This window comes from Schistocerca nitens, chromosome 3 (genome assembly GCF_023898315.1).
Source record: "Schistocerca nitens isolate TAMUIC-IGC-003100 chromosome 3, iqSchNite1.1, whole genome shotgun sequence".
NCBI lineage: Eukaryota > Metazoa > Arthropoda > Insecta > Orthoptera > Acrididae > Schistocerca > Schistocerca nitens.
Genome location: NC_064616.1, coordinates 476,652,350 through 477,229,065, shown reverse-complemented (window position 1 = coordinate 477,229,065; position 576,716 = coordinate 476,652,350). Strand labels below are relative to the sequence as shown.

Below are 576,716 nucleotides of genomic sequence, written 5' to 3'. Positions count from 1 at the left end.
TCCCAAAGTGCTCAGAGCCATTTGAACCATTTTATAAAATCTCCTCGGAGCAAAGATAGCAAGTCCCTCTGTACCAACAAAAGCTGATACTAAGCGACCATCAAACACAGGCACTCAAAACGGAAGACTACTTTCTCTCCACCGCTGGCTTCGCAGCAAAGCTCGGCTCTCCTGCCCCAGAACTTCAGAAAGCGAATGATATTCTCGAAATCACGGAATATTCTCCCCGTCTACAGATTCTTCCAAACGCCGACCAACCATATTTTAGTCTTTTGTCGTCCAGCGCGGAAAGTTTGCGAGGAAATATCTATCCTCGTTAATTAGGAATACATACAATGGTACGCTTCTCAGAGTAAAATATCCTCAGAAATAACCCAGCCTGCGTGATTTCCGAGGTTACGCTTCCTCGTTCCTCTCTGCTGCGTCCAAGGTTTTCAGAGTTTCCTAAGTATTATCCGGTTATCCTTCCGGCCCCGCTACAACAGCCGGCCGCAGCTGTATTGTGCTTCAGCACTCAGGTGCCCCGACCGTCCGTCTTGGCTACTTCCTGTGTCAAGCAGGACCAACACACCTGTGCGGGCTTTTCCACCCAGGGCTTGAGTTACGCCTGCCATTTCATTTCCACTGGCGTTCCTACCTCTACTAGTACAGGCAATCATTCATTACGCCGTTTTGATAATAAAGACACTCCGTCACCTTTCAGGCAATAAGCGTTAACAACTATTTACAAGGTGTACGTGACAATGTGAGTCTTCTTTAAATATTCATATGTATGACGTACAATCTATCAAATGATACCTAATTCCAGTTGTAAATCACGGTAACGTGTGTAGATGAGTGCTTGTAAGGTGTGAAATTATAACCACCTTGCATATGTAATGCTGAATGTGTCTTATTTCGTGATGTAATCTCCTTTTTAATGTTTCAATTGTAAATGCAGAACAATAAATAGATAAATAAAGAGCGTTCCTTCCGTTTAGCAACGGTGCTAACGCAAGTTTTTACGAGCGCTTCTGGAGCTGCGAGCAGGAAACGAGTGCCACATTCATTTGACAGATACCGTGCTGGCCAGCAGATGCCAAGTTACAAACTACTGCGCTCCGGTCAGGTATTTCAGATACTATCTAAGGAGATGAAGACAAACGGAGGCGGCTCTTATTTAACGAGAAAAAGCAACTCTGATTTCCCATTGTAACTCACGAGAGACATAGAGAATCATATTCTCTGAAAATGTTTTTGAGTTTCCAATGAGAAAAATCTCCTTTTTAGTTACTCCAAAACGAAGATCAGTTGAACAGCAGTCGTTTTAAAAAGCGGAGGTCCGGAGATTAGTTTTCTTATGAGTGGAAATGATATTTATTTAGAAACTGATTCGATTTCAATGACAGCAATATTATTTATATACCTCGTGTCTGTTCTATCGGACGAGTCTGAAAGAACAAACGCTAAATATAATTAAGGCGAGATGGCCAATGATCTCTTCAGCGCAGAGGCACACCAGTCTCGAACTCTTACGGGAATCCGCGAAATACCGCGATTAACGAAGGTAATGGGTAAGGGGCACTACATTAGTAGTGTGTGGATAAGTTGAGAATTCGGGTCCGACGGGAGGCGTTCTAGGGTAGCCCGTGCAAGTAAAGTGACCACTGCATCCAGATGGCTTGGTGGTCACAGCATCTGCCTAGTAAGGCCCGGGCAGAATCCCTGGTTGGCACAAACTTTCAGTTTTCCCCATTGACTTCAATCAACGCCCACTCACAGCCAATTTCTGTAATTCCTTTGTGTCTTCAGTAATATTATCGTTCAGAGCCAATTACTATTTTGTATTTTTATGGACAAATTATCTATTTCGTTGTTCTAAATTTATTGACTTTAGAACCTCTCAGTGGAGAATTTTTTCCCTGCCCTCCACACCAAAAATACCGTGTTACATTCTATTAGACAACGATATCCTATGTTCTACCAAATACAAAGACAGTTTTATATACAATTTACTGTTGCGAATCTGGACGTTCAGTTCAAAAAGTAGCTGTAGATTGTAGACACTTCTCTTGCGCTCTACGTTTCTAGTCCTTTTGAACCACACTAAATCACGAAAATTCCTGAAGATTGACAAACGTATGAGTAACTTCTGATGGAAGAGGGAGGCAGGTAGCTCGACCCACCTATTTGAACTGGCCACACTTGTGCTGCTCACCCACAGGAAATCGTAGACTGCGCCTAGAATGAAGTCAAAACGGTGCTTCCAGAAACCCATTCCATGACCATAATTACAGAATATCCAAAACAGAGATAAGGACTAATGATCAGAAATAAATATTTCGTTTCTAAATTATACATACAGCCCACACATTATAACAACAATTTAAGCTCTGAGCAACTGCCAAAGTGACGACTAACAGTTTAAATGCATGCGTTACAATGGAGTATTAAATTTTCTTGCACTCTCCCAAATTTCCCTGCTGCGAATTCATACACCGACGGCTTCATACAACGCCACTGGAAAAAAAGACCATGGGAGTGAGATGCGGAAAACATGTTACTCTTGGGAAAGTATCTTCCACTCAAATGCAGCTATGTGGTGGTAGTTTTTGTTCATGTGCTCGTGGACATTACTACTGTAGCGTCATGTTGAAGCCGTACCCTCTAACAGACAACAAAACACACATTTTACGACAACTGTAGGAAAACATCTTCAATTAACTCCAAATAAGGTTGTAACGATAATTGTCTGCAGTGCAGTTATTGTGATAAATAAAAGAACCTAGGGGCTTGTATTCTCTGATTCGGATTTTTCTGTGCGCTGGCCAGGAGGGGAACCGCGAGAAGGCTGTACGCTTACAGGCTAAATCCCGCGGCGTATTCTCGGAAGTCGCCCCACTAGGCGAAAAAAATGGCACCGATGGAGCAACAACAAATCAAAAAACAATGATAAGTTGTCATACACTAACAATGGCAATTGCAGTTTATAAGGAAGAAACCGATGCTTAAGTTCGTGACAAGGCTAAGCGGCAAAAGAAAATATTAATATAACAAGAAGCTGAAAAGTTATTCCAAAAATAGACACTTTGGAGAGATGGTCATTCCTGCAATTGGATAGCACTTCCCAAGATGTGCTTACCTAGCAGAATGTGCTGTCTGCCTACTATTCGACGTCACTTTCACTAGAGATGCGGTAAAACTCATTTCTCATGTAGGCTTGGGAGAGTTCACATTTATTGGAGACTTAGAGGGTGTAATGAAACTGGATAATGCATTATCCTCATTTCTTCGGTTATCAACATAGTACACTTATATTCTTCATACAATTTATCGGGTGTTTTGTTATTTATTTATACGGATAGCTCTTTTGGAGTTTACGATAAATCAACTGTGATTTGTATTCAGTTTTCGTTGCTTCCAGATATCCTTCATCCTTTGAGAGTGTCGTTACTTTTCTTCTTGGGTCCACTTTCTTCCTTGTGCAGACCTCTTTCTTTCATGAAATCCTGCCTTTTGTATTGCTTGTCTAAAAGGTATTCTGCTATCTATTATGTCCATTCTAGTTCCTGTGTTTTTCGTATCTTTGTCAATTTCGGTGAACCATGTGGGTCTGCATTTGTAGCTGTTTAGTAAATTTAAGTCTGTTACTATTCATTCGGTATATGTGGCCATAAAACACTAGTCTTCTTTTCCTCGTCACATCAGTTAGCTTTTCTATTTCAAATAGAGCTCTCTATTTGATCTTCATTTGCATTCAACATTCCCATTACTTCTAGGTCCCAGTATTTTCCATAGAATTTTTCTTCCAACTTTTTCCAGATTTTCAAGATCCTAAAATTTTGATAATTTAAGTGCTTCTACTGAATACAGTAATTCAGGCATTACCACTGTTTGATAGTGTCTTACTTTTCTGTTCCAGGACAAAGTTTTTTTTTTTTGTTATATATGTTCTTTTATCATTTGGAATGCCCTTACCATTTTGTGTTCTCAATTGTCTATGGCTGTCTTTTCTTTTGAGTTGCTTGTTATCCATTCTCCTAGGTATTTAAAACAGTTTGCGTTGGATATTGCGTTTTTATGAATTTTAAGATCTGGAGGGACATCTCTGATATTTGTCGTGAAATTTGTTTTCTCAAACGATATTTTTAGTCCTATTTTGTCTGCATGTTTCTGTAGTTCTGTGATCTGTCTTTGGTACTATCCAGTGAGTCAGTAATGAATGCTATATCACTCGCAAAAGCTAGACAATCTATGGTGATTTTATTTGGGTTTCTTCCTAGCTGAACATCCTTAGTATTGATGGATTTTCTCCATTCTCTCACTACCTTCTCTAAGCCGCAGCTAAAAAGGAGGGATGATAAACCAACTCCCTGTCTTACTCCTGATTTTATTTCAAAAGGTTTGGACAGCTCCCCCATAAATTTTACTTTTGATGTTGTGTTTGTTAAAGTCCATTTAATTATTTCTTTGGTTTTATTGTCAAGTCCAAATTTCTTAAAATGTTGATCAGTGCATTTCTATCAATTGAGTCACATGCTTTTTTTAAAATCTACAGAAGTTATAAGGGATTTCAGAGTTCTGATTTCCCTCATTTCTGTTACGTTCTATAGATTTAGTATTTGCTCTGCACAAGACTTTCCTTTCCCAAATCATGCTTGATAATTTCTTACTTGTAGGTCAAGAATACCTTCACCTCTCTTCAAAAGCGCAGTGGACAAGATCTTATAGTCACTATGTAGTCACTATTTAACGTTACGCTTATGTAGGAGAGCTAGTCGGCTGCTTAGAATTGGTACAAGGTAAGGTGAATCTGTTTGCGAAGTTGAGCCGCCCCAGGGCCGATAGCACGCCGTTGCTGAACAGTTTAGTATAACTTACTTAAATTTTGATCGCAAGTTCTATTATTAAAAGACTGTGCTAAATTAAAACTGGTCAATCGCATGTGTTAGCGGACATCACAACTGAAAAGAGAACCAAAAGATACTTCTGTTAAGAAGGCATAAAAAATTGTTTAAATAATATTTAGGGATAATCTGTAGTCATTTAACATGAGCGCACTTGCACAAGAATTTTTGCAGTTTTGTTTATGGACAAACCTTTATATGTAATTATTGTAAATTATCTGATTTTTACAGATAGTAACATATTAGGTTAGTCCTGGAAGTAAATCAGATCATGTCTGTAGAGCTTGAGAACGATGTATTTTTGGTGGGGATGACCTTCAGCCAATGAGAGATGGACAGTCGTTGAACACTGCTGGAGTCAACAAGGGAGCGATTCTAGAGACTTGATATCGAGTTACAGAAGAAGGTAGACCTGCCTGCGGTAATGTGCGTGTGCGATCGTCGAGGTGTTTGATTCTGGGCGGTGAACGGCCGTTATCATACTTCTGAATGGAATTTATAATATGAGAGGTCGGCCGGCCGCGGTGGTCTCGCGGTTCTAGGCGCGCAGTCCGGAACCGTGCGACTGCTACGGTCGCAGGTTCGAATCCTGCCTCGGGCATGGCTGTGTGTGATGTCCTTAGGTTAGTTAGGTTTAAGTAGTTCTAAGTTCTAGGGGACTGATGACCACAGCAGTTGAGTCCCATAGTGCTCAGAGCCATTTGAACCATTTTTATGAGAGGTCTGAATGTGTTCCAAAGTAGGACTCTAATGTTTGCTGATTGATTTACTGAACTGAGAATAGGCAGAGTATGAGATACTATTCTTCGTATCGTATATGTTAATTTGTGAATCATCATGTTGAGCTCTGAGCTGTTTTGAGCTGGTGAATGGCTCTGAGCACTATGGGACTTAATTTCTGAGGTCATCAGTCCCCTAGAACTTAGAACTACTTAAACCTAACTAACCTAAGGACATCACACACATCCATGCCCGAGGCAGGCTTCGAACCTGCGACCGTAGCGGTCGCGCGGTTCCAGACTGTAGCGCCTAGAACCGCTCGACCACTCCGGCCGGCTGAGCTGGTGAATCTTTCGCGTATTGTGATCACGAAATGGAGTTTGTTTTCGCGAGGCTGTGATGACTATTTAGTTTGGAGAGCCTGATAAAATTCTCGTAACTCTTTCGATATAAACTTCCAGTTTATTGGAGATATCCTTTCTTGAATAAGAGTCTCCGTCCAGCACACAGTTTTAATCTGCCAGGAAGTTTCATATCAACGCACACTCCGCTGCAGAGTGAAAATCTCATTCTGGAAACATCACTGAGGCTGTGGCTAAGCCATGTCTCCGCAATATCCTTTCTTTCAGGAGTGCTGGTTCTGCAAGGTTCGCGAGGAGAGCTTCTGTAGAGCTTGGAAGGTAGGAGGCGAGGTACTGGCAGAAGTAAAGATGTGAGGACGGGGCGTGAGTCGTGCTTGGGTAGCTCAGTCGGTAGAGCACTTGCCCGCGAAAGGCAAAGGTCCCGAATTCGAGTCTCGGTCCGGCACACAGTTTTAATCTGCCAGGAAATTTCATTATCCAACGTAATTCTCTGTCGTCTTCATCAATTACTGACGCTAGAATAGAACCATTTTTATTAAACTATTCGTTTTTCTCTATTTTATATTTCTGCGTATTTTAATAACTTGCAATTCTAGCCATTGCATAGACTATTTGACTGCACGATCACAGCTACTCTTTGTATCTGCAGCGAATTAGCTGCAGGGCATGAAAGCAGACGTGCGCAGCTCGGGCCTGTGAGTACATCGAGCTGTTCTTTTTAAACAGAGCACAGCCTCAGTACCTAAAGTACGAGTAACTGCATGTAAAGACGCAACTGGTTTGCTCGTATGGACTCATGTTTGGAAGAGCAGCTACACAAGCAGTAACCGTTAGGTACCGTCGCAACTGGTAAAAGGGAGATCCATCTATAATTGTTACGATCAGTTTTCTTCCCTTTATTTTGGAATAGATGTATTAACGCCGATGTCCATTCTGATGGTAAGCTCTTTTTTTGTCCAAATTTCATTAACGATTTCTGTTAGACATACAACAATGTTGTCACTAGAGTGTTTCCACAATTCAGCAACATAATGTCTTCTCCTAATGGTTTGTTATTTTTAGGTTGTTTTATGATTTCTTTGATTTCCTTTATGCTTGTGGGTTTGAGTGTGGTTGTATTTGGATTACATTATGAAAATGAAATTCTTCTGTTGGTGGATCAGATCTGTGTAATTCTTTGAAGTAGTCCGCAAGAAATCTGCAGATCTCTGTATTATTATATGCAGTCTTTTTTGTTTTTGGATCTATAAACTGTATAATTGGTGGTGTATACATCTTTAAACTATTTTTGAATGTTTTATAAAAGTTCCTTGTGGTGTTCTGCATAAAGTGCTTTTTTATATGTTATACACCGACCTTTTTCAAACCTTTTGCTGCATGTTTCCTTCCATCTATAAAATTTTTCCTATTATTATCATTCTTATTTGCGGTCCAGATATTCCAAGCTCGTTGTCTCTTTGTAATTAACTCCTCACAACCATCATTCGACCAATCATGTTCCTGTTTCTCTTTAAGATGGATCATTTCCTCTGCAGTCTCAATAATGCCTTTTTGAAGTTGTTCACAACATTTAGGTATTCTTTATACCAACTACATTTTTTTCTCTAGATAACATCTCCATGTCAAACTTTTTTGGTTGGTATTGGTTCTTTTTTTCTAAATATTGGTCTAACCTTGGATATAATGATAGATGGGTAGTGGTCTGAAACTAAACCGGCGCTGTTGGTAACTTTTATATTGAATGCCTTGTAGGGTGTCTACTTATGGCAACGTGATCGTGCTGTTTTTCGCCAAAAATCGGATTTGGTAATACACATGCAGTTTGTTTTCTGGGAAGTTTTTTGAAGAACGTAGATTTTAGTACCTTATTACGCTGCCTGAATAGGCTTAAGAGCCTTTCTCCGTTTGCGTTGGTTCTTTTATATGCAGGAAATTTTCCTACTATTGATCTATGCTGATGCTGACGTTGTTTGCCAATTTGTACATTAAAGTCTCCAAATAGTAATACTGATTTTCGATGGAATATGATCTGGAGTGTTTGACACAGTTTGCCAAAAAATTTCTGTTTGATCTATCTCTGTCCCGTTTTTTCTCATTCATTGGAGCATGTGTATCTAAAATAGTGTAAACTTTGTTTGTTGATTAAAATGTTAGTGTGGAAAGTCTTTCATTAATTGATTTCGATTCCGTTATTAAGTTTAATATGTTTTCGTTTACAATTAAGCACGCTCCAGAGAGATACGTTTTTCATAACCCTTTACCCTGTTTTTTTCTTAAATATATTAAACGCTTTTGGGAATTGTTCCTCTATTTAAATGGTGTCTAATCCAGAAAATATTTTATACTTTTTCATTTATTTATATATTCCATTTTTTGGATATGTTCTTTATTATAATACACTTGTAACTAATATTGTTGTTGTTGTTGTGGTCTTCAGTCCAGAAACTGGTTTGATGCAGCACTCCATGCTACTCTATCCTGTGCAAGCGTCTTCGTCTCCCAGTACCTACTGCAACCTACATCCTTCTGAATGTGCTTAGTGTATTCACCTCTTGGTCTACCTCTACGATTTTTACCTTCCACGCCGCCCTCCAATACTAAATTGGTGATCCCTTGATGCCTCAGAACATGTCCTAACAACCGATCCCTTCTTATAATCAAGTTGTGCCACAAACTCCTCTTCTCCCCAATTCTATTTAGTACCCCTTCATTAGTTGCATGATCTACCCATCTAATCTTCAGCATTCTTCGGTAGCACCACATTTCGAAAACTTCTGTTCTCTTCTTGTCCAAACTATTTATCGTCTATGTTTCTCTTCCATACATGGCTACACTCCATACAAATACTTTCAGAAACGACTTCCTGACACTTAAATCTATACTCGATGTTAACAAATTTCTCTTCTTCAGAAACGCTATCCTTGCCATTGCCAGTCTACATTTTATATCCTCTCTACTTCGACCATCATCAGTTATTTTGTTCCCCAAATTGCGAAACTCCTTTACTACTTTACGTGTCTCATTTCCTAATCTAATTCCCCTGGCATCACCAGAAGTAATTCGACAGCATTCCATTATCCTCATTTTTCTTTTGTTGATGTTCATCTTATATCCTCCTTTCAAGACACTGTCCATTCCGTTCAGCTGCTCTTCCAAGTCCTTTGCTGTCTCTGACAGAATTGCAATGTCATCGACGAATCTCAGAGCTTTTATTTCTTCTCTATTGATTTTTATTCCTGCTCCAAATTTTTCTTTTGTTTGCTTTACTGCTTGCTCAGTATATAGATTGAACAACATCGGGGAGAGGTTACAACCCTGTCTCACTCCCTTCCCAACCACTGCTTCCCTTTCATGCCCCTCGTCTCTTATAACTGCCATCTGGTTTCTGTACAAATTGTAAATAGACTTTGGCTCCCTGTATTTTATTGCTGCCACCTTCAGAATTTGAAATAGACTATTCCAGTCAACATGGTTAAAAGCTTTCTGTAAGTCTACAAATGCTAGAAACGTAGGTTTACCTTTCCCTAATCTATCTTCTAAGATACGTCGTAGGGTCAGTATTGCCTACGTGTTCCAACATTTCTACGGAATCCAAACTGATCTTCCCCGACGTCGGCTTCTACCAGTTTTTTTCCATTCGTCTGTAAAGAATTCGTGTTAGTATTTTGCAGCCGTGACTTATTAAACTGATAGTTCGGTAATTTTCAGATCTGTCAACACCTGCTTTCTTTGGGATTATTATATCCTTCTTGGGATTATTGTATTCTTCTTGAAGTCTGAGGGTATTTCACCTGTCTCATACATGTTGCTCACCAGATGGGAGATCTTTGTCAGGGCTGTAAGTAGTTCTAATGGAATGTTGTCAACTCCCTGTGGCTTGTTTCGACTTAGTCTTCCAGTGCTCTGTCAAACTCTTCACACAGTATCGTATTTCCCATTTCATCTTCATGTACATCCACTTCCATTTCCGTATTATTGTCCTCAAGTAAGTACATAGCCCTTGTATAGACCCTCTATATACTTCTTCCACCTTTCTGCTTTCCCTTCTTTGCTTAGAACTGGGTTCCCATCTGAGCTCTTGATATTCATACAAGATTTTGTCCAAAGATCTATCTTACCCCTAGTGAGATATGCCGCTACATCCTTACATTTGTCCTCTAGCCATCCCTGCTTAGCCATTTTGCACTTCCTGTCGATCTCATTTTTGAGACGTTTGTATTCCTTTTTGCCTGCTTCATTTACTGCATTTTTACATTTTCTCCTTTCATCAATTAAATTCAATATATCTTCTGTTACCCAAGGATTTCTACTAACCCTCGTCTTTTTACCTACTTGATCCTCTGCTGCCTTCACTATTTCATCCCTCAAAGCTACCCATTCTTCTTCTACTGTATTTCTTTCCCCCATTCCTGTCAATCGTTCCCTAATGCTCTCCCTGAAACTCTCTACAACCTCTGGTTCTGTCAGTTTATCCGGATCCTATCTCCTGAAATTCCAACATTTTTGCAGTTTCTTCAGATTTAATCTTCAGTTCATAACCAATAGATTGTGGTCAGAGTCCACATCTGCCCCTGAAAATGTCTTACAATTTAAAACCTGGTTCCTAAATCTCTGTCTTATCATTATATAATCTTCCTGAAACCTTCCAGTATCTCCAGGCCTCTTCCATGTATACAACCTTCTTTCATGATTATTGAGCCAAGTGTTAGCTATGATTAAGTTATGCTCTGTACAAAATTCCACCAGGTAGATTCCTCTTTCCTTTCTTACCCCCATTCCACATTTACCTACTACGTTTCCTTCTCTTCCTTTTCCTACTATCGAATTACAGTCGCCCTAGGCTACTAATTTTTCGTCTCCCTTCACTATCTGAATAATTACTTTTATCTGATCCTACATTTCATCAATCTCTTCGTCATCTGCGGAGCTAGTTGGCATATAAACTTGTACTGCTGTGTTAGGCGTGGGCTTCGTGTCTATCTTGGCCACAATAATGCGTTCACTATGCTGTTTGTATTAGCTTAACCGCACTCCTATTTTTTATTCACGATTAAACCTACTCCTGCATTACCCCTACTTGATTTTGTATTTATAATCCTGTTTTCACCTGACCAGAAGTCTTGTTCCTCCTGCCACCGAACTTCACTAAATCCCACTGTATTTAACTTTAACCCATCTATTTCCCTTTTTAAATTTTCTAACCTACCTGCCCGATTAAGGGATCTGAGATTCCACGCTCCCATCCGTAGAACGCCAGTTTTCTTTCTCCTGATAACGACGTCCTCCGGAATAATCTCCGCGCGGAGATCCGAATGGGGGACTGTTTTACCTCCGTAATATTTTACCCAAGAGCACGTCATCATCATCTAACCATACAGTAAAGCTGCATCCCCTCGGGAAAAATTACGGCTGTAGTTTCCCCTTGCTTTCAGCCGTCCGCAGTACCAGCACAGCACGGCCGTTTTGGTTAATGTTACAAGGCCAGATCAGTCGATCATCCAGACTGTTGCCCCTGCAACTACTGAAAAGACTGCTGCCTCTCTTCAGGAATCACACGTTTGTCTGGCCTCTCAACAGATATCCCTCCATTGTAGTTGCACCTACGGTACAGCTGTCTGTATCGCTGAGGCACGCAAACCTCCCCACCAACGGCAAGGTCCATGGTTCGTGGGGAACTAATATTATTGATTACTAAATTATGTGTAAACGATAAATCAAAAATACAGGGTGTCCATAATTAAAATTCCAGTTTAAACACGCTGTAGAGATAATGCAGTGCTGTAGAGAGAAACAATGCTGCTTGGAATCCGGCTCTGTCTCTCATCAAAAAACAGAGGGACAAAATTAGTGCTACCTGACCTATTGATTAATAGTCACTATCGATATTTCTGATGTTGGTTATCTTTGGTTGTGTGTTGACTCTGCGGTTACTTGTTCTGTGTTTGGTATCTTCCTTGTTTCTCCTCGATGAACCGAGGTATTAAATTCCCTTGCACATTGCTCCCTCCTTGCAGTTGTGCCTTGAGAATGGTAGGGTGTCCTCCTGTCGAAATATCGGCGGTGGTCGACGACGGTACCCGGCAGCAAACCCGTAAGTTATTTGAAAATTCACGTCTTGTTTTTTTACGTTTCCCCTCATATTGTCACATACTGGAGATCGCACTGTAATTCAATTACGGAACATAAGAACGTTTTCACGTTATGGACTTTTTTCTTTTCATAACATGAAAATGTGTTTATGTTTCGTAAGTGAAGTTACAGTGCGACACCTAGCGTGTGACCAGATGAGAGGAAAAGTAGATAACAATCAAAAAAGCGAATAACTGTGGGTAATCACTTATTTATGTAAAAAAAAACAAATCGTGAACTGTTTCATAATCTACAAATGTCGTGTATTAAAACAAAACTTTATCATTCTAGATTACACTGGAGATGCCTTAAAGTAAAGGCGAAACGCCTATGGAAGAAATAAAATATATTACAGCAAGTAAAAGCCGGATTTTACTTACAAAACGAATAAGTTATGTAAGTGATTTTATCTTTACTTAATTTTTGTCCATTGCTATTCTAAGGACAGCTGCTATTTCCCTAGTAACTTTGTTTTTTCCTAAATAAAAATTGAACTTCGCCAAGAAGAGATTCCGTAACTAACCAGTATAAAGCATGCCAACACTTCAAATGCATGTGAGACAAGGTTCGACCATCTGTGCTGTTCTGTTGGCTCATGGTTTACTAGGTGTTGGTATCAACACACATTTCTCGCTGTCTGAGGGAATATCACCAGTTTCATAAATCTTATTGGTAGTTGGCACATTATAGAATGTATTTCCTCTCCAGTCATCTATATTTATTGGTATATCATTTATACCAGGTGCTTTAATGTTCGCAAGTTTTGAGTTTATTTAGAGGTCCAATACCTTAAGAAGACTGTGCAACAATTTTCGGACTCCACGGTATATCTTGCTTAGGAAGCCTGAAAATGAAGTGAAACTAGAACACTTATCGAGGCACACAGACAGTAATTTATGAATGCAATGTTTCGCAGCAATACAGTGATTAAAACCTTTTCACGCTTCCAGTCGCGTCAAATGGTACGAACTGCTGTGTGAGGAAAATTTTTTATTTTTTGTTCTTGCAGTTTTTATTCTCTACCCCTGAATGTAGAGCAGGCGCTTCGAGTTCTGACCCACAGCAGAGTCATGCCATTTTCAATTGACCTAGAAGTGGATAGTGGATATTCTGAGAAAGTATTTTCTGTACCAGCATTTTCCTTGCAGTCTATGCTAACCTGCCAATATCTTTGGTCAGAACTGGAGGATGGTAACTATTTTCAGCTTAATTCTATGTCATATGTCCCAGTGAAAAACATGTGAAAATCTAGTCCACATGTATCTATCTACATGTTCAACTATTACCCACAGCTTTGGCCACATATGCGTATGACACATATTGCACACACTCCTCCTCGCTCCCCTTTCTGTCCATCTCCTCTTTCTCCCCATCTTCTCCATCCCATCTCTCTGTCCATCTCCTGCCCTGTCTCTTTGTCTATCCCCTCCCTCTCTGATAACCTCCTCCTCCTTCACTCAGTACATCTTCTCCCCTCCTCTTTCTGTCCATCCCCTCCTCTTCCCCTCTCTCTGTCCATCTCCTCCTTCCTCTCCATCTCCCCTCTCACTGACCATCTCCTGCTATCCTTCTTTGACCATCCCCCCTTCCCCTCTCCCATCACTCTTTCTGTCCATCTCCTCCTTCTTGTGACCACCTCATTGCCCCCTCTCACTATCCATTTCCTCCTCCCTCCTCTCTCTGTCCTCAGCCACGTCCATCCGAAAGTGCAGCCTCAGCAAAGCAATCCAATACTAACCACACAAACGCCCATCATGCAGGGCAGTCTATATGTCAGGAGTTGAAGAACCCTTTTCAGTCTTACATTCATTCTTACATTCGCTCCTATGGGAGCTAGAAAGTTCCAGTCCCCACAGTGCTGATTCTCAGACAGAAAGTAGCAGTAGCAGTTCCGTTGAAATCTGTCCAGTGATTTAGGAGGAGATGCTTTGAGAGGCACCCACATGCCTTGCTCATACTGTGGCATCAAGCAGTCAGGCCTGCAAGATGAGTGGTCTGCCAAGGGAGTGGATTCTTTCTTATTTGACGAGTAACATAGTGAATCTCTATATTATGGTCTCGTAATTTAACGCTACAGTGCACTTTCTGGATAGGGTGATGGATCTTTCATTATACCTCACACTTCGACTCTCACAATCATCATCACGAAACTTTCCTCCAGATCGAGCGACACAGAAGGAACAAGCATAACCCACTAATCTTTTGAAACTACCTTGCTACTCTCCCATGCAAACCACACATACCCAAAATTACATGACATACATCACACTGCAACATGAAATACAACACTAAATAGTCACAACACTATCACTTTCAGCTTTCCCACTTCAATTAATATTTATCCCAGTTTCACACGACACTGCCCCACTTTGTAATTCTACTTTCCTACTATGAACTCTGGAGATATATGCACGTCTTCCTGTGCAATGCAAGCCAAGTGGCGTTGCTGGATAGACAGCCGACTCACCTTGATTCTCTCTCAGAGTTTAAATCTAGCGTCACACGGAATAACATTAAGAACATATTCATCACACACGCGAGTCCTCAACTGATACCATGGACGAGTACTTCTCTTTATCCTTTGTCTCATACACAGATTGAGACTCACACAGTACTCACCACGTGGAAGTACTCGTCTCTAATTTCAAGTCCTGCACACGCCATTTCTTAAATATTTCAGCTTATGGTACACACGCTATTTCTTAAATATTTCAACTTATTGTACACACGCTAGTAATTCAGCTTAACTTAAGCACACGGAAGTATTTCAACTTATTTCTACACGTGGTTTCATTGTGACCGTTGGTCACTTCCGAAGATTACTACAATCCCATTAATGTTACCTGCCTGACATTTAATTCTCCCCACAAAAGTTCCTGAGATAGAGAAATTATTAGTTCAAACTACTCTTAAATATTCCACATGCATACCATGTCTCCACTCTTTCGTCATTACGGAGCACAACTAAAACAGGTCTTAACAGCACAAGATCCAGCGGCAGAGTGCTGAAACATGGCCGTATTCCGGTTCTCTCGCACCTCTGTCGAAGTGGGAGAAGCACCTTGCTACCTTATTGGTCAGCCACATTTCAGGCCCTCAAAGCTCTGGTAAAATTTCATCTCTTTGGTCTCACCAAAGGTGGCCAAAGGATCGACTCAAAAATGATCATATATTCACATTCACTATCTGCGGTTAGCAGACGACCATACATTCATTCATTTCACAGATCTCACCAAACTGGATGTAGGGATTTACTTTGTGGGAGTGCACATGCGATCAATTAAATAAATAAATTGTCATTCTTTCCCACACTGGTATCCGGCTTCGCTGCATTAATTGAAATTGAGTTATTTTTACACAAAAAATGTGTTGTTCTGACAAGAATAATGAAGTATTTTGTACCTATTTTCAATGTTGGGCGGTACTGTACCCCTTCAGCTTGACATATACATACACATACTTTCATCCATTGGTAAATTCGACAGCATGCACAAGATGTACAGTGTATCTTTGCTAATGATAAGTGCATGCATTATGATCAATGTTCATGTGACACTGTGTGTTTCTTTTACTTTATCATTTCATCCCCCCCCCCCTCCTCCGCCCCCACATTGGGTGGCAGGTTGGCTGTAGCCATATAACTGCTCTGCAGCCAAATGATGTTCAAATTTATGCATATATTTTCTTTACAGTTACAAAGGTCGAGTTATCTCGAACAGAATACCCCCTCCATGATATCCAGCATGAATTCCTAAAAGATCGATCATGTGAAATATAACTTTTCTCATATGATACCCAGAGAGTCAATTGAATTAATCTATACTGAAGTAGCGAAAGGTGCCTGTTAGTCGGCTCTTTCATTTTCTCACAGAATATTTTACCTTTTTTGTGAACTGAGACACTTCTTTCACTATTCTTTGACATTTTGCACTACCCAGTTTCGATATATATCAGCACAAGCTTTTTTGCAAACTCTTTGCTATTTGCAAGTATTGAGTCTTTGGTGAGTCAGTTCACTCTTAGCCAAAACCATTCATTGGCGGGTTTCAAGCCACGTGGCTCCCTTGGTCGAAGGGAGTTGGCCATTACATTCCACATCTGGTTTAGTTCTGGTGGAAAGTTGGAGAGCTACTTCCGAGGTCGCATGCTGTTCTGAAGAAGTAATCTTTGTTTGATGGAGAGCCATGATGTTGAACAGTTATTAAAATATGCAAGAGGTCTCATATCAATCCAGTATAAACAGATGGGAAAAAATCACAACATCAAACAATAATAAATATAGGGGAAATTTCGAGAATACATTTGTCTAGGTAACATATTTAAGTGATTAAGATTACAGGTTAATGTAAGGGCGAGTTAAGCCATTGCAAATGCGAAATGCTGGTACATTAATAACAGGTGTAACCGCCAGAATATTGAATTCAAGCATACAAACGTGCAATCATTGTGCTGTACAGATGCCGGATGTCAGTTTGTGGGATGGAGTTCTATGCCTGTTGCTCCTGGTCGGTCAATACAGGGACAGTTGATACTGTTCGAAGATGACGTTAGAGTTGTCGTCCGATGGCATCCCAGATGTGTTCGATTGCAGACAGATCTCGTGACCGAGCAGGGTAACAACAGCGGTAAGTGGGCGGGCGTTATCCAGTTGGAAAACACCCCCTGGGATGCTGTTCATGAATGGCAGTAAAACTGGTCGAATCACCATCTGACGTACAAATTGTCATTCAGGGTGCGCGGGATAACCACGAGAGTGTTCCTGCTGTCATACGAAATCGCACCCCAGATCATAAGTCCTAGTGTGGGTCCCGAGTGTCTGACACGCATACAGTTTTGTTGCAAGCCCTCAATCTCCTTTTAATCAACACACGGCCATCATTGGCACCGAGGTAGAAACAGGTTTCATCGTAAAACACAACAGATCTCCAACCTGCCCTCCCATGAGCTCTCGCTTGACACCAGTGAAGTCGTAAACAGCGATGGTTTGGTGTCAGTGGAAATGTGCCCCACTAGTCAGCCATCATCTTGTCATGCCACTGAAAGTCTAGCATCCTATTCTTAGTCGCATTAATACAGGCTGTGAAGATTATAAGTGCAGATATTTCTATTGCCGACGGAAGACGGTGTACTGAAAAACATTACATCTGTATTTACGTCATTTTCAGACTAATAATTAGTCATTACAAGTCGTATGTTTTTAGGTTGGTTAACCTCTCCAAGTACATGTGGCAAGAGCCAGCCATTAATACTTATTTTCCCCTGGGGAGCAGGTTAGGTGATGAAGTGTGGACACTTGGACGCAAAACGGTTAGTCTATACTGACAGGCATAGTTCAATGGCAGTGCAGTATGACCATGCAGGAAACGTCAAGTCGTAAAAGTTGTGACGAGTATGTGGGAAGACTATTCAGCCCAGAGAAAAAAAACCAACACACTTATGTGTGTATATATTAAGGCACTATATTTAAAAATATCTGCAGCCCCCCCCCCCCCCCGTTACACCTTGTATATCACTACTCAGCTGCTGAGTAGGCGGGGAAAGTTTATAAATAGATTAATAATAGGCAGAATTTCTAAGCAAGTTATTTAGCGTTCAGGAACTGAGTAAGGTAAGGTTACATATGATGTACTGCTGGGTGCTGATATGAGACTTGTGGTTGCACTGTTTCATTGACGTTCTATGATAACATGCCCGATAGGAAGTTAATCACTTATTAAATCCTCTTTCAGCTAGCAAACTGCGCTTACATTCTCACTTTATACTTTCACAAACGGGGAAACAGCCTCATAGCACAGCTGGACACTATAAGGGGACGTCTACCACGTATTCAAAGCACTCTGCCGATTTCATGAACTTATTTATCCCCGTAACACGTGCGATATTTCGATATGCAGGCTCTTTATTTCTGTTTGCACTGAATTTATGTACATGTGTTGCATGTGATTAGCATCCATTTACATTTGAGGCAGATCGCGTTACGCATTTTGTTCTCTCGGGCATTACGAATTTCTATTACTGCATATAATTAAAGTATCATTCATTGCTTTTATCAATATCGATGATAGAAGACCGTATTTGATTACATCTCCTAGAAATTACAGTACTGAATGAAGAAAACTGCAAAGAGACTTAATCACGCCTTGATAAGATTTCAAAGTGGTACAAAGATTGGAAACTTGGTTTAAATGCACAGAAATGCATAATTATGGACTTCACAAAGAGAAAAAACGTAGCGTTCTATGACTACAGCATCAGTAATTGGAATTAGTCAATTTATACAAATACCTGGTTGTAAACGTTTGTAGAGATATGAAAAAAAATTATCACACAGGCTCTGTCGTATGTAAGCCAGGAGACTTACTGGTTCATTGGCAGAATACTGGGAAGATGCAGTCAGTCTGTTAACCCTCTGAGTGCTAGTGGTTTCTGTCTGACTCAACAGGTCATTGGAAGACCCCTGCAGAAATACTGAGCCATGCTGCCTCTATAGCCGTACATTGGGAAATTGTTGTCAGTGCAGGATTTTGTGCATGAACTGATATCTCGACAATGTGCCATAAATGTTTGATGGGATTCACGTCGGGTGATATGGGTGGCAAAATGATTTGCTCGAACTGTCCTCAATGTTCTTCAAACCAAATACGAACAGTTGAGGCCCGGTAACATGGCGCACTGTCATCCATAAAAATTGCATTGTTCTTTGCTGTAAATGGTCTCCAAGTAGCCGAAGATAACAATTTCAAGTCTATGATCAGTTCAGTTGGACCAACGAACCAGTCCATTCCATGTAAACAGAGCCCACATCATTATGGAGCCACCACCAGCTTTCACAATGCCTTGTTGACAACTTGTGTCCATGGTTTCGTGGGTTCTGCGCCACTCCCCAACCCTACCATCATTTGTTACCAATTTAAATCGGGACTCATCTGGCCAAGCCACGATTTTCCACTCGTCAAGGGTCCAACCGATATGGTCCCGAGCCCAGCAGAGGCGCTACAGGCGATGTCGTGCTGTTAGAGGCACTCGCGTCGGTCGTATGATGCCATAGCCCATTAGCAGCACTGTTCTAACGGATACGTTCGTCGTACGTCCCACATTGATTTCTGCGCTTTTTTCACACAGTGTTGGTTGTCTGTTAGCACTGACAATTTTACGCTAACTTTGCTGCTTTCGGTCGTTAAGTGAAGGCCGTCGGTCGCTGCGTTGGCCATCGTGAGAGGTAATGCCTGAAATTTGGTATTTTTGGCACACTCTTGACTCTCGATGCCTTAACACTGAATTCTCTAACGATTTCCAAAATGGAATGTCCCATACGTCTAGCCCTAGCTACCATTCCGCATTCAAAGTCTTAATTTCTGTCGTGTGGCCTAATCACGTCGGAAACATTTGACATGAATCACCTCAGTACAAAGGATAGCTCCGCCAATGCAATGCCCATTTATACTTTGTGTACACGATACTACCGCTATTTGTATATGTGCATATCCCTACCTCATGACTTTTGTCATCTCGGTGTATACCTAATGAAATGATGGATAGTTGAAAACTATATGTATCAACGATTCCAAAATGAAACCACAACTTTAAAAGAATTGATTTTTTACTTTTTGCCAATTTCTTCTTGTATTCACTGCTTCCTGTAATAATAAGTCAACTTTGCGAAAATTTTTAAATTAATTTTTTTTTATATTGTTGGGGCTCAGAATGCTGAGTCTCATGTGTTTTTGGGACACATACCAGATGAGACTAACGGGCGCACTGGACATAATCAAAGTGTGGAGGTGTGAATGGTTACATGTTTGGTTGACTCATAGTAGAGTTTCGCAGAAATTTAGAAATACCTGAACTGGTACAATCTTGAAAATCGACGCAAATTATCACGTGAATTCTTACTTACAAAATTTCAGAAACTGCGAGGGCATGCTGAAAAGTAATGCCCCGACCATTTCTAAGGCTATTAAAATAAAACAAACGTTATTAACATCCTACATTTTTATTCGTCGTGTCTACATATTTGCAGCTCTCTGCCGTTAGAGAGTTCTGGACTCTAGCGTGCAACATGGCAGTGTGTAACGTAACTATCGATGTGTGAGAAACAGTGGGCTGAAATCGAGTTTCTAATTCGAAGAGTTCGTCCACGCATGGAGCACCCTCTCCTTTAGCATGACAATGGGAGACCACATACCAGCGTTGCGACTTGTGCAACAGTCCGACGCCTAGGGTTCACTGTCATCGATAATCCTCCATACAGTCCAGACTTTGCCTAATCCGATTTTCATCTGTTTCCAAAACTTAAAGGACATCTTCGAGAACTTCACTTTGATAGTGATAAAACGGAGCAAGCAGAACTATGGCTGCTGATCTTTCAACAGGGTCAATCATTCTACAGTGATGGTAACTCCAAACTGGGCTCTCGTTGGGAGAAATGTGTTCGTCGCCAGGATGACTATGTTGAGAAATAAATATGTAGACGTGATGAATAAAGATGCAGAATGGTAATAACTTTTGTTTTATTTAAAAAATTTTAAGAGTTTTCACGTAAAAAATTCGGAGCCATTACTTTTCAGCACGCCCTCGTAGTACTAAGTGAAGAACACTAATCACAACATGCAGAGTTGTTTACACACTCATTCTTCCCTTCTCATGGTCAGATCCTGCATCTCTTCTGTCTCTATGCTGTTCATTTTTGGAACACAACCTACACCCAGCTTAGAGACAGATGACACTTTCTGTAGGACCTGGATATCATTTTGTAGGACAATGATCAAGCACGTACAGTGCAAGCTGTTACTGATTTGTTTGACTGGTGGGACTGCTAAGTGCTATACCACCTACTGCACTCCCCTGACTTAATCCCTCGTGAGTTCAGCTCGATTTCTAAACTGAAGGAAACACTTCACGGCATTCGCTTCAGAACTGCTACAAATTCGTACTGTCAACACAACTGACGCCGCTAAGAATATCCTACGACTTACACATCGCTGTCAACGGGTTATACACAATGCTGGTGACTACTTTGAAGGCCAGTAAAACTTTGAAACACGTATCTATTTCGTACGAGCTGCAAATAAGTTCCAATCCTCGTATATTAAAAATGATTTCTTTATTTGGTGTAGTCGAGGTCATCTCCCATTAAATGCAGTATAGGTAGGAAGTCTGGAGTAATATGAGGCTGTAGACCAATAAAGCTAGTTAGACCATTACATCTGGAAAGGGGGGGATAATGTTGGGTGGGGAAGCAGGATGTGAAAGAGGAGACCAAATCGGAAAGGCTTGAGGAGTGCCAGGAAGATGGAGGGGTATTGGAACCTCGGTGCAAGTAAAGCTTATGGGGACTAGGTCTGTATCCAGCAGGGTGGGAAAATGTAAGAACAGATTTACGGGCGTGGAAGAGTTGCATATGCCTTAAGATACGGTAGGGAGGGTGTGGTGGCATGAGGGGTATGTTGGTTTAGTTGTGGCATCAACCCAGGCTTAGAGAGGGCTGGGGAGACAAACTGGGTTTTGATCTTCAGATTTCCAGTATGCATAGGATGTCTGAGGAATTTGAGGAGAGGGGGAATTTTATCTACTGGTGGGTGATACGTATAAGAGAGGGAAGACAGATACGGAAAGTCTAACGACACGGAATATTTGAGACACTGACACACAATTTATTTTTCTTTCTTTCCTCTCAGTTTATTGTCTAATAACTTTGAAACATATCAGTACACACAGTTCATCCAAAAAGTTCAGAGACTGGTTTTATTCCTGGTGTATAAGCAACGTCACCGCAGTAACTACAGTGGCAGCTAGAAATGACAGCTGTGAACTCTAGATGAGTATTCGATCAGACAAATGTGAGCAGTCAGTGTTTCGTAGTGGACGTGCAGCCGTAGTGTGTCAACGTTGTTTTGTCACAAATCGCAATGGAGCAACATCTCTAAATCAAGTGTTCAAGACATTCTACAGTATGGTTATCACTGTTAGCATTCAACCGCGATTCTTATACATATATTTTAGCAACGCGTTTCAAGAGACAATGCTCTCATCATCAGGTTGTAAAGTCTATGTCATGAAATTAAACGAACTAAAAAGACAAAATACCATCACAAATATTTGGGAAGTCCATAGAGTAAAACAGAATTAAAAGTATATTGGACTGTGGGTCCTCGTCTTACATTGAAGTTGCTGACACAAGTCGATGGCCGTCCCATAGCTACCAAGTATGCTGTCGCACTGTGCCGGCTCGGGAGCTGTTGTGGACTGACGTGCCTAGGTGTTGTGGCGTGGTTACAGCCGTGTGCTTGACGGTAACGCTATGCTATTGGGCGCCTTATCTCCTTATTGTATTGGTCTGCCATCGTTAGCCTCTCGCAGTTCCGTCAGTGACATGCTGCAAGTTTAAAGTCGCATACCTACCCTAAAATAATTCTAAAAACCCGCTAAAAAATCTCATTTCTTTAAAATTATCTTGTGCATTTAGAATATTGCTTTGTTTCATTTCATGGATAGCTATCTCGAATTTCTCTAGTAAATCAATTTTCCTCCCTTTCTTTTCTACATGCAATATTTCTACGTTATCTTCTATGCTACTAAGGGGATGGCCTGTTTCATATATATGGTTCGCAACAGCTGATTTGTCATAATTTCCTAACCTGAACGCATCTTTATGTTCTTTATACCGGATCGCGAATGATCTTCCTGTCTGCCCTATATATTTTGTATCACAAGTTCTGCACTGAATCTTATAAACTTCCGATCTTTCAAACTTATGTCGCTTCTCGCCAATATCGTGCTTAAGGCTGTACCTCACTAGGTTATTGGTCTGAAAAGCTATTTTAACATCGTATGGCTTAAAAATATTTGCTCTCTTTTGTGAGACTGTTCCGTAGTATGGCGTCGTGATAATTTTCACTTTCTTTCCATCAGGTTTTTTCTTTTTGCGCTTATTACTTTTCCGTAACAGTTTTTTAACCATATCTATTCTGTAACCGTTATTCATCGCTATTCTCTTAACGGTATTAATTTCAGTCTCCCTATCTTTTTCGCTCATAGGTATATTGACTGCCCTATGCACGAGACTACGGAAAGCACCTTCTTTATAAGCCTGCGGATGGCATGAATCATTCGGGATCACGGCATCAGTCGTAGTTTGTTTTCTATAAACGGAGAACGCATGTTTGTTGCCCTGCTTTTTTATATTCAGGTCCAGGAACCGTAAACAATTGTCAGTTTCATACTCCACGGTAAATTCTATTTTATTATGTGCGTCGTTGAGCTTTTTTACTATTTCCTCAATGTCATCACGGGAACCATCGACAAGTAACAGAGTGTCGTCAACATAACGTTTGTAATAAACAATTTTATCCATAATGTTATCGTCAGAATTTACAACTTTATCTTCAAGATCGTTGATAAAAATGTCCACCATAGTTCCTGAAATACTGGACCCCATGGCTAACCCATCGTCCTGAATATAAAATTTGTTATTAAACGTAAAATAATTAAAACTTGTAATGAGCTGTAGGAGTTCAATAAATTCAATTGTCTCTTACGTTGAAATTTTACCGTATTTAAGGAAATTTCTCTTAATGATTTCTATAGTTTCGTTAACCGGAACAATGGAGTATAAGTTCTTAACATCCAACGAAACCAAACGGGAAGTGTCAGTGACTGGCGTATCTTTAATTTCACCTATCATGGTCATACTACCACGCACCGAATAGTTATTTTTATACACGTAAGTCTTTTTCAGAATTTGGTTCAACAATTTCGTTATTTTATATGCTGGACTATTTCGACCGTTAACAATCGGACGAACCGGATGCAGATCTTTATGTATCTTCACCTGTGATCTTAATTTGGAGGCCGTTGGATTCATGATAACACATCTTCTTTTTTCGGCTTCTGTCAGCAGGAAGTGTGTGCGTTTAAGAACATTTTTTTAGTTTAATTTGGAAATTGGCTGTTATGTCTTTCGGAATTTCCGTAATGCTATTTTCGACAAAAAACGCTAAGGTCTTCGAAATGTACTCCTCCTCTTTTAATATTACGACCGTATTCCCCTTATCCGCTTTCGTGGCAAGCCGTCAAGCACACGGCTGTAACCACGCCACAACACCTAGGCACGTCAGTCCACAACAGCTCCCGAGCCGGCACAGTGCGACAGCATACTTGGTAGCTATGGGACGGCCATCGACTTGTGTCAGCAACTTCAATGTAAGACGAGGACCCACAGTCCAATATACTTTTAATTCTGTTTTACTCTATGGACTTCCCAAATATTTGTGATGGTATTTTGTCTTTTTAGTTCGTTTAATTTCATGACATAGACTTTACAACCTGATAATGAGAGCATTGTCTCTTGAAACGCGTTGCTAAAATATATGTATAAGAATCGCGGTTGAATGCTAACAGTGATAACCAGTATAACGACAACTGCTACCTCGACTCCATAATGGATTATATTAAATTCTACAGTATATTTTTGAGAAGAGAAAAATGTGTGCGAAGTATGTTCCGCACACCTCTACTCCCGACGAAAATGAATAACACATGGACGCCTGCGGCGACTTGATTTAAATGCAAAGTGCAGACGATTCTTTTCTGGAAAAAAATCATCACTGGTAATGAGAAATGGAGTCAGTACGAACCTGATTTGAACAACATCCCAAAGATGGAATTTTATGACAGATCCACATAGTTGTATGAACGTTCTGTGCGATGTACATAAGTCGTGGGGGCGGGAGAGACTGTAATGAACGCCTGAAGAATTAAAACCACTATCTTAACATGTTTTATATTTTTTATTAATCCACTCTCAGCCGGCCGGAGTGGCCGTGCGGTTCTAGGCGCTACAGTCTGGAACCGAGCGCCCGCTACGTTCGCAGGTTCGAATCCTGCCTCGGGCATGGATGTGTGTGATGTCCTTAGGTTAGTTAGGTTTAATTAGTTCTATGTTCTAGGCGACTGATGACCTTAGAAGTTAAGTCGCATAGTGCTCAGAGCCATTTGAACCAATCCACTCTCGGAACGTTTCGGACTGACAGAGTATGCGCCAGTGTGCTATAAACGTAACAACCGGTACCACCTCGTAGTGGCGTGTGGATATATTTCAGTTTTCGGAAACTGTTACGGGTGATAATAGAATACTTCAGAGTTTTAATGACTTTTTCTCCCGCCCTGATGAAATTAGGTCTCTTGTAAAATATAAGATCTCTGGTAAAATATAAGAACTGTGACTGAAAACATAACTGTAGTGTTGAAACTAAATGATAATACTGACTAGCGCCATTTAAGTTGATTAATGCTATCTGGCATAAAATTCATTTTTGAGAGAGCTTGTTTTCGCTTCATGAAATAGTTCTCATAGCATTTGGCATTTAAAATTAACTGCAGTCGATTTATTCCATATAACGTGGATAAATGTAGGTTTAACTACAGTCGTTTCACAGTATCGTACTAGCTGTGCAATATTTTCGGTGTTACGTTGGTTTCAAAATTTGCAATGTTACTTTTTTGACCATGCCAAGTTATGTGTTACGTAAATACAGTTCCGACAGGTTTTGTTATAGATCAATGACCACAACTCTGTCAACCTTGCTCATATCATATGATTTTATTTGACTTGTTTCATTTCAAAGACGCACACGTGAAAGTACAGCATTCGTCGTACGCTTCCTTGAAATTTTGTGTTTGTCACATGACGATGGGTGTCTGATTCCCCTTAGTAAAACCAGACGGCCGAGCTACAAAGACATTCTAGGAATTGTAACGAATGATATTTTTTTGGGAGCAGAGATCCAGGCTACATTGGCAAAGGTAAAGATGGATCAAATAAGGCTTTTGTAAATGTAGCGGGTGGTAGAAGGATGCAATCCTCAGGTACGACCTGTTAGTAGTTGGGGTAATTTTACTTTGTTTTTCGTTGGATGGCTAGTAGCAACGGTAGTTTGCGGTCGACAGGTCGCAAACTAGACTAATAAGATGGATGGGAAGGTTACTTGTAACGTCGTCACAATCAGGCCGATGAAAGTAACGAGATGTATGTCTTATGATCATTGCCTGGACTTTGACAGAACTGATTTTAAGATACGAGAGATAACACCAGAAGGTGAAGTTATTGATTTAACCAGTTCACAGGCTTGAATGGTTCATGTCGTCGGCATACTGAAGCAGTTGGATGGGGCCATAATAGCAGTGTAGAGAAGGTGGCGGAAGAGGGTAGGACTGATACTAGAAGTAGTCTTGCAAACGGATGGAAAATACGGATTTATGGCAACAAGTGGGGTGGTTTGCCAGAAAAGAAGCAAGAAGGTCAGTATAGCGCATATATAGTGCAAATGTTAGTAGTTTGAGACTGAGGCGGGAGTGCCGGAGTGCCACACTCGGTCAGTGTTTTCTTTTTTAACGGTCGAGGGAGAGCCTTTGTTCACTCCTAGGGACAAGAGATAGAGGCAACTGAGGAGTTGATCGTCTGTGGAAAAATTCGTATGGAAGCTACACTGGGTGTTATGAAGGAGGTAATATAATGGCGACAAAAAAAAAAATCGCAGCACCAAGAAGGAGTTGTGCGACACAACGAAAGTCGGTATGGGTTTTTATACATCCGAAAGTTTATATCTATTCTCATTCGCGGTAGTAGCGCCACTATGAGGATGCAGATCATGTATGCTATAAGTACACGCTGTAACGGTCGTGAGCGTTAGTTATCTCTGAGACTGGACGTGGTGACTTGATATTAGTCTCAAGAAGGCCTTTAAGGCAACAAAGACGCCATTATCCAAATATCACAGAGTTTGAAAGAGACTGTGGAACAAAACTAAGAGAAGCTGAATGTTCCTTCTGCAATACTGCAATTAAGACGGCAGGAATATAGCCACTGTTCATGAGTTTTGGCAGGAGCCGACACAAGATTGTACGGTCGCAAGAAAACGGGGCACTGGACGAACAAGTGGCACTATCAAGAGGGAAAACCATCGTATTCGGCGTATGGTTCTGCCGCATGGTACTGCATCTGCAACAGAAATCTGAGCAGTAGTTGACGCCATAAGTAGTAGGACACAGCCGGTTGCATCCCAGTTTTGATATGACTGATATCAAATTAATTAATTGATCAATTAATTACCCCCACACTCACCCTTGATGACAGCATCGGGTCCCTCCCCTCCTCTCCCAGTCCCCATTTCCCACCTGAGAATTTCGAAATTTAGTGGGAATTTGGAATTTCGGCAGGAAATGCAAAAAATGCTGAGGATTTCAAAAATAGTGGATAATTCTTAGATCCAATGCTTTGCTAACGTCCCATCACACACCACCTCCAGCCCACCCAGCGGAGATTGGTGGGAGAAGCAAAATGGCGAGTGCCCTGCCTGGGACTCGAATGCCGCTTCTTCTGAGTGGAAACCCCAAGTGCACCCTTCTACAAATGGAAACTGTGCAGCTGCAGGAGATGTATGTTAGGTTAGTGTACTTTATTTATTTTCGGAAAGAAACTGAAGTAAGGATCGGTCCTAATTACATAATTAATCATTAAGATTGGGCCCAATTACACATCTATATGCATAGCGCTACACAAGGAGCACCTAAAATCGCAATACAGCTCAAAAATTGACGATGTCATATAACTGGTGTTGTCCCTGGGGAAAAGATTCACAGTACCACGCGAAACTAGCAGCAGACGTACTCAAACTCTACATAATGACTCCTTCAGCTACAAGCTGGGAGCAAAAAGGCTGAAGTGGAAGGTACTATTTTTATTTAGGGCGGGAAACGTTTTCAACTGACTAGACGTTGGTGTAGGGCAGAGAGGAGTTTAATAAGTGTATTACCTGTAAGTCCACAGCTGAAGACAATGTCTGTTGCTGATTTGAAGTCGGAGTTCGTTACAGACGCCTCCCGCTGCACTGCTCGACAAACACCCTGTAGTCATGGTGCTCTAAATTCAAATAAACGGCGCTCTATTTACTTCTCGATAATTTCTCCCTATTTCATACCCCTGAGAGGTCACTTTTGGTTCAAATGACTCTGAGCACTATAGGACTTAACATGAGGTCATCAGTCCCCTAGAACTTAGAACTACTTAAACCTAACTAACCTAAGGACATCATACACATCCATGCCCGAGGCAGGATTCGAACCTGCGACCGTTGCGGTCGCGCGGTTCCAGACTGTAGCGCGTAGAACCGCTCGGCCACCCCGGCCGGCAGGTCACTTTTGTATAGCTTCTGAGTAACTTGTATATAGTAAGAAGAGATAGGGTGGCGAACCATCACTGAAGCGTAGGAAGGCTGATACACGCTACTGCAGCTGTTGGAAAATGCTTCACTGTTCTAATTACTCATCGAAATTGTCATGAAAGAACCAGCACTTGTAAACAACAGGTCATAATGCAATACATGTTCCGAGAATTGAGAAAAATCATTGTAAAAACACAACTACTGCAAAAAACCGACCCCAAGGTATCGCGCCAGGAAAGAGGGGCGGCAGCTGCATGTGTGGTCACATCACTGTGCGGTCACAGATTATTCAATTTAGGACCAGTCTTACCTCCCCTTCTACCACCCCTCATCCCTCCCTCTTCTCACCATTAGTAGGGATTCAGGGCTTTTCTATCCTGTCACAGATGACCCACAAAGAGATCCATTTGGTAGCAGTGATGCACTGTCTCCAGTCTCTGGAAATCAGTCACAGTTGGACAGAAGACTCGAGAACAGGAGGCTTCCTGCAAACTGTTCAGCGTATTTCACAGGAAGGTTGGACCCCGTGAAACAATAATAAAATTCTGGAGAACCCTCTAGAACACTTTTCTAACGTCCACTGCTGCCCGCCACAGCCATCAATCACCCATCATCAACTGCTGTAGCTGAGAGTGCAGTCTTCGACCTGCCACCACCCAACCCACCCCAGCAAGCAGAGCCTTTGATCAGGTACTGTTGGAGCCTCCCCAGCAGAGTACAAAGTGGTCCGCCTGATCACCGGTCACACAACAATGCGATATAAATGACGGATATACTGACCGCATGTTGTTTGTCTAAAAGTGAAGCTGCACTGCACTCCCCCTGCTGCGATCGACTGCGTCTGCTGGCTTTCACCAGTCTACAAGGGAAGACATTTCAGTGTAACTATTGTATGTAACGTCAATGCACCTCTTTTAAACGAGCGTCTATTAGAAAACACAATCGCGACAACAATAACAGTCTTATTTCCACGAAAATAGGCACAGTCCATTTTCTTTCAGTTTTATGAGCAAAATCAGTATAGTCTGAGAGAATTACCAGTGCTCAAATTATAAATTATTGTGCGCAAGGGCATTCTTTTCAGACGATTCAATTATCAATACAGATAGCATCTACACTGTATAGTCATTCTTTTATGTTTGACTGCAGGATACAATTCATATCATATATGTCTCTGTCGCAGAGACATCGTAAGTTCACTATAATGCTCCTCAATCTTCTGCAGCGTGGTTCTGGAGACACGGACAATTATACTGCTGCAAGACTTCGCCATTGGGGAAGACATCGAGCATGAAGGGATGTAGGTGGTTCGCAGCTGTGGGCGTGTCTTCTATGGTACCACAGGCCATATTCAAGTGCTGGAGAATGTCTCCCATACTCCTCCCACCAGCCTGCTTCCGTGGGGCGCTGCACGTTTCGAGCCGCCGTTCACCTCGATCACTGCGTTTGTGGAGACGACCAGCGACCTAGTGTAGCAAAAATATGAAGAGCCGACACGCTTCCATTGATCGACGGTCTAGTCCCGATGGTCCAGTGCCCATTGCAGTCGTAACTGAGGATGTCGTTGGGTCTACATGGGTGGTCTACTGCGGAGCTCCACGTTTAACAACGTACGATGAACGGTGTGCTCCGAAACACTTGTGCGAGCAGCAGCAGTGTGCTCATTCGACAGAGAGGCCACAGATCACCATCTGTCGTACTTTACAGAGCAGACAAGTCTCCTAACCGAACGTTCTGTGAAGAGTCGTGGACTTCCAACCATTTAGCGCCTAGTGATATTTTCACTGTCCTACCTCTTTCCGTAGATACTCACGACAATATCAAGTGAACATTCGACCAGCTTCGCCGTTTTCGAGATACTCGTTCAGTCTCTACGTAATAATAATCTGGCCTTCGTCAAAGTCGCTTATCTCAATTGATTTCCTCATTTGCAGACCAAATCTTCGCTAGGATGTTCCCCCGTCTGTATATGCTCTGCTTACATACTTCGGTTACGGCATCATTTGCCCACAGCGCCACCAGGCGACATCCAACGTCGCGATGGGCAGTGATCATAATGTTTTGGCTGATAAGTGTAATTTCTTTCTGAAATAAGACAAAAGAACACCTTACATTCAGAGTATCTCACATTTGTCTCTTGTAGTGTCTACATCAAGGCGTCCACATAAAATCTCGCATATGAAAGCTGTACAATTTATGGTACCTGTCAACAAGAATTGGATTTTCTTTTTTATTTATGCCCCCAACATTTCAGCTTTACAGCTTAACTCCCGTCGCTCCGCCATTTTTGTTTCCCTCGACCTCCAAAATGCCTATGACCGTGTATGGAATCCCGGTCTCCCATTTAAACTCCAAACCTATGCCCTGCCTATCAGTTTCGTCCGTATGGTCGCTTCCTTCCTCTCGCACCGTCCTTCCTATGTCACCCTCCACAACACCAACTCCCGTATCTTTTATTCCTGCTGGCGTCCCCCAGGGCTCTGTCCTCTCCCCTCTCCTTTGTCTCTTGTATGCGGCTGATATGCCCAAGCCACCCCCACCTGTTCACCTCCAGTATGCTGATGACACCGCTTTCCTGGCTCTCTGTCCTACCCTTCAATGATCCCAACGCACCCTCCAAACCCAGCCTGACCAGTTCACCACTTGTTGTAACCAGTGGCTCCTCTGTCTCAACCCCTTCAAAACCCAGACAATCATCATAGGCCGCATCACCCACTCCTTCCGTCTCCACGATTTCTACCTCACCCTTTATGGTCATACCATCCAGCTCACCCCCACCCTGAGATACCGTGGCCTCACCCTCGACCATCACCTCACCTGGACCCCTCACCTCCTGACCATCTAGCAGAAAGCCCATTCCCGCCTCCACCTCCTGAAACTCCTGTCTGGCCGAACATGGGGATTGCATCCTTCCACCATCCTCCACACCTACAAATCCCTCATCCGTCCTATCCTCTGTTACGCCAGCATTGCCTGGATCCCCACACCCACCCGCATGTACAAGGCCCTCCAAATCCTTGAATGCCATGCACTCCACGTTGACTTCTGTATCTGCCTTCTTTCTCCCACATGGCTCCCGTGTGAACTCATCCCCTTCCCCCACCTCCTCCTTTTCCTCCAACATCTCTGCATCCTTTACACTGTCCGCTGGCTTGATCTCCTCCACCCCCTGGTTTCCTCCTTCCTCTCGACCCCCGCCCGTTGCCGTGCCTCTATTGCTGTATCCCTCCCTCTCTCCACCTCCACACCCTCCATCTCCTTCATTAGGGCAATTTCCAGCGCCTCCCCCTCCCAGATGATGAACTTCGCCATGACATATACACTTCCTTCCAACTATAACCTGGCCTTGTTCCACCGTCTCCCCAGGGCCCTCTTTTTCCTCTCCCCTCCTTCCCCCAGAGCGGATTTTCCTCCTTCCCCCACTGAGACCCTACACCCCATCCTCGCCTCTCTCACTCCCACGTCCCTCCCTCCCTGGCCCTCTTCGGCGCGCCCCCACCCATCTCCCCCCTTCTCTTCCCCTCCCTCCCATCTTCCTTTCTCCCTCATCTCCTTGTGCTTGGCAGATCCTCCATTTTGATCATCAGTGTGCTACGTCAGTGTTGTGTTTGGTGCTGTTCTCCTGTGTGTCGAGAGGTGTGATTTTAATTGTGTGCTGGCCTTGTACTTAGTATTACTGTCAGTGATTGTTATGTGCTACGCCACCCGTCGATACTTTTATGCTCCGGTCATACTGCGCCTTGTGTTCTTTTAACTGTCCCAGTGTGTGGTTTTTTTGTGTACAATACTTTTTCGTGGTTTTTATCTCCGTTTTACAGTCGCCTCTTTTTGTCTATTGTCTTCCATAATGTTGCCCCCTTTTTTATATCTGTGTACACTATGTTTTCTCCTTTGTTATTTTTAAATGTCTTCTATTGTATGTTCTATGTCTTTCGGCTGAAGAGCAGCGCCCACCCCGATGGGGAACTGAAATACAATAAAGAAAAAATAATCAGCTTTACAGAAGGTATTACACACGTCCATTACGTTATTAAAGTAAATATATACATTATAAGTGCAGTGGAATATTCTTGAAACTGCAAATGAGCAGAGTGAAATGGAATCGGCTGACAATTGCTCAAAGATATATGGAAAACTGTAGTCGCAGTAACCCAATGTGTGATATATCGTATATACGAAAACACGATTTTGAGGACATAAAGTCAACTTTTACTCGATTTTCTCTGGTAGATGTGGAATGAGAGACTATTAATGGTATTTTTACCTCGCTCTCGAAAGGAATTACTCCTAAACCAGCATTACTGAACTTTCCGTCATGAAACTATGCCCCTCTGTTTAGAGACCAAATGTTACCACTTTTTTCTGATACTGCAGATCCTAGTAGTTATTCTGAGATGGCAAATAGTTGACGTTGTCAACAGGGTGGATGGAATAAAATACATTCGACTTCCACTTGAAATGAATGAATGGTTGAACCTAATTTGGAGTGGACGGAGATCCAGAGTTGCTTCTTTGTTTATTGAGTCTATAAGTCACGTTCCCTGTTTAATTTTAAAACATTACAATGAACAGAATTGATTTATTTCCCTTTCGGTTCTCGCGCAGGTATTTCGATATGAACTCATATTGAAGGTGGTTAATGTGTAAGACTAAGTCGATAAACATTTTCTATACACTGTTGCAGTGACCTCTATACCACCTGGTTGCAGACCTCTTGTGTCTGACCATACAATTGCAGCGTGCCTATACATTCCTATTGTCTGCATCGTCCACCACACTTTCAATTAGGCTAAAAATTTTGATGTGTTATTAAAATTTCAGTACTTATTTGTGGTTATGAACCTTATGTCACTGACTGTAACACTACCCAAAGTAGGGAACTATCAGATCAGTATGAGGCACAATATTTCATTAGACAACGCCAAAATAAGCAGTATAATTCCTCCTGGCATATAAGATAAGAAGAATTTTACAATCTCTTTTGTGGTTTTATTCTTGCAAATGAAAACAGAAAATGCGATGTCCTAGAATATCTTGTTCTTTGCATTTTTACTGTGTACTTCCAGCAGTAAAACAGTACGATATGTAACGCTCTTCAATAAATCCATTGCCTTTCGCCTAGTTCTCTCTTGCCAAAACAGATCATGTGTAGTACCCATAAGTGCAGATAACCCTCCCCAATACTTGGTACTGAATAAAGTAATTTTGAGAGAAATGCGTTGATTTGCTGTATGTCTCTCCATGACGTTGTCTGATTTGCAGTAATTGTCTCCATGGCATATAACTGCTGGTAGTCACTGAACTAGTTCAGATATAAAGTAGATAAAAATGAAATTCTGTTTAGATTTAGAAGTTGTTGCCCTTGCATATGTTAATATCAGTTTATACTTCATAAGTATTTATTTAGGTCATCCGTAATTATCTTTAGCAGTAACATATCTCATCAAACTATGTTCACGAGGCGCTTACAAATTACCCGTACTAAAAGATCTGAGTAATGTAGTTTCTAATCTATCGATTTCTGTTGCACCTCGTCTAGTTCCTATTCCTGACGAAGGAATATTCGAGAAGAGAGTAAGTGAAATGAATCAGAATCAATTTTTAATCAGCCTGCCAGTGTCCATATCACACCAGAGTTTTGAAACGCTGCAATAGGACTATCACGGTCTTTCTGATCACATGTTCGTGCGGAGTGAAACAAGACTCCCTAGAAATTACAGTACGGATTTTTATCAGAATTTTTGTAGCTCAACTAAAAGTCGGAAGTGAACAAATGGTGTATCAAACTGACCAACGCGGGTACTAGCTATGAAAAAAAGTTTAACTGCTTGCAAATAAAGTAGTTACTAAAATCTTTGCCCACGTTTTCATCGCCAAAGAAAGAGTGGGAAGTAGACAAATGCGATTTCAGGTAGACCAGAGTGAGATTTAGTTTTGCAAAAAAAAGTTAATCGCTTGGGAGTAATCAGGGTAATTAAGAAAAACTTAGTGATTTGAGAGAAAATTGAAATATTTCATGAACAGCAGTAAGTCACTCTCTTGAAGGCCTAGCTATTTTACATAGAAAAGATTAAATTGGTGTAGAAACTGTGCAATCCTTTCTTTGATGTTGAGAAAATGAAATACAGATCAAATTACAACATAAACTGAAACTTCTCTGCTTTTTCTTGATCACTACATTCTTAATAATAATAGAATACCGTTCGATGCTTCAGTAAATTATATTTCAAGCTTTCTGAACAAAACTTGAAAAAATTTTGAAGATAAAAAGGTCAAACGTTTGTCTCAATTTAAGAAATAAAATAGACTAGGGAAACATTTGATGAGAATCATTTACTGCACGTGTTTTCGAACATCAGTCAAAGGTACTTCAAATGTTTCTCTGATCTCTTTGCTTCTTACACAAATCATTTGAGTAGGTTAGAAGCATAACTCACATGCTCCAAAAGCATAAATTTTCGCAAATGACTGAAAACGTGTTTTACATGCGTCGTGCGCATGTCTCATATATTGACATCAGTATGTGCAAGAACAATGGCTATAAATCATTATGTGTATTTCAGATTATGTTTGCTTATTGAGAAATTACAATTATTTAATGTTATATTATGGATCATGTGAGTTTTGTTAATGAGCTATGTAAGTTTTGACAATCTCCATTTTGGATCGTGTGAGTTTTGGTACTGAGCTGTTTGGACGATGTTGGTTTCACGGGAACTATCGTGTTGTAACTCGATATGCAACACTTTTTGGTTCCAATTGCAAGCCACTTTCTCTTCTACAGTGTATATTTAATATTACATTCCGATGTTAATCGTGATAAATAACAATAAATACCGATACCAATAAATACCAATAAATATCATCTTTTATGGACTTTGCTTGTGTTAGTTTACAAAAGATATTCTTTAGTTTGGAATACCGTTTGCAATTTCATAAAAGAAATGTCTACCATGCACATTTCTTCAGTTTAATGATCAAAGAAATTTACAAATTTTCCATTCATGAGAACTAATTATTGATCACAAAGAAAAGTAGAATATTATAATCAGTAAAATAATTCAGACTTGTTTAGCATTCTTTGAGAAGAAAGAAACTATCAAATACCAATAAAAAATAAGCTACTAAAATAAAACTGAAGATCTGAAGGAGATTCACTTCTAAAACTGAAAATAATTTTACTCTTCTATGTCTATATCACAACATTAAGTTCCTCTTGAATCATGTCACACATACACTCATGATCAGTTTGACCCGATGTATTCTCATCAATGACATGTTTATAGAACTTGAGCTCCTCAATTTCTCTCCAGTTTTCCCCATAATGGGCAGTCAGAAGTTTCTCAACATCCCTCCTTTTCTCTAAAGAGATTGAATTCTTTCGTTGGATGAGTTCGGGATGTGTAAGTGCATTTACTCCAGATTTAAACACAGATCTAAACACTCCAAGGTCATTTCTGTACGTTTGTTCACCACGCACAAGAATTTTATTTCCCACTCCGCTCTTTATGTAAATGCGCTTACATTTTAAAATTGAAAAATGGCATGATCCTGAATTTCGTAATGCAATTTTCACACAATTCTTGAAGTCGGCAACACTGGAGTCTCTTCCTACCAATTTCAATGTTGACTAACTCCAAATTATCTCATACACTTGTTCAGGCTGTACTATTACTTCCATTGTTTTCATTTTCCTTTTTATATTTCCAAACACACGGTCTGGAGGTATTTAACTATGACCGGTGACTGGAAAAATCATTTCAATTCCATCGATATGTGGGGGAGACTTTACGGAAAGCCAAAACATACACATCGCAACCAAAGTAGAATTCTTATTTTGTGCAGCACACCCATCACATACCAATCGAATTTGTTTGTAATGGGACATGTCTAGGGAGTTTAAAGTATCAAACACACATGGGGCTATAGTGTTTGAATCTCGACTGAATTCATTTTCTGTCCAACAATAAGAAGTGACAGTGGAACGGTTTAACTCAGATTTACTGTGACCTTTAACATTGGTAAAATTCTGGACATAAATTTGTTTGCTATAATAGCATGACTGATCTGGAACTTTGGGCAGTGGGATATTCTTCTCACAATCAAATGAAAGAATTAACGTTTCAACATCTTTGTCCTTCAGGTGTTTCTTTAACTTGTGAACCCTTTTTTCAGAAATTGAGTTTTCTTGTTAGGGTCTCTCTCATGTTTTAACTTTTCAGCTAGGCTTAAGCATGAAGAACACACATCAGTCTCGGTGTATCAAAGCCTACGTTGTATTTTGTGTTAAAGATGTACCTGAGGTAAGATAGCTTCAAAGGGATGTTTTCGGGCTTGGATGAATAAATTTTCCATAACATTTTACAGTTCATATTCGCAGGCAGATACCGTCTTTCTGTTCGTCCTCTACAGTAATGTGTCTCTACACACTTTAGACTATTGATAAACTTCATGACACACTCTCTCTTGGGTTCATATTCTGCCGCCCTCCTGAAGCCGCCTCTCCGGTCTTGTACACAACCTTGCTGATGAAACTGTTCAGTGGTATTATTTATTCTGAATCGTGACACATTACATATACATTTATAAACATTTATACATATACATTTATAAAGGTTGACATGCAAACTGGAACTTTATTTTTCTGTGTCGTCGTTCTAAGCAGCTGCGACTTTTGGTTTTGACTTGATTTGTCTTTTCTAGGTCGACGTCTGATGACGTTGCGAATTTCCACATACTTCAATATGAACTGATTCTGATAATCTCTTTCTGGTGTTTTATAAAACAAATCATGAAAGTTTTTATATCGTTCATAGAAAGTGAACAGCAATTAAATGCTCCTCCATGGTGTTGACATGTCGGATACTGGGTCAGCACTGAAGGTTTGTACCTATAATGATAGAACAAACTACACTGTGAGGTTCTGTTTATTTTTCAAAAATGAACTTAAAATATTGAATTTGCGATTCCTCACTGTTAAGTTCCAAAGAAAGAGTCCTATACATTCTTACGTGGAGGAACAAATCAAGCCAATAACAAGAATCAGTTTGATTTGAAAACAATGAAGCAAACAGGATATTCTAACCTCATTCGTTGGGCTTCCTGACTTTTCCACATTTCTGGATGCTGTGAACGTTTCCTTGGCCTTCCTCTTTCTCCAACGGGTGAAACGTGTTCTTCCATGACTTGTCTCAAATCAGTTTTATTCCAACCACTATATTGAATTATATTCCCCAAAATAACTGGACAGAACAGAAAACATCAATATTTACTACTACACAAGAAATGGGCCCCGAGTGAGCTAATCATTGATTGGTCAAGATGAGGTACGGGACAAAACTCACAAGATCCCGCGGATTTTGAGACTTTTGAAACTAACCATGAAGTTTAACACCAGTTTTCTCAAGGATCTTGTGCCAAATATGAATAACTGTTTCGTGAATTATGTTCCATGTATAAAGCTATATGAGAATATGTCGGCATCTCAATTTTCATTATTTTGGAGCATGTGAGTTATGAATCTAACCTACACATTTATCAAAAAATTCACTTTTTCAACTTTTTTCACTAGTTCTGGAACAATTCATTTAGTATTCAAGAAATCTAGAACATCCGATATTACAGACTCATGTGTTAGCATAATCGGAAAATATTGTCTTTCGCACTCTAGTTACGCTTTTTGGCCGCTGTGTTGTTGTTGTTTTTGTTGTTGTTGGCAAGAGACTATGTACAAGATCTTCAGATGGCACGATCACACAGCTGTAGTCAGACTTCCAGATCGTATATGGATCACTGAACAATTCATGCAGTCCACTGTGACTTTGCAGACAGTGTGTAGCGTTTGTATCTACCGGGAGTGTCGCGTCTGTCTATGGTGGTTCACGTAGCAAAACCCTCGCGAGCTGGAACCCTGCTGGCCATGCTTGGTGGGAGGGGGAAGTAGGCCACATAATACCTTGACCATAAACTGCTGCGTACAGCTGACTTCTCATTAGCCTTTCCATTTGCCCTTTTGTATTCCTTTTTGTGCTGACGTGCTTTGTGCAGGGCCGCACTGCACATCGCGTAATTAAAAGAACCGTTACATACAGCCCCAGCGCTGACCGAAAGATAACACACCTCTTGCGCAGAGTATCGCCGATCGGTTGCATTCTCCACGTACTTGTTTTTGATGTTGGCACACATTCAGAACTAATCCTAGCGTTGCGGACTTCCAATATGTCCCCGACCTCTCCCTTTTTGTAGATTAACCTAAGGAATCAATCAAGAATTAGGCAAAGACGTTTTTTAAATTATAAATCTCGCCTAATTCCATTACAGTCTGGTTTCACAGTTAAATTGATTTAAAAAATGTCTGTTAAAATCCTTCGTCCTGTTTTGTCTTGTCAGTAATTCCCTGTACCGGTTTACTCTCCTCTGGCATTCACTGCAGATAGTGACAAGTCTTTGTGCGTTTTGTTTCCCTTTTCTTTGTGCCACGCTCTTTCTAGTTCTATCTCTAAGGATAATCATTACTGACACGGAACTATATTTTTGACTGTGAGCTGTATGTGATAGCCCAGCTTACCGCCATAGGACATTGCTCATCATAAAAAATGTGTTTTCAGGCCACTGTTTGATATTTGTACCAGCCAAGTTCTTTAGTGTGATGGATGATCTTAGTTTATTTAATTTAGTTTTAGCATGGGATTCTCTTTATTTCGCATCATTCGCTACAGCAAGGTGTGAAACATGTGGACTGGAGTTGGAACCTACTCCCATACAGTCGAAGAAATTGTTTGCATTTTGTGTGGCATCATTTGTTGGAAGCGTCTAGTTGTATCGCTAGCGGGCGGTCGACAACGACACTAAAAACTTATAAAAACAGTAGTAGAGAGCCATTGCTAACACCATGAAGTCATAGGACGGCTGTCTTGAATTAAAAATTCTCATATAGCAACTTTCTTCAAGGTTGAGATATGTTAATGGAGATTATATTTATTATTATTACTACTATTATTGTTATTATTATTACTTGGCTTTTAACCACATGAATATTGAGCCCATTAAATTATTACACTGTGTAGTGCACCAATTATAAAAAAACGCCAGACAAAAATTATTATTTACAAACCAAATTTAAAACATTACCTTTAGTAACTGTCAAATCAGGATCGTAAGTGACAAAAAGCCATCTTGTACATACATAAAACTCGAAAATGTGTAAACAAATATTCCATGTTAAATGGCACAACAAGTAATCGAATAAACTAGTTTGGCTGTCTGAATTGGTTTTGGGTCTTCTGGTTATTTAGCCCATCTCCAAAATGTACAACTCCCGATTAGAAGAAGGTGTTTAAGATCACTTTAGCATTAACAGTAAAAGACTAATGTTCATGTTAATAAAATTCGTTTTACGGTTTCATAAAAACATTTAATTAATTAAATGGAGCAAATACTGATCATTTATGAGGTATGTGTGTTACTTTCAGATATTAGTAGCAGACACATCGTGAATTATACTCTAAGTTTTGGTATTACTAAATAACTTTCTCATATGGTTAAAGCAGCCATCAGCTGTAGAAGATGCACAGAAAGCTACTCATTGTGATAACACATGTATGGTGCGTCTGACTTGAATGTTGTTTGCTATTTGATACGGTTTGCCGACATGAGATTTTGTGCAATCATGTCAGCACCAAAGTCGTTCTTCAGCATTAAACATGCAGACATCGAAACCGTCTACAAACCGACTGGACATCAATATTTTGTACCTGTTTATCACATTTTACACTTTGAGATATAAGTAAGACAAATAAAGTAGTTTTCAATGACAAATATTGTCGCTTTACAAAATATGGTCCTCCCAGCCAGTCAGTTATGACAGGACTTACCATGTAACTGTCATCTCGTGCTCTGCCTGAATGTCTGTGCTCACTTTCTTAATTTTATTATCTGTTAAATTCTTTCCATCATTCAGCAAGTAGTCAAAGATTTTTTGATACCTGTATATCTCACACCTTTCTGTGCCACACTAAGGCTGCGTGATGGATGCTGCAAATCATTTCTCCTTCTAATGTTACACAAGGTGATTCTAAAGTGACAGACCTGGTTTTGGTGTCATTTTTAGAAAATTACATTACGTTCTTTTGCGTTATCAATAAACAGGTTGAAAGCGACTTTCAGTCGTATTGTGGCCCGCAAAATGGTTTGTTGACTTCTTGCCAAACTTGCTGCTGCTTGTCTGGTGTAGCTTGTTCAATTTCAGAGTACATTCTTGCCCTTAGCTCTGTTAGATAAGCAGGTAATGTTTCAAAGAAAATGTTAAGGATAGTACAAATACCTTCCCCCATGAACCATGGATCTTGCCTTTGGTAGGGAGGCTTGCGTGCCTCAGAGATACAGACAGCCGTACCGTAGGTGCAACCACAATGGAGGGGTATCTGCTGAGAGGGCCATGGCCAGGACCAAGGACCAGAATCTGTGGCTAGGCGACACTATCACCAGCGACCATTCCCGCGACCACCTGCGGGACGAGGTAGCAAATAAACGGCGTTCCACCAGGCATCGCATCGCCGATGCCATCTCAGCTGCCACACAGGAATCCACAGACCGGGCGCAATCGCGCCTCTTGCCACAAGTCACCAGCTATCAGTTATTACAGTCCGCAGCGACACCTACGCACCTGAACACCACTAAACATGGCGACTGTGGGAACGATCAGCCGACTTCTCCTCATCATCTGATGTGTCGTCCAACTATTCGGGGGCCGACAACTGGCACATCGACTCTCAAGCCATGACTGCTCAATAAACTGTCGTCGACAATTACCTGCCAGGCGCACCAACGTGAATAACGGTACAAAGCTGGCGTCCCCCCACTCTGCTCTGTTGCCAAATTTATTCCAGATGGCGGATCGAAGATGGTGGCCTTAGATGTGGAACATCACACTACCACCACTGTGGAAAGTTCAGATTTTGCCAGGAAAATAAGTCAGTTGGGCTACCTCCACTAACCTAACTCTACAACCCCTCCTTCCCCCCTAACCTCCCCAACGACCATTTCACGAGTACCATGAATATCAGTAATACGCTAAAGCATCAAATCTCCGACATCGCCGCGGCCGGAAAAAGATCCTGTAAGAACGGGACCAACGATGACTGAAGGGAATCGTTTAGTGTGACAGAAGTGCAACGCTTCCGCAAATTCCTGCAGATTTCAATGAGGGCCATCAAGTGTCAGCGTGCGAACCATTCAATGAAACCTCATCGACATGGGCTTTCAGAACCGAAAACCGAAGGCCCACTCGTGTACCCTTGATGACTGCAGGACACAAAGCTGTATGCCTCGCCTAGGCCCTTCAACAGCGACATTGGACTGTTGATGACCGGGAATATGTTACCTGGTCGAACGACTCTCGTTTCAAATTCTATCGAGCGGATGGACGTGTATGGGTATGGAGACAACCTCATGAATACATGGGCCCTGCATGTCAGCAGGGAACTGTTCAAGCTGGTGGAGGCTCTGTAATGGTGTGGGACGTGTGCAGTTGGAAGTGATATGGGACCCCTGATACGTCTAGATACGACTCTGACAAGTGACACATACGTAAGCATCCTGTCTGATCACCTAAATCCATTCATGTCCATTGTGCATTCCGACGGACTTGGGCAATTCCAGCAGGATAATGCGACAGCCCATCCTTCCAGAATTGCTACGGAGTGGCTCCAGGAACACTCCTGTGTTTAATCACTTCCGCTGCCCACCAAACACCCCAGACATGAACATTATTGAGCATATCTGGGATCAGCAACGTGCTGTTCAGAAGAGATCTCCACCCCCTCGTACTCTTACGGATTTATAGACAGCCCTACAGGATTCATGGTGTCAGTTCCCTTCAGCACCACTTCAGACAGTAATCGAGTCCATGCCATGCCATGTCATGTCGTGGCACTGCCGCTTGTCCGAGGGGCCCTAAGGAGAAGAAAAATAGAGTACTTCCTTCCGATAATATACGAGAAATTATTGTAGGTCCATCCAATAGTAGCAAGACTAGTGTCCTGATAACGCTGCTACACACGTACATGGAATCCCATTTGCACATGTTTGTGTATTTTCAAAACACTGTTCTAGTCCAAGTATCAGCTATTACAGAAGATATACACTCCTGGAAATGGAAAAAAGAACACATTGACACCGGTGTGTCAGACCCACCATACTTGCTCCGGACACTGCGAGAGGGCTGTACAAGCAATGATCACACGCACGGCACAGCGGACACACCAGGAACCGCGGTGTTGGCCGTCGAATGGCGCTAGCTGCGCAGCATTTGTGCACCGCCGCCGTCAGTGTCAGCCAGTTTGCCGTCGCATACGGAGCTCCATCGCAGTCTTTAACACTGGTAGCATGCCGCGACAGCGTGGACGTGAACCGTATGTGCAGTTGACGGACTTTGAGCGAGGGCGTATAGTGGGCATGCGGGAGGCCGGGTGGACGTACCGCCGAATTGCTCAACACGTGGGGCGTGAGGTCTCCACAGTACATCGATGTTGTCGCCAGTGGTCGGCGGAAGGTGCACGTGCCCGTCGACCTGGGACCGGACCGCAGCGACGCACGGATGCACGCCAAGAGCGTAGGATCCTACGCAGTGCCGTAGGGGACCGCACCGCCACTTCCCAGCAAATTAGGGACACTGTTGCTCCTGGGGTATCGGCGAGGACCATTCGCAACCGTCTCCATGAAGCTGGGCTACGGTCCCGCACACCGTTAGGCCGTCTTCCGCTCACGCCCCAACATCGTGCAGCCCGCCTCCAGTGGTGTCGCGACAGGCGTGAATGGAGGGACGAATGGAGACGTGTCGTCTTCAGCGATGAGAGTCGCTTCTGCCTTGGTGCCAATGATGGTCGTATGCGTGTTTGGCGCCGTGCAGGTGAGCGCCACAATCAGGACTGCATACGACCGAGGCACACAGGGCCAACACCCGGCATCATGGTGTGGGGAGCGATCTCCTACACTGGCCGTACACCACTGGTGATCGTCGAGGGGACACTGAATAGTGCACGGTACATCCAAACCGTCATCGAACCCATCGTTCTACCATTCCTAGACCGGCAAGGGAACTTGCTGTTCCAACAGGACAATGCACGTCCGCATGTATCCCGTGCCACCCAACGTGCTCTAGAAGGTGTAAGTCAACTACCCTGGCCAGCAAGATCTCCGGATCTGTCCCCCATTGAGCATGTTTGGGACTGGATGAAGCGTCGTCTCACGCGGTCTGCACGTCCAGCACGAACGCTGGTCCAACTGAGGCGCCAGGTGGAAATGGCATGGCAAGCCGTTCCACAGGACTACATCCAGCATCTCTAAGATTGTCTCCATGGGAGAATAGCAGCCTGCATTGCTGCGAAAGGTGGATATACACTGTACTAGTGCCGACATTGTGCATGCTCTGTTGCCTGTGTCTATGTGCCTGTGGTTCTGTCAGTGTGATCATGTGATGTATCTGACCCCAGGAATGTGTCAATAAAGTTTCCCCTTCCTGGGACAATGAATTCACGGTGTTCTTATTTCAATTTCCAGGAGTATATATATATATATATATATATATATATATATATATATATATATATATATATATATATATATATATATATTTTTTTGAGTGCTTTATCTAAAAATTACCTTGAGCAGTTAAACAGAGAACCGACTCGTGGCGGTAACATATTAGACCTTCTGGTGATAAAAAGACCCGAACTATTTGAAACAGTTAACGCAGAACAGGGAATCAGCGATCATAAAGCGGTTACTGCATCGATGATTTCAGCCGTAAATAGAAATATTAAAAAAGGTAGGAAGATTTTTCTGTTTAGCAAAAGTGACAAAAAGCAAATTACATAATACCTGACGGCTCAACGCAGAAGTTTTGTCTCAAGTACAGATAGTGTTGAGGATCAGTGGACAAAGTTCAAAACCATCGTACAATATGTGTTAGATGAGCATGTGCCAAGCAAGATCGTAAGAGATGGAAAAGAGTCACCGTGGTACAACAACCGAGTTAGAAAACTGCTGCGGAAGCAAAGGGAACTTCACAGCAGACATAAACATAGCAAAAGCCTTGCAGACAAACAAAAATTACGCGAAGCGAAATGTAGTGTGAGGAGGGCTATGCGAGAGGCGTTCAATGAATTCGAAAGTGAAGTTCTATGTCCTGACTTGTCAGAAAATCCTAAGAAATTTTGGTCTTATGTCAAAGCGATAGGTGGATCTAAACAAAATGTCCAGACACTCTGTGACCAAAATGGTACTGAAACAGAGGATGACAGACTAAAGGCCGAAATACTAAATGTCTTTTTCCAAAGCTGTTTCACAGAGGAAGACTGCACTGTAGTTCCTTCTCTAGATTGTCGTACGGTTGACAAAATGGTAGATATCGAAATAGACGACAGAGGGATAGAGAAACAATTAAAATTGCTTAAAAGAGGAAAGGACGCTGGACCTGATGGGATACCAGTTCGATTTTACACAGAGTACGCGAAGGAACTTGCCCCCCTTCTTGCAGCGGTGTACCGTAGGTCTCTACAAGAGCGTAGCGTTCCAAAGGATTGGAAAAGGGCACAGGTCATCCCAGTTTTCAAGAGGGGACGTCGAACAGATGTGCAGAACTATAGACCTATATCTCTAATGTCGATCAGTTGTAGAATTTTGGAACACGTATTATGTTCGAGTATAATGACTTTTCTGGAGTCTAGAAATCTACTCTGTAGGAATCAGCATGGGTTTCGAAAAAGACGGTCGTGTGAAACCCAGCTCGCGCTATTCGTCCACGAGACTCAGAGGGCCATAGACACGGGTTCACAGGTAGATGCCGTGTTTCTTGACTTCCGCAAGGCGTTCGATACAGTTCCCCACAGTCGTTTAATGAACAAAGTAAGGGCATATGGACTATCAGACCAATTATGTGATTGGATTGAAGAGTTCCTAGATAACAGAACGCAGCATGTCATTCTCAATGGAGAGAAGTCTTCCGAAGTAAGAGTGGTATCAGGTGTGCCGCAGGGGGGTGTCGTATACATAAATGACCTTGTGGATGACATCGGAAGTTCACTGAGGCTTTTTGCGGATGATGCTGTGGTATGTCGAGAGGTTGTAACATTGGAAAATTGTACTGAAATGCAGGTGGATCTGCGGCGAATTGACGCATGGTGCAGGGAATGGCAATTGAATCTCAATGTAGACAAGTGTAATGTGCTGCGAATACATAGAAAGAAAGATCCCTTATCATTTAGCTACAGTATAGCAGGTCAGCAACTGGAAGCAGTTAATTCCATAAATTATCTGGGAGTACGCATTAGGAGTGATTTAAAATGGAATGATCATATAAAGTTGATCGTTGGTAAAGCAGATGCCAGACTGAGATTCATTGGAAGAATCCTAAGGAAATGCAATCCGAAAACAAAGGAAGTAGGCTACAGTACGCTTGTTCGCCCACTGCTTGAATACTGCTCAGCAGCGTGGGATCCGTACCAGATAGGGTTGATAGAAGAGATAGAGAAGATCCAACGGAGAGCAGCGCGCTTCGTTACAGGGTTATTTGGTAATCGCGAAAGCGTTACGGAGATGATAGATAAACTCCAGTGGAAGACTCTGCAGGAGAGACGCTCAGTAGCTCGGTACGGACTTTTGTTGAAGTTTCGAAAACATACCTTCACCGAAGAGTCGATGAGTATATTGCTCCCTCCTACGTATATCTCGCGAGGAGACCGTGAGGATAAAATCAGTGAGATTAGAGCCCACACAGAAGCATACCGACAATCCTTCTTTCCACGAACAATACGGGACTGGAATAGAGGGGAGAACCGATAGAGGTACTCAAGGTACCCTCCGCCACACACCGTCAGGTGGCTTGCGGAGTATGGATGTAGATGTAGATACTGTACGACGTAAAAGGCGTTATTTACATGACATGCAGTGAAAGCGCTGATACCTTCCCATCTGAAAAAATAAAGCCAAACACTGTGTTCATATCTGTTTCTGTGGAAAACTAAGACCAAATTCAAAAATAGCTCTGTTTCGGTCGTTATATGGGTGCTGATGTATTTTATCTAAGCCAAATATATTCCAGAATCCCGATACAGTTGGTTAGGGACAATGCTAACCTCATTATAGCCTTCATACAAGACAATCTGAATTTAAAACATTTACCAAGCACATGTAGGAACTTAAATGTCATTCAACGATTTTGTAAAGATATGTACCGATTGCTGGAATCATTCACAGTATGGGTTTCCCGTTATTCATAAAACAAGAAAACTGAACGGTGGTAGGTACAGGCGAAACCTCCAAGAGTTTCTGTATGTATAGCCTGGTAAGAGAGATGAGTACATCAGTATACGTTGCACATGGACAAATTCGCGCCCATATCTGATTCTCTAGCCTAGAGAGTAGGTGTACATAGACAAAACATTCGCTTGTACGTGGATGCGAAAATTCAGGATGTCGTCCATAATGTTGGAGGTATGCGCAGTGAACTAGAGATGTATTACCAGACTCTTCTGAGAATGATCAACGCATTAAATGAGTTAGTAAAATGAGTTAGTAAATGAAATCGATAAGAAAGTAACACTTAACTGGAGAGGTTGAGGCTATTGCGGGGAAAATAGATGTAGAGGCCCTTGTTATTGAGAATGGGGAGTAGGCACATAAGAGGCAGAAGAGCGGATATATAAAGCCTCACGCTGCATGAGACGTCTGGTTAGTATACACCGAGATGTCAATGAAACGCAAAGTCATTCAGGTGTGGAAAGCCGTTCGAGATAAATTATAGTTGCTAAGGTTAGGGCATATGGATCGACAGCAAACACTAAGAGAGGCAAATAAACAATTTTTTTCAGCCTTCAGTTGCAAGGTAATTTTACTCGTTTACCTAGGTTTCGATTCCAGTAATGGAATCTTCTTCAGAACCTATAAATTAAACCACATACGGACATATATTACTCACTAAAATGCATTATCTGTCTAATGATTGAATATTAAAGAAATTGTGATACTTACAAAAAATTAAATTATTTTGTGAGCCAAACACTGGCCATGTCACAGATTAAAAATTAAAACAATAAAGATGCATAATCATAAGATTATGTCAGTCAAAATTAAAACCATTAAGGCGAACGTAGACGGAGCTACGCCGGCCAGAAATTAGGACCACACGAAAGCGGCTCGAAAACTAGGCGTTGTGAGCAGTTACGCGGCGAGGCTCGGCCGCGGCCAAGCGCATGCGCGAGCGCAAGCGCAGGGGCGAGAGACAAACTGTCTCAAAATTACTTAGAGCAAATATACATATCAACAAAATGTGACAAAGCCGTCCTACAATTGGACAAACCTATCTATTGGTATGGCAACATTAAATAATTTACCTGAGAAACTACAAAGCCAAGGTTTTTTTTAAATATTATAGTAAGATGGCGTAGCCCCGCTACAGTAACTAAAAATTAGTGTCAAAACCATGCGTGCTAAGCATAAAATGTCTTTAACATAAAAACGCCTTAGCAACTATGTGTCATTACCAAGCATAAAACGAAAAGCAAAGACACACATGTGCAATCGCATTATAATAAGGGACAAAGCAGATAGGGAAACAGCATCGGCCATTCGAGGCGGACTGTTGGTCAACTCCACTGGAGTAAAGGTTGAAATCCTTCGAAATAACTTCTATTTTTTAATTGCAGCTGATCATTAAGTAAGTTGTCTCTATCAATACTAAGATGTTTAAAAATTTGCAATTCTTCGAGGGTGTCTAGCCTACATCCCTTTACTTCATTATGCAAAAGCTCTGCGTCTTTTAAAGGCTTGGGAGCATGCGCCTTTTGGACCAGATGTTCAGCAAATGTAGATCCTCGAGTTCCATCACCGCTTTTTGTCGGCAGATGCTCTTTAAACCTAACAGACAGGGCCCTTCCTGTCTGGCCAATGTAATAAGAAGGACATAAAATCACGTGTGCTGAATGTCCTGGCCAGGAAGGGCCCTGTCTGTTAGGTTTAAAGAGCATCTGCCGACAAAAAGCGGTGATGGAACTCGAGGATCTACATTTGCTGAACATCTGGTCCAAAAGGCGCATGCTCCCAAGCCTTTAAAAGACGCAGAGCTTTTGCATAATGAAGTAAAGGGATGTAGGCTAGACACCCTCGAAGAATTGCAAATTTTTAAACATCTTAGTATTGATAGAGACAACTTACTTAATGATCAGCTGCAATTAAAAAATAGAAGTTATTTCGAAGGATTTCAACCTTTACTCCAGTGGAGTTGACCAACAGTCCGCCTCGAATGGCCGATGCTGTTTCCCTATCTGCTTTGTCCCTTATTATAATGCGATTGCACATGTGTGTCTTTGCTTTTCGTTTTATGCTTGGTAATGACACATAGTTGCTAAGGCGTTTTTATGTTAAAGACATTTTATGCTTAGCACGCATGGTTTTGACACTAATTTTTAGTTACTGTAGCGGGGCTACGCCATCTTACTATAATATTTAAAAAAAACCTTGGCTTTGTAGTTTCTCAGGTAAATTATTTAATGTTGCCATACCAATAGATAGGTTTGTCCAATTGTAGGACGGCTTTGTCACATTTTGTTGATATGTATATTTGCTCTAAGTAATTTTGAGACAGCTTGGCCGCGGCCGAGCCTCGCCGCGTAACTGCTCACAACGCCTAGTTTTCGAGCCGCTTTCGTGTGGTCCTAATTTCTGGCCGGCGTAGCTCCGTCTACGTTCGCCTTAATGGTTTTAATTTTGACTGACATAATCTTATGATTATGCATCTTTATTGTTTTAATTTTTAATCTGTGACATGGCCAGTGTTTGGCTCACAAAATAATTTAATTTTTTGTAAGTATCACAATTTCTTTAATATTCAATCATTAGACAGATAATGCATTTTAGTGAGTAATATATGTCCGTATGTGGTTTAATTTATAGGTTCTGAAGAAGATTCCATTACTGGAATCGAAACCTAGGTAAACGAGTAAAATTACCTTGCAACTGAAGGCTGAAAAAAATTGTTTATTTGCTGTACATTTCACAGTTGCTGACACGCTGCAATATGTTAAAGATTTGTAAACTAAGAGAGGCCTATAAGCCCGTTAGTGAATCTCTCAGGCAGCTCTCAGCAAAAACTAAACCTCACGATAACGATTGTTTTTGCCATTGACGAATGCATTATCCGTCACGACCCTGACCCGATAGATACAACATTCGGTGTCAGCAGGGGAAGACCATATATGCTGGACACGTAGCCTGTAAACGTAACTGGAAGCGCGATACAGATTGGTGATAGGCAGTTTGAGAGAACAATTGGCTAAATCTTAGTTTCCTAATACCCACGAAAAAAAACATAAATTATTCACTTAATGATACAGTGATACAGTGAAATACAGTACTGCATTTGACTGCTTTACGTAAGATCCAAAAGGCCAGAGCAACAAGAAATACAAAACCATTGTACATCCAATACTTAGTAGTGAAAACAACAGCAGCAGTCATGGTACTGACATTGAGAATAAAGTAGGCTGTCCATTCGTCCCGTTTTTCCCAGGACAGTCCCGTTTTTTACCAAAATGTTCCGCTGTCCCGAAATTTTTTTTGGGGACGCTCAAATGTCCCGTTTTTTTATGATTCTGCTTGGCTAGAGTATTTTACGCTACTGCTTGTTTGACTTGCTATTAACTGCGCAATTATCGTCGCTAGGAAGCGTGTGATGACTTTCAGCATACCCCAAACATGTACCGAACTGTCAAAAATCGCAAGTAATTTTAAACGCACTATAGGTTACGAATAACAACGGAGATTCTTCTCTTCTAAATCGATCCACTGAATCCGTCCTTTCGGTCCAGATATACTCTACACTACTGATACTTGCTCTCTGGCTTTCGTCACCACACTGTTAATGTTTTTCACTGTGCAATCACTGTTTCATTACGCCAAAACGAAAGTGCAATTTTAACAGCAATATAAAAAGCGAGTTTCCTTTTATGACTGGTAGTGGAGAAACTGTAGAATGTACGTTGTGCTGATCAAAATTTGCTATTGGTCACGGTGGAAGGTCTGACATTGTGAATCACATTAAGACGAAGAAACATCGCATGAGTGATCAAACGAAAAGAGCAAATAAATGCGTGAGTGACTACTATGTAAACTTAAAATCAGTAACAGAAATGGATAGGCAGTTGGCAGCACAAGAAGCTACGTTTGCATACCACAGTGCAATGCATAACCATAGCTTTAAGTCAATCAACTGTACTACAGCAGTGGTTAAACAACTTTTCAATCCTAAATTCACATATGAACACACAAAATGTAATGCAATCGTTTCAAATGTTATTGCACCGTATGCAGCTCAGCAGGTTTTAAATGAACTGAAAAGTGCTCGATTCATTTCAGTAATGATTGATACATCGATTCATCTGGATTTAAAGCTGGTTCCTCTCCTTATCAGGTATTTTCACCCTGAAAATGGTATCACGGGGAAAGTGCTCTAATTGGTTAATTTAGCTGGAGAAACTTCAGATTTACTTCAGAATTATGTGCTGGAGGTTTTAAAGGAATATGATCTTGAGGGAAAGGTGATTGCAGTTTCTGTAGACAACACTAACACCAATCTTGGTGGTAAGCAGAGGAAAGGAAAAAACTATTTGTTCTATGAACTGCAACAGAACACAGTGAATAATGTAGTAGGTGTTGGCTGTCCAGCACATGTGGTGCGCAATTCCTTACAAACTGGCTGTAAAATATTTGCTTATTTCAAAAGTAAAATCATTAACATGAAAAACATGATTATTTGTTGGAGTTTTGTCTGGAAACTCCTGGGTCAAATGCTGCTGTGGAACGTGTGTTTCGTTAGTGAACTCTTTGCGGTCAGATGAAAAAAAAAAAAACAGAATGTAAGTTGAAACAGTGAAGACCTTACTCATTGTCAAAACACACTTTAATAGTGAATCGTGTACTGACTTTTATGATACAATTTCAAACGAAAATGCACTTCTTGATAAAGCACATAAAAGTGAAAAGTACGGTGATAGTGTGGCAGAATAATTGTAAAAAGTGATTTGGGATCATCTGAGTCCACGTTCTAAAGGTAAACTTGGATGTGTATTAAATTTAGTCAATATAATATTTATGTCCCGTTTTTTTCTTCATTGTCCCAAGTTTTTCTCTAATTTATTTTAAATGTCCCCTTTTTCAATGAAAATGAAATGGACACCCTAGAATAAAGCAGTGAACAATCGAATCCCGCAGTATATATATTATGACGATCCCAACAGGCTAATAAATCCACCACGTCTGCTCACGGCATCAGCTGCTGCAGGTAATACAGCTCATTCTAATGAGGTTGTTTCAGTAACCTCTGAGCTTAGAGACAGATGTGTCACCGAATAAGTAAGGAGACAGTAGTTCGAGAACTGCACAAACCAGTGCGCAAAACATACACTTATAGGCATGTTACGATTAAAGGTCTGGATGACTTACGACAGGCTGACCTTGTAAATATGAGGGAATATTCACTCGAGAATAATGGATTCAAATGTATTTTAAAGGTTATTGTTAAAACCAAAATTGGGAGAAATGTTGTAGATGTGTTTGAGCGTTTGCTGCAGACAGGGATGAATTGATGCCCGGAAAACCTCCAAACCGATCACGTTGGAGAGCTTTACAATAGTTATTTCAAGACTGCGATACAGTGGTATCGAATATATCAAGACTAAACATTCACCCGCCTGTAGGCGAGTGTCGTGGAACGACTGAGCAGAACAATAAAAGGTCAACTGTGGATGTGTTTTAATCTTTGCAACTCACAGAAATGGACAGATATTCGCCCAGAAATAATTGCTCACTGCAATCGAACCAAATATAGCACAATAAAAACAGACCAATTGATGATCGTGATAATGGACTCATGGATATGGTGTACTATTGCATTAAAATGATGGATCCACGCAAACAGAAATTTTATGTAGATGATTTGGTACGCATCTTAAAAGACAAGGCAGCATTTGAGAAATCATACCTATCAAACCGGTCAACAGAGATATTTACAGTTTCAAAGGTTCAGAGAACAAATCCTAGAACTTATATCTTGAAGGATAATAAAGGTGAAGATATTGCAGGTTGCTTTACACGGAGGAGCGGCAAAAAAGTTCAGAACCGGATGTGTTTCTCGTGGAGAGAGTCATAAGACGTCGGGGGAGTAGCGCTAATCAAATGGCTTGGTTGCCTGCGGCACAAAACAGTTGGATTGATGCTAACAATCTGCTATATAATGGGATGCGCAATCCACAACCACAGCAGTAGCATAACACGCATGCTAGGAGACGCATTTGAGGAGGTGGTGGTATTCTAGGCAAACTGCCAGTGCAAGCACACATTCCGGGATATAAATGCTGTAGATCTGGAACAAAGGTTCAAAAACGCTTGGCAGCAGGTGATAAGGGGATTAATCTGCTCAGCGACGCGTGTATGGAACACGACAATGCATACGCTGCAAATAAAGATCTCCCAAGCCGTAACATTGCAGACAGGATTTTATCTGATAAGGCTAAGGCGATATGCAGAAAAAAGGATATTGGTATGGCCGGTATTACACTATCAAATTTCTTTGTCAAAGATTTGATCAAAGATGTGATCCAATATTCCGTCCAATATATTTGACAAAGATCTTTGACGTAGCGCTAGACGGGGTATTAAACTGTCTTCAAAGTTTTCGTCAAAGTTCAAGATGGCTGACAAAAACAAATTGTTATTAACCGCAGCAGCTGCTGCTTGTGCCACAATTGCTGTGTGTGCACATGCGATACAGAAGCGGGGGAAAAAAAGGAAACGTACCTAGGTGAAGCCGTGGGTTTCACGACGAGACGAAAAAAGCATTCAACAAAACTTGTTACGTGAGCTAATAGTGGGAGACGTCAAGTCATACATCAATTTCTTGCGAATGGATGAGCATACTTTTCAGTATGTTCTCAGTGAAGTGATTCCTCATATCTCAAAACCCAATACTCACCTAAGAACTGCTATATCTGCAGAAGACAGGCTCACTGTAACACTACGATTCCTTGCTACAGGAGAAAGTTACTCTAGCTTACAGTACAGCACTCGAATTCCACAATGCACATTAAGTAAAATAATACCTGAAACGTGTGAAGCAATTTATAAAGCACTAAAGGACCATTGTCTGAAGGTAAATAAATGTTCGATACACTTTATGTTCATGAAGATAAATTGTTATTATTTTATTTATTTAATTTTATTTACATGGCAAATTTCAATTGATGTGTGATACCACAAAATTAATAGAGATGTATGAAGCGGATGAGACACTTTACAATGTGAGGCATCCTGATTATAAAAATGGATTAAGAAGATTGGAGAGATACAAAAATTATACACACATATATATTTATAGAATGGAATCCTCATCGTCTATTCCAGCCTGCTGCAAGGCAGCCTGGATATATCCAGAGGTGGACGGTTGTGCACGGGCTGTCGCATGCAGCAAATCCCACCTGTCCATTAATGTCCGCTCCAGACTGTGCATAGTGGCAGTGGTGTATTCCCTGCCGCCCACCTTTTCCATTTCACGCAGTTCTGCTGCGATGTGGGCGCCAAGGGTACTGTAGCGGTCTTCATGGACAGGCATGGTTCTGGCAGCATCAGCCATAGCCTGAAGTGTCCTGCTGGCCTCCACCATGACGTTTGTTGCCACGTCTGGCGTGACTTTCCTCATTTTAGTGGGAGGCCGCTCTTGACGCAGGGGCTGTGGCTGTGCCTCGCTACATGCGACAGGCTCTTGCATCTCATGCTATAAAATAAAAGATAAAAGCCATTAGTTAAGTAACCGAGCGAGGTGGCGCAGTGGTTAAACACTGGACTCGCATTCGGGAGGACGACGGTTCAATCCCGCGTCCGGCCATCCTGATTTAGGTTTTCCGTGATTTCCCTAAATCGCTCCAGGCAAATGCCGGGATGGTTCCTTTCAAAGGGCACGGCCGACTTCCTTCCCCGTCCTTCCCTAATCCGATGAGACCGATGACCTCGCTGTCTGGTCTCCTTCCCGAAACCAACCAACCAACCATTAGTTACGTACTTCCTTGCACATACATAAATCTTATTTATTTACAGGTACCCACAAGCAGAGGAGAGTGGGAGCAAATTGCAGAGGATTTCGAGAAGAAGTGGAACTGTTATAACACTATAGGAGCAATGGACGGAAAGCACATTCGTATTAAATGTCCACAAGCTAGTTGATCTCACTTTTTCAATTATAAATCCTTCAACAGTATCATTTTATTTGCCATGGTAGATGCTTCCTACAAATTTTTGTATGTAGATGTAGGAACTAATGGGCGTGTTGATGATGCTGGAGTGTTTTCAAAAAACAAACTACGTGAGTGTCTCATTGATCGATCTATGCTCAACATTCCTGAAGGCAGGAAGCTTGGGAACACAAACATTACAACTCCAATGGTAGTACTGGCAGATGACGCTTTTCCTCTGAGATATAACATTATGAAGCCATACCCCTTAAAAGGAATCACAAAAGAAGAAAAGGTTTTCAATTACCGACTGTCACGAGGGAGAAGATAAGTGGAGAGCAGCTTTGGCATTCTTGCAAGTCGTTTCAGGATTTTTCTTACCACAATTAATCTGCCTCCTGAAAAAGTTACCACAATAACACTGGCTGCCTGCACATTGCACAACTTGTTAACTGAGATAAGAAAACACTTGTACACTCGTCAGGAAACAGTGTCTGCCGTAGTAGGAAACTGCACTTATCTTGAGACACAAAGCACTGAGGGCCTACAGCAAATGGAACCAATAGCTTGCCAAGCTGCTTCTGGACGTACAGTACACGGGAGAGCAGTTAGGGAATACTTTAAGACATTTTACAATGGCGCTGGGAAAGTGCCCTGGCAAGATAATCACATTTAGTAACGTAAAATGTAAACAAATGTACATACCTTAAACATTTCCTCAAACGTCGGTGTGGCACGTTCACTTCCAGTTTCACTTTCCGTGCTCTCCATATTGCACACACTCTCGTCGGCCTCTGTTGACTGGTCGAGAAATTTGAGCATTTGGAACCAGAACACTTGTGGTGTATACGCCGCCTGCGCACTGGCTCCACTTTTGCTTTTATGCATCTGCAATATTAGTAATGAAAATAATTTAAACTACTTGTGGGTTACGTAAACATTATTGTATGCTTCATGTCGCTGCAGTGAACAAATTAATGCTAATCATTTGTATGACATGTAAACTTTACTTGCATAAATAAATATAAATGAATATGTCAATACGTACTTTTGCTTTCTCGTACGAGTAGCTAGTGCGGAGGCCATTTATCTTCCTCTTGATATCCTCGGCCGTACATCCAGGCCGTATGTCACGGCTAATAATCTCTGCTATATTTTTATAACTCTCCAATCTTCTTAATCTATTTTTATAATCAGGGTGCCTCACATTGTAAAGCGCCTCATCTGCTTCATACATTTCAATTAATTTTGTGGTAGACGCCACACACCAATTGTATTTAGCAGCCATGTTTACAAACACAAAAAATGACAGAACGCTCCAGCGATGCTGGCGCTCCGCGTGGTAACATATCGCATTGCAGTGAACAGAAGTCAAGCGATTTCTTTGATCAAATACACGGCCTCGGCCTAGATTTGATCAAATATGGGACGACATTTGTCAAAGATCCCTATTACACTATCAAATATCTTTGACAAAGATATTGGACAAAGAAATTTGATAGTGTAATACCGGCCTATAGGTCAACGCATTGCGGCAATTTCATCTGATAACACCATGCGTGGAAAAATTAAGTTGGGTTTCGGAGTGATGAATTTCAAGTGAGTTATGAATGCTGCACGTTGCGAACTAAACAAGAAGGGTGGGAAGCGGAGGTGTTTGAAGAACACTATCCTGACAGCAGTGTATGCAGCTAAAAATGCACTGAAGCACAAGGATGAGGAAGAAGAGGATAAGATAAAGCACCTCGAATTCTACGAATACCCAAGACGTCTGGTGGTGTTCTCCCACTCTTTATCCCAGCGCTGTCTGTTCTCTCCGTGGTAGGGTCCCTCGCTGGTGGTGCTGCAACTATTGCACGAACAGCGAAGAACGCGCAGAATTGCCAAGCGCAGTTAGAAGAAGCACGATGGAAGCTGCAGCCATCGGGAAAGGACTATATTTGAAACTGTATAGGAAAGAGCTTGGTCTAATCATAAATTTTTAAAAAAAGCCGATTAGCAGTCCTACCAGATCGGCCTCTCACAAATACTGATCTTAAGTTTGTTAGGAGTAAATCCAACATTCCACGATTCCGTGGTATGTTTATGCGGGATACATTACGGAAGACTATGTGGAAAATTGGTGAATGTGGTATTGTGAATTCAGATGTTGCTTGAGATCCTGGCACCCATTGGTGGCATATATTGTGAAAAATACAAATACCGTCCACTATTTTGACTCATTTGGTGACCTGCAACCCCCAGAAGAATTACGATACTTCTTCACTCGCAGAAGACCTGTGTTTTACAATATCGGCGCTATCAGGATTTAAATACACACCTCTGTGGACATCTATGCATTATGATGCTCTTCACGTTTACAAAGAAGAAGAAGAAGGAGATTAATATATAAGGAACAGCTTTAAACATTCCTTCATGACTTGATGTTCAGACGTAATGTCATACCCTTTGACTTTAAAAGAGTGATCATCTGCATTACGTGCAAATTACTTCCCGCCAATTGGTTTGAGCATTGGTGAATGGGGTACTGCATTGACTGGACTGGAGACGTACAACAGCATCCCAAATATCACCGAGGCTAACAACAAGCTGAAAAAGACCTTGTGAGAATAGAACCTGGTGCATACGATATCGACGATGTAAACGACGTCTTAAAACAGTCTGGAAAGGTATTGAGCGACGTGCAGACATCAATAGTCTTAAATCTGAAATAAGGACTGTGAATGTAACGACTGACGTTAACAAGAAAGGTACAGAAGGGTGCCTACTGGGTTTCAGAAAAGGACAGGTTTTGAAGAAGGATCCTAGTAAATTTTGCAAGTCAGATTAGACTGTGGACATACTGCCTGCCAGCACAATCGGAGGCAGGTGTAACATTGCAACGAAGTTTTATCTCAACGACAGTCTGATTCATACTCTTTAAGGATGCTTCCCCTCAGTTGCAACAGGTTATATGAGTGCTGAGGCTCCCACCAGTGCAGTATACCTCCCAGTGACAGTTCAGACATTGGACTATTTGGAGTTGCGTATTGTGGACCAGAATAATCAACTTGTTGACTTTCGTGGTGAGGAAATCATTGTACGATTGTATCTAAAGCAGGATGGGCATACGGTATAAAACCAGTGTACACAGTCCACAGTACGTCACTTCATTGCTGAACCTCAAAGTGATAACACGTGCGAACTATGAGTTTCTTAAATCAGTTGGCTTGAAACCTTGCAATGCCGTCCTCACCCAATATAGCCAGTCCAGTAGACTATGATGAGCGAATTATACGTCAGGAATACTTCTCGCATAGCCCTTATGCTTCAACCACATTTAAAAAGAATGATGAAATTAGGATTCTCATCCAGCACCAAGACGCGCTGACGCTTCCGTGCCAGAGTTTCATATTTGAAGGGATCGTTCAAGAAAAGCGATGGCAGAGCTACAGTGAGATCAAAGTTTACACATAATGCTTTAGCATTTCTGTTTCAACAGATACGCTATGAACTCAGTGGGTCTGAGATCGACCGTACACGCAATGTCGGCATAACATCGACCCTTAAAACATACGTCTCTGCATCAGCCACGTATTTGAATGGTTTAGAAAATGCGGGGTAGTTCATAGGCAGTCGGTGGATAGAATAGTTGCAGAGCACAAACGGTTTGCTGCACCCATACCACAAAGTATTGTGGACATGAAAAAGTTTATTGTGAATGCTAATCAGGAACTCATTCTGGTGCGGAGTGTGACGGACAATAACTCATACATTCAATGAGCTCAAGAGGAGAAATCACCATCAGCAAGATAATACAGATAATGATTCACATCAATTTATCAGATGAAGAGCATTTGGAGCTTTTAAAAGTTCTCAAATCCGGTACATATCTATCACCAACAATCCGCTCTTGGGAGGTTTTCGAGAACCCATTGCTACCGACTGCAAGCAGACAAACATGGGCTATTAAAACCTCTTCGTAGCTAGAGATGCCTAGATTTTTCATACTTGCATTTCAACTGACAGAAGATGGAACATAGCAACTGATTCCACTGTATATGACAACTGCAAGTTAACTAATGCCGGAGTCTGTCTGAATTCAGAATTCTACCAATATGACAACTTACACATGCAGTGGGATGAAAATGTCTACAGTCTAGTATGACATGTATGCAAGGTTTCGTGCTTCTTACTATGAAAGTGCTGAAGAAGAAGGGTGTGTACTCAGTTCATGGAAATTCAAGGAGCTATTACCGATTATGATAATGGACTGCTCGAAACAGAACGAGATAATTAAGTATGGACCTATAGATGTACAAATTGAATTTGAATCTTCAGCAAATTTCCCGGAACAACCTGTTGTGTATGTTCTAGTTCTACATGACGGTGTGATTAATTGCTGTTCCCACGCCGGTGTTGTGCAGCAAGCTGTGCAAATGAACAAAGCGTTCCACAATGGAATCTCAAGGTGTGAACATCATTGCAGTTGTTCAGGGTTTCTCTGATGATGAGCGTAGGCAGTTCATATTTAAAGATGTTGCAATCGTATCGTAGACAGAAGATGCCGGAATAATAGAGACGTTCTCAGAAAACATTGCATCACTGAGGACTTTCAAAGATGTGAAGTGCGCTAAAACATGGGAGAGTGCAAAGTGGTTAACACATTTCTACCGTGGAATTCACTGGGATGATCCTGGCATACCCTATAAAGATACGGTACGTCACTTCGATTATTCGCCCACACGGACACCATCATCTACGTGAAGGGGAAGGAGGAAATCGCATGGATGCGTCGAATCTCCCAGTTTGCTGCTAGTCACGACCTGGAATTCTGTGGGTGTCCTGCTATACATCGACTCAAAAAGAAGATGTGTGAAAATAGTGTTGCTGTATAGGCTTATGAAAATGTAAAATTGCTTTTTAGCTCATAATAAGTGTATGATTTCTCTTCACCCTGTTCGCGCTTTCATAGTACATAGTTTCGTCCAGATTCTATGTCTGTGGTTTCCTTCAAGCAAAGGAGATGTAATTTTAGATATGTTTGCTATATATCTTTGAAAGCAGATGCAGTAACGTGCCTCCTGCTCCTATTTAACACAGTTCGTGATGTATGATAGGCACAATTCCACGCAACCCTTCTATATATTTTGTTATTCTTTGTTTTAAACTTTACCTTCTTAATAGCACTCATCTTCAGAAAAACTAATGTCATTTGTATCCTGTACAGCCTTCGCATATACTGTACATACATAATGCAATAGGAATAGGTTTTTTGTAAATAAGAACAACAACAATGACGTACAGTAACGAATTATTTTGTTTATTGCCCGCATCTCGTGGTCGTGCGGTAGCGTTCTTGCTTCCCACGCCCGGGTTCCCGGGTTCGATTCCCGGCGGGGTCAGGGATTTTCTCTGCCTCGTGATAGCTGGGTGTTGTGTGATGTCCTTAGGTTAGTTAGGTTTAAGTAGTTCTAAGTTCTAGGGGACTGATGACCATAGCTGTTAAGTCCCATAGTGCTCAGAGCCATTTGAGCCATTTGATTTTTGTTTATTCAGTTCACACAATTACAATTCATTTCTTGAGTTTACAGTTCAGTTCTTGAGGTACAATGTAGTTCTTGAGATACAATTTGCTTATGGTATTCGAATACAAAGATACTTTGAACTTACACGCAACAACAGTAGCACTGGTTGAGAATACTCTTTCTTACAATTTTTTCCCAGTGTCACTGATTCAAATGGTTCAAATGGCTCTGAGCATTATGGGACTCAACTTCTGAAGTCATTAGTCCCCTAGAACTTAGAACTAGTTAAACCTAACTAAACTAAGGACATCACACACATCCATGCCCGAGGCAGGATTCGAACCTGCGACCGTAGCGGTCTCGCGGTTGCAGACTGCAGCGCCTAGAACCGCACGGCCACTTCGGCCGGCCCAGTGCCACTGGATGAGAATGTTTACAGTTTTTCCAAACATATAAATGTTCGCTAAAAACTAAGGCAGCGATACCTTTTTTACTACTATGACTAAATCCCACAGCCCCAGTAGCATAACTTTTACCATCATTATGGTGGACTGTGTACACTTGGAAACTATTTTCCACAGCCCCAATAGCAAAGGCTTTTACAGTAATTATGATGGACTGTGAGCTGTATAGATATATACATTTAAAAACTAATCTGACTTAGATGGCTAGCGGCAGGTGAAAACTTAAAAACTATTCAATTTCCAAGATGCACATAATGTGTACACACACACAGACACACACACACACACACACACACACACACACACACACATACACATACACACACACACACACGCACACACACACACATTACACATACATAGTGTATGAATGAATAAATAAATATACATTTTTTTGTTTATGATTTTTAACTTCTTTTACTTTTTCACAAACATAGCATGCATCCTTTTTTTCTTTTTTTATCTTTTTTCCCAAACACGGTGTGTGTGTGTGTGTGTGTGTGTGTGTGTGTGTGTGTGTTTACACATAAATAAATAAATAAATGTTTACAATACGCACACACAGAATTACTTACGCTATGATAAAAGTAGTATGACATACCACTACTCTGCACTCTCTCTCTCTCTCTCTCTCTCTCTCTCTCTCACTCATTCTCTCACTCTCACTCAATCAGTCCCTCACACCATCTCTCGCTACAAGTGAGCAGTGAGAGTACGGTAGAGTTTCAGTCCCGTCGTTAGAAATGTCCCTTTCATCGTCATGAGGTGGCAGACCGATTTTAGACTGCAGCACAGTGTACACTTCATGTCGTCTTGATCGAATACTAGTTTGCCGTACCATATGCGGCGGCTGCGGTGCAGCATCGCGAACACCGCTGTACTGGCACTGAAAATAGTCTCCGATAGAGGGGGATCCTGATGCCATACGAAGCGCACAGTAAGCTAGCCTCTGGGTGACAGCTTCCAAAGTGAGATACGCGTACGTTTTTGATCGCAGACCAACAAACTCCACAATCGGCAATCCATTTGCCTCGTCTTTCATAAGGCCCAGAACCTTCTTGTTCTGTGAAACAAGACCACAAGGATTATCGGCTGTCTATGAGGACATGTCGGATTCATTACTGCGGTACTTCATTACTCCATATGAACTGCAGTTCTTCACCCAATAGATAAAGTTATCTGTATCCATATATAGCAGTTTAGGATCTGCAAAATGAGTTTTCGCAAACTCATAATGGAACCGATACATGTGGAATTTGGATAGGTCTAGTGTGCACATCCCCACATAAATAGGTTTCGTAAAATCTACTGTAGTCTTTGCCACCTCCATAGCAACAAATTACGATGGAATATGGTGGTCTGCTTGAAGTTTGGCTTGGCGATGCATTTTTTTAAGCCATAATGCCCATCCCATTCGCTTCTAGTCAAAATTTCACGACAATCCCTCAAATTCTCCATTGTATTACCGAAAATTGAACTATTCAATAATTTATAAAAAGGTTTTTCAAAGTCACATGTCGTGGAAGCTCTCTGTCTCGTATTCAGCAAGGGGAACTGCTTGAAGGAGATAGCCAGGGTGATTCTAACCACCTCCATCCTCAAGCTGAGACACTGCTGAAGATCACGACAGCCAGCATTGTCATCAGTTTTGGGGTGGAGCCTCCTCACAGAACTAGTTGCTCCGGACGCAATGGCAAATCGGCATGCGTATCATGCAAACATATAGGCTACATGAGTTCTGCCTCCACCACATACCCTATATCATCATCTGCTATACTCTTGATTTTTCCACCTAATCCCTTGCATTCGTCTTCGGGCACCCATCGAAACTCACCAATCGCCAGTGATTGTTGTATGGAATACCTGTGTAAGTTATTTACGTCAAAATACATGATGTAATTCGAACCAAGGGATGCGTTGAACCTGTCACCCATCCGTGGGTTATTTGCCTTCACTTGGCAAAGTCCCACATGGATTCCTGGCTCAAAGAAAAGAAGCATGTCGGGATCGGTCAATAATTCGATGCTGCAGTTCGTTTTCTTGAGCATTGCATCCCAAGACAACCGAGGTGCTGTGTAATGAAAGTCATAATCCAGAGAATAGCCCTAAAGGTGCATTTACGAGTTTTTACTCTCAAGAGTGACACACACACACACACACACACTCAAGAGCAGAACTCGGCCAAGTGCGAAAGCCACTGGGACTTCTCGCTGAAAGTAGAGGGGGAACTGTCGGGGAGGTGCAGTGTTGCCTTATTCTCGCTAGTGTAAACATTTTCCCCATGCTCACGGCGAGTGCTCTCATTTCAAAAATGTTTGAATTTGCCGAGTGTTGAGTATGGCCGAGTTTAATAAAAAAATGTACACACGGGGATGTGTGCAAACTCATTGAAGCAAACGAATTGAAGCCAATCCTCTACGACATGCGGAACCCAGATCTTAAAAGGTCTAGTGATGGAGAAATAAACGACAGGCTTCAGTTGTGAGCCTTCTGAAATTAGTATGCAACTACACAATTTACGAAATCTGCTAAGTTTATTTCACAAATAATTTTGCATTGCTCATCAACAATATGACATTATCAATACATCTGCATATACGTACATTATCAACCCTTTCTAATAATCATGTACAAAAATGAAAAATAAATGGCGGAAGTGAAACGGAAGACGTCAAAAGATATCCCTATTTTTCGGCAGTAAGTTTTATTGTGCCTTCTCTACAGGCTGCTGGTATACAATCAAATCTGGTATGTTTCTCGTCAGATTTTTATCAGAAAGTATATTTAACCGTTCAATATGAACTAACTTATTATACCTTGATATGAGCGTACTGCCAGGGCAATTCCTCGTAGTCATCAAATAATTCGCAAACTCACTCCTCATTTGCTTTTGGGAGGCCTAAAAGTTGTTTCTCCGGCCACCTGCTAAAGAAAAAATGTGTTGTTTACTTCTTCATTACCTAGATATTACAGTCTGCATACATAAATCTTCTGTATCTATCATTCCATTGCCTAAATAGCCTTTCTGATTTTGATGTACTAAAATATTATGAAGCGCACATTTTGCCAGTACAGTGTTGGGGTATCGGTTTTCAAAAGTATGGGTTTCCTAAGGACTCGAAATCTATTTGCTAAGACCCCAAATGTGTTTTCAACAGTTCGACTTGTTCTCGATTGGCGGTAATCAAATATTGTATTGGGCGCCGATTGGTCACGAAATGGGTCTGGCTTCAAGATATATGAATTCATAGCAAACGCGTCATCATCAACAATGCAATAAGGAATTGGCATTTCTCTCCGTGGCTGAGGCTGCGGTAGTGGCAGAGGAACGTTTTTTTATTGTTCCGGCTGGTTATACAAATTGCATTTGCAAAATACGCTTCCATCTGAGATTCACCCATTGCAACCAACGACTATGTAGGTAAAGCTATAGTTTGCAGCTACGACTCGTAATAAAGCGATACTGTGTGCCCCTTTTTAGTTATAAAATGTACTCTCGCAGTTCTGAGGGTTGCTCTCCATCGATGGCGCCAATGCAAAGAGGGAAATTCCACCCTTTTTCAAAACCTGCTCCTATATAAAATTCTTCTTTGGTCTGAGGAAACTGAAAAGAATAAAACAAATTCATAATAAATAGTAAATATAAATAAGTAAATAAATGAAATTTGCACATAACAAACATCATTATTTTTTAAATGAACATTAATTTTGTGTATTAAATTTTCAGATGCTAACATCTTCAAATTGCGTTGATGAAGTGAACGGATTACCAGACGATAATAGAGAAGGCAAGGAAACAACTCAGATGGACGAAATAAACCAAAAGTATCTCGTATACAAAAAAGGCAACATTAGAAATACTCGCTAAAAAAACCACTCACGAACACGACAAATTTTAAAGCACGTTGCTTGTGAACTCCGGTCTCTCACATAGGAGACTGAAAACGCAAATAAGTACTGAGTTCATTTGAAAGAGATGGATATTTGATATATAGTTTATCTGCCAGCAGCTCATGTGCTCCAACCCCACCTACATTGACACATCCCACTTTGCCGGAAACTCCTAATGCCAACAGTTGTTCATTAGTCAAAGAGTTTGTCGAGTCGTATGAGTACGCTGTATTTCATGTACCATAATTTCGTATTTTTCATTTGTTTTCTGTTGTATTTACTTTGTAATATATCTACAATTATTTCTAATCTTCGTGCCACAATAAACAAATAAATAAATAATATATAGAAAATCACTACCTTCCGATACGTCTCTCTGAGAACACTGAAAATTGCAGGATCCATTTCCTTTATCACCTGGCTATTGTATATACAGGTAGGCGGAAGAGATACTGTATACTGCCATAAGAATCATCTGTAATAACACATGTTTAGCTTTTAATATAAATTAATGCATTTCAACTAATGGACGATAAAATAAATACATTGATGCATCTCAAGTATTTACTTGTTGTGAAAAAAACGTAGGATATTGCCACTAATGCTACCAGCAAACCGGATTCAACAGTTGATGATCTGCAAATACTCCTAAATTGCTGGGCATCTTCAAGCTGAAGTTCGTGTGCTAAAGGATGGTACACGCCCAAATGCATTCTCCTTTGTATCTATGACTTGAACCACTTCTTTTGTTTCGAACAGTTTCTTTTTTTTTCGATAAGCACATAACAGATAACGCTGCCGTGACTTCTCTTTTTCTTGTTGAAGACATCTTATAAACTTAAAATCACTATGATAACACACACAGTGTGTGTGTGTGTGTGTGTGTGTGTGTGTGTGTGTGCGTGTTTGTGTGTGTGTATGTGTATGTGTGTGTGCGCGCGCATAGTGTAATGTTTGTGCGCGCGCGCATAGTGTAATGTTTGTGTTGTGTGATGATGAGGGAAGGGGGAGGTGAATCATGGTGCCGCCAAATAGCCTACTCCTCGCGAATAGCATGAAGGGGACCACCTAGCTTAATGACCATCTCCCAAGATATTGCCACAAAGCCTACCCTCCATCCTCCCCCTATGGCTGAAGACATCATCCGGTTCCTGACCATCGTCTTCCAGAATATCCACCCCTTCCAATGCTCCCACACACTCCAGCAGATCTCCCTTGGCACCCACTCTGTCTTCCATTTGAATACCTACGCCAAATACCCCCACAACCTGGCCCACTTGACCTTCACCAGCCTAGACACCCTCGTTTAAGCCTCTCTCCTCTTCCCTCTGCTCCCTTCCCCCCTCCCCCCCCTGGCGCTCTAACAGTACCGTATCCTCCACCTAGACATTCACTCCCTCCCTGCCAACAAATACCTCTGTCCCAGCACCAGGTCAACTCCTTCACCCTGAACAAAACCTTCCTCCAACCTCACCATGTTGTTTGCACACATCCCTACCTTCTTCACCACACCGACAATCCCCTTCCCCATGCGTCGCTATTGGCCACCTCAAGCATACCCCTGTCTGATCACAACCCCTGCTCAATGACCTGACTGAACACCTCATCCTCAGCGTCTTTTTCCCTCCATCACTGTCACCTGTGCCACTATCTATGTCCAGCCCACAGCTCCTCTCCCCTATGACTTCATCTCTTATGTTGACCACGCCTTCTCCACCTATGTGATTGCTGCAAACCTCAGCATCCACAGCTGTGATCCTGCCATCCTTCAGCGGTGGCATCAGTTCTCGCCACCCTCCACGGTGACCTTGTTCTGCTCCCGCAGCACACCCATCCCAAAAGTAACTCCACCCCGGATGTCGTCCTAGTTTCCCCCAACCTCCGTGGTCGTATCGTCTGGATATCCTCAACCCCATTGGTAGTGACGACCTCCCAGTCCTTCTCTATCTCCTCTGCCCATCGTTCCCTCCTGCCTACCATCCTGCTGTCCCTCCAAAGTCTGTCCATGACTACCGCCGTGCCAACTGGGATACCTACCAGGAATCCATTGCCTCACAGGTCGAAAGCCACACAGTTCCCTGATGTCACCCATGCCTCATCCTTCCGCCAGAAGACCATCACTGACACTGTGGAGGCCCACGTTCCTATCAAACTTATCCACCCTCACCGCTCTACTCTTCGTCTACATGCCGTCCTTCTCCCACATGCTCTACTGCTGCTTCCTCAACACCCATGACTGGGATACACTCAGCATCCCCTAAATAAAGAAATCCTGTGCACGTTGTTCGTGACGACACAACATGACGACAACAGTAGTCTGTGGAAGCTTGTAAACATCGCCCTGCACATTATTGTATCGTAATTCAGCTCGTTCGTGAGTGGAGTTACAATGTGTTAAACGTTAATTCTTTTTGTTTACTTGGTGTACACTAGACTGGACGATTTATGTGTGTTCTGTGAAGCAGCAAGGAAGAAATGGTTATCAAGAATTCACAAGAATAACTTTACTCCTTCTGCAAGTTCAAGGATGTGTTTTATTTAAGTTTTTAAAAGAGTTTAATTCTAACGAGGAAGAGTACTGTTTATCGTGATTCATTTTCTTGAAATGATGGCCCTCCTTCTCAGCTGACGACCAGCTCCTTAACATTACCAATCTTCTTTCCCTCCAACTTAACTCCCGTCGCTCCGCTATTTTTGTTTCCCCTCCAGGACACCTATGACCACGTGTGGCACCCCGAGATCCTCTCTAAACTCCAGACCTACGCTCTCCCATCAATTTCGTCCATCTCACTGCTTCTGTCATCTCCTGTCGTCCCTCCTATGTCACTATGCATAATACCAATTCCCATACTTTCTATCTCACCGTCGGCATGCCCCAAGGCTCCATTCTTTCCCCTCTCCTCTATCTCCTGTATATTGCAGATATACCTAAACCTCCCTGGCCTGATCACCTCTTCCATGTGCTGATGACAGTGCCTTCCTGGGCGTTTATCCTACCCTTTAACGGTCTCAACGTACCCTTCAAACCCACCTCAACCATTTCACCATCTGGTGCAAACAGTGGCTCCTTCACATCAAACCTTCCAAGACCCACGCAATCATCATAGGTTGTACCACCTGCTCCTTCTTGCTCTACGATTTTTACCTCACTATTTATGGCTAAACTATCCACCTCACTCCTACCCTAAAATATCTTGTCCTCATGCTCAACCGTAACCTCACCTCAACTCCCCACCTTACGATCCAAAGCCCACAATAGACTCTGGCTGCTGAAACTCACGTCCGGCCAGACATGTGGACTGCATCATTCCACCATCCTTCATACCTGCAAATCCTTGATCTGTCCTGTCCTTCGTTATGCCACCATCGCCTGGATTTCCACCCCGCCCAAGTTCATATAGCCCTCCAATTCCTTGAATGCCATGCATTCTGCCTCACCTTCTGTATCTGTCTCCCGTCCCCCACTTGAATCCTCTACGACCTCATCCCATTCCCACATCTTCTCCTTTTCCTCTGACACATTCGCACCCTGTACATTGTCTGCATACTCAATCCCCCCACCCCCATTTGGTTTCTTCTGTTCTCTCTACCCCCAACCCATTGCCATGTCTTCACCGTGGTGACCCGCCCTCTCTCCATCTCCACACCCTCCACCTCCTTTCCCAGCTCCTACCCCTCCCAGACGACGACGACGACGACGATGATGATGATGGTGAGCTTTGCCCTGATACCTACCCCTCCTACCAACTCTAACTCTACCTTCCCTCTCTCCCAAACCAGGGCTCCCTTTGCCCTCCTCTTCCCTTCCATCCTCCACGCCCTCCCTTTCATGTGCACCCCTTCTGTGTCTCTGTGCTTCCTCCTGACTTGCCTTCCCCCTCCATCTCCCATCCCGCTCGTCTCCTACCCCCTTGTTTTTGTCCCACCCTCTCCAGTACCCCTCTCCCCCTTCCCCCTTCTATTACATCTTTTCCCTCCTCTCAGGCCTCCCCTCCCTCGGCAGGTCTCTCCCAGCAGGTTTTATTCTTTGTCGTCTGTACTCTGTCGCATCCGGTGGTTTTTAACACTCGCAATACCAAGGGGGAGGGGGGGGGGGTGCATTATGCCCACCTTTTGAAAATATTGAAATCTACTCAGGTACTTTACTTTTTAAAATTTTGTAAAAAGTATTTATTGTCTTTAATGCTTTAATGAAGTCTCCTTCCTGATTCTATGATTGTTTTACATTTTTCGTTTAAGCTTAATCGGAAAACTTAAGTTTGGGGAGGTGGTCATAAAGTCTCTCCACACCCCCCCCCCCCCCCCCATCTTGGTAGTAGATGCGAATTCTCACAGCAGTCGTCTTACTCCACAAATAATAGCATTACGTGATTACGTGACCTTAGAACACATGAACATTATATTTCTCTGGGTTGACAGCTACAATCGTCTCAACAATGATTCATTTCCCTTTGGTTCTTTATTGTTTCGTGTTCAGTGGCACTTAGTCCAGTGTTAGATTCAACTGTGATTGAAAATGTATCGACAGTCACTTACTGACAGAGAAGTATCACGTATTTGGGAAGAATCTACAGATTCTCAAACTGAATTTGATGAAACTGACGATGTAGTGAGTAAATCTGAAGAGAAATGTGTTTTGCACGAGGACGTAGACAGTGATGGAGTACCTACAGACGCTGAAGATGAACTCTGGGCACTTGAAACTGCAGCTTGTTAGGTTAGTGACAAGTATATTACAAACACTGGAAAAATTTATAGCTCCAAATCTCCTCACATTAGAGGACGAGTAGCACAAAATGTAATGACAGAAAGAGAAGGCATAACAGACGAAGGTAAAGTAGGAACAAGGTAAAGTAGGAACAATAAGAGAATCATTTGAAAAACTTTTGTCTCCAGAAACTGTCTTGAATTCATGGCATATATATATAGGTCTACTAATTATTATGAGGAAGGAAAACGACAGTAAGTCATGTGTTACAGATTTATGGTCCTACACTTCAGGAAGATTTGTTTATATCGCTACCATGAGCCGAACTAGATTCCAGCAGCTTACTCCCCCCATGAACCATGGACCTTCCCGTTGGTGGGGAGGCTTGCGTGCCTCAGCGATACAGATGGCCGTACCGTAGGTGTAACCACAACTGAGGGGTATCTGTTGAGAGCCCAGACAAACGTGTGGTTCCTGAAGTGGGGCAGCAGCCTTTTCAGTAGTTGCAGGGGCAACAGTCTGGATGATTGACTGGTCTGGCCTTGTAACACTAACCCAAACGGCCTTGCTGTGCTGGTACTGCGAACGGCTGAAAACAAGGGAAAACTACAGCCGTAATTTATCCCGATGGCATGCAGCTTTACTGTATGGACGTCCTCTTGGGTAAAATATTCCGGAGGTAAAATAGTCCCCCATTGGGATCTCCGGGCGGGGATTACTCAGGAGGACGTCGTTATCAGGAGAAAGGAAACTGGCGTTCTACGGATCGGAGCGTGGAATGTCAGATCCCTTAATCGGACAGGTAGGTTAGAAAATTTTAAAAGGGAAATGGATAGGATAAAGTTAGATATAGTGGGAAATAGTGAAGTTCGGTGGCAGGAGGAACAAGACTTTTTCTCAGGTGAATACAGGGTTATAAATACAAAATCAAATATGGGTAATGCAGGAGTAGGTTTAATAATGAATAAAAAATAGGAATGCGGGTAAGGTACTACAAACAGCATAGTGAATGCATTATTGTCGCCAAGATAGATACGAAGCCCATGCCTACCGCAGTAGTACAAGTTTATATGCCAACTAGCTCTGCAGATGAAGAAGAGACTGACAAAGTGTATGATGAGATAAAAGAAATTATTCAGATAGTGAAGGGAGATGAAAATTTAATAGTCAAGGGGGCCTAGAATTCGATAGTAAGAAAAGGAAGAGAAGGAAATGTAGTAGGTGAATATGGAATGGGGGTAAGGAATGAAAGAGGAAGCCGCCTGCTAGAATTTTGCACAGCATAGCTTGTAATATTTTAGCTTTAATTTTGGTATGCTGATCGTGCTACTAGCCAATGAAAGCGGGTTGAAGGCCGTGAGCTGTCTGGGGAAGTTAATCTTGCATTACTAAGCAACTGTTTCACGACTGGGTATCTAGTCTAGGTTTACCACATTACCAATCAGACTAACATTGATTATAATCTTTTACAGTCATACAACAACCGGTAATATATATATATATATATATATATATATATATATATATATATATATAAAAGGAGAATTTAAATAAAACGAAAGAAATCAGTTTATATTTGGAAATTTATTTTTAAAATTGATCATCGAAATTTCAGCATATTATACGTGAGTTATAACTGAGCTGGTGCCTTATTTACGATTGTGAAAATGTGAGATTGGAATCTTACGGAACACATAAAATATGGAGCCAAGATTGGGAGACTGGATACAACACTGGATTCATAAAACAACACACAAAGCACATTGAAACACATGCAAGAGAAAGTTAACCACTACAAACAGATTCAAATTTTTACCCAAAGAAATTACGTTCGAAGCACAATCCTGTCCGTCATGTAATTAGCACACACTGGTATACTAAATTCATATTAACTCTTTGTGAAATCTTTGCGAAAAGAAAAGCTGAGGGCTACTTTGATGATTACACCACATGCTTCACGTGGTCAACTTGGTTTACACAAAGCGTATAACTCCACATTAATTCTGATAATTAAAATAAATTAGATCGAAAAGCAATTTATAAAAGAAAAACCTCGAACTGGTTACTAACGTCTTACTGTTAACCTGACGGGTCAAACAGTTATATAAGCACGTGGTACTGATCTCGCAAAGTACACCCCACGTGGGTTGAACATAAAGAAAAGTTGCTATATTGCAAAGTATTGTCAAGATGAGACGTTATAATCACACAAGCATTTGCATTTAAGATTGATCTTAGTTAGAGTTACTGATCAACACGTGGTTCCACTTTACTCATAAAGTAGTGACAAAGCAACTACCGGAAAATAATATGAACTTCACACGAGAATTACACTACGCTGCAATTTAAGATAACCTTAGATATTTTAGAACTAACCCGAAAAAAAGGTGATTAAATTTTCAGTTAGGCTGAAGTTAAGAAATCCATTGTCCTATGGACTTAGCAGACACGCGCTTAGCCGGAGATCTTACCACTACAGACGCTCGCCACCGCCAGACTGCAACGGCCTACCGCCAGACTGCAACTGCCTACTACCCAGCGTGCTTCCTGAGAGTGGCTCACAAAGACAAACGGAAGGGGCCAGAGGGGCAGCTTCCTATACCAACATGACAAGGGACGGACCGGACCATACTAAGAATAGAAACCTCTTTGCTTTTAGGAACCGTAGCTACCTGTTCCGACGTTGGTCCTACTGTTCTCTAGCAGACAGCCTTGTCTGCTACCCTCAAGCATGCAACTACAAACACATTTGATCATTCATCCTCTCACACAGAAGGGAAGGGGGATGACAGTATCTTATCATATACAGTATATAACAGAAAGCGGATGTAGGTTCCGTATGAGACTGTGTGACATGAATTACATATATACTGTGTTTTAAAGTGTAGTAGTGTGACAGATCGTTCTTGTTTACGTGTAAAAGTAACACGTTCCACTACTCAGTCTCCTCCCAGATAGTCAGAAACGCCATAGTAAATTTAGAAGAGGAATTTATTCCATAAAAGACAACAAATTTGAGAAATTAAACATGAAAGGAATCCAACAGAGACCTTTCAAGCTAACAAATGGTCCAAAAATCATGAAAGAAGGTTGTATACGTGGAAGAAGCCTGGACATACTGGAAGGTTTCAGATAGATTATACAAAGGTAAGACAGATTTAGGAACCAGGTTTTAAATTGTAAGACATTTCCAGGGGCAGATGTGGACTCTGACCAAAATCTATTGGTTATGAACTGTAGATTAAAACTGAAGAAACTGCAAAAAGGTGGGAATTTAAGGAGATGGGACCTGGATAAACTGACAGAACCAGAAGTTGTAGAGAGTTTCAGGGAGAGCATTAGGGAACAATTGACAATGATGGGTGAAATAAATGCAGTAGAAGAAGAATGGGTAGCTTTGAGAGATGAAACAGTGAAGGCAACAGAGGATCAAGTAGGTAAAAAGACGAGGGCTAATAGGAATCCTTGAGTAACACAGGAGATATTGAATTTAATTGACAAAAGGAGAAAATACAGAAATGCAGTAAATGAAGCAGGCAAAAAGGAATACAAACGTCTCAAAAAACAAATCGAAAGGAAGTGCAAAATGGCTAAGTAGGAATGGCTAGAGGACAAATGTAAGGATGTAGAGGCGTATATCTCTAATGGTAAGAGAGGTACTGCCTACAGGAAAATTAAAGAGATCTTCGGGGAAAAGAGACCCACTTGCATGAATATCAAGAGCTCAGATGGGAACCCAGTTCTAAGCAAAGAAGAGAAAGCAAAAAGGTGGAAGGAGTATATAGAGGGTCTATATAAGGGCGATGTACGTGAGGACTATATTATGGAAATGGAAGAGGAGGTAGATGAAGATGAAATGGGAAATATGATACTGCGCGAAGAGTTTGACAGAGCACTGGAAGACCTAAGTAGAAACAAGACCCAGGAAGTAGACAACATTCCATTAGAGCTGCTGACAGCTTTGGGAGAGCCAGCCCTGACAAAACTCTACCATCTGGTTGGCAAGATATATGAGACAGGTGAAATACCCTCAGACTTCAAGAAGAAAATAATAATTCCAATCCCAATGAAAGCAGGTATTGACAGACGTGAAAATTACCGAACTATCAGTTTAATAAGTCACAGCTGCAAAATACTAACGCGAATTCTTTACAGACGAATGGAAAAAAATGGTAGAAGCCGACCTAGGGGAAGATCGGTTTGGATTCCGTAGAAATATTGGAAGACGTGAGGCAATACTGACCCTACGACTTATCTTAGAAGAAAGATTAAGGAAAGGCAAACTTACGTTTCTAGCATTTGTAGACTTAGAGAAAGCTTTTGACAATGTTGACTGGAATACTCTCTTTCAAATTCTGAAGGTGGCAGTGGTAAAATACATGGAGCGACAGGCTATTTACAATTTGTACAGAAACAAGATGGCAGTTATAAGAGTCGAGGTGCATGAAAGGGAAGCAGTAGTTGGGAAGGGACTGAGACAGAGTTGTAGCCTCTCCCCGATGTTATTCAGTCTGTATATTGAGCAAGCAGTAAAGAAAACAAAAGAAAAATTCGGAGCAGGTATTAAAATCTATGAAGAAGAAATAAAAACTTTGAGGTTCGCCGATGACATTGTAATTCTATCAGAGACAGCAAAGGACTTGGAAGAGCAGTTGAACAAAATTGACAGTGTCTTGAAAGGAGGATATAAGATGAACATCAACAAAAGCATAACGAGGATGTAGTCGAATTAAATCGGGTGATGCTGAGGGAATTAGATTAGGAAATGCGACACTTAAAGTAGTAAAGGAGTTTTGCTATTTGGGGAGCAAAATAACTGATGATGGTCGAAGTAGGGAGGATATAAAATGTAGACTGGCAATGGCAAGGAAAGCGTTTCTGAAGACGAGAAATTTGTTAACATCGAGTATAGATTTAAGTGTCAGGAAGTCGTTTCTGAAAGTATTTGTATGGAGTGTAGCCATGTATGGAAGTGAAACATGGACGATAAATAGTTTGAACAAGAAGAGAATAGAAGCTTTCGAAATGTGGTGCTACAGAAGAATGCTGAAGATTACATGGGTAGATCACACAACTAATGAGGAGGTATTGAATAGAATTGGGGAGAAGAGGAGTTTGTAGCACAGCTCGATAAGAAGAAGGGACCGGTTGGTAGGTCATGTTCTGAGGCATCAAGGGATCACAAATTTAGCATTGGAGTGCAGCATAGAGGGTAAAATCGTAGAGGGAGACCAAGAGATGAATACACTAAGCAAGATGTAGGTTGCAGTAAGTACTGGGAGATGAAGAAGCTTGCACGGGATAGAGTAGCATGGAGAGCTGCATCAAACCAGTCTCTGGACTGAAGACCACCACCACAACAACAACAACTAAAATAGTGGGATATGACGATAGAGAGTCGCGAAGTGATTGCAAGAAACGTGGTAAGTTTGCGGCAATGCGAGAAGTTTTTGATAAAATGAATGAATGCATTACTGCCAAAATATTATTCTGTTGGGATGCACACTGTTACAGATGAAATGTTGTCATTGTTCCGTGGCAGGTGGCCCTTCAAGGTCTTCATGAAGGAAAAACCTGGTAAATATGGTATACTTATACGCATGCTCACCGACGCTAAAACTAGATATATTATCAGCATGGAGCCTTATGCTGGGAAACGAAATCATGGTACACAACAATCAAATTCCGCTGCAGCTGTGGTCAAACGCCCAGTGGTTCCTACACATAACTCAGGGCAAAATGTCACCACAGACAGATATTACACTTCAATTGATTTGGCCGAAGATCTATGGAGGAACCACAAGCTAACTCTCGTGGGAACATTACAAGCAAATAGGAAACATGTACCTTAAGAACTGAAAGATATCTCAAGACGGAAATTATATTCTAGTAAATTTGCTTTCAGTGATACTAGTACTGGAAATATTCCAATCACAATTGTCTGTTATATCCCCCGCGAAAACCCAAAAGAAATCTGCTGTTTCTATAATCTCAACATTATGACGCTGCAGTTAGTTCACCGACTGACACTAACAAGGCGACCCTCCATACTGTAAATCACGGATTTTGATGCGCTTCAAATATGTTGTAGAGGCACTTACCCTGAGTCCCTGGCTATCCGGTTTTTTAGCGACGGGCCTTGGTTTTTGAGAAGATAGATTTTGAAGTTCATTGCCCGCTTTGTATACCCGTAACATTACATATATTCCGAGCAAGTCAGCGTAGAGTAACGGTAAATCTTCACCGCTACCGCGCTGGAAGTACCGTGTTCGAATACTGCTCCCATATTTTTTTATGTATGTAAGAACCGTCCGGAAAATTTGGTCCAAACGTTCAAAAACGAGTAGACGAATTAACTGGGAAATACAGAAATGTAGTCGTGTCCTGCGCGAAATCCGGGAAGTTCACGAAACTGCTGTACAAAGAATTTTTGCATTCTGTATTTCTTCCGTACGTGGGATAGAAAATTTTTTTGTACGTAATTGATTCGTGGGGAGTGCAAACCGATTCGTCTTTATACGATCGTCTACTCACTGATGAAAGGAAAGCGAGCACCTGCACCTTAAACGTGCTCCCACCAAAGTGCACTCCTTATTGCCAGCCCTGCGATGTTTATTTTTACCAACAGGTAAAAATCTTCACGAAAATTATTCAGAATGCTCCCGACTTGATGAAAGACAATGGAGAGATCGCTTCTAGGGAAGATTCGATAAAATTACATTCGCTAAACCTACATCAATTCAGCGCACCTAACTTTGAAAGCATGATTAGATAAGCATGGTTCGCATCGAAATTAGCGGGTGAAAGAAATTTTTATGAATGCAAAAGAATTGTGTTTCCCGGTATCACTCATGAAGAAACCGTGCGCCTGCAAGACGGTTGCTTTCATAAAATGCGCGTGGAACTGCGAAAATTTGTGCTTCGGTTGTTTCTATGATAAGTATCACCCACATTATTGTTCTGGCACATCAAGCAGTGTGGACGATAAAAAGTAAAATTTTGTAATATTGTATGACAGAAAAAATTAATAACTGAATAAATTTTTATAATTTGACACACCTTAAACTGTGTTATTGTTTGAAATAAAATTGAAAAATTCGGCCGATTTTGAAAAAGAAAAAAAAACCACGTGTAGGATTCGAACACGGTACCTCCAGCACAGCAGCGGAAAAACCTTTAGCGCTGCGCTACGCTAACACACTTGTCATTTGTCTAGTGTTATAGGTATACAAGCACGCAATAAACTTCAAAATCGATTTTCTCAAAAACCAAGGCCTGTCGCTAAAAAACCGGATAGCCAGGCAGTCAGGGTAAGTGCCTCTACAACATATTTGAAGCTCATCAAAATCCGTGTTTTACAGTATGGAGGGCCCCCTGTAAGAAGAAAACAGTTATAAATTTGTATTATAACGAGACTAAAGGTGACTTTGACACGATACATCAAATGGTAAGGAAATATTCAACTAACAAGGGAACCTCCCCATCGCATCCCCCTCAGATTTAGTTATAAGTTGGCACAGTGGATAGGCCTTGAAAAACTGAACACAGATCAATCGAGAAAACAGGAAAAAGTTGTGTGGAACTACGAAAAAATAAGCAAAATACACAAACTGAGTAGTCCATGCGCAAGATAGGGAACATCAAGGATAATGTGAGCTTAGGAGCGCCGTGGTCCCGTGGTTAGCGTGAGCAGCTGCGGACTGAGGTGTCTACCCTCGACTGAAAAGTTTACTTCCTATATTTTCACAAAGTTATCATCTGTCCGTTCGTTCATTGACGTCTCTGTTCACCGCAAATCCGTGCGATTAGTAGACGAAAGGACGTGCCTCCTTAATGGGAACCGAAAACATTTGATCGCAAGGTCATAGGTCAACCGATTCCTCCACAGGAAAACACGTCTGATATATTCTGGCGACGGCATGTGCGTCACATGACAGGAATATGTTGTCGACCAACCTAACTTGTACACTTGGCGAATGGGTAAAAAGAGTCCCCCCACACTGTAATACGCGTTACTGAAAATGGCTTGGTAGTGCGAGGGTGAAGTGTCGTCGTTCTGGTGTAGTTAACACTGTTGTCAACCTTTAAGTTGTGCGTGTGACTTGTGTTTTTTATGTGCTACGCAAATCGTCAACTGTGTTTTTAACTTTATGTGGGCTTTTTTTAACTGTCCCGCATGAACATGTATATTCCAAACCCCACTGTCTCCCCTTAATATGTTCTTATGTCCCCCTTTCTCGCCTTTTATGTGTCTCGTTTTCATTTTTTTCAATGTATCACTCCGTTGAAGAGTGGCGTATTACGCCGCTAGAAATCACAATAAAGAAAAAAGAAAAAAAACAAACACACACACACAAACTCTAGCGATCAGGAACTTTACGCCACTACCTCTCCCCCCATTGCAGGCCAAATATCCTCCCTTTGCCGGCCATATACCGGCAGTGGAAGTTTTTTCCTCTATCAGGATTCGAACCAACTTGCTCCCGGATCGAGCGCTACCGCACAGCGTGCGGTAACAGCCTCGGCCAAGTAGACTGCGTGTCTGGTTATAAAAGGTCTGGAGTGGGCTCGCGATAATTACTACGAGAATTTCTCTCGGAGAAAGAACATGGGTGAATTTGCCTCTCACGAGCAAAATGCATCGATTTCAACAACATCGCCTGCTGCAGCTATGAGTTAGCCTTGCGTGGCCAATATCAATGGGAAATAGACTTGGCCACTGTTTCTATGTTTCGATACAGTGTATCGATACGTGGAACTGTTTCAGTGTTTCGGAACGGCTGTGGTTCACTGTTTCGAAACAGTGGTGTTTCATTCCGCCCCTGTCTCGGACAACCGGACCAGATTCGATCTCGAGCCAGGCACAGAAACTGTATCATTGTTTCAAAATGAGGCTGTTTCAGTCCACCTGTGCTTGGGACGGACAAATTGTATCGAAACAGTGATGTTTCATTCCGCTCTGTGTCGGACGAGATTCGGGCTTGGCACAGGTACTGAAACACAACATACCACTTCGTGAAACACTTTCAAGAGTGTCGAAATCTTTTTGACATGCAATAGCATGAAGCTTAAGATATCCGAAAATAAAGCTTCGTTTCTATTTGACTGTCCCATTCCGAAATGGCGTAACATCTGCTTTATAAACACTAACCAAACAATAAAACAACGTATACTATTCACATTCAAAATAATAAATATGTGAAAATCATTCAGTTAAATTACACTTTTTTCATAACATACGTTTTTCTGGTCATCCACAGTAGTCATATTAAGAAACGCAAGTAAGCCTACAAAATTTTGAATAAAAAAGGGCGTAGAGTGACAGTTATTAGACATATACATAAATTTGATGTAGGTATAATTGTATGCAATCTGTTTGATATATCACTGATAGTGTAATGGTGAACGGGAAGGGCTGGGAAGCATGGTGAATTTATAGTAACGGTTCGAAACACCTTGAAAGACATTTTTTTGTTATATTTTGTTACTTATTCGAATTATTTGGCATTATTTGTGAGTCTATAGTCACTGTCTATTATCCACAATGATTCCCTTTGTGTGCATGGAAATTAGCAAGATGAGTATATTACCCATACTAACGGAATGTGGGAATCATAGTAGCATATCCGTGGTTTCTGCAGTTTGCTCCCACCTCCAGTTCCGTTCGTGGTGGTTCTTCTGTGTTCAGCTATGGCTGTCCTCAGCGAATTGAAAAGTATGAAAGTCACACGACACGAAAGCAGCGCATTTGCTGAAGGAAATACGAAACTGCCAAGACCCCTAAGTGGTAGTTTCATACTTTCTACGATATGATTAGCGCTCTCGCACCTCATTTATGTTTATGTGGACATACTTATACAGTAGACATTGAAGATGATAAAATGTGTAGATTTATTAGATTACAAAACACAAACTGTTTCACTGTTTCGAAACAGCGTATCGAAACATTACATCGTACTGTTTCATTTGTTTCGAAACAGTTACGTGTTTCAGTTTGCCCATCTCTAATGGGAAACCTACATTTGTATTAAAACAATTGGCTCGGATTATTTTCAATCTGAGCCTTCCAAAAATTGTGACTTCATAAATTATGTTATTAATGCCAGCTACGCCCATGGGCAGCTTGATATAACTAACAGCGCCAGTTGTGTAGCCGCAAGTGAATTTATTCTCGCTACACAGGACAAACGTTTACTTGCAGTTTTATAGCCAATGTTTATCAATTAGTACGCAATGGCCAATAACATAAAGAAATATATATTTTTTCATATGTTGTCCTCACTATTCTACAAATTAGTACCGTGTAAAGCATGTCGATCGTACTGCCATCAAACGGCAGCGTTATGCAAGTGACTGGATGTTATAAGCTCTCGTCGGTAGATGTCAGTAGCGGTGGTACGTGGCTACACGGCCACGTACCTACAGCGCTGCGCCTGACATCTATCGATGCAATCACACAACATCCCGTCGGCTGCGCAGCGCAGCCGTTTGCCAGGAGTACTATCAACGTGTTCTATATATAACATATTTGTGGAATGTTTAGGGCAATATATGAAACTGCTTTCATTTCTTTATATTATTTCATGTTTCGCAATAGTTGATAAAAAAAGGTGAATATAACTGCAAACAGATGTTAGTTAGCCTTAAGATGTGAAATTGAATTCAGTCGCGTTACAGTCAATCGGGGTAACTTTGTACCACTTTTTCCCATTTTTCTCAAAATACTGGACACAAAATAAGTTACACACCACGTTGTAAGATGTTATATCTGTAGTTACAGAGTTCTTAGGAAAGTCAAAATGTACACTGCACTACACTAACTATGGCCTCCTCCTTTCGTTTCACCCTACTTTGGGGTACGCAAAATCAATCAGTTTTTAATGTTCTTTCCCTTTCTATTAGCTCAGTATTGTTTAATTCTTTCTGATCTTGCTTTCCTTTCTTCCTCAGAGATTTGCATTGTTCGTTTGGTTTTCATTTTGACTTGGACCTCTCTTTAATCTATACAGGGTGAGTCACCTAACATTACCGCTGGATATATTTCGTAAACCACAACAAATACTGACGAATCGATTCCACAGACCGAACGTGAGGAGAGGGGCTAGTGTAATTGGTTAATACAAACCATAAAAAATGCACGGAAGTATGTTTTTTAACACAAACCTACGTTTTTTTTAAATGGAAACCCCGTTAGTTTTGTTAGCACATCTGAACATATAAACAAATACGTAATCAGTGCCGTTTGTTGCATTGTAAAATGTTAATTAGATCCGGAGATATTGTAACCTAAAGTTGACGCTTGAGTACCACTCCTCCACTGTTCGATCGTGTGTATCGGAGAGCACCGAATTACGTAGGGATCCAAAGGGAACGGTGATGGTCCTTAGGTACAGAAGAGACTGGAACAGCACATTACGTCCACATGCTAACACCTTTTTATTGGTATTTTTCACTGACGCACATGTACATTACCATGAGGGGTGAGGTACACGTACACACGTGGTTTCCGTTTTCAATTACGGAGTGGAATAGAGTGTGTCCCGACATGTCAGGCCAATAGATGTTCAATGTTGTGGCCATCATTTGCTGCACACAATTGCAATCTCTGGCGTAATGAATGTCGTACACGGCACAGTACATCTGGTGTAATGTCGCCGCAGGCTGCCACAATACGTTGTTTCATATCCTCTGGGGTTGTAGGCACATCACGGTACACATTCTCCTTGAACGTACCCCACAGAAAGAAGTCCAGAGGTGTAAGATCAGGAGAACGGGCTGGCCAATTTATGCGCCCTCCACGTCCTATGAAACGCCCGTCGAACATCCTGTCAAGGGTCAGCCTAGTGTTAATTGCGGAATGTGCAGGTGCACCATCATGCTGATACCACATACGTCGACGCGTTTCCAGTGGCACATTTTCGAGCAACGTTGGCAGATCATTCTGTAGAAACGCGATGTATGTTGCAGCTGTTTGGGCCCCTGCAATGAAGTGAGGACAATGTTTCAAGCGTCAACTTCAGGTTACAATATCTCCGGATGTAATTAACATTTTACAGTGCAACAAACGGCACTGATTACGTATTTGTTTATATGTTCAGATGTACTAACAAAACTAACGTGGTTCCATTTTAAAAAACGTAGGTTTGTGTTAAAATACATACTTCCGTGCATTTTTTTATGGTTTGTATTAAACAATTACACTAGCCCCTCTCCTCACGTTCGGTCTGTGGAATCGGTTCGTCAGTATTTGATGTGGTTTACGAAATATATCCAGCGGTAACGTTAGGTGACTCACCCTGTATATATGAGCATATTTTCTGTGATTTGTAGTTCTCTTAAGTCTTTCTCCGTTTCCTTAAACCAAGCCGGCCGAATTGGCCGTGCGGTTAAAGGCGCTGCAGTCTGGAACCGCAGGACCGCTACGGTCGCAGGTTCGAATCCTGCCTCGGGCATGGATGTTTGTGATGTCCTTAGGTTAGTTAGGTTTAACTAGTTCTAAGTTCTAGGGGACTAATGACCTCAGAAGTTGAGTCCCATAGTGCTCAGAGCCATTTGAACCATTTTTGAACCTTAAACCAATTTGAATTTTTGGTTGCGGAATTAGTAAACAATTTTTTGTGTTCATTCTGAAGATATGTCTATAAAAATCAATTCTTCTTTTCCTCCTTGTGTCTGAGATTTTTCGGTAGTTGGGAGGGTTTCATTTTTTATGTGAATTAGTTCGTTTTTCATAATATAACTGCCGTAACGTTATATTTGCGGCAGTTCCCAAAAGATGTTGCTTGACGATATTTAGTCTAATTTTAAATCACCAAGAACACACGCCAGTTTGCCTCCTTAAGACTTCATTGACTTCTTACTTAGCAGCTATCCCAGAATCATCACATCTTTGCTACCAAAGAATAAACAAAAAATAAATAAAATTTTAAAGATATTGTAAGTAGGCTGTTTAGGTTTTTTTTATTGGTAATGCCACCTCTGTATGAAAATCACTGGCTGTGCTGTGTGCAGTCTGTGGCTGCTTTGCATTGTTGTAATACTCGCCATTGTAGTGTTAGGCAGCTGGCTGTGAACAGCGCGTAGCGTTGCACAGTTGGAGGTGAGCCACCAGCAGTGGTGGATGTGGGGAGAGAGATGGCGGAGTTTTGAAATTTGTCATGAACTGCTATATACACTCCTGGAAATTTAAATAAGAACACCGTGAATTCATTGTCCCAGGAAGGGGAAACTTTATTGACACATTCCTGCGGTCAGATACATCACATGATCACACTGACAGAACCACAGGCACATAGACACAGGCAACAGAGCATGCACAATGTCGGCACTAGTACAGTGTATATCCACCTTTCGCAGCAATGCAGGCTGCTATTCTCCCATGGAGACGATCGTAGAGATGCTGGATGTAGTCCTGTGGAACGGCTTGCCATGCCATTTCCACCTGGCGCCTCAGTTGGACCAGCGTTCGTGCTGGACGTGCAGACCGCGTGAGACGACGCTTCATCCAGTCCCAAACATGCTCAATGGGGGACAGATCCGGAGATCTTGCTGGCCAGGGTAGTTGACTTACATCTTCTAGAGCACGTTGGGTGGCACGGGATACATGCGGACGTGCATTGTCCTGTTGGAACAGCAAGTTCCCTTGCCGGTCTAGGAATGGTAGAACGATGGGTTCAAAAAAAAAAAATGTTTCAAATGGCTCTGAGCACTATGGGACTCAACTGCTGTGGTTATCAGTCCCCTAGAACTTAGAACTACTTAAACCTAACTAACCTAAGGACATCACACACATCCATGCCCGAGGCAGGATTCGAACCTGCGACCGTAGCAGTCGCACGGTTCCGGACTGCGCGCCTAGAACCGCGAGACCACCGCGGCCGGCGAACGATGGGTTCGATGACGGTTTGGATGTACCGTGCACTATTCAGTGTCCCCTTGACGATCACCAGTGGTGTACGGCCAATGTAGGAGATCGCTCCCCACACCATGATGCCGGGTGTCGGCCCAGTGTGCCTCGGTCGTATGCAGTCCTGATTGTGGCGCTCACCTGCACGGCCCCAAACACGCATACGACCATCATTGGCACCAAAGCAGAAGCGACTCTCATCGCTGAAGACGACACGTCTCCATTCGTCCCTCCATTCACGCCTGTCGCGACACCACTGGAGGCGGGCTGCACGATGTTGGGGCGTGAGCGGAAGACGGCCTAACGGTGTGCGGGACCGTAGCCCAGCTTCATGGAGACGGTTGCGAATGGTCCTCGCCGATACCCCAGGAGCAACAGTGTCCCTAATTTGCTGGGAAGTGGCGGTGCGGTCCCCTACGGCACTGCGTAGGATCCTACGGTCTTGGCGTGCATCCGTGCGTCGCTGCGGTCCGGTCCCAGGTCGACGGGCACGTGCACCTTCCGCCGACCACTGGCGACAACATCGATGTACTGTGGAGACCTCACGCCCCACGTGTTGAGCAATTCGGCGGTACGTCCACCCGGCCTCCCGCATGCCCACTATACGCCCTCGCTCAAAGTCCGTCAACTGCACATACGGTTCACGTCCACGCTGTCGCGGCATGCTACCAGTGTTAAAGACTGCGATGGAGCTCCGTATGCCACGGCAAACTGGCTGACACTGACGGCGGCGGTGCACAAATGCTGCGCAGCTAGCGCCATTCGACGGCAAACACCGCGGTTCCTGGTGTGTCCGCTGTGCCGTGCGTGTGATCATTGCTTGTACAGCCCTCTCGCAGTGTCCGGAGCAAGTATGGTGGGTCTGACACACCGGTGTCAATGTGTTCTTTTTTCCATTTCCGGGAGTGTATATTATGACTATTGAGGTAAATACATTGTTTGTTCTCTATCAAAATCTTTCATTTGCTAACTATGCATATCAGTAGTTAGTGCCTTCAGTACTTTGAATCTTTTATTTAGCTGGCAGTAGTGGCGCTCGCTGTATTGCAGTAGCTTGAGTAGCGAAGATTTTTGTGAGGTAAGTGATTTGTGAAAGGTATAGTTTAATGTTGGTCAGGGCCATTCTTTTGTAGGGATTATTGAAAGTCAGATTGCGTTGCGCTAACAACATATTGTGTGTCAGTTTAAGCACAGTCATGTAAAATTGTTCAAAGGGGACGTTTCATATGTCGACCCTTAGGCGAGGAGAGGATACCTCACTGGAATCTTCTGAATTTTTTTTTTTTTTTGTAGTTTGTGTAATTAGTGTAGCTTTTGTTGATTGCTAGTGCGTAATTGTAGAGAGAATCTCTTTTGTAGTTGCAGTCTTTCATTGTTGTTGTGGCATGCATGTAGATTTGCACCAAGTATTCGCTGCTGCGCTTGCAATTAACTAGATATTATTTTCAGTGCTATGTTAATGTGTTCCCCTATTTTTGCTCTTCAAATTATGTTTTTCTGTCTTGTCGTGTGAAATATTGTGACAATAATGGCGTGTGAAAAACGTAATACTAGGCTTCAAAGTAAACTGAGAAATGACAGTGAAGACGAAAGCAGTGTGTTAGCGCCACCGTGTAATGAATTAACTAATGTTCAACATAGTAATTTGGTAATTGTGCATGGGGAAGTGGAGCGGGCGGCAAACAATGGCGTAGGCAGTGAAACAATTAGTGAACAAGGAAGGATTATCGATCGATCGCTCGGCAACAGCTCGCCTCAGGAATCCGAAATGACAGGACACAATTTTGCAAATACTGTAGATTCAGGTTTTGCGTCCTCACCGTTTTCTCAAATAAGTCAAGACACATTTTCTGCTTATCAAAATGTGAATGTTGCCGGTGCAAATGCACTGCCGAAAAGCGTAGAGGAACAGATTCCAGACACTAATGCATTGTTATTACAGCTAATGCAACAAATGGAACAAAATCAGAGACAAACACAGCAAAAGCTTCAAAAGTTAGACACAGTGGTTAGTTTATTTGACAGCTACACGATTATATCACATCGCTACTAATGAGTGACACAATTTATATTATTGCTTTTGCGCTGTATCTGTTTTATATCTGCACAGTTTTTCTGAATTATTCTGGAAAGTAAAACATGTTTTAGTAGTAACTTTTGTGGTATAGCTACAATGAGACAGCCTTTTCCGTAGCACAACAATACGTTACATTATAGTACTTTCTTGATCGCGGTCAGGTACGTAATAACTATGATATCTATACGCAAAGATTTTCACTTTCGTTTATGATGAGGTAAGTACATTGACTTCTGCAGAACTTAGCTTTCGGAGGACGATAACTACGACGCTTCCACAGAGATTATCTTACAACAAGACGCACAGTTTAGCGCTACAGTACACGTATTTGAGTGATTCATTTTGTACTTAAAACATTTATTTTTTCAAGATATTTGAAGTACAATGATACAAAGGTTTTCCGTGATACATTTCATTCTGTTGCTGTAATCTGTAACACCTGAGGGTATAATTACATTAATCCTCAGGGGGGTACACGCTTACTTTGTGTACCATGTGTGTGGCAAGCACAAGGAGCCCTAACTAATATGGTATTTGCTTATACAACTTTACACATCGGTACCATATTTCTCCAACACAAAATACACAGCTATCTGATCATTTAACTAAGAGAGACAAACATTTTTTTTACTGCGTCAGTGACAGATGTTTACGTAATTACACCGTTGGATAACTTCATGTTTACGCAATTTCACAGTTGGGTAACTTGACACTTATGAAAATGTATTTTGTCTGTACTTTGTGAACTGTTCATATTTTTTCGGAACAATTGTGATACTATGAGAGCTTTGAATGAGGTATTTGGTATGGGATCATGATTTTTAAAGTACGTTTGAGGTAGATGACACTATTGAAATGAGCAGAGAATTTTTTTAGGTTTTGACATTATTGCAGAAAGCTACGACGTTTTTGAGATTTGACTGAGGTGTTATGATGTTATTTTGATGACGACAATGTGTTTTATGCTGTTGAGGTATGTTTATGATCAATAAGCTGATGCTATATGAGGAATTTGATTATGTGTCGACGATATGTATATGTATAATAAGGTAAGGAATAATGAATAGTGGTTAGGGACTCTGATTTGTGAAACAGGTTGTTGGAAACCAAGAATCGTACTTTAAGAGTTATGAAATGTATGTAAATGCGTGAATGTATTACAATGCCGACGAAAATTTTTTGGACTCTGTTATATCAATAGGATTTTATTTCTACATATTTGCAACGCAAATTCTGGAGCTGTGAAATTTTTATATGAGACTGTCACTGTAGCGGAAACTGCTGTCGTAAATATTTCGGGAAGAAAGGTAGGTCTCTGTAAGCACCCAGCTGCGCGACAGACGCCTGGAAAAATAAAAGCCATTAGTGTGTGCCAGAGGCGCAGGTGGAGAAAAAAAAAGGGAGGCCATTAACCTCGCTATTGACATTCCTTTGTAGAAAGCATCACAAATACGACACGCTAATTACTTGGAAACATATGATTACTCGTATTTTGTGCTACTTACTGAACTGCTTATGAATTGATGGGAAATATTCGTACAACTGCACACCTGATTAGGACAAGTGTCTTTCTACGAGAATTGATAGAATTTCTACTAACTTATGAAATGTCACATGACTATTGAATGATGTTTTTATGGTTTGGTTTGCGTAATTGCTTATTTCATTTGATATCTGTTTTCCAGCTGTGTTGCAGCATTGGTTTTATAAAATAAACTTAAATGCATTTGCTAATGTGAAAACTTTCTGTCAACAGATCTATTAAATTATTATTTTATGATCCACATTCTTCGAAAAAAGGAGCTCTTGGAATGGAAAGAACAATAAGAAGGGACTAATAACAGTAACTGCATATATAATTTTCTTTTCAAGTACTTGGTAATTTTTGTAGAATTAGTTTTTGTGGTGCACCACTTTAATTACATAGACATTAAGATGTGATTATACATTTCCTTTATCTGCATTGTTGTCTTTAGTGTACTATTTTTTCTGCTTGAGCTTTGTCATGCTTAAGTATAAGTTATAGCATTTACTGCGGGTGCTTGCCAGGCATAGTGTTACTGAATTTGACTTTGTATTATTCTGTTAAGCCAGTTTTACTAATGATTTATTTTTATTGTTTCCTGCACATTGTCTTATATTAGTTGTAATATTGCAATTGCTTTGCTAATTTCTATAATGCTGCTTGCTTCGCAAATCTGCATTTTTTTCATTGCTGTTTGCGTTAATTGTTTTGTGCTGCTGCATTGCCTCGTTCCTTAGTTTAGCATCTGAGCTCAGTAGATTTAAGTTAGCTTACGAGGGGGTAGACTATATAAGAGAATGAGTTATGATGAATTGGAAGAAATGCATTGAGAAGTTATATGAAAAAGATTTGGGCCAAAATGAGTATTGTACACTGAGAAATAATTATTTTGAAAGAAATATGAATAGAATACAGAAAGCAGGTATAGATAGGACTTTTTGGGAATAATTACGAATGAAGGGAGATTTCCGAGAAGTAAAGAAAGTTTTGTTTGCAAAATACTGCAGTAAAAGAAACCCTGTCCTTTACTCCTGTGTTATCCCACTATGTATTTGTGTTCCCTTGTGTATTTGTGTTTTTCCTGTCTTTATGTGTTTAGCTGATGAGAGCTATGTTGTAGAATTTTCCTAATACTATGTTATTTACTTTGTAAAGATGTTGAGACTTTATTTATTCTGTTTTGTTGCTCATATGTGAAGGTGATGTTTCAAAAGTTATTCTGATCTATTATGTATTTACTTATGTCATAATTCCTGTAACACTGATGTATATGTTTATTTCTATTCTTTTGTAAAGCCCCTATTACTACAAATGTTATCTGTATTATTATGTTCTTTAATGATGTATTTTGTACCTTTGTAATTGTATTCTTATGTTATACAATTGTAATTGACACCAGTTCATCAAATTAAGTAACTTGTAAGTTCCATTTCACTGCACATGTTTCTGTTGGTCATAGTATATGGACAATATGTGAGAAGTAGGGACTGTTAGTGCTTGCATGTGTGTTAAAAATTCAGCAAGGGACTAGATAACAGCATTGCTGGTTATAAGGACAATTCCAAAAACTTTGTGAGTGCAAAAGTGGTCGTTACGGACTTGCTATATTGTCTGCAAGACTCTTCGACGGTGATTGTGCACCTGCACAGCCACAGCAGATGGCTGCTGGCCATCTCTACAAGGACTACAGTGGGTCTACATCTTTGATGATCCATCAATACCATTATTTCTACAAGGACTGCAGTGGGTCTGCACCTCTGGTGGCCCACTAATACCGTAATCTCTACCAGGACTACAGTGGGTCTGCTCTGTGATGACCTACCCACCAATACTCTTCAAAACTTCGACTGACTCCGCTGTGGGTTTGCTCTGTTGTGGCCCATGACCTGTCTGCATGTCGAGAGTCAGCACTGTCTTTCCATTGGAAGGACAACGCTACTTCTTCAAGACTGCATGGAAATCCACTACTTCCGTGTGCATTTTCTTTTACTGCTCAGACTTTGAGAAAAACACTGCTATTTTACTGTGATGAACGATTAGGACTGTCTTTATGGACTGTGAGAAAGTTTAGCTTCTGACCAACATTGTATCAATAAGTGTGTGCAATTGATATCTTTGTTATTGTAATTATAAAAAAAATTTATCAAATCATTATTGGCCACTGTCCAAAACAATTTGTAAAATTTTTTGTGGGGAGCATGGGGGCTATGTATGTAGGCTGTTTAGGTTTTTTTATTAGTAACGCCACCTCTGTATGAAAATCACTGGCTGTGCTGTGTGCAGTCTGTGGCTGCTTTGCATTGTTGTAATACTCGCCATTGTAGTGTTAGGCAGCTGGCTGTGAACAGCGCGTAGCGTTGCGCAGTTGGAGGTGAGCCGCCAGCAGTGGTGGATGTGGGGAGAGAGATGGCGGAGTTTTGAAACTTGTCATGAACTGCTATATATATTATGACTATTGACGTAAATACATTGTTTGTTCTCTATCAAAATCTTTCATTTGCTAACTATGCCTATCAGTAGTTAGTGCCTTCAGTACTTTGAATCTTTTATTTAGCTGGCAGTAGTGGCGCTCGCTGTATTGCAGTAGCTTGAGTAGCGAAGATTTTTGTGAGGTAAGTGATTTGTGAAAGGTATAGTTTAATGTTAGTCAGGGCCATTCTTTTGTAGGGATTATTGAAAGTCAGATTGCGTTGCGCTAACAAAATATTGTGTGTCAGTTTAAGCACAGTCATGTAAAATTGTTCAAAGGGGACGTTTCATATTTACATCATGTTATCAAAAAAAAAAATGGCTCTGAGCGCTATGGGACTTAACATCTGTGGTCATCAGTCCCCTGCAACTTAGAACTACTTAAAACTAACTAACCTAAGGACATCACACACACCCATGCCCTAGGCAGGATTCGAACCTGCGACCGTAGCAGTCGCGCGGCTCCGGACTGAACGCCTAGAACCGCGAGACCATCATGTTATCAGTAATGAACTATAACTATTAACGGTCTTGGCAACTTCATAAAATATAAAAATTCCATTTAGATTCATCACTGTTGCCTTTACAATATCTTCCTTTCTCTGATCCCCAGCCTTTCAACTGCGCCATGGTTGGTGCTGGACAATGTATCGGCTGCATACAGGGCGGCTTCCGCTTTTGATTAATGTATTGTAACGTCTTATTTTTTAATTCCGTGAGAGGGATTTTTTGCTGTATGTGTTTTTGGTGGACAGGAAGGCCAGTTCAACTTTACTTCTTCTACATTCCATTGCTTTTTTTTTCGAGGACATTCCAGCTGATCCATTCTCCAAGATATTGGAGTTCTTTGACAATCTATATTTTTCGTTCTTTCATTTTAGTGTGTTTTTGTAGTTTTTTATGTTTGTCAGTAGCTTGATCCTTTCAGAGGAGATTTTGAGACCCAATTTTTCTGTTCTTCGACTTCTTCCTAGGAGTCAGCTAGTAGGGCCATATCGTCTGCAGAGGCTAGAGAATTGACTTTGGTGCCTTAGTTTTTTGTTTCCAATCGGATTCCACTATGGATCTTCGTGTTCCACTCTCTGACCACTTTTTCTAGGCGGCAGTTAAATAGCTGTGAGGAGAGTTCGTCTCCTCGCCATACATCAGCTTTTATCTCAAAAGGGTCGCAGAATTCTCCCATAAAATTTATTTTGGAGTATATGAGTTTCTCTGATCAGGTTTGTGGTTTTGTCGTTTAATTTTCTTAGTATATAGATGAGGGATTCCCCGTTATTGAGTCGTATGCTTTCTGAATTTTTGATAAGGTGTGAGGATTTTAAGGTTTAGGTTTTGTTCTGGGCAGGATCTTCCTTTCCTAAAATACGCTTGGTATTCTCCAAGTTGATGGTATAATTGGGGCTCTTGCCCTGCAGGACTTCAGAGAATGGCTCAAATGGCTCTGAGCACTATGGGACTTACCAGCTGAGGTCATCAGTCCCCTAGAACTTAGAACTACTTAAACCTAACTAACCTAAGGACATCACACACATCCATGACCGAGGCAGGATTCGAACCTGCGACCGTAGCGGTCGCGCGGTTCCAGACTGAAGCGCCTAGAACTGCTCGGCCACATCGGCCGGCCAGATTCTTTCTAAGTGCAGGGTCGCAAAGGGAAGAAAGCAGTTGACCCGACGTCTGTCGAAGATGTGGCCAGAGCACGGCAGGAGGGAGCGAGCGGTGGTGTGCAGACATGCAGTGCACGGGGATTTTCCGAACGTTGGATATGCCTGCGATCACGGTGCATAAAATCCTGCGAAACATCCTACACTGCTATCAATACAAAATCACCTATGTTCAGGAGCTCCATTCTGCTGACCTGCCAGCGAAACAAACGTTCGCTCTGTTGCCCGCATGGAAGTGGACAATGAATGGCAATGGAACATTCTGTGGACAGGCGAAGCCCATTTCCATCTCCAGGCACATGTTGATACGGAGACGTGCAGAATATGGGCAACGGAAAATTCGCATGTACATCAGCTGGTACCACTTCATTGGAAAAGTGACTGTGTTGTGCGACTTGACGTCATCGCTCATCGTAGAACCGTATTTTTTCGAGATGAGTCCTGCGGGTCATGTTACCTGTATCGTCACGGGTGGACGATATGCAAGTCTTTTGCGTACCAGTGTAATTCCAACCCTTCAGCTGCGTGGATGTGTGGGTGGGATCATTTTTATGCAAGATGGGGCTCGACCGCACAAGACACAGCCAGTGAAGCGGAAATTCTAGAATTATTAGCCGTCATTTCCCTGCAGCCTGGGCGTCCACATCGCCTAATCTTAACCCGTGTGGCTTGTGGCTGTGGGGTTACCTGATCGATCTTGAGTTCAGTGCTCCAATTACGAACGTACCTGAACTGATGGCACGCATTGCGCAGCACCTTCTCAACGTAACCACCGAGACACTCAGATCTGTTGTGAAAGATGCTGCTTCTCGATTTCAACGTATGGCACAAATCGGTGGACGGCATATTGAACATGTCTTACGTCATTCTCACGACAGTTAGGAAACGATGTCATTTCGCTTTTTATGCGGGTTTTGGCCCCAGGAAAATTAAAAGCAACGACATTTTGCTTTTTATGAAGTTCTTGGCCTCATGACGATTGAAAACCGATTTTACCCATCCTATGTGATACGATCTTACCGTAATCATGATGATCGTATGGCACTTGTGGCCGTGAGTACCCACCTGGGGAAATTCGACCGCCGAGTTGCAAGTCTTTTTAGCTGACGCCAAATTGGGCAACTAGCGTCTCGATGATAATGAAATGATGACGAGGACGACACAACACCCTGTCCCCGCTCGGGGAAAGTCTCCGACACATCCGGGACTCGAAGTCGGGGCCATTGCATGTTAGTCAGACACGCTGACCCCTCAGTTAAGGAGGCGGATGATCTTTCCTTGGTGAATGGGATTACCTGACTAACAACTCCAATACTGTTGACTGCGGAAATTGTGGAGCCATGTACGTTAGACAGTAGGGATGGTGTAATGTGCGACTCAAACCATAACCGCCGTATTGCGATTCATCTGTCGTTTTCAGCCGACCCCATTTACGTTAAGACGCTTACAACGCCATCTACTGGTAAAAGTAAAGTTAAATTTTGTTTTGTTCCATGACGTTTCCCCCCTGCGCCAATAAAAAGCTGTTCAATTTTGACGCCATTCTGAGCAGTGGTTCTGTTTCTACAGCGTTTTGACTCTGAGATTTTTAATTATGGACAACCTGTATGCCGTGCTCAGAAAAATGGCGCTACCCAAAACGGGCGCCGAGGCAACTGTGATGCAGCAAGGGTCATAGACGATAGGGGTGAACAACGTCTATGGAGATCTGTAAGAACGAATAGACGTGCAGCTGTTGAGCAACTGACCACCCAGGTGAACCAAAAGCCTACCAACTGTGTGTGCTCAACGGCGCACGTTGCTGCGTATGGGCCTCTGAAGCAGGCGCCTAGTTCATGCACCCATGCTGACTGCTGTTCATCGGTTACGAAGGCTGGAATTTGCGCGTCAATATTGCAAGTGCACGTGTAATGAGCGGCGAAAGGTGGCCTTTTCAGATTACGTTTTATGCTCCATCATACAGGTGGACATAGGTGTACATTGGCGTTTACGGCGTGAAATGTCTGAAAGCAAACACCCTAAAACAATCGTTTTTGTGGAGTGGCCTGGGTGATGTCGTCATTCTGGACAGCACAATGGATCATCACAAATATGTATCTATTCTTGGGAGCCACATCCACCCCTATACGCAGTTCGTTTTTCCTCTGCAGGATGGCATCCACTAGCGGACAACGTGTCACACAGCTCGTAGTATGCGTGTGTGGTTCGAAGAAGACTAGGACGAGTTTACCGTACTCCCCTAGCCACCAGACTCCCCGCATTTAAAGCCAGTTGTGAATCTGTGGGACCATCTCGATCAGGCTGTACGCGACATGGACTCTCAACTGAGGAACATAGCACAGCTGGCCACGGCACTGGAGCTGGCACGGCTTCACATCCCTGTCGATACTTTCGAGAACCTCAGTGACTCTCTTCCTGCACATCTTACAGCGGCCCGCTTTGCGAAAGGTGGAAATCCAGGCATTTGACAGGTGGTCACATTAATAACACTGGACAGTGTAGATAAGCTTTTCTGCGGCCGGTCGGAGTGGCCGAGCGGCTCTAGGCGCTTCAGTCTGGAACCGCGCGACCGCTACGGTCGCAGGTTCGAATCCTGCCTCGGGCATGGATGTGTGTGATGCCCTTAGGTTAGGTAGGTTCAAATGGCTCTGAGCACTATGGGACTCAACTTCTGAGGTCATTAGTCCCCTAGAACTTAGAACTAGTTAAACCTAACTAACCTAAGGACATCACACACATCCATGCCCGAGGCAGGATTCGAACCTGCGACCGTAGCGGTCTCGCGGTTCCAGACTGCAGCGCCTAGAACCGCACGGCCACTTCGGCCGGCTATAATGAATGCAGTTTGCTATCGTAGGATGACGGTTAAAAACACGGAGAGCACATCTTCGTGCGCGAATTGCGTCGCGGCATGCCTCAGTCCGCCAAGGAACTGGGACACGACGTGGTAAAGAGGAAGTCCGAGGAATGGAACTTTCTGCTGCAGTAAGGATGACGTTTGTGAGATATTCCACTTGTTCATCACAACTGGGGAAATCTTGGTCTTCGAAGGTCCCCAGGGAGGAGTAAAGCTGCCAGTCAGCCTTCGTAAGCTGCCATTTGGGTGTGCACGCAGATGGGGTAGGAGTCAGCAGATGGATAGCACACAGGAAATGGTCGCTCGAGTAGATGTCAGAAAGAACGGACCACTCAAGACGATGGGCAAGATGGGAATAGGTGGGCGAGGAGTTGGAAAGGAAAGTGGGTGCCCCAGTGTTAAGACAGAATACGTTAGGTTGGTTAAGAGGGTCAGCCAAAAATGGGGGAAGTAACTGCCCAATAAGCTGACGGAAGTCTGCCCTGGTGACAGCGAATTACAGAGGAATATAAATGCTACAGGGGAAGAAAGTCAGGTGGGGAAGGAAAAGGAGAACTGCAACAGCTTGAAGATGAGTAGTCAGGGAGATGGGTTGACTATGAATGTCATCCCATTAGAGTAGCATGACGCCCACATGAGATGGAATGCCGACTTCAGGGGGAAGGTCAAAACGAACCGATAAGAAATGTGAAAGCTCAAAGCGGTCGTGAGGGCGCAATTTTGTTTCCTGAAGGCAGAGTACAAGGGTACGCTGTGATGCTAAAATAAGCTGTAAGTCCTCTTTGTGGGACCGAAGGCCGCGAACGTTCCACTGGAGAAGAGTCATCATAAGGAAGAGATGTAGTGGTGTCACCTAGGCGGCTGCCGAGTGACAGCCTGTGAAGAGTCGTTACTATATAGCACAGAAGCAGGAGGATTCTGCTTCATGGGGTCCACAGAAGCATCGGCTCTTTTGTGCGGTCGGTCTGTGGAGTCCAACGCTGAAAAAAGTTTGGTGGTGCACACCGGCGACACGGAGGCCGGCCGGGCTAAGGTATTACATGGCGACACCGTCGAAGAGGATCTTCGAGTCTGCGAATGAGAAGGTGGACTGCTTCCAGCCTTTCCTGTTAGAGGAAGACTCGGGTGTTAGTTGGCTGGAGGGATGTAGGAAGTCTTCACAGGAGTACTCCCTCTGTCCTTTCCAGCCTACCAGTTGTGTAGCTGGTGGCTTCGCCTCTTGAGGCGAGAGTTTGATGGCTTGTTGCACAACTGGACGGGGTGATGCTACCTTAACACTGGGCTATTTCAGAACCTCAGAGTCTGTGTGGCCATGTTCTTCATAGAGCGATGGGTAACAAGAACAGAACTATAGGTGCCAGACGGAAGAACGTAGGGTTTGCGACTAGCCAATAATTTGCGAGCGACTGGGTAAGGCACTTTTTCCTCTACCCGGATCTCTTGGGCAGCCCGCTCGGCAAGATACATGGGACAATCCCGAGAGGAGGCGGCATGGCCGCCATTGCAGTTGATACAGTGGGGAGAAGAAGGCGTGCGCATCCCTATCTCAGGTTGGCTGGCTGCCGACAAAACATTCTAGTGTGGTTGAAACGATAACACTGGTAGCAGCGCATCGGGTTTGGAATGTACAGTCGGACTGTGATAATTTCATAGCCTGCATTGATCTCGGATGGAAGGACCACTCTATCAAAGCTGAGAAAAAGAGTGCGGCTCGGCACTAAGGAGGAATCTACCTTTTTCATGATACGATGGACAGCAGTGACACCGTGATCAGAGAGGTAAGATTGGATTTCGGCCTTACTGAGACCGTCGAGCAGCCTAGTGTAAGTAACACCACAGGAAGAATCCAAAGTTCTACAGGCCTCGACACGAACAGAGTAGTTGTGGACAAGCGAGGCGGCAAGCTTGAGAACCAGAAGTAGTCTCCAAAAGCAAAGCGCGATTCCGTAAATGAGAGCAGGATTTCACAGGGCCGCCAATTTCAACAACACCTTTCTGAATAATAAATGGATTTACTGTGGCGAAGGACTGACCGTCTTCAGGACGTGAGACCACGAGAAACCGTCGTGCAGCGGGAAGGGTCTTTGAATCATTAGCCTCATTACTTTTATGTTTTGTAGACATTGATTGTGAAGATGAGTGACTCATTGCGAGGAAATCCCCCATGATTGCCAGCGTCTCCGATGGCGCACCCCTTCCAAGGGGGCGCACCTGGCTTAGGTGATAGTTCACACCTCCCGAACACCTGACAGAGGCACCAATCGGCAATTTGGAAAGGTTGCAGCTCAGGAAATCTCCCCTCCCTGGACCTGGCCTGTACCAGGGGCTACGTGCGAACCCTACCTGTCGACTCGGGGCTGGGAATCACGCGTTACCCAGTCAGATGCGTGGGCCGGCCTTCACGAGCGCACAGGGAGGAAGAAGAAAAAGATGAACCTCAAACGCCGAAGCGGAGGATGTTTTTTGTCGTTTTTGCACAGTTGCGACGTGTATCGTGCACCTGAATCAAATGATTTAGGTAATATACGTTATGAGACTAACAGTGCGACTGGACTAATTTATCGCACTTCGCAACACTACGTGATAGCGTCAGCACCTTAGCTGCGCTAACATCTGTGGCGTTAGGCTGCAAGGGAAAAGAAAGAGCCATCTGTCGGTACCGCTAGAACTAGCAGCCACTGGTTACGCCTCGTTGTCTCATTGAGTGCTGTTATCTCTTTGCGCAAATGTATTGCGGCTACAGATTTACACTCTGCACCAGATATCTGAAAGCACTGGTTCCGCTGAAAGCGTAGGTGACGTCACGGAGAGATCTGCCGCGGAGCTCGGCACAAGTGTACGCACGCTGAACAGAAAATATTGATTGCAAGTACTCGTCTTCAGTCACTATCAGGCTGCTCAGTTACTCCTTCCAGTTCTCGATCATCTTCTTCTTGAGAGTGAGAATCACCGTAATCACTTTCGCTAACACTATCTACGCCACCTAAACGTATTATTATTTTACCTGTCTCGTCGTCAAAAAAGATTTCTTGCTGCATATATTCTCGCTCAATTTTTTAACGTAGTTTGTACAACAGAATCTAATCTTGTTTAGTTCAAAAAAATGGTTCAAATGGCTCTAAGCACTATGGGACTTAACATCTGAGGTCATCAGTCCCCTAGACTTAGAACTACTTATACCCAACTAACCTAAGGACATCACACACATCCATGCCCGACGCAGGCTTCGAACCTGCGACCGTAGCAGGCGCGCGGTTCCGGACTGAAGCGCCTAGAACCGCTCGTCCACATCGGCCGGCTCTTCTTTAGTCTTTGAATTAAATTTCTATTCACACAAATGTTCCACAGGTGTTACGTCGCATAGAACGTTCCTAGTAGGTACCCATCTTTCACAACGGACCAAATATTAGCTAATGGATTTAATTCAGGGTAGTAAGAAGGAAGGTGTAAGGCAATGTCACCAGCAGCTTGTAGCATTTTGTTGACGGAATGCCTGACGCTCTTTGGCTCGGTTCTTCGAACAAACTCATACAGAGTAGGTTCCAGCACGTCATTCGAGAATGGGATATGTTCCTTTGGTATCCACTTTCTGATATCGTATTTAGTAGAATTAGACGTTAGAGCTAAGTTTATTTTAACGTTGTGATAAGGGGTATTGTCGAGTTCGGTTTTACTTGGGAATCACCTTTTCTGTCAATCACTTTTCATAATTTTGTTGGTTCATGAGGTTCTGGTAATCTCCCGCTGCTTTATTTGACTTCCACATGACAAGCGCACTAGGCCGGCCGTGGTGGCCGAGCGGTTCTAGGCGCTTCAGTCCGGAACCGCGCGACTGCTACGGTCGCAGGTTCGAATCCTGCCTCGGGCATGGATGTGTGTGATGTCCTTAGGTTAGTTAGGTTTAAGCAGTTCTAAGTTCTAGGGGACTGATGACCTCAGCTGGTAAGTCCCATTGTGCTCAGAGCCATTTGAACCAAGCGCAGTTTTCACCGCCTGCACGAGTTATTATTAGGTACTGTCGCTTCGATCCCGTTCTGAGGAGACTGTGAGTTGTATTATCACTCCATGATTTCACACTCACGTGTGATGATAAAATGAAAGTTTCATCAACGTAAACAATGTCCCCGTTTTATTCACTAAATTTTTTTAATTACTTCAAATATGCAGTTATTTTCTTCGCGGATGTCTCTTCTCTCTAACGATATGAGCCTGCTTGACTTTTTCTTCAGCGAAAACCTAATTTCTTTAATAACCCCCTTACACTAGTGCTGCTACCTTGAAAGTCTATGGCTCCTTTTTACTTCTGTTAAATTTCTTCTACTGTAGGCTGTAATATTTCTGGCTTTACAGTCGTCATATTCAGGTTCAAGAAGCTCTTCTTAGAGCAGCGGAGGGAAGATGACGTAATGTGGTGTGAGGTACCGATGATAGATGGTTTGCTCGATACGGGTATCGTGAGAAAGACCGCCTAAATTGTAGTTCCTCTCCGCGACTGGCTGCTGCGTTCGGAAGGTGCGCACCGAAATAATAATCTTATGTTATTAATATTAGAAAAACCAAACAACGTATTTACTTACATTTCATATTCAAGCATCTTTCAATAGCGTGCAATCATTCCATTTTTGACAAGTATTGATAAACAGCACGATAATAAACAACCGCTAAACGAAAAGGCAGACGAAGCACTTCGGAGATCTTCGGGTGGCGCCTAAATTGGACGGCGGGCGAAGTGGTTCGGCTGTAAGATCAGAGCTGGACTGGCAGTGTCTCGGAGGACAGACATGTTATTTGCCGCGGTCGACATCAGGTTAAAACTTTATTAGCAATGTATGGTTATGTGGACATATTAAATTGAGAACAATTTGATAGTAATGATGCAAATACGCAGTTCATCGTTTTGTTATTATGAAACTATGAAGGTTGAAGATTATTTATGATTCATAAAGTGGAATATGATTGTGCAATTTCTCGTATTCTGTTAATAAAAAGCGAATGGCATCACGTGTAAACAAACTAATTGGAAATTTAATTACTTATAAAATATCAGTTCCTCGCTAGGAGTTTATTACAGCCTCAAGGTAACGGATTCAAGAACTATGTGCTGTTTTCTGCGCAGGGGACAACTACAGAAGACTACAGGTTGGTGAACATTAATTAGAGCTTATGCAAATACGCAGTTCATTGTTTTGTTTTTCTGAAAGTATGAAGGTTGGAGATTATTTATGATTTATAAAGTGGAATATAATTGTGCTGTTTCTGGTATTTTGTTAATAAAAAGCAAATGGCATCACGTGTAAACAAACTAATTCGAAATTTAATTATTTACAAAATATCAGTTCCTCGCTAAGAGTTTATTACAGCCACAAGATAACGGATTCAATAACTATATGCTGTTTTCTGCGCATGGGGACAACTACAAAAGACTACAGGTTGGCGAAAATTAATTAGAGCTTATGCATTCCACTCAGGGAGGTGGAAGCAAATAGGCACCTCATGTTTACTGCAATCTTACTACAAACGAGATCAGTGACACGTCATCTGTGGTAACACAGAGGAGGTATGAAGGAGAGAAATTTTCGAGGGAAGGGGTTTATCACACGAACGTGTATATCACCTACTCTCCCGCTCTCTTTTGCAAGTTGTCGATAAGAAGCTCGTTTTTGGGTGAGATAAAAGTTGTAGTCTGCAACTGTTTTCTGTTTAGGTTTTCTTTCTGGAGTTACAAATTTCCTTCTTCCGACGGATTCTGATGGCCTGCCTTCCCTTTTAGTTTTCTAGCTAGTGCTACGCGAAACGGCTGTGGCCACTTGGTCTCTCAACTGAACTTGCTGCACCGGAACGTTCCTTCCCTCAGTGGACTTATCTTCCACAAACATTAAAATTTTATGTACAATCTCCCGAGACTGACTATTCAGTTTTCTGTCTTTAAATTTTGACGTGCTAATAGACGTCATGATTTCAACCTGAAGTCACAACGGACGCACGTGGCAAAAGGCAGCCAAATGTGTTGGCGTACGCGCAGTGGCTGCCCGGCAGTTACACTGTAACGGTCGCGAAGCTTTCAGATACTTGGAGCGGAGTGTACTGCGCCTTGTAAGGGCGCACCTGCGCTACCGGTGAGTACATATTGGGAATTTCCTGGAGGCTTTGTCCAGCGGCTGACTCACAAGAGCTGGGCGTGCCGCCGCCTTCCTATAAACTGTCAACGGTGGGTGCGATAGCTCAAATAATTCACTCTGCTCTAACTGGCAACTTCGTTACGGCTGCGGGTCAGGTTTCTCGCTCCGACATCATGGACAACAAGTTATCTTTTTCTCGTGTTGAACAATATTTATAGCGAACATTGTTACGGCGAGGATGTCTCGTCGTCGAATTATTCACCCGATTTAATTTTCGTAGTCATTTATATTTTTTCATAGTTTTTAGGTAAATTGTGAGACAGTATACCACGGATCTGTCAAAATACTGACATTATTTCTTTCCTTAACCCTCTACTGCCCACCGTGACTCTGAAGTCACGTCAAATTTTATCGTTATATTTCACATTAGAATCGTTATTTCTTTCTTGACCAGTGTGACTTGAGTGTTACAATATGACTGCTTTATACACAAACAATGTAACTGCCCACTGTGACCTCAGAGTCACAGAACTATTTTTAAAAAATAATTTTTTTCAAAAACAAAAATTCACCTGATATGTGTTAAATACATTATTCTCTAACATTCTGTGCATATAAATATTTTTTTCTACAGGAAATAATAATTTGGGCAATAGAGGGTTAACAATGGTGTATGACGATGTAATTCTTCTATCTGATTTAGGCACTTTAACATTTCGTTTTTTTTGACAATTGTAAATTTGGTTGGAATAGTGTTGAAACGAGCGAAGTGGTACAGTAAAGGCACAACATACTTGGCAAAGGTTAGGATTCAAATGCCCGTGCGCCATTGTGATTAATGGTTGGTGCAAATGGCTCTGAGCACTATGGGACTTAACATCGATGGTCATCAGTCCCCTAGAACTTAGAACTACTTAAACCTAACTAACCTAAGGACGTCACACAACACCCAGCCATCACAAGGCAGAGAAAATCTCTGACCCCGCCGGGAATCGAACCCGGGAACCCGGGCGTGGGAAGCGAGAACGCTACCGCACGACCACGAGATGCGGGCATGATTAATGGTTCAAATGGCTCTGAGCACTATGGGACTTACATCTGAGGTCATCAGTCCCCTAGAACTTAGAACTACTTAAACATAACTAACCTAAGGACATCACACACATCCATGCCCGAGGCAGGATTCGAACCTGCGATCGTAGCAGTCGCGCGGTTCCGGACTGAAGCGCCTAGAACGGCTCAGCCACCGCGGCCGGCTGTGATTAATGTTTCCGATAGTTTCTGTAAATAACTTTTGTGACGACGTTTAAGATAATTCTCCTTTGTTCCGACTTGGTTTCACACATTTTTTTCGATTACTAGTTTCGATCATTTTGTATCATCTTCAGATCTAAGTAACTGGAACCCGTCTTGTCTACTCTATTCTATCAGAATACAATAATATGATATGTTGTTCTGAGTAGACAAGACGGCTTGCTGATACAGTTAATTAGATCTGAAGATGGCCCACAGTGATCGAAACATGTAATAGGATTAGAAAAGTGTGCAACTGAGACGGAATAATAAATGAGAATTATCCTAAATATATACTCTTATACAGTTGCTGATGTCTCTTACGACGATTATGTCGACTATAGTGAACTTCTGTGATGTTTGTACTACATGGAAAATGTTTGTCCCTACTTATTCTTCTCGTCTATAGTGACCGCTCCGAGGAATGGTTGGCAGCAAGTCTCTCTTCACGTCTTTCCGACTGCTTCTTCATTTCTCCTTAGGCTGTATATCCCAAATATTTCATAATTTGGATTATGAAGCTTAGTCGCCAGTTTTCTTTAGTTATATGGGTATGGTGTCTGTTCTTTCGGACATGTCCGAAAGAACAGATACCATATCCATGTAAGTATATAGTTCTGGCAATACCGGCTATGACCTTCTTCTTCTGTGCGGATGCACACATATTACCCGAACTCTTACGGGCCTTGGTAAGAATGTCTTCCACGAGTAATGAGTGTGTTGGGTAGGGACACTACGAATGTAGTGTGTGGACATACAAGGTGAGAATGTGGGTCTCGCGGGAGGCGTGCGCCGCGACATAGTCCCTGCAGTCACACTATCCTCTGTGCCCTCGGTGGCTCAGATGGATTGCCGGCACCGTAGCTCAGCGTGTTCGGTCAGAGGGTTTAGCTATCCTCTGTAATAAAAACTGAGTGAACGGATCAACGAACAACCAGAACAAGTGTCATAGGACGTCCGCCACGAACAAAGTCAACGAACGATATAGAACACAATGAGATTAACAAAAAATAAATAAAAAATAAATGGATAGAGCGTCTTCCATGAAAGCAGGAGATCGCGGGTTCGAGTCCCGGTCGGGGCACACATTTTCACCTGTCCCCATTGATATATATCAATGCCCGTCTGCAGCTGAAGGTATTCATATATAATTCTAATTTCCTTTAGGTCTCTTTCTATCAACATATCCCTCTGTTGTTGCGTTTAGTAGTCCACCATCTCTCATTAGATGCCTAATAAGTTGCACTCTTCTTTTGGCAACTGACTTCCACACGTTTCTCTCCTCATCCACTCTTTTAAGAAGCTTTTTGTTTGTAACCGTAGCAGTCCACTTTATTTTGTGCGTGTGTCTATAACACCACATCTCGAAATAATTTAGTTTCTACTCTTCCTCACCCCTGAGTCCAGTTCTCAAGCCGGCCGGTGTGGCCGTGCGGTTAAAGGCGCTTCAGTCTGGAACCGCGTGACCGCTACGGTCGCAGGTTCGAATCCTGCCTCGGGCATGGATGTGTGTGATGTTCTTAGGTTAGTTAGGTTTAATTAGTTCTAAGTTCTAGGCGACTGATGACCTCAGAAGTTAAGTCGCATAGTGCTCAGAGCCATTTCCAGTTTTCACAGCACTAACATACCACACTCAAAACATAATCTTTGCGAAACCTTTTCCTGACTTCAAGGCTGGCGCTTTTTGAAGTTTACACCTGCTTCTTCTCCTCTCTCTTCTTGAAGGCAGTACTGGCTTGGGTAGTTCTGCTTCTGACTTCCCCATTGCTACTGCTATTCATAGTAATATTACTCCCTGAACAAGTAAATGAGTCAACTTGCTCACATAGCTTGTTGCCTACTTAAATTCGGACTTTACCTTTCTCTTCTTTATCACATGCCATCACTATTTTTTGGACTTATTTATTTTCATATTGTATTCTTCCCCTATAATACCATCCATTTTACACTGAAGTGACAGAACTCATGGAATATCTCCTAATATCGTGTCGGGCCTCCTTTTGCCCGGCGTACTGCAGCAAACCGATGTGGCACGGACTCAACAACTCGTTGAAAGTTCCCTGCAGAAATATTGAGTCTTGCTGCCTCTATAGTCGTCCATAACTGCGAAAGTGTTGCCACATAAACGTTCGGCGGGATTCATGTCATTACATCGCTGAATGGCTGCAAAGTCTCCGAGTAGCCGAACATAACCATCTCCAGCCAATGTTCGGTTCAGTTGGACCAGAGGACGCAGTCCATTCCATGTAAACACAGCACACAATTATGGAACCGCCACCAGCTTTCACAGTGCCTAGTTGACAGCTTCGGTCCATGTCTTCGTGAGGTCTGCGCCACACTCATACCCTACCATCAGCTCTTACCAACTGAAATCGGGACTCATCGGACCAGGCCGCGGTTTTTCCAGTCGTCTATACTCCAACCGACAAGGTCACGAGAGGCGCTGCAGATGATGTCGCGTTGTTAGCAAAGAGCCCATAACACCGAATTTCGCCGCACAGTTCTAACGGATACGTCTCACGTTGATTTCTGCTGTTATTTCACACATTGTTGCTTGTTTATTAGCACTGACTACTCTATGCAAACGCCGCTGCTCTTGGACGTTAAGTGAAGGCCGTCGACCACTGTGTCGTCCGTGGTGAGAGGTAATGCCTGAAATCTGGTATTCTCGGCACACCCTTCACACTGTAGATCTCGGAATACTGAATTTCCTAACGATTTCCGAAATGGAATTTTCCATGCGTCTAGCTCCAACTACGATTGTGCGTTCAGAATCTGTTAATTCCCGCCATGCGTCCATAATCACGACGGAACCCGTTTCATGTAACGTATTACCTGAGTGCAAATGACAACCTCGCCAGTGCACTGTTCAAGGCGCTTCAGTCCGGAACCGCGCGACTGCTAAGGTCGCAGGTTCGAATCCTGCCTCGGGCATGGATGTGTGTGATGTCCTTAGGTTAGTTAGGTTTAAGTAGTTCTAGGGTACTGATGACCTCAGATGTTAAGTCCCATAGTGCTCAGAGCCATTTGAACCATTTAAGAGCTAATGCACTCTCAGCTAGGACAGCTTCAATATCGACATATTTTAACATACCTATTCTGTGGTCGTCTTGTAATATACCTGTCTGCGAGTCTTCTCTGACTTTTGAAATTATTTTTTTGTATGCAGCATCTGGGGACGAAACAGCTTCTGGTGTTTATGCTGCATCCCTGCCCACGTTTATTGCATGTTGTTGCTACGTTTTAATACACAGTATACGAAAATTTTGTTACGGGAAGCTAGCAAGTAGGTAGGCCCGCAAAGCAGACTGATTGAACGACGTGCCAGATGGACACACACGTGAGAACGGCCGGGCGAGCATGAATCGTATTGTACTGGAGCAGAGACTTGCACTGAGAACTTGTTAATAATAATTTCAGTGTTACACAATTCATCAGGAAATGGTAGTTACAAATTTTAGTTACTTTGAGTGTTCATTGATGGAAAGGATGGGCCAATCACAAGTGCACCGTGAGACGGTGGGCGCCGCCAAACTGCTAAGATAGCGCACTTCCGAGGATGTAATGGATGAATCCATGTAAAGACGGGACAGTTTATTACAAAATGCCTCGTATGTCATACTTGTGCGATGTTGTATTAATACAAGGCAGTCTACGATCGGTATTCGAGGTGGTCATCGCAAACTAGACTGTGAAGTGCAACGGAAGTAATTGCTGAAGTTTGCCGCGCGGTATTAACCGAGCGGTCTGGGGGGCTGCAATCATGGACTGTGCGGCTGGTCCCGGCGGAGGTTCGAGTCCTCCCTCGGGCATGGGTGGGTGTGTTTGTAGGATAATTTATGTTAAGTAGTGTGTAAGCTTAGGGACTGATGACCTTAGCAGTTAAGTCCCATAAGCTTTCACACACATTTGAACTTTTTTTTTTGCTTAAGTTGCTTTGGAAACTATATTTGTGCGATCTCATGTTCATTCTAAGATCGTGTCAAGCATTTGGTGCTCGGGAGCTAATGACTACTGTCCCGGAATCTTGCTATGAATATTAACGATAGACTAGCTCTAAAAATCGTTTTACTAATTTTGCGACTGGTGAAATAAAAGCAAATTAGTTGGCATCTTAATATTTTACGATTCGCATTACGTTTATCATTTTAAGCTACCCACCTATCATATTATTATGCACTGATTGTGGCACACACGGGCCGGCCGCTGGTGGCCGAGCGGTTCTGGCGCTACAGTCTGGACCCGCGCGACCGCTACGGTCGCAGGTTCGAATCCTGCCTCGGGCATGGATGTGTGTGTTGTCCTTAGTTTAGTTAGGTTTAAGTAGTTCTAAGTTCTAGGGGACTTATGACCTCAGCAGTTGAGTCCCATAGTGCTCAGAGCCATTTGAACCATTTTTGTGGCACACACGTTAGAGTTGGCGACCGACGCAGAGGAAAACAATTGGGGAAAATCTACGAGACGCGAGGGAAGCAAGTTTGCTGCAATTCAGTTACGAGAAGTAGGGAGCAGACACACTAGACTTTCATCTGTAAATCACTCGTATCATCACTGTGCGTCCCCTTGTACATATTGTGGCAGACGATAATTCGAACATTCATTCCCCTTTCTGCTGTGATATTGTTACACGTGACATCCCTTGTGTGGGGAAAAATGCGTTTAACCGTTGGTTAGTTTTAATTCGAAGCACTAAACCCTCATTATAGTGGCATCCCTAACTGCAAAAACAACGCCTGTAGGTGGTGTGTAATCGATGTGATAGGAAATATTCTGGGACAGTAGGCTTGCGGATTGGAAATCACGCGTGATTAATTGAAGTGGGAGGAATTTTGAACAGTGCATATTTGAAGAGGACTGTGAATTTTTATTTTGTTATGGATTATGACATTGTGACCAGAGAATGTAAAGATTCCAGTGTTACTATTGAAAAAGTGTGATATTGTCACAAACGACGAACATTGGAGATCACTGCTTTTGAACTGTAGATGTAAAATAGATTTTATGAACTATACATGGATGGTTATTGCCACGATCTTAATCTGATGGTGGCGTGTATACTGCGAGTGGAGATGGGCAAGTGAAGGCGACGTTATCATCGCAAGGCGTGTGCGACTTCGAATGCTGCGGCAACAGAGACGTCGTATCGTCGACTGGAGGCGGAACATGGAGGATGTGGAGTGGGACACCAGATAGGTGGCGCTACATTTACACTCGTCGCCCCCGATTCTGCATGAAGTCGCCTTGCAGCTGATGTCATCAGTTGCTTCTCTTTCCTTTCCCTTTTGCCCCCTCCACCTTCAGTTTACATAATGGGCAAAACCTTGCTATTGGAAGAGCGCTGGAATGCTAAGCAAAGGGTAAGGAGCAAGCCTGCAACGAGAGGAGCCAAGAAATATATTTTTTCCTTGCAGCTGTTGCTCATAACCCACATGTTAAGTCCTGAGAAACTGCAAATGTCTCTGGAATCATGCAGAAGCGCCAGGAACACCAGGATTTTGTGTCTATATTCAAGATTTAGTTTAATTTTTGTTCCCGCGTTCTTCTGGGTTGAAGTAAATACGAGGACATGCTGGAAAGTAATGGCTCCGATTTTTTTAATGTGAAAACTCGTAAAGCTCTGTTTGCATCGTTTCATCACTACGGAAGTGAAGTCCTCGAAGGTGTTCTTTCAGGTTTGGAAACAGATGAAAATCAGAGGAGGCCAAGTCGGGACTGTATGGAGGATGATCGATGACAACGAACTCGTCGGACTGTTGAAGATGTCGCAACGCTCGTGTGTGATCTGCTAGTGTCATGCTCCAAGTTTGGGGAAGGAGAAGGTGCTCCAAGTTTTGGAAAATGTAAGTTAATGCCCGTGAGTAGGAAAAAGAAATCTGTAATGTTCGAATACAGCATGAGTAGTGTCCTACTTGACTCTACTACGTCGTTTCAATACCTGTGGTAGGGAAGGTAAATGGTCGACTTCAGTTTATTAGGAGAAATTTAGGAAAGTGTGGTTGATCTGTAAAGGAGGCCACAAATAGGACGCTGGTGTGATGTATTCTTGAGTACTGCTCGAGTGTTTGGGATTCGTACCAGGTTGGATAAAAAGAAGACATTGAAAGAATTCAGAGGTAGGCTGAGATTTGTTACCAGTAGGTTCGTACAATACGCAAGTGTTACTGAGATGTTTCGGGAACTCAAATGGGAATCCCTGGAGGGTAGGCGACGTTCTCTTCGAGGAGCACTATTAAGAAAATTTAGAGAACTAGCATTTGGAGCTGACTCCCAACGATTCTACTGCCGCCAACACAGATGGCGCGTAAGGACCACCAAGATAAAATACGAGGAATTAGGGCTCATACAGAGGCACATAAATGTTCAATTTTCCCTCCCTCTGCAAGTGATAGTGCTCCCTCCGCCACGCGCCGTACAGCGGCTTGCGAAGTATCTGTGTAGACGTAGATGTAGCAACTCTTCGAATCCGAGTCTTGATTACAGCACGCTGTTTCTCACGCACTGGCATAGTTACGTTAGGCCTTCGACCATTGTATCTATGGTCGAAGCGTTAGGCACCACCATGTTACACAGTACAATTCGGAGCCCTCTGGTGGCAGAGGGTTGCAACTTGCGTCAGCAAAGCAACACAATCGACTGAGTAATATGCATGACATGCAATATCTCAACAGATATTGAGAACAGAACAAAAAAATTGTGTATTTTACTGTATTGAATAGTGTATACTAAGTTATTCTACATTTTTTATAAAAATTAGTGTATTTGCTTTGTGTGAGATCACTTTGGATTTTAGCATTAACCAAAAGTAGCGTAGCAGAAGTGCTTAAACTGCATCCAGCCGCTATTTGTCTTTGTGTTTTATTCCTTGGGATATAGGCAAATGCTGATTAAAGATAGCTGGGTGCTGCCTTTGTTTGTGTAAGGGAGCTGGAGGAACTGGCCGCTGTACGTAAACAATTGCAGGCTGTGTTAGCCACAGTCGACAGTCTTCAGGCCATTGCCCTAGGCTCTGGTGGCGTTGGGACACTTGAGACGAATGCTTTGGCACCTCTGATCCCTGAGGCCCCTGGTGTCACAGTGCCTTCTGATTTGCCCGTGCTCGCCAGTCGACGCTTGCCTGACGCTGAATGGCGCACAGCAGTGGGACGCGGATCTATGAGTGGAAGGAGAAAGGGGCTACTGCTCGCACAACCCGTTTCCTGACGCTTCAAAAACGTGGTTAAGGTATTGTCCACTGCTGAAAGTACTCCTGAGCCAGCACGGGATGCCTGAGATGTTGAGACTTGGACCGGTCTTCCTGAAACGTCCGAACGGGTGCCAAAGGTGGGATTGCTCGTTATAGAGAGTTTCAATAGCAGGTGGGTAAGGTAGCCACTTGGGGAAATAGCGGGCAGTTCGGGAAGAAAGGCTAGTGTCGACTCCTTTCACTTAGCAGAGGTCACGTGCGAGATGTGGAGGAGGCTCCGCCAGCAGCGATTGCACGCACTTGGTGTGCTGCAAATCGTGGCTCATGTCGGCACGAATGACGCCTGCTGCACGGGATCAGACACCATCCTCGGTTCCTACAGGCGGCTGGCTGACTTGGTGAAGACAGCTAGTCTCGCTTGTGGTGTGGAAGCAGAGATATCATTTTGCAGCACCATCCACAGAAATGATCGTGGTTCTCTGATTTTGTGCCGAGTGGAAGGCTTAAACCAGAGGTTTCTGTAAAGATTAGGGAAGAATACTATCCTTATTAATTAAAGAGAGTGGAATTCGTCATGGGAGGTCGCAAAAAAATAATGTTAATATGCTATAAATTAACTGCAGGAGCAGCTATGAAAAGTTCCTATAACTAGTCTCGCTTATAACCAATAATGAGATCTACATAGAACTAGGGTCGGAAATCTGGCTGAAGCCAGAATTTTATAGCACCGAACTTCTAATTGGAATGTAAACCACAAAGGTAGGTCGAAAGCCCGTCGTTGTGGTGTGTTTACAGCTATAAATAATACTATAATATCTAGTGAGCATAGTACAGATTCTGATGCAAAATGATCTGGTTGAAGATGAGTGTTAATGGAGGATCAGACATGGTCATTGGATGCTTTTATATAGACCCCTATCTCAGGAGCAGTAGTGGCGGAACATTTGAAGGAAAATTTGTAGAAGATTTCGCTTAAATTTCCTGTCCTCAAGTGAGGTTAGGAACCTCATACTTCTGATAGGTTGAAGACAAGACACATTCAATACCTTCAATGCGCGATAACAATGGTGAAGTAACTGATGACAGTGCCACTAAAGCAGAGTTATTAAACACGGTTTTCCGAAACTCCTCCACCAAAGAAGTCGAAGTAAATATTCCTGAATTCCAATCAAGAACAACTGCCAAGATGAGAAACATAGAAGTAGATATCCTCGGTGTAACAAAGCAGCTTAAATCACTTAATAAAGGCAAGGCCTCCAGTCCAGATTGCATACCAGTCAGGTTCCCTTCAGAGTATGCTGATAATATAGCTCCATATTTAGCAATTATATACAACCACTCGCTCACAGAAAGGTACGTACCTAAAGACTGGAAAATTGCTCAAGTCACACCAATACCCAAAAAGGGAGGTAGGAGTAATCTGCTGAATTACAGGCCTATATCAAATGGTTCAAATGGCTCTGAGTACTATGGGACTCAACTGCTGTGGTCATCAGTCCCCTAGAACTTAGAACTACTTAAACCTAACTAACCTAAGGACATCACACACATCCATGCCCGAGGCAGGATTCGAACCTGCGACCATAGCAGTCGCACGGTTCCGGACTGCGCGCCTAGAACCGCGAGACCACCGTGACGGCTAGGCCTATATCACTAACGTCGATTTGCAGTAGGGTTTTAGAACATATACTGTATTCGAGTATTATGAAGTAGCTCGAAGAAAACGATTTATTGACATATAGTCAGCACGGATTCAGAAAATATCGTTCTTGTGAAACATAACTAGCTCTTTATACTCATGATGTAATAAGTGCTATCGACAGGGGATGTCAAATTGATTCCATATTTTTAGATTTCCAGAAGGCTTTCGACACCATCCCTCACAAGCGTCTTCTAATCAAACTGTGTGCCTACTATTCATCGTATGTCCGACAGTGATTTCTGCAGTTATTTCACACATAGTTGCTTGTCTGTTAGCACTGACGATTCCATCCAGACACCGCTTCTCTTGGTCTTTAAGTAAGGCCTTTGGCCACTATGTTGTCTCTGGTAAGAGACAACGCCTGAAATTTGGTATTCTCGGCACACTTTTGACCCTATGAATCTTCGAATATTCAATTCCCTAATGATTTCCGAAATGGAATGCCCCATGTGTGTTGGTGCAACTACTATTCCATATTCAAAGTTGGTTAAGTACCATCATGTGACCATAATCACATTAGAAATCTTTTCACATGAAACACATAAGTACAAATGACAGCTCTGTTAATGCACTGCCCTTTTATACCTTTTGTGTATTTCCATATTGCTATCCTCTGACTTTTGTCACCTCAGTGGAGTATGTGTATGGAGCTATTTAAAGTGAAATGACCACATAAAACTGTTTGTAGGTAAGGCAGATACAGACTGAGAGATTCATTGGTAGCATCCTGTGGAAGTGTAGTCAATGCAGGAAGGAAGTAGCTTATGAAACCGTCGTATGACCTGTACGTGAATACTGCTCTTCAGTCTATGATCTGTACCAGATAGGATTGATAGAGGAAATATAGGAGATTCAAAGAAGAGTAGTGTGTTTCATTGAAGTTCATTTAGCAAGTGCAAGAGCATCTTTAGATACTCAGCCAACGCCAGTGGCAAACACTGCAGGAGAGGTGTTCTGCATTGCAGTGTGGCTTATTGGTAAAATTGCTAGAAGAATCAACCAACAGACTGCTTCCACCTACTTTCAGGGTGAATCAGGAAGAAAGGTACATGCTTTGAGTGGTGATAGTATCATTTATTTATTTATTTATTTATTTATTTTGATCCAACATCAACTGATTACAAAAAAAAGGTTTTTTTTGTTCCAGTCTTCTGGATAAGTCAGAGCCTTACTTACTAGGGTTACATATTATTGGCTGACACTTTTATCTACACAACTTGTTCTAAATTTAGTTGAGAGAACACAGTTACATATATGGACTATACATAAACAAAATTGTTATTGCCATACTTAGATTAAGGAATCTACAGTTTGTAACACAGTATTCATATCTGACATTCAAATATTTACAGTTTGTGACACAGTCTAAGATCTGAGATTACATATACTTTTAGATAGATGGTCTTCCATCATACGAGTGTACTAAATCTAGAAACTCATCTATTGAATATACAGGATTGTTTAGGAGCCATAATTTTAATTTCATTTTTAGTTTTGTAATGGGCAATTTGGAGATATTAGGATGGAAGCAATTCAGTAGTTTTATGCCTGCATAGTGAGGGTTTTTCTCATAAAGTGTTGTTCTATGAGAGATGATATGGAGTCTCTCTCTGCCTCTAGTTTTGTGATCGTGTATTTCTTTATTAAGTGTTTTGTTACTATTTACTGCCATAATGATTATCTTCAGCACATACAGGTTATGAACAGTTAGTATTTTAAATTCTTTAAACAAATTTCTGCAGGACTCCCTGGCACATTTCTTTCCCATAATTCTAAGTGCCTTCTTTTGTAAGGTAAGTACACTTTTCATATTACCTTTACTGCTGGATCCCCAAACCTCTATCCCATAATTTAGATGGGATTCAAACAGTGCAAAATATATTTGCCTCAGAGTGGTGATGTTACAAAAAGGTGTCAGTTTTCTTAGGACATATATGGTAGTACATAGCTTTTTGCAAATATCATTCACATGATCAGACCAGTTTAACTCTGCATCTAGTGTCAGGCCAAGAAATTTGGTCGAGTATTGTTTTTTAATGTATTCATCACCCATTAAGATTTTGTTTTCATGAGTTTTTTGCCTCCCAAGATCAAATTCAATATAGACAGATTTATTTGTGTTTAATTTTAGTTTGTTTTCATTAAAATACTGCAGAATTAAGCCTGCTGCAGTATTGGATTCCACTTCAAGCTGTGAATAGCTTGGATTGCTGCATATTAACGTGGTATCATCTGCATATAAGATAGCTGTTGCATGGTTTGTTATGGACTGAATATCATTTACATAGATAATAAAAAGAAGTGGTCCTAATATTGACCCCTGTGGAATACCAAAATTTATGTCAGTGGTGTTTGATTTGCATGCTCCCTCTGTAGTGCTAATAGACACAAACTGCTTCCTATTTGTCAAGTAGGATCTCATCAGATTATGGGCTGTGCCTCGAATGCCATAGTTCCACAGTTTGTCCAGCAATATGGTCGTATCAACACAGTCAAATGCTTTTTGTAAGTCTAGAAAGATGCCACATACATGTTCTTTATTATCTATTGCTTGAGTGACACTTTCGACTAAGTTGGATGCTGCTGTAATGGTGAATAACCCCTTGACAAACCCATACTGACCCTTAGAAATCACTTTTTTGCGTACCAGGAAGTTCCAGATTCTTATGTATATAACTTTCTCAAAGATTTTGGATATTATTGGAAGAACAGAAATGGGTCGAAAGTTTTCTACTAAATTCCTGTTTCCTTTTTTAAAAATAGGCACAACTCGGGCAATTTTCAACTCATCTGGAAATAGACCATCTTCCATATGAGAATTGATAACTGTTGATAAAGGTGATGCAATTTTGTGTATACATTTCTTAAGAGTGTCCAGACTAAGACCATCATATCCTGCTGGATGGGAATTCTTTAAGCTACTCACTATTTTAATTATTTCTTCTTTACTTGTTGGCATCAAAAATATACTTCCTGACACTGGTGTTCCTCTGAATTTGTATTTATGATTTTTAAGCTGATTGTTTATGCTGGAGCCAACAGAAGCAAAGTAATTGTTAAATAGATCTGCTATCTTATTCTGATCAGTTTCTGTTGTGTCGTTTATCATCAAGTGATTTTCAGTTGTATGTTTCCCAGATTTACCAATTTCTCTATTTACTAGTGGTCATGATGTTTTGGAGATATTATTTGAGTTCTGAATGACACTTTCAAAATGTTTCTGTTTTTCTGAAATTAGGAGGTCTACATAGTATTTCTGATACTTTTTGAACTCTTCTTTTAATTGTTTATTGCTCAAGTCATTTAACATAGCATACTCATACCATCTTAGTTTTTCTCTAGCTTCAGTGACTGAACTTGATATCCAGTTTTGGGTTACAGCATGTGACTGAATTCTCTTTTTTATTAATGGACAGGCTTGATTAAGAATGTAGAATAGTTCACTTGAGAATTTGCCAATACTATGAAGTGTAGTTAGAACACTGTTCCAATCCACATTCCTTAGCATATTATTCAACTGAGTTATATTTTGGTCTGTATTCATCCTAATATATCTATAGCAACTGTGTGTAGGAACCTTTTTTATGTGCACACTTAGTTCTACTGCATGGTGGTCTGACAAAGCACTTATAATAACAGAAGATGTAAGATCGTAAAGATGAATACCTGTGATTATGTTATCTATTGCAGACTGGCATGTTTCAGTCTCCCTGGTTGCAGTGTTTATCAGGTATCTTAGATTATATTCAAGCAGAGTATTCTTGAATAGTCTAGTGTGTAACTTATCTGCTAATACATTTATGTTGAAATCTCCTATAATTACTAGCTTGTTCAAGTGTGATATAAAAACATTCTCTATCATGTCACAAAACTTCGTTAAGAAAACTTCGAAGTTTCCACCTGGCGGTTTATATAAACATATAACATAAATTTCATCATTTGGTATCTTTATACGTGCTGCACATAATTCAATTGTTCCTTCTAATGAATATTTACTTACATTTACAGAATTAAAATCAAATGTGCTCTTTACATACATTGATACACCTCCACCTCTGATAGTAGATCTGCAAAACTTTTTAGCTAGTACCATGTTTAGAGGTTTAAAAAGTTCTAATTTGGCATCAGATAGCCAGTGTTCACTAATACCAAGCACATCAGGCATAGTTTCATTTACAAACACGTCTAATTGTTCATATTTCTTGCTCAAGCCCTGTACATTCTGGTGGATTATTTTAAAGTTGTAAATACCTTGTTGTAGATTTCTCTGCTTTACCGACTTAAATAAGGTCAAATCTCTGTTTCTCTTGTGGGCTTCCTCTTCTTTCTGGTTTCCACTAAAAAATCATTTAGATGGGATGGAGGCACTGGCTTCCGTCTGCTGTCTGAAGTTTTTTTAGTTGACAGTACTGGTTCTGCTAATGTTGGAGTTGATTCTGCTGCTATTGTAAATGGTTCTGCTGTTGCTAATGGTGGTTCTGTTGCTTTTGCTGTTGATTGTGTAACCATTCTTGATACTTTTACTACTTTTGGCGGAGTTGGTCCAGCTACCATTGATTCTGTTGCTGTTGCTGGTAGCAGAGATGGCTCTGCTGTTGATGCAGCTGCTGTTGCTGCTTTTGTTGTTGTTGTTGCTGTGATTGTTTCTGATGATTTTAGCATTTTTTGTGGAAATACTTCTGCAGGTGCTTGCTTTAAAACTGTTGGAGCTAATGATAATGACATGCTGTCACTATGTTTCTTCAGTCTCTCTATCATTTCACTGACTTTTCCACACAAAAGTTTCTTGCCCTTTTTGTTCAGATGCATCCCATGTTTCGTGAAACAGTGTCTCTTAAGAAAATCTGTACAAAGAAAGTTTGTATTTGGATACATTTTGCATATTTCCTGAAATTGTGAGTTGGCTTCCCTAATTTCAACGTTTACACACGAAGTGGGGATAAGGTCATGTCTACAAGGAATGCTAGTGGCAATCACGTTCTGCTTCTTAGTACCGTCCAGAAATTTCCTTAAGTTGTGCACAGCATTCAGTAACTCATTCCTGTACACATCATTGGCACCTCCAATTAATAAAATATAACGATTTGTGCTTTTTTTGTTGTCTTTTATGGCGTCCTTTATAATTTCCCGCATTGGAGCGCCTGGTTTTACGCAACTGTAGACTTTTAAATCATGATGATTATTGAGAATTTCCGCAATGATTCTGAAGAAAAAACCTTCATATCAACACATGCCCTATTCCGAATGGTTTCCAAGATAGAACACATGTAATGTGCAGTACATAATGATGAGAATTTCAAATGGAAAAAAAAAGAATTGGAGTGTCTTAAACAGTTCAGTTCAGCCACAAATCAGAAACTTGCCATACGAGAACTTTACTTATTTTCATTTGGTACTGTCACATGGAATTGTATTCTTGGGCACTTAACTAGTGTAATGATATTAAATGACTGACAAGTATCAAAGTTAAATTTGAAAGTAAGCTGAAAACGTTCATTCTGGGCATTTATTTCAATGAACAATTTTTACTTAGAAACTTGTAATTTACTTAATGCATTAGTATTGCATACTTACTTTTTTTATTAAATTAAATATTGTTTTCTGTTACATGAACTCATCTGCAAATAGTCACCATGCAGTCACATTTAAATACCAGTTAAGTTAACATTCTTTAAACTGACATGTTCCACATCATTTTGATATATTGTGCAAAATGACACATGGAACATGTAACTAAATAAATAATAAGTTTCAATACAAAACAAAAGTAACTAAAAGGAAATCTTTTCCTGACCAGAATTTCCCAGTTATAAATGAGATACGTTAAGTGTTGGATTTCATAGAGGCCCATTCAAGTTTGAAGTTCAAGAATTGATATTGTTCCACACATTTTCAGAGCAACTAAGCAAAGTCCATTTAAAATTGCAATTTGATTTTCTTTATGGAAATGACCATAAGTACAAATACTTGGGAACACCACAGCACAGCTACATACAATATGCATCCCTTAGCTATACTGGGATGCTACTATAAGTAGTATTTTCAAAGAAGGGTAATATGGATGAAATTTGGCTTTTCCAACTCTCTTCAGTGTTTGCACTAAGAGGAATTTGCTGAACATATGTAGAAAACGTACCCAGACAGCAACATATCTGGCAAAATGGCAGCTTGAAGAGGAAACAATTTGTGTTTTGTCTGCTTTACCATGCAGTAAGGTGTTTACCAAAGAAAAAGTATTGCTCTAGTGACTAGAGTCTTCTTGGTGTAATGTATGCTGCTGGACTATTTACAATTTGCATCAGTAATGGTACTTAATAATGAGTTATTATGTCCATATCATAATGGTTGCTGAATGTCCTGTTAATGCAGCATCCTGGAAAATGGCTTTGAATCAACCACTGTATAACCATTATGCTCCCAAGCTATGAGAGGTGTTGGACATCAGTGCATGATATCAGCCAAAACATGACTGACCCACCTCTCTACCTGGACATCAGTGAAGGGAACCAGACACCATTTATCAAGGTACTGTTCCAGGCGTTCATTTCCCCATCTTTTGGTGCACTTTAATGCTGAGGGGTTTGTAGTGTTTTCCTTAATTGGGGCCTAGAGCCCAAATTTATCATAAGGAGACAATAGCCCACTGTCTGATTTGACACAGCTCTCCCAACTGCCTTCAAAAATGCAGGGTGCAATTTCTACTGCTTTCTTCAATGTTTTGTGTCTCATTATAGTGGTTGAATGTCCAAATGATGTTGCTTTGTGGTATATCAGTTTGGTGTGACATTTCCTGTGTTGACAAGCCTTCTTGCATAAAACAGCAACACATGTGGTCCAAGCTTTAAATAACCCTTCAAGGCACTTACTCAAATTAAACAGAAGTCTATAATAAAACAATGGATTACACAAGGAATGAAGATTTCCTGTAAGACAAAAAGGAAAATGTATCTGTCAACCAAGAATAGCTCCAATGCTGATGATTTAGCTAAATACAAGGAATACTGTAAAACATTAAAAAAAGTAATTCAGACGTCTAAGCAAATGCACTACGAGAAGAAGATGGCAATGTCAGGGGACAAAATAAAAACGATATGGGATATAGTGAAAGAGCAGACTGGTAGAACCAGAAAGGAACAGGAGCAAATAGCACTAAGGGTAGATGACACATTAGTAACTGATGGGCATAGTGTGGCAAATCTATTTAACAAGTACTTTATATCCATTACTGATAGAATGGGACTTTCAGGATCAGTAAATAATTCCCTTGAATATCTGAAACTAGCCTTCACAAATAGTTTCAAGCACATGAATATGGCTAAAATATGCAGATATTAAGCCTCTATTCAAGAAAGGGGATAAAGAGATACCATCAAAATACAGACCGATTTCACTTTTGCCAGCATTCTCAAAAATTTTAGAAAAAGTAATGTACAGCCAGCTGCTCAACCACCTGACCACAAATAACATATTATCAAGAACACAGTTTGGATTTCTGAAGGGTTCTGATATCGAGAAGGCTATTTACACCTACAGTGAAAATGTACTTAATTCATTAAATAACAAATTACAAGCAGCAGGTATTTTCTGTGATTTGTCAAAGGCATTTGATTGTGTGAACCACAACATCCTTTTAAGTAAATTAGAATTCTATGGTGTCATGGGCAGTGCTGCAAAATGGTTCAAGTCATACCTCACTAACAGGAAACAAAGGGTGTCAGTGCAAGGGACTAGTGAATTAAGTCATCAGTCATCATCAGAATGGGAAGAAATTACAGGTGGTGTCCCACAAGGATCCATCTTAGGGCCATTGCTTTTTCTTGTGTACATTAATAATCTCTCATCAGTTACACTACCAGAAGCAGAGTTCGTTTTGTTCGCTGATGACACAAGTATTGCAATAAATAGTATGTCAAGTGTAGTTCTAGAAAGATCTGCTAATGGTATTTTCATGGATATTAATAAATGGTTTAAAGCCAACTCACTGACATTAAACTTCGAAAAGACTCACTATATGCAATTCAGAATCTGTAAGAGGTTTCCACCCAGCATATGCATAAAATACGAAGAAGAGCAGATAGAAGAGGTTGACAGTCTTAAATTCCTGGGATTACAACTTGATAATAAACTGCAGAACTGCAGAAACTCCTTAACAAATCTGTATTTGCAATTCGAGTGTTAGCAGACATAGGCGACATAAAAATGAAAAAGCTTGCATACTTTGCCTACTTTCATTCCATAATGTCATATGGTATAATATTTTGGGGTAACTCTTCAAGTCAAACAAAAGTTTTCAGAGTCCAGTAGCGTGTAATATATATTATTTGTGGAGTAAATTCACGGACGTCCTGTAGACACCTCTTCAAAGAACTGGGTATACTAACTACTGCCTCTCAGTATATTTACTCATTAATGAAATTTGTCTTAAATAATATATCTCTTTTTCCAACAAACAGCTCAGTTCACACATACAATACCAGGAACAAAAATGATCTGCACAAGAACTTAAAAGCACTTACTTAAGTTCAAAAAGGGGTCCACTACTCAGGAACACACATCTTCAATAATTTGCCAGTAAAAATAAAAAATTTAGTTACAAATAAAGATCAGTTTAAAAGGAGCCTGAAAGACTTACTAGTGGCCAACTCCTTCTACTCCATTGATGAATATTTTAATAGAAACAAATGATGTATTGTATATATTCATACTATTAGTATTGTTATTTCAGCTTAAAAAAAAATTGACATGCTCCACATCCACGAGGATCTCCTCAGCACGGATCTATGGAATGAAAAACTAATCTAATCTAATCTAATCTAGGCACATAGACAGACTGTAATGTGTATGCAAGCTGCATTGTTGTGGTTCCAGTTTGAGACACAATCCACTCTACTGAACTACGCTGTCAATGAAATTTTACTTTTATCTTCATTACATTAGGATTTTCTTTGGTCAACAGAGTATTGATCAAGAAGTTTACGACAGAAAAAAACATGATCTACGCATGTCTTGATGTTGGTACACAAATTTTATTGAGTAGTTTATATATCAATATATCTGAGAAATACATCCACAAATCCCCTAAATGTCCTATGACGTCACATCCTGAAAAATAAAAAAAAATTAAAAAATTCGAGCTGACATTGTACATTAACACATGCAGTGGGTGGAAAAGAATATGATAGCAACAAAAACATAACACATTATCACAAAACCTGTTGGCATTCAAAACAGCTTCCAGTCATCTCACAATGGATAACTACAGGTCCTGTAAGGTTTTAAAGGGAATCTTATACCATTCTTCCTGCAAAATAACGACAAGTTCAGGTAACAATAATGGAGATCAATAACATTCACACACTCCTCTCTCCAAAGTAGACCACAAAGGTGATTGTGGAGACCAGAGGAGATGTGACAATTCATACCCATTGTTGTTGTTGTGGTCTTCAGTCCAGAGACTGGTTTGATGCAGCTCTCCATGCTACTCTATCCTCTGCAAGCTTATTCATCTCCCAGTACCTACTGCAACCTACACCCTTCTGAATCTGTTTAGTGTATTCATACCTTTGTCTCCCTCTACGATTTTTACCTTCCACGCTGCCCTCCAATATTAAATTGGTGATCCCTTGATGCCTCGGAATATGTCATACCAAGTGATCCCTTCTTCTAATCAATTTGTGCGACAAATTTCTCTTCTCCCCAATTCTATTCAATACCTCCTCATTAGTGATGTGATCTACCCATCTAATCTGTAGCATTCTTCTGTAGCACCACATTTTGACCGCTTTCCATGCCATTTCCAGTCCACATTTTATATCACCTCTACTTCCACCATCATCAGTTATTTTGCTCCACAAATAGCGAAACACATTTACTACTTTAAGCATCTCATTTCCTAATCTAATTCCCTCAGTTTCACCTGATTTAATTCAACTACATTCCATCATCCTCATTTTGCTTTTGTTGATATTAATCTTATATCCTCCTTTCAAGACACTGTCTATTCCGTTCAGCTGCTCTTCTAGGTCCTTTGCTGTCTCTGACAGAATTACAATGTCATCGGCGAACCTCAAAGTTTTTATTTGTTCTCCATGGATTTTAATTTCTACTCTGAATTTTTCTTTTGTTTCCTTTACTACTTGCTCAACATACAGATCATATAACATCAGGAATAGGCTACAACTCTGTCTCACTCCCTTCCCAACCACTGCTTCCCTTGATTCTTATAACTGCCATCTGGTTTCTGTACAAATTGTAAACAGCCCTTTGCTCCCTGTATTTTACCCCTGTCACTTTCAGAATTTGAAAGAGAGTATTCCAGTCAACATTGTCAAAAGCTTTCTCTAAGTCTACAAATGCTAGAAATGTAGGTTTGCCTTTCCTTAATCTATTTTCTAAGATAAGTCATAGGGTCACTATTGCCCCACATGTTCCAACATTTCTATAGAATCCAAATTGATCTTCCCCGAGGTCAGCTTCTACCTGTTTTTCCATTCGCCTGTAATGAATTCGTGTTATTATTTTGCAGCCATGGCTTATTAAACTGATAGTTTGGTAATTTTCACATCTGTCAAAACCTGCTTTCTTTGGGATTGGAATTATTATATTCTTCTTGAAGTCTGAGGGTATTTCACCTGTCTCATATATCTTGCCCACCAGATGGTAGAGTTTTGTCAGGGTTGGCTCTCCCAAGGCTGTCAGCAGCTCTAATGGAATGTTGTCTACTTCTTGGGTCTTGTTACAACTTAGGTCTTCCAGTGCTCTGTCAAACTCTTCACGCGGTATTGTATTTCCCATTTCATCTTCATCTACATCCTCTTCCATTTCCATAATATAGTCCTCACGTACATCACCCTTGTATAGACCCTCTATATACTCCTTCCACCTTTCTGCTTTCTCTTCTTTGCTTAGAACTGGGTTCCCATCTGAGCTCTTGATTTTCATGCAAGTGGTTCTCTTTTCCCCGAAGACCTCTTCAATTTTCCTGAAGGCAGTATCTCTCTTACCATTAGTGATATACACCGCTACATCCTTACATTTGTCCTCTAGCCATCCCTACTTAGCCATTTTGCACTTCCTTTTTGTGGTGTCACCGCCAGACACCACACTTGCTAGGTGGTAACCTTTAAATCGGCCGCGGTCCGTTAGTATACATCGAACCCGCGTGTCGCCACTGTCAGTGATTGTAGACCGAGCGCCGCCACACAGCAGGTCTAGAGAGCCTTCCTAGCACTCACCACAGTTGAACAACCGACTTTGCTAGCGATGGTTCACTGACAAATAACGCTCTCATTTGCCGAGACGATAGTTAGCATAGCCTTCAGCTACGTCATTTGCTACGACCTAGCAAGGCGCCATTATCAGTTGCTATTGATATTGTAAAGAATGTACAGACAAGAACTACGTTCAACATTAATGGATTAAAGTTAAGTACTCCAAAGCTACATCCTTTTTTTTCTAGTCTAAATTCCTTGTCATGTTCCAGACCTCACGCCAGCCTGCGTGAGCTAAACGCGTGCCTATTGGCTCCCTCTTACATTAGTGGGTTGGCCCTCTTGCCAATCCACAACACTTTTGATCTGATTTTTGAGACGTTTGTGTTCATTTTTGCCTGCTTCATTTACTGCATTTTTATATTTTCTCCTTTTGTCAATTAAATTCAATATCTCCTCTGTTACCCAAGGATTTCTATTAGCCCTCATCTTTTTACCTACTTGATCCTCTGCTGCCTTCACTATTTCATCTCTCACAGCTACCCATTCTTCTTCTACTGTATTTATTTCATCCATCATTGTCAATCGTTCCCTAATGCTCTCCCTGAAACTCTCTACAACTTCTGGTTCTGTCAGTTTATTCAGGTCCCATCTCCTTAAATTCCCACCTTTTTGCAGTTTCTTCAGTTCTAATCTACAGTTCATAACCAATAGATTTTGGTCAGAGTCCACATCTGCCCCTGGAAATGTCTTACAAATTAAAACCTGGTTCCTAAATCTCTGTCTTACCATTATATAATCGATCTGAAACCTTCCAGTGTCTCCAGGCTTCTTCTACGTATACAACCTTCTTTCATGATTTTTTAACCATGTGTTAGCTATGATTAAGTTATGTTCTGTGCAAAATTCTACCAGGCGGCTTCCTCTTTCATTCCTTACCCCCATTCCATATTCACCTACTACATTTCCTTCTCTTCCTTTTCTTACTATCGAATTCCAGTCATGCATGACTATTAAATTTTCGTCTCACTTCACTATCTGAATAATTTCTTTATCTCATCATACATTTCATCAGTCTCTTCATCATCTGCGGAGCTAGTTGGCAAATAAACTTGTACTACTGTGGTACGCATGGGCTTCGTATCTATCTTGGCCACAATAATGCGTTCACTATGCTGTTTGTAGTACCTTACCAGCATTCCTATGTTTTTATTCATTATTGAACCTACTCCTGCATTACCCCTATTTGATTTTGTATTTATAACCCTGTATTCACCTGACCAGAATTCTTGTTCCTTCTGTCACCAAACTTCACTAATTCCCACTACATCTATCTTTATCCTATCCATTTCCCTTTTTAAATTTTGTAACCTACCTGTCCGATTAAGGGATCTGAGATTCTATGCTCCGGCTCATAAAACACCAGTTTTCTTTCTCCTGATAAAACGTCCTCCTGAGTAGTCCCCGCCCGGAGATCTGAATGGGGGACTATTTTACCTCCAGAATATTTTACCCAAGAGGCCACTATCGTCGTTTAACCATACAGTAAAGCTGCATGCCCTTGGGAAAAATTACGGCTGTAGTTTCCCCTTGCTTTCAGCCATTCGCAGTACCAGCTCAGCAAGGCCGTTTTGGTTAGTGTTACAAGGCCAGATCAGTCAATCATCCGGACTGTTGCCCCTGCAACAACTGAAAAGGCTGCTGCCCCTCTTCAGGTACCACACATTTGTCTTGCCTCTCAACAGATACCCCTCCACCCCCCCCCCCCCCATTTTGGTTGCATTTTGGTATGGCTATCTGCATCTCTGAGGCACGCAAGTCTCCCCACAAACAGCAAGGTCCATGATTCATGGGGATTCATACCCATACTCACAAAATCAGTCCTAGATGATGCTAGTTGTGCATACAGGGACCCTGTCATCTTGAAGCACGGCATCACTACCAGGAAATGAACATTGCACCATGGCATGGACGTGATCAGCCAGAATGGTCACATAATCCTTGGTAGTAATGCGGTGTTACAGAGTAACCATGGGAACATTGGAATACCGTGATATGACTGACCAAATCATCACTGACCCACAAACCTGTTTAACTACACTCCTGGAAATGGAAAAAAGAACACATTGACACTGTTGTGTCAGACCCACCATACTTGCTCCGGACACTGCGAGAGGGCTGTACAAGCAATGATCACACGCACGGCACAGCGGACACACCAGGAACCGCGGTGTTGGCCGTCGAATGGCGCTAGCTGCGCAGCATTTGTGCACCGCCGCCGTCAATGTCAGCCAGTTTGCCGTGGCATACGGAGCTCCATCGCAGTCTTTAACACTGGTAGCATGCCGCGACAGCGTGGACGTGAACCGTATGTGCAGTTGACGGACTTTGAGCGAGGGCGTATAGTGGGCATGCGGGAGGCCGGGTGGACGTACCGCCGAATTGCTCAACACGTGGGGCGTGAGGTCTCCACAGTACATCGATGTTGTCGCCAGTGGTTGGCGGAAGGTGCACGTGCCCGTCGACCTGGGACCGGACCACAGCGACGCACGGATGCACGCCAAGACCGTAGGATCCTACGCAGTGCCGTAGGGGACCGCACCGCCACTTCCCAGCAAATTAGGGACACTGTTGCTCCTGGGGTATCAGCGAGGACCATTCGCAACCGTCTCCATGAAGCTGGGCTACGGTCCCGCACACCGTTAGGCCGTCTTCCGCTCACGCCCCAACATTGTGCAGCCCGCCTCCAGTGGTGTCGCGACAGGCGTGAATGGAGGGACGAATGGAGACGTGTCGTCTTCAGCGATGAGAGTCGCTTCTGCCTTGGTGCCAATGATGGTCATATGCGTGTTTGGCGCCGTGCAGGTGAGCGCCACAATCAGGACTGCATATGACCGAGGCACACAGGGCCAACACCCGGCATCATGGTGCGGGGAGCGATCTCCTACACTGGCCGTACACCACTGGTGATCGTCGAGGGGACACTGAATAGTGCACGGTACATCCAAACCGTCATTGAACCCATCGTTCTACCATTCCTAGACCGGCAAGGGAACTTGCTGTTCCAACAGGACAATGCACGTCCGCATGTATCCCGTGCCACCCAACGTGCTCTAGAAGGTGTAAGTCAACTACCCTGGCCAGCAAGATCTCCGGATCTGTCCCCCATTGAGCATGTTTGGGACTGGATGAAGCGTCGTCTCACGCGGTCTGCACGTCCAGCACGAACGCTGGTCCAACTGAGGCGCCAGGTGGAAATGGCATGGCAAGCCGTTCCACAGGACTACATCCAGCATCTCTACGATCGTGTCCATGGGAGAATAGCAGCCTGCATTGCTGCGAAAGGTGGATATACACTGTACTAGTGCCGACATTGTGCATGCTCTGTTGCCTGTGTCTATGTGCCTGTGGTTCTGTCAGTGTGATCATGTGATGTATCTGACCCCAGGAATGTGTCAATAAAGTTTCCCCTTCCTGGGACAATGAATTCACGGTGTTCTTATTTCAATTTCCAGGAGTGTATTAGGAGAAAACTCAGTCATAATTGTAAACAGCATGTAACAAGAGTAAGCCAACCAAATCACTTTCCTCCAATGCTCCAAAGTACAGGATTTATGGCTTTGGCACCACATTTTCCTGTTGCCTGCATTTGCATCACTGACGAGTGGCTTTGGAATTCCAGCCCGCCCTGCAGCTCCCCACTTATGGTGTGTCCTTCGTGTTGTTTTGGTGTTAACAATGTTTGCAATTGCAGCATTGAGTTCTGCAGTGATTCTGCAACTATTGTCTTATATTTCATCACAATCCTCCTCAGTGACCATTTGTCATAATCACGCAACATGCATTTTCCACATTATTACTTAGCAGATGATGTTTTTCTGCTGTCTCTGTGTGCGGTATAAATCTTCAATGTGGATCCTCTTGAAACACCAAACACTTTGACTACCTTGGTTACAAAAGTACCCATTATATGAACACCAACAATTTGCCCATGCTCAGATTCACTTAGCTCCAACATAATGCACTTACAGCTACACAGAACACTGTTCTGACCATGACTGACACTTGAAACATATTGGGGAAATTGCACATGTGCCATTCATCATTAAATACAACAGCACAACCTGCAGGCGTGACTACTATCTGCATTTTTGTTCAAGCACACATTTCTTGCAGTGTTTCTATATTTTTGGACTCCTGTACACGTACATATGTATCTATACTTCACAAGCCACCTTATGGTGTACGGCAGATGATGCTTCATCTAACTGATTATTTGTCACCATCTCTTTTCCATTCACAAATAGTATGCTGGAAGAATGACTGTTGACAAGCTTCTATGTGCACTCAAATATATCTGGTTTTACCACAATGGTCAATTCATAACATGCAAGTTGAATGAATAAATTTTTTGTGACATTTGCCATCATGACATAGAGCACTATTAAGTGGTCAGAATGCAGTATGAAGTACTCAGCCTCACTTGCACATTAAAAAGTAATTACAACTGGTTTAAATGGCAAGCACCCATTAGGAAGTCTCAAATAATGATAGAGTGGTAACTTTATTGCTATTTTAAACTTGATAATGGATGCTTACCATCTGAATATGGATTTTAATATGCAATTGTGAGAACTACATACAAGAATACAAGCTTCATTCTTCTTGGAATCGTATTTGAATGTATGCTTTCCTAATTGTTATGGTAAACCTCACTGTGATACGCAGTACTTCTCTTTTAGAGTCATTCGTTGGTATTCAATGAGCACATTCATCATATTATCATACTTACTATACAAACTGACAATTAAATGCTCTGCTCTCCTTCATTATTCATATGTGCCTCATGCAGCCACTAAGTACTCAAGAGTCTTATAATGCAGTTCTTTACTATTATAGTTCCTACAAAGTGGTGAGCTATACATGTGAGGTTCAGACGCAATTTTTGTGTTGAGGATTATTTTCTAAAATTACAGAGAAATGGCTGAATAGATAAAAAAATTTAATTTCACATATGCCTCTGATATAACTGTGAAGCTTCTGTTATTATGGAAATATTGAATTTTTTGTTGTTGTCCACATGCCCAAACTCACTGATATTGCCTGTAGAATCCACTCAGAAAATCTTTCATAAACATTTTAAGAATTTATGATATTGTGGAAACAGAAGAGAAGAAATTCTGAGTTTCATTTTTTACTTTTATTTCATCTTTATTATAGGTGGATAAGATGTGGAAATATCAGTGTGTTAGGTAGAACTTACTGATAAGTTAAAATTCACCAGATGTAACATTAGTCATTCCCTTTACAGAGCAGACTGGTTGTTATTGATCATGGTACATGGTGTAGAATTGGTACAAGGTCATGTGATTCTCCACCTTGCTGATGATTTGTAAATCATGACAGTGATGTGGTATATCTGTGCCTATCAGTCAGCACAGTAAGCTAGGTTATTGTGGAGACACAATGGCAGAAAGGAGCTTTTGATTTGGACATGTCCATGAGCACTCCATCAACAAAGTAGCCTGATTTGCGGGTGTACTAATGGGGACTGTCCGACACGTCTACAAGGGGTGTTGTACCATTCACAGCCATGCATCACAGCATGATAATGGTGGCTGTAAAAAGATCTTGACAGAAAGGAGAGTGTCATGATTTTTCAACAACAGTTGGTTTCAAACCCAACAGGAGTTGTTGCTCACAGTGAATGCAGGCACATATGAGCCAGTTCTCAAGCAAACATTTCAAAGGGATTTGGAGTCATGCCCCTCACAAAAGGTCATTTATCACAGAGGCATGTGAAGCTGCATGCCTTCAATGGGCCAAACAACACAGAAACTGGACAAAATGAAATGTGCATGTGGCATTATTGTCTGGGAGTCCTCCTCTGAGGAGTTCAACTATTTGGTGCAAGTTTTTTTGTGAGGTGGTGCATAAGTTCATAAAGTTTTTGTTTTTCATGTTGGTATTCTGGTTGGTATGGCTTTATTTATCAATTGTAACTTTTTATTTGTAGCTCACTATTGTTATTTGAGTTTATGTATTGTCATTTGGAGATAGTGAGTGGAGATGGAAAAGCCAGAAACTGGAGTGCCAAGTGGAGAAATTGGAACATTTCTGACATAGTGCTCTCTTTGAGTTCAGTATATGGGTGACATCTGTGGAGACAGCCAAAAACATTTGTGCCATGTATGGGAATAATGCCACTGGAAAGAGCACAGCAATAAACTTGTTTTCGCATTTTAAGGAGGATCATTTTGACATTAGTGACTCTGCACATTCAGGAAGACCTTTGAGTTTTCTAGAAGATTGTTTAAATGCATTAATCCACAATCTACCATGTCAGTGTACTCAAGAACTGGTAAATGTGATGAACTGTGATCATTCCACCACTGTGTGACATCTGCATGCAAAGGGGAAGGTTTAAAAATTGTGTGTATGGCTACCGCATGCTGTAAGCCAAAATCACAAAAATCACTGGGTCATCATATGTGCATCTTTGCTTGCTCATGAACAACACCATCCTTTCCTACCCTGTATCATTTTTGGTGACAAGAAATAGTGTCTTTATGCTAACATATGGAAAAGAAAATTATGAAGTCCAAAAAAAGCAGCAACTCCCCTTACAAAGACCTGCATATATCCACAAAAGATAATGTTACGCATCTGGTGGGACAGTGACAGTGTGGTGTACTACAAATTGCTTCACTCAAGGTGTAATCATCACTGCTGACATTTATTGTCAACAGTTCAGACATCTTCCAGACACAGTCCAAGAACAATAACCAGGAAGACTGTGTGAAGTGATGATGCTCCACAATAATGCCTATCCGCATGCTGCTAGACTGACAAAAAATACTATACAGGCACTGGGTTGGGAAGTCATTCCACACCCACCTTAGTCACCTGATCTTCTTCCTTCAGATTTTCCCCTTTTCTGCTCTCTAGCAAACACCCTTCATGGAGCTTCCTTTACGGATGAAAATATGCCCCGTGATTGAGGGTCAGCACTGATAAACTCAAGACCACAAGCTGCTGACAGAATCTGGACAGTGGTCCAGCAAGTCATGGTTTTGCATCTTTGCATTGATTCAGGGCACTCAGCAGACTGACATCCCAATTAGGTGTTTATAGAGGGTGTAGACTGTCCACCCCCTTAGCTGAGTGGTTAGCGCATCTGACTCCATACATGAGGCCCAGGTTCAATTGCCAGCCAGATTGGAGATTTGCATCTCTCAGGAACTGGGTGTTGTGTTGTCTTCATTACCATTTCATCATCATTGACATGCTTGTCACCCAATGTGGCATCAACTGGAAAGACTTGCAACTTGGCAGCCAAATTACCCCAGGTGGGGACTCCTCGCCATCACTGCCATATGAGCATCATCAGAGTGTTTAGTTCAGGCAAAAGGTGGTTGTGTGACATTTTGGGAGTGTTTTTTGTACAATAAATTCAGCCCAGTCATTCAGCTTAATGTGAACATGAACCAGAATGTTCATTTCAACATTCTTGTTGGCCAAATGTTGCCGTCTCTTCCATGTCTTTGATGAGTGTTCTTTCTGGTTTGAAAAACACTCAAACATTCTATCACACTTCTCTCTGGGACTGGCTTTAGCTGGTGTGGCATACTTGAAGAATCTTGTGGACTCTCTCCTTCTTCAGATTGAGGCCATTATCAAAACTAGTGAATCTTTTACATGAGATTGGTGTGGTTTCTCACATGGTGGCTAATTTTTTGTCCAGAGTGATTATATGACAAATTGAAAGTTATCAGTGCAGAAATGTTGCCGAGGTACATATATATGTACACAGCACTTGACAAGGCCAAGCCAAAACAAGTGTGTAGTAAATGTAAATAAATTTTTAATTTTGTCAAAACATTTACAGCTACTGTGGAATCATGGCTTTAACCTGCAAGATATCAATCAGAAATTTTCAAGAAACACACTTGTGTTGCCATCTGGAAACTTGTACAACATAACAAGAGGCCTGTTCATGTGAACAAATGCAGCTAAGCATTTCTTGTAATTTGGATTATAAATTTTAAACTATATCTCATAAAAAATCCCCAACTGTATTGTTTTATTTGTATTTTATATGATATAAGGTGTTTGAAGACACCTCCACAAGATCTGTGGTTACTTCCTTCATACAGTATGTGTACTGCTCATTTTTCCTTTATTTTAGCTGTATTGTCCCAGAACATAGTCCTGTAAGGCAATGGGGAGTCAAAGTATACAAAATAAGCCAGCACTCTAACCTTCAAGTTAACGGAATGGGGTGTATCTCTAAGTGCACTGATTTCATTTTACCTTATTATTCAATTTGATAAAAGAAACTTTACATCCTATGTTTCATTTGTTGTGTGGTTATTGATGTCTATTTCTGTAACCATTGGGTCATTTTAATTTGTTTTAAACTGCATGAAGTGAGTCTTTGTGATATCACGACTAAAACTCTTGCTGTGAACTAATTGTAGGTCACTTCAGGTAGCATCTCGACTGTGTCTTGCATGATTGTTTCACTCCTTGGTTAGTGTGCTTCTCTCAATCTTACAAGACTTCATGTGTTGTTCCCTTATTCTGCAATTAATTTTATTCCTATCGTGAATTTCCTCGGTTTCAGTCTCTGTTTCTTGGAGCCTCCAACCATCCAAGAGGGATACTGCCAAAAGAGATCAAAAACATAAAGGAAGTTTTTAAATTTAAAACTTATCATAAAGAATATTAACTAAAAATAGTTTTTACTCCATTAAAGAGTTCATGCAACATAACATTATTACAAATAAATAGTCAGGTTGACCAATTTCAACATAGACAAATTGGATGGAATATACATTGTAGTTTGTAATTTACTCCATGCAGTTCAAAACCAAAGTACATTATTGAAAAAGTCTTAAGATATCCTCTTGTTTGAAGCAGGCTTGTCCTGTCATGCAATCTTATGTATGCCTATTGTAAATGATCCGATTTTAGGTCACTTCAGCTATCATCTGGGCTGTGTCTTGCATTCAGTTTCACTCCTTCCTTAATATGCTTGTGTCATTAACTAACATTACAGTTTTTTAATAACACTTCAAAGTCATTGCAAGATCATAAAGGCCTTTATAGGTTAGGAATACTAACAGATCTAAATCTGAATCTTACAAGACTTCGTGTGTTGTTCCCTAATTCTGCAATTAATTTTATTCCTGTCGTGCATTTCCTCAGTTTCAGTCTCTGCTTCTTGGAGCCTCCAACCATCCAAGACAGATACCATTAATGCAATAAGAACTTAGTTCTCTGGTAGAATTACATGTTCCACACAATCAAACACCTCAGAAAGCTCACAGAATGTCCAAAAGGCAAGTTTGTGTTATTTACCTCTGTCAGGACGCCTTTTGTGGCAAAACATGGGTCTTTTTGATAGAGACTACTTGGAAAAAGATAAACTCAGAGGCATTTAGCAAATTATATGGTGAAAAATGAGTACTGGTATGTATTCTTGTAGGCTACTGGCTAGAATTAGTACTTATTTGACTTTGTTGTATTTTCCCACAAATACAATACAGTGCCTAGCAAGAAAATTAGGATTGTGTCAGTATATTCAAATTGTGAAGGGACAGATCAAGATAAGATGGATAGTTTTTATGACGCACTCAGTGATGTAGTTGTTAGAGTAAAGGACAAGGACAGTGTTCTGCTCATGGGTGATTTTAATGCCAGGATTGGAAGTCGAACAGAAGGGTACGAAAAGGTTATGGGTAAATTTGTAGAGGATATGGAGGCCAACAGAAATGGGAAACAACTCTTGGATTTCTGTGCCAGTATGGGCTTAGTAATCACAAACTCCTTTTTTAAACATAAGAACATTCACCGGTATACTTGGGAAGGCAGGGGAACCAGATCTGTCATTGACTATATAATAACAGATCAGGAATTCAGGAAGGCTGTGAGGGATACACATGTATTCAGGGGATTCTTTGATGACACTGATCACTATTTAATCTGCAGTGAAATTGGTATTCTGAGGCTGAAAGTGCAGGAGATCCATATGTAGGAGGATAAGAGGGGAGAAACATCAGGATAAGGAAATCAGGCACAAGTACATAACAGTGATCTCAGAAAGGTACCAGTTAGTTGAATGTAGTCAATTACAGTCATTGGAAAAGGAATGGGCAAGGTACAAGGACACAGTACTAGAAGTGGCTAAAGAATGTCTTGGAACAGTAGTGTGTAAAGGTAGGATGAAGCAAACAGCTTGGTGGAATGACACAGTCAAGGCAGCCTGTAAAAGGAAAAAGAAGGCGTATCAAAAATGGCTACATACTAGAACTTAGGTAGACAGAGAATGTTATTTTGAAGAAAGAAACAAAGCCAAACAGATAATTGCAGCATTCAAGAAGAAATCTTGGGAAGACTTTGGAAACACGTTGGAGACTTTGGGTCAAGCTGCTGGAAAACCATTCTGGAGTGTAGTTAGCAGTCTTCGAAAGGGAGGTAAGAAGGAAATGACAAGTATTTTGGACAGGTCAGGAAAACTGCTGGTGAATCCTGTTGATGCCTTGGGCAGATGGAGGGAATATTTTGAAGAGTTGCTCAATGCAGGTGAAAATACGATCAGTAATGTTTCAGATTTCGATGTACAATGGGATAGGAATGATGATGGAAATAGGATCACATCTGAGAAAGTGGAGAAAATGGTCAATAGATTGTAGTGTAATAAAGTGGCTGGGGTGGATGAAATTAAATTGGAACTCATAAAATACAGTGGAATGTCAGGTCTTAAATGGCTACACAGGATAATTGAAATGGCTTGGAAGTCGGGACAGGTTCCATCAGACTGGACGAAAGCAGTAATCACACCAATCTTTAAACACGGAAACAGAAAAGATTGTAACAACTACAGAGGTATCTCTTTAATCAGCGTTGTGGGTAAAATCTTCTCAGGTATTGTTGAAAGGAAACTGCGGGTATTAGTTGAGGACAAATTGGATGAAAATCAGTGTGGGTTTAGACCTCTTAGACATTGTCAGGACCAGATTTTTAGCTTACGGCAAATAATAGAGAAGTGTTACGAGTGGAACAGGGAATTGTATCTATGCTTTATAGATCTGGAAAAGGCATATGACCGGGTTCCTAGGAGCAAGTTATTTTCTGTTCTATGAGATTATGGAACAGGAGGCAAACTTTTTCAAGCAATGAAAGGTCTTTACATAGATAGTCAGGCAGCAGTTAGAGTTGACGGTAAATTGAGTTCATGGTTCAGAGTAGTTTCAAGGGTAAGACAAGGCTGCAACCTGTCTCCACTGTTGTTCATATTATTTATGGATCATATGTTGAAAACAAGACACTGGCTGGGTGAGATTAAGATATGTGAACACAAAATAAGCAGTCTCGCATATGCGGATGACTTAGTTGTGATGGCAGATTTGATTGAAAGTTTGCAAAGTAATATTTCAGAGCTAGATCAGAAATGTAAGGACTATGGTATGAAGATTAGCATCTCCAAAACGAAAGTAATGTCAGTGGGAAAGAGATATAAACGGATTGAGTGCCAAATAAGAGGAACAAAGTTGGAACACGTGGACGGTTTCAAGTACTTAGGATGCATATTCTCACAGGATGGCAACATAGTGAAAGAACTGGAAGCGAGGTGTAGCAAAGCTAATGCAGTGAGCGCTCAGCTATGATCTACTCTCTTCTGCAAGAAGGAAGTCAGTACCAAGACTAAGTTATCTGTGCACCGTTCAGTCTTTCGACCAACTTTGTTGTATGGGAGCGAAAGCTGGGTGGATACAGGTTACCTTATCAATAAGGTTGAGGTTACGGATATGAAAGTAGCTAGGATGGTTGCAGGTACTAGTAGATGGGAACAATGGCGGGAGGGTGTCCACAATGAGGAAATCAAAGAAAAACTGGGAATGAACTCTATAGATGTAGCAGTCAGGGCAAACAGGCTTAGATGGTGGGGTCATGTTACACACATGGGAGAAGCAAGGTTACCCAAGAGACTCATGGGTTCAGCAGTAGAGGGCAGGAGGAGTCAGGTAGACCAAGGAGAAGGTACCTGGATTCGGTTAAGAATGATTTGGAAGTAATAGGGTTAACATCAGAAGAGGCACCAATGCTAGCACTGATCATGGAGGAATTTTATAAGGAGGACTATGCTCCAGACTGAACACTGAAAGGCATAATCAGTCTTAAATGTTGATGATGATGATGATGATTATATCAAGAACAGTATTGAGTAAAAGTATACTATGTGTCTTATCAAGCTTCTCCAGAAAATTATATAAAGAACGGCATTAAGTAAAAATGTATGAAGTATGTTACCAGTCCTGCCTACGGGTCAACGCAATGCAGAGAGTTCAAAGCATGAAGCAGGCAGAACTGAAGTTTTTGGTTAGATGCCAGTACCACCTGCACTTATTATCCAGAAGATGCCTAGGAATTTTAATTCACAGAGTTTCCTTTAGAATGTGCCCATTGATTAAATTTACAATACCAGTAAGTCATTGTTATTTGTTTGGAGTTACATAATACGAGTTTCTAAGAAATTAAGTGGTAAGGTGTTCGTTGTGATCTACACTCCTGGAAATTGAAATAAGAACACCGTGAATTCATTGTCCCAGGAAGGGGAAACTTTATTGACACATTCCTGGGGTCAGATACATCACATGATCACACTGACAGAACCACAGGCACATAGACACAGGCAACAGAGCATGCACAATGTCGGCACTAGTACAGTGTACATCCGCCTTTCGCAGCAATGCAGGCTGCTATTCTCCCATGGAGACGATCGTAGAGATGCTGGATGTAGTCCTGTGGAACGGCTTCCCATGCCATTTCCACCTGGCGCCTCAGTTGGACCAGCGTTCGTGCTGGACGTGCAGACCGCGTGAGACGACGCTTCATCCAGTCCCAAACATGCTCAATAGGGGACAGATCCGGAGATCTTGCTGGCCAGGGTAGTTGACTTACACCTTCTAGAGCACGTTGGGTGGCACGGGATACATGCGGACGTGCATTGCCCTGTTGGACCAGCCAGTTCCCTTGCCGGTCTAGGAATGGTAGAACGATGGGTTCGATGACGGTTTGGATGTACCGTGCACTATTCACTGCCCCTCGACGATCACCAGTGGTGTACGGCCAGTGTAGGAGATCGCTCCCCACACCATGATGCCGGGTGTTGGCCCTGTGTGCCTCGGTCGTATGCAGTCCTGATTGTGGCGCTCACCTGCACGGCGCCAAACACGCATACGACCATCATTGGCACCAAGGCAGAAGCGACTCATCGCTGAAGACGACACGTCTCCATTCGTCCCTCCATTCACGCCTGTCGCGACACCACTGGAGGCGGGCTGCACAATGTTGGGGCGTGAGCGGAAGACGGCCTAACGGTGTGCGGGACCGTAGCCCAACTTCATGGAGACGGTTGCGAATGGTCCTCGCCGATACCCCAGGAGCAACAGTGTCCCTAATTTGCTGGGAAGTGGGGGTGCAGTCCCCTACGGCACTGCGTAGGATCCTACGGTCTTGGCGTGCATCCGTGCGTCGCTGCGGTCCGGTCCCAGGTCGACGGGCACGTGCACTTTCCGCCGACCACTGGCGACAACATCGATGTACTGTGGAGACCTCACGCCCCACGTGTTGAGCAATTCGGCGGTACGTCCACCCGGCCTCCCGCCTGCCCACTATACGCCCTCGCTCAAAGTCCGTCAACTGCACATACGGTTCACGTCCACGCTGTCGCGGCATGCTACCAGTGTTAAAGACTGCGATGCAGCTCCGTATGCCACGGCAAACTGGCTGACACTGACGGCGGCGGTGCACAAATGCTGCGCAGCTAGCGCCATTCGACGGCCAACACCGCGGTTCCTGGTGTGTCCGCTGTGCCGTGCGTGTGATCATTGCTTGTACAGCCCTTTCGCAGTGTCCGGAGCAAGTATGGTGGGTCTGACACACCGGTGTCAACGTGTTCTTTTTTCCATTTCCAGGAGTGTATTTACAAGCCTGTTCCACGATTCCCATGGCTGTATCTGGTATGGATAGGTGTGGAAACTGTATCAATAGGTCTATACTTCTATCTCACTTCTATGAGCATCACAGTTTTTTAAGAGTCCTCCAATGGCTATGGTAACTAATTAATTTATATAGGTCAATAACAGGAGTAGGCCAAGTACCGAATCTTGAATGGCTAACATTTTCCTCCCTTCAAATTTAGTTATAATCCTGTGGTATCATTTTTTATTATGACTCTCTGTTGTCTGTTGTCAAGATATATCCAATCCAAGCAAAGGTGGTGGCTTTAGTGCCATTAAGTTTTAGTTAATTATCCAAGCACAATTTTACGGAAGTTGAAAGTCTTCACAAGGTCCATAAAATTGCCAACAGGATATTTTTTTTTCTTCTTTCATTCTAACAAAATTGAGTTTATGAGATCACACATTGCTTTCTCTTAGATAATTTAAGAATAAAGGTGACCGCTCACTGAAAATCAGAAGCACCGAGTTGATGTTTGTTGCCTAGTAATGCAGGACTTAGGGGTGGTGTGCAACTGTGTATTTCATTCTTTCAGGAAACACACCTTGACTTATTGACTGATTACAAATATAACCCAGGAGGCTGCTATCAAGTCAGTAGTATCTCCTTAACATTTGAGTTGGCAAAACTGATGTCTTTTGTTGGAGTACACAATGTCCATCTAAGTTAATCAAATCGACCTGCTTTCAGTGGTCCATTTCATCAACCAACGCCCAGTCCTTGAGTGAAGAAAATTTCCAGCTAAGCCGGGAATCTAACGCAGCACCCCATGATCTAGAGGTAGTGAAGCTAACTGCTTAACCTTGAGCTGCAGACAATAGCCATAGATAAGTTTCCTAGAAACATAGAGAATGTTCAGTCTAATTTTTGTGAAAAGTGCTAGGTATCTTGGTGTTATTATTGTTTTCTACCTCTACCCCCATGAACCATGGACCTTGCCGTTGGTGGGGAGGCTTGCGTGCCTTAGCGATACAGATGGCCGTACCGTAGGTGCAACCACAACGGAGGGGTATATGTTGAGAGGCCAGACAAACATGTGGTTCCTGAAGAGGGGCAGCAGCCTTTTCAGTAGTTGCAGGGGCAACAGTCTGGATGATTGACTGATCTGGCCTTGTAACATTAACCAAAACGGCCTTGCTGTGCTGGTACTGCAAACGGCTGAAAGCAAGGGGAAACTACAGCCGTAATTTTTCCCGAGGACATGCAGCTTTACTGTATGATTAAATAATGATGGCGTCCACTTGGGTAAAATATTCTGGAGGTAAAATAGTCCCCCATTCGGATCTCCAGGAGGGGACTACTCAGGAGGACGCCATTATCAGGAGAAAGAAAACTGGCGTTCTACGGATCGGAGCGTGGAATGTCAGATCCCTTAATCGGGCAGGTAGGTTAGAAAATTTAAAAAGGGAAATGGATAGGTTAAAGTTAGATATAGTGGGAATTAGTGAAGTTCGGTGGCAGGAGGAACAAGACTTTTGGTCAGGTGATTACAGGGTTATAAATACAAAATCAAATAGAGGTAATGCAGGAGTAGGTTTAATAATGAATAAAGAAATAGGAGTGCGGGTTAGCTACTACAAACAGCATAGTGAACGCATTATTGTGGCCAAGATAGACACAAAGCCCATGCCTACTACAGTAGTACAAGTTTATATTCCAACTAGCTCTGCAGATGATGAAGAAATTGATGAAATGAATGACGAGATAAAAGAAATTATTCAGGTAGTGAAGGGAGACGAAAATTTAATAGTCATGGGTGACTGGAATTCGTCAGTAGGAAAAGGGAGAGTAGGAAACATAGTAGGTGAATATGGATTGGGGGGAAGAAATGAAAGAGGAAGCCGCCTTGTAGAATTTTGCACAGAGCATAACTTAATCATAGCTAACACTTGGTTCAAGAATCATAAAAGAAGGTTGTATACCTGGAAGAATCCTGGAGATACTAAAAGGTATCAGATAGATTATATAATTGTAAGACAGAGATTTAGGAACCAGGTTTTAAATTGTAAGACATTTCCAGGGGCAGATATGTATTCTGACCACAATCTCTTGGTTATGAACTGCAGATTGAAACTGAAGAAACTGCAAAAAGGTGGGAATTTAAGGAGATGGGACCTGGATAAACTGAAAGAACGAGAGGTTGTAGAGAGTTTCAGGGAGAGCATAAGGGAACAATTGACAGGAATGGGGGAAAGAAATACAGTACAAGAAGAATGGGTAGCTCTGAGGGATGGAGTAGTGAAAGCAGCAAACGATCAAGTAGGTAAAAAGATGAGGGCTAATAGAAATCCTTGGGTAACAGAAGAAATATTGCATTTAATTGATGAAAGGAGAAAATATAAAAATGCAGTAAATGAAGCAGGCAAAAAGGAAGTGGTTAGACACTGGACTCGCATTCGGGAGGACGACGGTTCAATCCCGCGTCCGGCCATCCTGATTTAGGTTTTCCGTGATTTCCCTAAATCGCTCCAGGCAAATGCCGGGATGGTTCCTTTCAAAGGGCACGGCCGACTTCCTTCCCCGTCCTTCCCTAATCCGATGAGACCGATGACCTCGCTGTCTGGTCTCCTTCCCCAAAAACAACCAACCAGCAAAAAGGAATACAAACGTCTCAAAAATGAGATCGACAGGAAGTGCAAAATGGCTAAGCAGGGATGGCTAGAGGACTAATGTAAGGATGTAGAGGCTTGTGTCACTAGGGGTAAGATAGATACTGCCTACAGGAAAATTAAAGAGACCTTTGGAGAGAAGAGAACCACTTGTATGAATATCAAGAGCTCAGATGGCAACCCAGTTCTAAGCAAAGAAGGGAAGGCAGAAAGGTGGAAGGAGTATATAGAGGGTTTATACAAGGGCGATGTACTTGAGGACAATATTATGGAAATCGAAGAGAATGTAGATGAAGATGAAATGGGAGATACGATACTGCGTGAAGAGTTTGACAGAGCACTGAAACACCTGAGTCGAAACAAGGCCCCGGGAGTAGACAACATTCCATTAGAACTACTGACGGCCTTGGGAGAGCCAGTCCTGACAAAACTCTACCATCTGGTGAACAAGATGTATGAGACAGGTGAAATACCCTCAGACTTCAAGAAGAATATAATAATTCCAATCCCAAAGAAAGCAGGTGTTGACAGATGTGAAAATTACCGAACTATCAGTTTAATAAGTCACAGCTGCAAAATATTAACGTGAATTCTTTACAGACGAATGGAAAAACTGGTAGAAGCGGACCTCGGGGAAGATCAGTTTGGATTCCGTAGAAATGTTGGAACACGTGAGGCAATACTAACCTTACGACTTATCTTAGAAGAAAGATTAAGAAAAGGCAAACCTACGTTTCTAGCATTTGTAGACTTAGAGAAAAATTTTGACAATGTTGACTGGAATACTCTCTTTCACATTCTAAAGGTGGCAGGGGTAAAATACAGGGAGCGAAAGGCTATTTACAATTTGTACAGAAACCAGATGGCAGTTATAAGAGTAGAGGGGCATGAAAGGGAAGCAGTGGTTGGCAAAGGAGTGAGACAGGGTTGTAGCCTCTCCCCGATGTTATTCAATCTGTATATTGAGCAAGCAGTAAAGGAAACAAATGAAAAATTCGGAGTAGGTATTAAAATCTATGCAGAAGAAATAAAAACTTTGAGGTTCGCCGATGACATTGTAATTCTGTCAGACAGCAAAGGACTTGGAAGAGCAGTTGAACGAAATGGACAGTGTCTTGAAAGGAGGATATAAGATGAACATCAACAAAAGCAAAACGAGGATAACGGAATGTAGTCAAATTATATTGGGTGATGCTGAGGGAATTAGATTAGGAAATGAGACACTTAAAGTAGTAAAGGAGTTTTGCTATTTAGGGAGCAAAATAACTGATGATGGTCGAAGTAGAGAGGATATAAAATGTAGACTGGCAATGGCAAGGAAAGCGTTTCTGAAGAAGAGAAATTTGTTAACATCGAGTATAGATTTAAGTGTCAGGAAGTCGTTTCTGAAAGTATTTGTATGGAGTGTAGCCATGTATGGAAGTGAAACATGGACGATAACTAGTATGGACAAGAAGAGAATAGAAGCTTTCGAAATGTGGTGCTACAGAAGAATGCTGAAGATAAGGTGGGTAGATCACGTAACTAATGAGGAGGTATTGAATAGGATTGGGGAGAAGAGAAGTTTGTGGCACAACTTGACTAGAAGAAGGGATCGGTTGGTAGGACATGTTTTGAGGCATCAAGGGATCACAAATTTAGCATTGGAGGGCAGCGTGGAGGGTAAAACTCGTAGAGGGAGACCAAGAGATGAATACACTAAGCAGATTCAGAAGGATGTAGGTTGCAGTAGGTACTGGGAGATGAAGAAGCTTGCACAGGATAGAGTAGCATGGAGAGCTGCATCAAACCAGTCTCAGGACGGAAGACCACAACAACAACAACAACCTCTATGTTCTTCAAAATTTGATGACATCTTTAGTTTTATAATGAACTTATTGTGACTAAAGGGAATTTTCATTATACCATGACTCTAACCCAGATTCCTGCTTTTCGTAAGCAATTTCCTTAATCATTAGGCTATCTGAACGCATTCCTAAGTGTGAATCAAATCATCACTTTTTCTCCTGATAAGTTTGTAGTTTAATTGTAACTTATGGGTTATCAAAGAAAAGTGGCACAAAATTTTAATTAGTCCCAGATGTGGTTTTTATTTATCATCTAACATTGAATGCAAAATTTCAGTTACAATATTTATTACCAGCTACAGCAGTGGTTTTTTTTTTAAGCTAGTTTGTCTGAATAAATGTGTTGGATGAAACACAATTTTTAATGCTTGATGTAACATACACTTCATAATACTGTTGGACCTAATTTAATTAATTTTTGTTCTGTGACACATAAATTGGATATGAGTAAGCTATATACAGATGAAAACAAAATTTTTTGAAGTTTCCAAATGTAGGTTATAAATGCTCAACATATCTCCCCCCCCCCCCCCCTGTCATGCTGCATGGAAAACATCATCCCACACATGAGGAATGATTGCATGTGGTACTGAGTCAACCTCACTTGTGATACCATTCCACAAAATGGCTAGAGTGTTGGTAGTAGTGGCACATAAATTGCATCTTTTAGAATACTCCATACATCTTTTTGAAAACCCGACAGTATAAAGTTAAATGGCAGGAAACATGTCTAGTTTTGCTATATTTCTCTGATGTTGTAATGTTTCATTAGGACTTTCCAGACCCAATATCTGAACATTGTGTCCCTTTACCTTTTCACAAAGATGAAACGTCACTTTATTGTTTGAATTTAAGTGCAGGAGAAATGCTTCATTCTCCATCTTTATCATGCTGCCACAAAATTCAAAACTTTTCTTCATCATTTTCCAAAAGAGACTGCATGAGCTGGAAGTGACAGGGCCTGTACAGCAAATGGTGTCTCAAAACTCACTATATAGTGGACAGAGGTATTCCCGGTTCTGTACTAGCTCTATTGGCTGAGTTGGACTAAGCACTAAACATCCTGAAATTTGTTTCACATTTTCATCCGAGACATGTGATCAGCCTGTGCGTATCCTCTGCAGAGACATTCAGTTTGTTGAAATTGCTTAAACCAATGGTTTATGCTCCTATTAGTTGCTGGTTCAATGCTGAATCAGAGATGAAATGTTCTCTGTGCTGAAATTGTCAAATCACTTCTTCTGAACTCAAGAATACAGGAAACTTTACGCTTAATGGTACCATCTTACAACTGGCGCACTGTGGCTGGTTATCTGTGCAACTGTTGGTGCTCCGGCAGTGGTAACTCAAGCTTTTGACCCTCTCCTTTCTACTGGTGTTTAGATTACTCACATTCAATTTATATTTTTTGAAATAAAAAAAAAATCATTTATTTGGGTATGTCTTTTTGAATAACCTTTTTACAAGTGTTGGACAAAAATATGCAGATACCAAAAACACAGCACATTACTATGCCTAATATGGTATAGCAAACCTATTACCATTCAGAGCAGCTTCCAGTCATACAGAATGGATAAATACAGGTCCTGGATCATTTTCACGGGAATCTGATAGCATTCTTCCTGCAAAATAGTGCCACGTTCAAGTTACAATGGTGGAGGTGGATAGTGATCACATACCCTTCTCACCTACGTAGACTACAAGGGCACAATAATATTGAGATCTGGTGACTGTAGTGGCCAGAGAAGATGCAACAATTCATCCTCATGCTCACAAAATCAGTTCTGGATGGCATGAGCTGCACAAACTGGGATCCTGTGATTTCGGAACACAACATCACCTTTACGGAACAAAGGTTGTTCTATGGGATTGACCTGATCAGCCAAAACAGACAAATATTCCTGGGCAGTAATGCGACCTTACAGAGTAACCATGGGGCTGTTGGAATATCATGATATGGCAGTCCAAATCATCACCAAATCCCTACCCTGTTTCTCTCTTATGATGTAAACTAGAGAGAAATTGGAAACAGTGCGAAACAAGACTAATCCAACCACATTATGTTTTTCAATTGCTTCATAGTCTATGTTTTATGGCTTCAGCACCACACTTTCTTGGTACAAGAGTGTCTGCAGCTCGTGATCTAGGGGCTAGCATTGCTGCCTCTTGATCACAGGGTTCTGAGTCCGATTCCCGGCCGGGTTGGGGGATTCTTCTCTGCCCGGGGACTGGGTGTTTGTATTGTCATCATTTGTGAGAGTGACTAGACTGGACTGTGAAAAGAAAATAGACTGTGTAAAAATTGAGACTTTGTATGGGCCCTGATGACTGTGCAGTTGAGTGCCCCACAAACCAATCACTGTCATCATCATCTGGATACATGAGTTTGCATCACTGATGAGTGGTTCTGGAATTCCATCTAGCCCTGCAGCCCCTCACTTATGAAGCTTTCTTTGTGTTGTTTCGGGGACAACAGGTTTCGTGAATGCAACAGTCAGTTCTGCAGTGACTTTTGCAGCTGTCATCCTCTTATTTTTTGTCACAATCCTCTTCAATGACCATCCGTCATAATCACTCGAGACACAATTTCGCCCACATTGTGATTCAGTGGATCATGTTTTTCTGCTTTGGCTATATGTGGTATAAATCTTCAACACAGTGCCTCTTGAAACACCAGTCATTTCCACAACCTTGGTTACAGAAGAACCCACCATATCAGCAGCAACAATTTGCCCGGATTTGAATTCACTTAGCTCTGACATAATGCACTCACAACTACATAGAACACTGTTCTGACTACAACTGATGCTTGCAACATACTGAAGACATTGCACAAATGCTGTTTGTGGTCAAATATAACTGCAAAAGTTGCAGGTTTGGCTAGTATGTACATTTATGTTCCAAGCATATATTTCTGACTGTGTTTCTGTATTTTTGTGCAACTCCTGTATATAGCAGTAGTTTAGTAATAATTGTCAAGCAGAATCCATTTTTTTTTAATTTCAGCATTTTGTACATTACTGCCTTGAATGAGTTAAGGATTATTCCAAGCCCAATAAAAGTAATCATATGGGCACCCGTGTTTTCAGCTACAGTTAGGAAGAATTTATTGAATTTACTGTGAGAAACTGTTTTTCTCTTCTTAGCTAAATCTCATTTATAGGATTCTCTTCATTGCTGCCTTTTGACCATCATTGTCAGACAAACCATATATTGTGACACACATTTTTTTCATGAAAAACGTTTTGATTTAGAAATAAACTACCAGTTTCTGTTCTGATATGTCCTATTCTCCTTGCTAAACTTACTGTGAGAACATACCAAAGCTGGACATCATGAACTTCAGGTCCCCTCAGTCAGTAATATCCATAATGAAAATCAATACTGGTATATCTACATACAATGATTTCCCAGTCGACTACCTGTTGGAGACAAGTATAGTGTCAGAACTGCTATTTTGTATGTTTCCAAGACTACATTAAAGCACAGAACTTAGAGAGCTGTTCAATAAAGTAGGTGCCAAAATGTAATTCCTCTAAATTTTTGTAGGTGAAATCTCTTAAAGCTTTTTAAATAAACCAAACTTTATTAATGTTCTACACCTTTAATCTTCACATCTACATATTTATTTCTCAATGAAGCCACCCTGGCAATGAACACATTTCTTCCAACCAGAGTCCAATTTGTTGATAGTGTCATTGTAGCATGTTTGACTTTGTTGATGGAGCCACAATCTCACCTCTGCTTGCACTGCTTCATCACTATCAAGGTGAAGTTCTTAAAGGTGTTCTTTAAGGTTTAGAAACAGATGAAAATCAGATAGGGCCAAGTCACAGCTCTATGCAGAATGAGCGATGACTGCGAATCCATGGCATCAGGTTGTTGTAGATGTCTCAGACCTTGTGTGTAGTCTAACATTTTCACACTGAAGGAGAGGGAGATCCACGTGTGGATGGAGTCTTCGAATTCGAAACTTGACAAAAGAATGCTGTTTCTCGCACACTGACATAGTTACGTTACACACAGCCGTAAAATTTTGAGCCTTCTAAAGGCACAAGCTTGCAAATATATAAATGTGATAAATAAAGATGTAGAATGTTAATAGCATTTGTTTTATTTATAAAGCTTTGAGTTTTCACATCAAAAAAATTGGAGATATTAGTAGTCAGCATGCCCTCATATAAATCACTTAAGGTGTTTGGGTTTAAGAAAAAGTTGTTAGTGACTGTTGTACTATGACCTTCAGCCTTTAATGGGAATTTTACAGTGAGAAATGGTCCAAAGCTGTTACTACTGGAAGTTCTTTCTTTACCCAGCATTCACCATGGCACATTGCAGCTACTTCTTTCACGTCCTCTGATAGAATTGTTTTTGGTTAAATAATATTATGTTTAGATGAAATACACAAATATTCTTACCTAATGTCAGACATTGGCATATTTATTTGACTAAATATTTTCTTTTTAGGCCAAATTCATTACTTCTGTTCCTTTATAGAGATGAAAGTCTCGAATAAGTCGAATATTTCTTTTTAATGTCATTATCTCCTCTTGTTCTCACTTCCCCTCCCCTAAAAATACAATTTGCCACTATCCCAAGATTTAACATGCCACAGATGCCTAGGATTTTAATAATAATGACGAAGTACATAACATGTTTTAATATAATAATACATTTCATCGCTCTTAAAAACTGTTTTGATAATCTCCTCAATTGCAAGAAGCCCAAAGAAAAATTACACTTTACAAAAACAGTATCTCACAGATTCAAAACTGCCTACAATAACAGAGTTAGAAGAGATTACAAAACATCTAAAAAACAACAGAGCACCAGGAGAAGACAGCATTATCTCAGAGATCGAATCATCACAAAGAAAGTCCATACAATTCTCATAGAAATATGGAATACACAGAAAATTCCACAGGAATGGAAATGTGCGTCGATTCACCTGCTCCACAAAAAGAGTGTGAAGACAGACCATAAGAACCAGAGGTATCTCCTTATTACCGGTCATCTACTCTCAACAAAGCCACTGAAAACCAAGTATGTCTTACACCAAAACACACAGGAAACAGTTACCATCAATATCAAAACTTTTCCAGTAGAATTGAGATCCAACCTATATAAAGTTTCGTAAGTTTTCTGACCTTCATTGTTACAGACTTCCAGCATATAATGCATTGCGCAAATTGCATGATGTTACCTTCTGTAAAATTCAAACCTACTGTTAATATTTTATTATAAAAGGATGGAGATTACACTTTTACTTGCCATCCACATCAAGATAATTACAGTCAGTGCTTTTTGAAAGAGCTGTACTAGCATTCACATTAAATTATTTAGGGCAACCACAGAACACATAAATCAACATGGTTGGACAGGTATTTGAAGCCAGCTCCTCCTGCATAAGAATGGTACATTAACTATAGCATCTCCTAGCTCAATAAACAAAAACTAACAATATAAATTAGGATCTATGGCTACTGAGCAGTAGACAAGCACATTTAGAAGCATACTTTTGGAAAATATCAGCTTTTGGATGAAGTTCTCCAAAAACTGACATTTTCAAACAGTCTACTTTTAAATGTGCCTGTCTGCCACTCAATGCTTCCTCTATATGATGAGCAGCTTTATATCCTAATGCGTATTATTGTCCCATTTTGAATTTTCCATTGAAGAGCAGTAACGCCTCCACTCATTCATCCATCTGTCCCCTCACCATTCATTCAGAAAAAAAGACAACTATTACATATCTTAAACAATAACGTATTTGATGTTAATGTAGACACACTGCCCTACCCCCTCCCTCTCCATTAACCGTAGATCTTGTCATGGTGGGTTGGTAAATGTGCCTCACTTACATGGAAGAGCCAAAGAAACTGGTACACACATCCCTTATATCATGTAGCGTCCCCACGAGCGTGCAGAAGTGCCACAAGACGTGGCATGGACTCAACTAATGTCTGAAGTAGTGTGGAGGGAACTGACACCATGAATCCTGCAGGGTTGTCCATAAATCCGCAAGAGTACGAGGGAATGGAGATCTCTTCTGAACAGCACATTGCAAAGCATCCCAGATATGCTCAAAAACGTTCATGTCTGGGGAGTTTGGTGGGCAGCAGAAGTGTTTAAGCTGAGAAGAGTGCTCCTGGAGCCTGTGTGTGGCAATTCTGGATGTGTGGAGTGTCACATTGTCCTGCTGGAATTGACCAAGTCTGTTGGAGTGCACAATGGACATGAATGGATGCAGGTTATCAGACAGGTTGCTTACGTGCGTGTCACCTGTCAGAGTCATATCTAGACGTATCAGGGGTCCCATATCACTCACTCCAACTGCACACACCTCACACCATTACAGAGCTTCCACCAGCTTGAACAGTCCCCTACTGACATGCAGGTTCCATGGATTCTTGAGGTTGTCTCCATACCCACACACATCCATCTGCTCGATAGAATTTGAAACGAGACTCGTACAACAAGGCAACATGTTGCAGTCATCAACAGTACAGTGACAGTGTTGACGGGCCCAGGTGAGGCATAAAGCTCTGTGTTGCGCAGTCGTCAAGGGTACACGAGTGGGCCTTCAGCTCCGAAAGCCCCTATCAATGATGTTTCATTGAATGGTTTGCATACTGACACTTGTTGATGGCCCAGCGTTGAATTCTGCAGCAATTTGTGGAAGGGTTGCACTTCTGTCACATTGAATGATTCTCTTCAGCTGTCGTTGGTCCTGTTCTTGTAGGATCTTTTTCCGGCCGCAGTGATGTCAGAGATTTAATGTTTTACCGGATTACTGATGTTCATGGTACTCCTGAAATGGCCATACAGGAAAGTCCCCACTTCATCGCTACCTCGGAGATGCTGTATCCCATCACTCATCCGCCTACTATAACACAACATTCGAACTCACTTAAATCTTGATAACTTGCCATTGTAGCAGCAGTAACTGATCTAACAATTGCACCACAAACTTGTTGTGTTATATAGGCATTGCCAACCACAGCACTGTATTCTGCCTGTTTACATATCTCTGTATTTGAATACGCATGTCTATACTAGTTTCTTTGGCACTTCAGTGTATATAGACAGCCCCACCACAGGTGGGACCAGATTGGAGGGGTATCTGTGGCCAGGCCAGAACAACATACGGTTCCTGAAGAGGGATGGCAGTGTTTTCAGTAGATTCGTTGATTGACCGATGCTGCTTTATGAAGTAAGCTAAAATAGCCCTGATGGTACTGCAAATGGATGAAAGTGAAGGAAAACTGCAGGTTTTATATTTCCCAAGGACATTCATCTGTACAGTATGGCTTAATGCTTGCCTTTTGTGTCAGATGAACTGAACTCTGGCCTTTCTTTGCACGTGTTGATGCCTTACTATTTGAAGTGTCACAGAGGCAGAGGGGTGGCGTCACAGGGTGCCACACTTAGCACCATTACACAAGAAGGTTGTATGCACCTTGGAGACAAATTTCAAACTTTTATATCCAATGAGACACAGTTATGGCATTTAAAAAAAAAGTGATTCTTAACTGCATTGCACAGTGTAGAAATGACAGCATCATGGGATGGGTGACATAGTGATTGATTCCAATTTCATACTTTCAGACAGATATTCAACAAACGGAGAGAAGCTCTACTCTATATTTACACTGCAGTGGAATAGAGGAAATGATATTAATGATTAAGTTTACAATTTTTTGTTCAGAATGCCTTCTGAAAAATGACCCACACATTTTTCATAACTTTATGTTCACAAAATATAAATTGTCAAAATTTAACTAGTTCATTTTTTGCATCACAGCATCTGTTACATAACTGTGAAGTCAATCCTTTCCCAAAGGTTTTGAAAGATGATTATCAAACTATGTCACAAAATGAGGATTAGTTCCACTCGGGCTGCCATCAAGACTACTTGTACCATCTGTCAAGCACATGTTGACATACACTGGAGGGATATTTAGTACACACAGGAAGACTACCAGTGGAGACTTTAAGCACAGAAAAAGGTTGTCAGGACTAAAGTGTAGTAAATTGCGTCTGTGCAGAAAAAGCCCAGCTCAACTGACCTTGGGTATAACATCGAAAAATGAAATTATACAATATAAACCTCCTCCCGTGCTGGACGTTTACATAGTATCAAAATATGGACCCTGAAAAGAATGTCACTGTCTGTCACTAACCATGTGTATTCAGTTGTTCATCTTCAGCACCCACAGGACACTTTTACTTTGACAAGGACACTGTACTACACTGTCACTTCCCAATTGTCATCCTAGTGAGAGTAACACTCCATGAGCCATAAAATAAAACACACAAGTTACTTCTCTGATCTGCAGTTTCACTTCTTACAAGTTTACTGAATTGTCTTTTACAGCTTCAAAGTTCATGTATTTTTCAGTTTCCTGAATTTTTATGCTTCTCTCTTCAGTATTTTATAACATGTAATTTCACTACTATTTGAATGCCTTCCATCACTGCTTGCACTTCAACAATTTCACTTTTACTGTATAACTATAAGAAACAACTGTAAATGCCTGTGTGGAAATCTATTTTGTTGTTTGGGCTGCACATGTCGATGGACTTCAAGCAGTGAACTGTGGCAAGATTTCATAACATAACTGATGTCTGAACAAAAATTTAGTTTCTGCCCCAGCCTGCACAACTGTCAAAATAAATATTGATTTTTAACCTGTTGCCTGCTAACTTACTTTGAGTTACCCTCATAACATACAACAACCACTGACTTCTTATTTTCTTTCCCATATTTACCAAATGGAACCACTATCATCATCATATGGAAGGTAGTGTATACTATGGTTTGTTCAAAATTATTGGGAAATTTAAAGAAAGATGGTTGATGTTAGGTACAGAGGAAGTGATATATTCTTATTAAATGGCATAAAGAGTTACTTCTTAATATATTTTATTAAATGAAATTAGTGAAAATTTTTTTTATAAACTATCAGTCAACAAATTATATAGACAATTTACGAATAACTTGCTATACTGGAATATGAAAATATACTATCATTGGAAATTTCTTATATGGCACATAACACTTGAAATAAAGTGCACAGAAGCATAAAAACAGTATGCAAAGGAACAAGTTATTCAAAGACTATTGAATAATACAGCTCATTTACTTTCTGGAGCACTGCTGTGTATGATTTTATAAAAATATCTATTGAAATACAAATTACAGTATATCTAATGGAAGACTGACAATCACTGCCATTAAAATGTTCCCAAATCAATGGTCCCAATTAGTAGTTGCACGGCATCGCCTTTAAACTGAGAGCAGACTGTTTCCAAATGCTACATATCATTGCACATTGAGATTTCTCATCTTCTTATCTGCAACTTTCAGATTGATGAAGTTCTGCAGCTTCTTCACTCTAAGACGTGACCACACAACATAGTCACACAAACCGTGAATCTGAGCTGCAGCCAAGGCAGCAGCTTCAGGATACACCACAGTTGTGCACCCTAAGCCTGTAAGAGATAAACAACAAACAATTGTTTACAATAGATATATCAGTATATAAAACACACACACAAAAAAATAAATCACACATGTTTTAAAAGGCTTTACAGAAAATAATGATGCATAATGTGGATTAGAAACAATTTTTTTGTGCTGTAATTTTTTAACACAATGTGTCTGAAGAATAGTATTACGATGCAGTCAACGGAAAGGGTTGTGCAAGTTTTATTGGAACATTTTGGTTCTGTTGTTGATAAGGCATAACAATATTTCTAACTGTATTAAAGAACAATTGCAAGGCATGTGTCATGATGCTCCATCAAAGTATTAAGAAATGACAACAGTCGGCACAGAAATGGGTTGCTCAGTGTATATGATTGGGCCTGTCCTGTGGATAAATTTCACATGTGAAACAGGAATAAATGAGTAACAGAATGCAAGTTTAGCACTGACCTAAGAAAGAGCCATCAAGAGGAAACTTAGTACCTGTTACTAAGCTGCTGGCTCAGAATAATGCTATTCTGTGTGTGTTACTGCTCTGTATGTGAATGATTACAGGTCATATTAGTAAAATAAATGCACAGTGAGTGTCCACAACAATAATGATCTTTACATACTACTTAAATCCAAATCAATTACAGATTTTTTATTATAATATTTCATGTTTTATGTCTTGTCAGCTTTGGACACTGTAATTATTAACTACAGTAATATAAAAAATGACATATGCATTGCCAGCTAATGAAAGTGATACCTCACCAACCAAAATTAGAACTTCCACAAAAGTTCAGTGACATATATAGCAAATCAACTACCACAGCATGACTGCCAATTTGGCTCGAAAGTATACACAGGTTAAAGTGTAATTCAAGAACCAGTGTTAGTGGGATATGTTTTTTTGTTTTCTATCCATACACATATAAAAACCAACATAATAAGTGTTAAAGACTACAGAAACTGCCAGTTAAATCATGAAGTATTATTTTATAAGAGTACAGTGCTTCAGTAAGTACAATACCTCAATAATGACATGAATATTCCAAATAACAGCAACAAGTACACATGGATGTTTCAGTCAAAGAAATAACTACCTCCAATTTTGCTATTTTTCAGTTATGTTGATGTACAGATCTATCAGGCAAAAAACAGAAAATATGCTTAAACTAGTGTTACGCCAGTATCTGTTAACAGATTTGTGTACTTCCAGGAAGTGAAATGCCTTTGTTCAGCAATACAGTGAGCCATGTCCACCAACTGTTGAATGGGGAGGATTGTGATGCAAAGTTTCAAGTTTACAACGATTCAGGGACTGATGTGGAAGTAAGCAAGCACAAGCAAGTAAGTAAAGAAACAACAGTCCACACACATTTGTGTATCTCAAGTTTTAAGTTAACATTTATATGTACTGGTATATGAGGGTTGCTTAAGCACGTAGTTTCATATTCAGATAATCCATATTTAGAATTTTGCAGGGAAAGATAGCATTGGAAATGTAAAGAATGAATCTTTTTCAGAATTCTTTCACATATTCCAACAGTTGTTGGAAACAAAACAGGAATGTAAGAACTGCCATTGCAGGATGTTATCTTGTCAGTACAGGGAACAAGAAGTTCGAGCAAGCAAGTGACGATTTTGCTGTCACTGAAAAAGCACACCACAAGCATGATAATTATGTACCTGAACACTGGATGGAATTTGTGTAAAAATGTCATTTCAGGTGATGTGAATGCAGATAAATGACAGTGTCATACACTGAATGGGTCAAAGGCTTTACTGTTTACTGAAAGTATGCTACCAATGCGCAAGAAGTAAAATGGCTGTAATTTAAGGGGCTTCATAATAATAGTTTCTCAATCATCTGTACTAGAGTTTTAGATCTTTATTTTTGCTACACACCTTTGTGCAAAAGCTCCAGAATACAAATCATAAATAACAATCTAAAAACCAGACTTTTATTCATAATATGTATGTTCCATTCCAATACTAATGAAATTCAAATACTCTGTAGGTGACACTGAAGACAGGAAAAGAGTCGCCTTCAATAGACAACTGACAACAGGGAGCATGAAGATTTCTGGGGCCAACCAAATGTGCAGCTTCACTCAATGAGAGCAGTGAGGCCTGCACAGCCACATTAGGTTATAACAATGTGCTGGCCACAGTACCCTCCTATGGCAGGGCCCCAGTACCGACCCCTGACAGGGTAAGTCTTTGCCTGCAGATCCCTTTCAGGCCATTGACATGCTACTCCACACCTTCGTGCAATGTAGGCTGAGCACAACCACTGCTAGGCAGCACCAGGAAGGAGACAGAGTGAATGTAAAACTCTTGCTAATAAATTACTTAACTGAATGGTGTCTCATTAACGCCCCAACACTCCACAGGACTCCACTATCACACTGTCCTACACTTATGTAGGAGGCTGCATCTAGAGGGCTCACACAAATTTCGCATCTGCAAGTGGTCTCCTGATTCCCTGGTGCCTACATTTCTTTCAATGAAGTTTGTTAAGTGGACATAGTTACTTTTTCGCAAAATCTCAGTTACTATAAATAAGAGTACGAAACAAGCCACTGGAATGCAAATGTATGTAACTAATTTCCCAATGTTAATTATGTATATTTTCATGTGTGCTATTTGTATTATTTGCAGTAAAGAAAGGAAAGCCTGTAAGTATGCTTTTTTCCAAAATTAGAATTTGTATATGGCACACCGAAGTGTCCATCTAAGGACTACATAAATATAAAATCTTTTTCATTAGAGATAGTCTTTTTGCATCCATCTATTTTCCACTTGAGAAAAAGAGACCTATGCCACATGTCATTCCCATTAATTAATTACTTTTTCATCCGAAGAAAGAATTTTACATAATACATCTGAACATACAAACTACTGTATCTGGAAAACAGGTTGTTAAGCATGTCTTCACACCAGCTGTTCTCTCTCTTCTCAATACTTGAACGGAATATCATGACACATGCCTTATAATTGTTCTGCAATGCTATTTGAATATTTTGGTTCCAATGGTTATGGATTCAACACTTGATACTTGTTCAGTGAGATAAAGAAATATTCAGTGTACCTATACTTCGCCACTACCCACATCACAATGAGTTTCTTACAAGAATGACACTTTAAACTGTGATGAAGATTACATTTTAGTATCAATCAATGCATAATGTTACAAAGTCTTATATGCTTATTACACAGCTCCTACTAACTAGTCTCATTCTCCCGTGGGTCTCATAGCAGTTTCCATTCTATGTATCCTTTATTACCCTTTCGTATTTATCACACACACAATCCAGGCACTTCAAATGTAAAAGCTCATCAATCTAATCAAAAAATTAACATCACAAAGTAGAAGTTCCATATGAATGACATATTACTCATATTATACAGATTGTGCAAAGCTTATTATCATAAACACAATGTGACACACCTCTAGCTAGAATCACTTATCTGAACATACGTATGTAAAGTGTCATCTTGGGGAAATATCATTCTAAGTTACTTCCACCTGTTGCAATTGGTCGAGAGATGTTGGCAAAGCAGACTGGACCTGATGCCATCACATCATTCTCTCCACCAATCCAACCCTCCAATTAACTAAAATAGCAGCAGGTGAGCTAATGACAGTATCAGAGCGCACTGTGTAACGCAAGAGATGCATGCACATGTATTGTTCTACTGGAAGAGCATTTCACCCCAAGCATTGTGGTGTTGAGTGTACCCTGCACTGTTCACTTGTCCCTTTAAAAACAGCGGAGGTGTATGACCATTGTAAGCTATAGCTCAACATAATGCGTGTGACTTCCACCAAACAGTTCCTGCTACACATGGTGATCACTCACAAAGCAACACTGACTCCTAAATTGTGCAGCAGTGTGAGTTTGAACTGGTATGCTGCCGCCATCATCATGAACCAAGATGGGCGTGTGGCTAACTGGACCACCGACAGCAGCAGTGACATACCCCAGTCAACTTATATCTCCCGCAACGGGCAATGCTTTGTGAGGAACAACTGTTATTGAATTCACAATAAGACCTTAATGAAACTCCAACTGCATGAATTCTATTCCCTGACACTATCCAGGGAGGTAGGGAATGAATACCTACAATGTTTACTAACTTACACCTTAATGCTCAAAACAAGGCCAGTTTTATAACCCTCCCATGATATTACAGCACTTTGCTTCATGTAGCAGCTATTAGAAACATGCGGTGACGTTACAGTAAACAATTACAGTCATAACTAAGGAAAACACATCACACTGTGATTGTTTAAGACAGATCAGAGATGCTATCAAGTGGTTCAGTGAGTCCTCATGAAACTTCTCAAAAACTCATGATAAGGTGACCACAGTGCCCTCACTTTCAGATCCAATAATATTGTGGTTGACTAAAATCTTGTTAGATTCAGTTTTTATGGACACAGTATATTAATGCTCCTGATATAGTTCCTGCTCAATTAACACCACAGCACAATGTTTCGCATCATTGCCTTCACTGCCCTCTTCCAGTGTCCCATGCATGTAGAGCGGCACAGAGAAAGAAAAATATTTTAGGATGATTGTAACAGACCTGGAGCAGTGGCTGAAGTGGGTAAAAGGTGTCAAACTGTATAGCAATAACAAATGTTTAGTCACTGTGGAGCAGTGCAGAGCGGGCAGTGTCTGTGCTTATAATTTATCAACAAAGTGACAATCTGGAAGCTGCGCAACAAGAATTTCAGTACCGCTATCACATCCTGCCCGGAGATGAAGAGCTTAAAGTATACTCTTATCAAATTCAATTTTATCCATACAATCTTCAGATTGTGCAAGACCTGAATCCTAATGGCTGTGTCTCGTGACTGCAAATTTGTGAACAATTGTTAGTTAAAGACTGTAATTATGTAAACTTAATTCAGAATCCTTGTATGTCTCATGGAACCAATTTTCATGTATGTGGTTACGTGAATGAGCTGATTTCGTTACTGGGCTAAAAGAAACAATGTTCAGATTAATCAGCATCAATTACACAGTACCAAAGTTACCATATTGTGTGCCGTGTTGAGGAAATGATAGGTCCCTTCTTTTCTGTCACCGACATCTGAACATTAAGAGATTTTTCTCTACAAGATTACATACATTTCCAGAGCTTGATTTTCTGCACATTGAAGTGGATGGTGTTACCTACACATTGATAGCCATCTGGCAGCAGCAAAACGTATGTTCAGGCATATCTTAATTTCAAAGAATGCTAACATTGCCTTGCCACCATAGTCTCCAAATCTTTCAGTCGGTGACTTCTTTTTACTGGGACATTCTTAAAAATATTGCATACCAGATTAAACCAAGAACTTTCTAAGCTGAGCACACTAATTGAAGAGGAAACACCAAATACACCATGTGACACATTGCACTGTGCTATGCAAAACCTATATCAATGACTTACTAGATGAATGTTGCAAAATAGATAGCATCTGCCTGTGTAATGTTTTTTTATGTACAGAAATTAATTGACAATTTTTTTTGTTTCGATACTTACCCGATGGTATATTTAATGAAGACCAAATGTCCTGTGCGACATTATCTGCTCTCACAGGTGGGCAATTGATAACTGGGAAAGATGTGTTTCCTGAAAGAACAGGTCCAAGACCATTGCTTCGCCCAGCAACAGCAATGAATACTACTTTCTGGCCACAACCTGCAGTTGTCAAGAAATACATGTACATTATATATTTGTCCACTACTACAACCTTTTTTATGAAATATTATTTCATCACAATAAAGATACCTTCATAAAATGCAGTTATTTTAAGAGCTTCATCTGTGTTCTTATGTGCAGATGTTACTCTCATTTCACATGGAATACCCATAGCTTTCAAGTTGTCTGCAATAACTGAAGAATGTTTTTCATCTGCTGGAGAGCCCATAAGTATAACGACCTGTTTTGGGAAGTAAGAAAAGACATTAGTGAATGAATGTAAGATCACAATTAAAATGCCTATATTACAATAAAATGCTGTTTATCATTAGCTTACCAAACACTTTGGAACTGGTATGATAGTTTCTAACTGCTCAGCAACCCAGATGAAATTTCTCTTAACTGTAGCAAGATCCTCATCTGTAACCTTACTCAGATTTCGATACACCTGCTTATCCTTCATCAGGCGTTTGTCTCCTGAGGGCCACAGTCTCCAAGAATCACTATCAATTACATCTGATATTAAAATCTGCCCTGCAAAACAGAACAAAAGAAAGCTGCACAAACTTCTCCTCATAATAATAATAATAATAATAATAATAATAATAATAAAACAATTACAACAATATGCAAGGTCAATTGTTATTATTTTAGTGCATGGAAATATCCAGATATCTAATTACAGGTGGATAAGATGGAAACCTAACTAATAATTGCCTCATTTTGCATTTATCATGGTCATATCACACTGTGCACCATATATTCCTGATCACATCTGCCTCTTGGTCCACATTTAAAATACTTAATTTATATCTGAAAAGTGCTAATAATATTAACTAGTTTCACAATGCAATGTTATCATTATATTCTGTAATATGTTTCTGTAACAGCATCACACAAAAATCTGCATGTATAGGGCACAGAACTTCATTTTATTTATGTAAATGAGAAATGTTTCTTACCAGAGGAATCAATTCCAAATTCTATTTTCATATCTATGAGAGCACAATCTTTTTCAGCCCATGCTTTTTCTAGAACTTCAAAGACAACAACAGTTGTTTTGCGCATTATATCAACCTCATCCTGGCCAATCACTACACCATTTAAGTTGAAGTTTGCTGATATTATCTGTTCTTCTGACCACTGTGGATCATGATTAGCATCATCCTGCAGAAAACAAAATGACAAATCACAGATCAGTAGAAAGAAGTTCTAAGTAATAATATATATTATATAAATCAACATTTACGATATACTGAACTCTAATTCGGCATTCAGCAGTCCACCGCCTTATTTATCTCACCCACATCTGGCCTCTTGTCCAACAAGCAGAAATGATGTGTACAACAATGAATCATTTAGTGCTATAATGACGTTAATTACAATGTTGAACAATGCTATACATCTGAGAAAAAGGCAAAATTGAAGAAGAAAATGTTATTAAGTGGCCAAATGGAGAAAAGTGAAGAAGAAATAATGGAAAGTGTGCAGAAAAATAATGACAAATGTGAAGAGAAAATAGAAGAGAGAACATGAAGATTTCTCACACTGCTTGTGCTGAAGCTGCAGGCACCTTCCTGGAGTATATTATGCAACAACCAGATACATGGAGTACTGATGCAATGCTTGTAAAGTGGATGCGTGCTGGCATCACCTGTCCTCATTGCAACAACTAAAAATTGGGGACACGTTTGTGGTGAGAAATCAACAGGACTCTTTATGTACACACCCAAGAACTATGTTTTCTATGAAAATTAATGTATCTTTAGATTTAATAATGTATAGTGCCTATATATTTAAATTAAATTTGACACACTCTCAGTGATCTGGCAGCCATACGTGCAAGGAATGGCCAGATTTGCAAGACTCCTGTGTACATCATTTACAAGTACTCAGTCTCATTTTCAACTGAAATTAGAACACTGTCCCAATATATCAATTTATAAGTAAGCAACAGCTAACCTTGTAAAAGGTTTCTTGCAGAGGTGGGTTAAAGCGATACCCTTCAGGAACTCCAGGATGCCTCTTCAAAAATGAACCTGTTGCTAATCTTCGCGTTACCCATTCAATTGGCACCATTTCACACTTCTTAGCAATGAATGCCTTTTCACCTGCATGCTTCACAAATGAAGTTTTTAGCCCTGTAAAAATTAAATCAAATTTTACTGACATACACTCACTATGTCTTTACACTCAAACTGCTAAATTTTGCCATTGGTGACTTCACCTTTTCTTGCAGCCTTCCTTAGTGTACTGGACCAATATTTAAACAAACATAACTGCTTAAAGGTATGGAACACAGCATATGCTAACTTTATACAACAAAACACCACAATTGGCACTTCTATGCAAAAGCTAAGTGATCATATCACCTACCAACTGAATTGAGTAGCTCAAAAACTTTGCAGTTCGTTCTGTTTGATACGGCTGCTTTACCCTCCAAGTCATGAGCTTTTACACCATCTCCTGCTGTGATTCGATCTTTACTTTCAACATAAACCAGATCAGGCAAGTCTTCTAGAGCCCACACTTTCTTAGTCTTTCCTTCAATCACAAGTTTACCCAACTTGTAGTTTCCTGGGAAAAAAGAAAGGAAAGACAAGATGAATCTTCAATAATGAACACTGCAAAATACGTACACAAGGAAGAATAAGAGTTAGTAGTGATGACTATCATGTTGAGCCTCTGAAAGCAATGAAATGTAATACGGACATTTGAGTGACTGTGTATGGATAAAATGCCATCTACTCTATAGGATTAGTTGTTGATCAGTGGTAGAAGTACAAGGAAAGAAGGGAACACAAGCTATGATTACAAATTGAGGAAGGAAATCAGCTGTGTCCTCCTCAAAGCAATCATCCCAGCATTTGCCTGGAGCAATTTAGGTAAATCATGTCAAACCTAAAGCTGGATGGCAGGACAGGGATTTGAACAGTGTCCTCCCAGATGTGAATCCAGTACACTAACCACTAATACTTCGCTAGGTTGGCAATAATTACTATGGACAACTGAATATCTTGAAAGAGTGCAGGGGCAATTCAACAAAACCTGACGTTTTAATCTCACAGAACGGGCATATGATTAGTGAAACTGAACAGTTCAAATTCCTAGGTGTTCAGATAGATAGTAAGCTGTTGTGGAAAGCCCACGTTCAGGATCTTGTTCAAAGACTTAATACTGCCATTTTCACTATTCGAACGGTATCGAAAGTGAGTGATATTTCAACACGTAAATTAGTCTACTTTGCTTATTTTCATTCACTTATGTCATATGGTGTTATGTTTTGGGGTAACTCTTCCCATTCTAGAAGGATATTTTTGGCTCAGAAACGGGGGGTTCGGGCAATAAGTGGTGTGAGTTCACGAACCTCTTGTCGACCTCTTTTCACGAGTCTGGGTATTTTGACATTGGCCTCTCAATATGTATATTCCTTATTGTCGTTTCTTGTTACCAATATTAGTTTATTTCCAACAATTAGCAGCTTTCACTCGGTTAATACTCGGCAGAAATCAAACCTCCATTTGGATCGGACTTCCTTAACTCTTGTGCAAAAAGGTGTGCAGTATACTGCTGCATCCATTTTCAATAAGCTGCCACTCGAATTAAAAAATCTTAGCAATAATCCACGCGCTTTCAAATCGAAACTGAAGAGTTTCCTCATGGGTCACTCCTTCTATTCTGTCGAGGAATGCCTTGAAAAATTAAGATGATTCTCACTGTATTGCTGATAGCGTTTGCTTAAAGTTATGGACTGATTTTCTTTCAGGTTCATGAACATTTATTTTTATCTGTTATTACTTTTTATGTTGTAAGTTCATGTACTGACACATTCCATGACCTTGGAGATTTGCTCCTCAATTTGGTCCTATGGAACTTGACATTTAAATAAATAAAAAAAAAAAAAAAAAAAATTACTGGGGAACAACGACTTACTACATTATGATAATGAAAGAAAGAAAATACACTGACACTGTATTTAAACTATCCTTTGTATCACGGCACTTGAGATTTGAGGTTTTATGTGCTGAGCATGTTATGGCTACAACCCTCTCCTCTCCCCCTGCCCCTTTAGCACACATCTTTAATGGTTACAACAAACATGAATAATGAAACTTATTGGAGTAGTCACTTATTTGTCATCAGTGTGAAGTGATCTTCCCTCATCACTGTATGGATGAAATATATAAGGGTAATAAGAAGTGGATGGAAATCCTCTGCACTGCAAAAAGATGTCTTACTTGAAGGTATATGAATGTTTACTGTTGTCAGACAGCCCAATATTCTTTGTGTATTATTTTCCATCACAATTTGCAGATTAGGATAGGTAAGACAGAAAGATGTCAAGTTCTACGAGAGGTCAGGATTGAAACAAATCTTCAGTTTAGGAAAGAAATTAAACAGCACAATTCTAGCACATTGGATCACCAATCACAGCTATCAATTATAAATTTTCACCAATCACCAGAAATTTTATTTCCACCAAGTTGTAGCTCAGTCCTAGGTAATTGCATTGATGAATTAAAGTCACCCAACCCAGTTGACATAATCTGCCTCTCTGAACACCGTGTGACCACTGGTATAGGAACTAGGCCTAAGCACAATGAGAAACTCAGACAGGAGAGTACTGCAAATGTTAGAATAAGGAAAGGTTCTCATAAAGGTATAATTAAAAATAATGTAAGTATATTTCATCAAAATATTGGGAGTTTAAAGAATAAAGTAGATGAGCTTCTGGTTTGTTTAGAAGATTTAGAAGCTGAGAATGAAATAGATATACTATGCCTGTCTGAGCATCACATTGTTACTGATATGGATAAGGTAAATGTAAGTGGATATAAGCTCTCTGCACATGTAATGAGAGAAAATATGGAGAAAGGAGGAGTTGCCATATATGTCAAAAGTTATAATTGTGCAAAAAGTATAGAAACAAAAAAGTTTTGTGTAGAGAAACATATAGAAGCATGTGCCTGTGAGCTTAAATTAAATAAAGGCACATTTATAATTGTAACTGTATATAGGTCCCCATCAGGAAATTTTCATCTATTTCTGAAAAATTTGGACTCCTTGTTGTGCTATCTGTCAGACAGGGGGAAGCAAATTATTATTTGTGGGGACTTCAATGTAGATTCTCTGAAAGAGGGTAATAGGAAAAATGACCTTGAAGTATTACTCGGTTCTTTCAATTTGACACCCGTTATTGATTTTCCTACTCGGGTGGTAAAGGATAGCAGCTCACTGATAGATAACTTCTTTATAGACCAAGATAAGTTTAACCAGATAAATGCTCAGCCTGTTGAGAATGGTCTTTCTGATCATGGTGCACAGCTAGTTACAATATATGACATAGCTCCATTCAGCAATACTAAACAGTCCTCCAAAGTGGTACGTTCAGTCAACGATTTAACAATTGCAAATTTCAGGGAAAGCCTACAGCAGTTAGACTGGGATGAGGTGTACCGTGAACCTGATGCCAATTTAAAATATAATTTATTTCATGACATTTTTGTAAATGCATTTGAAAACTGCTTCCCCAAGAAAATAGTTAAATATACTCGTAAGAAACCTTGTAAGAAACCATGGCTTACTAAGGGTATAAAAATATCTTGTAACCGCAAAAGGGAAATGTATCTGACAGCAAGAAAGAGTAGTGACCCAGAAACTATCAAAAATTATAAAAACTACTGTGTTATATTAAGAAAAGTTATTAAAAAATCCAGGAGTATGTGTATCATGTCTGAAATCAGCAACTCTGATAATAAAATTAAAACAATTTGGAATATTATTAAAAGAGAAACAGGTCAACCAAGAGCAGAGGAAGACAGTATTACCATCAAATTGAATGAAAACTTTACGAACAAAAAGTCAGAAGTTGAAAATATTTTTAATAATCATTTTCTAAATGTTGTGGATATAGTAGGATCCAGGTGTTCATTAGAAGATGCTAGGCTGTTAATGGAAGAGGCCATACCTATGCAATTTGATACAATTGAAATCTCACCCACTTCTCCCTTTGAAATTAGGAAAATAATAAACTTGCTTAAAAGCAAAAACTCACATGGAATTGATGGCATTTCCAGCAAAATACTAAAAGCTTGTTCTCAACAGATAAGTAAGATTCTCAGCCACCTGTGTAATAGCTCTCTGGAACAGGGCATTTTCCCTGATAGACTGAAATATGCTATTGTTATACCTTTGCATAAAAAGGGGGATAGATCTGATGTCAACAATTACTGTCCAATCTCCCTTCTAACAGCGTTATCCAAAATTTTTGAGAAAGTAATGTATTCAAGAGTAGCTTCACATATCTGTAAAAATGAAGTACTAACAAAATGTCAGTTTGGTTTTCAGAAAGGTTTTTCAACAGAAAATGCCATATATGCTTTCACCAGTAAAATTTTGAATGATCTGAATAACCGAACACCACCCATTGGGATTTTTTGTGATCTCTCAAAGGCTTTTGATTGTGTAAATCATGAAATTCTGCTAGACAAGCTCAAGTATTGTGGCATGAGTGGGACAGTGCACAAATGGTTTAATTCGTACCTAACTGGAAGAGTGCAGAAAGTTGAAATAAGTAGTTCTCGTAACATGCAAAGATCAGCACATTCCTCAAACTGGGGAACTATCAAGAATGGGGTTCCACAAGGGTCAGTCTTGGGTCCTTTGTTGTTCTTATTATATATTAATGACTTGCCATTCTATATTCATGAAGAGGCAAAGTTAGTTCTCTTTGCTGATGATACAAGTATAGTAATCACACCTGACAAACAAGAATTAACTGATGAAATTGTCAATACTGTCTTTCAGAAAATTACTAAGTGGTTCCTTGTAAACGGACTCTCACTGAATTTTGATAAGACACAGTACATACAGTTCCGTACAGTGAATGGTATGACGCCATTAATAAATATAGACCTTAATCAGAAGCATATAGCTAAGGTAGAATATTCCAAATTTTTAGGTGTGTCCATTGATGAGAGATTAAATTGGAAGAAACACATTGATGATCTGCTGAAACGTTTGAGTTCAGCTACTTATGCAATAAGGGTCATTGCAAATTTTGGTGATAAACATCTTAGTAAATTAGCTTACTACGCCTATTTTCACTCATTGCTTTCATATGGCATCATATTTTGGGGTAATTCATCACTGAGGAATAAAGTATTTATTGCACAAAAGCGTGTAATCAGAATAATAGCTGGAGTCCACCCAAGATCATCCTGCAGACATTTATTTAAGGATCTAGGGATATTCACAGTAGCTTCTCAGTATATATACTCTCTTATGAAATTTGTTATTAACAACCAAACCCAATTCAAAAGTAATAGCAGTGTGCATAACTACAATACTAGGAGAAAGGATGATCTTCACTATTCAAGATTAAATCTAACTTTGGCACAGAAAGGGGTGAATTATACTGGCACTAAAGTCTTTGGTCACTTACCAAATAGTATCAAAAGTCTGACAGATAACCAACAAGTATTTAAGAAGAAATTAAAAGAATTTCTGAATGACAACTCCTTCTACTCCATAGAGGAATTTTTAGATATAAATTAAGAAAAAAATATTAAAAAAATAAAAATAAAAAATAAAGAAAAACAAAAAACACAAAAAATAAAGTTGTTATATTAACTTAAGTATGTTGTTAAATTAACCTAATTATGTCATGTATTGGAAAATTCGACTCGTTCCACATCATTACGAAATATCGTATTCATGATCCATGGAACTAGTATTAATCTAATCTAATCTAATCTAATCTAATCTAGATGTGTGAGAGATATTTCATTCCACCCCGAGTTAAGTGTACTCTTGTGTATCAAACAATTAATACAGCAATATTATGACACTATTGTTTCTTAATTATATGGAAGTCTAATGACAAATCGTAAGTGAAAGATCACATACTGTAAGCGATACTGTTTCAAAGAAGCCACAAATACTCCTTGCTGCACCCCCCCCCTCCCCTTCTACGTCCAGTAACAGTCACTTAACCAGATTTCTTCTGAATTTGCTTTAGGCGTTAACTTTCGTGACCCTTACAGCTAATACGGTGTACGGTCTTCCCTCCTCCTGGGTGTGACCCCCTTTTGTTTTTCCACACAGTCACTGTATTTTTGATGGCAGTCAGAAGTATATATTGGTTTGTGTGTTTCTACTACAATCCAATATTTGCTGCATTTGTTGTGCTACCACCTCTATAACCTAGGTCAGTTAAATCACTTTCTGCAAATAAAAAAAAAGGAAAGAAAGCAAGTGCAGAACTTTTTAAATATATGTTCGATGCTTTTTGAGGTATAGATGACTTGGCCCGGCACCTAGTCAAATGATACAGAAAACTTGTTTAACATCAGACCTGATTTGTTAATGGGATGATTATTGTCTATAGATCACTACCTACAGGCAAAGTACCTGTGACAAACTATCACATTAGGTCAGGTCTAACCAATTAGCTTTCTGAACACTTGACTGATCACTAATGCGTCCAATGCTACATTAACAGCATTTTAATTTATAATTATGCTGGTCTTCAAATTTGCCATAATATTTTTTATCACACCACAGCTAAAACCAGCTAAGAACATGCACAGCCACACTATGCGCCTATCTTACTGAGGTTGGTATTTTGGAAGTAATAAGGCATGCATGCAAAAAGTTTATCTGAAAGCTGTAATCAGACAGCAACAACAAGATCTAATTATTGAAATATTGATGTTCATAGAGTGGAGTATTTGTTATTAGCTCTTCTGCTCTCCAATTTGTATAGTTTAAAAATGGTACAAAATGTTTCAAGAAACAAGTTCTTTTTGGCTGAGAACTAGAGTTGTTTACTACTACTACTACTACTACTACTACAAGAATAGTCAGTATAAAATACCCTATATTTTAGAGGGGTCACTGTCCCCGATAACAGCTTTATTTGTGGGCACATATGACGATATTACAATCTTACAGTGCTGCACTCATTAAAAACAAAATGCACATTTTAAAACATGAAAATAAAAGAAACCGAGCAGTGAATTAAAATAATTCTTACAGCTGTGTCACATGTTCTGTTTGCCTTACTCTGCGCTTTATAAGCTGCCGTTGTCGACGCACTCCCAGTCTTTCTAATTAAGACCCTACATGTAGATTCTCATAACGCACTAGTTTAAAGTACACTGTATCAATCCCCTGGTGATACGAAATTCAACCCAAGTACACGCAAGTTTCTCAGTACGATAATTAGTATAAAGGACAACAGCGATTAATAGTGCGACAAAATATGCGTCTAATTTAAAGAATAGTATTTTGAATACTTCAGTACATGTTACTCTGTTTACAAACATGTAGCTGTAATGGCGAACATGTGCTCTGTAACCTTAAGTGCGCGGAATAGTTTAGCTTTACCTTCTCCAGCCATTGCTGTAATAGTATTTCAGCCCACAGCCTCAGACACCGTCCGCACACCAAACTAACCGGGAATGGCAGCAAATCTTCAGCAGCTGCTGTACTCGTTTGGCGCTCAAAGTTTCCTCCCCCACCAGAAGCCAGTCACGTGGTACCGATACTCCAACTAATAGTAGCCGGGTCTCAGGATGCAGTGAGTTCTTTGCGACGCACGTGGTGTGTTTGTTTCGTCTCGTGAATTTCCGAGGAACCGCGCGTGTTAAAGGTAAGAAACTTTCATTTCCGAAAGTACTTCAATTTTCAAACATTGTCACCTGGTAAAGACGTCGTTAACGTTTAGAAAAACCACACAACAGCTTCACCAATCACTGAAAGTTGACGTCGGAGCTGTGTTTATAACTGTGAAGTGTGAACGCTAGCCGGCGTCAACCACCTGTTACGAGTGAAATAAAGAGCTTGTTGCTCACTGCAAATTGCAGATTTTGCTGAACTATAATCATGTAATGGAAAAAACTTGCGTAAAGGGATCCGCATGGATTCCGTTATGTTGTTATTTGCTGTTCTTACCAAAAAAAAAAAGGTTAAAGTTTTGTCTTTCAGTTTTTCCTAGGAAAAAAATAGGAACATGAGTAGTTTTGTAAACTATGCCCAGTAAATTAGAGTTGGGCGTTCGCTAAAAAAATCGTGAACAGTTTTCAAAATATTAAAACTGTGCAAAATCTCCTGGACTTCTTTCACAGTGAGTTCTCAGAAATTTTAACAGTTAGATTGAATTGTAAACCCATTTATGTTCATCGTTACGAAAATGGAGAAATTGCTACAGCAGTCACATCTTTTCTTTCTTTTTTTCCTGTGACATAATGTAAAAACATCTCGTACTTATATAATTTTGTAGCCGGCTTGAATAGCTGAGACTGATCATTTTGCAGTGGACAATGAATGGAGAAGAAAGGGACATTGACCACTGCAAAACTGTATCATTCCAATCAATACTCAGATATCAAATTTAACTTTCGCTTGGACTAAGCGTAAAGCCTAATCCGCATAGAAACTGAAGCGTCATTGGAGGGAAAAAAATACATTGCACACGGATGAAAACAGCCGTTTAAATGGGCTGAAAACTCAAAGTCCTGTTCATTTAATGGATTCATGAAGAAGTCCGTAAAAAGTATTCTTGGGAGGTATTTGCAACTTGGGACGTTGGACTCTGAAGTTAACAATGTCGTCACCCGCGCGAATGATTTTCGTTTTCTGTGTACCGCGGAATGACACTTTTCAGCGTAGCTGACATTATGATAAAACACTTGCCTTTGGTTTTGCAGAAGAAAGCACTGCTGACAGCGGCAGAGTATTCGAAATCGGCGAATATATTATTGGTCTGAACACACAAGATTTTTTTTTTTCCCAGGACGTTTGTTGTGTTTGTTGTTTCATTAATTACAGCGTTCCGGGCGTCGCGAAATCCACAAATGTTTGGTGATAACATAAGAATGATTCTTATAAAAAGAAGTTTGAGGATGTGACAAGGAAAATGATGCGAAAGACACTTTCGTTAGAGCTAGGATGCTGCTTATGTGTATGTCATGATGAACTTCATAGTGTCCCAAATGGAAACTACACGTTAGATCACAATCGATGGACTAGACTTTGTTTTTCATTTACTGCGCGACAGCCGCAATGGAAAGACGTAATTCGTTGCTTCTCGAAGTCTTGTGTGTATAATGGTTGATGTAAACTTAGTTGCATTTTTCTGATAGTAGGCCTATAATGCACATGTTTTGTAAAGGATGAAAAGACCGTATAGTGCCGCAGCGAGTCCTCAAACAATTTTCGGTACCTACTGTAATTTCACTTCAGGAAGTATTAGGGAAACTTTTGGTACTTGGCCCAGATAATTAGCAGGCTGGACGCTAATAGTATTTCCTTAATCTTATCATTATACAAAATTTAATGGACATTACAGTACCGCGATCTTTTGTCTTAAGTGCGCTTAGATTCAGCTGGCATGCTACATCGGATGCTATAAACATAATTATTTATTGCTTGTCTCCAAGCACCAGTATTAGTTCTTCATATTTCGGAGTTAATCGTTGTTCTTTGCCACAATCAATCAGTAGATAAGTAATGCTTTATAATTTCTTTAGAATAGTGGGAACGCTCTCTGAAAGCGGGCTAATTCCTGTTTTCCTTACTTTGTTTTCAGTGCCCGTCGGCTAAAGCTTGAATTGGGTGTCCTTGACGTAATGGAAGTCGCTATGCAAGTGCACTGTAAATAGGCATGCTTAAGAGAGGGAAAAGTAAACAAAAAAGGTGAACAGACTGACCAGAAAAGAAACACCGCAACATATACCGGCGATATTTATCTCAAAAATTACCGATCCGATGGGGTCAATATTATACAAAATTGTTTCTTTTATAGCGGCGTAACACCATAAATGGAATTGAATTATGGAGGAATTGTAAGCTGCCCTGCTTCGTGTGTGATTGTATCTTACGAAACATTTAGTTGATGTGAATGTTGGCAACTGGTTTGTAATGCAGAGCAGCACAGCCTATGGGCCCTCAAATAAAAATATAGAAAAATGCTTTTGTTTTAGTATTGTAGTGCAGCACCTCTCAAACCGTAGGGGACGTAGACGTAATTATTTTGTATGAGCTTATTCGGCTGAATTAAGCCAGCATTCACCTTGCAAACACCGCACTTCCCAGCCGCAAGCTCCTAGTGGCTTCCCGGCTAACGCGTGGCACTTCTGATGACAAAATCGCAAGTATTTTTAAAAGAATTGCAAACGAAAGTTTGACGGTTTGAAGTGAGTTCGATTTCTCGGAAAAGAGAGTTATTCCAAATGTCATTTCGTCGAGACCCGGACCCACGAAATTTTTACGCCCTTTCGCTCTTAATTAAAAAGTTTCTCTGTTAAGGCCAGCGCCACAGGTTCAGCGTAGGGATCTGTTTTGGTCATTAGTCTGAAGACTGGTTTGATGCAGTTCTCCGTGCTTGTCTATCTTGTGCAAGCATCCACTTATATCTGTTTACTGAATTCATCCTTCCATTACCACTGCCAAACTGACAATTCCTTGATTCCCCAGGATGTGTCCTATCAACCGTTCCTCTCTTTCAGTCAAGTTATGCCACAATTTTTTCTTCCCAGTTCTGTTCAGTACATTCTTATTAGTCACACGATCTAGCCACCGAATCTTTAGCATTCTTCTATGCACTTCAAAAGCTTCTATTCTTTGCTTGTCTTAATTGCCTCATCCACCTTTCACTTCCAGACAAACACTTTCAAAAAATTCTTCCAGGGTTGTGTACGAGGTGTCGCAGGAGGAGTAGCCAATCTTCAGAGATACAACAGTAACGATCGTTTGAAGGAAAAGGTCTAGTAAACGTGGGCTCTAAAATGCATACCGTAAGAGCTTTGAGCACTTGTTCGTCTTCGCTATTGTGAAACACATCTCTTCTACTGAATAAGTGCTCATAGCTTTTGAGGCATGCATTTAAAACCCATGTTTACTAGACTTCTTTGCCTCGAACCATCGTTCCTGCAATATTCCTGAGTATTAGTCATTCCTATTGAGACACCCTGTACATAATAAACACGGCTTCCTTAAAAAAAATCTGTAAGGCCTACATCGAGCGAGGTAGTGTATTAGCTAAGGCACTGGGAGGATAGCTCTCCAGATTTAGGTTCTCCATAGTTTTCCCTAAATCACTTACAGCGAATACTGGAATAGTACCTTTGAAAATGACATGGACAGTTTCCTTCCCCAATGAGAGCTTGTGCTCTGTCTCCTGTGCACTCATCATCGACGGGGCGTTAAACACTAATCTCTCCTCTTTTGTAAGGCTTATGTGTTTATTGAAAAGGAAAAACAAATAGTTTTCTTCCACTATAGATTTAATAAATTTTGGATTCTACCATGCCATATTTTAGAACAAAGATGCGTGGGCATACGAAATTAAACGAGCACATCAGTTCATTTGTGGGTGAAATTACACCCTTCAGTTAACAGGTAGTATAGTTTGTCTATGGCACGGGCTGGTTGTCAAAGGCTTGCGCGACCTCTGCTGGCGACTGTTTCCAAACCATACTAGATTGGACTAATAGGATGTACAGGCCAACGGCACTGCCGTGTAACAACGGTTCCTGTCAGAGCACCGAAGTTAAGAGCTATCGGGCTTGGCTAGCACTTGGTGGTGACCGTCCAGGTCTGCCCAGCGCTGTTGGCAAGCAGGGTGCACTCAGCCCTTGCGAGGCCAATACTGAGGGGCCACGTAATTCAAAGGTAGCGTCTCCAGTCACGAAAGCTGTCAACGGCCGGGAGAACGGTGTGCTTAGCACATGTCTTTCCATATCAGCATCCAGTGACGCCTATCGGCTTTGCATGACGCGGCAGTCGGTCGGCACCGTTGGGCCTTCCGAGGTCTGTTCGGACGCAGTTTAGTTTAGTAGGATGTACAGAGTCCAACTTTGTTATAGTGACAAACTGATCTGCAGCGTAGCTCAAACTCTAGGTTCGTCTTTGCCACAATTGCTGACACCTACTTTGGCTGGTTCAGCAATTTCTAATCTCGGACAGAACCCATTATGCCATTACTTGCTTCATATTTAATTCGATTTTCGTTATAAATAACTAAAATCACAAGGTAAATTCAGAAAAGTTGTATTACAAACCCTAATAAAGAAATCCGCGATAAATAATTTGCTGCAAATTACGTAAGTATGCCGTACATCACCTAAAGAAAAATACCTTTCTTTAGGGAGGGGGGAGTCGTAACGTAAGTCCGACAGTGTAAGTGACCGTAGTGTCAGAAATCTTAACTGACTAACGCTCAAAGAACCCCTGTTAGCTGGGGATGAGTGAATGAATGAAGGTAGGTAGTTAGATAAGGTGCTTTGATTTTTTTTAAAAAAAAATTCCCGTCTCAGTTGCATGAGTATATAATTTTTGCTGCGGTTATTACCGGTTTCGGGCTGACACGCCCATTCTCAAACTACAGATCCCACATACGAGCGTAAGTAACGCAAAGCGAGCAAGTAGTGACAAAGCCGCTATATACATGATAACACCATCAGCGATCAATCACTTGGATCGTACGCAACCGTCAAATATGACTCCTTTCCGCACGAAAGTGCGACTCTTGCCGAACCGTGAAATATTTTGGTTATCCTCCCAGGCACTCTACTGTAGAAATACCGAATAAGATTGTCGAGAACCCACATGTTGGTGAAAATGATTATTCTAATCCTACAGATTCGCAATTAGTACACTAAGGAAGTCGGATACAGAACTCTCGTCCGACCGATGCTGCTGGATTTTTCACAGGTATTAGGCCATTATCAAATATGATGAAAAGAAGGTCTAGAAAAGAGCTGATCGATTAGTGACAGGTTTTTTTTTCGGTTTGAGAGAAGGTCACAGAGTTCAACAAATTGTATTGAGGTACATGCAATACATTGTGCACCATAGAAACGATTCAAAGTGCTCTTAAATTTCAGAGAGCTGACGTTCCATTTAGAAAGAAAAGCCATCCGTAACCCGAAGGTTGGTTGCAACACCGCAAGTGCCTTACTAGAATAGTCCTGTCGGACGTAGTATGGCGTTGCCTTCTTTCGATCCTTGAACCGACGTACCCAACCAGTTATATGGGGACCTACCATTTAATGTGAACCCGACTCGAAGTACAACTTGGCATGTTTTCGCGTTAAAAATCATTTCCAGATATTAATGGATAGATAAATGATCCCGGGACAGAATGATAATCGGACCCTAAATCATTGGCTCTATTGCCTAGCTCTTGCCAATTATAATACTTTATATATTTCTAAAGTTTTAGCGCCTCCTTCTTTACCTTCAGCCCTGCCTTTCGATCGACATTTTTAGCGTCCTGTTCGAAATGGAATCAAATTGACTTCTCAAAAAAAAAAAAAAAAAAAAAAAAAAAAGAATTCCCTTATGAACTGAAACTGAGGTCCTCTTCTATAAAGTTCAGTTCTGAAAGGGGGTCACGGTTTGTTATTCTCTCCTCCGTCCCTCCTCACCAAAGATAATTTGTCACCCCACTCTCAACGCGCCACAGATGCCTGCGAGTTAAATAACAATAATAAAATAAACAGTGTTTAATATCATGATTAGATGTTGTTTAATAACAATAAAATGTGTTTTAATATTATAGTAATTTGTTACATTGGTGATTAACACATCGCATTAGCGTAACATCCAAGAATTGCAATTTATCCAGGAAAACGGTGTGCCTCATGGTTCTGTCCTGAGCGTCGTCCTCTTTGCTATCGCCATTAACCCTATAATGGCCTGTCTCCCGCCAGCCGTCACCGGCTCCCTTTTTGTGGACGATTTTGCCATCTGTAGCAGTTCGCCACAGACCTGTCTTATTGGGCGACGTCTTCAGCGATGTCTCTATCTACTTGACTCATGGGGCGTCTACAGTGGCTTTTGTTTTTCCACTGACAAAACAGTTTGTATGAATTTCTGGCGACGCAATTGGTTTCTCCCACCATCTTTACACCTTGGGCCTTTTGCTCTTCCGTTCGCTGAAACTACGAAATTCCTGGGGCTCATGCTCGATAGGACACTCTATTGGTCCTCCCACGTTTCTTACCTGGCAGCCCGCTGTATGCGGTCCCTCAGAGTCCTACGTGTCCTCAATGATACTTCTTGGGGTGCTGATCGAACCACCCTCCTCCGTTTGTACCGACCCCATGTCCGCTCGAAACTAGACTATGGATGTTTCGTATATACAGCTGCACTTCCATCCCTCTTACGCCGTCTCAACACTGTCCACCATCGTGGCATCCATTTGGCCACGGACGCCTTTTAAACTAGCCCAGCTGAGAGTCTGTATGCCAAAGTTGCTGAACTACCACTGTCCTACCGCCGTGACATTCTTCTCAGCAAGTATGCATGCCGTTTGTCTGCTATGCGTGGCCACCCATCCTATGCCTCCTTCGATAATTCCTTTGATCACCGGTATGGGCCCGCCTCTGTTTTCTGTTACCTCCTGGAGTCCACTTTCGGCTCTTAACCCGGCTACTTAACTTCATACTATCTGCAACTTTCCCGGTGGGTGTGAACCCTTCACCAAGTTGGCTTCGTGCGGTGGCCCGTGTTCACCCAGGCCTTCATTCGCTTCCTAAGGACACTACTCCAGCCTCGCTCTATCACCTTCAGTTTCACGTCCCTCGCATAGAACTTCGCGATAGTACACTGATGGCTCTCGGACTGACCGGGTGTGCCTTCGTCATTAGCGCTGACGTTTTCGGTATCGGCGTCCGACACTCTGCTCAGTTTTTACAGCAGAGCTCTTCGCCCTGTATCAGGCCACGGAGTACATCCGGCGTCACAGGATTTTCAATTGTGTCTTCTGCTCAGACTCTATCAGTGCCCATCAAAGTCTCTGTGCGCACTACACCGCCCATCCCTTAGTGCGACGGCCTCAGGAAAACTGTGACATGCTCACTCCACTCTTGATGAAGCCACTGTAATGTTAATGTGGTTTCCTGGTCATTTCGGTCTGCCAGGAAATGAGTCTGCTGACGTGCTGTGAAGGCTGCAGTCCTCGTACCTCAGCCCACTGGTTCCTGTATTCCCCCCCCCCCCCCCCCCCCCAATGGTCTCTGTGTTGTCGTCTGTCAGAAGGTGGCGTCACTTCGGCATCGCCATTGGTCCTCCCTTCATGAGAATAAGCTCCACATTATTAAGCCTCTCTCATCCGCTTGGACGACCTCCTCTCTGCCCTCCCTCCGGGAGGATGTCATTTTAACTACGTTGCGTATTGGGCACTGCCTTTTTAGCCATCGCCATGTGTCAAGTGGCGCTGCCCCACCACTTTGTGCACATTGCGCCCAAGTTTTAAATGTCCGCCATTCCCTGACGGAATGCCCAATTTTTTACCGTTTACGTTCCCGCTTGGGTTTGCCGCATGATGATGATGATGATGATGATGATGATGATTGGCTTATGGGGCGCTCAACTGCGCGGTTATCAGCACCCGTACAAAGTCCCAATTTTTGTACACAGTCCAATCTAACCACTGCCATGAATGATAATGATGGTGAAATGATGAGGACAACACAAACACCCAGTCCCCGGGCAGAGAAAATCCTCAAGCCGGCCGGGAATCGAACCTGGGACCCCGTGATCCAGAGGCAGCAACGCTATCCACTAGACCGAGTTAACGGCCGTTTTAGCGAACGACGCGCGGGCTGTCGAGCGCTTTTTAATTTTTATCCGTCGTAGCAATATGGCGAGGGCGATTTCATTTTTAGTTCTGGACCTCCGTTTCTCTATGGTTTATTTTATACACCTCTCTTCGCGTCCCTGTTTTTAACTGTCTTCTCTTACGTCGATTGTGATGGACGTGTAGTCGTTTATCTCCTCTGTGTCTTCCTGTTCTATAGTTCTGACTTGAACACTATGGCCCCAGTTGTTTTTGCGCCCTAAAACAAAACAAACAAACAAACAAATTGAATTGCACAGATATATATCATTTGAGAATCATACGTCCGAAAATTAGAGAAGTACATGTGCCACGCACACAAACGAGGGCATGCAGGAAAGCAGTCCCTCCGAATTTTTATGTTTAAACTCTTGATTTTGAAATAAAACAAAGTTTGTTAGCATTCTACTCTCTTACTCTTCCATACAGGATGACCATTACTGAGCTATATGAAAAAAATCTTCATAATTTCTGAACGGTTTGCGTTGGGACGTTCAAACTCCACGGTTGGCCGCGGGGCATGATGGGAATTAGTATGCGCATGCGTGGTTTGGTTTAGCGACGAAGCCCACTTTCATTTGGATGGGTTCGTCAATAAGCAAAATTGACGCATTTGGGGGGACTGAGAATCCGCATTTGGCGATGTAGAAGTCTCTTCACCCTCAACGGGTGACTGTGTGGTGTGCAATGTCCAGTCACGGAATAATCAGTGCGTTATTCCTTGATAGCACGGTGACTATCGAACGGTACGTGAAGGTTTTGGAAGATTATTTCATCCCCATTATCCAAAGCGACCCTGATTTCGACAAGATGTGGTTCATGCAAGACGGAGCTAGACCCCATCGAAGCAGGAGAGTGATGTGGAGGAGCACTTCGGGGATCGCATTCTGGCTCTGGGGTACTCAAAGGCCACTGACATGGGCCTCGATTGGCCGCCGTGTTCTCCGAATCTGAACAAATGCGACTCCTTTTATGGGGCTATATTAAAGACGAGGTGTACAGCAATAACCCACAAACCACTGCTGAGCTGAAAACAGCCATTCAGGGGGCCATTGACAGCATCGATGTTAAGACACTTCAGCGGATCACTCAGGATTTCGCTATTCGTCTGCGCCACATCAGCGCCATTGATCGCAGGCACAACGAATATGACATAATTTAAATCCGAATATCTGTAGTGACATATTGAGTAAAGTGTGTGCACGCCGTAGTTTGTAACTAATTTAAGTTTTTTTCATGTTGTTGTTGTTGTTGTTGTGGTCTTCAGTCCTGAGACTGGTTTGATGCAGCTCTCCATGCTACTCTATCCTGCGCAAGCTTCTTCATCTCCCAGTACGTACTGCAGCCTACATCCCTCTGAATCTGCTTAGTGTATTCATATCTTGGTCTCCCTCTACGAGTTTTACCCTCCACGCTGCCATCCAATACTAAATTGGTGATCCCTTGATGCCTCAGAACATGGCCTACCAACCGATCCCTTCTTCTAGTCAAGTAGTGCCACAAACTCCTCTTCTCCCCAATCCTATTCATTACCTCATCATTAGTTATGTGATCTACCCATCTAATCTTCAGCATTCTTCTGTAGCACCACATTTCGAAAGCTTCTATTCTCTTCTTGTCCAAACTAGTTGTCGTCCATGTTTCACTTCCATACATGGCTACACTCCATACATATTACTTTCAGAAACAACTTCCTGACACTTAAATCTATACTCGATGTTAACAGATTTCTCTTCTTCAGAAACGCTTTCCTTGCCATTGCCAGTCTACATTTTATATCCTCTCTACTTCGACCATCATCAGTTAATTTGCTCCCCAAGTAGCAAAACTCCTTTACTACTTTAAGTGTCTCATTTCCTAATATAATTCTATCAGCATCACCCGACTTAATTCGACAACATTCCATTATCCTCGTTTCGCTTTTGTTGATGTTCATCTTATATCCTCCTTTCAAGACACTGTCCATTCCGTTCAACTGCTCTTCCAAGCCCTTTGCTGTCTCTGACAGAATTACAATGTCATCGGCGAACCTCAACGCTTTTATTTCTTCTCCATAGATTTTAATACCTACTCCGAATTTTTCTTTTGTTTTCTATACTGCTTGCTCAATATACAGATTGAACAACATCGGGGAGAGGCTGCAACCCTGTCTCACTCCCTTCCCAACCACTGCTTCCCTTTCGTGTCCCTCGACTCTTATAACTGCCATCTGGTTTCTGTACAAATTGTAAATAGCCTTTCGCTCCCTGTATTTTACCCTTGCCACCTTCAGAATTTGAAAGATAGTATTCCAGTCAACATTGTCAAAAGCTTTCTCTAAGTCTACAAATGCTAGAAACGTAGGTTTGCCTTTTCTTAATCTAGCTTCTAAAATAAGTCGTAGGGTCAGTATTGCCTCACGTGTTCCCATAGTTCTACGGAATCCAAACTGATCTTCCCCGAGGTCGGCTTCTACCAGTTTTTCCATTCGTCTGTAAAGAATTCGCGTTAGTATTTTGCAGCCGTGACTTATTAAACTGATAGTTCGGTAATTTTCGCATCTGTCAACACCTGCTTTCTTTGGGATTGGAATTATTATATTCTTCTTGAAGTCTGAGGGTATTTCGCCTGTCTCATACATTTTGCTCACCAGATGGTAGAGTTTTGTCATGACTGGCTCTCCCGAGGCTGTCAGTAGTTCTGATGGAATGTTGTCTACTCCCGGGGCCTTGTTTCGACTTAGGTCTTTCAGTGCTCTGTTAAACTCTTCACGCAGTATTATATCTCATATTTCATATTCATGTACATATGCTCTTACATTTCTATAATATTGTCCTCAAGAACATCGCCCTTGCATTGACCCTCTATATACTCCTTCCACCTTTCTGCTTTCCCTTCTTTGATTAGAACTGGGTTCCCATCTGAGCTCTTGATATTCATACAAGTTGTTCTCTTCTCTCCAAAGGTCTCTTTAATTTTCCTGTAGGCAGTATCTATCTTACCCCTAGTGAGATAAGCCTCTACATCCTTACATTTGTCCTCTAGCCATGCCTGCTTAGCCATTTTGTACTTCCTGTCGATCTCATTTTTGAGACGTTTGTATTCCTTTTTGCCTGCTTCATTTACTGCATTTTTATATTTTCTCCTTTCGTCAATTAATTTCAATATTTCTTCTGTCACCCAAGGATTTCTACTAGCCCTCGTCTTTTTACCTACTTGATTTCCTGCTGCCTTCACTACTTCATCCCTCAAAGCTACCCATTCTTCTTCTACTGTATTTCTTTCCCCCATTCTTGTCAATTGTTCCCTTATGCTCTCCCTGAAACTCTGTAAAACCTCTGGTATAGTCAGTTTATCCAGGTCCCATTTCCTTAAATTCCTACCTTTTTGCAGTTTCTTCAGTTTTAATCTACAGTTCATAACCAATAGATTGTGGTCAGAGCCCACATCTGCCCCTGGAAATGTCTTACAATTTAAAACCTGGTTCCTAAATCTCTGTCTTACCATTATATAATCTATCTGATACCTTTTAGTATCTCCAGGGTTCTTCCATGTATACAACCTTCTTTTATGATTCTTGAACCAAGTGTTAGCTATGATTAAGCTGTGCTCTGTGCAAAATTCCACCAGGCGGCTTCCTCTTCCATTTCTTCCCCCCAATTCATATTCATCTACTACGTTTCCTTCTCTCCTTTTTCCTACTACCGAATTCCAGTCACCCATGACTATTAAATTTTCGTCTCCCTTCACTATCTGAATAATTTCTTTTATTTCATCATACATTTCTTCAACTTCTTCGTCATCTCCAGAGCTAGTTGGCATATAGACTTGTACTACTGTCGTAGGCGTGGGCTGAGTGTCTATCTTGGCCACAACAATGCGTTCGCTGTGCTGTTTGTAGTAGCTTACCCGCATTCCTATTGTTTTATTCATTATTAAACCTACTCTTGCATTACCCCTATTTGATTTTGTATTTATAACCCTGTATTCACCTGACCAAAAGTCTTGTTCCTCCTGCCACCGAACTTCACTTATTCCCACTATATCTAACTTTAAACTAGCCATTTCCCTTTTTAAATTTTCTAACCTACCTGCCCGATTAAGGGATCTGACAGTCCATGCTCCGATCCGTAGAACGCCAGTTTTCTTTCTCCTGATAACGGCGTCCTCCTGACAAGGGAACCTCCCCATCGCACCCCCCTCAGATTTAGTTATAAGTTGGCACAGTGAATACGCCTTGAAAAACTGAACACAGATCAATCGAGAAAACAGGAAGAAGTTGTGTGGAACTATAAAAAAATAAGCAAAATATACAAACTGAGTAGTCCACGCGACCATTGGCAACATCAAAGATAATCTTAAATCAGGAGCGCCGTGGTCTCGTCGTTAGCGTGAGCAGCTACGGAACGAGAGGTCCTTGGTTCAAGTATCCCCTCGAGCGAAAAATTTTTCTTTATTTTCGCAAAGTTATGATCTGTCCATTCGTTCATTGACGTCTCTGTTCACTGTAATAAGTTTAGTGTCTGTGTTTTGCGACCGCATCGCAAAACCGTGCGATTAGTAGACGAAAGGACGTGCCTCTCCAATGGGAACCGAAAACATTTGATCGCAAGGTGATAGGTCAACCGATTCCTCCACTGGAAAACACGTCTGATATATTCTATACGAGACTGGTGACGGCATGTGCGTCACATGACAGGAATATGTTGTCGACCCACCTAACTTGTACACTTGGCGAATGGGTAAAAAGAATCTTCTACCTTGCCCGATTTAGGTTTTCTTGTGGATGTGATGATCACTACCAAAAAAGTGATGAAAACATAAGAGTTTGTCACATAAACTGCAACAAATGAATCCAAAAGTCTCACAGTCGCACACTTTTCCCTGTGCTGTGTCAAAACATATGTTTTTAACGTTTTCAAATTTTTCCGTGTGTAGACCGCCAAATCCTGCATATGTCCAAGCAAATCTGAACATGTCCTGGAATTTTGGAGAGCGAAGTTGATTATGTGTGAGTGCCTGAACTTTAATAATTGTCTGAAAATAAAAAATTAAAATTTGTTCCCGAAGGAAGACTTGAACCAAGGACCTCTCGTTCCGCAGCTGCTCACGCTAACCACGGTACCACTGCGCTTATAAGGTCTGTCTATGCTTGAAACTGCTTATCTTGCGCATGGACTACTCAGTTTGTATATTTTGCTTATTTTTTCATAGTTCCACACAACTTCTCTCTGTTTTCTCGATTGATCTGTGTTCAGTTTTTCAAGGCCTATCCACCGTGGCAACTTATAACTAAATCTGAGGGGGGTGCGATGGGGAGGTTCCCTTGTGAGTAGTCCCGGCCCGGAGATCCGAATGGGGGAATATTTTACCCAAGAGGACACCATCATCATTTATCCATACAGTAAAGCTGCATGCCCTCGGGAAAAATTACGGCCGTAGTTTCCCCTTGCTTTCAGCCGTTCGCAGTATCACACAGCAAGGCCGTTTTGGTTAGTGTTACAAGGCCAGATCAGTCAATCATCCAGACTGTTGCCCCTGCAACTACTGAAAAGGCTGCTGCCCCTCTTTAGGAACCACACGTTTGTCTTGCCTCTCAACAGATACCCCTCCGTTGTGGTTGCACCTACGGTACGGCTATCTGTATCGCTGAGGCACGCAAGTCTCCCTACCAACGGCAAGGTCTATGGTTCATGGGGGAAGGTTTTTTTTCATGTAGTTCAATAATGGGCACCCTGTATTTGTAGCTATCTACCGCTAAAGAGCTCTGATCGTATCGTGTAACTACACTGAGGTGAGAAGTCATGGGATAACACATATGCACATACACAAATGGCCGTAGAATCGCGTACACAAGGTATAAAAGGACAGTGTATTGGCGGAGCTGTCATTTGTACTCAGGTGATTCATCGTGTGAAAAGATTTCCTTTGTGATTATGGCCGCACGACGGGAATTAACAGATGCATGGGACATTCCATTCCGGATATTGTTAGGAAGTTCAGTATCCTGAGATAAAGTGCCAAGAGTGTGCCGAGAATACCAATTTTCAGGTATTACCTCTCACCACGGACAACCCAGTGGTCGGCGTCAGTGGGCTATGGCAGCAGACAATCAACGTGAGCGCCTTAGCTAACAGCACGACATCGCTTGCAGCTCTTCTCCTGGGCTCGTGACCATACCCGTTGGACCCTAGACGACTGAAAATCCGTGGGGTGGTCAGACGAGGCACTTTTTCAGTTGGTAAGAGTTGATGGTAGGGTTAGAGTGTGGTGCAGACCCCACGAAGCCGAAGCCGTGGACTACAGGTGTCAACAAGGCAATATTCCAACTGGTTGTGGCACCATAATGTTGTGGACTGTGTTTATATGGAATGGACTGGGTCCTCTGGTCCAGCTTAACCGATCGTTGTGCTACCTGCCGCCGTTGGATAAGCAGCTGCCAGCAGAAAGTCGTATACTCCTAGCTCACTCATTTGTTACATAGTTTAATTCTTAATTTCTTTGCGTGTTTTTGGTACTTGCATTGTTCAAATTCATAAATTTCGGGCGTATTATAGTATGTGAGAGTTGTAGCATCGCGTTTTAGTACCTGAATAGTGTAAAATCGCGTAGTCTCCTTCCGCCACCAAGTAGTGTGTCAGCAGTGCGCAAGTAGCAGCATTACTGCATTTACTAGGCAATCTTGTATTTTAATAACCGTTTAAATTTTGTGTCGATTTGTTTGTGCTCTCTGTAGATTAGTTCAGACGTTCTTTGCACAACAGTTTTTAGCATGGATAGGGACTGCAACTGCTGTGTTCGGATGCAGGCTGAGTTGGTATCCCTTCGCTCCCAGCTTCAGGCAGTGTTGGCTTCGGTCACTCAGCTTGAGGCTGTTGCCAATGGGCATCACTGTGGGGGTCCGGATGGGGGTTTGTCGGAGACGGCCAGCTCGTCCCACGCATCCCCCGATCGGACTACGACTGTGGCTGCCCGGGATACTGCCCGCATTGAGGCTGATCCCTCGCCTGTCGTAGAGTGGGAGGTCGTCTCGAGGTGTGGCAGGGGGCGAAAGACATTCCGGAGGGCTGAACGGAAGGCCTCTCCAGTTTGTCTGACGAACCGGTTTCAGGCTCTGTCTGAGGCTGATACTGATCTTCGGCCGGACATGGCTGCTTGTCCTGTTCCAGAGGTTGCCCCTCAGTCTGCAAGATCCGGGCGGTCGCAGAGGGTGGGCTTACTGGTAGTTGGGAGCTCCAACGTCAGGCGCGTAATGGGGCCCCTTAGGGGTATGGCAGCAAGAGAGGGGAAGAAAACCAATGTGCGCTCCGTGTGCATACCGGGGGGAGTCATTCCAGATGTGGAAAGGGTCCTTCCGGATGCAATGAAGGGTACAGGGTGCACCCATCTGCAGGTGGTCGCTCATGTCGGCACCAATGATGTGTGTCGCTATGGATCGGAGGAAATCCTCTCTGGCTTCCGGCGGCTAACTGATTTGGTGAAGACTGCCAGTCTCGCTAGCGGGATGAAAGCAGAGCTCACCATCTGCAGCATCGTCGACAGGACTGACTGCGGACCTTCGGTACAGAGCCGAGTGGAGGGTCTGAATCAGAGGCTGAGACGGTTCTGCGACCGTGTGGGCTGCAGATTCTTCGACTTGCGCCATAGGGTGGTCGGGTTTCGGGTTCCGCTGGATAGGTCAGGAGTCCACTACACGCAGCAAGCGGCTACACGGGTAGCAGGGGTTGTGTGGCGTGGACTGGGCGGTTTTTTAGGTTAGATGGCCTCGGGCAAGTACAGAAAGGGCAACAGCCTGAAAAGGTGCGGGGCAAAGTCAGGACATGCGGGCACCAAGCAGCAATCGGTATTGTAATTTTAAACTGTCGAAGCTGCACTGGTAAAGTACCGGAACTTCAAGCGCTGATAGAAAGCACCGAAGCTGAAATCGTTATAGGTACAGGAAGCTGGCTGAAGCCAGAGATAAATTCAGCCGAAATTTTTACAAAGGCACAGACGGTGTTTAGAAAGGATAGATTGCATGCAACCGGTGGTGGCGTGTTTGTCGCTGTTAGTAGTAGTTTATCCTGTAGTGTAGTAGAAGTGGATAGTTCCTGTGAAATATTATGGGTGGAGGTTACACTCTACAACCGAGCTAGGTTAATAATTGGCTCCTTTTACCGACCTCCCGACTCAGCAGCATTAGTTGCAGAACAACTGAGAGAAAATTTGGAATACATTGCACATAAATTTTCTCAGCATATTATAGTCTTAGGTGGAGATTTCAATTTACCAGATATAGACTGGGACACTCAGATGTTTAGGACAGGTGGTAGGGACAGAGCATCGAGTGACATTATACTGAGTGCACTATCCGAAAATTACCTCGAGCAATTAAACAGAGAACCGACTCGTGGAGATAACATCTTGGACCTACTGATAACAAACAGACCCGAACTTTACGACTCTGTAAGCGCAGAACAGGGAATCAGTGATCATACGGCCGTTGCAGCATCCCTAAATATGGAAGTTAATAGGAATATAAAAAAAGGGAGGAAGGTTTATCTATTTAGCGAGAGTAATAGAAGGCAGATTTCAGACTACCTAACAGATCAAAACGAAAATTTCTGTTCCGACACTGGCAATGTTGAGGGTTATTGAAAAAGTTTAATGCAATTGTAAAATGCGTTTTAGACAGGTACGTGCCGAGTAAAACTGTGAGGGACGGGAAAAACCCACCGTGGTTCAACAACAAAGTTAGGAAGGTACTGCGAAAGCAAAGAGAGCTTCACTCCAAGTTTAAACGCAGCCAAAACCTCTCAGACAAACAGAAGCTAAACGATGTCAGAGTTAGCGTAAGGAGGGCTATGCGTGAAGCGTTCAGTGAATTCGAAAGTTAAATTCTATGTACCGACGTAACAGAAAATCCTAGGAAGTTCTGGTCTTCCGTTAAATCAGTAAGTGGCTCGAAACAGCATATCCAGACACTCCGGGATGATGATGGCATTGAAACAGAGGATGACACGCGTAAAGCTGAAATACTAAACACCTTTTTCCAAAGCTGTTTCACAGAGGAAGACCGCACTGCAGTTCCTTCTCTAAATCCTCGCACAAACGAAAAAATGGCTGACATAGAAATAAGTGTCCAAGGAATAGAAAAGCAACTGGAATCACTCAACAGAGGAAAGTCCACCGGACCTGACGGGATACCAATTCGTTTCTACACACAGTACGCGAAAGAACTTGCCCCCCTTCTGACAGCCGTGTACCGCAAGTCTCTAGAGGAACGGAAGGTTCCAAATGATTGGAAAAGAGCACAGGTAGTCCCAGTCTTCAAGAAGAATCGTCGAGCAGATGCGAAAACTATAAACCTATATCTCTGACGTCGATCTGTTGTAGAATTTTGGAACATGTTTTTTGCTCGAGTATCATGTCATTTCTGGAAAGCCAAAATCTACTCTGTAGGAATCAACATGGATACCGGAAACAGCGATCGTGTGAGACCCAACTCGTTTTATTTGTTCATGAGACCCAGGAAATATTAGATACAGGCTCCCAGGTAGATGCTATTTTCCTTGACTTCCGGAAGGCGTTCGATACAGTTCCGCACTGTCGCCTGATGAACAAAGTAAGAGCCTACGGAATATCAGACCAGCTGTGTGGCTGGATTGAAGAGTTTTTAGCAAACAGAACACAGCATGTTATTATCAATGGAGAGACGTCTACAGACGTTAAAGTAACCTCTGGCGTGCCACAGGGGAGTGTTATGGGACCATTGCTTTTCACAATATATATAAATGACCTAGTAGATAGTGTCGGAAGTTCCATGCGGCTTTTCGCGGATGATGCTGTAGTATACAGAGAAGTTGCAGCATTAGAAAATTGTAGCGAAATGCAGGAAGATCTGCAGCGGATAGGCACTTGGTGCAGGGAGTGGCAACTGACCCTTAACATAGACAAATGTAATGTATTGCGAATACATAGAAAGAAGGATCCTTTATTGTATGATTATATGGTATCGGAACAAGCACTGGTAGCAGTTACTTCTGTAAAATATCTGGGAGTATGCGTGCGGAACGATTTGAAGTGCAATGATCATATAAAATTAATTGTTGGTAGGGCGGGTACCAGGCTGAGATTCATTGGGAGAGTCCTTAGAAAATGTAGTCCACCAACAAAGGAGGTGGCTTACAAAACACTCGTTCGACCTATACTTGAGTATTGCTCATCAGTGTGGGATCCGTACCGGATCGGGTTGACGGAGGAGATAGAGAAGATCCAAAGAAGAGCGGCGCGTTTCGTCACAGGGTTATTTGCTAACCGTGATAGCGTTACGGAGATGTTTAGCAAACTCAAGTGGCAGACTCTGCAAGAGAGGCTCTCTGCATCGCGGTGTAGCTTGCTCGCCAGGTTTCGAGAGGGTGCGTTTCTGGATGAGGTATCGAATATATTGCTTCCCCCTACTTATACCTCCCGAGGAGATCACGAATGTAAAATTAGAGAGATTCGAGCGCGCACGGAGGCTTTCAGACAGTCGTTCTTCCCGCGAACCATACGCTACTGGAACAGAAAAGGGAGGTAATGACAGTGGCACGCAAAGTGCCCTCCGCCACACACCGTTGGGTGGCTTGCGGAGTATAAATGTAGATGTAGAAATGGTTATGTTCTACTATTTGGAGACCATTTGCAGCCATTCCTGAACTTCATGTTCCCAAACAACGGCATCACGTCACTGGTCCACAACTGTTTGCGGTTGGTTTGAAGAACATTCTGGACTATTCGAGCGAATGGTTTGGCCACCCAGATTGTCCGACATTTATGGGATATAGTTGAGAAGTCAGTTGACCCGCCAGGTTAGCCGAGAGCGCTAATGCGCTGCTTCCTGGACACGGGTTGGCGCGCCGGCCCCGGATCGAATCCGCTCGGCGGATTGACGACGACCGGTGTGCCGGCCAGCCTGAGCCTGTATGTGGTTTTTAGGCGGTTTTCCACATCCCCCTAGGTGAATACCGGGCTGGTCCCCACATCCCGCCTCAGTTACACGGTTCGCAGACATTTGAACACTTTCGCACTATTCCATGGATTACTCTAGTCGCAGACAATTGGAGTTTGGAGTACACCAATTCCATCCCGGGGGGTACGGGGTGGCGGTAGGAAGGGCATCCGGCCACCCCTTAACACTAACATTGCCAAATCCGATTAACCATGCCGACCCTGCCTAACTGCGGGAACAGGCGCAAGTGAAACAAACAAAGAAAGAACGTCGAGAAGTCAGTTCGTGCAGAAAATCCTGCACCAGGAACACTTCCGTAATTATGGACGGTTATAGAGGCAACGTTGCTCAATATTTCTGCAGTGGACTTCCAACGACTTGAGTCCATGCCACGTCGAGTTGCTGCACTACGCCGGGGAAAAGAAGGTCCGACAGGATATTGGAAGATATCTCATGACTTTCGTCACCTCGGTATATGCCGGTGCGTGAGAAACAGCGTACTGTAATCTAGTTTCAAATTCGAAGTGTGGGTCCACACATGGAATACCCCCTCCTTCACGTACGTACAGGGCGAGCTTCGTGACACGTTGCATTGTCCTGCTGGTAGATGCGATCGTGCCGAGGAAAAACAAACCGCTTGTTATGGTGGACGTGGTCCTCAAGGATAGACGGGTGCTTTTGATCCTTTGTGTCTTCAAGAATGACGAGGTCATCCAGGAAATGTCACGAAAACATTCTCCAGACCATAACTTCCCCTCCTGTGTTTGCTTCTGGACGTTTCACGACGTACACGCCAACGGCCATCTGTCCGATGGAGAATAAAACGCGATTCACTTGAAAAGGCCATCTGTCGCCGCTCAGTGGACATAGAGTTGCGGAATTGCCTTAGTCGCTGATGAACAGCAGTCAGCATGAACCAGACGCCTGCTGTGGATGCCCATACGCGGCAACACTCGTTGAACCGTGTTTGAGGAGACACTGTTGATAGCCCCTTGGTTCATCAGGGCGGTCAGTACTCAAAGCTGCTCGTGTCTTCGTCCGTACTCATCTCCGCAGCCGTCATCTGAGGACCGCAATTGCCTCGACCCCGGTTTTGGATAGCGCGATTTTGCCATGCACGGTGTATTTTCACCACGGCCGCACGCAGACAGTGTAAAGCCTAAACTGTTTCGGAAAGCTTCCACCGTTGACTCGAAAGCCAATGATCATGCCATTTTGGACATAAGATAATAGCTTTGCTTCCACCTTATGTTTTCCGCATCCACCCGACACGCTATACTCTTCGTTGCTAGTGCTGCCGCCTGAGCGTGGTTATTGCGCGTTGATGTCGAACATAGTTGGTAGTCACATTAATTTAACAGGACCATCTGTTATTGGAGAGTGTTGGGACCCACTTTACCCTGTCGTTCAGCGATGAAGATACGGGCAAAGCAAGTTAAGTTTAGGCCAGAAAGTGTAAAAGATGTGATAAATTTGATTGAAGCCAGAGAGCAGTTCTGCCTAAACAATTTAAAGCTGTGGCAGTTCTGAGTTTCGGCGAAATGAACACTGACGGACGTATTACAAATCATCTGGTGATGGTCCGCAGCTTAGACATGGAAGCAGCCTGTATATTATGAATTTGACGCCACAATGACAATAGAGCTGCTGCAGGCGATAATTAATGATATTGAAGAAGCTGGACTGCACATTGTTGCCGTTACTTGCCATATGGGAGCCACAAATTTGAGGGTATGGAAACAACCAAACATAACCATAGACAAAACATGTTTCAAATCGTGTGGATCATGACCGCAAGATACGTGTATTCTATGACATGCCTCACTTGTTGAAGCTAATCCACTGCAGATGGAACAACTATAAACAAAACATCCAGTACAGGATCTTTTGAGTCTTGACACTTGTGATCTTTCAATTGTCCATCACATATCGGAAGAGCATGTGAGTGTTGCTGGACGAATTCGCCAATATGTCAGAGTGGCTGCTCGGTTATTTGCAAGGCCTATTACACAGGCTGTAAGGTTTGCCCTCAAGAAAGATCAGGAAGCTAATTTTATAGAATTAGTAAATGATGATTTCGATATGCTAATATCGAGATTCCCTAATGATGATGAAAAGACTCTGCTGAGAAGTGATTATGGGCTCAATCTTGAAAATCAGGAAGGTACACTAAACGATTTTTTGAAATAACAATTAAATCCAGACCATTAGCTACTTACAGGCAGGGACAGTTGAAAATTTGTCCCCCGACCGGGACTCGAACCCGGGATCTCCTGCTTATGTGGCAGATGCTCTATCCGACTGAGCCATCGAGGACACGGAGGATAGTGCGACTGCAGGGACTCATCTCTGGCACGCTCCCCGCGAGACCCACATTTCCAACTTACCGTCCGCAATTTGCGACTTCAGTGGTGTGAAGCGAGAGCTCATCAGAGGGCGGGGTGGAGGTCATTAAAGCTGGTGCCAGTGATGGCCGTTTGGTGGTTAGGAGGTCACTCGAGGGCCAGCAACCAACCTGTCTGTGTGCTAGACACACTGGACCTACACCTCCGGTTATGGTCTGGGGTGCGATTTCGTATAATAGCGGGACCACTCTCGTGGTTATCCCACACACCCTGACTGCAAATGTGTACGTCAGTCTGGTAATTTGACCTGTTGCGTTGCCATTCGTGTACAGCATTCCAGTGGGTCATTTCCAATAGGATAACGCCCGCTCACATACCGCTGTTGTAACCCAACATGCTCTACAGAGTGGCAACATGTTGCCTTGGTCTGCGCGATCACCAGATCTGTCTCCTATCGAGCACATATTAGACGTCTTCGGACGACTACTCTAGCGTCATCCACAACCATCATTAACTGTCCCTGTATTGACTGACCAAGTGCAACAGGGATGGAACTCCAGTCCACAAACTGACATCTGGCGTCTGTACAACACAATGTATGCACGTTAGATGGCTTGCATTCAGCATTTTGACGGCTACACCGGTTATTAATGTACCAGAATTTCAGTTTGCAATGACTTATCTCGGTCTTCATTAACCTGTGATCGTTCATGCTAATCGCTTGAATACGTTACCTAGACAAATGAATTCCGGAAATTTCATTACTCTACATTAACGATTTTTGGGTGTTGCACTTTTTTCTGCCAGTGTAGTTCTAAGTGCAGATGGTCATCTTTGCAGGTACCGTAGGTAAGCTTTGACGAGATATTTCAGAAAGTAGCAGGTCACATTATGGTCACTGCGTAATGCTACGTTCCAAGCCATCCTAAGTTGAGAGAAAATCTGCTCCCATATTAGGTGATAGGGACTCTTTAATATTGAAGTTAATTGTTTGCAATACAGATTGCACTAAAAAAATCGAACATTAATGTTTTGTGGCTGATACCGGCACTGTAAAAGATTACTAACTTTGTCGTAGTTCTTCACTGGGCTGTCGCGTCATTGCCTAATTGTGTTCAGCAACGGACGATTAGAGTCCTTGCAGTGAGGGGCATGCAGACTACCGTTACGTAACGTCCGGGGGCGAGCCGTCAGTTAGGAACACGAGACCAAGGATCGGTATCTGCCCTGAAGCCACGGCTAAGGTTTCCGATACGAATGGAATGCTACCAAGCAAATTACTGTACCAGTCTTAGTTGGCAGGATAAAAATACCGATTCCTCCGCGGATAGAAGATCATGAATAGGCAGAAAGACACGTTAGTGTCAGATTACACGATCGCAAAACAGTGACTGGAAGCAGACACATCCATAAAATATCCGTGAGTAGACGCACGGGGCGACTTGAAGTGGAACGACCACATAAAGCTGATGCAAGGAAGGCAGATGCATAACAAATATTCGTCGGACCCTCAGGAAGTTTAGACCACACACGAAGGATATAGCTTACCAGATCCTCGTTCGACCAATACTTGAATGTTGCTCTTCGGTGAAAATTGTAGTTATCAGCAGTAGATTTTCCCGCGGACCGTTCCGCTACTTGGGCTGGAACAGGGAAGGGGGGGGGGGGGGCGGCAGTGGCACACGAAGAACCCTTCGCGACACATCTTAAGGCGGCTTGCGGAGTGTAGTGTAGATATTCGGCTTGTTTGTGTAGCGCAACAGAAACTGGTGCGTTTTTCACATTGATTATTTAACTAACTTAAGATTGAATGCAGGCTGTCAAGTTTTACTGTGAATCCATGTTAAATGTGTGACAGAGTGTAATTTTTACTCTGTACTATATAATAATTAATGTTTATTTTTTATTGCTACAATAGCACTTCCTTTCATTGCCAAACTGACAATTACTTGATGCCTCAGGATGTTTCCTATCAACCGACTTCTTCTTTTGGTCAAGTTGTGCCATAAATTTATTTGTTATCTGATCAACCGATCTAATAATCTTCCACATTCTTCTGCGGCACCGCATTTCAAAAGCTCCTATCACCATCTTGGCTGAAATGCGTATCGCCCACGTTTCCCTCCTCCACAAAAGGGTACACTGCAGACAAGAACGTTCATAAAAGACGCCCAAACACTTAAATTTATATTACGTGTTAACAGATTCATTTGTTTCTGAAGTGATTTCCTTCGTATTGCCGCCTGGCATTTTATGCCTTCCGGTATTGGCATGAATTCGATATGAATTATTATATGAAATGCCAAGTCCTTTTTATATAGCTAATGAAGATTACTGTTTCCTTATGCATACTGCATGAAGTGCGTAAATATGTTTGACAGGAATACTATATTCACTTCACGGGAATGAATATGCATTGGCGCGCTTCATAGCGAACTATTACCTGCTAATGGCTCAGCGTCCGAAATTTCATTCTTAAATAAATTTAATAACAGCTCATTTGGAATATATTGCCATTTCTGATACCTGTTGAAGTTTGGGGCTTATAAATGGGATGACGTCTCTACTACACCAAAAATTCTATTAGAGCCACATGTCGAATAGTTCAAACATTTCAGTTGTTTGAGGTGCAAAATCTCTTATCCTGACGAAAGAGACATGTAACATAACCTGGAAAAATACCTCATGAGCCGTACAGTAGAAATAACACTGCAAAAGAACGTTTAAAGAAACCACTCAAGAATTTTACAAAACAGTGATGATATCATGTTTTATGTATGGAAGTCAGACGTTGGTACTGACAATATCAGTCGCATCAGAAAGTGTGTAAATAAGTTTTCTGAAGAAATATGTCGATGAATATAGGCCTGTATAGCAAAATCAGAAAAACGATGACATAAGAAAATGTAATAAATGAAAAAAGCATCCTTCGCCGTAACTGGAAAGAAAATAAAATCAGGATGAAGAGCGGCAGATTCTTTCTTTATCCCCGCCTTTTCCCGTTATTCGGGGCCAGCTTTCCTCATAATGGCTGTCCCACTGGTACGGATCACTTCACAAAGGCTTAGCCTCTTCGTATAACTTTGGATGTTCGTTAACCTCCTGGCTTTGAGGTCTTACTTTCACTTTCATCTTTATAACCAGGGAAAGGCACCTTTTCACGACGTGGCCATCAGGTCTTCGTATTATGTGACTGTACCATCTCAGACTAGATTTTGAGAGTTGTTTATTTATGAGAGTGAGTTTAAAGCTACGTCTTCTACATTCATTGCGCGCTTTGTCTTTCGATGTTACATCTCCATATTGTGCCATGTGCATTTCTGTTACATGGAGCTTCTCTTCGAGTGTTCTTTTTGATGGCGAGACTTCAATGCCATATAACAGCACTGGTCTTGCAGCCGTTTTGTAAATGTTGTCAGACCTCGTACCTGGAGTAGCAGAGCAACTCGACGTGGCATGGACTCAACAAGTCGTTTGAAGTCCCTAAGAGATATATTGAACCATGCTGTCTCTATAGTCTACCATAACTGCGAAAGTGTTGCCAGTGTAGGATTTTGTGGGTGAACTGACCTCTTCATGTTGACCCATAAATGTTCGATGCGATTTATGTCAGGTGATCGGGGTGGTCAAATCATTCTCTCGAATTGTCCAGAATGTTATCCAAACCAATCGTGAACAATTATAGCTCGGTGACATGGCGCATTGTCATCCATAAAAATTCCATCCTTGTTTGGGAACTTAGTCCATGAATGGCTGCAAATGTTCTCCAAGTAGCCGAAAATAATCATTTGCAGTCAGTGATCGGTTCGGTTGGACCAGAGGCCCCAGTCCACGGCCGATAACATTATGGAACCACCACCAGCTTGCACAGTGCCTTGTTGAAAACTCGGGTCCATAGCTTCGTGGAGTCCGCGTCACACTCAAAACCTACCATCAACTCTTACCAACTGAAATCGAGACTCATCGGACCAGTCCGCGGTTTTCCAGTCGTCTGTGGTCCAACCGTCATGGTCACGAGCGCAGGAGAGGCGCTGCAGATGCACTGTTAGCAAAGGCACTCGCGTCTCTCGTCTACTGCCACAGCCCGTTAACACCAAATTTCGCCGCACAGTTCTAACGGATACGTTCGCCGTACGTCTCACGTTGATTTCTGCTGTTATTTCACGCATTGTTGCTTGTCTGTTAGCACTGACAACTCTACGCAAACGCCGCTGCTCTTGGTCGTTAAGCGAAGGCCGTCGGCCATTGCGTCGTCCGTGGTGAGAGGCAATGCCTGAAATCTGGTATTCTCGGCACACCCTTCACACTATGGATTTCGGAATACTGAATTTCCCAACTATTTCCGAAATGGAATTTTCCGTGCGTCTAGCCCCAACTAAGATTGTGCGTTAAAAGTCTGTTAATTCCCCCCGTGCGTCCATAATCACGACGGAACCCGTTTCACATAACGTATCACCTGAATACAAATGACAGCCCCGCCAATGAACTATATCCTTTTATATCTTTTGTACGCGATAATACTGCCATCTGTAAGTGCGCATATCATTATCCTTTGACTTTTGTCACCTCGGTATACCTGCTTCAGTTAATTCGCTCTCTGATATTACTGATCCCAGATAGCTGAAATTTGTAGTTTCGGGAAGTGTGACGTTATCAAGCTTGATAGTGTGATTAATGTGGCATGGGATGTTGAAACCGCACGTCATAACTCAATCTTTCTTCTTCCGGTATGTAAGCCATTTTTTTCTAGTGCCTTCCTCCACTCCACCAGACTGTCTTGAATTTCTCGCCAGTTATAAGATATAATGGCTACATCAACAGCACACACGAGATTCTACGCTATTGTTTTTTGAGTTTGTGCGGAATTCGTCGCAAGTTTGGACGTTGCTGTCTATGGCCGTAAGTCGTGTTTAGTACTCCGGAACATATATGCATGTAGAGCTTGCCTTGTTAATTATCTTGGTACTCGGACAAAACCTTTTTCTCGATGTATAAACACTAATCAAAGATTTTGCTTGTTTTCTCGAAATTTCCGCATTTACGATTGTAAGTAGCAAGAAAGAAGGAACTTGGAACGGACGGAATTATTTATGAAACTCTTTATTTGTAGGCGTAGCAAGTAGTAAAGCCTAATGGGTGATGGTGATCGTCGTCGTCGTGGTGCTGCTGCTTGTAGACTATTGTGAACGTAGACCGAAAAGTTGCTGTATTAACTATCGCCCGTTTAACAGGTGTGTGTTACGAGAAAGCCCAGTTGATGTTGGCAGAATACGAGTGGAACGTTGCCGTAGGATTTCGTCAGATTTTAGTCTGATGGTTCGCAGCCGATTGCCTTTGTGATACAACAGTGACCGGGAGCTTCCCGAGAGACAATTGCTGCTAGCGTTTCAATATTAAGGCTGTCTTTCTCTGACGCAATAGCGAATCATCCGACGAGGCCTTAAGACGTCAGTGGCTGTGTTGTTGACCTTATCCGCCATGTTTTTCTGCCGTTTATCGAAAGTCGTCCACAGTTGAAGGCTAAGAATTGACGATCTCGTTTGGCAACCTGATGTCTTTCGTAAACTCCTGTTATCTGCCACACAGCGCAATGCAGATTTTGCGTCACTACGTCCTGCGGTTTGTGTCAAGCGGCCCCCATACAATCAGTATTACTGGAAAGCAATACTGTGCAATATTTTTGAAGTTGTCCTTAGACTGTTCAATAAAACTGCGTTAATGTTGTCCAATATTCTGTCCGGTTCGATATGTTGGTCGGTCACGACGCGGCTCTTGTGGTAATTTGATCTACTTCGTTGCGAATGGAAGAAAGAGGCGGATGGAAAAATTGGCATAAGATGATTCAAAATTTCTTATTGAGAGGGTTGAGGTCGAACAAGATAAATGATAATCAGAGCGTCTTAAGGATTATTAGTCCACGGTTTGAAACATTACTGGAAGCTGTTGCACCTGTGTTTGTTCTTAAAGAATTAAATATTTTGAATGATATTCCCGTAGCTGTAGGGTACCGATCCTCGAATTTAATGAGCAATAACTCAAAAGAATCATCTTTAATTTTTTTTGTCTTTGTCTTCATCTGCACTAACATTCCATGATGTAGGCAATGATTTGTACATTTCTAAGCACTCTAGTGTGGATACTCTTTTTTCTTGTTCAGATAACTTAAGAGAATGCAGCCGGGTGACGTCTTCGACGATCGCTGACATTTCCACAGGTAGCACCCTGCCATTTTAAAGGCAGAACTGCACCAAATTATCGACAGGGAAATTTCTTAACATCCCAATAGCTGGAAGCGCATGCCAGAATCTCCCTGTTATATTCCACAGGATGACCGGTGCCAAGACAATAGTGTGCAACAGCCGATTTGCTCGGCTGTTGGAAACATGTACGACGCTTATGCTCAGGACACGGGCGGTCCTGATAGTCTAACCTATATATGACATGCCAAAATTGCAAGGAATACGTTAGAAACCCGCCTTAACGCAAACCTGCCCTTCTTTTAATTTTTTTCGATGTCCTCCTTCAATCCTTACCTGGTAAGGATTCCATACCGATCAGCATACTCTAGCAGAGGACGGATAAGCGTAGTGTAAGCAGTCCCTTTATTAGACATGTCGCATCATCCAAGGGTTCTGTCAATAAAATACAGTCTTTGGTTCGCCTTCACCACAAACTATCTGTGTGATCATTCATTTAAATTGTTCGTAACCGTAATCACTAGGTATTTAGTTGAAGTGACAGCCTTTAGATTTGTGTGATTTATTATGTAACCGAAATTTAACTGATTTCATTTAGTACTCCTGTGGATGACTTCATGCTTCTCGTTACTTAGTCAGTCACCGCTTTTCGCACCATATAGATATCTCGTCTAAACCATTTTGCATTTTTTTCTGGTCTTCTGATGACTTTACTAGGCGATAAATCGCAGCATCATCTGCAGGCAGAGGGCTGGTCAGATCGTCTAGTGAACCGCTTATGTAGATCAGGAACAAAAGAGGGCCTGTAGTGCGGCAGATATCACTTCCGCCGTCCGGAATGGCCGAGCGGTTCTAGGCGCCTCAGTCTGGAACCGCGCGACCGCTACGGTCTCAGGTTCGAATCCTGCCTCGGCCATGGATGTGTGTTATGTCCTTAGGTTAGTTAGGTTTAAGTAGTTCTAAGTTATAGGGGACTGATGACCTCAGCTGGTAAGTCCCATAGTGCTCAGAGCCATGTTTTGTTATCACTTCCGTTTTACTCGATAAATTTCCGTTAACTACCGTCAGCGACCGTTCTGACAGGAAACCTCGAATCCATTCGCAAAATTGAGAAGATATTACATAGGCATGCAATTTGATTAGAATACGCTTGTGGGGATCGGTATCAAAAGCCTTCTGGAGACCCCGAAATATGGAATCAATTTGGTAACCCCTGTTTAGAGCACTCACTACTTCGTGAGAATAAAGAGCTAGTTGTGTTGCACAAGAACGATATTTTCTGAATCCGTGCTGAGTACGTGTCAGTAGATTGTTTTCTTCGAGGTGATTTATGATGTTCGGGCACAGGAATCGCTTCAAAATTCTACAGCAGATCGATGTGCTATGGGTTTGTAATTAATTAGGCAACTCCTGTCTCTTGTACTGAGTATTAGTGTTGCCTGTGTAATTTCCAGTCTTTAGGTACGAGTCTTTAGTCGCGCGAGCTCTTATATATGATTGCTAAGAATGCGGTTATTGTATCTGCATACGCTGAAAGGAACCTGGTTGGTATACTATATGGACCGGAGACCTTGCAGTTTCTTGATTTAAGCTGTTTCACTACACTGACGATATCTACTTCTAAGTTACTCGTGTTGTCAGTTGTTTTTGATTCGAATTCTGTAATATTTACTACTTCTTGTTTCGTGAAAGAATTTCAGAAAATCATGTTTAGTAACTCCTCTATAGTTGCACTATCATCGGTAACATTACCATTGGTACTGCACAGTGAAGGTATTGCTTGTATCTTGCCGCCGGTGTGCTTTACGTAAGATTAGGATGTCTTTGGATTTTCCGTCAGATTTCTAGACAGGGTGTTGTTGTGGAAACTATTGAAAACATGTCGCACTGAAGTTTGCGCTATATTTAAAGCTTCTGTAAATCATCAATCTTGAGAATGTTGTTGTGTTTTGAAGTTGGTACATTTTCTTCGTTGCTTCTGCAAATGTGTTACGGCCAGTCTAGTCTCTCCTTAATTTATTTGGTGCAAATTTCTCAATTGCCGTTGGCACCAGTCTTCAAATTTAAGCGACCTCTGGCCTTCGCTATTTTAGTCAGTCTGGAAGGAGTGGAGACTGTCTCTTAGGAAAGCGTCAAGCGAACGTCTATTTACTTTCTTGTATACCTATATTTTGCGTTTATTTTTGGTGGATCTGGATGTTGAGGTATTCAATCTCTCTACAACAACCTTGTGGTCTCTGATCTTTGTATCCATCATGAAGCTCCCCATCTGCTTAGGATTATTTGTTGCTAAAAGGTCAAGAATGTTTTCGAAATCATACAAGCGTCAAATGGGCTCCTGAACTGTAATCTTCCTACCCTTTCTGTGTTTCATTTAGGCTCTGTGCTGTCATTGAATTCGTTGTCACAGAGGAAAAGGTCAGTTATTGAAATTTGTCTCTGACGTAATTGTGCATATGTAAAGGTGTGCATTGTTGGAAAATAGGCAGAACACTTAAAAAATGGGAATACACACACCCAGATGACCCTCGTAGCTGTCGTTCACGAATTGACTCCACGGTACGCAGTAAGGAAAGAGTTGTCGGTTTCTCTAGGGAAGACAGACACGAAATAAAAGCGGAAGCCAAGTTTATATTCATTGGAAGTACATTAAGAAAATGTAATTTATCCAGGAAAGACGTGCGTTACAAAACACTTGTTCGACCGATTCTGCAATACTACTCTACTCATTAGTCTGGGACCATTCCCAGGTTAGAATAATGGAGGAGATGGACGAGATCCATCGAAGAGCGGCGCGTTTCCTGACGAGATCGTTTAGTCGACGCGAGAGCGTTAAGCTGTCGTCACACGGGACGAGTTAGCTAACGCTGACGTGGACCTCTGCGACTTTTGTGACATCACTTGCTGCTATTTCACGCTGAGGAGCCATTCCGTCACGTGAAGCACAAATTTCTGCGATATTTCGGCCACGTGCCACGTATAGTAAAACCAAAAGGAAGCAAGAACGCTCCCTACGTTACAAGCAGAACGCGAGACGCCATATTGTATTTGTAGTGTTTAGTAAAAGCCCATATTCGGTAGGTTTTGTGTTGTACTTTACACTCTGTGATTATATGCTGGCCGGCCATGGTGGCCGAGCGGTTCTAGGCGCTACAGTATGGAACCGCGCGACCGCTACGGTCGCAGGTTCGAATCCTGCCTCGGGCGTGGATGTGTGTGATGTCCTTAGGTTAGTTAGGTTTAAGTAGTTTTAAGTTCTAGGAGACTGATGACCATGGAAGTTAAGTCCCATAGTGCTCAGAACCATGTGAACCATTTGATTATATGCTGTTTCTAAGTACCAGCACAGTGAATGTCTCGAGAGAGAATCGTTATTAGTACAATTTTTTGCTGTAAAGTGTCGGGAAACGTCATATTGGTGGTCAAACAATTATCGTATTTAGTTATTTTCGGGTTATAACGCGCGTGTTATGATCTGCCGTTTTAAGGCAACGTCACACTGAAGATTTATGAAAAATGTGTCGTTCTTATTAGGATATGTTACAATTAAATGGCTCTGAGCACTATGGGACTTAACATCTGAGGTCATCAGTCCCCTAGAACTTAGAACTACTTAAACCAAACTAACCTAAGAACATCACACACATGCATGCCCGAGGCAGGATGCCGAGGTCGCGCGGTTCCAGACTGAAGCGCCTAGAACCGCTCGTCCACACAGGCCGGCTGTTACAATTAAATTCAACCAATATCATTTTGGCGATTAACGCAGTTAGAAGCCCATAACATAAAATACAAGGTCGCTTAAATTGCAAACGTTCAGCATGCCGTATTTGGTAAAGGAACCACATTACGAAATTGAGACTAGATAGGTAGAGGGTTCACATCCTGTGGTATCTGTTTTTTCCACTTTCGTGTCTTCTGGAAGATTGTGGGTCTTCCTCATGAAATTACTAGAAATAATTTATGTAATATGTGATGTAGTGTAAATAAAAGTGCGCTCTCTGTCAGGAGCGAGTTCGATTTGGTGAACTTTTATAAGCCGATGTCCTTACTGACTGGAGGTGTATCTTTCCTTTTTGTCTTATTACATATTCACAGATATTAAAGTTTTTATTTGTGTATACCACAGACAGAACAACACGACTGATGTATGGACAAGGGAGGAAATTTGCAATTTAATAAAGCTAGCGTAGGAATTTTACTCGCTTCCGTTTTCGTGAACAAACTGTATGGATTGTGAGCCAAATAAAGCCGACAACTGCCGCTAGAGAGCGCTGAGAGCACAAAATCACATGAACGACCTCTGCCTGCCGACGATACTCTCTCTCATGACATAAGCATCCCGTCTGCGTGCACGTCAACGTTAGCTGCCTCGTCCTGTGTGACGACGACATTACGGACATGATTAAAAAAACTTTGTCAGACGCTACAAAAGATGCGTTGCCAGTCATGGAGAGGTTTACTATTGAAATTTCGAGAGAGTACGATCCGAGAAGAGTCTGCCAATTTATTATTTCCTCTCACATATGTCTCACGAAATGACCACGACGAGAAAATTGGAGAAATTAGAGCTCGTACGGAGGTTTATCGACAGTCATTATTCCCACGCACCACGGTCAGTGGCACCAGAAGTATCCTGGCCTTGCGAAGCATAGATGTAGATGAAGATATTTACACTGAGGTGACAAAAGTCATGGGATAGCGATATTCACAAATGCAGATGGCGGCGGTATCGCGCGCAGGAGGTATAAAAGGGCAGTGCATTTGTACTCTGGTGATTCATATGAAAAGGTTATCGACGTCCTTATGGCCGCACGACGGGAATTAACAGACTTTCAACGCGGAATTGTAGTTTGAGCTAGATACGTGGGCCATTCCATTTCGGAAATTGTTAGGGAGTTCAATATTCCGTGACCCACAGTGCCAGAGTATACCTCTCACCACGGACTATGCAGTGGCTGACGGCCTTGCCCGAGAGCAGCGGCGTTTGCGTAGCAACACTGCGTGAAATAAAAGCAGAGATCTATGTGGGACATGCGACGAACGTAGCTGTTAGGACAGTGCAGCGAAATTCGGCGTTAATGGCAGCAGGCGACCGACGCGAGTGCCTTTGTTAACAGCACGTCAGCGCCTCTCCTGGTATCGTGACCATTCGGTTGGACCCTTGACGACTGAAAAACCGTGGCCTGGTCACATGAGTCCCGATTTCAGTTTGGTAAGCGCTGATTGTAGGGTAAGAGTGTAGCGCAGTTCCCACAGATTCGGCCACTCAGATCGCCCGACATGAATCCCATCGAACATTTATGGGACGTAATCGAGAAGTTAGTTCACCCAAAAAATCATGCACCGGCAACACTTCCGCAATTTTGAACTGTTGTAGAGGCAGCAAGGCTCACTATTTCTGCAGGGGGCTCCCAACGACTTGTTGTCAATGCCACGTTCAGTTGCTGCAGTATTCCGGGCAAAAGGAGGTCCAACACGATGTTAGGAGGTATCCTACATGACCTAGTGGATAACGTGGGCGAGCCGGCTGCGGTGGTTGAGCGGTTCTAGGTGCTTCAGTCCGGAATCGCGCGACTGCTACGGGCGCAGGTTCGAATCCTGCTTCGGGCATGGATGTGTGTGATGTCCTTAGGTTAGTTAGGTTTTAGTAGTTCTAAGTTCTAGGGGACTGATGACATCAGATGTTATGTCCCATAGTGCTCAGAGCCATTTGAACCATTTTTTAACGTGGGCGACGCCACGAGGCCTTTCGTGGATGGTGGTGGAGTATCTAGAGAAGTCGCAATGGTGGAAAATTGTAGTGAAACGCAGGAAGACCTGTAGACGACCGCCATTTGGTGCATAGATTGACAGTGGGCTCTCAACATCAAAAACTGTAACGTATTGAGCTTTATTAGTCGGAATGACCAGTTACTATATGATTACACGATTGCTAAACATTTACTGGAAGGGATCAGTCCGTTACATATCTGGAAGTACGTAATGATTTGAAGTGGAACGACCTCATAAAACTAATCGTAGTAAAGGCATACGGTAGACTGTGATTAAGTGGAAGAATTCTCAGGAAGTGCAAAAACGTTCGTCCGACCGATTTCTCATTAGGCTAGGACTTCTACCAGGTGGGATTTATAAAGAAAATAGATAAGATCCAGAGAAGAAAATTTGGAAATTTGTGGTAAGCTGCTATGCGACCAAACTGCTTAATCTAATTTAAACTAACTTATGCTAGGGACACCACACACATACACGTGCCCGATGGAGGACTCGAACCTCCCACGGGAGGAGCCGCGCGAACCGTGACAAGACGCCCTAAACCGCGGGGCTATCTCGCGCGGCTCCAGAAAAGAGCGGCACGTTTTGTTACAGGGTCGTTTAGTGTGTACGAAAGCGTAACGGATATGTTCATCCAACGTTACAAGAGAGATGTTGGGAATTAATATTCAAATTACAAGAGTGCATATTTGTAGAGGCGGCAACCGATAAATTATTTCCTCCTATATACATACGAGAAAAGGTCATGAAGATATAATTAGAGAGATTCGAGCCCACAAGACGTCTTACCAATCTTCCATCCCGTGCGGCTTCCGTGAATTGAACAGGTAAGGGGATAAAATGAAAGTGGTACTAAAAGTACCCTACACCACAAGCTGTAAAGTGGTTTATGAAGTATATTATTCATGACATCTTGGGTTGTCGGGTGTTCTGCCAGATATCAGCGTCGTACTTGCACGATATTTCGGTCACGTAGCTCGTAACCTTCATCAGGTGGGACCTGAGACTGCTCCTCGAGTGGACCAGGTCCAGTATTTATGCCTATGGCCTTCCCCCCTCCACCAACGGCTGCAGGCGCTTCCTCTGTGGTCCGCGCCCATTCCCTGCGACCTGCTGGAGCGTTGCTGCTCCGTTTTTCGTCCGCTGCGGCTCTGGATGTTCCCTCTGCGGTCCGCGCCCACCAGTCCCACTTCAGAGTGTTCCATCTTCGGTCTGGTGCGCCTGGCAGTCCGATAGGGGCTCGTTTTCCATCCCCATGTCTCTGGTTCTTCTGTTTGTGTAGTGTTGCAGCTGGCCCCGTTGCTCCTTTAACAATTCCAGAGCCGGATCCCAGGCTCTGCTTAGCTGGTACCCTGTGTCACGGTTCATAAGATCGTCAGCCATTTTTATTTCTATCGATTCTCTTATAACACTGTCTCAAAATCTGGGTGTTTGTGCTAGAATCTTGGTATCCTCATACTGCATGGCATGATCTAGTTCCAGACAGTGTTCAGCTATGGCTGACTTAGTCACCTGTCTTAATCTAGTGTGCCTCTGATGTTCTTTGCACCTGATCTCCACAGTTCTTGTCGTCTGGCCAATGTATTCACCACATCCGCAACTCAGAAGATTTCCTGCAACGCCTCAAGCAACTGCACATCACAGATTCGGACATCATGGTTAGTTTTGATGTGGTATCGCTGTTCACCAGGGTCCCACTGAAGGACTCACTAGAACTGATTGCAGATAAATTTGACGGTGCTCTGTTGGACCTGTTCAGTCATACACTGACATCCACGTATTTCCTGTACAGAAACCAATATTACGAGCAAACTGAAGGTGTAGCTATGGGCAGCCCACTGTCCCCTGTGGTTGCCAACATGTTTATGGAGAGTTTTGAGGAGAGGGCATTGGAGACAGCCACATTTAAACCCACATGCTTCTTTAGGTATGTGGATGACACCTTCGTGATCTGGCCACATGGGATGGACAGGCTCAATGAGTTTCTTGAACATCTTAACTCATGCCACCCTAATATCTAGTTCACCATGGAACTGGAGAAGAATGGCCAGCTGCCATTTCTGGATGTACTAGTCCAGAGGAAAGCAGATGGATCAGTTGGCCACAGTATGTACCGAAAACCAACACACACTGATTTATATCTGCAGGCCAGCAGCTGTCACCACCCTGCACAGAAGAATGGGGTTCTGAAGACTTTGGTCCACAGAGCACGTGCCCTGTCAGACCAAGAGAATCTACCTATAGAGATAGAACGTCTCAAAACAGTTTTCTCCTAGAATGGATACACGGACAGACAAATTTAGAGGGCACTCCAACCAGCCACTATACCACAGGATCCTGAAGAAGACCAAGATGAAGCAAAGAAGGTGGCATATCTGCCCTATGCTAGCTCTATTTCTGCCAGAATCAGTAGGATCCTCTGTAAACACAATATCAAGTGTGTTTTCTGTCCATCCAACAAGATCGGGGGACTGCTGGGGAGTGTCAAAGACGACCTGGGGTTACGAAAACCAGGGATTTACAATATACCTTGTCAATGTGGCATGTCCTACATTGGCCAGACGACAAGAACTGTGGAGATCAGGTGCAAAGAACATCAGAGACACGCTAGATTAAGACAGGTGACTAAGTCAGCCATAGCTGAACACTGTCTAGAACTAGATCATGACATGAAGTATGAGGATACCAAGATTCTAGCACAAACACCCAGATTTTGGGACAGTGTTATAAGAGAATCGATAGAAATAAAAATGGCTGACGATCTTATGAACCGTGACACAGGGTACCAGCTAAGCAGAGCCTGGGATCCGGCTCTGGAATTGTTAAAGGAGCAACGGGGCCAGCTGCAACACTACACAAACAGAAGAACCAGAGACATGGAGATGGAAAACGAGCCCCTATCGGACTGCCAGGCGCACCAGACCGAAGATGGAACACCCAGAAGTGGGACTGGTGGGTGCGGACCGCAGAGGGAACATCCAGAGCCGCAGCGGACGAAAAACGGAGCGGCAACGCTCCAACAGGTCGTGGTGAGCGCGCGCGGACTGCAGGCGGAACGCTTGGTACCCCAGACCGTAGATGAAACCCCCAGGAGCGGGTTTGGTGGGCGCGAACCGCAGAGCTAACACCTAGAACCGCAGCGGACGGAAAACGGAGCAGTAACGCTCCAGCAGGTCGCAGGGAATGGGCGCGGACCACAGAGGAAGCGCCTGCAGCCGTTGGTGGAGGGGGAAGGCCATAGGCATAAATACTGGACCAGGTCCACTCGAGGAGCGGAGCACTATAGTGGAGAGTTAGCTGTTGTCGCTGCCTTCACTGTTGGAACAAAGGAAAGGTGAAAATGCCCTACACGAAAGTGTAGCGCGCACGATCTCCTACCTTTGATCACAAAAAAGCAGATAACAAATTGTCGTGTTCTTTAAACCGTTAGGCGAGATGTTTTGGAAAGCCAAAACGTAGGGCTCTGTTAGTTAGGGATTGTCGGAAGTCAGGGCCCTGTCTGCGGACAGACCATCCCGCGCTTCCAGCGCAAAGGCTAGAAAAGCAGGGGCAGATCTATACTAACACTAGGACACAAAACTCAAACACGTGACCGACATGTCGACTCACGCCAATACTTGCTACGAAACGGACTCGCACATCGTAATTACGACCGACGTAACACCGGGAACAATGACGCACATGCCCCCAGCACCAACCATGACGACGCTTCCGGCACTGTTACCTAAACCGGCCAACGAACTGATGCCTCCGCCAATGCCAGCAACAACCGACGGCAACGTCCCTGACAAAATACAAGCCGACACTACGGATGACGAAGGCAATCAGGACCGGAAACGCGACCGCACACGCAAAACAACAATCACGACCAGACCTAAAACAAAAAGGAGCGAATCAAAAACAAAAGCCCCAAAACCAACACAGACAGCAAAGGCGAAACCGTAACAAACCGAGGACACCCAAACGGAAAACACCGCACACACACAGGACGACCAGCCCACACAAACGAAAGATGTTGTCGACATAGACGACAAAAACAAAGAGGAGGAGGACAATAGCGAATGGCAGACTGTCACAAATAGAAAACAAAGACGCAGTTCAATTGCCAACACACAGGAAAACACGCAAACCACCACACAAAACGAAAAAGAACTGAACATACGGTTAGAAAACCTAAACAAGGAGGAAACTCAAAAAACTCTATACAACGAATTAAAGAAATGGTTCAAATGGCTCTGAGCACTATGGGACTCAACTGCTGTGGTCATAAGTCCCCTAGAACTTAGAACTACTTAAACCTAACTAACCTAAGGACATCACACACATCCATGCCCGAGGCAGGATTCGAACCTGCGACCGTAGCAGTCGCACGGTTCCGGACTGCGCGCCTAGAACCGCGAGACCACCGCGGCCGGCCGAATTAAAGAGACTAAACATTCTGCGATACGTAAATAACTTAGAAGTTTACCGAAACCAGACAGCCATAATTACGAGTAACCATCCAGACATCCTAACCGTAATCCAGAACACCATATGCACACACTACAGACCTGAGGCAAGGGTATCGCAATTGAACAAACCTAACAAACAATTTGCACAAAAAACAAACAACGAGCCCTCACTGAGCGTAGTTATAACAAAAGTAGGGCACGAAATAACAGAAGAGGACATTGAAACAGAACTCAATAACATGCAACTCGAATTCGCAAAGGTGAAACGAATAACATCCCGAGAATACGGGAAACCTATCCAAAAGGTCCGCGTCATATCTCGCAACAAAGACACGATTGACTACCTACTAAGCAATCATTTCAAATTGTTCTGTAAATTTCACCCAGTAGAACAGTCACATGTGCCACCACCACAGCCAGCACAATGCGCCAAATGCCATACCTTCGAACATAGCACAGAAAACTGCAAAAGCAAACCACTGTGCAACAGATGCGGAGGAACACATCTGATCGCCGCTTGCGAACAACAACCCGACAAGCCAACCTGCACAAACTGTTCCGGAGAACATCTAGCCACAGACCTGAAGTGTCCAAAAAGACCCAAAGCACCCTTATCAATCGAAGCCACTGCGAAAATCACATGCACCGATGAACCGACATGAGCAAACCTCACAGAAAAAGACAAACTACAACCGGTAGTCCGCGAAGATTTCTTGAGAGCAACAACACTAGCACTAATAAACATCTTACCAGACCGCAAAAACCTCGTCATAAGCGCAATGCGAGAGATATCCAAAAATTTCTTCAAGCGCGAGATTTGTGTGTCACAAGCATGGAATAAGATACACTTTAGTATATCACCACTAAAGAGCACAAACGGTAGAAACACCGATATAAACACACAAAATCAAAATCAAACACTTTCGCAGGTCTAAACAATATGAGAACGAAAATTGCGTTCGTTAACGCGAACGGAATTAACACAAAGAAACCACTCATAGAACGGCAGATATTGAAAGAAGGTATTCAGATTTACGGTATCTCAGAAACAAGGGCAGGGCACGCCCCCATCAACATACTGGACTACATGTGCTATCGAAAAGATGCGGTAAACGAGGCTAGAAACAGGGGATGGGCACACGGAGGAGTAGCCTTACTACACCACAGGAAACTCGCAGCAATACAAATACCACTGCCGGATGAACACGAAAACCAGGAGGCAATCATCATACAAATAGCATGCAAAAACAAGAAAAAACTGTTCTTGGCAGTGCTATACGTCCCTCCCACAGAAGAGATACCGAAAAACCTGATACAGTACATCAGCAGCCTAGGACCATGTATAATTCTAGGAGACCTAAATGCCAGATCCACAAATCTCGGCGACCATAGGACAAATAGAAACGGGACACTGCTAGAGGAACTATTAGAAGAAAACCGACAAATACTGAGACTACCTAACGAAGAACCAACCTTCATAAACCACGCCGGCTACTCCACACCAGACCATGTAATCATATCCGCCAACATATCAAAATGCATAAGTGACAGAGATAGGGGAAGGGATCGGAAGCGACCACATACCAATCCACATAAACACAACATTAATAGCACCAGAAAAGACGAAACCAGAAATAAAAACGTACAAAGACAGAAGAAATATAGACAGGAAAAAATACCTAGAACAAATCAACCAGAACCTAAACATAACTAACGAAGAGATAGACAACTACGAAAAACTAGAAAATCTAAACGCACACATAACTAAGGTGATAGAAGACGCAGTGGAGACAAGTGCACCAATAAGAAAAATAATCGAAGGAAAAGAAGCAATACCAACACACATCCTAACACTAATAAAACAAAAACGACAGGTATACGCGCAATACAGACGCACAAAAGACCCTACTATTAAAAACCAATGGAATAGGCTAAACGACCAAGTAAAACACCAACTCAAACAGTTTAGGGCAAGAAAACTGGACACAAAAATACGGAACCTAGACCCGAAAAACCCAGCCGACTTCTGGAAGAAATTCAGACGACTGACGATCCAGAAAGAGGCACACGAAGCACCACTGATAATAAACGACGAAATCACGACGTGCAAAAAGAAGAAAGCAGACGCCTTCCTAGGAGCGCTAAAAAACGTATATGCACACCCCCAAGACGACAAATTCGACAAAGATCACGAAATAAAAACGGAAATAGAAACAAAAACAGAGCTGGGACAAACAACCTATACGACCTACGACGAAGACCAGACAGCACTACTCGTAGACATAACCACACAGGAGGTAAAACAGGCCATAGCAGGTGGCAAAGTCACTGCCCCCGGCGCTGACGGCATCACCAGACAACACCTCAGAATAATACCACCGCAAACAATAATACCGCCACTACAGAAACTCTTTAATGCCATAATAAGGCTCAAAAAGACACCGCAACAGTGGAAAAAAGGGCAAATACGTATGCTACCGAAACCACAAAAACCGAAACACGGCCCAAAATCATATAGGCCGATAACATTACTGCCGGTGATCGGAAAAACATTCGAGGCAATCCTTACACAGAGAATCCAGAAATACGTGGACAAGAAAGGAATATTACCAGAAGAACAAGCAGGCTTTCGTAAAAACAAAAGTACAATTGACCCAATATTAAGATTAGTTAGTAACAGTGTCGAAGCAATGAACACGGGTATGGTCTCAACAGTACTGATGCTCGACATAGAACGGGCTTTTGATAATGTGTGGCATACAGGGCTATTAAAGAAACTATTACAACATAGCATACCGAAAGAAATAGTGCAACTAATAAACATGATTACAGAACGATAGATCGTAGTAAAAGTCGGAAACACTTACTCTGACACACTAAAACCCAAAGCAGGTGTACCACAAGGGGCTATTATCTCACCTCTACTTTACAATCTCTATACAGCCGACATTCCAAAACCGACCGGAATCAACGAACAAATAGCCCTGTATGCCAACGATACAGCGTTCTGGTGCCAAGCAGCAACCACCGAGATGATAACAATAAAAACAAACAGATATGTCCAAATACTAGAAAAATGGCTAGCAACATGGAGGATCCGCCCAAATCCTACAAAAACGCAAGTACTGGTAATAAAACACAGACACCTGACCAGACACAGGCCCCAAAACCCAGACGATGTGAAAATATCGCTATGGGGACAAACGATAAAGCCAAGTCCTACCGCCAAATACCTAGGATTGGACTTCAACAGCCTACTAAACTGGGAGAAAAATACAACCAAGAAAATAAGCATAGCCAACGCCAAAGCAAATAGAATTCAGCTACTCAAACACAGGAACGGAGGAGCAAGCACAAGAACAGTCTTGCACTTATACAAAATGTACGTAAGGCCAATAATGGAGTACGGAGCAGTAGTATGGGGCGGCACAACCACACAATGCAACAGAATAAAGGCCACAGACAGAAGAATATTAAGGAAACTAGCGCAAATACAATACGAACCAACAGCAACACTTCACAACAGACTCGAAATAGACTCGATAAAAGACAGAATCAAAAAGCAAATGGCAACATACGGAAATGACAGATTAACAACTAATCAAGACATCAAGACGCTAATCACAATACCATACCATTTAAATGCACCGGCATACAAATACCCATATCCGCCTCACATTATAGCAATAGCAACTGAACAAGAATACCCAGACAAACATGAAGACATAAAAGCAATAACAGAAAACAAAGATCTGCCTCAACATCTAACAACAGAATAAGATAAATAAATAAAAGACATAGAAGAAAACTCTAAGGACTTTCACCCGACTCCAGCTGAGGTTTTCAGGGGTTTCCCTCAGCCGTAAGGCAAATGCCGGAGTTGTGTATTCTCCCCAGAACAAACAAACAAACAAACAAATAAGATCACAAATAACCAAAGAAAAGTAAACAACAAAAGATAAATAAAAATTGTAGATTCCTTCCCCAAATTAACAAATAAATTGTGTCACCACAGAATAACGTAAGATAAACTAAGGCTCCAAACGGGCAGTAAGCCCTATATGAGCCCACCCCACCCTTCCGGTGGTGGAATGAAATACTTAAAAAAAAAAAAAAAAAGTCTCAGGTCGCACCTGATGAAGGTTACGAGCTACGTGACCGAAATATCGTGCAAGTACGACGCTGATATCCGGCAGAACACCCGGCAACCCAATATGTCATTAGATCGCCGGGAAAGCCTGAAGAGTATATTATTCATGGCTGCACTGCTTGTGCGTATACACTGTGTGTATTGTTTCGGCTGGACCGTCGTGTAGCCTTGAGCGAAATACGGAAGCACTGCGCCTGCGGTGCCAGGATGCGTCGACAAGCGAGGCCACGGCTATGAATGGGGCTTGACCAAGGTCACGTGTAGAGTCACGCTTGTGCGCCAGCCTGTGTATGTCTGGCCCCACCCTCGTGTTCCTCTCCAAGAAAACCCCACTCCTCGAAACCTCGTCTCACGTTGTACGGACGTTACGCGCTATTTATCACCACAGAAATCGATACATGTCATTCGAAACACATTTGTACGATAAGACTTCAACGTGCGCAGAACTGTTACGGGTTTCGTGGACACTTGTTGACGAATTGCCTTTTGGTTTCTGTGTCGAGTTCCTCGACCGACGGTTCTTTGGTAATTTTTCTGATGTTTTGCCAGCACAGCACGAGTAGCTGGCATTGTCAAAGCTTCAAACTCCATTCCACCACGAGCAGTGGATGGTGAAGCTTCGACTATGCCAGCCACTCGTACTGGCACAACGTCAGAAAAATTATCAAACGAACGTCAGTCGACGAACCCGAGACAGAAGCCAGCAGGCAATTTGTCACCTTCAACATGCCTTCCATGGAATGCTCGCTTGTCCTCGAGTGACTCTGTGAAAGGAGAACCTGAAAGAGAGGGAGCACGTCACTGGGAATGCACTTCGCTGCAGACAAATGTATCTGGCGTCCGTCTGTTGCAGGACTCTAGTGATTATTCTAAGCTCAACATTCCGGGAGACAATGTGCGTATGGCATACTTTGTCGGGGAGTCTACTTTCGGGAGTTCGCCAGCCTGTTGGAAGTCTTTAATATTAAATGCCACTTCGGCGACTTGCGCGTCGATGATGAGACCGCCCCCGCCCCCCCCCACACCCCCCCTCCCCCCCCCCACTCCCCCCACTGCCCCCCCCCACACACACACACAGAGAGAGAGAGAGAGAGAGAGAGAGAGAGAGAGAGAGAGAGAGAGAGAGAGAGAGTGTGTGTCTCGAGCGGAGAAAATCACCGACCTGGCCGGGATTCGAACCCACGGCCGGTGATAGGGAGTAAGCAACGCTAACCACCACGAGCTGCTGACTCAAAGGGCAAAACAAGCGTCTCTCAAATAATTATGGTGATTAAGGAAAGACAACAAGTGTTGGACACAACTTTGTGTATTTTTAAGCGTTTGTGTACGTCATCCTGCAAACACAGATTCCGTCTTCCTAGACCTTCCAAACGATGTCACTTTATCGATTGCTAACCAAGGTACGACTATACAGAGTACACTCTAAGACTAGAATAAGACACACCACGAATGAATTATCCGATTGGAGCGGAAATCGGTAGATGTGATGTACATGTTCAGAGTAACAAATTATTACATTTTTTAAAAATTGGTGATTTCATAAAGAGAAAGAGCTTCACGACCCGAGAGCGTCAATAACGCGTTGGTCCACCTATGGCTATTATGCAAGCAGTTATTCGGCATTCATTGACAGTTCTTGAACGTTCTCCTGAGAGATATCTTGCCACATTCTGTCCAACTGGCGCGTTAGATCGTCGAGATCCCGAGCTGGTTTAAGGGCCCAGCCCATAATGCACACGTTCTCAGTTGGAGGAGATCCGGCGACCTTGATGGCCAAGGTATGGTTTGGGGAGCACGAAGACAAGCAGTAGAAACTCTCGCCGTGTGTGGGCGGGCATTATCTTGCTGAAATGTAAGCCCAAGATGGCTTGCCATGAAAGGAAACGAAACTGGGCGTAGAATATCGTCGACATATCACTGTACTGTAAGGGTGCCGCAGATGACAACCGAAGGGGTCCTGGGAAGAAATGGCACCCCAGACCATCATCGTGGTAGCCAGGCTATACAGCAGGCGACAGTAGAGTTGGTATCCCGCCGCTGTCCCGGGCGTCTCCATACACGACTTTGCTGGTCTTCGGGGCGCAGTTCTAATCGGGACTCATCGCTGAAGACAATTCTACTCCATTCAATGAGATTCCAGGCCTAATGTGTCGGCCATCACTGCATACGGGCTTTTCGGTGTACGGAGGTAAATGATCACGGGCGCAAGGGGTGCCATTAGCTCAGCCTGCTTTCTGTGAGCCGCCTGTTAATCGGCCTGATAGGTGATGATGAATCCGGGGCTCTGAGTGCCTTTCTGAAGGCAGCGTGGGTTTCACGTTCTGTCGTCTCTCTAGGCTGACCGCTTCCTTCTTGACGCTTTGCTCGTCCACGGTTCACTTAGTCCTGCCAACATCGTCGAATAGTGGTACCGTTCCTGTTCAGATGTCGAGCGATTAGCCAGTAACTCCAACCTGCTACTTTGAGCCCAAAGCCGGCCGGAGTGGCCGAGCGGTTCTACGCGCTACAGTCTGGAACCGCGTGACCGCTACGGTCGCAGGTTCGAATTCTGCCTCGGGTATGGATGTGTGTGATGTCCTTAGGTTAGTTAGGTTTAAGTAGTTCTAAGTTCTAGGGGACTGATGACCTCAGAAGTTAAGTCCCATAGTGCTCAGAGCCATTTGGGCCCAACTACACGCCCCCTCTCAAATGCTGACATCTGCTTATATTGTTCACGCGCCCATCTGCGAGGCACAGTTTCTGCCCGACATAGTACACGGAATGAAACTTGCCAAGGTTTTACATCCTGGTATCGACATGTCCCCTGTTTACTGTCCTTGCCGCCTGCGCGATGAAATTGTGCTGCAACGTCACACATTCCATTCATCGGCTGCCAAAGTTTACAATTTTGCATTTTCTGTCGATACCTGTGTGAATATCAATTTGTGACGGTGCTGGAGAAGCGACGCGTCGTGCAGTGGTTTCGTGGTTTCTATGAAGCACGAGGCTCTTCTTCCGATGCCGGTTGTGTGCTGTACTGAGGTAGGGATGGCGGTTCTCTCTCAATCAAAGGGTTCTCGGTTATACATGTGGTTTTTTCAACGCCAGTTTAACAGAACTGTTAAAACCGCTCAAAGTACCGGTTTCTGAAGTAACCGTTTTTCGGTTTTTTATTCCTGTTATTTCCTGTCGTAAAGTAGAAATGACACAAACATTGAAATATTTTGACTCCATCAGCTTCAAGATACATAGACTCAAAATATTAAATTGGCAAATGAAAGAAAACTTAGTCCGTCCGCCGTTCCCTGCTTTTCCAGCAAAAGTGAAAAGTGGTTGACAACTTCAAAAAATCACCACTATTCTTCTGTTGATTCTAATTTTTTGAAACTCAAAGATCATGTTGTAATCAGGAATCGTACCATTATTTAAACATTACGAATAGTGAGTGCTAAAGGATGAAAAACTGAGGTTGAATAACTATTTTTTTGTGTTGACTTCTCCGTTTTCAAGGGCTAAAAAGCAGATATAGATATTATGTCGCAAGTTTTTTGTGTCTCCTCCCATTTCGAATCTTTTAAAGCGAATGGAGCATCATGTTTTATTGATATCGCACTTCGTAAAAAATACTTAGAGACTAGGAACGGTGCCATTCTCTAATACAGCTGATGTCCAACGACGACAGAGAAAAACTACCATATAGACTGGATGAGGCACACCGCATGTGAAAGCATACCATCTAATAGCCTACGCCAAACGGTAAAAGTCACATTATTGTCTCAGCAATCCTGTACTAATTCTTATGCCACGTGTTTCTCGCTCGCATTGCTATTAAAATAGCACTGACAGCTTTCCCCATTTTCTACACAATAATAACGCAATATTTCAGAGCAATGTTAATTTAAGGGGTAAAAATTTCTCCTCCTTTAAATAGTTTCTTTAAAAACTAAACATTTTAGCACTGCTGGTATGTCTGTTTGCTTCGTTTTTTACCTGGTTATTAGTAAAAAATAAAATCATCTGCTATAACCGAGACAAAACAAATACTGAAAAACGATTATTCAAGTAAAATACCGGTATCGCTTTTAACTGGCTGGTTTTTCCCATCCCTACACTGAGGTCACCGTCACCGTCATCTCAGCTATGCGTAGCTTAACCCTGGCGCTATTGTTTCTTCGATTGCTCCCACGCGCGACGGATTTCTATACTTTCCTTTCACCATAGCTCGGGACCTGGAAGGTGTTGAGACTATATACCGCTTTCACCAGTATTCCTGCGTATAACTCCTTTGTATAATCATCCCAAGTAATGAATTTTTTGCTTCTCCCACCTATTTTTGCATCTATAAAGTCAATCCACGGTCACAATATTGCTGTCCAGCCTTACAAGCAGGATCGATTTGACGCCCTTTGATCCTGAGCGCTTCTATTTCGTTCAACGTGAGCGATTACTCTTTCGGAGGAATCATTGAGTAAAATTAATCTGGCGACCTGGCTTCCTGTCTTGCAGTGAAGTATAATCGCAGCGGCGCAGCGGCTGAAGCTAAGTGGGCGATCGTCGGAAAAATCCCAGGGCAGCCTCTGTGCTTCTAACTTCCTTGGTACTTCAAAAATCACTCCAGGCTAGCGCCAAGCTATTTGTCTTCACGCCGCTTGAAAATGCTAACTATCCGTACGTTCTAAAAGCCTCCAGTAACACAATTATACTTCTTTCTCTTGTTACCAGCTAAAGTAGAAAACTAGTGAAATGTAAATATAGAACGTATTTGGTTGTAACTGAAATTTTTCCTGCCCGACAGCAAAACATGTACGGATCTCTCTTCGTTCTAGGTACCTATTAATTGGTAACATTAGTATGATTAGCTATTAATAAACACAGTTTTTTCGGTAGTCTTTAGTTTTATTTTTAAAGAAATAAAGTGGCCGAGCGGTTCTAGGCGCTTCAGTTTGAAACCGCGTGACCGTTACGGTCGCAGGTTCGAATCCTGCCTCGGGTATGGATGTGTGTGATGTCCTTAGGTTAGTTAGGTTTAAGTAGTTCTAAGTTCTAAGAGACTGATGACCTCAGCAGTTGAGTCCCATAGTGCTCAGAGCCATTTGAACCAAAGAAATAAAGCTTCATTTCCTTTACCCCTTGCCATTTCACAAAACCCGTTTTATCCTCCCTCACTCACCACGTCTCAGATCATAGGTAGGTGCATTCGTTCGCGGGCGCGCACGCCTGTGTGTGTGTGTGTGTGTGTGTGTGTGTGTGTGTGTGTGTGTGTGTGTGTGTGTGTGTGTTCGAAAATCTGAATAATCCAGACACTTAGAAAAAAATATGAGGTATCACTTAAATGCCATAAACATTCGTGACACATAAAAACACGAAAATAAACATTTTCACATAAATTGTGAACATATGAATTTTGTAGCTGGAAATAATTAGTGTATATTGAGGCTGAGTCATAGGTCGTTTATGGGCAGCACGATCACGCAAGCTTTCACCCACATGAGTTCGGCCGAGTTATTTCTGTCTGGTGTTAAAAAACCATTATTTTGTTCAGTTTCCTTGTTTCCTTTCTATGTGTCGCAATGTCTTAACATTGAACACCAACTTTGTCATTTAAACCATTTCCCTATTTGCACTAAACGTGAAGTGTGCGTACTCTAAGAGAGTCATTCTTTCTTTTTTGGTTTCATGGGACACTCCAAACCATCTTTTACCGTCGTTTTGAGACAAGTCTTCAATTTTATTAGGTTTTTATTCCAATCTGACACCGCTGAAGCTCCCACACCAAATTCGGCAGCAACAGTTCTGCCATAGCCTTGCTATGCAGTTCATCTAACTTCTTTTTCTCTCTTTGAAGTCATTTTACACTCGAACCATGCGGTGACAATACACCACTTTCCAACTCATCGTTAACTTTGTTAACAGACTCCATGCCAGTATGTGTGTAGGCCGGTCAACTAAGTTTATATTTAATGATTTTCGTCACTTATTTTCACCGATATTCCTTCCTTCCTTTAAAGCCAATATGTGTATCTGCCGTTTCTAAGCTCCAGCAAATTGAGGATCTCACGAAACCCCGTCGTAAATTATATGATTTATTGTAATAAAATGACTGGAAACGTCATATTGGAGGTTAAAGAATTCTTTTAACTTTCGTGTTATGGCTCAAATGGCTCTGAGCACTATGGGACTCAACTGCTGAGGTCATTAGTCCCCTAGAACTTAGAACTAGTTAAACCTAAGGACATCACAAACATCCATGCCCGAGGCAGGATTCGAACCTGCGACCGTAGCGGTCTTGCGGTTCCAGACTGCAGCGCCTTTAACCGCACGGCCACTTCGGCCGGCTTCGTGTTATGAATGCCGTTTGAGTGAAACAGCAAATTGAAGATCTACCAAAAACGCATTGGTCGCGGTACAGTTTGTTATAATTGAGTCAGTTAACACATGTAGGATAAAGCCTTCAGGAGATGTTAAGACTCAAAAGTATGGTTATAAATCACTCATGGTCGGTGTAGCGTACGAGTAGAGTCACAGAAGTGTAAGGTAACAGCTGATGTGTTGCCGGTTGGCGTCCCATTGCTTCCAAGCTATTTTTTTACTCGCCTTCGCGTTCTTTTAATAGGGTCTGACACTTTCTTATTAATATTCGATGTTATGTTAATATAAGTGCGCTCTCTCTGAGGAGTGAATTTGTTCTATTGGGTTTATCTAGACGACAGCTTGCACTGCTTGCAGTAAGATATTTTGCACTTTCTTCTTTCAAGTCTTTTATTACACATGTTGTAAAGATTCTGCTCGTAAATAGGAACAGCAGTCAAGTAAGAATTACATTAGGTTTTTACAAAGAAGTCTGGATGATGAAATAATTTTTATCTTATTTGGGGAACTGTTGTAAATTTATGTCATGCTATTTGCAAAATGTTCATGGATATTGAAGTTTTTTATATATAATACAGACAGAATAACATGACTAGCATGTTGACAAGGGAGGAAATTTGAAATTTGCGGTAAGGTTCTGTGGAACCAGACTGCTGAGGTCATCGGTTCCTAGGCTTACACACTAATTTATGTAACTTAAACTCACTCACGCTAAGGACCACACACACACACACACACACACACACACACACACACACACACACACACACACACACACACGGGAGGACTCGAATCTCTGACGGAAGGAGGGCGGGGGGGGGGGGGGCGTGAACCGCGACAATGCACCGTAGACCGCGCGGCTACAAGGGAGGAAATATTCGTTTTGATAGCGCTAACGTAGGAGTCTTACTCCCGAGGCACATCATTTCTAAACGTTCAGCGTGAATTCTGCACGCTCACCGTTGACGGTCGATAGCACGGTTGTGTGTCGACGGCTTCAGTGAGGTACAAGTGATGTCATGGGCCTTGGGTGCCTTGGAAGGTGGTGGTAATACACGATGGAGTGGACTGCCCGGTGAAGACATTATAGACGGAGCCGCCACTACAGATTAAATTAAATTCAATTCACTGTTAATAGGGGCGTCCCAATGGACTGCCTCACGCAGGCGGCCTTACGAAGCAGAGAATACAGCGGCTTTTTCTCTGGATGAAGTAAGTCAGTCCGACAACGAGGCCGAAGGTACCAACTTAGTTGGACAGGGATGCGGCCCTGACATTCTTTTTCGAACTGGTTAGGGACTCTGAGGAAAACATTGCGATCATAGTGGCGGCTGCGACGACGACGACGACGACGACGACCGACGGTCGCTACTTTCAAACCTGTGCGGTGTGAATGCAACAAGCTTTATTTAGCTTGCGTTTTTGAACCTTACTGCCAGTAGTTTGGAGCAAATAAAAGAACATCATACAGAGAAATCACAGTATGAACATATTATGTAAACGAAAGGTGGAGTAGGAGCAAGGAAATGGAAGGAATTATTGATGTCAGCAGTATAGGGACTTTATGCGAAACCAGCGGCGACGAGTGAAAGTGTGTGCCAGACGGGGATTCGAACCCGGGATCTACTGCTTACTAGGCAGTTGCATTCGAATCTAGGTCCGGCACACATTTTCACATTTTCACTTGTCGCAGCGGATTCCGCATACAGTCGCGATGCAGCTGACATCAGTAGTTCCTTCCCTTTCCTTTCTCGTCCCTCCACCTTCAATTTACGTATTTGCATAACAGATGCGGAATCCTCCTGGTGTCTTCTTTCGGACATGTCAGAAAGAACTGACACTATGTATTCATATAACAATATGAACAATTTGAACAATAACTGTGGTCAAGTTGTGCTTCACAGATGGTTAATAGAATTATCAAGAACACAGTACAGGTATTATTCTAAGTGTATTTACTAAGTCACGACCGGTCTCATTCTATACGAACGTCGTGAGATGACCTAGAGTTCAACAAGACGCAAATTAGGCCAAAAGCTACTAAAATATGGGTGTATGATATATAGCAGTTAAATCGAGTATTCACCAACAGTCTTCCTAAATAATAAAAAAATGGCAGAAATGTGCCGGCGTCGTAATGTAAAATGTCTAATTGCTCAGTAAAATGTTGAAGAGTACATGTCGCAATGGTTTGTCCACCTTTGACACGGATAACAGCGGCGAAGCGTCGTGGCATGGAAGCAACGAGGCCTTGGTAGGTTGCTGGAGGGAGTTGACACCACATCTGCACACACGAGGCACCAAATTCTCGTAAATTCTGGCAGGGGAGGGGGGGGGGGGTGATATGATGAGCTCTGACGCCATGTTCAGTCACATCCCGGATGTGCCCGATCGAGTGCAGATCTGGAGAGTTGGGGACCAGCACGTCAGTTGGAACTCGCCACTGTGTTCCTCGAACCACTCCACCACACTTCGTGTCAAGGAACATGACCTTGCTGAAAAATCCCACTGCCATCGGGAAACATGATCGTCATGAAGGGGGATGTATGTGGTCTGCAACCGATGTACGATACTCCCCTGGCCGTCATGGTGCCTTGCACGAGCTCCGCTGGACCCTTAGATGCCCACGTGAATGTCCCCCAGAGCATACTGGAGCCGCCACCAGCTTGACTCCGTCCCGCATAAGAGATGTCCAGGACCTCTTCCTCTGGAACACAACGGATTCGCGCCCTCCCATCGGCTAATGAAGGAGGTATCGGCCTTCATCAGACCATACAACGCTTTGCCAGTGTGCCATCGTCCAGTGCCGATGGCCACGTGCTCATTTCAGTCGTAGTTGCCGATATTGTGGTGTTAACAATGGCAAATGCATGGGTCGTTGGCTGCCGAGGCCCATTGGTAGGAGTGTTCGGTGCACTGTGTGTTCAGACACACTTATACTCTGCCCAGCATTAAAGTCTGATATTAGTTCCGTCTCCGCAGCCTACTACGTCCGAGATGTGTAATGAGGAGTGGCACGATATTAGGCCACGACGTCTGGATGTGGTTTCACCTTGGTTTCGCCACGCCACGTGCTGAAGACACCACAACACGACAAGTTGTGCAGTTTCCGAAATGCTCGTGCCGAGCCTCCGGGCTATCACAATCTGCCTTCGGTCAGATACAGATGGATCACGCGTCTTCCCCATTCTACACACGGACAGCACGCTCACTAATCTACATGCACCGTGCGTGTGTCTGACGAGCAGTCTTCCTCGTCAGGTGAGGCTGCTGTCGCCGGGACGGGTTTATATCAATGGTAGGTCGGTGGTTATAATGTTCTGGTTGATCAGTGTAGATTGTAAGATACCATAATCATTTCAAACAAACGTAATAACTTTACTGCGAGAGTGTAACCTAATAAATACACATACCTACAAGCTCTATTTAAAATGTAAAATTACATAATACCCTAATTACGTAATAAATGAAAAAACAATTTTTTAAGGGAATGAGTAACAAAGCAGACTGTCTAGTGTAGAAGAAACTCTACACGTATTCTAACATTTTCCAAAAACCGCTTGCGAACAAAAGTAGATCAGGACAATTATGTACAGCACAAGATAAAAAGAGAATTGTGATAATGCAACATGATTCTGGCTGATGGATGTACACAGACGGTGGTTGTTGAACTGCAGGTCTCGTGAGGATGAAACAGTTCATGCTACATAAATGCACCTAAAATAACAGCTGCGCTGGTTTTCTTTCATTCAGTTAGAACAATGATTTAAGATTATTTTACAGTATACACAGAATCTTACCATGATACCAACTGTAGACAAAACGGAATATAAAAAAGAACTCAAGATTTTGGGCAGAATACACCTGAACATTAAAATGTTTCTTGTAACCTCTGACAGTACACCAAATTTCAAGTACTCTGCTACTGTATCGTATAGTATCAGAGAGGGGTCTGTCTATTTTAGTGTCTTCATGAGACAGTAAAACAGAAGTACTTGGAAGGTTTGCAGGTAACGGTTTTGCTGTGATTCGAAAAACTGAAGGAAAACAGCAAGTGATTTGTATCACCTCTCTTCTGACATAAGCGAAAAGGCTTTTCCTCGATGTCTATTCTACACTGAAGAGCCAAAGAAACTTGTACACCTGCCTAATGACGTGTAGGGCCCCCGCGAGAACGCAGAAGTACCGAGGCAGGACGTGTCTGAAGAAGTGCTGGAGGGAATTAACACCATGAATCCTACAGGGCTGTCCATAAATCCATTAGAGTACGAGGGGTTGGAGATCTCTTCTGAAGAGCACGACAAGGAGTCCCAGATATGCTCAATAATGTTCATATCCGGCGAATTTGGTGGCCATCAGAAGTGTTTAATGTCAGAAATGTGTTCGTGGATCCGCTCTGTAGCAATTCTGGATGTCTGGAGTGTGTATTGTCCTGCTGGAATTGCCCGTCCGTCGGAATGCACAATGGACATGAATGGTTGCAGGTGATCAGATAGGATGCTTACGTACGTGTCACCTGTCAGAGTCTTACCTAAACGTATCAGGGGTCCCATATTACTTCAACTGCACACGCCCCCACACCATGACATAGCCTCCACCAGCTTGAACAGTCCCCTGCTGACATGCAGGGTCTATGGATTCATGAGGTTGTCTCCATAGCCGTACACGTCCATCCACTCGATACAATTTGAAACGAGAATCGTCCGATCAGGCAACATCTTTCCGGTTATCAACAGTCAATGTTGGTGTTGGGCTTTGTGTCGTGCAGTCACCAATGGTACGCAAGTGTGCGTTCGGCTCCGAGAGTCCATATCAATGGGGTTTCGTTGAATGGTTCACACGCTGACACTTGTTGATGGCCCAGCATTTAAATCTGCAGCAATTTGCAGAAGGGTTGCTCTTCTGTCTCGTGAACGATTTTCTTCAGATGGCGTTGGTCCTGTTCTTGCAAGCGATGTCGGAGATTTCATGTTTTACCGGACTCCTGATATTCATGGTGCACTCGTGAAATTGACGTATGGGAAAATCCCCACTTCATCGCTGTCTCGGAGATCTTCCTCTTGCGGGTCTGTGGGTTAGAATAGGCCTGAGGTACTCCTCCCTGTCGTAAGAGGCGACTAAAAGGAGTCTCACACGTTTCGGCCTTTATGTGATGGTCCCCTGTAGTGTTTGATCTCTATTTTTCTAAATTTTCCCGAAGAGCGAGTCAATTGGGGAAGGGCGCCTTACATGGTGCATTATGTCCATCATGCGCCGAGATCTATCGCATCCTTCGTCGTCTTCTGCTCATTCTCTAACTGTTGGGCAGGCTATCCCTCCTGGGTGCGTATTTTCCCATCAACTGTGCAGTATTGTATTCTACGCTGACGATGATAATGGACTTGTTTGCTTGGTTGCACCTGATATCCAGCACGGTAGCCAGTCCGTTGTGGTAGGGCCACCATGTACCCTGTTGGCTGTAGCCCCCTGACCACACAGGGATCACTCTGCTGATGCCTGAACTGTTAACTCCCCACGTATGCTGAGGAGTAGATGCCTGTCACTTTGGGGCATCGGGATTCCCAGCAACGATCATCCTGCCAGGTGGCCTTTGCTGCGGCTGAGTGGCGCCCGTGGGGAGGGCCCCTGGTAGGAGTGAGTGGCATAAGGGCGAATGACATGCAATGAAGCGTAGTACATGATCTCTCGCTGGTGGTCAAACACCAGCAGTCTCTAAGCATTCACGGGCTCAATTCAATGCACAGAAGTATGACCCCAAATCGCCCTCCTCCCTGGCCACACCATGGGAGGAATGTCAGGCTAAGAATGGAAGCAGCTCTTATTCGACTCGGTACCTTGTATGTTAGAGAGCTGACGGGGAATCTTTCATGATGATGAAGCCTCAATTTTTTGTTGAGCATTTAGAGGACAAGTTTGGGGAGGTGGAGGGCTTGTCCAAAATGAGATCTGGGTCAATCGAAACAGCATCCTCTGCCCAGTAACTGGCGTTACTAGCTTCTGACAAGCTGGGGGATGTTTCTGTAACTATCATGCCGCATAAGAGCTTAAATATGGTCCAGGGTATCATATTTCACAAGGACCTTCTTTTGCAGTCTGATGATGAGCTGCGCGCCAATTTAGAGCGGCGAAGTGTACATTTCGTCCGCCTTCCATCTGTGTCAATTGCGGAGAGCACCATTCGCCTTGCTCGCCTGACTGCAGGATTCTACAGAAAGACAGAAAAATCATGGAGTACAAGACCCTGGACCGACTGACCTACACTGAGGCTAAGAGGAAATTTGAACGCCTACATCATGTACATATGGCCCATCAGCTCCGCCAAACCCAGTCATCTCTCAGAGCCAGAAGACTACACCTGCCCCCCTTGATGTTGGGGTGCTCTTCCCTCCCTGTTGCTCCTGCACCACCTACTTTGGGGGCAACGCCCCCCCCCCCCCCCTCAACCGGAGAAGCGTGAGTCTTCTGCGGTTCATTTCACTAAGAAGGGGTCCCTTAGGTCACTCCCTTCCCAGGTTTCTGCTAGTGGGAAAGATGACACCCGTCAGTGGCTGAAGAGCCCAAAAAGCAGCTGGTCGTAGGGCTTCACGCTCATCCTCTATCCTGGAGACTTAATCAGTGAAGTCCTTCCAGCCAGGGAAACCCAAGGAGCAGCGAGAGAAATTCAGAAAGAAGATTCCCAAGGCCAAGGCCATTGCGGTGACACCCACACCACGGCTACCTACAAGCTCTGCATCTGCGTATGAGGTGGAGATTCTGGCGTCTGCTGAGGACCTGGATCTCGCTGGACCCTCAGACACAATAGATACAGACTGCTCAGGCAGGAAGTCGGTGGCAGCAAGTGACCCTGAGGCGTAAACTGCCTCATTGAATGTTCCATGTCTTCCCAGTCTCACGATGACGTCATCCTCCAGTGGAATTGCGGCGGTTTTTTCCACCGCCTGACTGGGCTACGGCAACTGTTAAGCTTTACACTTGCTTTCTGCATTGCGCTCCAGGGAACCTGGTTCCCGGCATTAGAGGAACCGTAGCCGCTATAAACGAGTGTCAGGTGGAGTTCGCGTTCATGTCCTAAACTCAGTCTGTAGTGAAACTGTACCCCTTCAAACCCCTCTTGAAGCTGTGGCTGTCAGAATAAGGACGATGCAGAAAATAACTGTCTGCGATGTATATTTTCCTCCAGATGGAGCAGTACCCCTGATTCTATTAGCTGCATTAATTAATCAACTCCTTAAACCTTTGGGAGATTTTAACGCTCATAACCCCTTGTAGGGTGGCACTATGCTTACTGGCCGAGGCAGTGACGGCGAAACTTTCCTGTCTCAGTTCGACTTCTGCCTCTTAAATACTGGGGCCACCGCACATTTCAGTGTGGCTCATGGTAGTTACTCGGCCATTGATTTATCAATCTGCAGCTCAGGACTTCTCCCATCTAGCCACTGGAGAGCACATGGCGACCCGTGTGGTAGTGACTGCTTCCCCATCTTCCTATCAGTGCCCCGGCGTCAGGCCCATGGACGCCTGCCCAGATGGGCTTTAAACAAGTCGGACTGGGAAACTTTCACCTCTGCTGTCACCGTTGAATCTCCCCCACATGGTAACATCGATGTGATGGTTGAGCAGGTGACTACAACAAAAGTCGTGTGTTATGCATGTCTGTCGGCGTCGTGCCGTTCATCCGGAACCAGAACTTTACCTTAATGACGATCCACCCACTGTAGTGGAGACATATCGATTCTTATGACTGGTTTCCGACGTCCTATTGACTTGGCTCCCTCACCTTCGTCAGCTTAAGCGGAAGTGCTGGCAGCACCTCGATGCCCTCCACTGTCTTAGCAACAGCGTCGTTCAGTGGTGTTTGTCGGGACCCCAGGTCACGTCGGAATCCCAGGCAACGAACTTGCCGACAGGCTGGCCAAACAGGCTACACGGAAACTGCTTATGGATATAGGCATTCCAATAACAGACCTGCGTTCGTTTTTACGTCGCCAGGTTCTTCGGCTTTTGGAGACAGAATGGCATAGTCTCAGTATGCACAACAAACTGCGTGCCATTAAGGAGACTACGAATGTGTGGCAGTCCTCCATGCCGGCCTCTCGCAGTGACTGTGGTTGCTGCTGGCTCCGCATTGGCCACGCTTGGGCGACCCACGGCTACCTCCTGCGCCGTGAAGACCAGCCTCAGTGTCGATGCGGCGTCCGGTTGATAGAGGCCCAAATTCTGGTCCGCTGCCCCACTTTGACTACCCTGCGACGAAATCTTTGGTTAGCGGACTCGTTGCCGCTGATTTTATCTGACCACGCCTCATCAGCTAATTGTTTTACGTTTTATTCGTGAGGGTGAGTTTTATCGTTTGATCTAAGTTTTAGCGCTGTCCTTAGTTCCTCTGTGTCTTCCACCCTAGTGCTTTTATGGTGGAGGTTTTAATGTGTTGCAGAGTGTCTGGCTTCTCCTTTTTATTCTCATGGTCAGCCAGCCATGGTAATCTGTTTTGTCGTTTTAATCTCTTCTACCTGTTTCTTGCGTTTCTGTGGTTTTCTTCTCCTATTTTTCCCATTTAAGTGACGCGCGGGGTAGCTATGCGGTCTTGAGGCACCTTGTCACGGTTCGTGAAACAACCCCCCGTCGGAGGTTCGAGTCCTCCCTCGGGCATGGGTGTGTGTGTGTGTGTGTGTGTGTGTGTGTGTGTGTGTGTGTGTGTGTGTGTGTGTGTGTGTGTTGTCCTTAGCGTAAGTTAGATTAAGTAGTGTGTAAGCTTAGGGACCGATGACCTCAGCAGTTTGGTCCCATAGTACTTCCCACAAATTTCCAAAATTTGTCCATTTAAGTGTTTGTTGCCGTTTCGCCGTTCTTGTGGTTTTTTTTTTTTTCTTTCTCTCCGTTTTGTGTTGTCAGTCTCGCTTATTTTATTTTCACCGTTGTGGTATTGTTTTATTCGGGACAAGGGACCGATGACCTAGCAGTTTGGTCCCTTCCCCCCCCCCCTTTTTTTTTTTAAACCAACAACCTACATATCTCGGAGCTGCTATGTCCCATCGCTCGTGCACCGACTATAACACCACGTTCAAACTCGCTTAGGGGGATACGGAATCGGATTTTGGGTTAAAAAATCGATTTTTTTTATTGGCGTATTATATTCTGCCATGTTTCCTCTTTAAAATGACGTATCATACATAGCTCTACTACAATTATAACTATTTTAATTTTATATATTTGTGAGATCGGGTATTGCGCTTTAGTTATACACGTCTCTCGTGGCTGACCATGAACTTTTTGGCAGTACCTTTAAAGTGACATGAATTCAAATATCCCGGTTTCCAGCGACTATTTATACACTAGTTGCCCGAAAATGTTTCTCTCTGGTTTCCTCAAGTTACTCTTTGACTTTGTGGCGGGACTGTTTTGTAAACAGTGTGATATAAGAAAGTAGTTGTTGTTGAGTTATTTCGTATTTAGTGCTTCATTTTTCGCAGTGAAAATGCCTAGAGCTAAAGCAAAAGTATTTAAAAAGCGTGTGAACTGGCAAAAGAAAAGAAATAATGATTCATTAGCAAAGCAAAGCAGTTCATCATCATCACTGTTGGAAAATGTGAATCCACTTATTACTGATTTGCCGAACGAACTTACACCAAATGAAAACAGTGCTTCTCATAAAAAACTAAGAGATTTGGAAGAGAAATATAATTTACTTGATAGAGGGAATGAAGTTTTTGAACTCATTGATACGAATATATTGTGTGAAGCTCTTGAAAACAGTTTGTGCTGCAAAAAATGTCATGGAAACGTTTCTCTGAAAGTAGAATCCCATGTTGGCCTGGCTGCCCAGTTTAATTTAATATGCAGTGTTTGTAAATACAGCTGTAAGTTTCCAAGTTCGGTTTCAGTAACTGTAAATAATGGATACAAGAAAACTGAACTTTATAGTGTAAATATTAGGTTAGTTTATGGATTGCGAGCAATTGGTAAGGGCAAAGCAGCTGGTGATATGCTATGTGGTGTTCTAAATCTTCCAAGTGCACCTTCAAAGTTTGAAGCTTACAATTATGTACTAGGATCTGCAGTTGAAGATGTAGCACAGAAGTCAATGCAGGTTGCTGTGGAAGAAGCAGTGGAAGAAAATGACGGCAGTCGTGACCTCACAGTGGCGTTTGATGGCACGTGGCAGAAAAGGGGCCACACCTCCAACAATGGTGTTGTAACAGCAACTAGTGTTGATACTGGCAAGGTTATTGATGTTGCAATAATGTCTAAATACTGTAGGTGCACAGGCAGGCTGAAAAATGAACACAGTGATGACTGTATTGCTAATTATTATGGTAGTAGTGGTGGCATGGAGGTTGCTGGGGTGAAGAAAATTTTTCATCGCTCTTCACAGTGGTATAATGTTCGCTATGTCAAATATCTGGGAGATGGTGACTCTAAAGCATTCAAAGAAGTTTTGGAAAGCAAACCATATGGGAACAGTGTAAATATAAGCAAACTTGAATGTATAGGACATGTGCAGAAGAGAATGGGTGCCAGGCTGAGAAGGTTAAAATCAGTTATGAAAGGGAAAAAACTAGATGATGGGAAAACCTTGGATGGCAGAGGAAGATTGACTGATTCCATAATAGACCACATTCAGAACTGCTATGGCCTTGCAATCAGGCAAAATACAGGCAATCTTGAAGAAATGAGGAGAGCTATATGGGCTTTATATTTCCACACCGCATCCACGGATGAGCATCCACAACATGGTTTGTGCCCCAAAGGTGAAAACAGCTGGTGTAAATACAATAGGGGACTAACAACAGGAGAGAAATACATTCACCACCACAGTCTACCATCAGCCATCATGGCAGAAATAAAGCCCATTTTCAGAGATCTGGCTGACAGAAGTCTTCTGATGAAATGTCTTCACGGAAAAACGCAGAAGCCGGCCGAAGTGGCCGTGCGGTTAAAGGCGCTGCAGTCTGGAACCGCAGGACCGCTACGGTCGCAGGTTCGAATCCTGCCTCGGGCATGGATGTTTGTGATGTCCTTAGGTTAGTTAGGTTTAACTAGTTCTAAGTTCTAGGGGACTAATGACCTCAGCAGTTGAGTCCCATAGTGCTCAGAGCCATTTGAAAAACGCAGAACCCCAACGAGTGCTTGAATAGTGTGATATGGCATCGTCTCCCAAAAACAGTGTTTGTCGGAATTAATACACTACATTTTGGTGTGTATGATGCTGTGGCAACCTTCAATCTTGGAAATATAACTAAATGCCAGGTCCTTCAAAAGTTGGGTATGTGTGTTGGTTCCCGTACGGTACGTGCTATGTTCTTTTTAGATCAGCACAGACTAAGGCATGCTGATAATATAATCAAGACATTAGTGAAAAAAGCAAGACAGGTGCAGAGGGGTGCCAAAAGAAGACTTGAAGATGATTATGAAGACTGTGAAGGGGGTATTAGCTACGGATCAGGAATGTTTTAATCTTCTTTCTCCGTTTCCCGTAAGTTTACTTTTTACTTCATCTAGGAACATTATCTCAGGTACTGGTCAACCTAGAAGTCTGAAATTTTTATGACGTAGTGACATAGGTCCCTATTACATACTGAAACAACGATGTTTTAATTACTTGATTTACAAAAGACTTAGGGGCGATAGTCTAGTAAAAAGCGATGGAAAAAATTTACTTAAAAATAAATGTACAATATCTCTGTAAGAAAATACTTTGACAATAAACTGTTGTTTCAGTATTGTTGTAAGATATGAATGCACATACAGTAAAATTTTTACCTCTCTGTCTCCAGTAGTTTGTGAGAAAATGTTCCCTATAGTAGGCATATATTAACATTGCGGGGATAGGTGATTCCGTATCCCCTTAAATCTTGATAACCTACCATTGAAGCAGCAGTAACCGATCTAATAACTGCACCAGATGCTTTTTGTCTTTCACAGGCGCTGCCGACCGCAGCACCGTATTCTGCCTGTTTACATATCTCTGTATTTGAAAACGCATCGCTATAGCAGTTTATTTGACGCTTCAGTGTATATAAGTGGGAAGGAGTAGAACTATGGTTGACACGAATTCGTACAAAGGTAGTTAAGTTTCCTGCTCGCCTGAGACTTCTGAAACAAAGGAGATTTCATAATTGCTGGATTGCGGTGTAGACGAGACTTCGGTGACCATTGGCGACATAGGGCGGTAGTCTGTGCATAATTCAGACATGTATTCCTTCCGGCGATTTCGATAACCTTTTCTGTACGGTAGCAGACGTATTGCTTAAAACGTGTTGCTGTAAAAACATTTTAGGATATAAGAGTACGCTGAAAATAATTTTGTAATTTTTTTAAACTAAATGTTTCAGTTTTCATATGAAGAGAAGAAAGTTTTACCGTCGAGACTCCGTACTGTTAGGCTTCTTATTCTAATGTAGTCATTTAGTAGTTGTTTTGAAAGCGAGATATTTCATGTTTGGTTTTTCTGAATTTTATGTGGTATTTCGCTTAAGATAGCGCTCAACGTGTGCTTATGGATATTTTAAAAAAGATACTGATTCCAGTGATTGATCACCAGTGGTTGGTGTGAGTGAGTGAGAGAGAGAGAGAGAGAGAGAGAGAGAGAGAGAGAGGGGGGGGGGGGGATTGGTTCTTTCTTTGAAGATTTTCCAGTGGACAGAGTATTCCGTGGTGACAGGAACAATTTTATGTTCCCCGTCTGTTTCAGCCAATTATGTGAATTGGTTGGCATATTTGGTGCTGTTTAAGGCATCTTTTACGATTATATTACTATATTTGAAGAGTTTTTTTTGTGACTTTGTTGCGTGGAGAAAGGAATTTTTAAGCAGTTTTCAGGATGATTCGCTGCGACAGTCAACTCAGTACGTATGTGTGCTGAATATGAGTACTGACTAAGCACCTTGCTTTTGCAGCAGTAGTCTAAACAAGAATAATTTTGTTTACCAATCAATGTAAGGCAACAATTACGCGTCTGGATAATATTCATGGTAGCTTACAAATACCGCGTCAGAAAATGAGAAGCAGGAAGTTTCTTCGTGTTAAAAAATGGTTCAAATGGCTCTGAGCACTATGGGACTCAACTGCTGAGGTCATTAGTCCCCTAGAACTTAGAACTAGTTAAACCTAACTAACCTAAGAACATCACAAACATCCATGCCCGAGGCAGGATTCGAACCTGCGACCGTAGCGGTCTTGCGGTTCCAGACTGCAGCGCCCTTAACCGCACGGCCACTTCGGCCGGCTCTTCGTGTTAAGTTATACATCTTACTAGTTTCTTTGAAACTGGTCATTCCAGTCATCTCAAAAAAAGGCTCAAAGTACTTCCGCCAAATGAGCGTGCCACGTCAGTTGCTGGAATTGCGTAAACCCGTAAGTCGTACTTCTTGCGTCGAGGCGATAAACCTGTACTGTTATATAATAAATACGCTGTGAGCTGGAGGAATTTACATAACTTTTTCTCCTCCGTAGATTCACATTTTTATTCATGTGCACATGTAGAGGGATTATTTCGTTACCTAAAAAATCAGCAGCTTTCAAATAGCGCATGCGCTGTTGATGGCCCATACTCACCGTCACCTTAAAATGACAAAAGCAGTTAACCACCGTGACTCTTTCGCGCTAACCAAATGAACCTGTAACGAAACACGCTGCCCATCTTCGTGGTGGTGGTGGTTAGTGTTTAACGTCCCGTCGACAACGAGGTCATTAGAGACGGAGCGCAAGCTCGGGTTAGGGAAGGATTGGAAAAGAAATCGGCCGTGCCCTTTCAAAGGAACCATCCCGGCATTTGCCTGAAACGATTTAGGAAAATCACGGAAAACCTAAATCAGGATGGCCGGAGACGGGATTGAACCGTCGTCCTCCCGAATGCGCCCATCTTCGTATCTTCTCTATTTCCTCCGTCAATCCTAAGTTTCAATGGTGTACAGCAGACGAGCGACTCCGAAGTATCGGTCGAACGAAGGGTTTGTGAATTACCTCCTTCGTAGCTGGACTATACTTTTTGAGCACTCGTCTAATGAATCTCAGTCTGGCATCTACCTGCCTGCCATTAGTTCTATGCGGTCATTCGACTTTAAATCGTTCCTTACGCATACTTTTAGAAGTTGTAAATGCCTCTAGTGATTTTTCTGCACTCGTACGATACGATACAATACAATACAAAACAATACAATACAATAATAGTTGTCTCTACACATTTATGCTCAATATGCTACATTTGTTTATGTTAAGGGTCAACCGTGAATCCCTGCACCAAGGGTCAATCCTCTGTAGGTCTTCCAGAATTTCGCTGCTGTTTTCCAGCCTGCTACTTACCTATGTAGTGCAGATAATTTACGACTATGAATGAAAAAATATGTACTGTGTCGAACGTATCGAAAAGAAAATTCTAGAAATCATCGGTGAAATAATACAACCTGTTGACTTTCTTTTTTTACTTTAGTGCAGATGAGGGCTATTTTATGGGCAGCGAAGTAAATATGCACAATTTCCAAATAAAGTGGAGTAGTTATGGTAAACTAAATTACGATTTTACTGTACAAGCTTATTGTCATCCTTTGCCAGTGGAGTCATTCAGAATCGACACGACGGGTTGGGTTCACCACACCGCTCTATTGGTCATTTATGGCTTCTCAGACCTTAGAGCCACTGTTGCTCATTCAAGTAGGTCATCTTTTTTATCAGAAGGAATAGTGCATCCCGTTCCAGTCTTCCATCCGTGGATAAATCCCGGGCAGTACCAAGAATTGGCGGCGGTTCCTCTGCATGACAGGTAGACACGCTGACAGCACTGCTACTGAGTCGGGCGTAATCGATTCAACGTAATCCTTTAGCTACTGAACTACCATTCCACCTTACGTTTAATGCGAATTTCGTAGATACAGCCCGGTCAACGAAGACCAGAAAAGGTCGATCAGGGGAATTTTTGTGCAGTGGTAGGAGGAAGTGCCTTGTGCCATGAACAGCATAAACAACATACTGAAAAGCCTAACCGTTGTATGTGAGCGCTGTGGTGAGAGGAGGGGGGGGGGGGGGGTCAGGGTGACTTAAACAGAATGTGTTACAGTACAAAATTAGAATACATTAAATTCCCTACAAAAAAGTTAATATATTCCTGCAAGAGTGCTTGTTCGGTTTTTAGTTTACAGATAGACTATACCTCCCCAGGATTTCCTGTCCAGTTCTCTTACATGAGCAGGCAAAATAACTTAACTGAAAAGAAAAATGGCTCTGAGCACTATGGGACTTACCAGCTGAGGTCATCAGTCCCCTAGAACTTACAACTACTTAAACCTAACTAACCTAAGGACATCACAAAAATCCATGCCCAGGGCAGGATTCGAACCTGCGACCGTAGCAGTCGCGCGCTTCCGGACTGAAGCACCTAGAACCGCTCGGCCACCGCGGCCGGCTAACTTAACTGAGTCCGTGTTTATATAATGGAGTTATTTTCATTTTAAGCGAGTACTTCCTTGCAGTTGTCAAACGCTAAACCCCTGGAGCGGTCAACTGTCTACCACACTGAAAGAGCTGTCCCAAGTGTAAAATTCTGTCAATTTGTATTCGGCGATGTCGATTTCTTTGTTTCCACTATCACTGGCTGGAATACAGTTCACAGCGTGGGTGAGGGATATCAAATGCATCATCCCAGCATCAGCTCTCTCAACATGTCTCCCTCTGCAACGGACATATTCACTCCCTTCTTGGAAGATATTCTGGAGGGGGTGGGGGTGGTAAGTGGACCCACTCGGTGCAGCCCATTCTACAAGTGGCAGCAGTTCTTGAATGGAAGAGATGTATTCAGTCTATCAGAAACCAAATTAATGATGAGAGAAGTGCAGTAACTTTCTAGTCATTTATTGACTCACCACCACATGATTGAGATACAATTACTCGGCTTTGCAGTATGCTGTCGTCGATAGACAGCAGCAAGGTACCACATTTACCAACCTAGTCCTATTCTCACAATACTACATAGGTCACTGACAACTTCACACAAATTAATCACTTCTCAGCCACGGTTCACGGGAACGCATTTTACATAAAAGCTCACTTAGCAACTGCAAATAATTCCTCATTTAATTAACTGAAAATAACTCCACTGAGCACGTGTTTATATGGTGACTTTCTAGGGAGGTCTAGTCTGCCTGTAAACTGAAAAGCGAGCAGCACTCCTGTTGGTTCAAATGGCTCTGAGCACTATGGGACTCAACATCTGTCGTCATAAGTCCCCTAGAACTTAGAACTACTTAAACCTAACTAACCTAAGGACATCACACACATCCATGCTCGACGCAGGATTCGAACCTGCGATCGTAGCAGTCGCGCGGTTCCTGACTGAGCGCCTAGAACAGCTAGACCACCGCGGCCGGCAGCACTCCTGTTGGGGAAGTTTCCTTTACCTGAAGAACGCTAAAGCCGCATTACAGGCTGAATTAGAATCAGTTCGCCTCTAACAGTGCAGGACAGTATCCAGAGGTTTACGTGCATTCTATCCATATGCATTTCTTGCATTACTTTCATTTGTAACTTATATCTGCACCTCAAATAGCGTTAATGCAATTTGCGGAAAATGACAACCCCTGGGCATTTCTTCACACTACGTCATCGATGAGTCATACGGTACACTGCGGAGGATCGTTATAACTTTGTGAAGCTCCTTGTAGTTGTTTCTTGAGACGTAGTGGGGCTTATAAAGTGGGAAATCACCTGTTCGCTCTTCAGTTTGCAGATCTGTGAAGGAGGGGAGGGCATGACCACAATCCGGCGACCTACCTTACCTTGAACTTATACCTTTCACCCCCTATCCACCCCCACCACCACCCCTACCACCACCCTGTTACACCCCCAGAAAACAATCTGTCCCTCAATAAGGCTCTACCGTACATAGACACGGGAAACGCATTTTATATTTGTTTTTAATCCACTTCATTTAATATAAAAATATTTTATACAGTTAACACACTATTTTTAATGATCTGCAATCTTTCCATCCCCTACTACGCCGAAACTATTAGTCCTAGATAAAAAATGAACAGGAACTTTTGTAGAAGATTTAATGTATTCATTTTGTACTGGGAAACATTTTCGGCAGAAGCCGCAACTTTATGATGATCCAGGAAAAACATAAAAACGTTGTAACTAACCTGTTACTACGGGTTATTACGTTATTATTGGGAATGGAAATACTTATTGCTTATGAAATTAACGCGAGAAGATTACGGTCGCCACCGACTCTAACCATACAACTAATCAAAGGTTTGGGCGAGTCGGAAAATAAATTAATTTGATCACAGACCAAAAATTCACAAGAATGCATACGTTGTGATGTCGCTCATAGGGGATACGATGTAATTAATAGTATTCCCCGTGCACTGTTCACGACAATCACATTTAAAATAAAGTAGCACATGCAAGAACACTGTGCAGAAGATCAGCTCCCAGCAACACACCTGAAAATAATACTTAATCTAAGGCATTTGTCTTAAAATAACGGGAAACTAATCACTGGACCTGTGCGTAAAGGAAACGCCTTGGATGTGCTAACAGGAAAGCTACGAGGTAAGTGGCTTAGGTGCAAAAACGTAACCTCGGAATACAAGAGGAAATTGTGGATAAAATCATTTATTTGTAAGACATGGATGTGAAGCATGTACACGATTCCTGATAACACGTGGTTTGTGGAGACACAATTTCTAGGTATAGTGCCCAAATTGCAACAATATCACATCACACAATCATGTTAACATTATCTAAAACAAACATGCGATCGGACAGTTAGTGATGCCGGTAGCCCAACAACTATAATGTTCTACCACGTGGTTGGCTCCCCACGGACGAAAGACACATAAAGCAAGGAAAATTTACGAGAAGGCAAAGCTCTAAATAATTAGAAAGGTGAAACCTTATGCAGGCACAGCTGAAGGCAAACAGACATTCATACAGAAGCGAGTGCTCACTTCTTATCGACACCTTTGTGTGGCGCTCTTCCGGCGGATCCAAGTCTGCTACAGAAATTTGCTAAAAGAAAAATCTGCCAAAGTTTTGCATTCCTTTCTGCGACAAGGCAAAGCAATCTTCCAGATTTGAAAAGCGAGACCAAAAGCTAACAGCTCTCCCCTCGCCAAGTAACAGCGCGCCACGCAGTCAGTCTAACTCACCCTTCTTCGACTGGAGCACAGTTGTGGACGCTTCCCGTACCGGCGGCAGACTGCCTCCCGCTTCTCCAGCCTCTTCCACGCTCCGCGTGGCCCGGAAAACCCAAAGATGCCATTTCCGCCACCAACCTAACGCAGGTGGATTTCTCACAAGTAGCGAAAACCTCTTTGCCGACTTGACCACTACGCGAGTTGGCTATTCTGTACAACTGCTGCTGAATCTGTACGACTATCGCAGACTTTCTGCAGCAGACTACGCCACCGTCTAGCAACGTTACACACAACCACATTCATTCAAAGAGAAAAGAGAACAAGGAAAAGAAAGAGAAATGGTAATGAAAATGGGCTACCGGCCTAATGAAAGGTGGCTACAGGACCCTTTCAACGTGACCTTCAAACGACAACCCATCTCCCCCCCCCCCCCCCCCCTCCAACGCTCACACCACACCGGACAGAGTTTTTCGTATGTTCATGGCACTCCTTCCTACAACTGTACAAGAATTTACAAGTAAACGAATTTTTTCCCCTAATTTTCCTTCGTTGACAGGACTAATTATTTCCGAAGGGACTAGGTGAATGAGTCATATCATATTCCCCGATTCCGATGACAAAATCTTGGAGAGTATACATGTGTTTAAAGTGTTTCCCAGTTACATGAAATAAGCTGTGTGCAATCCTGCAAAACACACACTTCCGGCAAACGTAACAAAACATGTCTTAAATCGCGCTCTAGGAAAATTCGTACAAGCTAATGGAATAAACGACTACACAGACTCAACTGCGTTTCATGCACCCATACGGAGATTGTTGCAAAAATAATGATTACTACTATCTCTCTACAAGATTGCCGGGAAACATAGAGCAGTCTTAATAACAACTCGTGAATCCATAGGAAACGCCAAGTATCAAGTTAACACTAACATACACAGTCGGAGCCCGGTGTTGATGCTGACAGAAAGATGACATACTCAATTCCAAATTAAAGTATTCAGTCAGGACTCCAGCCTAGAGACCATGTTATTCAGTCTGTATGTATCACAAGCAGTAAAACAGTCGAACGAGCAGTCTGGTTGAAGTTCTGTCCTAGACAATAAAGTAGTCACACGGAATGGATACGGCTTTGAAAATTGATTATAAGACAAGCCTCAAGAAAAATCAACAAAGGTAACGGCGTGTAGTCGATCAAAGTAAGGTGATTCTGAAGGGATTTAGGAATAAGTACAGGTTGGTTATAATGAAACTTCCGCTACTTGAGATTGCTCTGATGATAAACGAGTGATCGCAGCACAATGAAACTATATCGAAACATTTTTAATGACACGCAGAAGAGAAATAACGAATAAACCAGGCAAAGAAACACATTTTGATGTACACACGAGAAGCTAATATTTGTTAATTTCGTCTCAGGTTTACGTTCCAGGTTAAAAATTTTGCTCAGTATGACAACTATCTACATCCACGACAGCCTGTAACCGCACTAGAGATTGCTCTGCTGCTGCCCGAAATAACGATAGACCATGGAATGTTCAGCAGTCATCACACAGCTCGTGCACTGATTGAAGGTCACACGTTGCGTCCAGCATTCTCAGCCATGGCAGCAGTAACTTGTTGAACTGTTTGTGGCGCAGTTCGCCGTCGGCCTCTCCCAGAAGCAGTTCTCAAATTGCCACTGAATCCGAATTTCCTATTGACGTTCGTCAGCCCTGGTGCGGAAAGAAGACCCGCTCGTATTTCTGTAATGCGTTAATACTCGCTTAGAGCAGCAGTACTATTGCAGTTGTTTTTATAAAACAGCTTCACGAGTAAAGCCCCTTGCCCACACCCATGTTGACTGTATACAGCTGTAATGTACAGTGATACTTGTGTTCCAACCCTGTGTCGCCGTACCAGGACCGGCGCCCAATAACAAGTCATGACACTAACAGCGTTAACAACACAAATCTGGCAGCGCACAGTCAGAACATTATTCCTATAAAGCTGGGGACCTGTACGCTAAATAGTTTTCGTCTACATTGGCTCAAGTAACCACCTTACGTCTTAAAACAGAAGTAGAGTTTTGCGATTTAAACGGCACAATAGCTAACGACGGCAGAAGTATAGATAGGAGATGTAAAATGTAGACAGGCAAACTCAAGAAAAGCATTTCTGGAGAATAGAAATATAGTGACGGAAAGGGGAAGTGTTACGCCATGAGTATCTTGGCCAAACGATACCTAGCTGGTACTCCAGTATTGCAGTGCCAGTAGGATGTGCTAATTACACTACTGGCCATTAAAATTGCTACACCAAGAAGAAATGCAGATGATAAACGGGTATTCATTGGACAAATATATTATACTTGAACTGACATGTGATTACATTTTCACGCAATTTGGGTGCATAGATCCTGAGAAATCAGTACCCGGAACAACCAACTCTGGCCGTAATAACGGCCTTGATACGCCTGGACATTGAGTCAAACAGAGCTTGGATGGCGTGTACAGGTACAGCTGCCCATGCAGCTTCAACTCGATATGACAGTTCATCAAGAGTAGTGACTGGCGTATTGTGGCGAGCCAGTTGCTCGGCCACCATTTACCAGAGGTTTTCAATTGGTGAGAGATCTGGAGAATGTGCTGCCCAGGGCAGCAGTCGAACATTTTCTGTATCCAGAAAGGCCCGTACAGGACCTGCAACATGCGGTCGTGCATTATCCTGCTGAAATGTAGGGTTTCGCAGCGATCGAGTGAAGGGCAGAGCCACGTGTCGTAACATATCTGAAATGAAATGTAACGTCCACTGTTCAAAGTGCCATCAATGCTAACAAGAGGTAACCGAGACGTGTAACCAATGGCACCCAATACCATCACGCCGGGTGATAAGCCAGTATGGCGATGACGAATACACGCTTCCAATGTGCGTTCACCACGATGTCGCCAAAAACGGATGCGACCATCATGATGCTGTAAACAGAACCTGGATTCATCCGAAAAAATGACGTTTTGCCATTCGTGCACCCAGGTTCGTCGTTGAGTACCCCATCGCAAGCGCTCCTGTCTGTGATGAAGCGTCAAGGGTAACCGCAGCCATGGTCTCCGAGCTGACAGTCCATGATGCTGCAAACGTCGTCGAACTGTTCGTGCAGATGGATGTTGGCTTGCAAACGTCCCCATCTGTTGACTCGGGGATCGAGACGTGGCTGCACGATCCGTTACAGCCATGCGGATAAGATGCCTGTCATCTCGACTGCTAGTGATACAAGGCAGTTGGGATCCAGCACGGAGTTCCGTATTACCCTCCTGAAGCCACCGATTCCATATTCTGCTAACAGTCATTGGATCTCGACCAACGCGAGCAGCAATGTCGCGATACGATAAACGGCAATCGCGATAGGCTACAATCCGACCTTTATCAAAGTCGGAAACGTGATGGTACGCATTTCTCCTCCTTACACGAGGCATCACATCAACGTTTCACCAGGTAACGCCGGTCAACTGCTGTTTGTGTATGAGAAATCGGTTGGAAACTTTCGTCATGTTAGCACGTTGTAGGTGTCGCCATCGGCACCAACCGTGTGTGAATGCTCTGAAAAGCTAATCATTTGCACATCGCAGCATCTTCTTCCTGTCGGTTAAATTTCGCGTCTGTAGCACGTCATCTTCGTGGTGTAGCAATTTTAATGGCCAATAGTGTATCATCATTAATCGAACTTATTTTCGGTACAAAAAAAAAGCCGTTCTTAAAGATGAAGAATAGTATGAGCACATGATGGATATTGGGTGTGTCTAACGCTTCTGGACCTTTTCAGGTGGAGCTCGCAACATAGGGTGTCCAGAAGACTTGTGTGTACAGTTTATCGCAATCTTTTGAACTTTGAGAGAGCTCGAATCAGTGCATGAGGGAGATCGGAACATCAAATCGACAGATCAGACGATTCACTGTTATTCTGTAGTGCAGTGAAGGCAGCATTAGTGGCGACGAGATAGCTCGGGACAACAGTGTGGCAAGAAGAGTAGTGGCCACGGGTCCTTCGAGAAGAATTACGCACGAGAATATCGTAGGATTGTTTGCGTAGCTTTGACGAATGAACGAATGACAAGTTAACTCAGGGCAGAGGATGCAGGCAGTGTGTCATCACGACCGTCAGGAACAAATTACTGGAAGCTGGCTTCAGATCTCGAGTTGCCGTGAGTCTTTTACTGCGGACATCATACCACAGACAACAGAGATTCAAATGGTGCAAGGCCAGAGTGAACTAGGACAATAAATGGGATTGTGTGGTGTTCAGCGACGAGTCTCGTTTTTGTTATGGCAGGAAGACCGGCGCCAACGTGTCTGTAGACGACCTGGTGAAAGGTCACAGGAAGCATCGATTCACGAGGACCATACCGTCCCCAACTGCCGGAATCATTGCGTGAGGAGGTGTTGAAGGTAACAGGACTGATGTGGTAACTGATGAACAGAAGCTGAATGCTCGCGTTCCGCGTTCTAGCCCTAGACGGGCCAGTTGCGCCGACCGACCACCGTGTCACCCTCTGCCAGTGCCGTCGTTGGTTGCGGTACAGGGTAGCATGTGTTTAGCACACCGCTCTCCTGGTCGTTGTTGGGTTTCTTAACTAATTGGTCAAGTAGCTCATCAGTTGACCGCACGAGGCTGAATGCACCCCGTACCAGTCCTCCCACTGACAATAAATCCTTGGTAGTACTGGGTATCGAAGCTGGGTCCTCAATGTCGTAGTCAGCCACGCTGACCACTCAGCTACGGGGGTAGACTCATGACTACGGTACCAAATTGTATATTCCGGCAGGATAATGCAAGACCCCATACTGCAGTTTATATTACAAAAGACTTGGGGAATGTACGGTACCTTGTCTGGCCTGCCCAATCCTCTGATATGACTGGAATATGATGGGAAGACGTAGATTTTCATACTAGCTACAGGTAGAAATATTCATGAACTGACAAAGTATGCGTTTCATACGTGGCAATAAATACCTCGAGATAACTTTTGGAGCCTTTTTGCTACCTTACCACAGTGAATGCGTGTGTGTTCGTGCCTCTGGGGCTCACAACTCATACTGATATTTGATCATGGACTTCAGTTCGATCTCCACAAAGTTTGGTACTTCATAGCGACAAAATTTCAAGTTCCACCATATTATGTTATAACGTCGAACATAAATAAGCTCTCCGAACATAAGTCACCCCAGTGCGTGAGCATTACAGATGGAACAGCAGCAATAAAGTCACGTGCTCCACGGCGCACGCACTGCCACTACCTGAGCTTAAGGCACTGGTGATCAGTGAGACATTTACGTTTCAAGCTGACATTGTACGAAACTCGGGTAAATCTAAGGACGTGACAAAGTGGCAGAAAGGAGCGATCGTGTTTGACCGTGGCCATTGCCATACGATGTGTGAAGTTGCTAGATTTGTTGGTGTTACACAGTGGACCATTCAACGTGTCTACAAGCAGTCGGGCAACAGAAGTGACCACGCAACGCGACGTCAGAATTGTGGTTGGAAAAAGACCCTGAGACAGGCCGGAGATGCGTTTCGCGGCTTGGGAATCAAAATAGCTTCCAGACACCACAGTCGTTGTTGTAGGTAGTGAATGGAGGTCCATCCCAACCTGTTACAGAGGAAACATTGCGACGGAACAGTATCCAATGAACATTTGGAGTCGGTCACCACGCAAGTGGCATATAAAGACGACAAAAGCAAAGTTCATCGTGTTGGAAGAATAATGGATCTGATTTTCTGAACACTCTCCATCCCTATTTCATCTCCATTGGCTTGCAAAATCACTGACTTGAAACGCATAGAAAATTGTAGGACACGTTGGAACAGAGGGTAATACGCTCACATCAGTATCCCCACAGTCTGGTTGAATCGCGCTCAAATCCTCAGCGAGTGGCTTAACATGGATGCGATATACCTGCCTAATCTTGTGGACTCACTTTCTAATCGAATCCAGGCGTTTATCAAGTCCAAGGGCGGAATTACACGGTATTAAATGATACTTGTAATGATTTGTGTAGGGGTCACTAATTTTTGTCTGGTGGGCATATGTTAAGGAGTATTATTTTGGAGCCGGCCGGAGTGGCCGAGCGGTTCTAGGCGCTACAGTCTGGAACCGCACGACCTCTACGGTCGCAGGTTCGAATCCTGCCTCGGGCATGGATGTTTGTGATGCCCTTAGGTTAGTTAGGTTTAAGTAGTTCTAAGTTCTAGGGGACTGATGACCTCAGAAGTTAAGTCCCATAGTGCTCAGAGCCATTATTTTGGAGTGTAGCTCGAAATGGAAGTGGAAAGTGGACGACCAACAATAGAGACAAGACAAGAACAGAAATTTTTGAAATGTGGTGTTGCGGAAGAATGTTGAAGATTAGATAAATAGGTTGGGTATCAAATGAAGGTGTACTGCATCGAATTGGGGAGAAAAAGTCTCATAGAATAATTTGAATAGAAGAAGGGATAGGTTGAGAGGAAACATTGTGACGCATCAAGAATTTGTTAATTAAGTATTAGCACGGAGAGCTGCGTTAGACGAGTCTTCTGACGGAAGATGACAGCCTGTGCGAGTTAAGAAGTTTTTGTATCATTTCTAAATTTCCTATATATTTCGGCATTTAAGGGTGTTTCACTTCGTACCGAATCGCCATCCTTTATCTACCTCACTTATAAAATATTAATGCTCTTCATCAGGGAAACTGAATAATTTACTGGGAAACGAACCGGAGACCTCGAGGAATAGCCTGCATTCGCCACTACTGCATACTGATTGGCGTGTGCTCTCGAAGCATCAGTATTCCAGCCTCAGCGTCACAAGACGTGAGAAGCAATTTTCTTTCTTCCGCCCAGTCCTCTTGTGCGAGATTTTAATGGGCGCGTGAAGTGCGTGATGAATATTGAAGGTCGTCCGTAACGAGGCCACTTGGCAGGCGTGTGGGGAATAATGAACTCCACTCCCCCTGTCCGCCGCTTTAAAGCTTCAGACACCTGTTGAGCCTGCGCTCTAACGGAGCAAGGAGGGAGCTTCTACGAGCCTGCGCTTCTTTCTCGAGGGCCTCACACACACATGACGGATCGCTGCAACCCTTCGACAGGTCGCTTGATCTACATCTCCGTGACTACTATGCCAATTCACACTTAAGTCTGTACAGTTCCGCTCTCGAAGACAGGAAAGCCGGCCGTTGTGGCCGAGCGGTTCTAGGCGCTCCAGTCTGGAACCGCGTGACTGCTACGGTCGCAGGTTCGAATCCTGCCTCGGGCATGGATGTGTGTGCTGTCCTTAGGTTAGTTACATTTAAGTAGTTCTAAGTTCTAGGGGACTGATGACCTCAGATGTTAAGTCCCATAGTGCTCAGAGCCCCTTTTATCACAGGAAAGATGAACAAGTCTTTCTGTGCGAGCTCTGATTTCTCTTAAGATGGCCTTTGACATTTGGAGGAGAAAATTTGGTGAATGAAAATTCGTGGAATGATCTCTCAGCAACGAAATACGCCTTTGTTTTAATGATTGCCACCCGAACTTCCTTATCGTATCCGTATCACTCTTTCTCTTCACGATAATAAAAACTATGTGCCCTTCTTTGGACTTCGATGTATACTGTCAATCCTATCTGGCAAGTATCTAATATCGGGTTGCAGTACGTCAGAAGAGGACTGACAAGCGTAATGTATGCAATCTTTACTGTAGATTTGTCGAAGTGTTCCCTCAATAAAACGCATTCTTCCCCACCTTATTTGTCATAGTGTCAATTTGTTGTTCGTAATAGCAATCCGTAAGTATTGTCTTCAATCGACAACGTTTCAAGTTGTGTGATACGTCGTGTAATCGAAATGAAGCGTTTTTTTTTTTTCTAAAAAAGTACCCATGTGGAGGACGTCACACTTTGTATTTCTCAGGGCCAACTGCCACTTTTAAAACCATGCATATATATTGTCTAAATCATTATTTATTCGTTTTGATCTTCTTACGACTGTACTAGACGGTTAATGACATCATCTGCAGACAGTCAAAAAGGGCTGCTCGGATTGCCTCTTAAATCATTTCTACAGATTAGGAACAGTAGAGGGCTTACAACGCTTCTTTGGAAAACCCCACATATAACTTAGACTTCACTAAATGACTTCCTGTCAGATACTTAGAGCTGTGGCCATTCTGACAGGAAATAAAGTATCCAATTGCATAACTGTGATGACACTCCACAGGCTTCCAATTTGATTGGAAGGCGCTTATGAAGAGAGGCATCAAAAGGCTTCGTGAATTCTAGAAATAAGGAATCCCAATAGGGATCAACTTGAGCTCTCTTGTCGACAGAACTCATTTGTGCCAATATAAAACCAATTGTGACTCACAAGCACGAGATCTTCTCAATTCAATAGATATGTCAGTAGGTATTTCAAAATGTTGAAAAACAGTGTGTGTCCAAAAATCCTTCTACAAATAGATGTCAGTGATACGAGTCTTAAATCCAGTGGGTTACCTCTATTTCTTTTCTTCTGTTCTTAGACTGCACATGTGTGGACAGATCTCAAACTGCAGTAAACGATCGCTGATCACTCGTAATTCCCAAGCGATCCGACTGCCAAATGCCTCAAATCGACTAAATGTTTTTAGGCTTGATCTGAAATTTGGTTTGCCATCTTTCATTTTATGTTACTGGGAAATTACAAACTTTTAATGACTGCATATTGAGATTTTTTCTGAGCCACTGACTGCTTTAGTAATGAGTAATCAAGAATTTTTTTTTTCTTCAAATTCGTCTCAAATTGTGATTGATAATTTATGAGATGAAGAAGCTTGCACAGGATAGAGTAACATGAAGAACATCTGAAAGATGAGAGTAAACACCATGTATTCACTCTGCTGGCTTTTGTGCGGTCAGCACCTTCTTTTCTAAGAGATGAGCTACCCCAGAAAATTGATGCCATTATACATAAATGTGTGGAAATGTGTTAAGATATTTATTCATTATCAAAACAAGAAATTGTCCGAAGTTAGAAAGTTGCTGAACTTGATTTCTTGAGCAGCTCAGTAAAATATTTATTCCAGTTCAAGTTTCCTTCAATACGTACATCCAAAAATGTGTAACAATGATTATCCTATTTCCTGACTATTCATGTGCTGTTGGCATTCTGTTTGTTGTATATAACTGATGTGCTGAGGTCATTTTTTTTTCAAAAATAGTACATTTTCAGAAAAAACATTAACTCTTTCTTCGTTTGCCTTCTCTCTAAGAGGGCTTAATCATAATACTTGTGTCCTCTGCAAAAACTACCAACTCCGCTTGATGTATGTTAAGTTGGTCATTCCATTGTATAAGGAATATCAGTGGAAAGCTGTTAATCTTATTCTCGGAGTTGCTACGGTGCCTGCTTGTTTTTTGGAAATGTAGCGAAATGATAACTAGCTCCTTCGAGCGGCGGCAGTAATCAGTCGGTTTCCAGCACGTGCACCAAGTTTCGTCAAGAAAGATAAGGCAGGTCAGATGTCGTTCAGCAGCGTTGGTAGAGGCCACCATTCCAAAGACGCAGTGGGATTGGATTTTTATCAGTTAGGAACTACGACTATTTTTCTGAATTTGAGTAATCTGCATGACGAGACAGTTATAAACGTTCGGAAAAATGCCACAACTTCAGAAACAATGTTTGAAAAGCGTCTACCTCACAAATGTGACTATTTTCTCTTATTTGTTGCTGGAAACGTATGTTCGTAGAAAATATGAAATCTCTGCGGCAATAAACCTTGTGTATCTAGCTTCCTTCTTTCCTAAAAGACTAGATGTGATAATTTCAGTATCGATACTAATTATTACTTATAAACGAAAAGCGCGAACATGTGTAATTTGTGCAGTACTGATTTATTCAGTTAACCAGATATCGGCTAAGACAGCAATTTTGGGGCTGTAACTGACTATTGTTGTCAAAAGAGGATACAGTTGCCTGGTTGCCTGAAGTTCACATACCAGATGCTTGTTTTCCTTGTATTTAGCCTCAAGCCTCTGTTGTTCTAATGATGTTTCGAACTCGGAGTTTCGGGATCTCGGCGGGCTGTGTCGGCAAGAAATCTCATCAATCAGAGGATTAATTGACGTTAGCCGAATGTGAGCACTGAAATGAATCAATGGTAACAGGTGAAAATTTGTGCCGGACCGCTACTCGAAGCCGGACTCCCCGCTTTACGCGAGCGCCTCGGCTATCCGAGCGCACTTCCCTTCCTACCTAAATTCCCAACCTGTTACTCATTACTGAAGTAGCCTCACCTACCCGTGAAACCCTTACTCGTCGATCTCTGATCTCCGCAAGAGATCGGGCATGGTGTGCATCTGCGCTGAAAGAAAAGATCATTAATCATCCTCACGTTATTGATATAAATCAGCAGCATATCGCACCGTCTGAGGATTGCGTGGCTGTGTTTCTACCGTCACTACACTGACGAAAAATGGTTCAAATGGCTCTGAGCACTATGGGACTTAACTTCTGAGGTCATCAGTCCCCTAGAACTTAGAACTACTTAAACCTAACTAACCTAAGGACATCACACACACCCATGCCCGAGGCAGGATTCGAACCTGCGACCATTACACTGATGGGCTAAAGCATTATAACCATCTGCTAAATAACGTATTGTATGGAACTGGGGACCCAGAAACGACGGAGAGGCTTCGTCCCCGCCGTAGCCCTCAGTGGTTCACAGCCCCACAACAGGCTACACAGTACACTCACCCCACCGCCGCCCCACACCGAACCCAGGATTATTGTGCGGTAAAGCCCCCAGTGGACCCCCACCCGACCCCATCCTCCCGAGAACGTATCACATTCACACCAGACGAGTGTAACCCCAGTGTTTGCGTGGTAGAGTAATGATGGTGTACGCGTACGTGGAGAAAGTGTTTGCGCATCAATCGCCGACATAGTGTAATTGAGGTGGAATAAGAGGGACCAGCCCGCATTCGCCGAGGCAGATGGAAAACCGCCTTAAAAACCATCCACAGACTGGCCGGCACACCGGACCTCGACACTAATCCGCCGGGCGGATTCGTGCCAGGGACCGGCACGCCTTCCCGCCCGGAAAGCAGTGCGTTAGACCACACGGCTAACCGGCTGGGCAAATAGCGTGTTGGCCCGCCTTTGGAACGCAATACAGTAGGGATTCTGCATGGCATGGATTCGACAATTCCTTGGTAGGTTAACGAAGGTATGTGGCACCAGACGTCTACGCACAGCTGAAGCGGTTCGGTAAAATTACGGGTCGGTGGTTAGTGGACTCGGAGCTGTCTGCCGATAGTGTCCCATATACGTTGAGTCGGGTTATGATCAGGTAAATTTATAGGCCAACACATCGACGTGAATCACTGCCATGCCCTTCAGACTATTTTAGCGCGGCTCTGGCCTTGTGACACAGGCAGTTATCCTGCTGGAAGATGCAATCAACTTCGAGGAAAAAATCGAGCACGAAGCGATGCAGTGGTTCACAATAATATTCGTGTAGTCCACAGCTGTCGTAGCGCCTCAATTACTACTACAGGTCCTACAGAAGCCCACCTTACTGTCCCCCATCGCATAATACTACTCCCACCGGCTTGCGTCGGTGACACAGTCCATGTTTCCAGTAGCGATTCGCCTGGATCACGCCGTGTCCAGCCACTAACTACTATAGAGCTGGTGTAACAATAGACGTGGTTCATCCGACCCGGCGGCACGTTCCCTTTGATTCAGGATGCAATTCCGATGATCCCGTGCCCACTGCAATCGTTATTAACGAATCTGTTGGGTCAGCTTGGGAGCACGTAGGGATCGCCTTATTTCCGAGCCGCCGGCCGCGGTGGTCTAGCGGTTCTGGCGCTGCAGTCCGGAACCGCGGGACTGCTACGGTCGCAGGTTCGAATCCTGCCTCGGGCATGGGTGTGTGTGATGTCCTTAGGTTAGTTAGGTTTAAGTAGTTCTAAGTTACAGGGGACTGATGACCTCAGAAGTTAAGTCCCATAGTGCTCAGAGCCATTTCAACCATTGCAACCAAATAGAAATTTTGTCCAAGTCATGTTGTATCCACCTACAGTCACTCAGCTTTGACACCTTTCCGTACACCTCAGCATCATCAGCAAACAACTGCAGATTGCTGTGCACCCTGTCCGCCAACAGCGGTCCTACCACTCTTTCCTGGGACATTCCTGACAATATCCTTGTCTCTAATGAACACTCACCGTCGAGGACAACATACTGGGTTGTATTGTTTACAAAGTCGTCGAGCCACTCACATATCTGGGGTCCTATTCTATACTCTCGTACTTTCGTTAACAGCCTCCAGTGGGGCACCGTGTCAAATGCTTTCCGGAAATCTAAAAATATGGAATCTGCCTGTTACCCTTCGTCCGTAGTTCTCAAGTATATCGTGTGAGAAAAGGACAAGCTGAATTTCGCACGAGCTATGCTTTCTAAAACCATGTTGATTCGGGGACATAAGCTTCTCGGACTCGAGAAAATTTATTTTGTTCGAACTGAGAATATGTTCAAGGCTTTTGCAGGAAACCGATATTAGAAATATTGGTCTGCAATTTTGTTGGTCCGTTCTATAAGCCTTCTTGTGTACAGGAGTCACCTGCCCTTTTTTCCAGTCGCTTGGGACTTTGCGATGGAAAGAGATTCGCGATAGATGCAAGCTAGGTAAGGAGCCAGTGCCGTAGAGTGCTCTGTGTGAAACCGAATTGGGATCGCACCCGGACCTGGTGACTTATTTGTTTTCAACTCTTTCACTTGTTTCTCTACGTCAGGGATTCCTGTTACTATGTCGTCTACACGGGAGTTCGATTGTCAAACGACGGTGTGTCTTACGATCCTCCTGCGCGGAAGATTTCTTAAACGCGAAATTTAAAACTTGAGCTTTCGTTTTGCTATTTTCAGCTGCCACACCAGACTGGTCAACAAGCGACTTGACAGAAGCCTTTGACCCGCACATTGATTTTACATAGCACCAGAATTTTCTCGGGTTCTCTGCTAGTTCTTTTGCTAAGGCATGAAGATGGTAGTTCTGTGCTTCGTGCATAGAGCTTTTCACAGACGCACGAGTCTGTGTTAACCTTTACTTGTCATTTGCGCGTTCTGGTTTGAAGCGGGAGTACAAGAGCCTCTGCTTCCTCAGCATTTTCAGAATTTCGTTTTAAACCAAATACAAAGCCAACAAAGTCTCAACCGATGTACTTCCTTTCTCTTTCCCAACAGACAAGGGAAGGGCACACACGTTGAACCACTTATCTTGCTCACATTTCTCACATTTATAGTACGCACTTAGATGCGTTTTTCATGCTTTTTCGTGAAATCTAGGTTCCATGTTTTACGAACATGTTGAATGCCATAGAAGAACACCAGCCGTCGAATGACGGCGTTGGAACAGTCGGCCAAGGCGGCAGAGTTGAAGTCTGTGTTCGAGTCACGTCTTTGTTTTTCCTCATCTTATCCGAACTCTAGTCGCTACAAACAACGTTTTTTTTTTAAGGGAAGGAACAACAACAACGACTGCGATTTTGGTGCTTTCGTGGTGACGTATAGTGTATAATAAAGAATCGTCGATACACTGATACGCGAGTCGCAAATAAAGTGTCCATTATTTAAAGCAGGTATAGATCCGTGTGGCTTATCTGTGATACACACATGACTATATTGATTTTCATGGCGACTCTTTGACGATTCATGACGATCTTGACTACGTCTCGCGACGAATGTACCACAACGATTGTAATTTTTTTATCTTCGTATTGATCAGCTAGGACGACTTAACTTCAATTCCTCCTCTTTGTTGTTTTTTCAGTACTCCATCTTCTGCCCATGTGGCCCCTTATTTTCTTCTGTGCATGTTGTTACCGATTTCCTCTGCCTTGAAAGCCTTCTGAATTTAGTAACATGCTTCCAGACGTTTCTTCCTGTTATTTACGAATCTTCGATATTATTTCCTTCTAGTTCTTTCGTCATGTCTGTAATTCGTGCCATTGTCGATTTATTTTTCCTGAAATACAAGAGTAATTGTATCGTTAGCATGTCCTCATTCATTGGGTAGATGTTTCCAAAGAAGATTAGTCTACAGGTCGCCATTACTTGTGATATTTGTTCTACATTTTTGGTCTAATGTTTGAGAGGAGAGAAAACAAGACTCTCCATAAATTACACAATAGGTTTTTGTCCGAATTCTTATAGTCAAATGAAGAGTGGGATATCGAAAAATGGGTATCAAATCGATCAGAGTGACGTCTGTTTTTACAAAAAACAGTGTAATTCAGTGAAAGTTATCACGGTAATTAAGAAAAACTAGACATTTGACCGAAAATTGAAATATTTCCCGAGCAGCTTTTGCTAGCTATATAAATGAAGTGTCAAATAATTCACCTCTTCAAGGCGTAGGTATTTTGCGCATACAAACATTCTTTCGTGTGATACTTAGCTGTCAAAAACGCTACTTCCAAATAAAGTGCCAAGTTTAGGACATTTAGAGGAAAGAAGAAACTAGACGGGCAAATTAGGTGTCAAAAATGACAGATTACATGAAAAAACTTAAAAATAAAAAAATATTTGAAAAAAGACCTATCGAGTATTTTGTGAAATGAATTCTACAGACGTAAGAAATAAAATCGACAAACATTTGCCATACCTTTGAACAATGCTCGAAATCGTGTACAGCAAATCAGGTGTCGACTGAGAATCTAAATTTCAATGTTTAGCTTAGGATCTTAGGATTTTGAAGAGTACTGGAGGATATTTGTCTGATGCACTATGTAGACAGTGCCGTGCAGTCGGGTATTGTGTGGCCTTGATATATTTGGATCATTTGTGCCCGAAGGTATAAAAAAAGTTAAAACAATTTTTAAGGCTCACGAACTTTTCGATCGAGAATCCTTCAAATATCACGAAAGACAGTGCACATTTTCAGTATTATATTTTCTCTATGCTTTTGTAGATCTCCTCGTTACTTCTTATTTTCCAGCCATCTGTAGTTCGCAATGGATCCATTGTTTTCTATTAATCCGTCTCTCAAGAACCTCCCCTCTTTTCAACTTAAGTTCGTCGTAAAGAATTCACATGCATATAAGCATTTTGGTCTTACGCTGTGGTATCGTGTTTTCATTTGTTTTTCGAGGTACACATTTACTGTTGTAGATATTTTTTGTGAAATTATATCCCTTTTCCATTTTACTAACTCTTGCATATATTGCACGTTTTTCTAATCCATTCTCCTATATAATTTGTCCAAGATCTTTAAATTTGCCAGAAGTGTTTTTATTATTGTTGTCCCTTTCCGACGAAACTCAGCGATACAAGTGTTTCGTGGAAGACTAGGAAAAAAATGACGTGACTGGAACACACTAAACCTGCTGCTCGACGGCTGCTGGTCTTTTGTGGTATTCTGTAGACACTTAAACTATGAACATCGATTTCTCGCAAACATTTGAGAAGCCCATCGTACTAGAGAAGCATTTGTTACATTTAAGTATGAACTACTGTCATGCAAAAGATGAGCAAATTCGGTGACGGTTGGGCGAATGCTTTCCTTGTCAGCCTAGACGGTCTCTTGGAATGAGCTCGACGTCGACGAAATCATAAACTGTAATCTATCCTGTCTTCTGAAGGGAGCGTGGGTGCCTTCTGATCTGGGAACGAGGGTATCGCACTTGGGCGTTCCAGTAGCGAGCAGTCAGCACACAGTATCTGTGCTTAGGAAAGGTGCCGGCTTATCTTGGCGGAATGTGCATACAGAGCGGGTAGGAGCTTCTGAGACCATTTGTACACACTATCGACCCCCTGGTCTGCGCGACCTCTACTCCACGCTCTAACACATGCACTTTTAAACAGTGACAGTCGTACGTAAATGTGGGATGTCTGTAACAGAAAGAACCCCGGTTACAAGATTCGTGCTGAACTTCTCGAACCCTTCAGATTTTGTCATTAGTCTTCTGACTGGTTTGATACGGCCCGCCACGAGTTCCTCTTAATTTCAGAGTAGCACTTGTAACCACCGTCCTCAGTTATTTGTTTATTTTATTCCTGTCTGTGTCTTCCCCTTCAGTCTTGCCCTCTACAGCTCCCACAAGTACCACGGCAATCATTTCTTGATACGTTAACGCATGTCCTATCATCCCGTCCCTCCTCCCTGTCAATGCTTTCTAAATGTTCCTTTACTCACCGATCCTGCAGACAACCTCCTCGTTTCTCGACTTACCAGCCCATCTAATTTTCTACATCCTTCTTGACGCCACATCTCAAATTCATCTGGTTTTTCTTACAGTCCATGATTCACTTGCATACAATTTTGTGCTCCAAACTTATATTTTCAGAAATTTCTTCTTTAAATTAAATAATATGTTTGACGCTAATCGACTGCCTTCTTTGCCTGTGTTAAACTGGTTTTAATGTCGCTCTTGCTTTGCCGCCCTTTTTTCCCCCAAGTTAGCAGAATTCTTTTACTTCGTTTGCTTCGTTGTCCCCAATTTTGATATTAAATTATCGCTTGTCTCCTTGCTGCCGCTGCTACTCCTCCTCCTCCTATTTTGCAGCCATGTTCGCGGTCACAAGACTGTAACTCTTCCTCACTTTCACTGAGCATAACGATGTCATCAGCGACTTCGACCATTGATATCCTTCCACGATGAATTTTAATCTCATTTCTCAATCTCTCTTTTGTTGTCGCCATTGCTTCTTCGATGCAAAAATTGAGCAATAGGGGCGAAAGACTGCATCCTTGTCTTTCTTACGTGAACACTTCGGTTTTGGTCTTTCATTCTAATTTCCCCTCTTAGTCTTTGTAAATTTGTATATTACCTGCTTTTTTACTATAGCTTACACCTATTTTCATGAGAATGTCGAACAGATTGCACCATTTTATAATATCGAATGCTTTTTCTGAGTCCACAAATCCTATGAACGTCGTTGTAATATTTGCGGGGTAAGACTGGCAAGGAAACGGTCAGACTTGTTATGTCGAAACCTGTGTTCCTTTTTCACCACTGAGTTAACGTTAGAAAACGATCGTACGCAATATTTTAGCTACTGCCATGACCTAGAAGTTTGAAAAAAAACTTCATGAAGTATGACATTTGTCGCGTGGTTTCCGCGCTTGTAACTGCCTTATTTTACAGCGCTGACCTCTCTCGCTATGGTAAGCCAACACATCTAGGGACAAGGTAGCGTTAGCTACACGCCACTCTCTTGCCCCAGCAATGACATAGCTGATTCGCGCTGTGAAAGCGATTGCAAGATACTTAATCATTCGTTCACAAGTACATCTACAACATTCTTTCCAAACTGCTACGGAATACACACAAGTAAATATACAGTTTCGAACACGTCAAAAATTTTATTTTTTGTAACTACCGCAAAAATGCAAAATAATGATCCAGTGTTACAAAATACCGTTATTGTGCACCAAGAACACACAAGTAAAAACATATGAAAGCCCCACGAGTCACAGACGTCATTAGACATCCTTAGGCAAAACTGGTCCGTTCAGGGATTTTCTCTGCCTCGTGATGACTGGGTGTTGTGTGCTGTCCTTAGGTTAGTTAGGTTTAAGTAGTTCTAAGTTCTAGGGGACTGATGACCATAGATGTTAAGTCCCATAGTGCTCAGAGCCATTTGAACCATTTGAACAAAACTGGTCCGCTCTCAGAAATGAATCAGGCCTAATTTCAGTATAGTTCGAGAAGTGCTACGCGTATTTAATCAAATTTTGAAACCGTGGAGGGCAAAACTGATAATATATTGATTGGCGACTCCATAGTGTCCTGTGCATTACGACCAGATAATGGGTATACTTGAAAGGAGAGACAGCATTGGTCGTATATTTTTGTTTACTATCGCAAAATCGATTTTCGGTCACTTAGTGACCATCTTCAGTGCTGTAATATATAACTTAGATTAGTAAGCACTGGTGTCAATAAGCTTACGGCGATCACATAGACTATGTGTCTGTCTCTCCTTTCAAAACTGATAATGTACTGCTAACCGCAACTTGACAATATTGTCGCGATAGTAGACTGGAAGCTGCAGTGACTTGCACACAATAATTTTCTGTGTTAGTTTTCTGAAAAATGCCTTCCACTGACAGAAAAATTGTCTGTCTGACGGTTAACTTACGTTCGTCGTGCCGGTCGAATCTGAAGTATCACTGCTTCTTTGTCAGGGTGAGCTCGAAATACAGTTTTTAATCCATCAGACCTTTACGACCTGACTGCGAATCTAGAAGGAGAAGAGATTCGTTCCCGCAGAACGGAAGAAAAGCATGATGCATGAAACCTGTAACGTTTTCATTTCCCATTTTTTCCGGCTTCGATGCGTCTTCTACAAGATTCTTTTAGAACTTCTTTCTTTCCTCACGTAGCCCAAAAAGACCGGTTGATTCTCGAAGACATACACTACTGGCAATTAAAATTGCTACACCACGAAGATGACGTGCTACAGACGCGAAATTTAACCGACAGGAAGATGCTGTGATATGCAAATGGTTAGCTTTTCAGAGCATTCACACAAGGTTGGCGCCAGTGGCGACACCTACAACGTGCTGACATGAGGAAAGTTTCCAACTGATTTCTCATACACAAACAGCAGTTGACCGGCGTTGCCTGGTGAAACGTTGTTGTGATGCCAGATGTAAGGAGGAGAAATGCGTACCACCACGTTTCCGACTTTGCTAAAGGTCGGATTGTAGCCTATCGCGATTGCGGTTTATCGTATCGCGACATTGCTGCTCGCGTTGGTCGAGATCCAATGACTGTTAGCAGAATATGGAATCGGTGGGTTCAGGAGGGTAATACGGAACGTCGTGCTGGATCCTAACGGCCTCGTATCACTAGCAGTCGAGATGACAGGCATCTTATCCGCATGGCTGTAACGGATCGTGCAGCCATGTCTCGATCCCTGAGTCAACAGATGGGGACGTTTGCAAGACAACCATCTGCTCGAACAGTTCGACAAGGTTTGCAGCAGCATGGACTATCAGCTCGGAGACCATGGCTGCGGTTATCCTTGATGCTGCATCACAGACAGGAGTGCCTGCGATGGTGTTCTCAACGTCGAACCTGGGTGCACGAATGGCAAAACGTCATTTTTTCGGATGAATCCAGGTTCTGTTAACAGCATCATGATTGTCGCATCCGTGTTTGGCGACATCGCGGTGGAAGCACATTGGAAGCGTGTATTCGTCATCGCCATATTGGCGTATCACCCGACGTGATGATATGGGGTTACACATCTCGGTCACCTCTTGTTCGCATTGACGGCACTCTGAACAGTGGACGTTACATTTCAGATGTGTTACGACCCGTGGCTCTGCCCTTCATTCGATCCCTGCGAAACCCTACATTTCAGCAGGATAATGCACGACCGCATGTTGCAGGTCCTGTACGGGCCTTTCTGGATACAGAAAATGTTCGACTGCTGCCCTGGTCAGCACATTTTCCAGATCTCTCACCAACTGAAAACGTCTGGTCAATGGTGGCCGAGCAACTGGCTCGTCACAACACACCAGTCACTACTCTTGATGAACTGTGGTATCGTGTTGAAGCTGCATGGGCAACTGTACTTGTTCACACCATCCAAGCTCTGTTTGACTCAATGTCCAGGCGTATCAAGGCCGTTATTACGGCCCGAGTTGGTTGTTCTGGGTACTGATTTCTCAGGATCTATGCACCCAAATTGCGTGAAAATGTAATCACATGTCAGTTCTAATATGATATATTTGTCCAATGTATACCCATTTATCATCTGCATTTCTTCTTAGTGTAGCAATTTTAATGGTCAGTATTGTACATATAGTTTAGGCAGGAATGAACTATTCAGACTAATAGTGTCTAAATATGTGAGTGCAATCGTGAACTGCGCAGTCGCCTGTGTATATTTTTCTCCTTTGAACGACAGTGTTCTTTCACCTCGCATGTCTTTTTGAAAATCTGACTGATCTGTATTGTAAACGTAAGAGCAACAAAAATTAGCGTCCTTATACTTTGCATTCGTAATAAAAGCTTTCATTTCGGTTAGAACCACTTCATTTTCCGATCTGTTTCTCGATACAAATTTTGTTATTTTTCTTGGCGCAATTCTATGTGCTCTTTTGAAGCGGTTAATCCAACTTTGAGACGACGTAAATTCATTAGCGCGTATCGCGTTGGCAATAACTTGCGCCCTATGACGTACAGTTGTATCGCTGGCACTAAATGACTTTTGTCTGGCTTCGGTAAATATCTCAAAAAGTCGCTCATTTAACTCCACCGCAATTTCCAGCGATTTCCTTTTTGCGTCAGCAGAATTCATGTTCAGAACGGAGAAAGCTATATTTATTTAGAACAGCACTGATACGTAGGCGTTTCCTAGCAGTTTCGTTCAACTAATAAATCACCTCTCTTTCTTTTCTGGTGTTGCTTTCGGAGATAACCGATGCTTATACGCGGCACTATCACTCGAAGAGTCTTTATGAGTAGGCTTTCTTCAGTTTCTTCACCGTCTGTGTGCGCAATCTGCGATATCAAGTGTTTCAGTCATTTATAGCCACATGTCGGCGCATTTACATGCTCGTCTAGAAGTTTAACTACCAACTCGCACATCACAAGTCTTCACGAGTGTTTTCTGTTGATGGCTTCATTTGGCGTCTGTAGTATATCTCCATAGCAAACAGCAAACATTTACATGGTTTGCCATCATCTGTGAGGGGAGACTGAATGTTCAGCGTAAAGTGACTTGCGGATTATAGATGTACATGGCACAACTCGAATTAGCGTCAAGACGATGTGTTTCGAAATGCGTACCAGAAATTAAAATACAGTGCATCCCAAAGAAGCAAATTTTAGTTTCCCTTTTTCACCAAAACCTTGCAGCATTATTCCTCTCCAGTGAACGCTGCGGTAAGACGGTCGCATTTCCCGGTCATGCGCGCAACGCCCATCAATCCAACAGTTCGCGACTCGCCATTTCCAGTTGTGGCCAGCCTTCACTACAAGCACGAAAAACAGCCGTTTTCGTGATTTCGTTGAGACGACTTCCAGTTCATGTAAGCAGCTACAATTTTGTGTGCAGGCGTTTTTCTCAGTTAACTAACAGTAGTAAAAAATAAATACATGTTTCGGCATGACAAGTCTGACCATTGCCTTGTGAGACTTTTTGGAATGGGTCTGTGAAAATGTGGTGCATCTGCAAAAGAAATCGCACAATACGCTACTGCGACCAGTTCTAGAATACAGCTCCTGCGTTTGGCGTTCTTATCGTGTAAGCATTACAGCAGCGAATTCGGAGACGTTGTGATAGGATCGTAGGTACAGTAGGTCGGTATTGATGATACGTGTGTATGCGAGACTTAGATGGGCATGTTCAAAGAAAGGCGACGTTATTCTTTCGAAATCCTGCTGGATATAACAGACACCTCACAGTTACACTGGGTGGACCATTTTAATTCATAATGGGGTATAAATCGGGGATGAAGATGAGATACAGAAAAATGTTTCATCTAAAGTTGTAGGTTGCAAAGAGGGTCACGCACTGTTACTAAAGTCCGTGACTTTGAACGTGATTTGCAAGATGATTTGGAGGTTAAAGTGATTTTTAAAATTGGAACCCTAATATTTGATTCAAGATTTGAAAAGAGTGACGAATTTTACGTATCAAATGATACATTATTACATTATTTGAGGCCATGGCCAGCTCATTGAAGGTCAAATAAGCAAATATGTTTTTCATTTTAATAGGGATTAACTTAGAATAGAGGAGGGATGCAGCAAAATACAATGTTAGATACAAATTGGAAGGGGCATTCCGACGAATGAGAGGCGAGGGGACTGATGTAACGACTTTAAATCGATGATCTATATTTATGTGTGTTCTGTCTTGTAAATGCCATAATAACGTTTATACGCAGTCTTGTATTTGTTTTTGCCAATGAACACGTTAATTAAAACTTAAATTTCAAATCTTTGTATGTTCTTTCCAGATCCGATGTCACAAATAGGACTTTCCACGAAACAAAACTCAACCTTTGGATGACCTTCGATAATTACATGTAAAATCATGGTTATTGGTAATGATACGTGATCCTATATGTCCCTTCCAATCTGTATCTAACATTGTGTTTTGCTGTATCCCTACTCTATTCCGAGTTAATCCCTAGTAGAACTAACACACATTTGCTTACTTGACCTACTTGCCATGACCTTGAATAACACATCATTTTACACATAAAATTTGCCAGTCATTTCAAATCTTGAATCAAATATTAGGGTTCCCATTTAAAAAAATCATTTTAACCTCCAAATCATGTTCAAGGTCATGGTCATCAGTAGTAGTGCGTCACCCTCTCTGCCACCTACAACTTTTATCTAAAACATTTTGCTGTGTCTCATCTCTATCCCGATTTATTCCCTATTATGGATTAAAGTGTATCGACCTGTATTCATTTCTGAAAAAAGGAGGACGACTCCTCGTCGTATGTTTCAGTGCGAATGCAAAAATATCGTCAGAACACCTACGGGAATCAGGATTTGGGTGTAGTGAGTTGAAAGGACAATGGAAATTTGAGTCGATCAGGGAGCGTGTCCGGATGGCGGAAGCGGTGAAGGCAACCCCTCCTGAAAAGAGGTAAATAAGGTTTCGAGTCACAGTGCAGCACAAATTTTCAGGTTTCGCCACTGCATTATCACAATGCCCTACGCGGCTAGCCGTCATGATTTCCCGCCCATCCTGCCTGCTGAGTATATTTAGGAAACCAGTACTCCAGTTCTACCGATACCATCGTATGTCTCGCTTAAGCATCATAGGAATGAGGTAAGAGATTAGGGCACGTACAGAGGTACACACATAGCAATTATATCTTCGCTTAAGGACAGAAATTGTTAATATTTGTTTGAAGTACGCCACATTGCCACGCAATGTGCAATGGCCTGCGGAGTGGATTTCTAAATGTGGATCCGACTTCTAGTTGGGCTTGTAACATGGTTCTGTGTTCAGCAGTTCAGTCGTAGGAATTGAAAAATATATACGGGGTGTCCCACTCATACCTCCCTGATTTCAAATACCCAGGGAAAAAAAAACCACAGTAGATACGACAGTGAAAAATGCACCACATTGCCAAGATCTTTGTAACATTTCCTCTGTTATTGTTGCAATCGCATTAGTGATACGATGTCGTAAAGTAGGAATATCGTCCACTTTGGTCGCATACACACGGTCCTTCACGAAGCCCCACATGAAGAAATCAAGGGGCGTAATGTCGGGTGAACGTGGTGGTCAGGCAATGGGCCCTCCGAGTCCGATTTAACGATTGGGAAATTTCCTATCCAGAAACTTGCGAACAGCCGTTGACCAATGCGGCGGAACTCCATCTTGTTGAAAAATGTTGTTGGGTTGTAAGTCTTGTATCTGAGGGTACACAAAATGCTCCAACATGTCCAGATACACTGACCCATTCCCTGTTTGTTACGCAAAGAAGAACGGTCCAACAATCGTGTCGTGTATTAGCAAATGGTTCAAATGGCTCTGAGCACTATGGGACTCAACTTCTGAGGTCATTAGTCCCCTAGAACTTAGAACTAGTTAAACCTAACTAACCTAAAGGCATCACAAACATCCATGCCCGAGGCAGGATTCGAACCTGCGACCGTAGCGGTCCTGCGGTTCCAGACTGCAGCGCCTTTAACCGCACGGCCACTTCGGCCGGCGTGTATTAGCACGCACCAGACATTTAGTTTAGGGCTGTCACGAACATGTTCAATGACAACGTGCGGATTTAGCGAACCCTAAATCCGAACATTATGCCTATTAACTCTTCCTGTTAGATGAAAGGTTGCCTCATCTGAGAACAAGTATCTTTCCAGGAAGCTGGCATCCATATCAATACACGGCAGCATATCCGCAGCAAATTGTTGTCGGCGTGGTTTGTCGTTCCGCGTCAGATGTTGCAGAATTTGCACTTTGTAAGCACACGTACGAAGACGCTTGTGAACTACACGATGCAATGTTCATCGCGGTACATCAAGTTGCTAGATGCTTGACGAATTGACTGACGAAGGCTTCTGAGAAACGTTTGTCTGATGTCCTCCACTGTCTCTTCTGCAACTCCGTAACGTGCACCGCCAGAATGTTTCAGAACACTTCCTGTTGCCTGAAACTTCCTATACCATTCCTTGATTGTTTTCACATCAGATGGATCACATTCATACACAGGACCATAATTTCTCTGCACAGTAATCGGCAATTTTGTTTCTGCAAACCACACTACTGCTTGTGCGCGCTGCTGTGGAGTCGCCATTTTCACTTCATCGACCATGCTGCACTCTGGCTAGATACTTGGCACTTCTGACGCGAAAATATAAATTCTTTGAGATGCTCTACAATGTGGTGCATTTTTCACTGTCGTATCTAGTGTGGTTTTTCTCTCCTGGGTCCTTGATTCAGGGACGTTTGAGCGGGACACCCTGTATATTTGTATTATTTGACTACATGTCCTAGCGGTATCGCCCGAATGCAGTTGACCACGGAAATGGATTTTGCATCTGTAATAGTCACAGATGTTATGAAAAATACACTGTGAACAAGCATACTTACATTACAACGTGGACGGTGGGGGGAGGGGAAAATTCAAATTCAAATTGGGGAATAAAAACTAAATCCGCGGACATGCTTGTGCGAGACATTGTCTGTAACAGCGCCGACAAAGTCCCTGTTTTTCTTTAGTTTCGAAACTAAGATCGTAACGTGTTAATGAGTTGGTAGAGTTCGCAGGTTCCTCTTATATTCCTCTCTGTGTGTGTGTGTGTGTGTGTGTGTGTGTGTGTGTGTGTGTGTGTGTGTGTGTGTGTGTGTGTGTGTGCCCCCCCCCCCCCCCCCCCCAGAAGATATTTGAACTCGTTCGCGCAGATCCGGGAGTAACTTCTTCGTCTTCGGCACGTTCTGTCGGCAAATCCTAGAAGATTATTACTGAATTAAACCTGCTAATGCGACTACAAAATTAAAGAGGAAGTACAAATTCTCGTTAGCACTAATGTGCTCGGCCTTCGCACCTACTCTCGGATCTCTTCGTAGGCACTTTTAGCAATGCTGCAAGTAATTGTCCTTGCAAACTGAAGCGGAATAATGCAAATTTATGAGGCCGACGTGGGCCCGTTATGCATGGCGCAGACAAGTTGCCCACGCGAATTTGAGACGGAACGTACATCACACCAGCGTCGCATCAAAGGTAGGCTTGCCACTCCGTATGCTGGACGACCCGAATTCACGGACAGGCTAAGCAGTTCCCTACCAGTCACATTCATTAAAAATCTGGGAGTTGCGGACGGAGCGATCCGAAGTGTAACGACCAGATGAAACTAATCGCGGTAAGGCAGATGTCACGTTGGTATTTATTGGGAGAATCATCAGGAGGCGTAGTGCACCCACGAAGGAGGTAGCTTACAAAACCCTCGTTCGACCAATACAGGAATATTGCTAGTCAATCTGGGGATCTGTGCCAGTTAGCATTGATATTGGAAACAGAGATCTAAAGAAGTGCACATTTCGCTAAAGTGTCATTTAGTAAACGCGAAAGAGTCACGTAGATGGTCGTCCAACTCCAGTGATGGAGACTACTGGAGAGGCTTTCTGCACAAGGGCGCCCATACCCGGGGCAGATCTCAGGGAAAGGAAAAAGGTGTAGCGTGGCCAGGCGTTTTTCTTTCAAGAAAATGATTTAAGCCGCGCGGGATTAGCCGAGCGGTCTAAAGGCACTACAGTCCTGGACTGTGTGGCTGGTCCCGGCGGAGGTTCGAGTCCTCCCTCGGGCATGTGTGTGTGTGTGTGTGTGTGTGTGTGTGTGTGTGTGTGTGTGTGTGTGTTGGTCCTTAGGATAATTTATGTTAAGTAGTGTGTAAGCTTAGGGACTGATGACCTTAGCAGTTAAGTCCCATAAGATTTCACACACACATTTTAAATGATTTAAAAGTCGTTATTTCACAGGTTTTTAACAGGGTCGGAACTGGAACTTTTCTATGGCTACGTATAATTCACCGTTCGTCTTCCAAAACATTAAAAATATTACGAGGGTTTTCAGAAAGTAATGCACCGCGTTGTTTCTTCAACAATTGTTTATTGAGCATAATGAGAATTACACACACGTAAGAATGGTGTTTTATCTGCACACCCTATTTTTCCACGTAATCTCCATCCCATTCTATGGCCTTCCTCCAGCGCGAAACAAGACCGTGTACGCCCTGTCGCTGCCAATCCTTGTCCTGTTGGCGGAGCCAGTGCTTCACTGTGTGAGTCACCTCCCCATCGTCCTCAAAATGTCTTCCACGAATGGCATCCTTTAATGACCCAGTCAAGTGAAAGTCCGAGGGGGCTAGGTCAGGGCTGTAGGGTGGTTGGGGTAACACTGTCCAACCCTGTTTTGCGATGTGTTCAGCAGTCCTCAGACTTGTGTGGGGACGAGCGTTATCATGTTGCAGCAAAACATTTCCTGTGTTACTGTGGCACCGAAGTCGCTGGAAGCGCGTCTTGAGTTTTGTTAATGTGTTGACGTATTCTTCTGAATTAATGGTACCGCCTCTTGGCATCACATCAATGAGAATCACACCTTCACAGTCCCAGAACACGGTAATCGTGACCTTACCGGCGGGAGCAGTTGCTTTGAATTTTTTCTTATGTTGGGAGTGGGAATGGCTCCATTCCATCGACTGTTGTTTTGTTTCGGGCTCAAAATGGTGAACCCAGGTTTCATGGCCTGTCAAAATCGGGGACAAGAATGCCTCCCCACAGATTCAAAACGTTGCAACAAATCAAGACAAATGTTTTTTCAGTGCGATTTTTGGTCCACCGTTAGACACCGTGGGATCCATCTTGCACACAGTTTTGAATATCCAAGACTGGGAGTACGCATTAGGAGTGATTTAATATGGAATGATCATATAAAGTTGATCGTCGGTAAAGCAGATGCCAGACTGAGATTCATTGGAAGAATCCCAAGGAAATGCAATCCGAAAACGAAGTAGGTTACAGTACGCTTGTTCGCCCTCTGCTTGAATACTGCTCAGCAGTGTGGGATCCGTACCAGATAGGGTTGATAGAAGAGATAGAGAAGATCTAACGGAGAGCAGCGCGCTTCGTTACAGGATTATTTAGTAATCGCGAAAGCCTTACGGAGATGATAGATAAACTCCAGTGGAAGACTCTGCAGGAGAGACGCTCAGTAGCTCGGTACGGGCTTTTGTTAAAGTTTCGAGAACATACCTTCACCGAAGAGTCAAGCAGTATATTGCTCCCTCCTACGTATATCTCGCGAAGAGACCATGAGGATAAAATCAGAGAGATTAGAGCCCACACAGAAGCATTCACTTCTATGCAGTGAGAAATTCAATGACGGCACGTTGCTTGTCGCTTACATCGCCTACAGACGCCATTTTGAAACTGTCCTGCAGATACGCTATCTATCGGAAGTGGTGGAAACATGGCGCCCTCACTCAGGAGACATCAAACAATACATACGTAACGTTTCGCATTCGTAGCATTGTTTTCGGCTGAGAAAAAAAATGCGGTGCATTACTTTCTGGGCAACCCTCGTACATACCCCCGGATCTAGCACCGTCCCCATTTCAAATTATTGAATCGGCGCCCTTGGTTCTGCGTCACGGTGTGTATGCGTTCTTGGAAGAGTCCTACGTGCGAATGGATTTCGAAAAGTAAGTCACTCATTGTTATGGCAGGCCAAGTAACTTTTATTGAATGCTGCACCACCAGAGTGACACAGGTATGATCATGTTTTTCAACACAGTTAATAAATCTCTGTAAAGAACGTTCGAAACGTTCTACCAATCGTTAAATTCCTCGACGGCAGAAGTCCGCTTCTCGGTCACGGAGCCATTCGTGAACCATTGTCTGGACGCCCTCATCGCTGGAAAATCTGTTTCTGTTTCCCACCGCATGTTCTTTCGGCTTGCCAAAAAGATGCAAATCGCATGGTGCAAGATGTGCACTGTGTGGCAGATGCTTCCAAAACTCCCATCGAAAACGATGAACCAAAGATTGTGTTATGGGCTCCAGATTGAGGGTTGAATTGCGGCAGCAGAACAATGTCTTTGCGTAGTTCTCCACACCTGTTGCTCTTTATGACGCTGCGCAGCGATGACACTATTACACAGTAGGAATGGGCATTAATAGTTTTGCCCTTTGTTGTGTGTACATTACTCCTTCACAGTCAAAGGAAACGGTGTCCATGACGTTCACTGCTGATTGCACGACTTCAGATTTCTTCCGCAGAGGCGAGGAAGTGTGTCCCCATTCCATGGACGCTCTCTTTGTTGCAAGCGTCAAATGATGAACACATGTCTCGTCGTCCGCAATGACGGGGCTTGGGGAGACATTGCCTTTCGCGGAGTACCGCTCAAGGAAATCCAGAATAGCTGCGTTTGCGTCCAGGTGACAAAGATAGCGGAACCCAGCGTGAGCACATTTTCCGCTGCTTCAAACGATCTCGGACGGTAGAAATGGCACTGCCTCTTGAGATGCACATCTGACGAGCAATGTCCGCAATAGTCACTTTGCGATTGCTGCGAATCAGTTCGACTGCCTGGACATTGTCTTCTGTGCGGTCTGGGTCAAATTGTCGGTACCATTTCACTACGGTTGGACGCGACATTCCATATATCGCCTGAATTTCATGGTGAATCTGTGTGCAATTCAGACTTTTGCCCGCAAGAATCGTACTCTCCCGCGTACTTAAACTTTCGAGTCCCTTCTTATATGTGAAAACAGTCTAGAATTTGTGGTTACATGAACATAAATGTTTATGGGATTCGACTATTGTCATTTTTTCCAATTTCTGGATTTTCCATAATCTGGACTACTTCCTGTCCAACTAGTCCTAATAAATGAGTTTCCACTGTATTAGGGTTGTGATGAAGAACTTGTAAAATGCGAGATAACATAAAGGCGCTGCTAGCAGACACAACATGTCTCCTAATAAAATAAGTTAAACAAGTATCTTTTTTCAATATACGAAGCGGTGGTACATGTTTCACTAAAAACAAAACAAACATTCTGTTCTTCTTGTCTAAATGATAAACGTAATTGAAATGTCAGCTGAGGAAGAATGGCTGGAAATATTACGAGCATTATCCAGTATATCTCGAGCTATGCCAGCAAATGTCACTAGTGTTGTAAACATAATTATTTTTTTTTTTTTGCACGACGACATGAGATTGTTTTGGCAGCGAAGTAGATATATAAATTATGCGCGAACTTTGTACGTAATGGTTCCTTACAACATGAATATTCTGCACCTGTCGTTCGCTTTGGTAACTACTGTATTTTTAGTACAAGAAAACTTTTTATGTTTGTTGATGACTAGTCGCACGTGAAACCGATTATATGTTAACTGCAGTTTGATTACGTATGATAATTTCAGTTCCTTTCAGTTTCTAGAACTGCACCAAAAACTGGCATAACGTTGAACTGTAGTGAAATGTTGTTCACTCTAGGCAGAGTTAAGTTCAGTTACAACATTTATGTAATAAATTTGTAAACCCTCGATAAATCTAAAAAGAACATCCATACTTTACTTTGGGATAAACATTTTCATTTTTCATTTCAGGTGAGTTCTGAGGCAGTGCGGGGAAAACACTCTTCAAGTATGTGTAAGCCGCCCCTGATGTGGAGGAATGCTAACAACCAAACCTGAATGCATCGGTACTTACTGCAAGTAAGAGTGTGCTGAAAAAATTAGACAGTTATTAAATAGGGCAACTAGTTTTATATCAGATAGGGAAAGGAATCAAAGCTGTATATAGTAAACAAATAAAACAATTTTATTTACATTTTTTGTGAAATACAAATTAAATAAGATTTAAATAATTATCGTCCAGTGTACTTACTGACATCTTTTTCCAAAATATTCGAAAAGTAATGTACTAAAGAATATGTACACATTCGTCCAGTAACTCTGTTATTCAATGGGCCTCAGCTTCATATTTATGAATTTTCGCTTTCCTAGATCTGCACAATTGATCGTATAATGAATATGCCAATAAATGTTTCCCTGACTCACTGTGTGACATGTGAGTAGTATAGTTCATTTTTTCATACCAGTATGATGTTTCATGATCGAAACCGGTAGTAATAATAAATGAATAAGATAAAGCTGTGTGTCGTGCATTTTTCAGAAAAAACTCAAGAGTAGTCTCACATTTAAGTGGAAAAAATTTACTTAGAATATCACAGTTTGGTTTTCAGAAGAATTTCTCGACGGAGAATGTTATTTATACATTCAATCGCCAAATGTTGTAAGTTAAATAATAAAATATCGCCAGTTGCTATTTTTGTATATCTCCAAGGCGTCTGTTGTGTAGAGCATGTTGAACTCTGAGAAAAACCAAGTTTTGTTGAATGGATGCCTTTACACACAATTAGTTTGAATCGTACTTAACACACCGTGTACAAAAACTTGTGCTGAGTAATTAAAAAAAACGAAATTGGAAATATCTGCAGAAACACCAGAGAAAATGGGCTGACGACTCTTTGGAAAAACACCCTGTGTATGTGAACGACCTTCCACTTAACTTTCAACATTTAGAATTCGTACTTCTTGCGACGATACTAGTGTTATAATAAATCTCATTAGAGAGAAAGCATCATACGGGATTGTTAATGATGTTTTCCAAGAGTTATTGAGTGATTCTCAGAAAATGGACTCTCCCTAGAATTTTGGGAAAATGCACTATATTCAGTTCTGTACAACAAATAGTAATACCAACATTTGATGTAGCACATGAACAGGAGTCAATAAATAAGAGAGAATGCTCCAAAGCTTTGGGTGTACGTACTGATGGAAACTTTATCTCGAAGAAGCATATTACTGAGCTTCTCAAACAATGTTCAGCTCTTTTGCTCTTCGTGTAAGTAACTGCTAGTCTTGGAAACAAACGAATCAACCTCCTGACATATTTTGCATATTTCAACTCAATAATGTCTTGCGGAATAATTTTCTTGGGTAACTCATCACTTAGAAAGAAAGTCCTGTTTACACAAAGGCGAGCAGTACGAATAATACGTGAAGTTCCCCGGCAGTCGTAATGTAGGTATCTCTTTCAGGAATTTGGCATTTTAGCTGCACTATCACAATACATTCGCATTGGAAATTAGTCATAAATAATCCATCACAGTTTGAGAAGAATATTGATGTCCACACCTGTAACACTAGAGGAAAAAATCACCTATATTATCCAGTATGAAAGCTTTCAGTGGCTCAGAAAGATTTCAGTATGCAAGAAAAAAATGTTTGATCATTTGCCGAATAACTTAAATGTCTGACAGCTGGTCGGCAAGTTTTAAATCATAACTTAAAATCAGTTCTTCTGGGCAAATTCTTCTATTGCGAGGACGAATTTCTATTTAAAAAATGGTATCCTGTAAAAAAAATGTTTTTTGAGTGTGGTTGCATGAGTGTGAATGGGGAGTAATGTGTTTATTAATATTGGGATTGGTTATATGATCATTCTGTGTGGATTTTCACAAACCACGCATTTGTGTGCAGAAAGATGATACCTTCACGTGTAGAGATAGGGTTGCAGATGCCTCGTGCAAAGTTTGAACGCTGATTCTAAATATAACTAAATGTAACGTAATGGCCGTAAATAGGCGAAATTATCTGATATCATTTGATTACATGATCGGCGATCACTTACTGGAATGAGGCACAACTTATATAGGTTTCTTTGTCTGAAATAATTTCAGATGGGGACGACCACATAACTCCAGCCCTGGGGAAGGCAGATGAAAATTCTGATTCATTGGAAGAATCCCAAGGAAGCGAAATTAAAGCACTGGAGAAGTCGTTTACAAAAGCCTTGTTCGTCGCATTCTTGAATACTGCAACACTGACTCGTACCTTCACCAGCTTAGATTAACGAAGAAGATTGAAACTATTCAAAGAAGAGCTGGTCGATTCGTCACGGGTTTGTTTAGTCAGAGTGAGACAAATGCTCTACATCGTGCAGCCTGCAACGTTACAAGAGAGACGATGTGCACTGCGGAGAGCTTTACTCGGAAATTCCAAAAGACCACGTTACGTAATGATTCGAAACATCAGTACCTCCTTCAGTATAAATCTCATATAATAACCCCGACGCTGAAATTGAACAAACTGGGATCCATACGCAGGGCTTGTAACAATACCGGTACAATTCGATTCCTGTTTGTTGGATACCACATTAACGTTCCTGGTACCTAGCAATGTTACACGCTGCTTCTGTCGTTTCCTAATACACTGTCTGTCGAGGACACTGATTTATTTATTCTCTTATGACCGTTGTATGGGACAATAAAGCCAGCTATATTACACTAACTGACAAAAAAAGTGAAGCACACGGAAGACATGGTCGGCTGTCGATGTAACTTCGTGTACGTACACACCATTGACTGGTATTTAGATGATGACAGAGATGCAATTCTCTCTAACAGGTAGTGGACACAGTAGTGAGTTAGTGTTGTTCGTATCGTATGGTGTTTTCAAGTCAGGTAGTGTGCGTAAGGGGCCTGAACAGCTTAAGATGTTGAGAAATCACTGTCAGTGACATGGAGATGCCGTGTACTCCTGAGACACAGCATTATCAGCACCTGACAGCGTTTGAAAGTTGTCTGATTGTGGATCTCCATTTGGCCGGCTGGTAGAATTGTTGAATATAGATACACTCCTGGAAATTGAAATAAGAACACCGTGAATTCATTGTCCCAGGAAGGGGAAACTTTATTGACACATTCCTGGGGTCAGATACATCACATGATCACACTGACAGAACCACAGGCACATAGACACAGGCAACAGAGCATGCACAATGTCGGCACTAGTACAGTGTATATCCACCTTTCGCAGCAATGCAGGCTGCTATTCTCCCATGGAGACGATCGTAGAGATGCTGGATGTAGTCCTGTGGAACGGCTTGCCATGCCATTTCCACCTGGCGCCTCAGTTGGACCAACGTTCGTGCTGGACGTGCAGACCGCGTGAGACGACGCTTCATCCAGTCCCAAACATGCTCAATGGGGGACAGATCCGGAGATCTTGCTGGCCAGGGTAGTTGACTTACACCTTCTAGAGCACGTTGGGTGGCACGGGATACATGCGGACGTGCATTGTCCTGTTGGAACAGCAAGTTCCCTTGCCGGTCTAGGAATGGTAGAACGATGGGTTCGATGACGGTTTGGATGTACCGTGCACTATTCAGTGTCCCCTCGACGATCACCAGTGGTGTACGGCCAGTGTAGGAGATCGCTCCCCACACCATGATGCCGGGTGTTGGCCCTGTGTGCCTCGGTCGTATGCAGTCCTGATTGTGGCGCTCACCTGCACGGCGCCAAACACGCATACGACCATCATTGGCACCAAGGCAGAAGCGACTCTCATCGCTGAAGACGACACGTCTCCATTCGTCCCTCCATTCACGCCTGTCGCGACACCACTGGAGGCGGGCTGCACGATGTTGGGGCGTGAGCGGAAGACGGCCTAACGGTGTGCGGGACCGTAGCCCAGCTTCATGGAGACGGTTGCGAATGGTCCTCGCCGATACCCCAGGAGCGACAGTGTCCCTAATTTGCTGGGAAGTGGCGGTGCGGTCCCCTACGGCACTGCGTAGGATCCTACGGTCTTGGCGTGCATCCGTGCGTCGCTGCGGTCCGGTCCCAGGTCGACGGGCACGTGCACCTCCCGCCGACCACTGGCGACAACATCGATGTACTGTGGAGACCTCACGCCCCACGTGTTGAGCAATTCGGCGGTACGTCCACCCGGCCTCCCGCATGCCCACTATACGCCCTCGCTCAAAGTCCGTCAACTGCACATACGGTTCACGTCCACGCTGTCGCGGCATGCTACCAGTGTTAAAGACTGCGATGGAGCTCCGTATGCCACGGCAAACTGGCTGACACTGACGGCGGCGGTGCACAAATGCTGCGCAGCTAGCGCCATTCGACGGCCAACACCGCGGTTCCTGGTGTGTCCGCTGTGCCGTGCGTGTGATCATTGCTTGTACAGCCCTCTCGCAGTGTCCGGAGCAAGTATGGTGGGTCTGACACACCGGTGTCAATGTGTTCTTTTTTCCATTTCCAGGAGTGTATTTGCAGGGATTCGGATGTGACGAATTCGATTTTGGACTGCATAGGAACGTCAGGGCAGGCATGCTGCCTCTATAGACGCCCATAATTGCGAAAGTGTTGCCGGTGCTCGAACTTACCTCTTGATTGTATCCCATAAATGTTCGATGGGATTCACGTCGGGCGATCTGGGTGACCAAATCATTCGCTCCAGTTGTTCAGAATATCCTTCAAACCAATTGCGAACAAACTATGGCCCCGTGACAAAGCACATTGTCATCCATAAAAATTCCATTGTTGTTTGGGAACAAAAGCTAAACTAACCATTTCCGCTCAATGGACGAGAGAACCCAGTCTATTTCAGGTAAACACAGCCCACACCATTATGGAGCCACCACCAGCTTGCACAGCGCCTTGTTGATAACTTGGTTCCATGGCTTCGTGGGGTCTGCACCACACTCCAACCCTACCATCAGCTCTTACCAACTGAAATCGGGACTTACCTGACCGGATCACGGTCTTTCAGTTGTCTAGGGTTCAACCGACATGATCGCGAGCCTAGGAGAGGCGCTGCAGCAAAGCCAGGCGCGTCGGTCGTCTGTTGCCATAGCTTATTAACGCTGGTTTTCGCCGCACTGTTCTAACGGATACATTCGTCGTACGCCCCACATTGATTTGGGCGGTTATTTAACACAAGGTAAGGTATCCGTGGTCTAGTGGTAGCGTCTTTGATTCATAATGAAAACGTCTTCGGTCCCGGGTTCGATCCCCGCCACTGCCTAAATTTTGATAAATAATTCAGCATTGGCGGCCGAAGACTTCCGGCATAAGAAGTCAGCCTCATTCTGCCAACGGCCTTGTCAAAGAGGGCGGAGGAGCGGATAGAGGTTCAGGGCACTCTCTTGTCCTAGGGGTGGGAAATTGCCCCTAAATGCGGAAGAATCAGCAATGATCAACGACATGAGGATGCAGAAGGCAATGGAAACCACTGCATTAAAGACACGCAACGTGTATCCACAGGACATGTGGCCTGTAATTGAAGAAGTGTCATGATGATCTCTCCATTGGCAAAAGATTTCGGAATAGTCCCCCATTCGGATCTCCGGGAGGGGACTGCCAAGGGGGAGGTTACCATGAGAAAAAGATTGAGTAATCAACGAAAGGATAACGTGCTACGAGTCGGGGCGTGGAATGTCAGAAGCTTGAACGTGGTAGGGAAACTAGAAAATCTGAAAAGGGAAATGCAAAGGCTCAATCTAGATATAGTAGGGGTCAGTGAAGTGAAGTGGAAGGAAGAAAAGGATTTCTGGTCAGATGAGTATCGGGTAATATCAACAGCAGCAGAAAATGGTATAACAGGTGTAGGATTCGTTATGAATAGGAAGGTAGGGCAGAGGGTGTGTTACTGTGAACAGTTCAGTGACCGGGTTGTTCTAATCAGAATCGACAGCAGACCAACACCGATAACGATAGTTCAGGTATACATGCCGACGTCGCAAGCTGAAGATGAACAGATAGAGAAAGTGTATGAGGATACTGAAAGGGTAATGCAGTATGTAAAGGGGGACAAAAATCTAATAGTCATGGGCGACTGGAATGCAGTTGTAGGGGAAGGAGTAAAAGAAAAGGTTACAGGAGAATATGGGCTTGGGACGAGGAATGAAAGAGGAGAAAGACTAATTGAGTTCTGTAGCAAGTTTCAGCTAGTAATAGCGAATACCCTGTTCAAGAATCACAAGAGAAGGAGGTATACTTGGAAAAGGCCGGGAGATACGGGAAGATTTCAATTAGATTACATCATGGTCAGACAGAGATTCTGAAATCAGATACTGGATTGTAAGGCGTACCCAGGAGCAAATATAGACTCAGATCACAATATAGTAGTGATGAAGAGTAGGCTAAAGTTCAAGACATTAGTCAGGTAGAATCAATACGCAAAGAAGTGGGATACGGAAGTACTAAGGAATGACGAGATACGTTTGAAGTTCTCTAACGCTATAGATACAGCAATAAGGAATAGCGCAGTAGGCAGTACAGTTGAAGAGGAATGGACATCTCTAAAAAGGGCCATCACAGAAGTTGGGAAGGAAAACATAGGTACAAAGAAGGTAGCTGCGAAGAATCCATGGGTAACAGAAGAAATACTTCAGTTGATTGATGAAAGGAGGAAGTACAAACATGTTCCGGGAAAATCAGGAATGCAGAAATACAAGTCGCTGAGGAATGAAATAAATAGGAAGTGCAGGGAAGCTAAGACGAAATGGCTGCAGGAAAAATGTGAAGACATCGAAAAAGATATGATTGTCGGAAGGACAGACTCAGCATACAGGAAAGTCAAAACAACCTTTGGTGACATTAAAAGCAACGGTGGTAACATTAAGAGTGCAACGGGAATTCCACTGTTAAATGCAGAGGAGAGAGCAGATAGGTGGAAAGAATACATTGAAAGCCTCTATGAGGGTGGAGATTTGTCTGATGTGATAGAAGAAGAAACAGGAGTCCATTTAGAAGAGATAGGGGATCCAGTATTAGAATCGGAATTTAAAAGAGCTTTGGAGGACTTACGGTCAAATAAGACAGAAGGGATAGATAACATTCCATCAGAATTTCTAAAATCATTGGGGGAAGTGGCAACAAAACGACTATTCACGTTGGTGTGTAGAATATTTGAGTCTGGCGACATACCATCTGACTTTCGGAAAAGCATCATCCACACAATTCCGAAGACGGCAAGAGTTGACAAGTGCGAGAATTATCGCACAATCAGCTTAACAGCTCATGCATCGAAGCTGCTTACAAGAATAATATACAGAAGAATGGAAAAGAAAATTGAGTATGCGCTAGGTGACGATCAGTTTGGCTTTAGGAAAAGTAAAGGGACGAGAGAGGCAATTCTGACGTTACGGCTAATAATGGAAGCAAGGCTAAAGAAAAATCAAGACACTTTCATAGGATTTGTCGACCTGGAAAAAGCGTTCGACAATATAAAATGGTGCAAGCTGTTCGAGATTCTGAAAAAAGTAGGGGTAAGCTATAGGGAGAGACGGGTCATATACAATATGTACAACAACCAAGAGGGAACAACAAGAGTGGACGATCAAGAACGAAGTGCTCGTATTAAGAGGGTTGTAAGACAAGGCTGTAGCCTTTCGCCCCTACTCTTCAATCTGTACATCGAGGAAGCAATGATGGAAATGAAAGAAAGGTTCAGGAGTGGAATTAAAATACAAGGTGAAAGGATATCAATGATACGATTCGCTGATGACATTGCTATCCTGAGTGAAAGTGAAGAAGAATTAAATGATCTGCTGAACGGAATGAACAGTCTAATGAGTACACAGTATGGTTTGAGAGTAAATCAGAGAAAGACGAAGGTAATGAGAAGTAGTAGAAGTGAGAACAGTGAGAAACTTAACATCAGGATTGATGGTCACGAAGTCAATGAAGTTAAGCAATTCTGCTACCTACGCAGTAAAATAACCAATGACGGACGGAGCAAGGAGGACATCAAAAGCAGACTCGCTATGGCAAAAAAGGCATTTCTGGCCAAGAGAAGTCTACTAATATCAAATACCGGCCTTAATTTGAGGAAGAAATTTCTGAGGATGTACGTCTGGAGGACAGCATTGTATGGTAGTGAAACATAGACTGTGGGGAAAACCGGAACAGAAGAGAATCGAAGCATTTGAGATGTGGTGCTATAGACGAATGTTGAAAATTAGGTGGAGTGATAAGGTAAGGAATGAGGAAGTTCTGTGCAGAATCGGAGAGGAAAGGAATATGTGGAAAACACTGATAAGGAGAAGGGACAGGATGATAGGACATCTGCTAAGACATGAGGGAATGACTTCCATGGTACTAGAGGGAGCTGTAGAGGGCAAAAACTGTAGAGGAAGACAGAGATTGGAATACGTCAAGCAAATAATTGAGGACGTAGGTTGCAAGTGCTACTGTGAGATGAAGAGGTTAGCACAGGAAAGGAATTCGCGGCGGGCCGCATCAAACCAGTCAGTAGACTGACGACAAAAAAAAATAATTAACACAGCGTTGCATTTCTGTTAGCGCTGACAACGCTACGTAAGCCACTGCTGCTTTTGGTCGTTAAGTGAAAGCCATCGGTCACTGCGTTCGCCAAGTTAATGTCTCAAATTTGCTATCCGCAGCGTTCTCTTGACACTGTGGATCTCGAAATATTGAATTCTCTAACGATTTCCGAAGTGCATTGTCCGTGCGTCTAGCTGCAACTACCATTCCACGTTCAAAGTCTGTTAATTCCCGTCGTACCACTATAATTACGTCGAAAACCTTTACATGAATCACCTACTCTTTTATACATTGTGTACGCTATACTACGGCAATCTGTATCTAGGCATATCGCTATCCCATAACTTTTGTCATCTAAGTGTACATTCCGTGTGGACCATCTGTTACCCCCAACCATTTTTACCCATCGTTACACGATTAGCGGCAGCCCGTCCTGTGCGCGACTTCAAAATTACTCGCTTGCCACCGCTGAGGCGACAAAATTTCTCCCCGCATATCATTGGAAAATGGAAGGAAGAGGCGGGAGCTAGTGTGTGTGTGTGTGTGTGTGTGTGTGTGTGTGTGTGACGGACGGAGGGAGTGGGAAGGTCGGCGGCGAAGAAGGTACATTATGTATTCTACTATACAACACATCGGAAGGTGGCTCGTAAAGTAGAGATGAGTTATCAAACTAACTTCCTGTTCCCGTTTCCAGCGTAATCGAAGCGTCGTAAACGTCTTTCTCAGATCAAAATGTGTTAAGTTTTCATTTCGAATTTCAGTACATCGCAGATTTATATATGCTAGCGTGTGGTTTGCGGCTTTAGGCACCAGACTTCCGGAAACTGATGTGCACGATTTCGTTATACGTACCGAATGTATTCTGCCTCCACGCTTGACGTAATGCATGTGTAATTTTTGACGACGCCCTTAAAAATTATGCACCCAGTTTGACACCTTGTTTACGATCGCTCCACACCAGACAGATTTACTGCAGAGTTCGTTACGACTGGCTGTATGAGTAAATATTCATGAAAGACAGGTTCTGCGTGGTCCGGTGACCATTACGTAACAGTCACATTTTCTTGGGCGAAACGTTCTACTCACCTGTTTTCCGCAAACGATAGTATCCACCATATTTCATTAATTGTTGTTGATCGTGTACACGATTTTCACTCTGACAATGCCTTCCGAATTAGTTGTCACCTATAAAAATGGTTCAAATGGCTCTGAGCAGTATGGGACTTAACATCTGAGGTCATCAGCCCCTAGAACTTAGAACTACTTAAACCTAACTAACCTAAGGACCTCACACACATCCATGCCCGAGGCAGGATTCGAACCTGCGACCTTAGCGGTCGCGCGGTTCCAGACTGAAGCGTCTAGAACCGCTCGGCCACACCGGCCGGCTGTCACCTATACTTGGAGACATTAAGTGTTCACATTTGGTCCCGCCCGGCAAGTTATTCGTGTGTGGTTCGGTTGTTCAGCGGTAAATGTGTCACACCACGAATGTACAGGTCTCTGGTTCGATCCCTGATCAGCCCTAGGACTGACTTTCAATTGTTTCACCTTTAAAATGCTGGTTAATGTGAAAATTGCCGAGCTGCACGGTGACTCGGAGTCCACGTTGAACTGTTGTCATCGTTGCCGTCGTCGTCATCGTCGTCATCATTAACATCAGTTTCTGCTGTGTTGGCAGATCGTGTGCATTTACATTTCCTGCGATCGAGTGCTTCCTTCTTAATGCATCTGGATGTGCTGCCGTCCAGCACTTCATCCAGAATCAGAAATCTCTTCCTTCCTTACGTCCTCTAGCCGTCCACATCTCTGTTTGACAGTTTTAGTAAGTTCCTTCTTCTTTCTTAATAAATGTCCAATCCAGTTTTTTTTCCTTTTCATCATATTCAGAAATTGTCTTGCTCTCCTACTCTTCACAATACCTCATTTTTCACTTTATCCATCCAAATTATTTACATACTCCATGTCTGCATCTCAAAAGCTTCCGGTCTCACTTTGCATCTTTGCGCACCTTCCAGGAGGACACTTCATTCAAAACATTTTGTTTATCTTTTCCTCAAATATTTGTTCATATTGCCGCAGAAAACTCACCTTTTCTCATAAAATGCCTCATTCACCGTTGCTGTCCTCGTTATAATTTCTGTGCTGGTCTTCCAGTCTGTTTCTGTTCTGCTTCTGAGGTATTTAAAGCTTTGCACATGTTCTAATATTTATCCACTCAGCAATATCTTTACCCCTTGATTTTTCTCCTAATGCCATTACTTTTTTGTATTAGCTGTCATTCCATAACTCTTTCCTCTAGCTTCAGTGGTATCCACTATATCCTGTACTTCTTTTTCATCTGTTGCCCATTTCATCTCCAAACCTCAAAAACCCTGTTCTCTTCCTCCAATTTTTACACTCTTATCATCTAATGGGCAGTGAGCAGTCATTTTCTAAGTACAAATTGAAAAGAGGAGACAGCCAGCACCCTTGTCTTGCTCCTTTTGCTGGTTTTATCCAGCTGGTTCTTTCTCCTCTCACTTTACTGGCGCTTGTTGATTTAAATATAATGCTTTTATAAGTCACCTGGCTTTCCAGTCCACTCTCTTGTCCCTCATTACAGTTTCAAGATAATCCCAATCCACATTATTACATGCCTTTTCCAGGCCCATAAAACACACACATACAGGGTGGGGCCAATAAAAGTGGCCCAGAGAACAGAGTTCAGGGTACAGAGAAACACAGCCAAGGAAAGGAAATACAGAACTAACCTGACTGTAACAGGCGTTGAAAGTGACCACCATTCACCTCTTGGCACTTTTGGCCCTGATCAGCAAGTTGCTGAAGGCAGATCGAAGCTGGACTGCTGGAATTGCTGTAGTCTCGTCGGAAATGTTTTGCTGCAGCTCTTGAAGACTATGGGGGTTGTTACGATACACCTTAGACTTGAGGCTTCCCACACAAACTAATCTCACGCTGACAGATCCGGTAACCTGGGTGGCCAGCTAGGGCCGCGACCAGTCTGACCTCTGTAACAACTGTCTCATAATGTTACTTAAAATCCGTCTTGATTGCAAATTTTTTTATTATTCATATGACCGGTTTCGGTTCATTCAGAACCATCTTCAGATCTGATATTTCAGTTACAGGAGTAACCCGTCAAAATCCAGCTACATTCACATGCTACTGTCCAAAATGATGAACACCGTTCTCCGTGAATGCATTACAACATAATCCATGGGCAGAACTGGACTATGGGTTCAAAAATGACTTGGTCCCATGGCTTTCACAATTTGTTAATCGTATGGCTGTAACTTGGAGCTCCACCAGTACTCTTCACATTGTATTCTTCGAAGTGTGTTGACTGGTGGGTTATTGATGGAACTTCTCCCACACGATCCAACACTGCCATTGATGTTGACGTAGCATGTGAATGTTGCTGGATTTTGACGGGTTACTCCTGTAACTGAAATATCAGATCTGAAGATGGTTCTGAATGAACCGAAACCGGTCATATGAATAATAAAAAAATTTGCAATCAAGACGGATTTTAAGTAACATTATAAAATCACTGATTGCGGCTATCCCGTAAGACATTATGTCTGTTTTTACAACTGTCTCAGGCGTGAAGATTGTGTAAATGTGCTCCAAGCATTGGCTGGCTGTGTATGGGCAGTTGCTCCATCCTGTCGGAAGTAACTGTAGGGCTTTTCCTCTTCTATTAATGCCGCCACAAATGGCTTCAAAATGTCGGTAACTTAACGTGCAGAAGTCCAGGCCACTTTTATTTGCCCCACCCTGTATGTCTCTTCCTTTTCCAATAGACCTATTTCCCAAAATTCGCTTGAGTCCTATTGCATTTCTTGGGCCTGCATTCCTTCTAAAACCAAACTGCTCCTCAGCCAAATTCTCCTGCAGCACCAGCCTTCTTTTAATTGATGATCCTTGAACTGAAATGTAGTTCTCTCTGTAACTGGCTAAGTAAGTCAGTTCAAAGACTGATGGAAGACAACGGCATACCACCTCCAGTAGAACCATTTCTGGCAGAGCACTAGGATGCTCACACCAATCTGCGGGTCGGTAATAGCTTTATCTTATTCAGTGTGTCCTACATATTATAGTAACAATGTAAATTCAGCATAACTGTCCAAAATGATGAACACCGTTCTCCGTGAATGCATTACAACATAATCCATGGGCAGAACTGGACTATGGGTTCAAAAATGACTTGGTCCCATGGCTTTCACAATTTGTTAATCGTATGGCTGTAACTTGGTGCTCCACCAGTACTCTTCACATTGTATTCTTCGAAGTGTGTTGACTGGTGGGTTATTGATGGAACTTCTCCCACACGATCCAACACTGCCATTTCTAATTTGCAAACTGTTCTATCTAGAGATACGTGACCATCTCATTTTGGCTTGAACTAGCCTGTTTCTCGTGCGTTTCATCCAAGGAAATATATAGCGTGGTCCTTAGATGTGGAACGACCCTTCTGAAGTAAAAAAAAAGTGAACAAACAGAAATTTAAAGTCAAGAGTGCGAGATGGGTGAGGAGGGAAAACCACTGAGGCTATGTTGGCTATGTTACCAACATGGCGGCCATATTGGGGGCCACGATCTTCGAAACAGCTAGTGATTTCTTCCAAATTGAAAGCTTGTCATGTGACGTATCAGACTGACAGAGAATTACGAGAAACAACAAGGGCGCCCTTAATCTCTGCATAGCTTTATTCACTCTCCAGTAATGTCACATTTCGTACTGAACAAGGCAAATGCTGGTGATTTCACAAAAGTCTACTTGATGTAACAGACATGTTGTCCGGTACATTCTAAAGTGGCTGTTATCAGTTTCATCCATTCCTCATGGACTTTACACATGTACTGGAATAAGAACACAACTATGAACAGCCCGTTTCCTGAATCGTGGAAGGTTGCTGTTCTTCACCGCATGCCCAACTGCCTTCACATGTCCCCACACACAGATAATCTACCTGACCTACATCTGGGGAATATGGCTGCCTTTCCACCATACATACACGACGTATCCATCTCCGGGGAAGCTGGATGTCTATGTATACCCGGACAAGGAGCTCATGAAGTGCGGCACCACAATGTTAAGAGAGTTGGAAATGTCTCGCATTGAGATAGCACCGACCACCTCACAGCTTCGTCTAATATCTGCAGATGACGGCGTACTCTTAGTGCCCTTCGTAGATCCACCAAATATCATAGATGATTCTTTCCAGTGAGAGTTGGCATCTGGCCAGTATCTACGATTCTGTTAGTTTATCTCTCCGTTCACACAGAAATTAACTTCATCTGTAAAAAGTACATCATAGGCGAAACAGGGTTACGTACAAAGTGCGACTCAACTCGAGAATGGATAAATGTACTCTCAAATGGAAGACATTACTGTTTTCCTCGTGTAATTCCCTATGCCTGTAATATGTATCTGACCCGCCGCCCCCTTCCCCCCCCCCCCCCCCGCCCCATTTCCATTAGGAAAGTACTATTTGTATGCGAGATGACGGCTTCCAAAATGTCCGCCATGCTGCTAACATAGCCTCACTTGACTTTAAATTTCGGTTTATCCACCATTTTTTGTTTTAGAAGAGTGGCTCCACACCTATGGACCACCCTGTATGTCTTTCCATTAAGATGATACCTGCCCTGATAATCTTCTCTGTACATTCGTTCGAATTTTCGGCTACTACATCCTACTGTACTATGCATCAAATCCATAACTGCAAGTCGCTTTAACGAGTTCGGCTCTATCTTGGATAACTAGTGATGAACATTAAACAATGGTAACTCCAACATAGTAATTAGTGTGTTGCTTCTTAAAGTAGCGCCACTAGCGTCTATGTAACAGGTAGTTGTTTGTTATGAAACAGTGTAGAAACACGTGTCTGTTGGGCAGTGTTCATTCAAGACGTCGGATCGCCTGAAATATTATTTTTCTGCCACTGGTTTTTTCTACGAAGATGCTCAGTTGAGAATGCTGTCCGTCCGTTGTAAATGTGACCCCAAAGGTCTGTAACACTATACATTTCCCCGGATTCCGGGAAACTCGCGATTTCTCTGATCGAATGTGGAAGTTATTCCATACGCGATACTGGATAGTGACATTCCAAGCATCCTGCATACTTTCTACACAGCTCGCTGCTCACACAGCGACACGTAACTGATTCCACGTAGCTCAACCAATTAAAACAGGAAGCAAGAGTCATTATCTTAGGAAACGTCTGAGCCTAGGAGGATGGAACACAGCACTATTGTAGAATGATAGGATACAACTGTGAATTCAGAGCTCTAAGATTAAAATTGTGAAGCCACTAACTCGACCTGTACTTTGCCTTAACAAAGTAAATCTTCAACTCTCATGGTCGAGGGAAGACGGTAGTTCATGATGAGCTATTCATTATGCTGTTGCAAAATCCTATAATAGATTGCCTTAAAACAGTAAGGCAACCTGGGTAAATCAGAAAGCTAAGAGGGTTGGTGACTTTGGCCTCCTTTATGTATTCACATAATTGTAGACGACTTTGTGTGATATTAAACACATGTTTCAACGTTTGTTGACGGATTTTAGTAACACATCGTTGACTTTACTTGTTCAGTTCGGGAATGGCATCTTTTTTAGGGTTCCGTACCTCAGTTAGTAAAATTGGAACCCTTATAACATCGCTTTGTTGCCAGTCTGTCTGGCTGTTAAGACCCATTTTTCTCAGGAACGGGTCGAAGTACCAAGTTGAAATTTATATCGCTTACTAAAGTCTACGGGCCCTTGGCGATGTGTAAAAAAGTAAAGGTTCTCAGTCAATGCAGTCAAGAGATGCGTCCATTTGTCACATATTTCGATACTCGCAAACTCACTAGGCAAACCTATAGATGAACTGATTATATACACACACAATGTGCGAGGCTTGCCGACCTGTGTGGCCGAGCGGTTCTAGGCGCTTCAGTCTGGAACCGCGCGACGCTACGGTCGCAGGCTCGAATCCTGCCTCGGGCATGGATGTGTGTGCTGTCCTTAGGTTAGTTAGGTTTAAGTAGTTCTAAGTTCTAGGGGACTGATGACCTCAGATGTTAAGTCCCATAGTGCTCACAGCCATTTGAACCATTTGTGCGAGGCGTGGTGGTCAATCGGTAAAATGCTTGCTAGGAAACTGAGATGTCGCGGGATCGAATTACGGTCGGTCCACTTTCAATCTTAATTTTAACGTAGCCTTCATCTCTGAACGATGTGAGGAGTGGCCAGAAAAAAACACGTGGTTAGAATTCCACGTTAAACTGTAAGTCCGTTTTCCCCTGTTGGCTAACTGGGGTGGGGGGAGGGATACATCAACAAAAGAATGAAGGGCGCACACCCCCCCTCCGAAATCATTTGTTCATGAAAACAATTATCCAAAAAGGTCGTGATGGTCATGATGTTAGCCCTATGAGCCGTACCATATTCCTGCTGAAAGCATGTGTACTGTAGCTGGTCTTCAGGTATTGTGCTTACAAACAGTTGCACTATCGGTATGTAGCAATCACTGTTTCCTGTGCCATGAAATAATGTGGTGAAGACTCACCAGCGTGACACTGCAGAACTAACATATTCTACGTGGCTAAAGGGGACTCGTGCAGCTGATGAGGGACTACTGTAGTCCAAATATGCGAATTCTGTGCGTTTATACACCAATCAAACTGGAACCATGCCTCGTCAGACCTGAAGAATCAAGGAGGACTTCACCATCTGACGATGCAGATGACGTCGACTGCTGGCAGAAAACTGCACGTTTTCCATTGTCTTCAGGTAACAAATCTTTAAACAGCATTCTGTACTGATGCTTCTTTAATAACTGGTACAAAGCCGTGTGGGTACTGCTAAAAGTGAAACAGACGGTGTAGAGGTCACACAGACTTCATGAGATTCAGTGGTTACGCACCTTCTCAGCTTGGTAGTGCATTTCCTTGGCGCATCCTTACCATACTTCCCTGACAAGGTATTCTGAGTCTCGACATAAACGCCGCATCTAATGTACTGGTTGGTAATTAATAATCACCGCTGTAATGAGTAGCATGTTTTTTCGTCAATTTAACGCCGATCATACCTGCAAGAAAAAAGAAACATGTTTCCGTAAGGTTACATCACCAACTGAACACCCTGTACTACCTATTTTAGGCCCTGATGCCTCTTCTGCTTGTTTGGCATTTCTGTTGGTTAGGGTTCAGCGAGCTGTTGACGTCGACGTCAGGAGACTGAGCTCAAACTCTGATCAGATGAAGCTGTGAAAGAAAATCGTCCGTTTTGCTTCCGCCTTACTCGATTGAGGGAAGCCGGCCGAAGTGGCCGTGCGGTTAAAGGCGCTGCAGTCTGGAACCGCATGACCGCTACGGTCGCAGGTTCGAATCCTGCCTCGGGCATGGGTGTTTGTGATGTCCATAGGTTAGTTAGGTTTAACTAGTTCTAAGTTCTAGGGGACTAATGACCTCAGAAGTTGAGTCCCATAGTGCTCAGAGCCATTTTTTTGATTGAGGGAAAGTACATGAAACGTAAATCTAGGGGGTCGGATGGTGATTTGAACCCCTTTCCTCCAGCATGAGAATCCAGAGTCTTGGAATTGCGCTTCCTATCTCATTCGATTGCCCTAGACTTTGCTTCTAGTGCTGAGTGTTCGCCATTGGGAATTGGAGCTGATAGAACAGCGTTCTGTCCTCAGTGGATGACCTGTAAAATGGTCAAAAGTTATGGGAAGGCCCTGCTTGTCATGTGGATTGTCGCCAGCTGTAGCCCATGCAGTGCATTTTTCTCCGCACAGTCATGATGGAAATGGATTCCTGACATTCATATCGGCGACGATCTGACTCACAGTAGATTGTCGTTAGTAGCTCTGTTGGATGTCGTACGTATTCGTTACTGAGTAACGCATATGGCACGAGACTTGAAGTACTGTTCCGTTACTCGCATGTTTTCTTCCCCTCATGTAGAGCGTGCCCGACTTAGGGCAAGTCGTCAGTGTTCGTATTCCTCCAGTTCTTTACCTTCACAAGGGCACCGTACTATCTTACTCTCACCGATTTGATTCATATTGACAGTGTGTGTAGTGCAGGAATAAGACTTCAACATATGGAAACAGGAAGACGCAACTCCTAACTGTTTTGGAGTAAATAGAGTTCGAAAATTTTAGGCTTGCTTATACCTGTATAAGGGAACGACGTTTTAAAAATTTTCGGGATTGTAGAAGATGAAATTTTCAACGTTTTGATTGTAGGGATCTATAGCTGGAAATGTGAAATAAAGTTTGTACAGCACTATGCGCTTCCTACGCATTTAGTACACTAAGTGAAACACCAGATACTGTAGTCTGGAAAACGTGTACTGACAGTAGAGTACAGTGAAACAGATTAAACAGAATCTGTGGTTTCACTACTGTAGAGTATTTGTTCAATGTTACGAACATGGATTTTGTTACGTAATGTGAAATGACAAACCATGTTTTGTGTGATTAATCTGCGCTCTCTTGTGATTGTATCAAACGCTGTGAAGATTCGCTCAATAAGCTGAGGCACTGTTCTTACAGGTGTTGAGTACACAAAGGACTTTACATAATCCCGGAGGACAAAGTGAAGAGGGGTGAGGTCAGGGGAGCGCACAAACCAAAGGACTCGGCATCTCCCAATTATTCTCTGTCTGAAGTTGTCTGTGAGATATTCCCTGGCCTGACAAAGTGCGCTGGAGCACCATAGTTCTGAAACCACAAACTAGTGCACGGTTGCAAGGGAACGTCCTCCAGAAGTTCGGGCAAGGCATTGTGCAGAAAGTCCAAATACTATGCATCATTCAAACGATCTGGTAATAGCCTATGTGTGTTCCAATAAGGTGATATCCAAGAATTCCAGCCCAAATGTGTACTGAGAATATCACCTGGTAACTTCTCGTGCAAGCCGGCCGCTGTGACCGAGCGATTCTAGGCGCTTCAGTCCGGAACCGCGCAGCTGCTACGGTCGCAGGTTCGAATCCTGCCTCGGGCATGGATGTGTGTGATGTCCTAAGGTTAGTTCGGTTTAAGTAGTTCTAAGTCCAGGGGACTGATGACCTCAGATGTGAAGTCCCATAGTGCTCAGAGCCATTTGAACCATTTGAACTTCTCGTACAGGTAGCGCGTGTATTTTTAAAAGCGCAGTGGTGACTATAGGATCTTCATTTCACATTTCCATCTATAGGTTCCTTATATGAAAACATCCAAAACTTCATCGTCTACAATCTCCCAAGTTTTTAAAACGTCGTTCTGTTATACCCTGTATGTATGGTCGCTAGCATTCATGGAGTCCGCAGTTGGGAGTGAAAGCGGTTAATTTCATAAGCGCGAGGTCCGTAGATCGAATCTGGCTACCGGCACCTTTTTCATTCCCGCGTTATTATTAAGGTAATCCCTCCAAAATGTACTCCGCTGGTGCAGCTTTGCGACGCGTATTTTTACATGCAGCCTAAGAATCATATAAAACGACTACAAAAACTGCACGTATATTATCGAACAGAACAGAGAGATAGCTTATAGAGAAGACTGCATAAACATTCAATCAGTTGTACACGTGGCGGTTTGTGAGTATACGTTCTTATTGTTCACAAATTTTTAGATTCAGATAAATGTGAGAGTGTGAAATTAATAGCATCTGCTGTATAACAGTTACGCTTATCAACAAGTTTATACAACTACAGTCATTGCCAATAATGAATAATAATAATAATAATAATAATAATAACAGAACAACGACTAGCTGATCAGATCCGTGTAATAATCAAAAATAACAGGATACCCCAGTCAGAATTAGAAAACAACAAACAACAAGTACAACAAATACTGGAACAAAATAATGTGCAATCAGAAGAAAATACAGTAATGGACTCAAACATCCCAGAGCAAACAAACAAAGAACAACACGCACCAATTAAACAATCAGAGGAAAACGAAATCTTAAGACAGCCACCAGAACAAGCACAAATAGAACACGAAGTGACACAGATGTTAGATATGAAATGAAAAAAATCATTTCATATCTAACATCTGTGTCACTTCGTGTTCTATTTGTGCTAGAAAAATTTCAGCTAACATATATAGAATACAAAGACACAAATACGGACATTAGACCATTCTTGCATAGACCACCAAATAACCCACAAGTCGAAACAACAATAAAAACTATCAACACAATCATACACAACAAAATAAATGAAAACACAACTATGGAAGAGTTACAACTACTGGTTTATATAGGAGCACTCACTACACTAAATATACACACTAGGCAGAGATCAGAACCAACCAACACACAGAAGAAACCCACAAAACCAGCATGGCAACACAGGCTACAGATCAAAATAGAAAAACTGAGAAAAGACATCGGACAGCTAACACAATTTATAAGAAATGAAATCTCATGAAAAAAACTAAAAAGGTTAGGTAAAATCTTACAACAAGAAACGACAGAGCAATTATACGAAAAGAAGCAGAAATTACAAGCATTAGCCAAACGACTCAGAAGATACAAAAAAAGTGAAAATAGAAGGAAACAAAACCAAACATTCAACACAAACCAAAAGAAATTTTACCAGACAATAGATAACACACACATTAAAATAAACAATCCACCAAACATAACAGACATGGAACACTTCTGGAGCAACATATGGTCAAACCCGGTACAACATAACAGGCATGCACGGTGGATACAAGCAGAAACAGATACATACAAGATGATACCACAAATGCCTGAAGTGATAATTTTGAAACATGAAGTCACCCAAGCAATTAATTCTACTCACAATTGGAAAGCCCCTGGAAAAGATAAAATAGCACATTTATGGCTAAAGAAGTTCACCTCAACACATTCACATCTAACTAAATTATTTAACAGTTACATTGCAGACCCATACACATTCCCTGATACACTTACACATGGAATAACTTATCTGAAACCTAAAGATCAAGCAGACACAGAAAACCCAGCTAAATATCGCCCCATAACATGCCTACCAACAATATACAAAATATTAACTTCAGTCATTACACAGAAATTAATGACACATACAACACAGAACAAAATTATAAATGAAGAACAAAAAGGCTTTTGCAAAGGAGCACGAGGATGTAAAGAGCAACTGATAATAGATGCAGAGGTGACATATCAAGCTAAAACTAAACAAAGGTCGCTACACTACGCATACATTGATTACCAAAAAGCTTTTGATAGCGTACCCCACTCATGGTTACTACAAATATTGGAAATATACAAAGTAGATCCTAAATTGATACAGTTCCTAAACATAGTAATGAAAAATTAGAAAACCACACTTAATATCCAAACAAATTCAAATAATATCACATCACAGCCAATACAGATTAAGCGTGGAATATACCAAGGAGACTCATTAAGTCCTTTCTGGTTCTGCCTTGCTCTGAACCCACTATCCAACATGCTAAATAATACAAATTATGGATACGATATTACTGGAACATACCAACACAAAATCACACATTTGCTATACATGGATGATCTAAAACTACTGGCAGCAACAAATCAACAACTCAACCAATTACTAAAGATAACAGAAGTATTCAGCAATGATATAAATATGGCTTTTGGAACAGACAAATGTAAGAAAAATAGCATAGTCAAGGGAAAACACACTAAACAAGAAGATTACATATTGGATAACCACAGCGACTGCATAGAAGTGATGGAAAAAACGGATGCCTATAAATATCTAGGATACAGACAAAAAATAGGAATAGATAATACAAATATTAAAGAAGAACTAAAAGAAAAATATAGACAAAGACTAACAAAAATACTGAAAACAAAATTGACAGCAAGAAACAAGACAAAAGCTATAAATACTTATGCTATACCAATATTGACCTACTCATTTGGAGTAGTGAAATGGAGTGACACAGACCTTGAAGCACTCAATACACTTACACGATCACAATGCCACAAATATAGAATACATCACATACATTCAGCAACAGAAAGATTCACATTAAGCAGAAAGGAAGGAGGAAGGGGATTTATCGATATAAAAAACCTACATTATGGACAGGTAGACAATTTAAGAAAATTCTTTCTAGAACGAGCAGAAACTAGCAAAATACACAAAGCAATCACTCATATAAATACATCGGCTACACCGCTGCTATTTCATAACCACTTCTACAACCCTTTAGATCACATAACATCAACAGATACGAAGAAAGTAAATTGGAAAAAGAAAACACTTCATGGCAAGCACCCGTATCATCTAACACAGCCACACATCGATCAAGACGCATCCAACACATGGCTAAGAAAAGACAATTTATACAGTGAGACGGAAGGATTCATGATTACAATACAGGATCAAACAATAAACACCAGATATTACAGCAAGCATATTATTAAAGATCCCAATACCACAACAGATAAATGCAGACTTTGCAAACAACAAATAGAAACAGTAGATCACAAGCGGATGTACAATACTAGCAAATACAGAATACCCCAGACATGACAATTATACGATCAACTACAGGAGTCATACCACACAATATCCACCAGTACATCAATGCAATACAACTACATCCAAACTTATATATACAACTACAGAAATCCGTAATTATTGATACATGTTCAATTACCCGAAAGTTCCTAAATGCAATATAACATATACCGTACAGTTAAAAGGAAGTCACGCTTGATCAAGGTCCGCGTCAGTTTCCATTTTTGACCAGACATAACGTCTGAGAAAAGAAAGAAATAATAATAATGCCTGTCCCAAGCCCGTGGCCTCATATCGCAAGTGATGAGGAAGGAGGAGGGGGAGGAGTAACACCTCGTAAAAAAAACCTGGGTCTATCTGGCTCCGGATGGTAGCACCCTGTGAGGGGCCCCTACCTAGGGTTACAGGTGAAGCCCCAAAATCCAGACACGTCCGGGTGGTAGCCATCGGTACTCTGGTCAGCGTCTGTTGGCTCTGTGAGCTCGCCTGTGGTTGAAGCTTCTGGAACTCAAAACTTCAGTCGGAATTATGTGAGATCCTTCGTTATTTCACCACCAAAACCACAACACAAACCAACAATCATGACATAACAGTGGGAAAGAATCCACTACCCTGGGCTCCAGTCAGAAGACTGGGTAATAGACCTGATCATCTGATTCCAGGGGATCAGGCATGTCATAAAGAGAAGAATCGAAGCTTCTCAAAAACCTTCAACACAAAGAGGATATTTTACATGGTAACACTCAACACAAAGACACTACTGAAGCCAGGTAAATTTAAACAACAAACACCATGGATAAATTCAACATCAAAATTATGGCAATACAGGAACCACGATTCACAGATGACAACCACATTGATTCGGAAAATTACAGAATATATAATGGGAAACCAGCCTAAACTATTCCAGGAAGTAATCTCAAATTTTTTGGTACAGGATTTGTAGTACATAAATCGATACTGTACTCTGTCATAGATTTTACCTCAAAATCTGAAAAAATTTCAACATTCACGATACGCTCTGGAAACAAAGCCTACACACGAATTAGTGCACATGCCCCCACAAATAATTATAACAAGAAGAACCCAGAGATGGTAGAGGAATTTTGGGAAGATCTGGAAGAAACTACCAGCAAAATCCCCAAGAATCACGTAAAAGTGTTGCTAGGGGAATTCAATGCCCGGTTAGGCAAGGAAAGAAAATCCCGAGACACGACAGGAAAACACACGGCCCACAAGAGAACAAACAAAAATGGAGAGAACTTGATACATTTCTGCAGGAATATTGAGGTGAAAGTCATTTCGACGCAATTCCAGAAACCACACAGAAAACTAGTAACTTGGAAATCCCCCAGCAATGCTCTAGGAGAATTTCAGATAGACCACGTAGTGCCGGCCGGTGTGGCCGTGCGGTTCTAGGCGCGTCAGTCTGGAACCACGTGAACGCTACGGTCGCAGGTTCGAATCCTGCCTCGGGCATGGATGTGTGTGATGTCCTTATGTTAGATTTAAGTAGTTCTAAGTTCTAGGGGACTGATGATCGTAGATGTTGAGGCCCATAGTGCTCAGAGCCATTTGAACCAAGACCACGTAGCCACCACTGATTTCCAGTATCCTTGAGATAAACGATTTTCTTCCTTTTCAGGATAAATATTGATGACTTGTGCTGTGATAATAAATCTGTTGCTAGAACTAAGTTTTAATGATAAAAATGTACCAGCAGCGAGATTCGATTCAGAGTCCCAGCACGTATGAAACTACGCGCTTACTAGCTCAGCTGCAGACTGCTCGAATATTTGCGACCATACAAAGCACGCCTAGAATTTTCAAACTCGAACTTCCGGAAAACGGTTGAGAGTTGCGTCATACTGTTTACATGAGCTGAAGTCGTAGTCGTGCCCTACCCACCCTGTCAGTATGAATCAAATCGGCGAGGGGAAAATCGTACAGTCCTCTTGTCAGCGGACTCAGAGTAACTGAAACGTACTCACTCATCTTCTTTCCCGTACGTACGTCCCGACTCGGTAGTTAACGTACAGCTCTAAAGTCTTATTCTCAGCAGGTCGGTAGTGACCCGAGGTACCGACTACATTCTGTCACTCGCTATGTTTTCTTTCCCGCATGCATTCCGTTCAGCTCGGGACAAGTCGGTTGTATTCGAATGACTCCAGGTACTTACTATAAAATACGTTTCGTCAGTCGTACAAATTCTAACGCCGCGCGCGAGCAGTAGCATGGCGTGAGTGACTTGTGCGGAAGCCGTGTGTCTCCGACCTACCTGCATGTCGTACTAAGTGTTCAGTTGGATTATAAAATTAAATGGCGGTCTGAGCTGAGCAGTTCTATTTTACAGCGGCTCGTTATACTGCTGATACTAGTTCATATTAACCATAATTTGGTTAACTTTCTCACGTTAGTGCAATCCTCTTGTAGCGGAAAACACAGCGGGACTTTTTCAGAGAAGAGCAAGGAAATGAAGCAAAATGTGATTTGTGCCGACTATCACACTCATTCAAGAGGAGAGGCACAAAACAGTTCAAAAACAATTATACGTAATGGAATTGGATAACGAAAGTAACTAGTATCGACCAGTGTGTAACAGGTGTGTGTCTCAATAATACCGAATAGATAAGGTATAGAATGTAGTCGTTACTTTCACAACCCTATTCGTATAGCTCTGCGTGACGTTCTTTGGTCAAACACTTGTGATCGTCCAGTGCGGCGGTTTAGCGACTAGAAACATTGTCTCTGCGATACCGAAGATCTGCCCTAGATCCTGTTCATCTAGGCAATCGGGATTATTGTGTAATCTCCTATATGGTTAATAGCTCATGCGTCCTGTACAGATTGTCATCCCACATGCAAAATCGGTTAGTTCGCAACGTGCTGCCATGTTCTCTACACACTGGTCTGTAACCGACTGCTCAGATATCGCGTCTACATTCGCGCCATACGACACATCTACCCGCAACGTTCTGACGTCACATATCCCAAATTTTCAAGTGGGAGAACCGTTCCAGTGACATTTGGCCACTTAGTTTGTAGACAACTGTGACACGTGACTAGGAATGGTGGATCCTAACAAAGCAATGATGAAGACAGTGACCTCGTGCTCACGAGAACTACGAGGGCGTGCTCAGAAATAACGCCTCCAAATTTATGTGAAAACTCTTAAAGCTTTTCAAATAATACCAACGTTATTAACATTCTACATTTTTATCCTTCATTTCTACATATTTATTTCTGTAAATAGTCACCCTGGCAACGAACCCATTTCTCCTAACGAGAGACCAGTGTGTTGATACCGTCACTGTACGGTGTTTGACTTTCTTCACGGAGCTCTAACCTCGCCTCTGTTTGTGCCGCTTCATACTATCAAAGTGAAATCCTCGAAGGTGTTCCTTAAGTTTTGGAAACAGATGAAAATCGGATGGGCCCAAGTCGGGACTGTATAGAGGACGATCGATCACACTGAACTCAGGGCTTTGGATTATTGCAGATGTCAGCCGTCGTGTGGGATTTGGCCTTGTCATGTTGAAGGAGAGGGTTTTCCATGTGGACGAACTCTTCGAATTCGTGCTTTCAGTTATCAGAAGGTCTCTAACGCACCGAAATAGTTGTGTTGCTCACTGCCACGTCACACGCTACAATTCGGAGCCCTGTAGCGGCAGAGGATTGTAACGTGCGTCAGCGAAGTGGAAAAGTCGTCCGAGTAATATGCATGACATGTAACACTTCAACCGATATTGAGAACAGAATAAAAACTTCTGAAGCACGCCACGTACGTCCAAACTATCGTCGTGCCATCTTGATATAGGTTTACTGTGTCTTTCTCGAGAAGTTCAGGATTATGCTGTGATGCCACCTTAACCAGGCTACTCCAAATTCCTTCTATCATCATTGCCCAGTGCAACCATTTCTCTTGCCGCTAATGACTTGGACCTCGAGGAGATACTAAAATGTAACACAGCTGTTCAATAAATGCGGAATGTTATACAGCGTCAGGTGCAGGGCATCCTATTTGTCCGGTAGCTTCTATAATAGTTTTCTCCTTTCTGTAGTTAGCAGCCTAGTCATCGCTAAATGTAAATAAACTGAAACAACTCTGTATATTCGTGAGAAAAAAAAAAGGTTCAAATGGCTCTGAGCACTATGGGACTTAACTTCTGAGGTCATCAGTCGCCTAGAGCTTAGAACTAATTAAACCTAACTAACCTAAGGACACCACACACATACATGCCCGAGGCAGGATTCGAACCTGCGACCGTAGCGGTCGCTCGGCTGCAGGCTGTAGCGCCTAGAACCGTCAGTTTCGCCGTGTTTCAAAGGTTTCTGAGTACAAATCTGAAACTTGTTAAATTGTGAATATATCACATAAAAATATCTTTCGCCATTAGAACACATTGAAGCGCCAAAGAAACTGGTACACCTGCCTAATGTCGTGTAGGGCCCCCGCGAGCATGCAAAAGTGCCGCAACACGACGTGGAGTGGACTCGATTAATGTCTGAAGTACTGCTGGAGGGAACTGACACCATGAATTCTGCAGGGCTGTCCATAAATCCGTGAGAGTAAGAACTGCACATTGCAAGGCATCCCATATATGCTCAATAATGTTCATGTCTGGAGAGTTTTGGTGGCCAGCGGAAGTGTTTACACTTAGAGGAGTGTTCCTGGAGGCACTCTGTAGCAATTCAGGCCGTGTCGCATTTTCCTGTTGGAATTGCCCAAGTCCGACGGAATGCGCACTGGACATGAATGGATGCAGGTGATGAGACACGATGCTTAGGTAGGTGTCACCTGTCAGAGTCGTATCTAGCCGTATCAGGTGTCCCATATCACTCCAACTAAACACGCCCCACACCATTACAGAACCTCCACCAGCTTGAACAATCCCTTGCTGACATGCAGGGTCCATGGAGTCATGAGATTGTCTCCGTACCCGTACACGTCCATCCGCTCGACACAATTTGAAACGAGACTCGTCCGACCAGGCAACACGTTTCCAGTCAACAGCAGCCCATTGTCGGTGTTGACGAATGGCTGAGGGAGTCGTAGAGCTTTGCGTCGTGTAGTCATCAAGGGTACTCGAGTGGGCCTTCGGCTTCAAAAGCCCATAGCGATTATGTACCGTTGAGTAGTTCGCACGCTGACACTTGTTGATGGCCTAGCATTGAAATCTGCAGCAGTTTGCGGTGGGGTTGCATTTCTGTCACGTTGAACGATTCTCTTCAGTCGTCGTTTGGTCCCGTTTTTGCAGGATCTTTTTCCGACCGCAGCGATGTCAGAGATTTGATGTTTTACCAGATTCCTGATATTCACGGTACACTCGTGAAATGGTCGTACGGGAAAATACCCACTTCATCGCTGCCTCGGTGTGTCCCATCGCTCGTGCGCCGACTAGAACACCACATTCAAACTCACTTAAATCTTGATAACCTGCCATTTTAGCAGCAGTAACCGATTTAACAACTGTGCCAGACACTTGTTGTCTTACATGTGCGTTGCGGACCGCAGCGGCGTATTCTACCTTTTTACATATCCCTGTATTTGAATACCCATGCCTATACCAGAATCTTTGGCGCTTCAGTGTACATTGCATTCGTCATCCGTCAGGAGCATAATAGACGAACATTACTGCATGCAAACGTAAAATGTAAGTTGTAGTCATGTTTTAATGAGAAAATAAAAAGTTTTATTAAACCGTCTCTCTCTGCATACATGTCCGCCCCCGGTAGCTGAATGGTCAGCGTGAAGGATTGTCAATCCTCTGGGCCCGGGTTCGATTCCCGGCTGGGTCGGAGAATTTTCTCCGCCCAGGGCCTGGGTGTTGTGCTGTCCTCATCATCTTCCTATCATCCTCATCGATTGCAGGTGGCCGAAGTGGCGTCAAGTTGAAAGACAGGCACCCGGCCTGCCCGGCGGGGGCCCTAGCCATACGATGAAATTAAATAAAAATCTCTGCTTACATAAGCTGAAGTCCCCTACTCGCTTGTTTTTTGTGTGTCCGGCCTAGTCTGAGGAACTACTGTAGAGATTTTGATACGGTCTTAGAATTCTCGGGGCCAATATCTCGCCAGTACCGATATTGATAAAAGCAAAAATCGTTGATATTCTTTATTCCCAGGATGGCTAAACTATTAAGTTTGTACGGAACCCTCAGTGCGTGAGTCCTACTCGCACTTGGCAATTTTTTTCAGCTTTTGCCACTTAGTAAGATCCATAAACGGAAGAAAAGCACTTACGAATTAATACAGTCAGAGTCTTATTCACTATGAATTTTCTTGGAAGTGTCCTGATACCCTAATCTGTCATTTAGTCGTTTCATTATATACTAAATGGGTAGTGTTCAGCTGCAGCTAACTGTGCTCTGCAAGCCAACTGAAGGTGTGTTGCACACAGAGCACGGAAAAACTGATTAGAACTCCACGCCCACGTACAAGAAAAGTAAGCTCGCCAGACAAAAAAGTCCTTCCCAGGATACGTCACGCTGCCGTTCGGCACCGGCTGAAGTTCCTATAATGGCCTCGGGAGGGAGAGAGAGAGAGAGACCACAATTTTCTTCAGTTAAGCGATAACCAACTGAGGCCGCTTGTTGATGATCAGATACCGTAGAGCTCCAGATTGCGGGGATGTTGATCGCTGCGTTTCACCCGCTGTTCCGAATAGTCTCGGACATTTTCTGTGGGATTAAGATCAGGTGATTCAGCGGGCCAGTTCCGGTGTGACTGGGTGTCTGAAAGTTGTTCAAACCAGTAACACGGCTCTTGTTATCTTCGAGGACGGGAGAGTGTGCTGAAGTAGAAGCCACAACAGTTGGTCTGGAGAATGCATACGTATTATAACTACACTCCTGGAAATGGAAAAAAGAACACATTGACACCGGTGTGTCAGACCCACCATACTTGCTCCGGACACTGCGAGAGGGCTGTACAAGCAATAATCACACGCACGGCACAGCGGACACACCAGGAACCGCGGTGTTGGCCGTCGAATGGCGCTAGCTGCGCAGCATTTGTGCACCGCCGCCGTCAGTGTCAGCCAGTTTGCCGTGGCATACGGAGCTCCATCGCAGTCTTTAACACTGGTAGCATGCCGCGACAGCGTGGACGTTAACCGTATGTGCAGTTGACGGACTTTGAGCGAGGGCGTATAGTGGGCATGCGGGAGGCCGGGTGGACGTACCGCCGAATTGCTCAACACGTGGGGCGTGAGGTCTCCACAGTACATCGATGTTGTCGCCAGTGGTCGGCGGAAGGTGCACGTGCCCGTCGACCTGGGACCGGACCGCAGCGACGCACGGATGCACGCCAAGACCGTAGGATCCTACGCAGTGCCGTAGGGGACCGCACCGCCACTTCCCAGCAAATTAGGGACACTGTTGCTCCTGGGGTATCGGCGAGGACCATTCGCAACCGTCTCCATGAAGCTGGGCTACGGTCCCGCACACCGTTAGGCCGTCTTCCGCTCACGCCCCAACATCGTGCAGCCCGCCTCCAGTGGTGTCGCGACAGGCGTGAATGGAGGGACGAATGGAGACGTGTCGTCTTCAGCGATGAGAGTCGCTTCTGCCTTGGTGCCAATGATGGTCGTATGCGTGTTTGGCGCCGTGCAGGTGAGCGCCACAATCAGGACTGCATACGACCGAGGCACACAGGGCCAACACCCGGCATCATGGTGTGGGGAGCGATCTCCTACACTGGCCGTACACCACTGGTGATCGTCGAGGGGACACTGAATAGTGCACGGTACATCCAAACCGTCATCGAACCCATCGTTCTACCATTCCTAGACCGGCAAGGGAACTTGCTGTTCCAACAGGACAAAGCACGTCCGCATGTATCCCGTGCCACCCAACGTGCTCTAGAAGGTGTAAGTCAACTACCCTGGCCAGCAAGATCTCCGGATCTGTCCCCCATTGAGCATGTTTGGGACTGGATGAAGCGTCGTCTCACGCGGTCTGCACGTCCAGCACGAACGCTGGTCCAACTGAGGCGCCAGGTGGAAATGGCATGGCAAGCCGTTCCACAGGACTACATCCAGCATCTCTACGATCGTCTCCATGGGAGAATAGCAGCCTGCATTGCTGCGAAGGGTGGATATACACTGTACTAGTGCCGACATTGTGCATGCTCTGTTGCCTGTGTCTATGTGCCTGTGGTTCTGTCAGTGTGATCATGTGATGTATCTGACCCCAGGAATGTGTCAATAAAGTTTCCCCTTCCTGGGACAATGAATTCACGGTGTTCTTATTTCAATTTCCAGGAGTGTATATACTCGCGCAGCGCCGGTTATTCAGCTAGTGGTGAAATAAAGATCCTGGTTCATATTCATGGTAAGTTGAATGAATGGGTGGGCCGAAGTACTGGTACGAAAAACGCCCTGGAACCATCATCAACTACCTGTGGCCTGCACTACATCCTCCATACACTGCGGGCTAAAAGTCACATCGGGCTGTCAGTGTATTCGAAGTCTAGCATTATTTGAGAAGAGAGCAAACTCGCAACTCGTCCGACCACACTACACGCCTCCAGTCATGTCCAAAGGAACAGTGCATCGTACTTCTCAACAACACAGGCACTGTAATATCGTACAACTCTGAGAGTTTTTCCGATAAAGTTTACTGACGTCCCAAAGACAAACCGAGCGAGGTGGCGCAGTGGTTAGCACACTGGAATCGCATTCGGGAGGACGACGGTTCAATCCCACGTCCGGCCATCCTGATTTAGGTTTTCCGTGATTGCTCTAAACCTCTTCAGGCAAATGTCGGGATGGTTCCTTTGAAAAGGGCACGGCCGACGTCCTTACCCATCCTTCCCTAATCCGATGAGACCGATGACCTCGCAGTTTGGTCTCCTCCCCCAACCCAGAGACACGAGTGCATCTTTGCAGTGAATCTGCGAGTTGTTAACACGCGAAATGATTTCAGCAGTGGAAGTTGCTAGTGTAATGGGCAACTTTCAAGTTCTCATAAGAAGTCTAGGCCAAACGCGTTTGGAGGTGCCAGCAGATAGCTTGGCGAGTTCGCCGGAAGCCGATAGCCACCGTCTACAGACTGAATGAATGAGGCGTGCGCACCGGCCCGACTAGTTATTTCAGTACGCACCCGTCCTTCACGCAGTTGCCATTGGCTGTTCTTCGATTGTGCTTCTCTGTATTTCCAACTAACACTATTTTTACCCGCAGGTTAATTTTCTCGTGATTTTAGATTGTCGTCTGTTCGTTGTTATCAAAGCAGACTGTGCTCCGATGCCAGCGAAACGCCATGTAATTGAATAAATGTAATAATTTTCAGTGTCATCAGTGTTACTAAATAGATTCTCATTCAGCTGTACGTATAGATATTAAATCCAGAAAAGCGGGCTTCTAGTGCTCCACTTACCTGTAGTCCGATATATACTAGGAGGCATTTCACAGCAAGCGGCCTGAATTATTCCACGCAATGAGTGCGTGGCATTGTCACGTCCGCCGGCCGCTGGTGGCCGAGCGGTTCTGGCGCTACAGTCTGGAACCGCGCGACCGCTACGGTCGCAGGTTCGAATCCTGCCTCGGGCATGGATGTGTGTGGTCCTTAGGTTAGTTAAATTTAAGTAGTTCTAAGTTCTAGGGGACTTATGTCCTCAGCTGTTGAGTCCCATAGTGCTCAGAGCCATTTGAACCATCGTCACGTCCTACTCTTGCCATTCATAAACTTTGCACAAAGCACTGCGCCTGCAAGTTCTCAAGTAGGAAAATTTTCCGGATGCGAAACTCATTCCTATTTATAGAAAAACATAACTCTGACTTTAACCGATATTAATAACAGAGTTTTGAAATTATGAGAGGATATCAGATTTTAAGCTAATTTTGGTAGGAGATGGAACTTCAAACTTCATATTTCTTAAGATTTAAATATTAAAAAAGAACGAAGAAAAACTCCATTTACCGAAGCTTATACAAAGCACACGCAGATGATATGAAATTTTGGGAAGGTTTGTTGTCGAGCGAGGTATTCTGGTACGAATAAAAACATATCAGTGAGTTTAATGCTTTTCATGATATCACTTGATGAGTCTGAAACTGTCTCCCTGAAAAATTTCATCCATTTCCGAAAAAATTAACCCAACTCCAGATCTATTTAAGTTTCGAACGTATTAACGTAATCCCAGATCTAATCAAAATTACAAACGTATTAATCTAACCCTAGATGTAGTTAAAATTACAAACATATTTAGATAAATTTCGAAAAGTTATAGAGAACTATTCCTCATGCGAATTTCAGATTTTTTATGATTTTTGAAGGATACAAGACTTCAAAGCGATTCGCATCGCCACAGTCAAAGGAGCGCTGTGGTGGCTGCCTGGAGACTGCAACTTGGAGTTTAATTCGTCAGATGCGAACTGGACTATATGATCAAAAGCATCTGGACACCCCCAAAAACCTACATTTTTTCATATTGCATTGTGCTGCCACCTACTGCCAGGTACTTCGTATCAGCGGTCTCAGTAGCCATTAGACATCGTGAGAGAGCAGAATGGGCCGCTCCGCGGAACTCACGGACTTGGAATTCGAACGTGATCAGGTGATTGTGTGTCACTTGTGTCATACGTCTGTAGCGAGTTTCCACACTCCTAAACATCCCTAGGTCCATTGTTTCCGATGTGATAGCGAAGTGGAAACGTGAAGGGGCACGTACAGCACAAAAGCATACAGGCCGGCCTCGTCTGTTGGATGACAGAGACCGCCGACAGTTGAAGAGCATTGTAATGTGTAATAGACAGACATCTATCCAGACCGTCATACAGGAATTCCAAACTGCATGAGGATCCACTGCAAGTGCTATGACAGGTGGGAGGTGAGAAAATTTGGATTTCATGGTCGAGCGGCTGTTCATAAGCCACACATCACGCCGGTAAATGCCAAACGGCGCCTCGCTTGGTGTAAGGATCGTAAACATTGGACGACTGAACAGTGGAAAAACGTGTGGAGTGACGAATCACGGTACACAATGTGGCGATCCGATGTCAGGGTGTGGGTATGGCGAATGCCAGGTGAACGTCATCGTTACGGTGTGATCGTATTTTTCATGGAGGGGGGGGGGGGGGGGCTTGCACCCCTTGTTGTTTTGTGTGGCACTATAACAGCAGAGGCCTACATTGATGTTTTAAGCACCTTCTAGCAAGAAGCACTGTTGAAGAACAATTCGGTGATGGCGATTGCATCTTTCAACACGATCGAACACCTGTTCATAATGCGCGGCCTGTGGCGGAGCGGTTACATGACAATAACATCCCTGTAATGGACTGGCCTGCACAGAGTCCTCACCTGAATCCTATAGAACACCTTTGGTCTGTTTTGGAACGCCGACTTCGTGCCAGACCTCATCGACATCGATACCTCTCCTCAGTGCAACACTCCGTGACGAATGGACTGCCATTCCCCAAGAAACCTTCCAGCACTTGATTGAACGTATGCTTGCGAGAGTGGAAGCTGTCATTGAGGCTAAGGCTGGGCCAACGCTATATTGAATTCCAGCACTACCGATGGAGGGCGCCACGAACTTGTTAAGTCATTTTCAGCCAGGTGTCCGGATACTTTTGATCACATAGTGTAATTTAAATCAGACTGTGGTGTGGAAGAACACACATGGGGTCATCTCGTGTGAATGGGCCTATAATGTGTGTAAGCGACCGAGTGGTCACCTATCACGGAGAGAAGCCGTGTGGATAGGATACTCTGTTGTGTGGGCGAGGCACATTCCGCAACACGCAAGCAGAAATGGGAGATAATTAGCATTTGTAGGTTAAGGGAACGTTCTTGACAATGTGCCCTGGGATACACTCTTCGGAAGCAGAGTAAGATACAGGCAATGAAAGGTTATTCGCGAATTGTGCAGAAACCAGACTGCAGTTAGGCATAAGTGTCGTAGGACATGAAAGAGAAAGCAATAATTGAGGAGTGAGTGAGAAATGTTGTAGGCTATTCTATATATTATTCAATCTGTACAGCAAGGAAGCAGTAAACTAAACCAAGGTCAAATTTGAATAGGGAATTAAGGTTCAGGGAAAATAAATAAAAACTTTAAGGTTTGCCAATGATATACTAATTCTGTCAGAGACGTCAAAGAATATGAAAGAGTAGTTTAACGGAATGGATAGTGTCTTAGAAAGAGATTATTAAGATGATCAACAAAGGTAAAACAAGAGTATAAAACGTAAACGAATTAATTCGACCGTTGCTGAGAGAATTAGATTAGGCGATGAGACACTAAAAGTAGAATAGTCCGATTAAAATGACATGATTTGTTGATGACTCTCACTTGCCTCTACAGAGTTGCCACATCCGCTGCCGGCTACCGCTCGGTTATAGGTAATACACAAACAAGGCGGGTTACTTCTCAAATGCTGTTAATGCGTAACGTGGTGCAGTGTTGGAAGCGGCCGCCCGCGAGGTATGGCGGAAATGTGAGATGTCTGTCGACAGCTGATTTTAAGTGACCAATGACTGAAATGCGGCAGAAGACGCGTTTTGTAGCCCTGAATTCCAAGAAAACGGCGATCAGCAATATGCGGCAGAACTAAAATCACGGTCACTTTGTTCGCGGCGTTTAAGGCTAACTTCTGCGAGCAGACTCAAGACAGAAAAAGTTCATAATATGTTTGTTTGCATTGCCATATTCTGCAGCAAAATTTCAGTTGTAAAGGTAAGAGCAAACCGTAATTTTTCGCTGTCACTGGTAACCTGTGACAGGCCGGTGTGGCCGAGCGGTTCTAGGCGCTTCAGTCTGGAACCGCGCGACCGCTACAGTCGCAGGTTCGAATCCTGCCTCGGGCATGGATGTGTGTGATGTCCTTAGGTTAGTTAGGTTTAAGTAATTCTAAGATATAGGGGACTGATGACCTCAGATGTTAAGTCCCACAGTGCTGACAGCCATTTGAACCATTTTGGTAACCTGGAACTATCCTAACAGTGGCTACACGGGATGCCGCGTTACCAACCGATGAGCAGGCCTGATTGACACTGGGTTGAATATTATAGGCGACACAAACAGATTCCAAACGGAAAATAATGATAGGAAGAAAAACGCAAAAAGTCAATATCATGATAAAATGCCGCTGCAAAGTATTAGGAATAAAGAAATACATTTAAACCAATTAAGTGAATAAAAATGATAGTCAAGAATCATTGTATGATCAAGAATCTTTTGGTTAGATTTAGGAAAGTAATTTTCGCTGCATTTGACGAATTCGACCCTTCGACCTTCTATACGTCAGGTTATATCGTAACCAAAATGTTCAAATGTGTGTGAAATCTTATGGGACTTAACTGCTAAGGTCATCAGTCCCTAAGCTTACACACTACTTAACCTAAATTACCCTAAGGACAAACACACACATGCATGCCCGAGGGAGGACTCGAACCTCCGCCGGGACCAGCCGCACAGTCCATGACTGCAGCGTCTTGGACCGCTCGACATATCCTAACCACTACGCTACGCCATTACACTGGAAAAGGTTCCTGTATTTATGATTCCGGTGTACCCGTCGCAACGATTCATTGTCAGCCTTCAAAAATTCGGCTTCACACAATGTTAGCTTGTCTAATGTAAGCCGACCCCTGTGTAATAACTGCATGAATGACTATGAATAGCGTCTGTGTGTCAGACGTGTGTATTTCTTTAGTATCGTCGTGTGTTCTTTGTTTTTGGTGTGTTTACCATGTGTGATGAACTACGAAATAATAGGGCCAGACCCAGGAGTCGGGACCCAAACACATTAAGAAAGGAAAAAAACCGGACAAGGAACTGAAATTGAACTAATTGTTGTCGCAGTTTGGTAAAGGTGATCGTTTCGGATGTCTCGTTGATCACGTTGAGCGCCCTGATCGGACGAAATAGCTACAACGCGTGAAGTGTCAACTGTCGAGTAATTTTAATCCGACTATAGATGGGGCTTGCTATTTGGGTACCAAATACCTTAAAAAGGATCAAACGGATGTGGGTTCCAGTAGTTAAAGCAGAGTTAGAGAGACTTGGACAGGATCGACCAGCACGGTGAGCTCCATCAAACCAGTATTCGGCCAGAAGACCAGAATAGCTCAGGGTCTCCCATCCAACAATAATGTACAACTTTACTTTTTAGTAACCAAGTACGCTGAATGCGATCCTTGCTCGCATACGAGAACAGAGGCCGCGCGTTTGGTTTTTGATTCCAGTTCTCGCCTCTTTCAAGGTCCATTTCTTCGAATGCGGCACACAGCTGGTGTGTGTGTGTGTGTGTGAGCCGTCCAGTTTCCCACGAGTGCGCGGCGCTTCACCAAAGCGGGCCATGAATATGCGATGGGACAGAATCTGCTCCCGTGGTGTGCGGTGGAACTGGATCCGGCGGGTCCGTGAGAGACCCTCACACGCCTTACGTAACTCACAGCCTCGGGCTACTAGCGGGTGCGGAACAAGAAGATCGCGTTGGTGGCTATGATGGGCGCTCCTTCTCCCTACACACCGCCACAAAGAAAAGATATTGAAATGAGCACAGCCATTATTGAAAAACTAGTACTGTAAGCGCACCAGAATAAGTCGCAACATTTTGTAGGCGTGTCAGCTACAGCCTGAACTGCTAGTACTGGCGCAATTACCACGCAAAAAAAAAGTGAGACAGTGGATGTTCGCAGGCTAGGACTTACATACTCGTAGTCCACATATGCTTATACTGTTGGCGAGCTTGCTCACAGGTCACGTGCATATTACCGTGGCCCCAGCGCTGCCAGTTGAGCATTTTTGTGGCTAAATTGAGCATGTTTTCAAGAGATGTAGCATGGAAAAATTCAGTTTAGTATGTAGCATATTTTTTAGCATTTTTCCAGATAAATCAAAGATTGTGTGTGTGTGTGTCTTTTTTTTTTTTTTTTCAAAACAAAATTGCGTTATCAGGAAGGATTTACTTTCCACCGTTGGATATCCTACGTCGTTCGTTGTCGCTGGATAGGGCAATCTCTGAAGGTCTGGACCGAAACTTACATAAAATCCAGATCGAAGATTATTTGTTAATTTTGTTGTTCGTTAGCAAATAATTCTTGTGTGATGGTAATGTCAGATTAGTTATTAGTGTTCACTGATAATATTTTGACAGTGCTCGCGAAATATAGTCAGCATTATGGTTCATAGTGGGAGTTGATGTTCAAGTTTACAGAGTGGCTTCGGCCTGTCGAAAAGGGTTCCACAAAAGCATACTGCAAGTGTTGCAACTGTAATATTGTAGCTAAAATCTGATGTTCAAAACAACCTCTTTCATCTACAAAATACGTCAAAGCTTTGAACACATTAAAAGATCTAACGAAGATTGAGTTCTCGGAAATAAAAAAAAGCACTTGAACACTTAAAAGGCTGAAAGTACAGTACCTATATTTATATGTGAGCATGCTTCTATTTTGACCACTGACTATTTATCACTAGTGTTTAAAAAACATCCGTCGATAGCCAAAACGCTGACTTATGACTACACGTAGCAAAATGCACGGATATAATCAAGAACGTATTGGCACCATATTTTTTATCGACATTGTCCGCCCCCGGTAGCTGAGTGGTCAGCGCGACAGACTGTCAATCCAAAGGGCCCGGGTTCGATTCCCGGCTGGGTCGGAGATTTTCTCCACTCAGGGACTGGGTGTTGTGTTCTCCTAATCATCATCATTTCATCCCCATTGACGCGCAAGTCGCCGAAGTGGCGTCGAATCGAAAGACTTGCACCAGGCGAACGGTCTAACCGACGGGAGGCCCTCATCACACGACATTTCATTTCACATTTCATTTCATCGACATTAACTACGCGACGTTGGTGATCAGGAATACAGTATGTTAATGACGTACTAGGCAGAAATAACTTCTGATAGAATTGTTTATTGATATAGCGTTTTTTAGAATTTTTCCGCGTTTTTTTGTAAACTTTAGCATGTTTTTTCCGCATTTTCTAAACGTAGATTTGGCATAAAATATTTCTTACTGAGGCACCACTGCTTGCGGCGTAACCATAATAAGAGTGCTGCTCGTGCGAACAAGGCGAAGGTCCTATATTTTGAAACCGCAAGCGTGGCGGAACCTATTTGTGATATCACCACATATTCCTCATTTCCCTGGTTGTTCATTTCGCGAATGACGCGTGGGAAGAATGGCTGTCGGCAAAGCTCCGTCTCAGACCCAATTTCTCTGAAACCCTCCGTTGTTGTCATTTCGCAAGGCATACGGTAGAGGAAATTATAAATTTCCCAGTTCTTCCCGGAACGTACACTCTCCGAATTTCAACAGTAAACAGTTCCATGATGAACAACGCCTGTAGTAAAGTCTGCCACTGGAGTTCGTTGAACATGTCCAGAACGCTGTCGTCCTTATTAAACTTTCAGTTGACGAAACATGGCCGGCCGCGGTGGTCTAGCGGTTCTAGGCGCTCAGTCAGGAACCGCGCGACTGCTACGGTCGCAGGTTCGAATCCTGCCTCGGGCATGGATGTGTGTGATGTCCTTAGGTTAGTTAGGTTTAAGTAGTTCTAAGTTCTAGGGGACTTATGACCACAGCTGTTGAGTCCCATAGTGCTCAGAGCCATTTGAACCATTTTGACGAAACATGCCACTTTTCGTTGGATCTTCTCTGTCTCTTCTATTCGTCCGTCAGTCACTCTGATCCTCCTTTTCTTACTCCGTTTGTAATTGCCTTTAGATTCGGCTAGCCCTTTTCTCTGCCCCACACTATTTTACTTTCTTACGAGCGTCTTTTCAGACAGCACTGCGATGAAGGCGAAACTTTAAGCATTGATACTATTTGACGATGAAAGAAGTTGGATTGGAGACCCTGAGCTATTCTGATCTTCTGGCCGAATACTGGTTTGATGGAGCTCACCGTGCTGGTCGATCCTGTCCAAGTCTCTCTAACTCTGCTTTAACTACTGGAACCCACATCCGTTTGATCCTTATAGTTCATCTGGGAATGGGTTCTGTTCCCATCTTTAACACACTCACTATAAAGGATCGGTGGGACAGTTGGTCAGGCAGCACACTGACCCCCAGGTGACGCTCAGCTGCACCCATCCACCTACCGAGCTGATTGTCTATCTCACTTTATTATACTGTTGTCGGTCCTATTGATCCGCTTACGCTTTTAGTTTTTTCACTTTTACTACACTGGTAAAAAATCGCAACACCAAGAAGGAGTTATACGACACAAACGAAAGGTGGTAGGCGTGAAAGATGATGTCGATTCCACTTTCGCGCCGGTCCAGTAAGAGTGGCGATAGTAGCCCCACTATGGGGATGCAATTCAGATTTGCTTTAAATACACGCAGTAACGGTCGTCAGTGTTAGTTATCTTTGCGATTGGATGTAGTGAATTGATGTTAGTCAAAAATACCTTTAAAACGACAAAGACGCCGTTATCAACACCCCACTGATTTTGAACGAGGTACTTCAATAGGACTACGAGAAGCTACATGTTCCTTCTGCGGTACTGCAGGAATGTAGTCATTGTACGTGATTTCTGGCAGTGGTGGTTACGAGAATGTACGGCTGCAAGGAGATTGGGCTGCGCACGGCCACTTGGCACTGGCGAGTGGGAAGACAGAACGAATTGCTGCAAATGGGGCAGGGTGGAGGTCTGTTATGTTTTCTGATGAAAGTTGGTTCTACCTTGATGGCAGTGATGGCCGCGTGTTGGTTAGGAGGAGGCAAAATGAGGGCCTGCAACCAAACTGTCTGCGTGCTAGACACACTGTCCTTCACGTGGAGCTATGGTCTGGGGAGCGATTTCGTGTGACAGCAGGATCATTCTCGTGGTTACCTCACGCACTCGACTGCAAATGGATACTTCAGTCTGGTGATTCGACCTGTTGTGCTGTCATTCATGAGCAACATTCCAGGGGGTGTTTTCCAACAGGATAACGCTGGATCTCGTACCGCTGTTGTATTCACCGTGCTCCACGGAGTGACGACATGTTGCTTTGGCCTGCTCGATCACCAGACCTTTCTCCAATCGAGCGCGTATGGGACGTCATCGGACGACAACTCACAGCGTCATCCAGAAACAGCGTTAACCGTCCCTGTATTGACCGACCAAGTACAACAGGCATGGAACTCCAGCCCATAAACTGACACCCAGCACCTCTGCAACACAATGCATGCACGCTTGTTTGCTTGCATTCAACATTCTGCTGGTTACACCTGTTAGTAATGTACCAGCGTTCGCATTTGCAATGGGTTACCTCGCGCTTACCTTTGATAGTGCAATGTTAATCACTAAAATATTTTATGTACACAAATGTATTCCCGAAATTTCACTATTCTATATTAATTACTTTTTGGTGTTGCGATTTTTTTTCCATCAGAGTATTACGGCTCGGGGGGGGCGGGGGAGGGTTTCAACATGGAGGAGATGCTTCTCACCGTAGATTAGAACGGGGGAGTCCTCGTTTCATCTCTTGACTTGCAGACCGACCCGACCCGTATATAGAGTGATTCTTATTAACGGATAAAAACCTCTGAAGTGACGTAGACGACGCTGAGACAAGTCATTTAATATAAGACCTATGGAGTCGCAAATGTCGGGAAATACGCCAAAAGGGGATGACAGATGGTGAACATGAGACGTCATCAGATGACGTACCTCATCGCGCGTGCGGCAGTTGAGCCTATCGCACCTGTTCATCCCAAACCAAGTCACGTGGGTGTCGCTCCGGGCCTATGTTCGCGATTATACCCCATGGGGCTCAGGGTTCGAGTCTTGCGTCTGGCGGGCAGTATTTTTTTCATTACGTCAGACATGTGTGAGTTTATTACTTTTGAATACATTATGGGAGAGGCAGTGATCAATGTCTTACAAATATTTACTGTTAAAAACAATATTGATCACGATTTATTCATCGAGGTGACCGGTTTCGACCACTACTGTGGTCATCTTCAGACCATTGAGTAGGAACCTCTTTCTGTTGGAGAATCACTACTGTGATTCTCTAGCAGAAAGAGGTTTCGTACTCAATGGTCTGAAGATGACCACAGTAGTGGTCGAAACCGGTCACCTCGATAAATAAATCGTGATCAATATTGTTTTTAATAGTAAATATGTGTGAGTTTACTTTAAGGTAAGATTTATTATTCTATTTGCCGGTCTCGCGGTCTCCGCTTGTTTATTTCGAAATACAGTACAAGAGAAACCTACCGTACTGCGTCACAAGTGAGTGACTATAAGCTCGAGCTGCGTCGTTGCCAACAATTGAGGTAAATTTTCTTTTCCGAATAATGTCTCTAAACAAAACAAAAGGACGAAAGGAAAGTAACACAAAATATTAACAGTTTTTACTTGGTTACAGCGAGGACAATAATGCTATTTTGTCTAAAACTGACATGATGAGACCGTGGCTGTGTACAATTAATGTAGGTTAATTCTTACAAAGAAGAAAACAGCAACAAGCCACTATTAATACTGCTATTTTTTGAGGTAAATAGCGCCGTTACCGGTTTCGAACTGGCAAGTTGATCATCAGACGGCTGTTCACATGATTTTCAAGATACACTTTACAAAATCGCGCGGATTTTTCGACGGCAACAACACACCAAAAATACTTCGCCACAGTGGAATAATAAAAATCGAAAACGGACGATAATGTAAAGTGTATCTTAAATCGTGTGAACAGCCGTCTGATGATGAACTTGGCAGTTCGAAACCGGTAACGGCGCTATTTACCTCAATAAATAGCAGTATTAATAGTGGCTGGTTACTGTTTTCTTCTTTGTGATGACAATAATTATGCAGCTTCTATGTTTACAACAGATCACATTCACCAAAGGTGTCCGAAATGTGTACCGTTTGCTCCAGTGCAAGTATTGCATCGCTCAATCACCCCTTCACGACCAAGCCCAGCCGCTGCACGTGGGGGGAGGTACGTCATTCTGGTGACGTCACGTGCTCGACATTTCTCATCAGTTTTTGGTGTATTTCCAGACATTTGCGACCCCATGTGTTTTGTATTTAATTATTGTCTCAGCGTCATCTACGTCACTTTGGGGTTTTTTGAACGATAATAAGAATCACCCTTTATTTTAACCAGTCTTTAAATTATTTGTTATATCTGGCATCAATATTGCTTTCAGTGCCTTGATTTTACCACTCCTACAATACTACTCGGTGCAATTTCTGACTGACGTCACTTACTCCAGTTGGACTAACCCCTGAATGAGAGACTGATGACCTCGCTGTTTATAGTCCACTAACCAACCAACAATCAACTAATAATCCAATTTGGTAAGTGTTCTCGTTTGACGAGATATACTCAAGACGTGTCAGAGGAGCATTTTTAAGTTATTTCTTTTGTGTCTGAATTAAATTTGCTTAATATTCTTCGTGTGAATCTCAGCCCCGCATCTGCGTTTTCTACAGTTTTTACTACTGCAGTTAGGTATCTTACAATAGTTCTTGTTTCCCATTATTTGCCTCCAGTATTATAATCGAACAGTAGTCGATATCTTCGCCAATTTATGCGCAATATGTTACACTTTCTGCTTTCAGCGTTCAACATAGTTTTGAGGACAACTAATCCTGCGTTAGAAGTATGTCGGTACTCTTCCATTCATCAAAAATGCCGATGGTAGGCAGTGAAACCCTCGTAACACGAATTTTTTAAATTTTACAGGAAAAGCAAAAACAGTTTCTTACAAAAATAAAGTGATACAAATAATGTCGCATGAGTAGCTATATAGTAGAAGCCTAGTTATTTACAGATTAGAGTACTTCATGCTATTTCAAATCACTCTTTGATAATGGAGTTAACTGGTTATTGGAATTACGAGCTTTTCACAGAAAAATGAAGTTAGGAGGTTTTCATTGCCTACCATCGATATATGACAACCGCCCCTTTGTCGGGATCCCGAGTAGCACTTTTAGAATCCCTTTGGTAAGGAATTAAAGATGCTGGAAAGTAAACCTCACGGTATGAGAAAGGTGCCTTGCGGAATTGGCACAGAACGGTTCATTTGACGCAGCGTTAGCCACGCGAGACGACACGTGCAGTGCTGCATACGCAGCATCTGCGTCAGGAGCAAGCAGCTACCGTTCCACCGTCCGTGACTGGCAACCCTGTTCCACTTGCGTTACAGGGGAACAGCTAAGGAGCCTAAATATAACCTTCTCTACCCGTTAACAAACACTGCATTTGGATGTGTTTTACACAAAGTTGCTGTGTCACTTCATAGACCTAGCAAAAGCCCAGCCAACAATAGTACAAAAACTATCGGTGCGTTCTGCACCCACAACCATCCAATTAGCGCAACTAAAGCACGAAATACCTAGGACACACACTCAGTCAAACATTAACTTTTAATCCCTACTTGTTAATGATCCAAAACACGTCCGAACACAGATGATCATTCGAACACGAGGACGAAAATCCTATTGTCTTCATGTATAGCTAGCTACAAGGCCCTCAACCGACTCATCCTCACTGGTGCAAATGTTACATCTATCTCCGCTCTTCCTAAGTTTTATCACTTCCTCCAAAACGTTGAACGATATGTTCTCCCCCTTGAACCTCAGATGAAACTACCTCTTACCGTCCATATCCTGTACCAGCCCTTGAAGTTCCTGCTCAGCATCAGAGTTTCGGAAAACGTTCTGCTTCCCAACGTCTCCTCTTAACTGTAATACCAACATCCCATTGTATTATCGCCTGCTGCTATGCCCACATCAGCACATCCCACCTTCCGTTCCTCCAAACACGTTTCTCAGGACTATTTGAACTACTTCAGACTCTACTAGTCTGCACATCAGCTAAGTTTTTTGCTGTATCAAAGAACAGTCCACCTAAGTTTTGTGATCCCATTTTGGGTGGCCTTGTCTTGTCGTGGAGTAGAAGTGCGCTCGCATTTTTGTGATCATGAACAAGTCTTAATTGTTTCTTAGATTTCCTAAGTGTCTCAGAAAAGATTCCGGAATTGATCGTTTGACCATGAGGGAGGACATCGTACAGAATAGCATTTGAGTCCCAGAAGACTGTTGTCATGACTTAAACAGCTAAGGGCACTGTGTTGAACAACTTCGAAAGAGACTTTGTGTGGTGCCACACCGTGGATTGCCATTTTGTTTCAGACTCAGTGATGAATCCATGTTTCTTCGCCAGTGACTGTGTCAGACAAGATACCGTCACAGTTAGCCTCATAGCGAGCAAGCAGTTGAGTACAGGTGTTCCTTCTTTATACTCTTCAGTTAGGCTTCTAGGAACCCAGCGGGCATAAACCGAAGAACACGCTAACTGGTGGACAAGTGTGTTACAGCTATCAACATAGATGTCAAGTGCAGCATTGAGTTGCTTGATTGTTACTCGTTGATCACGTCGAATAAGTGTACGTTGCAACATTGCTAGTGTTACAGCTGTATGCAACCGGCTGCGCTTGAAAGACGAAGCACATTTCACTCTGTGTTCAGTTGTCGGCAGAAGTTTCTACCAGCAGTGCATTTATCCAGTGCCTGGTGCTCGCATGCATTCTGTAAACGCACGTGAATATTTGTAATGGTGTGGTTTTCCATAAAAAGAAATTCAATAACTGCTCCTTGCTTGGAACGTACCTCAGCTGCAGACTCTACTTTGAAGAATGGTTCCAGCGGTGCTATTTACCGAGAGTTACTGGAAATACGAGATCACGCAGGAATGTTGAATGATGTCGCAAACAAAATTACAATTTTTTAACTGGAGTTGCCCGAATAAAACTGTGTTGCAGTACATACTGAACACCCCTCGTACATCCCACACCACATGTTATGTACACAGAAGAGCCAAAGAAACTGGTACACCTCCAAAATATCGTGTAGGGCCCCTCCCGAGCATGCAGAAGTGCAGTGACGTGGCGAGGACTCGACTAATGTCTAAAGTTGTGCTGGAGGAAATTGACACCATGAATCCTGCAGGGCTGTCCATAAACCCGTAAGAGTACGAGGGGCTGGAGATCTCTTCTGAACAGCACGTTGCAAGGCATCCCAGATACGCTCAATAATGTTCATGTCTGGGGTGTTTGGTGGCCAATGAGTGTTCCTGGAGCCACTCTCTGGCAGTTCTGGACGTGTAGGGTGCCGCATTGTTTTGCTAGGATTGCCAAAGTCCGTCGCAATGCGCAATGGACTTGAATGGATGCAGGTGATCAGACAGGGTGTTTACGTATGTGTCACCTGTCAGAGTGGAATCTTGACGTATCAGGAGTCCCCTATCACTCCAAATGCACACGCACTGCACCATTACAGAGCCCCCACCAGCTTGGACAGTCCCATGTAGACGTAGTTGTAGCTGCTGCTATGCAGTACACGAGTGGGCCTTCGGCTTCGAAAGCGCATATCGACGATGTTTCATTGGATGGTTCGCACGCTGACACTTGTTGGTGGCTCAGCATTGAAATCTGCAGCAATTTGCGGAAGAGTTGCACATCTGTCACGTTGAACGATTCTCTTCAGTCGTCGTTGGTCCCATTCTTGCAGGATCTTTTTCCGGCCGCAGCGATGTCCGAGATTTTATGTCTTACCGGATTCCTGATATTCACTGTACACTCGTGAAATGGTCGTACGGGAAAACCCCCACTTCATCGCTATCTCGGAGATGCTGTGTCCCATCGCTCGTGCGCCGACTATAACACCACGTTCAAACTCACTTAAATCTTGATAACTTACCATTGTAGCAGTAGTAACCCAACTAACAACTGCGCCAGACACTTGCTGTCTTATACTGGGCGCTACAGTCTGGAGCCGAGCGACCGCTACGGTCGCAGGTTCGAATCCTGCCTCGGGCGTGGATATGTGTGGTGTCCTTAGGTTAGTTAGGTTTAATTAGTTCTAAGTTCTACGCGACTGATGATCTCAGAAGTTAAGTCGCGTAGTGCTCAGAGCCATTTGAACCATTTTGTCTTATACTGGCTTTACCGACCACAGCGCCGTATTCTTCCTGTTTACATATGTCCGTAATTGAATACGCATGCTTATACCAGTTTCTTTGGCGCTTCAGTGTATTTCTCATTAGTCTACAGACGGAGGACGCACATGACTTCCCTCTCATAGGTTTACTGACGAAGACAGGATAAACGCGCGCGAGAGAGTTATACGAGTGCGTGCTGAAAAGCCGTGCTCCCGAATTTTTTATTCTGTTCTCAATATCGGTTGAGGTATTATATGTCATGTATATTGGTCGGCTTTCCCGCTTCGCTGATGCAAGGTACAACCCTCTGTCGCTAGTGGGATCCAAATCCTAGTGTGTGCCATGGCGGTGTGCAACGTAACTATGCCGGTGCGAGAGAGACCCTTCCAAATCTGAAAGCACCAATTCGAGGAGTTCGTCCACACGTGGAGTACCCTCTCCTTCAGCGTGACAATGCCACACGACAAAGGAGCGCTGCGACCTCTGCAACAATCCGACGCCTTGGGTTGACTTCAAGGATTATCCTCCATACAGTCCCGACTTGACCCCCATCCGACTTTCATCCGTTTCCAAAACTTAAACACGAACTTCGAAGACATCACTTTCATAGCTATAAAAATGGTGCAAGCAGAGGTGAGGTTGTGGCGCCGACAACAAAGTCAAACACTCTTAGGTTAGATTAGGTTAGGCAGTGACGATATTAAGAAACTGGCCTCATTAGGAGCAATGTGTTCGTCGCCAGGGTGACTATGTCGAGAAATAAATATGTAGACAAGAAGAATAAAGGTGTAGAATGTTAATAACGTTTGTCCTATTTAAACAGCTTTAAGAGTTTCTAATTTCGGAGGCATTACTTTTCAGCACGCAGTCATACTTTGGTTGTGTAGAAGACTGGGACTCTAACCAGGATCCTTGTTATTCTCGACAATAATCTCACTGTAAGAAACTTTACAACCTCTTACGTTATCGTCTCCATGAAGACACTGTATAAAGCACGGTCCAGTCACATTAATGTGACCACCGCCTGTGTTCGAGGTCAATGTGCAGTGACCACTCACAGACGGCAGGAGACAGTACTAGCAGTGAGGGTACATAAAGCCCGCCGGGGGGACGCAGAAAACAGTGCAGTCGTTGTCGTAATGCGAAAACGAAGCGATTAATTTGACGCCCAATCAGGCATGACCACTGGCTTTCGGAAAAAGGATGGAAGAGTTTCAGAAAGATCAAGTTTGTAAGCTTTTCGCATGCCGCCGTGGTTAAAGCATACCGTGCATGGCAAAATGGCACTATCCAAATGGCTCTAAGCAGTATGGGACTTAACATCTGAGCCGCGCGGGATTAGCCAAGCGGTCTTAGGCGCTTCAGTCATGGACTGTGCGGCTGGTCCCGGCGGAGGTTCGAGTCCTCCCTCGGGTATGGGTGTGTGTGTTTGTCCTTAGGATACTTTAGGTTAAGTAGTGTGTAAGCTTAAGGACTGATGACCTTGGCAGTTAAGTCCCATAATATTTCACACACACACACACACACACACACACACACACACACACACACACACTTAACATCTGACGTCATCAGTCACCTAGACTAAGAACTACTTAAACCTAACTAACCTAAGGACATCACACACATCCATGCCCGAGGCAGGATTCGAACCTGCGACCGAAGCAGCAGCACGGTTCCGGACTGAAGCGCCTGGAACCGCTCGGCCACAGCGGCCGGCTGGCGCTATCCGAAGCCAGCGCCGAGGCAGTTGTCGTATTCCACGGGCCGTAGATGACAGGGGTGAACGACCCCTCCGGAAATGTGTACTGGTGAATAGACGTGTAACTGTTGAGCAGTTGAGCGCCCAGATGAACCAAGGGTAGGCTACCAACATTGTCGCTGCAACGACCGTTCAGTGAACGTAACTGCGCATGCGCTTCCGTAGCAGGCGCCTGATTCATGTTCCCCTGCAGAGTGCTGTTCGTCGGCGACGGAGGCTGGAATTTGCTCGCCAGTACCACAACTGGACGTTCACTAAGAGGCGACAGGTAACCTTTTCAGATGAATCACGTTTTATGCTCCATCGGACAAATGACCCTTGGCGTGCACGGCTGAAACGTCTGAAAGCAGGCCGGAGGAGGGAGCGCTATGATCTGCGGTATGTTTTCGAGGCATTCCCTGGATGATCTTGTCATTCTGGAGGGCACAGTAGATCAACGCAGGTATGCATCTATCCTTGAAGACCATGACCACCCCCACATGGGCACGGTGGCGTCTCTACCAGCAGGACAATACATCGTGTCACATAGCTCGCAGTATACGTCCGTGATTCGAAGAGCAGCAGAAGGAGTTTACTGTACGCCCCTGGCCACCAAACTCTGCTGATTTAAATCCAATCGAGAATCTATGGGACCACCTCGATCGAGCTGTTCGCGCCATGAATTCTCAAGCGAGAAACATAGCGCAGCTGGCCACGGCGCTAGAGTCGGCATCGCTCCACATCCATGTCGTATCTTCCAGAACCTCACTGACTGTCTTCCTGCTCGTCCCGCAGTGGTCCGTGTTGGAAATGGTAGTTGTTCAGGCTTTTGACTGGTGGTCACATTAATGTGACTAGACCGTGCATCTTTCTGATACGATATCTAGAGCAGCAGCTCTGAAGGGCGCCTTAGCCACAGCGGTTGGGTTGTTTTCAGAACGAAGTTCTCACTCGGCAGCTTAATGCCCTCTTTAATGAAATTTGCTGACATACGCTGATCTCATGCCGGACGGGGAATCAAACCCGGAGCCTTGCATTTTGCGAGCACTGCTCCTTAACATCTTTGCGGTCTGACCATGCCTTATACCATGCGAAATACGAGGGTTTGGGTTCCCGGCAGGTTCCTTTATAACATGCACTCTGTTGCAGAGTGAAAGCTTTGGCCGGCCAGAGTGGCCGAGCGGTTCTAGGTGCTTCAGTCTGGAACCGGGCGACCGCTACGGTCGCAGGTTCGAATCCTGCCTCGGGCATGGATGTGTGTGATGTCCTTAGGTTAGTTAGGTTTAGGTAGTTCCAAGTTCTAGTGGCTGATGACCTCAGCTGTTAAGTCCCATAGTGCTCAGAGCCATTTGAACCATTTTGAAACCTTTGTTCCAGAATGACTTGAATGTGAGGTAGAGTGCGTCGGATCACTCAGGCATTGAATTGGATTGAAGCAGATTCTATTCTGACAACATTTATCGATACCTTATAGGAAAGTATGCAAGGAGCCCGCTAGGCGAGGCGTTTTCAGAACTTCTGGCTATGCGCGTCGCCTTAGCGACTGCTCAGCTTCCTGCACGATCTGTCCTCGCCGGAAGCCGCCACCAGCAGAGCGCTGAGCGATTAAATATTTGCTAATTAGACGTTTCCTTTCGCAGGAGAATTCCTGAGCACAGCTAACGTTGATACAGTCCACAATTTTTATCGGTGTCTCCAGGGCAAGCAAATAGCGGTGTCTTGTGAGATCCAGTTCGTAAACTTGCTTCAGTCTTTTTGCGCAAAAATTAATCAAGAACATTCTGCAAAGTTTTTTGACTGGTTTCAGCGAAAGTCCAATTGAGTAGATACAATATGTGACATGATACGAAAAGGACATTTGTCATTCTTGACCACACAATATAAAACACTGTATTATATAAAACCAGACTAGTAAAGCTAAGCGAAAGTAATAGATTATATACAGATGAGAAGCTCGTAAAGCTTTGCGTTTCTCTTTTACAGAGTTAAACCGAGCGAGCGACGCAGTGATTAGCACACTGCAGTCGCATTCTGGAGGAAGACTGTTCAAATCCCCGTCTGGCTATCCAGATTTAGATTTTCCGTGATTTCCCAAAGTCACTCCAGGAAAATGTCGGCATGGTTACTTTGAAAGGGCACAGTCGGTTTCCATCCCCCATTCTTTCGTAATCTGCGCTTGTGCTCAGTCACGAACGATTGCGCTGTTGACCGGACATTAAACTGTAATCTTACCACCCTTTATGCTTTATTTTACAAAGTTAAATAAAATGCCAAATGGACACTAATGAGCGAAAAAATTATGACCACCTGCTTGTTTGTCCGTCTTTGGAACGAAATACTGATTGTGCATATCAGGGATTCGACATATTGTTGGTGGGTTTGTAGAGGTATGTGGCATCAGATGTCCATGTAATTCTCTTAAATAACGGGCCGCTTATTTGCGTATGCGATGATGATGCCCGGTAGCGAAGCAGATAGGTTCCATAGGATTTATATCAGGCGAGACTGGTCGCCGAAACATCAACGTGAGTTCATTATAAAGCTCCTCAAACCGCTGCAACACTGTTCAGGCTTCAAGACACGAACATTTATACCACTGAAATAGGACATTGCCATCGGGGAAGACTTCAAGCATGAATGGAAGTAGGTGGTTTACAATTATCAGCGCGTCTTCGGTTACTATCTCAGGCCCCGTAAAGGTGCAGGAGAATGTCTCCCGTAGTATAATACTGCTTCCACCAGGCTGCGTCCGTGACGCGCTGCACGTTTCGAGCCGCCGTTCATTTCGATAACGGCGTTTGTGGAGACGACCGGCGATCTAGTGTAGCAAAAATTTGAATGACCCAAAGAGCTGACACATTTCCATTGATCGACGGTCGAATCCCGATGGTCCCGTGCCCTCTACAATCGTAACTGACGATGTCGTTGGGGCAACATGTGAACACGTAGAGGTGGTCTGCTGCGGAGCTCCATCTTCAACAGTGTAGGATAAACGGTGTTCTCCGAAACACTTGTGCGTGCACCAGCATTGTGCCACAGATCACCATCTAACCTACCTTACACAGCAGACAAGCCTCCGAACCCCGCGTTCTATGAAGAGTCGTGGACGTCCAAACGTTTAGCGCCTACTGTTAGTTCCACTGTCCTACCTCTTTCCGTAGACGCTCACGGCAGTACAACGTGGACTTTCGACCAACTTCGCCGTTTTCGAGATACTTGTTCACAGGCTCTGCGTAATAATAATCAGTCCTCTGTCAAAGTCGCTTATTTCAATGGATTTCCCTATTTGCAGTCCATACCTTTGCTAAGGTGATCCTTCCTCCGTGTCTGCTCCGCTTCCATACTTTTGTTACCACGTCACGTGGCCGCAACGTCACCAGGCGGCATCCAACGTGGCGGTGGCAGTGGTCAAATGTTTCGGCTTATCGGTGTGCATGCCAACGGACCTATTTACGGAGCTAAGAGCTACTCTTAGCCAAAAATAATTCGTATTTTTTAAAGCATTGTGTAATGAAATTGTACTTCGATGCTTGTATTTGTTACGTCCTATTAATATACATAAAATGTCCTCTTCAGTGAGGCAGGAATCACAGTTTGGAGACGGTATTAATTTTAATAAATATCTGTTTTATTAGTACTCATGGTTTGTCCTTAGTAAAGAATGTCGTGTGACTAGGGCCTCCCGTCGGGTAGACCGTTCGCCGGGTGCAAGTCTTTCGATTTGACGCCACTTCGACGACTTGGTTGTGGATGGGGATGAAATGATGATGATTAGGACAATACAACACCCTGTCCCTGTGCAGAGAAAATCTCCCACCCATCCGGGAATCGAACCCGCGCCCTTGGGATTGACATTCTGTCGCGCTGACCACTCAGCTACCGGGGGCGGACTTGTCCTTAGTTAATAGTAACATTTTAATTTCTCGTGAGCTCGCGAGTTGAGAAACCAAGGGCAACATGTGATCTGTGCCTTTATCTCACCATACCATATACCTTTTACGTGATGTTCCACGCCCAGTAACCCGGGCCATTCCGTTTTTGCTTCGTTGGTGAGTGTGCTGTGAAATTCACTGCACGAAAGAAGTGATTCGGCGAAAGTATTTTCTGCGTCTTTTTCGAAGCTTGGTCTGCGCGTTCGTTGCCTCTCGTGATCCGGTGTGCACTGCAAATGAATCTGTTCAGGCAGCTCCTTCTCACTGTAGAGACTTCTCAGGTTATCGGGTACTAACTAATGTACAATACATCTCGCCGGCCGCTGTGGCCGAGCGGATCTAGGCGCTTCATTCTGGAACTGCGCAACCGCTACGGTCGCAGGTTCGAATCCTGCCTCGGGCATGGATGTGTGTGAGGTCCTTAGGTTAGTTAGGTTTAGGTAGTTCTATGTTCTAGGGGACTGATGACCTCAGATGTTAAGTCCCATAGTGCTCAGAGCCATTTGAACCATTTTTGAGCGAACGTCCCAACAGTTAATACCAAGGCTTCTGTAACTTACAATGTCTCTTTGTCTCCACCCAGTTTGATCATAAAAAATGGCTCCTACAGAGACATAAGGTATTTTGGAGCCATTCGCACATATGAAACTGCCTGGCAGATTAAAACTGTGTGCGTCTCGGTCCGGCATACAGTTTTAATCTGCCAGGGAGTTTCGTATCGGCGTACACTCGGCTGCAGTGTGAAAATCTGTTCTGGAAACCTGCCCCAGGCTGCTGCTAAGCCATGTCTCCGCAATATCTTTTTTTCCAGGAGAACTTCTGCGAAGTTTGGAAAGTTGGCGGTTAGAAACTGGCGGAAGTCAAGTTGTGAGAACGCTCGTGAGTCGTGCTTGGGTAGCTCATTTGGGAAAGCACTTGCCCTCGAAAGGCAAAGGTCTGGAATTCGAGTCTCGGTGCCGCACACAGTTTTAATCTGCCAGGAAGTTTCATACCAGCGCACACTGCGTTGCAGAGTGAAAATCCATCCTGGAAACATTCGTAAACAGTTAGTAGCATTTATGCAAGTAACGCGCCGGTTTCGACGGTGTTGCTGCTCGCAGTTTACGCGAGGATGGAGACTCCGCTGCTATTCGTTGCAGTGCTGCAACGTTCCGCCCGTCCGTGCATCGGACCTGCCGTGGCGTCGCACTAAACCACATTTGCGGTCGCGCCGTGAACAGATTCCACGCACTGTTGGAGACGCGCGACACGCATCGCTCCACGTACTGATTTGCAGATTTAATCGGAAACGTTTATTGCTGGGTCCGAGTTAATTCTCTGCAGTGCTACATGTATACTATCAATATCAATCAGTGTCGCCAACCTCACTTTAACTCGCTAGACAGGGTTAAACTTCTCAGTACTCCAGTGTCAATAATTAGAAACCCTGTAGCCATCTAACTACTCTCAGGAAAATGCCGAGATTCGACCACTGGACTGGAATATATACACTGATAAGTTAGTATTCCAGCTGGCCCCTCGTAACTTCCACCTATGATCTCCGCCGCAGTACAACAGGTCAAAAGACACACACACACACACACACACACACACACACACACACACAGGCCGGCCGGAGTGGCCGAGCGGTTCCAGGCGCTACAGTCTGGAACCGCGCGACCGCTGCGGTCGCAGGTTCGAATCCTGCTTCGGGCATGGATGTGTGTGATGTCCTTAGGTTAGTTAGGTTTACGTAGTTCTAAGTTCTAGGGGACTGATGACCTCAGCTGTTAAGTTCCATAGTGCTCAGAGCCACACACACTCAAATGTCCATGGAAACAATTGGAATTTATTTCAGTTAAACGGTACAGAGTTTATTTTCTACTTCAGACATCCCCTCCAGCAAGCTAATGGATCTACCCTGTGCTATGACATCTCTTCCTATGAACAAGTTCCCGCTCACTGAACCGTAACACTCGCTTAGAAAAACAAGGAAGTACATAAGCTGAATTCCACGGCCGCGCTCGGGAAAGCACTTTCCAATGCTTTGTGGGACTTTCGTAGTGGGAAGGTAAACTCGTTGACCACGAAGGATCTCCGGCATGGTCAGAAACAGTCTGAAAAGATTGTAAGGGCGTTGCAGGATAGGTTGTGCTGAGAAATAATTGTCAAGAAAAAAAAAATTAGATACGTTGCACCATTTCCGAGTTAATTAACATTGTAGTTAGTCAGTCAGGTCGTTCCACGTGCAAATTCAAGCGGCACGCCAGATGCATTTAGTCATTATTATATTTTACAATGCCTACGTTGACAATTCACGTTATACAGTGTTCTTTCAGACATGAACGCGTGACTGGAGGAACACTGCATAATGTTAATTGTCAACAAAGGCATTGTGCAATAATACAATAAGTATTACGTGCCTCGACGGGTTAAAGCGACGATCACATCCAATGTGTGTGTGTGTGTGTGTGTGTGTGTGTGTGTGTGTGTGTGTGTGTGTGTGCGTGTGCGTGTGTGCGTGCGTGCGGGAGCGAGCTTTACGAGATGAGAATTGTGACGTATGGAAGGTGGGTCGGTCTGTCCTGGAGGCGTGTTCGGATGGCGGTTAAGGCGACCGCTGCCGTAAAGCGGGAAATATGGAATCTACTCCTTTTCCGGCACAAATTTTCATATCTCACCGATATGGGAGGGGGGGGGGGCGGAACGTTTCTAGCCTAACAAATAAAGAATGACAGAAATTTCATAATACAAACTTATTTTTCTGAATAATACCCGTGTACACTATTGCACTTGCTGGCAAGCTCAGATAACTTCTGTAAACCATTCAAATAAAAGGTCTTCGATTTCGAATCCAACCAAGCGTTCACAGCATCATCATTGTCAAACCGTCGTCCTTTGAGGTTCGGTAAAAGAAAAAAGTAGGATGGAGCCAAATCTGGACACTCTGGCGGAAGTCGTAACAATTCGAACCCACAGTCGACGCAGTGTTTCCAGTGTTGTGAGGGCTTTGTGCGCCGGTGCGTTGTCCTATGCAAATAACTCCGCCCGCCAATTTTCCGCACCCTTTTCTCTTTTTCTCTAAAACCGCGCAGGAGGGTGCAATAGTATAATGCATTGGTCGTTAAGCCCTATTACAAGTAATCCACCATAATTAGTCCTTCTGCATCCCAGAAGACGTTATTTTGTCTCAGGATCAAAGTGTTGAACCTACATTTCGTCCATTGTCACATACCTTGCAAGAAAGCTGTCTTCATCCGCTTGAAATTGGTGGACGATTTCTTCACAACACTGCAAACCCTCCCGTCTCCGATCTGCATTCAAGTATTTCAGGACCTACCAAGATGAAACTCTCCACATTCCCAAAATATCCACAACAATGTCATGAGCACGCCCATGGGAGATCCCAAATATGGTTTCAATGTGCTGGTACGCCGTTCGACGATCCTGCAAAACTGTATGAATTGCAGTCACTGTTTCACCAGTGGCAACGGCGACAGGCCTTCCGCTCTTAGGCGCATCTTCCACACTCGTTCTTCCACGTTTGAAGGCGAACACCCCGTTTTTCACTGTTGCATAAGACGGAGCACTTTCCTTAAGTGTATTCCGTATGTTCTCCGCAATTTCCTTGGGCGTCATTCCCTTCAAATGGAGATATTCAATCACAGCACGGTTCTTGATTCTCTCGAAATTCGCCAATTGCTTACACTACGTCATACAACGCATCCTAGCGGCAAAACTAACGATGCTGGAGCCGTGAAATTTGACTTGCATACCCAAAAAGGGTCACCATTAAAGCAAGTGGTGGTGTTTGTGCGAGACATTACGGTAACTATCTCGAGCTAGAAACTTTTCGACCGCCACTCGTACAGCTGGACGTTTTGGCTAAATTCGTGCTTGTATATTAAAAACTTCTTTTTCTTGTGCTTACAAAATGTAAAATTCACGTTCGTGTAAATTTTACCTCAAAATTTTGTGAACTCTAACAGCATAAAATTAACAAATAAATCGTTTGGTTTGTCTAGCCTTCATAGTACGAAACTACTTTGAATGTTAAGTTTAGACCGAATTGTTAACGTAATCAGTTGGTATATAACGTTTACCAAAGTATTTTCTCTTTCATAACCCTCATGGGAAAGTTTAAACTAACAATGTTACCGAAATAGCTGTCTAAGCCAGTGGCGTAAGAAAGCGAGAAGATATCGAAAACCTCGCGGTGCGCTTTCGGTCAATTTGATATTTCCAGACTGAGATATTCAATCTTCAGCGGAGTGTGCGCTGATATGAAACTTCCTGGCAGATTAAAACTGTGTGCCGGACCGAGACTCGAACTCGGTAGGAGACGAGGTACTGGCGGAAGTAAAGCTGTGAAGACGGAGCGTGAGTCGTGCTTGGGTAGCTCAGGTGGTAGAGCACTTGCCCGCGAAAGACAAGTTTTAATCTGCCAGGAAGTTTCAAGTTTCAATTTGATATTATTTTCCGGCTTGATTGATAGACACAAGTGCCCTGTATAAAATTGTTCGTCTCTACTTCCCTTACACCACTGTTGTATGTCGTATACAGTTATGGTGTTAAATACTCCAGCTCCAGCGATTCCACGTATCAGTACTGTGATTGATATAGGTACATGTATAATACGTAGATTTGAGTTTCGTTTTTCTCGCGTGCTGTTAGATATTTGAATGGTAGAGAAATAGCTTGAAGGTGGTTCGATGAATCTCCTGCCAGGTACTTAATTGTGAATTACAGGGTGATTATGTACGTGGAAATATATAAAATCTTTGTATAACATTCTAACATCACATGTACAGAGAAGATCTCATACAACAATTAGTCGTATGCAGCTTCTGTTTTGTTCTACTTTCTCCATAATTAGATGTTACTCTTGAATAATTTCTGGTTTTAGCTTTTCAAGAAAAAGGAGAAAGAAACATCACCCAAAGATAAGTCTTTTTCCCTTGGTTTGCTGCTGTGAAATGGCGTCGGTGCTCTTTACTAATACCAAGAATGTAACTACGTAATTATCGCGAGAAGATAACAGTATGAAACATCGAAACACGTTGTGGCACAACTAACAAGTGACTGGCACAGAATAATTTTTTATTTACATTTAAGTAATCACAGTTATCATTGTCAACCCTTAGGAACAAAATAATTCTGTGAAGGGAACGTCTACACTGATGGTTCAAATGGTTCAAATGGCTCTGAGCACTATGGGACTCAACTGCTGAGGTCATTAGTCCCCTAGAACTTAGAACTAGTTAAACCTAACTAACCTAAGGACATCACAAACATCCATGCCCGAGGCAGGATTCGAACCTGCGATCGTAGCGGTCTTGCGGTTCCAGACTGCAGCGCCTTTAACCGCACGGCCACTTCGGCCGGCGTCTACACTGACATTTTTAAAACAGCTGAGAGTGCATGAAGCATATGTTGGTTCTGCAGCGGGAAGACTATTTAAATACTCTTCGTGAGCAAAGAAGTTAAAGGGCAGCCGCGTCACGTCTTAGGCTGTTATCGCGGGGCTGGGTTTTTTGTCCTCGTGCGTTGGGCCTTATTGTCCCGGCATTGCGGCCTTGGCCCACGGCATCTGTTTTTTCTTCCGCGCAGCTAAACTCAAGTTAGTCTGGCGATTGCATTCGAAGGGCCAAAGATCAGTGGTGCGGTTTTCATGCGTCCCTCGCCACTTGCCAACTGTGTGATGGCTTGAGAATATATCGTCCCTGTTGGCCATCTGTCGTTGAGCTGAGAGACTGTTTCTTGCAGCGGCGCACATTCAAAAACACTATTTACGAGCACTCGTGACGCGTACGCTTCACAATTTGCGTGCCGCGCCAGTGACGCTCTTTTCAGACTACCTCCACACATAAAGGGTGAATAACCTGAAACTTACACCGCATATATTGCGAAAATGGGAATGACTATTGATTTGCGATTTTCACAGAACGGATTGGTAGTCAGGGGCTCGTATTATTAGCCAATAATACACTACTGGCCATTAAAATTGCTACACCAAGAAAAAATGCAGATGATAAACGGGTATTCATTGGACAAATATATTATACTACGACTGACATGTGATTACATTTTCACGCAGTTTGGGTGCATAGATCCTGAGAAATCAGTACCCAGAACAACCACCTTTGTCCGTAATAACGGCTTTGATACGCCTGGGCATTGAGTGAAACAGAGCTTGGATAGCGTGTACAGGTACAGCTGCTCATGCAGCCTCAACACGATACCACAGTTCATCAAGAGTAGTGGCTGGCGTCTTGTGACGAGCGAGTTGCTCGGCCACCATTGACCAGAAGTTTTCAATTGGTGAGAGATCTGGAGAATGTGCTGGCCAGGGCAGCAGTCGAACATTTTCTGTATCCAGAAAGGCCCGTACAGGACCTGCAACATGCGGTCGTGCATTATCCTGCTGAAATGTAGGGTTTCGCAGGGATGGAATGAAGGGTAGAGCCACGGGTCGTAACACATCTGAAATGTAACGTCCACTGTTCAAAGAGCCGTCAATGCGAACAAGAGGTGACCAAAACCTGTAACCAGTGGCATCCCATACCATCACGCCAGGTGATACGCCAGCGATGACGAATACAGCTTCCAATGTGCGTTCACATCTATGTCGCCAAACACGGATGCGACCATCATGATGCTGTAAACAGAAACTGGATTCATCCGAAAAAATGACGTTTTGCCATTCGTGCACTCAGGTTCGTCGTTGAGTACACGGTCGCAGGCGTTCCTGTCTGTGGTGCAGCGTCAAGGGTAACCGCAGCCATAGTCTCCGAGCTGATAGTTCATGCTGCTGCAAACGTCGTCGAACTGTTCGTGCAGATGGTTGTTGTCTTGCAAACGTCCCCATCTGTTGACTCAGGGATCGAGACGTAGCTGCACGATCCGTTACAGCCATGCGGATAAGATGCCTATCATCTCGACTGATAGTGATACGAGGCCGTTGGGATCCAGCACGGCGTTCCGTATTACCCTCCTGAACCCACCGATTCCATATTCTGCTAACAGTCATTGGATCTCCACCAACGCGAGCAGCAATGTCGCGATACGATAAACGGCAATCGCGATAGGCTACAATCCGACCTTTATCAAAGTCGGAAATGTGATGGTACGCATTTCTCCTCCTTACACGAGGCATCACAACGACGTTTCACCAGGCAGCGCCGGTCAACTGATTTTTGTGTATGAGAAATCGGTTGGAAACTTTCCTCGTGTCAGCACGTTGTAGCTGTCGCCACCGGCGCCAACCTTGTGTGAATGCTCTGAAAAGCTTATCATTTGCATGTCACAGCATCTTCTTCCTGTCGGTTAAATTTCGCGTCTGTAGCACGTCATCTTCGTGGTGTAGCAATTTCAATGGCCAGTAGTGTAGAGTGTAGTAATACTTCGAAAGTGCATTTTTTTCCGAAAACCTTCTTTTTAAATGGAACATTGCTTATTGATATTAACAAACTAAAAGAACGATAAATTAGAATATCAGTGGTGTTGCAGGATTCTACTGCGAGTCGTTTACGAGATATCGTATTCTGAAAAGTTTCCACGCCGACAGTTGTACAATGCCTGTGGTGTCACACACTAAAGAACAGTGCAAGTGCATAGACTAGTTACGTGGATTCTGACCAATAAGGAGACAATTGACGATCACAGGTAGTGTTCAAAATAACCACCGGCAGCGGCGATACGCGCTTATAGTCTGGTATGGAACGACTGCTGCACACGTGTTAACATTTCGTCGGAAGTGTCCGGGCAGGCTGCAGTAATACGTCGTTGCCTATCATCCGGTGTAGTTGGTGTGTCCTTGTAGACAGCGTCTTTCAGCTTTCCCCACAGAAAAACGTCTACAGTTCTTCCGCGTCCAATCTAACGATTTGGAAACAATTCGTGAAGGCATGCTGTTAGACTTGTTGCACTACGGGATGGACAGCCATGATGATGGTATCACAGGTTCCACCTAATCTGCAGAGGAACGTCGACTACCATCCGGGGAAGATGGTACGTTAGGAGGCTGCGATACTCGCGCGCGTTCAGGCCTATGAGCTGATAGATCACTATCCCACACAACAGGTTCACACTCCGTGGACGCTGACGTTCCGCCTGACGGAGCCAACAGGGATCGTCAGCGGACCAGGAATGCAAGTTTCGGAGGTGTACTTGACCGTGATTGGTAAATATCGCTTCAGCATCTGGGGTAACCTGCCTTAATGCCCATTTACAGTAGTTAACACGATTCTCATAATCGTTTCCACGCAGCTCTTGACGGAGAGACACGTGATAGTGTTGGAACCTATGTCGGTGGAGAATGCGTAGGACATCAGCCTGACTCGTGCCACTCCCTGTGCTGTTGCGCGGGAGCTAACGTGCGGATCAACTGCAACAGCAACAACAACATTAATTTTTCCCCTTTTCTGTCGTCACTTGTTTCCTTCTTTTACATATTTTAGGTGTTTACCACTTTCACGTAACTGGGTGAAGAAGTTAATAAATAATGCCGAGATGGTTGACGTCTACTGGGATACCTTTCCTCATACACCGTACAACAACGACCTGCATTCTTCCTGCACCTCTCCATACACCATGAGTGTGTCGGCTTTTCCTACGTTGGTAAATTACATCGTCCACACACGATCTACTGCTTGGAAGTCATACACAAACTGATTAGCAAGTCACAGTGCATTCAAGAAACACACAAGCTCACTGAAGCAAACATGACGACATAGTACGTAGCAAATATGCAGGTTGAATGGCACGAACAGGTGTCGATGTGTGGAACTTTTCGAAATACGATAGCTCGTAAAGGTCTCGCACTAGAACCCTGCAACGAACACCACTGACATTCTAATTTACCCTACTTCTGTTAATGTCAATAGGTATTGTTCCATTTAAGAAGTGTATATTAGCACAAAAATATACTTTCTGAGTATTATTACAATCTGTTTATTGGCTAAAATTACAAGCCCCTGACTACCAACGCATTTTGTTAAAACTGCACATCAGTTGCACTTTCCATTTTCACAAAATTTGTGGTGCAAATTTTAGGTGATTCACCATGTATACTATGCAAGACACTGTACAGAGCGTGACCAAGGGTAGTTCTTCCAAACTTAGGTATTCTGTCTTAATCCACTTGTGTATTGACTGAAGGGAAAATACCACTCCATGTGACCCCGCGCCCCTACTCGCTCTTATTCACTTGATCCCTACGCGAGATAGACCACGGTGTTAGCAGAAATGTTGTACCAGTTTTCTAATTAAGGGTTTCGTGAGGATTTCGTATTCCTTCGAAGTGACTTAAGTATCGGTTATGCTGACCTCCGAATTCGTTTAGTCTGATAAGGTTAGAAACGGCTGGAACAGTCTCCTAGATACGGTCGCAGTAGCCTTTCGTATGCGATTTCATTTAGAGATGCAATGCACTTTCGCAGAACCCGTCGAACAGATGTAAGTCTTCTGGTCGCTTTTCCTATTACATATTTCATGTGTTAGTCCAATTTCATATCGCTTCTGAGTATCACCCCTAAATATTTAAAGTAATCGATATGTCGTGCACTAGATGGTTCAAATGGCTCTGAGTACTATGGGACTCAACATCTTAGGTCATAAGTCCCCTAGAACTTAGAACTACTTAAACCTAACTAACCTAAGGACATCACACACACCCATGCCCGAGGCAGGATTCGAACCTGCGACCGTAGCAGTCCCGCGGTTCCGGACTGCAGCGCCAGAACCGCACGGCCTACGCGGCCGGCGTGCACTTGATATTCGCCACTAATTCTGTAATCGGATATTATTCTGTATGTTATAGGCACGCAGTACGGAGAAAATGACGCGACAGTGATACGGATGTGTGTTTTTTTAAATTTACAAACACAGTTGAAGAAGGCATGAATCCATTGTCAAGTTCTGTAAACAAGAAAAACAAATAATTACTTCGCATTTTTTCACATACGTGTAATGGTAATCTGCCCATAGGCACAGTCAAATATAAGCAAGCATCATTGTCAAATGTATAACACTCTTAATTATTCGTATCATGGAATAACGTTCGTTATTCCTGGTGACCCTTAACACTCTCATAGAGCTCTGTTTACAGACTAACGAAAGTCTGCTGTACACCCTTTCCTCAATTGTTGGAATAACCAGACAAGTTATTTATAAATATTTGAGATGCACTGAGTACTTTGTGCTTGGAGACCTCTAAATGTCAGGAAAAGTGAATCGGTTACTATCACTTCTCGTCGCGTGCTCTTTAAACCGGGTGTTAATGTTCCTTTCATCTGACCAATGTCACAAAAAATTTGAAATTTGTGGTAAGGTTCTATGGGACCAAACAGCTGAGGTCATCGGTCCCTAGGCTTACACACTAATTAATGTAATTTAAACTAACTCACGCTAAGGACGACACATACACCCATGCCCGAGGGAGGACTCGAACCCCCGACGGGGGGAGCCGGCCGAACCGCGACAAGCCGCCTTAGACAGCACGGCTACTGAGCGCGGCAGTTTCCACAATTAATTCTGTTTAGGCTCCCTACGAATGTTCCTGCATTTCTCCGAAAACCAAACTGATCCTCCAAGTGGCCGTTTTCAAATTGTTTTTCCATTCTTCCTTAATTAATTCATGTTAGTATATTGCAACCATGGCTTATTAAACTGATAGTCAGGTAATATTCACACCTGTCAGCACCTGCTTTATTCGGAATTGGACTTACTTCATTCTTCTTCAGATGTGAGGGTATTTCGCTTGTCTCATATATGATGCAATCCAGGTGGATTAGTTTTCTCGTGGCTGGCTCTTTAGCGAATGCAATACCCTGTGTTCAAATATTCGTATTTATGTTTTCTTTACTTTGTTTTTGGTTGTACGACTAATCTGCGTTTATTCATGTAGTCATGATAGCTTTAGCTGTTGGGATGGTCGTATCGTCATGTTTGCTCATCTTTGATTATATGTTTTATACTGTTCGTTTGTCTTTCGTGTTAGTGATATCACACGTGATGTACCTTCACTGGACTTCACTGGAGCTACTGGGAGTTTTCTAACCTGACTGCTTTATCGTCTTTGTATTTAGTTGTGGATATGTCGTCAACAAAAATATTTAGTTTTCTTAAAGGTTGCCAGAAATAACTGCAATTAGTCGCATTTTGTGTTTCTTCAATTTTTATTTACCGTGACTTGTAAAAATCGGCTACCGATTCATCATCAGATGGTACACATTTAATGAATGCTTGGAGCATTATAGGGATCGTGCAGCTGTGGAAAAATATAAAAACGAAACAAGTAAGCATTGAGTGGGGAGAGAATCCACAATGGAAAAAATTTTATTTAGCTTTGTTCATTTTTTGTGTCTCTCAGTGATTGTCCTACGTCTTCATGTGTCAACCCGTGGCATGGCAATGGAAGAGTGTATTTCTGGAAACCAACGAATTAATTAAAATACCTAAGTACATATTTTGTATCTATCGCTACGTGTTGTGGCGATCGCCTATGTGAAGGAAAAGTGCTCAAATGCGTTCCATTACAATAACATAAAGTAACGATGTTGCCGACAGTAACACCTGCGTTTGCAGTGACACTGTAACGCAACTCAAATATCTGTGTTCCTATACCATATACGAGGAGCCGAGGAAACGACAGGCGGACACAGGATGAACATAGCTTGACATTTGAACCCTCAGCGCACACATTGGGAACCAGGACGTTGCTGGCCGTGTGATTTGTTTACAATAGCACTTCATTCATACCCGTGTGAAACCCCATACCGCATTCGTCACGGTTGCACCAGCAATTTCCATTTTTCGGATTGTTATCTAAATCTGTAGAAAATCATAGTGACATACAGTTATTGATTAAAAACTGAAAGTAACGAGCAGTATGTAGCTAACCGCTTGGTACAGTCAGCTCAGGAGACGCATTGGCGCTCAACAGAATTCAACTGACAATGGTGTTACCTGAGAAAAATAATCACCAAGAATCGAAACCGGTATATCCTAATAATTTTGTTAGGATGGCCATATTTCACTTTATTGTTTTGATTTTCCTGTCTTTAGCCTGCTGAAAATTATACCTGGGTTTCGCCAGACATGTTTCGCTTTACTGGTAAAGCATAATCATAGAGAGCAATAAACTCCAGTCACCTCTGATGATGCATTACTGATAAAGAGGAGCACTTCTGTTGAAACACACTCTTAATTTGTAGTATGATTAAGACGGGTAAACTAAAATAATACTTGCGTATATCGCATCTTAATAGCCTGCAGCGATAACACTGCGTCTCAGACACGCTTGTGATACTCACCTTGACCTTTTCTCACATGAAATACTGCGAACTGTGGATGAAGGGCAACAGGTAGATTACATATTTCAGGATTACCGGAAAGCATTTGACACGGTGCTCCATTGCAGGCTGTTAACGAAGGTACGAGCATATGGAATAGGTCCTCGGATAAGTGAGGAAAAAAATGGCTCTGAGCACTATGGGACTCAACTGCTGTGGTCATCAGTCCCCTAGAACTTAGAACTACTTAAACCTAACTAACCTAAGGACATCACACACATCCATGCCCGAGGCAGGATTCGAACCCGCGACCGTAGCGGTCGCGCGGTTCCGGACTGTAGCGCCTAGAACCGCTTGGCCACTCCGGCCGGCTCAATCCTAAGGGCCCGGGTTCGATTCCCGACTGGGTCGGAGATTTTCTCCGCTCAGGGACTGGGTGTTGTGTTGTCCTAATCGTCACCGTTTCATCCCCACCGACGCGCAAGTCGCCGAAGTGGCGTCAAATCGAAAGCTGCACCCGGCGAGCGGTCTACCCGACGGGAGGCCCTCGTCACACGACATTTATTTTATTTACCCCAGGAAACTGTGATAGAACCGCTGTTGTTCTGTGTATACATAAATGACTTGGCAGACAGGGTGCGCAGCAATCTACGATTATTTGCTGATGGTGCTGTGGTGGATACAAGAGGACTTAGAGAAAATTTCTAGTTGGTGTGATCAATGGCAGGTAACTCTAAATGTCGAAAAATGTAAGTCATTGCGGAAGAACAAACCTTTAGTGTTCGGATACAATATTGCCAGTGTCCTGCGTGACAGAGTCAAATTGTTTAAATATTTGGGCGTAATGCTGCAAAGCGATATGAAATGGAACGAGCATGTAAGAACTGTGATAGGGAGGCGAATGGTCGACTTCAGGTTATTGGGAGAATTTTAGGAAAGAGTTGTTCATCTGTGAAGGAGACCCCATATAGGACGCTGGTGCGACCTATTCTTGAGTACTGCTCGAGTGTTTGGGATCCGTACCAGGTCGAATTGAAGGAAGACGTCGAAGCAATTCAGAGGCGGGCTGCTAGATTTGTTACCAGTTAGTTAGAACAACACGTAAGGGTTGTAGAGTTGTCTCGGGAACTGGAATGGGAATCCCTGGAGGGAAGGCGACGTTCTGTTCGAGAAACACTATTAAGAAAATTTAGAGAACCGAAATTTGAAGCTGACTGCCAAGCGATTCTACTGTCACCAACACAGTTTGTGCGTAAGGATGAATAAGATACGATACTAGAAATTAGGGCTCATAGGGAGGCATATATTCAGTCGCTTTTCGTCGCTCTATTTGCGAGTTGAACAGGAGAGGAAATGATAATAGTGGTACAGGGTACCCTCCGCCACGCACCGTATGGTGGCTTGCGGAGTGTCGATGTAGATGTGGACTGTCTGATCAAAAGTATCCCGACACCCTTATGTATTGTGGAAGTGACCACTAGATGTAAATAGTTGTGGATAAGCCACTATGAAAGCAGGCAGGGTGTATTGTGCCGTCAGCACAGAAGCAGTAACAGCAGGAGAGCTCAAGGATTGCGAACGTGGACGTGTCATTGGATGTCATCAGGGTAGGAGAGTACTTCAAAATATCGCATGAGATCAGCAAAAGGAATCATTCGTGAGTTCCAAAGTGCTACCAGCAGTCTAGCTGGCACAATGACCGCGTAGAGAGTTAAAAAGAATGGGCAACACTGGTTGAGCAGCTCCTAATAACCCGCACATTTCCGTAGTCAGTGCTAAGCGAGGCTTGAGGTGGTGTGAAGAACGACGCCATTGGACAGTGGATGATTGGAAACGAGTGATTCGGACCAATAAATCACACTATACCCTGCGGCAATACGATGGAAGCGTTTCGGTTTGAAGAATGTGTGGAAAACGCTACTTTTCACGTGTGGTGCCAGCGGTGAAGAACGCAGAGGTGGTGTTACGGTACGGGTTGCGCTTGGAAAACGCTAAATGCGGAAGGATTTTAACACATTTTACAGCATTGTGTACTGCGTACAGTAGAGTAATAGTTCGGAGACGATGATTTATTGTATCAGAGTGACAGTGCACCCTGTCCTAAGGGAACGTCTGTGAGACAAAGGTTTGTGGACAATAACATTTCGGAAATGGCCCGTCCTGCCCACAGTCCCAACCTGAAACCAATGGAAAAACTGCAGGATGTGTCGGAACGTGGACTTCGATTCAGATCCCAGCGTCGAACATCAGTACCTTCTCAGGTTTCGGCTCCATTGCTCCAGAGACATTCAGACATCTCATTGAAAGTGTCTCTAGCAGAGTTCAAGCCGTCATAAAGGCGAAAGGTTGTCATACCCCGTAGTAATGTCCACTAATGAGTGTCCTGATCCGTTTGATAAGATTAGTGTACGTCTTTCGTGTCTCTGCATGCAGCAAGGGCCGTAGGCAGGAGCTATATCCCTTTAGGCAGATTGTGTGGTGTGGGCACTGGTGGGGAAAACTTTGTGATAACTAAGCCGCAAAAATTTATTTTAGAAAGACTTTTTTAATTAAAAGCCTATACTGCAGCATTTAAAGTTTGGCAATTAATTTATAAGATTTTAAGATATAGTTTCTGATTTGAATCGATAGGATTAAAAAACATAATTGATTCCATAAGGTATTCAGCACCAATTATGTCCATGCAAAAGTCATTTTCAGTTGCTGTTAAAGCTAAGTGATAGGTACATTCTTAGATCTCGATATTATGGAAAAGCCAAGTTTTATGGGTCCTGGTTTGGATGGAAAAAATGCGTGGAAGAATTTTTTTTTTCAGAAATTTCGTTACCCAGTCTTTAAGTCTTCCTAGGTTCGCCAAGTTAAGGGCCACGCGCTTGATTGGGCGCCACAGGGAGTTCGATGCGAGAGTGCGCGGGGTTTGCGAGATGACTGTGACTTAATTTGTATCAGCTGTCCACTGAAAAACTCAGAGCAATAAGTCTATGCGAAGTCCATGACGGCATTAAAATTAAAATGCTTTATATTTTACATTTTCGTGAAGCGGGCCATAGGCTAAAGACTACGTAGCCTGCGCTTAAATACGGCCTTGCTCGCTGCTGTTCGTGAAGTTAGCGGATGTGGCAAATGCTCTAGAGGGATACATCGTCGTCTTATCAAAGGAACTATATAGGGTGCAAACAATAGCTGTTGACAACATTTCACATTCGTGCAGGTAAAGTCGAGATGAACAAACTGGTATAGGATGCGTACGGTCTGTGAAGCCGGAGAATAATCTCAAATTGACCTGCAAAAGCCACCTAAGCTACAGCGCAAGCATTTCGCGCGTTATTTTAGCTAAAGTCGTCCTGGAATGTTGAAAATCCCTTGTTTTTGCACTTACAGAATGTAATATCGACGTTTATTCAGTTGCACCTCAAAACTGTGAAATTTAACCGCATAAAACTAACAATTAAATCGTTTAGTTTGCCTGGCCTTCTTACTACGAAGCTGCTGTGCTTGTAAGGATTAAGTGTAGATCGAATTATTAATATAATTGGTTTTTGCATAACGTTCAAAAAATGGTTCAAATGGCTCTGAGCACTATGGGACTTAACTTCTGAGGTCATCAGCCCCTAGAACTTAGAACTACTTAAACCTAACTAACTTAAGGACATCACACACATCCATGCCCGAGGCAGGATTCGAACCTGCGACGCAGCAGTCGCGCGGTTCCAGGCTGTAGCGCCTAGAACCTCTCGGTCACAACGGCCGGCCATAACGTTCACAAAAGTCTTATTCTTTTATTACACTCTCGGGAAATTTAATAATGTTAACGAAAAAGCCGACTATGGAGAGCGAAAGGGTTCTGAAAATACCATACGGCGCACACGCGATGTAACAGGTAACTTTTCCGGGCCACTTTTACGTTATTTCCTGGCTTCATAAGCCGCAAGTGTTCTACGTCAAATTGTTTGCCTCGCGTTCACCTACTCGACTGTGGTACGATGGAAAAAGTTGTTTCCACCTAGCAAGTAAAATCGCGGTGTGGACTTAAGGAGACATCAAACGCTACGGGGAGTCATCCTAGTCCATCAGCACTCAATCGTCGTCCATAAGTCACAGAGCAAGGTTCAAGTCACGCACATAACCTACATCTGTACTTTGCGAATCTCTGACAAGTGCTAGATGGCAGTTCTTATTATTTCGGTTACTAACGTTTCTCCCCTTTCCATTTATGAATATTGTATGGACAGTACGACTCTTTGTGTACTTCTGTGCCAGCTGCTGTTTCGCTATTGTATCTGCTCGATCTATAGGGAGAAGTACGTAGGGGACTGGCGAATATTCGCAGTTTCTACAACTGCAATAAACATTGGCGGCATAGACTGGAGTTAAGAGTCATGGGATACCTCCTAATATTACGTCGGGCGTTCTTTTGCCCGGCGTAGTGCAGCAGCTCGACGTGGCATTGACTCAGCAAGTCGTTGCAAATCCCCTGCAGAAATAGTGAGCCATGCTGCCCCTGCCCCTATAGCCGTCCGTGATTGCGAAAGTGTTACCGGTGCAGGATTTTGTGCACGAACTGATCTCTCGATTATGACCCATAAATGTTCGCTGAAATCAGGACCCGTCTGACCAGGCCACGGTTTTAAGTCGTCTAAGGTCCAACCGATTTGGTAACAAAGCTAGGAGAGGCTTTGCAGGCGATGTCGTGCTTTTAGCAAACGCACTCAAGTCGGTCGTCTGCTGTCAGCTCATTGACGCCATATTTTGCCGCACTGTTCTAACGAATACGTTCGTCGTACGTCCCAGATTGATTTCTACGGTGATTTCACGTAGCGTTGCTTGTCTGTCAGCACTGACAGCTCTACGCGAACGTCGCTGCTCTCGGTCGTTGCGTCAAGGCCATCGGCCACTGTGTTGTCCGTGGTGAGAGGTAATGCCTGAAATTTGGTATTCTAGGCACACACTTGATACTGTGGATGTCGGAATATTGAATTCTCTAACGATTTCCGAAATGGAAAGTCCCATTCGTCTAGCTCCCAACTACCATTCCGCGCTCAGTCTGTTAATTCCCCTCGTGCAGAAGCCTTTTCACATGAATTACTTGCGTACGAAAGATAGCTCCTCCATTGCATTGCACTATTATACCTTGTACGCGATACTAACGCCATCTGTATATGTGCATATCGTTATCCCTTGACTTTTGTGAACTCACTATAGTATCTTGTTTAATGCAGATAAGAACATCCAGACTTCACTTTGAGATAAATAATGTGTGTTTTCCTATTTCAGGTGAGTGCTGACTGCAACGCGGAGAAAACACGCTGTGAGTACGCAGGTCGCCTCTAATGCACAGGGAAGCTGACAACCAAACCTGAATGCATCGCTACGTACTGCAAGTGAGACAGTGCTGGGAGAATTTGATTATTAATTCTTAAATAAGGCGACTAGATTTTATCAAACAGGAAAAAGAAATCTAGCCGTAGTATACCATTACAACAAATTTATTTGTATTTTTGTGAAGTATATATTAAATATGGTAGGAAGTAGTCATGAGGTCGAAACACTCACCAGCTCCACTGTGCACATATTGTGTACTGTTTTGCAGTACAGGAAAGCGGAAATTAAGTGGCCCACATCGGGCTCGGTGCGGGAAAACTTACACTCAGGTAGACAACGAACAATAGGTTTATTAATAACAACATAAATTCACTCTTCCCCGTCCTGAAGCTTTAATGAACAAGAATATAAAATTGTTTAGCTGTTAAAGTAACTGAGTAAGGTTAATACTTTTGGTAAGATTAGCGAGGGCTAGAGCGTTCGCCTAGAATGTCTGGTTCGCTGTCTGATATGAGGGTTGTCCAGAAAGTAAGTTCCGATCGGTCGCAAAATGGAAACCACCGTGAAAACCAGAAATGTTTTATTTGCAACTGTTAGGTACACCTTCCACCTACTTCTCTACATAGTCGCCGCTCCAAATTCGAGTTTTGTCGTAGTGTTGTATCATCTTTCCGATTTCCTCGTCATAGAAAGCAGCTGCCTGTGCTTTCGGCCAGTTAATCTGCACTGATCTGCAGCTCGTTGCCTGTGGAAAAATTTTGTCTTCATAGCGAGCGGTTCTTGTGAGCAGAGATGAGACTCGGGGAGAGCCAATTGCGGACTGTATTGTGGGTGATCAAACACTTCTCATCGGAAACGCTGCAGTAGCGTCTTCATTGCCCCTGCAGTGTGCGGCCGAGAATTGGCATCCTCGACAGTTGTTTTATGTGGACTGCATGATACAGGCGAAATCTCTAACCAGGCCCTCATACTTGGCAGGAGACGCTATCCCCTATGCATCTTTACGTGCTCACTGTTCACTAAAAACTGAAAAGAGCGACGCGACACGATCGACGGGCATACTACAGACACTGCCCAACACATCTGTGCAAAGCTTTACCGGATTTTCCCAGTGGTTTCCATTTCGCGACCAATCGGAACTTATTTTCTGGATAACCCTCGTATTTATCTTAAGGAGCAAGGTGAGACGAGTCACAATACGAAGTCGAATACCAAACTCCGGGAGGCCGAACATAGAGGGGCCAAGTCTCAGCATAGCAAGAAGCAAGACTGGTTCCACGTAGTTCCGGAAGTGGCGTACTCCGGTTGGCGAGTTGGCTTGTAAGTGCCGGATACGGGCTGGCTTAAACAGCGGCTGGCGGATGGGTTGGTCGCGGACTGTTTGCGGCTGTGTGATACGGCGAAAGGAAACAAGTCGTAGTAGCGATGCTGCTGCCAGTGATGCGAGCGCTCTGAGTCGCAGTGGCGGCTTCCTACATTACCCTTAATAACGCGCCCGGTGTTGTACGGACTCGCATCTGGACTCTTGTTGTCGTTGCCCCTGCAATCGCGTGTGTAGGCAACCCGTGGCGCTGTACTGTTATGTTGGTGGGCTATTTCCCAGACATAGCACCATAGATGTGGAACCACCTTCAAAACACAAAAACAGAAATAGAAATTTAAAGTCTGGTGAATCGAGTCGGGAGAGGAGAAAAATCTGTGCGGCTTTTACCGTCATCGAATCAATTTAGTGCAACCGGCATTATGGATGTAACTTGTTATTTTCAAATGGAATGGAGGTTATGTGACATATCAAACAGATAAATATTTACACGAGAAAAAAATTGTTTCTTTCATTGCAGCGCAGCTTCATACATTTTCGAGTTACGTCACATTTTGCGCAGAACGAGGCTATTTCTGGTGAAAACAAAAAGGCTACATGATGTGCTTGATGCGTTGTAAGGTTTTTAACCGCTTCACCTAGTCCTCGTGGACTTCAACCAACGCATGTACCGAAATGCGAGCACGAGCATTAACAGTCCGCTCCCTGACCACCGATTCCTCCGAGATGCGACGAGTGCTGCTCTCCGGATTCTTGTACGATGCCAGAATAGCGGTCGATGTTGCTTCATCCTTAGCCATTTCAGATGCTCCAGCTTTCTGTTCGTCTACGACAGAGCCAGTTTCACGGAATTTCGATGTCAGTTGCACCACCGCGCTGTGAGTAATGAGTGGGCTACCTGCGTGACGTTCGTTGAAATCCGCTGTGATAAGAGGGATGCTCCTCTCTGCTGATATCTGGACGATCTCAATGCGTTCGGATTGTGTTAACGCCATCAGCTTTTACGTCACCTGTTAGAAAGCAATATCAGTCATATATATTACTAAACTCTTAAAGTCACCCGATCCCAGTTGTAGTCTGCTTGTCTAACAGCAACAAAAATTAGATTTTCAGTATTTCACATAATTACTGACCGAATTTAAATTTTTTTAAATGGTGTCATAATCTACTCATTAATAGGTATAATCTTTCGTTAAAGGTTTAACACAAAAACTCAGGTATTACAGCTAGAAACTGTGTATGGCTTGAGGCAACGTAAAGCATGCCGCACAAATTACCCAGACTATATTCATCCAGTATTTGAGAATGGGAGCACTCAGAGACTTCCAACAAAGCTTACCCATAATTTCAAACCTTTTCGAAACATCTTGCTGAAACCCCCACAAAATATTGAAACGAAAAACGTTTATCGCTTACTACGTTTTTCACTATTCGTGAAGTAATTTTACTGCTTTACTACTAATTCTGTTCGCAGCTCTTTTTGCAGACGGTATCCACATATACCACTGAATGTACCTGCAAAACTATATCATTGTATGACATACTGTTCAAGAGATATGACGTCATAAACATTGCGACGAGTGAAAAACTAGCTTCACTTAAAACGGGCCTGTTTTATACACGACAGTTCTGATTCTACATCTAAATCTACATCGTTACTCTGCAATTCATACTTAATTGCCTGGCAGAGGGGTTCATCGAACCATTTGCATACTACTTCTCTACCATTCCACTCTCGAATGGCGCGTGGGAAAAAGGAACACCTAAATCTTTCTGTTCGAGCTCTGATTTCTCTTATTTTATTATGATCATTGCTCCCTACGTAGGTGGGTGTCAAAAAAATATTTTCGCAATCGGAAGATAAAGTTGGTGATTGAAATTTCGTAAACAGATCTCGCCGCAAAGAAAACCGCCTTCGTTTCAGTGACTGCCACCCCAACTCGCGTATCATATCAGTGACACTCTCACCCCTATTGCGCGATAACACTAAACGAGCTGGCCTTCTTTGCACTTTTTCGATGTCCTCCGTCAATCCTACCTAGTAAGGATCCCACACCGCGCAGCAATATTCCAGCAGAGGACGGACAAGTGTAATGTAGGCTGTCTCTTTAGTGGGTTTGTCGTATCTTCTAAGTGTTCCGCCAATAAAGCGCAGTCTTTGTTTCGCCTTCCCCACAATATTATCTATGTGGTCTTTCCAATTTAAGTTGCTCGTAATTGTAATTCCTAGGTATTTAGTCGAATTGACAGCCCTTAGATTTGTGCGATTTATCGTATACCCAAAATTTATCGGATTTCTTTTAGTATCAATGTGGATGACCTCGCACTTTTCTTTGTTTAGTGCCAAATGTCACTTTTTGCACCATATAGAAATTCTCCTAGATCATTTTGTAATTGGAATTGATCGTCTGATGATTTTACTAGACGGTAAATTACAGCATCATCTGCAAACAATCTAAGGGGGCTGCTGAGATTATCACCTAGATCATTTATGTAAATCACGAACAGCAGAGGATCTATGACAGTACCTTGCGGAACGCCAGGTATCACTTCTATTCTACTCGATGATTTACCGTCTGTCACTACGAACTGTGACCTCTCACGAATCCAGTCACACAACTGAGACGATACTTCATATGCACGCAATTTGATTAATAGTCGCTTGTGAGTAACGGTATCAAAAGCTTTCTGGAAATCTAGGAATATGGAATCGATCTGAGATCCCTTGTCGACAGCACTCATTACTTCATGAGAATAAAGAGCTAGCTGTGTCGCACAAGAACGATATTTTCTGAATCCGTGTTGGTTATGTATCAATAAGTCATTCTCTTCAAGCTGATTCATAGTGTTAGAGTACAGTATATCCTCCAAAATCGTACTGCAAATTAAGGTCAGTGATACGGGTCTGTAATTCAATGGGTTACTCCTATTTCCTTTCTTGAATATTTGTGTGACCTGTGCTACTTTCCACTCTTTAGGAACAGACCTTTCGTCAAGTGAGCGGTTGTATATGATTGCTAAGAAAGGCGCTATTGTGTCCGCATACTCTGAAGGGAACCTGATTGGTATGCCATCTGGACCGGAAGACTTGCCTTTCTTAAGTGATTTGAGTTGTTTCGCAACACCTACGATATCTACTTTTATGTCACTCACGCTAACAGCTGTTCTGGTTTCGAATTCAGGAATATTTACTTCATCTTCTTTCGTGAAGGAATTACGGAAAACTGTATTTAGTAACTCCGCTTTAGTGGCACCATCATCGGTAACAAAAAAAAAAAAATGGTTCAAATGGCTCTGAGCACTATGGGACTTAACATCTATGGTCATCAGTCCCCTAGAACTTAGAACTACTTAAACCTAACTAACCTAAGGACATCACACAACACCCAGCCATCACGAGGCAGAGAAAATCCCTGACCCCGCCGGGAATCGAACCCGGGAACCCGGGCGTGGGAAGCAAGAACGCTACCGCACGACCACGAGATGCGGGCATCGGTAACATTTCCATCGCTATCGCGCAGTGACGGTATTGACGTTTTTTTTTTTTTTTTCCACTGGTGTACTTTACATACGACCAGAATCTCTTTGGGTTTTCTAACATATTTTGAGACAGTGTTTCATTGTGGAAACTATCTCGCATTGACGTCCGCACTAAATTTCGAGCTTCCGTGAAACTTAGGCAGTCTTGGGGATTTTGCGTTCTTCTGAATGTGGCATGCTTTTTTCGTTGCTTCTGCAACAGTGTTCTGATGTGTTTTGTGTACCATGGTGGATCAGTCCCGTCTCTTATTAACTTATGCGGTATGAATGTATCTATTGCTGTCGATACTGTATCTTTGGATCTGAGCCATATCTGGTCTACACTTACATAATTAGCTTGGAAGGACTGGAGACACTCTCTTAGGAAGGTATCAAACGAATTTTTGTCTTTTTTAAATAGATATATCTTGCGTTTATTTTTAGTGGTTTTGGTTGATATGCTTTTGAGCCTCGCTACAATGACCTTGTGTTCACTAATCCCTGTATCCGTCACGCCGCTCTCTATTACATCAGGATTATTTGTGGCTAAGAGTTCAAGTGTGTTTTCGCAACCATTTACAATTCGTGTGAGCTCATGAACTAATTGTTCAAAGTAATTCTCAGAGAAAGCATTTAGTACAATTTCGGAAGATGTTTTCTGTCTACCACCGGCTTTGACCATGTATTTTCGCCAACAAATCGAGGGTAGATTGAAGTCTCCACCAATTATAACTGTGTGAGTGGGGTACTTATTTGTAATGAGATTCAAGTTTTCTTTGAACTGGTCAGCTATTATAGCATCTGAGTGGAGTATAACCTCTACCCATAGTAATTCGCAGGAACTATCTATTTCAACTTCACTACAAGATAAACCACTACCAACAGACACAAACACGCCTTCACCTACTTTATTTAATCTATCCTTTCTGAACACGGTTTACGCCTCTAAAAATTTATCTCTGGCTTCAGCCAGCTTTCTGTTCCTATAACGATTTCAGCTTCAGTGCTTTCTATCAGCGCTTGAAGCTCTGGTACTTTGCCAACTCAGCTTCCTTTAAAGAATTGGGAGTGGGGATGGGGAGGCGGAGAATGTTACTGATAACACAAGAATTAATTAAGCTATGCTCAGTTGAAAGACGTCACTGTTTCCCTCGTGTAATTCTCTACATGTTTGATTTGTGCCATGACCCTTCCCCCGTTTTCATTTGAAAATGACGAGTTGCATCCAAAATGATGGCTTCAAGAATGGCTGCCATGTCGGTAACATCGGTTAAGTTTTTCCCCCTCGCCCCATCTCGTACTACTGGACATTAAATTTCTGTTTATTCAGCTGTTTTTGTTTGCAACAAGTGTTTCTACTTCTGCGGACCACCCTGTATACCTATGGCTTCTATTTGGAAGGCAGCTCGCTCGATGGCTTCTCATATGTGACCAGCAACGTAGGGAAACAGAGAGAGACCCTGCTGGGCGCAGAGTATCAGTCAAACCATCTTGACGCAGGGCGGTGCTTTGTCGTGCTAACAGTGTAGCTGGCCTGCTGGGTGCTTAAAGCGAACGGTCCATGGCCACCTGTTTCGTTTGGAAATGAGAGAAAACGGCAGATTTACGAGGCGCTCAATTTCATCCCGTTTAAACGTTCCCCACGCGAAAATGGAAAGAAGAGAAAGATTTCACGTCACGTTGGTGAAGATATCATGTTCTACGGACCCGCACACCTGTCTGAAAGGTATTGATGATCGTGATGTTGTTTCAGAGACGGTGGCCACCAAATACAGAAACCTAATCAAGAAAACTAGGGACTATGAACTTTGGTAAAGACGTTTCGCTTATGATGGAGTTATCTGTAATGAAGTGTTGTCCTACAAAAGCTGCAAAAATATTCAGTCAGGGTTTGATAAGATTGAAAAGTGGTGCAAGGATTGGCAACTTGCTTTAAATCTACAGAAAAGTAAAACTATGCAGTTCACGTAACGGAAAAACATTGTATCCTATGGGTACAACTTCAGTGATTCACAGTTAGTCAGCCAGCTCATACAAACACCTGAGTGTGGTGGGATATGAAAGGGAATTATCACATAGGCTGAGTCGTAGGTAAGGCAGATGGCAGACTTCTGTTCATTGGCAGGATACTGAAAAACTGCAGTCAATCTACAAAGGAACTACTTAAAAATCACTTTGGGGTCCTATGTTAGAATATTGCTCAAGTGTGTGACACAGATACCAGACAGGACTGACAGGGGATATTGAACGGATATAAAGTAGGGCGGTACGAGTGGCTACACGTTTGACTCACAGGAGAACGCTCGGTAAATGTTGAGAAACCTAAATTGACATTCTCTCTTTGTCGATAGACGCAGATTTTCCCGGGAAACCTACATACAGAATTTCAAGAACCATTATTAGGTGGTGGATAGAGAGATATTCTTACGCCCCCTTCATATGGCTCCCGCAGTGAGAACGGAGGCAAGATCAGACAATTACAGCACGCACAGAGGTATTCAAGGAGTCATGCTTCCCTCGCTCCGTACCGGATTCGAATTGGGTTCAAATAGCTCTGAGCACTATGGGACTTAACATCTGAGGTCATCAGTCTCTTAGGCAACGAACTACTTAAACGTAACTAACCTAAGGACATCACACGCATCCATGTCCGAGGCAGGATTCGAACCTGCGACCGTAGTAGCAGCGCGGTTCCGGACTGAAGCGCCTAGAACCGCTCTGCCACAGAGGCCGGCTATTCGAATTGGAAAAAAAGGTTGACGTGTGGTATTGTGCACGCTCTGCCATACACTTCACAGCGGTTTACAGAGTATGTATGTAGATGTAGAAAGGGCGAGCTGAGAACGTTTATTTAAGATCCGGCTAACATAGGTCAGGTGTGGTTAAAGTTGAAAGAGCCGGCCGGAGTGGCCGTGCGGTTCTAGGCGCTACAGTCTGGAACCGAACGACCGCTACGGTCGCAGGTTCAAATCCTGCCTCGGGCATGGATGTGTGTGATGTCCGTAGGTTAGTTAGGTTTAATTAGTTATAAGTTCTAGGCGACTGATGACCTCAGAAGTTAAGTCACATAGTGCTCAGAGCCATTTGAACCATTTGATTTGAAAGTTGAAAGACCCCATAAACCGCGATCTAGTGGTGGTGGTGGTTAGTGTTTAACGTCCCGTCGACAACGAGGTCATTAGAGACGGAGCGCAAGCTCGGGTTAGGGAAGGATTGGGAAGGAAATCGGCCGTGCCCTTTCAAAGGAACCATCTCGGCATTCGCCTGAAACGATTTAGGGAAATCACGGAAAACCTAAATCAGGATGGCCGGAGACGGGATTGAACCGTCGTCCTCCCGAATGCGCCGCGATCTAGATAACTAGGAAAGTAATATAACACCCAACTTGTTTTGATGGTACCATGCGGGGAAAATGCTGCGAACATGCAGACTACTGCACTCTCACTACAAGAGAGACTTATAGAGAAAACTTAATAACAATCTATGGATCCGTAAGGAATTCCATTTGTAAAGCCTACGATAATTTTCAGCCATTTTCTGTCGAAATCCTAGGAAGTTTGTCATATTTAATGTTAATGAACGGGGTCGAACCTTGCATGGAATCTCTCGTGGATTCATCTGGTATTGAAACTAAACACAATAGACAGAAAGCAAGATATTAAAAACCACTTTTAAAAATTTATTTACGTATGAGGATGCCACTATCGTACCAATATTTGACCGCCGCAGCATCATAAATGAGAGCTGTAGACATTGAGTCCCTCGGTATTGGAGAGACTTCTTCAAGCGAACAGGGCAGCAAGACCTGACGAAATTTCAGTTAAACTTTACAATGAGTACGCTGCTGAGCTAACTCCTCTCCTAGTTCAAGTACCATGTGAATGGAGACGGGTGCAGGTCACTCCTGTTTACAAAAAGGGTGGAAGGTCGAACCCTCAGGGTTACAGACATATGTCTTTGGCGCCCGCCTGTTGCACGCTCCTAGAGCATATTCTTCGCTCAAACATTCCGAAGCTTCTGTCAAAGCATCTTCACAGATTCAGAAGAAAAATCAGTAGTGTTAAATATGGCTTGTTCGATCTATACACGACAACCTGCAAACAGTAGACGAAGGTGAACAGGTAGATTCTATCTTCTCAGGTTTTCGAACGGCGTTAGACACTGGGCCACCCTGTCAAGACAATACCATACGGAGTATCTCTGCAGATACGTGATTGGCTCGAAGAACATTTGACTAACAGAGCACGTTACTTTGTTTGACGGTGAGTGTCTCACAGAAACGGAAGTAACGTACAGTGTGCCCTTAGAGAAGGACCCCTAATGTTTTTAGTAAGCCGGCCGAAGTGGCCGTGCGGTTAAAGGCGCTGCAGTCTGGAACCGCAAGACCGCTACGGTCGCAGGTTCGAATCCTGCCTCGGGCATGGATGTTTGTGATGTCCTTAGGTTAGTTAGGTTTAACTAGTTCTAAGTTCTAGGGGACTAATGACCTCAGCAGTTGAGTCCCATAGTGCTCAGAGCCATTTGAACCATTTGTTTTTAGTACACATAAACGATTTATAAAATGGGTTCCGCATCACTATCAGGTTTTTCATCGACGATGCTGTTTTTGTACAGGAAAGTATCGTCGTAGAACGATCGTAAGGCTTGCAGAAAAACTTTAACAAAACTTCCACTGGGTATAAAGAACGGCAGCTCTGCTTAAATGTGAATAAATACATGTTAATGCCTCAAACAAGGAAAAGGAACGCAATAGTATCTAATTACAAGTCTAGTGATGAACGTCTTCAGCAGGTGAACTCCTGTAAGTATTTAGGGATAACATTAAGAAGTAATAAGGAATGCGACGATCAGGTAACTTGAGTATTTGGTAAGGCGAATGAAAAACTTACTTGTGTTGTAAGAGTTTTGAGGAAGTGCATAAAACACCTGTAAAGTGCGAATGTCCTGTTCAGGGTGACACTATAAATGATATTTTATTTACAATTGTGAAATATATGAAATTTGGTTATTTAATTAACTGGTGTGACATTTCTTCTCTCTGCGTTTTATATATCCCGTATATTATTTCTGTATTGTTGGTGAAGTATTTACGCGAAGTGCAATGCGTGATAAAGAGTCTACCAAGCTGACAAGTAGCACCGTTATTTATGTATTTAATTCGTTACAGTTAAAATTTTCACTGAAGATGGAGGCTCTAATGCGCTTAACAGTCAACCCGCTAAACCGTAACCATACCATATAGATTAGTGAAATCACGTAAAATACGTAAAACATGTGGCACATCAGTGTTAGTGTACACCCAAAATCTAAAGTCACATTATGGTGTGTATTAATAGTCAATCTAAGACAATACAATCGACCAACTTCTTTCGTCAAGGTCTAAAAGCAAAGAAGCAGTGGACAGTTGAACTCTGGAAACTTTAAAATTATGCGCCATCAGCGCCTGTGACAGCGACTGACACGCAACAAATATGGGGACTTTGCACGCAGCGAGCCATGAATCTTTTGAGATACTATAACAGGAAATAGAATACAAGACGCTACTGTGACTAAGTGTAGAATGCACACCCAGTATGTGGAGTTTTTATCGAGTAGGCATGACAATAGAAATCGAACGATTTTAGAGACGTGTTTTCCCGGCCGGGTAGGGGATTTTCTCTGCCCGGGGACTGGGTGTTTGTGTTGTCCTCATAATTTCATCATCATCAATTGTGGCAGTGGTTAGAGTGGACTGTGAAAACTGAGCGCCCCACAATCATCATTGGAGACGTACTGTTAGGATGGTAGCAGGTCGGTTTTTGCAGAGCAAATGGTTCAACTGGCTCTGAGCACTATGGGACTTAATATCTGAGGTAATCAGTCCCCTAGAACTTAGAACTACTTAAACCTAACTAACCTAAGGACATCACATACATCCATGCCCGAGGCAGAATTCGAACCTGCGACCGTAGAGGTCGCGCGGTTCCAGACTGAAGCGCCTAGAACCGCTCGACCACAGCAGCCGGCCAATTTTGCTGATCGAAGAGCCCAATGACAGCATAGTCTCGAAGACAGAGTCTCTTTCAAACGTTCCTCCCTTCTTGTATTCTGAGCTTCTGTGGCGTCTCGTTAAGTGTTACTCGCGGCCGTGGCTCCAATCCACATGTTCCTGGTGCGCGGCACTACCAAGGGGAGGCCACGACGTTAGGACCACAGATTTACTTCAAACTTTGTACACCTCTAGTAGCCGCGCGGGATTAGCCGAGCGGTCTCGTGCGCTGCAGTCATGGACTATGCGGCTGGTCCCGGCGGAGGTTCGAGTCCTCCCTCGAGCATGGGTGTGTGTGTTTGTCTCTAGGATAATTTAGGTTAAGTAGTGTGTAAGCTTAGGGACTGATGACCTTAGAAGTGAAGTCCCATAAGATTTCACACACATTTGAACATTTTTTTGAACATCTCTAGCAGACCATTAAAACAGCATAATGTGCAGTTAATACGGTGCAGTGCTCTGGCAATTTCGAGAAAATCGCAAGTGAGTGTAACTGATGTATCTGTGCGTAGGTGCCGATCGTTACAGTTCATGGTGGTCAAGTGGTGTTTGCGTTCGAGCTACGTAAGACGAAAGTTTATGGGGCGACGGTGCGACTCTCTCTCAAGCTCAGTTTTTAATCTATATTTTTTTCATCACTGGTCATATTATTTAATGTATGACATTTGAGAAGTAATATAATTTTAAGAACCCAGGTTTATTTGCATGACGTTTTAGTGAATTTCACGTTATTTGACTACTTATTATTTTTAATTAAATTTAATTATTAGAACAAACATATTTATAACTTACAATGAAATGAAAACCTTTAGCTGCTTACAGGCGTTGACATGCGTCAACGGAGATAGATGAAAATGTGCGCCCCGACCGGGACTCGAAGCCGGGATCTCCTGCTTACATATCCATTTTTTTTTTAATCTCATTTTGTTCGCTTTTGTTCGTTGCATCTGCTCGGGGCGGACGTCGTAATACATCCGTTTAAGTTTGTTGTTGATCCATTAACTCAGTTTTTTTATTACAGAGGGCAGCTAACCCTCTGACCGAACACGCTGAGCTACCGCGCCGGCGATCTGAGCCACCGTGGACACAGAGGATAGCGTGATTGCAAGGATTTATCTATGGCACGCCTCCCGCGAAACCCACATTCTCAACGTATTGTCCCGCACTACATTCGTAGTGCCCCCGCCCATTATACTCATTACTCGCGGCGCGTTGCCGATTCCCGTAAGAGTTCGGGCACTGTTTGTGCATCCGCATAGAAGAAGAAGATGTTCAAGTGGCCGGGGAGCCTTAACTATATACTAAGATGGTATCTGTTCTTTCGGACATGTCTGAAAGAACAGATACCATCTTAGTATATATATAACTATCGACAAGTAAATGACGGAACGCATATAGTTTTCCTGAAAATGTATGCCTGTCGTACTTTGCGAAACCCCTATACATGCAATCTGGTAAGGTACCCGGAACTACTTTGCACCTCGACGCTTCGAGATGCAGACACAGAGGCAGGCCCCATTTGGTAGTTAACCTGCGTAACGGTGAGACGTTGTTAATATAGCAAGAAGAATAGTGCAGGTGCAATTTTTTTAAATATCAGAGAATTTACACTTGTACTACAAATATGAAAGTTTGAGCGGAAGCTGAATCGTTGCCTCGTATACGTTCGTTTCACGAAGCTCGAACGCTAACCACTTGGCCATCATGGATTCTAACGTCCGCCACCTATTTACAGATACATCAGTTACGTAATAGACGTGTAAAACTTCTCTTGCGATTTTCTCGGAATTGCCAGAGTAGTGCAGCGTACTACTGGGACATTGTTGTTTTTATGGCCTACGAAAGGTGTACAAAGTTTGAAGCAAATCCGTGATCCCAACGTCGTGGCCTCCCCTTATAAGTTCGCACCGAAGATGAACTGGGAAACGTTTATTGTCGGATCTGAGTAACTCTCTGCACTGTTACGCTATTAAACCAATTTAAATAAGGGTTTCCAGCCTCCCTTTGACGCGCGAAAAGGAATAAACTTGTTACTGATCACTAATAAATGGACTGTAGCAAATTAACTGCATACAGAAACGGTCAGAGACCCGATTCCTGGATTGGAAAACGTACACCGCTAGCAGTTCAAACAGGTTATCCACCTGGGTCATAGCGACTTCCGTGAGTTCGCCCCAACAAGACAAAACAGGATAATAGTTGAGTCAGTAGAGCTCAAGACTCATAAAAACACCAGACGTTCGCACGTAAACAAACGTTCTTTATAGGCTTTAATTTCATCTCGCCAAGTCCATCTCTTTCCTACACCACCGTCTGCATCTAGCTAATCGCTCCACGTACTAACACAGAAGACTACCCTAGAACATTGGAAATGATCAATCGGTGTTCCACTCTTGCACAAGGCAACGCCCTTAATAATTCTTTTTTGTTTGCCTCAGCAGCTGAATAAAGTTGTCTCACGAACAGTCACTGACTGTCGACATAAGCGAAACAGTTTGAAAACTCCATCTCCACCAATGAATCGCTTCTTAGGCTGTGGTCACAAGTGGCACCGACATTGGGACTTCCACCCAACGACAGACATCGGCCGATCTTTTCAAACCAATACGCCACGCGGCCTTTATGAAACCGATCTAAACCCCCGAACGTATAGACTTCGGATGCCGATCGGCGTAATTAAAATCTGTTGCCTTCGGTCGAATCGTCCGACGTCTCCACAAGTAAAGCATGTATTGTGTGAATTTTTTAAGATAGTGTAAGAAAGAAGGAGTTCGCGGTATCCTTGGGATGAGAAATATAACGGGGATATGTCTCGAAATCTCTGTTCTGAAATAGCTACTTCATTGGAAACCACAATTTCGAAGTAGCTTAAAAATGTAATAATAATTAATTGAACGTTATCCTGTATTACGTTATGCATGTTCTGTGGCTGTCTAGCCATTTCAGGCTCATGTCTATACTTAATGCAACATGTCATTTGTGGCACAGGCAAAATCTGTATCTGAAACTTTGGGGCTATATCATAGTTGAAAAAAGTTGTGCGTACCGCAGAGAAAGGTGGCTTATGTCAAATTTTATGCTTAAAGTTGCTGTAGTGGAACTTTAAATTGTGGTAGGTGGGCATTGACTGTCTACGAATCATTATTTCTGCTTACTGGTGTTTTTATGCTAGTACGGTGGTGATGCTGTTATGCGAGATGGTTTGCAAATGTGGTGTGTTTCCACTTTTCATTGCTTTAGGTTTTCGTTGTATCTTATTCTAATATTTATGTTTGTCCTTCGCACGTATGCTGAATGACAGTCATTGCAGGTTAACTGACACATGACTGTTTTACTGAATTTATTTAAAGTGTTTGTAACCTTGTTTTCCAATGTTACCACGAATCGTTTAGAATATGTAAGAGAGCGTTTCTCTCTCATATTCGAAAAACTTATATGGTTAATCCAAACACTGAGGAATGTGTGTGCTGTACTCGCCACTTCAGTTGCGAAACATATAGCTCATTCACATGCATTCGGCGTCTTTTTAATAGCAAAAGCCGCGGTGCAGCTTTCGTCTCGAAGCACAGATGTTTCTTGCTGCCATCCCGCACCAGGAGATTACAATTTATTCTAATCTCATTGATGGAATAGATTCGAACTCCCCTGATCCCTCAAAAACTGACGAAGGAGATCGGGTAGACTGTGACCAAGCTGTCTGCCGATGGGGAGACATCTGGCGACGGCGTCTGGCTATCAATGTTCGTGACACAGTGCCCGCAGCCTTACACGTGCGAGGGTTGCGAGCCGTCTAGACGGTCTCGTGAACTCCGAAGTGCTCCACGAAATTAATTTTAACATTTGGCTGTTTCATCCAAATGACCTCAGGTGCAGAAATGCAGAGAGATCATTGGTCAAATCCTTCTCCCAAGAGTATAACAACTGTGGGACGTGCTGCTTCCTTCAAAGAATTTTCAGTAGTTTATTTTCAAAAAAAATGTTCAAATGTGTGTGAAATCTTGTGGGACTTAACTACTAAGGTCATCAGTCCCAAAGCTTACACACTACTTAACTTAAATTATCCTAAGGACAAACACACATACCCATGCCCGAGGGAGGACTCGAACCTCCGCCGGGACCAGCCGCACAGTCCATGACTTCATCCCTTGACCGCTCGGCTAATCCCGCGCAGCGTTTATTTTCAACGAGTGCTAAAAAACACTTGCATCTTGGGAAAGTCAGTAGACCTTAAGCCAGTTTAATGGGCCCTGTCCTCAGCCACATGCAGGCTGGGCGAAATAATACTGGTTGAAGAAATAAGACTAATGCGGGGCTGACATTTGTTAATGAACGTCGCAGAAGATACTGACAATGCCTCGGTTGACGACGATGCAGCGCTGTGCACGATTTATGAAACTGGGAGACACGCGTAGCAGAGGGATGGCAGGAATAGCGTTTTCAGTGTTCTACCGTAGCTCTGCGATAGTGTGCGGATTATTTAAGTACAGTGTGTTCGTAACTAAAGTTCCAGTTTCAAAACTCTATAGAAAGAGAACCACTCCTCAGAATGACGTCAAATTTTAACAGCATATTATTCACGCAGGGAGAAACGTTCTAAAACAAAAGAATTTAACGAAAATTTTACCAATAGATGGCGCTGTAAGTATCCTAATGTAAGTGTTGTTGGCTACAAATGACAGATACAGATGAATCGTAATACGACAGCTGTGGTGAGAGTTCACATTACACCATTCGAAATGTCCAGTGAGCATGACTGCACAATTTTGGCAGTCAACAGCTGTGGCACTGTTAAATAGGTAAGCCCATCCACCTTGGAAAGAGCTAACCACGTCGGATGACATCGGTCTTTAATTTTTCTGGGGCCAAAAACCACATAAAAATCAAAATGACATCTATTTTTCATTGTGCTGAGGCCGAAAACCACGTAAAAAGCAAAATGACATCGGCTTGTAATTATAGTGAGACTGACACAAGACATGTTGAATTTGCTGTCCACCGTTTCCTGCCACAACTTGGTTCGAGAAACAGCATTTTCCATAACAGATCAGAGTGCTTCGGGGATTACGTTCAGGTTGCGTTGCGCAACGCGTGCTTTCAGTTCAGCTACGTTCGTAATTGACGCACTGAGCACACAATCTTTCAGCTAACTCCACGGCCAGAAGTAACACGGATTATGATCGCGGGGTCTGAGGGACCTTGTCACGGTCCGCGCGGCTCCCCCCGTCGGAGGTTCGAGTCGTCCCTTGGGCATGTGTGTGTGTGTGTGTGTGTGTGTGTGTGTGTGTGTGTGTGTGTGTGTGTGTGTGTGTGTGTGTGTGTTGTCCATAGCGTAAGTTACTTTAAGTTAGATTAAGTAGTGTGTAGGCTTAGGGACCGATGACCTCAGCAGTTTGGTCCCATAAGGCATTACCAGAAATTTCCAAGGATTATGATCAGGTGATCTAGACGGCCAGAAAAATGACGGCTGATAGTTGTAGCATTTCCGATATGCTTCTGCAGCAGCTGCTCCACTGGCTGTGCAATGTGCGAAGGAGCGCCATTTTGTATAAAAATGACCCTACCCACACATCCACGCTGTTAAAGAGTTGGAATGATTTTTGTGCCCAAAAGACCATCATAGCGTTTACCAGTGACGGCACAGGTGACAGGACCCGCAGGACTCATCTCCTCGAAAAAACACTGCCCTACGATAACCGAGCGAACGTTTGTGTTGCTGGCAAGCCGTCATGAAGCAACAAACGAACAGGAGTGATTTTAAATGGATAGCAATGCAGGGTGTTTCGTAAGATTTTATGCACCGTACTCGCTGCCGGCCGGAGTGGCCGTGCGGTTCTAGGCGCTACAGTCGGGAGCCGAGCGACCGCTACGGTCGCAGGTTCGAATCCTGCCTCGGGCATGGATGTGTGTGATGTCCTTAGGTTAGTTAGGTTTAATTAGTTCTAAGTTCTAGGCGACTGATGACCTCAGAAGTTAAGTGGCATAGTGCTCAGAGCCATTTGAACCGTACTCGCAGGCATGCCCAACGTTCGGGCAATTCTCCGTGCACTGCATCTTTGCACACCAGCGCTCGATCACACCTGCAATGCCGTGGCCACATCTTCGACAGACGTCGGATCAACTGCTTTCCTCCCTGTGCCACACTGAACTTCAAAAATATCCGTCTTTCCTAATTTTGTAATAATTTTCTTCGGTTCTTCAGTAGACATCTGACTAATACTTTTTTTCATATTCTCGAGTATCGGAAACTTCTGCAGGGGTACTGGCACGCAGTCGCCGATTTTGTAAATGAGCTTTACCAGCAGCGCGCGATCGTTCATGGAGATAGCCATGTTGGCGTCTCGGACGCAAAATGAGCAACAACTGTGCTCCGTGCTTATTCTGACGCTTACAGCGTCATCTATTGGTTAAATTTTCGTCAAAAGTATTTTTTGTTCCATGACGTTTCCGCTTGCGTCAATAATATGCTGTTCAAATTTGGTGTCATTCTGAGCAGTGGTTCTCTTTCCACAGGGTTACGAAAGTGGAACTTTAATTATGGACACCCTGTACACCTGACATTCAGTTTGCCCACACAGGTAAAAATCACAGGGAGAGAGATTAGACGATCGGGGTGGCCAGGAGATTGCAATGCGTCTGCCGATTGCCCTCTCCTCGCGCAACACCATATGCATCCGTGACAATATTGTCAAGGCGGTGTGCGTTGTTGCTGTGCCGTACCGAAAATGTCAGTACAGTCGTTCATCATCTGTCAGTTGATCGACATATGGATTTAATAGTTTCTGAACATACCGGTTAGCACTAACTGTTTCTGGGCCAGTTTAATTTTGTCACCTTATAGAAGGATTACGGAAAGACGAATTAAAGATCTCCCAGCTGGACATAGGCCCATCACCCTGGATGCAGGAAGATGGCTCTGGCGTTCAGTAGAGCCCAAAGGCTCAGTCCCCAGTGCGCCGAGGAATATGTTACACCTTTTGTCAACACCACTGAATGTGCCGATATGGTGCTTCTTGCTCATCCTTTGATCGACCATCACGTTACGGACGCGGAACTCCTACAGAGAAAGTAAAAAGTGGCTTTGTGTTTGTTGTGGGCTGTTTGCGATGGCCATTTTTGTTTTTTGGACCATTGTGGCTGTAATATTGTGTAATGACAGAACTGCGAAATGGCTCGGCGATACCGAGAAGACGAAGGCATTTACAGGATGAACCCGAACTCGACCGACAAAATTTTGGCGTTTGTTCGGGTATCTTCGCCGATTGTTTTGGTATAAGGGATCCGTGACCTTCACTGGCTCATTATGAAGCAATTGGATGTCTTTTGACTTCTTACCATAATTAATTGCACTGAAAAATTTTTCACAGCAGTGAAAATGTGGACTGTAATGCATATGGTGGTCTCTCCTTAGAGTCTTCGGGCGCATTTTCAGCAGATATTTGCAATTCCGTTTTTGCACACTGTAGCTAGTTAGCACAAAGAAATAGCGCTCTTCACGTCTTCCATGCGACGTCCAGTGTCGACGGAAAGCGTCCGCTTGTTTCCCGTTACAAACAATATTACTTTTAAAGAGGAATTTTCCGTGCCCACTCGATAGAGCGGTCCCAGGTTAGTCCAGTCCGATACTTTTTTTGTTGATATGTATTAACAGGAACAGTAAAACTCGAAGAACAACCAGCACTCCATCAACTACAGCACTGCCGTGGTACGCGCTAACTGCTAGCACCAAGCATGCAGCGCTACTGACTCACTGCTGGAACACTAGTTATTCTTCGTGTTTCACTGTGCCTGTTAATACATATCAATAAAACAGACATCGGGCTAGACTAATTTTGGAACGCTCTATCGAATGGGCTCTCAAAAGTAAGATTTATAAATAAAACTGCATGTAATGTCAAACAAACAGAAGCTTTGTGTTCACTTACAGTAGTTTTTTGGGCTGACTCCCAGTTGCACAGTGCAAAAACGAAATTGCATATATCTGCCGAAACCCCAGAGGAAATTCGCCTGACTACTCTTAGACGAAACACTCCTGCTGTAGAGAGAGAGAGAGAGAGAGAGAGAGAGAGAGAGAGAGTGTCTTCTTTGGAAAGAAACCTACTCCATTCCTCAATTCACTCACGATACATGTCTTTGACACCAGCGTTACCCACTTTACTCTTAGTCCTCTAGCTTGCATTTAGTACCGCTCGGTTCTGTCCTGGATTCGTTTTCCCGACAGGATTAGCTGTAGGTTGACAGTGAAACATAGCAGTGTGGATAAATTTATGATGAAGAGTTGCCGATATGCACCTCGCATGTGTTTCCACTGAATGCAGTGGAAGAGCGGCTATGCGGAGCTTTTCTGCCAGCGACAGTAACCACATCACAGTACTCGTACTTCAGCGTATGACGATTGTCGCATTACTCTGTGTTTTGCGTTGTACGTTTTCTATTGGCATTACAGGCATTTTCACTGTTGTAAAGGTAATTTTATATAAACATTGTAAGAGAATAACAAAATGAATAAATCGTAATAATAATATTATTCTGTAACGAGCCACCGGCGACCACGAGTCCCATATACCAAAATATTCGGTAAATATCCGTATACTAAAATATTCATGAAACATTCCCGAATTACCTCCGGAATTTTTACGGTGGAGTTGGGTTCATCACGCGGAAATAAGAAAGTATGAAGGTTTAGCGTCCTTATTGACGTCTTTGGCAGCTTTCCCACTTCATTCTGAAGATAACAGGATGACGTACTGTGGCTGGTGGATTACAAAACATTTGAAGCTCAATTTCTTAACGTTTTACGACGTAAACGATGTTTAGGCTTCCGTCAGACGTTAGGGTGCTTCACGTCTTGCGTGCTGTCTCTCGTAACTTGTTTATAGCGCCTCCCCCAAAAACACATTTTAGTAAAATCGTTTATACAGAATGAATCACCTAAAGTTTGGATCGCAAATATTGCGAAAAGGGCTTGTATTGTTAGCCAATCAACAGATTGTAACAATACTTAGAAAGTCTAATTTTTGTTGAAAAATACACGTTCTTAAATGGAACAATGTCTATTAATAAACTGAAAGGAGGGTAAATTAGAATATCAGTGGTACTTGTTGCGAATTTTAGTGCAAGTCGTGTACGAGATATCCTGTTTTCAAAGCTTCTCGACCGACACTTGTTTGCCACTCACCCTGCGTAGTTGCTAGGTACTATGTTGGCTTACAGTGCGCTTGTGTGTTCCTTGAGTGCATCGCAACTTGCTAGTTAGTCACTGTGTTACAGTCCAAGCAGTAGGTCTCGAGTGGACGATGGGATTTACAAATGCAGAAAAAGGCCTGTCAATTCGACTAAATACCTAGGAATTACAATTACGAGCAACTTAAAATGGAAAGACCACATAAATAATATTGTGGGGAAGGCGAAACAAAGACTGCGCTTTGTTGGCAGAACACTTAGAAGATGCGACAAACCCACTAAAGAGACAGCCTACATTACACTTGTCCGTCCTCTGCTGGAATATTGCTGCGCGGTGTGGGATCTTTACCAGGTAGGATTGACGAAGGACATCTAAAAAGTGCAGATAAGGGCAGCTCGTTTCGTGTTATCGCGCAATAGGGGTGAGTGTGTCACTGATATAATACGCGAGTTGGGGTGGCAGTCACTGAAACAAAGGCGGTCTTTTTTGCGGCGAGATCTATTTACGAAATTTCAATCACCAACTTTATCTTCCGAATGCGAAAATATTTTTTTTGACACCCATCTACGTTGGGAGAAATGATCATCATAATAAAATAAGAGAAATCAGAGCTCTAACGAAAAGATTTAGGTGTTCCTTTTTCCCACGCGCCATTCGAGAGAGGAATGGTGGAGTAGTAGTATGAAAATGGTTCGATGAACCCTCTGCCAGGCACTTAGGTGTGAATTGCGGAGTAACCATGTAGATGTAGAAAAGTCGCCATGCTCACGATGTATGGAGAGTGTAGGAAGAATGCAGTTGGTTCTTGTACGGTGTATGCGGCAAGATATCCCAATAGACGCCAGCCATCTCGGCAATTATTATCAATCTCCTCACCCAGTTCGTGGAAGTGGTAGCGTAACACGTAGGCAATATAACAGAAGGAAACAAGCGACGAGAAGACGCGGGGGAAATTAATGTTCTTGCTGCTGTTGCAGTTGATCGCACGTTAGCTCCCACGCAATCGCATGAGCCAGCCAAGTGTCCTAAGCATTCTCCATCGACATAGGTTCCACCCCTGTCACATCTCTCTCCGTCAAGGGCTGCATGGAAACGATCATGAGAACCATGTTAACTTCTGTACATGGCCATTAAGACAGGGTACTCCAGATGTATCGTGTATCTTGTTCAGTGGTCAGGCTACATTTACCAATCATGGCCAAAATTTTCAGAATCAAATACATGCAGTATACAAAGAAAAATACGACAATGTCCTGTTTATAGCCCTACAGTACCTGGAACTTAATAGACTCAAACAAGTGGCACCAATCAAAGGAATAAACAGAGATAGAGATGGATGACTTTAGAAACCGGGACTCTTGAAGTTTCAGCTCAGTTGTCAAAGAAGACAGTTTTCCGCAAGTAAGTTTGAAGATTCGCAGAAATCACTCGTGATGACTAAATTTGTAGTTGTATAATTGTGTTTAGTAAGGAGATATTTCATTTGGTTCCCTCGCGTTTCCTATTACTCTTCAAGCAGAGAATTTCTTTAAAATTAATTCATTTCTCAATTCAAAGCGTACCGAATTAAGGAGGACAAAGACTTAAGTGTTTCATGTCTTCTCAAGATATAAATTTTAAAGGTCCATTAATTTAAGAAAAAGGAACTTTACCTCTAAAAAAATTGGTGAAAACGATTGCTCGCAAAAATCAGAATACTCACGTTCGAGCCCAAGTCTCCCACAGATTTCCACTAGTCACGATATGTTCGTAACATTCGATTTCAGCATTTCTGGACATTACTTCACCCATATCGTATCATTTCATTTCAGACAAATCAATTCAGCTGATATTTTTACTTGATATAAGGATTGGAGCCGCTCGGAGTGGCCGCGCGAATTGAGGCGCCATGTCACGGATTGCACGACCCCTCCCGTCGGAGGTTCGAGTCCTCCCTCGGGCATGTGTGTGTGTGTGTGTGTGTGTGTGTGTGTGTGTGTGTGTGTGTGTGTGTGTGTGTGTGTTGTTGTTGTTGTTTTTACCATAAGTTAGCTTAAGTTAATTTAAGTAGTGTGTAAGTCTAGGCACCGATGACCTCAGCAGTTTGGTCCCTTAGGAATTCACACAAATTTTTGTAAGGGCTGGAATGTGATCCACTTAACCTTATGAGAACGACTGAAGAGCTACCGTGAAGGGGAGTTGCAGATTATGCTTGGTTAGTCGGCATTAACTTCCGAGATATCGATGTGCTGACCAAATGCCATTTTGATGTTGCCTTCCAGCCATTCCCAGTAGAGAAGATGAAGCAATGGTGGTTTAAGCAGCGCGACAGGCTGGTTGGTTGGAGCTGGCTCGGAAACAACGTGGAAGTCACGCTAGGCTGTTGGGGCACGACGTATGTGCCGTGTCGTCTGACAAACAACACTGTTACACAGATAGTGCCCATGATGTGAGCTACGGGAGGGCAACTAATATTAGTTACGCAGTGCGTGGTGGACTAGTTCCGAGATTTCGCGACGAATGCTTTCTACTATTGTCCATTACGAGGTGTGTTCAGAGAGTAAGGGAATTTTTGTTTTTAGGAATGAATTCTATTTATTCGTCTAGATTCTTATCTCCTTCGCCGGCCGCGGTGGCCGAGCGGTTCTAGGCGCCTCAGTCCGGAACCGCGCGACTGCTACGGTCGCAGGTTCGAATCCTGCCTCGGGCATGTATGTGTGTGATGTCCTTAGGTTAGTTAGGTTTAAGTAGTTCTAAGTTCTAGGGGACTGATGACCTCACAAGGGGAGGCCGCCAATTGTGAAATTCAGATTCGATTCATACTGCGCATAATAAAAGCTCATGGCCAGAGGTGTAATGTGGCAAAGCACCAAGATGCACTTCTCAGCCGTTGTCGAGAAAATCGACAGTTAAAAGAAACCGTTGCCGTGAAATACTCTTTACGATTAATAATGTTCTACAGCGTCGTGGCGCAGCGGTAAGCGCTCGGATTCGTAATCCGAAGGTCGCCGGATCAAATCTCGCGCCATGCAATTTTTTTTATTAGTTTCTTGTAATTCAAATAATTATATATATATATATAAACTATTAATGAATTGCTTATGCATGTTGGTGAAGGCGGATCGCTCTCCAATTGTACCGCCTCCATTTTTCCGTTTGTTTAACAGGGTGTACCAAAGCTCTCCCGTCAGCACTGATTTTCGACGATGTTATAAGTTGCGCTAGGGACCGCATCTACCTTCTTTCGAAGTTAGCAGGCAACTACGCTGTTATGCGGCGGCTCGTTTCGGCCCATTCAACATCTGTCCTTCAAGTGTAAGGAGCGAGTAACGGAGTTTATATTTCATACCTGCCACAACAAATTTGTGTTCGTGGGGTTTCTATTCTAATTCGAACGTTTGACTTACACTATACGTATTCGTTTCGGAATATAGTTTCTACGTCTTCCGTTAACTATAAGTGGTTAACATTATGAAGACAATAACATTTGTGAAATACAACTTTGTTTGCGGAAAACGTAATGATGTTCGAAGTCGCCAGTTTTTCCACGAGAAACGACTTTCAACAACTTATTATATGCATAATTGTTGCAACTGATTGCCGGGAATTTTATATATATATATATATAATTTGAATTACAAAAAACAAATAAAAAAAAGGTTGCAGGGCGCGAGATTCGATCCGGCGACCTTTGGATTACGAACCCGAGCGCTTACCGCTGCGCCACGACGCTGTAGGATATTATTAATCGTAGAGAGCATTTCACCGCAACGGTTTCTTTTAACTGTCGATTTTCTCGACAACGGCTGAGAAGTGCATCTTGGTGCTTTGCCACATTACACGTCTGGCCATGAGCTATTATTATGCGCAGTATGAATCGAATCTGAATTTCACAATTGGCGGCCTCCCCTTGTCAGATGTTAAGTCCCATAGCGCTCAGAGCCATTTGAACCATTTTTGTTATCTCCTTCAAAATAGTCTCAATTAGATACTACGTACACATACCAACGCGTTTTACAATCCCCGAAACCTCGTGAAACTCGACCTATGGGATAGCTTTTAACGTTCTCAATGATGCGTTTTTAATCTCAGCTCTGCTTGTTAAATCTTTAAATTTTTCTTTATTTTTGTAAATAGAAAAAGTCGCATGGAGCCGTGTCCGGCGAATATGGAGGCTGGGCCATCGTTACAGTATTGTTTGTGGTCAAAAATTCACGAGCAAGCAACGAAGTTTGAGCAGATGCATAAAAGTGGAGGAAAAAACCACGAATTGTTAGCCACAGATCAGGGCTTTTTCTCAGATTTCTTCACGTGAACTGCACTGAGTCTTTAATCATTACTCTTTATTGATCGTTCGACCACAAAGAACCAATGGAGCACAATGTCATTAAAATCGAACACAGTGAGCACCACCTTCATGTCGGACCGCACTTGTTGAGCATTTTACCGCCTTGGCGATACAGAATGCTCTCTCTGGACCGACTGAGCGTTCGTTTCGGCGTCGTACAAATGTTTCATCATCCATTATGACACGTTCCACTAGGTCTGCATAGTTACTGACTTCGACTAGCGCTTCGTGAAAAACTAGCATTCGCCACAGTTCGAAAAAACTATTCGAAAAAATTTTCATCTGTCACATTTAATAACGAAATGATTCTAAAAAAAAATCAAAGCATGAGCTAACTGATACGCCAACATCATCAACGACTTCTCTATTGTGGTTCGCCGTAGTCATTCCTTTCACTTTTTTCATGATTTCATCGGTTGATGATGTGCTGGGGCTCACACCTTCAACATCTAAACGACCTCTTCCTAAACGCTTTTACCACTTGTAAAACTCTCTTTTGTCATAGCTGATTCACCAGAAGCAATACTTAAAGCACTCCGTCTTCAGGCCACGAGTTGCCTACCGGGACCATTCGACCGCCGTGTCATCCTCGGTGGAGGATGCGGATAGGAGGGGCGTGGGGTCAGCACACCGCTCTCCCGGTCGTAAGATGGTATTCTTGACCGAAGCCGCTACTATTCGGTCGAGTAGCTCCTCAATTGGGCATCACGAGGCTGAGTGCACCCCGAAAAATGGCAGCAGCGCACGGCGGCCTGGATTGTCACCCATCCAAGTGTCGGCTACGCCCGACAGCGCTTAACTTCGGTGATCTCGCGGGAACCGGTGCAGCCACTGCGGCAAGGCCGTTGCCAGAAGCAATATTTAACATTTCTAAAACTTTTCTGCACTTCATTTCGTTCTAGTAGCAAGTTCTCTAATCTATTTTGTACAAAATAAATAATCCCAGATATTACCAAAACATATGTAGCGTTTACGACAGCTGACAGTGGACTAAATATCCGCTATAGCTAACACTGTAGACACACTTTTCAGACATGGTTGCCAACTCAACAACAACAAAAATCTCGCGGATTGGCCTAATTTAACTTCTAAAACTACAGAATTCCGCGTTATTTTGTGAATACACTTTGTACTTGCTCCGCCGTTATTCAGACTGATGCTGTCTGTATTTGTGAGACAGGAAGCGAGTTTGGTTTGAGGAGATCAGTTTTCCTATTCCTTGGCGGTGTAAAAAGTTGAAGCTTCAAAATTAATGCAATCAAAGGATACGTTCATTTATATCACATATTTTGAGACTTGCAAACTCCTCAAAACCTATACAGTACTTACCGTTGGCCTACGGTCATGAAATTTGGCAAGAATCTAGGTTTAACAGTACAAGTAAAGGATAAAACCTGAAATTGTTAATCTGCAATTATATCACACGAAGAAATATTTCTTTTGTCGTACGTTGTCCGACTTGAAACTCAAAATTAAAACATTCTTGAAAGTCTTGGAATTACCAGGTCCGATATTCTGTCAGGATCGCTGTCTTTAACAGGCCAATATCGCTGAGATTATCGATTCCCGAGATTGATGAACTGTTTGTATATATAATTAAGTTTGTACGGAACCCATAGAGTGCCAATTTTTTCATTCTAAGTATGGGGTGTGGTAGCTGGTTCCACTGACCCACCTCACACTGTCCCCCTCCCTTTACACTCGTTACGCCCATGAGTATTACGTGAAAACATTGGCTGCTGCAATGCAATTTGTAGAGAAGGCCAATAGGTATGTGTATTGAAATTGCGGGTCCTTTGGTAACGTACGCGATACCGAACACATGGGTCGCCACTAGAAAAACAAAGACGCTGGCCGCTGTTAATCATCTTTACAACCCTTTGCTCACCGGCCAGCCGCTCCCAGGATTTATCGACGGACGCTGGTTTTCATAATAAAGCGCGAACGGCTGCTGTCAGCAATCTTTCTCCATAGATCGTCACTTCCTCTGGAGCGGCGCGCTCGTGCTTCACTTTTTGAGGGCGCCAAGGCCGGCTGGCAAGCCGTATTAGACGTCTCGGAGACTTTCAGGGACAACGGGCGCGTCCGGCAGGCCGTTACGTAACGGTCAGCACGGAAGGCGAGTTGGCTACACTTTCATCAGAGCCCCCGTTAATGGCTGGAATTTGTCGTCTGGCCGACCGTTATGCCAGGAACATCTCATTCTCACTGCCAGCAGCAGGAAGATGCTGCAGAATTCGTGATCGAGCTCGTAATTCCACATGCTAACCTGCGGTGATCTCCCCAATGTTGTACAAGGCCATCCAAAGTAAATGTTTAGATTAAAAACGGCCAGAGCTATTTAATGCGTAGCGATACGTCGATGAGAATTAGAGAGAATATAAAATAAAGTGCAACATTTTGATCGTTGCGAAAGTGCAGTTAGTCGGAGGCAGACGTCCACGTCTTCCAAACCGTTAGGTCGACAGTACTGGACGCGACGACGCTGTGTTCTGCTCTTGGCGACACCGATTTTCTGACATGACGCACATATTTTTTATGGGGTTATGTGAGAAACCTTGTGTATGTACGTCCTTTCCCGGAGACAATTTCGGAACTCAAAATGCGCCTTGCTAATCTTTTCGCGTCGGCGACTCCGCGTAAGCTTTAGAATTAAAAAAAAAAATTGGTTCAAAATGGTTCAAATGGCTCTGAGCACTATGGGACTTAACATCTGAGGTCATCAGTCCCCTAGAACTTAGAACTACTTAAACCTAACCAACCTAAGGACGTCACACACATCCATGCCCGAGGCAGGATTCGAACCTGCGACCGTAGTGGTCGCGCGGTTCCAGACTGAAGCGCCTAGAACCGCTAGGCCACACCTGCCGGCGCTTTAGAATGAATTATCGCTTAGGTGTTGTCTGTGTGACCAAGTGGAGTCATATAGAACACCTGTAAAGCATGTAAAAAAACTTTTGAACGTTCTTTGAAAGTCTCTGTAATTATTTTATATGTATCGGTCCATTAAGTAATTATAGGCGTTTGTAATGGCTATTGTTTTCTCAAAATTGTCTTGTATCCCATTCACGCGTGCAATGCTATGGGTAATGAAAATGATCTAACTAATAGGATAGTCGGTAACATCGTCACGAGGCTGTCAGAGAACAGATTAACGCTTAAGTGCAGTGAAAGGCAATGCATACAGTTTCTGACACAAAACAACTGTAAAAGTTATTTTGTAGGGCGGACAACCACAGCCAAACTTCGACATTTTTCCAAAGAAAATTCCGCACTGGCTGTATTAATGATTTTTATTAAATCTGCGACCGGTTCGCACCACTTACCGGTGCATCCTCAGGCAATCTGTACAAAAAATAATATAATAGGAACTTGTATAAACTATTCAATCCCCCAATTCTGAGGTATCAGTTAAACTTTTAAATAACCAGTTTTTTTGACTGAAACAACAAAGTACTCACGCTATTTATAACATAGTAACGTTGAAAATTACCCTGTAGCCACTCCCCACTATTCACGTACAATATACCGTCATCTGGTGAAAGCGGTAGTTAAAATTTAAATTTTTTTTAAATAATGGGAGCGGCAATGACCTAGAAAATAAAAATAAAATACGATGCTGATATGAAAGATTTCTGTCGTATGTGCATTTGTGGGCTACAGGCGAATGTAATGGATGCGTATACGGTGCAGTATTATGTGTGTGCTTTAGGATAAGATGATGAGAGAAGGGCAAAGGCAGAACATGGCTTGCTCCTCTCTAATACCATCAACAGGACCGCCGGATGGGTCACCGTCAACAGTTTCACACGCCGTGCTTCATGACATACTTCAGAAAAGTTTGGAGTTTATCTGGGACATTGGCGGGAAGACAAATAGATCTGGAAAATTACGCCACCACTTCTCTTCTTCTTACTGGCCAAATACTGACAGTGAAAATTTCGTCCACCAGCAGCATCCGAACCGACTTACTTCAAAGTCGAACGGCACTGCACTGGTGTGCATAGTTACCTCTGCAAATGGAGGCGGGTAGGCGATTACTAAGAGCAGAAAAGGTTTGCTACAGAATCGGGGAGAAAGGAATATATGCAGAAATAGTAATGACGGGGCAAGATGATGAGACATGTTGTAAGACACCAGGAAAATATTTTCAGGATACTGGGAAGAGCCGTAGAGGGGGAAGGCTGAAATTAGGGACTACAAGGTGGCCAGAAATAGTCTGTAAAGCTTGTAAGGGTGTTGCAGGGGAGGCTGCGTAGAGAAATAATTAAGAGGAAAAAAATTCGATACGTTGGCGCTGTTCAGAGTTATTTAGAATTGAAGTTACCCAATCAGGTCGTTGCGCGCGCGAATTCTATCACCCTGCCAGAGGCTGTTCTTCGGTTTCGTCAAACCGAACAAACGTAGCTTTTGCTCACCTAGCTTAACTTCTCACTTCCAAAAAGACGCATTTTAACTGGTAATGATAATTTCAACAAGTGGTAACTCACGAACCCACAGATGTCTGCGCACTACCGCATTTAAGCTCGTGCAAGTTCTTGAATTTGCGCGCACAACGACCTGATTGGCTAACTTCAATGCTAAGTAACTCGGAAACGGCGCAACGTATCGAACCTTTTTCTTAACATTTATTTCTCAGCACAATCTCCCCTGCAACGCGCTTACAAGCTTTCCAGATTGTTTCTGACCATCCTGTACACGCAAAATAGTTGAGGACGTTGGAAACCATATCATATTTTCGTCTTTCATTATGAATTAATTAGCAACTCAGGACAAATGAGCAATATTCCAGAGTGATTCTCGGGCGATAGTTCTTTCGTAGGAAACCTGATAATTTCAGAATTTTTCTTTCCCGATCCCTCACCTTTTAATCTGGTAACTGCATTAAAACCTTGATCTCCATTTACACTTGTTACCCCTCACACTTCCCTCTGTTACCAATCTGACGGTTCCTTCATGCCTCAGGATGTGTCCTACAACCGATCGTTTTTTACAATAAATTTACTTTCTCACCATTTCGACTCAGTACCTCCACATTAGTAATTCGATATACCCACCTAATGTTAAACATTCTTCTGTTGCACGACATTACAAAAGCTCTTCTATTGTCTGAACAGTTTATCGTCAACGTTTCACTTCCCCGCAAGGCTATACTCCAGAGAAATACCTTCAGAAGATACTTACTAGCATTTCAATTTATATTAGAAGTTAAAAGAATTCTCTTTTTCAGAGTCGCTTTTCCTGCTATTGTCAGTCTGCATTTTATAGCCTGTCTGCTTCGGCCATCATCACTTGTTTTGCTGCCAAAACAAAACCACGCATGTCCTACTTATAGTGTTTCATTTGATAACATAATTCCCTCAGCATAGCCCGATTTAATTCGACTACATTTTATTACCCTTGTTATATGCACCTGTAAGAGTAAATTGTAGCTGGAACTGGACCATTGTACTATAAGCTGACGATGTCGAAAATACACTTTTAAAAAAAGAAATGAATATATAATCTAGCGTGCGACGTTTGAAACGAAATTCTTTTAATAAGAAGAAATATTTCTGTCCGTTCAGTTTTCTGTTAAACGTTTTTTAATGCACTTATATAAAACAATGATAAAATTATGACTCGAATGCTTTGGCTGTCACAGTGAGACAGGGATGCAACCGGTCAGGCAGCATCTCCGTAACGTGAGAAGGCCGCGTGTCATTCACGCTTCTCACGCTTGGCTACCATCAGATCTCTCCCTCCCTCCCTCCCTCCCGCCCCTTTGCCACACCCGCTTTTTCTACACCCCCTCCCCTCATGGCTGTATAACTCGCGTGTTGCCCGAAGAGTGGAGCACTAGCCACGTGTAATGCCATCGCGGACACAGCAAGGCGGAGAAGGATCGAAATCATTAGCATTGTATATAGCGAGCTATGTGCAGTTATTTTCACCGTAAAATCAGAAGGTAGACTATAAATCACCTATTCAGAAAAATAACAATACAAATATTTCGAACAATGATCGTTTTACATTATCTACACACGCAGAATACATATAGCTAGGGAATTTTAACTTTACACCGGCTGTAGCGAAAATAAGACATAAAAAACTTCAGCAGAGATAGAGGAGTATATACCTGCAGATTACAGTGTAAATGTAATCACGATAGTACAGAAAATTTCATAAACACGCGTTGTTGTTGTTGTGGTCTTCAGTCCTGAGACTGGTTTGATGCAGCTCTCCATGCTACCCTATCCTGTGCAAGTTTCTTCATCTCCCAGTACCTACTGCAACCTACATCCTTCTGAATCTGCTTAGTGTATTCATCTCTTGGTCTCCCTCTACGATTTTTACCCTCCACGCTGCCCTCCAATGCTAAATTTGTGATCCCTTGATGCCTCAGAACATGTCCTACCAACCGGTCTCTTCTTCTCGTCAAGTTGTGCCACAAACTCCTCTTCTCCCCAATTCTATTCAATACCTCCTCATTAGTTATGTGAGCTACCCATCTAATCTTCAGCATTCTTCTGTAGCACCACATTTCGAAAGCTTCTATTCTCTTCCTGTCCAAACTATTTATCGTCCATTTTTCACTTCCATACATGGCTACACTTCATACAAATACTTTCAGAAACGACTTCCTGACACTTAAATCTATACTCGATGTGAACAAATTTCTCTTCTTCAGAAACTCTTTCCTTGCCATTGCCAGTCTACATTTTATATCCTCTCTACTTCGACCATCATCAGTTATTTTGCTCCCCAAATAGCAAAACTCCTTTACTACTTTAAGTGTCTCATTTCCTAATCTAATTCCCTCAGCGTCACCCGACTTAATTCGACTACATTCCATTATCCTCGTTTTGCTTTTGTTGATGTTCATCTTATACCCTCCTTTCATGACACTGTCCATTCCATTCAACTGCTCTTCCAAGTCCTTTGCTGTCTCTGACAGAATTACAATGTCATCGGCGAACCTCAAAGTTTTTATTTCTTCTCCATGGATTTTAATACCTACTCCGAATTTTTCTTTTGTTTCCTTTACTGCTTGCTCAATATACAGATTGAATAACATTGGGAGAGGCTACAACCCTGTCTCACTCCCTCCCCAACCACTGCTTCCCTTTCATGCCCCTCGACTCTTACAACTGCCATCTGGTTTCTGTACAAATTGTAAATAGCCTTTCGCTCCCTGTATTTTACCCCTGCCACCTTTAGATGTCGTATTAAATTAAAATGGTTTTGTGTACTTTGTATTTATGAAATGTTATTGATGCAACGTGCGACACACTGAATTAGACTTTTTGGCTGGTTAGTATATTCTTGTTGAAGGTAGTCAGAGATAAAACTAACTTCAGACATACTGCATGGAAAATCGGTAGGTTTCAACGGTTTATATACATGATCTAATGGATAACGTCGGAAGTTCATGATGTTTTTCGCGGGTGATGTTGTTTTATCCATTAATGTATGATAATACGATTGCAGAATAATCACTGGAGGCAGTCACATCCATTGAATATATGGGAGTATGCGTAAGGGGCTATTTAAAGTGAAACAACCACATAATATACTAGTCGCGGATAACGCAGATGCCAGATTGAGATTTATCGGAAGAATCTCAAGGAAGTGTAATCCACCCACGATGGACGTAGCGTAGGAAACCCTCGATCGACCGATATTGCAGTAGTGTTCGTCTGTCGGGGACCCTTACCAGACAGGGCGAACGGAGGAAATAGAGAAGATCCAAAGGAGAGTAACGCGTTTCGTCACAGGTTCGTTTGTGTAGTGTTATCTTCAGTACGAAGACAGGTTTGAGGCAACTCTACATGCTGCTCTATCCTGTGCAAGCCTCATTATCTCCGAATAACTACTATAACTTACATGCTTCTGAGTCTGCTTACTGTACTCATTTCTTGGTCTCTCTCTACAATTTTTACCCCCACGCTTCCCTCGAATACTAAATTGGTGATCCCTTGATGTCTCAGAATGTGTTCTATCAACCGACCCCTTTTTCTAATCAAGTTGTGCCACAAATTTCTGTTCTCCCCAGTTCTATTCAGTACCTCCCCATTAGTTATGTGATGTACCCATCTGATCTTCTGCATCCTTTTGTAGTACCACATTTCAATAGCTTTAATTCTCTTCTTGTGAAAACTGTTTATCGTCCATATTTCACTTCCGTACAGTAGTTTCAGAAAAGACTTCCTAATACTTCAATCTATATTCGATGTTAACTAGTTTCTTCTCTTCAGTAACAGTTTTCTTGCCATTGCCAGTCTACAGGTTATATCCTCTCTACTTTGTTCATCATCAGTTATTTTGCTGCCCAAATAGGAAAACTCGACTGCTTTAAGTGTCTCGTTTTCTAATCTAATTCCCTCAGCATCAACTCATTTAATTCGACTTCCTTCCATTATCCTTGTCTTGCTGTTGCTGACCTTCATCTTATATTCTTATTTCAAGACCCTGTCCATTCCGTTCAGATTCTCTTCCAAGTCTTTTCCTGTCTCTGACAGAATTACAATGTCATTGGCAAACCTCAAGGTTTTTATTTCTTCTCCCTTAACTTCAGTTCTTACTCCAAATTTTCCTTTGATTTCCTTTACCTCTTGCTCAATCTACAGATTGAGTAACATCGGCGGTAGACTATAATCCTGTTTCCCTTCTCAACCACTGCCTCCCTTTCATGCCCCTCAATTCTTATATCTGCCTTCTGGTTTTTGTACAAGTTGCAAATATCCATTCGCTCCCTGTATTTTACCCCAGCAACCTTCAGAATTTCAAAGAGAGTATCCAGTCAACGTTCTCAAAAGCTTTCTCTAAGTCTACAGATGCTAGAAACGTAGGATTGCCTTTCCTTAACCTATCTTCTAAGGTAAGTCGTAGGGTCAGTATTGCTTCGCGTGTTCCTACATTGCTCCGGAATCAGAACTGATTTTCCCCGAGGTAGACTTCCAACAACTTTTCCATTCTTCTATAAGGAATTAGTATTAATATTTTGCAACCATGACGTATTAAACTGATAGATCGGTAATGCTGACACCTTTCATCACATGCTTTCCTTGGATTTGAAATGATTACATTCTTTTCGAAGCCTGATGGTATTTCGCCTGTCTCATACATCATGAACATGGGCCTTGTTTCGACATATGTCTTCCATTTCTCTTTCAAATTCTTGTCGCAGTACCCTATCTCCCATCTCATCTTCATCTACGTCCTCTTCCATTTCTATAATTTTGCCTTGAATTTCAGGTCCTCCTTCCAACTTTTAAGCTCTCCTTTCATTCCGGCTCGTTTAGTAAGAGCGAAAGCGTTATGGAAATGCTCACCCAAGTACCGTGTCACACGACAGACGCTACAAGAGAGGCACAGTGCTTCACGGTGCCGTTTACCGTTAAATTTACGAGAGTCACCCAGTATGTTGCCTCCTCCTACGTGTATATTGCGAAAGTACCATGATTGTAAAATCAGAGAGATTAGAGTTCACATGGAGATACACCAGCAATCGTTCTTCCTGCGCAATGTCTGCGATTAAATTAAAAAAAAAAATGGGGGAGGGGGGGTAGTGCCACTGCTACACAAAGTACCATCCGCAACAAGCCATGAGGTATCTTGCGGATTATGGATCTAGACGAAAGCATTCTCCTGTTATGGGGGAAGTCCCTTGGTTCGAGTGGCTGTGAGCACTATGGGACTTAACATCTGAGGTCATCAGTCCCCTAGACTTAGCACTACCTAAACCTAACTAACCTAAGGTCATCACAAACATCCATGCCCAAGGCAGGATTCGAACCTGCGACCGTAACAGTCGCGCGGTTCCGCAATGAAGCGCATAAAACCGGAAGGCCCCTGTTACTGCTCTCGATGTATGAGGCACGTTCAGTACTTGGTGATGAGATTGCATAGTACTGAAATCAACAGTACCTAAATTCAACATAAAAATGTATGGTACAGCTGTGTGAAGAAAATATTATAACTGGAATAAATTAAACAAGAACCAGAAATAGCTTGCTTTCATGTTATACTCACAATGGATTCCAGATAAATAATCTTTGAATTTATAATTCGGAAATTATCCGCGCCTGTCTCTTTGTCTCTGCTCTCATTTTTGGGCTGCTATCTGTACAAAAAGGCTGAGACGTTTCCAGGCGTTCGGCCGCCGAAGTGAAAGGATTTTGTTGCATGAGATAATACACGTCACTTTACACAAATTCAAGAAAATAGGTGTTTCTTGACACAATGACGATAATGTTATTACATGACCCTTTTTAAACGTGTCAAACTCACCTGTACATTATTGTATCGCATTCTTAATAGAGTCAAATGACGTATGTACATGTTAATAACATCAAATAACGTATTACGTATAATCTGACTTTCGTTTTCAATGAAGTAATGTGATCAGTGTAAATAAGCGTTGTAAACTGCTTTCCGTTTGATCAGGCGTGGCTACAATATCCTAAGAATTGGATGAATACGTATAATTTTGTTTATCGCCAGATTTGTTATTACCCCTTAAATGAAAATATATTTCAGATTTGATGACCTATTCAATATCCCTGAGGATCATTTCACATAAGATCCACGGAAGTTCCATTAGCATTTTTTGTTGTTGTAAATATGTATTATGTATTGTTTTATGACATCTTCATCACTGAGGATCTCGTCGCCATGGATCTATGAAACAAATTATGTAATCGAATCGAAATCATAGTGTTCTTAGACTCCCTGAGGACCATACATTGTCGCAATGACCTGCGGATTGCACTTTGATTGCACGAAAAAGGGGATGTTGCCTCTACGGATGTGAAGCTAGAGAAGCGAACAACAGGCAAGTGATAGATAACATTACGGCAGAAAAACAATTTTGGCGTGAAAAATATGAGAAAGTGGAATCACCGACCTCAATAAGTAGTCACAGCAATCTTTGGTCAGACTCGTGGGCCATTAGTCCAACATAGCAATCCTCTAGGAGTTGATGCTTACTATGACAAAGTCGCTTGAATACACAGAAGATATCCTGACTAACTGTTCGTCATTGCCAGACTGAAAGTGTGCTATATAGATCACTTAGCAAATAAATCGTCGATGTACTGTCATACCCTATTAAGTTCGATCGAAACAACCAACCAGGTGATGCCTCAATAACATACGAAAATCGTGTTCTTTATCTACATACATTAAAGGGCCTAAATATTATGACTACATGCTTATGAGCTTGTTGGTCCACATTTGGAACGGAATATAACAGTGATTCTGCGTCGCATGGATTCTTTAAGTCCGTGGTAGGTTTCCGGAGGTATGTGTCACCAGATGTGTATTCACAAGTCATGCGATTCCCGTAAATTATGTGCTGGTGGTAATCGGTGCAGAGCTAGCGCCCGATACCGTCCCAGATGAGTTTCGTCGAGTTCAGATGTAGCGAATTTGGTGGAAAGGGCACAAACGTGGCGTCTATCACTATTCTAGCCTTATGACACAGATGGAAGATGCCATCGAATTCAGCCAAGGCATCAAGTATGAAGAGATGCAAATGATCCGGAATAATGTTCACGTAGTCGACGGCCGTCGATCTAGTGTAACAAGAAACTTGGTTCATCCAATGAGGCAACATGTTTCCGTTGATCCGCCGTCAATGGGAACACGTAGTTCCGGAGCCCCGTGTTCAACAGCGTGCGCGAACAGTGTGCTCCGAAATATTTGTGCCAGCACCAGAATTGTATACTGTCATCAAATCTGTCCATGATCGACACCTGTCCTGCTTTACAGAGCGGGCAAGCGCCAGACATTCACGTTCTATGGTGAGATGTGGCGCCCAACACCTTGCAGCCTACTCGTGGTTTCACCGTCCTTCGACCACTTGCCATAGATGCTCACGACAGTAGCACACGAATAGCCGACCATTTTCGTGGTTTCCGAGATGCTCGACCGCTGGCGCCCGACCAGAACAGTCGGCGCGGATTTCCCCATTTGCCACCCGTACCGTCGCTTGAACGATTTTCCCATTCGTCTCTGCTGCACTTTGTACAAGTTGCTCAGAAACAGTCTGAAAAGCTTGAAAGGGTGTTGTAGGTTGTGGTGAGAAATATTAAGAAAACAATTCGAAACGTTGCGCCGAAGTGAACCAATCCGACCGTTGCACGCGCAGATTCAAGGTATCCGTCAGAGACGCAGTCCCAATGGTGTTCTTCGTTCGGTTTCTTGAAACCGAACAAGAGAGAGATACAAATACTGGAGTGGGACGATAGTAAGGATCGAACCCAAGCCAAAGGCTGATCAGTCTCGTGCGCTATCAGCCACGTTATGAGAACAACTGGCTGTAATTGTAACTGGCAGTATGCTTGAATTTGCACGCGCAACGACCCGCTTCACTAACTTCAATGCTAATTAACTCGGGAACGGCGCAACGTATCGATTTTTTTTCTTAATTACTTCTCAGCATAACCTACACTGCAACACCCTTACCGTCGGCCGGGGTGGCCGAGCGGTTCTAGGCGCTACAGTCTGGAACCGCGCACCCGCTACGGTCGCAGGTTCGAATCCTGCCTCGGGTATGGATGTGTGTGATGTCCTTAGGTTAGTTAGGTTTAAGTAGTTCTAAGTTCTAGGGGACTGATGACCTCATAAGTTAAGTCCCATAGTGCTCAAAGCCATTTGAACCATTTTTTAACACCCTTACAAGCTTTCCAGATTACTCTGCATACTTTCCTTAACGCGTCTAGTGATATCAACGCTTCCAGACGGCATTCAGCCACGCGTTAGGCAGTGGTCATAGTATCCCACAAGTCTGTACTGTGTATAGCAGATTGTGCTAAGTAGCAAAATTAGTGGCCTTCTGTCCCTGTCGTTTTTGGACGGGGGAGAAATGGCGGCTGTATGCCTCGATATGTATTTTAATATCCCTAACATTACTTCCATCCTGCAGTCAGTGGCTGTAGATATTAAGACAATGTTCGGAAAATTCAGAAAGTTAGGAAAATATTTTTGCTTAGCTAGAGTAACAGGATATGAATTGCAGAGTGTCTGAGCAATCAACAGAAAATATTCACCTTCGCTGTCGAGGAAGTGGAGTACAAACGAATAGAATTCAAAAGCAATTTACAATACGGCTTGATTCCTGTATGTGCCGAGGAATTGTACGAGGAACGGCGAAGACCCACCTTTGGTCAGTAACCGCGTTAAAAGTTGCTACGAAAGCAGAGAGCGCCTCATCAAAAAGCCGAACGAAACCAAAAAAGAAATATTCAGTGAAATCGAAAGTAAAATATTATCAACCGGTCCGACTAAAAATCCTAAGAAGTTCTGGACTTCAGTAAAGTCAAGCGGATGCAGATCATCTATTCAGTCGCTCAGTAACAATATTGGCACGGAAAACGAAGATAGAGAGAAGGCTGAAGTACTGGATTTGGTCTTCTAAAATTGTTTCATTGCGGTCGATCCTAATAACGTTCCTCATTTCAAACATAGAAGGAACGCCGAAATGGCGCACGGTTCAGAAGAGTAGGGCAACATAACACCGTTTCCCACAAACGTCAGATGAAATAGCCACATCGACAAAATCAGAGACAATTAGATCACCGACAACCGTTTTCACGCACCTTTCGCTAATGGAACATGGAAGGAGAGAGACTGGTAGAAGTAGTACCCTTTACCGCCAACAGTAAGGTGGCTTGCAGAGTATAGATGCAGAATACCGGTTACCTAATCGACTCAACAAGTGTTAGCAGATTTCCATGTCAGTTCCCTTTTTGATTGTGTAAATACTTTCTGTGTCTGCTGTTAGGCTTCTTCGATACGGTCTCTAAACGCGCAGCAGTATTCTAGCGAATTGTATGTGATTTCCCTTGCAGATTTATCGCAGTTTACTAATACACCTCTAAGTCTTGCACTCACCTTCACTACAACTGACGTATTCATCAGATTTCATATTGTTTCATAGTATTTCCCGTAGATATCGTATTTTAACGATGTGATGGTTTACCACTGGTCTTGTACTTGGAAACTATCGAATTGTTTCCATTTATTATGGGCATTACTTTTCATTTATCTAAATCTAAAGAGAGCTGCCACGAAATACACCAGCTGGAAATAGTGTTAAAGTCATTCTGCAGTACCTCACGATCATCGAGCGATATACTTCCCTGTTGTAGGCAGCGAAGACTCGGATTGTTCTGCTGACTCCGTCTCATAAAATTTTTAGGTACGCGGTGTTTAAAAGAACTGTCTCATTTTCTTGCAAGAGACAGTACTGATCAACGCTAAATGTCTTGATGAGGTATGGGCATTTCTACCCTTGTCGAGAACGACCAGTACTCGGTCTTCTTGTTCATTCCTCATTTCTCACTGGTTGTTTTTCTCTGTTCTTAGTCCTACGCCTGTGATGCTGTTCTCAGTCATAGCACCTAAAACTGTCTCCTACATCTGCCTTTCCGTGTGTATTGTCAGAGATTTTCGTAGTATGATAAAAAGATGAGTGATCTGTGGAGTGTGAACAACGTAATTCCATGCGGAAATGGCAGACTGTATCTTCCTATGGTTTAGTTGGTTGGTTGTTGGGGAAGGAGACCATATGGTTTAGTGAAAGGCACGTGTCAGTTACGCCAAAAGAAATTCTCAATGTCACATTCAATCTGAAAAAAAAGTTCAGTTGATTGTTCCAGCGGCTTTAAAACACGTGATCATTCGCAACATGTGCGAAGGATCCTGGTAGACCTGGCGAAGTTCACGCACCGGATATCGACGACGGAGTGTTGAGACAATTTCAAGATGATACTGAAACAGTTGTGCAAAGAAACTGAACTGTTGAAGGGATAAATAACGCTCGTGCGTCAATAGAAAGACACGCCACATAAATATAGACTCTTCTCGTCACAAGTAAAATATCTCATCTCTCAACAAGTGTGTTTTCTGGCTATGTGTTTGTTGGATTTTTTTCTGCTCTTTACCAGTACTATTTGCTGTAAGAATATGGGATGTATTATTTAAACAACCTGAATGTTGGGAACGTTCGTGGGTCTAGTACACTTCCTTGGGAAATATCCGACATTACTTTCGATTAACTTCGCCGTACTATACCGTGCTGGGTACTGTCAGACGAAATCACATATTTGTGAACCTACCCATACCATACTTAGTCAAACGCCATTTGGAACTAAAAAAAAGAGGAAATCAGCACGGTCTCTCGGTGACCACACCGCGTATCACACGAATGACCTTGCCTTAACCTGCGGTGACTTTTTTGAGATAACTGACAGCGCTCTTTTTTCAGTCACGTGGGCTTTTTCATTCCGTGAGAAACAGTAGACAAATATAAACTTTCAAATGGGCTAATACAATATAACAGCTAATACAAATCCCATCAGAGGATGTTGTATTCTTCGCTGTGTTATAATATACGTCTCAATTTAGCTTGTAATGATGTAACTAACGGACGCGTAAAGTAATGTTATCACATGAAACGACTTTTATATAGATCATTTCGGACGCATCTTGGACAGGTAGCGCGGGACAAATTACGATGGAAATATGCCTTTCGATATGAATGTGTGTGGGCTTGGACGATACTAGCAATTTTTTCAGAGGTGGTGGTCGTTTTGGACATTCTTTTTTATATTTATGGTAATCGTTCGATAGAAACTGTTTGAATAATACTAATGGCTACTGTAGAATCGTCAGTTTCGCTTGAGACTGCAGCAGTTTCTAGAGGTTGGTTCTTGCTTGCCGATAACTGGTCAGACGCTAATGACTGCCTTGAGAGATCCAGTCGTTACGGTTGTTCAAACATTGGGCAGATCTGTTGGCGAGGCTAACGGCTTAAATAGCCCGTCCCGTTGTTACCTGGTGTGGAGTGCGTTGGGACAGAACGAGAGGTATGTGTTACCACGTTGGAGGGGGATGAGGGAACTCGCCTAGGCCACACGCTGGGAGAAGAGCCAATAGCAGAAAGGCTTTCTTTGTTGTAGCCACCGTAGCTTGTAACCCAAATTCCTATTGGGGACAGTGCCACGAGGTCGACAGTCCTTATCGAGCTCTGGAGACTATTCTTAGTTTATGCGACGATCGCTGATGGATGGACAGCCCGAAGGTAAGTCGCTAAGAGTTATTTTTCGCGCAGCTTGCGGGCTGAGACTTATATTTTTCAGCGTTCTCCGACTGGGAATTCGTTGACACCTTGCAGCCTACTAAATTCGTCTTCAGTCACAATATTTAGTATTCCTGGTTTAATCCAACGTGTTTCGGAGCTACAACTTTATTTTCAAGGACTACATTGATATGTTTGGGCGTTACTTGTGTTGCAGTTCATCATTTAGAAGTAGAGGAACGACACAGTTGTTAGTTTTACTAGAAGGGTTTCTCAGATGAGCTTAAGGAACAAACAAATAAATATTATTATTAGTTGCCTTCATTTGACCTATACTTCCCCGTGGTAGGCTACTTCATTTAACTTCATCTGTTTTCATGAATTAAAATGTGTTAATATTACTTGATCACCTGCTGAAATGTGTAAATTCCATAATTATCACTGTAAGCAGCAAGTTGTGGCCAGTAATTTGAATCACACAGTGCGCTAATAACCACGCTAAACTATGTCTTTCATATTCGTAAGAAAAAAACCCGTATTTTGCAACTGAATATTTTATTTGTGTCTAACAAATATGTTTCGCCGGTTCGTGTTAATCAGTGGTCTGTATTATAAATAATTTAATTATACATATCTTGATAGCTATGTAGTGATTCTTGGCAAATGTCTTACCAAAATATGTACTGTTAAATTATTTTCTTTATATTACAGACCACTGATGATACTTATCATGAATAGGTGAAACGTATTTGGTAGACGCAAATGATACAATCAGTTGCTGAGGATGGATTTTTTTTTCATACCTATATACTAAAGCATAACTGAAGCAAAAACTGAGAAAAAATAGCTGCAGATATTTACGATATTAAATCATGCTAAATTTTATGCCGTGTAAGAATGCAGAAAAATGTTAACTGCCACTCTCGAAGTAATTTCATTTTATTCCATCTCTTTATGTAAACGAAGATATATAGCATTTGCCACTTTAATACATCCGTGAATCACTAATTAAACTGTTTCATTTAGGTTATTTAGTTCAGTCATAAACACGTTAAATCATTTCAAGCGCAAATTTGGAAGTCATTCACCAGTGCGGAAGACTAACGTGTGTGGCCAAATGAATGTAGTCACTAACAACAATTTATTTGTTCTATAATCTCATCTGAGCCGCTTTTCCGAAAAACATAAAAAATGTCTCGTTAATTTAGTGCTAGCTGATAAACTGAATCGGATATAGTGCCCAAAAACGTCACTGTAATAATGGAAAATGCATTTGACTTAAACAGGAAAATAAAATATCGTCGTTGAAGACTCCTTGTTAGTGAAAGTAAAAGCTACGATCGCGGACAACTAATAACCAATTGTGTGTTAGTAACGCTAGGAAATTTGTTTCACCTGCTATAAAGATAAATAAGAAATTGTTTATTTCCTTTTCGATAATATGATTCTAGTATACAGTTTAGAGTAACTGGAGTTTCACGACGGAGATTTTGCTGTGCAGATAACTAACGATGGCCTCAGAATGACAATACCGGGAAAAGCGTTTCTGTAAAACGAAAGATTAGTTAGCAACGAATATATATTTAAATGTTAGGAAGTCTTTACTGAAGGTAATCGTCTGGAGTGTAGCTTTAGGTCGAAGTGAAGCATGGAGAATAAACTGTTCAGACAAGATGTGGTTCTCCAGAAGACTGCATAAGATTAGGTAGTTCGAATAACTAACGAAGGTGTATAGAATCGAATTGGGGGAAACAACATGACTAAGAGAAGGGATCATTGATAGGACACACCCTGAGGCATCAAAGAAGCATTCACGCCAGGCTCACTAATGGTAGGATCCATCCCCTTCCCACCGCCGAGTCACTTCACCCATGGCCGACAATGATTAATGTATGTTACGCTTAAAAGTGTGAACGTATTGTTTAATATAGTAAACAAGACGAGCGTTTGGAGTAAATATTTACGCGCCGACGTAAAATTTTTCGACACTTCAGCACAGCAAACCGTACTAAAAATAAATCTTAAAGTGTAGAAAATGAAATGAGAGTACTCGATAAAATCGAGCCGCTACCTCTGCCCAGAATGTTATGGGAGAGTTTGGAATTGCTAAGTCGACCTTTAACGACATTAAGCAAAAGGCAGTAAAATTTTGGACTTTTTTTCTAAAAAAAAGAACTAGCGGGAAAGCGAAAGCAGGAAAGTGGACCACCACTGATGATGCGATGTACACCTCATACAAACAATAACGCTCTGTAACTTCTTCCTGTCAGATTCCTAATTCAGATAACTATTTTAGAAAACATCTCTCTAATTCGGACTTTGAGTTATTCGGACTCGTCCTAATTAGTGAGGTTTCACTGTATTAGAAATCAGAGTCCCTGTAATGTTTATGTTGAAATGCGTTCCTCGTACAGCGTCCACTGTTTACGTAAGTAAAAGCCGTTATCATTTTTGACACACAACAAGAATGAAGAACACTTAGTTTGACATTCCTTTTCTAATGTCACGACCAAAGATTCAATGCGGTTGTTTCTTTAATTTATCCGCTTGGTTTCTTGCTCACGAGTGTTTTTGTGAACGCTAGACCTTTATTACCTGACGATGGCGAATGAGCTGAAGACTGGTTAGTAGCAAACAAGTAATAGTGAAACAAAACACAATTTGTTTGCTTTTCATATATGCATATAAAGTTTTTTAAATCAAGAATCGACGGAATAATATATTTATATTGTTCATTTTAGCTGAAGTTTCAGGAAAATTCAAAACCCCTGAGCCTTCATTGTTGAAGTAATGTTTCATTTTCGCGAGTGAAGATGTAGTGTGGTGGCTTTCGAAATCGAGAGTCTTTTGTAGTGCACTTAAATTATCGATCAGAGAAGGAAGACGGGTAACTATTGGGAGATTAGGCATTTGGCAGGGAAAAACTTAGTCAGTAAACTGTAGCGTCAAAAGCAACCTTGCTTCTCAGGTAACGGCGGGAGTTTACTGGAAGCTGCTGATGAAGCATGCAAACTTGTGAAACACTACCTGTGTGACAACGCTGGGGATGGGGGACGTCCATTACAGATAAACGTGCCCGCGTTGCTAATGGCTTTCGCCACTAGCTGCCACTCACGTGCAGCGAGTGTAGCGAGCGCTGACGATGTGCTCCCGTGTTATCGACGTCGCCAAGACGCGGGCGAAATTGCTGTTCGAGAGATCCGGAGTTACCTCAGTGATAACTGTTCATCGCTCCAGGCAATTTCCGCTCGTTGGAGAAACGTCGAGGTGCGTGTCGACTATGAAGTAAACTTCCGCAAGTCACTTGCAGAAAGGTACTTCTGCAAGTTCTTTGATGTGGAAACACCCCCATCAAGTTGACTTCAGCAAAATTCGTTAATTCCAGAAGCTTCTACAAGTAAGTGGGAAAAGTTTCTTGCATATTGTTGCGAGTACCTGCCGGACTTGACAGTTGCTGTAAGTTTTTCTCAAACTTGCAGAAGTATTGTTTTCAGTACTGGTACGAAAATGTTAGCGTGGAAGGGAGAATGGCGTAATAACAGATGGGCCGAAACAAATATATCGTTGGATCCCTAAACATATATAACTGGGCAGTGTCAGCCAAGAAAGTGCAAAATAAATTTACCCATTACTTTGTTTCTCCAAAAAGGGAAGTAGGTAGTACAGGTGCCTTTAAACTTAACCAGATTTTTTTAAAATATTGGCGTACATATAAATGCATTACATTTGTAATAAAAGTAATAAATACGGATTGGAAAAAATCAAATAAAAATTAAAAGGCGATTCTTGCTAATACAACTTGGCGCATTTTGATATCCTGTTTTTCAAATATTGGATTGTACAATAGACAAGGAGTGTTCGAAACTTGCATACAACATTAGCAGACGGCTTTTAATCTGAACGAAGGTCCGTGATTTCAATTCATTAAGTAGTGTTTCTTGATAAATATATACGCTGATGTATCCATTTCTTCAGCCATACATTTCTTCAGCCATACATTTCTTCAGCCATACATTTCTTCCTTGACTTGTTGTCTCTCGTTACGATTTTTAATAATGATAAAATAATAATAATAATGCAACAACGGGGACGACTGCTGTGGTTTTTAAGCACAACACTGTAGATTTCCACTTGCCTCTCTCGCGATGCCACTCTAGTGGAAACGCATTAAATGAATTCCCAGTTGCGAATAAGGACAACCATCTGCTGCGGAATGGAATGACAACAATGAAAATTTGTGTCGGACCGGGACTCAAATCGGACTTCCCACTTATCGCGTGCTGTCGTCTTACCATTTGGCTATCCGTGCACGACTAAGGGCCACGCCCAAACTTCTATATGTAGTCAACCAAGCGTCTACGATCTATACTCGTACATCCGTTAGGTATATTCCCGTACAGCTCAGACGTTGTACTTGAAAGTCACCTGCTCGGTATCGGCAATAACACAGGCATTGCAGTATCGTCTAGTGGAAACGCGTCTGCAGGCACTTGCAGTAAGTTCTAGAAATTGAACTTGTCCAAGCGATTTTCAGAAGTAAACTTAGGCAAGTTTTTGTTCTAATGTAAAAACGTCAGAAAGTGTTTGCAGAAGTTAGTTGCTAGGGGACACATGCCTTTAAAAAGCTGTCTAAGTACTTACTGCGGTTTTACCTTGTATGGAGTAGTAATTCGGGAGTATGTTAGGTGTACTATGTGTTTTGAATGACCGACGATCATTAGACACGCTCTATTGTAAAATCAGGCTTGTTCATACTCTCGTTTCAATTATGATTAATCCATTATGTTCTAGAAGGAAAGGAAAGAAGGAAGTTTGGGTTTAACGCCCCGTCGACATCGATATCATTAGAGATGGAGCACAAGCTCAAATGGTGTCAAGGATGTGGAAGGAAATCGGCCGCGCCATTTCAAAGGAACCTTCCGGGCATTTACCTGGAGCGATTTAGGGAAATCACAGAAAACCAAAATCTTGATGGCCGAATGCGAATCCAGTATACTAACCACTGCGCCACCTCGCTCGGTCAGTTTGTTCTAATTGATATTTTTTACTCTACATGTTTTTCGTATGATGTGGTAATTGATTATGTTATTTGAAGACCCAGTCAGACTTCCTGTGAAAGATTGAATAAAAAATAAAGAAAAAGTATCTCATAGAAATACTGCGTGTAAGAGTGCTCGGCCCTTCCAGTACCTGCACCAATACCAAGTGGAGTGGACTGAACAAATCTACCACCAGATCAACCACAGTGAAGTCAACATTGGCCAATCGTGACGTGTAATGTATTTTTTTCTTCTGGGGGGGGGGGGGGAGGAAGGAAGGAAGAGGGAGGGGGGGGGCAAAAGCAAATAAGCAGGATGGTTTGTGGGCTCGTGCAATAACGAAAAAAAAAAAAAAAAAAAAAAGAACGGCTAGCATTTCAGTCCAGCAAAAAGTCAGTAGTCGACGTACGTGATAAAAGTATGCATTGTATCGGGGATAGAACCCTGATCTTTGGCTTTTTCGGATAACGATCTACCAACAGAGCCATCTGAATATATCATTTGGCATGGATCGCAGCTTCAGGCTGCGTGAGATTTCCTTCCTTTTTTTGGCTCGCGAAAGGCAAAGTTCTGGCTTCAAGTCTGCCTCTACTTTCGGAATAACTATTACGTGCGTGGCAGAGGTTGCTTTTTTACTGTACAATTACTGTAGTTTCATTCCATTCAAACGTGGAGCGGGAGAGAAATGACTACTTGTAGTCCTGTGTGCGTGCTGTTACTTCCCTACTTTTTTATTTCTGCACGATCTCTACGGGATAGATAAGTAAGGAGCTGCGCTGAAAGACGGTTTTTTTAAGTTTTCTTATCATGTCCTCTCGAGATATTAAGCATTTTTCTGCCAGTTAAGAGTTTTAAACATTACTGTTACTATCTCGCCTGACCAACAAGCCTGCTCCCATTCGTGCCGCCCTCGTTGCTGTACGCTCGATGAGCTCTGATATGGATTCCATAAACTAGAACTATATTCAGATCTGAGCAGTACTATTTTTTCGTATGCAGTCTGTTATATAAACGAACTGAAGGATCATAGTATTTTATCAATGAACCGAAGCCTGCCTTTTTTTCCCCCCCAAAAGCAAGGCTATTTGCTCGTTCAACTCCATCTCGTTACACATTATAACTCCTAAAAATGTGTGTGAAATTACTGTTTCTAACAATGTCTCTTTAATCCTGTAGTCAATGTTTAGTGAAGTGCACACCCATGAATTTCTCTTCATTAACCCTAGCAATACTAACGCATTTTCTTTAACGCGTAATACTAAGGCGAGGTACTTTGTGCCCACCACCAATAAAACTAAAAACACAAATTCATTAAATGCGTGACTTTTATTAACTACTTACTTTTTAAATAGGTACTTATGTATTAGTAGAGTACAGAACCAGAAATTATTGTGTAGCACAATCTTAGGAACACCAACGCATTGTCCATGGTGTTCACACCGAGTGGATAGGTACTTTATGAGCACCGCAAACAATTTAAAAATATACAGATTTCGTTGCTTGTCGTTGATTTTCATTCACAACATACTTTATAAAGCCATATAGACGTCTAAGAAGAGTCCTGAACCTGAAAATATGAATGCGAATATGACATTTTTTTGCGAAAAATCACATTCACTACTAAGAATTAAATTTTTGGGCTAAGTCATACTGAAAAATTTAAAACAGTTATGGAATTAGATTACGATAATTTCAAGAGGTGGTCACAAAATATTAACTCTTAACGGAACAAAATCGGCAGATTTAAAGGTAATTTCGGGGATACTCCAAGGAAGTGTGATAGGACGGTTACTGTTCTCGGTGTATATAAATGATCTAGTACAATGTGTCGGATGCTATTTGACTGTTCACAGATGATGCTGTTGTTCATAAGGAGGTATCAGTGCCAGCAGAGAGTTGACCCTGAACGTAAATAAATGTAACATATTGCGCGTACATAGGAAAAGAAATCAGCTGTTGTACAGCTACTCTACTGATGATAAACTGCTACAAACAGTAACCAGCGTAAAGTATCTAGGAGTATCTATACAGTGCAATATTCAGTTGGATGCCGACATAAAGCAGTAGGAAAAGCTGATGCCAGATTGATATTCATAGGAAGAAACTTAAGTAAATGTAATTGACCTATATACTCGTAAATAAATGGTTTACAAGGCAGCTGTTCGACCGGTTCTTGAGTACTGTTCATCAATCTGGGACCCGTACCAGGTAGAACTGATAGAAGAGATGGAAAACATCCGCCGAGGAGCTGCCCGTTTTGTTACGGGATCGCTTAGTCGGCGCGAGAGAATTACAGAGATGCTCAGCAAACTCCAGTGGCAGACGCTGCAAGAGAGGCGTTGTTTATCACGGAGAGGTTTGCTATTGAAATGTCGAGGGAGTACTTTCTGGGAAGAGTCGGAAAACATAACTTCCTCCCACATACGTATCACGAAATACGACAAGATTCGAGAAATTAAGAGCCAATACAGAGGCTTACCGTCAGTCATATTCTTCCCACGCTTCATTCGCGAATGGAACAGGGATGGAGGGGACAGTTAGTGTTGCCAGAAGTACCCTCCGCCACACACCGTCAGTTGGCTTCCGGAGAATTTATGTAGATGATACAGATGTAGTTTCACCTGACGTGATCAGTGTCTCCACCATGCTATGTGATGGACTCGAATCATCACTAGTGAAAACAGGTCTTATTAATTGAATACTGTCCGGAATTCCACCTACAAGTTTTTATTATGGTGGCTTCCGACGCCATTCCTACAGCGTCAGACAAGCCCAACATCGGGATTACTAAGTGTCTTCTGAATCAAATGAACATCTCTGGCCGGCCGAAGTGGCCGTGCGGTTAAAGGCGCTGCAGTCTGGAACCGCAAGACCGCTACGGTCGCAGGTTCGAATCCTGCCTCGGGCATGGATGTTTGTGATGTCCTTAGGTTAGTTAGGTTTAACTAGTTCTAAGTTCTAGGGGACTAATGACCTCAGCAGTTGAGTCCCATAGTGCTCAGAGCCATTTTTTGAACATCTCTACCATTTCCAGTGACACTATAGACCAGCTTTCCATATGATTCAGAGGATCAAAATAGGTTCAGTGACAATCACACATTACCTGTGGTGTTTAAGTGCAATTCGCGTTCATAATCTGGTGACTGAACCGCACTGACATGGTGATAAAGGGCTAAAAGCGTACAAAAACAAAATCGCTAGAAAAATTTCTAAATCAAAATTACACTGAAAGTAGTATACACAGGATATTTCACAATTCGTTACAGGTTTCTAGGGGGTGTAGAGAGGATTAGGTTTTGATAAGGAGCCCGTGCCCGGAAATTAACCGTTTGGATACAAAATAAATTTGAACATGGCATCATTTTCAAATCTCTCACTTCGCGGTACACACACAAACTGACAAGGGGGCGCCGTTGTCAGTCCCTGCTGTAATTATGAGACCACATACCAATTGCTGCGAGAAACTGGTGCGATCGCGACTAGGAAGATTGACTGTGGGGCTCCACTGAAAGGCCACAATCTCGACTTTGAACAGGAAATCCTTCGTCACGTTGAAGAGAATGCAAAGGCGAGTGCTCGAAACATTGCCCGTGCCGTGGGCTCCTGTTGAGCACACAAGTCAGAGCACATTTTCTCCGCTGTATGCGTACCGTGAAGAGAGGGATTGGAAAGTGATCCGATATTCAGACACAATTTACATAGGTTCTTTATCGAAATTTTCTCTACAAAGTCCTCTTTATAACCTCTACCAGGAATTGTGAAGCACCCTGTATATCTCAAAAGAATGCATTTAAATGGCAGATTACAAATCTCGACTCGGCAAAGTATCTTTTAACTCATCGATGTACTTGTAGTACAGTTTTAATTAGTATTAATTAAACCATTGTTGTGTGAATAAAACAGATTACTTATATTGAGGTATTTTGACCTTGTACATTGACTATGTACTTCAATTACTTCAGAATGCTTTTCTAAGAAACCACCGAAAAGTAAGCAAAGCAGTACTCTCTTACCAGGCTTTGCAGGATTAATTCTTGGGGGTTACCCTCTACAGAATCTGTCACTGCGAATGAGAGGTGATTCTGACTTCCAATACACGTTAACAATTTGAAAGTAATGTCGAAAACTTGGATCACACAAAAAAGTTGATAAACACAAGTAAGATCGACATCGAAAGAAACGAGTAATCTCAGCTAATTTTATGTAAAAGCCAAAAATGATATCTCATAACCAACTCTTATTTCCCGAAAATTTAGATTGCAATGAACAAAGGGCCTTCCTTGTGAAGAAATCTATTAGAAATAGATCGACTAGTCGCAATCTGTCTGTGATTTATAAAAAAAGAGCGGTGAGTTCAGTAGGATTATATTGCAAGGTGTCGTATTGGCAAGGCACTAGACTTGAATTGATGATACATATTCAAATCCTAAATAACTTAAGGCAAATGCTGGGATGGTTTCCTTTAAAACGACGCGGCCGATTTGCGTCACAAACCTTCTCCAATCCGACCTGGTGCTCAGTCTCTAATGATCTCGTCGCCGACGAAGCAGTGAAGCTTAATCTTCCTTTCTGCATTTGCATGCGATATTTTACATCTTGTGGTCTTTAGAGTCGGAAGCTGTACATAACTCTTTCTTTTAGAAGACGTTTATTCGAGCAGAAACTGCTGAAGTTCCGCTTAGTCGCTTCGTAGGCAGCCATTACAGCGTTCCATAATAGTTAAGAAAAATTACGCAAGTAAACGAAGTTACTGTGAATGAAGCGGATGTAGAATTGTCGGCGGCCGGGTACATCGACCTATAACTGGAGACTTCAGTGAACTGCGCAGCTGGATTACATCAGAAAGTGAACCAGGCCGATAACACCAATACAAGGATCTTGTTTTCTGCTTGACTATGGGTGATGTAACGACGACATCACGATAAGGCGTTTTAGTTTGTAGACAGCGTTATGTATATAAATGAAGAATGGTACAAATTTCCAGTCTTAATTGTAGCGCTTTATTTTTATAATTTCTGTGGATCGTGGCTGTTCAATTTCTTGTAAGGAACGTACAGGAACCATGTAGATAGTTATTGCTGATAGTACCATGTAATCCTTCCGAGGAAAAAAAAAAAAAAAAACGTTGGTTGTGATTCTTGGCGCTACCAGCTAAATGGTCTCTTAAGCGATCAAACAAAATACATATGCTGTGTCTAGTCATGGTCTTCAACGGTTCCTGTCTGATGCAGACAATATGAAATAAATGATACAAAGAATGTTCTTAAAACCATCTTTGCATCCTTTCTTAAACTTCGTCATTGACCGTGTGGTGTATGAGGAGGGGAAGTTGATATTTATACCATATCTTCTCTTCCTAATCTTTTTACGGATGTTGCGCGTAAAGACGAGTGTCATCTAGTTCCTGTTTGCATCCTGATCCCTACGTATCCCAAAGGAAGACAGCTTACTGATATTAAAAAGAGCAATTCTCGTGTTGCACATCGCCTTCCATGTAGGGCTGCTTTTGACATTTGCTGAAACTATCTGTAACGGTGACGTGTCGATGAAACATGCTCTTCCGAATCTACATGAACAGACACTCTCTGCAAGCAAATCTGCTATGCATGGCGGACGTGAATTTGTACTAACGCTAATCGTTCCCTTTCGTGTTCCTCTCGTTAGTGGAGCGAGTGAAAAGTGACTGTCGGTATTCCTCTGTACTAGGCATAATCTCCCTTATTTCGCACTTAACGATTCTTAAGTGAGATTTCTGTTACAGCCAGTAGCATCGTTTTGCCGTGTGTCGCAAATGCTGGGTCTACGAATATCCTCGATAGCGTTTAGCACATGCAGAATTTCCTTAGTGTTCTCGTACTAATCGAACCGATCGATAACAAATACAGCATGCCTCCGAATTGCTTAGTTATTTTCGATTAATTCTACATTGTTATGACCCTAAACACATGAACAGTACTCAAGAATGAGTAGCACAGGTGCTTTGCACGCAGTCTCCTGTGTAGGTGCACTAAACTTCCGCAGAACACTAAATAAATCGTATCGCCTACAATTGATCGTATGTACTTACTCCTTTTCATGTAGTTTTGCAACGTTCCGCGTATATATTTAATCGACGTGAATGAGTCAAGCAGCGTACCATTAATAATGCGTTCGAATATTACAGTCATCTGTGATGTGTCTATTGTGGAGTTAACAATTATTTACAGTTAATGACTAGCTTAAAATGGACCATAACTTCGTATGAGATCTTGTAAACGTGCATTAAATATGTGATGCAAGAACATGTAATGTCAGGCAAGCAGAACGAATATACAGAGAAAAATTTCGCAGGAGGAGTCATCCTAATAGGTGACTGCATTCCATCACCCTTGGTTACTTTTGTTGATATTCATCTTGTAATATCTTTTCAGGGAACTGTCCATGCTGTTCAGCTGGCATAAAAAGTCATTTACCGTCTCTGACAAAATTACAGTGTCATCGTCAAACCGTAAAGGTTTTTTTTACTCCTTTTCCAATTTTCTCGTTGGATTCCTTCACAGCTTGCTCAGTTCCAGATTAAATAACGACCCTTGGTCTGGTACACCGGCCAGCCCGGTGGTGATTTTTAGGCGGTTTCCACAGTCGTTTAGGCAACTAATCGGCTGGTCACGAATCTCCGCCTCGGACAGTACGATAAACATACAGATGTACACTTACTCAAATGGTTCAAGTAGCTCTAAGCACTATAGGATTTAACATCTGAAGCCATCAGTCCCCTAGACTTAGAACTACTTAAACCTAACTAACCTAAGGACACCACACACATCCGTGCCCGAGGCAGGACTCGAACCTGCGACCGTAGCAACAGCGCGGTTCCGGACTGAAGCGTCTAGAACCGCTCGGCCACAACGGCCGGCTGTACACTTCCTAACCAGAACATTATGACCACTGACCTAATAGCCGGCATGTTCACCTTTGGCACGAATAACAACGGCGACACGTCGTGGCATGGCAGCTGTGAGGCTTTGTAGGTCGTTGGAGGGAATTGCCACCATATCTGCGCGCACGCGCGCACACACACGCACCCCCCTCCCCCACACACACTTCACCTAATTCCCGTAAATTCCGAGGAGGGAAGCGATGAGTTCTGACGCCACATTCAATCATATCCCAGATGTGTTTCATTGGGTTCAGATCTGGTGAGTTTGGAGGGGGGAGGGCAGCAGCACATCAATTGGAACTCGCCACTGTGTTCCTCCAACAACTCCATCTCACTCCGCGCCTTGTGTCATGGCGCATTGTCTTGTTGAAAAATGCTACTGCCGTCGAGAAAAATGATCGTTGTGGAGGGGTGTTCGTGGTCTGCAGACAGTGTACGGTACTCCTTGGCCGTCATGGTGCCTTGCATGAGCTCCTCTGGACCCATGGATTCCCGCGTGAATGCTCCTCAGAGCATAATGGAGCTGTCACCGGCTTGTCTCCGTCCCGCAGTACAGGCGTCACGGAGCTGTTCCCTTGGAAGACGACGTATTCGCGTCGTCCCACCGGCACGATGAGAGATGTATCTAGATTCATTAGACAGCGTAATGCTGCTCTGCCACTGCACCAACGTCCAGTACCGAAGGTCACGTGCCCATTTCAGTCGTAGTTATCGATGTCTTGGTGTTAACATTGGCACATGCGTGGTTCGTCGGCCGCAGAGGCCCGCCGTTAGGAGTGTTTGATGCACTGTGTGTTCAGAGGCGCTTGTACTCTGCCCAGCATTAAAGTCTGATGTTAGTTCCGCCACAGTTCACCGCCTGTCCTGTTTTGCCAGTCTGCACAGCCCACGACGTACGACATCTGTAATGGGGGGTGGCCGCCCATACCCATGACGTCTGGACGTGATTTTACCTTGGTATCGCCACGCGTTGAAGACCCTCATCACAGCATTTCTCGAACACCCTACAAGTCGTGCAATGTCCGAAATGCTCGTGCCGAGCCTTCGGGCCCTCTCAATCTGCCCTCCGTCAAACTCAGATCGCGCGCCTCCTCCATTCTCTACACACGGACAGCACGCTCACTCATACTACATGCACCGTGTATGTGTCTGACTAGCAGTCACTCCTCGCCAGGTGACGCTGCTATCGCCTGGCTGTGCTTGTGTCTATAGTAATGATCATAATGTTCTAACAGATCAGTGTAGAAATGAGGTAACACTCAGAACAAAGTTTACAGGATTCACAGACAGATGACGCGCAAACTACTTCGAAAGGTTCCCTTACTGTCCAATTACAAAAACTGTGGACCACGTGTGATGGGATCTCTATCTCTCTCTCTCTCACACACACACACACACACACACACACACACACACACACACACACACACACACGAGAGAGAGAGAGAGAGCTGAATACTCACTGGGCGAAGTACCATCGAATCTGAAAATTCTAGCGCAGAATACCACACGATCGTGCTACAAAAAGTAACTGTGATAGCAATTTATTGAATGTCTCTTTCGAAGATAATGAGGTCAGATAGAGGGACGTGTATTGTCTTATTTTGCTGCACTAGTGAGGTAACGGAACAGGGAAAAATGGAAGATTAGGCTTTAACGACCCCTAGACGACGAAATCATTAGAGACGGAGTACAAATTCGGAGTGGGGAAGGATCAGGAAAAAAAATCGACCTTGTCATTTTCTAAGGAAGTATTCGGAAATTTGCGTTAAGCGATTTAAGGAAAGCAAATAAAACCTAAATCTGTGTGAACGGTGATTTAAAGCGTCGTTATCCGCAAAATACGAGTCAATCTTCAGTCTCAAAGCGTGGGTTGTGTAATGTTGTTTGTAAAGGCATCCTTGGTCTAGTCCTATCCATCGCGTTGTTGACGTGGCGTGGGCGAAAAAGCAAAAGTGCTTCCGTGTTGCGCACAGGAATGCACTACATCTTTGCCAACACATTGGAGACATCTACATGCATATGCACAAGACGTTGTGCAGTCTGCGTTCAGAAAACAACAGGAAGCTTGTTGCTGGAAAAAACAATTTCAGATTTGAGACTTTGTTCTACAGCAACGGCCGAGAAGGGTTTCAGCTTTCTCTCCATAATATACAAAATGTTCATTAAAACCTTTACTAATCACACAAAGGAACATTGTAATTTAACTGGGCGAAGGAGCAAGCTGTCTTTAGAAGTGGACGTAACTACTTGCTAGTCATAAATTAAATTTTAGAACACTTAGTATGAATTAATGTTTCACTTCGAATCCTTAGATTTTGAGACTGTATTTGACTCGATGTCAAAAAAGTCTGTACGTTTTTATAGACGACGTGTTTGTTACCTTTGACCTACAACTTTTGTGTTATTATTTATACGCTGGACATGTTTAGGAACAATTCGATTATCAGCAGGTCATCTTGCGTTTGTAAGTCGAGACGATCTGTAAACTGTCCTTCATTTGTATTTCTATTTTGGACCGGACGATTGTAGATGATGGAGTTGTTTCGAAACATGTCCACTGTATGAACAACAAAGCACAAGTTACGGCTAAAAAATAATAAACATGAGGTCTTTAAAAAAATGTTAGTTGGGAGGCACCATGTGAACATAACGTTCGATGTTAAGTACTTACAGTCTCACAGATACAACGTACGAGATTCATTTTAATTCAGCACATTGAAGTACATGTCCGCCAGTGATACTACTTCATTAGATTTTATCTAGATATTGGGATATTCAGAACAGAAAGACTAGGCAGACGAGGAGATTCCTTTTCACCAAAATAAATCTCTGCCGTCGTAGAGGTAATATTGAAATACATAAGCTGGGAAAACGACAGGGTAAAATGTGGGAATGGAACGTAGGTGAACTAGCTTCGTTTTGATGAAGATTTTTCCCCTTTAGTTCAGACAAACGTGAACAAGAAATGGGAGAACTTAATAGATCAGTGTTGAAAGTATACCTGAAAATCAGTTAGAATGCCTAATATAATTTATATCTAACACATCGAAAATTAAGTTGTAGAAATAACCAGTGAAACATAGAACCTGGTAACGAGATTTTGCAGTGGAGGATAGTACCCCCAAACTGGGGTAATTACACCTGAGGCGTAAAGCAGGATTCTATTGTGTTTCAGCCACGAAACCAAGTTGTTTTAATAATATTACTACTGTAATCGCTATTTCGTAAGGCTATAATACTGATTACATAAGTTAGGAATAACTGTATTTTTTAAATACTAATATTAACGTGTGACACGATGTGGTGGAGATTACAGCTTGTGAAACGAATGTATGAACATCGTCTTCTTCACACAGTCGACCCGCTAGACACATGTTTTGTTCTGTGTATCATGCAATTATGACAGTAAACTGGAGACATATACATCACACGTATCTCATTAAAATGCCTTCTCAGAGTTGTAGATAGTTCCTACAATGGACCAGAAATTGCTTCATTATTCACTTCGCAAAAAGTAAACGAACACAGCTGTAGGACCTACATATTATTATTATTATTATTATTATTAGTAGTAGTAGTAGTAGTAGTAGTAGTAGTAGTGGCAGTGGCCAGACACAAAGCAGTTTGAAGTCTTGCAATTTCTGCCAGTTCAGACGTAAAATGTCTAAGAAGTTAAGCATTTAAGTACTTTGCAAACAATAAGTATAGTACAAACATTTCCAGAGGAGGAGTTGTAGGTAGCACTCGCCATGCACTGAGAATTGCTTCACCATAAAAAAAGTTAGAAACGAACAGTACCAATTGACTCATTAGCCGTAGCTTAATGAGACACCTAAGAAAACTAAATATCATTTATTTTTCGTGATTCTAAGAATTAAAGTTTTCAAGTAACATTCTTTTTCATTCTGAAGTTCAGTAGATGTTGGTAATTGTCGGGTTCTAGCTAATAGCTAATATCAGATTGCACTCAGCGGGTAATGGTCTCGTAAAAATTGGGAACCATTGGCCTGGACGGACAGGAAAAATAAAATGAAGTAAGTAAACAAAATAGTGACAATGGCCTTCACAGCTTTTGGTTAACTGAATAGTTTTCAAAACTTTTCTGAAAAGGGAAGTTTACTATCAGTGTGGGTTTCCAGTTTTGACTTAAAGGCAGTGAGGCGGCTGTTCTCGGCGAGCAATGGCGAGTTACATAATGGGAATTACTATGTTAGGTAGGACAAGAGTCAAATCAGGGAACAAACTAGTCATTATCTTCCACTAACGTCTATGCCTTGTTGCAACCATTCACTTCTTTTCTGGGTACCACTGTTCATTTTAGCGTTGTTTCGGTACCCCATGCTCTGCACCAGTTCTTCTAGTGTCTTGTTTCATGGTTTTCTTCTTCCTTTCTTCCGAATGATTTTGCCCTCAAATATTTTGTTTGGAAGCTGTTACGCCTTATAATGTGTCTCAAGAGTGATGATTTTCTTTTTCCGATCGTTTTAAGTTGCGTGAAACGTATTCGCCATTGCAAATATGAATAGCCATCAGCTGTACAAGGGAATGACGACAGCAAAAATTTGTGCCTTACCGGCCTCGAACTGGGATTTCCCGCATTACGCAAGCGTTCGCCTTTACCGCTTTGGCTATTCGTGCACGACTCACAGGCAGAAGCCAAACTTCGATACGTCGTCGTTCCTGCGTCACAGCTTGTACACACATTATGTAATTCCCGCACAGGGGAGGACACCTTAATTGAAAGTGGCTGCCTCGTATCGACGGATGAATGAGATATTGCGGGAAATCCTGGTTCGATACCCGGTCTAGCTCAAATTTTTATTGTCATTCGCTTATAGAGCAGATGGTTAACCCGCCAGGGTAGCAGAGAGCGCTAACGCGCTGCTTCCTGGACTCGGGTAGGGGCGCCGGCCCCCGGATCGAATCCGCCCGGCGTATTACCGACGAGAGCCGGTGTGCTGGCCAGCCTGGATGTGGTTTTTAGGCGGTTTTCCACATCCCGCTAGGTGAATACTGGGCTGGTCCCCACGTTCCGCCTGTTACACAGCTCGCAGACATCTGAACCTATTCACACTATTTCATGAATTCCACTTGACACAGACGGTTGGGGTACACTATTTCCGTCCTGAGGGGTACAGGGTGGCGGCAGGGAGGGCATCCGGCCACCCCTTAAAATTAACATGCCAAATCAGATGAACCCTGGCCGACCCTGCGTAATTGCGGGACAAGGCGCAAGCGATAGCTTATAGAGCAGATGGTTGTTCGCATTTGCAACTGCGAGTACATTTCATATATTTCCTAACGGCTGTGAGCCGGCCGAAGTGGCCGTGCGGTTAAAGGCGCTGCAGTCTGGAACCGCAAGACCGCTACGGTCACAGGTTCGAATCCTGCCTCGGGCATGGATTTTTGTGATGTCCTTAGGTTAGTTAGGTTTAACTAGTTCTAAGTTCTAGGGGACTAATGACCTCAGCAGTTGAGTCCCATAGTGCTCAGAGCTATTTGAACCATTTGAACCTAACGGCTGTGGACGCTGCAGGGCCTCTTCCTGCATGTCCGAAGGAGGACTGCATCGCTCTATTTAACAGCAAAGGCACTGCAATATCGTATCGTGTTTTGAGGTGGTTTTTCGGTGTACATATTCCATTTAATACCATTCCATTTGTCTTCCTTTCTGTCCAACTGGTTTTGGTCATCGTCCTCTATCACCACGTTCTTTGATTCTAGACGTTTTACATCATCCTGTAAGAGAGTCGAGCTTTCAAAGCTATACTGCAACATAGTCCATATCTATGTTTTGAGAAAATAATTTTTTTCTCGTTGTTTGAAAAAAAAAATGGTTCAAATGGCTCTGAGCACTATGGGACTCAACATCTGAGGTCATCAGTCCCGTGGAACTTAGAACTACTTAAACCTAACTAACCTAACGACATCACACATATCCATGCCCGAGGCAGGATTCGAACCTGCGACCGTAGCGGTCGCGCGGTTCTGGACTGAAGCGCCTAGAACCGCTCGGCCACACCGGCCGGCCGTTGTTTGAAATTCTGTTGGTTAAAACGTGTGGTTATCAGAATGAAGCTGACTAGTGCATGTGGCTATGGGAATGGATGACGGATGAACCAATGAAGTTCTATGTTGTATTCCGCGAGGCAAGAGAAAGCAGATAGGACGGCCCGATAAAACATGGATTGATAAAGTTAGAAAATGTGCATGTACAACATAGATGCATATCGTAATGCAAAGGAATGTTAAGGTCGGAATTCTCACAGAACTGTCAATGGAATGGAGCGCCAAAATTTAGGTTGTTCGGGAAGAAAGTTTCGACGTTGACGATGGTCTGACGACTGTGGAGCCGTCCGCTAATATCGGCAGTTATCCCATCCTCGCCGCGCATAGTCTTAATTTCATTGTTTGCTTTCTTTCCGAGGCACATTCAAAATGTCTCGCTACTGCTTGCATATTTTTCCATAACTGTTCAACAGAAGAGGCCGGCCAGATCATTGAAAGCGAAAAATGATTTAGATTTTACAATCTCAGCAAAAAGAAAAAGCGTACACCGTGAACGGATAAGAACAAAAATTGATGAACAATTTTAGTTAAGTAATGTCAGCTCCATTGAAGGAGACAAAATTGTTTTTGACATTATTTGGTTACCAGAAAAAAAGAAAAAACAAAATGGACTTGTTAAAAAAGCTCAATGTTATTACCTTCTAAATACTGAGTGACGGATTTCTATGTATAAATTTCTTCTAGCAAATACATATAGCTGTTTTAAAATGTTTGGACGACACTTTTCCTATTGTGTAACTTCTCAGCAATTTACCATACAAACTAGTGAAGAATAACCATTATGAAATTTGCTCTAACCATTAATGAACTCAGTCGGTGTTAGTTCCTTAGTTCGGACTTTTTGTATGACGGATGGTTTTCACCTGGTCTAAGGGAGGAGACGTTCTGTTGTCGTTTCGTCTACCGTAAATACATCTCGAACTGACGATGACGTCGCTTTCCTATCCGTTGACGTGCAGTGTGAATCGACCTTCATCCTGTAGTGTATGAACTATGGGCCACGAATTTCCTTGTCTGCATCAGGCAAGATATTACTAAGAATTGCTATGTGTATCAGCTAGCGATCTAGAAGAGAAGAAAGCATAGCCAGTGTAGTTGAGTAAAGGTCTTATCGTGTTTACATTACGTCCTAACAGAAAGAAATAGTTGCTGACATATCGATCCTAGCAGGGGGCCGTTTTGCCGAGTTGCTATTAATTAGCGAGATAGCAGAGTGACATCTGTTTTGCAACAGAGTAATATCGTTATTCTGTGTGTGTGTGTGTGTGTGTGTGTGTGTGTGTGTGTGTGTGTGTGTGTGTGTGTGTGTGTCGTCTATTGTGGTGATGTGAAGTAGGAGACACGGGGGCAAAGTTCAATGACGTTGTAGACGCTTATGCCCCCAGGGGAGCAGGCGATAATACTTACGAGGGGGGCTGTCATCTGTGAGGGTCAGGCGGAGATACGAGCAATCGTGTTGCAATAGAAGTATTTGTTCTGTTTACTGTTGCTGGGCCGCACGCGCCGCCTGCAGAAGTCTTCTCTCGCCAGTGATCAGGCTTATGGGGGTTGCCCTAAAGGTGCGTTCACATGGGCATATTTTACGGCAGTATGTGCCCTTAATTAGTGTTGCTGTCAACATTGCTGCAAATCGGCTTCAATCCACCGCAGTGTTTTCGCATGGCCCGACAACATTGCTGATCGAGCAAGCTGTTGTCTAGGTGTGGTCGAGGTGCTGGCGTTGTTGTCCGTTAGGAGCGGAGGATATTTCTCGTGTCCAAGCCATATCTGCCTCTCTCCTTGTCTGTAAATGCATCTCTCTCATTCTCACCCTTACATCCTCATTTTTTCTCGCCGATAGCACTGCAGCGCCAAGTGATGTAATCTGAGCGGTGAAACCGTATTATTTCGCTTATGGTCGTGATTTGGTGCACATTCGTAGTTTCACTCGATTTGTTAATTCTCTGCAGGAATGTAGAATTAGACAAACAAGAGAACCATGAATTTCATGTGATACACGATCGAAAGTGTTCAACATAAAAAGTAAGATATACAAAGACCGTAATCTGAAAAAGGACATTCTCTCTGCTACCGCCATATCAGAAGATGATCTGCAACAGTGAGCCATAGATGTATTCTACGTAGTTTCTTAAAACATTTAAATTTTTTGTGAGCTTCATCACGTGCGTTTCCGTGTTCATGGACAGAAACTCACCAACTTCTCCTTTTTGATTATGGTCTCTGTTTACATTATTTTCCACGTCCCGTAACTCTGGTCGTAGATGTGTCGCATTTATGAAATTAATAGTTCTCTCACTGCACCGGCGAACCATGATAAAGTATTAACATAAGTATTTGATCGTTATTTCAAATTTATTCCAATGTATTCTGTGAATGTTTCTACCAAAGCATTGCAAACTCCTGGTGCCAAGATACAAATATCGGTCACAAGTCGGCTTTAGAAGTAGGTCAAACTTCGGTATGAATCACCAGTAGCCAAAAACGATGAGTGATTGCCGTTATGATCGTAAATGGTGGACTGTCACATTGGTATTCGCTTTACAAATTGTCAGGCGATTTCTTTTTACGATATGTTCAAAATCGTGTTTCCACATTCTGATGAAATCCTGAAAAATGTATGTTGCTGAGTTCACGAGTTACAGTTTCGGGTTCAGTTCGCTTACTTAGAAATGAACGACTTACAAAGCCCAGTTTCTCGTTTTATTGCTAAGATTTTCCGTTTTGGAATGCAAAAAAGCGGAGAGCCGAACATTTCCATTACCATAATTCGCTTTCGTTTATTTGGCAGGAGTGCAGTGGTCTTTGTAAACCAATCTGCTCGAGCAATGTCGCAGACGTGTGGCTGCAATTCGTATGGCCAGCAACGTTGCCGGACAACATTTCCAGACCATATTGTCGCAACATGCAGTTTCAATGGCTCGTGTGAACGTACATTAAAGCTCTGTATGGGGAAAGTGTGGCCAACTTGCCACGGCTTGCCATTTCGGGCGCATCGTGCTGCAGGTCCTACAGTGACCGCTACAGTATACGAGTATTTTGCCATTTATATTAAAAAAGAGGGCTCAGCTACCTCATGTATTACTAACGTAGAGCACTAGCTTAACAACTGAACGTCTTGAAGCCTCAGCAACAGAAAAGTAAGCAAAATGTTTCCATAAATATCTTTTGTGTGTAGGATAATCCCCAGTTTTTCGTGCTGCTATCATTTATCATCAGTGACAGCGAACTCAATAGTGTTGTCGTGGGCAGCTTTAATCTGATTATTTATAATCCTCAGCAAGAACAGTAGAAAATGGTGACCAACATCAAGTCGGAAAACAACGTTCTCTCCTTCCTCCTTCCTTTATGGAGTAGGTGAATAAGGTCCAGCTCGTCTCTTCCGTGGTCTTCGCCTCTGTTTTGTCCCTCGTGGTTTGTGGTTCAAATGGCTCTGAGAACTATGGGACTTAACATCTGAGGTGATCAGTCCCCTAGACTTAGAACTACTTAAACCTAACCTAACCTAAAGACATCACACACATCCATGCCCGAGACAGGATTCGAACCTGCGACCGTAGAAGCAGCGAGATTCCAGACTGAAGCGCCTAGAACCGCTCGGCCACAACGGCCGGCCGTGGTTTATGGTCAATAATTTTTTTAAAGTCTATTTTCGTGCATTATGTCTACGTGATCCCATCATCTGTTTTTATTTAGGTCTGTTTTCTTGTGTATTGGCTCAACTTGTTACTAATTCCTAGTGTATTCATTCCTGGAGCGATCTTCTCTGGTGCACCCTAAAACTCTAAGAAGAAATCTTATTTCCGCAACCTGGATCGTGCTCATATCGTTTTGTGTGGGAACCCGGGTTTCAGATCAATAGAGCGTAATGGGTACTGCCATGACTTAGTAAAACTTCATCTCTGTCTCTTTCGTGGCTTTTCTTGTAGCGTATTTCCAATTGTTTCACAGATTGCGTTAAATTTTAGGATATTGTTTTCAATTCCGATGTCGAAATTTCTTCCTATGTCAGAACCAAGATCCGGAAAGTCGATTACTTGCTCCTGTATACTGCACTTATTACAATTTTACAGCATTAAAGGGAAAGTCACCCATGTGATGTAAAACTATAATAAGTAATGCAGCACTGGAACAGATAACCCAGTTTGAGTGTCTCGGCAATATTTTTACAAGGAAAAATCAAAGCTGCGGGACGAAAACCGCAGTTACGGAGAAGTTTTTGTCAACGAAATTTAAAATAACTAGCTGAACAAAGTAGTGCGGAAACCATCTTTCTCCGACCCCAAGGTTTGTTTAAAACATAATATTAAAAGACATTTTTCTTGCAGACTTCTTTATTACACTGTTTTCGTAAGCATTCATTCATTAAAGAGACGAAACCACATCATATCATGTGCTGCATGTATAATAGTATTGTTGTATTTTCACTTCAAGCTGAAGCTCACTTTTGTTCATGTTTGCTTTCAAACGAAATAGGTTTCAGGAAAGAATTCTGTCTTTAGCAGAGAACGGTTGAATGTTTCGTAAACAGTGATACAGTGTGTGTGTGTGTGTGTGTGTGTGTGTGTCCAGTTTCACAGACTCATGACAACTTGGAAACCAAAAAAATTGCAGATTCAAGTGACCTTGAAACGCACCTGCACCCCCACATTCATCCCGGGATTTGTAGTATGTTGTTCGTGGCGCTATTGTACAAAAATTTCCGACTACACGAACTAGTCTAGTCCCGATATTTGACCTCCTTTGGTCTCTATTGATTGGGCAGTTACGCCACCATTATAGTCGGATATTTCGTTAACGTTATTAATTTAAACGTGCCCATGATGGTAATGAAAGAAAAACGAATTTTGTAAACGTTACGCTAAAACTAATTACTTTGAAAATTCCATCCACACCATTACAACTACATTATTTTCGTAGTCATAAAGCACGACGAATGCAACGGTGTAATAGTTTATTTTATGCTGTTAAAATTCACAAGATTGTTAGGTAAAACCTACACAGACGTAAGTTTTACAGTTTGTAAGTTCTCGACTAAGGCGGTGGCGTAATAAAAACAGTCAATGAAGACCAAAAAAGACTGGATGTGGAAGATATTCGCGCAGTTGCAAATTTTTATACAGTTGTAGGAGGGAGTGCCACGAACTACGGCCTCTAGTGAAAACGTATCGCAGTACAAAATTTAACTACATTAAATTTTTACCAAGAGTTCCTGTTAATTTTTTCTGCAGGACTAATACGAGAGCTGTTCAATTAAGAATGGTTCTTTATGGTCATAATTTCTCGCTTATAAAATTTAATCTTATGATATTCTGTTAGCTTAATGTGCAACAAACACGTCGCAGTAGTTTCATTGTTGCAACCCCCTGGTTCCCGCCTGTGAGAGGCAGGCAAGGTTCGATATCTTCAGTATCGCTTGCCGCTGTAATGGAGGTAGCCCGCGAGGAACAACATATGGCTTTGAAATTCTGCTCTCGTCTCAACTAATCTGTGGCTGAGGCCTATCCAATGTTACAGGAGGTCTACGGAGAGTCTGTTCTGTCTTACACATGACAGGTGTTTGTGGGCGATGGGTTCCAAGACTGTTGATTCCCGAACAAAAGGACATTCGTGTGTAGGTCTGCAGTTAAAGTTGATGTTAGAGGAAGATCCGGAGTTTCTTTCAAACGTAATCACTGCTGATGAAACTTGGCTACATCGTTTTGATCCTGAGAGCAAACAGCAAAGCTCAGTGTGGAAATCTCCTTCATTACCAACCCCCAAAAAAACAAAAGTGGTTGCTTCTGCTGGGAAAGTTATGGTCATCTCATTCTTTGATATTCATGGGATGGTTTACAAGCATGTTGTACCTGCACACACATCAGTAACTGGACAATAGTACAGGGATGTCCTAAAAATATTGCAAGTTCATATCAAGCGCAAAAGACCACATTTCCGTGAAGCAGGCTGGATGCTGCACCACGATAATGTGCGGCCGCATATTGCCAATGTTGTTGCTGAAGATCTTGTAAAAATCAACGTGAAGGGCATCCCTCACCCTCCCTATAGTTCGAACTTAGCCCCATGTGACTTTTTCTATCCCCTAACATGAAGAAACGCGTTCGTGGGAGTCATTATCAATCATCAGAAGCAGTGGTGAAGACTGCTGAGGTGATTTTGAAGGACCGCTCAAAAAAATGGTTTCCAGCATGCATTTGAAGACTGGCAGAAACGCTGGGACAAGTGCATTGCATTCACAGGAGACTACTTTGAGAAGCACGATCAAAATTAAGTATGATCATTCTTTATTGAACAGCCCTCTTAATTTGCGCATAGCGAGCGAGAGAATAAGAAAACCCTGCGCGTACTTCTTGAAGGTCAGGTATAACATTGCGGGTTGCAAAAGACATCAGAAGGGGCAGATGTATTGCCCTGTAAAATGTGGCACTATCTGAAAAAAAGCTGCACCAATGTATGATTTTAACGTGGAGAAGAGATTGGCAACGTCCTCTAAATGTTCAGAAATGTAAAACTGTGCATTTCGCAAAACGGAAACAAAGAAACATAATGTCCTGTGTCTACTGTATCAGTGAGTCACAAGTGGAATCAGTCAACTCGCACAAATACCTCGATCTGATATTTTGTGTGTGTGTGTGGGGGGGGGGGGGGGGGTATGAAATCATCCCATCGGTTTAAGTCACAAGTAAAGCAGGTGTCAGACGTCGGTTCATTGGCGGGACACTGGGAACATACAGTCAGTCTGCGAAGGAAACTGCTTATAAATTACTTGTGCGTCCCATCCTAGAATTTCGCTCAATTGCTTGGTACCCATACCATATAGGACCAACAGGAGATATCGATCATGTACAAAGAAGGGCAGCAGCAATGGTCACAGGTTTGTTTCAAGCATGGGAGAGTGTCGTGGAAATGGTGGAAACCTGAAGATTGAATATGTCACGCGGAAGCCTACTTACAAAATTTCAAGAATCAGTATTATGTGAGAGATGTAGGTTTGTATACTAAACCTTTTTGCGTATCGCTTCCGTAGGGGCAGCGAAGTCAATATTAGCGTAATTACCGCTTGGAGAGAGGCATTTAAGCAGTCATGCTTCCCGCGCTCCACACGCGAAAGGAACGGGAAGACAGACTAATAAGTGCTACAATGGGAAGTACCTCCTGCCATTCACTTGAGGGTGGTTTGCGGAATATGGCTATAGCATATCGTATTGGTCCTTAAATGTGTAAACTAACTTGCAGAGCCAGTTGTCGACGACCTAAAATTTATTTATTACACGTGCCAAAGCATTAAATCATGTCCCTGTTGCCGACTTCGGATACACAGAAAACAATAAGTTAACAAATTGTCCATATTTTATTTCGTTTGTGTCTTACTAAAAATAAATGCATAGTTACGAAAAATAGAATTCCTTGACCCAAATGGTGTAACTGAATTTGTATGTGATTCGCAAACGTTCGTCTTGTAGTCACCTGTCTGAGCAGTCCGAAACATTAACTACAGCCTCGTAGTTAATTTATTCACTGATGTAATGTTGCTAACCGTTAGTGCCAATTTCAGAGTGCTGGTAATACACACTATCTTTTTACTGAATCTGACTTGTCTCAGGAAAGATGTTACGAAAGCCTTTACCAGTCCATGAAGATTTTTACATTATAATTTCTTAATCTTCGATTAATGTTCGAGTTTAGCGATAATCCTCTTCGCCACAGTGTGATTTTGGTGATGAAAGTATCAAAAAGTTGACTGACTTGGTATACATCCATCCTTTGTCATACGGAATAAAATTCGAGGTAATACAACTTTTAGGCACAAGATATGCTTTCACATAAACGTGCTATAATATCTAGTGTGTATTTTAATTTACTCTCATAGGAAGTCTGTAGTGAACAGCTTGTCACAATTCTAAAATAATAATAGATATGATAAATATAACACCAGCAACAAAATTGGCCACCATTACCTGCAAGTTGGCCTTCCTCTTGCACAGAAATGAACAAAGCCATAATAATATTTGACCACCTTATTCTCGAATTAACGGTACTGTCGGACAATGATACAGTTTTTACAAGCAAATATATATCATTTCTGTTTGACACCTTTTACTCTTTAGATGATGATGTGAATAGATAAATAGTTGGGTTAAATTCATCAAAATTTATTGCAGCTTAAGATCGAAGTTAAAATTCGTCTATGTATACAGTTAGCCATTTTTACTAATAAATGCGCCATATTTGTAAATCTCTGGCACATTACGCATCAAAGCGAGTTGTTGCAAGTATGATAGCCGGAGCCTGCAAGTAATAAAATTAAAGGTTTTCTCTCTAACGTCCTGGACAAGATGGCATTGAAGTAACGCGTGTAAATTTGATTCAGGATGCCCGTCGGAAACACCCACATAGAAGTTTTAAATCGCCCGAGTCAAATAATGAAATCGTTTCTAATTTATGCCGTGATTGATTGGTTCCGTGCTTGGTCTCTAAGGAAGTTCCTATCGCCGACCTGTAGTAACAAGAAGACGCTATACATTAGGTGCCATGAATCTTCTTTCGTTCGGAATAATCTGCCAGATTTGTTTCAGATTTTATGTGAGGAGCTCGTAGTGTCTGCACGAATTTATATCTAAATGTTGGAATGGTAGAGCCTGTACAAAATTAAGGTACACTGTTTTCATATCAGAGTGCTTGAGTCAGCTTCGCTAGACGTTCGTAAAGCGTGGACGACATTCTCAACAGTGGATGAGAGTTTCGACATTATACCGCACTAAATGATTACGCGTTCACCGTGTTAGCACAGTTGGGCCGCCAGGTGAACCTGGCCTTGCGAGTTACATACACCACGCTGACGGATCTTAGTAAACCACCAGTCTGCCTCTATCTGGCCATGTATTCTCATTGCCTTAGGAAGATTTTCACTTTCTTTCACGTAAAAATTGTCAGTGTCTGTCCTTGTGTAAAAAACACGAGTTCATAAACTCGTGGTTACTATGATACGAATGGTGGCAGTTTCATTTTCGTAAAACATAAGCCACTGACGTCTTTACCCAAACATGTTTTGGCACTTCTGTTCCACCATCACTGCGACTTTATTTCATGTCTGAAAATGCTTTACACGCAGCGGAGATTAAAAATTACTTTTGGCTCATACCACTGCGATTTTTATTTCTTCTTTTTAACCTTAATTACCATTTTACTTGTTCGTTGAGTATGCGCAGCTTGTCAACTATAAAAATAAGATTCTTCACATAGGTTAATAAAACTTGCTAAAATAACATTCAGATGAGCGTGTCGTGTGAAAATTTTCGCGAGCTCATACTTCGGCGAAGGCTGTAAGTGCCTTTACAAAAAAATCGCTCAATAGACGCAGTTGAAGTCGAATTTAATTAATAATCGCTTACTTACTAAAACACTCATGTTGTTGCAGATTAAGAGTTATTTAAACGCAGCGAATAAATCGCCCACAACCAAAATAAAACAGTAATTAAATTATGAAGCGAAGTTAAAGTTACAGTAGTAACAGAAATAAGTAGAGACTCTCATCATTACTGCCGTTATTCGAATATATTTTTAAACTTTCAGATATTAAATAAATACGTGATGATGCAGTCTCATACTGGAAGGGGAAGAAACCTTAATACATGATACAATAAAAAGTACCCCCTGCAATACGCATTACAGTGACTCGCGGAATATAGATCTACGTGTAGGAGTAGGTGTGCCGGACCATGTCCACACTACCACCCCTCAAAATATGAAACACTGTTTTTTCGCGCTGTGTAAGATAACATTGCATGTCACTAAAAACGAGAACAGTATCTTCAAACATTCACTCAGCACACTAATTATGGTAATAATTATTGTCGAATTCATGTCATCTGTGCACTTAACTTTCACTATACGCTCACTAGTCATGACATTTGAGGACTAAAATTTCACGAATGTACTGGGATACAAGCAAACAGAAAATATGTTTTGAAGAATGTAAGTAGATAACAACCTTGTCTTACACCTTTCGCTTATTGTTTCCAGATGGTATTCTCTTCTTTTGGTGCAACTGAAGGCTGACTGTCAAAAGCTTCTTCCGAGTCTGTAAACGGAAGTATAGGCTCCAAAGTACAGACACTCTCCCTTCTCAGTAAATCTCTTTGCTAGAAGGGGTAAGAGTTCTATTGCATCTCTTGTCCATACAATTCTTCTAAACCTAATTTCTTCCTCAGCCGGACTTCCTTCCATTTTTCTTTCCAGTCTCTTGTTTACTATCTTTAATATTATGTAGGCAGCATGCGAAATGAGGCTGATGGTTGTGGCAAAGTTATTCTACAACGGCTGGTTTAACGACATTGTGTTTTCTTTCTTTGCCGTCGGGGATTTCACGCCATGTTAGCCCTTTGCTTTTGGTAATCGGCAAACTGGAGTGTGTGTGTGTGTGTGTGAGAGAGAGAGAGAGAGAGATACTATTTTCTTTTTTGTTTGTTTAGTTTAATGTGTGTGTCGTGTGACCCGGCCAGTAGCGAATACTCAAACTTGCATCATCTTACAGATTCTCGCGCGTGAGAGCCGTGGAAATTTTCAGCTGCCCTGGTAGGGTCAAGATAACAAAGGACGTTCGCTGCGTTATTTATGTCTTCGGCCATAAAATGTATTGCTCACCACAGCTTGGTTCTGTTAAAACCCGAGTTCGCGCGTAGCGTAGACCCATTTCTACAAGTTTTGCTGCGAACGTAAGAAATTCTACAGCAAACACACTTATTGCAGAAGGTGAGACTTCCAGGCTTCACGAAAGGCTCTCGATTTTGTATGTGGATATACACTGATGAGTCAAAAAATTACGACCACTGCTCACCTCAAGACGGAATGCTACCTGTTAGTGTTGCGGACACGGGCACGTGACGCAGTAAAGACATTGTAGAAGCGGATCAGAGACGTATGGGGAATCATTGTAGCGACAGTACAGCCGCAAATGAGGAGATCCAATGTCGTAAGCGACTCTGACAAAGGGCCTATAAAGGCCAGGGGTCTGAGAACGAGCATCTCGGAAACAGGCAAGGCGGTAGCCTGTTACCGTGCTGCTGTTGTGAGCATCTATGGAAAGTGGTTGAAGAATGGTGAAACAACTAGTAGGCGACAGGTGTTGGACGATCACGCCTTATCACGGGATGTGGAGGTCGGAGGTTCGCCCGACAGGCAGATCTGAAGAAAGAGGACAATCCTTGTCAGGAACAAGTGTTTCGGAGCGCACCGTTCACCGCACGTTGCTGAACGTGGAGTTCCGCAGCAGATGACTTACGTATCCCCATGTTGACCCAACGGCATTGTCAGTTAACCGTTGCAGTTGCCACGAGATCATGGAGATGAGACCGTGGATCAGTGGGAACATGTCGCCTGGCAGGTTGAATCACGTTTCTTGTTACACCAGATCGACGTTCGTGTCTGGATACGCAGTCATTCCGGCAATCGGCTACTCGAAACATACTACGCGCCACGGACGCGGGTGTTGGGGACGGGTCGGGGCGTGGACTGTTACGGGACACAGACCGGTGGTGGGCAGTATTATGCTATGGGGAACACTCACGAGGGCATCTTTGGAATCTGTGACAGTAATTGAAAGCACCATGACGGCTGTGGACAACGTGAAAATCACTGTGGATCACCTGCATCCCTTCATGTTTGATGTATTCCCCGACGGCGATGGCATCTTCCAGCAGAATAACTGTCTGTGTCGCAGGGCCAGAATCTGGCTGAAGTGGTTTGAGAATTCACTCATCACGTTGAGTGCTGGAGGCCAAAGTCGCCTGATTTGAACTCTATAGAACACATTTGGTTTTTCAATCTTCGCCAGTTCCGCGCCCACAAACCACCGACCCGCAATTTACGGGAATTGCGTGATCGGTCATAGGCAACTGCTGCCACAAAACTCTGGGGACCTACCAAGGGCTTGTCGAATCAGCGCCACGCTGAATCGCTGCTGTATTGTGTTCCATATGTGGACCGGCAGAAAACTGAACAGTTGGTCATAATGTTTTGGCTCATCAGTGTATTTTGGTGACCACTAGTGAAGATAAGTGTCTGTCTGCTAAACGTGTGAATTTGTTGAAATGCAGTGCATGTTTTGTGTGTTTGAGAGAAGTAGGTAGCGCTGAAGGGTGGCTATCAGCCCACAGTTTCGTGAGCACGGGCGACCATCCGCAAGCATTGCATCCGAACAGAATCACAATGCGATTTTTTTAGTAATTAATCGCTTGCTTTGAAGTGTCTCTGTTATTATGGTTCTGCATGTACAGTGACTGTCAATTAAAATAACATCCCACGGTGAAATACGATTTAGAGAGTGGTCTTGTAATTGGTGTAGGACCCACGAATACGAAGTGAGAGAATACGTAGTGTGTGAGAACTACACGGCATAACAGTGTAGTCGACTTACGTCGGGTGGTGTTGAGGGGATTCGATTAATAAATGAGACGCTGAAAGCAGTAGACGAGATTTGCTATTTGGACAGGAATAGAACTGACAATAGCAGAATTGTAGAGGATATAAAATGTTGACTAGCAGCTGAAAAAAAGAGCGTTACGTTAACATCCAATATAAACTGTTTGGAACTATTTTCAGAAAGCGTTTGTCAGATAAACAGTCTTATATGTAACTGAAAAATGGACAATGAACAGTTTAGACAGCAAGAATGCTTAAGATTAAATGGGCAGAGCGGCTAACTAATGAAGGGGCACTGCATTCAGACGACTAGAAAAGTGCTTTATGGCTCGACTAAACCGAGGGATTGTTGATAAGACATACTGCGACAAGAAGGTGCGTTTAATTGGTAATGGAGAGAAGTTTGGGAAAAAATTGTAGGGCTATACCAAGGGTAAAATTCAATAGGCAGATTAAAATGGATGTTGTCTGCGTAAGTTACGCGAAGATGAAGAGGCGCGCAATTGATAGATTAGCGCGGAGAGCTTCATCAAAACAGTCTTCTAGCAGAAGACGACGACAACGACGACACGTGGTACAATTAGCTCTCATGTTTTGTCATTATAGTCAGTCTGTAGCCGTTCCCAAATTGAGAAAGTTCGTATTTGTTTGTAAGGAGCCTAATTGTTTAGTATTGCATGTAACTAAGGACCCGAAACTTTGATTGGAATAAAACTGCTTTTCCTACAGAAGCATCCTGACATTCTTTACTGAGTTGTTTGCTCGTGCTCCTGTTATTTGCTATTCTCATAAAATTGTGCAGTTTTCAATTTTTTTTATTTTCGCTTATAAAATATCTAATTCATAGTCATATACTGTTTTTTCAATCTCTTTGTCGATTGTTTGTTCTCTCAACTGCGTGCATAAATCTGTCAGTGGCTCATAATACGATTGATTTTTGCCATTCGTCCAACATTATTTCACTCCAGTGATTATTTGTCAAATTTAGCAGCTTTCTGCTAAAATTCTCAAATTGTGAATAAGTAATAGAAGATACATGTTACAGACAATAAATCAGTTAATTGAGGGAATAGCTACTAGTTTTAAATCGTAATCTGAAATTCTGAGGGGAATCAGGCATTCGCAAAGCCCAGTATGCAAAGTGGGAATCAGGTTATGATACTGAATCTTGCAGTACAAATGTACACAAGACGTAGTTTTTTAAAATATGGATCCTTAGAATCAGCAAATGAGAAACTGATAAAGGAGAGAGAATTTTTAGTTAGATGTCCCCTGCAAGAATTTAATATTAATCGAAAACTACATTTAATATCCGACTGAACAGTTGGTTTAGATTATATTGTACCCAACCTGCCACTCAAAGGTTTTAAGTTGCTGAGAATTTAATGAATATTAACCATCTGTATTCTAGATTTAAATGAAAATAATTTTTTTCTAAGAAGATTTTCTCTCACTTATCTCCACTTTTCGGAATATAGTAAATACTCAATTCGGTATTATCTGTATTGGATAGATTTTTTTTTGTGTAGAAGAGGGTAGACTGAAACAAATAAGGCTGATACTAAATTGAATTCTCCAGACCGAGGCTTCTTGTAAATGTCACGCGGATGATTGTGTGTGAGTGGGACAACGGAAAATTTCAATCTTTTAACGTAGCCTTCACATCCGAATGATCTGAAGATTCGCCACGAACGACACGTGGTTCGGATCGCACGTTAAACGGTAGGTCCCATTTCCCTGGTAGGATTACTGGGGAAGACATCCTGTTGAAATAATTGCACCAGGACGTCAAGCCTCATGGAATTAATGTGAGAACAGTGTGTGTGTGTGTGTGTGTGTGTGTGTGTGTGTGTGTGTGTGTTAGTAATTGCTGACAGCCGAAGTATACAGTATTTCAGAAAGAATAGTAAATATTAAGGAGGTGGTAGTATAGACTAATTCTGATAATTTTTGTTTGTTGCAGAGATAAAACTAGTTACAGAACGAAGTTTTCATTTCGCTTGTGTTGGTGCTCCAATTGTTATAGATTTATTTATAAACTGCCATTTTTGTTTCAAAGTTGTGTAACTGCGTGTGAGTTTACATGACGAATAATTTTTTTTAAACCAACGCGTCTCTGTAAATGTGTGGTATGATAGTTGACTAGGCATTTATTGTTAACCCTTCGCCTTATAGGGTGTCAGACCATCCAGACTTGGGTTTTCCCTGACAGCCGATTTCCTTCCCCATCCTTGAAACATTCCGAGTTTATGCTCCGTCTCTAATGACCTCGATGTCACGGTATGTTAAACCCTGATGTTTCTTCCTTCCTTCCTTTTACAGGGCGTCAGTATGGCTTGGTTCAAATGGCTCTGAGCACTATGGGACTTAACTTCTGAGGTCATCAGTCCCCTAGACCTTAGAACTACTTAAACCTAACTAACCTAAGGACATCACACACACCCATGCCCGAGGCAGGATTCGAACCTGCGACCGTAGCGGTCGCTCGGTTCCAGACTGTAGCGCCTAGAACCGCTCGGCCACCCCGGCTGGCGCGTCAGTATCTACACGTTGTTGGAAACGAGCTTCTTGTAGTACTGAAAGGGGTTTATTTGGGTAAAAGGAAGGGTATCGTGAAGGGGTCCCTACACATCCAACGATCAATTAGTATCTTGCTTTTAATTTTTCTGCTTAGACTTCGCCATTCAGTCGTCTCCACAGGCAAAAATTTAAAGGGGACAAGGTCTGGGGACTGTAGTGGTCAAGGAACGATCATTTCTGCCGATCCATCTTCCAGAAAATGTTAGACTTAGCAATTGAGCTGATACCAAGTCTTCGAATGAAGCACTTGTGAAACGGTTTGAATTCACGAAATTCGGGGATGTGTGGCACTGTATGGCATTATCGTTCATTTTGGGAGAGGCATATGGGGCCTGAAGATGGCATAGCGGAATGCCAAGACTGGTTGTCAAAATAACATACCATCTTAGGTACACGGCTGTTGGAAAATTTAATTGATATTGACAATTACACGTGGTAGTGTCAAGATAATTCGAAAGTGCATTAAAGTCTGAGGTGGAATATATGAAAGTTACCTTCGATTTCAATCCTTTGTTGTTGTTTAACCCTTTAGACTATAATTGCTGACACGTTGGTTGGTTGGTTGGTTGGTTTGGGGGAGGGAACCAAACAGCGAGGTCTTCGTTCCCATCGGATTAGGCAAGGATGGGGAAGGAAGTCGGCCGTGTACTTTCAAAGGAACCATCCCGGCATTTGCTCCTGACTCGTCAGTGGATAGTTAACTATTTACTTCGGGGCGCAGAATAAAACTTATTTGCTGGAAACAAACTTCACTGGATTCCAAGAGATATGAAAAATCTGAGACGACGACCTGGTGGAGTAGGGTGGACGAAATTAGAAAACAAGCAAGAGCAACTTGAGTACGGAGATCTGATGTCGGTAGGCTCTGAGCAGTATGGGACTCAACTTCTGAGGTCATTAGTCCCCTAGAACTTAGAACTAGTTAAACCTAACTAACCTAAGGACATCACACACATCCATGCCCGAGGCAGGATTCGAACCTGCGACCGTAGCGGTCTCGCGGTTCGACTGCAGCGCCTTGAACCGCACGGCCACTTCGGCCGGCTGATTTCGGTAGTGCGTGGAGATTTCCGGAGGGGGGCCTTGATCCAGCAGTCGATGCCAGATGGCTGATGAATATAGAAATTCCGGGATGGTTCCTTTGAAAATCAAACTATCTGATTTCCTTAGCAAGTCACAGTTCGTGCTCCGTCGCTTATGATCACATCGGTCGATCTAACGCAGCTGTAGTGCGTAGTTAATGCGTTTAAACTATTCTTAGTTCAGAGATGTAATAATACGAGGGACCTACAAAAAGTAAGTTTAGGGTTATTATGACAGGCCAAGTAACTTCATTGAACGCTACACTACACTTCAAAGTGATACAAATATATGACACAATTTTTCAGCAGTGACAAAGTCTCTGTAAACGAAGGTGGGAACGTTCCACCACTCTCCGGTAAAATAATTTTGGGTATTAGGCCGCGTCATTGCATGCTAGTAAAACATCTAAATTGCCGACGTTTCGACCGACGTACTGGTGTTTTCTTCAGGGCAGTTCATCGAAGACAAACCATCTCCTCGGTCAAGGAGCTATTCAAGAACCGCTGTGTGAACATCCTCATCGTCGAAGGACCTGCTTATTGCTGCGAATCAGTTCCTCGATTGCTGGAAATTGTCGTCTGTTGTAGAAGTCGACGGCCCTCTTTCCCGATAGGCATCACCCACGTCTCTGCGGCGCTGTCAAATTACTGGCAACATTTCACTATTGTTTGACACGACATTGAATTTTGTCCATATACTAACTCCGTCTACAGGCCGCAAGCGACCCATCGGGACCATCCGACCGCCGTATCATCCTCAGGTGAGGATGCGGATAGGAGGGGCATGGGGTCAGCACACCGCTCTCCCGGTCGTTATGACGGTTTTCTTTGACCGGAGCCGCTACTATTCGGTCGAGTAGCTCCTCAATTGGCATCACGAGGCTGAGTGCACCCCGAAAAATGGCAACAGCACGTGGCGGCGGGATGGTGACCCATCCAAGCGCCGGCCACGCCCGACAGCGCTTAACTTCGGTGATCGCACGGGAACCGGTGTATCCACTGTGGCAAGGCCGTTGCCCATGAATTTTGTCCATATACCGGCAGAATTTCATTGAAATTGTTTGCAATTTAGACGCACTGCCCACAAAAACAGCAGTGAAGTTTGGAGTAAGTTTCAGTCAAGGGCGCGCATATGATAGTTTGGGGGGGGGGGGGGGGGGGCTAGACTTCAGGGTATCAAGTATTTTTAATATTCTGGAAGACGAATGGCGACTTATAAGTGGCCATAAAAATTTTCGTTTCCGAGAATATTAAAAACCAGCCTAATCCCGACTTTTAAATTATTTTCTTGGAAGAGAAAGGGGGGGGGGGGGGGCGCTCTCCCACCCATGCCAGCGCTATTTCACTCCGACACTGTGATGACTGTGATGTACCGCAGCAGATCTGTGTCCACTGGAAACCCAAAACATTCTGACAATGCGCCACTTCTGTTGCGCAGTGGTCTCATCGTGGAACGATATGCGGAGTTTACTTTTTCAAGTCACCTCGTAAATGAAACATTTATTTTAAAATCGGAAATGTATTACTGAATAGCTTTCTAATCGGTATAATTTTCACTGCACAGCTTCTTAGCTATCGCAATCAAACTGGATACAGGTACCCTCTCATTTCCAGTTCCACTTTAATTTTCACACGATATTTATTCTTATTTCAGTGATTACTGAAATCCCAGCATAACACAAGTACAATGTTGCAAATAGAATTAATGTTCGTTGAACTTGACCACTGGGCAACATACAGTCATGTGTTACTGATGTCCAAAATCGCTAAGTTTGATGACGCCAAATTTTGGCTTCAATGGGCTGTCGCAAGACAGCTCTTTTTTCTTCTAAATAAGTAAAATTAAATACAGCTTTGGCTACAAATGGTTCTTTAATCCATGTAGATTTGTCGCTAGTATCTGCTTCAAAGTATTATTTGAACGATTTGATAAGCTTTGATAGGTGGTCTTCAAAAGCACAGCCGGCCGAAGTGGCCGTGCGGTTAAAGGCGCTGCAGTCTGGAACCGCAAGACCGCTACGGTCGCAGGTTCGAATCCTGCCTCGGGCATGGATGTTCGTGATGTCCTTAGGTTAGTTAGGTTTAACTAGTTCTAAGTTCTAGGGGACTAATGACCTCAGCAGTTGAGTCCCATAGTGCTCAGAGCCATCAAAAGCACATTTTATATTGCAAGACAATCAACTCCATTAGAGTTGATTAACTAGTGCAACAAGGGAAAGGAAGCATTAATACCATCCTCACTAATTTTTCTTTTGCATAATCGCATTTTTTCTGAAAGACTGAAATCTTCTCGGTTAATTTTAAAATAGGTATGTTGTGCCATTGCAAGGAAATATCCAACCATTAAAGTTTTCAAAGATGTCACGTAAGGACAGTGTTTAAATAAACTAATATTTCGTTTCCACGAAGTGTTTGGCGAAAGATCCTATCCGGTTGCGCGGTCGTAGGACGTTGGAAATGTACTAATGAGTTGTCGGCAGATCAACAGTTTCACTCGGCTTATCGAGTCCACTCGATAACGATTCTGAGTGACGATCGGAAGGTTTCCAGGTCAAGTTCCAGCGGGTCTCAACTTCTTTTTGTAAAGATACGTAACATCCTTTAATGTGATACTAGCCTCAGAAGATTTTCCACGCTCACTGGAAGAACTGATTAGCGTATCGTAGGAAGAGAGCGCTGACCGCTTCCATTACGATCTTGCACACAAACCACAGTGTCGGCGAGCTACGTGCAATTGGATGCGAAGCTCATTATTCTCACAATACCATCAGCGCTATGTACAGGCTGAGGCAGCAAAGACAGCCCACCTCAAATATGTCCATAAAAAGTGGAGTGTGTCGAAGTGCAGTCAATGTGGGGATTTTTCTGGCGTACGCAAGTAATTTTTAACATTTATTGATGCCGAATTATGACAGCGACTATTTTATTGGAGCTAAATAAATTTTTCCTATGGCAATGGAAAGAGAATTTGACGAGGACTTGAACGACATAGCGTTTGTGTAACTTGGTCAAATAGTAAAAAAGACGACAGCGCCGCAAATAACTTATGTTAAAAATGGTATCTGTACGGAATGAAGGGGATATCAGACATGTCGTTAACACACGGATTGTCTTCTGTCCAGTAAGATGTCTTCCAATAGTTGCGCCAGCTTATATATTGGGAACTGGTGATTGTTCGTGGCTATTGAAGTCCCATAAATGAAACAGGAACAAATGATGCGATGGTTGCAATGCCCGCTCCACACATTGACAGACCGCGGTCGTTTTTTATCCACTTCCCTCAGTGAGCGCGGATTTTCAGCTGACCTGTGGTGCATATTGCGAACATTGATTTACCCATGGTCTGTAAACAAAATTTTGCGTAGAAACGCCGCATCACTTAGCAATTTTCGCAGACGCCATTCGCCGCGTGGGGTAGCCGTGCGGACTCGGCGCCTTGTCACGGTCCGCGCGGCTGCCCCCGTCGGAGGTTCGAGTCCTCCCTCGTGCATGGATATGTGTTGTCCTTAGCGTAAGTTAGTTTAAGTTAGATTAAGTAGTGTGTAAGCTTAGAGACCGATGACCTCAGTAGTTTGGTCCCATTGAACTTAGCACAAATTTCCAGACGCCATTCAAAAATATTCAAATGTGTGTGAATTCCTAAGGGACCAAACTGCTGAGGTCATCGGTCCCTAGACTTACACACTACTTAAACTAACTTACGCTAAGAACAACACACGCACACATCCATGCTCGAGGGAGGACTCGAGCCTCGGGCGGGAGGTGCCGCGCAATCCGTGACATGACGCCTCAAACCCCGCGGCCACTCCGCGCAGCAGACGCCATTCGGAGAACTGTAATCGATTCTAAAAGTCAGTGCCATAAAACTGTTAATGGAGCGGAATGTAGAAAGAATGAAATGAGTTGGAATATACTATTTGTAGGACACTCCAATGTTCGATCTCACTCGCATGCTGCCTCGTATGTCATATCGATCGTGTGTTGCCGCTGCTAAAATATTAGGTGCTTTTCTCTGATCAGCTGCTATTCTTCCTCGTTGGCGTATTGTATTCTTCACATTTCCACTTTCTTGGAATTTTAATGATGTTCGCAGAGAAATATCTAGAGGGGATGCAGTCGCAGGCTTCTCTGTCACTTTGGCGACGTATGTCACAAACTAAAACCGTATTCACGTTGTCGACTGTCGTATATGTTGTTTAAGTGGGGACAGCTTCACGAGTAGGTTGTTTGATAGCTGCAGAGCATAGACTAATGAGCTTAAAGCCTAGAGTAAATATCTCTGGAGTGAGCATTGCGTTCTGCGCATGTTGTCAACATTAAACCAGGATTGTCACGTGATCTCCGGACTTCGCTGTGTCTGTGTGCTTTCTGCAGCGTTTGAAGTTTATAATACCAAGAGTTTTTGTTGTGTTTCACCGTTTGTTGATAGTGTAATAGCGATGGTGAATTACGTTGTTGCTACGGATGCAAAGAAAAATATGTGAAAGGAGGGATAGTAACTTTTCATGGGTACATTCCATATAGCTCTAATTATAGTTTTCATTTTAGTAAGAGACACTGTATACGTTTAAAAATTTCGAGACGCATTATAATTAAGACTTGATTCTGTAGTCCTATTTTTCTACGATTTTATGACTATATAATAGATATTACGCTGCCATTACGCTTGCCATTCAAGAGACGCGCTTCGTAGATGAAAACCATTTCGACACAGAACATTACAGGATTTACAAAGGTAAACCTGCGGTCAGAAGAGGAACACCATTATTGTTTGGTACAGGGTTTGCAGTACACAAATCAGTCATGGATAACATCATAGACTTCAATTCAATATCAGAACGTATCTCGACACTGTCCTTCAAATCAGGTAATAAAGCATACACAATTATCAACGCACATGCACCTACAAGTGACCATAACAGAAAGAAGCCACAAGAAATTGAAGACTTCTGGGAAGACATGGAGGAAGTAACTAACAACGTACCAGAAAGACATGTGAAAATTTTAATGGGTGATTTCAATGCGCAGCTTGGTAAGGAGAGAAAATTCAGAGAAATAACAGGCCCATACTCAGCACATATTCGCACGAACAGAAATGGGGAACACCTCATAAAATATTGTCAAAACTTTAACCTCAGAATCATGTCAACACAATTTCAAAAACCAAGACGAAAACTTACAACATGGAAAGCACCCAACACAGTGTGGGGAGAATTTCAGATTGATCATGTGGCCATATCCAAGAAAAATTCGCGGGAAATTCTAAATGTCAGAACACGTAAAGGAGTCTTCGAGTCTGATCATTATTTGCTACAAGTTAAGATTAGGCCAATCCCAAGACTGAAACAGACAGCGCAAAACAAAATAGTCAAACCTGATCCGGAATACTTGAAGATAAACAGGGATAAAATCGTTGAAGAAATTAATAGGCATTCAATAGACACATGGACAGATCTGGCGAAGGCAGTTCAGAAGACTATGTGCTGGGGACAACCACCTAGAAAACGCAAACATAGGTGGTGGAACGCAAATTGTGATGAAGCCATTGAGAGAAGAAAGCAAGCATGGGACAAGTTCAGTAGCTACAGAAATTCAGAAACATGGAAAGAATTTCACGAAGCTCAGAAACTAGCATCGAAGGAAATCAGAAGGGAAAAACGAGCATATGACAATAACAGACTAAAAGAAATTGAGGAAGATTTCAAAAGAAATAACACAAGAAATTTTTACAGAACTTTCAAAGAAAATATTAAGGGCTATCAACCCCCTAGCCTCAGCTTCCGAAGAACAGATGGATCCCTGGAAACAAACACAAAAGAAAACTGTAAAATTCTCAAACATTACTTTGATAAACTTCTTAATTGCAAAAAACCTACAGGAAAATTAACATTCCAAAAGACCACATCTAATGCCGATTCTGATCCACCCACAATAGAAGAGATAGAGGAAATCATAAAACAAATGAAAAATAACAGAGCTGCCGGAGAAGATGGTATTATCGCCGAGATCTGGAAACTCCAAGATGAAAACATCACCAAAAAAATCCATAAGATTATCTCCGAAATTTGGATCACAGAGAAAGTGCCAGAGGAATGGAAATGTGCATTGATCCATCCGTTACATAAAAAGGGTGATAAGTCAGATCCAAACAATTACAGAGGCATTTCGCTAGTACCAGTTACATACAAAATTTTCTCTAAGGTGCCATTAAACAGACTAGAACCACAAGCAGATCTGCAAATTGGGGAATACCAGGCGGGCTTCAGAAAAGGGAGATCATGCATCGAACAGATCTGGAACTTGAGAACACTTTTGAAAGTCAGACAGGCAAGAAACACTGTAGTTACCTTTGTGGACTTTAAAAAAGCATATGATTCCATAGACAGACACTCTTTGACGTACTGGAAGAATATGGTATCGACAGAAAAACCAGGACACTTATACAACAGACGCTTACAGACACTACCTCCAAGATTAAGTTCATGGGAGAAATTTCGGAACCCTTCCACATACACACAGGTGTCCGACAAGGAGACGGGCTCTCACCAATCCTGTTCAACATGGTGTTAGACAAAATTATCAAGCAGTGGGAGGAACAAGTTAAAGGAATACAGCTGGGAAGAACACGTGAAACCAAAACAATCATAAAATGTCTGGCATTTGCAGATGATATAGCCATACTCGGCAATAATACACAGGAGGCAAAGGAAGCACTGGAATGCTTGCATGAAATAGCTGCCAAAACAGGTCTGCAGGTATCTTACGAGAAGACACAATATATGGAACGACAGACCAACAATGTACACACCATGCATACTGTATATGGATCCGTAGAAAGAGTCGAAAAATTTAAGTATTTAGGGGAGTACATACAAATGGGAGGATCAAACAAGGCGGCTAACATGGAACGAACGAAGAAACTCCAGAAGGCATACAAACTCACATGGTCACATTATAATAAGAAAAGCATATCGAGGCAGGCCAAACTTAGGCACTACAAAACAGTTGTATTACCAGAAGCATTGTACGCGTCAGAAACAACCACAATTGGAGCACCAGGCATCATAGACACAGAAAAAATAGAACGCAAAATTCTCAGAAAAATATTTGGACCAATTCACAGAGATGGCATATGGATGAAGCGACCTACCAAAGAGCTGTACCAGCACACTGACAGACTAACAGACGCGATCAGAAAACGTAGATTAACTTTCTATGGGTACATACAGAGAATGGACAACAACCGACTTACAAAGAAAATTTTTGATGTAGTAAACAGCTCAAGCAAGAAAACAAATTGGTATCATGAAATAGACGAAGACTTAAGGCAGATAGGGATCAACAGGCAAATGATAGGAGACAGGAAATACTTCAGAAACAAAGTTAGGAGTGCAAAATTTATTGTAAAGGAGAGAAAGAAGACAGGAACATTATGGACAGAGCAAAGGAAACAGGAGCACAGCCAAAGGATGAAGAGATTTTGGGAAGAGAAGAGGAAGAGAGGAAAGAAGTGAAAATTGTGTCATCATGTGATTTTCGAGTTCAAACACTGTCCATAAGGGCAACAATGAAATGAATGAATGAATGAAGATATTACGGCTCGTACAAAAGCTTACAAACAATCGCTTCCTCTCGTAAATTTGCTAGTGGAACAGGAAAGGGAAAGGTTAGTTGTTTCATTAAATGGTTCAAATGGCTCTGAGCACTATGGGACTCAACTGCTGAGGTCATTAGTCCCCTAGAACTTAGAACTAGTTAAACCTAACTAACGTAAGGACATCACAAACATCCATGCCCGAGGCAGGATTCGAACCTGCGACCGTAGCGGTCTTGCGGTTCCAGACGGCAGCGCCTTTAACCGCACGGCCACTTCGGCCGGCGTTTCATTAAATACTATCCTCCATGCATTTATCAGTGACTTGTCAATTAGATTACTCCGTCTACTATTTATTAGTGAACTGGGAGCAAGTACTTAAAATGCGTTAAATAAATACCTCAAAGTGCCACCAGTAAGAAAAATTGTGCTTTAGGTCGCAAAAACGAGAAAATAAATACGCAGAAATACAAGAAAAAAGGGCGAATTAGCAGGGATATAATCGCTAATGTGTGGTAAATTCGGTGTTTTTCGGACACTTGCGAAAGTACTAACGTACTGACAAGTAGTTTTGCAGGACTATCACTGCAAAAATGTACTTCAGGCTCTGTAATACTATAAAGTGCGGTATCATACCAAAAACTACCGAAAGTCGAGTGCATCTGAACTATGACACCTTTCGCAAAGAAGCTGAATGTAATATCACTTGCCCTTAAAAGTTACGTAGCTGGTTTATTCCCGATATCAAATGGATACTGTTAAAATGTCTGCGCAACATATATAAATAATCCACGACACGTACGAAAAGAATCCGTCTGTACTAGGGATGTAGTGACATTCTAAATATACAGGGCGCTATACGAACAAACACACGACGTCCCGAGATCACGTGACCAGGACGGCAATGTATGTTGACAACACAAAATCTGTTCTGCGCCGGCCGCTGGTGGCCGAGCGGTTCTGGCGCTACAGTCTGGAGCCGCGCGACCGCTACGGTCGCAGGTTCGAATCCTGCCTCGGGCATGGATCTGTGTGTTGTCCTTAGGTTAGTTAGGTTTAAGTAGTTCTAAGTTCTAGGGGACTTATGACCTCAGCAGTTGAGTCCCATAGTGCTCAGAGCCATTTGAACCTTTTTAGCCTGTTCTCCGCATGTGAGTGTTCACTCCAGATATATTTACTCTATGGCTTAAAGCGCCCAGGTGAACGCAAGAGCCGTGCCTAAGGTGACGTTTGCTTGCATGTGGTGTAATAGGGCGGAAGTTGGTGTGGCCTCTTGCCCTGACGACAGGGCAGCAGGTTGGGGCGCTGTTGCCTATTTACTATTTGATCAAGTTCCACACGAGTTACGTCGTTGGCGTCCTGTTCAAAGACTTTCCGTAGGAAAAAGCATATAGTACCGTTAACAATAACATGTCACCAACTATTGACATTAAAACTAACTTACGTACGTCGTAAAACTCGCCACAATATGTGCTATAACTTGGCGGAACCGCACGTAGATATACGAGGTGTGGCTAGAAAAAAACCGGACTAGTGCTGGTGAAACAATAAAACGAATGCAATAAGGCTGAAAGTCGCGTGGCCTGTCACGTGACTCTCGCTCCGCCTACTGCTCGAGTTTCATCTGCCTCCTGCACTCAGTCTGCCCGTGGCGTCTGTTTTAAGTAGTTGACGTTTTGTCTGTGCGTCGGAAAATGTTGAGTGTACAGAAAGAACAGCGTGTTAACATCAAATTTTGTTTCAAACTAGGAAAATCTGCAAGTGAAACGTTTGTAATGTTACAACAAGTGTACGGCGATGATTGTTTACCGCGAACACAAGTGTTTGAGTGGTTTAAACGATTTAAAGATGGCCGCGAAGACACCAGTGATGACACTCGCACTGGCAGACCATTGTCAGCAAAAACTGATGCAAACATTGAAAAAATCGGTAAACTTGTTCGAGAAGATCGCCGTTTAACAATCAGAGCAGTGTCTGAGTTAACAGGAGTTGACAAGGAAAATGTTAGGCAGATTCTTCATGAAAGTTTCAACATGAACAAAGTGTGTTCAAAAATGGTTCCAAAGTGTCTCACAATTGAACAGAAGGAACGCCGAAGAATGATTTGTTCTGACATCCTGGAAAACATTGAAAGTGATCCCACCTTCTTACAAAATGTTATTACTTGCGATGAATCGTGGTTTTTTACTTACGATCCCGAAACTAAACGCCAGTCGATGCATTGGAAAACTCCTGGTTCTCCACGACAAAAAAAAGCACGAATGTCAAAATCGAAATTCAAGGCAATGATGATTTTTTTTTTTTTTACATCAAAGGGATTGTGCACATTGATTGGGTACCAGAGGGACAAACAGTGAATCAGCATTACTACATTAGCGTCCTGGCTACCCTACGTGAGCGAGTACGGAGAAAACAGAACGATTTGTGGAGAAAAAAGTCATGGATCCTTCACCAAGACAATGCCCCAGCTCACAGTGCGTTGTCAGTGAAGACGTTTTTGGCAAAACACAACATTCCCATCTTAGATCATCCACCCTACTCACCTGATTTGGCCCCCTGTGACTTTTTTCTTTTCCCTAAAGTCAAGTCAGCTTTGAAAGGAACTAGATTTGAGACTGTTGAAGCAGTAAAAGAAAAAGCGACGGAAGTAATGTATGGACTTACCGAAAATGATCTGCAGCATTGCTATGAACAGTGGAAAATTCGTATGGAGCGGTGTAGAGACCGAGGAGGAGAGTACATTGAAGGAGATAACATAAAATTGTAAATAATTGTAAATAAATGTTTTTTCCAGCATCAGTCCGGTTTTTTTCTAGCCGCACCTCGTACAGTGGTGAGCAACACTTATGGACGAAAGTAACTTCTGCATGTAACTAAGTTGCAAATCTTTGAACGCGGTTCACTCACCTGGCAACGTTATTGTAGCACAGTACTCCCTTCCCCATGTTCGTCTTTTCTGGGGTGCATTCGGCCCTGACTTTATTTTTATGGATGACAATGCGCGACCTCATCGAACGGCGCAGGTGGAAACCTCTTGGAACGAGGGGATATTCGGCGAATGGACTGGCCTGCCTGTTCCCACCCACTCTCCTTCACCCCTCCCCGATTTAAATCTTATTGAGCATGTGTGGGATGAGTTGGGGGACGTATTGCAGCACACCCACGTGCTCCAACGGCCCTCCAGCAGTTGTCAGCCGCACAGCTGGAGGAATGGTACGCCCTGCAACAAGAATTCTAACCAGCCTTGTGGCCAGCAAGGGAGCACATTGCATAGCATGCATTGCCGTCCGTGGTAGCCACACACCCTATTAAGAACGATGTCCCGCCTTGTTCAGGTGCCTTCGCAGTGACTTCAGTGTAATTGTCTTTGAATAAAAGTATCATTTCTGTTCGTCTCATTGTGTATTTCTTTCAGTTACCTTAGCGGTTTTTTCTACCTGTGGTCTAAGACTGCGTTTTATTAGTAGGACACTTAGAAAATGTAACAGACCTACTAAGGAGACTGCCTACGCTACGCTTGTCCGTCCTCTTTTAGAATACTGCTGCACGGTGTGAGATACTTACCAGATAGGACTGACGCAGTACATCGAAAAAGTTCAAAGAAGGGCAGCACGTTTTGTATTATCATGAAATGTGGGAGAGAGTGTCACAGAAATGATACAGGATTTGGGCTGGAAATCATTAAAAGAAAGGAGTTTTTCGTTGCGACGGAATCTTCTCACGGAATTCGAATCGCCAACTTTCTCCTCCGAATGCGAAAATATTTTATTGACACCGACCTGTATAGGAAGGAACGATCACCACGATAAAATAGAGGAAATCGGAACTCGTACGGAAAGAGATATAGGTGTTCATACGTGATTGGAATCATAGAGAATTGGGAAGGTGGTTCGGTGAACCCTCTGGCAGGCACTTAAATGTGATCTGCAGAGTATCGATGTGGATGTAGAGATGCACCGAGGTATGTTATTTGGCAGTGACACATCACGCGAATGTGTGTTTACTCGTTCTGGATATATTCGTGGTGACGTATCTGAACTGCCTCGCCCTTGAACGTACACAAAGAAAGGCAGCACGATCAGTCACAGATTTGTTTCACTCATGGGAGAGTGTCACGAAGATGCTAAAAGAAAGGAACTGGCAGACGCTTGAAGATAGACGCAAAATATCCCGTAAAAACGTACGAGAAAGTTTCTAGAAGCAGCTTAAGTGATGATTCTAAGAGTATATTACAGCCTCTTATGCATCGCTCACATAGGTATCGCGAAAACAAGATTAGATTAATAATATTACAGCGCGCACAGAGGCGTTTAAGCAGTGAGTGGAACTGGAGCCCTAATAACAGTTGCAATGGGACATAGCCTCTACCATGCGCTTCACGGTAGTTAGGTTAGGAGTCGTAGACCTTACGCGTATCTTCGTTCACTGACGAGTTCCCCGTCCTTTTTTTCCCCATCAGAGTGGAACGGAAAGGAACGGAACGTCGTCGAGGATCCGGACGTTGACGGGATGCCGATGGCATCGTCTGCTAACATCAGAAGTTAACCTCATTTCACCGCGCTAACTCATGTTACTGCAGTGGATCTTATGTCTTCTCAGTATTTATGGACTGATTTGATTTCGTGGCACATTGCGGAGGTTGCACGAGAGCTTGGATATTTTCCTACGCGTGTTCCCATACAAATGCCCAAACAATATGAAACACAAGAATTACTTGGGTACTGTAATAACTGGACAAGAGAAGCCTCTACTGTGTGTAAATAAGAACGAAAATAGGTTAAAAGGTTTAATTAAACACCTTTGTGTAATACTGAAAAATGCAGCTATACTGAAGGCGGCAAATACCGCCATTTTGACGTTATTTAGCACTTGACAAGAAAACAAAACACGGCCGATAGTAAAAACGGCGCTGCGTTTTGCCAGGTAAATATAGTTTGACACGTTTATTCCTTGCGCCGTCAGGAAGTAAGTTTCACATGTCGTCCCACGTTATGGTCATTGTGCAATAAGAGCGGCACATTGTCACAAGAGAATACTTGCTCTGGCCTTCGAGCAGACAGTTGTACTGCGGCCCGGATAATAGGTGCATCACACAGTGCGAGTGAAATGGCGCGGCAGGTTGAAGCTTACAGCAAAAGTGAAGTACGCGGGAAAGAACGTAAGAAACAAGAGCGTGCAAAAGTAAGCGAAGGCATTTTACACCTGCGCAAGAGTGCGGCATCTCGATACGGCGCGCACAACACAAGCTCTGTTTCAGCGTTTTCGATGGGAAGTTTGGAAACATTTGTTGTACGGTCGAGATCTTGTACATGCGATTTCTACCTTTTCGGTAAATTGAAAGAGCGTCTGGTGGGGTTGAGATTTTCCACCAGGCGTTCACAAAGCGGTTCTCGAATGACTCCGTGACTAAGGAGTGAATTTTTATCTTAGAGGAGTTGAACGATTGGTAGTACATCACGACCGTTGTTCGCAGAGACTTGGTGACTTGTTGAAAAATAGTGTCATGCACGACTGTCACTTTGAAGTGTAGTTCAGCATACAATAAAAATTACATGGTCTGCCGTAACAATGTGTAACTTTTTCGAGTCCCCTCGTATATAGGCCTACATATTTTCTCGGTCACACATATGTTGACGTTTCGAAGTATTAGGACGACACTTGTACTATTCGTTCATTCATCAGCCACATGGAAAATTCACCATACTACCTATGTCAAGAAAATCCGTTACGAATTTTGCTTTGGCAGCTAACAAATTCTAATATAATTTTTAGTTCCATAATTCGGATAGTAGATTCCGACTTCGTGTATCACAGATAATATCTCGAACTTCAGTTTCACGTTCGGCGCTGGACTGAGTGAAGTGACATCTAGTGTAGCTCCATTTGACGGTGACGTTCCGCTGCGTTGAGTTCCAGTGTGAATCGACCTACAATCGTGCCAATAATATTCGCTGGATGTGTAGTTGATCGCCAAAGTGCGTGACGTTTTTGTTAGGCTGGTTGTGACTGTGAGCCTAGAGATGTCTCGTTCTAGCGGGAGTGGAACGTTCCGCGAAGCGAATCTTGTGAGAGACAGACTTGCACGGAAGAAAGGAAGCGGGGGCTGGAGATAGATCCCTCTTGGGCAGGTAGCCGCATTCCTGTGTAAGTGGTCGCACTGAATGGCCAGAGAAACCTGTTCCCGCCCGTCTCTTGGGGATGCAGACAATATTACATAAGCCCACAGCCTTGAGCTCAACAACCAACTACGTCTTATCCTTCGAGATCCCTATGTTTACTGATTTAATGTAGGTAACATGAAATGAATGGATGCAAATGGGGATGAAATCAATGGTTCAAATGGTTCAAATGGCTCTGAGGACTATGGGACTTAACATCTTAGGTCATCAGTCCCCTAGAACTTAGAACTACTTAAACCTAACTAACCTAAGGACATCACACACATCCATGCCCGAGGCAGGATTCGAACCTGCGACCGTAGCAGTCCCGCGGTTCCGGACTGCAGCGCTAGAACCGCACGACCACCGCGGCCGGCTGAAATCAATGAAGATGTAATCAGTAGTACCTAGTGTTCGTTTCTGTGCGAGGCTACTGTATTAGTCCTCTTCCCCCCCCCCCCCCCCCCCCCCCCCTCATCCTACTCATCACAAACATAACTCCTATTCGTAAGATTATTATAATAGGACGTCTCTCAAGAGAATTCTTAACCCAGTGACGTTCCATGACAAACCACTTGAGCTGTCTTACGGACAAAGGAGAGGAACGACACAGCCAGAGGATGCGAAACTATTGGATAAATATCAAAGGTGGTGGCGGTGTTGGTGACGATAATTAGTGTTGGTGACGATAATTAGTTCGCATCAGTGTTCAGTACATTTCAGAAGCAGAACTTCATCCAGGAAATTGCAATTCAGAGAGATACGATTTTAAAAGCGTCCATCCAAAAATTTGACATTTATTTAATTTGAGGAGAATAACACGAACAAACACACACTTCTTCAACAAAGTCCTAATTTACACAATATAAAATCGAAGTGTTACTGTTATCAGTATTTCACTTCGTAGTAGAACTGTGAAAACAAATCTGCAGGCTATGTCTACGTAAGCGTGTCTTCTTTTTTTTCAGTCATTTGTGCCACAGGAAGTTACTCTCATTTTTTTTTTCTTAGTAGGGACAGGGAACAGGGGTGGGGTGGTCTTTCCCGTGCTGTCTTGGCTCACTCATCTTGTGATTTTGTCGTCTGAGCCTATGTACCTACGAACTGCGTCAGATTTATATCACTGCGTGGTGGCTGTTCTTTCGGGCATGTCCGAAAGAACAGGCAGCGCTCGGAAACCGTAGCTGTGATACATATTAGGGAAATTGAAGTGGGGGGGGGGGGGGGGGGGGAGGGGAAAGGAAAGGCAAGGAACTGTTGATGTCAGCTGCATCGGGACTGTATCCGGAATCAGCGGCGATGAATGAAAATTTGTGCCGCACCAGCATTTGAACCGGGGATCTCCTGCTTAGTAGATAGTTGTGTGCTGCATCACTTGGACACAATGTTTATCGCAATTGCGCGGACCGCCCATCTAGCGCCACCTGTGTGCAGTGGCCATGTCTGAAGGAGAAGACACCACACATTCATATAATTGATTCGCCGCAATGGGCAATGAATCCACCACTTTCAGTGCGAGTGCACAATTACATTCGACCTCCTGCGGAATTCTCAAAGTAGCAGGCATGGAGGACATTGATGGGAGCTGCGTATGGGTTATGCTAGGTTGGAGTTTGGATCGGCCTTGCCGAGAAAGTCCGCGCAGTTGCGATGAACAGTGTCCGGATGGCGCTGTGGTTAATACAGCTGCCTAATACGCAGGAGATCCTGGGTTCGAATCCCGATCCGGCACACGTTTTCACTCATTGCTGATCCCGCATATAGTCCCAATGCAGCTGACATCAATAATTTCCTCCCTTTCTTTTTCTCTCTCTTCACTCCAACGTCAGTTTACATAACGTGTCAGATTTGTTTTTGGAAGCAGGGCCAGTTAGTTTATGAGTGGGCATCTTTATGTGGTGGTAGTGTTCTACACAAGTGGCCAGGCCGCAAGGGTGTTTTCCAACAGGATAACACCACATACCGCTGTTGTAAACTAACATACTCTACAGTGTGTTGACATGTTGCCTTGGCCTGCTCAGTCACCAGATCCGTCTCCAGTCGAGCACATTTGGGATATTATCAAACGACAACCCTAGCATCATGCGCAAATAGCATTAAACATCCCTGTATTCACCGATCAGGTACAACAAGGCTGAAACTCCATCTCACAAACTGACATCCGGCGCCTGTAAAACACAATTCATGCACAGTTACATGCTTGCATTCAACATTCTGGCGGTTATACCAGTTATTAATGTACCAATGTTTCACATTTACAATGGCTTGTCTCGAGGATACATTAACATGTCATCTTGCAATGTTAATCACTTAAATATGGTAAATAGTCGAACATATTCCCAAAATTTCATTACTCTACATTAATCATTTATTGGTGTTCTGATTTTTTTAACGTCAGTCTTGTAACAACAACAAAAACAATAATAATAATAATAATTACTAGATTAATATCAAATTAACATTATTGTTATTAATTTCAGATGACAGAGGAAGTAACCACAGTAAACAAGGAAGAGACTGGCTTAACACACGAATGTGGTGTGTTTGGCTGTATAGCTGCCGGCGACTGGCCCACACAGGTTGATGTTGCCCAAGTTATTTGCCTAGGGCTTGTGGCACTACAGCACAGGTACTGGACAACTTATAATCCAGTTATTTTATTGATATGTGTTTGAGAGTTCGAGAAAGTTTTTATAATAACCTTGTAGAAACAATAGCATTCCATAACTCAGCTCATGTTCTAGAAGGTATCAATTCAACTCTGCCAGGTCAATTAATTTGAAATGTGAGTGTGTTTGTGACTCTATTGCCCCTTCCTGGTATTTCAGTTTCTTGTTTGGCAATCTGTGCACAAATAGCTATCACTTATACATTCTGCATTTGACACTTTTTATCTCGGAGTTTTTAGCGTGTCAGCTGCTTCTAGAATATGGGCACAGATAATATATGGAGGAAATAATTAACTGGGAAATGTTTAGTTCTTGCACCATTTTTCAAGAGATTTATAATACAGGATGAGTCAGGAGGTAAAGTACATGCTTTGAGGGGTGATAGTACTGGTGATTGGGAACAACAGTCAGAGGAACATATGCCCTTTTCTTAACCATATCTGACATCCAGTGTTTGAAAATAAAGAGTGTCAGTCGCATGTCCTTCTTCACCAGCACTTGCATGCAAGTACTATCAAAGCAGCATTAGATTACATAGTGTTCTCTTTACTGACCCTTTCAGTGCACACTTCACTTGAGAAGTGACACAGTATCTCACTGAAACATATCCTGAGCATTGGACTGGTCACCATGTAGTCATTTGTTGGCCTATTATTAGATTACTGTTTGTGGGGTTGGCATAAGAGCAGAGTCTACATATGCAGAGAGGACACAACGGAGGAACTTATCACTCATATTTTCTGTGTGTGTTTGCTGACCTAAAGGACTGTATTAATGAGCTGAGATCAGCTACACAGCAGCTGTCTACAAGAACTGCAAAATGCATTGCGGTTGATGGTGAACTTTAGGCCAGTGAGCTACATGAAATTATTGTGAGGGTTGCCCAGATAGTAATGCACCACATGTTTCTTCAACAATTCTTTGTTGAACATAATGAGAATTACACACTTGAAAAAATGGTGATTTATCTACACACCCTATCGTTCCACATAATCTCCATCCCATTCTATGAGCTTTCTCCAGTGTGAAAGGAGGACATGTATGCCCTGTCAGTAACGATCGTTGTCCTGGTGGCGGAGCCAGTGCTTCACTATATGAATCACCTCATCATTCTCGAAAAGTCTTCCACGAGTGGCATCCTGTAATGGCGAATGACAACATCAGCAGACATGCTGTGACAGCTATGGATGGTCTCCCGACCACTGCAAATCCTGGAGCTTCGCCGAACCGCCTTCTGATGAACTCGCCCTCTGTGCCCAGTGACTAACTGTACTTCTGTCGACTGCAGATGCCACGTAGTCTTTGCAGAAGTATTTGTGAATATTCCCCATAGATTCTTTCTCTGCAGTGAGTAATTCAATGACTGCATGTTGCTTGTAACTTACATCACCTACAGAAGCCATTCTGAAACTGTCCTGCAGCTACACTATCTGTTTGAAGTGACAGAAACTTGGCGCACTCACTCAGGAGACTTCAAATAATACATATGTAATGTTTTGCATTCATGATATTGTTTTCGGCTGAGAAAAAAAAATGCAGTTCATTACTTTCTGGCAACCCTCGTATTATTCGAACATCTTCTGTGAGGAAATGTACACAGTGTTTAATGTACTATCACCTACATTTGTCTTGTCCCCCAATGTATTCATCAGTTTCCTCAGAAACTTTTAAGAACAGGACATATGTTCATATGACTTTTTTGTCCAGAATCACTAATTCCACCAACTGTCAAAGCATATACCTTTCCTCCTGACTCATCTTGTAGAAAATGTGTGTGTGTGTGTGTGTAAGCATTGCAGCGATAATAATCTATGACTTTCTCTTTTCAGAGGACAGGAGAGTGCTGGAATAGTTACCAGTGAAGGAAACAATGCCAAATCTTTCAGAGTCCATAAAGGCATGGGCATGATAAATAATGTATTTAATGATGAATCTATGAAGAAATTAAAAGGTAGGCATTGATTACATGTATTGTTCTAGATTTACTGTTGAAAGAAATAGAACAGTGTGGTTGCAGTACATCTGCATCTTCTGTATTATAGTATTAGCTAACTGTGTTAGCGTGAAACTGGTTATTTGTAAAATATTGCATCATAATAAAAATCTGTGTTATAAAATTTTACCTAAAAAGTTTGATGGCTAAATCTGTTTTTACAGGCAATTTGGGAATTGGACATACACGGTACTCAACAAGTGCAGCATCTGAAGAAGTTAATTGCCAACCATTTGTTGTTCATACAACCCACGGTCCTCTTGCAGTTGCTCATAATGGAGAAATTGTTAACTGTGGTTCACTACGTAAGATGGTAATTGAAAAATATAACTCCTTAATGTACCCTTGTCAGTTCTAAGCTGTTGCCCTTTTAAGCTCTGATGAGTAATCACATCACATGCAAGATGTCTGTTAAAATTAAAAAAGTTTTTCACAAAATTAATCATTACTTTAACATCTGTAGGCAGTACAGAGATATGCAATTTATATATCACTAGTATCTCCAATACACAATGCTGGACTCACATTCGGGAGGACAACGGTTCAATCCCGCGTCCGCCCATCCTGATTTAGGTTTTCCGTGATTTCCCTAGATCACTTCAGGCAAATGCCGGGATGGTTCCTTTGAAAGGGCACGGCCAACTTCCTTCCCCGTCCTTCCCTAATCCGATGACCTCGCTGTTTGGTCTCTTCCCCCAAACAACCCAACCCAACACAATGCTGATTTGTGAGAGGATAATTATTTTTACATTACCTTTTGTAACAGTGACTCCAGTAAACTGTCTTTCACAAGTCTACGTTATGTCCTCTTTCTGTGGCAGTGATATTGGGACTCAGTGTGACAAATTCATGATGCAGTAAAAAATAAAATAAAATAAATCAGCAGCAGTCATATCAAGATAAAGCTGTGAGAATGACCTTTAATTATTATGTCAAAATACTAAAGTCCAATTAGACTTTCACAGCACTTTGTAGCACATGAAAGGTTTGCTAGAGAATGTTGCAGAGGATATTATGTTAGGAAATGTAAAAGTTATATGGCATTCTTGGCTGAAATAACCCAAGGGGTGGTTTGAGCAGCCAGTCTGAAAAGGTGTTCTTCCTCTACATGCATTAACCCCTTTCCTTGTGGGTATGTGAGAGTTGTATTGAATGGGTATTTGCAGTGTGTAGGTAAGTGTAACAGATGCATATATAGTGTAGCATTATGTTTATGTTAGAGGGTGGTGGTGGTGGTGGTGGTGGTGGTGGTGGTGGTGGTGGTATCAAGAGAAAGGAGAGATTGAAATTCGATGCCGACACACAGCCTACTTCTCTCGAATAGAATCAAGAGGCTGCCAAGCTTAATGCACCCATCTGGCAATTTGCTCACCATTGGCAGTGGTACATACCATCACTTCACGAGACACTGCAAAGAGATTTGGAATTTAATTGGGACCACTTTCCCTGTTGCCGGCCAAATACTCATGGCAAAAATTTCATTTACCACTAGGATTCAAACTGGCTAACCTCTGAGTCAAGCATGACATCACTGCCATACATGAACAACCTCAGCTTCAGAGGCAGTGTTTTCCTTGCTGATAATTTCAATACTATTTCTGATATTTATCAAGGTGATGTACTTAACTATAAAGTAACTTACAAAATGAACTATCAAGTGTTGGATCCACTATTTTAATTGTTGGGGTTGTTATATCCATTGTTAATGTATGAGAAAGAATAATTACATACCAAGCAGATATGTTTAGAGCTAATATAATTAGATCAACAGCATGATTACAAAATAATCCTTCTGCAGAACACAGTTATTCAGAACTTCCATTAAGGTCTGGTTTCTAATATGAGGTTTTTTTGCTGAACTGGGCAATAAAGCATCTCAGTTAGCATACTCTTGGTTGAATACAGGGAGAAACTGGCAGATCTGCCTATTCAGTCTTTCTCTGTCATCTGTGAATGTAGATATAACAACATAATAACAAAACACTTTAAAGAGAGAGACAAATTCACAAGAAACATAAAGAAAGTACAATGCATTATTATTTGGTTGACTCAAATTATGTTAAAACAGGTATTGAAATCTGACCAGACACTGAAATGATAAAAGTTAATAATTCTTTTAGCAGCTTCTTCATGAAATTTTCAGTAGCTTCTTTATAACACTGTGAACAGTTTCTAGACATGAGAAAAGCCACTTCTTTCTGTGTGCAGTATCAATACCAAGACAGAAACTATTATCCTAAATTTCTTTGATGTTGGTATTTTAATGGCCAGATCCATATTCTAGTGCCTCTCTTTTTCCTCCTTCAGATATGATAACAAGCTTCTGTGATCTTTAAGTAACCACGCAGGTTATATTATGAGCATCAAAATGGATCAGTATGATACTGGCAATTCCTTGGATGTAACACAAATAATGGAAGCAGAAGAGGTAACGACATACCGTGTAGTTCAGGCCTTGAGCAGTCAACATCCACATAACAAGATTGGAAAAACACACACACACACACACACACACACACACACACAGAGAGAGAGAGAGAGAGAGAGAGAGAGAGAGAGAGAGAGAGAGAGAAACATTATGGAATGTTGTAGCCACACTGAGGTGTGGAGTGAGTGAGATCAACAGGCTTTAGTGGTGAAGAAGAGAGTGGTGGAAGCAAGGAGGACTGATGACTGGGAGAAAGAGGCAGCAGTGGCATGGGAGACGAATGTGGTATCAGGGAGACTGGAGTGAGGACAGTGCAAGTGCAGATTAATGTAGTGAATTGGCAGATAGATGGATAGGGGACAGATGAAATTGGGGCTGGAAGAATTGCAGGATTGAAGGATGTGTCGTTAGGACCAGTCCCATCTATGTATATAGTTCGCAGAAGTTGATTTTGAGGTGGAAAATGGGGGGGGGGGGGGGGGATGCGGCTCCAAATGTCATGGACTGTGAAGCAAGCATTGATGTTTTGCATGTTGTGCTCACTGCCATTATCTGCTGCTAAGTTTCAATTTTACTCTTGGTCACAGTTTGGCAGTGATCATTCATTTGTGTGGACATCTGATTAGTGTTCATATGCACATATGTCTGTCCACAAGTTACACCAGAGTTGGAATATGACATTATTGCTTTCACAGATGTACTTGCCTCTGATAGGGTAAGATAAACCTGTGACGAGAGAAGTAAGAGGATGGTTTGAAAAGTTCTCGGAATCACCACGAGAGATCAGTGATAGTGCAACGAGTTCTTCATGTAATATTCATTGAACTGTTGCCTGTAAACACATGCCATGTCAGTGCTCTTGGAAGAGAGCTGTGGCGGTGATGTGGCTCTGTTGTTGTTCCCGCGTAGTGATTTGCAAAGCTGGAAAAAATAGAGATTCGAGCAGTGATTAAGTACTCCGTAAAGAAAGGTATGAAAGCAAAGGACATTCATTCTGATTTCCAGAATACACTTGGAGACTCTGCTCCTTCATATTCAACTGTTGCCAAGTGGACAAATGAATTTAAATTTGGTCAGGAGAGCTTGGATGGTGATGCATGCAGGGGTCAGCCAAGATGTGTCACTACTCCAGAAATCATTGCAAAAGTGCACAAAATGGTCATGGAGGATTGCCGATTGAAAGTGTGTGAAATTTCTCATGCTTGCCAGATGTCATCCCAAAGGGTATATCACATTTTAACTGAAGAATTGGAAAAGGAAAAAAGTATCTGCAAGATGGGTGCCGCAACTCTTGACGCTGGATCAAAAATGCATGAGAATGGACATATCGGAACAATGTTTGGCCCATTTTAGGAGAAATGAACAAGATTTTTTTCACTGGTTTGTGACCACAGATGAAACTTGGGTGCACTACTATACCCCAGAGACAAAACAACAGTCAAAGCTGTGGAAACAGGCCGATTCTCTGCCACCAAAGAAAGCAAAGACAATTCCTTCGGCAGGAAAGGTCATAGCATCAGTGTTCTGGGATTTGAAGGGGATTCTGTTTGTAGATTATCTCTCCACTGGGCAAACAATTGCTGGAGAATACTATGCTAACCTCCTGGGCAAATTTCAAGAAAAGATACGCGAAAAAAAGGCCTGGTTTAGCAAGGAAGAAAGTCATCTTCCATCAAGACAATGTGCGCCTGCACACATGTGCCTTCGCCATGGCAAAATTATACGAACTAAGGTATGAATTGTTGCCACACCTACCCTATTCACCTGATAAGGCTTCATTAGACTTCAATCTCTTCCCAAAACTGAAAATTTATTTTGGTGAACTAAGATTTACTTCAAATGAAGAATTGATAGCCGGAGTTGACAACTATTTTGCAGACCTGGAGGAAACTCAATTTTGAGATGATATCAAGGCACAGGCACATTGTTGGACCAAGTGCATTAACCTACAAGGAGACTACATTGAAAATAAAAAAAGTTTCAGTGATGTAAGTACTTTTTTTCTATTCTGTTCCAAGAACTTTCCAAACTACCCTTGTATACGATGCACTAGGTGGCTGCGCTGGGGGTCTTCCACAGGGTCATGACTCATGTGCCACAATTCTGTCTCATACCGTTGCTACCCATCCAGCCCTGGTGTTGGGCTCTTTTCCCTCCACTGTTCAAATCACTGTCAAGCCATTCAGATTTTTCCATGATGTGCCTAAATCACATGAGGCAAATTCTGGAATGGTTCCCTTGAAAGGTCATGACTGATTTCCTTCCCCCTTCTCACTAAACTGAGCTTCTGTTCCATCCATAATGACCTCATTATCAATGGGACATTAAGCTCTAGCATCATTTTTCCCTCCCCTCCCCTCCCTTCACCAAAACTCCTCCTTGCTCCTTATACTGCCTACACCTGAAACATCAAGTTACGTGGCACAGTGGTTAGCAGACAGGACTCTCATTCAGGAAGATGATTGTTCAGATCCCATCTGGTCTTCTGGATTTGGTTTTTCTGTGATTTCCTTAAATCGTTCCAGGCAAATTCACAACATATTTCCTTTTATAATCTGAATTTGTGCTTCATCTCTAACAACCCCACTTTTGACGGGACATTAAACTGAATCTTCCTTCCTTCCTTTCTTCCTCCCTCCATCTGACACAACCCTTCACACCAGTCAGTCTGCAGCTCCAGGACAGTGGTGGTGGTAGTAGTGAATGAGTGAGTCTCTCTCTCTCTCTCTCTCTCTCTCTCTCTCTCTCTTTCTTCTGTGTGTGTGTGTGTGTGTGTGTGTGTGTGTGTGTGTGTGTGTGTATTTTTTAGTCATTCACCTGTATGAAAAAAAAGAACATGGCTGAAAGTTTAGTAACAATTTAAATTTTGTTTATGTTCTAGTCGATCTCTTAACAACTCTCCTTCATGCTGAGTGATTTATGTTTACTTTTTCCACTATTTAAAATAGAACAATGGAATGTTATATAATTGGTATATTCTGAATATGTCTTTAAAGTCTTTCCTGTTTCTAATTGTCTCTTTCGCTAAATAGGTGCTGGCTCGTGGTGTTGGTCTTTCAACACACTCGGACAGTGAACTGATCACACAAGCTCTTTGTCTGAATCCACCTGATGGTGAAACAAATGGCCCTGACTGGCCAGCAAGGATAAAACACCTGATGCAACTTGCTCCACTCTCATACTCATTGGTGATCATGCAGGATGATCATATATATGGAGTAAGAGATCCTTACGGCAACAGACCACTTTGCATTGGGAAAATAGTACCCATAAAACTTAAAGATAGTAAGTTATTGTTATACATTTACCGCATTATACTTAGCAAATTGGTTGCTCATTGAGTTTAATCCACATTACCTGTAAGAACTGATACACATTGATTCCTTGATTTACGACAGACAAATAATTTTTGAGTTGCATGCAATGTGGCATAAAGTAATTTAAAACTATTTTTGCAAAGAATTTTGTGTGTTATCATTTTTATATAGTTTCTAAAGAATATTATTTGTACATTTTCATGAAATTTTAATGAGTTGGTAACAAAATGAATACTATTGTCTGTAATAAGATACAGTGCTAAGGATTATGTGTAAAACCAATTTATTGAGAGAATCATTATGGCATGGCCTTAGTAAGTGATGGAACTTAACATCAGAAAGTGAAAAACAGTGGTATTTAAGTATATCTCGCTGTTGCAGGTGAGCCATCAGAAGAGGAGGAAGAAGGTGAAGGTTGGGTTATTTCTTCAGAATCTTGCGGCTTTCTTTCAATTGGAGCTCGTTATGTACGTGAAGTGTATCCTGGTGAAATTGTGGAATTAACTAAACATGGTATCAAGACAATTAGCATTGTTTCCAGACCAAATGCAAAGCCTCAAGCTTTCTGTATCTTTGAATACGTATACTTTGCTCGCTCTGATAGTATTTTTGAAGGTACGTCAACAGAGTGGAGTCTTTGAAAGCTGGATAACTGTGTATTGAAATGAAATAATAACTCACATTTTTCCAGGCCAAATGGTGTACTCTGTTCGAATGGAGTGTGGCAGAGTTCTGGCAAGGGAAGCTTATGTTGATGCTGATATTGTGAGCTCAGTCCCTGAATCTGGGACAGCAGCAGCACATGGATATTCCCAGGAGGTACTTCTATTTTGTTTATTAATCATGAAAAAAATGTGAATTTTGCAGTTCTTAAGGAAAGGACTAAAGTGATATATTATCTCATAATGGGATGAAAGAGTTAAGTAGTGGTTTATTTTGAACTCAAAATAGACTGTACATGGGAACAGTCAGTATTCAAAAATGTCCAAGGGAACACAGTGTGAGTCTTCCCTTTACGTTTTACAGCTTATAATAGCCACCAAAGGTAAAAAGAGCTTTCAGACTATAGAAACAAGGTGTCAAAAGGCTGTAATCCACAAGTGAGCAGACGACAGCAAAGTCTATCAATAAATCAAAACAAAATAGATTCCACAAAAATCATATACAGGGTGAGTCAGGAGGAAAGGTACGTGTTTTGAGGGGTGATAGCATTAGTGATTCTGAACAAAAAACTTCATGTGGATTCCAAATGGTTTCTGAGATAGAACACTTTTAATGTACATTTCAATGTATTTTCTGTATTATTCATTGTCATTGTTTACAACGTACCACAGTAATATAGAGGAAGTTGAGACAAACATTTTGATACAGGGCACTTGTGGTCTATCAAGTTGGAAAACTACCTCAAACTGGCCTACAAAAAGGACCTAAACTACAGCACACGCACGTCGCACGAGGTTTTCAGTATTCTCGCGATCTCTCTGTGCAAACTGTTAGTCCTAGACAAAAAATAAATAGGGCCTTCTTTTGTAGCAAATGTAATTTAGTTTAATTGTGTACTGAGACACATTTTCGTTTGAGTGTGTGGTTTTCGAGTTATTAAAGAAAAACATACAACAGTGATATTAAACGTGATCTATGTCAGAAACCATTCGCAATAGGGCATATGTCCACATGAAGTTTTTTGTTCAGAATCACTAATACTATTGCATCTCAAAGCATGTACCTTTCCTGCTGACTCACCCTGTATAAGTGCAAATGTATTGGATTTAGAGAAATGACTGTGAGGATGTTGTTGTTGTTGTTGTTGTGGTCTTCAGTCCTGAGACTGGTTTGTTGCAGCTCTCCATGCTACTCTATCCTGTGCAAGCTTCTTCATCTCCCAGTACCTACTGCAACCTACATCCTTCTGAATCTGCTTAGTGTATTGATCTCTTGGTCTCCCTCTACGATTTTTACCCTCCACGCTGCCCTCCAATGCTAAATTTGTGATCCCTTGATGCCTCAAAACATGTCCTACCAACCAATCCCTTCTTCTAGTCAAGTTGTGCCACAAACTTCTCTTCTCCCCAATCCTATTCAATACCTCCTCATTAGTTATGTGATCTACCCACCTTATCTTCACCATTCTTCTGTAGCACCACATTTCAAAAGCTTCTATTCTCTTCTTGTCCAAACTGGTTATCGTCCATGTTTCACTTCCATACATAGCTACACTCCATACAAATACTTTCAGAAACGACTTCCTGACACTTAAATCTATACTCAATGTTAACAAATTTCTCTTCTTCAGAAACGATTTCCTTGCCATTGCCAGTCTACATTTTATATCCTCTCTACTTCGACCATCATCAGTTATTTTGCTCCCTAAATAGCAAAACTCCTTTACTACTTTAAGTGTCTCATTTCCTAATCTAATCCCCTCAGCATCATCCGATTTAATTTGACTACATTCCATTATCCTCGTTTTGCTTTTGTTGATGTTCATCTTATATCCTCCTTTCAAGACACTGTCCATTCCATTCAACTGCTCTTCCAAGTCCTTTGCTGCCTCTGACAGAATTACAATGTCATCGGCGAACCTCAAAGTTTTTACTTCTTCTCCGTGAATTTTAATACCTACTCCGAATTTTTCTTTTGTTTCCTTTACTGCTTGCTCAATATACAGATTGAATAACATCGGGGAGAGGCTACAACCCTGTCTCAGTCCTTTCCCAACCACTGCTTCCCTTTCATGCCCCTCGACTCTTATAACTGCCATCTGCTTTCTGTACAAATTGTAAATAGCCTTTCGCTCCCTGTATTTTACCCCTGCCACTTTCAGAATTTGAAAGAGAGTATTCCAGTTAACGTTGTCAAAAGCTTTCTCTAAGTCTACAAATGCTAAAAACGTAGGTTTGCCTTTTCTTAATCTTTCTTCTAAGATAAGTCGTAAGGTTAGTATTGTCTCACGTGTTCCAACATTTCTACGGAATCCAAACTGATCTTCCCCGAGGTCCGCTTCTACCAGTTTTTCCATTCGTCTGTAAAGAATTTGCGTTAGTATTTTGCAGCTGTGACTTATTAAACTGATAGTTCGGTAATTTTCACATCTGTCAACATCTGCTTTCTTTGGGATTGGAATTATTATATTCTTCTTGAAGTATGAGGGTATTTCACCTGTCTCATACATCTTGCTCACCAGATGGTAGAGTTTTGTCATGACTGGCTCTCCCAAGGCCATCAGTAGTTCTAATGGAATGTTGTCTACTCCCGGGGCCTTGTTTCGACTCAGGTCTTTCAGTGCTCTGTCAAACTCTTCACGCAGTATCGTATCTCCCATTTCATCTTCATCTACATCCTCTTCCATATCCATAATATTGTCCTCAAGTACATCGCCCTTGTATAAATCCTCTATATACTCCTTCCACCTTTCTGCCTTCCCTTCTTTGCTTAGAACTGGGTTGCCATCTGAGCTCTTGACATTCATACAAGTGGTTCTCTTCTCTCCAAAGGTCTCTTTAATTTTCCTGTTGGCAGTATCTATCTTACCCCTAGTGAGACAAGCCTCTACATCCTTACATTTGTCCTCTAGCCATCCCTGCTTAGCCATTTTGCACTTCCTGTCGATCTCATTTTTGAGATGTTTGTATTCCTTTTTGCCTGCTTCATTTACTGCATTTTTATATTTTCTCCTTTCATCAATTAAATTCAATATTTCTTCTGTTACCCAAGGATTTCTATTAGCCCTCGTCTTTTTACCTACTTGATTTTCTGCTGCCTTCACTACTTCATCCCTCAGAGCTACCCATTCTTCTTCTACTGTATTTCTTTCCCCCATTCCTGTCAATTGTTCCCTTATGCTCTCCCTGAAGCTCTCTACAACCTCTGGTTCTTTCAGTTTATCCAGGTCCCATCTCCTTAAATTCCCACCTTTTTGCAGTTTCTTCAGTTTCAATCTGCAGTTCATAACCAATCGATTGTGGTCAGAATCCACATCTGCCCCTGGAAATGTCTTACAATTTAAAACCTGGTTCCTAAATCTCTGTCTTACCATTATATAATCTATCTGATACCTTTTAGTATCTCCAGGATTCTTCCAGGTATACAACCTTCTTTTATGATTCTTGAACCAAGTGTTAGCTATGATTAAGTTATGCTCTGTGCAAAATTCTACAAGGCGGCTTCCTCTTTCATTTCTTCCCCCCAATCCATATTCACCTACTATGTTTCCTTCTCTCCCTTTTCCTACTGACGAATTCCAGTCACCCATGACTATTAAATTTTCGTCTCCCTTCACTACCTGAATAATTTCTTATATCTCGTCATACATTTCATCAATTTCTTCATCATCTGCAGAGCTAGTTGGCATATAAACTTGTACTACTGTAGTAGACATGGGCTTTGTGTCTATCTTGGCCACAATATTGCGTTCACTATGCTGTTTGTAGTAGCTAACCCGCACTCCTATTTTTTTATTCATTATTAAACCTACTCCTGCATTACCCCTATTTGATTTTGTATTTATAACCCTGTAATCACCTGACCAAAAGTCTTCTTCCTCCTGCCACCGAACTTCACTAATTCCTACTATATCTAACTTTAACCTATCCATTTCCCTTTTTAAATTTTCTAACCTACCTGCCCGATTAAGGGATCTGACATTCCACGCTCCGATCCGTAGAATGCCCGTTTTCTTTCTCCTGATAACGACGTCCTCTTGAGTAGTCCCCGCCCGGAGATCCGAATGGGGGACTATTTTACCTCCGGAATATTTTACCCAAGAGGACGCCATCATCATTTAATCATACAGTAAATCTGCATGTCCTCGGGAAAAATTACGGCTGTAGTTTCCCCTTGCGTTCAGCCGTTCGCAGTACCAGCACAGCAAGGCCGTTTTGGTTAGTGTTACAAGGCCAGATCAGTCAATCATCCAGACTGTTGCCCCTGCAACTACTGAAAAGGCTGCTGCCCCTCTTCAGGAACCACGTGTTTGTCTGGCCGCTCAACAGATACCCCTCCGTTGTGGTTGCACCTACGGTAAGGCCATCTGTATCGCTGAGGCACGCAAGCCTCCCCACCAACGGCAAGGTCCATGGTTCATGGGGGGGGACTGTGAGGATATTTGAAAAAAAATTTAGAAGGCAAGGTAACCAGAAACTGAATAAATAATAGCTAGATTACTCATCCATTGCAGAAATAAGAAAGCAGGGGCATGTCATAATGCAGAAGTATGCCGCGTACCCAGGTTAGCAAAAACAGGGAGACTGTCATGGGCTATGGATGTCAGAAGTTACTGAAGTTTGTATTGGTTGTAACGTCCATAATTCGTTGAGAAAAATTATGCCATTCAATTAAGACCCAGAATGTGTGTGTTTAGGAGTGATGGTGTTATAAATGCCATGTAAGAACCTTCACTTTTAGTATGTACTTTCTCAGACAAAATTCAGTTTCAAAATGTAGGGGGTAGGTGGTGGTCTCTGCTTAAAAAAGTTCATATTGTTCTGTGTAACACAACATGAGACCACCAAAGTATCCACTCCTGTTAGGAAAACATTAAAAGTAAATATTGGGAGAAACAGTTTGCAGCAGCTTTGACTGCATCTTGCCATTAGATTTAGGAGAACTTGAAGTCTGTGGATAACTCAATAAAAGTTTGTTAGTATAGCTACCAGAGACTGAGACAGGAATATTTTAAAATCATAAACTTCAAAGTCACATAGATATAGATATCACTATAAATTACAACCACTAAGTAACCAGAACAGAATGTTACACCAAAGAAATTTGCAATGCTGCTGTGAAATACTGTCTAATAATTTGCCATTTTTTATTTTGCAAATAGTTAAAGATATTTGTGTGCACAAATTTGTGTGTTGTTAGAGACAGAGTTGTCATTTTTATCTGAGTGTACTAGAGAGTTAGTCAGTAAGTCATAATTGTTCTTTTATAGTACCGGGAGGAATCCAAATAAAGGAAGGAGTAAAGGTAACCTCTCACCATATAACAGGTGTTGACCTGTTGACAGGCATATAAACAAATTGAAAAATTTGCTGAGCTTCCAGACAGTGTCCTTCTTCATAGATAATTAGTAATTAATTCCTTTTTCTTTCAACTTAAAAATATTTTTTGTGTTTATTTTTTTTTCATATTCTTCCACATTTTGTTTCTGTCATACTAATGTCCTTTCCCTGTTTGTGCCCATCCAGCCCTCTGATTCCTTCACTTTTCTTTGTTTTCTGTGTTGTTTGTGTACATGTTCTACTCATTCTGTATGGGCCAGTCAATGAAAACAAGACAGATGGAAAAAGTGGGTAAATTGTTTATTATTTCAAAATCAACTGTTAATACAATTACTCACTGAGATACAAGATGCCCAGTGCCTTCATGGAAAAATGTTTGCAGTTGCCCATGAAACCATGATTGTACACTGGTGTGCACCTCTTTGTCCAAAGCAAATCGATGGCACAAATGCCTTTCTTCAAGACTCCAAAATATGTTGTTTTGATACACTGCAGAAGTTTCACTGGAGAGCCCTTATGTGTCCTTCATATGGTCCTGAACCCTCTCCATGTGATTTCCATATTTTTGGAGCCCTGAAGAAAGGCATTCGTGACTGTCGATTTGCTTCAGACAAAGAGGTGCACACCAGGATACAATCATGGTTCCATAGACAACCACAAACATTTTTACATGAAGACATTCACCATTTTGTGTCACAGTGGGACAAATGTATTTACAGTTATGGCAATTAATTTTGAAATAATAATCAGTTTACTTACTTTTCTTCACACCTGTCTCATTTTCATCTGACTGTCCCTTATACTATTACTATCAGAATTTAAGGCTTTGTTCATTTTATCTATGTTGAACTATTGCTCCCTTTAATTCAGTAATTATAATTTATCTGTATTTAATACAAGGTTTCTAATATTTTCTTTCACGTGTGGCAGTATCATTATTTTCACAGAGTTCTTGAAAACTGTTCTTATGGTTTTGTGTGGCATCTGAATTTTCTTCTCTCCCCCTCCCTCAACAGTTTTGGTTTCTATATCTTTAAACTTTAAACGTGAATAATGTAAAACTGTGTACTTGTAACTCCTTAAACTTTTAATTCATAGCTTCTATATTTGATGTAAACTATGTTTACTCAGTTGTAATCTGTCAGACTGACAGACAAATACTGCACAACCTTATTTATTGCCTGAGCTCATTTCTTCCCATTCTTAGTAATTTTTTTGTGTTGCATATTACAAATGTTTCAGTAAATTTCCAGTATAAGGTTACATTTACCTGAAACCTTTACATTATGTTTTCATCCATTTAGCCTCCATTGTTTCACTGATTAAATTGAATCATTGATAATAACAGAAAAAAACACAGTTTATTAGGTCGTGCTTGGTTTTTTCTTTAAATCTTTATTTGTATTACAGTCTGAAATTCCTTTCGCTGAAGTTCTGTGTAAAAACCGGTATGTTGGAAGAACCTTTATCCAGCCGAGTACTCGACTTCGACAGCTTGGTGTAGCAAAGAAATTTGGAGCTTTATCTGAGAATGTGAGAGGAAAGAAAATAGTTTTGATTGATGATTCCATTGTAAGAGGGAATACTATCGGACCAATTATAAAATTACTGAGAGATGCTGGTGCCAGTGAGGTAAAGTTTATGCATTTATAATCATAGTATCTGCTCTGAAAATAGACAAGCCTATATTAAAATAACTTGATTGTTCATTGGCTGACTGTTCTGTAGGTTCTTGGTGGAATATTTTATACATCATGAATGAAAAACACACAGCTCTGGTGTGACATTCTACAATATTTTATTATTTTATAAACTGGCTTTTGGCTGTTACACTGTAATCAGGAACTATGATAAATACAGAATGTGTAGCTGTGAAATTTTGTGGAATCAAAGATTTTAAACTAGTGCCTAACAGAATATCTCAGTTTGTTGCCAAATATGACATTTCTTAATATTTGGTTTCAGACTAAAAAGTAGAGGAATTATTTCAGTGAAAATGATATGTAAAATTATTGAACTTTGACAGAATATGTAACACATTAAATAATTGGGCTACGTAACAAATTACAACTACTGTTCTAAGCAGAAAATATACTGAACAGTGTACTTTGGTGAGATATTCCAAGGGAGTGGCTGAATAAAATAATCTTTTCTTTAGCAGGTTATACAAATGAGATTCAGCAGGGAAGTGAAACAGCTGTGATGATACAAAGCAAAAATTTTTTACCAGGGCAAATGAAACTACAGTAAAAAGTATAAAGGGGGAAAAAATGGGGCATGTGAGTAGGAGGGGTAATTTACAACATTATCTGGATGGGCTTACGAGTAGTATCTGCAGTTAGAAGAGGCCAGTGTGGGAACCATGTTAGATCATTAAGTACGAAGCTTGGTGAAATTGACATACGATTATTAATTTCCATTATTTCAAAGTAGTTTGTTTTCTTCCCTTTATGGATGTAATGAAGTACTTCATGTTGCACCTAGTAACTATGGCCTTCTTTAAGCAGGTGGTCTGCACAAAAGTAGGGTCTCCTTTTCTGACTTTCCAACTTCTTTGGTGTCCTTTCAAGAGGGTGCATATTGCCCTGCCAGACTGACCTATATAGAATTTGATCATCCTACTGTTGTATATCTTGCCATTGAAACTAAAGTAATTTTGTGTTAGGCAAGTGTGTCTAGATAATTTTATGTCATCTGTGAGAGCTGGGTTAACTCCTGACTTACCTGGTAAGTCTGTGAGAATGTTTAGGCACTCATGTACTGGTATATTAGTGAATAAATTACTGCCATCAAAAGAAACTAGGTTGACTCTTAAGTGGGAATTTTGATATCTTTTAATTTGTTCACCAAGTCAACTGAACTGTACCATAATAGGTTTAAACTTGGTTTTGATTTTGATCAGGACATGAAAACACTGGCTAATTTCCAACATGGAACTGAGAATGAAGACCCTGAAAGATGGAACCTTAAATCCAGAAACTTCGAAGCATCATTTTATGTGCACTGCTCAACTGGTCACTTTTTGCCCAGTGGTAAAAACTGCACTTCAGCTTTGCAAAAGATTGTAATTGTGGCAAATTCTGTATTGGTTAGTCTGATAGGGGATTATGAACTTGTTTGAAGGAACACTATAGAACTTGGGAACTCAGGAAAGCTACATTTGCAGAACATCTGCTTAAAGAAAGCCATAAGGTGCAACATGAAGTAATATGTCATACATAAAGGGAGGAAGATTAACTCCCTTTGAAATAATGGAAATTAACAAACATGCCTGTTTCCTTAAGCTTAATACTTAACGATCAAACACAGTTCCCTCAGTTGCTTCTTCTAAATGCAGGTACTACTCATAATCCCATCCAGACAATGTTGTAAATTACCTCTCCTACTCACGTACCCCATTTTCTTCTTTTATACCATTTACTACGGTTTCATTTGCCCTGTTCAAAATTTTTACTTTGTATGATCACTGCTGTTTCACTTACCTACTTAATCTCATTTTCATATCTTACCTACTAGTAATACTGGATCTGTTAAGGACAAGATTATTTTGTTCAGCCACTCCCAAAGTTCATTGTTTAGTTTATATTCTGCTCAGAAAAACTGTTTTAATTTGTGATATAGCACATTGTTTAATGTGTCACACATTTTATGTAAGTTCAATAATTTTACATAACATTTTCACTGAAGTCCCCTCCTTTGTAGCCTGAAACCAAATGGTGTAAAATAATAAATATTGTAGACTATTACACAAGTGTCACGCATGTTTCATTCATAACTTGATTTTATTTTAATGAGCTCTAGTAATAAAATGCCATATATTGATACATTACAAGTAATATCTTTGTTTGTAATATAATAAATTATTATGTTTGTAATATTTTGCATGGGGAACCTACAATGTTTTTCAACTCAATGCAAAATAAACAAAACTGCTTTCAGTACTAAGGAACTATTGGTCACAGCATGTTAGTGTGTGACTCATTTTTGACCTAGAACTCTTTGAACGTTGTGAAATGTTTTACCCAAGAAAATTAGTACAGGTCTTAATTTGTTTTTAGTAACTAACAGAAATCTGTTCTGGAGCAATTAAACTTCTATGCTCTCTTTTATGTATGAAAACATAAGCTTAGAGTTTCAGATCCAGTTTGAATATATTCATGTAAGTGTTTGAACAAAAGAAGTCTCAAAGCTGTTGTCAGTATGCATAATTGGCTCTTAGACTGCCTTGCTGAATGTGCTTTTAAGTTGTTACATAATAGCTAGTAAGATCTCTCCTTAATTTCGCAGGATGGTGGCAATAAAATTAAAGTTCGCCAAATGTAGTTTGTGTATTAGCTTATAGATACTTGTAAAACATTTAGTTTCAGGAAGGAGAGTAAAATTTAGTTTGTCATTAATTTTTAATTGCTCATTCAAATGAATCAATCTGCATTTTATAGACATAGGTGCATATAATGACTTTGAAGAAACTGTATCTGTATCTGTTCATCACGTAATTCAATTAAAATCTGTGCATTTCTAGGTCCATATAAGAGTGGCTTCACCTCCTGTGAAATATCCTTGTTACATGGGCATCAATATACCAACAAGTGAGGAGTTAATTGCAAACAAATTAGACTCCTTGAAGCTTGCAAAACATGTTGGTAAGTGAATTTCATGGAAGCAACTGTGATAAATTTTTTGTGTGTTTTTAGACCATTGTTCTTGACAATGAATGATGGTAATTCAGAATAACTGCATCTGGCTGCTTATATTTGATGATTTTTAAATATAATCCTTTACAGTTAAGTATGTACACACTGGTTTAGGGAGTTAGTTGTTAAAGTTTGACTATAAGTACAAAGATAGGTCAGTGATTGGTCCTTTGATGTCATTTTTATTTATTTATTTTCCATTGAATGTGATTTTCACAACTCAGAATGGTGAAAATGCTGAGTTTCACAACGATAAACTTTCCATATAAACCTATAGGTCTCTTTATACCTACCTAGATAAACGTAATGAAATATTACCTACAGTAAGACCATGCATTCTGCTGTTAAAGCCGGCCTTTGGGATGGTGATTGCTTTGTGTCTACACACTGAGTATTTAACTTTATCATCATCCTCCAGTTTCCCCCTCTTGCTCTACATTCGTTCACCAACACCGATGATATGAGTAGTAGTTTACATATTTTTGGACTTGTTTCATGATGTTTTTCAAGATGAACATAGTGGGGAACTAAGCAGCTCTCAGTCCAAAACTAAAGGAGTCTTAACATGTCAAGGACTAAGCCAAAGGGCATGGAATCATCATATAAGGTGTTCTGCCTATTGGCAGGTTCCCAACTCCGTTGCTGTCTCTTTTTGACCCTGTTTGAGACCAGCTGCTTCATAATCTGGTATCTTCCTCATTGCACTTCATCCCTCATTTTATTCTTCTCTTCCCTATTTGACTCTGTACCTTCAATAGTTGCTGTCAGAATTTCTTTTCCTTTCAATATATGTCCCAGTCACACTATCATTTTCTTAACCAGGTTTAGGAGAGTTATTTGTTTCTTTACCCTTTCTGGTTCTTCATTGTTCTTATCCACAAATTTTATTTTCTCCATTCTCTTCCAAACCCATGTCTGAAATGCTTCAGTTTCATCTCTTTCTCTCTCCTCCAATGTACTGCTTTCATAGCCATACACAAAAACTCCGCATGAAGAATCTAATCACCATTTTTCTTAATTCCAACACCAATTTGCTACATAACAAGTGTTTCTTTTTCTGGAAAGCTTGCTTTGCCGTAGCAGTTCTTGATCTTAATCATTTTCCGTTCATCTCAGTATCAGTTAGCATGCTCTGTAAATATCTGAACTGTGCAACATGTTCTTTTTGACCTTTCATTGTTTTCACTTCCATATCTTCTTTGTCATGTACTCTCATTACCTTAGTCAATTTTCATGCATACACTTGCATTTCTCCAAGTCTGTATAATGTTCTTTGAAAAGAGATTACTTCCTATGTACTACCATGTTTCAGCAGATGTGATGCAGTATATCTTCTGGCCTCTTATGCTTACTCCTTCCTTCTCTACCTCTAGCATCTTCATCATCAAGTCTTTGATATATATGGTAAATAGAGTTTGGTGAGAGACAAACCTATATTTGATAAACCTCTCTTCAGATATTTGATAAACCTCTCTTCAGATTTCAAGCCAGTAACATGCTTTCTGCCTTGGTTTTCACTCCTTCATTAGACCTTTCAGTTCACGTTCCTTCAATTTTAGAATTTCCTTCATCTTGTCCCATTTCACTCTGTCAAGGGCCTTTTCTATGTCTGTGATTCACAAACTCATTCCTTTTCTTCTTTCTGTATGTATTTCACCAGTCATTGTATTTAGTCCAGTAGTGTCTCTAGTACCTCTCCCTTTTCTGAAACCAAATTTCTTTTCTTCTACTTTCTCTTCCATTACACGTACCTATCTCTGATTCAGTACCTTCAATACAATTGTGGCAGCATGAAACATTATACAGGGTTATTACAAATGATTGAAGCGATTTCACAGCTCTACAATAACTTTATTATTTGAGATATTTTCACAATGCTTTGCACACACATACAAAAACTCAAAGCTTTTTAGGCATTCACAAATGTTCGATATGTGCCCCTTTAGTGATTCGGCAAACATCAAGCCGATAATCAAGTTCCTCCCACACTCGGCGCAGCATGTCCCCATCAATGAGTTCGAAAGCGTCGTTGATGCGAGTTCGCAGTTCTGGCACGTTTCTTGGTAGAGGAGGTTTAAACACTGAATCTTTCCCATAACCACACAGAAAGAAATCGCATGGGGTTAAGTCGGGAGAGCTTGGAGGCCATGACATGAATTGCTGATCATGATCTCCACCACGACCGATCCATCGGTTTTCCAATCTCCTGTTTAAGAAATGCCGAACATCATGATGGAAGTGCGGTGGAGCACCATCCTGTTGAAAGATGAAGTTGGCGCTGTCGGTCTCCAGTTGTGGCATGAGCCCATTTTCCAGCATGTCCAGATACACGTGTCCTGTAACGTTTTTTTCGCAGAAGAAAAAGGGGCCGTAAACTTTAAACCGTGAGATTGCACAAAACACGTTAACTTTTGGTGAATTGCGAATTTGCTGCACGAATGCGTGGGGATTCTCTACCGCCCAGATTCGCACATTGTGTCTGTTCACTTCACCATTAAGAAAAAATGTTGCTTCATCACTGAAAACAAGTTTCGCACTGAACGCATCCTCTTCCATGAGCTGTTGCAACCGCGCCGAAAATTCAAAGCGTGTGTCAGGGTGTCAGGGCTTGTAGCAATTGTAAACGGTAAGGCTTCTGCTTTAGCCTTTTCTGTAAGATTTTCCAAACCGTCGGCTGTGGTACGTTTAGCTCCCTGCTTGCTTTATTCGTCGACTTCCGCGGGATACGCGTGAAACTTGCCCGCACGCGTTCAACTGTTTCTTCGCTCACTGCAGGCCGACCCGTTGATTTCCCCTTACAGAGGCATCCAGAAGCTTTAAACTGTGCATCCCATTGCCGAATGGAGTTAACAGTTGGTGGATCTTTGTTGAACTTCGTCCTGAAGTGTCGTTGCACTGTTATGACTGACTGATGTGAGTGCATTTCAAGCACGACATACGCTTTCTCGGCTCCTGTCGCCATTTTGTCTCACTGTGCTCTCGAGCGCTCTGGCAGCAGAAACCTGAAGTGCGGCTTCAGCCGAACAAAACTTTATGAGTTTTTCTACATATCTGTAGTGTGTCGTGACCATATGTCAATGAATGGAGCTACAGTGAATTTATGAAATCGCTTCAATAATTTGTTATAGCCCTGTACTTACTGTGCTATATTCTGTGCATTTCTTGGTGCTTGATTATTTTGGGGATTGAAACAATCACTGTCTTGGCAAAGTATTCTGGCCATGTGCCACTTTCTTATACAACATTACACAAAGCTGTCATTTCAGCTCTGTCCTTTTTGTCCAAACACTGAAATAATTCTATAGGAAGACCATCCAATCCAACAGTGGTACCACTCTTTCATTTCCTTTATCACCTTTTCTACTTCAGAAAGCTGTAAGGCATGTAAATCGGGGAAGCTGCTCATGATTTAAAAGGCATCGTTTTCCACTTCCCAGATGTAAGATGAAAATGGCAACGTTAATTTTTTTGGGAGGTGGTCAAATCCATTATGTAAGGAAAAAATATTGTTTGTGTGTCGTGTCATAAATCCAACAGTCTAAGATATAGTTAAACTAGCATGGAAAACTGAAACTTCATACTGATGCAGGCCTATATAACTTTCCCAGGCAGCTTGTTATACTTTTCTTTTTTGTGAAAAATGGTATACGTAAAGAGCTCCCAAATTAATTCATTCTATTGTTGTAGAGTAACACAACTTGGACAGAAATGCTGTATTTCTAACACACACTCTTATTTGCAGTTCTGTGATCGTGGAACACACCCTCTACTTGTCTAGTCCTCTTCTTACCTTTGCATATATTTCTTGCTGTATACCTTCTGCTGAGAACTTCTTGTCATGCAAGCAGCTAGTTATATTTTTATTCCTCTATTGGCGACATACTTTCTTATTGCTGTGTTGACAGGATTCCTGTTAGTTTCCTTAGTTTTAGACTTCCTAATGATGCCCCAGGGATGGGAACTTCCTCACCAACTGTTGCCTCCTAGGCAAGCAGTATGATTAACTTTTAATAGTTTACTCACTGGGCATTGACACTGTTGCATCATTGAAAAAAATGTTTAATTCCTGTTTTTCACTGTACTGAATTACAAAAATGTTACTTAACTCCAGTTAAAAAGGAACACATGGAGGCTGTGCTTTGCTGAGGTGCCCAGATATATTAGTGGGCTGGGTGCTGTCAGCCAAAGCCAGAAATTTATATTTAGTTCCTAAGAAATGACACATTTGGACATTTACCCTGTAGTCTACATAATTTACAAATATCAAAATAATAAAAACATAACATAATAATATAAATTTGATTTCAATTAATGATAGCAGAAAAATGCTGGTAATGATACACACAATTGTAGAACTAAAAATGATGAAAACCTATACATATAGTTGTCAAATTGAAGGTAGAGAGAGGAGTGATATAAGGAATGAAGAAAGGAATGAAAAAAAGATGATGTAGCTGTATGGAGTTGTATGTTCCACTCTTATACACAGGAAAAAAGGTGTGTTGTATAAAGGGAAGAACATTAGACTACAGTAATTCAGGAAGTGAGTAAAAAGAGGAATGAAACGAGAGATGATGCCCTAAAATTTGCATTTAAAACTGTATAAGTTGCATGACCTGTAGTGTGAATGGATCCATATTTAACATAAAGCATTCCTGTCCTCTAAGATTCCTGTACAGTACTAGATTCAATTGAAAATAGTGCATTCTTGTCCTCCTAAGGTGTCTTATCCAGCTTCATCCAGCAGAAGATGTTTATATTTACATTTTTATTATGCATCTAAATAACAACATCTCATCATTCTTGATATAGGCTGATGTGAGATCTACTAAATGTGACACCCCTATAAATATTACATAAAACTTGCAGAACTTTGAATATTTTATTGGATTCCCTGCTCTTGATTCAGCTCAGGCAGTTCAGAGTTTGAACTCCATTATGGCCAACATTTAAAATAACAAGTGGCATGTTAGGTATGATTGTATTTTGAGATTGACTGTCTTATTTAGATTAGATCAAAAGCAGTAGGCAGTTTATGTAGGTATAATATGCAACCAGTCCCTTCGTCAGTTTCATAAGATCTATTGCACTATTAACTATGTTTTGAGCTGCTGCAGCCTTATGAGATGGATGTGTTATGTTCTTGTTTCTTGGACCAAGTGCAGCTAAGCACTAAAGTCATACTAATTGTGCATTTTGCCACCTTACACACGCACACGCATATGCAGAGTGATAGGTACCGGACAAGACAGTGCAATCACCATGTCCCTTGTGTCCAGCTGCACTTCATCCAAGATATAATGGTGTTGTAACTCCAGCTGACAACAAGCCTACAGTGGCTTGAAAACTAGTTAATGGTACAGTAAATCGCATCAATTTAAAAAAGCAGCTGGTTGCACATCATACCTACGTAAATTGCTACTTCCTATTATTTTGAGATTTGTTCACTGATTGTGAATTCTTTTGTCATTAGTTGTATTTGGTATAGATATACTACCTATTTGTGACACATCAAAATTTGTGCCAGACTGGGACTCAAACTTGAATTTCCTGCTTATCATGAGTGGTCACCTTAACCATTTCAGCTATCTGTGCATGCAGCCTGGACTGATCCAAGCCTCCGAATGCCACACTACCTACATTACCTAATGCTCACAACATTACTTGGATTCCCACAACAGCAAGAAAGAGACAACGTGTTCATCGTTATTACTATCATTGTTTTGCCCATACAATACCTGCTCCTTCAGACAGTAACAAATATTTGTAAAAGTAAACAATGTGCCACTTTCTAATTGCAGTTGCAGTTCGTCATCCACAATGGATGTAGTGAAAAAGCAGAAGGGTTTCATTTATAATATCTAAAGAATAAATTAAAAAGCTTAGAATTATTTAAGTAACACTCCATATAACAAAATTGTTGAGGCTTGCATAGTCACTCGTTAACATATTGCCTGTTGACTTCTGACTCAGGTTCTGTGGCTGATGCTAGTTTGACAATTTTTAGGTGTTTCACTGGTACAAGTGGCTGCCATTGTCAAAGCTTCACTGTCCATAGTTGGTGGTGAAATGGAGGGGAGCTCGTGCCTGGAGATAATATGTACCTGCCATAGCAAAGGACAGGAGGTGGTCTCTTTGCAATGTAGGGGAATATAACACACACTCTGTACATGTGGATAAGTCTGTGTGGGAATGATTGGATGATCCATCAACACCTGGATCACTGAAAGGAAATGATATTGGAGGTTGTTATAGGTGGAGAAATTAGTCGTTGCAGAGCACAAGCTGTGTAAGACTGATCACATGATAAATTTGCTGACATGAAAGTTCTTGCTGGGGAGAAGAGCTATCATACCCGCTTACCCAGGGAAGCTATAGAAATCCACAAATATGCAATTGGTGCATGGATCCTGGATTACCGTGCTGCAATAAACAACTGTTGTAGGTATCAGGGGGAGAACCACAGCAGTAATGACCAGGGAAAGTCCTCAGATGGTGGTGTGACAGGTACATGTAATCCCTAGCTACGAGCTTGACTCCAGTCCACGACCAGCAATGGAGGATGGAGCTTTGATAATGCCAACTACTTGCGCTGGTGAAACATCAAAAAATTGTCAGACGATTGTGAATTGAAGAATCTGAGACAGAAGCCAACAGGAAATATGGCAATTTGTATAACACTTGACAAAATCAGCATCCAAGCTCAGTTTGCTGGGATCTGATGAGAAGAGTAGCCAAGACAGGTCAGCAATGTAAAAAATTAGACAAAAAATACATGAAGCAATCTAAATAGCGCTGTTCACAAAATTTCACTTGGATGCTGATACTCGCATTTAGTGAATAAGTATTGGCACGGCTTAACATCACACCTCATGTAGAATATAGATAGCTGTCCCCTGTTACAAATATTGTTCAGTCTAAATAAGAAATATGGACACCAAGCAGAAATTATCAGTTTCCTGTAGAACTGAAATGCAGAGAAAATGAGGAGTTGTGAATAGGGTAACACAGACACTCAGCAATTATAGTGTAAACGTCTGATCATATCTGACAACAGTCCCTGAACATTTGTTGCTATAAGAGGTTGCCTCCATCTTTGTCTTGTGCCTCCTTCTCACAATGTATAGACACACATTAGATACAGTAGGGAGTTTTCCAGTTGATCCCAGTAAGGCCATATTTATCTGTCAGTGGGTCACATTTTTTATTGTTTACCTTCACAAGAGTGGAAAGTTGCCATTTTTAGATATTTGTGCTGTATGGCCAGACACCTTGATCCATTTTCTTCTCACGATATTGCAAATTGCAAATAAATTCATGTAGATCCAAAGAGTGTCATAAAATACATGACAAATACAAAGAAAACAGAAATTGCAGGGCTAACAGTTGTTTTTTTATTTTTAGGGCAATAGGCTCATTATACAGATACCTGGAGAACATGTCAAATGGCAGCCAAAACACTGTTGCATTAAGTGCAAGATGGAAATATTATGTTCTGCAGTTATCGCACTGGTGTGCAAAACTTAAGAGCAAAAATAACTTTTGCATCATGTGTCACTACAAAGTAACGTAGCTCAATAATACACCAGAAATGGCATATTTATTCAAAGACAATAATTACACTGAAGTTACCACAATGTATGATGGTCCTCTGGACATTACAAAAGGCAGAACATGGTTCTTAATAGGGTATGTGACAACCACATATCAGCAACGCATGCTCTGCAGCGTGCTCCCATGCTGGCCACAAGGTTGGTAAGGAGTTTCGCTGGTAGAGTTGCTGTTTGCTCTACGGTTGGTTGTGCATATTGACATGCTGAAAAACTTCTACTGATCACATGAGGGGATTTAAGTCGTGAACATTCACTGAGTATCATCTCATTCCAAAAGCTGCTCCACCTGCACAGTTCAATAGAGTTGCACATTGTCATCCATAAAAATGAAGTCAGGAGACTGAATGCACATGGGGAAGGAGTACAGTGTCACAGTAATGCCGCTCGGTGAATGTACCACATTCAAAGATTTGAAGGTCAGTATGTCCAGGAAAAATTATGCCTGCCCACGCCATAACACGTAGAATGCCAGAACGATGGTGTTTGACAACATTCCTAGGTGCATTATGTACCCTTATTGGATGAGAGAGGGAACACATAAAGCACCCAGGAACATTGTCAAACGTGATTGTTTGGTGGTCCAGATGTTAGGGTGGGCAGAAGCATAATGTTGCACGGGCGTAGTGACCTCCAAATCTTTGAACATGGTACACTCACTGGTCAACATTATTGTGACACTGTACTCCTTCCCCATGTGCATCTTCTCAAGGGTACATTTGATCCTGATTTCATTTTTATTGATGACAATGCACAACCACATCAAACAGTGCAGATGAAGCAGCTCATGGAACTGGACGATATTCAGCTAATGGACTGGCCTGCCCATTCCCCTGACTTCAGTCCCATTGAGCACATGTGGGGTGCATTGGAGAGACATACAGCAGCACATCAACATCCACATGCACCATTGCCCATCCAGTAGTTGTCAATCACACTGGTGGAGGAATGGAATGCCCTACTACAAGAACTCCTTACAAACCTCATGACCAGCTTGGGAGCACATTGGAGGGCAGGTATTGCTGCTGTGGTGATAGTACACACTATAAAGAACCACATCCCACCTTTTGTAATGTCCAAAGACTATTATGATTTGTGGTGCCTTCACATAATTATTGTCTTTGAATAAAAGTGTCATTTCTGTTCATCTCACTGTGTATTTCCTTCAGTTACCTTCTGCATGACACTGTAGCAGTTCTTTATGTGTGTGGTCCAAGTTTTATTGAGCTATGTTACTTATCATTGACACTTAATGTGAAAGTTACTTTTGTCTTTGTTACGCACACCAGCATACATTTCTGCCTGTTACACTGTATAATTGTCTTTCAGAGTATAAGTTAAAACTTCCTATGTTTTTTGTAAATCTCAACTTAATTGAGTAGTGTGTAATTTTGCTTCAGCCTGTCATAAATAGTAAATATTTGTATTAAAATGTAGGTTCTTTGCACTTAGTTTGTTCACAATCCTAACAGGTATATTGAGAGAAGTACATTAGAATTCATAGGAAGTTTGCCAGATGATATGGTGTCAAACATTCTATGGGTAACAATGAAGAAACCAGTATTTTACTATTTTCTTGACAAGCAGCTGTGTTCATTTGGTTAGTATGTATATATGTGTAATACCACCAAAAACATGTTTCATCTCTCTCTCTCTGTCTGTCTGTCTGTGTGTGTGTGTGTGTGTGTGTGTGTGTGTGTGTGTGTGTGTGTGTGTTTCCAGATGACATGGAAGCAGCCATTGAAGTCAAGCATTTGTGCTCGTAGCATGTTCTACTTCTGGTGGTCAACTCTGCTCTTTCACACAGTGTGACAGTGGCCATTCATTCAGGTGTATAGTTGGTTGGTGGTCATGGCTTCGTGTTTTACAGTTTTGTAGCTGCTGTCTAAGATAAAAATGGAATCAGTTATTGTTATGACTGAATGCAGATGTTGCAAACTGCATGAGAAGCACCTCCTGGCCAGCTAGACTGAATTCTGTTATGAAACTGAACATATCTCAGAATCCAAGAATTCCTGTTTGCATAAGTTATTTCAGTCCTCTCTACAATTTTCAGTTTGTCATTTACTCCAGATATTTAGAAAAACATGTTGGAAGATTTTTCCTCACTGGGTACCCTTGTTCAGCCAAATGACATAGCACTGGATCATTAATTAATTTACTGGCTTAACTTTACTCCATTCAACTCTATATTTAATGTAATGAACTGTAGTAATCCAGGGAGACTGGCAAGAGAAATTTACTGTTTCAAGTGATACTGAGATAAGCACAGTCATATGTTAAACACTCACATGTTGAGCCACATACATAAATCTACAACTCTGATCTCAAGATTGATATTAGTATCACCAGTTTCAGCAATGAAGTCCTTCTAGCATCATGGACTCATGAGAAAGAAAGTTCAGGTTTCAGTTGACTGATTTGAAAAATAAATTTGAGTACTTCAAATAGTTTGGATGTAAGACAACATTACACTTACTATCCCTGCAGATATCACAACATATGTCATCTTCCATGACCACATAACTATTAGAAACCTGCTATATCTAAACATCATTTTACTATGGTAGAAGTGAAAAAGAGATATTCTTTTAATTTCCCCTCTCTAATGCATATTCTCTGTGTATGGAGGGGGGAGGGGTTAATGAAAGAGAGGGATGGAGGAAGTGATGGGGGGGGGGGAGAGGGGGAGGGAGAGAGGGGGGAGAGAGGGAGAGAGAGAGAGAGAGAGAGAGAGAGAGAGAGAGAGAGCACTTCCTTTTCTTCACTCTCACTTTTCTTTCTTTTGTAACACTTACATTGGATTACAGGTGCAGACAGTTTGGCGTACTTATCTGTGGAAGGCTTAGTGCAAGCAGTTCGGCACAGAATGAAGAACAAAAGCTCCACAAGCATTGGACACTGTACAGCGTGCCTCACTGGAGTGTATCCAGAAAAACTGGAATGGTGATGTGCTTTACTGCCAGCTGTTAGACATGCAGTTGTCAACAGTTGCTGTTGAATTTTACCACAAAATGAAAGTGAAACTATGATGTAATGCAGCTGAGGTCACTTACTGACACAACTAAGTATATTTAATTCAAAATTTAATAAACATGTTATCACTTCAGAATTATACCTCAGATAAGTGTTATATTGCAATCTATCTCAACTTGTTACACATTTTTGTGGTCAGTATATAATGTCTATGTATTTTTGATAATTTAATTTTTTACCCCTGGCAATTATCTTAAATGGTTAAATTCTTAATTTATTAAAGAGTACTTCTGAAGTACAATTACATTCCAGTTGTGCTCTTACAAAGTAAAGAGCTATGAGATCCCTTTTTTCTTTCTTTCTGAAAACTTGATAAAACAGGAATCCCATAATAAATGTTCTTGTTTTATTATGCAGTTTTTATGTTCATGCCATTACATTCTGATGTAGTGAGCAAATTCCTTTCAGAAAGTAAGGGGTCCTGTGATTTTTTTTAAAATCATATTATTCTTTGTAATATATATTGTGATGCTATGTTTTTTAAAAAATAAGAACTACTTTTTGTTCCTTTACCAAGTTCACTGTTATAGTGTCACATTTTTTGTGTATGTACATGAAGTGTACTTCTTCCATGTAGTATCAATATCACTAAGCTTTTAATCTGAATTTCACAATGAGCAGGATAAAGGAGATGGTTTGTCTCCTCTTATTTGTGAAAAGTTATTTTTATATTAGAAAAGAACCATTCCATTGTAATATTTCTGTACATATGAAGTTGGAATGTAGATTTGATGCTGCGTATTAATTTTATGTTTTATAATGAAATGTAATGTGCCAATTAACTCTAAAAGAAACCAAGCTCAGTGGTTTTGTAGAGTTTTTGTGCTTGAATCAACATGAAAATGTTGGTTCAATTTTAGATTACTCTCAACAGAAACACCAAGTCCTATGTGTTATAATTTATCATTTTAGCAGACTAAGAGTTAGGTGTAAACACACCTTGCTAGAGCAAAAGCTACATATGGGCTCACATTTGTCATCATTTTAATGTGGAATATATTACTTCCACAATTTATTTCTAACAGTTCCTAGTTCAATTACACATCCATGGAGGCTGTATTACTCTTGCTCATTATGGCAATTTAAGATCTGCAACTTAATTTTACTTAATATTTTTAATTTTTGTCAAGCGTTTTATGTGAATAAATTTTTTAAATAGTTAAAATTGTAGTATTTCATTTTGTGTGGAGTAGGCTTATATTTATCTTTGTCTCCTCTCATATTCACAACAGGTGATTACTTCACATTCTCAGATCTGTGTGACCTGCCTTTCCTTTTTAAATCCCCCAACTTCTCCCAGTTTCCTTCCTCAGGAAGGAGTTAGTAGTTCCAAAAGCCAAGGAAATTTCATGTCTAATGGCAGTACCAAAAATGTTGTCCTGAAGCCGATCACTGGTCAGAAATTCTGTAATGATACCCAAAATGTAACCGAACTGTGTGCAAAAAAGCTGAATTGGATTCACTGTTACTGTAAGGCTTTATAAAGCTGCACTGTATCAGAAAGTGCAGTCCAATAAATTAGGGAAATGGCAAAAGGTCATTACAGACTACTGTAGTAAATGATATGCTGAGTCACCACGGTTAGATTACCCCCACAGTATTTTAGTATTGAAAAGTCACAAAGAACAATTATTTATACACCCACAGGATACATGATGTACTCATGTAAGAATAAATAAGGGAAACAATAAAACATGTGGATGAAAGGATAATAATTAATTACACTTCATGTCATAACTAAAACATGTGCGGTAGCTACCTGTCCGTGTGCTTATGTATGGCCAGGCATTAACAGACAGAGCTACTGCTATCTGTAGAAGAGAGAAAGTAATGAAACTAGCAAATCAGTTTTTCTCACATATGCACAGCCTTGGAATACAACAGACATTGCTGATGCTGTGCTGCTTGTGGGCCACCGTGCCCATTGGTGCATGCTGAGCATCACATTTGTGGCTGTTTCAGACACAAATGCAGATGACCAATTGATTTATTGCACTAAGGACCCGAAGATGAATGAGAATGTGGTCTGCTATACAATATGTTATGGCTGACTGCACACTGCACGCAGCAGAGGCAGAGCAGAGGCCTGGCAGAGCAACAGTTTCTGTAGGTCAACACATACTGCCCATAGCAGAGGCATGACAGAACTCTCAGTAGTGGTCCAGTGCTCATGAAGCACAGAGCACCCTGCAATGTCCACCCTGAGTCTGTCTATGCAGTTAGACTTAGATTCTGACTCTGATTTGGAACTCAGGAGCCCTTTATGTTCTCTTAGGTGATGAGACACTTCTGTTATTAAAAAAACTTAATGAAACCTTAACCTAAATCTAGAGTTACTGCTAATGGCAAAAGTAAAGTTTTTAACTACAGTCTTCCTCATATAGAGAGTGCATTTGGTATATTGAGTTCCAGATTTCTTTTGCTTAAATGGCCTTTTGACTGTAAACTGGAGACTGTAGATAGAATTGTGAGGGCTACAAGTGTACTGCACAATTATTTGAGGACTGAAAACATTATGTGAAAAGATCTCGCTGAGGAGGAGGAGGAGGAGGAGGAGGAAATGGGACCACTGAGCACTAACCAGCTTCTGTCACCTGCTCCAAGTAGGTGCAGAAACATGAGTAAAACTTTTCTTAGGTGAGAAAGATTTAATGAATGTTTTAATTCACTTGAACCTTTTGTTCAGTGGCAGTATGCAGCCATAAAAAGAGACCAGTATAAATATGAAGAACTTAACATCATTAATATTAAATGTTCACTGCGAAGATGCATATAAAATAAATAAATAATACTTACAACTGATGTAATATAATTCCTCTGCAACCTTATTCCAGTTTCATTCTTCCTTGTTTAATTGGAGAAAAATCTGTACTTGCTTGAATACCATAAGTATGGACGTTTCCTACGTTAGTTTTATGATGAAATGTGCTCCTCTTTGTGTGCTATCAATTGCCAAAATCTTGTTTCGGTGTCTCAAACTGTTTGCGAGATAGGAGTGAGGTATGAATATTTCATTCTGGCTTTTTCCTTGGTGTGCAGAGGATGGACTACTTTACATACAATCTGTTTTCTCAAGATTGGAGACAGACAGTGATAGCCTTCCAAGTTTAAAGAATAATTCAATATGTTAGCTACAGTTCAAACACAACAACGTATGACCTAACATGCACTAAACACAAATTCGTGGTAACCACTATTTTCCAATGCAAAGTTTAGGTAAATTGCTAGAAGAAATTCATAATCTTGAAATATCACAACTATAACCATTAATAAAATGATACACAGTTCATCATGAAGCTCATGAATTAAGCTAAGAGATTTGTGAGAATCAAAGTTTTTTTTACCAGACTGTCTCTTTATAACTATTTGAGGAAGATTGCAGATTGGCCAATTTGTGCACCTTGCCGTTCCACAGTGAAGCAAGCCTGCTAGCTACCATGACAAATCAATGGGTCCGGAGGGTATGACGCAGGTGGTTGCAGGTATAGGAAAACTTGTGTGGCTCAGACAACTGGTCAGAGGGCTGCCACAGCTAATGTCCTACCCTGGATCTCAGCTGTGTCCACTGTGTGGTGCCTCATTGGAAAGCATGCTTTACAAAAGCCATGCTGCCTCTACTGTGTGCAGTGTGTGGTGGGCATAATTACCCTCAATTTTTCAAACAGAATACAATCTTATAGCACACCAATTCAGGATACTGCAAATCTGAGACATATTCCTGCAGAACGCCATTGCAGTTGGTCACAATGTGGAGACACCCCAATCCTGCATTGTAGGTTACTGACCCTGCCACCCAAGTTTGGGTTACATCACCTGGACATGTTCAAATTTTTATGCTTGCATACATGTCTTCTTTATGTAATAAAGACACCATTTGCAGCTACCTAGCACTGTTGTAATTCACGGTCATCTTGGCCTGAAATTTTATCAGGGTGTGGCACAGTTCTTCTGTACTTTATATGATTAGTTTCCTTCTCTTTCCTTTAAGCAGAACATTCTTAAAATTTGATCTAAAGTTCTAAGGGCTACCAACTGATCAAGTTACATTAATTCCATTTACATAATCTAAATGACCATCTAATTATATGCAAATTCCTGATGTCACTCATTTGTGTTATCCTAATGGTATACTACTATTATTTGAGGTACATGACTCTTATTGTAAGTGCCCTAGAAAGCTCAAATGATTTTTGAAATGTCCTGTTATATGAGTTCGTATCAATTTACCTGAAATATAATTCTGTTTTTGAAGAAATACTTTACATGTCCAAAGACAAGGTTAAATAATTTGTCTTCATTGGATATTGAAAAAGTTATCAATGAGGCTTTAGGGATGACTGTTACTTTAGAACTTTGGCAGTATGGTACTGATGCACTGTTGCTAAAAGTTTGGCAGCACTATACTCACGCAACTGATAGGATTTTGTTGAAATATTCACATCAGAAAGACAGAAATATGTTTTCAAACATTTCTTGCTGTTATAAATAAAATTTAAGTGTTACTCATTTAGTGTTGACATTTCATATGAGAGAGAGAGAGAGATACGAAAGTATCACATTTATTTTTGCACCAGCAGAAGGATTTATGGAACTTCTTTCACACATCATAAATATGTTTTATTTAATTGTAACAACTTTCTAAATTTTTATAAAACCTACTCAGCAATGAGTTGCTTCTGTGAGAAGTTCAAGTTGCACATTGCCAAATAAACAATGTGAAACAAATAAGGATGTTGCCATGGGTTTAACTGAGAATGTTTAGCAAAAACTGAAGTTTGTGACTTCAGTGGCTCAAAGGGCTTACACTTTCATGAAATTTTGGTTTATTCCAGGAAGATTAGAAAATCAGGGAATGAAAGGAGAAATGTGACTACCTCAGTTGACCAGTAAAACCAGATAAGCAAGGGGCTTCAAGCAAATGTTACGGAATGTAGGGCACAGTAGATTATTGCTACAAGTCCTACAAATAAGTCATTTCAGCTCACTCAATGTACTGTGCTGAATCAGGACTCTGTTTTATGTATGTGCAATTTGTGAGTAGTGCACTTCCAGTTGAGACATCTGAGTACAATCAATGAGCTAATGGACTTCATTGAAAGCTTCAGTTGGGCACTATTTGTCTTCTACAGTTCACAGTTCTGTTGGACCTCTCCTATGCTGTAGCTGGATAACAGGTAAATACAGCCTTCACAAGTACAGTACAATGAAAAACCAGCCCAGAATTGTAATTTTCACTTTTTTTAATTCACTCAATGACTAGTTTTGGGTCAAGACCCATTTTCAGACCATCGTACCATAGCCAAAAATGGTATTTTTGAACATGTGCAAACCATGTCAAAAAGCACATTAATATAGCTACGGAGTACTTAAAAAATGAGGGGACATTGTCACTGAGCAGTTTCATTCAGTGTTCCTCAGACATGAATAGAATGAAAGAATCAGTATTAAAAAAAAGGACCCAAGCTATATTAAGAAAAATGTGCTGTTTTTTTTTTTTTTTTAGAACTTTTGAAAACAAGTGATTTCTTGTCAGCTCAAGTGGATCACTGCATTCCAGTGTTCCAAATCAAGTGAGAATTACTTAATACTATCTCCATTTACAGTACAATTTTTTCTGTAGCCTGTGAAATATATGTTAAAACATACACTGCGGTGACAAGTCATGAGATACCTCCTAATATCATGTCAGACCACCTTTTGCCCAGTGGAGTGCAGCAACGCGACATGCCATGGACTCAACAAGTCGTTGGAAGTTCCCTGCAGAAACATTGAGCCATGCTGCCTCTACAGCCATTCACAATTGTAAAAGTGTTACTGGTGCAGGATTTTGTGCAGGAACTGACCTTTCGATTATGTCTCATAAATGTTCCATGGGACTCATATTCGGTGATCTGGGTGGCCAAATCATTTACTCAAATTGTACAGAATGTTCTTAAAACCAAATGGAAACAATTTTGGCCTGTTGATATGGTGCATTGTCACCCAAAAAATTCCATTGTTGTTTGGGAACATGAATGGCTGCAAATGGTCTCCAAGTAGCTGAACACCAATCAGTGACCCAGTCCATTTCATGTAAACATAGCCCACACCATTATAGGGCATCCACCAGCCTTGCACAGTGCCTTGTTGACAATCTGAGTCCAAGGCTGCACCACACACAAACCCTACCATCAGCTCTTACCAACTGAAATTAGGACTCATCTGACCAGGCCACAGTTTTCCAATCACTGAGGGTCCAACCGATATGGTCATGAGCCCAGGAGAGCCGCTGCAGGCGATGTCATGCTGTTAGCAAAGGCACTCACATCAGTTGTCTGCTGTCATAGCCCATTAATCCCAAATTTCACCATACTGTCCTAATGGATATGTTCATCATATGTTCCACATTGATTTCTGCAATTATTTTGCGCAATGTTGCTTGTCTGTTGGCCCTGACAACTCTACGCAAACACTGCTGCTCTCGGTTGTTAAGTGAAGGTCATTGGCCACTGCATTGTCCATGGTGAGAAGTAATGACTGAAATTTGGTATTCTCAGCACACTCTTCACACCGTGAATCGCTGAATTCCTTAATAATTTTCAAAATGGAATATGCTACATCTCTAGCTCCAACTACCATTTCATATCCAAAGTCTTTTAATTCTCATTGTGCAGCCAAAACCAGATTGGAAATCTTTTCACGTGAGTCCCTGAGTACAAATGACAACACCCCCACTGCACTGCTCTTTTATACTTTGTATATGTGATATTACCACCATCTGTGTATGTGCATATCTCTATCCCATGGCTTTTGTCACATCAGTGTACGTGTGTTTGGTGTGTATCAGTCTGTGTCTGCGATGATGCAGAGAATTTTCTTTTGCAGTGATTGTAGCTTTTTCAGGTGTGGGGTTGTTGCCATTGACCATACTTCAGATCCATAGAGAATCATTGGCAGGACAACATTTCTGTACAACCCAAGTTTTGTATCTGCTGATGACTCCCCACTCTTTGGGACTGGATGCAACTGGTAGAAAGCAGCAAAACCCTTGCTTCTTGCACTGTTTATTTGTTTCATGAATGTCAGGCATCTGTTGAGTTGTAGGCCTAGGTATATTGCAGAGGACTCCATTGTACCACTCTATCAATGATGGAGATCGGTCAGGTTGGACGAGTTAATTTGCTTGTAAACATTACGGCAACACAGATTTCTGGGTTTATTTTGATGTTACAGATGTTGCACCATTGGGTGATGGTATCTAGGTGTTGCTGAAGTTTTTGTGCAATGAAGTTTGGGTTTCTGCTGCTCTTATACACTGCTATATTGTCCGTGTAGAGGACAATTTCACCTCCAGCCAGTTTTAGCACATCATTGGTGTAGAGCATGTAAAGTACAGAGCCCAGAACCAAGCCCTGCAGGATCCCAGCCACAGCATTCCTGATCTGTTTTGTTTGATCATGTTTGCTGTACCTTCCCACCAGGAATGAATCAGTCATGCTGATCCTGTGTCCTGGAATGTCTAACTGTGTGTTCCACCAGACGCATGGATTGGTGAATGGTGCTATGTTCAGGTCAGAAGCCAAACTCCTCAGGAGTTGTTATGTTGTTGTCTTAAAGAAATCGGGTGAGGGGTTTATGTATAAGACACTCCGGTATCTTCCCTAGAAAGCAGAGAAGTGATATGGATCTGTAACTATGAGGAAGGTTGAGGTCCTTTTGTGGTTTGGATAAGGTGATAACCTCAGCAATTTTTAAGATATTTGGGAAACAAGTTATGGGAGAGGCACTGGTTGTAGGCTGTGGTGATGTAGGTGATTGCAGATGGAGGTAGGCATTTTAGGTGTGGGACACAGGCCTCATCAGGACTTGGAGATTTGTTGTTCCAACTGGTAAAAAATCTTTTTCTGTCCTAGTATCTCAGCTGAGCCACTCGTCTGACTATTTCTCTCTCCTACCTTTCACTCTCATTATCTTTGACAGTGTGAGTTCAGAATTGTGACTCAGTGATGTCACCAGTACTTCCACTTTCTCCTTGTCACCACAGACAAGTCCATTTTTCTTGTCAACCCTGTAACCTTCTGCACTTTCATGAGCTTCCATAATTTGTTCATGTCCTGCTCTGCTTCTTCAAGTCTTTCATTACAAGTAGAAGCCTCTGTGCTCCTGTAATCTCTCTTTCACTTGTACTTCCATTCGTATAACCAATGTCAGCAGGATTGAAGCAACATTGTCAAACCCTCCTCAAGAAATTACCAGGTCCCAGATGTCAGAGGGCAGGTCTCTCACACCAGGTTTGGTGGTCATCCTGGTGCTTGCCTCCTGAGTATGGTTCTGTAGGATGGTTGTGAAAAACTCAACAGATGCATCTACCTCCCTTTCATTTCACGTTTGCAGCATGTCCTCCAGATGATGTCCTATCAGGGTGTTATATTGCTCCCAATCAGTGGTATATTTTGTATCTGCCATCCTCCTGTCTGGCTCTTTGGCAATAGCACATTCCAAGACAACTGGGCTGTGGTCGGAGTCCAGCTCATAATGGACTGTGCTCGTGGTTCTCCATGGCAGGTCTTTGGAGAGACAGATATCCAGGATATCTGGTCTGAACTGGGTTTAGTAGGAGATGTGAACAGGCTTCTTGAGAGGGATTAGCCTCAAGAAGGGATCACCCCAGACAAACTTCCTCACTCCCCTCCTGCTGGTGTTTATGGAATTGCAATCCCTGTAACTATGTTTAGTTTTCAAGTCTTGTGCTGTTTTGTGGCGATAGGGAAAATTGTATACAGAAACTACAGTGAAGACATTGCTCCCTATCTTTAAGTCTATACCGGCAGCCCCAACTCTGACCAAATTTGGTATATCAATTGTTCAGTGGAGATGTACTATGATGCCCACCCCTCCTCGTCGGCAGTTGGGACAATCTGTCCTGTGGACAGACTAGTTGCGCACCTTAAATCAGTCGATAACAGATGTATCTCTGTGATACAGCTGATGTCTATAACATGCTGATCAGGAAAGAACTGATGTTGGATAATTTTATCAGAAATGCTGTTCACATTCCAATTTAGGATTTCAAAGTTCCTATATCTAAGGACCATTGAAAGTTCATGGTGGCTTCTGCAATTATCGTCGCTTTTGCGAATTTATCTGGCTCCACACACACCACTGTCATGGTTTCTTTGAGCTTCTTTACTATGCTGCTGAGGTTGAAGCCAGCGAGCAGTGCCCTAATTTCTTTTATTTCATGCAACAGGCTTGCGAGTTTGCTTCCTGCATTTTTTGACTCCAGTTGTGTCGTCACTGCAGGTTCTGGGGTGAACAGATTGTTCTGCTATCAATGTCTAGAGCCTAGGGTGGTGGTGGGGGTAGTAATGGTGGGGGTGGTCCTGTCCCTGCCACTGCTGGAGGGGGCACTGTGGCAGTAGAGTGGAAGGGGCAGGTCCACACGTTCTGTCTTGTCTGGAGCACAGGAAGGTGCAGCGTCTGCAATTGGAATTCTGCTTGCCAAAAGCTTGCTGTCCAGACGCAGCAGTAACAATGATGGCCACTTTCTGCTGCCTCTGGATGTGCACTAGTTTCTAGTATGCCTCACAACCTTGGTATCTGAGCAGGTGTTTTCCATTAAAATTGATGCACAGTTTAGTTAAGTGTAGATTGGCACATTTGACACATCCTGGATTCAGAGAACAATTCCTGCTTTATTACTGTACCTTTTGCAGTGGTGGCACTGTCCAGGACATTCAGGCTTGTTGTACACTAAGGTGAAAAAAGTCATGGGATAGCGATACACACATATAAAGATGGTAGTAGTGTTGCGTACACAAGGAATAAAAGGGCAGTGTATTGGCAGAGCTGTGATTTGTACTCAAGTGATTCATGTGAAAAGCTTTCCAATGTGATTATGGCTGTACAGTGGGAATTATCAAACTTTGAATGTGGAATGGTAGTTGGAGCTAGACAAATGGAACAGTCCATTTCAGAAATATTTAGGGAATTAAATATCCTGAGACCCACAATGTCAAGAGTGTGCCAAGAATACCAAATTTCAGGCATTACCTCTCGCCATTGACAATGCAATGGCTCATTGCATTCACTTAATGTATGAAAGCAGAAATCAGTGTGGGACATGCAACAAAATTATCTGTTAGTAAGGTGTGACAAAATTTGGGAATAACAGGCTATGGCATCAGACGACTGATGTGAATGACTTTTGCTAACAACACTATATTGCCTGCAGTGTCTCTCCTGGGTTCATGTCCACATTGGTAGGACAACAGATGACTGGAGAATTGTGGCTTGATCAAATGAGTCCTGATTTCAATTGATGGTAGGAGCTGATGGTAGGGTCTGAGTGTGGCATAGTCCCCACAAAGCCATGGACCCAGATTGTCAGCAAGGTACTGTGCAAGCTGTTGGTGGCTCCATAATGGTGTGGGTTGTGTTTACATGGAATGGACTGGGTCATTGACTGGCAGTAGTTATGCTGGGCTACTTGGAGACCATTTGCAGTTATTCATGGACTTCATGTTCCCAAACAACAATGGAATTTTTATGGGTGACAATGCACCATGTCAACGGGCCACAATTGTTTGTGTTTGGTTTCAAGAGCATTCTGGACAATTTTAATCAATGATTTGGCCACCCAGATCAACCAGCATGAGTCCCATGGGACATTTATGAGACATAATCGAAAGGTCAGTTCCTGTACAAAATCCTGCACCACAATTCACAATTATGAATGGCTGTAGACACAGCATGGCTCAGTATTTCTGCAGTGAACTTCCAATGACTTTTTGAGTCCACGGCATATCAAGTTGCTGCACTAAACTGGGCAAAAGGAGGTCTGATGAGGTATTAGGAGGTATCTCATGACTTTTGTCACCTCTATTTTGACACGGAAGCCTAGGAAAATCTGACTTTTGAATGTTCTTTGTGCTTTCTCACTGTTTTCAATAACCACCAGAAAGTTTGGTTCTCTCTTGTAGTCATCTCCTTCTTCCCCCTGCTCTGCTGGTTTCGTGAATTGGTGAACACTGCTTACTTAAAATCAGTGGTGTCGATCTCTCAGCCCATGGACTGCATGTGGCCCAAAGCAAGTTCAATGCTACCCAACAAGTGAGCATCTATCACATACCCAGTAGGGAAAAAAACCAGCGTTTATGTAAAGTTATGAAAGTAATGAAGTCTTATATATAAAGTGTCAAATCAATTCCTTCTTGCTTAAATGTGTTAACCATGTTTTTGTGATCCAAAAAAACTCATCTTCTTCCAATGTTGCACCAGTAAGCTAAAAGTTTGGACACCCCTGCTTTAAACACTTCCAAAATCAGTTCCCCTTTCCTTTCACCAACTTTGGCATTGATTGGGAGCTTTCTGATTACTACTCTTAGACCCTGTTTGGGCTCCACTATGTATGAGTGGAACTCTAGCCTCTCTTTGTCAGCACCTCCTTCACTTTGTGGTAAACATACAGTGATTCCACCTGCAGCTTAGTGGTCCTCGGGTGGTACTCTGCCATGAGCTTGGCTTTTTACCCCCTTTCTAATTGCCTGAGCAGTGTTAAGATACCCCAGGTAATACAGGCGACGACTTGCAGTACCCATTTCTTTTTTCGCTTTCCCACCTGAATTTCTCCTTCAGCTTCTGCATCTCCATTTTCTAGCACAGAAAATGAATTTGCAGTAGTAATGTTCACAAATACCTCCTCTTCCCTTTCCTTTACCCCTACTACTTTGGCCTGTTCACTCAATTCAGTGATCCATTTGTGCTCATCATCTGAGCTTCTGTTTTCCTCCTCTGGCATAGATGCTTACCTCACCCTGTGCTGATGATTTTGCCTTAATTTGGTTGGATGCACTGAGGCAACTGCTGCAATGGCCTGTGCTTTGAAGATTCCCTTGTAGTCTTCACTGAAGCCATGTCAGTCAAATGTTTTGTATCACCACCATGGGATACCGGTTGATGCCTGGTTCCCACCTCCAAAACTAACGGGCAGTTATTCACATCAGAGCTAGTTTCTAAGCCTCAGCAAATGTGGGTTTTGTTGCAGCTGACGCTCTAGCACTGACTCAGTCCTTTTAAACTTGGGGACCATGCCACTGTGCATGTGGCCACAGATAAACAGGCAGCAGAGACTTTGACCAGCAGCAAAGAAGTACTTTATGCATGAATTGGATCTGTGGCTGCATGGTCAATCAATGCTGCAATGTCGTATCACTGGGAACAGCACATTGATGATGTCTTTGTAAGTTTATCACAGAAAGTGCTGGACTCCATGACTTATCCCAATGGACACTGCTGTCTCTCATTGCCAAGTGAATTTCTATGTCACTATTACCACAGAACCCCAAAAAGATGTAGCAAAAGCAAAAGTTTTGACATTATCATACAACATGGTGACCAGTATCACTGCAGTGCTCTGCCACAGTCAATTTATTGTAGTGTAACAGCCAGGTGTATCTGTGATATTCTGTAAATCTTTTGTGAATTGTACAAGTTGTCTGTCCAGTGTATGAAAGGCCATATTTGCAGGGGATCTTGTAAACACCAGCTTTATGGAGCATCAAATCATATATAACAGAGCCCAAGAGTCTTGCTGTTTTTGGTGGAGAATGAAAAATCACCTTTACTTTGTGCTTCAAAAGGATTTGAGCTATTTTAAAGATAGACTTCTGCCACATGATAGGAAATCCATAGATTTAAACCTTTCTGTGTCTTCTTCTGCACTCCTTACAGTCACCTTGGTTTCATTTGTAGTGGATCTGCTGTGGAGAATAGCCATTAGCTTCAGAAACTCTCTTTAAGTGTAGAAGCTTGTCCTACAGACTGCTCTCATCAGCAATTATGTGTGCTCTCTGAACAAAAGTTTTGACAACACTCATAGTCTGGGAAGGATGATGGCAGCTGTTTTCACATAAATATAAATGTGTACGCATCAGTTTCCAATGTACTGCATGTCCCAAAGTTCCATCATCTTTGCACTGAACCATAACATCCAAAAATGGAAGGCATCCCTGCTTTTCGATTTTTGTCGTAAACTGGATATGCCTTGGGGTGGAATTCAGATAGTTTAAAAACTTTTTGTAACTTATATGCTTGATGGGGCCACACTACAAACATGTCATCAACATATTTCCAAAACATGGTGTGCCTTAAGCTAGCAGATTCCAGTGCCTATCCCTCAAAGTCCTCTATAAATAAACTGGCCCCAAGGGCAATTAGGGATCACCATGGTGACCAGTCAATCTGTTCAAAAAATTCATTATTAAATAAAAAGTACATTATGGTCATAACATGATTCAACAAATCTGAAATTTCTTTATCAAACTCCTGTCAATAAGTAATAAGGATTCTGAAAGTGGAACCTTTTCGAATAAAGACACCATATCAAAGCTGACTAGTAGATCAGTGAAATTTTATTGTTTGTAGGTGGTCAAACAATCAGCTGAAGTTGATCATTTTAAATTCTAAGGACTGAGGGTAGATAGAAGTCGTTCTTGGAAGCCTCACATTCAAGCTCTTGTGCAGAAACAGAATGCTGCTATCTTCACTGTAAGAATGATGTCCACTGTCTCTGACATTGAACCACAAAGGCTTGTTTACTTTTCTTACTTTCACTCTAGTTTCTCACAAAGTGTTATATTTTGGAGCACATCTATGCACTTACCAAGAATATTTATTCTAAGCCCAGAAACAGGCAGCTGGACTAATTTGCTGTGTCAGTTCATGAACTTCATGAAGGCTGTTGCTCAAGTGTTTCAGAATTCTTCTTCTGCTGTCCATTATGGAAATTGTCATTGAAAATATTAACTCCTTCTGAAGAAAATGCAATATTCAGCTAGTAAACACTAAATGGAAAAACAATGTATGTTTGTATAACATTTCCAAGCACTGCATAGAATGGTGCACACTATTCAGCAGGTTCCATTTTCAGGAGGCTTCTGGCAGAAATGAGTGATAAACCCCAAGTATTCAAATACAAGTTGAAAGGTTTCTTTGTGGTACATCTATATTCTGTAGAGGTGCTCCTCTAAGTAGTTTAGAATTGTCCATTTACAAATTAAATAATTTGCAGAGTATAAACTACAAGGACATGCTGAAAAGTAATGGCTCCAAAATTTTTATGTAAAAACTATTGAAGCTTTATAAATAAAACTAATGCTATTAACATTCTACATATTTATTTCTCAACACAGTCACCCTGGTGATGAACGCATTTCTCCCAATGAGAGACCATTTGTTGACACTGTCACTGTAGAAGGTTTGACTTCGTTAATGGAGCCACAACCTCACCTCTGCTTGTACCACTTCATCACTATCAAAGTGAAGTCCTGAAAGATGTTCTTTAAGTTTTGGAAACAGAGAAAAATTGGATGAACCAAGTTGAGAATGTACAGAGGATGATCGATGACAGTGATTCCAAGGCATAGAATTATTGCAGGTATTGCAGCACTCATGTGTGGTCTGGAATTGCCATGCTGAAGGAGAGGGTGCTCCATGCCTGGACAAACTACCTGGATTCAAATCTTGATTCCAGCACATTGTTTCTCATGCCCCGATATAGATACATAACACACTGCCATGTTACATGCTAGACATGAAGAATAAAGATCCAGAATGTTAACAATGTTTGTTTTATTTAACATGCTTTAAGGGTTTACTTTTCAGCATGCCCTCGTATGTACTGGCTCGTTCTATGACCAAGCAGCTTTGGTTTGCATGACCCCATGGAACCTGAAAAATAAATACATAAAATGGAAATTACATTTTATTCCTAATCTTTCTTGTCCAATAACAATTTATATTCCTAAAATCATTTTGACTACCATACACATCTCATAACTCTGCTTAGTTGAATTTTTATTAAATTCCAAAATTCTTACAAGGATATTTTCGGACAGCTAGTGAAATACATTTCCAGTTGTTGATCAAGTCAGTATTTATGCAAGGAAAAGCAGCTTCTGAATTTTAGGGGGAAGGGAAGAGAGGAAGAGACCTGAGAGTTCAATATTCAGTTACCAATGAAGTCATCAGAGTTAGTACTAGGTCAAAATTGGCAAGGAAAGGTTAAGAATTTGTTGCAGTCTTGTTGAAGGAATATTTCACCTGAAGTGATTTAGGAAAAGCACATATAACTAGATGAGACTTAAGCTTACAAACAGACCCTCCTGAAAGTTGTAAAAGGTAACTGGCATATACAAAGGATGTCTGACCATTAGTCAAATGTTACACACTGAGACGGTGCATACTGGAAATTGTGACAAGACACTTTAGAAACAGATGCAGCCATGTGCACCTGTCCTATTGTGATGTTAGAAGCAGGTGCAGGTGAACTGGCAAGTATCTGACAGCCAGCAGAGTGTGGAGGCCGAGCTGAACCACATGAGACCCGTGATGTCATCAACAGATGGCAGCACCCTTTGAGGTGCAGTGATTGGCAGACATGCTTGAGTATGAGAGTTTTAGAACACAGGTCAGGTAAATGCAGGCTCTGGCCACATGATCAGGAAAACCCGACCCTTAGTGTGAAAACATGGAGGGGTAGCCACCATTGTAGAGTTGCGTGTTGAGAATAAAATAGCCGATAAGACTAAATCCATTAAAAAATAAACCTAACTAGTGACGGAGAAGCCAGCAACATGGTTACAAAAACAAAAATACGTTGAGAGTGTGGACGAAAACGTGTCCTTGATACGAAGTGTAGTTTTTAAGTTATTTTGTGTTAATATAATGAACTTCAAAAATTAATATCTCGATGACACCTTGACTGATTTTTACAAAATAAGCATCCACAGATGAATCTCAGTAGATACTATTGAACTATCAGAATAGATTTTTTATAAACATGACCTATTTTGAATTGCAAGCTGGAATGTACATTCTGTGAATAAAAACCTGAATTTTCACATAAATAAAATTTGAAACATTGAAAGTAGCGGCAGCATTACTAAGCAGACATAATTAGAGATGTATGAGTGTACTTATTTTTAATTGTTTATATTTATTAGTAACATAACAATACAAAGTAGTACTTATGTTGATAAAATCGTTATTTATGAACAAACTATTCAAGTTAGAGAAACTAAGAACAGTGCTAGAAACCTTAGGAAATTTATGTGCAAATTCCCATATGATGCATGTATTTAACATTAAATTCATAGTTCTTAAGTATGTTTTGGAAGCCAGAAATGTGTGTGTTTGACACACATCAAGACAAGGGTTTAAACAGTGGTGGCCGTTTTTGCACAAGGCTTTTTTTTGCATTCACAGAGCAGTCAGGTGTAAGATCTCAAACAGACAGTACAGCCAAGGGTGAAATGGTTGAAACATGGACTTGTGATATTTGCATGTGTTGCTGATGAATACTCTAAAAAAAATTCAACATGTGGACTTGCATTGCATGAATAAAGACTGTGGAATACAAAGCTAAATGTCTGATGAACTTGAACACTATATAAAAATGACAAGGGAACATTATGATCTTTGCCACACTCAGTGGTAGCAAGTAGCGAACTCAAAAAGCTGTTACTGCTTTCAGAAAATTTTTATTAAGTACAAAAATACAGACACTTGTGATAAAAAAATTTCAACAGGTACAATTTGACATCTCTTTTGAAACAGTTAAATGAATGTCATTCTGTAAACATGACTTATGTTCTATCTTACATTGTAAGTTGATAGGGTACAGCACTATGAAGAAGGTATAACTTCCCACAGATTCTGCAATGTAGTTCCAGGTTTCAGAGCTTCAATAGCCAGTCCAAGTTCTTGATTATAAACTGGTTCCCTGTCTTCATGGTTTTCATCAGCAAAGTAAGTAAGGAAAACATTGGACATTTCATCACTTGACTCAACGATTTCCTGTGTATCATCAGCAAACATGGAGCTCTCTTCTTGGTACTGGGTCTGTAAAATGAGATTTTTATTTATAAAAATTATGTGGCCATATGTAAGTAAGAACTGACTACAAGCAGGGGATACATCTGTATCCATAAGTTGCCGACATTGATATGTACGAGGGTGTGCTGAAAAGTAATGCCTCCAAACTTTTAATGTGAAAACTCTAAGTTCTTTAAATAAAACAAACATTGTTAGCATTGTACATCTTTATTCTTCATGTCTATAAATTTGTTTCTCAACATAGTCACCCTGACGCTGAACACATTTCTTCCAACAAGCGGCCTGTTTATTGATACTGTCATGGTAGAATGTTTGACTTTGTTGAAAGATCCACAATCTCAACCCTGCTTGCATTGCTTTGACATTATTAAACTGATGTCCTCAAAGATGTTATTTATCTATTGGAAACCAGTGAGAATTGGATGGGGCCAAATCAGGACTGTGCAGAGGATGATCGGTGCCAATGACTCCACAGCATTGGATTGTAGCAGATGTCACAGTACTTGTGTGTGGTCTGGCATTGTCTTGCTGAAGGAGAGGGCACTCCATGTATGGATGGGCAGGTTCTTTTTCATGCACTGACGTAGTTGCGTTACACACCACCATGTGACACATTACAATTTGGAGTCCTCTAGTAGCAGAGGGCTTGCAAATATATAGACATGAAGAATAAAGATGTTGAATGTTAGTAACAATTGTTTAAGTTAAAAAGCTTTAAGAGTTTTCACATAAACCATTTGGAGCCATTATTTTTCAGCATGCCCTTTTAGAATAAAGTTTGATCCAGGATCACTAGGAGCATGCACATTTTGTTTTAGGTGTAATCTGACTAATTTCATGAAAATGGCAATTTTTAATTAAATTCACACTGAGGTGACAAAAGTCATGGAATAGTGATATGCACATATAAAGATGGCAGTAGTATCACATACACAAAGTATAAAAGGATAGTGTATTGGTGGAGCTGTCATTCGTACTGAGGTGATTCAGGTGAAAAGGTTTTTCGACATGATTATGCCTGTCCAATGGGAATTAACAGATTTTGAATGCAGAATGGTAGTTGGAGCTAGACACATGGGACATTCCATTATGGAAATCATTAGGGAATTCAATATTCTTAAAAGGGAAACTCCCCATTGCACCCCACTCTAATTTAGTGGTAAGATGGATCAGTGGATAACCCATCAAAAACTGAACACAGATGAAGCATGGAAACAGGAAGAAGGCATACCAAACTGTGAAAAAAGAAGCAATATAGGAACAATGAGCAGTCTAACTCAAGATGTGCAACATCGAGCGAGTTTCAATAGTTACGGTGTCATGGTTCTGTGGTCACGGAGCTGGACTGCCCATCGAGAGATATGTGTTCAAATCTCTTTCATGTCTCATATCATTTTTTTTTTTTTTTTCACAAAGTTATGAACTGTCCATCCAGTCACCGATGTGTCTGTTCTCAGTATTCAAATTTGTGTCTGAGTCGTGGTGTAACATCTGTCTCCAATAGTGAGGTGTAACGAAGAGACCTTCAGATCTATATACCTCCTATCTGTTCTAAACAAATACCACATTATGACTTGTGTTCTGTTTTGGAAGTTTTGACTCTTGAATTCCTTTCTTGTAACATAGTTCACACCCATTTATTTGTTGTTTTCATTTCTGTGAGAGGTCTATGTGACACCAAGCCTGCCCTCACTATTCATCACATGTACTTGTGATGGTAGTATGTTCTTACCACATTACTCATGTTCTATAACCAATGTGTAGTATGACAATTGGCAAGACTACAAAAGGAGGACAGACATGTCAATGACTGGACAGACAGTTCATAAATTTGTGAAAAAAGGGGGGGGGGATATGACAGAGATTTGAACATGGATCTCCCACTTTGTAGTCCAACGCATTGACTGGACAACCATGATGCCACGGTTTCCATAATTCACTCGATGTTGCACATCTTGAGCTTGAACCATTCACTGTATCTATTTTGCTTCTTTTTTTTTCAGAGTTCAGTACACCATCTTCTTGTTTTCATGCTTGATCTGTGTTCAGTTTTTGACAGCTATCTGCTGGGCCATTTTACCACTAAATCTGATGGGGTTGTGATGGAGAGTTTCCCCTGTGAGATCCACAGTGTCAATAGTGAGTTGAGAATACCAATTTCAGGCATTACCTCTCACCACTGACAAGGCAGTGGCTGATGGCCTTCACTTAATGACTGAGAGCAAAAGCATTTGCATAGAGTTATCAGTGCTAACAGACAAGCAACAGTGTGTGAAATAACCACAGAAATCAATGTGGGATGTACAATGAACATATCTTTAAGGTCAGCGTGGTGAAATTTGCCATTAATGGGCTATGGCAGCATACAACTAATGCAAATGGCTTTGTTAACAGCAAGACATTGCCTGCAGAGGCTCTCCTGGGCTCGTGACCATATCAGCTGGACCCTAGATGACTGGAAAATGGTGGACTGGTCAGATGTGTCCCAGTTTCAGTTGATAAAGAGCTGATGATAGGGTTTGAGTGTGGCACAGATCCCACAAAGCAACGGACCCAAGTTGTCAATGAGGCACTGTGCAAGCTCATGGTGACTTCATAATGCTGTGGGCTGTAGTTACATGGAATGGACGGGGCCCTCTAGTCCAACTGAACTGACCATTGACTGGAAATAGTTATGTTCAGCAACTTGGAAACCATTTGCAGCCATTCACAGACTTAATGTTCCCAAACAACGATGGAATATTTATAGATGACAATGTGCCATGTCACTGGGCCACAATTGTTCATGATTGGAGTGAAGAAAATTCTGAACAATTCAAGTGAATGATTTGGCTACCTAGATTGCCCGACATGAATCCCATCAAACATCTATGGGATGTAATTGAGAGGTCAGTTGATGCACAACATGCTGTACTGGACACACTTTCAAAACTGAGGAAGGCAGCATGGCCCAATATTTCTGCAGTAGACTGCCAACAACTTGTTGAGTTCATACCAGGTTGAGTTGGTGTACTATGTTGGGCAAAAGGATTGGCATTCTCTCTCACCTTGAGTAAAAGCATCATAAAACTGAAGACAACAGTACACTAAACCTGCTACGCTGTGTGGCAATAACTACTTGTTATGAATTATGCAAAATTTTGTATCTGACACCAAGATAGTCAACAATATTGTTTCATAGGAGGAAACATTAAAGGTAGCCACAGTTGTGAATGAGTAAACCATTAATACTGGAAAATAACTTATCAGCACCAACAGTTTCAGGTAAAACATATCATTTAAAAAATATAAACATTCAATCAGTGGCCTAACTACAACCACTAATCATTGTCAATAAGAAAGTGTTAAGGTCAGTTTACACTCAATGGCACTCAATGGAAAATCAACAGAGGAGAACATCAATGCCAAATACTTCCTACTGCAGTTGTAGTTCACATTACTAAGCCTCCACAGTTTGCTAGTTCATCTCACTGTGTTCATGTATGCTGCCAGATTTTGTTATTTCATTCCTTATTATTCTTTCCTGTCACTTACTAAGACAAATTTATCATAAAATAAAATGATATTTTCCTGTTCCTAGGAATCACCTTCGAGACACAATGTACTTACACATATTGTGCCACACATGTTTAAAAAGAAAGTTTAACATGGATATTTATTGTACACATGGCAAAAGAGGAGGTTCTACTTACCAGCTGTCAAAATTGTAACAGCTAAAAATGATAATATTAATAAAAAAAGAACATTGAAAAGGAGACAGTATTGATAAGGAGACAGAGCCAATTTGATAATGAAGCATGTAAAGAGGAAAGTAAGGAAGGCATTGTAAGGGAATAGAGATATCAAGGGGGAATATGGTAAAGTAATGTGTGCAAGCATATGCTTCAGTGGAGATAACAGCATGACTACAATCAAATATGTACGGTACACAAAGACAAACTGTCTACACCATAAATGACAGATATCTGGTTACTGAGTGTCCTGTGCAGTGTTCTCTTGTTTTTCAATACAAAACACCATACAAAACTGACAGTGCAGCAGACATACCACATGTATGCTCTTTTATATTTATTTTCCCTTGATTATACATGGTTTTTCACTGGTGGTACTTGAATATGTGGTACAAAACACCACTCACATCCCTAAGAGTCAAGGATAAAAGACGAGTACAGGGTAATTATAATTAAAGTTACAGTTTAAAAATGCTGTAAAGAAGAACCACTGCTCAGAATGACATCAAATTCTGACAGAATATTATCAATCAAGGCGGGAACGTTAGGGTGGAAAAAACCCAAGACATAATGTAAATGGATTCACCTACAAATGACAGATGAATCACATTATGACAGCTATTGTGTGAGTTGTGCAGTAAAGTAACCATATTGTACAATGTGCATGACTACGCAAGTTTGGCACTTAACAGCTGTGGCAATGTTACTTAGGTAAGCCCATCCAACTAGGCAAGGTCGTACCACATCAGGATGAGAAAAATTGTTTTTTAACTATCCTGAGACCAAAAGCCACAAAAAACAACAATGATATCAGTTTTTAAATGATGTGAGATTGGCACAAGACAAGTTCAACATGCTGTCCACTGTTTTCTGCCACATGTTGAAATCAACAAACAGCATATTCCACAGCAGACTGGACTGTCTCAGGGGTCACTTTCAGAATGCATCACACAATGTGTGCCTTCAATTAAGCTATATTTGTAATTGCAGCACTGAACACAGCACCTTCCAGATAACCCCAAAGCCAGAAGGTACAGATTAAGATTGGATGATTTGGATGGCCAACCTGTAGGAAAATGATGGCTGATAATTCTAACATTTTCGAAATGCCTCTGCAACAGCTGCTTCACTGGCTGTGCAGTGTGTGGAGAAGCACCATCTTGCATAGAAATGATCCTACCCACACATCCACACTGTTGAAGGGTTGGAATGACGTTGGTGTGCAAAAGCCTCTCATAGTATTTACCAGTGACAGCACATGTAACAGGACCTGCAAGACTCATTACCTCCAAAAAATATGGCCCTACAATAAACCATGTCATCAACCTCCACCATACAGTACCTTCACAGAATGAAGCAGCACCAGCTGATGTGGAGCAGATTTTCTGTTGCCCATGTTCTGAAATTCTGAGTATTGCCATTTTCTTGGAGATGGAAACGGTCTTTGTCTGTCCACAGAATGTCCCATGACCATTCATTGTCTACTTCCATGGAAGCAAAAAATTCTACAGCAAATGTTTATGTTACAGGTCAGCACGCAGCAACTACTGAACATAGATAATTTTGTATGGGTAGCAAAGTGAGAGGTTTTGTAGAATTTTATGCACCCAGCTCACAGGCATGTCCAAAGTTTGGACAGTTCTGTGTGCACTGCACATTTGCACACCACCACTCGACCCCTCCTGGAATGCTGTGGTCACATCTTCTTATGAAGCTGGATCAACTGTTTCCTCCCTCTGCACTTCAAAATAACCAGTCTTTTCAAATTTTGTAATCATTCCCTCCAGACCCTTGGCAGATATCAGACCAATGCCTTTTCTTAATTTCCTTGAGTGTCTGAAACTTTTGCAGAGCTACTGACACACAGTGACAGCTATTGTAAAAGAACTTTACCACCAGCATGCAATACTGCACTGAGACAGTCATTCCGAGTGTCTCTGACAAAGGTGAAGGAAAAGCTGTGTATCTTGCACCTTTTATTTTGCATACTCTGCTGCTTACAGAGCTATCTAATGGTAATATTTTCATGATTATTATTAATTTTTTTGTTTCCATAGTGTTTCCTACTACTGCAATAATATTCTGATCAAATTTGATGTCATTCTGAGCAGTGGTTCATTTTTTACAGTGTTTTCAAACTGGAACTTTAATTATAATCACCCTGTACATTATGGAGGTTGAGCAGATGGTAGAAACTTAGTCTACAAAGAATGGAAAGTATTCCGTTAGTGTGAGCACATATCAGGTTATCACTTCAAGTCATGACCTTGGTATAGCAGCTGATTAAAAAATTATAGACAACCACAATACTGTATGGTAAGGGAATAGTTTATTCTTGTACTAACGTACAATCGTTTTTGTATGCTGAGCCACAATTGCTTGAGATATCTTCTTGTACTGGATGCAAGTGCAATTGCAAGTTTGCTTATTTTTTATGACACTTGCAGCCACACACTGAATCCAAACAACAAAAATATCTACAAGCCTGAATCCTGTCAGAAGGTGCTCGTTCTGAGACTTACTAGGTGATCCTAGCAGAAGTTTACATGGGAAGAAACTTTCCTGATTTCCATCATTGTATGCCTGTTTGTGAATATGGCTCTCAATTTGGAAATAATTATTAGTGGCAATGTAGTTGACCAGAGTTGTAAGAAATTATGTCCCAAACTTGTAATCAGAGGAAATGTGGGAAAATTGGTAACCTTTACCTGCTTATGTCACACCAATATGACATGAGAGTTTTTCTTTTGTTGACAAACTGCCTATTGGCTTCTGTCTCGGGTTCTTCGGCCGACGTTCATCTAATGATTTTTCTGACGTTTCGCCAGCACGAGTGGCTGGCATTGTCAAAGCTTCACCCTCCATTGCCGGCAATGGAGGGTGAAGCTTTGACAATGCCAGCCACTCGTGCTGGCGAAACGTCAGAAAAATCATTAGATGAACGTCGGCCGAAGAACCCGAGACAGAAGCCAATAGGCAGTTTGTCAACAAGTGGCCACGAAAGCCTCAACAATTTTGTATTTTCTTTTGTTGCTGATTTTTCACGGGGTGAATAAGAAAATCCCCCTGTAAATTTCTCTTTTGTGTGGCTATCCCTTGAACTTCACTTAAAACTCCTGTTACACTCCTTGTTTCTTTGTACAGCATGTTTTGACCTGATGCAATTACTTATATTGTTCTGTATTTTAGCAAAATCATCCAATGCAAACATTTGTGTTATTTAGTATTTCAGTGAAGTGACACTATGTGCGTGTTTTAATCACCATCATTGTCTTTCATGTGTATCAGCTTGTAAGTAAATTTCTCATTATCACTTTTCTGACCAGTTACATGTTTTAAGAAGTAGTCATTGTTTATATGGAAGGTTCCAATCTTGTTTCTCATGTCCTTTTAGTAAATTTCCAAGCTTCCATTACACGAAGGAATTGTGTCAGAGCAGCTACAAACTGATGAACAGTTTCTGTCTGACGAAAGTTCAGACGATGGAGAAGACAATGCTGAAGTAGCTGAGCATGATCCAGACTCATATGTAGCGAATATTAAGTTCACTTGTTACTATAGATTACTATATGAGTAAAGAAAGGCAGACTAAATGACAGATGAAATCTATTGTCATAGGGAAAGACCCAAACGCCATAATGTCTTTTCTTATAATTCAGGTGCTATAGTGCTGGCTATGCCACCAAAGACTCCCACATAAATCTTTCCTCTTTATTTGGATAAATTGATGGATAACAGTGTTATGTACACTAATGTGTACATGATGAACATTCATGAACACTTTAACAGATATTGTGACCTGGGGGGATATAGATGGACCTAATGTATTGTATTTGCTTTGATGATAAAATCACTAGAGATGAGACGAAAAAGACTAACAAGTAAGCTGTTGTGTGTGATCTTATTACACCATTGCAAGATAAGTATGAGGAGCACCCAAAAATTTTCTCTTCAAAGGCCATACAGTCCAGAATCAAGAGGTTAATTAGGCAAAATCACCATGAGCATTGAGGCAATCATCCCACCAATGCACCAGGTTGAAAGTACCTGTTTGGTAAAACACTGTGTCCTACTGGGTGAAGAAGTCTATACCTGTCTGCTGCACAGCCTCTTCTGACATGATCATCAACCCTTCAAGACCTTTCTTACTGGATTGAAGGCATGATAATCACATGGGGAGAGATCAGGACTACATATGGATGTTCAAGTGTCTCACACTTGAGTTTGCATAACTTCTGCATTGCGACATTTGTGTTACGGGGACATGCATTATCATGTAGCACATATTCCATTCTCCTATGGATGCCTATGGGTGTTGGTCCTTCAGCAGCCAAGAAAAGAATAACAGCACATGGGTCCTCTTGGATGCATCTAGTAATAACATCACCACAGTTCACGTTTCCGCATTTACCACACTCACACAGGAAAGAGACAAATGCCACACTTGTCCCATGCTTATGTCTTGGTGCTTATATAACTGCATCAAAGTGGTGGTATGTTGCACATACACTGCAGCACCACCCTCAAACAGAAACTTTGTGATCGCCTCTTACATTTGAAATTGCATACTCCTGCAGAATGTGACAATTGAAAAGCAGCTCCCGAGGAATACAGCATAAAGGCTTTTGTTTTGGTAGACCAAAGAACATTTTATTTAACAAATTTTGAAATACATGTAGCCTCAAAGTCAAGTGGTCTTTTCAACAAACAAAATAAGCCTACAGAAATAATGTAACATCTTGTTATTCCTCAAGTAGGTACTATCAAAACGTTAACTACTGACAACTGGTAGATCATCATGCCTCTTGCAAGAATTCTATTGATAGAAACATTAAAAAAGATCAAACAAGATAGTTTCCAACAATTTTTGGCTAATAAACAGAGAACTGGAGCTTCAAGTAAGTAGTGGGCCACGAGATATATTGGACCTTCAAAGAAGCTACAACCCCCATTAAAGATGTCTACCACAGATAAGAATAAAATATCAGGTTTCAATAAGAAATTTATCTGACCATGCCACAATGGCCTGGAATATTTTAATAAGTGAGTTTGAGACCTATTTGGTTTTACAAAAGATGTAACAGGTCCAATCAAACCATAATATGTTGCAGTCTTCTCCATGATCCATAGTGATGGAAAGATTGATGAAGATACAGCCTCTCAGGAAAAGCAAGAAGTACGGTAATAACATTTTACAACCAAACAAAAGGTGGGGTAGGCACTTAGTGATCTATTATACAGTAATTACAATATTGGCAAAAGAGTGAGAAGATGGTTATTAGAAGTTTTTTTAAGTATATTTACCCTGAATTCATAGATCTTTTACAAATTGAGCTACGGTAATAATGTTACAAAAAAGTGAATATCTTACAAATGTGGCTGAGGACATACAAACTGACAATATTGTCAAAAAGGTGAAGAGTTCTCAAGTACACTAGTGTGCAAAACTTAAGGATGAAAATAAATTTCACATGCCCTGCCACTGCCAAGTATCATGGCTTGATGAAACTTGTACTATACATAGAAAGAACTGCTGCAGTATACTACAGAAGGAAACTGAAAGAAATATACAGTGAGATGAGCAGAAATTACACTTTTATTCAAAGACAATAATTACATTGATGTCATTGTGATTTATGAGGGTCCCCTGGGCATTACAAAAGGGGGGACATCCGCTCTGAAATGTGCTGTCATGTCGATCACAGGGTTGGTAAGGAGTTCTTGTGATAAGGCATTCCACTTCTACACCAGTACTGTTGACAACTGCTGGATGGTCAATGGTGTATGTTAACACAGTGCAATACATCTCTCCAACGCATCCCACACATGACCGATGGGATTTAACTCAGGGGAATGACAGGCTAGTCCATTCGCCAAATATCCTGTCATTCCAAGAGCTCCTCCATCTTAGCTGTTCGATGCAGTTGTGCATTGTCATCCATAAAAAACAAGTCAGGCCAAATGCACCCCTGAAATGACACACATGGGGAAGGGGTACAGTGTCACAATACCATTGACTGGCGAGTGTACTGTGCTCAAATGATTTGGATATTAGTATGCTCATGAAACATTACACCTCTCCACACTTGAACATCTGGTGCATCAAAACAATCATGTTCGACAATGTTCCTGATTGCATGATGTGTTCTCATCTCTCGCCATATGATGTAATGTGCCCACGAACATTTTCGAACATGAACATTTTGGTGGTCTAGGTGTTATGGTGTGGGGGGGACATGATGTTACATGGGTGTACTGACCTCTGAATCTTTGAACACAATATGCACTACCATCCATGGTGTTCACACATCCTAGTAAGAACCATGTCCTACCTTTTGTAATTTCCAAGGGACCATCAGAAATTAGTATGATGTCACTGTAATTATTGTCTTTGAATAAAAGTGTAATTTCCATTCATCTCACTGTGTATTTCTTTAAGGCTACCTTCTGCAGTATACTATACCAGTTATTTCTAAGTATGGTGTCAGTTTCATTGAGCTATGTTACTTGGCTGCGACACATCATGTGACAGTTACTTTTGTCCATAAGTTTTGCACACTAGTGTACATCAAAATCAATGACAAAAAATACAGGTTTATCTAGCATTGAGAGTAACAGGATGAACTTCCACTGCTTAGCAAAAGAAGAAGGTATTGCAAGTATGTACAAATGACAGCAAGCATACCATAGTATGAGCAATTTGTTCCAAACATTCATGTAGAAAGCAGACTAACGTGATCTGCACATCCGGTGAAGATGACAACAATGGAGGAATCTATTATATCATGTAGAGTATAAAATATTATTTTGAAGGAAAGACCAACACCAGCCACAATCGGGCATCAACATAATTTGATGGCGAAAGTTGGAAATTGGTACCAGACCAGGACTCGAACCCAGATCTCTCACTTAATATGAGGGATTGTCTTAACCACCTCAGCCATCTGGATACGTTCCTCCTCCAACTCAGATTTCCAACTTGTCACATGATAGTAGCATCCACTGCCCTTTCACCTACTTGCTCACAGTGAGATCTGTATTCCCACAAGAGGGTTGGATCCTGTTGTGCATCTGCACTGGAGTTATCAAGGCAGTCACACCTACATATGAATGGTGTCTGTTTTATCAGACAAGTCCAACAGAACAGACACCACACATATGTATATAGCATAAAAAATTATGTTTTAAAAGGTTACTGAAACTTCAAGTTAAAAAATCAGTTATTTGGAAATAATAAACAGTCAAAACATCACTGAAATTATTATCATCCTTTTAAAGGGGCACAAATATGTATATTTTAAATAATAATCTCTTTGAATGACGGAGTATTGTTATCTTTTTTGAGTTTCAATTTTCACTCAAACAGATTCAATGTGAGTGGTTGTGTATCAAAATAACTAGTGACTCACAGGTCACTAATGACAGATGCTGTATGTATAGAATATTAGTGTGACAGATGACATGCTACCAACAGTAACAAGGAAGTGTTTCATGCGAGTATACCTGGTAACTGCACTGTTGAGTTCCTTAGAAATACCATTTATCATCAGCATTTGATTCATGTGAAAACAATATCAAAATTATGTGTCTGTAGGAGTAGTCAGTCAGATAATGAAAAGCTGTTTTAAACAATAGGTTATAGATGCTGACTAATAAAGGTACAAAAGTGGGAGATTCAAAGGTAGCAGAACATGCAGGCTCATATGTTTGGGTAAGGAGATAGAAATAGCAGATGTTAAGTTCAAGTGGACTGAGAAGGTCAGTGGATCCAGAAGTTAAGCTCTGGAACATGCTTAATACATTGAGGCCTCTTTGGATATCTTTTCATTATTTCCATTTCTCCTCCACATGCCAGGAGTTTTTCTAATGTTTCAGTCTTTCCATTTGTGTCTTCCTCTTTCTTTGAACTTTAGCTCTTATTTTTTATCTTTAGATTACTATTGTGTCCTGTTTTTGTTCAGGGTCAAAGGCATCAAGCTGCCTGAGGCAGACGGAAAGCAGATGAAATGCCGTGACTGGCAGCTCCACTCAACCAACATGTCAGAGAAGAGTCATGTGAAAAAGTCCCCTAACCAGACCAGCAGGATAATGAAGTGACACTGTGAATAGCTTCTCATTTCTGTGTATGCCAATGTACTGTTTACATACCATGTAGAACATAATGACCAGCAGTTGTTCACCTGACTTTTGGATATCTTGGGTATGCTGCTTGTATGTTTGGCTTTACCTAACACAAAGGTTAACTTGTCATAACAACTTCATCATGGGTTGGACTTCTATATTCATGTTGGTGGGAATGGTCTGTATAGTAGCAGATCCAGGAGGGTGGGAGGGGATGGGAAGGGGGGAGGGCGGAAGAGGGCTAAGAGGTTCAAGCTCCCACCCCCACCCCCACCTCTCAAAAAAAGATGTCTGCGACTATCCCTGACAAATTTCAAATTAAACTTGATATTATCTTATTTTCTTAGTACTATACTACCTACAGTACAGCTTTGATCACTTATCCTTACTTAATCCATTTTAAGCAGGTATAGTATGTATTCAAATTATAAATTTATATAAGAGGGTGTTTACGCGATGAGTTTTTAATCCACACACCACTCATTCAAGATGCAGCCACACCCACACTCTGCTGCCACTGCCACCCACCTGCCCTCACCTCAGTCACACATGGAGCTTGACATACGAGTGTGTGATTTGTGAGTGGGTGTGTTGCGCTGCTGTACACATAGGCCTTTGATGTACAGTTTGGCAAATCAAATGCAATAGAACACACTATTAAAATGTTTTTTAATTGTTATCATTGTGTGCTTGTGTTTGTTTTTGTCAAATTTAGAAATAAGGAATTTTATTTATCTTTTGGTTAGAGTACTGTGGGTGGCTGTGGAATGTACTGGGCACTCAATCCTCCCTGCCTGCCCCACTAGGGCTAGTGTGAAGTAATATGTAACATAAATAATGTAATGCAATATCAATCATCAGGTTTGTTCAGTTCTGAATTCTTTTTAAAGTAGCTTTCTTTGCATGCCCACTTCTGCTGCCATGAATTTCATAGTTTTACATTGCATTATTTACCTATAATGAGTCAATAATCTTTAAGGGATTAAAGTACTCATCAATAAGAGCAACTTTTACAGTGAGAATCAACTTTGAAGTTGTGAGGAAAAAAAGGCAGCTGTTTCATACATGTTGGCTCAGTAGGTTATTAGGTACGTAGCTTTTATAGGCAATAGTTGATTTTTTCATGATTTTGAAGTTGATCTCATAATAAAAGAAAAAGTTGTTAATAATGACTGATGAGTATTATTTTAACCCCTTAAAGGCTTATTGGCCATTTTTAAATAACCCTGTAGAGAATAAGTTCCAGCACCAGTCGTTGGTAAGTTGCTGATTTGATTATGTATGATTCTTTAATTTGTCTAAAAGTTGCAGTTTTCGATTGCTGTTGTTACGGAGTCAGTGGCTAGTACACCCACTACTAGCACTGAAAATTGTTTTGATCTCTCTTGTGTAATAGGAAAAGTACTCAGTGATAAGGAAAAGTATAAACATCTGACACAGTCTTCAGAACCATTCACGTATCATACAGCCATTACAGCACCTTCCATGAGCACCAGTGGCGTATGTCAGCCCCATGTAATGCCACTCCAAAACAGCAGGGAACCTCCACCTTGCTGCACTCACTGGACAATGTGTGTAAGGCGTTCAGCCTGACTGGGTTGCCTCCAAACACGTCTCTGACGGTTGTCTCATTGAAGGCATATGTGACACTCATCGGTGAAGAGAAAGTGATCCCAATCCTGAGCAGTCCATTCAGCATGTTGTTGGGCTCATCTGTACCGCACTGCATTGTGTCGTGGTTGCAAAGATGGACCTCGCCATGAACGTCAGGAGTGAAGTTGCACACCATGCAGCCTATTCCACACAGTTTGAGTCATAACATGACGTCCTGTGTCTGCACAAAAAGCATTATTTAACATGGTAACGTTGCTGTCAAGGTTCCTCTGAGCCATAATCCATAGGTAACAGACATCCACTGCGGTAGTAGCCCTTGGATGGCCTGAGCGAGGCATGTCATCAATAGTTCCTGTCTCTCTGTATTTCCTCCATGTCCAAACAACATCGCTTAGGATCACTCCAAGACACCTGGACACTTGCTTTATTGAGAACCCTTCCTGGCACAAAGTAACAATGTGGACATGATCAAACTGCGGTACTGACCATTTAGGCATGGTTGAACTACAGGCAACATGAGCTGTGTACCTCGTTCCTGATGGAATGACTGGAACTGACTGGCTGTCAGACCCGCTCCGTCTAACAGGTGCTGCTCATGCATTGTTGTATTCATCTTTGGGTGGGCTTAGTGACATCTCTGAACAGTCAAAGAGACTCTATGTGTGATACAATATCCATGGTCAATGTATATCTTCAGGAGTTCTGGGAACCGGGTTGATGCAAAACTTTTTTGATGTGTGTATTTTGCTTTCATGGCATCTTCAGGCTGTTGCATTAGATTGTATACTTTGCTAAGAGATAGTAGAGAGCATAACAAGAACACTGGAAAGACACAGAGAAACTAAGTATGAAGAAATTTTCCACAAGGCATATCGTAATGTAGAACCTTTGGACATCCCAATGCAGGCACCCAGAACTGCCAAACATTCCACTCATTAACCCAAATACAGAAGCACCTGATGCTAAGGAATACTACAGGTAAAATAAACCTTTAACACTTACACACACTTTTTGCTTGATGCAACATTTCTTTCTCTTCTGTTATGTTGTTTTGAGTACAACAATAATGTCATGTCATGTTTTGTTTCAGATTAAATGCATTCCTACATTTCATTAATTTTATACTGGGACAGTTGAGGAGTTGATTTTAAGGAGCAGAACACTCTTCCATTCTTTGCCTATTCACCCTTATACCACGTGTCATTATAAAAACAGAAAATCTGAACCCAGTAGTGGCAGACGCATGTCCTTGCAGCAGCAACTTGTCTCATACTCTCTCTCATTATCAGGAGAAATAACTCCTTGTAAGGGCTTTGGAGAGGCAGGGAACATCTCCCACAAACAGCAGCTGAGACACATCAAGAGACAAATGAGTTTTTCCCAAATATGAGAATTATTTTACAAATTCTCGCTACATTTCCAGTATCCACTTGTAGCGTGGAGTGCAGCTTCTCTTTGCTTTAACTAATGAACTCATACCTCTGTATGACAGTAATAGAATATAGGTTGATCTGTTTGGATGTCATATCAATTTATCACGATATGTCGGGCAGCCTACAACCTATTGAGTTCATTGAAGAATTTGCAAAAAGTTATCTGAGGAGACTCACGATGCATTAAATGAGCAAACTAAAATTTGGGATGCTTTTTTAATGTTTTTGTGTTAACCTTGATAAAGCCTACCCTCAGTTGAATCAAGCCCTTTCCAAACCAAAATTCTGGATCCACCATTGTGTCTGTATTTGTGTGTGGCTAATACCTACCGCAAGGACCGTGATTGAACTTTAATCTTTAGTGTTATTTGACTGTTACTTTGATGTCTCCTGATTAAAGAGTTGTAGCACCTTTCCTTTTCTTCTACATATGTATAAATTATTTTGTCCTTGGGTGGGTGTTTGTGTGCAAAACCTGCTTCAATTGTTTGTTTCAATGAATTATTTGCAGACTTTGACGTTGTTTCACAAATATAATTAGAATAATCAATAAGGTTATGTTACCTGTTGGCCAACTGTATACTGAACGCCAAATACTGGATTCTGACTGTAAACCTTGTGCAGCGAACACAGTTCCTTGTACACAGTCTGTCGTTTCTCTGCAGGATCTATTCGGAAACCGAGCACATATCCTCCACTAGATTCTGCACTTTCTACAACCAAAGCTGTTCCAAATTTTGACTGTCTGATATTTATCTAGACATATTAATGAAATAAATTATTATTGGAAGTAATTCCAGTAATAGTAATAACAATGGTAATAAAGATGGAGAAAAACAGCAGTTATGTACGTGAAAATAGATGTTCACCAAAATACAAACTCAAAGCACTTTACACAAAAACAAATAAAAAAGGTTTTGGAGTTGCACGAAAGGTAGAAATTCAGTGACAGAATAAACATAATGGAAGCATTTATGGTAAAAAAAAAAAAAAAAATAAAAAAAAAAATAAAAAAAAAATGCTGATCACTTGACTTCAAAATACAATTTTCTCTGTCATGAAGGAAACTAAAACCAGGAAAAGAATGTTATAATACAGGTAGCAATGACAAAGAAACAAAATCTGAAATTTATGGCTCATTATAAGATATGCAACACAGTGAACTATAATTTCATCATCTCTGTTAGTGTAGTGGTTCCACATTAGAATATTTCACAGTGGGGTGTTATTTGTAAGAGCAAACAAATTTTTAAAAAATATTACATTCATTCAATGCATCAGAAAAATAAAATGATCTGAAACATTCATAAAACAAGGAACCAAAACAAACACACAACTGATGAATAAGTGAGTGATCAAGAAGAAATGTTTATAATACAATAAAAAGTTGCAAACTATGCACAAAAACATAATACAAAATTGTTATAATGATGAGCATTATTAACAATGAGACAAATAACATAGTGGCATACATGACAGAACTAACAATAAACAATCAACTGTAGAAGATACTGTAAGACACTGTATATATATCATCACAAGAAATTAGTTTCAAACATCCAAGATATTACCAAATCATGTGTCCCTGGAAGAAAGTAATTATTCTGGCTATGACGTGATCTGCTTGATCATTTAAAATTTTATAATTATTTGGTAGGAATTCTGAAGTCTGGAGAGTAGGAGATTGTTACCTGAAGGAGTAAAGCCTGCGTAACTTAGTCATTAGAAAATTTGCCCATGAAAGACAAAGGTTCTAGGTTCAAGTCCTGTCTGACATACAGTTTCAATCTGCCAGGATGTTTCAGTTTCTTCATAGTATAACTGACAAAACAGCAGTCGTTTCAAAAGCAGTGGTTTTTCTGGTAATTCAATAATGCTCCATTATAGCTGGTCTTGTCATGTCATAACCAAAATCAATTACAAATTTGAAGTGTCATGAATGAATACAATACCTAGCATTGAAAGCATGTTTATTACCGACACTAACATACGGACACAACAGACAGAACTGAACTCCTGAACAGAGTTCAGAATATTCCAGAATATACAAATATTACAAAAATAAGAAACATTGTGAACCTTCTAGAAATGATTAATACTAAATAACTAATAATAATAATAATGTCGTGTGCCCACGGCCTTCCGTCGGGTAGACTGTTCGCCGGGTGCAAGTCTTTCTATTTGACGCCACTTTGGCGACTTGCACATCGATGGGGATGAAATGATGATGGTTAGGACAACACAACACCCAGTCCCTGAGCGGAGAAAATCTCTGACCCAGTCGGGAATCGAACCCGGGCCCTTAGGATTGACATTCTGTCACGCTGACCACTCAGCTACCGGGGACGGACTAAATAACTAATATTTGAAGAGGTGACATGCAGCATGCCAGCCAGCAACACTAACCACTGCTCCACATCTGCACACAGCACAGCTTATGCAATTGCTCCCTCTTCAGGAGAATCTGTGACCCATTGTTTCAGAAGATCTCATTGGAGCCAACTACAGCATCCTAGATTAGAAATGTCAGAGGCCATCAGTATGGTAGTGCTGTAGGATCCTAACGTTCAGTCTATGTTGTCACATACTCTTCACTGTGATAAAGGATTGGAGGTAGTCCCTCCTGCTTCACAAACACTGAGGCCTTCAGTTTCCTTGAATGAGAAGCCCCCACACTGATCTACACCTCATGACTATACTAGGGCTTCATACAGAGGACAAAGATAATGTCTCAGCACTTTTACCTTCTTGACTGACTTGTCTGACAAGAACAATATGGCCCAAACTAATGTTTTAATAACTTTTCTGATAGTCCCACTTTCTGCAAAGCCATAAAAGACCATACCAAGTCTCCCAAGCTGTATCTCACTGGCCCGTGGTTGGCATTATAGCACTCTTGGTCCTTCTCCTGGGCGTCCAGGGACCATATGGAAGCCAGCTGTCTTGCTACTTTGGTCGTGATGTTCTGGTGTTTCAGTCATCTTGAGGAGTTTCCGACTGAAATGGGAACAGTGTATCATTGCTTATTGAAATAGCTTTGCCAATCTCAAGCTCTCATATTCTACAGTCTATGACTGGTAGTGATGCCTGAAAGAAGTCCCATCCAAGAATAATATTATGATTATGTTCTGTTAAAACAACAAATCTTCAGGGCTGTGTTCTGTCAGCGAAATTTATTCTTCCTGTTGGCTGGATGTATTTACCATCTGTGACTCGCACTATAATTGTTTTTGTACTGTGGAGCATAGTCTTCTTTAGCTGGTAAAGATAAGCATTCCGGATTAAAAGGAAGCCCCTGAGTTCATCAGCACCCTGACAAGTTGGCCATTGGTGATGACATCACTGAGATTTCCTGATATCTTGGTGATTTTTGCCCACAGAGGATTTTCATCTGTGGCATGGTCGCCTTACTTAATTTTCCTGAGTTCAGTGGTCATGTGAGCCACTGGTACCTCTGTCATGGCAATAGGGAATGGTTATGGTGTATTAGGGAGTGACTTCATCCATGGTACATTGAAGCCTTCATCCCACAGGTCGACTGAAATTATCTGCAGTTGACCAGTATCAATAGAACTGTTGTGATGGTTAATGTTTGGTGGTGTAGTTTTTGTCAAATCTCACCTTCCTTCTGCATAGTAGTGTATAACATGTCCAGTGTGTCTATAGTGGGAACATACCAGCATGTTGTCCCCGGTCTTCCCTACAACTGTTCTTTTGCAGGACACTAGGCTTGGAGGAGAAGTTAATTGTACCTGCATTGATCAGGTACTGGGTTGTTGTTTGAGAGCAGTGATGTAATTCCAGGTTGGTGCATTTGACTGGGGACAACATTCATGGCTGCTGTCTCTGGCTTACTTGGTCTGACAGTTCTGCCTGCCATAAAATGCTGTATTTCTTCTCTTACAACTTGGCATATGAGAGAGGTGAGGTCATGATTTTTCTGTTGCATTCACTTGATGAATTCCTCTGTTGTTGTGACATCCTTTATCAGAAAGGCTTGGCACATGTCTTCTGTTTATGTCAGCTTCTGTTGTATTCAGATTCACAGTTTGGCGTAGGGCCAAAACATTCTGTATGTAGGATTGTGCTATTTCCCCATGATGCTGAATCCTGTTCTTAAATTGGTGTTCAACTAAGCAGACTTGCTGCTGATTGTCACCAAATGTTTTCTTTAGTTTGGCTTGGAATTTATCCCAGCAATAGAGTTTCTCTTCGTTGATCACAAATCCTGTCCAAGTAAAAGTACAAATTTGCCAAACACATCATGACACCCCACCTGTTGTATTTGGCAACATGGCAGAATCCTTTCAGCCATTTTATCTGGTTCTGACAAGTGTCTCCAGAAAATACTGATGGATGGATGATGAACAGCAGACTTACTACTGTTTTGGAATGTATGGTCTCCTGAATATAAAGGCTGTGGGAACAAATGTACTGCATGTATTCTGGTTCTTGTCTGTGTAGGCAACAGCTGATTGGAGCCACAGTGATGTAGATGTTTTGAAGTACTGGGTGTCTTTACCAAATGATGTAACATCACAACTAAAATCAAGTCCAAAAACCGAAAGTAGGGTCATCAATGAAGTAAAACACTTAGCACTGAAACCACATTTATTATTAACATCATGCACAATTACAACTGAACTCGTAGACAGAGTGTGCAGCTATTTGCACAAACATCAGTTATTCCAGAATATACAAACATTAAAAACATAAGAAATTTTGAGAACTTTCTAGAAATAATAAATACTAAGTAACAAATAGATGTTCGTGATTGGATTTGAGCTGGCGACCCACAGGACACCAGCCAGCAACTTAAACATTACAACAAATTGGCATGCAGCACAGTTCTTGGCAATATTAATGATTATTAATTATTAAAATGACTTCCAGAAATACATTTTACAGCTAATGTACTTAGTTGGTGTTAACCTTTCATTTGTTCCACATCATAGAATTCTAGAATTTATGAAACAGGATATATGAATGGATGTAAATGCTTTGACAATATAATACACAAACAAAAACTGGAATAGGATAAAAAAAAATCATGTGTTATGAAATAAGAGACAAACACTGTAAACAGCACCACTGGCAAGAAACATTTACTGTATTTATACTGATGAGGATGTGAAATGGAGTCACAGGTTACAGATATTTTTTAACATCTAAGCTCTGCAAATCCTGCATTTTCGATAATAGCAAACTGTGGACATGAAAGTTGAATTATTTTTTTTCTATTTTCTTTCTCTAATGTCTTATGTCATCAGATTCTGGGGCAGTTCTTCATTAAGTAAGAAAGTGTTTGTTGCACAGAATGATAATACATGGTGTCCACTACACAATTTGTTGTAAACTGCACTTTTAAAAAATGGTTCAAATGGCTCCGAGCACTATGCGACTTAACTTCTGAGGTCATCAGTCGCCTAGAACTTAGAACTAATTAAGCCTAACTAACCTAAGGACATCACACACATCCATGCCCAAGGCAGGATTCGAACCTGCGACCGTAGTGGTCACTCGGCTCGCCTAGAACCGCACGGCCACTCCGGCCGGCGCACTTTTAAACAGTTGCGCATACAGGTAACATAGCAATTTTACCCACTTATGAAGACAGTTGTGATTAATTAACAACCATTTGAAAACAGCAGCAAGGAGAAATGACTTATGCAATCCCTCAACTGGCTTTAATGTGGCACATGGAGGAGTGAGATATTTTTGCCCACTTACAAAGTGATGTGAAGGATCATGGGTGGCAACAAGTGGCCTGCAGGCCAGATCCAGCCTGCAACTGGTTTCAGTCCAGCCCATAGAATAAATTTGTGGGAGAGAGTGCAAGGCACTTGCATTGTACTTTCAAGGAACGAATTTTCAGATATTTCTGCCATTGCTCACGTCGTCTTGTGTTATGTAACGCTTAGTGTGGAAAGTTTTGTTTTCTCCAGGCATGTGCAATGCCATTTCACCACTGCTGGATTTGGACAACAAAGAGAAACACATTTCCACTCTGAGTGTGAAGTTATGGCCTACATGCCCATTTGCATGCAGAGTGTGGGGAAAACTGCTTTTTATCCTTGAAGGGATGTGGTGAGAAGTGTTTTTGCTTCTGGATCAGAGCTGACAACAAACACACATTATTTACTACTTACAGTCTACATATGTGCTACGCATCAATAGACTGACGTTTGGTGGTAGGAAACAAATGGCTCATGTAGTGTAGCAGGCACCTAGATCCTTAGAGATATACTGGAGCACTTCCTCTGCCACTGGGTATTAAGTATCCAGGATGGACAGTTTGTCTGTGCCTATTCATGTGCTCAGCCAGTTTGGTAGTTGTTATTCCAATGTACAAGGCTGTGCAGTGAACACGTCCACTGATAAATGACGTGTTGTTTCACACATGGCCCTGCCTTGAATGTCATATGTTTTGCCAGTGGTGGGGCTGGAGTGGATGGTTGTGGAGGAATGCATGGGGCAGGTTTTTCAGCAGGTTCGATTACAAGGGTACGACCTTTAGATAAGGGAAGTATTTTGGGAATATTGTATGATTTGACAAGAATGTTGTGGAGGTCAGGAGATGTAAACATGTTAACACTGGTCAAGATGGGCTCCTTGAGGTGTATACAATTTGAATGATACAGTTTCTGCTTTACAATAGCCATAATCATCACTGAAGATTACATAACTCTGATCTTAGTTGCCATTGTTATTGTTGTGATCTTCAGTCTGAAGAATGGTTTGATGCAGCTATCCATGCTAGTCTTTCCTATATGTGCCTCTTCATCTCTGCACATTTACTGCAACCTACATGTATTTGAACTTGATTATTGTATTGGAGCCTTGGACTCCTTCTACAGTGTTTACCTCCCATGCTACCCTCCACTTTCAATCTGATGATCCCTTGCTTCAGGACGTATTGAAGCAACAGATCCCGGTTTTTTAGTCTGCATTCTTTTGTAGCAGCACATTTCCCAAAATTCTATTGTGTTCTTTTGTGAACTTCATATCATCCACAATTCATTTTTGTATAATGCTACAGTGTAGACAAACACTTTAAGAAAATTTATGTTCATTGGTAACAAATATCTCTTTTTTTCAGAAATGCCTTTTTTGCTATTCCCAGATGGCATTATATATCCTCTCTAATTCAGCCATCATTAATTATTTTGCTGCCCAAACAGCAAAATTTATCTACCACTTTTAATGACTCATTTCCTAATCTAATTCACTCACTATCATCTGATTTAATTTGACTACATAAACAAAAGTTTTGTTTATTTTATATACTAAGATGGTATCTGTTCTTTCGGACATGTCCGAATGAACAGATACCATCGGTGACCATGCAGCTAGTTAGAATGAAATTACAATGAAATGAACACCTTTAGCTGCTTACTGATGAAAATGTGTGCCCTGACCGGGACTTGAACCCCGGATCTCCTGCTTACATGGCACACGCTCTATCCATCTGAGCCACAGAGGACACAGAGGATAGCGCGACTGCAGGAATTTATCTCTGGCACGCCTCCCGCGAAACCCACATTCTCAACGTATTGTCCCGCACTACATTCGTAGTGCCCCCACCCATTATACTCATTACTCGCGGCGCGATGCCGATTCCCGTAAGAGTTCGGGCACTGTTTGTGCATTCGCACAGAAGAAGAAGATGGTCATGTGGCTGGTGAGCCTTAACTTTACATATATTCAGATGGTAACTGTTCTTTTGGACATGTCCGGGAGGCGAGAGGCATGCCAGAGATAACTTCCTGCAGTCACGCTATCCTCTGCGTCCTCAGTGGCTCAGATAGATAGAGTGTCTGCCATGTAAGCAGGAGATCCCGGGTTCGAGTCCCGGTCGGGGCACACATTTTCATTTGTCCCCGTTGACGTTTGTCAATCCCAGTAAGCAGCTAAGGGTGTTCATTTCATTTTAATTTCATTCTAACGAGCTGCATGGTCACCGATGGTATCTGTTCTTTCGGACATGTCTGAAAGAACAGATACCATCTTAGTATATACGTAGTTAAGGCTCACCAGCCACTTCACCATCTTCTTCTTCTGTGCGAATGCACAAACAGTGCCCGAACTCTTACGGGAATCGGCATTGCGTCGCGTGTAATGAGTATAATGGGTAGGGGCACAACAAATGTAATGCGGGACAATACGTTGAGAATATGGGTTTCGCGCTATCCTCTGTGTCCTCGGTGGCTCAGATGGATAGAGCATCTGCCATGTAAGCAGGAGATCCCAGGTTCGAGTCCCGGTCGGGGCACACATTTTCATCTGTCCCCATTGATGTACGTCAATGCCTGTAAGCAGCTAAGGGTGTTCATTTCATTGTAATTTCATTCTAACGAGCTGCACGGTCACCGATGGTATCTGTTCTTTCAGACATGTCCGAAAGAACAGATACCATCTTAGTATATATATATAGTTAAGGCTCACCGGCCACTTGACCATCTTCTTATTCTGTGCGAATACACAAACAGTGCCCGAACTCTTTCGGGAATCAGCAATGCGCCGCGAGTAATGAGTATAATGGGCGGGGGCACTACGAATGTAGTGCGAGACAATACGTTGAGAATGTGGGTTTCCCGTGAGGCGTGCCAGAGATAAATCCCTGTAGTCGCGCTATCCTCTGTGTCCTCGGTGGCTCAGATGGATAGAGCATCTGCCATGTAAGCAAGAGATCCCAGGTTCGAGTCCCGGTCGGGGCACACATTTTCATCTGTCCCTGTTGACATATGTCAATGCCTGTAAGCAGCTAAGGGTGTTCATTTCATTGTAATTTGTTTATTTTGTTGATGTCCATCTTCTAATCTCTTTTCAAGACACTATCCGTTCCATTTAACTGTTCTTCCAAGTCCTTTGGTGTCTCTGACAGAATTACCATGTCTTCAGCAAACATCAAACCTTTTGTGATTCTTCACCTTCTTCTGGAATACTTCATGTTGAAATAGTTCAAAGGTGAACTGCTGGCTGTCAATCAACAGACACAATATTTTGCAAACAACCACAATGCCAACACAGTTGTGCTGATGAACTGACTGGAGGGGGGCTGGCACTGCATTTTTATCTCCTCGCCCTCTCCTTGTGATTGGCCTCTCCATCAGCTGTCCATGCCAAGCATCCAACGCCCCCCCACCCCCAAATTCCTCCTGCCAACACAGTGTTGTGTCCTAGGTTCATGCCCAGGTGCATTTTCTAGCAGTACCCTGCTGTTCCTTCACCTGCTCCTGTAGTCAATTCATTTTCTGCATCTCATTCCTCTTCTTGATCAGTTTAATAGCAGGGTCCCATACCCTAAAAAGGATGTACCCACTATCATGATTTATTAATGGTTCCCTTACTCAAATCTCCATAAGTGCCTTAATGATGCAGTCTCAGAAGTTGGACATCTGTGTCAGAAACTTGGTGTGATCATATTCCATTCCATATTCTGCAACTGCTAACTTGTTAGACTGCTGAAATCTGATAGGCCGTTGGTGTTCTTGGCAATGAACTTTGACAGTACATACTGACACAATGTCTTACCACATTGGCAGAGAATCTGATAGACCATATATTTATGATATTTCTGTAGTTCAAGGTCATCCTTCACACTACCATGCAGTACCTGTGTAATGCTTTGTAGGCGGAAGACTGTCTTCACTTGGTGTTTCCAGAGAATTCGTCCTATCTTCCCAGACAATGTGCCACAAAAAGGAATAAATGCAATGGCTGCATTCTCCTGACTGTCCTCTTCTGATTCCATCAGTTGTACAGAGGCTAAAGGATGTAGGGCTCTCTGAATTTTCCAATCCTTGCAGCCATTCTTCTGAAAAACCGCTCTCATATGTTCAAGTTCTTAGTTGATACTTCTGTTGTCGGAGATGGTGTGAGCCCTATGTACCAATGTATTTGACATGCCATTCCTGTGAGCTGGGTGGTGGCAGCTGTCTGCATGGAAGTACAGATCACTGTGCATCTTCTTCTGGTACACGCTGTGGCCCAGTGTGCCGTCTGCTCATCTTTCAACCAGGAAATCCAGAAAAGGGTGTACTCCATCCACTTCAACTTCCATGTTAAAACTGATGTTCAAATGTATGGAATTGAGGTGTACAAGGAAGTCATTCAATTTGTGCCTTCCATGTGGCCATATGATGAAAGTGTTGTCTACATACCAGAAGAAACAGGTAGGTTTCCAATAGGCTGATTCAGGGCTTCCTCTTCGGATATATTCCATACACATATTGGTGACAAACAGTGAAAATTAACTCCCCATGGCTATTCCTTCCATCTGGTTGCAGTGGCCACAATCAAAAAGAAAGTATTTTGACGCCATGACATGCCAGAAAAGGATGGCCATCTCTATGTCATATTTCTGGCCAGTAAGATCTAAGGATTCTTGAAAAGGCATTCTCAATGTACTCCTGGTGAGATAGGACCACAGCTGCATTGCCCTTGTTGGCTGGTAAGACCGTGATATCAGGATCTTCTCTTAGTTTCTTTATGGCTGCCCACTCCCTGCTAGAGATACAGAGAGAGACAATGTTGAAATTCACAAGGATGTCAGAATCTTTAAGCTTAAAGTTGTTAAACGCACCACAAAAATCCACAGAGTTGCGAATGTGATGTGAGCACTTCCTGACATAAGGACTAAGCAAATCCTTCAGTTACTTATCGAATGAGCATGTCAGTGCACCAATGTTGCTGAAAATGGGGCACAAAGGAACCCCATCCTTGTGAACCTTTGGCAGTCTTGGTGTAGCTGATGCTCTCTGTCTTAGCTTCTTCACAACATTGTCTTGTGAGCCAGATTCTTTAGGAAGCGCCATAGTCTTCGTCTCCACCCTCTTGGTAGTGTCAGTGTTCTTTTTCGAGTATGTACTATCTTCTAGCAAGATCCGTATTCTCTCAATGTAATCTTGGTGAGATAGGACCACAGCTGCATTGCCCTTGTTGGCTGCTAAGACCATGATATCAGGATCTTGTCTTAGTTTTCTTAGGGCTGCCCTTTCCTAGCTAGAGATGTTCAGTTCTGTAGGTGTCATTTGCATGAGAGCCTGACATGTTTCATGATGTACTTCTTCACCTGCTTCAGGGAGAAGTCATGCAGCTTTCAGCTTTCTGTTCCTGTCAGCTGATAATGTCCTTGACGGGTACCAATTTAGGTGTGGGTGCAAAATTGAACCCCTTCTTAAGAACTGCCAGTTGCTTGGCCATGATATTGATGACAGTTTTGCAGGGAGCATCATAAGCTTTCCTCTCTGATATATGCTTCAATTTTGAAGTTATATGTCCGGTGGCCTTTCTTTGCATGGAGTCCTCTGAGCTCCATGTGGCACCATGAGTCCGGTCCCACATTCGAGAACTGAACTGGTTGGCCAGCTGTAGATGTAATTTGAAAGCAACAGTGTTGTCAGCAACATTGGTCCTTCGACATACTCACTCTCTAAATACTTGAGGAATTTACTTAGCCTTTACATAACGAAGCGCTCACATCATATTCACAACTCTGTGGATTTTGTGGGATATCTTAACAACTTTAAGCTTAAAGATACTGACATCCTTATGAATTCTGACATTGTCTTTTTTATCACCAGAGTGCCTTTACAAGAATCCTTATGGCTTATTGGCCAGAAATTTGATGAAGAGGAGACCAACCTTTCCATTCATGTCTTGATGTCTACTTTCTTTTGACAGTGGCTACTATGAGCACATGGAAGGAGTAGCCAGAGGGGGTCTGCTTTCACCCATGGTCACCACCAATATGTATATGGAATATTTCGAGAAGGAAACCCTGGAATCATCCCATTGGAAACCTACCTGTTCCTTCCAGTATGTAGACGATACCTTCTTCATATGTCTGCATGGACGAGAGAAGATGAATGACTTCATTATACACCTTAATTCCATACACCAGAACATCAGTCTTATCATGGAAGTTGAAGTGGATAAAGAACACCCCTTTTTGGATGCCCTGGTCAAAATAAGAGTCGATGGCACATTGGGCCACAGCGTGTACATCAAGAAGATGCACACCGACCTGTACTTACATGTGGACAGCTGTCAACCGTCTGGCTCACAGGAACAGTGTGCTCAAAACATTGATAATAGGGCTCACACCATCTCTGGCAACAAAAGTATCAGCCAAGAACTTGAACATCTGAGAGCAGTCTTCCACAACAATGGCTACAAGAAGTGGCAAATTTAGAGAGCCCTATGTCCTACACCCTCTGTGCAGCTGACAGAACCAGAAGAGGAGTCTCAGGAGGATGTGGACATTGCATTTATTCCTTTTTGTGGCATGTTATCTGGGAAGATAGGATGAATTGACCAGAAACACCAAGTGAAGACAGTCTTTGGCCTACCAGCCAAAACATGGGCACTGCTTGGTGGTGTGAAGGATGACCTTTGACTACATTAATCCACGGTCTATCAGATACCCTGTCATTGTGGTAAGACATACATAGGTCAGGTAGTGTGTACTGTCAAGGATAATTGCCAAGAACACCTATGGCACATTAGATTACAGCCGCCTAACAAGTCGACGGCTGCAGAATATTGCCTGATGGAATTATATGGAATGGATTGTGACCACACTGAGTTCCTGACCAGATGTCCAACTTCTGGGACTGTGTGATTAGCGACTCTACTGAGATTTGAGTAGGGAACCGCTGATAAATCGTGGTAGTGGGTACATCCTTAGTATGGCATGGAACCCTGCTATTAGACTGATCAAGAAGAGGAATCAGATACCCACTGAAGTGACTTCGGGGGTAAGTGGAGGAACAACAGAGGTGCTTCCAGCACATGAACCTGGGTGCAAACCTAGGATGGAACACTGTGTTGGTGGGAAGAGTGGGGGTAGGGATGCTGGGCATGGACAGCCGAAGGAACGGGCAATCCTAGGGGGAAGGGGAGGAGATAAAAGTGTGGAACTCCCCCCCCCCCTCCCTCCCCAAATCAGTCAGCTCATCAGCGCACTTGATCGTGACAATGTGTTCGTTAGCTGAAATATTGTGCCCGTTGGACACTGACATCGGGCAGTTCAGTTGTCCATTATTTTCACATCAAAGCTTTTATTTCTCTTCCCTGAACTTTAATTTCTTGTCAAAACCTCTTCTTGGTCTCCTTTACTGTTTGCTCAATGTGCAGATTGAGTAACATAGGAGATGGGCTACAACCATTCTCAATTACTCATTCCCTTTCATGTCTTCCTACTCTTACAACTGCAGTCTGGTTTCTGTACAAGTTGTGAATAACTTTTTGCTTCCTGTATTTCATCTCTGTTACCATCAGAATTTCAAAGAGTGTATTCCTCTAAACATTGTCAACAATGTTCTATGATTTACAAATGTTATAAAAAAAAATTTGCCTTATTTTTACCTATCTTTTAAGGTAAATCATAGGGTGAGTATTGCCTCAGTTGTTCCAACATTTTTGTGGAACCCACATTCATTTTTGCTGAAGTCAGCCTCTAAAAGCTTTTTCATTATTCTGTAGTTGTCATTAGAAACAGCTAATGCATGACAGTGAATTACATGGTTGTCAGAATATTTCTTGAAGAGGCTCTTCCTGATGAAAACAAAACCCCAGATCACGTTAATTTCTTATGTGATCTGGGATCATATTTCCTTCAGTGGCTGCTGAATTTGTAGCTCAGAGAAGTGGGTTCAGCATCGGAGCTGCATGAAAGCTACACACAAGTACAATAATGAGGTTGCAACTAGTAAAACATCAAAACATTGAAACATTTCTCAAACCACTGTCTGGATTTTCCATTTCCTGCAGCCATTTGATCCACCTCTGTGCTGCTGTGTGCCTCTTAGGCTCAACACCCTGAAAACCAAGCTCCCACAAGTCTCTCAAACCTGTCAGTCATGAGACATCTTTTCACAGTCATGGTTTGTTGTCAGGTGTGGCTTTCACAGATCCAAATTCAAATTCTGTATTGTCTATTGGCCACATACAGTGGATTAGTCTTTGTCAGTGATGGTAGGTTACAGTTGCATTCAAAATATTAAAAATTAATGTTCACATTATATGCACAAATTGAATATCCTATTTTTACCAGTTATAAAGCTTAAAAATCAATTTCAACATTACATATATCAAAAAATACTTTTAAACTGCAGAATTGATTGTCAGCTAACCAGTTTTACAGCTTATTTTTGAAATAGTTTAAAATTGTGGTCACAGCAGAAAGTGACAATTTATTAAAGAACTTCAGATAGGTCACTTCATGTTTCCTGTTTTTGTCAGTATACACCTGGGTTTGTTAATATTCATTTTGGTGTTACGATAGTATATATTCTCTCTAGTGTCACAAAATCAGTTATGTTCTGATAAACATATATCATTGATAAATAGATAAAGATTTACAACTCTCAATATTTTGACCTTAGTGAACAGAGAACAGCAGTGTTCCTTGGGGTCAGCCTTACACAGTAATTGTAGTACCTCTTTCTGTATAAGTAGAACATCACTGACATGGCATGAGGGTTCCCACATTAACAGTGTGTGAGAAAGATACATGAGACTGAAAAATTACAAAGGATGCTGGAATGAAATTTTCACTCTGCAGTGGAGTGTGCTCGGATATGGAGCTTCTGGACAGATTAAAACTGTGTGCCAGACTGACGCTCGAACTCGGGATCTTTGCCTTTTGTGAACAAGTGCTCTACCAACTGAGCTACCCAAGCCTGACTGAAGACCTATCCTCACAGGTGTACTTCCACCAGTATCACATCTTCTACTTTCCAAACTTCAGTTCTGCTGCAAAGTTTGGAAGATAGGAGATGAGCTACTGGAGGAAGTAAAGCTGTGAGGGACAGTTCATGAGTCATGCTTGGGTAGCTCACTTGGTAGAGCACTTGCCTGCAAAAGACAAAGGTCCTAGATTGAGTCTCGGTTCACAAACTGTTTTAATCTACCAAGAAGTTACAAAGTAAGCTATTCTCAGCTATTCCTTATTGACTAAAGAAGTTAACTTCCACATGAGATGTGTACAGTGCTTAAAATTTAGGTGTATACAACTACAACCCCCCACCCCCACCCACAGACATAAAAATCACTAGTTTCAATTTTTGATAAAACTTGCAATGACAAATATTTTTTTACAAAATACTGTTGTGAAATTCAGATTTTTAAAACATAGTTTCTCATGATTAAAACAATAAAACCACAATGTAAACAACAGCTACTACCCATAGCAGTTTCACTTTGCTCCAGTTCACCACTTTGGAACAAAGCTTAACTATCTCAGGTATACTGTAAATAAATATGCACACACACACACACACACACACACACACACACACACACACACAAGGAATATCTTGCTCCATACCTCTAACAGTCACATCACATAGATCATCCACTGTCACTGGTGCTGGCACTGCAGCAGATTATAGTTACATTGTGTTTAATACACATGAACTATTTGAAATACCTTGTGCCATTCTGGCATGTTCTGGGCAAAAGTAATCCCTGGATGTGTCAGCATTCATCAAATTCAAGATAAATCCCATAAATGTCACAATCAACACAGTTCACCACATTTCATTGAAATGTACCAGATTTCAGTATTAAACAACTTCACAAAATCACTTCAAGCAAATTCCAGAATGTCTCTTAGAAAGCCACAGCTGAGTACCTTACCCACACTTGTCAAATTTTAGCTCATGCTCTGTTTCTAACAATATTGGTGTTGATATTGATAATACAATTTCATGTTGCGAAACACAGTACTGTGCAAATGCACATTACTGCTTCTGCTTAGGAGTACAATAAAAGTAATGTAAAAGGTATTGACATCTGCCCTTCTAATTTTTTATAGTAAGTTTCACCCATTAGATTGCAGAAAAAGTTTTCAGAGGGAACAATCTGAATTGAAAATGCTAAACAAAGCGTCGAAATAAAAATAAAACTTGCTGATTATGTAGTCAGCTGTTAAAAGACTTTGCTTGCTTTTACATAGCATATTCATGACAACATAGTGCACAGAAGAAAATACCAAGTTTAGTTTTGAAAGTAGGCATAAAAAAGAAATTATGGTGAAACTGTAACTGAAATATCACTGTATAAGAGGAGACTGTTTTAACAGATATACATAATCTCACATATTTACTTACTTTTGCTATCTGAAGGTATGGCAGGGAAATATTGAAATTTTCATTCATATCAGCAAACCATACAAGACGAACATTTGTTATAACAAATGTGCCAAGGTTTCCCTGGAAATAAACAAAAGCTTCGAAACAGGGCACTTATGTGATGTAATTAAATATATGTTTCTTACATAATACAACAGAACCTGATCACTTGACAGATTCCATACTCCATTCACAGTTGTTACAACTTGCTCTAGTGGAAGAAGCTTGAGTTGTTTATTATAAATGATGGCACCCCTCAACTTGAGTTCACGGTACATTCTTGATGATGTATAAGCTCTGCAATTTTAATTATTCACATTCATTAGTATATAGCTTTAATTAGACAACTAAGCCAACCATTTTTATTTTGAATGGATACACTCACACAAATACTGGTACAAAAAGCTAAATGTAAATTCGAACATTAAATTTAAAAAATGAATGCTGAACATCATAGGTGGTCTTGGAGGAAATACATGGATCATGTAACAGTGTTCTGACATTTATATAACAAGATGAGAAGAGAAGACTCCCATTACTGATTATGGTTTAGATTTCAAGACATCTTGTTACACATAAAGTAGGGAATACAGATGTTAACAACATTGACTGACCATTTCATTTTTGAGATTTATTTGTATAGTACAAGATCTAGGAAGTACACCAATGAGTTATCATATATAAAACAGCTACAAAATTTCACTCATATTTAATACAAACAAAAAAGAATGACTCAATGGAATTATCATCCTTTTTTTAGGGTCTAGTTAATGATATATTCTCTCTTTTTGTCAATTTTCAACAATCTGCAACTAACTTAGCCTTCACTGACTAGAATAAATTATCTTTGCCACTGGGTTGGGTACAGTTTCAAACACACAATACAGTCTCCAAATTTAGATTTTATACCCGATTATATCATGCATCATTTTTGATCTGCAGTGTGTCAGACAATGACCTAGCAAGCCAACAGCCATTGTACCTTCAAATCCCACTCAAATAATCCTACTTTTATGTTATAATTTTACAAAATGCATAACACTATGCTCTCTGTGATAATGATATTTATTCTGCTACCTGTTTCAGTCTTAAACCATCTTCAATGGCAGAAAAATTGCTCAGCTCTGCTGTGCAATAATTTTTCTGCCATTGAAGATGGTTTAAGACCAAAACCGGTAGCAGAAAAAGTATCATTATCACAGACAGCACAGTCTTATGCATTTTGTAAAATTCGTGCATGCTGTCGAGCAGCATCTAAACAAGACCTAATTTTATGATTCAGTGATTTCTAAACTTATGCTTGACGCTTCACAGTGATATTCCCTGTAGTACAGTATGTCAAGTTTACAGAGACATTTCTTTTTCTATAAGAGAAAGTACTGAGAATATTGTGTAAAGTGCAAGCTTTCACAATCATTGTGAATTTAAACCTACCATTCAGCATTCTAGTGCAAAAATGATTAGCAAGCTTTTAGCAGATGCATGGAAGGAAATTGGGCAAAAAGGAAAGAAAAAAATGAAAGAGATATCTTGAGGGGGGTCTCATCCGAGATGTGGAGGAGGCCCTGCCGGCGGCGATAGAGAGCACTGGGTGCACCCGACTGCAAATTGTTGTTCATGTCAGCACCAATAACTCCTGCCGTCTGGGTTCAGAGGTCATCCTCAGTTCATACAGGCGGTTGGTGAAGTTGGTGAAGGCGGAAAGCCTCACTCGCGGGGTGGAATCTGAGCTAACTATTTGCAGTATCATTCCCAGAACCGATCGCAGTCCTCTGGTTTGGAGCCGAGTGGAAGGCTTAAACCAGAGGCTCAGACGATTCTGCGGAGATCTGGGGTGCAAAATTCTCGACCTCCGCTATCGGGTGGAGAAATATAGGGTCCCCCTGAATAGGTCAGGCGTGCACTACACGCAGGAAGCGGCTACAAGGGTAGCAGAGTACGTGTGTGGTGCACATATGGGTTTTTTAGGTTAGAGAATTTCCTCCCTAGGCACGACAAGACGCCTCCTGAGACACGACAAGGTAGTAGTAGACAAAATGCAACAGGGAATAACAATATTAATCTGCTAATAGTGAACTGCAGGAGCTTCTATAGAAAGGTCCCAGAACTGCTCTCATTAATAAACGGTCACAATGCCCACATAGTGCTAGAGACAGAAAGTTGGCTGAAACCAGATGTAAACAGTAATGAAATTCTAAACTCAGATTGGAATGTATACCGCAGAGACAGGCTGGACAGTGAAGGGGGAGGCATGTTATAGGGATAAGAAGCGCAATAGTATCGAAGGAAATTGACAGAGATCCGAAATGTGAAATAATTTGGGTGAAGGTCACGGCTAAAGCAGGGTCAGACATGGTAAATGGATGTCTCTATAGGCCCCCTGGGTCAGCAGCTGTTGTGGCTGAGCACCTGAAGTATAATTTGGAAAATATTTCGACTAGATTTCCCCACCATGTTATAGTTCTGGGTGGAGATTTTACTTTAACGGATATAGACTGGGGGACTAACGTTCATAACGGGTGGCAGGGACAAAGAATCCAGTGAAATTTTTATAAGTGCTTTATCTGAAAACTACCTTGAGCAGTTAAACAGAGAACCGACTCGTGGTGATAACATATTAGACCTTCTGGTGACAAACAGACCCGAACTATTTGAAACAGTTAACGCAAAACAGGGAATCAGCGATCATGAAGTGGTTACTGCATCGATGATTTCAGCCATAAATAGAAATATTAAAAAAGGTAGGAAGATTTTTCTGTTTAGCAAAAGTGACAAAAAGCAGATTTCAGCGTACCTGATGGCTCAACACAAAAGTTTTGCCTCAAGTACAGATAGTTTTGAGGATCAGTGGACAAAGTTCAAAACCATCGTACAATATGTGTTAGATGAGTATGTGCCGAGCAAGATCGTAAGAAATGGAAAAGAGCCACCGTGGTACAACAACTGAGTTAGAAAACTGCTGCAGAAGCAAAGGGAACTTCACAGCAAACATAAACATAGCCAAAGCCTTGCAGACAAACAAAAATTACGCGAAGCGAAATGTAGTGTGAGGAGGGCTATGCAAGAGGCAATCAATGAATTCGAAAGTAAAATTCTATGTACTGACTTGGCAGAAAATCCTAAGAAATTTTGGTCTTATGTTAAAGCGGTAGGTGGATCAAAATTACTAAATGTCTTTTTCCAAAGCTGTTTCACAGAGGAAGACTGCACTGTAGTTTCTTCTCTAGATTGTCGCACAGATGACAAAATGGTAGATATCGAAATAGATGACAGAGGGATAGAGATACAATTAAAATCGCTCAAAAGAGGAAAGGTCGCTGGACCTGATGGGATACCAGTTCGATTTTATACATAGTACGCGAAGGAACTTGCCCCCCTTCATGCAGCGGTGTACCGTAGGTCTCTAGAAGAGCATATCATTCCAAAGGATTGGAAAAGGTCACAGGTCATCCCCGTTTTCAAGAAGGGACGTTGAACAGATGTGCAGAACTATAGACCTATATCTCTAACGTCGATCAGTTGTAGAATTTTGGAACACATATTATGTTCAAGTATAATGACTTTTCTGGAGACTAGAAATCTACTCTGTAGGAATCAGCATGGGTTTCAAAAAAGACGATCGTGTGAAACCCAGCTCGCGCTATTCGTCCACGAGACTCAGAGGGCTATAGACACGGGTTCTCAGGTAGATGCCTTGTTTCTTGACTTCCACATGGCGTTCGATACAGTTCCCCACAGTCGTTTAATGAACAAAGTAAGAGCATATGGACTATCAGACCAATTGTGTGATTGGATTGAAGAGTTCCTAGATAACAGAACGCAGCATGTCATTCTCAATCGAGAGAAGTCTTCCGAAGTAAGAGTGATTTCAGGTGTGCTGCAAGGGAGTGTCATAGGACCGTTGCTATTCACAACATACATAAATGACCTGGTGGATGACATCGGAAGTTCACTGAGGCTTTTTGCGGATGATGCTGTGGTATATCGAGAGGTTGTAACAATGGAAAATTATACTGAAAAGCAGGAGGATTTGCAGCGATTTGACACATGGTGCAGGGAATGGCAATTGAATCTCAATGTAGACAAGTGTAATGTGCTGCAAATACATAGAAAGAAAGATCCCTTATCATTTAGCTACAATATAGCAGGTCAGCAAGTAAGAGCATATGGACTATCAGACCAATTGTGTGATTGGATTGAAGAGTTCCTAGATAACAGAACGCAGCATGTCATTCTCAATCAAGAGAAGTCTTCCGAAGTAAGAGTGATTTCAGGTGTGCTGCAAGGGAGTGTCATAGGACCGTTGCTATTCACAACATACATAAATGACCTGGTGGATGACATCGGAAGTTCACTGAGGCTTTTTGCGGATGATGCTGTGGTATATCGAGAGGTTGTAACAATGGAAAATTATACTGAAAAGCAGGAGGATTTGCAGCGATTTGACGCATGGTGCAGGGAATGGCAATTGAATCTCAATGTAGACAAGTGTAATGTGCTGCAAATACATAGAAAGAAAGATCCCTTATCATTTAGCTACAATATAGCAGGTCAGCAACTGGAAGCAGTTAATTCCATAAATTATTTGGGAGTACGCATTAGGAGTGATTTAAAATGGAATGATCATATAAAGTTGGTTGTCGGTAAAGCAGATGCCAGACTGACAGATTCATTGGAAGAATCCTAAGGAAATGCAATCCAAAAACAAAGGAAGTAGGTTACAGTACGCTTGTTCGCCCCCTGCTTGAATACTGCTCAGCAGTGTGGGATCTGTACCAGATAGGGTTGACAGAAGAGAGAGAGAAGATCCCACGGAGAGCAGCGTGCTTCGTTACAGGATCATTTAGTAATCGCGAAAGTGTTACAGAGATGATAGATAAACTCCAGTGGAAGATTCTGCAGGAGAGACGCTCAGTGGCTCGGTATGGGCTTTTGTTGAAGTTTCGAGAACATACCTTCACCGAGGAGTCAAACAGTATATTGCTCCCTCCTACATATATCTCACGAAGAGACTATGTGGATAAAATCAGAGAGATTAGAGCCCACACAGAGGCATACCGACAATCCTTCTTTCCAAGAACAATATGAGACTGGAATAGAAGGGAGAACCGATAGAGGTACTCAAGGTACCCTCCGCCACACACCATCAGGTGGCTTGCGGAGTATGGATGTAGATGTAGATGCAGAGGGCCATACTCAACAGGTGGTGTAGTTTCATACATAATGAGAAGCATAGCTATGTATGAAGCACTCATTCTAAAACATGTTGTCACAACATGACAATCATGAAAGACAATCAGGGTTTAGCAACTTTAATATAATACATAATATAATAAATGGCCAGAAATCTCTGACAGATATGAACATGGCACACAGGTAGCAGGACATAGCACTGGTTATTCAAAAAGAGGTGCATTGATCTTTGGCAACTATTCCTCCCATCAGACAAGTTCTTCTCAAAGAACGAGATTATGCTTAAGTCACCATCAGAAGCGACCAAGGGGAACACAGAATCACCAGCTGCAATAATCATCTGCAAATAATCTCTACCAATATGCACATGGTAACATCCACACCAGACCAAGAAGATCAGCTGAGTGTCAATGATGAATAATAATTCATTGGTACTGTTAAAGAAAGTACCGTGAAGGAGGGTACTATCCTAACACCAACAGATCCTGGCCTAAATGAGGCATGATGTTGGAGAGTGATGGGCAATTTGCACCAATCCAGGATAGAGATAAGACAGACCTGACAGCTCAATATGAAAAATTATATAAATATTGGGGATTATTTGAGGGATTACCAATCACATGAATAGTCTCCAGCTGAGAAAGGAGTAATTTCATAAGGAATGTAGAAGATGCTCGGAGATGCACTTGGGTTTCTCCAGTGGTTCTCATCAGGAAGACATATGGAATATAGAATTTCTGCAATATTAGCAAATGAGCAATATCGCCAAAAATGATGTCTACACATTGTCATGAAACACTGATGTCTCTGATTGCTTGAAATGAATAAAATATTTCTTCACTATGGATATGTAGATTAGCTACTATTGGATTAAAACTGTCTAGTGCCAGAAGGACTTCCACCACACACTATAAGGTAGCTTTCAGAGTACAGATGTAGATATAGGACTGCCTTTGTACATATTAGCTACTGGCAGATTAAAGCTGTCAAGGTGACCAGCAAACAACTGAAGTGTCAGAAGCAGCCTTCACCACTCACCATAGTTTCTGGAGCATACATGTGGATGTAGGACTGCTTTTATAGCACCTGATGACCTCTACAATACCAAAGTTATACTAACTGATCTCTGCAATGTGATAGCCCCCTTTGAGTCCATGATGGACAATTTCCTCCACTGTCAAGATGCCATTGCCATTTCTTCGATGACACATAGAAAGTAACATAATTACTCAACTACTGTGCTAATGTGTGTCAAAGACTCAGGTATTTGTCCCAATGCAAGAAAGTTCTCCTTCATTGCCCAAGAAATAAAAGTCTTCGAGCACCTAGTTAAAGTAGATGAGAAGAAATCATGATACAGAAAAGTAAGAACTATAACAGATTTTCCAGCTGCAGAACACATATTGTTAGAAGAAGGAAGATAGAGTTTGATGTCCTATAGACAGTTAAATTGTTAGAGAAGAATCACAAGTTAGGATAGGGTAAGGATCAGGAAGGAATTTCTGCAATATCAGCAAATGAGCAATATCACCAAAAATGATGTCTACACATTGTCATGAAACAATGATGTCTCTGATTGCTTGAAATAAACAAAATATTTCTTCACTATGGATATGCATTCACCTTAATTGTCGATTCAGGGAAGCCGAGGGAAACCTAAACCTGGTTGGCCAGACAGAGATTTGAAACTTGCTCTTCCAAAATGTGAATATAAGTAATTTAAGAATTTACACAGCACTGCAACTGGTCACCTGCAATCTGTGAAAACCATTGTCAAAATCAGGTACAAGAAATCACTACAAGAAATGCTGCGGGGAAGCATCACATTTTTTAGACTGTGGAGCTAGAAAGACATTTTTCTGACTATAACAAGAGACTGTATCTTGCTGCTGTCCAATGCAAACTTCATGATTAAACTCAACAGTGACACTGTTTTAGTGCAAATACAGAAAGGTGTTGAAAAGGTAACTGTTTAGGTCTCCACCATTCTCAGAAGAATTACTCTAAAACTGACATAGGGTACCTTATAATTGTTTTGAATATCAATAAGATCCAATCACATTTATTTACAGATCATTCACTATCGTAACACACCACTTCCCTCATTTGATGGTCCCCTCCCCCAAATCAACCAAACAACAAACATGATGAATATAAAGATCTTAGGAGTATGATACTGCACTGGTAAACAAAAATGAATGCAAGCACCAGGATATTGACTGCATTTTGGGGAACACTGTGAGGGAATACCTTAACCTGTATGACATCTCAATCCTTGCCACATCAGCAGACATTGGTGGTGAAATGACTCTGTGTTATACCAGTTCATGGACATGCACAGTGATAGCCCCCTTTGAACCTATGATCGATAATTTCCTTCAATGTCTGGATGACATTACCATTTCTTCGATGATATATAGAAAGCAAACTCATTACTTAACTACGACACTCCAACTCGTCACCTGGGATTAGTGGAAAATGGCTCTGAGTACTATGGGACTTAACATCTGAGGTCATCAGTCCCCTGGATTTGTGGAAACCCTTGTCAGAGCTAGGTACAGGACTCACTGTTTAGACCTCTACCCATCCACCAAACACTATGTAAGCTGCTGTTAGGGATGCCAGAAACAGAAATATGTGATTTGCAAATAATTTGAGAGTAAAGATAACAACACACCTAATAATGGGGGCATTAAGTAGACAAAAGAACATAAACAAACTGAAAAATTTGATAGATTTTGGACACATTTTTTCAAGCTAGAGTACACATACATCCGCAACCCCTTCTCCCCTCTCTTACACAGACATATGCAAACTTATATGGCTACACTGTGACAGCTGAGTACACTGGGCTGGGACTGCAGTTCTGCAGCTTAGCTGAAGTGAAGGGTTCTGTCAGGTGGAGAGAGCAAAAGCAGAAAGGAAGTGGAAAGTGGGAGTGAAGATCGGGGAAGGGTGGCTGTCGGTTGTTTCACTGTGAGCATGGTAAGCAGCTACAATGACCCATTTCGATGGCCAAGCGTGTTAAAGTGCTGCTTCCAGGATGGGGAGGTGCACCGGCCCTGGATTGAGTCTGCTGTAAGATTAATGATGAGGGTCAGTGTGCCAGCCAGTCTGGATGTAGTATTTAGGCAGTTTCTTACATCCCACTATGTGAATACTGGGCTAGTGGCCAAGTCCTGCCTCAGTTGCATGATCTACAAACATTTAGAAAACATTCACTCACTTTCACATGAATAACGCTACACTCAGACAGTTTGGGTACACCTATTCCATCCCAGGGGGCAGGTAGCGGGGTGGTAACAGGAAGGGCAACTGGCTACCCCTTAAATTAACCATGCTAAATCTGTTAATAACCACACTGACCCTATACCAATGCAGGAAAAAGGCACAAGAAAAATAAGATAGTAACTAGCTACAATGGGGTGTCCAGGATTGTTAAGTTTATAGATTTTGGAAAGAATGCAGAAGGTAGGTATGCAGCAGGTCATTGGGGTGAGATGGCAGATTGATTCAGGGGGACTGATTCTGGGCTGTGCATAAGAATTTAAGTAGAGATTGGAGATTATGTTGGACTTCTGGAATGAGGCGTTCATAGGTGGAGGAGCCAAGACAGTTGGTGGATGCCTTTTGTTAGGTAAAACAGCAGTTCATCATGATAGTGGTGGAGCCTTCATCTGTTGGGAGGTTGATTATATCAGAGTCTGCACAGCATTTTATGTTGGCATGGCCACTGATCAGCCGTCCAACCAAATGAATGGGCACAAATGTGGGTACAAGCAGAATTGACCACCCACTGTCAGAACATTCTGTTGATCACAACATGCTCCACTTCAGTGGCTGCGTCACAACCTGTGCCATTTGAATCGTTCTGCCAACACCAGCTTCTCTGAACTACGCAGATGGGAGTTGCTCTTGCAACATATCCTTCATTTCTGTAATCCTTGTGGCCGCAACCTACGGTAGCCCCCTGCCTCCATACCCACCTCCACCCTGCTCCAGGACCCTAATTTCACCCATCCTGCACCCACACCTTCTTCGATGCTGTCTCCCATTCCTCTGTTCTGTTTCCCTTAACAATCCACTCCACATAAACGCCATTGTGCACTGCACCAAATCACCAGAGATGGGGGATGAGGAGCTGGCATTCATATGTTGCATTCCTATCCTGTGCACCTGCTGCCCTCCCTCCCATATCTAAACCACGCAGATGCTGTCTCCATCCCAACTGTCAGCCACCATTCCCTGTCTCTCCTACCCACTCCTTGCATCCTTCTACCCCTCAAACAGTCCATCTGACACAATCCCTCACCTTAGACAAGTTGCAAAACTGCAGTCTTGGCACAGTGTATTGTATTTAGTTGGCACAATAGTGCCATAGGCACATGCCCACGTGTGTGTGTGTGTGTGTGTGTGTGTGTGTGTGTGTGTGTGTGTGTGTGTGTGTGTACTCTACCTCATAGAAGATTGGTCCAAAAGCTAGCACAGTTTTCGGCCTCATTTATGTACCTTTTGAGAACGCAATGCCTCCACTATTTGGTTGGGGGTTACCTCTACTCCTAAATTATTTACATTCCACCAGGACTGTCCACAACTATAAATATGTTACTGAATAGTTCTAGATGTATCTGGGTCCTACACACTAATGTAACTCCTCTAGCTCCATCTGGGCAGGCCTTGGAAGGCTCAACGGTACCAACCAACTGCTGTATCATCCTCAGCCGACAGGCATCACTGGATGTGGATATTGAGAAGCACGAGGTCAGCATACTGCTCTCCTGACTGTTGTCTGTTTTCATAATTGGAGCCACTGCTTCTCAATCAAGTAGCTCCCCTCAATTGGCCTCACAAGGCTGAGTGCACCTCAATTGCCAGCAGCACTTGGCAGACCCGTACAGCCGCCCATCCAAGGACTAGCCAAGCTCAACAACACTTAACTTCAGTGACTTGATGGGAACTGGTGTTACCACTACAGTAAGGCTGCACGCTGCACACTGGTGTGCCAGTAACTGCATCATCTCACAAGCCTGATTCACTTGCTGTTATTGTTGCCTATGTCTTCCTTGGTCAGTTTTTTAAAGGGATGCCGTATTTATGGGAAGCCACAGTGCTTCATAATTACTAGCCTGTTATCCTGGAATTACATTAAAAATGCTTGACAGTGGATAAAAGTTGAAACAGATCATATCAATTACAGAACATCAGTGAAGATTCTTCAATTACATAATAAATTTATCTGATATAAGAGTAGTACTGACTATATGTACAGCATCCAGACATCATTAGTGCATAAGATCACTAAAATATGAGGTATTTGCATTTTATTTTCTATGAGTGAGAAAAAACTTAGCAAAGTGCAAATTGGTTTCTCCATAAGCAGTCCGTGAGTTGTTATCAAATTTATTTGTGCATTGCTATGTTTGTGGTACCAAAGTACACAAAACCAGAGTATACTGTTAAAGCAGTGAAAATAATATACTGCATAACAAAATAGTATACAAATACTTGAAAGTTATTACTCACTTAAAGACACCCATAATTGATGTAATGTGTCGAGCATTCCCTAAAATGAGGTTTGTAAATATAAATTCAAATCGGACATTGTTTGATTTTGTGAGGATATGAAGCGCCTCTGTTGTACCTCGAAGTTTCTGTTAAATGATAACACTTATAAACCAAGATATAATTGCTTATTATATCAAGTTTATCTTTAGGCTAATGTAATGTACAAAATCAAGTATGCTTAATTTGTGAAATAACTTAATTAGGCTACTAAATGAAGTTGATATCCGCAATGCTGACTAGGAGAACGTGACATTTTGGAAAAATTATCCATTTTGTGGCTAGGTCTTCATTATTTACAAATTTCACCTTTCTCCTCTCTCTCTCTCTCTCTCTCTCTCTCTCTCTGTCTGTCTGTGTGTGTGTGTGTGTTTTTCTTGGATTTGCAGATAAATTGTTCATGAATTTGTGAGGTTATCTACATCTCAAGTAACCACAAATGTTGGATAAGTTTATGAAATACAACTAAAACATTTTGGCAATATATTTTTAAAAAGCAATTACAGGCTTATAATTTATTCATCCATTTAAACTTTGAAGAAATATGACATACATGCGATAGTTTGTGCCCGAAACTGTGTTTCCAAATCACAAACTTATTTTAAAGTCACTGTTACATATTACTATCCAAAAGTCTAAAAATCTTAATTTGACAATGGTGCAGTTAAAGTAAGTATTACAGATTACAATGCTTTGCTGGAACTGTTTGTAATGTATATCATCTTCCATTGAGCATGGCTCCACAGCTGAGGCTGCTAGCACATGCCTGTGCAACATTAAACTTGAAGATAGCCAGTCTGAATCCTGGTGGAGGAAGAGACTTTAAGCATCAGTATTTGACCAGCAAGGTAGGAGAGGTGGTATCATACAGTTTCTTGTTACCAACTTTGCATCAATATCTTAGGTTAAATTCCAAACCTCTCTACAGAATCTCACAGAGTGTAAACAGTGTGACACTGCTGTTTATAATCTGTCTGTCGGATAGTGATGACAAGTTGAGTGCAATGCACTGGCATTACATTTAATCCTCTCCCTTCTCTCTCTCATCATCAATATCATCATCACCATCATCATTATCAGCAGAAACACAAAATGCAGTACAAAAACTCCCCCCCCCCCCCCCCCCACACACACACAAAATCACAGTCACCTATAATCAACTGATCTGATCAAAAGTAACTGTTTATTAATTAATAGGCATTAACATGAGTGTGTCCACCCATTACCTTTATGACAGCTTAAACTCAGCTGGAAACACTATCAGCACTCCTTGTCCAGCCTTGAAGGCCCAAGGGATGTCAACCAGCCACAGTATCATCCTCTGCCTTGTGACATCATTCAGATGTGGTATGGACGGGCATGTGGTCAGCACAGCACTCTCCCAGACTTTTGCCAACTTTCCAGACTGTGGAGCTGCTACTTCTCATTCCAACATTGAACACAACTGGAGCTGGTGTGCTGAGACAGTTTCTGATTGGCACCAAGGGTAGCACTTTAAAGTTTTCCACCAACCACAAACATGGCCCAAACAGTAGCCTCTGTGCCACTGCCAATGAGATGGCCTTCTGCACTGAGATAAGCAATGGCCACAGGCAGCAATGAATGGTTCACGCTCGGCACTGGTTCTAGTACGGAGTTCCAGGGTTGCAGTTCACAGCTACAGTTCGTAGTGGAGATTAGCCTGTGAGACTTAATCTACAAGTGGAGTTGCCTATAGCCCTTGCATATGGACATGTTTTTATTACAGTGACTGACAGTGTGGCACCCAGGACGGTCATAATGTTCTTGACACTGTATTCAGTAAATCATGCCTTGACAGGCCACTGCCTGATTGTATCTGTCCACAAGCACATCCAATGAGTTGTTGTATATCTTTAATTAAGTATTGCAGCACAATAAAGTGCACATGTGTGTGTCACTAATTTGTTTGAACTGTCACAGTACCTCCATCCACATTGGAGCAACTAAACCTAATGTGACATGTGCGAGTCATTCTACTCAGACGACCCATACACATCGTCAAGTAGCTCCTCAACTGGCATCACGAAGCTGAGTGCACTCCATACCAGTCTTTCCACTAAGGAAAAATCCTTGACAGCACCAGGAATTGTACCTGGGTCCTCTGAAAGGCAGCCGTCAACACCAACAACTCACCTATGAAGGTGGACAACACTTTCAAAGAGGTGTCTGAATTTCTGTGGAGGAATGGCGGTCTACTTTTCCTGAAGCACCAAAACCAGAGCAGAGAAGATAGTGATGTTGGATGCTGGGGCCTGATGTGAAGTCCACTTTTCTAACTCATCTTGAAGGTGCTCCACTGGGTTTAGGTTGGGACTCTTGGGCAGGCTAGTCAATTGCAGGTATGTTTTTGTCCACAAACCATTGCCTTGCAGCCGCTGCTTTATGACAGTGTGCATTGTCATGCTGATAAACCAGTCATCATCTCTGAACTGTTCCTCTGCTGTAGGCAGTACACAACACTGTAAAATGTGCTCATGTCCTTATACATTTAGCATTTTCTTAAGTGGAATAAGGTGACCATACCTTAACCATGAAAAACACTCCTTTACCATAACACCACATCTTCCTTACTTCACCATTAGAACTACACATGATGACAAATAATATTTTCCAGACATTTGCCAAAGCCAAACTTTTCCATGAGATTGCCACAAGTTATAGCATGATTCACCAATCTAAATCACTTGTTCCCAGTGGTCCAGTGGTGTCACTCTTTACACCAACTGAAATATAGCTCAGCACTGACTATAGAAATGTGTAGTTTATGAGGAGCTGTACGACTAATGTACTCCATTCTTTTTAACTCCCTCAGCACATAATACTAGCTGGACTGCTCAAACTCACAAGTGATTCCTTCCACTGATTTCAAGCAAATTTTTACAACAACCCTCCACAGTGCACGGCACACGCTGTCCATCAGTACATGAAGTCTGCCTGATCTTGGTTTAGCTATGTTTGCTCCTTTGTGTTTCTACTATACAGTCACATTGCCAACAGTCAAACTGGGCAGCTTTAGAAGGGTTAAAATGTTACTGAAAGATATGTTACTCAGGTGAGACCCAATGACTATAGACTGATTAAAATTACTTGATAGTTGACAGTGTTGTAGCTGGCTCCAATTGGAGTGCTCATTGTCACACTCAAACCATTTGGCATTGCCAGACTGCCACAATAATTAGTCAGTCCACTTCCTATTCTGTGTCCAGCTTTCTTTCTTGATGGATTTGCATCCTGAATCCTGGGTCTGGCCCTTTTATTTCATATTTCATCACACATGATAACCACACACACACACACACACACACACACACACACACACACAAACAAACAAACAATGCTGCTAACATAGTACACACATTTCATACACAGCACTAACCAAACATTACTGGATACTTCGACACAAGATGCAATTTTGCATCACATATAGAGTTATTATAATCATAGAGATTGGCTTACATTAGATAAACTTCACACAACACTACGTGAAGCAGAATTTTTGAAGGCTGAAATTAATCCTTGGGAGTGGGGCACCGGAGTCATAAATACAAAACCATCCACAGTGTAAAGGTGTAACACAGTGGTTAGCATATAAACCTGCTGTGTGGACGGTCGTAGGTTCATATCTTGTCAAATGCACTGAATTTTTTTATTTTTATAAATCTAATCAAAAGACTTTCATTATTATTTTTATTCAGTTAACTGGTTTAAATGCAATCCTTTTATTTTTAATACATTACTATATCATTTTTATCATCATATTGACTTTTATTTGCTCCTATTTTTCTTTCTGTCATTCTTTTTTTGTTTGGAATCTGCTTGTGTTACATATCATCTGCAACCAATTGCCAAACAGGCCTGCTTGTCGGTTGGTAAGGCAGCAGCCTGTGCAGCACAGTGTGAAGGTAGTTTTAGGTAATCTAAGTCAGTGAGAAATTACAGTGTGCTTTTACTACTGCAACTGAAATTTTTCTGTCCTGAGTTTGCTCGTAGAGGTTAGCCTTAAACACTGTGAACAAAGTGATTTCAATTTTGGTTCTGCTGCTGATTGTTGACAATCATTTTCTCAGATCCATTGCAAATCATGAGGTTGTGGTTAAGTTGGGACATGAGTTTAAATTCAAGTCTATAAAATGTGCTGTCTACTGCAGTTCACTCATTGGTTACTTAAAATAAGCTGTTGACAGAGCATCTCCCGTTTCTGTCACACCTTGTGGCAGCTACTTCCAACACTGCTCTGCATTACACTTAGCAGTATTTGTGAAGTGACCGGCCAAATTTGTGTGTTACCTCTAATCAAGTGATAGCTGGCAGTGGATGTGGCAACATTTCCGTGACAATTGACAGACATCAATTATCATGTGATTTTAATCAGATTATAGTCACATTTCAAGTCACTGATCTTTCCTGAGTGACTCATTCTGCTGTTACTGCTTCTTTACTGACAACACAACAGTCTCCACGTCCTTTGAAACTGGTATGTCTGCCTCTCATGATACCTAGTGGACAATTCTGCATTGCATATGGGCATCTGGATCCTTTTGACCAGGTAGTGTACACTCTCATATGGGATGGTTATAAATAAACTCATGGCGTTCTGACTGCTGCAGAGCAGGTGTATACACCGCAGGAAGCTGGGACATTATACGCATGTTCACTAATTGGTGCATTTGTGTAGTATGTCAAAAAAATAATAGTTCCATTTTCTGCCACCAGGTGAAAATATGGTGCCATAAGCAGTCTGAACGTGAAATGTTTCCTGTTTTGACATCAGTATGCTTCTGTAGCCTGGCATCATGTGTTAATTTCTTTTGTGAAGTGACTGTTGGTGTAAAGGGTTAAGAAGGTTGAAGTTTCCTGTATGAAAAGTAATGAATATTGAGAAGAAACACCATGCATTGCTGGCAGAGTAGTTGTATCACAACGGTAACAATAGCAGCACTACAGTACAGGAATACTGCCTACAGAAACAACTGTGAAGAGCCCTATGTCATTAAATGGACTAAAGCATATGATCAAGAAATCTGAAGAAACAGGCAAATTAGGTGGTACAGCAGGGAGAGAGAGAGGTGGCCCATTCCCATGGCAGTTCTTAGTTATTGTAGTTGCTGTAGTACTTAGTTGCTGTAGCCATAGCTGAATGTGCAGCACAAGCCTCAAATTTTGGAGCCAGTTCAAAAGATTTTGTGGTGCATTCTACACAGGTATCCCTACAAGACTCTGAATATGCAACAAAAGAAGCCCCAATATGGTCTACAATGCTGTGACTTTGCACTTCATTTTTTGGTACGCATGGATATGGATGACCTGTGGCAGAGGAATGTTCTTTGGATGGACAAGGCACATTTTACTCTGCACAGTGCCATGAATGCACAAGACCGTCACATGTGGGGCTCTACTCTACCACATGTTGTGCAGGAAATCCACTGCACTCAACTTATGTGACTTTGTCTTGGGGTTTCAGAAGCTCCTTCATCCTCAATCTGTTTTTCTTCAAGGGGATGACACCTTGCAGGCCTTTTAGGTATACAGTGACATCTGCAAATTATGAGGACATCCCTCTGCAATAAGTGATTCCAGCTTTTAGAGAATGCAACTGTGTCCACGCCACTATTTTCATACACAAAGGGCCAACACCACATGTCGCTTACCAGTGAACGATTTGCTTTGAGAAACCTTAGATGATGACTGTGTCATCTCTAGGCAGTTTCATGATCTGTGGCCTTCCAGAAACCCTGATCAAAATCCGTGTGACTTCTGGTTGTGGGGATATCTGAAAGATAATGTCTCTCAGGGATGTATCTGGACTCTTCTTGATGTGAAGGGTAGCATACGATGAAATATCACTCTGATTACATCAGGTACGTTGCGAGCAACTGTCAACCATGGCATTTTATGGATGCAACACGTTGCTGAGTCAGGAGGTCATATTGAACACATGCTGTAACTTGGGACCATATCCTAATAAATGTGCCTGAACCACCATTATCATGTGTTTGATCATTCCTGCTCTTTTCCTGCACCCACACCACATACTGACTACTTGCAGCACCATCTTTTTCACCTGGTGGCAGAAAGTGAAATTATTGTTTACTTCAGCATACTTCATAAATGCACTGATTAATGAACATGCTTAGATTGTTTCAATGTCCTGCAATGTATACAGCCTGTTCTGCAGCACTCGGAACATTGTCAGTCTAACGATAATCAGCAGATACTTTGCAAAGGAAAGGTGCCAATGTGCATGAAGGAAGAAAACCTTTGCAATTAGGCAGCTGAACTTACCCCTCTGGCTCTCTCAGCTGACAACACTATACAAATCCTTCTGTATTTCTTTCCTTTTCATTGTGATTTGGTAGGTCTCTGCTGTTGTGATCTGAGCAGTTTTATAGGCAGTGAATTACAGGGGTGCATACAGATCACAGAACCTATACCTGCCCTGTGTCCTTGAGAGGTTGTAGACACAGACGAAACAGGGAATTTATGATGCTTACACAGCACAAGGATTTTGTTTGTTAAAGTTACATGGGACCCACAGCACAGCTCAATTGGAATGTTTAAGTTTTAACACTATTTGATCATATGAATCTTCCATTATTATGAATTCATCAGGATCATTGTTTTTCCACTGTTTACCTTTGTGAAAGATTTGTAAGAGGTACTACTATAAATAGTGGTACGACTTAAGTCAATTGTACCCCTTGCACACCACTGGTTCTCTGGTAAATCTGGAGCAGAACACAACACTGCCAGCAGGAGGCACTACCTTGCTGTTTCATTCAACAATGTCCAAGCACTACCATCATGTGCCTTTACATGTGGCATGGGCAGTCACTGAAATGTCCTGCTGAGTAGTGGGCTAAGGCAGTGCTAGATTGACGCACTTGAAGTAACAATGTTTACTGAACATAAACTCAATTTAGAACAGTTTGAGAATGAAGTCCACGCATGCAATAGAACTAAAAATGCCCCTCTGTGATGACTGAACACTACAACAGAAATGATCTTCTGTGATGATTGAAGAATACAATGGAAACCATCTTCTGTGGTGATTACATAGCTGGTGTCAAAAAGGATAAAGTACTGATCATCAGCAGAAGCAATGAGCAATGGAAGCAGAGTCTTTTGGATCAGTGGTCAAACAGCAGTGCCTGGGAGCCCAGTGATGGCACGAGGTGGCAATGTCGGTGGTGTCGGGGTCCGTAGCGCAGTCTCACTGCATGGCTGGTGATCCGTCTGGAAGCCAGAGGCGAAACTGGCCAACAAGGGGCTTAGTAGCAATGTTGGTACTTGTGCAGAAGAACATAGGCACACGAGTATGCCCCTGCGACTGGAGTGCTGTTTCCCGCGATATGCACACCCTGCAGCATTACAGTCTGCACCTCTGGGCATTGTCGCAGGCACATGAGACTTGGCAGCAATCAATGCAGCAATGTGTTGATAAACAGCTGCTTTGGGGTGATGTAGGGGCTGTGCCTGGTCCACAAAGTATATCCAAGAAACACGGTAGCCAAGTACGCAGGGGCCCAGCACTATATATACTACAGTCATAGTCAAGATTTTGTGTGGAATGGTTGTTGCAGTCCAGTTGCACCAAAAATATGAACAGTTTGCTGAGGTTGATTAAATAAGAGTTTGGAAGTTTTCTGTGACATGGTAGGATAACAGTGAGTGATTAATCAATTTATTCATGGAGGGTGAGCATAATGACATATGAAATCAATGGAAAAATCACCTTTCTTAATCAGTGGCATTTGTTTGTTGGCAGGCAATACCATTTGAACAATTATTAAGGATAATGTGAACAGTTATAGCATGATAGTTAAATTTTCCATGTGAAAATGGGACTAATTTCAACTGCTAATATGAACATAAATGAAGTACATGGTGTGAACTGTTATCCTTTCAAAGCAACCTTTTTCACTTAAAATTGAAGAACTTTAGTAGTCACAAAGAAAATAAATGTGTTTTCATTTCAGGTAATACGGTCAAGCTTTATACAAAGAGTGTTCTCTCTGTTGACCACCCCTTACACATGTCCGTGCTGGGGGGGGGGGGGGGGGGGGGGGGGGGAGGGGGGGGGGGAGGGGGGGGATACCCTGTTACAATTAAGAATCAGCAAAATATAATGTGAGGGAAGTTGCAGACAACAGTCAGTAAGAAACTTATTGGTCTTTTCTTTTAAAAGTACTGAATAATACAGGGTCAGTCCTTGTATGCCCTATTACCATCCAGTCACATTATAATTTAACTTCACTTTCGCATACTGGTCTGTTTTCTAGCCTTTGTACTCTAGAATTTCTTAAATAGTTTTATTTATGAATGAATATGGAAATTTAATATATAACTACTGGTACTTACTGAATTCACCATCCTTGTTGTGACTGTGACTACACAGTTGTAACCTATCGCTGAAACAAAAGAGAGATCATGAATACTATGGAGCACAATACTGTGCACTGTCCTAAAATTAGTATTCATCATGGTAGGAGTACTAACATCTAATCACAAATATGTGAGAAAGGATTAACAATGAACTTTATCTACTAACTTATTTACTGAACAAAATGACAAACAAGTAGCTGTTTACTGTTCCACTTCTGAGGTGGCATGGTTCATCACTAGGATATAGAGCTCAAAATAGGAGATAGATACATCCAAAATTTATGCTGTAATTAAAGTAGGGAGATATATTTTACTGCAGTTAATGACTGGGAACCTGTAGGGTAGTAATTATCAGGACTGTTAACTGAACCAAAATGCTACATGCCTGCCCTAAATAGACTTTCCATTAGTGCAAATTTGCGGATATTTTCATACATTCTTTCAGCAACATATGAAACAGTTCTACAGCTGTTTTGGGACAGTAGGGTCTGACTGTCATCCAGCACGGTCACTCATTCCATAACGAGAGGAAATCACAAAAATAAACTGAAGATTATTTGAGAAAGTTAGAGATTTGAAGAAATAAAGTGACTCATTGAATGGGAAACTTACCTGCCTAAGACATGGGGTTTTCCAAATGTGTCATTCAACAATATACAAAATCATATTTGCAGATGAAGTTTTGATGGCTGAGATAAATATTTTTTATATTGCACAATAACTTATACCAAACATTAAAATTACTAGAATCACTTAGCTGCATTTTCCATCAATGTTATGGTACAATAGTATTTGAACTGTGACACAACAGTGTCCCTAAAATTAGTCACAAAAATCAGTTTGCCTTCAGCATTAAAGTGATTGATAATAGATGCATGTCATAGCAGTTACTTTATTGAGGTGTATGAATCTCTGTCTCTTGACTTACAATTGGATTTACAATGATAACTTTAAGTTAATGGTTATTAAAGAAGCAAAGGTCATTAACAACTATGCAGCAGGAAAAAGATTTGATGTAACAGAAGTTAATGTTTGTAAGGGGCATCACATGAAGATTACATTACACTGCTAGATGCATATGCAAAACACTCGCAGAGCCTTAATAGGAACGGGTTCACATTTTTAGGTACCATGTTATGCATCATGTGTGAGAGGAACACAATTAACATATCCCCATTCCTCAAAAAGTTATTTGGACATAGCTGTGATGTACGAGGTTGTTGAAGAGGATGGGGCCAATGTTACACTGAGGAACAATTTGGGGAGGTGATACAAAACAAATTGCATTTTTATGTCAGACAATCAGGTTAAGGAAATAACATGCCTATTCACTATCGTGTGATTAAAATTGCTGGTTATTTGATATTTGTGCCTTGGTATTGATTTCTTTTGACCAGAACTCTCAGTATCTTGTGCCAATTTTCCACTACTGTCACTGCGCCACAACATGTGGCCAGTTTTGTTGCCCTGTCAAGTAATCCAATGTATTACGAGGCTAATACCAAAAGTAAGGTCTCCTATTTTTTTATAAGTACATAGACCTGTTTATTTCTACAATGGTTTACATCAGTTTACAGCTTGAACATTTAGCTATTTTTCAACATAATCACCATTTCTGTCGATGCATTGTTGTAGACGCCGTGGCAGTTTTTGTATGCCCATGTCATACCAGCTCGCCGCCATGCTGTTCAGAAAGTTATGAACCTCTTCTTTCACCTCATCATTGAAGCTGAATCGCTTTCCGGCCAAATGTTCTTTTAACCTAGGGAACAGGTGATAGTCACTGGGCGCCAAGTCAGGACTATAGGGTGGGTGGGTGATTATGTTCCACTGAAACTGTTGCAGGAGAGCAATGGTTTGCTGAGCGATGTGTGGGTGAGCATTGTCATGCAGAATGTGCACGCCCTTGCTCAACATTCCTCTTCACCGGTTCTGAATTGCCTGTTTGAGTTTCTTCAGAGTCTCACAGTACCTGTCAGCAATAATTGTGGTCCCAGTAATTCAATTGTCTCTAAGCTGGTTGTAGGTTGTGTTCCAAAAATGAACAGCATAGAGAAAGAAGTGATGACACTTTCTGCTGGACCTGACCATCATTTTTTAGGACAATGCTCAAGCACATACAGTGCAAGCTGTTACCGATTTGTTTGACTGATAGGGCTGCTAAGTGCTATACCACCTACTGCACTCCACTGACTGAAGCCCTCATGAGTTCAACTCAATTTCTAAACTGACGGAAACACTTCACAGCATTTGCTTAAGAACTGCTACAAATTTGTTGGGCAATAGACCACGCCGCTTGAACTGTCAACACAATTGGCACTGCTAAGAGTAGTGACTTTCACATCACTGGCAACTGGTTATATACAATGCTGGTGACTACTTCGAAGGTAAATAAAACTTTGAAACACGTATCTATTTTGTACAAGCTGTAAATAAATAGTTGCCACTATTAAAGTTCCAACCCTCATACATGCAGAACCTTGGAGACGAACTGAAGAAGAAAGTGTTGAAAATAATTTAGAGGGTATCTCGGATTTCATTCAGTTTTAGTGAAAGACTAACAAGTAATGAGGCAATGTGTGGAATGCAAAGACCGTGATGATCTGGCAAAATATAAACAATAAGTAATTTGCAGACACTGTGGGGAAGGGCGCATTCCAAATGACAACAATAAAAGCAGACAAGCAGCAGTGTGTGTGCGACATGCAAATTAAGGGGTAAAAGGTGCTCAAAGAACTCAGATGAATGTTACACATATCAAACTCTTCTAACAAGGCAGATTTTACAAACAGATTATAGGTAAGTGTCTCATAACACTAGAAAGTAATGAGGATTATAATGACACTATTATGTGCTGTACATTTAATAACAGTAATAGTAATAATAATAAAATATAAATCACCATTGAGGAGCAGGAGGAAGAGGAGGAGGAGGGGTGCTGAAAGGGCAAGGAATTTCAGGCAAAAAGTTAGCAGTAAGTACCACAGAAAAGAGCATGTTACATAGACTGAAGTAGAGTTTTATGCACCTATAAAAAAGCAGGAAAAGGTGTTTTTGGTAAAATTTCAGAACTATTTAGTATAATAGAGAGACAAGATTACATGCAGAAGTATGAGTGACATATGATACAGGTGAGCAGGATTTGATGACATAAACTGGGCAGCTGTATGTGGAATGTGAGAGCACACAACCTGAGGAGGATACTACACTGCTTACAAGGGTAAAAGATGATTTGTCAATGCAGGATTTGAATCTTCAACAAAAACAGTATGAGTCAGTTTGTACAGGAAACACACATCTACTACAGAGAAGGAGGCAGAACACAGATCTGAACAAATTGGTGGCAGATTTATGAAAGTAGAGAGAATGTGAAGCAACTCACTATGCTGTAAGAGCCGATGACCCTTATTACAGCATTAAGACATCTGGTAAGGAATATGTACTCAAAAGCAGAGTATATTATTTTTTCTCTACCTGTTTTCATAGATATAATAAACCTCAAAGTGGACAATCTGCCAACAGAAGTGGAAAACTGGAGAATGCACTGAAACAAGTTTTTGCCAGATAAAATGAATTATTTTCCTGAGACACATTGCACAAGCACTTTGTGTTGATGCATGGTAGTATAGCACGGGATTACAGATGGGACTGGCCAGACTGTCTAATATGTACCCATTTTCCACTTTTTTTTTTTTTGGTCATCAGTCTACTGACTGGTTTGATGTGGCCCGCCACGAATTCCTATCCTGTTGTGCTAACCTCTTCATCTCAGGGTAGCACTTGCAACCTACGTCCTCAATTATTTGCTTGACGTATTCCAATCTCTGTCTTCCTCTACAGTTTTTGCCCTCTACAGCTCCCTCTAGTACCATGGAAGTCACTCCCTCATGTCTTAGCAGATGTCCTATCATCCTGTCCCTTCTCCTATCAGTGTTTTCCACATATTCCTTTCCTCTCCGATTCTGCGTAGAACCTCCTCATTCCTTACCTTATCAGTCCACCTAATTTTCAACATTCATCTATAGCACCACATCTCAAATGCTTCGATTCTCTTCTGTTCCGGTTTTCCCACAGTCCATGTTTCACTACCATACAATGCTGTACTCCAGACGTACATCCTCAGAAATTTCTTCCTCAAATTAAGGCCGGTATTTGATATTAGTAGACTTCTCTTGGCCAGAAATGCCTTTTTTGCCATAGCGAGTCTGCTTTTGATGTCCTCCTTGCTCCGTCCGTCATTGGTTATTTTACTGCCTAGGTAGCAGAATTCCTTAACTTCATTGACTTCATGACCATCACTCCTGATGTTAAGTTTCTCGCTGTTCTCATTTCTACTACTTCTCATTACCTGCGTCTTTCTCCGATTTACTCTCAAACCATACTGTGTACTCATTAGACTGTTCATTCCATTCAGCAGATCATTTAATTCTTCCTCACTTTCACTCAGGATAGCAATGTCATCAGCGAATCGTATGATTGATATCCTTTCACCTTGTATTTTAATTCCACTCCTGAACCTTTCTTTTATTTCCATCATTGCTTCCTCGATGTACAGATTGAAGAGTAGGGGTGAAAGGCTACAGCCATGTCTTACACCCTTCTTAATACGAGCACTTCATTCTTGATCGTCCACTCTTATTATTCCCTCTTGGTTGTTGTACATATTGTATATGACCCGTCTCTCCCTATAGCTTACCCCTACTTTTTTCAGAATCTCGAACCGCTTGCACCATTTTATATTGTCGAACGCTTTTTCCAGGTCGACAAATCCTATGAAAGTGTCTTGATTTTTCTTTAGCCTTGCTTCCATTATTAGCCGTAACGTCAGAATTGCCTCTCTCGTCCCTTTACTTTTCCTAAAGCCAAACTGATTGTCACCTAGCGCATTCTCAATTTTCTTTCCCATTCTTCTGTATATTATTCTTGTAAGCAGCTTCGATGCATGAGCTGTTAAGCTGATTGTGCGATAATTCTTGCACTTGTCAGCTCTTGCCGTCTTCGGAATTGTGTGGATGATGCTTTTCCGAAAGTCAGATGGTATGTCACCAGACTCATATATTCTACACACCAACGTGAATAGTCGTTTTGTTGCCACTTCCCCCAATGATTTTAGAAATTCTGATGGAATGTTATCTATCCCTTCTGCCTTATTTGACCGTAAGTCCTCCAAAGCTCTTTTAAATTCCGATTCTAATACTGGATCCCCTATCTCTTCTAAATCGACTCCTGTTTCTTCTTCTATCACATCAGACAAATCTTCACCCTCATAGAGGCTTTCAATGTATTCTTTCCACCTATCTGCTCTCTCCTCTGCATTTAACAGTGGAATTCCCATTGCACTCTTAATGTTACCACCGTTGCTTTTAATGTCACCAAAGGTTGTTTTGACTTTCCTGTATGCTGAGTCTGTCCTTCCGACAATCATATCTTTTTCGATGTCTTCACATTTTTCCTGCAGCCATTTCGTCTTAGCTTCCCTGCACTTCCTATTTATTTCATTCCTCAGTGACTTGTATTTCTGTATTCCTGATTTTCCCGGAACATGTTTGTACTTCCTCCTTTCATCAATCAACTGAAGTATTTCTTCTGTTACCCATGGTTTCTTTGCAGCTACCTTCTTTGTACCTATGTTTTCTTTCCCAACTTCTGTGATGGCCCTTTTTAGAATGTCCATTCCTCTTCAACTGTACTGCCTACTGCGCTATTCCTTATTGCTGTATCTATAGCGTTAGAGAACTTCAAACGTATCTCGTCATTCCTTAGTACTTCCGTATCCCACTTCTTTGCATATTGATTCTTCCTGACTAATGTCTTGAACTTTAGCCTACTCTTCATCACTACTATATTGTGATCTGAGTCTATATCTGCTCCTGGGTACGCCTTACAATCCAGTATCTGATTTCGGAATCTCTGTCTGACCATGATGTAATCTAATTGAAATCTTCCCGTATCTCCCGGCTTTTTCCAAGTATACCTCCTCCTCTTGTGATTCTTGAACAGGGTATTCGCTATTACTAGCTGAAACTTGCTACAGAACTCAATTAGTCTTTCTCCTCTTTCATTTTCGTCCCAAGCCCATATTCTCCTGTAACCTTTTCTTCTACTCCTTCCCCTACAACTGCATTCCAGTCGCCCATGACTATTAGATTTTCGTCCCCCTTTACATACTGCATTACCCTTTCAGTATCCTCATACACTTTCTCTATCTGTTCATCTTCAGCTTGCAACGTCGGCATGTATACCTGAACTATCATTGTTGGTGTTGGTCTGCTGTCGATTCTGATTAGAACAACCCGGTCACTGAACTGTTCACAGTAACACACCCTCTGCCCTACCTTCCTATTCATAATGAATCCTACACCTGTTATACCATTTTCTGCTACTGTTGATATTACCCGATACTCATCTGATCAGAAATCCTTGTCTTCCTTCCACTTCACTTCACTGACCGCTACTATATCTAGATTGAGCCTTTGCATTTCCCTTTTCAGATTTTCTAGTTTCCCTACCACGTTCAAGCTTCTGACATTCCACGCCCCGACTCATAGAACGTTATCCTTTCGTTGATTATTCAATCTTTTTCTCATGGTAACCTCCCCCTTGGCAGTCCCCTCCCGGAGATCCGAATGGGGGACTATTCCGGAATCTTTTGCCAATGGAGAGATCATCATGACACTTCTTCAATTACAGGCCACATGTCCTGTGGATACACGTTACGTGTCTTTAATGCAGTGGTTTCCATTGCCTTCTGCATCCTCATGTCGTTGATCATTGCTGATTCTTCCGCCTTTAGGGGCAATTTCCCACCCCTAGGACAAGAGAGTGCCCTGAACCTCTATCCGCTCTATCCACTAATAGAGGAAAACAGGACAGCTTAATGCCATGAGAAGTACCAGCACATTACATGAGGCTAGAAAAGTGGCAGAAGAGTTGAGGTTAGATGTATGTGACTCCAAGAATCATTTACTCAGGCACGAAAGATTACCAGTATGCCAACAACTGTGCAGATAGTCGCCCAAGAGCAACATCCTAAGGCAGCAATAATAGTATTTAACAAGGCCATTACAGTGAGAAAAATATTGCAGTATTGTTCAGAACACATAATCTGTATGGATATCTGCATTTCATAATTACTAAACTATGGTTAGTGTCACCATCTACTCTTGTAAATGTTTTCCAGTTTAGAACTGGTTTATAAATCTCTCTTTTACCATTACATAATCTATCTAAAACCATTCCTTGTCTCCATTTCCCTTCCACACATACACCCCTCTTTCATGATTCTTGAACCATGTGTTTGCAATGATTAAATTGTGCTCTGTGTGAAATTCTTCCAGGTAGCTCATTGCTTACCCCAGTGCATGTTCTACTATTTTTTCTTACTTTTCTTTTTCTTCTATTGATATTCAGTTCCCCATCATAATTAAATCTCCATCTCTTTTAATGTAGTGAGTTGGGTAGGGTTGGGTTGATTTGGTGGAAGAGACCAAACAGCAAGTTCGTCGGTCTCATCGGATTAGGGAAGGATGGGGAAGGAAGTTGGCTGTGCCCTTTCAAAGGAACCATCCTGGCATTTGACTGAAGCAATTTTAGGAAAATCACAGAAAACCTAAATCAGGATGGCCGGATGCAGGATTGAACCGCAGTCCTCCTGAATGCAAGTCCAGTGTGCTAATCACTGTGCCACCTCGCTCGATTTTTAATGAAGGGAATAATTTCTTTTATCTCACTGCACATTTTTTCAATATCTTCCTTATCTAAGGAGTTAGTAGGCATGTATACTTGTACTTGTAATAATGTAGTAGGTTGTGCCTTTTTTCAGTATTTGTGATGATAATCTGTTCACTGTTCTGTTCATAGTAGTTTACCTACATTCATATTTTCTTGTTTATTATTAGACCTATTCATGGATTACCTCTATTTCATTTCATGTTGATAGCTATCTACTCTCCTGATCAGACGTCCTACCCATTCTGCACCCCACTTCACTAATTCCCATTATATCTCACACAAAATATCTTTTTTGCTTTTCAAATTCTCTAGCCTACCAACACAATTAAGAGATCTAATACTGGTGATTCAACCCATAGAAACCCAGATTTGTTATTTTTGAAGACAATATCCTTTTGAGTAGTCTCTCCAAAGAGATCCGATTGTGGAATGTCCATGGATGCCTTTTAAGTTTTTGGAAAAACAATAGAAGAAGACATTCCTCTGGCTCAAAAAAATTTATTGTTTCTCACAATATTTGCTGTTAAAATGCATACACTTTTACAAGCATTAAATCAATCATGGAATAATTTTCTCCACTCTGATATTGGTACCTCAAAAATATTGTTTTGGAAGGTTTCACAAGCTTCTTGAGGTGATTAAAATTGCTGTCCGCACATATTTTGCTTGAAGTAAGGGTACAAAATGAATTTGTTATGCAATAAATCAAATGAATTCAAGTGATGAGATGTTAATACAATTTTTTTCTATATAAAATAAAGAACTGCTTGATGACTTTGTGACAGCTCATCACATCTCCTGTATAAACAAAGAAACAACTCATAATTTTTTTCAAAATATCTCATGAATGAACTATTATTGTTGGTTTCAGTTCACCTTGGAATATCCAAACAGTTGATTACTGCTTAGTTTCCAGCTTGTACTAATATATGTGTAAGTTCTGCCTCCTGTTACAATATTGCATATGCATTTTGCATTTGCTTGTGCAAATTTTTTGAGCATTTAATTATACCAGCTGACACATGCCTATTTCGAGCTTCAGTCAAATTGTGCTGAATCCAGTGGGAACTGATCTTTTTCACAGCTAAATGTTCATGAAAAATTGTGTAGCCAATTCTGGCTGACCTTCAGGAAATTCCTTGCTGGTGGAAGCATGACAATGATGAAAGTCTGCAAAACAATTGTAAACAGTTTTTTCTGGAAGTGACAGATTGTCCAACCAAAGTGAAAACTTTTGTGTCATATTTTTATTTTTTCACATCACTATTTCTTAAAATACACTGTAAACAAATTCCTTGGATAATTTCTGAGCTGTCATTGTTATAACAATACCAAATGACAAATTTTAAAACAATATAGTAAAAGCCTATTAATATGGCATCTGACCATCAGGCATGTTCAATAATTCGTCATCGCTTCATGCACACTGAATATTTTGGACGCATTCAGCAGAATGTGGCTGCACTCGACAGTGGTCAACAATATCAAGTTGTTTAGTGTCAACAATTGTTTCATTCAACTGTCAGGCAGCTTTTGTCATGCATCAATTGTCTACAGTAATTAAACAGTGGTGTTTTAAAGTGAAATCAGGATTACTGCTATTCTGTATTACAATTTCAGTAGTGCTGCATACTATTGTAGTAACACCTCTCAAAACAAAGTGGAAGTGAAATATAAACATGTCATGCTTATGTTACAACAAAAGCTTCACGTCATTAATTGGACTCAGAAAAGTAAGAGTAGAAATAAGGTTATGAAAGAATAAAAAGTTTATTCTTCAACAGTCTATGATATTAAAAAAATAAAGGTCAACTTCAAAAGTTAGCCTCAGAGACAGCTGCAGTAAAAGACACTGAATCATACAAAACTTTTAAAAAGTGCAGAGTAAATCAGTTGGATGAAATTTTGTTCAAGTGGTTCTGTGTCAGAACATCTGAAGGAAAACCTGTACACAGTTCCATGATGATCTGGGGTTATCAGAAACTGAATGTGCATTTTCTTATTGTTGGCTACACCGATTCAAAACTCTTCATGGAATTCAGAAGCTTGATATAAGTGGGTAGTTACAATCAGCAGATCAAAATGCTGCTGAAGAATACAAAGAAACTTTTTGCAATTTTGTTAAACACAATATCTTAACTGCTAGTCAAATCTACAATGCTGATGAAACAGTCCTACTTTGGAATTGTTTGCACCACAAATTAAAAAAAAGTAAGGACATTTGACAGTTTTAGTGTGTTCAAATGCTTCAGGTGACCACATGTTGATTCCTTATGTTACTAGCAAGCACAAAAAAGCATCTTAAATTTTCCTGTAATTTATGGAGCTCATTTCAGTGCATGGATGACTTCAGAATTGTTTAAGGACTGGTTTTTCCATATTTTTTTACATTCTGAGAGAGACAGTTTCAAGAAACCTTGGTTTGTCTGAAAAGAACAGGGTTGTACTGTTGCTACATAACTGTAAAGCCCACCCTCCAGCATCTGAATTGGTCCCAGAGAATATATTCACCATTTATCTTCCAGGAAATGTTACTTCCCTGATTTATCCAATGAATCAGTGAGTAATTCAAAATTTCCAATGATTTCAGAGAGCTTCTTTTCTTCAAGAGCTTATCAATTTAGACTGTTCAGTGGTGGGTTTAAAAAAATTAAAATTAAAGATGTTATTTATGAAACAGCTTTGGCATTCACAACAATCCTGCTACTCTTTGTAAGTCATGAGAAAAACTAAGAAAAAACTATTCCTCTATTCCAATAAAAAATGATGCTGTTGTTAAACTATTAAGAGTTGCTCAAAATGAAATAAGAGATAGAGGGGCTGGCCAGTACTTACCTCAGCTCAGTACAGTCGATAGATACACATAAAACAGAACCGAAAATTTACGTTCCTAGCTTTTGGAACAAATGTTCCTTCATCGGGGAGGAGAGAGGGGAAAGAAAGGGAAGAAGGGAAAGGAGATTCAGTTACTCACAACCCAGGTTATGAAGCAACAGGGAAAGGAAAATAGGGAAGGTAGCAAGGATGGAGGCATGGTTGTCAGAGGGAAGCCAAAGATATTCTACTGTAAGTACTGTGCCACCTTCAGACCAAAGAGGATGCATACAGAAGTAAAGAGGTATATAGTATAAAGATAAACACAACTATGTAGGATGAAAAGATGCGTGAATGGCTAAAGAGGAACGGGAAAGAGGAGAAGACTGAAGAGTAAATGGGAGTGAGGTTGTTTAACGTAGGTTCAGTCCAGTGGGGTGGCGGGATGAAAGGATGTGTTGGAGTGCAAGTTCCCATCTCCGCAGTTCAGAGGGACTGGTGTTGGGTGGGAGAAGCCAAATGGCACATACGGTGTAGCAGGTTCCTAGGTCCCTATAATTATGCTGGAGGGCATGCTCCGCTACTGGGTATTGAGCATCTCCTAGGCGGACAGTTCGTCTGTGTCGTTCATGCGCTCAGCCAGTTTATTTGTTGTCATGCCGATGTAAAAGGCTGTGCAGTGCAGGCATGTCAGTTGATAAATGACATGTGTAGTTTCACATGTGGCCCTGCCTTGAATTGTGTATGTTTCACCAGTAGCGGGGCTGGAGTAGGTGGTTGTGGGGGGATGCATGGGGCAGGTTTTGCAGCGGGGTCGGTTACAGGGGTAGGAACCGCTGGGTAGAGAAGGTAGTCTGGGAATATTGTGGGGTTTAACAAGGATATTACGGAGGTTGGGGGGGGGGGGGGCGACGAAAGGCGACTCTGGGTGGTGTGGGGAGAATTTTGTCAAGGGATGATCTCATTTCAGGGGTTGACTTGAGAAAGTCATATCCCAGGCGAAGTAATTTGTTGATGTTTTTGAGACCAGGATAATATTGGGTGACAAGGGGGATGCTTCTGTGTGGTCTGGGGGTAGGAACATTGTTGTTGTACGGGGAGGAATGTATTGCTCGGGAAATTTGTTTGTGGACAAGGTCTGCAGGATAGTTGTGGGAGAGGAAAGCACTGGTCAGGTTATTGGTGTAATTGTTGAGGGATTCGTCACTGGAGCAGATACGTTTGCCACGAATACCTAGGCTGTAGGGGAGGGAGCGTTTGATGTGGAAAGGATGGCAGCTATCAAAGTGAAGGTACTGTTGTTTGTTTGTGGGTTTGACATGGACAGAGGTGTGAATGTGAGCTTCAACAAGATGAAGGTCAACATCCAGGAAGGTGGCTTGGGTTTTGGAGAAGGACCAGGTGAAATTCAGATTCGAAAAGGAGTTGAGGTTATGGAGGAAATTAAAGAGTGTTTCTTCACCATGAGTCCAGACCACAAAGATGTCATCTATAAACCTATACCAGGCCAGGAGAAGCAGCTGTTGGGTCTTCAGGATAGCCTCCTCCATGCGGCCCATGAAGAGGTTGGAATAGGATGGAGACATCCTGGTTCCCATGGCCGTTCCCCTGATTTGTTTGTAGGTCTGGCCTTCAAAAGTGAAGTAATTATGGGTTAGGATGAAGTTGGTAAGTGTGATAAGGAATGAGGTTTTTGGACGATCTTTGGGTGGGCATTGGGAGAGGTAGTGCTCAAGGGCAGAGAGACCATGGGTATGTGGGATGTTTGTGTAAAGGGATGTAGCATCTATGGTGACAAGCAAGGTTTCAGGTGGGAGAGGAGTGGGAATGGATTTGAGGCATTCTAGGAAGTGGTTTGTGTCTTTGATGTAGGATGGGAGTCTGCGGGTGATAGGTTGGAGGTGCTGGTCTACCAGAGCTGAGATACGTTCGGTTGGGGCTTTGAAGCCTGCTACAATGGGACGGCCAGGATGGTTCTGTTTGTGGATTTTGGGTAATAGGTAGAAGGTAGGGGTACGTGGCTCAGGTGGAGTGAGTAAGTCTATGGAAGCCGTTGTGAGGCCTTGTGAGGGACCTTGGATTTTTAGGATTTTTTGCAGCTCAGTCTGGATGGAGGGAATGGGATCCTGGGTAACAGCTTTGTAGGTTGAGGTGTCGGAGAGTTGACGCAGTCCTTCTGCCACATACTCCACACGGTCAAGTACGACAGTTGTGGAGCCTTTATCCACCAGGAGGATGACAATAGAGCAGTCTATTTTCAGCTCCTTAATGGCACGGGATTCAGCTGGGGTGATGTTGGGGGTTGTCGGGATGTTCTTCAAGAAGGACTGGGAGGCAACACTGGATGTGAGGAATTCCTGAAATGTCTGCAAGGGATGGTTTTGGGGGAGGGGAGGAGGATCCCTTTGAGAAGGCAGTCGGAACTGTTCTAGACAGAGTTCAACACTGGGTCTAGTATTTGGGGGCTGTGTTTGTGTAGTGAAGTGATATTTCCAGTTGAGGTTCCGGGTGAATGAGAGGAGATCTTTTACCAGGGCAGTGTGGTTGAATTTAAGCGTGGGGCTAAAGGTTAAGCCTTTTGATAGAACAGAGACACCTCCAGAGACATCAGGGGAACGGCCATGGGAACCAGGATGGCTCCGTCCTATGCCAACCTCTTCATGGGCCGCATGGAGGAGGCTATCCTGAAGACCCAACAGCTGCTTCTCCTGGCCTGGTATAGGTTTATAGATGACATCTTTGTGGTCTGGACTCATGGTGAAGAAACACTCTTTAATTTCCTCCATAACCTCAACTCCTTTTCGAATCTGAATTTCACCTGGTCCTTCTCCAAAACCCAAGCCACCTTCCTGGATGTTGACCTTCATCTTGTTGAAGCTCACATCCACACCTCTGTCCATATCAAACCCACAAACAAACAACAGTACCTTCACTTTGATAGCTGCCATCCTTTCTACATCAAACGCTCCCTTCCCTACAGCCTAGGTATTCGTGGCAAACGTATCTGCTCCAGTGACGAATCCCTCAACAATTACACCAATAACCTGACCAGTGCTTTCCTCTCCCACAACTATCCTGCAGACCTTGTCCGCAAACAGATTTCCCGAGCAATACATTCCTCCCCGTCCAACAACAATGTTCCTACCCCCAGACCACACAGAAGCATCCACCTTGTCACCCAATTTTGTCCTGGCCTCGAAAACATCAACAAATTACTTCGCCAGGGATATGACTTTCTCAAGTCAACCCCTGAAATGAGATCATCCCTTGACAAAATTCTCCCCACACCACCCAGAGTCGCCTTTCGTCGCCCCCCCCCCCCCCTAACCTCCGTAATATCCTTGTTAAACCCTACAATATTCCCAGACTACCTTCTCTACCCAGCGGTTCCTACCCCTGTAACCGACCCCGCTGCAAAACCTGCCCCATGCATCCCCCCACAACCACCTACTCCAGCCCCGCTACTGGTGAAACATACACAATTCAAGGCAGGGCCACATGTGAAACTACACATGTCATTTATCAACTGACATGCCTGCACTGCACAGCCTTTTACATCGGCATGACAACAAATAAACTGGCTGAGCGCATGAACGACACAGACGAACTGTCCGCCTAGGAGATGCCCAATACCCAGTAGCGGAGCATGCCCTCCAGCATAATTATAGGGACCTAGGAACCTGCTACACCGTATGTGCCATTTGGCTTCTCCCACCCAACACCAGTCCCTCTGAACTGCGGAGATGGGAACTTGCACTCCAACACATCCTTTCATCCCGCCATCCCACTGGACTGAACCTACGTTAAACATCCTCACTCCCATTTACTCTTCAGTCTTCTCCTCTTTCCCGTTCCTCTTTAGCCATTCACGCATCTTTTCATCCTACATAGTTGTGTTTATCTTTATACTATATACCTCTTTACTTCTGTATGCATCCTCTTTGGTCTGAAGGTGGCACAGTACTTACAGTAGAATATCTTTGGCTTCCCTCTGACAACCATGCCTCCATCCTTGCTACCCTCCCTATTTTCCTTTCCCTGTTGCTTCATAACCTGGGTTGTGAGTAACTGAATCTCCTTTCCCTTCTTCCCTTTCTTTCCCCTCTCTCCTCCCCGATGAAGGAACATTTGTTCCGAAAGCTAGGAACGTAAATTTTCGGTTCTGTTTTATGTGTATCTATCGGCTGTACTGAGCTGAGGTAAGTACTGACCAGCCCCTCTATCTCTTTGTTAGTATTTGTTTCACATCTTTATATGAGATTTTCCATTAATCATCAAAATGAAATAAGAAATTTCCTGTGATATGAAGTTTTGTACTGGATAGGCACTGATAATAAAAAAACACGTAGTTAAAGAAATATCAGACAAACTGATAGTAGAGAGTGTGACACGGCTACAACAAGAACTTCAACCACCAGATATCGAATCTGATGAAGAAGAAGAAGAAAGGCCTGAAGCAACAAACTCAACATTTCCATCTACTTGGAATGAAGCAGCTGCCACTATTGATATGTTTATAAGATTTTCTGAAAGCAGCGAATGACACAACACTATGGAACTTGTAAATTTTTGTACTATACGTAACCAGTTTTTTGAACAAAAAAAAGCAAAGACAAAAAACAAACAGGCAATAGAACGTATTTAAAGTGAATAAAATATGCAAATACTGTATATACTGTAGTATAAAACATACACAGTACAGTACTACAGCATAATGCTGTTCAGTCCTGAACTTAGCATAAACTCATAAAATTACATTGCAGAGTTATATAATAAAGTGTTTTCATTTGTTCCCTAAAATGTTGTTTCATGCAGTATTATACATTTTTATCTCTTTAACGGATGCAGAGAATGTACAATAAACAATCAAAGGTTGGTGGCCTATTGTTTACCTTATGTCCCACACTCCATACACTTCTATTTGTAGATGACACTTTGTAATCCACTATTTTCAAAGTCCTGATGGTATCAGATTAGCGGATTTCTACTGTAGTAATATCACATCACCACTACACCATGCAGTGGCAGTTAGTAAAGTCTTAAAAGGTGACCATCATATTTTACATTTTGAATACTTTATCCAAAAGGATGCCATCATCATTATAAAAGTGCTGATCAGCCAGTCGTCTAGACTGTTGTGCAGGTTCTAAAAAGACTACTGACCAGTTTCAAGAACCATTGAGTTAGTTTGGCCTTCCAGCAGGTATTCCATCAATGTGGTTACCCCTACGATATTATTATCTGTATTTTTAAGGCATCCCAACCACACTACCTCAGCCACATCCATGATTCATGAGGAGAGAGATGAAATTACAAAATGCTGAATATTAGCCAAAGTTATCAAGGTATGCAACTTACACTTCTCAAAATGTCTAGTGCATAACAGGAAAACAGTGACAAGACTGCTACAGACAAGGTATTCACAATGTATGGGAACAACAGTGAGGGTTGATATTCACTGAGAGAGAAGGAAGTGAGAAGTGTGAGTAGAGAACCAAAGAATGCCAAATGGAAAGGACAATGTGAATGGACACAATGCTTAAGACACTGGACTTTAATCCATGAAGAATTCAGTCCAAATGTATGCTTTGCCATACCCATTTATGCTTTCCATGATTTCCTTAAATCACTGGCATGGACTGCTGGTATGGTTCATTTGAAAGAACATTACTAACATTACTGATTTACATCTCCATTATTGTGCAATCCAGCTTGTGAACCATCTCTGAAGACCTATTCACCGATTAGATGTTAAGACTCTGATTTTGCTTCCTCCTTTCTTCCAAATAGATTGAAAGAACATACAGAATCAAGAGGAGTAACAAATGAATGAAAAAAAGAGAAAAAGCATTTAACATGTGGATAAAAGAGAAAAAAGTTTAAATGTAATAGATTTAAGAAAAGGAAAACAGTGGGAAAGAACACAGTCTTAGAAAAATATAGGAGGAAAAGGACATGGAAAGAGTGAGAACATTGACTTTCTGACTAGAATGAGGAAAATCAAAGCAGTTCTACAGCAGCACACTAAGAGATTTACATAGTGGATTACTTTACCTGAACACAGGTGTGTGTCATTTTCATAATAGTCAGTGAATTACTGTAGAAATGTAATATGTAAACAGAACTGAAATAATTATTCCCATCTCATAGAAACATTATTTAATATCATGTCTGAACAATAACCAAAACCTGCACCTTCAGAGGCAGGTTGGTAATGAAGATTTCTTTTGTGTTCCACTATTTGCAAGTTCATTCAGAAGTTAATTAAGAATGATGATGACAGTGATAATACCAAAAATAAGCAAGGCTAAATCATGGTGTAGATAGTAATATACACCAACCTTAGATTTATGACAGATATACCATATACACATGCACTCATAAATCAATCCAACATGTCTGTTACTAATAACCCACAAATATACATGAAACTTTTTCAAAGTAATACACTTACATAGGTTGAAATGTGGTGTTGAAAGTGAGTGCCATATTATCCTTAAGTTTGTCACTATTAAACGACCAATATCACCATCATTTCCTTTAGTGTCCTCAATAGAATCTAGCTTGTCTAACACTTTCTCTCCTGGTCGCATCTTCAACTTGCTGAAAATAAAATAGAAAAATATTTATATAACCATAAAACTTCATATGGTACCAGTTATTTGTTCAAATGATAGACTTAACAATTCTCAGAGCTAGTGATACAATTTGTTGTGCTAACTTCTCTACAGAAGTTTTTAGCTATTTGATGCTATGTGTGTCTACTTAGTTCTAAGCAATAATATTTTTTTCAATAGTTTGAAGTTAGTCTCTGGGATACAGAGAGCATGTTTTGGTTTGATACATATGTCTATAACTGAGCAATTCATATACTAACTAAGTTACAAAAAAATTTTGATTAACGATGAAGGATATTCAAACACTGTTTCAATGTCTTCTAACAAAAGCAAAGTACATTAGTTGTTGATGGTATTGTAATGTAGATATTTGTGGTGAAGGAAACTGATAGGCCATGAAATGCACATAAATGCCAACAACATAAAAACCATTTTAGTTTCCTGTTCATGGAGGAAACATGTGTTGCAGGGATATTAAAGATATGGAGGGTAGATACATAGAAGGTAAAAGTTTCAATGACAACCAAAACTGCAAATTAATTTTCCTTTATCTAAATGCACCTACATTGACTGAGATCCTACCTTTATTTCACAATATGAGTATTTATGACTCACTCAATTTCAATGTATGGCAAAATGTAAAAATAAGACATGTTACAATGGGAACTTTACATAACAGTAAAAAATTCTTGCTGGCATGCAAATAAATACACTCTACACTTGGCATATAGTGTAAGTGCTGAGCTGTCAGTAGACTCAATAATAAGAATTTTTCCAGTCATACACAAACATGACCTGCCCAAACATCACATTAAAAATGTTTAGAATGACCACACTCCCAGCAAAAGAATTTCTGCAATAGCCAACTGGCATGCTCATATCACCCCTTCTTCCACAGCATCTCCATAGTTTGTACCACATTATGATCAGGATCCTTATATGTCACTGTTGATACGACATCCCTATAAACCTACATCCCCTCTGCTCATGGCCTTGCTGCCATTGAACACTACATTTCTCAACATACTGCCAATTCAAAATTACCAACTCAATTTCACATACATATGACAAACTATATCCTCAACTACAAATAATTAACCTTTTATGGAAGATATAAAAACAAAAACACATCAATCCACAGCTTTGAAATGTGTAGAACAGTACATGTATCACCTTAAGAAATCAAGCATAAACACTCACAATCCAAAACTTTTGTCTGGTTCAGGTTAATTGACAGTACCTTTTCTCCTATCTGTTTCACCTGGTTCTATTCAGCTCAGCAATCTACCTTCCTTGTCAACTGCCACCTCTGCTGTACAGGCATTCCACCTGTAGATGATGAGCAACACCTCCTCCAATATGCTAAACATCTTGTTAAGATCTTTCCAGACAAACGCTATCTCCCAATACTGATCCACAAACAGGATCCTCCACTACATCCCCATCATATTCCAAACACACATACTAACTAGCTTTGAAGGAGCAGAGCCGTACTGACCCAAACTTGAATAGCTCATCTGAGGCCATGTCTGAAAGCATCTATGTCCATATATAAAGTCTGGTGGCATGTGGCATGACCACCAACAAACTGTTGGTTGGTTGGTTGAATGCTTAAAGGGACCAACCTACTAGAACATCAGTCCCTTTGTCCTTGAACAGGCAGGTATATACGACTGTAGATCAGAGATAGCCCACAGTGCAAATCTCAGGGGAAGAAAACCCCAAGGTCTACTAATGTCAGCGAAGCTGAGGAAGGGACAAAAAGAAGAAAAGGAGACAGAGAAAGAAAGGCAAGCAATGTGCCCCTGCTAGAGAGCAGCTGGAAGCCCCTGAAAGCAGAGTGCAATGAGGAGACATACATCCCCCAGCCACCACTACTTACCAGAGGTACTGTACTCCAAGGTTGCCTTGGAAAGACTAGCAACACGGACTGGGCAAGAGAAGCAGAGAGAGACAAAAGACGAACAACTCTAAAAGACCACATGAGAGGGAGGAGGGTGAGGAGAAGAGTAAAAGTGCAGATAGGATGAGGACCAGGCTGGACCACCAACCTTAGACAGCTGCAGCCCGGTTTGGGCAGATGAGGCAACAGTGCTCGGCCAACCCCTCAATGCGCCGATAAAGTGAAGTGGTCTTCCCTTAAAGAGTGTGGTAAGAGCCTGCTTCATGAATGAATCATAAAACTAAGTCAGCCACTGGGGCATTGTCTCCTAACATCAGCAGTAGTGAGTCAGAGAGATTAAGCAACTGCTGCAGGGTGGCTAGGTTGGGACACTCTGGCCAAATGTGGACCACCATCAAACGGGCACAACAATGACAGTGGGGTGAGTCCTTGTTATGGAGAAGATGACCATGAGTCAGCCAAGTATGGCCGATGAGGAGCCGGTGAAGGATGGTAGAGTCCTTCAGTCCTTCCAACAAATTGTCCGTCCATCTGAAGGGTCACAACAAAACTCTGATCAATGGCAAGACTGACCACCAAGAGGCAAGGAATGCCATGAGCGTACACTTGATGTTAATGTCTGCTTCACAGCTAGTGCCCCCCCCCCCCCTTCCTGACCAGTTCCATTGAATTGTGGATTGAGCAAGTGGGAATTGACCTCTCCAACTCCAACATACTCTTCAGTCCTGTAACTCTCTTGGCCTCAATCATTTCAGGTATATGTTCTTACACCTACCACCACCAGTCCTGTTCCAAAACCCCATTTCCCACCCCCACAGACAATTAGGCTTTGTTGTCTCACTTAATAACTTTGTTATCCCCCCTCCTCCTCATGTTTCTTTAGTTAGGTATACATACATAATGCTTCTTCTGTAATCTCAGTCTCAATTTTTATTCTATTCTGCTGATTTATATCCCCCCCCCCCCCCGTCACTGTCTACATGTAATATGCTCTCACCATTATCAACACCAGAATAAACTTTATGTGGGGACATAACTCTACCCGCTTTGCTAGCCCCGTTCTCTTAATAGAGGATTTTCTCGAGATAGCATCTTAGGACTACCACTGTTCTTGATATACATTAATGACTTTCCAGTCAGTGGTACGTATAGGGGGAAAATTCTCTTTAAAGATGACAGTAACATTTTCATTACAGATAAAAAACTAGAGTTCATGGTAGAGAAAGCAAATGGAAAAATATGAAATCCTTAGGGATGTTTACAATTGGTCAATCAGCAATAAACTGATGTTGAACACAAATAAAACAAAGAGTATGAACTTTAGTTTGAGGAAGGAAAAAACAACTGTCACATTAAATGTAGATGATAACTCCATAGCCTGTCTAGCAAAGACAAAAGTTTTAGGGACAAATATTGATTATCAGCTGAAGTGTAATGAGTACACAAAAATTTTAGCAAAGAAAATGTCATCAGCATGTAATTCCCTTAGTGTTCTGTCATCTGTGTTTAACAGAAAGAGCCGGTAGCTACACATTAGTTCTATGTTCACTGAGACCTTCGCTTTGGTATTATTTCTTGGGGATCAAGTACACAAAATATGACCACAATAGTCAACTAGACTTGTAAGTACTATATGCTTACACATTTGTTGACGCAGTTGTGTTTCATTGTTGTATTAATCTGATATCTCTGATATCATAGTAAACTCGTCTGTGGATAAATAAACAACATGTCTGATGTCATAGTAAAGTGATCTGTGAATAAATATTTTTACTGAATTATAACCTTATCCTACATAGCATTTGCATGGATGATAAATCACCATCAATTCATTTACCTTTCATTTTGCAGATATTCATATTTTTATACCCTCATTACTGTGAGGCACTTCTTGAAATTTGTGTTACATGCTAATATTACATAACTAGACCGAATTTAAACTCTCAGTATTTCACTTTGCTTCAGCTATTTGTAAGTAACCTGAACTGAAATGACCCTACTTTTAAGTTTGCTTTACATAACAAGTCATTTACAGTTATTCAGGCAGTAAAAATATTTAACATGCAGTGCTGAAAATTACTAGCTGTAGACATTAACAACTAGCCACAATCTAAAAAACATCATCATTCATACTTAATACTCTTAACAAAAACAAAAGCTTGATAACAAGAATATTTTGGCTTCATATGTAACAGAAAGGAGTAAATTATGTACATACAAAAATATTTGATCATTGCCGTCTTCAGCAGACTACTATTCCAGACAGATAACATGAATAAGAATATATTGCAATGTGAGACAAGGGTGGTGGGGGAACCACAGAGCTGCATTTGTGGTGCAACGCTTGTGCATCCTACATTAACAACAAACTATTAGCAATGATATGTGGCTGATTTTATTCATTAAGAACCCTTTCATCTTCTCTTTACATTTACAAATGTTACAATTGGGAAATTAGCAGAAAAGCTATAACTTAAAAAGCCAAAGACAGAAAAAAAGACAAAAAACAGTCCAATTTTCCAGTTGTACCAGTGAACTGTTGTTCAGCTATGATTACAAATTTATCATTTGCCTAAGTATGGTATAACAAATATTTTCAATAACAACTATATCCCATAACAATGGAAACTAGTTTATGTGAATTTTGTTTCCTACAGTGATTTAAATTTCAAAATACATTTATGTCACAAACAATCCACAACTGAGCATTATAACAGAAGTTGAAAATACCACTTCAGATGTAAGGTTCTTTTTATTTTAAACACAACCAGTTTCAGGCTCTTATATGCCCATCAGCAGGTGTTGTAACTTTGTGCTGTTACATCTGATGATGGGCATACAAGAGCCTGAAACCGGTCATGTTTTAAATAAAAAGAACCTTACAACTGAAGTAGTATTTTCAACCTCTGTGACAAATATTTTGATCTTTTATATGAAATCATAACAAAGAACCATTAAGATGGCCCATTTAACACACTAACTAAATACCTTTACCAACTATTTATTTTAATTATAATCTAGTCTTTACCATTATTTACCATGTGAAGCACAAATCACCTATTGTATAATTTATGTACAATTGTCAAGTTAGTATTAAATTTACACAGCTGTAAGAAGTATTAATTATGCTTCCATACATATGGATAAAAACTTGTAATACTAAGGAAAATTTTGTAGAGAAGTTCTAGTAGAGGGTAAATACTTTTGCATTAAAGGAGACCACTCACAGAAAATCGGAAGCATTAAGTTGTCTGTAGGCACACACAAAAAGGAAGAGACCTTGATAGCTTTCAAAGTAATTATTTTACGAACTAGAGAAAAGTACACGAACACACACACACACATAAACCTATGCCCCTACATGACGCCGGCTAACACTGAGGAAATACACACAACAGTTTTTATAAAGGTAATTGTTTTGGCTCTAGAGAATGTGTATATAATGTAGCATAAATTGTTTCTCCTTTGGTCCTGTATTTTAGCAGCAGCAATGTATAATATATGCCAGCGAGATTTCTGAAGCACCTACTCATGCATGTCATATTGATCAGTTTTTGTGTATAGGCATACTATTATTTCTACATCTATATAGTGTAGTGCAGCACGCCATATTTCATAAACATGACTATACTAAGATTTGGGACAGCAAATGAAGGTACACTATGTGATCAAAAGTATCCGGTCACCCCCCAAAACATATGTTTTTCATATTAGGTGCATTGTGCTGCTATCTACTGCCAGGTACTCCATATCAGCAACCTCAGCAGTCATTAAACATCATGAGAGAGCAGAATGGGGTGCTCCGTGGAACTCACGGATTTTGAACATGGTCAGGTGATTGGGTGTTACTTGCATCATACGTCTGTATGTGAGATTTCCACACTCCTAACATCCCTAGGTCCACTGTTTCCTATGTAATAGTGAAGTGGAAACGTGAAGGGACACATACAGCACAAAAGCGTACAGGCTGACCTCGTCTCTTGACTGACAGAGACCACCGACAGTTGAAGAGGGTCGTAATGTGTAATAGGCAGACTTCTATTCAGACCATCACACAGGAATTCCAAACTGCATCAGGATCCACTGCAAGTACTATGACAGTTAGGTGGGAGGTGAGAAAAGTTGGATTTCATGGTCGAGTGGCTGCTCATAAGCCACACGTCATGCTGGTAAATGACAAACGACACCTCGCTTGGTGTAAGGAGCATAAACATTGGCCAATTGAATAGTGGAAAAATGTTGTGTGGAGTTACAAATTATGGTACACAATGTGACAATACGATGGCAGTGTATGGGTATAGCGAATGCCCAGTAAACGTCATCTGCTGGCTTGTGTAGTGCCAACAATAAAATTCAGTGGTGTTATGGTGTGGCTGTGTTTTTCATGGAGGAGGCTTGCACCCCTAATTGTTTTGTGTGGCACTATCACAGCACAGGCCTACATTGATGTTTACCTCACCTTCTTGCTTCCTGCTGTTGAAGAGCAATTCATGGATGGCAGTTGTATCTTTCAACACGATCAAGCACCTCTTCATAATGGACGGCCTGCGGTGGAGTGGTTACATGACAATAACATCCCTGTAATGGACTGGCCTGCACAGAGTCCTGACCTGAATCCTGTAAAACACCTTTGGGATGTTTTGGAATGCCTACCTTGTGCCAGGCCTCATGGACCAACATCGATACTTCTCCTCAGTACAGCACACTGTGAAGAATGGGTTACCATCCCCCAAGAAACCTTCCAGCACCTGACTGAATGTATGCCTGTGAGAGTGGAAGCTGTCATCAAGGCTAAGGGTGGGGCAACACCATATTGAATTCCAGCATTACTGATGGAGGGCACCACAAACTTGTAAGTCATTTTTAGCCTCGTGTTGGGATACTTTTCATTTTCAAGCAGCAGGTATTTTCTGTGATTTGTCAAAGGCATTCGATTGTGTGAACCACAACATCCTTTTAAGTAAATTAGAATTCTATGGTGTTACGGGCAGTGCTGCAAAATGGTTCAAGTCATACCTCACTAACAGGAAACAAAGGGTGTCAGTGCAAGGGACTAGTGAATTAAGTCATCAGTCATCATCAGAATGGGAAGAAATTACATGTGGTGTCCCACAACGATCCATCTTAGGGCCATTGCTTTTTCTTGTGTACATTAATGATCTCTCATCAGTTACACTGCCAGAAGCAGAGTTCGTTTTGTTTGCAGATGACACAAGTATTGCAATAAATAGTATGTCAAGTGTAGTTCTAGAAAGATCTGCTAATGATATTTTCATGGATATTAATAAATGGTTTAAAGCCAACTCACTGACATTAAACTTCGAAAAGACTCACTATATGCAATTCAGAACCTGTAAGAGGTTTCCACCCAGAATATGCATAAAATACGAAGAAGAGCAGATAGAAGAGGTTGACAGTCTTAAATTCCTGGGATTACAACTTGATAATAAATTCAGTTGGGAAGAGCACACCACAGAACTGCAGAAACGCCTTAACAAATCTGTATTTGCAATTCGAGTGTTAGCAGACGTAGGTGACATAAAAATGAAAAAGCTTGCATACTTTGCCTACTTTCATTCCATAATGTCATATGGTATAATATTTTGGGGTAACTCTTCAAGTCAAACAAAAGTTTTCAGAGTCCAAAAGCGTGTAATACGTATTATTTGTGGAGTAAATTCACGGACGTCCTGTAGAAACCTCTTCAAAGAACTGGGTACACTAACTCCTGCCTCTCAGTATATTTACTCATTAATGAAATTTGTCCTAAATAATATATCTCTTTTTCCAACAAACAGCTCAGTTCACACATACAATACCAGGAACAAAAATGATCTGCACAAGGACTTAAAAGCACTTACTTTAGTTCAAAAAGGGGTCCACTACTCAGGAACACACATCTTCAATAATTTGCCAGTAAACATAAAAAATTTAGTTACAAATAAAGATCAGTTTAAAAGGAGCCTGAAAGACTTACTAGCGGCCAACTCCTTCTACTCCATTGACGAATTTTTTAATAGAAACAAATGATGTATTGTATATATTCATACTATTAGTATTGTTATTTCAGCTTAAAAAAAAAATAAATTGACATGTTCCACATCCACGAGGATCGACTCAGCACGGATCTATGGAATGAAAAACTAATCTAATCTAATCTCATCACACAGTGTAAATAGGCTCATAGGTTTTTACCTGTATATCTCATAAGGGTTTCCAGATAAGAAAGATCATGTACGATAATTTATTAGATTCATTGTTTTCTCTTTGCTACTGTCTGCCTGCTTAGCTGAGTGGTTAAAGCATTTGCCTACCATGCAGCAGGCCCGGGTTTGATTCCCGACTGGGTTTGGAATTTTCTCCACTCGTGGACTGGGTGTTGTGCTGTCCTCATCATCCCTCATCCTCACAGACACTTAAGTCACCCAATGTGGCATCACCTGCAATAAGACTTGCAACTCAGTGCCAAACTTCCCTGGAAGTGGCCTCCCAGCTATCAATCCCACACGATCATTTCATTTTTTTTGTTTGCTACTATCTGCCTTTAACTGCAAGCGTTTCTTTCAAATGGAACAGAGGATCAAATAGTTAAAAAGACAAGACCTAGTAGAAATCATTGGATAACACAGGAGATATTGAATTTAACTGATGAAAGGAGAAAATATAAAAATGCAGCAAATGAAACAGGTGAAAGGGAATACAGACATTTAAAAGTGAGATTGACAGGAAGTGCAAAATGGCTAAGCAGGAATGGCTAGAGGACAAATGTAAGGATTTAGAAGCGTATTTCTCTAGGGGAAAGATAGATACTGCCTACAGGAAAACTGAAGTGGCCTTTGGAGAAATGAGAAGCAGCTATATGAATATCAAAAGCTCAGATGGAAAACCAACCTTAAGCAAAGAAGGGAAGCTAAAGGGTGGAAGGTGTATATAGAGAGTCTATTCAAGGAAGATGAACTTGAAGGCAATTTATAGAAATGGAAGAGGACATAGATGAAGATGATATTGGAGAAATGACACTGCAAGAAAAATTTGATAGAACACTTAAAGATCTAAGTCGAACAAGGCCTCTGGGGCAGATGACATTCTGTCACAATACTGATAGCCTTCAAAAAGAATGTAATACTTCCAATTCCAAAGAAAGCCGATGCTGACAGGTGTGAAAATTACTGAACTATCAGTTTAATAAGCCATAGTTGCAAAATACTTAACACACATTCTCTACAGAAGAATGGAAACACTGGTAGAAGCAAACGTCAGAGCAACTCAGTTTGGATTTCAGAGAAATGTAGGAAAACGCAAGGCAATACTGATCCTACAACTTATCTTAGAAAGCAGGTTAAGGAAAGGCCAACCTTCATTTACAGCATCTGTAGACTTAGAGAAAGCTTTTGACAATGTTGATTGGAAAACTCACTTTGAAATTCTGAAGGTAGCAGAGGTAAAAGACAGGAAATGAGAGACTATTTACAACTTGTATACAAACCAGATGGCAGCTATAAGAGTTGAAGGGCATGAAAGGTCAGCAGTGGTTGAGGCAGGTTTGTAACCCACCTACAATGTTGTTCAATCTGAACATAGAGTAAGCAGTAAAGGAAACCAAAGAAAAAATTGGAATAGTAATTAAAATTCAGGGAAAAGAAGTAAACATCTTGAGGTTTGCCAATGGCACTGTAATACTGTCAGAGACTTGGACGAGCAGTTGAACTGAATGGTTAGTGTCTTGAAAGGGGGATATGAGATGAACATCAACAACAGTAAGTCGAGGGTAATGGAATGTAGTTGAATTAAATCAGGTGATGCTGAGGGAATTAGGTTAGGAAATGAGACACTTTAAGTAGTAGACAGGTTTCACTAGCTATTTGGGCAGCAAAATAAATGATGATGCCCGAAGTACAGAGGATATAAAATGTAGACTGGCAATATCATGAACAGTGTTTTTGATGAAGAGAAAGTTGTAAACATTGGATAAATACTTAAGTGTTAGGCAGTCTTTTCTGAAGGTATTTGTCTGGAGTCTAGCCACATATGGGAGTGAAACATGGACAATAAACAGTTTAGACAAGAAGAGAAGAGAAGATTGGAGAGGAATTTTGCCTTATGCAAAACATTTCCGTAGTTTTGTTTTCACCCATACATGTTTCAACACTTTTTGGATTATCTTCAGTGGGTTTATTTGTTTACTTTTCTTCTGCAAAATTGTTGTTACATGTTACCTTTAAAGAAACTTTTAGTAATAATAATTAAATTTGTGAAATGAGTGATTATTGTCAAATGTTTTACATTGGTTAGCATACAGTACAGAGTTGAGACATGTATCACTGTGTTGAAGCATTCTATGTTGCTTATTTACAAATATGTCTAAAGGTTCTAGTTTTGTGGTACACTTGGAAATAAAATGGATGTATGCACTTGCTTACATACCTCACATGAGGCTATGAACATTTATGCTAGTAGCACATTCTACAGCTTTTCATCTGCAAACAACAAAACATTATTTTATTTTTCCATTTATTATGAATTTCTGACAGAATACTATGTATTGTATTAATTAGCATGTTACTTGCAGTTTTTAATGTTATGGTGTTTTTACTTTGTTTGTGTTGAGGTAACACACTCATTTCTTGTGCTTTTGTCAATACACATGCATTTTTTATGATTTATTCACCAAGTACAGAGTTTTTGTCACCATTAAGTGTTATTGTGGCTGTGTAATGTTCATTTGTTTTGTGACATGTTTGTTTGGGATGTGGTATTGGATTTGAAGTTTTGGTGGTGTTTAGTGTGTGTGTGTGTGTGTGTGTGTGTGTGTGTGTGTGTGGGCGCGCGCGCGCATTTCCAAGACGGAGGAAGGAGGGAGGAGGAGAGAGGGAGAGATGGAGGGGGGGGGGAGGGAGAGAGAGAGAGAGAGAGAGAGAGAGAGAGAGAGAGAGAGAGAGAGAGAGAGAAAGGAATTTAATTTTGGAGGCTGATCACATGCAGTTCTGGTCTGTGTGTTATTTATATAGTTCTTCTATTGTGGCAAAGAGGGTATTATTGCAAAGTGATTACCTTGGCTATTGATTTTTGGATGGGACAGTTTTCTTCTATTGTTAATTTTTGGTAGAGGCTGTTACTTGTTTTAAGGAGTTTTAAGTTGGTTTCAATGTTTGGTGGATGGTGATCCTGTACTATTAGGTGATCTGCAAATGTTGAGGGTGAGCTATTGCTTTTCAGTGCTCTGAAGTGTTCTGTATACCTGGCTCTAAAATTCCAGCATGTTTGACCCACATATACAGACTGAAAGCAGTTGCAAGTTAGTTGATATATACCAGCTTGGCTGTATTTGTCAGTGTTGGTTGTATTTCTTCCAAGTTTCTTCAGTATTGTGTATGCTATGTTAAGTCCCTGTGTCTTTAGTATATTTCCCACCTTGTGTGTAACTTTGTTGTTGTAAGTGATTAAGTGCCATTTATTGTTTAGTGTCTATTGATCTGTTGTGACTTGTGTTGTGTATACATGTGTGTGTGTGTACGTTCTGTGATTACGTGTTGCCTGTTTTTGTATTTTGTTGTTTATTTTACCTACAGTCTTTGTATCATATCCATTCTCTTGTGCAGTTTGTTTTATTTATTCAGTTCTTGTGTGTAATAATTTTGTTCATGGGTGTTTTGTTCAGTCTGTGCAGTAAATATCTGAAGCTGGCTTCTTTCTGAGTTATGGCATGATTCGATTGGTTATGAATGATAGTGCTGGTGATTGTGGGTTTCCTATAAATTGTGAATTCATGTTTGTTGTTTCTATTGTAAATGGTGAGATCTAAGAAAAAGAGGTTTTCGCCTGTTTGTGTTTCAGCGGTGAATTGCATTTGTGTGTGAATGGAGTTTATGTCCTCATGAAGCTGTTTTATATGAGACTGTGATTCAATGTTTAGGCAAATTATACCATCTACATATCTGTACTAATATTTTATTTTGTACTGCTTTGGTTTTACTATTTTGTGAAAGAACTGATTTTCTATCTGGCTGATGAAAATGTCAGCTAGAGAGTTACTGTTTGGGGATCCCATAGGTAGTCCTTCTTGTTGAGAGTAAAATTTGTTGTTGAATGTGAAGTAGTTTTGCTCTGTTATGAGCTTCAATACAGCTGGTACCTGTTGTATGTTTTCTTGTAGTTGCAGATTGCTTCCTATGATGTTGATGGCTTCTTCTGTTGGAATGTGAATGTACATGGAAATTATGCCAAATTAAATTAATGTGGCTCTGTTTGGAATGTTTTCATTTCTTATTTTTCTATTAAGTCACTTGAGTTCTTTAGAGTTCAGTGTTTAGAGTGTGGGGCTACAGAAGAATGCCGAAGATTAGATGGATAGATCATGTAACTAATGAGGAGGTACTGATCAGAATTGGGAAGACAGGAAATTTGTGGCTCAACTTGACTAAAATAAGGGATTGGTTGATAGTACATGTTCTTGGACATCAAAGGATCACCAATTTAGTGCTGGAGGGAAGTTTAGGTGAGGGGGTGGGGGTAAAAATTGAAGAGGGAGACCAAGAGATGAATACAATAAGCAGATTTAGAAGAATGTCAGTTGGGGTAGTTATTCGGAGATGAAGAGGCTTGTGCAGGATAGAGTAGCATGGAGAGATGCATCAAACCTGTTTTTGGACTGAAGACCACAACAACAACCTATATAGAAGTCTAGTCGGCTAGTGTTTCTGAAATGGCAGTGCTCCTGGCCTCTGAGTCATAACAGGTCTGAGGCACCAGGTGTAATCGGGCAACTGTGACATTTGCTCCAGCTTTCCCGCCATGTCAGTGCTATCAGGAGCCCTGCCAGTGCTGTAATGTTACTGAACACTTGTTCTTGCACCAGGATGCCTAGTTACTGAGTCTTTATGACATTGCTTTGCACAATTGCTTACAAGAGCTGTGCAATAAGCCAGATGGTACTACAGCACAATTCCTTCTTATACCTCATGGGTCCCTTTTAACCTGGGTTCTGAGTAACCTGCTTCCCCCTTTTTTCTAGCCTTCCACCCCTCCCATTCAACAGTTTCCTTTTTTGTCACCCTAGAGCAATAACCTGGTGTTCGACAATCTGAAAGTACTTTATATTTATTCATGTGTATTTCTATCAAAAGATAAGAACTGTAATAGACAGAAGTGTAGTACTAAGTAAGTGCAGGGGAAAGGTAGCAAGAGGAGATGCACTGCAATTGTGTATTCTGGTGAGGCTCATGCATCCATTACTTTTTCATTTTTTTCCAGTATTAAAGTGTAGAGAAGTGCTTTCTACTGTGGGACAGTATAATAGTTTTTGTTGATGTTTTAGTACTATTGATACACACACATAAAAGTAAAAGAGACAGACTGCCTAATATTTGAGCTTAATAATTCCTTTGTAGCAAAGGAAAAAGGGATAAGTTGTGAAAGGTTAAACAGGATGGGTAGCTCAGTCAGACCCCACAGTGAGAGTGACCCACCTGTACTGAGGATGAGGGTAGACAGAGTTGAAGGGGGTAGTGTCATGGAGAGTAGGCTGGAGATAGTACATCAGTGAGCACTGAGCAAGCTTCAGTAAAGAGATAAGGACAGAATGAGAAGTAAAGATAAATTAGGGAGTAGAGAGGTGAATAGTGCAGTTAAGAATTTGGGACAAAAAAAGTCATAATAAATTTACACAAACATGTACACATTGTGTGTCTCTCCTACGAGTTGTCAGGCGCATTTACTCTGTTGTTTTGGCTTCATTTGTGCAATGTGTAGGTGGAGTCAGTACAAAGAAATACTGCTTATCATGTCTTTTGTGCAACATCCAGTATCAACAAGAAGTGCCAGTTTGTTTCTTGTTAGAAACAAAATTATTTTTACAGCCATATCTTACATGTCCATTCTTTAGGCCCAAAATAATCTAGTGCAATATTTGTTTTAGCAATATGTATTAACAGGGACAGTAAAACAAGAACAGCTTGTCCCATCTCATGTACTGCCCTGTCCTGCACTGACTGTCACCGCCATGTACCAGTGCTCCACAGTCGCTGCTGCAATATTGGTTATTCTTCATGTTTTCCTGTTAACACATATTGCTAAACCAAATACTGCATGAGATTAATTTTGGACCACTCTATCAAATGGGGGCATAGAATTCCACTTTAAAAATAATTTAGTTTGTAATACTGAGTGCCACATGGACACTGCACAGTGTACTATAGTTGACTGCTATATACACGACACACACACACACACACACACACACACACACACACACACACAAAATTGATGCATCACAAATGATAGCAATTTCAGAAAAATTAGATGATCAATGAGACCAACTCTCTCCGAGGCCTCCCTCTTTCATCTTGTCCACCCTCATCATTAAATAAGAGTGCCCTGTTCTCCCATTTTAACCTTCACCAACCTATATCTGCTTTATCTCATACAATGGTGCGATTAGTTCTGAAAGCATGGTATGGGTCTGTTTTACTTTTGAGTGTGTTAATCAGCAATACCATACATTTTGCTTCCTGGGGGTAAGAACTTGCCAGCAATTCTGTTTGATAATGTATTAGGTTCCTCGACCGAATTTTCCTTTCATAAAATTGTTAATGATCTACACAAAAGAAGGATTACAACAGTCAGTTAATGTTTAAAGTGCTCATTCTAGATATAAGTCAGGACAGTATTTCCTGTCTAATCAAATGAGTTTCACACTGTGAGTCATGTATATTACTAAACATGGTTCTGTACTCTACTTGACTATATACACTCCAAGGAAAGGAAAAAAATGCACCATCAAGGAATTATCCAAAAGGGACAGAAATCAGCAGATGTGATGTACCTACTTTTAAATGTAAATTGAGAGACTACCTAATGGTAAATTCCTTCTATTCTCTTGATGAGTATCTACAGATAAAGCAATGATTTTTTATACTGATAAAAATTTGTTTGCTATAGATCACATTAACTGTTTAATTTGGAAAATGTACTATATTTCCTTTTTAGGTATTGTTTTATATTACTTGAGCTATACCTTTGATTTGATTTTAACCTACAAACTTATTCATAATCTTATGGTACATTTTTGTCATTTTATATATGTGTATTATTTGTTTAATTTGGAAAATGTACTATATTTCCTTTTTAGGTATTGTTTTATATTACTTGAGCTATACCTTTGATTTGATTTTAACCTACAAACTTATTCATAATCTTATGGTACATTTTTGTCATTTTATATATGTGTATTATATCTGTTGTATGTAATCATGACTCATTCCACATCCTTGTGATTTATCACAATACGGATTAATGGAATACGAAATAAATAAAAAAAAATAAATAAATACAGACAAACAAATGACTGCAGTTTCAGAAAAATTGGATGATTTATTCAAGAGAAAGAGCTTCACAAATTGTGCAAGTCAGTGGCACACTGGTCACCTCTGGCCTTTATGCAAGCAGTTATTCAGCTTGTCACTGATTTATAGAGCTGTTGGATGTCCTCATAAGGAATATTGTGCCAAATTGTCAAAATTGGCATTTCAGATCATAAAAATCCCAAGCTGGTTGGAGGGTCCTGCCCATAATGTTCCAAATGTTTTCAATTTGTGAGAGACCCAGCAACCTTGCTGGCCGAGGTAGGTTTTGACAAGGTCAAAGACAAGCAACAGAAACTCTCGCTGTAGGTGGGTGGGCATTATCTTGCTGAAATGTCGGCCCAGGATGACTTGCCATGGAGAGCAACAAAATGGGGTATAGACTGTTGTTGATGTAATGCTGTGCTGTAGGGGTGCCATGAATGACAATCAAGTGGGTTCTGCAATGAAAAGAAATGGCACCCCAGACCATCGCTCCTGGTTGTCGGGCCATATGGTGGGTGACGGTCAGGTTGGGCATCTCCAGGCATATCTTTGGCATGGAATCTCTTTGGCTGGATTAGAATTGTCTTCAGTGATGTGTCTGGAGATGCCTTGGACAGCTGTGGGATGTACTGCAAAGAATAACTGCTTGCACAAGGGCCAGAGATGGACCAACACATTATTGACTTGCACAATTTGTGACACTCTTTCTCCCTAATAAATCATTCAACTTTTCTGAAATAGTAATCTTTTTTCTGTGCATGTACACACATCTATTGCTGTTCATTTCATTTGGAGAATTCCTTCATCGTGTGTTGTTTTTTGTCTTACGAGTGTAGTTCAAAGGAAAAAACAAAACTGCTTTATGACATAGGCAACATACTACTGACTGTGAGACAAAGGCTGTTTGCTCAATTAGGGAAACCCTATGGTTTGAAAGAAACCTTTGAAATACATCTTAATCAGATTCTGTGAGACCATGTGAGCCAAAGCTACTTGGTTACATACTTTATAGAATGCTTACCAGAAAATTTTTAACATTTAATTAAAGATTTATTAAAACACAGAAAATTGTCAGTGAGTAAATAACACATTACAGTGAGGAGTTCTAAACTACTGCGAAGACCTCCTGTACATAATATAAGGAATGTGCCACAAGAAAATGTTTCAACTTGGATCTGAATACTTTGGGTTAATCACTCAACTTTTTTTCAATTCTGCAGAACCATATCAAAAATGGAAACTGGTGAATAGTGCACACCTTTCTATTCAATGCTTAAGAAGTTTAATCCAAATGTATATTGTTTTTTACATCTAATGTTCACTGAATAAATGTTGCAGTGTCTTTAGAATGAGTCAATACTGTCAACAACAAATCTCATCATGGAATAAATGCATGAGGATGGCAGAGCTACAATTCTGAGATACTTGAACCACAATCTACATTAAGTTCACAAACTGGCACTGCAGATCTGTTTGGTCACCCTTTTCTGGGCTAAGTGTGCATAGAATTGCCACAAAATATAACACCACACAAAATAATAGTGTGAAAGTATGCAAAGCAAACAAACATTCACATTTCAGAGTCAGAGGCAGTGGAGATTATTCTTATAGTGAAAATAGCAGCACTCAGTTTCTTCACTGTGTGCCTGACCAATTTGGCACAGTGAAATTTTACTTTGGCAAGAGTTCTGTGTCAGTAACTGTATGCATTACATTTTGTTGCAGTTGAATGTTAATCTGTTCTCTGAAAGCCATGTGCTCATTTTACTGACTACCTTATTATAATAATGCTTGAGGCACCCACAAAGAGATTTTTTTAGGCTGTCTGCCAAGTTTAGCAGCAGGTCATTGACATTCATCAAGATAAGTGATGGACCCAAAACAAAGCCCTGTGGCATCCCCCTGTCAGATTTAAACTTCTTCACTACTTGTTGACATTCTGCTTCCTACATTTCAAATATGGGAAATACGGAAGCGTCCGATCCCACCCGTCTGCTTTGACCCATGACGTCACAAATATGGCAGAAACAAAAACAAACACACACACTTTCCACAAGAAGCCTAATGACACTAACAGGACAAGCGCGGGAAATGGGGTGTTTTGGGTGGGGGACAAACTAAATATAAACAAATTTAGACGCCTTGCGTAGCTACAACATGTAAGTGAAGACAGCCATGCGTGAATACCCACCCACCTCCCCAGGGGTCGTAACCCCCACAACCCATAGAAGATAAAGATGCTTCAGTAGCTGATTAGTGTTTTTTGTCTTTTTTTTTTTTTAAAAAAGTAAATCACTTTGAGAATTTTCACCAATCCCATAATGTTTCGAGCAATGGAAGAGTACTGCATGGTCCACTCAACCAAATGTTTTTTGATGAATCAAAGAAAATACTTATTGTCCTCAACCTATTGTTTAGCCCTGCTGGTGCCTCACACACAAAAGCATAAATTGCATTTTCCACTGATACTCCTTTCCTGAAGCCAAACTACTTGTCTGACAGTAATTTATGTGTACTGAGATATGGCACTACTCTCTTATACATTACTTTTTCAAAAACTTTCAAGAACACTGGTAGCACAGAAACTGTTTAAATGACATCTTTCATCCTTTACAATGTGGTTTCACTAACAAGCATTTCAGTCTCTTGGGAAACTGACCACATCTTAAAGACATATTGCACAGGTGATAGACTATAGAACTAATATGTAGTACACTGATCTTCATGATTCAAATTGATACAATAGTCTCAGAACACCAGCTTTCAAGATTTCTGCATATTCACCTGTATCACTGAAATTTGATTGAACTTGTCAGCTATTGACAGGGAATGGTTATTAAATATTTTATGAAAATCTGGTGGATCAATAACAGTTTCATTTTTACACAAGAGAAGTGTAATAAACTGAGCACCCACATTCTACCCTGATGCCTGTTTCACAATTAACCACATATTTTTAATTTTGCTATTCTCTTGGAATTCTGCATTGTTCTGGCCTGTTTGATGAGTTCTTCAGCATTTGTAACCAGGATCTGACTGTTCATCACGTTATGATACAGATTCCATTTCCTCCCACATGATATTCTAATGTCACTAGTTATCCAAGTTGGATGCTTATTAGTAATGCATATCTGCCTGCAATTTTTTAAAGGACAAGATTTCAATGAAAGTGATACAGATTTGAAGAAATATATATTTGTCATTCAAGTTGTCTGTATTGAAGGCTGCTTGCCAAGTTTTCCCTTCTACATTGGCTTTAAATGTCTGCATTAGCTGCAGTCTGGAACCGCAGGACTGCTACGGTCGCAGGTTCGAATCCTGCCTCGGGCATGGATGTTTGTGATGTCCTTAGGTTAGTTAGGTTTAATTAGTTCTAAGTTCTAGGGGACTAATGACCTCAGCAGTTGAGTCCCATAGTGCTCAGAGCCATTTGAACCATTTTTTTGTCTGCATTACAAGGGAACTCATAATATCTCCACATATTTTGTTTACTGCTTTGAGATATGCCTCTGCCTTGTAAATAAAAGTAATCTATCTCTGCATTATCTGACAGGCCATAACTACTTTTTTTTAACACTGCACTCATCCACTAAAGAACAATATATGAAGTTATTTTCTATGTTGCTACTGTTTTCCTGAAGTATAATTGGAATGTACGTGGTCTGTGCCAGTTTATAAGATTCAAGTAAGTCTGTTAACACTCTTTTCTCTGGAGAATCAGTGAGCAAGTTTATGCTGACACCTCACGCAACATCAACTTCATGTATTTCTAAAACAATTAGCCCAGCACAGTTTAAGGTAAGGAAAGAAAAACCATGTAGTCTGTAGAGGCCTGTGGTAAAACAAAAATTTCAATTATTTGGTCTTTATGGTACAGTGTTTTGATATGTTAATTCCTTTAAATGACACATTACATTGGGTAGAAATCACGACTCTTTCCTTCTAAACGAGTACCTTAAACAGAAATCAGATAAGATGTAACATTCCAAAGGAACGTTATTATTTCTTTCCTGTGTAATTGATGCTCCGAGATATACATAAGGTCAGTACCAAGATCTATTAGGAATTCACCGACTTTACCTTTAATGCCTGTAATATTTTGATGAAATATATTTTTAAAACAACTAAACTCGATTTCTTTAGCGGACATTAGCCTTTGTGCTACTAATTTAGTATTCCTAACATTACACAATTCGCCAGTTGTTATTTCTGGGATAAAATTTTGTATTCAACAAGTAAAATTGCAATTCCTGTAATTATTACGACAGCAAAATTGGCTAACAGTTAATAATTCAATGATTACAGCTGATATAATTTAAAATATAATGATTTTGGAAGTGCACTTACTTTAAAGGCAGATCAAATTTAACTTCTTTATCTTCCCACATCGTTTTCTCCATGCCGTCACCGCAGCGTCTGTCGTTCGTCCTATACACACTGAACAATGCCATACGCACAAACGTATATTAACAAGTTGCGTCTGCGTACTATATTTGTATACCGACTCTGTTACCATAGCAACCGTGACTGCCTCCAAAGAAGCAGCAGCTGACATCTGCTGGACGAACACTTAACACAAGAAGAGGTAACCAACATACGCAGATGACATCTATTGGGCGTTTTGAACACTATACAAGGGAACAAATGAATAGCGAAACGCCTCATGACATCTGACGGACGCGGCAAACATTAGATACAAGCAGAGCAGGGCTAATTAATGACGACAGCCAAACAGGAGAACTGTTGGCTGAACTCTACGCGCGAAACGCAAAATTATTGTTTATGCATCAGTTAGGCGTACAGTTTTAATTCAAGGAAGATTGTGAAACGAACTTTTGGTAAGTTTACTGAGTAGCTGAGAATAGCTGCTGTCGAAGAGACAGAAAATATATCCATCCCTCTGGCTTCCGTTTTGCTTGCACAACAGCCTCGCGGAGCTTCCGACGTTACTGTTTCCAGAGATTTATCACCAGAAATGTAACTGAATAGTAATGTATCACTTCTACTTGTCCGCAATATCTTAAATCTATTTGCGTTCAGAGTCAACAGGCAGTTACTGTACCGACCAATGATCATCTGCAGCCCTTCCTGCTTTTCTCTAGTCATCTGACTTATTTTTCCCGGCGTTGTCTTAATCATTTACTAATATTTTAAACATCTTAATCATCTATTTACGCCTAATCAAATACGTGTTCAGATACAAAATCTGAATGAAGCTAAAATGGACAAACGGGAGCAATGCGAGAAGCTGCTTCCAATGAGTTAGAAATTAAAAAAAAATTGTCTACCAAACTGGCGAAATCTTGACGAGTTTTGATGTTACTGTACATAACTGGGGGTCACTATGATCGCTAAACACCAGTAGTTTCTCCTCTGTGTTGAAAGCTCCTGCTGAACTGGGAAAGTGCCTGGTAGCTCCCTATGCTGCCATGACCTCGGCACCAGCTTTCATTCCCTATTGTGGTGCTTACAAGGGAACCTCCCCATCGCACCCCCCCCCCTCAGATTTAGTTATAAGTCGGCACAGTGGATAGGTCTTGAAAAACTGAACACAGATCAATCGAGAAAACAGGAAGACGTTGTGTGGAACTATGAAAAAATAAGCGAAATATACAAACTGAGTAGTCCATGCGCAAGATAAGCAACATCAAGGACAGTGTAGCCTCAGGAGCGCCGTGGTCCCGTGGTTAGCGTGAATAGCTGTGGAACGAGAGGCCCTTGGTTCAAGTCTTCCCTCGAGTGAAAACTTTTAATTTTTTATTTTCAGACAATTATTATCTGTCCGTCCGTCCGTCCGTCCGATGCGAGGTAACTGCGCCGTAGTATGGGGACGCTACAACTAAACAAACATCGAAACTGTTGCATTCATTTCTTGCAGTTTATGTGACAAACTCTTATGTTTTCATCACTTTTTTGGGAGTGATTATCACATCCACAAGAAAACCTAAATCGGGCAAGGTAGAAGAATCTTTTTACCCATTCGCCAAGTGTACAAGTTAGGTTGGTCGACAACATATTCCTGTCGTGTGACGCACATGCCGTCACCAGTGTCGTATAGAATATATCAGACGTGATTTCCTGTGGAGCAATCGGTTGACCTATGACCTTGCGATCAAATGTTTTCGGTTCCCATTGGAGAGGCACGTCCTTTCGTCTACTAATCGCACGGTTTTGCGGTGCGGTCGCAAAACACAGACACTAAACTTATTACAGTGAACAGAGACGTCAATGAACGAACGGACGGATCATAACTTTGCGAAAATAAAGAAAGTAAATTTTTCACTACAGGGGAGACTTGAACCAAGGATCTCTCGTTCCGCAGCTGCTCACGCTAACCACGGGAACACGGCAATGATCTCTCATTCCGCAGCTGCTCACGCTAACCACGGGACCACGGTGCTCCTGAGCCCACATTCTCCTTGATGTTGCATATGTTGCGCATGGACTACTCAGTTTGTATATTTTGCTTATTTTTTTCATAGTTCCACACAACTTCTTCCTGTTTACTCGATTGATCTGTGTTCAGTGTTTCAAGGCCTATCCGCTGTGCCAACTTATAACTAAATCTGAGAGGGGTGCGATGGGCAGGTTCCCTTGTTAGAAGAAGGCTAGCGGAGAGCCTGCAATCAACCTGTCTGTGACCTGGACCTACAACTGGAGCAGTTTCGTATGAATCGCGTGTTTATCCCACGCACCGTGACGGCAAAACTATGCCAGTCTGGTGATTCGACCTGTCGTGCTACAATTCATGAACAGCATTCCAATGGGCTTTTTCAAACAGGATAACGCTTACCCACATACCGCTGGTGTAACCGAACATGCTCTTCAGAGTGTCAACATGTTGGCTTGGCCTGCTCGATCACCAGATCTGTCTCCAATCGAGCACGTATGGGACATCATCGGACGACAACTCCAGCGTTGTTCACAACCAGAATTATCCATCCCTGTATTTACCGACCGAATTCAACAGGCATGGAACTCCATCCCACAAACTGACATCCAGCATCTGTACGACACAATGTATGCACGTTTACATGCCTGGATTCAACATTCTAGCGGTTATATGGGTTATACATGTAGCAACCTTTCACATTTCCATTGGTTTATCTTGCGCGAACGTTAACCTGTGATCTTGCGATGTTAACCACTTAAATATGTCACGTAAACAAATGTATTCCTTAAATTTTACTACTCTACATTAACTATTTTTTGGTGTTGTGACTGGTTTCCGTCAGTATACTTTAAACACAACTTACAATATCTCTGCAAGATACACATCATGTTGCGGGCCCACAAGGATAAAACTAGCCGTTTGTGTTGTGATGTTAACGGCAGCCTACTCATGAGATGGAAATTCCCTAAACAGGCTGCTGCCGGTATCCGACCAAGGGTGCGACGCGGCACATAATTGTTGCAGGGAGTCCGTTACGTGTTCTCGTCTCGGATGCCACTCGCAAATACACTACTGGCCATTGAAATTGCTACATCAAGAAGAAATGAAACTGTTACACGGGTATTCATTGGACAAATATATTATACTAGAACTGACATGTGATTACATTTTGCCGCGCGGGATTAGCCGAGCGGTCAGACGGCACGGTAACTCAGCGTGTTCGGTCAGAGGGTTAGCTGCCCTCCGTAATAAAAACACTGAGTTAATGGATCAATGACGAACTGAAACGGGTGTCTTGCGACGTCCGCCCCGAGCAAATACAACGATCTAAAACGAACGAAATGAGATTAATAATAAAAAAAAAAACGGCCTAAGGCGCTGCAGTCATGGTCTGAGCGGTCGATCTCGGCGGAACTTCGAGTCCTCCCTCGGACATGGGTGTGTGTGTTTGTCCTTAGGACAATTTAGGTTAAGTAGTGTGTTAACTTAGGGACTGATGACCTTAGCAGCTAAGTCCCACAAGATTTCACACGCACAGGAACATTTTTTTTATTACATTTTCACGCAATTTGGGTACATAGATCCTGAGAAATCAATACCCAGAACAACCACCTCTGGCCGTAATAACGGCCTTGATACGCCTGGGAATTGAGTCAAACAGAGCTTGGATGGCGTGTACAGGTACAGCTGCCCATGCAGCTTCAACACGATACCACAGTTCATCAAGAGTAGTGATTGGCATATTGTGACGAGCCAGTTGCTCGGCCACCATTGACCTGACGTTTTCAATTGGTGAGAGATCTGGAGAATGTGCTGGCCAGGGCAGCAGTCGAACATTTTCTGTATCCAGAAAGGCCCGTGCAGGACCTGCAACTTGCGGTCGTGCATTATCCTGCTGAAATGTAGGGTTTCGCAGGGATCGAATGAAGGGTAGAGCCACAGGTCGAAACACATCTGAAATGTAACGTCCACTGTTCAGAGTGCCGTCAATGCGAATAAGAGGTGATCGAGACGTGTAACCAATGGCACCCCATACTATCATGCCAGGTGATACGCCAGTATAGCGATGACGAATACACGCTTCCAATGTGCGTTCACCGCGATGTCGCCAAACGCGAATGCGACCATCATGACGCTGTAAACAGAACCTGGATTCATCCGAAAAAATGATCTTTTGCCATTCGTGTACCCAGGTTCGTCATTGAGTATACCATCGCAGGCGCTCCTGTCTGTGATGCATCGTCAAGGGTAACGGTGGCCATGGTCTCGGAGCCGATAGTCTATGCTGCTGCAAACGTCGTCGAACTGTTCGTGCAGATGGTTGTTGTCTTGCAAACGTCCCCATCCGTTGAGTCAGGGATCGAGACGTGGCTGCACGGTCCGTTACAGCCATGCGGATAAGATGCCTGTCATCTCGACTGCTAGTGATGCGAGGCCGTTAGGATCCAGCACGGCGTTCCGTATTACCCTCATGAACGCACCGATTCCATATTCTGCTAACAGTCATTGGATCTCGACCAAAGCGAGCAGCAATGTCGCGATACGATAAACCGCAATCGCGATAGGCAACAATCCTACCTTTATCAAAGTCGGAAACGTGATGGTACGCATTTCTCCTCCTTACACGAGGCATCATAACGACGTTTCACCAGGCAACGCCGGTCAACTGCTGTTTGTGTATGAGAAATCGGCTGGAAACTTTCCTAATGTCAGCACGTTGTAGGTGTCGCCACCGGCGCCAGCCTTGTGTGAATGCTCTGAAAAGCCAATCATTTTCATATCACAGCATCTTCTTCCTGTCGGTTAAATTTCGCGTCTGTAGCACGTGATCTTCGCGGTGTAGCAATTTTAATGGCCAGTAGTGTATAAAGGGCTTACGATGTGCTTGGTGCACAATACGGCGATCTACTCTTGTGGTGGTTGGACGTGGTCGACCGGAACCTCCAGGATGAGTATGCCTGCCCTTTCATTTCCATTCAGTCCTTCAGTCCCTGGCCAAATTATTAGACACACTGCACATTTTTAATGTTATCTGTAATAATTACGTGTTGAGTACTATATTTAATGCGATTAACCGGAAAATTTATGATAGTTATTCAGGACACTTACTACCTTGTTGAATTTTGTATCTGTTGTTGCTACATGGCATTGGATTGTTGACTAATTGTAGGTATCAATGTGCAGAATGCAGCGTACAGGAAAGGACTTGTTCTGTGGCGTTCTCACGTGTAACTAGTGTAATACTTTCTCGCTTTGATTATCAATTTCGTAATATCGACGTCACAATTGATTGTTTAACAGCCAAATATTACTAACTGTGACCTTTAAAAATGGGTAAAAGAGGTGACATTTCACCACATAAAAAAGCTGATAAAATCTCAATTGGATGGGGATAATGTGAATGCATCTGAATGCACTGTTCGTAGAAAGTTGAAGGATATTGATATCAAGGGCTGTCGACCCACTAGAAAAGTTAACAGCCACAACAAAAGCAAAGCGTCTGCACTGGTGTAAACAGTGGTGTGATCAGTATGTGGACTTCCGGAGATCGATAATTTAACTTTAAAATTATTATTTACGATATGATATAACCTATGTACATTTATTCATAGTATATTAATTATGTTTCTTAATTTTTACAAGTATGCTTCAGCGATGAAAGCACGTTTGAAATATTAACTAAAAAATCTCAGTATGTACGCCGTCGAACAGGAGAAAAATTTCATCCCGACTGCATTATTCAGAATGAGCTGTGAATGAGCATTTTTCCCTAAACAGGATTAGTTGCTCATCAACCGTTAGGTGGCTGCAGAGTTTTGACAGTGATAAGTAAAAGAATCTCATACTTCTCTTCCCTTGTATGTGCCAGCTTGTCATGCATTTTTTCTGAAGGCGAGTATTTCCAACATCGTGATATATAAAACATCAAAGAGCATAAATAGTTCGAAAACTATTATGAGATAAAGAATCGTGAAAAACTGATGTTTTGATACAGGAATCATTGCTCGACAGCATGCTGAAAGGCTCCTTTGGAGAATTCAGAGCACCCATTACAAGCAGCACCCCAACAAACGAATACATATCTTCAACAGCAAAAACGTTAATTTCCATACCTCTGTATTTCTTTGCGCACCGAGTATTTTTCGAATGATTCAAGTTTGTGTAATTTGTAATTCAATACTAAACATTCACTTGCATAGAGACATTCTGGTTTTACCGCTGTGTTGTAGTGCTGTATTTTCAAATTTTTAGGCAGAAACCATTTGTTGCAAATGTTCTCTATTTTACGTACTCTTTCGTCTACAGCGAATTTTCTAAGCCATTTTCTTGAATCATTTTCCCTAAATATTTAAATTTATTAACTCTTTTTATCTCTCCAATATCTATTTCTGGAGCATCTTTGTGTTTATTATAAATTTTGTTTCTTCTACAGAAATTCTTAAACCTGTTATGTTGACTATTTCTTCTAAGAGATTGATTTGTATTTCTGAATTTGTTAGGTGCTCAAAAAGAATGGCAAAATCATCTGCAAATGCTAGACAATGGATTTCAGTACCTTTGTTCTTAGTCCCCAGTCTTACTGGTGGTAACTTATGTTCTTTTAGTTTTTGTTTCCATCCTCTTATTATTTTCTCTAGGACACAATTAAAGAGAAATGGAGACAGGCCGTCACCTTGCCTTACACCTGCTTTTACTTCGAATGCTTTAGATATTTCACCCCAAAATTTTTGTTTTGGTGTCTATGAATGTTTTCTGAATAAAGTTTGCTAGTTTACATTTAATGCCAAATTTTCGGATCACTTTATCTAGTGTTTCCTTATCAACTGAATCAAATGTCTTTTTAAAATCTATAAATGTTACAACTATGTCTTGAGCGTTTGTGAGACTTTGACGGAGTATGGACTTTAGGTTGAAAATCTGTTCTGAGCAAAATCTGTTCTTTCTAAATCCACTCTGTTATTCTACCACGTGGCTATCATGGTTGTTTCTACCTTGTTTAGTATTATTGTTAAAAATATTTTATAACTGTCTGGCAACAGAGATATACCTCTGTAGTTGTTTCCATCATGCTTATCGCCCTTATTGTGCAAAGGATGGATAAGAGCCATTTACAGTTTTCTGGAATCTTTTCAGTTTCCCATGTTTCTCCAAACATGATCTGAAGGTTAGTTATAACTTTTGGTTGAGACCATTTTATAAGTCCAGCTGTAATACAATCTTCTCCTCTGGGTTTGTTGTTTTTCAGGGTATTTATTGCTTTTTTAATTTCTTCAGCTGTAGGCGGTGGATCTGATTCTGTGTTTTCGTGAAGATCTGGAAATTCTAGCTTACAGTTCAGTTCTTCACAGTTCAAGAGTTGTTCAAAGTAATTTCTTGGAAGTTCACAGTTATGGTATTGTTTAGGCCTATTTTACTATTTTCATCTCTGAAGCAAATACCTGGATCTTGGTAGCTCTTTAGATAAATTTTAAACATCTGATAGAAACTCCGGGAGTTATTTTTAACAAAACTGTTTTGTATGGACAGAAGCTGTGACTTTTCCAAAGATCGTTTAGCACTCTTTATTATTTTTGCTGTTTCTTTCCTTTGCATTTTAAATTCATCAAGGTGCTCTGTTTTCCCAAAACATTTCCATAGCTTCGTTTTAATTTTAATCAGGTAATGATCAGAGTTAAATTTCCTGTTTTATGTTACTTTTATATTCATGATTTCTTGAATATTGCTTTGAGAAATAGCCACGAGATCTAATGGGGAGTCCCCTAGTATTACATTTGGATATATACTTGTTTTTGCTTTACTTCGCAATTTTTTGAAGGAAGTTGACGTTAACTTCAACTAAAAAGTTTTAAAAAGATTAATTAGTCTTGTACATTTTTTTTCGTTCTTTCATGGTCTGGATATTCTCCTACTGTTCTCGAAACATTTTTTCCCTCCCTATTTGTGCATTAGAATCCCCTAGTAGTATCACAACGCTCTATTTTGGAATTTTGATATTTCGTCTTTCAAAAGTTCCCAAAATCCTTCCACTTTGCCCGGATTTTTCTTATTGTCATCATTAATTGGGGCATGGAAATTAACAAACGTATACTGTTAATTTTTGCATTTTACTTGGAGAAGAGAGAGTATTCTGAATTGGATTTGAATTTTTATGAATATAGAAGGCGGTACCAAGTACTGCCATATCTTTTATAATTTTTTTTGAAGGTTTACCTTTGAAAATTATGCGATGTTTATTTTCTGTAACGTTTTCGTCCAAAAATCTTGCTTCTTGTCGTACCAAAATGTGTATTTCAGGCGTACGTAAGAGAATTTCAAGTTCTTTCCGATTACGGATTTTTGTAATGAGTTTATATTCTAGGTGCCTGCGAAGAATTTCCTTTTGAACTTGAGTTTTGAAGGATACCAAGGATGCTTCGACTCATCCTTACTGCGGATGTTGGGACTCTCCAGAACCCAAGGTTCTGATGCACTGCATAAAGCAATGGTGGTATCCTCTTTCGAGTAACCACCTGCGGCAGCGCTTACTTTTAGCGAACTTTCCATTCTGCAACTGAAATTGTCCATCGTACATGGTAGGAAATAGATTTCTGAATAAGATCGGAATGTCAGTCCCGAATGATTATTTTTGATGGTTTTCTCCATTAGGTTTTTCCGCTCCCTCTGACTATGGAAGCTAGGATTTCTGTTCCTCCTTCGAGACCGTTGACCGGGTTTCGTCCGTAACCCTAGGCAGGTGCTACAATACGGAGCCAGATCGACACAGGCTTTTTACGAGGTGCTACTCGTCTCCTTCTTCCTTCCTCATCACTTGCGAGATTAGACCCCGGGCTTGAGACGGGCAGTGGCGGAGCTTTTTCTTCCTTCTTTTTTTTATTGTTGGCTCTTAGTTTGTTTTGCGTGTTCTGTGTTATTCGCTACATTATTTCATTCGAGTCACATCTCTAAAGTGCGTCTCAAGTGTCGCAAGTCTGCAAAGTGTTGAGACGCTCTTCCGCTTTGACCATCTGAGCAAGCTCCCCAGTCAGAACCCAATTTCTATACGTCAGCGTTATGTCTGCGTCCTATACTCGACGACTTCCAGTTAAAGAGTGCTGAACTAAAGGGGTAAATTAATACAGGAGTAAATTTTTCGTTTACCCTAACTGCTGGAGAGCAACATATAAGCAGGGATGAGCGAAAGTATCGATGTATCAAAATATCGACATTTCCATAATAATTTCGATGTATGTAGGCAACCTATAGATTATCGATATGTCAATTAATTGATATTGAATACTGAGTGTCGAAAGTGATATATTTTATTGTCTGTATTTTCTTGAGTCGTAGGCACTATAGTTCTCACCGGCAGATTTCTTGCCCATCCCAGCTACTAGATTTGAACTTGAATGTCTCTGCACTGCATATCCATGACAGTTGGTTACTTCCATGTGTCATTTCTACCACTGCAAATGATAGGTACGAGGTACAAACGAACACGTTTACTGACAGCATTGTATGAGAACTGTGGAAATTACCACGCCCTGCTCCCAAGTATGAGGCAGTTTGCGCACTCTACTTATCCCGTGAGTGCCTGGATCAAAAAAAGATAGACACACTGTAAAAGTAACGTAGCCTCAGCACAAAATTCACACACGTTACTGCACTGGAATTCAACGGAAAATGGAATTCTGTTGTTTGAAATGTTTATGGTAAGTGAAATATTTCATGAGCATTGCACATATCAAAAGTGTTTCACTCCCCCTTCTGTCGCGTAGGGATGGGTCGGAAATATCGATACATAAAAGGTCGATATTTTTGTCTCGATAGTAATGGTGTCTTTTTTAGTATGTATCGATATTTTAAAAATTGCCCATCCTTACATCAAAGACTATGCTATTGCGTTAGTAACTTAAGGAGAAAATAAACCCAACATTTATTCGTAAGTAGTAGTATGAGTAGAGTTAGAGAGTAAGATGTGATCTTTGGTTTCTGCGTGTTAAATATCGAATTCTATGGATTACCTGGACTACGAAGAATATATGGAGATGGAGAAAGAGGTAGACACCCCAAGAATGAGGGTTTTAATGGAGGGAACAGATCCATTGGTGATGTACAGCGACAATGATATCAAAGAGTTGTTTGAGTTTCATAAGGAATCTTTTGAGTCACTACATAGTATGCTGGAGTCGTTACTGCAGCATGATTATGACAGGAACCTTGCTTTGTCTCCTAGGCTGCAACATCTTTATGACTGGGAATCTTTCGCACTGGTACTTGTCAAATCGTAACAGGGGATCTCATCAACATCCACCGTACTACGGCGGGAAGAGCCTTTAACAGTGTGATAAACAGTTTAAGTGCCTTGAAGCCACTGTATGTGTCCATGACTCAGAACCAAGAAAATATGATGATGATAAGGTCCCATACTCCGAGGAGCGTAGGGGACGACGCGGGAAACCCGCACCGCCGTCCTAGGCAAGGTCCTACCGGAGGTGGTTTTCCGTTGCCTTCCTCCGGGGAAGCGAGAACGCTACCGCAAGACCACGAGCTGCGGACAGAGAAAATATATCAAGGAACAAATGGTGGATTCCCGAATGTCATAGGGGCCGCAGATTATGTACGTATATCGATAGTTTGTCCTCCTGGAGCACAAGCAGAATAAAACAGAAATCGCAAGAATTTCTTTTCTATCAGTACCCAAACCATCTGTGATGCTAATATGAAGGTTTTCGAACGTGGTACGCCATCGGCCGGGCTCCACACGTGATGCACACATTTAGGAGTATAGTAGAGTTGCTGCAGAATTTGGAAATGGATAGTATGATGAGTTACTTGTTGGAGGTAGTGGATATGCTTTCGCCAGCCATTTTATAGCTCCTGTATTTCGACCCAACACAGGAGCCGAAAAGCGCTACAATAGAGCTCATATTGCTACCAGATGTGTAATTGAGCGTTCATTCGATGTATGGAAGAAATGTTTCCAAGTTCTCACTAAAACAATGCGATATAAACAAAACGAGTGTGGGAATGTCACGGTGGCTACTGCGGTTTTGCACATCTTCGAAAAAGAAGTTTAGGATATGTTTCACCCTGATGCTATGGAGGTGAATCACATCGACCAGTATGTATTTTTTTTCCTCATTTTGTTCATTTTCGTTCGTTGCATCTGCTTGTGGCGGACGTCGCAAGACACCCGATTCCGTTCGTTGTTGATACATTACCTCAGTTTTTTTTATTACAGAAGGCAGATAACCCTCTGACCGAACACGCTGAGCTACCGTGCCGGCTAATCAGGTGTAGTCTGTAGTGTAGGAGCGAGCTCCACGTGGGAACCGATCTCGGACCCCACGGGGGTTCCCGGCATGCGCCACATGCCAGGGCAGAGGTGGAGGCTAGGGTTCGGAAGCCTGAATATTCCAGCGCCGGCCGGGGTTAGACGCTGGAACGTTCCAGACCCCTTACCACTAGACATCGAGGACACCTAGCCAGAAACGATGCTGCAGGCCAAGCTGTCAGAAGGTCTATCATATTTATGTATTTTAATTAAAATTTAATTTTCTAGTAAAATGACGAGTTAATGTAATGACTTTTCCTCCTTAAATGAATATGTGTCACTGGATCGTTGCCACTGCTGTGAAATGTGACCCATTTTATTTATGTATAATTTTATAATTAGGTTTCTCTCTCTTTTTACTCTCTCTCTCTCTCTCTCTCTCTCTCTCTCTCTTACTTTTTGTTTTGCAATTAGGGAATCAGCATTTTCATTTTATTTCTTACTTCAGTACATAAAGTTATAAAATAACAATGTTTTCCCTATTTCTAAGAAAAATAAGATGTCTAGTTTTATAATTTTGCTAATAAAAATAAATTTTAGACTGCGGTAATTAGAAAAATTAAATGTACTGCTGCTGAAATAATGAACACAAATATTATATCTTGTGGAAAGCAAAAACATAGTAGGCCTCACCACTGGAAAAAATATCAAGCAAAAAAAAATGTGTTATGCTATAAAACATATTCCTATTTCTATACAAAAACCTACATTTCTCGAACACATTGCCGGAAGAACCGGAACTTGAAGTTTGCTCCATTTCGCTCTTGAACTTATTCATAACCCCTATTTTGAGGTTACGCTCTTCTTCCATGATTTCTCTTTGTCTCTCAATTAATAACAGTTTTCAGTTAGATTCCTCTGGCACTATATGCATTTTTATCGAATGAAACCCGCCTGCTTTTTCGAACAACTCCCTGTTCTTCTCTAGAGCTTTGTGTTCTCTGGCTCTTTTTAAGGGCGCGTCTGCTGATAAAGCTCCCACCAGAGAACGTAAGCCGCGGATCACGACTATAGGATAATCACCTTCAGCATCTATTTACTATTAAAATCAGTCTTGATCACGATTTATTTATTAAGGTGACCGGTTTCGACCACTGCTGTGGTCATCTTCAGACCATTGAGTAGGAACCTCTTTCTGCTGGAGAATCACTACAGTAGTGATTCTCCAGCAGAAAGATGGCTCTGAGCACTATGCGACTTAACTTCTGAGGTCATCAGTCGCCTAGAACTTAGAACTAATTAAACCTAACTAACCTAAGCACATCACACACATCCATGCCCGATGCAGGATTCGAACCTGCGACCGTAGCGGCTGCTCGGTTCCAGACTGCAGCGCCTAGAACCGCACGGCCACTCCAGCCGGCCCCTGCTGAAAGAGGTTCCTACTCAATGGTCTGAAGATGACCACAGCAGTGGTCGAAACCGGTCACCTTAATAAATAAATCGTGATCAAGACTGATTTTAATAGTAAATATTTGTAACAGATTGATCACTGTCACTCCCATAATGAATTCAAAAGTAATAACCTTCAGCATCGATGTTGCTTGAAAGGACCACATTATCTTCTATTGTGTAGTTCTCGTTAACTCCAGTTTCCTCCTTAAAATTTTGTGGGACCATATCAAAAAACATTTGGCTTATTCGTCTATTTTCGTCTCAGCGACTTCACTGCCAATTTGGAATTGTCCTCAACTAAATTTGGCTTTTATTTCCCTTGCTTTCGCTTTCACGTCTTTCCAAATTACTTTAATCTGCTGTTGCGATCTCTGTGTAAGAGCTTTTGCATTTATTAACCGTGCATTTTTTTCCCAAGCACCGTTTTAGCATGTAGACATTGTGGTTTTTTTTGTTTTTTGATTCAATAGTAGGTACATACTTTTTCATTATTTCAGCAGACTCCTCTTTTCCACTTTCTGGTATGTGTTTCGAAAATTTTTTTTCACCCTAAATTGTCCTTGGCTACCCCCACGTTGCTGTTAGCCCGTATCTCAAGCTGATAAAAAAAAATTGTATATGATGCTTAAGATGCCTCTTAAGTTAACACGTGTCACTCATCAATAATAGACGGTGGTAGCTGCAAATGGCGGGGTTAAGGACTGATCGGTAGATTCACAAATTAATAACGTGTTTATTTTTCATAATAGACCGATCTTATTATTAATACAAGAGCACTTAGCTTCTTTAAATTTTGATAACCCTTTATAGCATAAATTACGCTGACACGATATTATGAACTCTCCAACTGTTATTAAAAGAGTATATTACTACGGAATTAGTTTATTAAAGTAGTTCAGACTAAAGAAATAAGAGTTACTGCAAGAGTACTTTGTATTAGTTTGGTGCTTGCCTCCCTAACTCTTGAATCAACCGAGAATTTGAGGAAAATACGTTTATTTACGAGCAAATTGAATAGTGCTCTTTTTCAATGGTATTCAGCATTTCTTGAAAAACGCAATTCAGTTTTACTACGCTTGTTGGCGTTGAAATTTTTCACAAAAGTATCTAAGAGGCAAGGCGGCCGGAACAACTGCGGCGATGTAAACACCGGCAAGAGAGGCTCTTACGCCAGGCTGCGTCGTCATATGCAGCATAAAGATACGCCGAGGCTGCGAAGATAAACCGTGTTTCCTCTTGGCTTGTCGCTCCGTGATACCAGCAACTTTATATCTCGTCCGTAGGTCGTTTAGAAAGCACACTGAGTTCTGCAATCAGTAAAATGGGTACTCTTTTGGACATCTCGCTGAAACGAACATTACGCCACTAGAACTCCCATCTGAATACAATACGATATTGCAGTGCCTGTGCTGTTGAGAAGAGCGGTGCAACGTTCTTTCAGTCATGCTTCGAAAGAGAAATGCATCGTTCTTTTTAACAGCATAGGCACCGCAATGTGGTATTTACCCGCCGGTATCAGGCAGCGACTTTCAATTAAAATGTCCTCCCATGTACGGGAATTACATAATGTGTGTACGAGTACAGGCTGTGACGCAGGAACTACGACATCTGAAAGTTTGCCTCTGGCCGTGAGGCGTGTCTGGAGAGCCAAAGCTGCTGGCACGGTAGCTCATCGTGTGCGGTCAAAGGGCTGGCTGCCCTCTGAAATAAAATTAAAAAAGAGTCTGAGTGAAAGAATCAACGATGAACTTGAACGTGTGTCATGTGACGTCCGACCCTATCAAACACAACGAACAGTAACGGCCGGCCGCTGGTGGCCGAGCGGTTCTGGCGCTACAGTCTGGAACCGCGCGACCGCTACGGTCGCAGGTTCGAATCCTGCCTCGGGCATGGATGTGTGTGTTGTCCTTAGGTTAGTTAGGTTTAAGTAGTTCTAAGTTCTAGGGGACTTATGACCTCAGCAGTTGAGTCCCATAGTGCTCAGAGCCATTTGAACAGTAACGAATAAATGAAAAAAAAAAGCGGTTAAGGCGACCGCTCGCGTAAAGCGGGAAATCTGGGTTCGGGTCCCGATCTGGCATAAATTTTCATCGTCATTCCCTTATACAGCTGATGGTCATTCGTATTCGCAACTGCGTATACATTTCATGCAGCTGCACATAGCCAATTACGTACAGCATGTTGCATTAACCCCTAACACTTTGAATGTTCCTAGCTGTATCACTGAAATTGACAGGAAATTGATTACAGTTGATTTGTACACGATTGATTTAAATGTAGCAGCAACCTGACGGAAAAATAATAGTCTTCTTAAAAAATTACAACTAGTTGCTGCAGCTTTCTGGGAAATAACTAAATGGCACGAACGAAAAAATGGCTCACATCCAAATAATTGTCCAAGGAATAGAAAAGCAACTGAAATCACTCAACAGAGGAAAGTCCACTGGACCTGACGGGATACCAATTCGATTCTACACAGAGTACGCGAAAGAACTTGCTCCCCTTCAAACAGCCGTGGTCCGCAAGTCTCTAGAGGAAAGAAAGGTTCCAAATGATTAGAAAATAGCACAGGTAGTCCCAGTTTTCAAGAAGGGTCGTCGAGCAGATGCGGAAAACTATAGGCCTATATCTCTGACATCGATCTGTTGTAGAATTTTAGAACATGTATTTTGCTCGCGTATCATGTCATTACTGGAAACCCAGAATCTACTCTATAGGAATCAACATGGATTCCGGAAACAGCGATCGTGTGAGACCCACCTCGCTTTATTTGTTCATGAGACCCATAAAATATTAGATACAGGCTCCCAGGTAGATGCCATTTTCCTTGACATCCGGAAGGCGTTCGATGCAGTTCCGCACTGTCGCCTGATAAACAAAGTAAGAGCCTACGTAATATCTGACCAGCTGTGTGGTTGGATTGAAGAGTTTTTAGCAAACAGAACACAGCATGTTGTTCTCAACGGAGAGACGTCTACAGACGTTAAAGTAACCACTGGTGTGCCAAAGGGGAGTGTTATGGGACCATTGCTTTTCACAATATATATAAATGACCTAGTAGATAGTGTCGGAAGTTCCATGCGGCTTTTCGCGGATGATGCTGTAGTATACAGAGAAGTTGCAGAATTAGAAAATAGCAGCGAAATGCAGGAAGATCTGCAGCGGATAGGCACTTGGTGCAGGGAGTGGCAACTGACCCTTAACATAGACAAATGTAATGTATTGCAAATACATAGAAAGGAGGATCCTTTATTGTATGATTATATGATTGCGGAACAAACACTGGTAGCAGCTACTTCTGTAAAATATCGGGGAGTATGCGTACGGAACGATTTGAAGTGGAATGATCATATAAAATTAATTGTTGGTAAGGCGGGTGCCAGGTTGAGATTCATTGGGAGAGGCCTTAGAAAATGTAGTCCATCAACAAAGGAGGTGGCTTACAAAACACTCGTTCGACCTATACTTGAGTATTGCTCATCAGTGTGGGATCCGTACCAGGTCGGGTTGACAGAGGAGATAGAGAAGATCCAAAGAAGAGCGGCGCGTTTCATCACAGGGGTATTTGGTAAGAGTGATATCGTTACCGAGATGTTCAGCAAACTCAAGTGGCAGACTCTGCAAGAGAGGCGCTCTGCATCGCTGCGTAGCTTGCTGTCCAGGTTTCGAGAGGGTGCGTTTCTGGATGAGGTATCGAATATATTGCTTCCCCCTACTTATACCTCCCGAGGAGATCACGAATGTAAAATTAGAGAGATTCGAGCGCGCACGGAGGCTTTCCGGCAGTCGTTCTTCCCGCGAACCATACACGACTGGAACAGGAAAGGGAGATAATGACAGTGGCACGTAAAGTGCCCTCCACCACACACCGTTGGGTGGCTTGCGGAGTATAAATGTAGATGTAGATGTAGAAACTATGTTCATAACTCCGGAGGGAAAAGTAACGGTGCTTATTTTAACCCACCTAAATGTTCCAACGTAAAATGAACATCGTTTCAAGAGCCATCGAATGCCGTAAGAAAAGTATACTGTTCCATTAAAAGAAATTGTTCTAGCTTCAATATGTCAGTTGATAAAAGTGTTAATACAATTGAACAAATAACAACATGACGTGTGCCACAGTCATACACAGTCATCTGCCGCAAATCTCGTAGGCTACGCACGCTGTATGCAGAGTGGAGAAAACAACCTATCAGTAAAGTCGGAGCAGAGCGAAATTTTCCACATAACCATAGGTCGGAAATATTTGACGAGGGCAATTATCTGCTAACACGTTTTGTATGCTCGATATCCCATGTACCTAACATCATCTAATATCAGCCAATCTAAAAATGCCTGAATCAGGCGAAACGCGTCATTGGTAAATTAATAATTACATCGCTGCAACGAAAACTGTTTCTTTCTTCGTCGTATGTTACTGGTTGCTGCACCCACCCCTCTACGTGTTGGAAAAAGTTTTGTGAAAGAAAGAAATCTACAACTTATAAACAAATGTAACTTTTTAGGAACAAGAGATGACTTTTTTGACACTGCATTTACACAACTAGTAGCAAATCCCTAATTAAGTTTTTCTTACTTAACATGATTACTTACAACCTTTTTTTTCCAAAACAAGATCTCACGTTAGTGAATTTGATATTCCATTTGTCCATTTCCCACTCTTCATTTGGCTATAAAAATTATCTGACAATAATACATTATGTAACATCTAGGGAGTCCGGTTTTCGCTCCGCTCAAACGTTTAACCAAAGAGTCATGTAAAATTTAAGTTCCGTTTTCTATTGCAGCATTGTCTTAATTTACACCTATTAACCAACTGTACTTGGTGGCAGGAAAGAATAACAACATTTTAAAACAAGTAACCCTCCGATTTCATTATTAATGATACTACACCTTACAGTACCACATGTCGACTATTTTACTGCAGTGCAGCTTATTACCTTCACTGATTAATGGCTTTACGGTAATTTTAGCGTAGTTGGTTTAATAGCCAAGCTTTGCCCAGTAAACACAGCGGAAAATTTGCAAAAAGAGGAAGATTAGGTTTAACGTCCCGTCGACATCGAGGTCATTAGAGACGGAAGAAAATTCGTGTCTAAAATAACCAGCATGGACAGGAATTCAAAAGCTATCTAGTTTTGACTGTTCAGCAGAAACCATTCTTTGCAGCAAATTTAATTAGTAACTGCGCTCTTTAACACAGCAGGTGTTAGCTGGGACAAGTTAATGTAAATGTACTCACTTCTGCACGCTCAACACTGATTGGCCGTACCTCCACAATGGCGCATTTCCGACCTACTGTTATTTAGAGGATTTTCGTCATTTCATCGCCAGGTACTCTGCTGTGACATTATCACCAGGTTGTTTTTCTGCGCACTAACGTCAGAATCTCTGTGAGTGGCTCGTGAATTTATGTTGCATATAAAAAGGTCACAACGCCATGAAATGTAGGGAGGCCTGCGGAGGATCGACTTCTCGTTCTGGAAATGGCAGCTGACACTCAGCATTAACGGATGCAGCGTATAGCCCGTAAATAGGGAGAGAGATACATTGCTCTTCAATTACACGGTTGGTGATCAGTCACTGGAAACAATCACATCGGGTAAATACGGTGTGAAATGACACGACAACATGAGATGAGTAATCACCGACTCTTAATTACCATCTCGAGGTGATAATTAAAACTTTAACACCACTCATCGTACGTACTCCATTTTGTTAATGGGTCGCGCCATTTTCATTTGGTTCCTCTAGCGACGTGCTGTGCTACTGTGGCGTGGAGATTTCAATGTGTACCAGGGCTGTAGACATGTACCTGCAAAAAAAAAAAAAAAAAAAAAAAAAAAACAGAGAAAAATTACGTAACTTTGTTTCTTGAGATATTAATGAAAAGTACGAGCGTTGGAACTTAAATAGTGGCAACTATTTATTCACAACCGATACAAAAGAGTTACATGTTTGCACCTGTTACTGTCCTTCAAAGTAGTTTCCAGCGTTGTGTAGAACCCGTTGCCAGCGATGTGGAAGGCGTAATATACCGTTAGCAGAGCCTGTTCTGTTGATGGTGCGAACGGAGCGGTCTAAAGTTATGGCGAGTCTCGTGTACCACTGTGATGGTGTTATCCTAACGGATTACGTTCCTTCACGGCAGACCGTCAGTGCACAGTGTTACTGTTCGTTTTTGGAGCATCACCTGCGACTAGCTTTGCGAAAAAAGCGGCGACGCTTTCTGCGCAACCCACCCATCATTTTGCACGACAGTGCGCGGGCGCGTACAACGCAAGCTGTAGCTGCTCTGTTCGGTCGATGGGACTGGGAAGTTCTGTACTATCCACCATAAGTCCTTGTGACTTTTATCTGATTCCGAAGATGAAGGAATCACTTCGTGACATTCGCTTCAGAACTGTTCCAGAGATTCGACAGGCAGTGGACCGCTCCATTCGCATCAATAGAACAGGCTCTGCTAACGGTATACTACGCCTTCTACATCGCTGGCAACGGGGTCTACACAACGCTGGTGACCACTTTGAAGGACAGTAACAGGTGCAAACATGTAACTCCGCCGGTCGTTGTGGCTGAGCGGTTCTAGGCGCTTCAGTCTGGAACCGCGTTGCTGCTACGGTCGCAGGATCGAATCCTGCCTCGGGCATGAATGTGTGTGATGTCCTTAGGTTAGTTAGGTTTAAGTAGTTCTAGGGGACTGATGATCTCAGATTTTAAGTCCCATAGCGCTTAGAGCCATTTGAACCATGTAACTCTTTTGTATCGGTTTGCCGTTTCGGAAATGCTTCCAGCTTTGGCCCGAAAGCCTACTATCATGCCCCGTTGGACGTCAGGTAAGTACTCCGTCTTCAGGCCAGAAGTGGCCCATCGGGAACATCCAACCGCCGTGTCATCCTCAGCTGAGGACGCGGATGGGAGGGACATGTGGTCAGGACACCGCTCTCCCGGTCGTTATGATGGTTTTCTTTGACCGAAGCCGCTATTGTTCGGTCGAGTAGCTCCTCAATTGGCATCACGAGGCTGTGTGCGCCCCGAAAATGGCAACAGCGCATGGCCGCCCGGATGCTCACCCATCCAAGTGCCGGCCACGCCCGACAGCGCTTAACTTCGGTGATCTGGCGGGAAGCGGTGTATCCACTGCGGCAAGGCCGTTGTCGGATTTGGTACCGCGTCAGACGATATGGACGTCGAAGACACCTAGAGGTCTCTGCACCATCGCGCCATAAGCTGTGGCGGCGCGCGCCTCCTGGCCCGCTTTAGTGTGAGAGCGCCACAGTGGAACACGTGGTCCCAGCGGCCAATAGCGGCGCCCACGATCATGGATTTAAGCGCCTGCCTCTCGCTCAGCCAGTCAATCTAATCTTGCGTACGTCTCTGGACATATCGCCTCGCCTTAGACAGCGTATTTACTTTCGTGTTCAGTTTACGATGGGACGTGGTTGTCTAGTTAGGTTTTCTTCTGACTGCGTTGTTTCGTTCTTGTTGCTGTTCGTTTGGTCCTTCGTTGGTCGTGTCCGTGCTCTCCCGTTTGTGTTGTCGTTCGCGGGCCGCGGGTCCCGCCGCGCTTTCCGTCACGTCAACCCCGCGACCGTTCCGGTCGCAGTTACAACACCGGACGTCAGATACATCGCTCCATTTTCGCATTGCGACAACGACTGCACTGTCGTCCGCGTCCCCTCACACGCTTTATATGTCCACCAATGCTAGTGCTGCCCCTGTGGCCGTGAGTGTGTATTGCAAAATGGTTCAAATGGCTCTGAGCACTATTGGACTTAACTTCTGAGGTCATGAGCCCCATAGATCTTAGAACCACTTCAACCTAACTAACCTAATGACATCACACACATCCATGCCCGAGGCAGGATTCGAACCTGCGACCGTAGCGGTCGCGCGGTTCCAGACTGTAGCGCCTAGAACCGCCCGCCCACCACGGCCGGCTGTGTATTGCATGTTGAGGTCGAACATAGGCGGTGGTCACATAAATGTGACTGGATCGTGTGGCTGTACGAATAGCTGATGGCAGATGCTAAAAGTAAAGCTATCGACTCTACGCAGGGCCATATTTGGGATCTGTAGATCCGTAGGCAGAGACTGCTGCGGGTCCTACCAGGGAAACTTCTATGGTAACTAGTACTAAAAAATAGCATTTTACAGAAATTTTCGAGTTAGCCCGTTCATTGCCATTTTTTCAGAATGAAAGACGTTAATATATGTTTATTTTAATTAATGTCGCAGTCAAAAGGAACAAAATGGAAAATGTTTTCCAGCTGTTTCCTTTTCCAACGCGGAAGAGATGGCACACAGAGGATCATCTGTAATTAGCTCTGCGCAAAAACTACAAGACGTACAGAAAATAGAGAAACATTAGTGCATGGAGTGTCTCTCCAAGTTTTGAACTCACGCCACAGGTGGTCAATATGGGCACCGTTTGTGGCGTGGTAAACACCAATACATGGGTGCAATTCATTCGCACGATATGTCCTGTTAGATGCAACAGCAGCCCGTCTTGTCAATCTGTTCTTTGTATTTTATGCCTGCAGGCGTCAAATAATTCAATGCCACAATATGGAGCGGAGAAGAGGGCTAACAATGAAACTTGAAGACAGCGAAACATAAAGGCGATTGTTCTAATTATAAGAATTCTGCAAAGCATTAGCAGAGTTCTCTTTACCATTTGGACACTGATACATAGCTGTAACTTGCAGCAAATTACCACAAGTCTTCTGACAACCTATCTTGGAACACATACGGCCTAGTTGTAATGGAAGGTTAAAAGCAACAACACATTACTTAAGGTTTATTAATGAACTGTATAAGCTTCTACTGCTTGTGTATAATTTAATGAATTAATGAGAATAAAAAATGAAAAGAATTAGAATCAATAACGTATTGAACATGCTCTGTCAAAGTGGCAATGAACAACTATATTTGTTAAAATAGAAGCAAAAAGCTGAGATTAAGATTCATGTAACAATTAGTGTTTCAGTGTTAAATATAAAAGTAACATACTGTATCTATAAGCATAAATTTTTTTTCGGCAAAAGTAAGACAATAAGAGCGATGTTGGAAAAGCTCACAGGAGTGCTCTCGAAAAACTTGTACATCAATCCTAGAACGTGAAAAATTGTTTCTTCGATGTACAGGAACTAATCTATCAGTGTATCCGAAAAATCCCAAAGCGTGCAATGTTTGTGGCTCCAAGGACATCCCGGAATCACGGAGAACGAAATGGATGATCAGTTAAAAAAGAGTTCTACCGCGGAAGCAATATTTTGTTTTTTACGTCTACCTCATACATATTTCGTAATCACTGTAACCAAAGGGGCACTGGATGAATTGTACAGATTATGGGAAACCTCTCAGGTAACGTGAGGACAACTCTTTGTAAGGAGTCCAATATTTATTTCTAAAAAAACATGGCATTCATAGTTAAAAAGTACACCAAGACATAAAACTTCAATAATAAGAACGCGAAGTGGACCCAGTTGTTATCCTGCACATCTCTACAGAATAAAAGTGTTAACTTCTACATACTGCGAAGATCACACTTCAGAAGCGGCAGATCTAAATCACCTACTACTCCGCTGTTCCCCTTACACCAGTCAGCAGGGAAAATTCATAAAGGCAATCGTTAACTGGGAACTCCCCTACTCACATGTGCCACCAGCCTTGTCCGACAGCCAAAAACTTATGCCCACATGCCAAGACATAAGGGTTTGGCAAAAATATTGGACCACCACTAGAATTACACACTTGAACATAAACGCGATGCTACACGACCCTGCAGGTTGCGCTCTTGTGTTTGACCACGAATGGCACCTGTGCAATGTTCTAAATACGTTCTAAGTGTCAGTAATAGTCAGAACAATGTTATGTTTAGTTGTGAGTGTATTATGTCGGAGCTACACTACTGGCCATTAAAACTGCTACACTAAGAAGAAATGCAGATGATAAACGGGTATTCATTGAACAAATATACACTCCTGGAAATTGAAATAAGAACACCGTGAATTCATTGTCCCAGGAAGGGGAAACTTTATTGACACATTCCTGGGGTCAGATACATCACATGATCACACTGACAGAACCACAGGCACATAGACACAGGCAACAGAGCATGCACAATGTCGGCACTAGTACAGTGTATATCCACCTTTCGCAGCAATGCAGATCGTAGAGATGCTGGATGTAGTCCTGTGGAACGGCTTGCCATGCCATTTCCACCTGGCGCCTCAGTTGGACCAGCGTTCGTGCTGGACGTGAAGACCGCGTGAGACGACGCTTCATCCAGTCCCAAACATGCTCAATGGGGGACAGATCCGGAGATCTTGCTGGCCAGGGTAGTTGACTTACACCTTCTAGAGCACGTTGGGTGGCACGGGATACATGCGGACGTGCATTGTCCTGTTGGAACAGCACGTTCCCTTGCCGGTCTAGGAATGGTAGAACGATGGGTTCGATGACGGTTTGGATGTACCG

General features: G+C 42.0%; 3 protein-coding genes and 1 non-coding gene across 9 annotated transcripts; 1 reads left to right on the top strand and 3 right to left on the bottom strand.

The window, feature by feature from the left end:
• Positions 1 to 148,561: 148,561 nt before the first annotated feature.
• LOC126248404 (bifunctional phosphoribosylaminoimidazole carboxylase/phosphoribosylaminoimidazole succinocarboxamide synthetase) lies at positions 148,562 to 164,373 on the bottom strand. Its single transcript, XM_049949357.1, has 8 exons — positions 164,221 to 164,373; positions 157,207 to 157,407; positions 156,793 to 156,971; positions 155,793 to 155,997; positions 155,168 to 155,364; positions 154,921 to 155,071; positions 154,672 to 154,830; positions 148,562 to 149,147 (listed from the first exon to the last, which is right to left on the bottom strand). Exons 1-8 carry the CDS (start codon positions 164,231 to 164,233, stop codon positions 148,978 to 148,980), a joined length of 1,275 nt encoding a protein of 424 aa, XP_049805314.1. The 5' UTR covers positions 164,234 to 164,373; the 3' UTR covers positions 148,562 to 148,977.
• Positions 164,357 to 450,818, top strand: LOC126248403 (amidophosphoribosyltransferase-like). 3 transcript variants are annotated; one of them, XM_049949356.1, is made up of 10 exons: positions 164,357 to 164,485; positions 420,385 to 420,533; positions 422,403 to 422,524; positions 422,731 to 422,879; positions 428,027 to 428,279; positions 428,693 to 428,926; positions 429,003 to 429,130; positions 435,724 to 435,945; positions 438,836 to 438,956; positions 449,428 to 450,818. In XM_049949356.1, exons 2-10 carry the CDS (start codon positions 420,385 to 420,387, stop codon positions 449,565 to 449,567), a joined length of 1,518 nt encoding a protein of 505 aa, XP_049805313.1. In that variant the 5' UTR covers positions 164,357 to 164,485; the 3' UTR covers positions 449,568 to 450,818. The 3 variants fall into 3 exon arrangements, with proteins under 3 accessions (XP_049805313.1, XP_049805310.1, XP_049805312.1); XM_049949353.1 differs by lacking the exon at positions 164,357 to 164,485 and adding an exon at positions 329,584 to 329,660; XM_049949355.1 differs by lacking the exon at positions 164,357 to 164,485 and adding an exon at positions 389,524 to 389,632.
• On the bottom strand, positions 185,650 to 185,723 carry Trnam-cau (transfer RNA methionine (anticodon CAU)). The gene has a single exon. It is a non-coding gene; the product is annotated as a tRNA-Met (tRNA).
• Positions 450,819 to 464,282: 13,464 nt separating the features above from the next.
• LOC126248402 (Bardet-Biedl syndrome 5 protein homolog) lies at positions 464,283 to 553,687 on the bottom strand. Of its 4 annotated transcripts, XM_049949351.1 has the most exons (10): positions 553,480 to 553,687; positions 544,214 to 544,266; positions 542,104 to 542,229; positions 533,724 to 533,872; positions 516,701 to 516,750; positions 508,283 to 508,410; positions 497,728 to 497,863; positions 497,546 to 497,647; positions 481,992 to 482,183; positions 466,207 to 466,534 (listed from the first exon to the last, which is right to left on the bottom strand). In XM_049949351.1, exons 3-10 carry the CDS (start codon positions 542,184 to 542,186, stop codon positions 466,319 to 466,321), a joined length of 1,056 nt encoding a protein of 351 aa, XP_049805308.1. In that variant the 5' UTR covers positions 542,187 to 542,229; positions 544,214 to 544,266; positions 553,480 to 553,687; the 3' UTR covers positions 466,207 to 466,318. The 4 variants fall into 4 exon arrangements, with proteins under 4 accessions (XP_049805307.1, XP_049805308.1, XP_049805306.1 ...); XM_049949350.1 differs by lacking the exons at positions 542,104 to 542,229; positions 544,214 to 544,266 and adding an exon at positions 464,283 to 464,362 and having other exon boundaries at positions 466,295 to 466,534; XM_049949349.1 differs by lacking the exons at positions 542,104 to 542,229; positions 544,214 to 544,266.
• Between the last annotated feature and the right edge of the window lie 23,029 nt (positions 553,688 to 576,716).

Excerpts from the sequence above, each read along its gene's own strand:
- LOC126248403 (XM_049949353.1), top strand. The coding sequence starts at position 329,640 with ATGCATCGCTACGTACTGCAA. Across the intron at positions 422,525-422,730 it reads ATCTATGAAGAAATTAAAAG|GCAATTTGGGAATTGGACAT; the intron begins GTAGGCATTGAT and ends CTGTTTTTACAG. Across the intron at positions 429,131-435,723 it reads CACATGGATATTCCCAGGAG|TCTGAAATTCCTTTCGCTGA; the intron begins GTACTTCTATTT and ends TTTGTATTACAG.
- LOC126248402 (XM_049949350.1), bottom strand. The coding sequence starts at position 553,583 with ATGGCATTGTTCAGTGTGTATAGGACGAACGACAGACGCTGCGGTGAC. Across the intron at positions 497,648-497,727 it reads GGAATCTGTCAAGTGATCAG|GGAAACCTTGGCACATTTGT; the intron begins GTTCTGTTGTAT and ends GTTTATTTCCAG. Across the intron at positions 466,535-481,991 it reads AGTATACAGTTGGCCAACAG|ACCCAGTACCAAGAAGAGAG; the intron begins GTAACATAACCT and ends CTCATTTTACAG.
- LOC126248404 (XM_049949357.1), bottom strand. Across the intron at positions 154,831-154,920 it reads AATAACTGCATTTTATGAAG|GTTGTGGCCAGAAAGTAGTA; the intron begins GTATCTTTATTG and ends TGACAACTGCAG. Across the intron at positions 149,148-154,671 it reads TTCATTAAATATACCATCGG|GCTTAGGGTGCACAACTGTG; the intron begins GTAAGTATCGAA and ends TATCTCTTACAG.